At 47.1% G+C, this 576,716-nt stretch overlaps 1 protein-coding gene across 2 annotated transcripts; it reads left to right on the top strand.

Moving 5' to 3' along the window:
- Positions 1 to 135,825: 135,825 nt before the first annotated feature.
- Positions 135,826 to 427,135, top strand: EFNB3 (ephrin B3). 2 transcript variants are annotated; one of them, XM_086946067.1, is made up of 5 exons: positions 136,703 to 137,421; positions 297,294 to 297,589; positions 394,490 to 394,582; positions 407,230 to 407,343; positions 423,384 to 427,135. In XM_086946067.1, the coding sequence occupies exons 1-5, from the start codon at positions 137,255 to 137,257 to the stop codon at positions 423,776 to 423,778; spliced, it is 1,065 nt and encodes a 354-aa protein (XP_086802193.1). In that variant the 5' UTR covers positions 136,703 to 137,254; the 3' UTR covers positions 423,779 to 427,135. The 2 variants fall into 2 exon arrangements, with proteins under 2 accessions (XP_086802194.1, XP_086802193.1); XM_086946068.1 differs by lacking the exon at positions 407,230 to 407,343 and having other exon boundaries at positions 135,826 to 137,421.
- Positions 427,136 to 576,716: the final 149,581 nt, after the last annotated feature.

The raw sequence follows: 576,716 nt of genomic DNA, 5'->3' as shown, positions 1-576,716 counted from the left end.
AAGATGGGATGTGAGTTGCTATTGATGGCATTCTCTATCACTCTGGCTGGGTAGGGAGGGCAGTGAGATCTGATGGAAGTTGCTGAGTTTGTTGGAGGTCAGCCGGCGGTTTCTTGAAGCATTGACCATCACATGCTTCCCGTCTTTGTGGAAAGTGGCTGATGTGATGGAGGTGTTGATGATGTGTGTGAGGGTGGTGCTGATTGGTGCTACTCCCAGGTTGCAGGTAAGCTCCTGCTCCCACTTTTGTATCTCTAGGGCTCGTACTAGGCAGAGACCTATTTTAGCAATACATTTCTCCCCTAGGACTGCTCTGAAGGTATCCCAGACACACCCAGATGAGATACTTCCATTCTCTTATTTTATTTGAAAGTATTTCGGCATATGTGTGTCTATCTCCTTCTTAAATACCAGACCTCTAAATATTATTATTATGATGTAGTAAAAGTCTCAAACTTATACTTGAATAGTTGTATTTATTTGTGGTGATGTAGCTGGTGTATCAGCTTATTTTGCTTTTCCTTTTCCTACATTGGTTAAATATTTTATTAATATAATATTTTCAATAAACATTTATTAAAAAATATATTTACCGAATGGTAACAGTTAGCATTCCTCTATATTTCTTGTAATTTAATGGCACATCTAGAACAAGAGCACCCCGCCCTTTTCCAGCCTCTCTGTAATTTAAGGGTGCCCTTACAGCTGGATGGAGTGTAATCACAACCTATTGTACACATTATCTGCCCTTTCCTTTTATTCTCTTTGTTAGATCAAGTCTCTCAGAACATGCTTCTTCCAATGGAGGAGCTTTGGGTGCGGACTAGTTGTTTAGGAGCTCCCGCCTCATTGAGTATAAATGATGATTGCCCTTGGGCCGTGCAGCGGACGAGCGCTGCGGGCGCGCGGGCGGCGCGCCAAAGGCAAGCCCGTTTGCGCCCGTCCGCGCCCATACGGGCCCAGGGGCCATACCCCCTGCGCAAACTTGCAATACTCGGATCACATACTCAGATGACCAATTGCTCTCCTTCAGACCTCCTATAAAGTCTGACTGTATTGTTTTTGATCAATCAATCAATCAAAGACATTTATAGAGCGCGCTACATACCCGTAGGGTCTCAAGGCGCTTGGGGGAGGGGGGGTGCCGCTACTGCTCGAACAGCCAGGTCTTCAGCTTCTTCCTGAAGGAGAGGTGGTCTTGGGTCAGGCGCAGGTCGGTCGGGAGGGAGTTCCAGGTCTTGGCGGCCAGGTAGGAGAAGGACCTTCCTCCTGTAGTCGCTCTTCGGATGCGGGAGACTGCGGCGAGGGCGTGGTTGGCTGATCGGAGGTGGCGTTTGGGAGCGTAGAAGTTGATCCGGCTGTTGAGGTAGCTCGGGCCTTGGTCGTGTAGGGCTTTGTGTGCGTGGGTGAGGAGGCGGAAGGTGATTCTTTTGTTGACGGGGAGCCAGTGAAGGTCTCTTAGATGTCCGGAGATGTGGCTGGTTCGTGGGATGTCGAGGATGAGTCTGGCTGAGGCGTTCTGGATCCGCTGGAGTCTCTTCTGGAGCTTGGCGGTGGTACCGGCGTAGAGGACGTTGCCGTAGTCCAGTCGGCTAGTGACGAGGGCCTGGGTGACGGTCTTCCTGGTCTCGGTGGGGATCCACCAGAAGATCTTCCGTAGCATGCGTAGGATGTTGAAGCACGCCGAGGAGACGTTGTTGACTTGCCTGGTCATGGAGAGGGAGGAGTCCAGGATGAAGCCCAGGTTGCGTGCATGGTCTGTCGGTTTGGGTGCGGTGCCCAGGGCGGGAGGCCACCAGGAGTCGTCCCAGGCGGAGGGTGAAGAGCCCAGGATGAGGACCTCCGTCTTGTCAGAGTTCAGTTTCAGGCGGCTGGTCGTCATCCACTCGGCTACCTCTTTCATCCCTTCGTGCAGGTTGGCTCTGGCGGTGGCGGGGTCGTTGGTCAGGGAGAGGATCAGCTGGGTGTCGTCGGCGTAGGAGATTATGCTGAGGTTGTGTTGGCGTGCGATGGCCGCGAGGGGGCTCATGTAGACGTTGAAGAGGGTGGGGCTCAGAGAGGATCCTTGAGGGACGCCGCAGATGACTTCGGAGGCCTCTGACTTGTACGGTGGTAGGCGGACTCTCTGTGTTCTTCCGTCGAGGAAGGAGATGATCCATTCCAGCGCCTTGTCCTGGATTCCGACGTTGCTGAGGCGCTGTACTAGGGTGCGGTGGCAGACAGTGTCGAATGCTGCGGAGAGGTCTAGGAGGATGAGGGCCGCTGTTTCTCCGTTGTCCATCAGGGCTCGGATGTCATCGGTGGCGGCGATGAGGGCGGTCTCGGTGCTGTGATTGGCTCGGAAGCCGGACTGTGAGGGGTCGAGGGATCCATTCGTCTCGAGGAAGGCGGCCATCTGCTTGTTGACGGTTTTCTCGATGACTTTGGCTGGAAACGGGAGGAGCGATATGGGGCGGTAGTTCTTGAGTTCGGTGGGGTCCGCTGTTGGTTTCTTGAGTAGAGCGCTGAGTTCGGCGTGCTTCCAGCTCTCAGGGAAGGTGGAGGTGTCGAAGGATGTGTTGATGATGTCTCGCAGGTGGGGTGCGATGACAGCGTCGGCCTTGTTGAAGACGTGGTGAGGGCAGGGGTCGGTCGGTGATCCGGAGTGGATGGAGTTCATCGTGCGGATGGTGTCTTCGGTGCTGATTGGGGTCCAGGCGTGGAGGGTGGTGGTGGGGGGTGGTTGTTCGGTCATGGTGTGCGTTGGTTGGTTGTTGAAGCTGTTGTGTATGTCCGCGATCTTGTTGTGGAAGTAAGAAGCGAGGGAGTCGCAGAGGTCTTGCGATGGGGTGATGTCGTTGTTTCCTGCGCTGGGGTTGGATAGCTCTTTCACGATGTTGAAGAGTTCCTTGCTGTTGTGTGCGTTGTTGTCCAGCCGGTCCTTGAATGCAGTTTTCTTGGCGGCGCGGATCAGCTGGTGGTGCTTCCGAGTGGCCAGCTTGAGGGTGGTCCTGTTGTCCGGTGTAGGTTCCCTTCTCCAGACTTTCTCGAGGGCTCTGCAGTTCTTCTTGGAGCTCTTGAGTTCGTCGGTGAACCACGGGGCTTTCTTGCTGCCGGGTCTGCTGGGCGGGGTCCTCAGCTGATCCACTTCGTGAGGTTGTCGGCGGCCTGGCTGGGGTTCGCTGAGCTGGCAGGAGGGTGCTGGCTCAGGAAGGTGGCGAGCTGGTCTGCTGTGATCTTGTTCCAGCTTCTGCGGGCGGCCTGTTGCTGGTGGTGGTGGGTCGTCGTTCTCTTGAAGGTGAAGTGGACGCAGCTGTGGTCCGTCCATTGAAGCTCTGTGGCGTGGCTGAAGTCGATGTCTGTGCTGGAGGAGAAGACTGCGTCGAGTGTGTGTCCGGCGAGGTGGGTGGGGGTGGACACCAGCTGCTTGAGTCCAAGATTGGCGAGGTTGTCGAGCAGGGTGCTGGTGTTGCGGTCGCTGTTGTTTTCCAGATGGAAGTTGAGGTCCCCCAGGAGGATGTAGTCAGCGGAGGGGAGGGCATGCGGGCTGACGAAGTCGGCGATGTCCTCGCTGAATTGTGTGCGTGGTCCCGGGGGTCGGTAGATCAGGGTGCCTCTGAGGGTGGTGTTCGGGTTGGTGTGGATCTGGAAATGCAGGTGTTCGGCGCTGGTCAGGGTGTTGTCGGTGCTGGTCGTGAGACGGATGGTGTTCCTGTGGATGATGGCGATACCTCCTCCCATCTGGTTGGCGTTGCGGTCCCTCCGGACGATCTTGTAGCCCTCTGGGATGGCGATGGCGATGTCGGGGGTGGAAGAGGCGTTCATCCAGGTCTCCGTGAGGAAGGCAACGCCAGGGGCTGTGGCGTCCAGGAGATTCCAGAGTTCGATGGCGTGTCTGTGGACGGAGCGGGTGTTGAGCAGGATGCACTTGAGGTGGGTGCTGCTGGTGTCCGACTTGGCGGGTGCTGGTGCGAGGCAGGTCCGGATGCAGGTGAACTTGCAGGCGTGGCAGCTGAAAGGTCCGTGGGTGCGTCGTGGTGTGGCTTGGTGGCATTCTGGGGGTCGGCCGGTGTTGAGTGCGATGAGGGTGGCGGCGGAGTACGTCAGGCGGGTAGGTCGGGGTCTTCGTGGGCCAGGGGTCCTGGCGCTGGTCGCGATCCGGTCGCGGACGGACGCAGACGGGCTTACCTTTGGCGCGCCTTCGGCGCACAATCGGCGCACCCGCTGCGCGTGACCGCTGCGCGTTCGCACGGTCGCCATATAAGGCCAAGTGCGCGGGTGGGCGGGGCAGCTGGGAGGCGGGAGCGGGGAGGGATACAGAAGGCAAAAAGGGGCGGGGCTTAGCTGCGGTGGCGGGAAGCGGGGAGGGAGAGCGGAGTTCGGCGAGGTAGGCGGGCAGACAGGAAGGAGAGAGCAAAAACACGGGCACAATTTACAAACAGAGACACACAAAAGGAGAAGCACAAGTCAAGGGAAACAATTTAAATAAACAATCAGAGCAACCGGCAGGCAGGCACGGACCGCGCCTCTCGAGGAGGGGGCGTGGTCAGCGGCAGCGCGACAGGCAGCGAGGCAGCTAGGCAGGGCAGAGGGGCACACGCAGCAGCTGGTGGCCGTGCGGCGCGGGGGTGTCCCACAAGTGGGTCACACTCACCTGCGTCGCACGGTCGTCATATAAGGCCAAGTGCGCGGGTGGGCGGGGCAGCTGGGAGGCGGGAGCGGGGAGGGATACAGAAGGCAAAAAGGGGCGGGGCTTAGCGGCGGGAAGCGGGGAGGGAGAGCGGAGTTCGGCGAGGTAGGCGGGCAGACAGGAAGGAGAGAGCAAAAACACGGGCACAATTTACAAACAGAGACAGACAAAAGGAGAAGCACAAGTCAAGGGAAACAATTTAAATAAACAATCAGAGCAACCGGCAGGCAGGCACGGACCGCGCCTCTCGGAGGAGGGGGCGTGGTCAGCGGCAGCGCGACAGGCAGCGAGGCAGCTAGGCAGGGCAGAGGGGCACACGCAGCAGCTGGTGGCCGTGCGGCGCGGGGGTGTCCCACAAGTCCCCTAGGGCTTGCTGGAACTGCTCTTTTGATGTGAAGGCCGCACAGCCGAGTCGATGTTGCGTGCCTCGCATCAGGCCTCCCTGTAAAACCGTCTTCACGTTTATTAGCCTAAACTGTAGATCTCTAGCCAAGCATAAACAAGAGATCTTTGATCTTCTCGTGGACGAGCAACCTGATGCGTTGTTCCTCACTGAAACATGACTGCACGACAGCTCTGGGCCAGACTTCGCCGAAGCATTGCCAGTTAATTACACTATCTTAAGGTGTGATAGACCTGATAGAATGGGAGGAGGCCTTGCCATCATAGTTAAGAGTAATGTTCAATGCCTGCTGGAACCGACAAATCTTAAAGTCTGTCAGGCAGTTCATTTCAAACAGGCACTCCATCCTAATTATATCCTCACTGGACTTTTAGTCTATCGCCCCCCTGGCCTTGCAAACACATGGGCCCCGCAGCTCTCAGACTACGTAGCCATCTTATTGCTACATTCAAGCAAATTCCAGAATTTTGGGGGATCTCAACATCCATTTGGATGACCCTAAAATTAGCGTGAGCATGAACTTAATCTCCGACCTTGCGTCCATGAACATGGTACGACACAATTGTGGGCCGACACATAAAGGGGGCCACCTATTTTCTCCAACATTGCGCACATACGATGTCGCCCAGCACTACCCATTCATTGGTCAGATCACTCGCTAGTTTGCTTTAACCTCTCCTTCATGGACAACTTGGCTCAGCCCAAACTTCCATTGACCATCCTCAGGAGGGACTGGAAAAAGCTTGACATGGTTTATTTTAAACAGATATTAAATTCTCATCTCTCAACTGATCTCAAAAAATCGGACGGTGTAGATGAAGCAGCAGCGAGAATCAATTTTTGGCTTTCGGAAGCCATCAATAGCTGTCTGCCTTCGTCCCACAAGAAACCGGTCATACATAAACCACCGGAACCGTGGTTTAACGAACAATTAGAAACAGATAAATCCTATTGCAAAAAATTGGAAAGGACCTGGAGAAAGGATTACTCTTCTGCGGCAGGTCAGGCCTATAAAAAAGAGCTGAAGCGCTACCACAGAGCGTGTGGCCTGGCCAGAGCCACCTATGTCGCTAAAACCATCAATGATGCAGTAAACAAATCCAAAGTGCTCTTCGGGCTAGTCAAGGAACTAGCAGGATCCGGCACAGTGGCCAGACCTCCGCCCCTTGATAGTACCCAGTGCGAGGAACTTGCCCAGTTCTTTACTACAAAAATAGAGAAGATTTATAAAGACATATCCGAGCTAATCGTGGCAATATGTCCACTTTGACGGCGGCGGTCAGCTCCAGCTATACCAGCAATTTGCCAACCTTCACGTATGCTCCCCTTCTTGAATGGCCTGACCTTCATCCAACTGCCTTATTAGAGCATTTGTTCAAAATAAAATCTGGTTCGCCCATCGATCCTCTTCCCATCCCTATTCTAAGACTTTTGGATGAGTCACAGCTCTCCACGATCTGCTCCACACTTAATCTCTCATTGCAACTCGCTAGTGTCCCAGCTTGCTGGAAGCATGCCATGGTGTCTCCCTTGTTGAAGAAACCTATGGCGGATCCTAGAGTTCTTTCTAACTTTAGGCCGATCTCATTACTGCCGTTTTTTTCTAAGGTGATGGAAAGACATATTCACCAACACTTAGCCCAGTTCGTGGCCACAAATAACCTATTGCACCATTCTCAGTCAGGGTTTCGCCCAGGCTTCTCGACCGAGACTGAAAACCTCCGCCTTATGCTTGACAGAGGTGGCACAGCTGCACTGATCCTTCTTGATCTCAGTGCGGCTTTCGACACCATTTCCCACGACATCCTTTTGGGAGCACTCACCGCCCTGGGCATTGGCGACAATGCTCTAAAATGGCTGGAATCATTTCTAACTGATCGGACTTTTCAAATCTTCTCTCAGTCCTCGACATCCATGCTTCACTCCTCAACTTACGGAGTACCCCAGGGCTCAATTCTAAGTCCTCTCCTCTTCAATCTATATGTCACTCCCTTGGCCCTCATCGTCGAGCGTGCAGGGCTCACGCCGTTTACCTATGCGGATGACTCGCAGATCGTTTTCTCCCTATCTCAATCGGATCGGTCCTCCACCTCCCTCCTTCAGACGGGCCTCAGAGATATAGCCATCGGGATGAGTCATAACTTGCTCAAGCTGAATGGAGGGAAGACGGAGGTTCTGATCCTTGGGGGAAAACAAGAGCTGTGGAGTTCTAAGCACTGCCCAGCCGAAATGAGCCCTATTCCATCTGCATCTGAGCACGTTCGCAACCTGTGAGTGACTATAGATAATGGGCTATCAATGCAAGCCCAAGTAAAGAAAGTGGCGGCCACCTGTTTTACAATCTTGCGTTGGCTGAGGAAGATCCTCTGGATGCTGCCTGTGGACACCCAGAGGTCTGTGAATAATGCCTTGGTGACCTCCTGGTAGGATTATGGTAACGTGCTCTACCTGGGGGAGACCAAGGCAGTTACTAGGCGCCTCCAATTGGTCCAGAACGCTGCGGCGCGTTTACTCTGCGGCTGCAAGAGAAACGACCATACCTCAGGGCGCCTAAGGGAGCTTCACTGGCTTAGAGTGGTGAGCCGTGTGAAGTTTAAAGCCCTACGTCATATGTACAAAACCAAATCTGGTACGGCTCCCAGATATCTGCAATCTCTGCTAAATATGTATTCTCCAGCACGCACACTCCGTTCATCCTCCCAAGTTCTTTTTTGCGTGCCTAAGGCCAGACTCTCAAGGATAGGCGGGAGGTTCTTTGCCTTTATGGGTCCCAGGCTCTGGAACTCCCTCCCCTTGGACATTCGATCTGAAAGCTGCTAAGGCTGCTTCCGGAAAGCCATCAAAACCTGGCTATTTAATCAGTAACCCGTGGTTCTGCCATGTCATGTGGCTCTCATCTCCGCTAGCGCCGGGAAACCCTTTTTGGGTAGCTGTTGCGCTCTATAAGCTGAATAAATAAATAAATAAATAAAATAAATAAATGGTGTAACATTAGCCCCGCATCTCCCATAGTGCAGAGGGTTCCCTGAGCTCCAGGGGGCCCCATCCGGCACTGTGCATTGGCGGCGGGCTCCAGGCCTCACAGCTCCTGACTGGGTCCACGGGGGACCCCTCTATTTACTTTGCAGGGGGGGGCCTCAAGTTTAGTTACTCCACTTGTTTCTTCGCCATCCTCCAGAGCAGGAACCAAAATTAGCCATTCTAAAAATGTTTGTTTTATTAAGTTGTTAAAGTGCCAATGCAAGGATCATGACTGCCTGCAAATAAACCCTTAAGCAAAAATTCAGTGGTAAACCCCATAAGTAAATCACTGCAGAGTAAAAAACAGGGAAATACGATGGGAGGAGGAGAAAAGGCCGGTAACTGGGAAAGTAGAGGTGAAGAAAAAAGTGGGGAAGGGAAAGCGCAGAAAGAATGGAATGAAACCCCATTAACCAAGCCTCTGAATACAGGGACCGTATTATTAGAAAAATATTTCCTTTCCTCCATCGCTGTAAAACAGAGTCAGTGGGGAGCATCAAATGATGTGTCAGAAGCGTCACATCTGTCACCAAAGGAGGACGCCTCTGCTTGTAATTCAAGTGACTGATTTAAGGCTGTCCAAATAAGAATACGTCAATTCCACGTGAATGAAGACATAGATTTTAACCAGTGCTTTAAATTGAAATTAAAAAGTGCTGGTACTCTCTATGGAGAGTCCCCACTTGCTCTGAGAAGTGCCAGTGCCAAAATTTAATGAAGGTTGAGGTATTTATCGCATAATTATCCTACGTACCAACTCGCAATTCCAACTTGTGCTTAAACAGGGGTTTACATACTGGTCGCAATATAATGACAGCCATTCTTTCTTTGACTACCTTGAGCTTTTCCCCAATCCCAACACACGTTTTTGACACTTTCTTTAAGGTTCCTTTGCAGTTGCTTGGTTGCCAGCAGGGCCTTCGTCTATCTGGGAGAGTTTCCTCTTGATATTCCTTTATTGAGCCATGAATAAGCTTTAGTGTGGGTTCTCTAGGTTCATCAGTGGTAACTGAGTGGCTCATTTCTTTGGATGGTGACAATTGCTTTTTTTTCACTAACTTGGTATGGTTGCCGTGTAGCCGAATAATCCCACTTCAGAGCCGCAGTCACCTGAGGCCCCTTCGCCATCATTACTGCATGAAGGAAGTGGCCCGTTGTCGGGTCACCCAGGTCACTAACGACCACCTGTCAGTCTTCCATACCAAAACAAGAGTCGGTCAGGCAGTAGAGAATACAAACCAATAACTGTTTATTAGATACACTCAGAGTGGAGCCCGGTCTGCCCAGTCTCTAGGAGTGCTGCAGAGGGACTACAATCGACAAGCATAAAGATACATTATGTACATTTCGTGACTGGGCTAAACACTCCCATAGTGGAATTTTCCAAGCAGGTGCTGCTAAGCAATGTAATATGAGAAAAAAAACAATCTCAGTGCTCACATCTTACACAAAGTCGCAAAGTCCAAGGTTGTTCCAGTCGGGCCCGTCACCAGACAAGTGGGAGAAGGCCTTTATCTAGTGAGAAAGGTATGCGCTAATAAGAACAGTCTATTCATTAGTGGAGCAAAACCCAACCTTGGAGAAAAGAAACCTGGCAGAGGCTTTTTCTCAGAAATAGTGAAGGATTCGTTTCGATCATGATTCCAAATGGAGCCTGAATAGAAAATGGTGCAGCAAATGCTAACTTACATAGGACACTGCGTAAGCAAAAACATTTCTATTCTAACATGCAGATTTGCCCGATTTTTCCTCTGATTTCCATTGGCATTTACACCACTTTACTGTAGACCCAGACATGCTGGAAAAGCTGCTTTCGCTGGCCCCGGTAAAAAAAGAGGAGCTGACAATGTAGGGGTCCTGAAGGGCCATGTGTAATCTCAGGAGGCGCAGATATCTGATATTATGTGGGAAATAGAGGATTCTGAGAACCATGAATGATGAAATAACTTGAGGTTTCTCTGGATAAAGGAAGGGGCTGAAGGCAATGACATTTGGACTAACATGCTGGATCTTCTCAAAGTTGCCTTTCCCGAGCGTTCCTTGTGGAATTGGGGGATGGAGGTGCCAAGAGTTCATATTGGCCCACTAATGCTCAAAGAACAATTGATGGACAGAATGCAGAACAATGTCATGCATTCACCCTAGTAGAGAGATCTGGGCCTAAATCCATTGTTTTTTTTCTCCACATGCCATTTCAGTTTGAACCCAGCCATATGCAAATCAGTCTTGACCCTGCACCCAATGAGAACAGTCCTGCCTGAACTGCCAAGCCAGGTTTTCCCTGGACTCGAAACAGGCATCCTGGACCGGTTTCGGGGTATCACCCCTCATCAGCCAGGATAGCTTGACTCCAGTGGCATGGAGAACACGGTACCCACGTCTGGGCATACCCTTCCCACTCGGGGTAACAAACGCAAAAAGAACAATTGATGGAGAGAATGCAGAACAATGTCATGCATTCACCCCAGTACAGAGATCTGGGCCTAAATGCATCGTTTTTTTGCTCCACATGCCATTCGAGCAGCCGCGGTCATTGCAGGTAACAGCGGTGGGGCCGTGGGGCCATGTAAGGGGGGATTTCAAGGGACGATGCCAAGGGAAAATTAATTAAATAATTATTTTTCCCTATGAATCTCCCCTTACATGGCCCGATTGCCCCACCGCTGTTCCCTGCATGGACCACCGCTGCATTTCAGATTGCACCCAGACATATGATCAGTCTTGACCCTGCGCCCAATGGGAACAGTCAAGCCGGAACTGCCAGGCCAATCCCTCACTGGACTGAAACAAGCATCCTAGGACCGGTTTCGGGGTGTCACCCCTCATCAGCCAGGATAGCTTGACTCCAGTGACATGAAGAGCACGGGACCCACGTCTGGGCATACCCGTCCCAGTACTATGTGTATTGGGCCAGGGTGGGGCGCTTGCCAGCACCACTAGACTGCTTTGAAGGGTACATTAGGTGCCCTCCTTGCATACTCTGAAACCTGTCCTAGGATGCTTGTTTCTGGTCCAGGGAGGACCTGGCTTGGCAGTTCGGGCTAGACTGTTCTCATGAGACACAGGGTCAAGACTGATTTACATATGGCCAGGTCTAAACTGGGGCGGCATGGTGAGCAAAAGAATGATGGATTTAACCTAGATTTCTTGACTGGGGGGAATGTTTTGATTTGTTCTGCATTCCGTCCATCAATCGTGTGACTAATGCTCAAGAGGAAGGGACGCCCAGCCGTAGAAAAGAAAAGTCGTCCTGGAGCATTCCTGGTCTACTTTAGGAACTTCTTATTAAGACAAGCTATATTTGAGAAAACCCGTCCGAATTCCTAGAGGTGTTACAGTGGTCAATCATTCTTTGTGCGCCCAGACTTCTGCCATGTCACAGTGTAGCACAGATAGAGATTAAGACATCTCATTAAGCCATTTTAAGATGCCGGGGCGAAAGCATTTCTACTAGCCCCTTCCCACTAGAAAAACATCTGTAAAGTAAGCATGGGCAAATTTTACGGATCTGCAGTCCGCGAATTCGACCGAAATCGCAAAAAAATCAGCGAATTCCCGGATTTTTCCGCGACATCGCAGATTTTTTGAGACTGCACTATACTCAACTGGAGTACTTTCTACTGGCTAATCAGTAAGTGCTACCACGTTGGGTGAATGTATAGTGCTTTTCCTACACTGCAGCTACGTAAAGGGTCAGATGATTTGTCCCCAGTCACCATGTGTGCCTGTAACTTTGCCACCGCGCCAAAAGGCGCTGAGGTCCCTTGAGTGAGCTGTCCATCATAGTGGGAAAAGGGTGGGAAGCCGTTTCATACCGCTAGTGTGTAGTGTGCGGGGCCAAACGGGTGGGGCATCTATGCGTGTTCACATGCCTCTTGTGAATAAAGGGTCAGAGAGCGTGCAGGGCATCATATGAGGAGAAAGCAGCCTCCTGGTCACAGGAAGTACACAGGGATCACGCTCGAGAAACTCATGGATGCAAAGACCTCCCCTAAGTATTACAGTAATTTTCGACGACAGGGACGGGGTTAAAGCACACTTGCTCAGCTTCGACCGTGCTCACTAATGTTTTGGGCTGATTAAAAATGCTACTGAATTTGAGCTTCAACCTCGGGCACCTGTTTTATATCTGTAAGTGCTTCCTGTTGAGGTTTAATTGTTGTGACAGTAGACTTGTGCCAGAATGAATCCTGCCCTGCATATTTTTTATCCACGAAGATGCCACCGTTTTGTGCAATACCTCTACTCAACTGGAGCACTTTCTACTGGCTAATCAGTAAGTGCTACCAGGTTGGGTAAATGTATAGTGCTTTTCCTACACTGCAGCTGCGTAAAGGGCCAGATGATTTGTCCCCAGTGACCATGTGTGCCTGTAACTTTGCCACCGCGCCAAAAGGCGCTGAGGTCCCTTGAGTGAGCTGTCCATCATAGTGGGGAAAGGGCGGGAAGACGTTTCATACCGCTAGTGTGTGGTGTGCGGGGCCAAACGGGCAGGGCTTCTATGCGTGTTCACATGCCTCTTGTGAATAAAGGGTCAGAGAGCGAGCAGGGCATCATATGAGGAGAAAGCAGCCTCCTGGTCACAGGAACTACACGGGGATCACGCTCGAGAAACTCATGGATGCAAAGACCTCCCCGAAGTATACAGCTAATTTTCGACGGCAGAGACGGGGTTAAAGGCAAGCACACTTGCCCAGCCTCGACCGTGCTAATGTTTTTTGGGCTGATCAAAACGTTACTGAATTTGAGCTTCAACTCGGGCACCTGCTTTATTTATATCTGTAATTGCTTCCTGTTGAGGTTTAATTTTTGTGACAGGAGCCTCGTGCCATACTTGTAACTATTCTCTGACCCTGCTTCGAGGGTCAGAGCAGGGTCAGAGATAGTTGCAAGTAGGAAACGAAGCGCCGCTCAGGAAGCACTTACAGCGTTACAGCAGGTGCCCAAGTTGAAGTTCATTTCTTTGTAACCATTTTGTAAATGGTTACAAAGACATTAGCTTCAACTTGGGCACCTGCTGTAACCCTGTAAGTGCTGCTTCATGGAAAATTTGTCCCGCTCGCGGATTCTTGGATTTTTCTGCAATTTTGCGAGATTCGCGGATCACAAAATTGCAGAAAATCCGCAAATTCCACGAGCGGAACGAATTTTCGGCCCACACTTACTGTAAAGGGAAAACCTACACTTTGACATCTGAAATCCAAGCCAAGGAGTACTTGAACGAATTTGCACAATAGCGCCAAGGAAGTCTCTCTAGAGCCGAGAACTGAATATTGTTTGGGTTGAACTGGGGTTTGGTTATGGTAGGGAAGTAAAATATTCAGACAAAAAACATTGTGTTTCCTGTCTGTATTTAGTTTTAAAAGCAGAAAAGTACAGATACTTTGGCTTCTTTTTAATGACTCTCCATCCTGAGAATAATGACTTACAGACCAATAGCTTTACATACTGGCAGCATGGGGAGTTACAAAACTGAATGAGATTTGCTTAAATTACTGCATGTCTCAACATGTATTTGTTCTATTATGCTATTTCTTTCATATGGGTTTATATTTTTGTTATTTTTGTTAGTGCAATGTGCTAAAAACTTATAGGCATCAAAGTATGTGTGCACATGTATCTGTTAACTGAATGCAGAAATATACGAGTTATCACCTCATCTGTTCACAAAACACCAAATAAATATGGATACATTCCAATAAGTTGGCCGGAACATAAATATGGATAAATACAGACGGGAATGTTAAAAAATAAATACCATAAAACCGGGAGCCCTAGTTATACCCCAGTTATGCTGGGAGGGGAAGGTAGGTAAGGGCCTGGGGGCTGAGTTTCAGGGGGAGGGGCATTTTCAGATGGCAGAGGGTGAGGGATGCAATCTATTGGTATTAGGGGAGGAGTGGACCAAACTACAAGGAGAGGTGTAATCATGCATAAAAATTATGGGACAGTGGTTTTTAATGCACTGGTCATTGATCTGGGTTTACGAGTTGTGTCTGAGGGTATAATGGGTGAGGTCTTCTGAAGGTTGGTTGATTGTGATTAATTATATGTACAAGCTACATATTGCCACAGTAAACATATGTGGTCTGAATGACGGGGCCAAAAGAAGAAGGGTAGCGGAGGATCTGAAAGTCTTGAAGGCGGACATCTACTGTTTGCAGGAAATACACATAGATTCAGCTAGCAGGAACCTGCTAGAGACTTTAGGCTTAACATTGATTATGTGTACTACCCAAGATACAAAGACTAAAGGTGTTGCTATATTTGCACGAAGTAAGACGAGTTTTTATCTGCAGCTCCGCAGACAAATACAATAGATAGGCTATTACGGAATGTTGTTATAAAACAAGCTATTGTACTTTATACTCAGTGTATGGCCTTCTCCTGGATGATCCGGATATCTTAGATTTGCTGTCGGTTGAGCTTGCTCAATATTAATGGATCAGGGGGATCTTTTGTGATATAACCAGAGTTTTTAAAGCCTTGCAGAGCCTGTAGAGAGACCAAGGCCTGGTAGAGGCCTGGATTAAGCTAAAGACACCATATCCTGGTTATACCTATTACTCGGCCCCCATGGCTCCTTTGCCCAGCTTGATTATGTTCCTTTGACACCAGACTAACTTAAAGGGTGTCAAATAGAATTATTCCCTCATGTTATTTCTGATCATAAACCTTTGGTAATTGGGCTTACCTTTGAAGGACACGCAAGGACTGCCCGGAGTTGGTCCTTTGAGAGAGGTCTCCTAGCTGACCCAGCCTACATTGCACACATTAAAACATTGGATTCCTGAGTTTTTAAACTTAAATAGAGGGAGCAGCCCAATCGGGGTTGTATGGGACGCCTTTAAATCCAGGGTAAGGGGAGAAACCCTTAGGTTTTGTTTGAACCATCAGAAGCGCACTCAATTGCTTCTTAAAGAATTTTGCCAAAATCTCTGCAAAGCAGAAGCTCAGCTTCTCTTGGCAAATTCTGTTGGGACGACCCTCAATTGACCAACAGCATAACGAAGTGACTATGGCAGAACGTAACAAAATTACTGCCAAAAAGACAGTGAAAAGTTTTCAATGAGTGGGTGGGACATCTTCTGGCAGTACATACACATCAAAATGTGCCGGTGGGTAATTAGGAATGGCCAGGGTCACCTGGTCTCGGACACTGAAGACATCGGTGTGGCTTTTTGGGAATACTATGAAAAGCTATACTGTGGTGAGTTTCCAACAGGAGAGGAGAATATAAAGCAGTTTTTGGATTTAGTCGCCTAAGTCAGAATCACCCAAGAAGATCTGGATTCTTTGGATGCTTATGTTTCCCTAGATGAAATACAGGTAGCAGTCAAAGAGCTTCCCACGGGTAAGGCTGCGGGGACTGATCAAATTCTGTTGGAGTTTTATAATGTTTATTTAATTGGGTTAATCTTAGACATAATGGAGCTTTTTCTTCAAGTGCAGAAAGGACAAAGGGCCCTGAGTCATAGTTCATCACCAACATCATTGTTTTTTTAAAGAAGGGAAAGTTCCCCAGGAGCCATGGGCCGTATTATTGATAAATTGGTCTCCACTCGACATGACTGCTATATCGAAGAAGCCCATGGCGGTTGCCCTGTTGGATGCAGAAAAAACATTTGACAGGGTTTCCTGGGATTTTTTTTACGGAAAGTTATGGGCTCTTTCAGGTTATTTATTTAATTATTTTATTTAATGAGTTTCATATAGTGCTGGCTAGACCCATAGGTATCAGAGCACTTTACATTGGGTTACAAAATGTTACAGAAAATGATAAAAATTGCATATTACATCAAAAATAAGCAACACATTGAAAGAGGAAAGAGGTGAGAGAAGTAGGGGGAGGGGAGAAAGGTGAAGGTGGAGGATGAGAGAAAAGACGACAGGAGAGACGAAGAGACGTCTGCCTAAAGACTGACTGGGTAGGTGACGTCCGAGGAGGGAATCCACAGCCCGTCTCCCCTTTAGCTAAACAAGGTTGCTCCATCGGGCATCAGTCAAATAGCTAGGGCTCAACTGACGAGGGTAAGTTTACATCAGAAAGTCCAGTGGATAAACAGGGTGGGAACTATGACGGGTGAAGGCAGGGTTCAATAGCTGGAAAGAAGAGAAGAGTAGAGCGGTAGGGAGTAGGCAGGGCTGGACTGTCCATAGCGGGCACCGGGCGTTTCCCCGGTAGGCCGCTAGGGTGGGGACCGATTTTGGGCCCCTGGGCAGCCGTTTTTGTTACCAGGGGTCGGTAATATTCGCACCAGGTAACAAAATCGGCAGACACTGGCCCTCGTAAACTGCTCGGCTGCACTCCCCCTCACCCCAGGGTGGCGGAGGGGAAAGGGGGCAGCTGAGCAGTTTGCCAGTGCCGGTTTCTGTTTCCAGTTGAGCCCTGGAGGTAGGGTAAAGGGGGAGGTAGGAGATAAGAACAGAGAACAGAGAGACTCAGGGGAGTTTGCCCAAGGACCAGCTGGGTAGGTGATGGCCAAGGAGGGAATGTGGGCATCAGATTAGGCATGCGTTATATCAAAGCTGTGCAGTCAATATATTTTAGACTAGTGGTTCGGCTGCAGATGATGGGGGTCAATTCTGACTAATTCATATAGAGAGAGGAACTAGGCAGGGGTGTCCTTGTTCGCCCTTGCTTTTTACTCTATACTTCGACCCTTTCATCCACAAGCTTGAAGTTAATCTAGCCATAGTAACAGTGCAGTGACATGGATGGGAGGCAAAAAATTGTAGCTTACGTAGATGATATCAAAGTGGTAACTGCAAATTCTGATGGGTCTTTGTAAGCAGTTGAGGAAGAGGCCGCTAAATTTGGCGAGTTTGCAGGTTTTCACTGAATAGGAATAAAACACAATTGGTAGTAAATAGGGAAATTTCAACTCAGGATGTGCGTGTGGTCGGACACGCGGTATATCTGGGGGTTAGCATTAGTGCAGAATTAGAGCAGATTGTGAAGGCCAACATTGCTCTTATTATCGGAGAAGCTAAGCGGGATTTTGAAAGCTGGAATAATTTACATCTGCCAATTGTGGGCCGCTGCAATATTATTAACATTTTATTTTTGCCAAAGATCTTGTATTTGTTTTGGGCTATCCCCCTTGAGTTTTAAATCTTTTGGTTTAAAAAAAACGAATGCAATGGTCTCTAAATGTATTTGATCATACTCCAAAGAAAGGAGGGCTATCAGGTATTTGTCTTTACCCAGGGAGCCGGGTGGATGGGCCGTCCCAAATTTTAGGCTGTATCAACTTGCCAACTCTTTTCAATATTTGCGGCCTCTTTTAGGAAGGAATGTTGGGGATCAAGGATCTGAAGACCATGTACCCTCTATTTACGAGTTGTTCGTTGGGGAGGATGCCAAGGGCTGCTTATTAAAATTGGTTGAACCTAGTTACTTAAAAAAGGTTCGCTTCAAGATGCTGAGAGCGGCCTTTAAGATTTGAGCTCCCTGGTGGAAAAAGATGGTCCTGGCCAGATTTAACTGTTATACTCCTTTACAGCGGAACTCGTTGCTCACAGACATTTTTCATGACGCCTGCATGCTAAAATGAAAAAGGCATGGGCTATCGAAATTAGAGGATTTCTTCCAAGGACCTAATCTGGTATCATTTGAGGAGTTATGTGCCGGAATCCTTTTAAATCAGAGATTTTTTTCAAATATCTGCAAATACATGATTTTCTATACAGGAAAGCTGTGGGGCCGAAGACGTTTACCAAAGTACCATTGATGGATTTTTTACTCGGGATGGAGGAATTAGCCACATTTATGGAAGTTTGGGCTCTAATATGCCGGACGACTTAAAGAAACATAATAGTAAATGGCAGCACCAACATGATTCTGCAGATCTTAGGGGCATATTATCAAGAAAGGCGTTAAAATTATCGCCAGTTTAGTGGCAGAAAAGTGCCTCTAAAGCGGCGATAATGGGCTTGATAATATGCCCTGGAGAATTCCCATAGAAGCCGATGTTGACACCAGAACATGGACTTCTATTGGGATTCTCAAGGGCATATTTTCAAGCCCATTATCGCCGTTTTAGCGGCAGTTTTCTGCCGCTAAACCAGCGATAATTTTAACTCAGTTTCTTGATAATATGCCCCTTAGTTTTTATGAGTCTTTGGAGCTTAGCCGCACCTTACTTTGCTCTGCAGGGCGGCAGGCGTAGCACTACAAAACGGTCTTTGATATATCACGCCCCTGCAAAGATCGCTAAATGGGAAGGGGGTGGACGGGTACAACGGGTATCCGATGGCCACGGTGGCAAAGTCTTGAAGAAGACTTGGCCCATATGCTTTATACATTCCCGGGTTTAGATGCACTCAGACTTGATATTTCTAAATTTCTTGGGGATGTTCTTAAAATTGATCTTGCTTTGACCCCACCTACTATGGTTCTTGGGGTACAGGACCGGGGAGTTTGTAGTGGTTATCGCCATGGCTGTGTGCCGCAGGTGGGCAACTAGAGCCAAATTTCGGGGGGGGGCTGAAAAGGATTTCGGGCGGGGGGGTCTAATTCTTCCAGCCATAGTCAGACTTGCTCTAAGAAGGGGTGAAAACACAACAAAAGCCTCATTATCAAGTAAATGGTCTTTTAAAAACCTGCGAAGTACTCGGGTGTGTCTGCAATTAGACGGTCACCAGCCCGCGAAGCTGTCTCAGCCGGGCTGACACACATGACGGGGGCTGAAGTTTGGTGGTCCAATGGGTGTTGCGCACCTGGTGTGCCGCATATGTATTGTTGTGGCGTGGCGGGACTCCCAACCCCCTTCCTTACAGCAATGGCAAAGATGCTTGCTGTCAGTATTTAATTTAGAAACAGCACTATATGAGCGTAAAGGTAGGAAGGCCAGGCGAAAGGGTAAGAAAACCTGGGTCCCCTTTTAGATTGGGTTAGCTCCCGCTAACTGACTTTATTTGGGGCAGTTGGCCGAATAAATGTTAGCGGGTTTTTAAAAGAAAACCCTTGTGGACAGTGGTTACATATATGTGCGTGTTGAGCACTTTACGAATATGAAGAATTTGAATTAAGTCCTATTTTGTAGCCAAAATCAATCTAAGTTTTCTTCTCTGCTTTACTGTCTAGTATGTAATATCGACAGGGATCTTTGCTATGCAAACATAATTCTTTCTTTATACAATACAATGCATGTATAGAACGCACAGCTACCTAAAAAGGTGTCCCAGTGCTTTATGATGAATATGATGAATTTAAAAGGGAAACAAAACTTACAACGCACTACCTTTACAACGAAACTTTTACACCGCAACATCCATTACAACGCATGCCATTACAAAGCAACCATTACAACGCATGTCACTACAACGCATACCACCACAACGCATACCTTTACAACGCAGTCATTACAACGCATACCATTACAACGCATACCTACACTATCCAACACTTACCCTACTGTTGCACCCCCTGGAGTTAGAATAGTAATTTTAACCCCTACACTATCCAACACTTACCCTACTGTTGCACCCCCTGGAGTTAGAATAGTAATTTTTACCCCTACACTATCCAATACTTACCATACATTCAATGTAATGGTATGCGTTGTAATGGTATGCGTTGTAAATGTAGTATGCATTGCAGTGGAATGCGTTGTAAAGGAAGTTTCAAAGATTTCGTTGTAATGGCATGCGTTGTAATGGAATGCGTTGTAATGGATGTTGCGGTGTAAAAAATGCGTTGTAAAGGTATGCGTTGTAAAAGTATGCGTTGTAATGACATACCTCCATTTAAAATAATCTTATTTAACATTTGAACTCAAGCACTTCTTTACCTTCACTACGATTTGTAAATCGGTTTTTATTATTTGGAAAAACTGCTTAGAATCATGCTTTGTTACAAGTTATCTATCTTGTTTGGGTGGCTAGGACCAAACAAGAACTGATCAGAGCACTTGGTCTTGATTCCAGATGTATTTGTCTGTGCGCTTGTAGTTTTACATCCATTATGCCATGGATTTTGTGGAAAAGCTGTTATGGGATCCCTTTTTTTTCTTTGTGATTTCAGTATGGATATTTACTTGATGAATTGATAAGTGCATTCTTTTTTCAAATTGTTTGTGTTCTATCCTCCTGTGCTTTGTAAATATGAAGTAAAATCTGAAAAAGACCAATAAAAGGGAATTAAAGCCTGTGATGTGCATGCGACCCAGTTCCATGGCATGTGCTCAACTCATTCAGTGAAATGTTTTCCTGCATAAATCACAAGTAAAAGCCAGCAAGTGCCAGAAAAGGGCTCAGCTCTTTCTTTGTATCTGGTTCGGGTATCTTCCAAAGATACCAGCACCAGAGATCAGTTGTGTGGAGTTCATTGCCCATTATATAGCTCAACTATTGTAGTATAGGCACTTTGATAGGACATTTCTTGGGTATAGTGGTGAGCCCTGCTTTCTATAATGCGTTGAGCACATTTCCCAGAGGTTTAAAATGGCTTTCCCAATTTGACTTAAAGATGCCTTTAGCAGCTGTATACAGAGGTATTTTCTGTTCTGAATGTTTGCCCAGTAGGCAATCTGTCAACCATGGTCAGGTGGTAGATGCTCCATGAAGACCAAAGAGGAGTTGTGTAAGGTGAACCAGCATTTCAGATGTAGAAATGTCCTCTTGTATTTATCTTCCCTTTGTGTTGTGATCTGCCAGTATCCTTTGGTGAGGTCTAAGGCACTCATATGATGGGCTCTTCTCAGTCACTTGTCAACAGGACTCATGAAAAACACTGACACAAGTGGATACTTGATTAACTTTCCTTAAATTGATGCAGAATCTCATTGCTCCATCTGGTTTTAAGACAATGACTTAGAGAACACCAATCTCTATTGAAATGTCTTTGGTATCGTTATGTATTGCATGTCAGGAAGTCAGCATGGTCTCTGTTGGACTTTAAAAGCTGGAGGGCTCAGAATAGGATGTTATACAAGGTTTGGTTGTCATAGTATGCTGGAGAACATATAAGGAAATTGTAAGGTGAGGTACATATTGTTTTCCTGCTATTCTGGTAATGTCAACCCTTTGTTTAAGTTCTTAAAACCCCCCATGCTTGGAAAAAGTCTTCAGTGTCACATTCTTAAGAGAGAGGTCCTCATTCTCAGAGGTCTCTATTGCATCAATGCTTACAAAACCTGCAGAAACCATGGTCTACACACCCTTTACCACTGAGTGAAAAGCTGGTGCTCTTATTGTGAGACTAGAAGCTACACTTGTTGGATTGTGACTTTGGAAGTCTTATTTCTTTACTGGAATTAGTTTGATGTTTTTGTTGAGATGGTGAGCAGTACTAGAGGAAGAGCTACCTACCAGGCCATCCTCCATGGCCCACATCTTTATGTGGCATTTTTAACAGTCTTATTGTATCATTCCACCAAACCATTAGTTTTTGGATGATACACAGATCCAAATGTGCTTGATGTGGAGTAGTTTATGAGGTTTTCAAGCGACTCCAGAGATGCCCGATCCAGCTCTGGTGGCTGCAGGAAGAGACGCTGTGAGCATATTGCGAAGCAGCACTCACCGGGAGCTCCTTAGTGTAATGATACACATTGCACAACAGCACTCAGCCCTTTCCACTTTTTTTTGTAATATTGAAATGTTGCAAACTTCTTCATGGGCCTCATCTGACTTCTGCCTAATGTAATGCCACAAATAGAACTCAGTTCTTCTCCTAACGCTCTGTAATGGATCACATTTTATTCCACAAGAGTGGAAAGGCCTTCTCTGGTCTCTGTATTGTAACTGCACATATTGCATAGCAGGACTCATACATGCTACATATCATCTGTCATTTAACAACACATATTGCTAGGAGTATATATATCCCTAATTTTGTGGTATTTACTACATGGGGGATCTCAGTCCTTCTCCATTTTCACTGTAATTTAAATCCCATGTGGGACAGGAGCACAGAGTCTTCTTCCCTATTCCATAAAATGTAGTGATGGATATTTGATAGGAGCACTTGGCCATCATATATGTTGCTGTACTTAATAGCTCATATCACACAAGACAACTGGGCTACTCCAATCTCTTATTAATGCTCTGCCATGTTTCAGAGGCATGCTCAGGCATTGGTCTTCTCCACCCCTTCAATAATTCAATGGCATTTATTGTATAGGAGAACTCCACCTTCCTCTGGCCTCTTTGTAAATTAATCAAACTTATTGCACAGGAGCACTTATCCCTTTGCCACCTCATTGTAATGCGTAGCAGCACTTTGCGTTCTTCCAGATTCTTTGTAAAATAATGGCAGATATTGCACAGGAGTCATGAAAACTCTTCTATCCTTACGATGATGTAAGTGCAGATTTTGTACAGGAGCACTCACACTTTTTGCAGCTGCTAACGTTGGCACTTCTAAAACAGGAGCACTGAAATATTCAATTGCCTTTGTAATTTCAAGGCACATATTGCACTAGAGCAGTTGGCTCTCCTGCCTCTGTAGTTTAAAGTCACACATTGGACAGGAGCTTAGACACCTCCCTGGCTCTGTAACTTAATATCAGGCATTACACAGGAGCACTTGATCCTACCCCTCAGCAATGTAATACAACACATTTCACATGAGCACTTACCTCTACTGCCTCTGTACTTTAATATCACAACCTGTTCAGGAGCACTCACCTCTCCTGCCTCTGTAGTTTAATATCACACACTGCATATGAGCACTCACCTCTCCTCCCTCTGTAATTTAATATCACAACCTGCTCAGGAGCACTCACCTCTCCTCCCTCTGTAATTTAATATCACAACCTGTTCAGGAGCACTCACCTCTCCTGCCTCTGTAGTTTAATATCACACACTGCATATGAGCACTCACCTCTCCTCCCTCTGTAATTTAATATCACACACTGCACAGGAGCACTCACCTCTCCTCCCTCTGTAATTTAAAATCACACACTGCACTGGAGCACTCACCTTTCCTCCCTCTGTAATTTAATATCACAACCTGCCCAGGAGCACTAACCTCTCCTGCCTCTGTAGTTTAATATCACACACTGCATATGAGCACTCACCTCTCCTCCCTCTGTAATTTAATATCACACATTGCATATGAGCACTCACCTCTCCTCCCTCTGTAATTTAATATCACAACCTGCTCAGGAGCACTCACCTCTCCTCCCTCTGTAATTTAATATCACACACTGCACAGGAGCATTCACCTCTCCTGCCTTTGTAATTTAATATCACACATTGCATATGAGCACTCACCTCTCCTCCCTCTGTAATTTAATATCGCACATTTCACATGAGCACTCACCTCTCCTCCCTCTGTAATTTAATATCACACATTGCACATGAGCACTCACCTCTCCTGCCTTTGTAATTTAATATCACACATTGCATATGAGCACTCACCTCTCCTCCCTCTGTAATTTAATATCACACATTGCATATGAGCACTCACCCCTCCTCCCTCTGTAATTTAATATCACAACCTTCCCAGGAGCACTCACCTCTCCTCCCTCTGTAATTTAACATCACACATTGCACATGAGCACTCACCTGTCCTGCCTCTGTAATTTAATATCACACATTGCATATGAGCACTCACCTCTCCTCCCTCTGTAATTTAATATCACACATTTCACATGAGCACTCACCTCTCCTCCCTCTGTAATTTAATATCACACACTGCACAGGAGCATTCACCTCTCCTGCCTTTGTAATTTAATATCACACATTGCATATGAGCACTCACCTCTCCTCCCTCTGTAATTTAATATCACACATTGCATATGAGCACTCACCTCTCCTCCCTCTGTAATTTAATATCACACATTTCACATGAGCACTCACCTCTCCTCCCTCTGTAATTTAATATCACACATTGCACATGAGCACTCACCTCTCCTGCCTTTGTAATTTAATATCACACATTGCATATGAGCACTCACCTCTCCTCCCTCTGTAATTTAATATCACACATTGCATATGAGCACTCACCCCTCCTCCCTCTGTAATTTAATATCACAACCTTCCCAGGAGCACTCACCTCTCCTCCCTCTGTAATTTAACATCACACATTGCACATGAGCACTCACTTGTCCTGCCTCTGTAATTTAATATCACACATTGCATATGAGCACTCATCTCTCCTCCCTCTGTAATTTAATATCATATATTGCATATGAGCACTCATCTCTCCTTACACTCTGTAATTTAATATCACAACCTGCTCAGGAGCCTCACCTCTCCTGCCTCTGTAGTTTAATATCACACACTGCACATGAGCACTCACCTCTCCTCCCTCTGTAATTTAATATCACAACCTGCTCAGGTGCACTCACCTCTCCTGCCTCTGTAGTTTAATATCACACACTACATATGAGCACTCACCTCTCCTCCCTCTGTAATTTAATATCACACTCACTGTACATAAGCACTCACCTCTCCTGCCTCTGTAATTTAATATCACACATTGCATATGAGCACTCACCTCTCCTCCCTCTGTAATTTAATATCACACATTTCACATGAGCACTCACCTCTCCTCCCTCTGTAATTTAATATCACACATTGCACATGAGCACTCACCTCTCCTGCCTTTGTAATTTAATATCACACATTGCATATGAGCACTCACCTCTCCTCCCTCTGTAATTTAATATCACACATTGCATATGAGCACTCACCCCTCCTCCCTCTGTAATTTAATATCACAACCTTCCCAGGAGCACTCACCTCTCCTCCCTCTGTAATTTAACATCACACATTGCACATGAGCACTCACCTGTCCTGCCTCTGTAATTTAATATCACACATTGCATATGAGCACTCACCTCTCCTCCCTCTGTAATTTAATATCATATATTGCATATGAGCACTCATCTCTCCTTACACTCTGTAATTTAATATCACAACCTGCTCAGGAGCACTCACCTCTCCTGCCTCTGTAGTTTAATATCACACACTGCACATGAGCACTCACCTCTCCTCCCTCTGTAATTTAATATCACAACCTGCTCAGGAGCACTAACCTCTCCTGCCTCTGTAGTTTAATATCACACACTGCACATGAGCACTCACCTCTCCTCCCTCTGTAATTTAATATCACAACCTGCTCAGGTGCACTCACCTCTCCTGCCTCTGTAGTTTAAAATCACACATTGCATATGAGCACTCACCTCTCCTCCCTCTGTAATTTAATATCACAACCTGCTCAGGTGCACTCACCTCTCCTGCCTCTGTAGTTTAATATCACACACTACATACGAGCACTCACCTCTCCTCCCTCTGTAATTTAATATCACACTCACTGTACATGAGCACTCACCTCTCCTGCCTCTGTAATTTAATATCACACATTGCATATGAGCACTCACCTCTCCTCCCTCTGTAATTTAATATCACACATTGCATATGAGCACTCACCTCTCCTCCCTCTGTAATTTAATATCACACACTGCACAGGAGCATTCACCTCTTCTGCCTTTGTAATTTAATATCACACATTGCATATGAGCACTCACCTCTCCTCCCTCTGTAATTTAATATCACACATTGCATATGAGCACTCACCTCTCCTCCCTCTGTAATTTAATATCACACATTGCATATGAGCACTCACCCCTCCTCCCTCTGTAATTTAATATCACAACCTTCCCAGGAGCACTCACCTCTCCTCCCTCTGTAATTTAATATCACACACTGCACAGGAGCATTCACCTCTCCTGCCTTTGTAATTTAATATCACACATTGCATATGAGCACTCACCTCTCCTCCCTCTGTAATTTAATATCACACATTGCATATGAGCACTCACCCCTCCTCCCTCTATAATTTAATATCACAACCTTCTCAGGAGCACTCACCTCTCCTCCCTCTGTAATTTAACATCACACATTGCACATGAGCACTCACCTGTCCTGCCTCTGTAACTTAATATCACACATTGCATATGAGCACTCACCTCTCCTCCCTCTGTAATTTAATATCATATATTGCATATGAGCACTCACCTCTCCTTACACTCTGTAATTTAATATCACAACCTGCTCAGGAGCACTCACCTCTCCTGCCTCTGTAGTTTAATATCACACACTGCACATGAGCACTCACCTCTCCTCCCTCTGTAATTTAATATCACAACCTGCTCAGGTGCACTCACCTCTCCTGCCTCTGTAGTTAAATATCACACACTGCACATGAGCACTCACATGTCCTGCCTCTGTAATTTAATATCACACATTGCATATGAGCACTCACCTCTCCTCCCTCTGTAATTTAATATCACACATTGCATATGAGCACTCACCCCTCCTCCCTCTGTAATTTAATATCACAACCTTCCCAGGAGCACTCACCTCTCCTCCCTCTGTAATTTAACATCACACATTGCACATGAGCACTCACCTGTCCTGCCTCTGTAATGTAATATCACACATTGCATATGAGCACTCACCCCTCCTCCCTCTGTAATTTAATATCACAACCTTCCCAGGAGCACTCACCTCTCCTCCCTCTGTAATTTAACATCACACATTGCACATGAGCACTCACCTGTCCTGCCTCTGTAATTTAATATCACACATTGCATATGAGCACTCATCTCTCCTTACACTCTGTAATTTAATATCACAACCTGCTCAGGAGCCTCACCTCTCCTGCCTCTGTAGTTTAATATCACACACTGCACATGAGCACTCACCTCTCCTCCCTCTGTAATTTAATATCACAACCTGCTCAGGTGCACTCACCTCTCCTGCCTCTGTAGTTTAATATCACACACTACATATGAGCACTCACCTCTCCTCCCTCTGTAATTTAATATCACACTCACTGTACATGAGCACTCACCTCTCCTGCCTCTGTAATTTAAAATCACACACTGCACAGGAGCACTCACCTTTCCTCCCTCTGTAATTTAATATCACAACCTGCCCAGGAGCATTCACCTCTCCTGCCTTTGTAATTTAATATCACACATTGCATATGAGCACTCACCTCTCCTCCCTCTGTAATTTAATATCACACACTGCACAGGAGCATTCACCTCTCCTGCCTTTGTAATTTAATATCACACATTGCATATGAGCACTCACCTCTCCTGCCTTTGTAATTTAATATCACACATTGCATATGAGCACTCACCCCTCCTCCCTCTGTAATTTCATATCACAACCTTCTCAGGAGCACTCACCTCTCCTCCCTCTGTAATTTAACATCACATACTGCATATGAGCACTCACCTCTCCTCCCTCTGTAATTTAATATCACAACCTGCTCAGGTGCACTCACCTCTCCTGCCTCTGTAGTTTAAAATCACACATTGCACATGAGCTCACCTGTCCTGCCTCTGTAACTTAATATCACACATTGCACATGAGCACTCACCTGTCCTGCCTCTGTAACTTAATATCACACATTGCACATGAGCACTCACCTGTCCTGCCTCTGTAACTTAATATCACACATTGCACATGAGCACTCACCTGTCCTGCCTCTGTAACTTAATATCACACATTGCACATGAGCACTCACCTGTCCTGCCTCTGTAACTTAATATCACACATTGCACATGAGCACTCACCTGTCCTGCCTCTGTAATTTAATATCACACATTGCATATGAGCACTCACCTCTCCTCCCTCTGTAATTTAATATCATATATTGCATATGAGCACTCACCTCTCCTTACACTCTGTAATTTAATATCACAACCTGCTCAGGAGCACTCACCTCTCCTGCCTCTGTAGTTTAATATCACACACTGCACATGAGCACTCACCTCTCCTCCCTCTGTAATTTAATATCACAACCTGCTCAGGTGCACTCACCTCTCCTGCCTCTGTAGTTTAATATCACAACCTGCTCAGGTGCACTCACCTCTCCTGCCTCTGTAGTTTAATATCACACACTGCACATGAGCACTCACCTCTCCTCCCTCTGTAATTTAATATCACAACCTGCTCAGGAGCACTCACCTCTCCTCCCTCTGTAATTTAATATCACAACCTGCTCAGGTGCACTCACCTCTCCTGCCTCTGTAGTTAAATATCACACACTGCACATGAGCACTCACATGTCCTGCCTCTGTAACTTAATATCACACATTGCACATGAGCACTCACCTGTCCTGCCTCTGTAACTTAATATCACACATTGCACATGAGCACTCACCTGTCCTGCCTCTGTAACTTAATATCACACATTGCACATGAGCACTCACCTGTCCTGCCTCTGTAATTTAATATCACACATTGCATATGAGCACTCACCTCTCCTCCCTCTGTAATTTAATATCATATATTGCATATGAGCACTCACCTCTCCTTACACTCTGTAATTTAATATCACAACCTGCTCAGGAGCACTCACCTCTCCTGCCTCTGTAGTTTAATATCACACACTGCACATGAGCACTCACCTCTCCTCCCTCTGTAATTTAATATCACAACCTGCTCAGGTGCACTCACCTCTCCTGCCTCTGTAGTTTAATATCACAACCTGCTCAGGTGCACTCACCTCTCCTGCCTCTGTAGTTTAATATCACACACTGCACATGAGCACTCACCTCTCCTCCCTCTGTAATTTAATATCACAACCTGCTCAGGAGCACTCACCTCTCCTCCCTCTGTAATTTAATATCACAACCTGCTCAGGTGCACTCACCTCTCCTGCCTCTGTAGTTAAATATCACACACTGCACATGAGCACTCACATGTCCTGCCTCTGTAATTTAATATCACACATTGCATATGAGCACTCACCTCTCCTCCCTCTGTAATTTAATATCGCACACTGCACAGGAGCCCTCACCTCTCCTGCCTTTGTAATGTAATGGTCACGCATAACACAGGAGCAGTGTGCTCTCCTTCTACCTCAGTTATCTAATTCCACATAACACACAGGAGCCCTCGACCCTCTTCCTGCCTCAGTAATCTAATGCCACATACCACGCTGGAGCCCTCGCCCCTCCTACTGACTCAGTAATCTAATGCAACATACTGTACGGGAGCCCTCGCCCCTCCTCCTGCCTCAGTAATCTAATGCCACATACCACGCTGGAGCCCTCGCCCCTCCTACTGCCTCAGTAATCTAATGCAACATACTGTACGGGAGCCCTCGCCCCTCCTCCTGCCTCAGTAATCTGATGCCACATACCATACAGGAGCCCTCGCCCCTCCCCCTGCTTCAGTAATCTGATGCCACATACCATACAAGGAGTCCTCGCCCCTCCCCCTGACTCAGTAATCTGATGCCACATGCCATACAGGAGCCTTCACCCCTCCTCCTGCCTCAGCAATCTGATGCCACATACCATACAGGAGCCCTCACCCCTTGTAAGGATCCGGTAGCAGTTTCCGCAGGAGTGCCAGGAGCCGATGAGAAACCCAACCCTTCCTCCCTACACCTCCTGTGTCTATCAAACACTAGAACACAAGGGTGATATGGAGGGAAAGGAGGGAACAAAACAAGGAAAGTTGGGGGAGACAAAACACTGGACTCTTCGGACAGTTCTCTCTCCACGTGGAAGATGATGCGAAAAGGAATGGTAGGTTAATACAACAACAGTCAACTCACAAGCCTATAATGTAGATACATAGACCACCTTTACCTGGTAACACAATGGTGTGACAGTGAAATCAACTAAGGATATCCTCTGGAAATATAAGTGTGATCGTGGAGTGCATTGGTATCCAGTACGGCCTAGTTAGGGGGTATGTACGGCCTATGAGAAGTTAATTCTGAGAATATCACTGATAGGCGTACAAGGTGAGGGTTTTATTGTTATCTTACCCTGCCAAAACCACAGCCACGCTAAGGTTTATTGTGTAGTACAAGGACTGGGTCACAGAAGTAGCTGGTTGGAAATAAATGATGGCAAACATAAACATAAAATAATCCCGACAAGAACACAATGTAAATGTAGTGCGCTACAAGCGCTTTACCGGTTCTTCGTGTCCCTGTACTGTGACGAATGCCAGCATCCAGGAGGTCCAGTGAACGAAACAATAAGGGAAATAAATGGAAGGAGAAGGAAATTCGCCAGGCGGACCACAAATCCCACAATGCCTCGAAAACCAACCGCACCACTGCCCCAGCAATTACCGGCCGTTCGACTGGACCATAGCCCGGCCGAATAACGGGTCAGATAGAAGCACGGCGCAGAATGCGTCTTTAAGGCACGGAGGTAAGACAGCCGGCACTGAGCGAGGGGAGGTAGGGAAGTTAGCACCCACCAAATAAGATATATGGCTATACGGGGCTAAATGAGAGCTCTTCAACAGTACTGCTGATAACCACCAGAGGAATGGTGACTCGGTACGCGGAATCATGAGAGTGAAGAGCTCCTGATGAAATCAGGGAATGAGAGCGGCTTCGGGATAGGGAGAGCCACTATGGAAATCAGGTAAGAGTAGCGGTTTCCGAAACCAGAAAGCCACGACTGGATCAAGGAAAGGAGCGGCACTTGTAAACTGAATGCCGCAACACGGATCAAGGAAAGATTCCGATAACAAACATCGCTACAAAGAAGATCGTGGAAACGGGGCAAAGGCCGAGCGGAAGTGACTTGCTGGATGAGCGAGAAACTAGAGCGCAAAGCGCTGAGAGCCGGGGAGAGCGAGCTTAAGTTCCGGCTCGAACCCCTTGCGTATGCGCATTACAGCGAGGCCATCTTGGATTGGTCTCGTCAGTTCGGCGTTCTGTTCCTCGGATGATTGGCAGGCGTGACACCCCTCCTCCTGCCTCAGTAATCTGATGCCACATACCGTACAGGATCCCTCACCCCTCCTCCTGCCTCAGTAATCCGATGCCACATACCGTACATGAGCCCTCACCCCTCCTCCTGCCTCAGTAATCTAATGCCACATACCGTAAAGGAGCCCTCGTCCCTCCTCCTGGCTCAGTAATCTAATGCACCAGACCGTACAGGAGCCCTCGCCCCTCCTCCTGCCTCAGTAATCTAATGCCACATAGCGTACAGGAGCCCTCGTCCCTCCTCCTGCCTCAGTAATCTAATGCCACATACCGTACAGGAGCCCTCACCCCTCCTCCTGCCTCACTATTCTGATGCCACATACCGTACAGGAATCCTCGCCCCTCCTCCTGCCACATATAGTACAGGAGCCCTCAGGCCTCCTCCTGCCTCAGAAATCTAATGCCACATACCGTACAGGAGCCCTCACTTCTCCTCTTGCCTCAGTAATCTAATGCCACATACTGCACAGGAGCCCTCGACGCTCCTCTTGCCTCCTAATGCCACATACTGTACAGGAACCCTCACCCCTCCTCCTGCCTCAGTAATCTAATGCCACATACTGTACAGGAGCACTCGCCCCTCCTCCTGCCTCAGTAATCTGATGCCACATACCATACAGGAGCCCTCGCCCCTCCTCCTGCCTCAGTAATCTGATGCCACATACCGTACAGGAGCCCTCACCCTCCTCTTGCTTCAGTAATCTGATGCCACATACCATACAGGAGCCCTCACCCTCCTCTTGCTTCAGTAATCTAATGCCACATACCGTACAATACTCCTCACACCACCTCCTGCCGCAGTAATCTAATGCAACATACTGTACGGGAGCCCTCGCCCCTCCTGCCTCAGTAATCTAATGCACCAGACCATACAGGAGTCCTCACACCTCCTCCTGCCTCAGTAATCTAATGCCAAATACCACGCAGGAGCCCTCAACGCTCCTCCTGCCTCAGAAATCTGATGCCACATACCGCACAGGAGCCCTCGACGCTCCTCCTACCTCAGTAATCTGATGCCACATACCGTAAAGGAGCCCTCGTCCCTCGCCCCTCCTCCTCCCTCAGTAATCTAATGTCACATAGCATACAGGAGCCTCTCGCCCCTCCTCCTGCCTCAGTGTCAAGTCAAGTCAAAATGTATGTTTATTATGACCGTAGTCTTTAAACAAAGCAGTGAGCATAACGCAATAAGGGGTATAAACAATAAATACCTATGCTTATTTTTAAAAATGTTCTTCTTTAAAAAGCAATTATACATTTCATTTTCAAAAGTACAAAGTCCACACTATAAAATACTAACTACCAGTAAAAAATTACAAATACCTTAAAACTTGTTTATAAATGTTAAAACCTATTCACTTTCTTACCACCATTACAATTTCAGTCAGTTAAAATTCATACAGTACTACATTTTTCCTTGGTTCTTTGTGCACTCAGGGCCACCTTTAGGAATTTCCCTAGGGCAATTACAATATCAATGAAGGGTATTTCTGTTAGAAGGCTGGCTGCCTGCAGCCTTGTTTTTATTCCATATTTTAGGAAAACCGGGCGCAGCCATAGTTTTCTCTGCTCTAGGAGTAACAGACAGTCCAACAGAATATGCGGCCAGTCTCCCTTGGTTCCCAACTTACACTTGCAACGGCCTTCTTGATCTAACATTTTAGATTTAAGCTCCTTGTTTATTATCCACGGGTTAATCCCAATTCGACACCTCAGGATCTCTTGCCTGAACCCGCGGTTAGGTAATCTATCAAGGTAGGGGAACCAATTTTCGTTGGACCAAGCATTTAGCATATGCGCCACTGATTTTTTCTTTGTTAGATAGCCTATATCAATCGCTTTAGAAACTTCCTTCCCCCTTTGCTTCAGCTCCCCTTTGGTACTAAGGACCTGAAGCGTTTCCTGGTTCCAATCGATCTCTAATGAGTTACAGATTCCTTTCAGTTTGTCCCTACAGACCTTTGCCCATTTTAGCTCGCTTCTCAGTATTTCATTGCGACACCAATGTGCTACTTTTTGGCTTTCGGGGTCTTCCAATCTCTTCCAGAATCTAATCACAGCCATCTGGGTTTGTATTTTCCAGGATTTTGTGCCTATTTCTATCCTGATGGCTTGTATCATTGAAGATTGAGGAAGGGATAAGAGCCTTTTTAAGCATTTCCCCTCTATCACGTCCCAAGATCCCTTACCGCTCAAATAAAGAATCTCGACGCCATATAAAACTTGGGAGGGTATCATTGCTTCGAAAGCTCTCAGCATAGGTCGGTGTGACATCTCTCCATAAACCCCATTGAACCTTTTTAGACCACATATGGAAGAGAGTGCCTTTGCTTTTTGGGTATCCAGGTGGGAGTTCCAATTTAAAGCTCTATCAAACCATAAACCCAGATATCGATATTCATTAACTGTCTCCAGTTTGAGATCACCTATATACCAAGTAAATTTGCTTATCTTTTTCCCGAAAGTGATCTCATGCCACATACCGTACAGGAGCACTCGTCCCTCCTCCTCCCTCAGTAATCTAATGCCACATTCCTTACAGAAGCCCTCACCTCTCCTCTTCCCTCAGTAATCTAATGCCCCATACCGTACAGGAGCCCTCGCCCCTCCTCCTGCCTCAGAAATCTAATGCCAAATACCTTACAGGAGCCCTCGCCCCTCCTCCTGCCTCAGTAATCTAATGCCACATACCCTACAGGAGCCCTCGCCCCCCCTCCTCCTGCCACATATAGTACAGGAGCCCTCGCCCCTCCTCCTGCCTCAGTAATCTAATGCCAAATACCTTACAGGACTCCTCACACCTCCTCCTGCCTCAGTGATCTAATGCTACATACCACGCAGGAGCCCTTGTCCCTCCTCCTGCCTCAGTAATCTGATGCCACATACTGTACAGGAGCCCTCGCCCCTCCTCCTCCTCCCTCAGTAATCTAATGCCACATACCACGCCGGAGCCCTCGCCCCTCCTCCTGCCTCAGTAATCTGATGCCATATACTGTACAGGAGCCCTCGCCTCTTCTCCTCCCTCGGTAATCTAATGCCACATACCGTACAGGAGCCCTCGCCTCTCCTCCTCCGTCAGTAATCTAATGCCACATACCACGCAGGGGCCATCGCCCCTCCTCGCGCCTCTGTAATCTGAAGCCACATACCTTACAGGATCCCTCGCCCCTCCTCCTGCCTCAGTAATCTAATGCCACATACCTTACAGGAGCCCTCGCCCCTCCTCCTGCCTCAGTAATCTAATGCCACATACCTTACAGGAGCCCTCGCCCCTCCTCCTGCCTCAGTAATCTAATGCCACATACCCTACAGGAGCCCTCGCCCCCCCTCCTCCTGCCACATATAGTACAGGAGCCCTTGTCCCTCCTCCTGCCTCAGTAATCTAATGCCACATACCCTACAGGAGCCCTTGCCCCCCCTCCTGCCTCAGTAATCTAATGCCAAATACCTTACAGGACTCCTCACACCTCCTCCTGCCTCAGTGATCTAATGCCACATACCACGCAGGAGCCCTTGTCCCTCCTCCTGCCTCAGTAATCTGATGCCACATACCGTACAGGAGCCCTCGCCCCTCCTCCTCCTCCCTCAGTAATCTAATGCCACATACCACGCCGGAGCCCTCGCCCCTCCTCCTGCCTCAGTAATCTGATGCCACATACTGTACAGGAGCCCTCGGCTCTCCTCCTCCCTCGGTAATCTAATGCCACATACCGTACAGGAGCCCTCGCCTCTCCTCCTCCGTCAGTAATCTAATGCCACATACCACGCAGGGGCCATCGCCCCTCCTCGTGCCTCTGTAATCTGAAGCCACATACCTTACAGGATCCCTCGCCCCTCCTCCTGCCTCAGTAATCTAATGCCACATACCTTACAGGAGCCCTCGCCCCTCCTCCTGCCTCAGTAATCTAATGCCACATACCTTACAGGAGCCCTCCCCCCTCCTCCTGCCTCAGTAATCTAATGCCACATACCGTACAGGAGCCCTCACCCCTCCTCCTGCCTCCTAATGCCACATACCGTACAGGAGCCCTCACCCCTCCTCCTGCTTCCTGATGCCACATACCGTACAGGAGCCCTCCCCCTCCTCATACCTCAGTAAACTAATGCCACATACCACACAGGAGCCCTCATCCCTCCTCATGACTCAGTAATCTGATGCCACATGCCGTACAGGAGCCCTCGCCCCTCCTCCTGCCTCAGTAATTTAATGGCACATACCAAGCAGGAGCCCTTGTCCCTTCTTCTTCCTCAGTAATCTAATGCCACATACCGTACAGGATCCGCCGACCCTCCTCCTGCCTCAGTAATGCAATGCCACATATGTTAATACCCTTAGGTATCTAGTCGCTTACGGACCGCATACTGTAAAGGGAAATACATTTTTGAAAAGCCATATCTTAAGATGTTTCCTGAACTCAAGCCGAGAAGATATCTTCCTAAGAGCAAGCGGAAGAGAGTTCCATAGCCTAATTGTGCTATGTCTAACACTCCCCCCCGCCCCCACAATTCATCGTCCTGACTCTGGAAGTGGCCCTTAAGAAGGCATTGGCCGGGGGGAGGAGCTACGCTTGCAAACAAGATGGCTGCTTAGGCTCCCGGCTCCGTTGACCTCCATCCCCCGCCGAATGATCCTGATGAAAATCCTGATTTTGCGCCCGACCTCAAGCTGTACGAATCTATGTATGCTCCGATGGTGCTATCCCGGAAACTTAATTCGCTGATTTGACGAAGTTATGTCGAGTTGAAGTTTGAGGCCTAGTTCAGCTGGAGAGACGGGGTCTCGAGTTTTGGTCTGGCCGGGCTGCAGTTGAACAACATCGGCTGCCAGCCGTGACCAGGGTCCGGTCTACAGCTGTGGAAGTTGTCACAATCGCGCATGGGATCGGAACTACAATTCCCAGCAAGACGCGAGTCGGAACTACATCTCCCATGATCCTTCGCGAGTATCGCAAGATTACGAACCAGGAAGCTTAAAAGGAAAACATTTCCTGAGATCGGCGTCGGGAGTTCCTCCTGTCCAGTGCTCTGGTGTCGGTTGCTGATCTTCTATGGGTGCGGTTAGGGTGCTTGCACCAGGATTCGGCCGCTTTTGTATTCACTTGCTTTTGAGGTCGTGTTGGCAAATTCCCACACGTGTTCTTGTTTGATCTTCTGTGGGTCAGTATTTTTCCAAACAGGATTTGACCCGGTCGGTATTGTCGGCCGACGGAGAAGTGGATGTTTGATAATTCACGGGTATCTCCAGTTCTTTTGGGTACTTTAACTTTGTGGTATTCTGGAATTAGAGCAAGGAGCTCTCCCTTAAAACTTCAGACTACAAGAGGTTTCTAGCCTCGGATACGTTGCCTTGAGTGCATTAACTACAGGGCTTCTCACCTATCGTTTTTCTATGATTTCTTGATGGAGAATGTGGTCAGGATGTACAGTGTATTAACCTTTGTTGTGTCTGACTTCCTCTATTAACAGGGGTTCTTCACAAGTGGTAGTGGTCTACACTCAATCCCTGTGAAGCATATCAGGAGTGAGTTAGGGGTATGTTCATGTAACGTTATCCTCTCTGTTGATGCCTTGTTGTATATGTTTCCTATAGTGGTTGTTATATGTATATGTTGGTTTTGTATTACTGCAGCAACTTCCTTAATACCATCATCTTGACTATCAACCATCACCTGCTTCTACACTGAAGTGTCTTTTACTTTTCAGGTAGTTAGAGAGCTAGAAGTAATAAGGGAAAGGTTACCGTGTGATCATGGCAATAAGGATGATAAGTTATTCATGATATACGCTTTTCTTTGTGTTTTCCAGATCTCCCTCCCTGCTGTCCCCTTCCTTTCCTTCCTGATCCCAAACCCCCCATTTCTCCCCCACTTAATCCTTCCAATGCACTGTGCTATTACAGCAACTCAGTCATTGGCTAGATTTAGAGGTGGAACATAAAACGTCAAACCGATCCTGAGGACATCCCGCATAACAGAAATATTGTAAGCCCAATTTCGACGGCAATCACTTTGGAGTGTTCAACTTTGGTGAGAGGAGGGCAGCGGCAATACTGAGGCTGTGGGCGGGGGTCCTCGTCCCGTGGACCCGGTTTGGCCCCCGCCGGGGCTCGGTGGTCGGGGTCTCCGCCTGCGGCAGCGAGGTACAGTTTGCAGCCATAGGAAGTGTGCGGCCACCCTCTAAAGCCGTCCGCACTGCCATTGTCCGCTCCCCTCGGAGAGCCCGGGGTATCTGGAGGGTACGTAAATGTTCGTTTCTGTGAGTGAAGTGATGAACCGGATGGAGCGTGAGCCATCGCTTGCAACAGTAATGGCAGCCATTGGGGCGTTTCACGCTCGTATGGACGCCCTGATGTGCGCAATGATTGCGGGCTTAACGGATAAAGGATTTGCGGGACCGGACCCTGCTTCGCTACATGACCTGCGCCCGGCTATGACACCGGAGACCGCCATGTTGTTTCCCAATGAGGACCCTGTGCAACAAGAGTGTTTGGATCCCTTGATCAGTGCATCGGAAGATTGTGACCCTAATGCTTTAAACGTTCTGCAGTGTGCATCGTCTCTCTTGCGTGTTCGAGACTTGACTGTCGTTTTTTTCCTTAAGTTTCCTGTCGCTGACAGTATTGGTGCCTTCTCTTCATCCTGTTCCCTCATGGCTGCGGCGTGGCTGTGGAGGAAGCAACATCGAGACTGCCTGTCGTTGAGGGAGAGTTTCGCTGCTGATGGGGTTGTTCAGGATCCTGGGCTTTGAATTTGTCTCGGACACACACTTCTTGAACTCTCTTGGCATGCGGCTGCTTGTGTCGACTCAGTGGTTCTACCAGGAGGGGTTCGTATGATGGTGCGGAAGGGTCAGCGCTGAGAAGTATGGCCTAGGGTTACTATTAGGGTCCTCCTGGAAATGGGATTCATACTGTTGGGCACACGGGAGGCTGGGCGGTGTTTTCAAGTGCTCCCCTGATCTGTTTTCTTTTTATTATTGGTTAGACAGTTGCTTTATCCCAGGGGTTACTGTTTCTGGCGGGGGGAAGAGGACCGGGAGCCTGTTTGGAACTATCCTCCTCCACTCTTTCTCTTTTCTTCTTTTAGAACTTAGTTAGCTGGGGCGACAGGCACACTGCTAGTTTGGGTTAGGCAAGAGCCATATGTAGGGGTGCAGGGTGGGGGGATGGGTTTATTATTTTGTCTGTGTTTCTCTTTTATGATTTCTCTGTCCTTTTATTTCTTTTGGCCTCTTCTATATGCATAACGTGGGCGAATTATCCTGAACGTATCTATTCCAGTATCTGGTAACCGTACTTCCTTTTCTATCCCTGTGTCAATGTGTGGGCGGGGTCTGTGTGCGGGCGGCTGCGTTGGGCTATAGATCGCTTTGTCGTATACCCTGTTTTGTGCTTGCTAGCGCAGGCCTCTCGGTCGTTCCCTTTAAATTGATCTGTGACTATTCTATTTTCACCCGCTCACTTTATCATAGTGTTTGAAGGTATGGCACCAGATATGTTTGTTTCTTTTTCCTTTCTTTTTTGGTTGGGGGGTGGGGGGGGGTTAAACATAAAATGAAACCTTTGTCTTATCCTGCAACGTGGTGTAAGTTCAATATAATGTTTATCCTGATTTGCTGCCGGACCTCAGGGTTGTCGGCTGAAGAGCTGTGTCGTTGGATAATACATTGGATCTTATTCTTGTGTTGCTGCCGGCCTCTGCGATTGTTGGCCCGTGCTTGTAATTTTATTGAACTGTACAATAAAGGTTTAAAAAATAAAAAAATAAAAAAAAGATGGCATTGGCCGATCGTAATAGTCTGCTGGGGAAATACCAACTAAAAGAATGCCATAGAAATCGTGGACCTTCTCTGTAAAGTTCCTTATGTGCTATACAAAGTGCCTTAAATTTCATGCGTTGGGCGACTTGCAGCCAATGCAGCTTTTGTATCCCGGCCCTAATGGATTGATGTTTAGCGACATCTAGCACCAATCTGGCAGCAGCATTTTCTACCGATTGTAATCTTCTAAGTTGATTGGACAGTAAGTTTGTATATAAGGCATTAAGTAGTCCAACTTTGATAAAACCAGGGAGGCTAAAACAATTTTTCTGGTGTTTTTCGGAATAAATGGAAGAATTTTACCCATGGTTCTAATGGTAAAGAAAGCAGAAGACACCACCTTAGAAACCTGCGATTTAAAATTCAGCTTCTCATCTATTATGACCCCCAAATGTTTAGCTTTTACTACCGGTGTAGGAAGGGGGCTCAATGTACTTGGCCACCAGAATGGTGACCAAAGGGGAGAAAGCTTTCCAAAAAGCACCACCTCGGTTTTGCTCGAGTCAAGCTTCAAGCAATGCCTGCTCATCCAATTGCTCAGGGAGACCATGCAATCATGCAGTTTGTTAGAGTGGTCGACATCCTTGTCTATAGTTGTATTAACCAATTGAGTATCATCGGCATACAAGGTCGGAATTAGATCAAAACTTCTGATCAAAGGTGCTAATTCGGATACATGAATATTAAAAAAGCGTAGGGCTCAAGGAAGAGTTCTCTGGCACCCCACAAGGCAGAATAAAAGGTGAAGATTTAAAATCACCTAATTGCACTGTCTGTGTTCTATCTGCTAAAAAGGATGTTAAAAGCGACAGGGCCTTTCCTCCTAAACCAATAGTTTTCAGACGTTCTATCAGTAAGGTGTTGTCTACAGTATCAAATGCCGCGGTCAGGTCAAGGAGGCTAAGAGCTGCTGATCCACCGCCATTTAGTGCAGTGCGAATTTCCTCCGTGGTCTTAATTAGGGCTGTCTGTCTCTGTGCTGTGGAATGTCCGGAAACCAAATTGGCTGTCGTCTAAGACGTTGTTATCTAAAATGTAAGTGGAGAGTTCCATATTTACATCCCCCTGCCTTAGTAATCTAATGCCAGATAAGGCACAGGAGCCCTCAAACCTCCTCCTGCCTCTGTAATCTATTGCCACATACTGCACAAAAGCCCTCGGCCCTATTCCTGCCTCTGAATTCTAATGCCACATAATACACAGAAGCACTCAAACCTCCTCTTCCCTCAGCAATCTAAAGACACATGCCACACAGGGGCGCTCAACCTTTCTCCTACCTCAGCAATATAATATCACATACTGCACAGGAGCCCTCGACCTACCTCCTGCCTCAGTGATCTCACATATGTAGCATCCTCCCTAGCCTGTAGCATGTAAATAAATCATGCCACACACGTAGCTCGTGTTACACGTCTTGATTTGCCTCTGACTGTAACTGGTTACTTAAACTTATTGCATCACTTTTATTATCCACACCCAATCACATATGTCACTAGATTACGTTGTCTGTTAGGGACCACAGGGGTCCAGCACTCTATAATACACAAGACAATACATCTCCCCCTTTGTTAAATAAAAAATACAAACATAACATATACATCAGAGTTCCTCAATGAGTTGATGAGGCACTCAAACCACTCTTCCAGATCTTGCAGTGTCGGGTTGAGGAGACGCATGAGAAACAACCGCAGCAGGCACTGGTGAGCTAGCCACTGAAGCAGTCCCGGGGTTCTCCTGGCCTTCTCATGACAGAATCTCACTCCGGATGTCTGGGACCGACAGACTTTGAGGCAGGTGCTTGAAATATAAGGAATCCCTCATATTGGATTTTCCAGGATGATGTCACAACTTGCAAAGGATCGGCATTGAATGGAGAATCTGATTTGCATTTTAACTTCTGCCTGACAAGGAAACGATCCCCTTTCTGAAACATAGTGTCCTGAGCACATTGACGCTTCTCTGCATAAGTCTATATTCGGGACTTGCGAGCTGAATCAGGGAGTCAACCTTTCTTGGCACCAATTATTTCTCCATGGTCCACTGGAGCAGGGTAGTACGCATGGCTCTCCAGAACATCAGGGTGGCCGGGCTTTCACCCGTTGTAGAATGGGAGGTACTCGACAGCCTTCTTAAGAGTGCTCCTAAAATGTTCAACAACGCCATTAGCTTGTGGCCATAGAGGTGTATTTTATTGATACCTGATATTTGAATGAGTAAGAAAGTCTTTGAATTCCCAACCATTGAATTGTTGGCCATTGTCAGATTTTAGAATAGACAGAACACCCCAACTTGCAAATTCGCAGTCTAGTCTTTCAATTATTACTTGATCATGAGTGATTGATAAAAGGTCTTCTACCAGAGGAAACCAAGAATACTCATCTATAATTACCATGAGGTAATGGCCATTTCCAAGGGGTCCAAAGAAGTCAAATGCAATTTTCTCCCAGACATGTTCTGGAATATCTGACATGTTCAAATGATGCTGTGTTGTTTTGGGAGGTAAACATTTACACAAATGACAAGCCAAGACCTCTCTCTCGCTCACCCAGAAACAGGAACCAAACATGGTCCCGGAAGGCTTCCTTGGGTGGCAACAATTCCACGATGTGCCACTTCAATGTCTTGCTGTCATAGACTTTCAGGAATTACAATTCTCGACCCTTGCAAGATAATACCTTCTTGTGTATCTGACAGTCCATCATGCACGTTCTTGTATTTCTGATATTCACTGTCTTGCTCGCAACACTGAGTTACCGCGGACATTCAATCCTCAACCTACCACATGAACCGATCAAATGCATTTCCCCTGAAGAAGTGCGTTGGCACGAAATGCATAGGGATTGAATTTGAATTATGAAACCTTGTGGATCTCACAACACATGACTTAGAATGACATCAATCACATCAATGAAAATCTAACTGTGATGTAACAGTGGAAATGATTGAACTTTCATTGAAGATTAAAAAATGAATAGACTGTTTGGATTTATAAAGCTTGATTTATTTGGAAACATTCTCTGTTTACTTTGAATTACAATCATTGAAGACCTCTCAGTCTCTCAAAGGAGTGCGGTTGGGCATATTGTTATGGTCAACAGTGTATTCCGTGTCATATTTGAACTCAACTCCCCTAGGTCAGAGGTAGCAACCCGCCAGCACCCGAACTTTGCATACCCAATTGCACAAATCAGAAAAAGTGATTAATTAGATTACCTACAGAGTGCAACACTTACACTGGATTTTGTTTTGGGAGGTAAACATTTACACAAATGACAAGCCTAGACCTCTCTCTCAACCCACTCATCCAGAAACAGGAATCAAACATGGTCCCGGAAGACTTCCTTGGGTGGCAACAATTCCACGATGTGCCACTTCAATGTCTTGCTGTCATAGACTTTCAGGAATTACAATTCTCGACCCTTGCAAGATAATACCTTCTTGTGTATCTGACAGTCCATCATGCACGTTCTTGTATTTCTGATATTCACTGTCGTTATCAATAGGTTGGGCATGTGTTTTCCAGGATTGATGCATAATAATGTATTTGAGGATGAGCATATTCCTATCTGCATTTATAGCAGCACTTATTTTCTCCACAGACACAGCTGCAGGAGTGCTAGATCTCACACTGAAGTTAACATAGGCCTCGGCCACTTTAGGAGGGGTACCCTGACACTGTGTGGGCACTTTAGAAAACTAGTTGGCAGGGATTTTATCTTTTCCCAGCTGGTGCACAATGGTATAGTCATACTCTTGCGCAAGATAGCACCGGCACCGACTGTGTGGGTGTCTCCTAGGGCACTGATTTCGGTGCTGGGAACATCCAGCCAACGTTTATCATTAAAGTTTTTTTTCCAAAATAAAAGTTTTCCTTGAAACAGGTTTCTTGTATGATTTCAGAGTATTTTATTCATACTTCAATCAAGATGCACTGTTTGATGAATCTCTCATAACTATTCGATACTTCAAATAGTCAGTCACAACAATCCTTCCAATGCATTTTGGAAAATTGCCTTCATCAGGGAAGTCTGTAATGTAAAATATATGTATGTAACTCCTCTATATCATACAGGTGTATTTACAATCAATAAATGGTTATTCAACACGCTGATAATAACTACGTACATATAACTACGTACATGCCTTTTAACAATCAATCTACAACCAGTGGAAAATCAATTGCTCGTTAGATAAATAAACGAATCACAGATGTCCAATAAATAATAAAAATGAAGTGGATACTCGGCATTTCATCAGTGAAACAGAAACAGTTGAAATATATATCTAACGATGATTTGCTGATAGTGTCCGCCTAGAGACAACTAATATATATTGTGAAACTTGCGTTAGTTACAAGAATACCACGTACACTAAAGTCTATCCCAGTTTTAAATGGCTCAAAGATGTAGTTGCCTTCCATTAACGCAGTTCTTACCGTGTGCGTTTCAAGTCTGCTTCCTAGAACGGAGCCGCCGCCATTGTCAAACACGCGGGGAAACCGGCGTGTGACGTATGAGGTGAACAAAAGGTGTGGTGTTAGTAAGAACGTATATACTGGGCGGGTTTGAACGTACTCGCACGTTCTTAAAGGGACCTCACTAGATGCCTATAATGTCGAGTATTGGGTGTGTTATAACATATCAGATTAAAGAAGTGAATGACATCTCCTAATGTTATTCTGAAAAAACATTAAAATAACATTCATCAAGTAAACTATAGCTCAAAAATAATACTATATATGTAGATAAATATAAATGTGAAAATCAAAAACATGAAAAATGAATATCATGGGAATCAGCGAATAGTCTGCCAAAGTCTATGTGTTAGATCATTATAAGTAGCACCCAAATTCCGTCCGTTCATTCATTCCCCTTGGTTTAAGGGTCTGTAGACAGTATATCCAATAGTTTTCTCGCATCAGTAACATTTTCTTGTTATCTCTGTCAGAGCTATTTTCCACCACTTCTAGAATGCATGCTTTCAGTTGACTTATTTGGTGATGTGCCTCGTTGAAGTGTGTAGCTACCACTGATTTGGGTGCTTTTGTCCTGATGTTACTCTTGTGCTCGTTTAATCTTACTTTCAATTTGCGTTCCGTCTGACCTATGTAAGCTTTCCCACAAGGACATTTGAGCATATATATTATATTGGTAGTGTCACAAGTGGCGTTTACATTTAGATTTATTTTATGTCCTTTCATTGGATGGTTGATGCTCTTGCCTTCCATGATGTTATTACAATTACTGCAATTTCTACAAGGAATTGTACCCTTGAATTTCACTTTTGGTTTTGTATCTGGGGCATGTTTTATGATTTCTCCTAAATTTTTTGCTCTGTTGTATGCGAAGACAGGCGTTTCCGCAAATATATTATGAAAGTCCGGTTCTGTCTGAAGTAAGACCCAATGTTTTTTGATTATCTTTTTGAATAGAGGACTCACGGTGGAAAATTTGCTAACACAAGTAGTTTTCATTTCCTTGTCAACTTTCGTAGCTTTCAAAAGTGTACTTCTTTCTTTTGATTGTACTCTTTCCATGGCTGATTTGAGAATAGACTCCGGATAACCTCTGTCTCTGAAACATTGTACCATTTTTAGCGATTGCATCTTAAATTCCTCTGTGTCTGAGACAATTCTTTTGATACGCAATAGTTGTGAGTATGGTAAGTGATGTTTCAACGGTGATGGATGGAAACTCTGGTAAGTTAACAGGTTATTACGGTCTGTCTTTTTGGTATGTAGGGTTGTCATGAACTTGTTACTCTTTTTTATTACGGTAACATCCAGATAGTTAATAGTATCATCTTGGATCTCATACGTGAATTGTAAACGTTCATCTACTTCATTCAATCGTTTGATGTTTGTGATCAGTTCATGCTTAGATCCTTTCCATAAAATGAATATGTCGTCTATGTACCTTAAGAATAGACGTAAGTTGTTTTTCCATTGGCTATTTTGCAGAATGTGTTCATTTTCGAATTGGTGCATGAAAATATTGGCATACGAAGGCGCTTCCAAATTGCCCATGGATGTTCCTCACTTCTGAAGATACCACTGGTTTTCCCACTTGAAGTAACTGTGTATGAGGGTGAACTTAAGGAGTTCCATAAGGAACACCTTCATCGGTTATTCATAGTTCATTTGTAACAGTGCTTCTTCCACTGCTTCTATACCAAGATGGTGTGGTATAGAGGTGTATAAGGCTTGCACATCAATTGTACACATGTAGATTTCCTCAGTCAAATCTAAATTAATGGTAGCCAATTTGTTTAAAAAGTCAGTCGTGTCTTTGATAAATTAACTCATGGTGATGATAAAAGGTTGTAGATATTTGTCAATGAGTTTACCCACGGGTTTGTGGATACTTCCGCAGGTTGATACTATAGGTCGACATGGAGGTCTTATAGGATCCTTATGTATTTTAGGTGTTAGGTAAAATTTAGGCGCCTTAGGATAATCAGTGATGAGGTATTTCTCCATTTTTTCGTTTACAACTCCTTTTTCTTTCGCATCCTGAATAATTTTCTGAAGGACTGTTTGTATCTCTTTGGTGGGGTTACTCTCTAGTTCCATGTATGTGTTTTCATCCCCTAAATGTAGGGAAACTTGAGAATTGTAGTAGTCAATGTTCATTATGACCAGAGCTCCACCTTTGTCCGCCTTCTGGCAGATGATGGTTTTGTTGTTTGCAATAGATTGTAATGCTGCGTATTCCTTTTGTGAAAGATTTTTAGATTTGAGTTTTTTCCGTTAATTGATTTTGGATAGGTCTTGCTTAACTAATTGTTCAAACAAATCCAATATCTTATGGCTCAAAGGTGCCATATATGTGCTGGTAGTTGTAAGGCCTTTTAAAGAATCTTCCTTGGGTTGTTGTTGTTCCACGACGATGTTTTAAAAAAAGTGACGTAACCTCAATTTCCTCATGAGTTTAAAAAAACTGATGTTCAATTCTAAATGGTTCGTGTGAGCTGTTGGGACAAATGATGTCCCTTTTTGAAGGGTTTTAATCTGGAGTTTTGAGAGGTTAACATTGGAGATGTTGATGACCAGGTTATTTACGTCCGATTCTGCTTTTTGTTGTCCTTCTTCGCTGTGACATTCCGAGTCTGTGGAGGATCTTTGTCTTTCTCCATATTGTTTCTTTCTTCTTGACCTCCTTGGTCGTCCCCTGTGTTGGGGCTTGATCCTAAAAAAGGCTGTTGTGATGCGCTTGTTGTAGGTTTTTGAGTAGGTGATACTTTTCTAGATGTTGCAGAAGTATCTGTATCTGATGATGATGTATCAGTGTGAGATGTATACTGCCGGTTCTGTCGTTTTCTTGCATACGCTTCTGCCCAATTATAAACTTCATCCAGTTTATAATCGAGGGTGTCTCGACGGTATTTGCGAAGCTTCCTTTTGTTAACTTCCTCCGTGTGTTTTGCCAATTGAATTTTAATGTCTTCCAATGTCTTGTTCAATTCTTTGCTTGTCATGGATTTCGTCAGTTCTTCCTTTACCAAATTGATGTCTTTCTCTAGTTCTTCAAGAATTGAAGATAATTCTTCAATAATCAATAAAATTAAATCAAGCGAACATTTATTGAGTATAGCGTACCACTTATCAGTGAATGTTTTAGAATTTTTACAAAGAGATGGTCTCAATAATATTCTCAGACCGCGGGGAATTCTCGATGCTTTGTGGTATCTTATCATGGTGCTGGCATGTAGACCCTGATTGATGATTTTGCGAGATAAGTAGAGGAGTTGTTTAGTTTGTTGTTCCTTAGTTCTGGATGTTGTGAAATCCGGTAATTCATCGTTAATAAGTGAATACATTCTCGAAGTTTCTTCATTCGCGTAAGCGAATGTTTCAGCTCTTGATTCCGTGGACTTTGTGATTTCTTCGTACTGCATTGTATTGTTTTAGCGTGCTACAGACGATGAGCAGGAGTTTGAGTACTCTTGCAATCACAGCCCCCAACTCTCAATGAGAGGGGGCATCTTGGCCTTTGAACTGCCAAAAATAGTTAGCAGTGCTTGGTGATCAGTAACAAGCGTAAAAGGTTTCCTATGGTTGTATGACAGAGGCATGCATGGCTAATCCACATGTGCCTCTACTATGCGGCCCGAACAACTAATGCATCTAAAAAATGCATTCCTTTACCACGCAATTTCATGGTAAAGGGATATGTGGTAAAGAGCCCTAAACATTACCCCGACCCAACCGAGCCCTTAACACTACCACAACACCCCAAGCCCTAAAAACGACCTCTACTGCCCAAGCACTAAAAGCTACCCGATCCCTTAAAAACTACCCCCACCTCCCCAAAAACCTAGCCTCAGTCCCACTTACCTCACTGTGCCCTCTCCCGATCCTTCCAGTTCCTGGGCCCGCCCATCCCAGCCTTTAGACCATGCACTGCCTTGGCCACACATATGCCTGGTTAAGGCATATGTGTGGGTAAGGCATGTGTTGTTGAGCTTTCGGGGAAGCGGCACTCGTGGCTCTGTCTGCATTGTAAAGAGAAACACATGAAAGTGTTCACACACCCACACAACAGCTAAGCTTTCTTTCTCAGGTTGAGAGTAAGCTCCTTCAGTCTGTGAGAAACTTCGTGCATTTGCATGTCCACTATGTTGGGCAAGAATCACCCCCAAACCCCTATTGTTTGTCATCCACAACAATCTCTGCATGCATTTCGGATTAAAATACACCATTTCAGTAGCATTTTCAATTGCATGCTTAATCGTCTCGAAACTTTGATCACACTCCTCTGACCAAAGAAAGGAAACATTCAGCTTTGTTAACTCTCTCAATGGGACACTCGCAGTGGCAAAGTCACAGATGTACCTGGAACAGTAGCTGGCCATACTAAGAAAAGAATGCAGCATGGGTACATCTTGTGTACAGGATTTGGATAACAAAGCCTGAACCTTGGCTGGATCTGGAGTCATTCCCCCATCCGAGAAAATATGCCCACAGAATTTTAGTTTTGTTTTGTGAAACTCACACTTTTCAGTATTTAACATAAGATCTGCACCTGCAAATAAACTGTACACTTGTGTGAGGGATTTATCATGTTCTTTATGTGTGGTCCAAATACTATTATATCATTAATGTAATTGAAAGCATGTGTGACAGGCTGTATACTGCGACAAATGACATTTTGGAAAAGCTTGTCAGCTGACGACACTCCAAAACTCAATCTTTTGTATCTGAACGAACAACATTAGTTGAAAAGGTAGCAATGTACCTGTAATTTTCTTCCAATTCTAGCTGATGATACCCTTTGTTCAGATCAGGGCACCATTCAATTGGGTATTCAAGTTCAAGTTCAAAAAAGCTTTATTCGAAATGTAAAAACAATTCATAAAAGCATACAGTACAATCACAGTCATTAAAATTCATTATGGTTACATTTATAAATAAAATACAAAAAAACAATATAAAATCCATATTCACAATATTTTAAAACAAATAACCATGAGCATTCAATAGGGGCAGGTAGATTAAACGTGACAAGTGCTGGGATTAATTCATCAAGGGTGCAATTGGGTAATTATATCGACAATGTGCTAAACTGGATGTCCTTCTTTTTCGATTGCCTTGCTTGCTTGACGTATGTCAACACAAATTCGCACATAACATCCACTTTCCTTTTTTACACCCATGGCGGTGTAACAGTAGAGGGCTCAATGATATCATGTTTTAGCATAGTCTAAATGTCTTTCTCAACAGCTTCTTGTAGATTAAATGCAATTAGACGATGTCGCTGAGCAACAGCATGATTGTCCTCATTAATGTGTAGCTGCACTTTCATTGTCTAAAGTTTTCCTAATCCCTGAAACAATGATGGAAACTGATCCACTATGTCGTGATGAGCGTTGATATTGTAAATATGTCCAATGTCCACAGCAGTGTTGAAACTGAGTAGACATGCACACGACAAAGTGCCCTGAAGGACATGATTTGGGGCTTGCACCTCCGTCTTTTTATGTTTCTTAGTCGCCATAAATGAACCTTGACTTTGCAATGGTGTTGAGGCTGCCCACGTGCATACTTTGGTTTTCAATGGTGTGAGGTGGGGCACTTGAGATAGTACATTTTACTTTTCAAATGGCATAATATTTATTGACGCACCACTGTCTATAATGAATGGTATATAGTACCATTGACCTTCAGTTTGATTTTGGGACAGTGTCCAAAGAAATGTTGTGATTTCAGTAGTAGATCCTTTTTCAACTTGTATTCTTCCTTGCAGGAAGCTAAACCTACATGCACATGTCTCTTGCTAGCCAGCATTAACATCGCACATCCATCTTCTACACTGTCACTCGGCAGTGACCTCAAAGAACCTCTTGAAGTGGAATTAGATGACAATCAGTCTTTTCCATTTTCTATTTGCCTCAACTGATGTTTCCATTAATTTCAGTGAGCATGACTGTAACGCTTCTGGAACTTTCTGGCAACCATTTTGTCTTCATGGCGTGACGCACTGGCAGCCATTTTGTCTTGACAATGTGACACACTCACCTTTTTCTCACTTTACACACTTACAAAATGGTTCTCTTGCACACAGCCTTTACATATCTGTTCAATGGCGGGACATTTACCATTATGTGGAAAGGAAAATCTACATACATAGCACAATTTCTTTTTCTTTGGAGACACCACTTTGTAACTTTCTACCAGGTGCCTTTTTTCTCTTCACATTCAATGCAGACTGACTCTGGCTGGTTTATCAGCACGTTCCTCTGCTCTGGCCACCATAAGCACTCGTTCCAGACTGAGCATTTCTTTCAGTATTCGGCGCCGAAAGGATCGGAAAGGCAACCAATCTATGACTCTGAGCCATATGGCTTCTTCATTGTTAAATTACCTAAATCTGCAATATTTGATGTGCAATTCAAGTATTTCAACAAACTTGTCGATCATTTCACCAGCTCTCTGCCTATCTTGATTGAAGATGTACCTTTCATAATAAACTTTCTGCATTGGATTGAATTTGGTATTCAGCATTTCTTTCATTCTCCCTCTGCACCCCCTTCCAGAGCAGTGCTCCAGAAGGGGGTGGTACCCCTAGAAGCTACATCGGTCAGGACACTGATTACAGTTGCCCTTCCCTTCAGGTCAGACAACATCTGAACCTGGCTTCCCAACCCAGGGACCAACCCCTGTGGTTGAACTCTTGCCCGGCGCACCTGGACTTCATTGGGAGCACATGTGCGCACCCCCCCAGGGTGACACACAACTCATGTGTGGTGTGACAGTCTGCCTGGCACGCATCTCCTGACCCCTGGTCATCTGACAGCACGTGAAGATCCCCCAGGACAGAAGTGGGGTCACCATGGTCATTCACCAGTGACTCAGCCCTTCGGGCTGACCCCTGACCCACTGGTTCTTCCACTGGGGACTCTTTCCCCCTCTCACCTCTCAATCTGGACTTCTGCATCCTTCACTTAGGAGTGGCCTGCTTACAGACATTCCCAGTTCTGCAGACACTAGAGTATTCCCCTCAACGGGCAGCCCATCAGGACAGACTAGGCTCCCACCTGGTGTTCCCTTAAAGAACCATCCAGGCCCTGAGGCTGGGTTTCGGGCACCTTGGGACACTCAGCCCCACACTCACTCTGTCTCCACTGAGACAGGACGTGAACCCCTACACCTCGTCCACTACACCGGGACCTAGTTGGGCTACTCTGAACCTCTTCCACCACACAGGTCCGGAGATACCTGAGCCACTCCTGTTAGGATCACTCCCAAATGCCTCTTCAGACCCTCTTGCATGCAGCCAGAGGCCTGTCTCCTGTGCAAGCTCCCTGGGATCAGAGAACTCACACTCCAACAGGTGTTGGCATAGCTCTGGAAAACAAGGACTTACAATATGCTCTCCCACAATTGGACCACACAGCCCCCTATAGGGGTTAACCAAACTATCCTTCTCCTCACCATCCAGTGCCTCACACACGTACTCCCCACCACTCTTCTGAGATTGGCAAGACACTATCTGACTGTGTCTGTCACTCAACCTACACTCTTCTGGGCGGTCTCTACACTCACATACCAGAACTTCAACCTTAGGGGAACCCCTCTCCCTGCACCTCTCATCTAGAGTCAGTAGAGTGTCGCTCCCACCTCTAGGACCATGAACCCTTGCATCAATTTCCCCACTTACCTCAGAGATACTACACACTACTGGAGCTACCTCATGTCCTTGAACCTCCTGGTGTATGTTAACCCCCTCCTTCAAGTCAGGCGCCAGATCTCTGGTTGTGTGTACTACTCCCTCAATTTTGCTGCCACCATCGGAGCTGGACTCCACCTCAAACTCAGCAAAGCTCACTTCCTGAGTTACCCAAAAGTCTTCTGCTTGGGCTAAGGCCCTTTTGGCCTCATCAAGCTTTCTCGGCTCCTCATCAGTCTCTCTCAGCTTCTGGTCACAAGCCAGAAACCAGTGATCTTCTGTTTCTTCCTCAATTTTAGAGAACTCGTCCTCCTTAAACTCAACTGGTAGTGTTGCCTCCCAGCGGAGTAACTCATACTGAAATGGGGATGCCTCTAAATACTCCCTGGACCTTCTCTTCACAGGCAGCCCTCTTTCCTTGCAAAACACACGTAGCTCCTTCATTGTGTAGACAAACATGTGCCAGAAGTTGAGTTTCATTTTGCAACAACTACCCAGAGTCATAGTATCAAAAATACCTCCAGGAGGACACCAGAAAACAGAAAAACAGTATATGGTTGTGTTAGGTCTGCACTCACTAGTAGTGTACACCCATCACTGTATATGAGTCACAAATGCAAGTCCAGAATCCTCACCACTGACCACTAATATTAGATTTGGGGTCCTCTAGTTGGCAGAGGTAGGTACCTTTGACCAAATAGGGACCCTTGCATCCAGTCAGGGTAAGGGGGTACACTCCTAAAATAACCCCTGCTCACCCCCTTGGTAGCTTGGCACAAGCAGACAGGCTTATCTCAGAGGCAGTGTGTAAAGCATTTGTGAACACATACAGTAACCCAGTGACAACACTACAGATGGACACCACACAAGTTGCAGTATAAAAATAAGTATCTTTATATAGACTTAACACAAGACCATAAACGATAAAAATCCACAATACTGTACTTTAAAAAGGTAGAAAATGCTTAGTTCTCTTTAGATGGCAAATGGTACACTTTGCGTTCAATGTATCTTAAGATGGGTAACGCTATACAACAAAAGAGTTGCAGGGAAGGTGATGCGTCGGTTCCTTACACGCAAGAACGGTGATGCGTCGGTTCCCTACTGCTGCGTAGGGGACGGTAATGCGTCGGTTCTTCTCCGCGTGGGGAGGTGATGCGTCGGTTTCTTACTGTGCTTCCGTGACAATGAGACCCGCAATGCCATGATGCGATGAAGAGCCGGTGCAATGAAACAAAATGGCGTCTTCTTCTTGATGCCACAATGACGAGATGATGCGTGCACACCCGACGGCTGTGCGGTAACTCAATGAATCTCCTGAGCCGTGACAGGCCCTGCGACACGCTTCTCCGGTGATGTGACGGCGTCTGCTGCGTTGGCGACACTCTTCTCCGGTGATGCGATGCAACAGTGACAGGTGTGACACCCTTTTTCAGTGATGCGGCGACAGCGGCTGTGGCGGCGACATGCTTCTCCAGTGATGCGAAGGCATCTGCTGCGATGGTGACTCTCTTCTCCGGCGATCTGAGGCGCTTCTGCGATGCGATAGCGGCAACACCCTTTTTCAGTGATGCGACGACAGCTGCTGCGGCGGCGTCATGCTTCTCTGTGAGTCACGCTTCCAGCTCCTTGCGACATGCAGTCCCTCAGAAGGCCCAGCACAACAGCAGGCACTTCAAATTCCCATCAAGGGAACTCAGGGGAGCTGGTTGGTGAAGTCTGCTATCCCTAAGACTTCAGCAGGAGGCAAGCTCTATCTTCAAGTCCTTGGAGATCCTTTACAAGTTGATGAAAGTAGCACAACGTTCCTTTCTCCATTCTTTGGCAGTCAGGCAACCACTGCAGGTCAATCCTCCAAACAACACTCAGCTTAGGGATAGTCTCCTCCTTCAGTTTGTCTCTGGTTCCTCTCCTCAGCAAAGGTTCTTCTTGTTTCCCAAAAGTGATCTAAAGTCCTGGGGTCAGGGCCCCATTATTTATACCACTATTGTCTTTGATCTCTGAAGGCAGAGAGTGTATGTAACAAGTCCAAACCAGTTCTGGTCAGTCCTGGAGCACTTTGTTGACAGGACTCCTTCTTTCCTTTGGCAGTGTGGGCCAGGGACATCAGACGCACCACAGGAGGTGGAGCCAGCATTGTGGAAGGCAGGCACAACCCTATTCAGGTCCCATGTGCAACTCCCCCCACCACTCTAAATGCAGATGGGTCTATTCAGCCCTGTGCTGACTCACTCTGTATCCTGGTTTCCTACAGCCCCTGTCACTTAAACTCCAGACAAGGAATACGCAACCTAGCTGAGGCAGGCTTGGATAGTTGGGCAAGAAAATACCTACTTTCTAAAAGTGGTATTTTCAAACACAGAATGTTAAAACCAATTTCACTAAAAGATGTATTTTATCATTCTAAGTTCAGTCATACTAAACTCGAATTTCTACCTAGTTCCCTGAGTCAGGTAGGCTTATAGGATATTATAATCAAACTGCCCATTCTGGCCTATGGGGAACAGGTAGCCTTGCAATAGTGAAAAACGAAAATGGCTGTATTTCACTATCAGGACATGCCACATACATCAGGGCATGTCCTACCTTTTACCTACAATGCACCTTGCCCTCGGGCCTACCATAGGGGTGACTAATATGCAGAAAAGGGAAGGTTTAGGGGCTGGCAAGTGGGTGCACTTGCCCAGTCAACATGACAGTACCAGACTGCACACAGGCTCTGCAATGGCAGGCCTGAGACACATTTTACAGGCTGTTTATGTGGGTGGCACAACCAGTGCTGCAAGCCCACCAGCAGCATTTGACTTACAAGCCCTGGGCACATGCAGTGCACTGTACTAGGGTCTGACAAGTAAACCAAACCTGCCAATCATGGAGTCACTAATCCATACATCAATTTACAATAGGGAGGGCATATGCACTTTAGCACTGATCAGCATTGGTAAAGTGCCCACAGTCATAAATCAGCCAACAACAGTTCAGACAAAATACAGGAGGAAGGCAAAAAGTTCAGGGATGACCCTGCAAAAAGGGCCAAGTCCAACAAGGCCTTTCTAAACTCCTGCTCAGAAGGCATCATACGTAGTTGGAAGGACAGGTCTTTTCAGCATTTAGAGGTTCTTACCTCAAAGGTTCTGCTCCCCATTCTCGCTTTAACAAAACAGGGGATGACTAGGTAGTGTTTAAAATTGGACCTCTACGATCTGCCCTGCTGGTAGGGGCAAAGTCTCATCCTCAGATATGATACTTAGGACCTCTTCCCTGGTAGGCCTGAAAGGCAAATGTGACGGCCTTAAATTCAACTCTCTTGGCCACAGGGAGCCAATGGAGTTGTCCGAGGTGGGGGAAAATATGATGGCGGAGAGGGACCTTGCGGACCAGCCTAGCTGCCGCATTTTGCACTATCTGCAGCCTATAGATCAAGCCGCAGGGCAGACCCAAATAGTGTCCATTGGCGTAGTTGAGATGGGAAGTGACTAACGAATGCACCACATTTTTGCGCGCTGTCTCTGGCAAAAAGTTGAAGAATTTCCTAATATTTTTTATCTTCCCAAGGCAGACCGCCGAGGCATGTTGGAAATGCGCAGAAAGGGATAAGTCATTGTCTCAACAGACACCAAGATTCTTAACTGAGTCCTTATTTATTTATAAAAGGACTGCTTGGTTAAAAACAGAACCTCCGTCTTGTCGGCATTGAGCTTTAAAGAATTGCTGCTCATCCAGACGGAGATATTTTAAGACACTCTGTAAAAGAGTCAAAGGCGGATGCCGACACTTCACGAAAGGAGAACATCAGTTTGGTGTCATCTGCGTAGGATATCACCTTGATCCCAGTACTAGCGAGGAGTTCAGCCTATGGTGCCAGATAAATATTAAATAGAAGTAGACTCAGGGCCGAGCCCTGAGGCACCCCCAATCTTAGTGGCTTGGACTCAGAGGAAAAAGGATGGAGAAATAACTGTTGGTCTCGGCCATGAAGGTAAGACGTGATCCATTCCAGCGCCGTCCCACGGATGCCAATTTGCTTAAGGCGATCAAGCAAGATGGAATGGGACACCGTGTCAAATGCTGCTGACAGGTCAAGTAGTAACCAACATGGACGCCGCACCACCGTCCACCGACCATCGAATGGCATCAGCCATCTCAATTAGAGCGGATTCTGTGCTGTAACCGGAGTGAAAGCAGGACTGGGAATCATGCCGAAGCCCATTAGAGTCAACAAACGCAACCAACTGCTGATGCGCAAATTTCTCTAAGATTTTTGCTGGGGCTGGGAGAAGAGAGATGGGCCTGAAGTTACTGGTGATATCCGGGTCAGCATTAGGTTTCTTCAGAATGGGGAGGAGAAACGCATGCTTCCAGGCAGAAGGAAAGACCCCTAGCCTGAATAAGGAATTCCAGATGGCATTAAGGGTGGTATTAAGCCAATCTGACAGCGCACTGTAGCATCTAGCTAGCCAAGGATCACTCTGTGACCCGGATTTGCATTTTTGCAATTCAACCAGGGAGTCCTCAACCGGAATTATGGTGAACTCGGAAAATACTGGATGGTTCTGGTTAAGATAACAGATAGCGTCCTCCCTCATAGGGTGATGATCTACTGGGAATGAGGCATAGATCTGTGCTATTTTCTCCTCATAGAAATTCGAAAGATTGTTGTACATCTCCACAGAAGGAACCACTGGATGCTGAAGTGCCGAAGGATTGGTGAAAGATTTCACCACCTTAAAGACTTCCCTAGAGGCCCTAGGGGAATTCCTAGCACTAGCAATCTGATAGGCTAAAAAAATCTCTTTTCTTAATAATGAGAAGTTTGCTGTATTCTTTTAGAGCCGCTCTATACCTAATTTTATCCTCCGTAGCGTATGATTTTCTCCATTTTTAGACATTTTTTGTAATCTTGTAGGAGGGTGCCTCTACTTTCCCCACACCCCATTTTTTGTCTGGTGTTTGATGCAATTTAGACTGAAGTGCTCTGGGTCTTGCTAACCAGGTCCCTTGTGCCAGTGTTCTTTCCCTGAAACAAGATAACTGTTTAATTGTTTCCCAATTGGCAAGGCCTTTAGCACCCCTGTAAGTCCCTAGTAAATGGTACCACTGGTACCCAGGGCATGGCTACTAAAGAGCTTTCTTAAGGGCTGCAGCGTATATTGTGCCACCCTAAGGGACCCACCACGAAACTCATTCAGACAAAAGGGAAAACACCACAAGGCACACACCATGGAACACCGCATGCAATATATGTAAGTCACCCCAACAGCTGGCCTTACAGCCCTAACGCAGGGGCATTATAAGATATATAAGGATATATCTGCATGATCCGATATGCCCCTGTGCGGTCTAGATTTGTGGCTAGATAGTACAAGTGACCAGGGAAACCATCTTAGGTACATGTAGTGGGCATTGGTCATTACTAGTTCTCCAGCTACATAATGGCTTCACTGAAACCTATTGTGTTTGGTATCAAACATCTTGTCTTAATAAATCCATACTGATGCCAGTAGTAGATTTATTAAGATAGGCACAGAGAGGGCACCTTAGAGGTGCCCCCTGAAAACCCACCAGCCTCTTAGTGTGCTTGCTGACTGATATCTTCCAGCCTGCCACCACAGATGAGTTTCTGATCCCCTGGAGGTGAGAGCCCACACTCTCAGAGGTCAGAAACAACGCCTGCTCTGGCAGGAGGTATTTACACCTCCTCCAGCAGGATGGCTACTAAATCTGCATACCAAGGCCGGAGGCTTCAAACCCTCTGCTGCTTTTGATATGTGACCCTGGCTTCCCCAGACCTGGGAGATGCCACCTCCTGCCCTGAGGACCATCTGGCACCAGGACAGGCGGGAAATTAGATATGCAAGTAGGTGTGGTGCACTACCAGGCAAGACACACCCCTAGGGTGGGCTGCCTGATGTGCTCCACTAAAGAAGGGTTCCACCATTTTGATTTTGGAATTCTGAGATAGGGATATGCCCACCCCCCACAGGAAGTGGTCATATGGGGGTGTACTGACCCCAAGGATAAGTAGCCCTTTGGCTGCTACCCTTCACTCCCCTTAAAGCTCCTAAATTGAGTTCTATGTGGCCCCCTGTCACCAGGAACTCAGATTCATCTGACTGAAGAAAGAAGAGGACAAAGAAGAGCCGAAGAAGCGAGAACTGCGGACTACTGGCAGACTTTGGCACCAAACCCTGCCTGCCTACCTGCTCCTGTCCTGATAATCGCAACAAAACAGCTCATCTTACAGCTGTGCATCCTCTAAAAGCCTAAGAGGGACCCAAGCACTTTGCTAAGCCATCTGCAAATCCCTTGAAGTGGAGGAGCCACTTCCCTGCCACCTGCAGGCAATGACCGGAACGTACGGGTCAATGTTCTGCTGTTCACCCGGCCCACCGATGCACCAGAATGAGGTCACCATGTGCCAAGAGGCCAGATCCATCATCCCACCAAGTGAGAGGACCAACCAGAGCCACCCTGCACCAATACCAGGGGTACCGGATGCCTTGCAGCAACAAAAGCTTGTTGGAGTCCAATCAGGACTCCAGCACCACAAAGACCGAGCAGTCCATGAGGGACATCAGCTTCACAGATGTCCTGCCCAGCTGTCCTGCGCTGTCCCCCTTTGCAGGTGTAACTGAGAACTGTGGGTCACTTTGACGCACCGGCTCCAGGTGACCAAAAATCGATACACCGGAGCTTCCAGCCTGGGCACAGGACAACCGACTAGGACCCTCACAAACCGAGCCCCCCCCCGCATTGAGAGCTCCCAGACTTTTCCCAAAGCTCCCCTCTGCAGCCTGTTTCAATGTGCCTCCCCCTTGCCTACGGTTTAGCATGCAAGGCTACCAACCTGTCCAGTACCTCTGCAACCGAATATTCCACGGCAGATAAACTGGAACTGCTGGTGGTGCTTTGAACCTTGGCCCCCTAGCATCTTAATTCCTAAAGGGGACCTCAGGGATTTGTTTGCAAATACCCATATGCAATATGTTTCTTTCTCCATATGAAAGCAAGCATTGCCAACACTGTATTAGGACCTCTCTTCAGCGGCCATTACAGAGCTTAATAATTGCACTATTCTGACTGCCGTTCAAGGCCTCTTTTGTCGGTTCGGCAGGATTCAACAGCCTTGCAAGTGCAGTCCCCCTTGCACCTGCTTTGCTGGGCCTGGCGCTGAGGTCGGATGACTCTCTTCAATCTAGATGTTTGGTAAGTAGACAATCATTTCTTGCTTCAGAGGAGCGCCGCACTTGGTGTTCCTTCAAGCTTTCTTACACCTGGTTGACCTCTGCCTCTTAGTATTTCTTTGTAGTAATTTACTTCAACTCTCAGTGTTCTCTTGCACCTGGCTGTCACCGTTTGTTGCGCTTTCTTTACCTGGTTGATACTGCCTTTGACGTTTCTGCACGTTATGAATGACGGCTCTGTGTTAGGTTGTGGTGTCGCACTTCTTATCTCTGTCGTATTTGCAAATTTCTGACCAACCATAAACACGGGTCCTTCACTTTCTCTGAAGGTCTTGTACTGGCAGGAGTAGCACTTTGACTTCACTTACGCCAACCGTGGATTGTTCACTTCGGCTGAGAGGCACATGGCATGCACGAGCAGCTTGCTCGACCTCGGCAAACGCTCCTGGTAAGCACTCTCGGGTCTTCGGGTTGCAGGGTTTACCAATCCCCTATCTCGTTGCCAGTTGTAGCTTCCTACCCAGCCCTTCAGCATTTAAATGGATCATGCCACACAGGGCGCTCGGTTTTGCACATCTTTATTTCTCTGAGTGTAACTGTCATAACTTTTATAAACCAAACCCAATCACATACGTCACTAGACTATGGCGCCCGTCAGGGACCATAGGGGTCGCCTGCTCTGTAATACACAAGACACTGAGGGCCAGATGTAGGTAATCCCAGTTTACCGACTCTTAAATAACGAATCATACCGATTCGGTATTTAAGAATAGGTAAATGGGATGTAGGTAATTTTTCGTTAAAAATTACCGAATCGGTAAGTGTTGTAATTACAGAATCGGTATTTACCGATTCGGTAATTGCCATTCATTCCTATGGGCCTGGAGGCCCATTGGAATGAATGCCAATTACCGAATCGGTAAATACCGATTCGGTAAAAGGGGGAAAACATTGAAGGATAGCATGGTGTCACTTTGACACCCTGTTGCACCCCTCAATTGTGTATGGGTGCACATGTGGCACACATACAGAGTATGTATATCTGCCACATCGCACTGTTGGAAAAGCAAACAAAATGCTTTTTCAAAGGTTTTCATTATTTACCACCAACTTGTAGTTGGTGGTAAATAACGAATCCTTAACTGAGGAATGCACCAACTCGAGTGCTCCCTACAGCCTGGATTCGGTAATTTACCGAATCGGTATGTTAAGAATTCGGTATTTTACCGACTCCTTAAATTACCGATTTGGTAAAATACCGAATCCTAGAAAAATGCCACCTACATCTAAATAACGGTAATTTCGGCCATAAGGCGACCTAAACATACTACAGAGGGGCTCACGAAACTCCTCCTGTAATGTAATGGCAATACAACACAGCATCAGTAATGTAATGCACAGCTTCAGTAATGCAATGGCACAGACTCCACAGCCTCGGGAGTTTAATGGATGAACACAGCTCCAGTCCGGCGTCTCTTATTCAACACCTCAGATTGCACACCAGACCTCACCCACCATCCCGGCTCAGCGCAGCTTCTCGCCAGAGGTGTGATCTGCGGCAGTGACCTTGAGCAGGGGTCACGCCTTTGCGCATCCTTCTGCGAGCCCAGGCCCCGCCCTCCTCCTCCTCACGTGCGGTCTGAGGCCCCTGGGAAGTATCACTTTGTCCACAGCTAAATTTGGAAGTGATGACTGCAGCAAACCCTGCACCGGTGCCGCGCGGGGAGCAGGTGCGGTGCAGCGTCGGGGCTCCCCGAAGCCCGGCAGAAGCGAGCAGAGCGGAAGGACAGCTCGAGGGTTCTGCGCCTGCTGCGGAGAACTCTTTATGCAGCGGGCTCCGTGGAACCTGCAGGTCACAGGTTTGAGCACCAGCAGCAGGGAGCACTTCGGCCCGTTATCCTTCTGAGGTTGATAAATTGGCTAATGTCAGGTGATACTGGCCGCTAGATTGCAACTTCCAGAGCACAATTCAGTCCGGGTTTTGCCCTAAAAATGTATTTAATACTGTTTGTGATGCCTGTGACTCAATGTCCACTCTTATTTGAGAATGCAATCGCTAATATGTTAACCCCATGATGACGTCATAGCATTGACCCCTTGCCCCAGTCAGCATCCTCCTATTTACTCATTGAGGGGGAGGGTGTTAGAGGGAACTTCATTTTGTTTCTGTGGCCCCAGAAACCAATAATAGGTGGTCCTTGCCTCTAGTGCACAGTGAGCAAAAAACAATGGACTGGAATGCGACCCACGGAAAATTACTGGTGACCAATTTCAATCCAAGCGTTCCATTCATCATTTTTGTTTATAACCTGGGCATTGCAGGGGAACCAAGGGGCACACCGGGTGTAGTAGCTGTGTAATGTATGGCTACCTCTGACTGAAGACCAGGGGCCTCTCCCAGGCAGGCTGTCACAAGTTGTTTTGAGAGGCCTGGGCAAAATCTTAATGCGGGGCCCTCTTGAATTCTTAGTTTTTTTTGTCGGGGGCAGTAAACACTGGTTTCTAAGTATTAAAATAAATGTCATTCTAGGATATAGAAAATGTGGCATCAAGCAACAACCATTGGCAAGGCTGCAAAAATTTGCCTCATTATTGAAGAAGAGGTCAGGTTTCCTTTCATTTAAATATGAATAAATACATTTTGCTGATCGGGAGCAAGGTCCTGGAAAGGACAGGTCCGGGGCCCTCCCTGCCCCTCCCCACATCCCTGGTAGAGTTGCCACCTTGGGCCATGTTATAATGACGTATGTTTCAAATTCTTGCATTTCACTTGGAACTCTAATGGTCTCCAGAAGCTGCACTCCTGGTTTACTTCCATTGCACCAACTGGAATGACACAACTGAAAACAAGCATTTCTAACAAAAGGTAGAAGTAGTTTCTATCTGTAAGACAGCACCCATCCCCGCCCGCCTCGTGGACCTCTTTGCTCAACCCTCCTGAGCAAGTTTTCCAATTGCTTGAGTTTGTCCATTCCCGGCTTTATTCCCGTTTTTTCTTTGCATTCTGGTACATGTAGTCCCTAATTTCTAACAGGATGATCAGGACTACAAGTACCACGATATAAAGGGCAAAAACGAACTAACTCACAGATGTAGACATCCCGAGTCGCAAACTCATTTTGGCTAATTTTGGGCTGGTGGTTGCCAGGCGGGATATAGCCAAATATTGGGGGGCCTCGCAAGTACCTACTCTGAACGAATGGAGAGCTAGTCTTGATTTATACATGGTGTCGGAACAAGTAACCTACAAGGCCAGGGGGTGCCCATGGAAATTTCGGAAAATATGGGCGCCACGGATAGAGTACTACAATCTGGAAGTAGAAGGGGGTGAAGAGAATGGGGAATCACAGCTGGAAAGGCGAAGGAAGAAGCACTGAATAATGTAAAGTATGCCCCATTGTCGGCACCAGCGTACGTCATATATTCCACCTTGGGTTCCTGCTGCGCCCACACAGTTCGAATGTGGTCGCTGCGTCAGTGGCCGAAGTCAATGGGTTCTGCTAAATGCCCTATCAGGCCATTGTGGATTGATATCTATCATGTACTGTGTATTCATGCCTTGTTTTGTGTTTGGTTTTATAACAAAAACAAAATAAAAAGTAATACATTTAAAAAAAGGAACTGAGCTACTCATATATGCAATTTGAACACTTAAAAGTGTGTGCACGGTGAAGGTATGGAGGTGTTCAGGTTCCCTTACCAAGATGTATTCCCGCAGTGAGCGCCTGGGAGCCATTGTTATAGTCTTTTGCATGGAAGGAGTAGAAGGGAATCAACCAGAAGGTAACACTGGGAAAATCAGTTATTGCTGCATTGACGAATTGTTAAAGGTTGTTAGTGGCGGTAGGAACTCACTAAGCAACATTGAAATAAGTAAGATAAACAAGAAGAACTCAAGGCCACACAAAGTGCCTAGACAAAATCAAAATGCAAGCAATATATATACATACACAGACAAATACATATACACATGAAAAAAACATAGAAATTGAATGAAAAAAACAAAGGTTACAGGCACGTTATAGTTAGGCTGACATTTAACTCATACAAAACCAGAGAAATTCAGCAGTTATAGTTACCTGAGCAAACTATAGCCTACGCCCCCTGCAATGCACTGCTCATGATCTCACATATATCACTCATGACATGGTCAGTGACATCACTGATGACATCTCAAGTGACATCACTGATTCATCATCCACAGAACCACTCGCACACTCATGTACACGCCCATACAACTTCACATGCACCCACACTACCATTCACACACCTATTCACAGACTCATACAAGTATCACACACTCCCTCACTGATTCATAGAGCCACTCACACATCCTCTCACTCACACAGCCACTTACATAACCACTAATTCACCCATACAGCCACTCATGCGTCCGCTTACTCACCAATACTGCCACTCACACATCCATTCATCCATACAGACATTCAGACACTAACGCACCAACTCATACACCCATACAGCCACTCACACTGTCAGCCACCCATAACGCCACTCACACACTGAGTCAATCGCCCATACAGCCACTCACACGTTGAATCAGTCACCTATGTAGCTACTCACATACCTACTCATGCATCCATACAGTCACTCATACAGCCACTCACTCACCCATACAGTTACTCAAACACCCACGCACATACTCATACAGATACTAACACATGTACTCACTCACCTATACAGTCACTGACAGGAAGTCGATAGAGCAGTCGAGAGAGCAGTGGTGTTTGTGGTTGTGGAGCACCTAACAAACTACGAACTACGAGCTACAAGCAACGAGCCAAGCAAGCGGCAGTAAACGGCAAACGGTAAACAGCAAACGCGGTGTAGCAGGGTTTCCGTTCTCCCACAGAACTGTGCATAGAGATCTAGAACCTCAGTGAGTTAGGATGATCCAAAAACTCATCTCAGTGTCAGAAATCTCGTTACCTAGCTAGCTACAGTGTCTCATGGATCATTATGGAATGATACATGTATTAGACAAACCAGAACATGATCTTTAGAATACCTCAGGAGTCGTGGAACACATGAACACTCTTTCGTTATATAATCATTTCAAACCAAAACTGAGAGTCAAAGAACACAAGTGCAAGTTTGAAATATTTATTATTCAATGCAAAGTTCTCAAACGCAGTATCTTGTATAATACCAAAATGCGGATTATAAAAATCAGAGTCAGCAGCATAGTCACTAATCCATAATAAGCAAAAGGTGCTAGCATGTTATAATGCAATTTCTATAGAAATCTGTATCACCTATATTTCGCGCACCCTATCTAGCATATTATATTATATCTAAGAAGGTCTCATCCGGGTTTTAGCAGGGCGGCCCCATACCTCTCAATGTCAGTAGGAGCAGTTCACATCAACCGCTACCAGCTCTCTTCATGCGCAGCACCAAGTGTCTGCGTTCATTCCTTGTAACTCTATCTTAAACCCGCGTAGAGCCCAAAATGTTGGCATCAACATTATTTGTGTTATGTCTAATGTGGTGCGAGGATCAAGCCTCCCAGCAACCTTGTGTTAGGTTAATTTCAGAGTGTGCAGCTCTCAGTGTGCAGACAGTTGTACCAAGTGTACCAGGCAAAGCTGATAGCATAGAAATAACATATTATTCTCAAATAAACCACCTCACCGCTTCTAGGGTGAAGGCGACAACAACAAGTATGTGTCGTGTGCAAAACTGAAGCCGAAGGAAAAAAGGCTGTTTAAACATGTAATGCACTCATGCTAACTTAACACAATATATGTAACGAAGTATCCATATGACACCCCCCCATTGGTCCGAGCACCGTCAAACATAAGGGAAAAGGCAATACTAAATCAGATACAAAGATTGAAAGCAAAGTTCAATAATCTCAAGCTAAAATAAGCTAAAAATATGTATGAATGTATATGTATGAATGCCTACAGTGGCCTCAAGTCTAAAAATAAAAACAAAACTTTCGAACTAAAAGTCATTCGCCAGGTCTCAAAAATATGAAAGTAAGACCAGGTCGCATCAATCCAAATGTCTGTAAGAGAAAAAACAAGGCACTTATCCAATATCCAAAGTCATGTGCCACAATGACGTTATCCTCAGCGACATCACGTGATTGAATTCTCCATCAGCTGAACACACTCCATCTCTCCAATTCAGCGAGGAGAAAGTCATATTTCACAACAAAGCATTCCTCCCAGGTATGTCATGAATGGAAAGTATATGCAAAGAAAGTTGCAACAGCCTCCAGTATGAAATCACTGCCATCATCCGAAAATAGTTCAGCCATCCAATTCAGCAATGGGAAAGAACATACGTGCTCCTCCAGCATCGGATCCTCCTGTAACGCCAGAGGACAACTCGGTGGGTTCACCAGATCGCTGTGTGTCAGAAAGGCATCCGCCGCTGCAGAGATCTCCCATTGGCCCAGAACTCCATTTATTGCTGCCAAGGCCATAACTCTCTCGCCAGAACAGATCAACTCATGAGCCACCACGGGACGCATTAGCTGATCAAAATCGACGTCAGGAGCATTCCTCAAGCATAGGCACAAATCAATGGCCCAATCGAACTCGCAGTTCAGGCAGTGAAACACAGGTTGGACACACGTGAAGTCGGTGAACCGAAATGACAATCTATAGGCCGTGCTTAATGCTGCAAGCGGCAATGTTCCATAGTAATTGAGCATTCGATTACGGCACAGTGTCAGGAGGCGTTGAACGGCGTCTTGTGCAGGATGGGCATCCATGTTTTATGAAGAAAAATACCAACAGAATGCCAGCGGCTACAGCCAATAGCACAGGTAGTCCACCAAACAAACTCGAAAAAATAGTATGAAAAAACGTGGGAATGATACCAAAAACCTTCTCAAACGTAGTCACGAGGCCACTGCTCACTAACTTGAAAAAATGTGCCAGCCCAGTCGTTGAAGAAGCATTAAAAATCTGGTGTACCAGCTCGCAGAAATGAAACGGCAAATCAGTATTTAAAAGCGCCTGCACCTCTGTGCGGGTGTTGGCTATGTGAAGGACATAAGTTTCCCGGGCCGAACTCAGGGTCACTTGTTTTTGAGACAAAAGGGCCCTTATTCTGCTTAAACCATTGAATTTTGCTTCCAAGGTTAGAATCCGTGGCCAGATGGAGACATCTGAAGAACCATGCGTGGGTGGGTATAGAACATTCTTGCAGCACACTACACGCTCTGATACAGTTACCACATATGCCACACCAATTAATAAACCACAACATAACTCGTTGTTTAAAAGTAAATAACTACCATTAGCTAACAATGTGAATGTGGGAACCACTGCTGGAACTGGCGTGCCTTTCAAAACACATGCTAAATTTGGGCGGTCCTGATTACAAGAACCGTGTAACTGAATGTGTCTGCATATTAATGAATGGTCAGGTGACTGTGTGCATTCCTCACCATTAAGATTCACTTCTTTCCCATCCTTCAGACATCTGTATGTGTATGGTAATGACCATGTCTCATGTAGGAATGCATTGCCTAGTGGTTCATATCGTCCTATAGCAATATATCGCATACAGTTAGTAAATTTATATAAAGGAAATGGTAATGTAATTAAACCATGAATAAGCCACGTGGCAGTAGTGGTTTCAGCAACAGAAAAAGGCAAGGATTCTAGCTTCTCAATATGTAACATAGAAAATGATGCATCACGCATTGAAAGCATGCGTTGTTTTTCAGTAAGATTAAAAGGGGCAAAAAGTGATGAAACGTTCAATGCGGTCCAGGGAACTCGACCAGCCTTAATTGTCTGTAGAGTCCAGGCAAACTGCATTACAGAACGCAATTGATTTTGACCATGGTATAACGTGGACACTTCATCATGTACAATATCAACAACAGAAGAAACAATATTATCCAATGTGTAAATTCTGGAAGAAAGCGTGTTAATACTGTTATCGACCACTGCAAGCACTTTTTCCAAATTGGCTTGATCAATAGCCCTCAGGCGTTTAGCTGCTTCGACACGTGAAAATTTCCAAATTTCATTGTAAATAGCATAAATAAAGCGTTTAGACCTACCCATAGTCGGGCCTTTTATAAAATCATTTAACTCTATGTTCTCATTCAACTGGGACAGATGCAGTTTAACTGCAGTTAAAGTGGAATGTTGTAACCAGTTCTGACACAATTTGCCTACTGAATAAGTTGTAACAGTGTGATCTGAGTCAAACCTGGGATCTGGCCTGATGCGTGTAAAACCTTCAGACAAACCCAAAAAACGACGTTGGCAAGAATCAGAGCTTCTCTGCCATAAAAGCCACCCATCTGGATCAAAACTGGAAATATTAAAGGAGGAATTCTGCAAAAGTGCTTGTATCTCACTTATGGACAATGTAGTGAAATTACTCCAACCTGAATATTCTTCCAAATCAGGGATAGTAGGGTTATTTAATTTTTTAGATGTATCCAATCCAAAACATGTTGTTTGGGAAATAGTCGAGTTTAAAAACAACATGTGATTCGGGATGAGACATGCACGATGCAAAGCCTCAGTGCCTTGTACCTGCCAATCTTTGGTACCCCAAACCGATTTAAGGTCAACAGCCTCCTTCCATAACTCATAGCCACCCACAGATAACCTTTCTAGAAAGGACTTTGAATACAACAATTTTGTGTCAGTTAGTCTAACTTTTGGCATGGATTTCTGTTTCACCTTGAAGTAAAAAGACTCAGGATTTGATTGATTAAAATCTGTAAAGTAAGAGTATTTTCCCAGAAAAGTACTTGAGCTCCCCTGTAAAGGAGCAGGGCAATGTTCCCACTGAGTGTAATTCACAGGAACCCGCCTGGAACTTGTCTTGTGCAAGAAATGATTTCCATAATGTTGGTAACAAAACAAATCACCATAATTGACAGAATCTAAATACAAATCCTCATCATCAAAGGCCGCATAATATTTCAAATCAGAGAACAATGCTTCTACGGCCTGAAGATCCCAATCATCAGAACGAATATTTTGCTTAATCACATCTCCCATGTTTACTCTAAGCACATTAGGAACATTAATAACTTCTGTGGGGCCATGTATCTGAAACCTAACCGCATCCCACACAATCCCATCAAGGACAGGCCAAGCAGTAATTTGTACTGAATGTAAGTCTCTCTTTAGTCTGTGTGCTGAATGTGAGGAGGAGTGAGGGGCCAATGTTCCATTAAGGTACCGAATTCCTGTTCTTTCTTTCACATAATGGCCATCAATCAGGCGGAAAAAATAAAACACAAAACCAACTGACATAAAAAGATAAAATGAAAATAGTATCAGCCAAATGTATGTCCAAGGTGGAACTAAAAAATGTTTTTTAAACAACGTGGCATATTTTGCAATAGTCGATGGTTTCTTTGAAAGTTCCGAATCAGAGTCAAAAGAGAATCTGGACTGGTTAGCCAAACGAGCATGTAAATCGGACATGGATAAATCAGCAGGATCTGCATAGGTCACCTCATCAATGTTAGTAACAGGAATAGTATTTAATAAAGGACTTGATATGGCAGGCATCTCGAGGGACACCTCCTGATCTGCACCAGATGTAATAGCTAGCACAGAGTGCCTCACCATGGAAGGACAGGATACAGCCGGTGTCATGCTATGAAGAATCGGCCACCCTGTGTGTCTTGACATTGTCAATAGAAATAAATCTGTTTTCTTTACGACCTGGAAGTGGTGGTAAAATGACTGTTCTTGTGCCCTTCACTCCAAGGACCCGAACTGGCGCTCGATATGAGGGACCAAACTCCTTTTTGTTTTCGATCTTCTCTCGAACCAGTTCTCCAACTTGGGGTAGCCAGCCAACTACCGGGATCTGCAACGCATCATCCGACGTGGAGGGCAAGTGTTCCTTTGCAAGACTGTCTCTGGTCTTTTGTAGATCCTGTAAAACATTGCAATGTTCATCTACGTCAAAGGCCGCGGCCTGGGCCTCGCAGTCTGCACCATCAAGGTCAGGGACGTACATCTTGATACCAAAGAGCATTTCGTATGGGGTCCGCCCACCCAGAGACCTTCTAGGGAGATTATTAAGCGAACGCTGCACGCCATAGAGGTGGGTCAGCCAGTTTCTACCAGTGCCTATAACTCGGGCTGTCAAAGATTGCTTTAAGTCGCGGTTCATTCTTTCTACCACAGAATTGCCCTCAGGCCTGTAGGGGCTTGAAAACTTCACCTGTACTCCCAACGAAACCATAGCATCCTTATACGCCTTAGAGGCGAAAGCCGGACCCTGGTCCGAATGGAAAGCACCACAAGCAAAGATTCCCACAAAGACACGCAAATCCTTAATGACAGTCCGTGAATCAGCGCTGCGATGCGGCCATAACCACACAAAGCGTGTGCATGAGTCGACTGCTACTAAGATGTATTTATACGCAGTATCAGAAGAGAAAGGACCGCAGTGATCTAAATAAACACAACCAAGTGGTTTATTAGAGATGTACAACTGTGTCTGAGGCGGACGCGCAGCAGTAGAAGGCTTAATCTGCTGACAAATGTCACACATAAGGACATAATCGCGCGTCTGTTTGTACAGTCCCCGCCACCAGAATCTCTGTTGTAGCTGAGATACAGTGGCTGAGACGCCCGCATGCGCAGACGCCACACCTTCATGAGCCGCTGTAATCAGAGAAGCTCTGCGATCCGAGTTGGGAACTAGACGCTCTCCAACTTCAGGAATTTTCACATAAGGAACCTTATCGGGACTTAAGTGGTATGTGTATTTCGAAGGGAACCCCGCAGGATATTTACCTCCCTTCGCTGTGGCAGCAACAGCCGCCAAGATGTCATCATCTATTTTGCTTTTGGACCTCGTGACTGCTGCAACTAAGTATTTAGATACAGCTGATTTCGCTGCTTCATCAGCAAACGAGTTGCCAACAGCGCGGACTCCCACGCGCTGGTGGCCGAGAGTATGAATCACAAACACGAGCGGTAGCTTTTCTTTAAGTTCCGCTACTCGGACCCAGATCATTTTATGTTTTATTGTGCTACCTTTGGAATCACGAAAATCATTCTGAATCCAAAAGAACAAGTTCTCATTGTAAGACTGGACACAGTAGTAAGAATCACTTACGATTAAAGTTGTCACACTAGGATCTGCGTACTCCAATGCAAGCATCAGAGCACGGAGCTCTGCTAATTGTGCAGTGCAGTCCCCAAGTGTCTGCGTGTGCACGACACTGGACTCGAACACATCGTTCACCATTGCACCGACCACAATGGCGCAAGCGGAAACGTAGGCATGTTTAGAGCCATGCGCAACCTGCGCCGAACCATCCGTGTAAATGATACAGTGGAAATCCTCCAACGGCCGCATTGCTAAAGGAGCAGGATGAACAAATTCATACTGTAAATACTCCTGCGACCGTAAAGCGGCGTCAAAAATAAACGTGACATCCTGAGATGTCAAGGAAGTAGCCCACTGAATCCACCGAGGGTGCAAAGCTTTAGAATTAGGTACACTGGCTTTCGTGACCGCCTCCAAGGCAGGACACGGGGTAACAACCAACATGCGCTTTCCCTGCGACAGGGCACGTTCTTTAAGAATTGCCATCTGCACAGCCGTTAACACTTTCTCCACAGTGGAAAAACGCAGTTCAGCCGAAGTGTACAAGTGCGACTTGTAAGCAATAGGTACAGTATCCCCCTCGTTAAAAGTCAGGTACGTGAAACCCACCGTCCCAGGGATAATTCTTATCACCAGGTTGGTCTGGTTATCACGGGTCTGTAAGTAGTCAGAAGTGAGCAAATCAGCCTGCAAAGACTGCAGAATGGCTGAATGCTCAGGCAGCCAGCATGATTTGGAAAAAGATGGTTGTACCAAGGCATATAAAGGCTTGATACGCTGGGCATATTCCGGAATGTATGTCCTCCCGAAATTTAAAAAACCCAGTAAAGACTGTAATTTTTTCAGAGTTGTCGGAGAGCGCAACTGCGCGCACTTCTCCAGGAAGTGAGGAGCCAATCCCTTTCCTTCATGGTTAAGTTCATAACCTAGAAACAACACTGTGTACTCCGCAATGTGTGACTTCGCAAAGTTAAACTTGTAACCCATGTCTGCAAAGTTACAAATTATGCTGTTTACTCGACACAGATGCACCCAAAGCTCGTCGTCTGTGAGATAAATGTCATCCACATACGAACATGCAACTGGATCGAAACTCTCCAAAAGAGAGACTATGCGGGCGGAAAACACTCCAGGACTATTTTATATCCCATTGGGAGACGTTTAAACATTTTTTGTACTCCGCCGCACGTAAAACTGGTCCATTGGGAACTTAGACCATCTAATCTATGTGCATAAAAACCATTGGAAATGTCAAGCGTGGTTTTGAACCGTTTACGCTCAAGACTATTCACTAGGGCAGAGCCGTGAGTATTCTGTACTGCACAGTTACGGCAATGCGAGTTCAAATGCCGGTAATCCAAAACTAGACGATACGAGCCGTCCGGCTTGTTAACAGTAAAAAGGGGATTATTCATTGGTGACACACATGTTTCAATTACACCTTGATATTCCAATTGTTCAAGGATAGCCGCGACTGAAGCATTAGCTTCACGCCGTATGGGATACTGGGGTTGTGGCTGAGGCTGTGACCGTAAAGGAATCTCATGGCTAGGGGACAATTTATCCCAGCCACACTGATTTCGGTACACAGCCGGCGCAAGCGCCAGAGCCCACTCTTCTGCAAAATGCAGCGCTTCCACTCTCGGTACAGTGTGCGCGAAACTGGGGAGGATTACCTCCTCCCCTCGCGGAGCTGCGAGAACAAAAGGTGGGGGCCAGTCAGCCTCCGAAAGCAAAATGTCATACGTATCCGAAAGATTCTCCCAAAATACCCCTTTTACAGTTCGCTGCATGTCACCTTCAATTAACAGGACAATTTCAAAAAGTCTTTCAGGGGGAGCAACATGCGTATCAGCTGTTTCAATTACAATAAAAGTCTCAGTCGCTGTCACCTTCAACAGTGGACGGAGGGCCTCTCTCACTATGGTAATCTCCGCCGCGCTGTCCAGCAAGGTCAGAGCCCACGTCAGATTCCGAAGCCGCGTTCTCACTATCTGGGGCATATCGATGCGCCGTTAAGGCAGCGACCTTCTTCTTGGCAAACTGCGGTCTCTTAGGCGTAGAGTCGTCCCGCTGATCCCCTTCACTTCGCGTGCGGGGCTGGCCACGTCCTTGCTGACCACCCCTGCCCCTGCCGCCCCCTCACCACCGGTTGACGGAGCCGATGAGTCCTGAAAGGAACGAGGAGAGCGTTGGTCAGATGCCTGATATCTATCAGGTGTTTTAATCGTAGCGCGATCGCGCAATTCATAAACACGCTCTGACTGCGCAGGTTGTGAAGGCGCCGGACTCGAGACCTGTGTCTGTTGTTGTTGTTGCTTACCCTGATTCTGCTTTTTAGGCCAATTTTGTTTCTTGGACCTGGGCTGTCCACCTGTTTCCGAAGACTGCCCCTGGGGCTGCTTCTTTTCTTTTTCAAGAAAAACCTTCGCACCCTTAGAATTGCGGCCAACCATTTTATAAGCCGCCACAATTATTCTTGCCAGCTGACGGGGTTTCTCGGCATCGGGAATTAACGCCAGACCATTGGCCACCTGAAAGTTCACTGCATCCCCTTTTACATTGGCAAGGATAATACCGCAAACTGTCTCAAATGAACCGTTCAGGCGCATACCCAACTCAACCGCCGACTCAGGTCCGTGATCATCTTGAACACGTTTGAGGATCGCAGACAGGTTCGACACTGACGGTGTGCCAAAGCACCGCGAGTAAACCGCTGCAAAAGTCTTACCCCATGTCTCACAGTCAACAAGTTCCGGGGCTAAATCTTTCGGTAAACTAAGCGTAAGAATCCGGTGTTTCTCACCCGGAGTCGTATTAGGAAACACAGCCTCCAGCTGGTCGAATTTCTCGGCAAGCCAGTAAGGAAAATCATCCTTATTTTCTGGCTTTCTGCCCATAACGGAATTCACCAAGACAGGACTGATTTTCAAACCAGCCTGTTCTGCTCGAAGCTGCGCACCTGCGGGGGCTGCGCCATGAATATTACGACCAATGTAATGAACAAGCGCTCTAATCACTCCAACCGCGACCTCATGAAGACGCCGCAGGTCAGCCACATTACAAGTGGTGCGATTAGGATGAGGAGTAAATCCACCCAAAGCGGGCCAATTTGTGCCCGGAATGGATAAGGGACCTAACCTCGGAGCCGTTAAAGAATGGGGTAGGGCGCCACCAAACCAAACTCCGTGCTGCCAAGCGTCTATAGGTACTTCCAGTGCCCTGTACGGAGCATAAGCCGCCGGTACATCCGTGGCAGTGTATGAATGATAGACACCCGAATTAGCGTCTATTTCCGGAAATGTCACCCAGGAATAAAACAATTCGTACGGGTACGCATGTTCCGCACTCACTACTAGAACCACAGCTAAGCCTTCCGCGGGTACATTATATCCCCGCAAGTGGTCGCGAACCGCGACGCGGCTATGCTGCGCTATTTCCACTGCCATGTTTAGCACAGGAAGAAGAAAAACTAGACAAAGAATACTTTGTAGCACAACTGGGTAGTGATTCAAAGAAACCTTTTTAGAAGAATTCAAGCTTGAAAAGACCTATTTCAAAAACAGGTAGGTTTTCCGACACCGCCGTTTACCGGAAACGGAAATGAAGGTGTCAAGGTATGAATGATATACTACTCGAGTGTCATGAAATACGGCCAACCAATCCGTTGGGCGCCATGTAGCAGGGTTTCCGTTCTCCCACAGAACTGTGCATAGAGATCTAGAACCTCAGTGAGTTAGGATGATCCAAAAACTCATCTCAGTGTCAGAAATCTCGTTACCTAGCTAGCTACAGTGTCTCATGGATCATTATGGAATGATACATGTATTAGACAAACCAGAACATGATCTTTAGAATACCTCAGGAGTCGTGGAACACATGAACACTCTTTCGTTATATAATCATTTCAAACCAAAACTGAGAGTCAAAGAACACAAGTGCAAGTTTGAAATATTTATTATTCAATGCAAAGTTCTCAAACGCAGTATCTTGTATAATACCAAAATGCAGATTATAAAAATCAGAGTCAGCAGCATAGTCACTAATCCATAATAAGCAAAAGGTGCTAGCATGTTATAATGCAATTTCTATAGAAATCTGTATCACCTATATTTCGCGCACCCTATCTAGCATATTATATTATATCTAAGAAGGTCTCATCCGGGTTTTAGCAGGGCGGCCCCATACCTCTCAATGTCAGTAGGAGCAGTTCACATCAACCGCTACCAGCTCTCTTCATGCGCAGCACCAAGTGTCTGCGTTCATTCCTTGTAACTCTATCTTAAACCCGCGTAGAGCCCAAAATGTTGGCATCAACATTATTTGTGTTATGTCTAATGTGGTGCGAGGATCAAGCCTCCCAGCAACCTTGTGTTAGGTTAATTTCAGAGTGTGCAGCTCTCAGTGTGCAGACAGTTGTACCAAGTGTACCAGGCAAAGCTGATAGCATAGAAATAACATATTATTCTCAAATAAACCACCTCACCGCTTCTAGGGTGAAGGCGACAACAACAAGTATGTGTCGTGTGCAAAACTGAAGCCGAAGGAAAAAAGGCTGTTTAAACATGTAATGCACTCATGCTAACTTAACACAATATATGTAACGAAGTATCCATATGACAGCGGCAGTCGCGTTACAGCCGCTGCCGCCGCCGCCGCAGCTGCCGAGCCCCTTGTTAGAGCTGCAGGCCTGTAGCGGAGCGTGGAGAAGAGAGCACGTCTCCCCCAGGCAGCTGGGCGTGTCCCGCCAAGCTTCTCCTTCAGCGGCGGTCGACCGCGGCAAGAGTTTTTTTCGGCGGAAAACATTTGAAACTGAGAGTGCTGAGAGAGCTCAGCCGCCCTCCTCCGCCCTGGTTCACTGGCCTGGCTTTACTGGAGGTGGACCGTGACAATTACAAAGAGCAAAGACATAAAGATCCAAAGCAGCGAGAGGGCAAGGGGGTCGCACCCCCACAGGGCAGAGAGTACTACTGGCGGCCAGTGTCACGAGGACCACAAGGGGCCATTCGGCATCTTTGTCACTGATGGCTGGTTGCTGAGGCAGAGGCTGGCAGGAGCCACAGAAGCCTCCTTTCAACAAGCCGGAACTAACTGGAAACTGGAACTGGAACTGGAACTGGAACCAACTGGAACTAACACCTGCCCATCACAACACAGGTGACCGGGTGACCGGGTGCGCAGGTGAGAGGGCAAGGGGGGCTGCAAAGCTCGGCGCTAGGAAAGCCACTGATCCCCTTAAGGATTTTTATAGATTTTATGAACCAGGCTGCTGCAGCGGGAGCAGACAGTTGTCTAAGAGAACAAAGGGCACAGAACATATATAGAGCACTTACGAACATAAGCATTCAAAACCCTTCTTTAAATTAGGCTGAATTCCAGTTTTGGAATATTCGCTTCAACGGCGTTGATCCTTGTATCCACATTGACACCAAGAAAAAGCACAAATCACTATAGCATTATCATCGCAGCCTTACTGCCAGATCTAACTCTCGCCCCCGTGCCCTTCCTGACAGCAGCTGCCCTTAATTTGGGGTAGACGGGCTTGGGAGGGCAGGGGTTAGTTCAAGGGGAGGACCAATGATAGAAGACTGACCTAGTTTAGGACACCCCCCGCGCCGCACGGTCACCAGCTGCTGCGTGTGCCCCCCATCTGCCTGCCTCTGTGCTCCGGCTGCCGCCGCGAGACCACGCCCCCTGCCTCGAGCAGCGTGGTCTGTGCTCTCTTTCCTGCCTTGCGCCACTGTTTCTGCCGTATTGTGTTTGTATTTGCACTTGGTGTAGATTGTATATTGTATTCCTTCCTTTTTCACCTTTTGTGCCTGCTTGCCTGTCCCTGTCCCTTGCTCGCCCCGTCTCCTCCCTCCCCGCTGCCGCTTCCCGCCACCGCCGCTAAACCCCGCCCCTTTTCTTCATTCTGTACCCTCCCCGCTCCCGCCTCCCAGCTGCTCCGCCCCCCTCGCACTTGGCCTTAAATGGCGACCGTGCGATTGCGCAGCGGTCACGCGCAGCGGGTGCGCCGTTTGTGCGCCGAAGGCGCGCCAAAGGTAAGCCCGTCTACGCCCGTCCACGCCTGGACCGCGCCCAGTGCCAGGACCCCTGGCCCACGAAGACCCCGACCGACCCGCCTGACGTACACCGCCGCCACCCTCTTCGCACTCAACACCGGCCGACTCCCAGGATGCCACCAAGCCACACCACGACGCACCCACGGACCCTTCAGCTGCCACGCCTGCAAGTTCACCTGCATCCGGACCTGCCTCGCACCAGCACCCGCCAAGTCGAAAACCAGCAGCACCCAACTCAAGTGCATCCTGCTCAACACCCGCTCCGTCCACAGACACGCCATCGAACTCTGGAACCTCCTAGACGCCACAGCCCCTGACGTTGCCTTCCTCACGGAGACCTGGATGAACGCCTCTTCAGCTCCCGACATCGCCATCGCCATCCCAGAGGGCTACAAGATCACCCGGAGGGATCGCACCGCCAACCAGATGGGAGGAGGCATCGCCATCGTCCACAGGAACACCATCCGTCTCACGACCAGCACCGACAACACCCTGACCACCGCCGAACACCTGCATTTCCAGATCCACACCGACCCGAACACCACCCTCAGAGGCACCCTGATCTACCGACCCCCGGGACCACGCACACAATTCAGCGAGGACATCGCCGACTTCGTCAGCCCGCATGCCCTCCCCTCCGCTGACTACATCCTCTTGGAGGACCTCAACTTCCACCTGGAGAACAACAATGACCGCAACACCAGCACCCTGCTCGACAACCTCGCCAATCTTGGACTCAAGCAGCTGGTGTCCACCCCCACCCACCTCGCCGGACACACACTCGACGCAGTCTTCTCATCCAGCACAGACATCGACTTCAGCCACGCCACAGAGCTTCAATGGACGGACCACAGCTGCGTCCACTTCACCTTCAAAAGAACGACGACCCACCACCACCAACAACAGGCTGCCCGCAGAAGCTGGAACAAGATCACAGCAGACCAGCTCGCTGCCTCCTTGAGCCAGCACCCTCCTGCCAGCTCAGCGAACCCCAACCAGGCCGCCGACAACCTCACGAAGTGGATCAGCAACTGCGCGGACGAGCTCGCCCCGCTGAGGACCCCGCCCAGCAGACCCGGCAGCAAGAAAGCCCCATGGTTCACCGACGAACTCAAGAGCTCCAAGAAGAACTGCCGAGCCCTCGAGAAAGTCTGGAGAAGGGAACCTACACCGGACAACAGGACCACCTTCAAGCTGGCCACCCGGAAGCACCACCAGCTGATCCGCGCCACCAAGAAAACTGCATTCAAGGACCGGCTGGACAACAACGCACACAACTGCAAGGAACTCTTCAACATCGTGAAAGAGCTATCCAACCCCAGCGCAGGAAACAACGACATCACCCCATCGCAAGACCTCTGCAACTCCCTCGCCTCATACTTCCACAACAAGATCGCGGACATACACAACAGCTTCAACAACCAACCAACGCACACCACGACCGAACAACCACCCCCCACCACCACCCTCCACGCCTGGACCCCGATCAGCACCGAAGACACCATCCGCACGATGAACTCCATCCACTCCGGATCGCCGACCGACCCCTGCCCTCACCACGTCTTCAACAAGGCCGACGCTGTCATCGCACCCCACCTACGAGACATCATCAACACATCCTTCGACACCGCCACCTTCCCTGAGAGCTGGAAGCACGCCGAACTCAGCGCTCTACTCAAGAAACCCACAGCGGACCCCACCGAACTCAAGAATTACCGCCCCATCTCGCTCCTCCCGTTTCCAGCCAAAGTCATCGAAAAGACCGTCAACAAGCAGATGGCCGCCTTCCTCGAGACGAATGGATCCCTCGACCCCTCACAGTCTGGCTTCCGAGCCAACCACAGCACCGAGACCGCCCTCATCGCCGCCACCGATGACATCCGAGCCCTGATGGACAACGGAGAAACAGCGGCCCTCATCCTCCTAGACCTCTCCGCAGCATTCGACACTGTCTGCCACCGCACCCTAGTACAGCGCCTCAGCAACATCGGAATCCAGGACAAGGCGCTGGAATGGATCATCTCCTTCCTCGACGGAAGAACACAGAGAGTCCGCCTACCACCGTACAAGTCAGAGGCCACCGAAGTCATCTGCGGCGTCCCTCAAGGATCCTCGCTGAGCCCCACCCTCTTCAACGTCTACATGAGCCCCCTCGCGGCCATCGCACGCCAACACAACCTCAGCATAATCTCCTACGCCGACGACACCCAGCTGATCCTCTCCCTGACCAACGACCCCGCCGCCGCCAGAGCCAACCTGCATGAAGGGATGAAAGAGGTAGCCGAGTGGATGACGACCAGCCGCCTGAAACTGAACTCAGACAAGACGGAGGTCCTCATCCTGGGCTCTTCACCATCCGCCTGGGACGACTCCTGGTGGCCTCCCGCCCTGGGCACCGCACCCAAACCGACAGACCATGCACGCAATCTGGGCTTCATCCTGGACTCCTCCCTCTCCATGACCAGGCAAGTCAACAACGTCTCCTCGGCGTGCTTCAACATCCTACGCATGCTACGGAAGATCTTCTGGTGGATCCCCACCGAGACCAGGAAGACCGTCACCCAGGCCCTCGTCACTAGCCGACTGGACTACGGCAACGCCCTCTACGCCGGTACCACCGCCAAGCTCCAGAAGAGACTCCAGCGGATCCAGAACGCCTCAGCCAGACTCATCCTCGACATCCCACGAACCAGCCACATCTCCGGACATCTGAGAGACCTACACTGGCTCCCCGTCAACAAAAGAATCACCTTCCGCCTCCTCACCCACGCACACAAAGCCCTACACGACCAAGGCCCGAGCTACCTCAACAGCCGAATCAACTTCTACGCTCCCAAACGCCACCTCCGATCAGCCAACCACGCCCTCGCCGCCGTCCCCCGCATCCGAAGAGCGACTACAGGAGGAAGGTCCTTCTCCTACCTGGCCGCCAAGACCTGGAACTCCCTCCCGACCGACCTGCGCCTGACCCAAGACCACCTCTCCTTCAGGAAGAAGCTGAAGACCTGGCTGTTCGAGCAGTAGCGGCACCCCCCCACCCCCAGCGCCTTGAGACCCTACGGGTATGTAGTGCGCTCTACAAATGTCTTTGATTGATTGATTGACTGACGGCTGTACAAAGGCTGAAGAGGAATTATTTGAACTCTACCACTTTTTACTTCACTTTTGGCCACTATTATTCATTTTCTTAAATTTGGGTGCGTAGCCCCAAGTGATATATTGACATCAAAGCAATCAGGAATGCGTTCTGGGAAGATAAGATCATCAGGCACCCAGACCAAAAAGGCACGCAAAACCCAAGCACTCAAGATACAAAAAAATATCAAAGCACAGACAAAGGGATTAAACCAAACCCAAACTCTAATCTCACCAATTGCATGGATGTTTGAAAAGTCAACAAAAATACCTCAGAAATGTGACTTTCTGACCGATCCTACTGGGGCTTTGATGCCAATGGAATCAGATAAATCCAAACATCAACTACAAATCCCAATTGAACCATCAAGACTCCCTGTGGAAAATGGTATTGACATCGAAGATCTAGCGAATGGAATAATTATAAACAAAGAAATGAAATTAAAGAGCGCAGCAAGTGAAATATTGAACCATGAGAGAGACCCAATAGATCATACTGCAATGCACGAATTACAGCTAAACGATGCAGAGCCAACGGGCATGGTTAAAAGAGAGATTGGTGAGCTAATACTAACTACCCCTATGCGTCAACAACCCATAGACTTGAAAAGGTCAATACCACTAGAGATTAATGTGGACATCACAACTAAGAGGAAACTCCATGAAACAAGTAATAAGGTTACTGACAGCACGACAGCACTGGCAGTAGATTCTTTTCATTCAACTAAGCTTGAATCGGAATCCAGAAATACTGTACGAGAAATGTTACTACAATCACCAGTGGAAGTCGAAGCGGGTAAAACTAAAAAACGGAAATTGCTTGAACTAAGAAATAACGACTCGGATATACCAAAAAACCATGTGGTAGATTCACCGTAAAATATTCTTGAAAGCAATAACTCAACTTACAGGGAAAGGGAGCAAATTTGCGCTACCCCGAAAAATAGGGATGTCACTTGTCCAATTAAAGATTACAACCCCACAAGTGAGGCAAAGGAAAAAGCGATTCTGGAGCTACATGGGATATATTTTATCAAACCTCTACTCTAATACTAGAAGCATTGACATATCAGTCAAACAAAATGGACACACAAATTGATATACTCGGAGTAATGGCTAATGCAGTATCCGGAATAGACAGAAAGTTGTCGGCGCTGAATTGCTTAATAACTAAAGCCCAAGAACACGCAGCTTCTAACTATTTTGAGTGTCCCTGTGAACCAATTATAAATAAACTATCAACTATACCCGATGTAGTAAACACTATATTGGAAGATGTAAAAAACTAATCCTCAATAATAACACAGGCAAGTAGTTGGAGCAGGGCAAATCACACAGCCCGCTGAAGATCATAACATTACTCAAATAACAAAAAAAGTAGTGTTGAAGAGGTAAATAAACCAAATCATCAAGGAAAAACAATAGGGCAGAATGTGGAAACTGAATCACCACCTGCAGGCACACAAAAACTTCACGGACAAACAATTGCAGAAAAGGAAAAAGTTAATTCCCAAGGACATAAACTCACAAAGAGACAAAGAAAAAAAATCCGTAAGGCTAGAAATAAGTTAAGAAATCAAAATACAGTAAATGTATACCCTCCATCAGAAGAATCTCAAGATTCTGATCCGGAAGATTTAATCGAAGAAGAACCAGTTCTGACAAAAAGTGAGATGGAGGAGATCCAACTTGATACTGTGGGTAAGAGCATAAAAGGTGAAAAATATTACGATATCTTTAATAATCAGACTGACAAACAGACTGGAAACAAGTCAAAAACCCACACCGAAACCAAACAGAATGATAATGCGGTCAAAATAATCGGTGGAAATTTACCACTTGGGAAAAAAATGCAGACACACGTTAACCAGAATGCCTCTCAGGACCCTATAGTAAGAAATACCCAAAAGGGAAAGGGATGCATAGCCTGGAATTATCAATGCAATATACAAAGTGACTCTAGTGAATCTCAAATTGCGCGATCTGAAGTGGAGCCTGACACCTTATTAAACGGAGGAAACAACTGCTCAGGTTTAAGGATACGGAGAACAGTTTGTCAAGAAAAAACCAACACACCGAATGATCCTACAAATCCCCTCCAAAGGGAAGATCACCAACCTGGTATTGGAAATCAGCCAGAAGACACCTTAACGGGTGCAGAAATAACAAGCAAAAAGAGGTATACTGGAGAATGTCATAGTAACAATGAGGAATTAACAGTTACAAGGACTGGAGAAGAAAAACAAATTATCCGTTCTATCCAAAAAAAAAGCGAAAACAAGATGGTATCAATGAATTCAAAGAAATTGGCACAAATAATATTAACACCAGTATACAACTCAAGAGGTTCTAGTGACATTCTGAATAGAGGGAATATCTTACATCTATTCAAATCGATTCCCGAGCTAGAAAAATAACAACAAAAGACATTGAGTCGGTGGGATTCGCACATAATATGGACGGCTCTCAGTCACACACAGTCCTAACAGTCAACACCCCTTGTCTAGCGGAGCATATTATAAAACACCAAGAAATTTTCGATGGTTGGGGGATCAAAATTGCTTATCCACCTCCCAAACCTTACCCGAGTCCGTTCAAAAAAGATCTTCCAAAAAACGCACTTAAGGAAGTAACGGGCATCCCAGTATATTCAATATTAAAAAACCCACAAAGGTAGAGCATATGATATTAAAAAGGAGAGCCCGGAAGAAATAAAACTGGCAGAACCTCAGCAAATAAACGAAAGTTGGATACGGAATGCTCTGCACAATCTCTGACCGGGTAATAACCATAACAAATTGAAGGAACAAAGAGATCATCGGCAGCCGGTAACCGTATGTTCTTGGAACATCAATGGACTGGGAAAAAAAATTCAAAACGCTGGAATAGAATCCCTGTCAAATATTTATCAAATCATATGTTTGCAAGAGACATGGAATACGGAAGCTTTCTTCTTACAAGGTTATAAAGGGTTCTATGTACCAGCCATTAAATATACCAAGTTTGGATGCCCATGTGGGTGTTTGGCAATATTTATTGAAATAGTCCTGATAATCAACCACGAACAGCTGGTCACCAATAATGTAAACATATAAGCTGTAAAGATAACAATGGGGTTTGATGAACAAAAAAACAGGAATAACTTACTAATACTCAATATTTATATTCCTCCAAACCAGACAGCACGCAAGAATACAAGTTTTGATCTAGTAACATTCCTGCTGGAACAACTAATGATTGATCCGACTGTCAGTATTTTAGCCACAGGGGATTTTAATATAAACTTGCTGATTAACACGACACGGAATGATCTGATTCACTCTCAAAACTATGAATGGTCCATCTCGGAACAATCAATGGATCAAAGTCCAACCCGCAAGGGAAATTTAATTGGGAAAAACCTACTGATGGACTTGGAGGCAATAGGTTTACGTGCTCTAAACGGAAGGTTTCCAACGGATCAACCACCTGGCTGGTCATTTCATAACCACGAATCCAAATCAAGAATTGACTTTACATTAATGTCATTAGACATGTTTGATAAAATTGGTTCCTATCGCCTCAATAAGCGGATCGACAGTGATCACAGCCAGCAAATAGTGGAATTGTGTTTTGATCTCTCTAGACACCAAAGTTATTTAACCACACAAGGACAGATTACGTCAATTAATCATAAGAAACTTATCTGGAAACCGGATAAAAAATATGTTGCGGAAAAAAGGGCCCAAAAATTGGCAGTTGAATGTTTTGAGAAGCATGCAAAGCAGACAGCAATACTATGTTGAGAACAATTCACTGAAAAGGCAGTAGAATTGGATAATGAAAACACGACTAATAAGAAATCGAAATTTAGGGGAAAAAAATAAGAAAAAGTGATAACAAAATAAATCTTCCATACACACTTAAAAAAGTGAGGCGGACCCGTAACAAATTGAGTAAACAACTTGCCAAGATGCTGGATAATGAAGAAGTCAGGATACAACTAAGAAATACGAATAGTAATCTGAGGAAATTAATATGGTCTGAAAAAAACAAAACCAAGCAAGAGCTATGGACAAAAATCTTTCACGCTAGTAACCAACCAAATTCAAGAGAATTTTGGAAAATTATTAACGAAATAAACAGACCAAATAAGCACGTAGTAGCCTTGCCGATAACAGAAGAGGACTGGGTAAGGTTTCTTAAAAAAACCCTATTCGTTGAAATTGAATTATGTACCAACGGTGGAGGCCACAAAGAGCCCACTGAAAGACCAATTAAAACGGAACAGGTGATAAATTTTACAATCACTGAGGTAGCAACCTTAATAAAGAGACAAAAGGATGGAGCTCCGGGCCCCAATGGTATACCTTTTGCCCTCTACAAAGAAGACCCCATATTATGGGCCACCCATCTGACAAAAGTTTTCAACGAAATCATCCATACAGGGCAAATACCACAATCCTGGAGAGGATCAATTATATCGCCCGTGTTTAAAAAGGGTAATTGGCAACTACCGGAGAATCACCGCCTGATCACTCTGCAAAATACGGATGCCAAGCTATTCGCAGGTCTCTTATTATCAATTTTGACAGATTGGGTCAAGGAAAAGTCAATACTTCCCCCAAACCAAACCGGCTTCATTAAGGGCTTAGGCACTACAACCAATGTGTTAATCTTATCTGTTTTAATGGATGAGACACTTTTTTCTAAACAGTCACTTTATTTTTGTTTTGTCGATTTTAGATCGGCCTTTGATTTAGTAAATAGGTCCCTCCTATGGAAAAAACTCGAGGGCTACGGAATCCCAGGCTCACTACTGACTCTTATTAAGCTACTATACTCTGATAATTGGGTCAAGGTGAGGATAGGGGATGGTCGAGCTTTGACCAAGAAAATACTGGTGACTCGCGGCCTTAAGCAGGGATGCGTGCTTGCACCTTTACTTTTTAATTTATTTGTGGCCGATCTTACTAACTCATTAAACGAGGTAAACTCACACCCACCTAGGTTAGCCGGAAAACAAATGTCTAACTTGCTATACGCTGATGACGTGGTGCTGCTTAGCCACACAAAAGTGGGACTGCAAAGACTGATTGACCGTACACATAAATATGCAAAGGATAACCAAATGATAATAAATGAGACTAAAACAAAAATAATGGTTGTGACAGGAAGAAAAAGACAAAAGATGAAATGGTGGTTGGGACAAACAAAACTAGAGCAAGTGGAGAGTTATCGATATCTCGGAGTCCTTTTCAATGAGACCGGAACTTTTGTACCACAAAGGGAAGATATTGTAAGGAAGGCGAACAGCTTGATTGCAGCATTTAGAACCCTACAAAAGAATCTATCTGCACTGTCATATGGGCCACTGTTAAAAATCATAGCTGCCAAACTATTACCATCTTTAACATACGTTGCTGAAGTGCTAAGTGGGAAGGATGCTGTTCTTATCAACAATGCTGTGGCAAAAACCTATAAAATATTATTCTCCCTACCATGTAAATCCTCACAAGCGCAAATAAGGATGGAATTTGGTATGAACAATCAGCTGTATGCCCGGCAAGGCCAAATATTAAAAGTTTGGAATAGAGTAAAAAATGATCAGGACAATCAATTGTCAATAGCTTTGTGGAGAGAGGTGAAAGATAACCAGAAACTGCAAGCATGGAAATACCTAAACAACGCAAAAGAAGAATTTGGAATATCAGCAATCTGGGAAAACACAATAACACAGGAAAGCTTAAAAAAAACAATCAATAAGCTGGTTACTCACCTATCGCTGCTAAAAGACAAAGATCTATTAGTAAAACGCAAGCACTCATGGCCGATCATAAACGCCTACAAAAAAAAACAAGCCCAACCTTATCTTTATACTGCATGGTCAGTCCAAAGCAAGCGAACATTTATAGGAGCACGCTTTGGTCTATGGCCAGGGTTGTGTCATCTTCCGCCCTGGAAGTCAAACGAGGGTCATATATTATGTAGACTTTGCAAGGGGGGAAAAGAAGACATTGTGCACTTGGTATGTCTGTGCCCTGCCATAGACTCAGAAAGGAGATGAATCCTTAGGAGGTTGTTTAATGCAAGAGAAATAACAACCTGTAGACAAGCAATAATGGCGTGCTTAAGTCCGAACGACCTACCAATGAATGCTGCTTTTGTAAAAATTTTAAATGTGATTGCCAAAGGTCTTCAGGAAAATTTTATCTAGTTATTATTTTTAATGACATTTACTATTTGCACGATGTTTTAAATGTGTATTGATGCTGAAATTTTTTTCTAAGGTCACATTTTTGTAAGATTTTAATTAATCAAACAAATAAACTTAAACTGAAAACTAAACTGAAACAGTCACTGACTCAAGCACACACACACATATAGTCATTCTCATATTCACTCACTCACCCATACAGCCACTCACACACCCCATCAATCACCTAAACAGCCTAGTGCTTGGCTCCTGCACTCAACAGCTGAAACAGAGGATTTATATTTTTCTGAACATGTATGTCAGTTGCTTTAGGGATGTCATACTCTATGTAGTACTTGGCATAGGGGCACAAAAGTGCACAAGTTACTTAATGAACTGAAAAGAACATCTCTGATCTTTTAAGCACAAACCAGCATGCTTTATAGCACGCCTACAACCTATCTCACATGTGGCTTGTGCACACTGAAACTTTGATTTAAGACTTGATAAACAGCTTTCACATGGCAAATCATGTTACAAGTGGAAGTGCACACACAGGACCTGTACTACCAAGCATCATCCATGTTTGAAAGAGTATTTCTCTACATGAATGAGAAGGATGTGTCGATACTTGACAAAATATCTTAGAAATAATCATAGGAGTACACCTTTAGCAGTGCCAAGAGACGTTTAAGTAAATGTGCTGGTATGTGACTGTCTATTTTAGTATCTCAATGACTCTCTACACATCTATGTAGGTGGGTATACACAAACACCTCATTGCCTGTATTACAGAAAATAGAGAAATATAGATGTGACTACAACTATGTTTGAATCTGCTGCTCGCGCAAGTAGTTTCTGGGTAAGTGACTGAATGTGTATGTGCTTCTGTAGCTGTCGGACAAAGCAGTGTAACAGAACTAAAATACCCAGAATTCAAAGAAAAACACTCTTTGAGAACAGCACTTCATATTTACAAATGTAACTATTTCCACATCTTCTAATGCCTTGCTAACTAAATGTTTAACTCTTAATCTACAGTGTTTACTACCAATTATACCACATAGTAAGCAGCAAATGCACAACATACTAATTCAAATCAACAGTTTGTGAACCAACATCTTACTCTCCAGGTCTGAAAATCCGACTATCTGTCACATTCTCATACACTCATGAAGCATCTCACTCACCTGTTATTAAACATGCAAAGCCACTCTCAAAACCACTCATACATTACCTCTTACGATACTCTCTTCTGACATTCGCACATATTCCTTTTCACTCATATTTTTCTCCAAATTAAATGTAATTCACATACCTGAAAATTTAGTTCTTTGATCAAATATTATTTTTTGGTCTAATCAGATAGATACATTACTGTCAAGAAATATAAAAACTAAGCAGAAGAATGACACGTCACTCTAACACAGAGCAACCCTTAATGGCAGCATTTTCAACTTTGCACCCTCTGACAGTGCGAAAAGCAGCAAATAGAAACATTTCTTGAATTTTTTTTATTTTGTCACTCTATTCCTGAATGGTTAGTATGTGTTAACCCTTTCATGCACTTTTATAAAGAAGTCCTATATGTGTGGGTGTTTTTCACACGTCTGACATTAGGCTATACTTGAGCTACACTTGGGTGACAACTGTGCTACATTTGGGCTCTTTTCTTTCGTGGCCATCTTCAGAGCCTTTTTATGAAGCTCCAAAATCTCCTCATTTACTGTAGTATCCTCAGTAGAAAATGCTTCAGTTTTCCACATCGATGACATCAAGATGGCGATCAGATGTGCCACACTTTTGCCATGAATTTAGAATGTTAGCATTCTAGTTGTTCATCAGAACACTTTAGTAAACTGCTGATCACAAAGGATTTAACTGGTCTTACTTTTGACAAAAGCGTGGCACACCTGATGCTATCTTGCTTTAATCAAACTGGTGAAACTTAAAAACTTCATTGCGTCACTTCTATGGGACTAGCCAGGGTTGGAACACGCACCATGCATACATTATACCTGAGGCCGGTATAATGTGACGCAGGGCTTTACAAGGTGAGGCATCTCCCTAGATGCATCACGTTGTAATTGGGTCGCAACGTGGCGTATTGTTTACGCTACCGGTGCGTCACAAAAAGTGACACAACTGCGGCGCAAAAGTGTTGCAAGGGGCTTGTAAAACTGCCCCTAAGTGTGAATTTACAGAAAATATGCTATCATTTTAGCTTCTGGAGCACCTTCAATAACCGCTATGAGACAAAAATTTGAAAATAATTTTCTCTTAAGCATGATACTTGAAATCCCAGCAGCAAGCTTTTTCACAGGGTAAAATCACCCTAGCAATAAATGATTTATATTGCAACTAAAATCTGTTATCATCCTTTACATGTTCTCCTATTTATGACCGTCAAAAACTGACCATTAACTACAATGCTTTTCAATGGGGTGTTATCATGTATATTGGCCCCAAGATGGCTGCCATTACTTTCTGGTTGAAATGCTGACAGCCAATCGACCTCTCAATGAGATCTGTGCTTAGGCTCCACCCAGATATCCTTATTTGCTTTCCCTTAAATTTCTCAATAACTACTGAACAGATTTACACTGGATAACTAAAAGCGTGATTGGCATACCAAAATCTTCCTTCTTGCCAAATTTACTGTAATTCAGTCCAGCGGTTCGGGCTGCAGTCGTGTTCAAAGCTACTATTGGAGTTAACATGAGAAATCGTATTTTTTTCCTCACCCTTTTTTCTCTGCCCCCGCTGGACGGATCACCGCAAAACTTTCCACAAACAACAAGACTCACTATGACACTTTTTGGGGAAAATTTTGTGAAATGAGAAATAAAAATATTTCTATATCTGGATGGTTGAGCATGAGGGACTCTCGCGAGATCGCGGTATATAAAAAAAATGAAAAGGCCACTTGGGGCTGCCGTGTATAGCAAAAAGGAGGTGGTGCTCTCCTGGGGGAAAGCCTCTCCGAGCCTCACTAACGGGCACCTCCCTACCCAACTCTTTAGAGCCCAGGAACACCATCCTCCAGAACCATTTAATTTAATTTAGGGGAAGTGGTGTGCAGCTCCCCTCCCTGAGCCTCTAGTGGCCCCAGGGGACCCAAACATAAGGGCCTTCTTTTTTAATAATGGGGAAGGGCCACACGGCCTCCCTCCTCAAACCACTATTTGTTCCAGGGGCCCTATCTGCCTGGGCCTTTTTCTTTTTAAAAAGGAGAGGGTGCATGCGGCCTCCCTATCCAAGCCTGTATTGGACCCGTGGACACCATCCCCCAGGGCTGAAAAATGTGTTTTTAGGGGAGGGAAGTGCACCCCCCCCCTTTGAGCCTTTTAGAAGCCCTAGGTACCCCATCTACTGTGGCTGAAAACATTTATATTAGGGGAGGGGATGTGTTCAGCCACCCTCCCTGAGCCTAAACGGGCCTCAGGGCCAAAGACTAATCATGGGGTAGGGGGACAATCGACCTACGCTCCCTGATCCTTCAAACGTCTGCATAATCAGCAGATTTTAAGGAAAAAATTGTTTCTAGCTGAAAAGAACCAAAACCTACTTAAAACATTTCAACATATGTTCACACGCTTTTGTCTGTTCACTTCTACGGGACTTTCCCGGGTGGGAACGCCCACCCTGCATACATTATATCAGATGCAGGTATAATGGGACGCAGAGCTTTACAAGGTGACGCATCTCCCTAGATGCGGCACGTTGTAAATAGGTCGCAATGTGACGTATTGTTTACGCTGTTGGTGCGTCACTAAAAGTGACACAACTGCAGTGCGAAAGTGTTGCAAGGGGCTGGTAGAACTGCCCCTAAGTGTGAGTTTACAGAAAATATGCTATCACTTTAGCGTCTGGATGCAAACATTAAATGGTCAGCTTTCAGTTGCTTATTAATGTACTTGGCATGTTAAACAGGAATTATCGAGGTGAAATCATTGCCTAGACATATAACCAAGTGTAAAAATAACAAAAATAATGAAGTAATACTATCAAAAAATGTGCCTTATTATGCCCCAAAATTTACCTTTTTAATTTAATCAACCCTTCTGCATAATTTGGTGCTCACCTGCCTGCTGAATTCTGGTGGCCCTGGTAATATGGTCCAGTATTGCCATCAATGGGGCACAGGTGACATCATAAACTACGAGGCCTCAGGCCTAGTGGTTTCTAAATGTCACTACAACCCTGAGATGGCAATATAGAATCATATTATGCATTACTCATAATTATTATTTTATGTTACATGTTTATTTTGGGGTAATTAACTTGAAAAAGCCGTTTTCATCACATTGCAGCTAACAGTAGGCAGTGTTGCAATTAGAATATTTAGATTTACCTTTCATGGATATGTTGTTAATAAAACAATAGGCAATGGTGAGGCTAAAGGAATTATGTGATTCGGTGGCGGCAGCGTTTACCACATAATTAAGGATTTTATGCAATTAAGCATTGGATGCATAATTACCAGAATAATTTGTGAGATTTGCAGAAATCTTTAAAAAAAAAATCTAGCTGAAATGGATGGTTCTAATACTGCCAGAGAATTTCTGCAAAATGTGCAATTTTTTGCTGCATTATTAAGAAAAAATTGTGGCATAATTTGCTCCTCCATGCCAGATAATCGTAGTAGCTCAGACAATGGTAACGCTCCGCAGAATGGCTTGGGTGGTTCTCATTCTGATGGTGGAATCCGGTATTTCACAGCTAACTGTGAAATATTTCCCATGTTTCATGGCTCACTGTGAAATATACATTTTTATTTCCCTTCCGTTAAATTCACTGAAAAAAATGTTTAAAATGAAGCTATGTTCTGGCTCTAATGTATAAAGCCACTAAAATTCATCAGTGATGGTTATGAACATAAACAACCCAGGCCAAAACTCACACAGCCCGCCAATTACAAAACACTGAGGGCCAGATTTATCAAGAGGTAGCATTACACAAGGAGACACAAGGGTAACGCAAGCCACGAAGTGAGATTTGCTATGCCGCACGAAGCCACCTTACGTGGCTCTCTGTGCCACAGTAAATCTGGGGTAATGCAAGCAAGGCAAGTCGCTGCCGTGCATCACTCTGTCCTATTTTTAAACAGTTTGCAGTCATTTTGATCTGTCTATTTCGCATTAGTTTATATACCTGAGTAAAGTTCTTCATCATTGTTCATGCCAAACGGGATCAGACAACCTGCTCATAATATAAACCTAGAATCAAGTCTTCGTAGGGCAGAAAGTCTGTTTCCTCCTCTTTGGTGTTTAAGGTTGTGTCCAAGATGAAAATCTGGCTTTGGTGCAGTCCCTGTAATGCACTTCTTTAAAATGTCTAGCTGTACTGTAAGTTAAGTTGTTGTTTGTGATGGCTCTCCAATGTTCGAGGATTCTGTTTTGTACTGGGAAGGTATTCTGGTGAAAAATCAAGTTAGTACTCAGAGTAAATGGCTGAGACCTAAAAAGTCTTTACAAAGTGCAGTAAATACAAAGCCTGTTCTCAAGGAGTTAACATAACAGAATTTTAAACTGAAATTGGAGAGAAAATACTGATTCAAAAAGCACTAAACTGTAAGTCAGATTATGATTTATATATATAGGTGAAACTAAACACCATGTTCACAAACTTATTTTACAGCATATACGGGCAGTGAAAAAGAAAGATGATACCTATCTCCATGAGGGGAGGGGACAAAGAAGCTAGACTTAGGCAATTGGAAAGCAGGTACATTTTGAGGATAGGAACAAAAGAACCGCTTGGATTGAATATTGATGAGGAAATGTATACGTCTTTGTAATTCTTAGCCCACATGTTTTTTTAAAAACCTTTAATTGCTGCACTATAAGAGCGTGTATATTTATTGTGACACTGATTTGTTTTTTAACAACAAGGGGTGGTGATGGACAGAGTTTCTGAATTAAGCAGAATACTCTCACCCAGTCAAGAGATGATGGCTAGATCCAACACCGTTTTTTAGCTCACTGCACCATCCCAGTTCAGAACCTGGCTATATGCAAATTAGTCTGTTCCTGTCCCAGTGCATGATGGGAACAGGGCAAACCAAACTACCAAGCCAATTCTTACACTGGGAAGGAAACAAGCTTCCGGGGACCGGTTTCTGGCATTTCAGCCGTCGTCGGCCCGGCTTGCTTGAATCCTGATGGTGCAATGAGCAAGGGACTCACATCTGAGTATACCCTTCCACGCTTAGGGTGGACAAATTATTTATCAACAAGGGGTGGTGATGGGCAGAGTTTCTGAATTAAGCAGAATACTCTCACCCAGTCAAGAGATCAGGGCTAGATCCAACACCGTTTTTAGCTCACTGCACCATCCCAGTTCAGAACCTGGCTATATGCAAATTAGTCTGTTCCTGTCCCAGTGCATGATGGGAACAGGGCAAACCAAACTACCAAGCCAATTCTTACACTGGGAAGGAAACAAGCTTCCGGGGACCGGTTTCTGGCATTTCAGCCGTCGTCGGCCCGGCTTGCTTGAATCCTGATGGTGCAATGAGCAAGGGACTCACATCTGAGTATACCCTTCCACGCTTAGGGTGGACAAATTATTTAACAACAAGGGGTGGTGATGGACAGAGTTTCTGAATTAAGCAGAATACTCTCACCCAGTCAAGAGATCAGGGCTAGATCCAACACCGTTTTTTAGCTCACTGCACCATGCCAGTTCAGAACCTGGCTATATGCAAATTAGTCTGTTCCTGTCCCAGTGCATGATGGGAACAGGGCAAACCAAACTACCAAGCCAATTCTTACACTGGGAAGGAAACAAGCTTCCGGGGACCGGTTTCTGGCATTTCAGCCGTCGTCGGCCCGGCTTGCTTGAATCCTGATGGTGCAATGAGCAAGGGACTCACATCTGAGTATACCCTTCCACGCTTAGCGTGGACAAATTATTTAACAACAAGGGGTGGTGATGGACAGAGTTTCTGAATTAAGCAGAATACTCTCACCCAGTCAAGAGATCAGGGCTAGATCCAACACCGTTTTTTAGCTCACTGCACCATGCCAGTTCAGAACCTGGCTATATGCAAATTAGTCTGTTCCTGTCCCAGTGCATGATGGGAACAGGGCAAACCAAACTACCAAGCCAATTCTTACACTGGGAAGGAAACAAGCTTCCGGGGACCGGTTTCTGGCATTTCAGCCGTCGTCGGCCCGGCTTGCTTGAATCCTGATGGTGCAATGAGCAAGGGACTCACATCTGAGTATACCCTTCCACGCTTAGGGTGGACAAATTATTTAACAACAAGGGGTGGTGATGGACAGAGTTTCTGAATTAAGCAGAATACTCTAACCCAGTCAAGAGATCAGGGCTAGATCCAACACCGTTTTTTAGCTCACTGCACCATCCCAGTTCAGAACCTGGCTATATGCAAATTAGTCTGTTCCTGTCCCGTTTTCATCACATTGCAGCTAACAGTAAGCAGTCTTGCAATAAGAATATTTAGATTTACCTTTCATGGATATGTTGTTAATAAAACAATAGGCAATGGTGTAGGCTAAAGGAATTATGAGATTCGGTGGCGGCAGTGTTTACCACATAATTAAGGATTTTATGCAATTAAGCATTGGATGCATAATTACCAGAATAATTTGTGAGATTTGCAGAATTCTTTAAAAAAAAATTCTAGCTGAAATGGATGGTTCTAATACTGCCAGAGAATTTCTGCAAAATGTGCAATTTTTTGCTGCATTATTAAGAAAAAATTCCAGCATAATTTGCTCCTCCATGCCAGATAATCGTAGTAGCTCAGACAATGGTAACGCTCCGCAGAATGGCTTGGGTGGTTCTCATTATGACAGTGGAATCCGGTATTTCACAGCTAACTGTGAAATATTTCCCATGTTTCATGGCTCACTGAGAAATAGACATTTTTATTTCATTTCAGTTAAATTCACTGAAAAAACTGTTAAAAATGAAGCTATGTTCTGGCTCTAATGTATAAAGCCACTGAAATTCATCAGTGATGGTTATGAACATAAACAACCCAGGCCAAAACTCACACAGTCCGCCAATCACAAAACACTGAGGGCCAGATTTATCAAGAGGTAGCATTACACAAGGAGACACAAGGGCAACACAAGCCACGAAGTGAGATTTGCTATGCCGCACAAAGCCACCTTACGTGGCTCTCTGTGCCACAGTAAATCTGGGGTAATGCAAGCAAGGCAAGTCGCTGCCGTGCATCACTCTATCCTATTTTTAAACAGTTTGCAGTCATTTTGATCTGTCTATTTCACATTAGTTTATAAACCTGAGTAAAGTTCTTCATCATTGTTCATGCCAAACAGGATCAGACAACCTGCTTGTAACATGAACCTAGATTCAAGTCTTCGTAGGGCAGAAAGTCTGTTTCCTCCTCTTTGGTATTTAAGGTTGTGTCCAAGATGAAAATCTGGCTTTGGTGCAGACCCTGTAATGCGCTTCTTGAAAATGTCTAGCTGTACTGTAAGTTAAGTTGTTGTTTGTGATGGCCCTCCAATGTTCGAGGATTCTGTTTTGTACTGGGAAGGTATTCTGGTGAAAAATCAAGTTAGTACTCAGAGTAAATGGCTGAGACCTAAAAAGTCTTTAAAAAGTGCAGTAAATAGGGGCGAGGCTTGGATGGCAATGCGGACGGGTGTCTAGGTCCGATGCCTCCATAGCCCGAGGCACTGAACGGCCATTTAGATACAGCCAAACAAGTTCGATCCAGGAACTGAAAAGAGCCCAGACCACCGGAATACCTGGCGCACAAGAGGAGACCGAGTAAGATCCACGTCGACAACGGACAGCGGAATACCAGCCAAATTTCCTTCCCGGTGTGTGAGAGGACGTGGCCCGGCTAAGATAGCGACCGGCGAAATGAGAGACTAGAAGATAAAGAGGTTAGCGCACAAAGAGGCAAAGCAAGCCGCACGTGACCCACCAGACCATCCTACACCCAGCTGACGCTGCAGACACTCGCTCAACTCAGCGGAGACCCCCTGAACGACCAACACCGGTCAGACCGGCCACTCGGTAGGACCAAGCAGCAGCGAGGCGAGGGAGAAAGTGAAACTGAGCGCAGGGCGCCGCCATCTTGCCGGACCGCGCGTCTGCTCGGCTCTGCTCTCCCCCCCCCCCGACCTAATATCGGCAAGCGGGTATCGCATAAAAGGCGGACAGAAGGTGGAAAGAGTTAGCGCTCCCCCCAGAGAAACGCAGACGGCGTGAACCACCCATAACCCCCCGCAAGCGCGAGGGAGCAATACGGGCCCCAAATAGGAAGAAGGAAACCGAAAGCAGCAACTTGGGGGCGGCTATTTTGCAGGGAATTACAAACAGCGGAGAAACTGAAACAAGCAACAGCCGCTAAACGATCCCCACGAGAACAAGAGGGAGGCAGAGAGCAGCAGCTGGGAGCGGCCAGTGAGCGGGCGAATTCTCACACCAGGGAAACTGAAACTAACAACTCGAGCCGCCATAAGCCCACGGAAGAGCGCAGCACAGCTGTAGCGTAACAACAGCCCAACTACCCGGCAACCACAGTCAAAGGCAAGCCGGGACACAGAAGGGCAATTTCAGGCCGCATCCAAACAAGAGCAGTGGCAACAGCAGGGAAGGCGACAAAGAAGCCACAATAAGACAACCAAGCTTGGGGAGATACCAGAAGCAACCTACACAACAGCATAGTGCCACAGTCGGAAGAGACAGGACCGATTCGGGAAACAAGACCAAACAAGACCGGACAAACCAGGCGCAAAGTGGTTGTAGAAGCGGACGAGGCAGGCAAGCAACGACGCACCGCCAAACACAGGAAGGCGTATCACACTAAGGCGCTGGCAGGGGCAAAAGCAAAGGCGAGGACGAGGAACATTAGAGAACCCAGCAGGTACAGAACCCACCACCCAACCTCAGCACCAAGGGGGGAACCAAACAAGGCCCTCACCTCGCTCCAAAAGGTGGGCCGACTAGGCAGTTTCCTGTCAATAAGAGGCCTAATCGAAATGGCGGGACAGGAGGGAAAAAACTTCAACGACCCCAAAAAGCAGAGAAAAGACCCACCAGAATCACCCCTGAAACATAGGAACGAAACAACCATATACATGATCCTAAAGAAGGTGAATGAGAGCAACGAGCTAGCCAGGTCAACAAAGGTCACCATCGACAGCATGCAGCTTGAGCTAACGGCAATAAGGGCTGACTTGCACAACACCAACACTAGAATAGAAATGGCAGAAAAACGCATCAGCGACGTAGAAGATGCAACGCTAAAAGGTAACAAAATGCTCACAGACAATGCCAAGATCTGAAAGGCCCTCCAAAAACAACTGGCTGAGCAAGATGACCGAGCAAGGAGAGGAAACATCCCCATCCTGGGCATCCCAGAAGGCACAGAGGCTGGGGCCTGCACGACCATGCTCGAAGTAATAATACCACAGCTAACCGGCCTCAAATTCGATAGGCAATTCGAAATTGACAAGGCCTACAGAGTGCCAGCCCAGAAACCACTACAAGGCAAGGGACCGCGGCCAATAATATGCAGCCCACTGAGGTCAAGCCATACAGAGGCGATATTCGCCCTCGCCAGGAAGAACCTGAACCTAAGATGGGAAGGCAACAAATAATCCTCACACAGGACTTCTCAAGACAAACAGTGGAAACTAGGAAGGTATTCCTAGCAATGAGAGACACCCTACGCAACAACAACATCACCTTCGGCTTCGTGGGTCCAGCAAGATTCAAGATCACTGACAAATGGCGAACTGTGATCTTCGAAGACCCTAATGACCTTAAGAAATACATCCAAGTCCCGCCAACAGAGGATATGGAGGCCAAGAACCTGGGAGCAGCAAAGAGAAGCTCATCACCAGACAGTGCGGAGAAGTCTGATTGAATACTAAAAAAGGAGCATCTGCCATCTCAGGACCCTAAACGAATGAAGCAACCTCACCACCGACCTACCTCAAGCTACCTACCTCAAGACGCCTACCTCAAGGCGCAAGGAAACAAGGCACAACACATATACCTCGCAGCAAACCTGCAGACTGACTCAGGAAACCAGACCACTAACCCTTTTACCATATGGAGCTAACCGAGCAAGGAGTATTGGCCTAAAACAGATCTACCTTGCAGAACTACAAGTACAGAACGCAGAGAGAACGTGAAGAGCACACCAAGGAGAACTGTCAAGTCTCACATATATCCTTTATATACCATTTATGGCTTGTCTGCCCTGTCCCACAGGGCGCACCACGTAAGAACTTGGGGAGGACTTATCTTAAGCCTCTGGAGCTTTGGAGCGGGGAACTTTGCTGTCGCACACCCACTCAGCAAATGGCAGGGGGAGGGGGGACGGGGGGGCGGGAAGGGCCACCGAGTACAGCTACACGGGCTCTCTATATCCACTTATCTTTTCCTCTTTACTTTCCTCTTCACTACCTACCTAGAACTCGAGGGAGAACACACACAATTCAAAAGTGCTTTATTCGAGTAATTACTCATAAAAGCAAGACATACAGACATATTAAAAAACGATTAAATATACAAGTAGTCAGAAATTACAAAGCACTTACAAATCCATAAAAACAATTATACAAAGATAAACCACAATATAAATAAGCAAGTAAGAAGGTGTAAAAGTTCGTTATTGAAAACTTATTTTTAGATGACCTTTAAGTTAAAAACATTAATATACGTTTCATGGAGACACTGATGCAGTACATAGGCAAAGAATAGTCAATTCACTAGCAGTCTTTGCCTAGTATCGGCAGAGAATAGTTACATAACTAGCAGTCTCTGCCTGATTATCCAAGCCCAACCAAGGTATTTTGCAGTGGCAATTATAATCCATGTAAGGGAGGTTGAACATAAAATACACAACGCAACTCTACTACATGTGGTACCAAGGTTCCTGCACATAGGTGCCAGCCAGACTCGTCTAGGGTCACTGTAAGCTTTGCAGGAGAACAAAAAGTGACCTAGAGATTCTCTTCCTAAGCCACAAGCAGGGCAGATAGTGGACCCTCCAGAGCCCATTTTGCTGTTAGTATTCTTAGGGGGAGTGAACCAGCTCTCATTTGGAATAGAAGTTTCCTGTCTAAGGGTTTAGATATAAAATCCCAATACATTTCAAATACAGGAAACAGCCATGGACCCATTATTAGAACTACGCAAACTGGCATTAGCAACATATTCCCAAAACATATTCTTTAAGATTGACTTGGACGGAAATAAAGCTCCTGATGGGTCAACCCACAACTCGCTTAGCCCGAGCTCAAACAACATCAATTTTAGCGATTTAAACCAGGTAATCTTATGGAAACAGTCTGCTTTGATAACGTCAGTAAAGCCTTCCGCATAGTGGGAAAGCTCAGGAGTAGTCCAGAGCCTACGCCAGTATAGAATTGGCCGTAATCTGGCTAAGTCCACAATTTGCTTCCAACCGAGATCGTATCTCAAGGGCAGTAATGGAGTGCTATTCGGGGTACCAATGATTGACCTCAAAAATGTATTCTCGATATTTGAAGCGCACTCAGATTTTCATACCCCCACATCTCTGCCCCATATAGCGCAGACTCGATTGCCTTGGCTTCATAAATCATCAGAGCTGGTTTAACTGGTTTATTCAAAGACTTCCTGTGTTCCAGATTGATAACACCAGCTAATTGTTTATGACGTAGAGTTGCTATATCAATGTGATGACACCACCTATTGTTGTCCGCTATATAAATCCCCAGGTAGGTGAATGACTTTACCACATCAAGAGGACGACCACTCATGACAATTTTGGACTTGAAGCTACGATGTGGATTAAAAATCATGAGCTTAGTTTTAGACACATTCACCTCCAGACCGTGATCCACACAGAAGGTATCAAAGATGGTCAGTGCATGTTGTAAACCACTTGGGGTTTTGGATAAAATTAACGTGTCATCCGCGAACATTAAAATAGGAACTTTTACACCTGCAAGAGAAGGAGCATCCACTGACTGGGATAGCATGCGTGGGACAATACAGTTGATAAATAAAGTAAACAAGGTTGGGGCCATTGAACACCCTTGCCGAACCCCGCGCTCAACTGGAAATTCAGCAGTGTCCTTACCATGACCACCCCACTGAATTTTTGCGTAGGTTAACTCATGAAGTCTCATAATCATAGTCAACAGAACCACGGGAACCCCCAGAGCCTCCAGAACCTGCCACAATTTTGCCCACGGCACCAGGTCGAAGGCAGCCCGTAGATCGACAAAAGCCGCATAAAGGCTGCCTCCTCCTAATATCACGGTCATCCACTGGATCAATTGGAAGCGAAAAACTTGATCCACTGTACTGGTTGCCCTTCGGAAGCCAGCCTGAAAGGGTGATAGAATATTATTATCATCCGCCCATTCAAGCAATCTGTTAACAATCACTCGACCGACTATTTTTTGTACAGTGTCGATCAAGCTTATTGGACGATAATTACTTGGCTGAGCACGATCTCCCTTTTTATACACAGGTATAATCACAGCCCCCCGCCATGATGCCGGAATATCAGCACCCTTAGCGATATGATTGATAAGCAGATGAATATATTTGCACCATCTCTCTTTGTCATTTAGAAAAACGTCCGCGGGGACGCCGTCTAAGCCCGGTGCACGCCCACTATGTACAGATTTGAGGGCAGACAAGATTTCATTATGTGTGAATATATTATCCTCTGCTAAAGACTGGATAGGGACAATTTGACAGGCCACGCCGCCGCAAAAGAGGGGACACAGCAAAGACAAAAGAGATACACAACCCTAGGCTAAGGCAAACCAACACAAACAGGGCTGCTAGAAACAAACGCGACACACAACGCACAGGATGATGCACACCCAACAGGGTCAACTTCTGGCCAACATTAAAATTGTCTCTTTCAATGTTAAGGGACTTAACCACCCGGTAAAAAGAAGGAAGGTCTTAGAGTATCTAGCCAAACTCAACAGCGATGTTTGCGTCCTCCAAGAGACTAAACTAGCAGCAGAAGACATAGGCCGAATCAAAGAAAACTGGATAGACCAGTCAATAGGCTCTCCGGCATGCCACAAAAAGAGAGGGTTTATCACACTGATAAACAAAAGAGCCAAACTTAAACTACGGGACTCCTATGCCGATGAAGAAGGGAGAGTCCTGATAAATAGCCTGACCAGGGGAGAGGAGACAATACATATAGAAAATATCTACGGGTCAAACACAGAAGACAGGACTTTCTGGACTAAAGTGGAAGACAAACTGAGCACACTCCCACAAGACGATCTCCTAATAGTCGCAAGAGACCTAAACCAGGTGCTAGATCAGACTACAGACAGACACCCACAAAGACCCAGTCACAACCCGCAAGGAGAAAACACTCTGAAAAACTTCTGCACCAAGCTCCAACTTAGGGACCCATGGCGTCTCCAAAACCCGGACACTAGAGACTACACCTTATACTCCCATCCCCACAACTCCTATAGTCGGATTGACTACATTCTAATTTCCGAAACGCACACGCACCTCATAGACCAAACAGAGATAGCACCAAGAACAATCTCAGATCACTCACACATCAGCCTAACACTATCAGGTAGACACAACGGGAAAATCACGCGCAGATGGAGGCTCAATGACGACCTCCTTAGAAACAAAACCACCACAGCAGAGATAGAAGACTCCATAACAGAATACCTGGAGCTGAACGACAAACCAGGCACGGAAAAAGATGTCCTTTGGGACGCCCTGAAAGCCACCATCAGAGGAACACTACTCTCCATCAAAGGGAGAATTAACAGGGAAAGGAACAAAAAGGTAGCAGATCTCGAGAAAGAGATAAAGGACCTAGAGATGGGCCACATAGCCAACTTAAGAGATTGAAACACCCTCACAACACTAACTAAAAAGAATTACGAGCTGAACAGAATCCTGAGTGAGAGAGCGGGACCTGGCTAAACAAATACAAGGCCATCAATCTCTGCACGGCCAACAAAGCGGGGAAAGCACTCGCCTCATATCTAAAAAGAAAACAAAGGCAGCATGCGGTAGCCGCAGTGACTGATGCAAAAGGTACATCACAAACTGCGAACAAAGAGATCCTCAGAGTCTTCAAAGAATTCTACGAAGAACTCTACAGGGAGGACCAGAGCCTTGACAAAGACGGTGGAGCCACGCTCCTTGATAAGATCACCCTGCCCGCACTCACAGAGACACAGAGAGCAACACTAGAACTAGACATCACGGGGGACGAAATTGAGAAGGCAGTAGCGAGCCTCAAAGAAAACAAGGCCCCAAGGCCCAGATGGCTACACTGCTACATTTTACAAACAATTCCTACCCTTAATCAAGCCAACAATGGTAGAGGTGTTCTCAAGCTGCATCCAAAAGGGGAAAATGACACCCACAATGGCAGAAGCAAACATCATAGTGATCCTCAAGGAAGATAAAGACCCACAATACCCCAAGAACTACCGGCCAATCTCATTAAACAAACACCGACTGCAAGATCTACGGGAAGATCTTAGCAACAAGAACGAACTTGCTCCTTCCTAAACTCATACACTGCTCACAGGTGGGGTATCTCAAAAATAGGATGTCCCACGACAAGACTAGACTCCTATGCCACCTAATAAACCACGCCTCCAAAAGTGCGAATGCTGCAGTGATGATCGCCCTGGACGCGGAAAAAGCTTTCGATAGAGTGTCATGGCCTTTCCTCGAGCGCTACATGCAAAAATTCGGTCTAGGACCAATCTTCAGGAAGATGGTGCTAGCACTCTACAAAGAACCCAAGGCGCGTGTTGTAGTGAACAGTGGATGTTCTGAGCCACTTACACTTGAAAGGGGCACGAGACAAGGCTGCCCACTCTCCCCTGCTCTCTTCCTTTTAGCCCTGGAACCACTCCTAACCATGATTCACAACAACAAAGACAATAAGGGAATCCCAGTCGGAGGTGAAGCAGTCAAGCTGGCGGCATATGCAGACGACAGCCTCATCACCACGGAGGATCCAGGCCCCTCAATAGCCGCGCTCATGTCCACCATAGAAGATTACGCCCATGCCTCAGGTTACAAATTGAACAATGATAAATCGGAATGTAAGCCACTAAACATGCACACAACTAGGGAGGTGCTGGGGAACTCGAGGCTGGCCTGGCAGAAGAACTTCCTGAAATATCTTGGACTACACTTCGGAAGAGACCTCAAGACGACACTGGACCACAACGAAACTACACTACTTAAAAAACTGAAAGGGAGACTAGAATCGTGGTCACCCAGATTCATTAGCTGGTGGGGCAGAGTGGAAACAATCAAAATGATGCTGATCCCCATGGTCAATTATATGCTGAACATGCTCCCACTGAACAACACAGAAGACTTCCAAAAACGCCTGGATAAACTAATAAATAAATTCCTATGGAAGGACAAGAGACTAAGAATCAGTCTACAAAAACTCAGTTTAAGCAAAGCCTTGGGTGGACTAAACGTAACAAACTTCAGGACATTTCATACGGCATGCATTGCCAAACAAGGTCTGTACTGGCTAAACCCCAAGCAAGACTACACACCTGCCTGGCTCTCTATAGAGAAAATAATCTTAAAGGGCCTCGACCCAGTGGCCCTGCTAACAGCGAGTAAACACCCAGAGATTGCCAACAATCCAGTACTAAAGTTCACCAGGAACGCCCCGCAAGCATCAAGAACACTAGGTGGGAATCGATATGGCTCAACCCCAAAATAAAATACCGCGATAAAACGCTCAACATGGCCTTGTGGTACAAACATGCCTTCTCCACCGCCAACCAGCTGGGTAACCAAGACACGTACATCACTTTTGACACCATAAGGAACACATACAAACTGACAAACAACAAACTCTACAACTTCCTCAAGATAAAGGTGGCAATTACAAGAGCAGGACTCAACAATGCGACCCCATCGATCCTACAATACGCAGCAAACCTAAATAAGGTCGGACACCAAACGTCACACCTCTACAAGCTATTATGCCCAGGAACAACTAACCTCAACAACAAAGCCCTAGAATACTGGGAGACTCTTCTCCACAGAAGTCTCACAGAGAGGGAAAAGTCCAACCTATGGACGTCAGAATCAAACAAAAAAGTCACCACCATGTTAGCACAACCAAAATTCTGGCTCCTACACAAGACATATTGGACCCCGTCCAAACTAGCTAAAATAGGGATAAGAGAAAGCGATGTGTGCTGGAAATGCAACAAACAAAAAGGGGACCTGGCACACCTAATATTCCACTGCCCTAAGGTCAAGAGATTCTGGAACAGAATAAGCGACTTCATAAACAACGCTCTAGGCCTCTCAATACAGCTAGACTTCCACGGGCTGGTCACAGCCTTCATGGCACCGTCAATTCAATCAAAAGGAGACAAAGAACTGATCGACCTCTTACTCACGGCAGCGGTCAAGACGATCCTAAACAACTGGAAAGACACAGGTAAAGCATTTTTCAAGGGTTGGTTCAACTGGATCACCTTCCTACGGGGGGCTGACACTATAACCTCAAACCAAACAGCTACATCCCACACAAGAGCAGAAGTGTGGCTCTCCCTGGACAACTACCTGTCCTCACACAAGCCCCCTTAGACTACCTCCCCAACGGCACAATACGCCCATGACCCAAAGGCGGGGAAGCCTGGCCAAAGTCAACAAAACGCCCACTAGTGTTCCTCCGTCCTCTCTCACTTTCCTTTCTTAGTCACCTAGGGGCACACCCCAGACCACTGGTAATGCCACACACGGGGCACACGAATGTAATATGCACGCTCTTATAAAAAGCCGTATGTAACCCTACCGGCATATAACTGTTTGAAGGCTATTTTATCCCCCCCCCCCCCCCCACCTAGGAGATCGAGACTTGCATCCCTGTATACTGTACCTTGTGAATACCTCAATAAAAGTATTTGAAATCAAAAAAAAAAAGGAAGACGAAAAAGTGGAGTAAATACAAAGCCTGTTCTCAAGGAGTTAACATAACAGAATTTAAAACTGAAATTGGAGAGAAAATACTGATTCAAAAAGCACTAAACTGAAAGTCAGATTATGATTTATATATAGGTAAAACTAAACACCATGTTCACAAACTTATTTTACAGCATATAGAGGCATTGAAAAAGAAAGATGGTACCTATCTCCATGAGGGGAGGGGACAAAGAAGCTAGACTTAGGCAATTGGAAAGCAGGTACATCTTGAGGATAGGAACTAAAGGACCGCTTGGATTGAATATTGATGAGGAAATGTATACGTCTTTGTAATTCTTAGCCCACATGTTTTTAAAAAAAACTTTAATTGCTGCACTATAAGAGCGTGTATATTTATCGTGACACTGATTTGTTTTTTGTTATCTTTTTGCAAGCTTGAATATGAGAATATATGTTGGACAATTTGGCATCTATGTGGAACTCAAAAAAGCTAAGATATCTTTTTCAATTTTTAAATATTGATTTCTTAAAAAATATGTACTTACAGCATTCTAGAATATGCCCAATGGGGAAAGATTTTACAATACATGCTTGATCTATGTTGCATGTTATCATGATGTATAGTGTCGCTTTTAGATTATTCAATAAGCTCACTATTTAGTTACAATTTAATTGAAACTTGTCATTTATGTGTTTGCCCACTGGGGCTGTAACTAATAATTATTTGTGGGCTCAACAAGTGATCAATTATTAGTGAAAAGTTGTAAATACTAAAAGTTAAAGGCAGGATATGTCAACAAATGTGATTATAATTGTGTAACCATTATAAAATACATTAGTTATACTTTGTTCTTTTTCATTTTTACAGCCCTGATGATGTCCCTGAAGGGACGAAACAAGTAGGCTGTATTTTCTTCATATGAAATATTAAAGTTGAATTTAAGAAGAACACAAACCTGCATTTGGATATTATTTCATCGCTTGTTTTGGATTATTCATTAATGGCAAAAAGAATTGCTTAATTTGTCTTGGCACATTAGATGCTCTTTTGTTTAAATAGTTGTTCTTTGTTTAGCAGCATTTGCGGTGGGCTGCTCAAAGTTGAGTATCTGTTTATTTTGAATAGATAAACAATAATTGTATGTAATATCCTGCTGTGCACACGATTCTAGTACCCTCACCATTCTTTACCTATGATTAAAAGTTAAAGGCATTTAAAAAAAATTGCCAGCACTAGCAATAACAAGCTCAAATGAAAAACGATGTTTATTAGTAGAGTTCACTGTATATGTTCCAATTTGGCCGCCACTATTACATCAGAGATTTGTCTGTTTTCAGTGTCGGAAGACTCTTGTTAATAGGAACCTCTTATGTGCGCAGGTGTCGTGAAAAAGGCTTTGGAAGCCGAAATGCGCCTGATGCTAATTAATAATCTGCACCAGTTGTAACCTTCTCTTTATTTTAAGCAGTGCGTTCAGATTCAGGCCCACTTGGGCAGTACTCTGTACATCACCTGCTTCCTAAATGATAAATCAGATGTGAATCAGCTGGTACCATCTCTTTATTTTATTTTAAGCGCTGCAATTAGATACATTAATGTAGTAATTGCCTGCAATCAGCAGAGTTCCATCTATGTACAAATGAGATTACAATTATGCATGTTGTCTCTAGTCCAACACAGAATATTTTTTTATTTTTTTATTTATTTCTGGTATTTGTAAAGCGCGACACTCATCCCGGGGGATATCACAGCGCTGTAAACAGAGGAGACTGCTGAAGACTGTGCTGGGAGTTAGTTTTTAGGGAAAAGGTGCGTTTTTAGTTTTTTTCGGAATTGAGGGTAGTTTGTGGTGTGTCTGAGTTCTACAGGTAACTCATTCCACCTTTTGGCGGCCAGATAGGAGAAGGCGCGTCCGCGGTCCTTGCCTTGTAAATGCGCTTGGGTTTAGCCAGAGCCAGTTGGTTCGATCTTAAATTCCTGTTGGGGGTGTAGAATTCAATTTTCCCTTGGAGGATAGTGGGGCCAGTTTTATTGAGAGCTCTGTGCGCGTGGCAGAGTATTTTGAAAGTAGCCCTCTGGCGCATTGGTAGCCAGTGGAGTTTCCTGAGGCATGCGGATGCCGAGTCTCGCTTGCCTTTATTGCAGACCAGTTTGGCTGCCTGGTTTTGTAGGGCCTGTAGTCGGGAGAACAGTTGTTCGTTCATCCCAATATTTTGTCACTATTACTTTTATAGTCTGTTTCCTGGGTTGTTTGTTCGTTGTGTGCAATATTGCATGGTCCACAGCAAAACATAGCCCACACCATGTTTACATCACTTTTTCACAATGCAGAATAGTAGACTGAAGTAATTTAAAGTCACGTTAATTTACACAATATGATTTTCATATTGTATATATTTGTTTCACTATGTTTTGAAAAATGCACCTTTTGCCTTTTTTAACCTTTAAGTCTATGATGACTTTTGTTTGCTGTGACAACCATGTTGAGTTAAAATGTACCTAAAGATTCACCTTAATGGCGCCCCATGTTGTGAGCAAGGCGCTTTAACCGTTGAAACGCGTCAGGGCCTTTGAGTGGAATAAATTCCAGTGTCATATTTCTATTGTGTCAGGGCCTGTTTTTTGAACTGCATGAAACAGGATTGGCTATATATATATATATATATATATATATATATATATATATATATATATATATATATATATATATATATATATATATATATATATATATATATATATATATATATATATATATATATATATATATATATATATCCCTACATATATATACACACACACACATACACATATATGTGTTTTTATACGTATATATTTATATACACAAAAGTGCATATACATACATATAGGTATTTATGTGTATGTAATATTTCACTTGCCGCCAACACTCCGGATTACTCCAAGGAAAGCACGGACATGGACCACAAAATCAAGTTGCTTCGGTTGTTTATTTGGATGCTGCCATAACACGTTTCAACTCACAAGGAGCCTTGATCACATGACAGCATTACGGTAAGTTTTTTTCTTTTGAAAGTGACAGTGTGCTTAATTGTGAACTACGTAAATGAGTCAGTCCAGGAAATAAAAAAAAACTCAATTTTGTAGTTCAAAGTTTTTCAGAGAGCGTACAGAATAGAATTTATAAATATGAATATTTGTGCAATACAGTGCATTGAAGTCAAACACATATATATATATATATATATATATATATATATATATATATATATATATATATATATATATATATATATATATATATATATATATATGTATATATATATATCTACACACACCCCAAATTCATAGAAAAAAGTTTAAATGCCATCTTTCTAATGATTAAAATAACATTGAAATTAAAACCATTGATTTCAGATGAGGAGCAACATTTGATGAAATAGGTAATATATATATATATATATATATATATATATACATATCTAAGGGTTTATAAATACATGTATGAGGGCCCATCCAGCCCTGCTTAGATCCAGGCTGGATGGGCTCAAAATTCTGTAGGCTGCACTCCAAAAGCTGAGGTCAGCCATCACAGCTTTATCAGCAGAACAACAGAGGCTACAGGTTGCGGCGGACTACCCTCTCAGAATACTCAAAAGCAGCCTCTAAGTCTTTCACCCATTTGATATTGCTTAGCCCTAGATACTTATGAGGTTTATCAGCATATCTTCAGTTGTTCTTGTTCCCTGCACTTGTAAAACAAATAAAAGTAAATACAAATAATAATATCACGAATCCTATTAGAAAGAAAAAATGTACGTCAATCATTAACCCATATATTACATGTTAGAATATCTCAGTTCTTATATATATATCCTATGTCCTAATACTATCCTGTGCAATCTGCTGCTTATGTATATCTGTTTTACTTGCTTCTATTTGTCTCTTTAACTAGATGTATCCAATGTAAAGCGCTCTGATATCCGCAAGGATCTTGTTCGCGCTCTATAAAACCATCAAAATAAATAAAAAAAAAAAAAAATATATATATATATATATATATATATATATATATATATATATATATATATATATATACACACACACACAAGGATATATATGCATGTATGTAAGTAAGAACACATTTGCTAGGCTGCGCATAACCCGGGACAGGCCAGACATAAAAGTAAGACTTAAAAGGCTTTAGTTCTACTTTTATTTCCAGCCTGTCCAGGTTTTTGATTCTCAAAATCTGGCCACACTAATCTTAATCGTAGCTAGCTAATGCACAGTGGTTCTATGCATCTGAATGAAATTAGTGTGCAGTTTGGATGTAGTTCTCAATACTAGCCACTAGATGACATTATGGGACCGTAAATAATTGCTCAGTTTTAAGTCTCCATACAAACTTGTGCCGTCATTCCAATGTTCTGTCCCTTTCCCTTTATTACCAAAAGCCAGTTTTACAACGTACTTCAAACATCACCTGCTTTTAAAGGCCTTCGGCTGTTAGCTTTCCTCACACGCCGCAGGGTCACTGAGGGAGGGATTTAGAAATACACTCCGGGTAGAGCCAACATCCGAAGCAGAGTAAATGTTTATGCCAGACGAGGTTAATGTAAATGTGGCAGAAACTTCCGTCGGATGCAGGCAATAGACACCATTAATGTATGCAATGCATAGAGAAGATGTGCAGGCATGCATGCTGATAGTGGAGCTAAGCATACAATTTAAGAAGAAATGTATGGAAGGTGGGAAGTGGTTTATGTGAGTCAGGAAAAGATGCGTGTGTCAGGGAAGAGGTTTATGGACAATGAGAAGTCATTTAGGCTCATAAGACATTCATGCAAGCTCAGAAGATGTTTATGTAAACCTTGATCTACGTAGGAGGAATGCAGCAAGAGATAATCTATGCACAGCAAAGAAAGAATGGGAAAATATACATTCAGAAGATAAACGACCAAGCTGAGAGCAGAGTTATGCAAGTCAAGAAGAGATTTAAAGAAACCAAAAAGAGATTTATGAGAGAGACATGAGATCTCTGGAACTCTTACATAAGCCAAACAAAAATGTATAAGAGCGGTGATATTTGTATACAAATTCAAGTCTATGCACTTCAAGGACAACTTTATGCAGGCTAAGAAGAGAATTACACAAGCTAAGGAGAGATTTATGAGAGTGAAGAAAGCGTGTTGTACCGTGATGTATTATGCAAACTGAATAATGGGTCCAGGAGAGCTCTATGCAAAACCTGCAAAGATGAGATTGTGCTACTTGATGTATAAGAGGTGTGTTCATTCTGCAAAGAGTGATACTAGCTTAGAAGAGATCGATAAAGGCAGAGATGAGGCTGGTGCAAGCCCAAAACAACCCGATTCCTGCTTGATTGCGCGCCATTCGCAGCAGCTATTTCAGTAATCGATTGGGTTATAGTTTGAAGAAGGGGGAATCGACTCCCAACAGCAAATATGAATGCATTCTATAGTGGGAGCAGTGCTTAATTTGTATAAGAATGAGTGCCGGTGCCCAAGACACTGCTCGGAAGCCCACAGTCTACGCTATTAAATGTCAGTGCACCGAATACCAAGACTGTATAGCTTTGGATCCACCCAGGCCTCTGTAATCCTCTGCCAACCACTCCCTGCTCCTATTACTCAATCTTGTGGCGTTTTTTCCGTCTTTCTCTTCCTCCGTTTTCCGCTTAGTGCGTTTTCCCCTCTCTTGCTCTCTTGAAATGTCTGAAGAGGAAAAATAAGTGCTGGTCCCCAAAAATAAGTGCCAATGGCTCTCACCGGCAACCACCGGCTGAAATTAAGCACTGGGTGGGAGATGACTAAGTCTTAGCTGACCATTAACCGGGCAAAACAATGACTCAGCACTGGCATTAATGAAGTGAACACGCTTGCTAATGGGATGGCAGGATCAAGGACATAGTGGGCTGGTGACTTTCTGCTTTTGTAGATTCAAAAAAATGCCATCTTCAATCATCAATGACAGCTGTCAATGAACTCAAAGTTTATTTATTTCTTATCATGTTTGCACCTCAGCCCCTATTGTGGGCGTTCTCCGTACGGTTATAGTTTCTCTATTGATAAACTTTTTTACTTTCAAGCGCAAAACTTTTTGCACTGCAAAGTAGCATTGAGAGTAACGCAAACAGCGCTTTGCGCTGCTTTGCATCAAAGGGGTGGTGCATGGCAGTGCCCACGCTACCACCCATGGTTTTTTACATAAAGCCCTTCCTACTAAAGAGGTTAGGCAGGTATTTGTGGCAAAAAAATGCCTTGTTGAGACAGGCGCTAAGTAGGAAAAAGCTTTTAACTTCTCCTAACTTTTCACATATTGCATGTGTGCTGCACCGCAGAACACATATCCAAAGCGTGAAAAGTGTCAACGTTTTTTTCTAGACATAGTATTTTTTACTGAAAGGGCAACTGTCCAGTACCAAACATATGCTAGACATCAAACACACGGATGTATGACGTTACCACGCATACTTTTACATTGCATACCATTACAATGCGATTTTTACAACGCAGGATCCTTTACAACGCATGCCTTTACAACGCATGTCATTACATAGCAGATGCTATTACAACGCATGCCATTACAACGTAAGTATAGGTAAGTATATCTTTTTTTTATAAATTGTAATTAATTTAATTTAATTAATATAATTTTAACATTTTAATTTAATTAATTTAATTTATTTAAAGTCGTTTTTTAAAAAACTGAACACTTAAAATACCCCTGTACCCCATAACCCAAAACTAGCCCTGAACCCTAAAAATACCCCTGTACCCCATAACCCAAACCTAGCCCTGAACTCCAAAAATACCCCTGTACCCCATAACCCAAACCTAGCCCTGAACCCTAAAAATACCCCTGTACCACATAACCCAACCTAGCCCTGAACCCTAAAAATACCCCTGTACCCCATAACCCAAACCTAGCCCTGAACCCTAAAAATACCCTATACTCATACTTATTTTTTTTTAATTACTTAAATTAATATATTTAATTTATTTTATAAAAATACATAAATCAATATATTTATTTATTTTTAATATTAATTAAATTAATTAAATAATGTTAAATAAAATAAAATTATATACTTACCTATACTTACGTTGTAATGGCTTGCGTTGTAATAGCATCTGCTATGTAATGTCATGCGTTGTAAAGGCATGCGTTGTAATGGATCCTGCGTTGTAAAAGTAGCGTTGTAATGGTAGTGCATTGTAAAAGTTGCGTGGTAACGGTTGTATACCAAACACACACCTTTGCACTATGGTGTTAGCAGATACGGGTCTCTGCTGTTCTCTCCTCCTCGTGCAGCACAGCACAGGAACTTAAACTTCTGGTCTGTGTAGCGCTTTTTCTTTAATAAATCTGCCCTAAAGTGCGTTGTGGATTAACATTGACGCACTGTGTATGGCTTGATGAAATTACAACAGCCGGGTTAAAAGGGGGTTGCCAACCAGTTTCCTGGCTATAAACTTTTGTTTTATCATTTTGTTTTAACCGCTTATAAACACTATTGGATTTATTGAATGCTTTATATATACTTTGTTCATGGAAATCTTTTCCTGCAGTCTCTACTGTTCGAAGTGTTTATGTTTGAGTGTGTGTGCGGGGACAAAGTTATGTTCTGAGCAATGAGGAAAGGCTGATGGTATATGTCAAAAAGACAATGTTTTTCTGATTCGTTCCCATTCATTTGTGTGTGTGTGTGTGTGTGCTTTTATCTGTGTGTGTACATGTATATATATATATATATATATATATATGTATATATATATATATATATATATATATATATATATATATATATATATATATATATATATATATATATATATATCTACTCACTAATAAAAGGTTAAAGTAACATTATAGGAGGTTGGTGAATTAAAAAACACATAAATTCACCAGTTAAAGTTAGAAGAACTAGCTTTAACTTGCACTACAGCTGTGCACTGCTTATGACCTCACATATTCACAAAAATCCTCATCTGCGGACCAAGATCTACCTTCCAGACGAATTTGATGTAATTCCATTCAGCGGTTTTTGCTGTAGCCCCTCTTAAAGAAGTCTATGGAAAATGCATTGCGATGTTGCGTTTTGCCCCCCCCCCCTGCTTTTTCTTTGGCCTCCGCTTGAAGGATCACTCCGAAAATTCTAGGAGGGAACTGAGGCAGATAAACTTTTTAGGGAAAGTTTGGTGAAGATTTGTCAAATAGGGTTAAAGTTATTAGCAAACTAAAAAATGCACTTTCTATGGATAAACAGACGTATCTATAACTACCTAGTTGCAACTGCAACTGCCATTAGGTAATATATATATGCATATATAAGTGAAGGTACTTTGCAGAAAAGTCAATGGTTTAAAATCTCTCATTTTATAGTGATGAAACAAATATATTGAATGGGTACCAGTGAAAAATTGGTTTATTGTTATAATGACAGCCTCCAGACAACTCTTCAGAGGTTTACCATTGTCATGGGGCCCTAGGATTATGAGGGAACGAGTGAACAATTTAAGTGATAGGTTTACCTGTACTTATAAAAGGCAAATGATGCAACATTATGCAGCACATATTTTGGAAGTATTATTTTGATCCATGTGAGCTAAAAATACCACAATTTTGCTGAAATCGCCACATTATGTGGCTAGAGAGGTAAATCCGAAACTATGCAATTAACGAGGTAACCACAGTATTGCTTAATTTCACTGACTGACCATCGTTCTTTGTTTATCAACAATCTACTGATGGAATGTAGACAAAAGCTAAATATTTGTATTACAACCAGTGTCCATTGTCAGCTGCACCTAGATGAGAACAGCTTCGACAATGTCTGCATTCTACATTTTAAATTACTCTTTTCAATAAATAATCCCCTGTTCGAAAAAAATAAATACCTTCAAGATAACTGCCCCAAGATAAGCATGCAATACAAACAATATCAAATGGGTAACTTTTGTTATACAGTTGTAATTGGCATTTGAAGCAATATGTCCAGCCGTGCTTAGATCCAGGGCTGGACGGACTGAAAATACTGTAGACTGCACTTCAAAATCTGAGGTCAGCAATCAAAGCTTTATCGGCAGAACAACAAAGTATACGCATTAGTTGCGGAATAGGCTTTCAGCATATTCTAAAGCAGCCCCTAAGTCTTTCACCAATTTGATATTGTTTAGCACTAGATACATATGAGGTATATCGGCATATCATTATCTTTTCTTGTTCGATGCACCTGTAAGACAAATAAAATTAAATAAAAATTAAATGTCACACATCCTGTTCCAGTGAGAAAAAATGTAAGCCAATTATTATCTCATATATTACATGTTATAAAATCTCTGTTCTTTTTATTTTGGGAGTAAAAGTTATTTGAATGCATATTAACGTTAATCTTTGAATGTCTAATCAGCTACAATTATAGATAGTTCTTCACTTAAATTCAGTCCTAAGGCTTCTACAGCATCCAGTTCTAAGATATATTGGGATTCCATTCGTCGCATTAGAAGTTTTCCATTTCATCCTCACCCACCTTAGTAAACCCAATCAATCATTTAATATCACAGTTGTTGTGTATCTCCTTCATGAAAATATAAAAAAGTGTCTTGCCACAGAATAAGACGTCCTTATTTTGTATGGCTCTCAAATGTTTTTAAATGTGTTTCTGTGCTAGACAGATAGTAGTGCTTACATATCTTTTAGGACAAGTACAATTCAAAACATATACTGTACACTTAGTTTTGCAAGTTAGAGTTTTAGCGGTCTTTTGTTCCTACTCACCAATGGATATAATACGTTTCCGCTGAAACGCCTAACTTGCGAGCTTTACATTTTTGAGCATTCTGAAAATATATTACAAGCTTGCCTTCTTGTTCTTGTTCTTTCTATCAAAATGCCTAGAGGTAAGCTTATCTCTCTGGGAAGGCAATCTGTAGTGCAGCGTTTCTCACTCAAATTGGACTTGATTGTCGGGTCCAATTATAAGAGATTGCAATGCCTGGAGAGATTTCAAGTTGTTTCTTGATTTTTTTTGTAAACATATTTTATTAGTTGCATAGTAACAAAGTACATATAACAGTGCAAGTCATTGATATAATACTTCGAGTCAATATCTGGAACTTTACGCTACAACACCTTCAATGTACTCAACTGTAGCATCAGATCTCCAAACAATAGCGGCACTGTAACCTACCCACGGGCACCCTCCCCTCCTAAATATGTGAACAATCGACTACCAAAGCTACGTCTAACCTCATCGAGACCCTCCCCCCCCCCCCCCCCCCCACCACGCCACTGGTGTGTATCACCTAAAGTGTCAAAATTTATTTATTTATAGTTTTGTAGAGCGCGTAGTCACCCGATGGGTATCCCAGCGCTGAACCTTATTACTCACTAAGGGGTGTAGTCAGGGGAGTGCCAGATTAGGGGAAGAGTAGAGTTTTGAGTGCTTTTCTGAACTGGAGGAGGTTGGGTTCTGTTCTGAGGCTCAAAGGGAGTGCATTCCACTTCTTACCAGTGTTAACTAGGCATGGGCGGAAAATCCGTTCCGCTCGCGGATTTTGCGGATTTTCGGGAAATCCGCAATCCGCGAGATTCGCGAATCTCCCGCAAAATCCGCAAATCCGCGAGCAGCGGATTTTGCTCGCACTGCTCGCACTGTTCGCGTGAGTTCGCGCCCCGCGAATAAGTGCAAAATTGCAGAAATACGATCTTAGCAAAACTGAAAGTAACTACTTACCAGGTTCAAAAGTTCAGGCTCATCATTAGTAGCCATTTCCTGTAGTGCTTCCTGAGGGGCCCCTCCAGAGTTCAGTTGCCAGTTGAAACTATTATGTGACCCTGCTCTGAACCTCAGAATAGTTACACATATGCCACAAAGGTCCTGAATTACAGCTAAGGGAGACAAGCAGGAGCCAGGCTGGAAGTTAAAATCCATTAATCAGCCCCTAATTCATTATTGTCAGTTGGGGCAGGGCAGGTGTTGTAACTAATTTTGCAACAATGAAAGCACTTAGCAAGTGCAAAAGATCACTAATCAGGGCGCACTAAGGAAGCAGGTGCCAGCTAAAAAAATATTCTGTGACACATTAATCAGCCCCAAATTAATTCAGGTCACTTGAGGCAGGGAAGGTGTGCTTTGCTTTGCCGAAAATAATGTACACTGGACAACCAGAGGGTGTGGTGATGAAACAGAGGGTGGCATGGGTGGGCCAGAGGGTGGCATGAGTAGTCAGAGAGTGGCAGTGGTGACAGAGAGTGGCAGTGATGAAGAAGAGTGTCCCAAACAGGCTGGACACGTAGAAACAACAAGTTCGCGAAACTTGCGACCCGACAGGTAAGTTCGCAATTTGCGAAAGTGTACAAAACCCTCGCGAACTGGCAGAAACACGGGCGAACACAAAAAAAAAAAATCCGCAAATTTGCGGGAATTCGCGGATTTTGCGGATTGCGAATCCGCAAATCCGCAAAATTCACGAACGCGAGATCCGCAAAATTCGCTCATGCTTAGTGTTAACCGAGAAGCGGCGGCCACCTATGCGGGCCTTTTTCACCTTGGGGATCGTGATGAGGTTTCCATGCTCCGAGCGAAGCGCTCTCGTGGGTCTATAGGGGCTGATCCAGTTGTTAAGTATGGGAGGGCCGGTATTGTGGAGAACCTTGTGGGCAAGACAGAGGGCCTTGAAAGCGACCCTTTCCCTAATAGGGAGCCAGTGCAGCTTCCTAAGTGCGGGCTTGGCAGATGATCTGGCCGGGGTGTTTGTTAGGAGTCGGGCTGCGGCGTTTTGGGCTTTTTGCAGAGTTTGAAGGGTGGATTCTGGGGCGCCCAGGTAGATGGCATTGCTGTAATCTAGCCTGGATAAAATTAGGCCCTGGATCAGCATGAGACGCGACTGGAAAGGTAGTAGTGGGATTACCTTCCTGCAAGACTTAAGTAGACCGTAGCATATGCCAGCTGTCTTTCTTGCCTGGGTCCCAAAGATAAGGTCAGTCTCAAGCCACACTCCAAGACTTTTTACCTCCTTCTTGGGAGTGGGGGGTTCCCCCATGCAGGCGGGCCAGATGTTAGAGGGGAGGCTCATAGTTTTTTGTCCTAGGAGCAGGATCTCTGTCTTGGAGCCGTTTAGCTTCAAAGCGGAGTCGCTCATCCACTTATGTACGCTGGAGAGGCAGTCGTGGAGGTTGGAGGGCTCAAGCTTGGGGTGGGAGAGTGTCACCACCAGTTGTGTATCGTCAGCATAGCTGACGATAGTGACTCCAAAGGGTGAGACGAGTTCCTCCAGTGGGGCCATGTAAACGTTAAACAACGTAGGGCTCAGGGAAGAGCCCTGAGGCACGCCGCACTGGAGGGGGATGGAGGGGGAGCGGCTTTCGCCTTCCCATACTTGGTAGGAGCGTCGGGAGAGAAAAGACGATAGCCACTTCAGTGCTCTGCCCTTGACCCCAATATTCTTGAGACGGTGGGTTAGGACCTGGTGACTGACCGTGTCAAAGGCCGCACTTAGGTCTAGGAGGACCACTGCCACTGATCCTCCTGTGTCGATGATTTCCCTAGTTCTTTCTACTGCTACGAGGAGAGCAGTGTCCGTGCCCTGACCTGGTCTAAAGCCTGTCTGTGAGTCGTTGAGGAGATGGTTTGACTCGAGGTAGTGGGACAGCTTTTTGTTCGCGAGTTTTTCGGCGACTTTACCTATCCAAGGGAGGAGTGAGATAGGTCTGTAGTTGGACAGGTCTGTGTGGTCGAGCGACGGTTTCTTGAGGAGCGCTTTGACGACAGCTTCCTTCCAGTTGGAAGGGACCTCTCCCTGTTCCAACGAGATATTAATCAGGGCTGTCAGTTGGGGAGCTATGGTCTGCGGGATGTTTTTAGCGAAGCGTATGGGGACAGGGTCGCTAGGGGCTCCGCTCTTGGTTGAGGTAAGTATGACCCTTACTTCCTGTTCTGTAACTGGGCCAAGTGACTCCAGAAAGGGTTTGTCTGCGGGGGGCATCGGCTCCTTGACTCTCTCTAAGGAGTCAGAGTTGGCGGGCGGGAGGGAGGTGAGAATTTTTTTAATTTTATCGTTGAAGAAGGTGGCCAGCTTAACGCATTTTTCCTCAGCTGCTTTGGGGTCCATAGTTTTCTGAGGGGGGTCCGGGACATGAAGGAGTTCTTTGAGAATGGAGAAGGTCTCCTTGGATGAACAGGAGGAGCCTTTTATTTTTTCCTCATAGTAAGTCCTTTTGGCGTCTTGTAGGGCTCGTTTGTATGCTTTCATGGAGTAGTGATATGCACTTTTCTCTTCTGTTGATTTGTTTTTTCTCCACGTGCGTTCTGACTTTTTGCATTGTTTTTTCAGGGCGGTGAGGGCGGGTGTGTACCATTGGGCGGGGCTAAATCTTGTCCCTTGGACCAGCCACTATCCGATCATTCCCACAATTACAATGTGCAGAGCCTCCCCAAGAACTACGCTGCCCGTTTACTCTTCCTCTATTTGTTGATCCAGCAGCTGGAGGTCAGACTCGTGTCTGTGGCAGGAGCATCCATTTTGTGATGCTGAGGCTCTGTTTAACTTTAACAGGGTAAAGCAGTAACTACATGTCTTCTCCCTCTAGAAGGGTGGAATGCTATTACCGCCGCCAGGACTGGCGGGGGTAGTATTCCAAAGTGTTTGACACCTTACACAACATGTTTTGATAAAGTCAAACCAAAGTTAGCATTAACCGTGAGGATTATAATGCACTTAAGAGTATATAGTATGGCTATATCATAGAACAGCTATAAGTACATGGTTCCGAAAGCTGCAGACAGGCTCATGCTAGAGCACCATCTCACATAAAACCAAGCACTCTGCCCTCAGGATTGTCAAGGCCTGCCATAGGAGTGACTTACAGGTATATCTGTGTCTATATATAAGGGTAGATATAGGAATACTATATCTAAGCAAGGAGTGATTACACCACCTTGCCCAAGCTGAGTGTTCAGCCTGTGGTGTCAGTTTGGATGGCCAGCCAGGGGTGGCATAATACATGCTGCAGCCCCTGGTAGGCCTTTGTTTGCACCTATGCCCTGGGTACCAATGGTTCACTATACAGGGGCTCACAGAGGTGACCCAATACCCTATTGGATATGTACCTAAAGTACATGGAGTCCATTTTACCGAGAGAGCAGATAGCCTGGGGCCCTGAATAGCAGGATCCCAGGCCAACTAAGTCAAAAACCAGCTAAACACTAGGCAAAAAGTTGGGGTAACCATATAGTCAGATATCCACCTTCCTACAACCTTTGTTTTAGGAGTGTGGGGAAACCAATGCAACAAGCACGTGGCTATATCAAGGTTCAGTAGTCTGTCGGTAATTGTATTTAACAGGTCTCCCACTTCTTCCCAGTACCCCCCTAACTTTGGGCATTCCCATTGCATGTGCTCCTGCTCTACTCCTTCTCTTGCACATCTACACACGCTGCATACTCCACCTGGAAGTATTTCCTGATCTTACCCGGAGTCAGATACGCCCTGTGTAGTATGAAAAAATCCACCAGTTGGAACCGTGCATTCCTAGTCTCCTTCCAGGCCCTGCGAATCACCTGTCCCCACGCAGTCTCTGGTATGGGCTTCCTAATGCCCGTCTCCCATTTCTGTCGTTTCAAGTGATTTCTTGATATTCCTTATTATAAGTAGTTATAAATGTGTAGCATTTTTATTATTCCTCTTCTCCCCTGCAACAAATACTAGCTGTTCTGTACTTTTAGTCAATACTTTCTAATTCGGCAATTTTAAAGATTTTTCCTTGTGTTGTTTTTTTTCTTAAATCTAATACAAAGCTCTGCTTGTTTCCGTTCAAATTTTTAATTGGTCTTATAGTTACATTTAGCTCATAGTAGCTCCCTGTAAGGAATACTCCTCTCTAGTGTTACAGGATGTGAACTATTGTAATGAAGATGGCATTCCCTGCTGTTTCCTTTGTGTAAAGTGAGAAAATAATGTAATTTTTGGGTAGTTAACCTTGCATCCAGGTGCTACATCATTGTGTTGCTGCTGCTATCCTCCAGGATTATATTGAGATCCTTTTGATTACGGGTTTTAATAAATTCTCTAGATTGACACGCAGTTCCTCTCTAAATAAGAAAGAGATCATCAATATATCTCGGCCATAGTACCACATGTTGACTGTATTCTTCTATTTCCATGCCACCTGTTCCTCCCATCAACCCATTATTAAATTTGCATAACTGGGCGTAAAGTAGGTGCCCATAGCAATTCCCTGTACCTGTCTGTACTGATGTTTATCAAATAGAAAAACATTTTCTTCCAGGCAAATTCTTAATAGTCAAAAACATATTATAATGACAGAAGTCCAGAAATTGCTTGCAAACCCTTAAGCCATCCTGATGTCTTATAGTGAGGAACAAGTACTGTACTTTCAGTGTAATGAAATATTATATTACAGCAAAGGTCTTACAGAGAAAATCCTTAGTGTCTCTAATGATTGATGACAAAGTGTGTACATACGGTCTAAGAAAATAATCACTTTAGGCAGAAGTGTGGGCGGTCATACTGGTTTGTGATGAGTTTATAGGTCTGCCCGGAGGATAATATGCACTTTAGGTAGAAGATACAGGGCTGGGACTTTTGGATAGTCGTTAAATAGAAAAACATAATCACACCATTCCAGTAATCCTCTATCTAACCAGTCATTCAATTTCCGGCATATATTTTTCTCACTGTGATATAATATGTCATACTCATTTTCTCATCTCAAGCAACATCATTTAGTTGTCTTTCTGCCTCAGTCACATAAATCTCTCTGGACTATAATACCACATTACCCTCTTGTCAGATGCTTTAATGACAATGAAATTGTCTTTCCGTAAAGACTTTCTCAGCTATTCAGACATACATTTATTGTGATTGGGTTTCTGTCTATGGATCTTTAAAATTCTATAGCATATTTTTAAAGACCTTTAGTAATTACCTGGTGAAAAGTAATGTAGTTATCGTGTGGTTCATAGGGAACTAAATTTGAGGAAGCTTTAAAGGGGCTGCTACTAATGTCCTCCAAAGCCAAATTTGCTATTTCATCTACAGTTCCATCCTAATTTCAACACTTCATATCTGTAAGGCTGAAAAAAAAGAGTTTCTCATTTCACTTTTGTTGTAGTGTATTACTATAGTAGGGCACACACACACACACAAACACACCCACACATATATATATATATATATATATATATATATATATATATATATATATATACATGTGTGCTCTACTATAGTATCACATTACAGCAAAAGTGAAATGAGAAAGACTCATATAGATAGATAGATAGATAGATAGATAGATAGATAGATAGATAGATAGGTAGATAGGTAGATAGATAGATAGATAGATAGATAGATAGATAGATAGATAGATAGATAGATAGATAGATAGATAGATAGGTAGATAGATAGATAGATAGATAGATAGATAGATAGATAGATAGATAGATAGATAGATAGATAGATAGATAGATAGATAGATAGATAGATAGATAGATAGATAGATAGATAGATAGATAGATAGATAGATAGATAGAATAGCATAGAAATAGTGATTGTGAGTGTGTGAGGAGGGAGAAAAAACATAATGGGGACCATGTACTATGGGCCAATACTGATTCTGGTGGCATTATAAACTGTGACGCTGCCAATTACCAAATAGTTTTAAATGTCACCCAGAAACCAAGTGGCAATATAGGAAGATATTACGCATGTCACATGTTCTGTTTTTATTACATGATTATTTTGGGGTAGCTAGCTTGAAAGTTTTCTTTGAAGTACGGCTAATAGTAGGCACTGGCCGAAATTAGAATGTTTAATTTTTCTTGATTTTTCAAGAATAATATGTTGATGAAATAACGGATAATGTTTAATGGCCACTGGATTTATGTGATTCTGTGGTGGCATCACTTAAATATGGATTTACTGCAGTTGCCTCTTCCTTCTCAAAGGTCCTTTCTGGTTAACCCTCTTGTTCAGTTCCCAACATTTTAGACCTATCAGCTCTGATGTTCTGACCCATCACAAAGATGTGCTCAGACCACCCTTGACCTGTTTGCTAGAGAAGAGCACTATTATTTGTGTTAATTATTTCATCAAGCCAAATTATCGAGGCATGTTTGCCAGCTTTTTGCTGATCAAATTTTTAATTCTAATCTGGTGGCCACGACTGGAGCGAAACCACTCAAATTCTGGGTTCAAGCTCAGGCCTGGCATAATACACTATTATTAAAGGAACCACGGGCAGACATGGCTTAATCCTCTGCTACTAAGGGACCCAAGCTCCAACTCGCTGTAATACTCTCTTATTAATTGAACCAAGCTCATGCTTGGTGTAACACACTCTTACTAAGTGAACCACGATTAGATCTGGTGTAATATGCTTTTACTTAGCGAACCAAGCTTAGACCTGGTTTAAAACACTCTTCCTAAGAGAACCACCCCTAGACAGGATTTGACATGGTATTACAAAGAGAACCAAGGTGAGACCTAACCTGATATGCCCTTATTTGGGGAACCAAACTTAGAAATGTTTTAATAGGCTTTTACTAAGAGAACCATGCTTCGAACTGGTGTAATATGCTTTTATTTAGGGACCAAAACTCAGACCAGTTGTAATGCTCTTTTATTAGGGGGAGCAAGCATAGACATGGCGTTATAGGCTTGTACTAAAGGAATCAAGGTCAGTCCTGTTGTAATGCTCTTGTGTTAAGGGATTCAAGCTTAGATGAATGTAATATGCACTTGCTAAGGCAACCAAGATTAGACCTGGTGTAATATGTTCTTACTAAAAAGTCCAAGCTATGAGCTGGTATAATACGCTCTTATTAAATTAGCCAAGGTTAGACCTGGTGTAATACACTCTTACTAAATGAACCAACTTTAGACCTATTGTAATACATTCTTACTAAGTGAACCAAGCTTAAACCTGATGTAATACACTCTTACTAAGTTAACCAAGATTAGACCTGGTGTAATACACTCTTAGAGTGAACCAAGATTAGAACTGGCTAAATACGCTCTTACTAAGTGAACCAAGCTAAGACCTGGTTTAATACGCTCGTACTAAGTGAACCAAGCTTAGAACTGGTGTATGACGCTTTTACTAAGTGAACCAAGATTAGACCTCGTGTAATACGCTCTTACTGAGTGAACCAAGCTTAGACTTGGTGTAATATGCTCCTAATAAGTGAACCAAACTTAGACATGGTGTTATACAATCCTACTAAGTGAACCAAGTTTAGACCTGGTGTAATATGCTTTTTCTAAGTGCACCAAGCTTAGACCTGGTGTAATACACTGTTACTAAGTGAACCAAGAATAGGCCTGGTTTAATACGCTCCTACTAAGTGAACCAAGCTTAGACCTGGTGCAATAATCTCTTACTAATTAAACCGAGTTTAGACCTGGTGTAATACACTTTTACTAAGTGAACCAAGATTAGACATGGTGCCGTATGCTCTTACTAAGTGAACCGAGCTTAGACCTGGTGTAATTCAGATTCACTAAGTGAACCAAGATTAGACCTGGTGTAATATGCTTTTTCTAAGTGAACCAAGCTTAGACCTGGTGTAATATGCTTTTTCTAAGTGAACCAAGATTAGACATGGTTTAATGCGCTCTTACTAAGTGAACCAAGCTTAGAGGTGGTGTAATTCAGATTCACTAAGTGAACCAAGATTAGACCTGGTGTGTAGGAGAGTAGGGTCTGCTATCCTATGGTCACCCCAATTTTTGCTTTTTGCTTCACTGGTTTTCGACTTACTGAGGCTGTGGGCCTGCTAATCAGACCCCCAGCCTGCTGTTCTCTCTCTAAATTTATAATACATGTGCTATAGGTACATACCACAATTGGAAATGGACTCCTTGTCAGCCCCTGTACCATGCACTATAGGTGCTCAGGGCATAGGTGCCACCAAGGCCTACCAGGGGCTGAAGCATAGCTTTTGCCACCCCTGGCTGGTTCTTAAATTGACACAACTGGCTGATCACTCAGCTGGGGCAAGTGGGTGTAATCACCCCTTGCTTAGATATAGTATACCTATATCTAAACCTATATCTGGACACATATATAGCCTATAAGCCACTCCTATGGAAGGCCTCATCAATCCTGGAGGCAGAGTGCGTGGTCTTATGTGAGATGGTGCTCTGGCATGAGCTGAGCCTGTCTGCAGCTGTCGGGAACAACTCCCTCGGCTGATCCGGGATAATGCCATACCATATACTCTTAAGCGCCTTATAATCCTCGCGGTTATATAGCAACTTTGGTTTGGCTTTATCAAAACATGTCGTGTAAGGTGTCATACGAATTGGAATACTACCCCCTCGCCAGTTCTGGCGACGGGGGTAGCATTCCACCCTTCTAGAGGGAGAAGACATGTTACTTTACTGAAACGCGGTTGATTTAAAATGAGCCTCAGATCCACAAAATGGATGCCCCTGCCACAGACACGGGTCTGACCTCCTGCTGCTGACCGAAACCCGGCAGAGGAGGCCTGGACAAAGAGTTTCCTGTCACAGGGCGGTGTCAAACCACCCCAGACAGGAGATAGTGGATTGGAGTAGGGAGGTTTCAATGAAACCAGACACTGCCTGGGGAGCACAAGGCTGCCCCTTGCAGGATCCGGCCAAACCGGTTCTGGGGCCTCCCAGCCCCTGTCCCAGCGCGGCCAGGATCAAAGGAGAGGGGTGTAACCACCCCCTTCCTGGGTCCCACCCATAGGAGGGGACCTAGCAGGATGTCCAACCCCCGAGATTCGAATAAGAGGGGGAGCAGTCCCAACGGACCTCAGATCATCCTGAAGAAACATAAGAAACGAAATCTGGACCCTTCGACTTTCTACACGACGTGAGAAGACTGAAGAATCTCCCTTGTGGTCAAGGAGTGACCACCCTGTGCAAACAGGCACCATCCAGCCCTCGACCCTTGCTTTGTTGCAGTTCCCGCCGGAACTCGAGCGACAGAGATCGACGAGATCAAGCTTGCCTGCCTTCTACCTGCCCGATCCACAGTCCCTGCAGAGCTGAGACCCGTGGAGGCGACCGGAAGCGTGGGGCACGCCATCTTGAAAAGGCCACGAGACGCTGACCGTGCGGCCCACGAGTGACCCTCGAAGCTGTACACCGGGGTTTGAGAAGCCCCAGCCCCGAGCTCCACTTGCACCAAAGCTCACCCCTCCACACTCGCTGAGTGCTGCGTGGGGCCCTTCTGCTTGTGTGCGCTCGACGCGTTGGCCCGGTCACTTGCCAGCTGGCTTGTGGCCCCTGTGCCGACGACCTTTGAAATCCGACTTGCTTTTCTGGTTGCTCCAGATCTGCACCAGCTCCTGTGAAAAGGAGCACCCACTCTGACCCTCCTGGTTCGAGTGATAAGCAATCTCCCGGTTCCGCGTGGATTGCTTTTGCCAAGTGCTGTTTGCTACAATCTTCAAGCCGACGGTGCTGACGGCGAGAGCCTACGTGGGACAGATCGTGACCTGCTCCTGGACGTCGCAGATGCCCCAGAGCCCACGTGACAGCGGAGAGAAGCCTATCGACAACCGCCTGATTGCGCCCGACATTGCCTGGTTCCGTCCTGGTTCCACCCTGGTCACTGCTGAGTGACCCAGACTCTGTCCCCTCTGCTTTCAGGTACTTTTCTACATCGATCCACCCTTGGATCGCACCGGACACTTCTGCTTCACAGCGCCTGCAGCTGCAACAGCTCCAAGCACCAAGAACCTGCGTGACAGAACCCGACGCCACTTCGACCCTGTGCACCCACGGCCTGTGGGTGAGGTAACTTTGCAACGCCGGTGTCTTTACACTGGTACACACCTCTAGGGTCTGTGTCTAAAGTTTTGTGTTCCTAGGTTCAGCGGAAGTATCTTTTTATTCACTTTAATTGACTTTTACGCACCATTGACAGTGCATTGGTGCGCGCTGCACTTTCCGTGCTGCACCCGTCTCCTGTGGGCTACTCCCAACTTCTTCATTGCTTGTCCTGACTGCTCCCAGCGAATCTCTAGGCCCTAGGCCTAACCATTGTTCGTAAAGTGTTACTTATACCACTTTTTTGATATATGGTCTGAGTGGCCACCCGCCCTCATCCATAAACGTGCAACTTTATATGTGTAACAGTGCTTTTGATTTAACGCTTGTGCCCCTTTCCTCATAAAGAGTACTGGGGAGTAATTTAGTAATAAATACATATATTTTTATAATATATACTTGTGTGGTGTCCTTTCATTTGATTACAGGATTGTATGTGGTAAAACAAGCTCGCTTAACACGACCTCTTAAGTTAAGCCTTTAAGGCTGCTTAGTCCATGCTACCACTAGGATAGCTTGTCTACAAGGTTGACTTACAACCTGACATCTTTGGGGTTTGTTTGGACTGATACCCAGTGGTTCCAGAATTGGAAACACTACATATCAGGCCAACTTCTCACATTGGTGTGCAGCGGTGCGGATTTGAGCTTGCTGTTTGTTTTACCATTGCAATCTTTATCAAATTGAAAGATCACATCAAGTACCTCTAGGTACATATAAATCAAAAGCTTAGCATATTAAGTTCTACTGAACTTAGTAGTTGTAGATTAAAGGGATTAGCACACCCTGACTACAACTCACTAGCAAGGTACAGTAGGAAACCACTTAGTGTAGGTAAGTGCACCACTTACACCTCACTAGCAGTCATGTCTGATACAGAAAGAGCCTCAGGCTCTGCTCCTGTAATAGTTGATCCTATAGGGACAACATCCAGATATGACAACCTTAGCCACAAAGACCTGAGTGCCTTGTGCACAGCCAGGGGGCTAAAAAAGGGCAGAGGCCCTACCATTCCTTCCCTAGTAGCTCTCCTACAAAAGGATGACCTAGACAAGGTGAGTCAGACTCCCTTAGAAACAGAGGAAGGGATAAACTCCCCTGAGAATGAGGATCTTCAAGATGATGTAGTGGAGGAGGAAGAAGAAGAGGAAGGCTCTGATGTAGAAGAGCCTGAAGATCAGGATCAGGTGGGAAACCAGGTACAGGTTGCCAGGCTTAACCAGGCCAACTTGGACCTACATGGGAATGGAGGGGGCCAGCACCACTCCAGATCTCATAACCAAATTCTCCCAGGTAATAGAAGGGAGAGATCTCTGTCAAGGGACTCTCACCTTTCTAGTGCCTCAAGAGAATCTCAAAGAGGAATGACTTCCTCCCAGAGAAAAGAGCATAGGGCCAGGATGAGGGCTGTCCAACTCCAGATAGAGAGGGAGGAGGTAGCTCTGGCTCAAGCTAAACTGACCTTAGCTCAAGCTAAACTTACCTTGGCTAGGGAACAGAAAATAAGTGGCTTAGATGCCACTGGTGGCAGCAAAGTTCCTAAAGAAAAAGACAGGGCCTATGACAATAGAAACCTGACAAAAATTGTGCCCCCCTACAAGGAAGGGGATGATATCCACAAATGGATGACTGCTCTTGAGAGGGCCTGCATGGTACAGCAGGTCCCTGAGGATCAGTGGGCAGCAATTTTATGGTACTCCTTTTCTGAGAAAGGGAGGGACAGGCTCCTCACTGTTAGACCTGAGGATGCCAAAAACTACTCTGTTCTGAAGAGTGCTCTTATTGAAGGGTTTGGCCTAACCACTGAGCAATACAGGTTGTTGTTCAGAGACACCCAAAAAGCACAGACTCAGGACTGGACTGATTTTGTAGATTGTGCCACTAAGGCTCTGGAGGGTTGGCTGCAGGGAAGTAAAGTTTCAGACTATACAGGATTGTACAATCTTATGATGAGAGAACAGATCCTTAATAACTGTCAGAACCAGCTGTTGCATCAATACCTTGTTGACTCTGATTTGACCTCTCCCCAAGAATTGGGAAAGAAGGCAGACAAATGGGTCAGAACAAGGATTAAGCAGAAAAACCAGAACCAAGGTGACCAGAAGAAAACAGACCAGAAGGGTGGGAATCAGAAAGATAAAGAAAAGGACCAGAAGTCTTCAGGCCCCCAAACTAGCAATAAGGAGGGGGGTTCCCAAAATGGAAACAAGAAAAAGAAGAATGATGGCCCAAAGAAACCTTGGTGTAATACCTGCAAATCAGTTTCACACTGGGGCAGTGAATGCACTAAGAAAAATCCAGTCCCCACCACTGCAGCTCCTAAAGCAACTGCACCCCCTAGTACAGTCAGCAGTGGTGGTACACAGCCAAAGGGTTTAGTAGGGTTGACCCTGGGTACTGAGGTGGAATCTGGCCTAGTCAGAATCCCCACACAGGCAGTTCTCCTATATGATGTGGACATATCTTTGCCCACTGCAGTAAGCCCCAGTAACCTGGGCAAATATAGGCAGACTCCCTTAATTAATGAGAAACTGGCTCAGGCCTACAGGGACACTTGTGCCAGTGTCACAATGGTGGCACCTGGCTTTGTGGACCCTGGACAAATTGTACTAGGTGAAAGTTACCTAGTGACCAATGCAAGCAACTCCACTACTTCCCATAGTGTGGCTGTTGTGAACTTCTCCTGGGGAGGGGTAGATGGCCTAAAGAAAGTTGTTGTGAGTGCAGACCTCCCAGTAGACTGTCTGTTAGGCAATGATCTTGAAAGCTCAGTTTGGTCAGAAGTGGAGTACAGGACTCATGCAGAAATGCGAGGGATTTCAGCTCATGTCCTTGCAGTGACAAGGTCTCAGGCTAAGAAGTGCCTTCCTGAACCAGTGGTGGATCTTGAAACAATAGACCAACCACAACCCAAGAGAAGGAGCAAGAGGGTTAAGGCTGTGCCTTCCCACTTGCCCCAGGTTGAGGATCAGGTTTCACAGGAAACTGATTCTGCAGTCCAAGAGGAGACTGTCTCTGAGGAGCTTGAACCTGATCAGGTTGAGTTTCTGGGGACAGGGGGACCCTCAAGGGCAGACCTGGGGCAGGCCCAATTAGATTGCCCTTCACTTGAACCCCTCAGACAGCAAGCTGCTGCTGAGGCTGCAGGGAATGCTCAAGGTACCCATAAAGTGTATTGGGATGAAGGACTCCTTTATTCAGAGGCTAGAGACCCCAAGCCTGGCACAACCAGGAGGTTGGTTATACCTTTGAAGTTTAGGGGCTTCCTTCTTACCTTGGCCCATGATATTCCCCTTGCAGGACACTTAGGCCAGAATAAGACTTGGGACAGGCTTGTTCCACACTTTCACTGGCCTCACATGTCAGAAAATGTCAAGGAGTTTTGTCGCTCCTGTGTCACTTGCCAAGCCAGTGGTAAGTCAGGTGGCACAACAAAGGCCCCCCTGATACCACTACCTGTGGTGGGGGTACCCTTTGAAAGAGTTGGAATAGACATTGTGGGTCCCATGGATCCTCAAACAGCATCTGGGCACAGATTTATACTGGTGGTAGTGGATCATGCCACCAGGTACCCAGAAGCAATTCCCCTGAGGACCACCACAGCTCCTGTGGTGGCAAAAGCCCTCATTGCAGTTTTCTCAAGAGTGGGCTTTCCAAAGGAGGTTCTTTCAGACAGAGGTACCAACTTCATGTCTGGATACTTAAAAGCAATGTGGAAAGAGTGTGGAGTAAACTATAAGTTTACCACACCCTACCATCCACAGTGCAATGGGCTTGTGGAAAGGTTCAACAAGACCCTAAAGGGAATGATAAAAGGGTTACCAGAGAAGCTTAGGCGGAAATGGGACATCCTTTTACCCTGCTTGCTCTTTGCTTACAGAGAGGTCCCACAGAAGGGGGTTGGCTACAGCCCTTTTGAACTTTTGTTTGGCCACCCTGTAAGAGGTCCATTGAGTTTGGTGAAGGAAGGATGGGAGTTACCTCTCAAAAAGCCTAAACTAGACATTGTGGACTATGTACTTGGTCTCCGCTCCAGGATGGCTGAATACATGGAGAGAGCATCCAAAAACCTTGAGGCAAGTCAGGAATTACAGAAAGCCTGGCATGACCAAAAGGCTGTTCTGGTTGAGTACCAGCCAGGGCAGAAGGTGTGGGTGTTGGACCCAGTGGGGCCAGCAGCTCTCCAGGACCAATGGACTGGACCCTACCCTATCATTGAAAAGAAGGGAGAAGTCACCTACTTGGTTGACTTTGGCACCCCTAGGAGCCCCCACAGGGTGCTCCATGTCAATCGTTTGAAAGCATTTGTTGACAGGGAGGACATGAGTCTCCTCATGGCCACAGATGGGGAACAGGAGGAAGAGAGTGACCCTCTCCCAGACCTGCTTTCCCAGAACCCTGATGATGGTTCAGTTGATGGAGTAGCCTTGGCAGGCAGCCTCACTGAGCAGCAACAGGTGGACTGCAGACAGGTGTTGCAGGCCCACAGACATTTGTTTTCACTCACACCCAGTCAGACTAACTGGTGCACCCATGAGGTGGATACTGGTGACAATCTGCCTGTGAAGAATAAGATCTACAGGCAACCTGACCATGTCAGGGATTGTATAAAGGCTGAGGTGCAAAAGATGTTGGAGCTTGGAGTGATTGAGCCATCAGAGAGCCCATGGGCTAGCCCAGTGGTCCTTGTGCCAAAACCTCATACCAAAGATGGGAAGAGAGAAATGAGGTTTTGTGTGGACTACAGAGGTCTCAATGCTGTCACTAGGACAGATGCTCATCCCATTCCGAGAGCAGATGAGCTCATTGATAAATTGGCTTCTGCCAAGTTTCTGAGCACATTTGATTTGACAGCTGGCTACTGGCAAATCAGACTAGCTGAAGAGTCAAAAGCCAAAACAGCATTCTCAACCCCTAGTGGGCATTATCAGTTTGTGGTGATGCCCTTTGGCTTGAAGAATGCACCTGCCACTTTCCAAAGGTTGGTGAACCAAGTCCTTGCTGGGCTGGATGACTTTTGTGCAGCATATCTAGATGATATTGCTGTCTTTAGCTCCACCTGGGAGGATCACCTGATCCACCTGAAGAAGGTTCTGGAGGCCCTGCAAAAGGCAGGCCTGACTATCAAGGCTACTAAGTGCCAGATAGGGCAGAGCAAGGTTGTGTACTTGGGCCACCTAGTAGGTGGGGGTCAAGTTCAACCACTGGAGAGCAAGATCCAGACCATACAGGACTGGACTCCTCCAACTACCCAGACACAAGTCAGAGCCTTCTTGGGCCTGACTGGGTATTACAGAAAATTTGTAAAGAACTATGGGTCCATTGTGACACCATTGAATGACTTGACATCCAAGAAGATGCCCAAAAAGGTTCAGTGGACAGTTAGCTGTCAAAAGGCATTTGATGACCTGAAGAAGGCCATGTGCTCTGCACCTATCCTGAAGAGTCCTGACTACTCCAAACAGTTCATTGTACAGACAGATGCTTCTGAGTTGGGGGTGGGAGCTGTGCTTTCACAACTTAATCAAGATGGTCAAGACCAGCCCATTGCTTTTATTAGCAGAAGGCTGACCCCCAGGGAGAAACGTTGGTCAGCTATTGAGAGGGAGGCCTTTGCTGTGGTTTGGGCCCTGAAGAAGTTGAGGCCATACTTGTTTGGTACTCACTTCCTAATTCAGACAGACCATAAGCCCCTCTTGTGGCTAAATCAGATGAAGGGTGAAAATCCCAAACTGCTCAGGTGGTCCATTTCCCTACAGGGGATGGACTTTACAGTGGAGCACCGCCCAGGGACTGACCATGGTAATGCAGATGGTCTCTCCCGGTACTTCCACTTAGAACATGAAGACTTATCTGGTCAAGGTTAAGTTTAATGTCCCTGCGTTTGGGGGGGGGTTATGTAGGAGAGTAGGGTCTGCTATCCTATGGTCACCCCAATTTTTGCTTTTTGCTTCACTGGTTTTCGACTTACTGAGGCTGTGGGCCTGCTAATCAGACCCCCAGCCTGCTGTTCTCTCTCTAAATTTATAATACATGTGCTATAGGTACATACCACAATTGGAAATGGACTCCTTGTCAGCCCCTGTACCATGCACTATAGGTGCTCAGGGCATAGGTGCCACCAAGGCCTACCAGGGGCTGAAGCATAGCTTTTGCCACCCCTGGCTGGTTCTTAAATTGACACAACTGGCTGATCACTCAGCTGGGGCAAGTGGGTGTAATCACCCCTTGCTTAGATATAGTATACCTATATCTAAACCTATATCTGGACACATATATAGCCTATAAGCCACTCCTATGGAAGGCCTCATCAATCCTGGAGGCAGAGTGCGTGGTCTTATGTGAGATGGTGCTCTGGCATGAGCTGAGCCTGTCTGCAGCTGTCGGGAACAACTCCCTCGGCTGATCCGGGATAATGCCATACCATATACTCTTAAGCGCCTTATAATCCTCGCGGTTATATAGCAACTTTGGTTTGGCTTTATCAAAACATGTCGTGTAAGGTGTCATACGAATTGGAATACTACCCCCTCGCCAGTTCTGGCGACGGGGGTAGCATTCCACCCTTCTAGAGGGAGAAGACATGTTACTTTACTGAAACGCGGTTGATTTAAAATGAGCCTCAGATCCACAAAATGGATGCCCCTGCCACAGACACGGGTCTGACCTCCTGCTGCTGACCGAAACCCGGCAGAGGAGGCCTGGACAAAGAGTTTCCTGTCACAGGGCGGTGTCAAACCACCCCAGACAGGAGATAGTGGATTGGAGTAGGGAGGTTTCAATGAAACCAGACACTGCCTGGGGAGCACAAGGCTGCCCCTTGCAGGATCCGGCCAAACCGGTTCTGGGGCCTCCCAGCCCCTGTCCCAGCGCGGCCAGGATCAAAGGAGAGGGGTGTAACCACCCCCTTCCTGGGTCCCACCCATAGGAGGGGACCTAGCAGGATGTCCAACCCCCGAGATTCGAATAAGAGGGGGAGCAGTCCCAACGGACCTCAGATCATCCTGAAGAAACATAAGAAACGAAATCTGGACCCTTCGACTTTCTACACGACGTGAGAAGACTGAAGAATCTCCCTTGTGGTCAAGGAGTGACCACCCTGTGCAAACAGGCACCATCCAGCCCTCGACCCTTGCTTTGTTGCAGTTCCCGCCGGAACTCGAGCGACAGAGATCGACGAGATCAAGCTTGCCTGCCTTCTACCTGCCCGATCCACAGTCCCTGCAGAGCTGAGACCCGTGGAGGCGACCGGAAGCGTGGGGCACGCCATCTTGAAAAGGCCACGAGACGCTGACCGTGCGGCCCACGAGTGACCCTCGAAGCTGTACACCGGGGTTTGAGAAGCCCCAGCCCCGAGCTCCACTTGCACCAAAGCTCACCCCTCCACACTCGCTGAGTGCTGCGTGGGGCCCTTCTGCTTGTGTGCGCTCGACGCGTTGGCCCGGTCACTTGCCAGCTGGCTTGTGGCCCCTGTGCCGACGACCTTTGAAATCCGACTTGCTTTTCTGGTTGCTCCAGATCTGCACCAGCTCCTGTGAAAAGGAGCACCCACTCTGACCCTCCTGGTTCGAGTGATAAGCAATCTCCCGGTTCCGCGTGGATTGCTTTTGCCAAGTGCTGTTTGCTACAATCTTCAAGCCGACGGTGCTGACGGCGAGAGCCTACGTGGGACAGATGGTGACCTGCTCCTGGACGTCGCAGATGCCCCAGAGCCCACGTGACAGCGGAGAGAAGCCTATCGACAACCGCCTGATTGCGCCCGACATTGCCTGGTTCCGTCCTGGTTCCACCCTGGTCACTGCTGAGTGACCCAGACTCTGTCCCCTCTGCTTTCAGGTACTTTTCTACATCGATCCACCCTTGGATCGCTCCGGACACTTCTGCTTCACAGCGCCTGCAGCTGCAACAGCTCCAAGCACCAAGAACCTGCGTGACAGAACCCGACGCCACTTCGACCCTGTGCACCCACGGCCTGTGGGTGAGGTAACTTTGCAACGCCGGTGTCTTTACACTGGTACACACCTCTAGGGTCTGTGTCTAAAGTTTTGTGTTCCTAGGTTCAGCGGAAGTATCTTTTTATTCACTTTAATTGACTTTTACGCACCATTGACAGTGCATTGGTGCGCGCTGCACTTTCCGTGCTGCACCCGTCTCCTGTGGGCTACTCCCGACTTCTTCATTGCTTGTCCTGACTGCTCCCAGCGAATCTCTAGGCCCTAGGCCTAACCATTGTTCGTAAAGTGTTACTTATACCACTTTTTTGATATATGGTCTGAGTGGCCACCCGCCCTCATCCATAAACGTGCAACTTTATATGTGTAACAGTGCTTTTGATTTAACGCTTGTGCCCCTTTCCTCATAAAGAGTACTGGGGAGTAATTTAGTAATAAATACATATATTTTTATAATATATACTTGTGTGGTGTCCTTTCATTTGATTACAGGATTGTATGTGGTAAAACAAGCTCGCTTAACACGACCTCTTAAGTTAAGCCTTTAAGGCTGCTTAGTCCATGCTACCACTAGGATAGCTTGTCTACAAGGTTGACTTACAACCTGACATCTTTGGGGTTTGTTTGGACTGATACCCAGTGGTTCCAGAATTGGAAACACTACATATCAGGCCAACTTCTCACATGGTGTAATATGCTTTTTCTGAGTGAACCAAGCTTAGAGGTGGTGTAATTCAGATTCACTAACTGAACCAAGATTAGACCTGGTGTAATACACTCTTTCCAAGTGAACCAAGATTAGACATGGTTTAATGCGCTCTTACTAAGTGAACCAAGCTTAGATCTGGTGTAATAAGCTTGTATTAAGTGAACCAAGATTAGACCTGGTGTAATACACTCTTTCCAAGTGAACCAAGATTAGACATGGTTTAATGGGCTCTTACTAAGTGAACCAAGCTTAGATCTGGTGTAATAAGCTTGTATTAAGTGAACCAAGATTAGACCTGGTGTAGTTATACTAAGTGAACCAAGCTTAGACCTGGTGTAGTACGCTCCTACTTAGTGAACCAAGCTTAGACCTGGTGCAGTAAGCTCTTACTAATTAAACTGAACTTAGACCTGGTGTAATACACTTTTACTAAGTGAACCAAGATTAGACATGGTGCAATTCACTCCTATTAAGTGAACCAAGCTTAGACCTGGTGCAATACGCTTTCACTAAGTGAATCAAGCTTAGACCTAGTGCAATACGCTTTCACTAAGTGAATCAAGCTTAGACCTAGTGCAATACGCTTTCACTAAGTGAATCAAGCTTAGACCTAGTGCAATACGCTTTCACTAAGTGAACCAAGCTTAGACCTGGTATAATACGCTCTTACTAAGAGAACCAAGTTTAAAGGTGATGGTGACATGTTGCCAAAACATATGTAACAACAAAGTCTATTAACTACTATGAAATATGGATAAAAATGTAACCAGTAGACACATACATCTGAGCTGAAAGAATCACCACCATAAGACAGTAGAAGAAAATCAATAAGGAAGAGGAAAAGAGACATTCAAAGTGTGAAAGATGAAATTGTAAACTTTAAAATTGTGTATAATTTAATATTACCAGATGCCCACGAACCCAACACAGTCAAAAACACTTAACATTATACATATTAAAGAAAGACCTAATCCCCTGAGGGCCTGAAATAGGTACAAATCAACTTTATCCAGAGATAATTAAAATTATATTGATGTGAGTTTGTGTTCTTTCGTGGGCCTAAATTGGTTTATTTGTGGGATTTACTCTTAAGGATTTAGAACAAATATATCATGGTATGTTTTATGTGTGCTCTGTTCCTTTCCTATCACCTCTTCTTGTGTGTGCAGGGTGTGTACATGGACACTGTATCTAATGTTTAATATAATTAGGCGGCTTTTGGATTCCAGCTTCTACCCTACAATAGTGTAAATTCTCACAAATCAGAGTGCTAGAAGGGGCACTTCATGCACTTTAACCTCCAAATTATATCACAGGAAGTGATGTCACACAATCTTTGACCATGGCTTGGCTGCCCAAATAGTACAGATGGACAAACTCCTATTCGCTCAGGGTCAGAGTATTGCTTCCATGTTTGGAGAGGATAAGAGACGTTCAGTCCTTTCAGCCCAGAAAGCTGCCCTAAAGTTGGGTGAGTATGTGCAAACTTTTCCCATGGATATACATAAATGTTTTGCTGTTGCAGTAAAATAATGCTCCTGTGTTTTATTTATTTAAAAGGTTTTATATAGCGCGAACATGACCCTTGAGGGTATCAGAGCTCTTTACAGGTGAGCGAGAAAGAGAGAAGAGACCTAAAAATCAAAGAACAGGGTGGTCAGGAGTGCCAGCGCTGGGAAACTATATGTTGGCATGGCATACATAATCATAAACAGACTAAGGCATGGAGAATAAAGGAACAAGAAAAAACGAAGAATGTTACAAGGTCCTAAAGGAGTGGCTGGGGGGAAACTGAGCATGAAATGAGTACAAAAGGGCATCCAATCAATACAAAAAAGACAGGAAAAAACAGATAAAAACAGAGAGGAGGCAAAGTCTTTGAGTGCGTATCAGGCAAGGGGATTCTAGGGAAAAAATTTGTTCATCAGAAGCGCTTCAACTTCCTTTTTGAAAATAATAGCAGAAGGGATCGTCCTGTTTCCGGAGGCGGGGCGTTCCAAATTCTCGGGGCGATACCTGAGAAGGCTCGATCATATGTTTTTGATTTACGGAATTTCTGCGGCTTCAGCAGAAGGGTGCTGGTACTTCCGAAGGACCTGGAGCCACCCGATAGTACAAGTTTTTGTGTGAGATATAGTGGGGTGTTGTAGTGTAAGGCTTTATGAGAGTAAGACCTCGAAAACGCAAATATGTCACTAGTTTTTCCTAAGAAGCGCCTATACACCGTGTGGGTTTTTATTGATTATGTTTGGGAAACTGTGTTGTAAAATGGAATGCTCAGACCATTTTCTTTAAAAAATAAATTCTCTTGGTGGTGGGACCCTGAAAGCCTTGCTAGAGAGGTAGGGCTTGTACGCTGTGCCTTACTACATGCAATATGAGGTGGATATTAACCCCTTGCGTGCTCGTGACGGAACCGTTCCGTCACGAGCCTCGGGTGGGCTGTGCTGGTGACGGAAGGGTTCCGTCACGGCCCGCTCGCCGCGCCTGCGCGGTGCGAATTCCACGCCTGCGCTGAAGGTTCTATTAGGCGGGCGGGGCCGTGACGGAAACGTTCCGTCACAAGCACAGCCCACCTGAGGCTCGTGACGGAGCGGTTCCGTCACGGGAGCGCCGCGCGGCCCCACCTTCCGTTAGCACTGCGGCGGAATAGCCGCCGCAGCTAAGGGGTTAAAACACTGTACAGGGTTGCTCATAGCTCCCAGTCCACATTTACCTTTGACCCAGTGACTTCACAAGACATGACGTTGACTGAATCCCCAGGGCTGCCAAGCCCACCAGTAGCAGCTGCCACCCTTAGGTGAGAGCTTTGGAAACCTTTGGGACGCCTGGACCGGTAGAGGCATTTTAATTTGAAGACTTCCATGGTTAAATGAATGATTTCATTTATTCTGGGTAATTTAGTTCTACACAGAATATATTTGCTATTTTGAATTTCTCTCCTGTTTTTTTTTCTACCAGTTTACAGTGGAAGCCCGACAGTGTTTAATTTGTGCAAAAAACCTGAGTGCCAGGGCCCTCCTCCGGGGCCACTGCAGCTTGCGCCACCTACTGTCCCTGTTAGCGCTGCCAATGGCGGTACCAATACAGCTACTAACTATCACACTCCTACAAGTGTGACAATCAGACTATTCCAGGCCCCTAAAGCCAGTAGAATGGCTTGGGGGTCAGGAATTAGTCATTCTAAATGTATATTGAATTAATAAACAACTGCGGAGCTCATCTCTAAAGTAGAAGAAGTCAAACAGTGCCACCATGTGGCAGACTGCCATAAGTGCCGATGTTGACAGTTAAGTGCAGGAGCCGAGCACTAGAAGCCACCAGTTCAAATTAAGCACTGGTGAAGGATACCCCCACCTCAGCTTTTGGGTCATGTCATTGAATGGATGAATGAATTGATTAATGAATCAATGAATTTATAAATGAATGGGTTAATTAAGGAATGTCTGAAAGAATGGATTAATCCATTCCTTCTGTCATTCCTTCAATCGTGCACAATGAACTTTAACTCACTGGGCTATCTGACGGAAAGGGGTAGGGGCGGATTGCACAAAGGCTTCTGCGTCTGGAACATGAACCCTCCGGGTTATCTTACCGACATCTCTTGCCATTCTGGAGAGTCAGGGAAACTCCCTTCTTTGCTTGTGCAAGGTGCAGGTGTGGGGCTGGCCCCCTGCCAAGCCGCCCACTTTCAGAGGGACACACCCTCTGTGAAAGCAGGCACTGGCTTCAGATGTTGTTTTTTTAGTAATAAGGGGTGCTCTTTTTCCAGGGAGACTCGCACCAGCCTCAATGAAGACAGATTGTGGAGGCCAATGAAGGACCAGGCGTTCATTGTCCCCTAAAAGCGCCTGTGTGTCCAGATGTTCCACAGCGCACTCTCTGCTCTCTGGAGCAGCTGTCCCTCAGCCCTCCGTGGCAGTCTCCCGCACCTTCGTCTCTCTTCTGTACTCTCTCCCGTTCTCACTGCTTTATGCTGCGCCTCTTTCTCTCCACTCGTTTGTCTCTTTCGCTGCTTATCTTCCCCCTTCTTTCTCTCTCTCTCTTATAGCCCCTTCCTTTTATGTTTCTGCCCATACTGGGGTCTTTACCCTTTCCGCGCTCCTCTTTCGTTTCCTCCCTCCTTCTTTCGCTCCCCCTTACATACTAGTTTCTTCTCCTTGCTGCTCTCTGTGTCTGTCCTCTAATATCCCTCTCCTCGCGTCTTTGTTTTCTCTTCCCTCCTACTTTTCTCTGCCTCTCTTTTCTATCGCGGCTGTGTTTTCTCGCTGTCCCTCTCGCCTCCCGCTTTGTCACCTGCGCGCGCTCTCTCCTGTCACCATCAGCTACTTACCCGTGTCTCGCCGCCCGCACTTCTCACTTCCTCGCCTCTTTTCTTTGCTCATCCTCTCTGCCCTTTCCTCCCCCTCTCGTCTTTACTGCCCATTTACTCTCGAATCTCACTCTTTTTCTGCCCCTTCTCTTTCACTACTAATTCTTTCTGTCCTTTGTCCCCCCTCATCCACTCCGTTCCCACCCACCCTCTCTCTCAAGCCTCACTGTTCATTCCTCCGCCGTGGCTCTCTCTCCCTTCCCTCTGCCCCTCACTCGTACCCCTCACCTCCACTCACTTCCCTCGTCCTCTCTCTCACTCGCCTGCTCCGGGATCCTTCCCTCCGCATCTTCCAAGCTCCCTTTCCTTCCTTCTCCCCCTCTCCCCCCTCCCCGCTCCTGGTCCCTCCTCTCCGGCAGAGTGCAGCCTCTCCCTCCCTCTCTCGGCTCCCTCTCTATTCAACACTCCCCCGCCCCCTCCCGCTCCACACCTCCCCCCAAACACACACACTCACTCCTCTCTCCCAAAGCAACTCCGAGGACCGGAGAAAGGCACGCTCTGTCAGGGCTCCCCGGCACCCACCCTGCAGCGCACCGTGACACCTGGGGGGGACCCCAACAGGAGACACAGAGAGAGGGGGTGCAGCCGTAGCACCCTGGGGTCCCCCCGCAGCCTCAGAACCCAACCGGGTCCCACCGGACTCCTTGAACCCCCAAAACTTTCAGCGTCTCCGAACCCCAACAGAAACCCCCCATTGCGCGGGGGGCTGAACGCGCGTCAAGGTTAGTTTCTCAAAAAGGAGTCCCCCCAACCCAGTGACATGTAGAAGAGTGGGGGTACACCTCCCTCCCTTCTCCGGCCCCTGCTCTACTTAATCACCCCACAAAAGGCGCCCGAAAAGGCAGGGTGCAAACTTTTCCTGCCGTTCATGGGGGGCGCGGCGAAGATGGTCCAAGCCCCCGGTTTTTGGCATTTTTTCGGAAGGGGCTCGAAGGAGAGCGTCGCCCCGAAGCGCCACTGAAGGATAACAAGAAGCCAGCTCCCGTTCTCTGAAGAAAAAAGGCATGCGGATTTTGGAAGTGATTTCTCCGGTCGGCGGTGGCCCAGCGATGGCTCTGTGGCGCTCCTGGAGGGGGGTGTACCTGGTCGCCCTGGTGTGCGCCTGGCTGGAGGTGTGCCTGGTCTCGGCGCTCAGCCTGGAGCCCATCTACTGGAACACGCAGAACAAAAAGTAAGTGTCCCCTTTATTCACTTCTTCAGCTGGAAGTTTGGTTAAAGCGCTGCAAAGCTCCTTGTGGCTACTTCAGTGCGCTTTCAGGTGGACCACACACTCTTATGGGTGATAATATGCGCTGAAGCGCTATAGAATCTGAAGTGCATTTTAGAAATTGTCTGATGGAAATGCTGTACAAATAAATCAAAGTTCCTAAAAAAAAAAAGGTTGAACTGATCCACTAAAGAAATAGATCAACCATGGATATTGCGGAGAAGGACTTCTCTTCCATAGAAGTTGGCCAAAATAGAATTTAAATCTTGCAAAGTCCTCTTGAGTCCAACTAAACTGCTCTAATAGCCGATCCTTTTTCTATTTCACTTCTATCGATTTCTGTAGCAAACTGGTCTTTCTCCACAGCACTTTGTATTGACCCAGTGGCTTGATGGACCATGTCTCAAGCACCTTCCTCTTCTTCTGTAATAAATGGCCATTTTCGATAGCGCATCGCTTGATTTCTGAAACACGTTGCTTTATTATAGATTGCTCGACTCCAGGAGTACATTGCGTGTTCATAACTAGCAGGTGGACCAGTTTCTATAACATGTTGGCTGATTTCTATTGCACTGGGTCCGTAGCAGGTTGCCTGACTTCTACAGCAAGTTAGTCAATTTCTGGTTCACATGGGTAGGCAGTAGATTGTTCAATTGCTATTGTACGTTGGCCAACTTCTAGTTTACGCTGGTACGTAGAAGATTGTTCGACTGCTTTAGTACATCGGTCAATTTCTAGTTCACGCTGGTAGGTAGAAGTTTGTTCGATTACTATAGTATGTTGATCAATTTCTAGTTCACACAGCTAGGTAGTGAATTTTCGATTGATACTGCATGTTGGTCAATTTCTAGTTCGCACAGTTAGTTAGAAGATTGTTCGATTGCTATAGCACGTCGGTCAATTTCTACTTCTCGCTGATAGGTAGAAGACTGTTCGATCGCTATTTTCTAGTTCACACTGTGCGGAATGTTCAATTGCTACAGTACTTTGGTCCCTTTCTAGTTCATGCTGGTAGGTAGAAGATTGTTTGATTGCTGTAGCACGTTGGTCAATTTCTAGTTCACGCTGTTAGGTAGAAGATTGTTCGATTGCTATAGCACGTCGGCCAATTTCTAATTCACGCTGTTAGATAGAAGATTGTTCGATTGCTATAGCATGTCGGTCAGTTTCTAGTTCACCTGGTGGGTAGAATATTGTTTAATTGCTATAGCATGTCGGCCAATTTCTAAATGTACTCTTTCTGACGAAAGGTTGGTTGGTCAATTTCCAAAGTTACTAAAGCCCTTGTATCAGTATAGCTGCTTCATGATGTCTATGGCACTTAAGCCCTCAGGTATCCGAGCACTCAACGCTTTCAAAATAAGCTGTAGTCGTTCTGTTGAACAAAGGCAATAGATTCTGCTGCCGTTACGCCTTACTGCATGTGAGAAGATGCACTCTGATCAGATCTGATGGTGAGGGGCCTGCCTACGGCTGCTGTTGTCAAGAGTGCATCCGAAATATAGCAATGTGAAAAAGATATTGCCTGACCAGCAACAGAAATTTACCAAAGTGACCTCCAAACACACTAAAGAAGTTGAGGAGCCTGCTAGAGGAGCTCTGGAGAGTGCTACAGGAATAGTCACAAATCAATCAAACTACTGTAAGAATCGGCAAGTGCAAAGAAATTGACCAATATAGAATAGCGCTCAAGAAATTGACCCGACTGCTAGATAAGTTGATCAGTAAGGTACAGAAAGTGATCAAAGCACCTTAGAAATCAGCAAACATGCTGTAAGAATCAATATCCAATGGTTTTCTTGCGACAGGAATCGACCAACGTGCCATTGACGTTGACCCCAGTATTATCCCTGCCGTTGGAAACTATCAGATCTGCCAAAGTAGCCCAAGCATCGGCGAAAGCGCTATAGAAAGCGTTTAAGGAGCGGCTGAAGTGTATTGAAGCGAGATAGGCTTCGAATCAACGAACTTGTGTATTCAGATTAAAAACTATTCCTTAAATTCTCGAGTGTCAAAGATATGACTTGCTGAACAGCTACAAAAGTTTATGGGTTGAATGTAACTTAAATTTTGGTACAGGGTGCAAAGAGCAGGTGTTTTCTCCATCACAGGTTATTGCGAGAATTGCTTTTTCGGTGGACACTGGACGCGCGCAAGATGAGAGGTGAAGCCATGAAGGTTGAGTGGCAGGTTTGAGATTGTAGACACTGAAAAATAGAGCTTAGAATTAATGAAGCAAGTGACCCAAGACAGCAGTAGAGCACCTTTCTCGGTACTCACACGCAGACCATGCTGGGATGACACACTCTACCAACAAGCTCTCCACCATCCTATGCGCCTTGGTGCCGCTCCAGGGGTACGAGACGCTTTATCAATGGAAGTACAGCTCAAAAAAGCATTAGATCTGCACCCAAACGGGTGCTGAGGTAGAGAAGGCGGTGGGAGGTGGGTTCCCAGCTTTGCAGGTGTACAGTATTGCTCTGGGGGTCATAGGCACACTTTAAGCTGGACATGTGCACACTGAAAAGGCAGTGGAGAGAACACTGCTTGCGTCTGGTGCGTTTTCTGAAGGCCAGCTGCTGCCTCCAGAGAGGATGAAAAGACCCTTCCACGCTGTTGAAATCCTGTTTTACGCTTTGCATTGTGTGTTTGTCTGTTCCGATGGCTTGCCGCTTGAAGGGTTGCACTGTTTTTAGGGGATGTTGCAAAGGGTCAAACATTTAGTTGGAAACATTCTGGGACTTGTAGATTTGCTTTTTCTTACTATACATTCAGGGTTAAAATCCCCAGAATTCAGTGTGAAGAGAGGCCTGGGTGACCTCCTTGCCTCATGACAGAGGTCCCCTAAGATCTTCAGACTGGGAGGGCTGCTCCCAGCTCACCTGGGACAGTGAGGTCTCTGGGTGAGGTGGGTCACTCACCTCACAAGCGTCTGCTGGTATCCCATCTCTCTGTGACCTACTCACGCCTCATTGTGGGGAGCTGTACATCTCACGGCTGTCTAGACCACTTGCATGGGACAGTTGGAGGTCTCTGGACTGTATGAACTACTCATTTGGGACAGACGGAGGTCCCTGGATTGTATAAATTACTCTCTTTGGACAGCTGAAGGCCTCTGCACTCTATGAACTACTCAGGTTGGACAGCTGGAGGTCTCTACTGTAGGAACTGTTCATGTGGGACAGCTGGATGTCTCTGGGCAGTATGAAGTACTCTTGTGGACCTCTGGATGTCTCTGGGCTGTATACACTACTCTCTTTGGCAGCTGGAGGTCTCTGAAGTATATGAACTACTCATGCAGGATAGCTGGATGTCTCTGGGCTGTATAAACTACTCCAGGAAGATGTCTCTGGACTGTAGTACTCATGTGGGACAGCTGGGGAGGGTCTCTGAACTGTATTAACTAATGCGGGGGGGGGGGTCCCTGCACTGTATACATTTCTAAGAGAATTGGTGGCATAGCTAGGGATCTATTGACCGAATGACCTACTCAACGAGACCACTCGAGAGAGCTTTGGAGAGGGTGGCCTACTCAAAGCCAAACATTGGGATCTGCTAGGTTCCCACCTCCTCCCAGGTCTTTCCAGTCCTGGTATTTCATGTGATAGCCTGGTGCATTCTGGGGGTGGTAGTCTTACTTCGCTTCCGTTGAACTGGTTGAATTGACACACCTGAGCTCCGTGATATGAAGGTAAACACTTCTGGACTGGAGACAGGGTCTGTGTGTTGACCTGGAGACAGGTGGTCACTCTAGGACCTGTGGGTTGAGTGAGCAGTTGACTCTGTACACGCGGCACCAGAACTTCTCTGGACTTTGTGAACTGTTCACTCTGACACTGACGACACCCAGATTGTGGTGTCCTTATTACCAGGGAAGGAAGAAGGAGCATCAAGGAACTTTCAGGACTGCATGTTGGCGGTCGGAAACTGGATGGCGGTTAACTGCCTTAAATTGAATTCAGCTAAAACTGAAGTCATAGTGTTTGGCTAAAATATTAACTTTTGGAGCCCAAACTGGTGGCCAGAGCGGATGGGCAATGCGCCCACCCGTGTCAAAAGTCAAAAACTTGGGGGTACTGATTGATGATCAACTTACCTTTCGACCCCAAGTCAATGCGTTGTCCTCCTCTATTGCTTCTTTGCTTAAATTCATCCGCAAGATCCTGCCATTTATTCCAGATAGTGGCAGAAAAACAGTGGTCACTACGCTGGTGTTGGCACGGCTGGATTATTGTAATACTCTGTTTCTTAATGTCCAACAGGGGATACTGAACAAACTGCAGGTGCTGCAAAATGCTGCAGCCCGGCTTATTCTGGGCATCCCAAAATATGCCCCTGTGTCCCAGGAGCTAGCCAAACTTCACTGGCTCCAGGTGCGAAAGAGGATCTTGTTTAAAGCAATGTGCCTGGTATTTAAGGCCTTACGCGGCTTGGGGCCATCATTCTTTCGGCAGAACTTTTATTGGTATTGCCCGACCAGACATCTTAGATCAGCCGATTTAGGGTTGATTGCAGTGCCTCGCGTTAGGAGAGCACGTTGGGGAGGCCGAAGCTCTGTGCTTGGCGCAACAAAGGCCTGGAACGCCCTGCCCCTTGCTCTCAGAAAGATGACTGGCGTCATGGCCTTCAGAAGAGCACTGAAAACCTGGCTGTTCACTCAGCCCTGAGGTGGGAGAGCCGGAGATCCCTGCTCTGGGTGAGATACTCAGACCTGAGGGGGGAGAGCCTGAGATCCCGGGTCTGAGTGAGATACTCAGACCTGGAGTGAGATACTCAGACCTGAGGTGGGAGAGCCGGAGATCCCTGCTCTGGGTGAGATACTCAGACCTGAGGTGGGAGAGCCTGAGATCCCGGGTATAGAGGAGATACTCAGACCTGAGGTGGGAGAGCCTGAGATCCCTGGTCTGGGTGAGATACTCAGACCTGCGGTGAGAGTGTCTGAGTTCCCTGGTTTGCGTGAGATACTCAGACCTGAGGTGGGAGAGCCTGAGATCCCGGGTCTGAGTGAGATACTCAGACCTGGAGTGAGATACTCAGACCTGAGGTGGGAGAGCCTGAGATCCCGGATATAGAGGAGATACTCAGACCTGAGGTGGGAGAGCCTGAGATCCCGGGTATAGAGGAGATACTCAGACCTGAGGTGGGAGAGCCTGAGATCCCTGGTCTGGGTGAGATACTCAGACCTGCGGTGAGAGTGTCTGAGTTCCCTGGTTTGCGTGAGATACTCAGACCTGGAGTGAGATACTCAGACCTGAGGTGGGAGAGCCGGAGATCCCTGCTCTGGGTGAGATACTCAGACCCGAGGTGGGAGAGCCTGAGATCCCGGGTCTGAGTGAGATACTCAGACCTGGAGTGAGATACTCAGACCTGAGGTGGGAGAGCCTGAGATCCCGGATATAGAGGAGATACTCAGACCTGAGGTGGGAGAGCCTGAGATCCCTGGTCTCGGTGATATACTCGGACCTGAGGTGGGAGAGCCTGAGATCCCTGGTCTGAGTGAGATACTCAGACCTGAGGTGAGAGAGCCTGAGATCCCTGCTCTGGGTGAGATACTCAAACCTGAGGTGGGAGAGCCTGAGATCCCGGGTCTGAGTGAGATACTCAGACCTCAAGTGGGAGAGCCTGAGATCCCTGTTCTGGGTGAGATACTCAGACCTGAGGTGGGAGAGCCTGAGATCCCGGGTCTGAGTGAGATACTCAGACCTGAGGTGAGAGAGCCTGAGATCCCTGCTCTGGGTGAGATACTCAAACCTGAGGTGGGAGAGCCTGAGATCCCGGGTCTGAGTGAGATACTCAGACCTCAAGTGGGAGAGCCTGAGATCCCTGTTCTGGGTGAGATACTCAGACCTGAGGTGGGAGAGCCTGAGATCCCGGGTCTGGGTGAGATACTCAGACCTGAGGTGGGAGAGCCTGAGATCCTTGGTCTGGGTGAGATACTCAGACCTGAGTTAGGAGAGCCTGAGACCCTGCTCTGGGTGATATACTCAGACCTGAGGAGGGAGACCCTGAGATCCCGGGTCTGAGTGAGATACTCAGACCTGAGGTGGGAGAGCCTGAGATCCCTGTTCTGGGTGAGATACTCAGACCTGAGGTGAGAGAGCCTGAGATCCTTACTCTGGGTGAGATACTCAGACCTGAGGTGAGAGAGCCTGAGATCCCTGGTCTGGGTGAGATACTCAGACCTGAGGTGGGAGAGCCTGAGATCCCTGCTCTGGGTGAGATACTCAGACCTGAGGTGGGAGAGCCTGAGATCCCTGTTCTGGGTGAGATACTCAGACCTGAGGTGGGAGAGCCTGAGATCCCTGCTCTGGGTGAGATACTCAGACCTGAGGTGAGAGAGCCTGAGATCCCTGCTCTGGGTGAGATACTCAGCCCTGAGGTGAGAGAGCCTGAGATCCCTGCTCTGGGTGAGATACTCAGACCTGAGGTGGGAGAGCCTGAGATCCCTGCTCTGGGTGAGATACTCAGACCTGAGGTGAGAGAGCCTGAGATCCCTGCTCTGGGTGAGATACTCAGCCCTGAGGTGGGAGAGCCTGAGATCCCTGCTCTGGGTGAGATACTCAGACCTGAGGTGGGAGAGCCTGAGATCCCTGTTCTGGGTGAGATACTCAGACCTGAGGTGGGAGAGCCTGAGATCCCTGCTCTGGGTGAGATACTCAGACCTGAGGTGAGAGAGCCTGAGATCCCTGCTCTGGGTGAGATACTCAGACCTGAGGTGAGAGAGCCTGAGATCCCTGCTCTGGGTGAGATACTCAGACCTGAGGTGGGAGAGCCTTAGATCTGTGGCCTGGTGAGATACTCAGACCTGAGGTGAGAGAGCCTGAGATCCCTTGTCTGGTGAGATACTCAGACCTGAGGTGGGAGAGCCTGATATCTGTGGCCTGGTGAGATACTCAGACCTGAGGTGGGAGAATCTGAGACCCTGGTCTGGGTGAGATACTCAGCCCTGAGGTGGGAGAGCCGGAGATCCCTGCTCTGGGTGAGTTACTCAGACCTGGAGTGAGATACTCAGCCTGAGGTAGGAGAGCCTGAGATCCCTGGTCTGGTTGAGATACTCAGACCTGAGGTGGGAGAGCCTGAGAGCCCTGCTCTGGGTGAGATACTCAAACCTGAGGTGAGAGAGCCTTAGATCCCGGGTCTGGGTGAGATACTCAGACCTGAGGTGGAAGAGCCTGAGATCCCTGCTCTGTGTGAGATACTCACAGCCGAGGTGAGAGAGCCTGAGATCCCTGCTCTGGGTGAGATACTCAGTCCTGAGGTGGGAGAGCCTGAGATCCCTGCTCTGTGTGAGATACTCAGACCTGAGGTGAGAGAGCCTAAGATCCCTGCTCTGTGTGAGACACTCAGAGCCGAGGTGAGAGAGCCTGAGATCCCTGCTCTGGGTGAGATACTCAGTCCTGAGGTGGGAGAGCCTGAGATCCCTGCTCTGGGTGAGATACTCAGACCTGAGGTGAGAGAGCCTGAGATCCCTGCTCTGTGTGAGATACTCAGACCTGAGGTGGCAGAGCCTGAGATCTGTGGCCCGGTGAGATACTCAGACCTGAGGTTGAGAGCCTGAGATCCTTGCTCTGGTTGAGATACTCAGACCTGAGGTGGCAGAGCCTGAGATTCCTGCTCTGTGTGAGATACTCAGACCTGAGGTAGGAGAGCCTGAGATCCCTGGTCTGGGTGAGATACTCAGACCTGAGGTGGGAGAGCCTGAGAGCCCTGCTCTGGGTGAGATACTCAAACCTGAGGTGAGAGAGCCTTAGATCCCGGGTCTGGGTGAGATACTCAGACCTGAGGTGGGAGAGCCTGAGATCCCTGCTCTGTGTGAGATACTCAGAGCCGAGGAGAGAGAGCCTGAGATCCCTGCTCTGGGTGAGATACTCAGTCCTGAGGTGGGAGAGCCTGAGATCCCTGCTCTGTGTGAGATACTCAGACCTGAGGTGAGAGAGCCTAACATCCCTGCTCTGTGTGAGACACTCAGAGCTGAGGTGAGAGAGCCTGAGATCCCTGCTCTGGGTGAGATACTCAGTCCTGAGGTGGGAGAGCCTGAGAGCCCTGCTCTGGGTGAGATACTCAGAGCCGAGGTGAGAGAGCCTGAGATCCCTGCTCTGTGTGAGATACTCAGTCCTGAGGTGGGAGAGCCTGAGATCCCTGGTCTGGGTGAGATACTCACAGCCGAGGTGAGAGAGCCTGAGATCCCTGCTCTGTGTGAGATACTCAGTCCTGAGGTGGGAGAGCCTGAGATCCCTGCTCTGGGTGAGATACTCAAACCTGAGGAGAGAGAGTCTGAGATCCCTGCTCTGGTTGAGATACTCAGACCTGAGGTTGAGAGCCTGAGATCCTTGCTCTGGTTGAGATACTCAGACCTGAGGTGGCAGAGCCTGAGATCTCTGCTCTGTGTGAGATACTCAGACCTGAGGTGGGAGAGCCTGAGATCCCTGCTCTGGGTGAGATACTCAGACCTGAAGTGAGAGAGCCTGAGATCCCGGATATAGAGGAGATACTCAGACCTGAGGTGAGAGAGCCTGAGATCACGGTCTGGGTGAGATACTCAGCTCTGAGGAGGGAGAGCCGGAGATCCCTGCTCTGTGTGAGATACTCAGACCTGAGGTGGGAGAGCCTGAGATCCCGGATATAGAGGAGATACTCAGACCTGAGAGAGCCTGAGATCCCCGGTCTGGGTGAGATACTCAGCTCTGAGGTGGGAGAGCCTGAGATCCCGGGTCTGAGTGAGATACTCAGACCTCAGGTGAGAGGGCCTGAGATCCCTGTTCTGGGTGAGATACTCAGACCTGAGGTGGGAGAGCCTGACATCCCTGCTCTGGGTGAGATACTCAGACCTGAGGTGGGAGAGCCTGAGATCCCGGGTCTGGGTGAGATACTCAGACTTGAGGTTGAGAGCCTTAGATCCCTGCTCTGGGTGAGATGTTCAGTCCTGAGGTGAGAGAGCCTGAGATCCCTGCTCTGGGTGAGATACTCAGACCTGAGGTGAGAGAGCCTGAGATCCAGGGTCTGGGTGAGATACTCAAGCCTGAGGTGGGAGAGCCTGAGATCCCTGCTCTGGGTGAAGTGCTCAGACCTGAGGTGGGAGAGCCTGAGATCCCTTCTCTGGGTGAGATACTCAGACCTGAGGTGAGAGAGCCTGAGATCCAGGGTCTGGGTGAGATACTCAAGCCTGAGGTGGGATAGCCTGAGATCCCTGCTCTGGGTGAGATGCTCAAGCCTGAGGTGGGAGAGCCTGAGATCCCTGGTCTGGGTGAGATACTCAGGCCTGAGGTGAGAGAGCCTGAGATCCCTGATCTGGGTGAGATACTCAGACCTGAGGTGAGAGAGCCTGAGATCCCTGGTCTGAGTGAGATACTCAAGCCTGAGGTGGGAGAGCCTGAGAACCCGGGTCTGAGTGAGATACTCAGACCTCAGGTGAGAGGGCCTGAGATCCCTGTTCTGGGTGAGATACTCAGACCTGAGGTGGGAGAGCCTGACATCCCTGCTCTGGGTGAGATACTCAGACCTGAGGTGGGAGAGCCTGAGATCCCGGGTCTGGGTGAGATACTCAGACTTGAGGTTGAGAGCCTGATATCCCTGCTCTGGGTGAGATGCTCAGTCCTGAGGTGAGAGAGCCTGAGATCCCTGCTCTGGGTGAGATACTCAGACCTGAGGTGAGAGAGCCTGAGATCCAGGGTCTGGGTGAGATACTCAAGCCTGAGGTGGGAGAGCCTGAGATCCCTGCTCTGGGTGAGATGCTCAGACCTGAGGTGGGAGAGCCTGAGATCCCTTCTCTGGGTGAGATACTCAGACCTGAGGTGAGAGAGCCTGAGATCCAGGGTCTGGGTGAGATACTCAAGCCTGAGGTGGGAGAGCCTGAGATCCCTGCTCTGGGTGAGATGCTCAAGCCTGAGGTGGGAGAGCCTGAGATCCCTGGTCTGGGTGAGATACTCAGGCCTGAGGTGAGAGAGCCTGAGATCCCTGATCTGGGTGAGATACTCAGACCTGAGGTGGGAGAGCCTGAGATCCCTGCTCTGGGTGAGATACTCAGCCCTGAGGTGGGAGAGCCTGAGATCCCTGCTCTGGGTGAGATACTCAGACCTGAGGTGGGAGAGCCTGAGATCCCTGCTCTGGGTGAGATACTCAGCCCTGAGGTGAGAGAGCCTGAGATCCCTGCTCTGGGTGAGATACTCAGACCTGAGGTGGGAGAGCCTGAGATCCCTGCTCTGGGTGAGATACTCAGGCCTGAGGTGGGAGAGCCTGAGATCCCGGGTCTGGGTGAGATACTCAGACCTGAGGTTGAGAGCCTGAGATCCCTTCTCTGGGTGAGATACTCAAACCTGAGGTGAGAGAGCCTGAGATCCCTGGTCTGGGTGAGATACTCAGACCTGAGGTGAGAGAGCCTGAGATCCAGGGTCTGGGTGAGATACTCAAGCCTGAGGTGGGAGAGCCTGAGATCCCTGATCTGGGTGAGATACTCAGACCTGAGGTTGAGAGCCTGAGATCCCTGCTCTGGGTGAGATACTCAGACCTGAGGTGGGAGAGCCTGAGATCCCTGCTCTGGGTGAGATACTCAGACCTGAGGTGAGAGAGCCTGAGATCCCTGCTCTGGGTGAGATACTCAGCCCTGAGGTGAGAGAGCCTGAGATCCCTGCTCTGGGTGAGATACTCAGACCTGAGGTGGGAGAGCCTGAGATCCCTGCTCTGGGTGAGATACTCAGCCCTGAGGTGAGAGAGCCTGAGATCCCTGCTCTGGGTGAGATACTCAGACCTGAGGTGAGAGAGCCTGAGATCCCTGCTCTGGGTGAGATACTCAGCCCTGAGGTGAGAGAGCCTGAGATCCCTGCTCTGGGTGAGATACTCAGCCCTGAGGTGGGAGAGCCTGAGATCCCTGATCTGGGTGAGATACTCAGACCTGAGGTGGGAGAGCCTGAGATCCCTGCTCTGGGTGAGATACTCAGCCCTGAGGTGAGAGAGCCTGAGATCCCTGCTCTGGGTGAGATACTCAGCCCTGAGGTGAGAGAGCCTGAGATCCCTGCTCTGGGTGAGATACTCAGACCTGAGGTTGAGAGCCTGAGATCCCTGCTCTGGGTGAGATACTCAGCCCTGAGGTGGGAGAGCCTGAGATCTGTGGCCTGGTGAGATACTCAGACCTGAGGTTGAGAGCCTGAGATCCCTTCTCTGGGTGAGATACTCAAACCTGAGGTGAGAGAGCCTGAGATCCCTGGTCTGGGTGAGATACTCAGACCTGAGGTGAGAGAGCCTGAGATCCAGGGTCTGGGTGAGATACTCAAGCCTGAGGTGGGAGAGCCTGAGATCCCTGCTCTGGGTGAGATACTCAGACCTGAGGTGAGAGAGCCTGAGATCCCTGTTCTGGGTGAGATACTCAGCCCTGAGGTGAGAGAGCCTGAGATCCCTGCTCTGGGTGAGATGCTCAGACCTGAGGTGGGAGAGCCTGAGATCCCTGCTCTGGGTGAGATGCTCAAGCCAGGCCTGGGACATCTCTGGTCTGAGAGAGATACTCCAGCCTGACATTGTCAGTTTGTGTGAGACAATCCGGACAGGGGAGAGTCTGGGGTCGCTGGTCTGAGTGAGGGACAGAGTGGGTGAAATACTCACTCCTCCTTCGCGACCGCTGAAGAGGCCCCGCGCTTGGCTCACACCAGGTAGGCGAGCGCCTCGGTTGTCAGAGCAGGGGTTCAAACGCTCTAAAAATAAAATACAAAAGCCACGATGTAGAAAAACCCCCTTGAGCCTCGCACTCGAGAGTGGCGTCTAGCTCCTTGTTTTTTGGTCTGTACAAATAGACACTATCTCGAAAAGTGCTGCTTTCAGTGTCCATTGACAAAACGGACGCACCAGAAAACTGCAATATTTGTATCAAAACGAACACGCACGACCTCTACGGGGGTGTATTTGTGTGGGCAAAAATGCGACTTCCCCCGTCTAGACAAAAAACCTTAGCGAGAGAGGTAAAGAGGGGTTCTTTTTCAGAGAAGGGACTAGCCTAGGAAATGTGATAAAAAAAATCAGACAAAAGCCCCCTCCCCCCCCCCCCCCCCCCCCCCCCCCCCCCAATATAAAGCTCTCAAAAAAAGGGAACGCGCTGAACATGGCACATCCTGTCCCTCACAAGAAGCGCCCTCCTTTGTCCCTTGTTTATGTTTACCGCAGCTCGTGAAACAAAACACAGACAACATGCATATGAATGTGAATACCCCCAGTCACCCCTCGCTCCCCAAGATTTTAACTTTTAGTATTTTGGGATTTGCAGGGATTTTTTTTGCGTTTCCTCTCCCCGAGGAAGGGAATTGTTACCAGAAGTGGAATATCCTTTATTTATTTAAATGTCTGTCAGTGGGGGAGGGGCGGCGTTTTACTTTAAATGACTTGCAGGTAGGGAGGCAGCCGTCGGTCGGGCCACTCTGGAATGCGCCCTAACAAGGGCTCGCTTTTTTTTCTTCTTTATTTTAGGGCGGGCTGGGGGAGCATCTGTTAATAATCCAGAGAAAGCAAGTGTGTTCAGGCCCCGGTGCAATTTACTTTAAATGAGAAAATGTCCCGGCTCCGCCCACCACTTTCCCCGGCACAATCGTTCTCAAACATTCATTTCCCCTGTCTGCTCCCCCCTTAGGGGTTTGCCGAAACAGAATATGACCCCACAAAAAAAGTGTCTTCTACTTTATATTTTCCAACCCTGGAGATTTTCATTTTCTTTTGTTATTACATCTCTATTATCGCCCTTACGGGGAAAGAAAGTGTGAAAAAAGTATATTAGTTGATATAGGTTTTTTTATGTACTATTAGAGTGCGCGCCTTCAACTGGTTTCATGATTGGTTCATTATTTCTAAACTAAATTGTCTTAAGTGCATGGACCAATGGAAATGGAAAGAAGAGGATGGAACCTGCAGGGTGCCAAACAGATGACGTCAATCCTTTACCTTGTTATGATTCGAGGGGGTTATTGGAGTGCGTTCTTATTTGTTCACCACCTGTGTATGGGAATAGCTTGACAGTCCTTTCGCTCAGCCGTCTATATCCGCCTTCACTAAGCGAAAAAAACTTTTTTTTCACATTCTACCCTGGATGGTTCTGTGACGTGAAGGCTGGTGACGTCATTACGTGGCCATGCAACCTGTACTGGATGCGTGAGGTCACAGCCTGACGCACGCCCTTCGACTTTGAGAGGGGGGGCAGGCCAAACGCCCCCCCCCCGCTGACCCAGCATAGATACAGGGGGTGCCCCCCCAGGCCTGCAAACAATGGGGGGGGTTCCATCCCATCACCCTATTGTGTGTGTCGGGCTGCGCAATGTTTGGTGTAGGGTGGCGGGCCATCCAATCACTGCTCGTCTTCTGTCCCTTTAATGAGTAACTGAGGGAATACCAGATTTCGTTGCTGAAAACTATACGTCTCCTTTGACTCCAAACACCGTGCGTGTTCCTTCCCATGGGGTTGTAAGGATGGCGTAAAATAAAGGGGAGTGAATCAGTAACTTCGCCTGCTAAGAAAATCCACAAATCGACACCAGGGGAACAGGCCGCTACAATGCAGAGGTCACCCCTCCCCCCATCTCCACTCCCCCAGCATAAGGCTGTTTTATCACTGTGTGTGGGGTGCAAGGTAATGATTGACTTTGCTGCAAAGCGAGGCGACCGAGTACGCAAAAGTTTTTTTACCCGTTTTGTGAATGAATTAACAATATGTCGTTTCACTTTGTGTGCACAGAAGCAGTCGTCACACACGTTTGCCCCCAGTCCTGCCTATTTCTTTCACGATTTTTTCTCACTTAAAAACATTCCAGGAAATTCAGACGAGAGCGCGCCGCCGGGTTCGTGGTTTCTGGTCAGGTCTGTGGGGTGTGAATGTTTTTTAGGCCTGGCTGGCTCTCGGGTAGGAGGGAGGCTTTATGTCATCACTCTGTCTGAAGGACCTCTAATTTAAACTCCAAAGATTTAACCATCCTTTTGAGAGGTGCTCCCAGCGTTTCACTCTCAAGGGGCAGAACAGCTCTTGGCTGCTCCCCCAGGGCCTCCAATACTCTTTTAGGTCTTGCCTAAGGTTTTGTTGCGAGGCATATTGTTATTTCACAATGGATTTAAAGTCCGCCTGTTGCCTCCTATTGGTTGATTTCAATGTCACCCATTTGCTTGCTTCTTATTGGATGGCTTGTGTGGGCTTTACTTCCGCCTCATGAGTTTGGCCGTCCCCTGCAGTATAGATGCATTAACCCTCCACTGATGGTGAATTAACTTTACGGTGCATCCCTGTGTTGCTTCGGCTTCCTTCCACCCCATGTTACTTTCGCCCCTGAAGGAGCTGACACATCAGCCCCGCCCTCAATGCCCCCCCCCCCACTTCCTTCCCTGCGTTGCTTCCACACTCCACCCACTTTAAAAAAAACACTTGTTTTTTTCCTTTTTAGTTATCGATCCAACTTAAAAAGAAAAAAACATCTGCATCATTTTCTAGGTGTGCACCTATGCACCTACAACGTTTTTTTTTTGCATCCTTTTGCTATGTGGCACATTATCAGGGATTCTGTGCAGCATAGTTAAACACCATTGACAACGCCAGTAGTTCTCAAAGTTGAGACCTATTGGCTTTGCCAATGGTTGTTGAGTCTTATCACAAAACCATGGGGTCAGTGCACTGAAAGGGTGATGTATTTTGGGGCTCCCAGGGAAAGACACTAAAAACAAACGGGGCCACCTTACAAAGAAACACATTTTTATGGGCGCCGTGATGTAAAATTGCTGCCTCTGAAAGCCAAATAGCCGCACTTGCTGGGGAAACATCTAGTTGTTGAAATCATGAGATTAGTGGGTTAAAACCACAAAACCCAGAGGCTTACTAACTACTGTAAAGATTTTTGGGGGGGGTTTGTGAAAAGTTAGTGAATTGGGCCATGCTATGCTAAACATGTAGTTTGGGGGGGGGGGGGGGGGGCGAGTTAAAGGGGAACTAGGTTTTGTTAGTTGAAATGGATGATTTTTTCTGCACAAACAGATTATTTTTTTGCAAATGTTATTGACAACTGGGAAGCTTGAAATGAAGTCTGGAGTCTAAAAGATACTTTGACTATGTATGCAAAAGGCCCCCACCCGCAAGTGCTTCGAGCTTCACCTGGTATTGCTGACTGAGTGTGTGTTTTTATTCTTACATATTGACTGATTGAACGGACTTTGGTCGGCTGCAATGTTTGTGATAGGGCCTTTATCGAAACATTTCAGCGAAACATCAGAATTAATAGCAAAACATTTCAGATCAGTTACAGAGCGCTCGGCCTTCGTCATGATGCGCTGTAACCTGGCAGTGCGTTTCCAGACTGAAGTTGGATCTCAGCCCGTAGGGGGCTGCAAAGCAAGCCTTGAAATCACTGTAACTGCTGCTATTGTTGACAACCGTCACAAATTCCCAACAATAACTGTTTTCCATTTTACGAGGATGAGTCACACTCACATTTTTCTTGCCGCCCACCAAGAGCCGGAGGACAGGGCACTGATAAAATGTTTTGATAGCTGAACTTTTATCCTCCCCTCTTCTCCCTCTCTTTTTTTTTGCGATATCCTCATCCTGAAGACGTTTAACTTTATGTGATATTTTGCCACCCCTTGCAGAAACAGTATTCTGTTGCATGATTATCAGCTTTTCATTGAAAGGTTACACTGCTCGATGGGTGTCTTGCTTCAAAGATGGTGTATTGGCTTCACACGGCCTGAAGCAGGTCAGCTACGCTGCACTGAAAAGTTTGAAAAAGACCGAAACATGTCGGTCATGGCTGCTAAGTAAGTCGAAATGAAATTGAAAATCAGCCTATCATAGCCAGCTGCCTTCATTTTAAATTTTCGTTCACTTTGTTTTTGTCGGTCACCCCTTTTTACCTTCGATATCAGGTGCACATTTGAAGGTGTTCGGGGTAGGAGGGCGAAGTGATCCTCCTGGATATGGTCATTAGGATGGCTTCGACAAGCCCATCCGTGAAACAAAGGTGCCTGTCCCTCATTGGTGTGTTTTAGGATGGAGATGCCTCCCTTGCCAGAGTTTCAGGCAGCTCATGAGCCACTTCCTAAGCATGCCTGGGACAGGCGGTGTGAGGGGCTTGTGGTACGAGACTATGAACTGCTTTTTGTGTGTTGAAAGACAGTGTGAGGTGTTTTGGGACCACTAGACAGACAATGTGAGGAGATTGGGGCCCTTGAATGGAGAGTGTGAGGCGCTGGGGAGACTGCATCGCGAGGACCCCGGACCCACAAAGGGCAGGCGAAACTGGCACGGGGGCCTTAAATGGACCACCCAGTGAATGACGTGAATGACGTCACAACATGCCTCCAAGCCCAGGGTGACGTCATTAAATAAGGCAATGTCCTAGAGCGCCTATGGTGGGTGATTGATAGCGAAGAAGGACTCTCTGGTAAAGAGCGCTACTTTCTTTGTTCTCTACTATGGACGCCCCTTTAAGCAGGCCCTGAGAGGAGCGTGAGCCCCCCAGGACACACTGAGGTCCCCCCGCCCCCCTGCCCCGAGGACTTTATCCTACAGCGCCTTAACTCCAGCTCCCTTCACAAGCGCTACAGGTCAGCACCTGGCGGACAGTGGCATTTGATGCAGCAGAGCTCACTTTAGGGCATGGACAGTGCTTTAAATGGGCTGGTACTGTCCGGTACGGAGTACCGGCACTTTTTCATTTTGAGAGGGAGAGTACCGGCACTTTTTCAAGAGTGACGACATACTTTTAATTGGAGAGTACCGCCACATCTCAGAAACAAGCAGGTACTCTGGTACAGAGTACCTGCGCTTCTATTGTTCCATTTCAACCACTGGGCATGGCCGACTGTTTCTTCTGCCCACCGCTCTCTAGCGCCGTGACTCGCCAAGCACATATCGGCACTATTTATATAAAAAAATAATAGCACCAGTAGCAGCCCCCAGTCTGCTCACATATGCAAATCTCACAAAAGAGTGCGTGTGCGGGCGTGAGTGTCGTATGTGCTAGGGCTGTCACGAATGACGCTCGTGCCAGGAAGTAACCGCGTCAGAAAAAGCATATTCCACCCACAGCTCAGCTCAGAGGGAGCAGGTTTTGCAACGCCCCAAAAAAGAACAGAACCTTGGCCAGGCCGCAGCAGGCACACAGTACAGGGTACACCCGGCTCATCTGCAGCGGCCAGCTGAAAAAACATGCATGTACAAGTATTTCTGAGGCTGAAACCACGGCGGGGCTCTGCCGAGGAACTCCGGCCAAGGATTCCTCCTCCAGAGGTGCTCTGAGAGCCAGGTTTTACGCATAACTACTCACTGTGTGGCTGGCTTCCGGTTACACTTGGTGTAGGCCCGGAAACCACTGTGGGGGTGACAGCACGGAATAGATTATAGAGACATAAACTTTTCTTTTATGTGTCTTTCCCCCAAAGAGGGCTCAGATCTGCCCCTTCTGGGCTGACGTGGGACACGTCGGTGTGTGTACGTCACCTGGTACGCATTTTCATATTTTAGGTTCTATTTTAGGATTATGTTGTCTGAGATCCATAAATCACATGCGTAGCTCCGTGAATCGCAGGCAATAATTGATAGGCATCGAGTTAGGCCAGTGTATTATGGGGAAGCCAAACAAAAAATGTGACTACTTTTGACAAAAAAAACTAAAACCTCACTATAGTCTCTGGTTAAGGGCTGTGCACACGCGTGAAGGCTCAGCCAGATGTCTGCCCATGGTCTCACACGTGAAATTACAGATGACGCGGCCAACGGTGAATGATGTCAAAATAGATCTCAAAACACCAGATGACATCATCAGATCCAGGAACACTCAAGGAAGCCTGTAATTGGTGGTTATTAGGGGCCTGGATACTGGATGGCCCCTTTAAGTCAACAATGACATCAGTGATTCGTACACCCGCCCTCTTTCTTTGCAGCTAAGCCACTTACACACTCTCAGTCAATCACCTAGAAAGGCTCCAATCACCAGCCAGCCTCATATGACCAAGGTATTCGCTCACTTAATCTGTATCCAGACTATTACCGCACACATTCACCCACTCATTCACCTGCACAGCCACTAAATCACCCATTCAACTATCAACTGATTACATTTCTCACTCACCCTTTCTTTAGCTAAGCCACTTAGGAATTCAGCCACTTACCAACACAGTTAATAAACCACCCAACCACCTACTGACTGACTGACTGACTGACTGACTCACTCACTCACTCACTCACTCACTCACTCACTCACACTTACTCACTCACTCACTCACTCACTCACACTCACTCACTCACTCACACTCACTCACTCACTCACTCACCCACTCACACTCACTCACTCACTCACTCACTCACTCACACTCACTCACACTCACTCACCCACTCACACTCACTCACACTCACTCACACTCACTCGCTCACTCACTCACTCACTCACTCACACTCACTCACTCACTCACACTCACTCACTCACTCACTCACTCACACTCACTCACTCACTCACACTCACTCACCCACTCACACTCACTCACACTCACTCACTCACTCACTCACACTCACTCACTCACTCACTCACACTCACTCACTCACTCACACTCACACTCACTCACACTCACTCACTCACTCACTCACTCACTGCCAAACAGACAACAGCAAGCTTAATTCTTTGGTGGAATGTGCACATTTTTATGATTTGCATTTGCCATGTTGTGCTGTAGATGCTAGCATGCTGTGATATTGCTGTGTACAGGACAGAGCCCCCAACCACACCCGGTGTGCAGTGTACTCAGTGGCTGAGGGTGCACAGGACATAGTGGGCGACTCCCCCCTGTGTCACATGCAAGGGACAAAGCCCCCCTCCCTCCCCTCTGCAGGGAAGTTCAGGTGCCAGGGTACACAGTGCAAGGGCAGATACTATGCCTTGTATGCAAGCCCTCCAGGGGATGACCTTTGGCCTTGCCCTGCACATGCTACATACAGTGAACCAGAGTGCCCACATGGCATGGCTTTTGGATGCCTCTTCTGTGCGTCACACACAGGGGGCGTCAGGCACAGGGGGCGTGGCCACTGGCCTTTGTCTGCTTGAAGCTCCTTAGTGCACAGCCTTCAGCCCCGCCTTCTGCATGCTTCCCGCAGGGTCAGAAGACCTGTCCGGCATATACCACCGTCACGTCCTGTATGCAATGTGCACAGGCTTCTGGCCATGCCATATGCACACTGCATAGAGAAGCATATGGATGCCTGGAGTCACACCTGCACACACTGGTAAGTGCATACTATGTGTCAATTTAAAATGGCGCTCGGTTGCGGCCATGTCCAATACGAAGTACAGCATGGCCCTGAAGTGCCCAGGTGTGTGAACCTGAGCATTCATCCTCAGACTCCTATTGGGGTTCATAGATCTCAAAAGTCTGGTTTAAAGCTCGCCTTGAGTGTCTGAAACAATTCAAATATTTGTGTAACTTCACCCTAAGTAATTGTCAGAACTTGGGGCCATGGATCCAAAGACCTGGTTCCCTGTTGTGAAGTGCCAAGCAGAGGCCCATGTTACTGTCCTGAGGCATGAGGGTCTTTCCCAGGGGCAGGAAATGCTAACCTGAAGTCCAATGTGCAACCAGACCATTGCCAGATCTGAAAATAACATCCCTGAAACTAAGATGACGGAGGACTGAAACATTGTACCTGGTTTCGGCCAATTAGATTACGAGATTTTAAAAAGTAGGTCCATAGACAACATATGTTATATAATTTTATCCTTTTATTTTAAGGACATCCAAACCTGCAGGGGAAATGTACACCTAACCAAACGAAAGACACGCACCAAACTTCTGATTTCATGTGACATTTGACAGCAGCTGTGCTGCAGACTTTGCTCTCGTTCTACCTGAAAATTCCCTGTAGACTTTGAAAATCATACCCCTAACCCTCCCTTACACCAATCCTCTTAACCAATCGGCTTTGCTGGAACAGATTTAGGGGGAGAAGCAGTGTTTTGGGAGATATGTCTAGTTTAAAGCGATCAAAAATGTAGCTCTTTAAATGCTCTTTCTTTTGGAAATGAGATTCAACCCAGTCTACATCATTTTATTGCTCCAGAATCTGGGACTGAAACCACGTAGATCATATTGCACTGCGACATCATTTCAGCAAAACTTTTGGGAGCGGGGACTATGACTGTGCACATCGGGGCATGTAGTGTACATTTTTCTGTGGGGGAGGGGTGGACGTACAGTGATTGGATCAAATGCACACATTGTGCATTCTCCATATATTGTATGGGACAGATGAGTTCCAAAAGGATAGTTTAGTCTGCTTATTTCCTTCCTGGAGAGTTTTCATCCCACCCGCTTGTGGTGTAATAAAGTACTTTATTTTGTATTTCTTTGTTTTACAGTGAACTCTGCTTCTTAGAAACTTTGCCAATTAGTTTTTAGTTTTGCATGTATCTCTTTTGCTACTACAAAGTAACTGTCTGGGATAATATTATTTTAAGCCAATTGTTTGTTCTGCTGAAACAAAAGCTCCCACAAGAAGTAGTTTATAAAACAATAAATAAATTAAAAATGTCTTGAGAAGAAAGAGACACAACATGAATACTCTTGAGAAACAAGGGGCAAAGCAGCTAAGGGTAAAGTTGGAGTCTCTGTAGGGCCTCTGTGTTAAGATCAGACTGAGGACTGTGCACACTTGATGGATATGGAAGACCCTCCGACTTCCAATAAAATGTTTCTATTCTGGAGAACAAGGTGGCTTCGCGGGAAGCTATACGGGAGGAGTCTCCGGGCGAATATATGCCTGAGATCTTTTCATTCGAAGCATTTTTCCTTACATGTAAGAACACTGATCAATGGAGACCACCGCTTCTTAGAATTGAAACTAGTAATCCCAGAGAGCGACAGTCCGGTGCAACCTCCATGCTTTTGGTCCATAAAATAGACGAGTGCTTACGGTACGCGTAGATTCTAGGGTTGCACGGCATTAAGCCAGAACTTGGGATTTTCAGATCCAGACAATTCCCCGGCATTGAATTCAACCCAACCACTGTCAATTCTCCTGGGCCCTGATTCAGGCTAATAACATTTCAAAGTGACTGCTTCATTTTTTGTGGAACATGGGGAAAAAATGTTCTGCTGCAGGAAATCAGCCAGAGGCGGTTATTGCGCCGAGAATTGGTGGAGAAAATTGAGGCTAATTAAAGAGTGACGAAATTTATTGCTAATGCTGGCAAAAAGGGATTTCTTTCTCCTCTTTGTGGCTGCGCTGGGACCTAGTGTTGTGCAAAAGAAATTGTCAGAAATAGTAAGTGTTTCTGCCGGGGCGCCACAAGGGAGCATTTTGTGAAATGCGGCAAGCACGCCATCTCTCAATAAGACCTTCCCCGGGGAAATAATGTGCAGATAAAAAGCGACGGCGCTCGGGGACGGTATACAAGGTTAAGTCAATGTAGCCGGATCATCAGTGGAGCAGGGAGGGGGAGATGAAACCTGGAGTCTCCGTGGACTTGGGGGTGCGTGGAGAGATATGTCCGCCTGCGAGGCGGTCTGATGTCCTCTGAATAGAGTTATGTCTTTGAGGATGCTCTGAGAAAAACTCTTTAGTGCTCTAAGGCCCCACCGATCATTCAGAGGGGATGCTTCGCGTCCTAGTACCTATGACCTCTGTGGTAGCTCTGTAAGCCGAGGGATAGTTCAGCTGTTTTGGGTCAATTCCTGTAAAGTGTATTTCAATATGGCAATAGCTTTGCTGTACCCCATAAGATTTGCATAACCAGAATAGTAGATTTATTACGTATTTGTTTGTTTATTTTTTGCAGTTTTATGTGTCTCTAACCAGGCCCAAGGGCACTGGAGTGCTGTACATGAGCACCAGTTACATTCCACAAGGTCAGATTCATATTTTGGTTTTTTTAGGCACAGGGAGATTAAGTGCTTTGCCAGAATCACAGTGTGTTGAGCGGACGCCGGGACTCAAACCTGGTTCCCTAGTTCCAAAGTCGGCAGCTCTGGCCATAATGCCACATCCTCCTCCATCTAGTTTAGGCCTAAAAGCCGCACTATATCTCTAACCGTTCGGGGTAATACCCCTCTAACCATTAGCGGCAGCTTATCTGTCTAAGCCAATGAGAACTGAGTAATCGGAGTTATAGCTCTGCTATGAAGTGTCTAAATGACTTGTGTAACTTGAGCGATAGCTCTGCTCTCTAAAGTCTCAGGCTGCAATTTCAGTGCAAGGTAATAAGGGATAGTCCTTTCATTTAGGAACCAAGACTAGCAGTCTCTGTAAGTCACTCTCCTGTTTGATGAGTCAGCCTGCAATGTCTGTGTATCCCGAGAGATAGCTCTGCTTCAGAGATCTGAGCATTAAAGATCTGTGTAAACTCAGCAACAGTTATACTGTTTGCGGTCTGAGCTTGATAGAGCCTTGAAGCCTATGGTAGGGGTGGAAAGGGGGGGCTGCTGCTGAGGCCTCAGCTTACTAAAGCTGTATATTCGAGGGATAGCACCGCTGCCTCGCCACCCCAACTTGGTTACTGAGGCCCCAAGCACATGTGTAAAACAAAAATACGTTTGTTCCCTGGGTGGACTGGCAATACAGAATGCTTCTGTACATGAGCGCCCACAGCGAGGCGCTATATGAAAAGTATACTTTTTATTTAGGCTCATGCTTTGTTACGTTAATAAATGTGTAAAGTGCACTGTTATCCTCAGGTTTACTGGTGTTCGGTAGGTACAGGTATTCTGCACTGCCTCCTGACAACAATAAGGCCCTCATTATGAGAGGTTACCGTTCACCGGAAGCAATAACTGGGCGGAAGTACGTCATCCACAATGACAAGTGTCTTGTTCTGCAGCTTCAGCACCAATAATGCTGGGCCCAGAAATTCTAGACCTCTTTTCACTGGGGCTGTGTGTGTGCAGCTGAACAGTGCCACCCTTGCACGACCCCCACAGCCACCCTGAATATGCGTCAACCTTACATGATGAAACCTGCCCTGACCCCCTTTCCTGGCCTTCCACAGGGTGGGTACGGCTCCAACCCCCACCAGCCATTTTCCAAATACTTTCCACCTGCACAGAACAACAGGTGAAAAAAACCAGGCTTCAGCTCTCTCCCCGGAATCAGGAAAAATGACATGGTAACCAACATGGTACTTCCGGGTTCTGGTGGTATTCGCTTGTCATGAGAGCAAACCCATAATCGGTGGATTTTGGAGTGGGAATACTGGCCAGAATAGTGAATTCTGGTATGCAGTATCCCACACAAATCTGCTGACTTGGCCGGTTTTCTACCGGTACCACTAGTATTTTACAGTCAGATTCATCATTGAAAAATCGGCTCGCAAAGGGCCAGATTCTGAGAATCTGGCCCTTTGCGAGCGCAATTTTTGCATTTGGGATTCATCATCCCAAATGCAAAAATCCCAAAATGCGAAATCGCTAAATTGCGACGAATTGCATTTAAGGAATCTCTATTTGACATTCTTTAAATGCAATTCATGAACCATTTTTGAATTGCGAAATCGCTATTTTTGGCCGCTATTTACCGCAAAGTTTGACTTCGTGGTAAATAGCGAAAACTTTAAAAAATGTACTTTAGTGCATTTTTCTAAGTTGTATGTTACACACACACATGTCTTTTGGACATGTGTGTGTGCAACATCAGTCTACATTTACATTTCATGGGTGCTACAGGGTGTCCTTTGGACACCCCTGGCACCCTTGAAATCGCATCCTTATTTGCGATTAGCAAATTCATGGGGAGTCATTCCTTATTTGCGATTAGCAATTTGCTAATCGCAAATAAGGAAGCTATAGAAATCGCAAATAATATTGCGATTTCTACATGAATCCTGTTTTGCGAGTCATTAATAGCGATTCCTTAATAATCGCTATTAAGGACTCGCAATTCAGGACATTGATAAATCTGGCTGATAATGTCTCAGCTGATACAAAAAAAGCAAAATCACCTAGAGCCGAGATTTTGAGACTTCTTCTGTACATACTTCAAACAGCAAATCTAAATAGAAACCACTTTTACAGATGTTCTAGAGATGCGTTAACGACCCCTGACTAATAATTAAAGTAAACAAAGGCAAAAAAGTCATATTACAAGTGAATTCACACAGATTTGTTAAGAGTCCTGTTTAGCCAACTCTTAAAATAACAACCGTGCAGTATTTTTCTCTTGGATAGATGGCAACCCTAGCCCGTAATGAAGGCCTAACACTATGCAACCCATACTTCCTTTAGCGAGGAGGGGTCCCCGCTATGAAATGGAGGGCGCTGTAAACCCTGCTACTTCCTTTTCCATACATGCCAGGATTCGGGGAGAAGACACCCAATTTTTTGAGCCAAAAATAGCTTTGAGCCAAAAATAGTTTGGCTGTCTAGAACTTGAAAAATTGCCTCCGCTTTAATAGAAGTCAATGAGGGAAATACATTCTCCCGATAATTGTTTTTAAATCTCCCACTTTCCTCTTCTGAAATGTTGGCATGCATGCTTTTCCTCAAAACGAGAAGAACCTGAAAATACGGTGGCCTGTAGGACAGCAGGCCGCCATGTTGTCTCGGGGCAGACCTGTCTTCCGTCTCCTGTGCCACAGACAGGGCTGCGGATGAGCAGGCGGGCGCTCTCCACGCCCCTGCCTGTCAGGCACGCACCTCCACGCCCCTGCCTGTCAGGTACGCACCCTACGTAAACAGGACCCGCCAGAGGCCCGGGGATCATGTGCCTGGACCGGACCCCGAGGCCCACGGAGGCGGGCTAGGGATGACTGAGCTGAGCAAATACACCTGAGCCCTGGAGAGACGGCGCAGAACCCAGCCAAGCCACAAACCTCTCCCACGGAGGCCGGCATGCTGAACCGACCGACCTACGGCGAGCCCTCGGGTCCAATCTTACACCACCCTAGGTTAGAGCTCAGGAAGAACCAGTGCGTCGGCACCTAACACTCCAGGCGGGAAACCGTGAAAAAAAAAGAAAGCAAAAAAATAATAATTATTATCATGACACCTCCAGTGAGAGAGTCCAAAGCGAGAGAAAGAGAGTCAGAAGTGGGGAGGGGTGTAAAGAGAGAGTCTCACCAGTAGGGAGAGAGTGCAGGGGTGGGGTGCAAAGAGAGAGCGAAAGAAAGAGAGTCAGAAGGGAAGGGGGAAGGGTGCAGAGAGAGAGCAAGGCGGACCAACAGGAAGAGACTACAAGGACCGGGGAGTACTGAGAGAGACCTACTACTAGAGAGAGAGAGTGTACCATAACTGGGAAGGAGTGCCTAGAGAGGGAGACTCAACAGTAGGAAGAGAGTACCCGAAGTAGGAAGGAGTGCCAGGTGAGCGAGTCTCACCACTAGGGAGAAAGTTCCAGAAGTGAGGCGGAGTCCACACGGAGAGACTTCCCACCAGGGAGAGAGTGGCATGAGTGGAGAAGAATGACCATATAGAGGCCTCTCACGATGAGGGAGAGAGAGTGCCAGAGAGAAAGAGATTAGCACTCGGAAAAGAGTACCAGGATAGAGGAATACTGCGAGACACCGACTACTAGAGAGAGAAAGTACCAGAAGTGGGGAGGAGTGACAAGAAAGAGCGAGAGACTCACAACTAGAGAGAGAGTGACCAAAGTTGTGAGGAGTGAGCGGGAGTCACCACAAGGGAGAGAGTGCCAGGAATGGGGAGGAGAGGCCATGTAGAGACTCCCCAGTTGAGAGATAGTGCCAGAAGTAGGGAGCAGTGCCCAGAGAGAGACCCACCACTAGGGGGAGAGTGCTAGAAGGAGGGAGGAGTGCCCAGAGAGAGACCCACCAGTAAGTGCCAGAAGGAAGGAGGAGTGCCCAGAGAGAGAGCCACCACTAGGGGAAGAGTGCCAGAATTGGCAGTCGAAGAAATGCACAAAACAGAGTGGTAGGAACGGGATGGAGAGACTGCTGGCCACTGGGGTTAGTGTGGAAATGCAGGGAGGGGCCCAGGGACACACTCACCAGTAGGGAGAGAACATTAGCTATGGGAAAGTGCGCCAAAGTAGACCCTCTGGACAAGTGTGCCAGAGTAGACTCTCTGGATAGGCGTGTCAGTGTAGACCCAGTGGACAGAGGTGCCAGAGTAGACCCCCTGAACAGGTGTCTGAGTAGACCCTCTGGACAGAGGTGCCAGAGTAGACCCCCTGAACAGGTGTCTGAGTAGACCCTCTGGACAGGGGTGACAGAGTAGACCTTCCGGACAAGCGCGCCAGAGTAGACCCTCTGGAGAGGCGTGCCAGAGTAGACCCTCTGGACAGGCATGCCAGAGTAGACCCTCTGGACAAGTGTGCCAGAGTAGACCCTCTGGACAGGCATGCCAGAGTAGACCCTCTGGACAAGTGTGCCAGAGTAGACCCTCTGGACAGGCATGCCAGAGTAGACCCTCTGGACAAGTGTGCCAGTGTAGACCCCCTGGACAGGCGCACCAGAGTGGACTCCCTGATAGTCTTATCAGTGTAGACCCTGTGGAAAGAGGGGCCAGAGTAGAGCCCCTGGACAGGGGTGCCAGACTAGACCCTCTAGACAGGGTTGCCAGAGTAGACCCTCTGTACAGGGGTGCCAGAGTAGACCCTCTGGACAGGGGTGCCAGAGTAGACCCTCTGTACAGGGGTGCCAGAGTAGACCCTCTGGACAGGGGTGCCAGAGTAGAGTAGACCCTCTGGACAGGGGTGCCAGAGTAGAGTAGACCCTCTGGACAGGGGTGCCAGAGTAGACCCTCTGGACAGGGGTGCCAGAGTAGAGTAGACCCTCTGGACAGGGGTGCCAGAGTAGAGTAGACCCTCTGTACAGGGGTGCCAGAGTAGACCCTCTGGACAGGGGTGCCAGAGTAGAGTAGACCCTCTGGACAGGGGTGCCAGAGTAGAGTAGACCCTCTGGACAGGGGTGCCAGAGTAGAGTAGACACTCTGGACAGGGGTGCCAGAGTAGAGTAGACCCTCTGGACAGGGGTGCCAGAGTAGAGTAGACCCTCTGGACAGGGGTGCCAGAGTAGAGTAGACACTCTGGACAGGGGTGCCAGAGTAGAGTAGACCCTCTGGACAGGGGTGCCAGAGTAGACCCTCTGGACAGGGGTGCCAGAGTAGAGTAGACCCTCTGGACAGGGGTGCCAGAGTAGAGTAGACCCTCTGGACAGGGGTGCCAGAGTAGAGTAGACACTCTGGACAGGGGTGCCAGAGTAGAGTAGACCCTCTGGACAGGGGTGCCAGAGTAGAGTAGACCCTCTGGACAGGGGTGCCAGAGTAGAGTAGACACTCTGGACAGGGGTGCCAGAGTAGAGTAGACCCTCTGGACAGGGGTGCCAGAGTAGACCCTCTGGACAGGGGTGCCAGAGTAGAGTAGACACTCTGGACAGGGGTGCCAGAGTAGACCCTCTGTACAGGGGTGCCAGAGTAGAGTAGACACTCTGGACAGGGGTGCCAGAGTAGACCCTCTGGACAGAGGGTGCCAGAGTAGACCCTCTGGACAGGGGTGCCAGAGTAGACCCTCTGTACAGGGGTGCCAGAGTAGAGTAGACCCTCTGGACAGGGGTGCCAGAGTAGAGTAGACCCTCTGGACAGGGGTGCCAGAGTAGAGTAGACACTCTGGACAGGGGTGCCAGAGTAGAGTAGACCCTCTGGACAGGGGTGCCAGAGTAGACCCTCTGGACATGGGTGCCAGAGTAGAGTAGACACTCTGGACAGGGGTGCCAGAGTAGACCCTCTGTACAGGGGTGCCAGAGTAGAGTAGACACTCTGGACAGGGGTGCCAGAGTAGACCCTCTGTACAGGGGTGCCAGAGTAGACCCTCTGGACAGGGGTGCCAGAGTAGACCCTCTGTACAGGGGTGCCAGAGTAGACCCTCTGGACAGGGGTGCCAGAGTAGACCCTCTGGACAGAGGGTGCCAGAGTAGACCCTCTGGACAGGGGTGCCAGAGTAGACCCTCTGGACAGGGGTGCCAGAGTAGACCCTCTGTACAGGGGTGCCAGAGTAGACCCTCTGGACAGGGGTGCCAGAGTAGACCCTCTGGACAGAGGGTGCCAGAGTAGACCCTCTGGACAGGGGTGCCAGAGTAGACCCTCTGGACAGGGGTGCCAGAGTAGACCCTCTGCACAGAGGGTGTCAGAGTAGACCCTCTGGACAGAGGGTGCCAGAGTAGACCCTCTGTACAGGGGTGCCAGAGTAGACCCTCTGGACAGGGGTGCCAGAGTAGACCCTCTGGACAGAGGGTGCCAGAGTAGACCCTCTGGACAGGGGTGCCAGAGTAGAGTAGACACTCTGGACAGGGGTGCCAGAGTAGACCCTCTGTACAGGGGTGCCAGAGTAGAGTAGACACTCTGGACAGGGGTGCCAGAGTAGACCCTCTGTACAGGGGTGCCAGAGTAGACCCTCTGGACAGGGGTGCCAGAGTAGACCCTCTGTACAGGGGTGCCAGAGTAGACCCTCTGGACAGGGGTGCCAGAGTAGACCCTCTGGACAGAGGGTGCCAGAGTAGACCCTCTGGACAGGGGTGCCAGAGTAGAGTAGACACTCTGGACAGGGGTGCCAGAGTAGACCCTCTGTACAGGGGTGCCAGAGTAGAGTAGACACTCTGGACAGGGGTGCCAGAGTAGACCCTCTGTACAGGGGTGCCAGAGTAGACCCTCTGGACAGGGGTGCCAGAGTAGACCCTCTGTACAGGGGTGCCAGAGTAGACCCTCTGGACAGGGGTGCCAGAGTAGACCCTCTGGACAGAGGGTGCCAGAGTAGACCCTCTGGACAGGGGTGCCAGAGTAGACCCTGTGGACAGAGGGTGCCAGAGTAGACCCTCTGGACAGAGGGTGCCAGAGTAGACCCTCTGGACAGGGGTGCCAGAGTAGACCCTCTGGACAGGGGTGCCAGAGTAGACCCTCTGTACAGGGGTGCCAGAGTAGACCCTCTGGACAGGGGTGCCAGAGTAGACCCTCTGGACAGAGGGTGCCAGAGTAGACCCTCTGGAAAGGGGTGCCAGAGTAGACCCTCTGGACAGGGGTGCCAGAGTAGACCCTCTGGACAGAGGGTGCCAGAGTAGACCCTCTGGACAGAGGGTGCCAGAGTAGACCCTCTGTACAGGGGTGCCAGAGTAGACCCTCTGGACAGGGGTGCCAGAGTAGACCCTCTGGACCAATGGGCGGTTCCTTGTTGTTTTTAATGAGCGCTTGTGTAGGTGATGCCCCAATGACGAGCTAACAGGGCTCTGCTTATCACATGGTAAAACTAGGTATGTCCCACCCACTAATTAGGTAAGTAGTAAAACGCCATGGGTGTGTCTGGGAAGATTGACACCCCCACCTTTACAATTTTTGAAATACAGAGACATAAACAGGAATTGTATGTCCACTGTGGAGTGTTGATATTGGGGTGGGGGGTAGGGGGGGAGCTATACAGAACTCGACCAGAAGCTGCATACATCACCTTGGTGTGTAAAGTAGAACAATGCACCTACTTATGCCAAGGTGCTCCCAGAAGGTCGCAAGCCATCATGTTTAGTGCTGTAGAAAAAAACTCACAATAAGCAAACTAAATACCCACATAATATAAAAACAGTGTCTCTAAAGTGACAAATATTCACCCTTCACTGAGGGGAGCCTTCCGCGAGGTCACCCCTGCTCTGTCCCCATCACAGGCAGGGTAAATACAAGCGGAGATTGGATTTAAGAATTAATAGGACTGTGAAATGGCAGAGGTGTCGGCAGCCTTTAAAGGTTAAGCTTTTTTTCTTAATATAAAAAGATCTCCTCCTTGAGATAGCATGGTGGCGGGCGGGCTGAGACTGTACAGGGCCTCCCGTAGGGTGCAGCACGGTGTGCGGAGTGAGCGGGCCTATTGTGGTGATGGCGCTTGGCGCTGCCGCATTGATTCTAGTGATCCATGTTATCATTTTGACTGGCAGGAGACTTCTCACCCTACCTTGAGCTGTGTGTGGTTGCCTCCAAGGCAGTGCTTGACTTGAGCCGGTGGTTTCCGGTGCTCGGTACAGGCTCCTAATTGTCAACACCAGTGATTGTGACAGTTTGCCACCTGGTGGCGCTGTCTGGCTAATTTAGTGATGACCACAACAACACTTAATTATTAATTCAATATACATTGAAAATGACTAGTACCTGCTGCCCAAACCATTCTTATAGCTCTGGGGGTCTGAAATAGTTTGAATTGTCACACTTGTAGAAGTATGATGGTTAGTAGTTGTGTTGTTACTGTAATTGGCAGCTTGGCAGGGGCAATATTTGGTTCAAGCTGCAGTGGCCTCCTGTGGAGAGCCCTGGAACTTATTCTTTTGCAAATGAAGCACTGCTCCAAGGTGTTTGTTCATGCTATTCATTCTCAGCCCCATTGTTGCTTCAGTGAGAGAAGGAATGCTTTGTTTCCACGCTGGAGAATGGCTGGGATGGGTGACCTCCGTTGACGGGTGGTGGCATCAGGTGGTGGTACCTGCACAGGGTGCTGCGGACTGTGACTGTGTCCATACACACATCTCCAGTGTAGAAATCCCAGCTTTGATCTACCATCCTCACAAGAGACGCCCGGATCATATGATCATCTCTTCCCACCACCTGAAGGGGGAGTGCGTTGTAGTAGACATAAACAGTAGCCTTGCTTGCTTAAGGTAGGGGATAGGCCTTACTACACATGGAGCTATGATACATTTGAGATAAGTTTTAAAACCCAGGGCTCTGCTTTTCTAGGCTTCATTTTTGGGAGGTGACTGGGGCTGGGATGTTGGACACTAAGCCACTTGTAGAGAGCTGCATGGCCATAATCTTTTTAATGAGGCCTATAAAACCCCAAATGAGTTTCTTCAAATCGTCTTCGATAGATCTGGTTTTCATTGCAGGGTGTGGCCTTGGTCTCCAGAGATGGTCTTCACTGATGGAGACGGTCATCGTTGCTCTACTGGGTCCTGTTCGTTGGATACTGTCGTCTTTTCTGGATATGGTTTTCTCTGGTGATGGTCTTTGTTTTCGCGTCTCGTCTAGATTGATGGTGAAGGACGGGGAATGAGTGGGACCCCACTGAAGTGGATGTGGCCAATGACAGAAAAGGAAGGAGTTCCCTTTGAAGTGCATGAAGCCAGAGATGGTGAATGAGTGGGACTTTCTTAAAGAGTGTAAGGCCAGTGACTGGGGTGAGTGAGATTGTATCGAGGAGTATGAGGCCACAGATAGAGGTAGAATGAGACTCCGCCCAAGGGCACGCGGCCGGTAATGAAGCATTGGAGAGACGCCATTGAAGTGCGGGAGGCCAGTGACCAGAATGCATGAGACAACATTGAAGTGTCTCGGGTTAGTAGGGCTGGAACCGTGTCAGTCCCATGGCCGGTGTCTGGCGTGGGAATAGCATACCCACCTGAGTGCAGCTGCACCAGTGAGTGAAAATAATGAATGTTGATAAATAGATTTGCTGGATGAATAAGAGGGAATAAATGGTTAAAATGTCAAAGAAAGAGGCCCATCAGAACTGGGCTCTCAAGGATGGATGATTGGAGCACTTATAGGCTTATAATGTGGTATTATGTTTAAATGGAATGTCACTTTTACTGCAGTGAATAATGTCTTAATATATTTTGTTCATGCTAATTAATTTTTAAAGCTGATGTGTGTATATATATATATATCTCTTTTTGTGTTTGGATATAGGTAGAGCTTTCACTCAATAGTAGGTCCGTTGTTTAAGGAGAAAATAAGCTCAGTCCTGAAGAAAGTGGTCCTACTGTTCATATACCACCGAAACGCGTTGACGCCTAGTGTTTTTGGTGTTAAATTTGGCTAAGACAGCTACTATCTCGAGACAGGGAATGTATACCGATGCTAGGTGCTGTTTATAATGTGTCCAGATTAACATACGTATGACAAATTTAATTATCGATGATTTCTCCTTTTTTATGTTTAGTCACAGAGAAAATATTTTGTATATAGGATTTGATATTTTTAATGTTTTTATGAAAGGATAAAAACTGATTATGGTTCTTACTAATTCAAAAGATTTTATATATATATATATATATATATATATATATATTGACTTTTGTGAATATTAGTGCTTTGAACACCCTGAATGCAAGGCAGAGTGTGTCTAGTGTGATTGTGGTCATACATTTAGTTCATTTCTTACCAAAGGGTATACTTATTGTTGAAATCCCCAATGTACTCACTCCGAGTCACACCGACCGTCGATGACAATCTTACCAGAGAGGCCAATGACTGAATGGTGCCGGTGGACCGTGTGTGACGTACCTGGACCAGGAGACGGGCTGCAGCGGTGGCGTCCAGACTGGAGCCGGGAGAGCGGCGTGAAAGTTAATAATTCTTTTTAAAATGCCTGATTGTTTTAGCATTAAATGATAGGCATCGGCTCTAGATACGCCCCAGTGACCACAAACAGGACCCCTTCTTACACAAGTGCCCCCGGGAAATTCCTGGGCCCGATGTTCCGGTGGGGCGCCGGGGGGTGAGCGCCGAAAGCTTCACAAACAAGTGGCGTTGATAACGTGGAGGGGGTGGGGGTGTTGTCTGTAGTGAGGTGGGTCCTGGTGGTTATTCCAACTCAGATGGTTCTAGTCCCCTCCCCCCCCACCCTCCCACCTCCAGCGCGAGGACTCCTGGTTCTTTTCAACTCAGAAGAACCGATTCTTTCTCTTTAGGGGGGGTGGGGGGGCCTGCTTCTCCGCACTCCTGGGGTTCTTTTTCCCCACGATAGTGGGCCCTGGTTCTCCCAGGTCTGGGCTCCTCTTGTCAGCTCAGTGGGTTCTGCTGCTTCCCAGCTCAGCGGTTCCTTGTTAACCGATCAGAGGGGCCTGTCCCCCCCCCCAGCTCAGGAATCTCGGGGTAACCTCAGCTCTTGGGGTCTTGGTCCTTCCCAGCACAGTCATCCCCTGCTCTTCACACCCAGGCAGTCCAGATTCACAGCCAGTTTCGGGGGCCACGGCTGGCCCTGCTCAGAAGCCCCACGCCTCCACATGCAGGGGTCCGAGGCCAGTTCTTCCCAAGGGGGTTGGCCCTGGTTCTTCAGTGTCGGGGGTGAGGGCTGCTTTTCCCAAGTTCAGGGGCTCCGGTGCTTCCTTCCTCAAAACGCCCTGGCTCCTACCGAGCTTAAGGGGTTCTGGTTGTTAGAGCTGAGATGCAACAAGACACCTGCGACGGGGCTTCATTGCGGCATAAACACTGTCCCTTTCTCGAGGCTTTGAGAGTACCACAGTTTATGCCATGGTTCCTGTGCTCACAGTACCGCAGGTCAGGGTATGCGGTGCCCTCAGAGTACTACAGTTTATGCTCTGCTGCCTGCGGTATCCTCAGAGTACTACAGTTTATGCTCTGCTGCCTGCGGTATCCTCAGAGTACTACAGTTTATGCTCTGCTGTCTGCGGTATCCTCAGAGTACCACAGTTTATACTCTGCAGCTGCGGTATCCTCAGAGTACTACAGTTTAAGCTCTGCTGTTTGCGGTATCCTCAGAGTACTACAGTTTATGCTCTGCTGCCTGCGGTATCCTCAGAGTACTACAGTTTAAGCTCTGCTGCCTGCGGTATCCTCAGAGTACTACAGTTTATGCTCTGCTGTTTGCGGTATCCTCAGAGTACTACCGTTTATGCTCTGCTGCCTGCGGTATCCTCAGAGTACTACAGTTTATGCTCTGCTGTTTGCGGTATCCTCAGAGTACTACAGTTTATGCTCTGCTGCCTGCGGTATCCTCAGAGTACTACCGTTTATGCTCTGCTGCCTGCGGTATCCTCAGAGTATTACAGTTTAAGCTCTGCTGCCTGCGGTACCCTCAGAGTACTACAGTTTATGCTCTGCTGCCTGCGGTATCCTCAGAGTACTACAGTTTATGCTCTGCTGCCTGCGGTACCCTCAGAGTACTACAGTTTATGCTCTGCTGCCTGCGGTATCCTCAGAGTACTACAGTTTATGCTCTGCTGCCTGCGGTATCCTCAGAGTGCTACAGTTTATGCTCTGCTGCCTGCGGTACTCTCAGAGTACTACAGTTTATGCTCTGCTGCCTGCGGTATCCTCAGAGTACTACAGTTTATGCTCTGCTGCCTGCGGTATCCTCAGAGTACTACAGTTTATGCTCTGCTGCCTGCGGTATCCTCAGAGTACTACAGTTTATGCTCTGCTGCCTGCGGTATCCTCAGAGTACTACAGTTTATGCTCTGCTGCCTGCGGTACCCTCAGAGTACTACAGTTTATGCTCTGCTGCCTGCGGTATCCTCAGAGTACTACAGTTTATGCTCTGCTGCCTGCGGTACTCTCAGAGTACTACAGTTTATGCTCCGCTGCCTGCGGTATCCTCAGAGTACTACAGTTTATGCTCCGCTGCCTGCGGTATCCTCAGAGTACTACAGTTTATGCTCCGCTGCCTGCGGTATCCTCAGAGTACTAAAGTTTATGCTCTGCTGCCTGCGGTATCCTCAGAGTACTACAGTTTATGCTCTGCTGCCTGCGGTATCCTCAGAGTACTACAGTTTATGCTCTGCTGCCTGCGGTACCCTCAGAGTACTACAGTTTATGCTCTGCTGCCTGCGGTACCCTCAGAGTACTACAGTTTATGCTCCGCTGCCTGCGGTATCCTCAGAGTAATACAGTTTATGCTCTGCTGCCTGCGGTACCCTCAGAGTACTACAGTTTATGCTCCGCTGCCTGCGGTATCCTCAGAGTAATACAGTTTATACTCTGCAGCTGCGGTATCCTCAGAGTACTACTGTTTATGCGCCGCTGCCTGCGGTATCCTCAGAGTACTACAGTTTATGCTCCGCTGCCTGCGGTATCCTCAGAGTACCACAGTTTATACTCTGCAGCTGCGGTATCCTCAGAGTACTACAGTTTATGCTCTGCTGCCTGCGGTATCCTCAGAGTACTACAGTTTATGCTCCGCTGCCTGCGGTATCCTCAGAGTACTACAGTTTATGCTCTGCTGCCTGCGATATCCTCAGAGTACCACAGTTTATACTCTGCAGCTGCGGTATCCTCAGAGTACTACAGTTTATGCTCTGCTGCCTGCGGTATCCTCAGAGTACTACAGTTTAAGCTCTGCTGCCTGCGGTATCCTCAGAGTACTACAGTTTATGCTCTGCTGTTTGCGGTATCCTCAGAGTACTACCGTTTATGCTCTGCTGCCTGCGGTATCCTCAGAGTACTACAGTTTATGCTCTGCTGTTTGCGGTATCCTCAGAGTACTACAGTTTATGCTCTGCTGCCTGCGGTATCCTCAGAGTACTACCGTTTATGCTCTGCTGCCTGCGGTATCCTCAGAGTACTACAGTTTAAGCTCTGCTGCCTGCAGTAACCTCAGAGTACTACAGTTTATGCTCTGCTGCCTGCGGTACCCTCAGAGTACTACAGTTTATGCTCTGCTGCCTGCGGTATCCTCAGAGTACTACAGTTTATGCTCTGCTGCCTGCGGTATCCTCAGAGTGCTACAGTTTATGCTCTGCTGCCTGCGGTACTCTCAGAGTACTACAGTTTATGCTCTGCTGCCTGCGGTATCCTCAGAGTACTACAGTTTATGCTCTGCTGCCTGCGGTATCCTCAGAGTACTACAGTTTATGCTCTGCTGCCTGCGGTATCCTCAGAGTACTACAGTTTATGCTCTGCTGCCTGCGGTATCCTCAGAGTACTACAGTTTATGCTCTGCTGCCTGCGGTACCCTCAGAGTACTACAGTTTATGCTCTGCTGCCTGCGGTATCCTCAGAGTACTACAGTTTATGCTCTGCTGCCTGCGGTACTCTCAGAGTACTACAGTTTATGCTCCGCTGCCTGCGGTATCCTCAGAGTACTACAGTTTATGCTCCGCTGCCTGCGGTATCCTCAGAGTACTACAGTTTATGCTCCGCTGCCTGCGGTATCCTCAGAGTACTACAGTTTAAGCTCTGCTGTTTGCGGTATCCTCAGAGTACTACAGTTTATGCTCTGCTGCCTGCGGTATCCTCAGAGTACTACAGTTTATGCTCTGCTGCCTGCGGTATCCTCAGAGTACTACAGTTTATGCTCTGCTGCCTGCGGTACCCTCAGAGTACTACAGTTTATGCTCTGCTGCCTGCGGTACCCTCAGAGTACTACAGTTTATGCTCCGCTGCCTGCGGTATCCTCAGAGTAATACAGTTTATGCTCTGCTGCCTGCGGTATCCTCAGAGTACTACAGTTTATGCTCCGCTGCCTGCGGTATCCTCAGAGTACCACAGTTTATACTCTGCAGCTGCGGTATCCTCAGAGTACTACAGTTTATGCTCCGCTGCCTGCGGTATCCTCAGAGTACTACAGTTTATGCTCCGCTGCCTGCGGTATCCTCAGAGTACCACAGTTTATACTCTGCAGCTGCGGTATCCTCAGAGTACTACTGTTTATGCGCCGCTGCCTGCGGTATCCTCAGAGTACTACAGTTTATGCTCCGCTGCCTGCGGTATCCTCAGAGTACCACAGTTTATACTCTGCAGCTGCGGTATCCTCAGAGTACTACAGTTTATGCTCTGCTGCCTGCGGTATCCTCAGAGTACTACAGTTTATGCTCCGCTGCCTGCGGTATCCTCAGAGTACTACAGTTTATGCTCTGCTGCCTGCGATATCCTCAGAGTACCACAGTTTATACTCTGCAGCTGCGGTATCCTCAGAGTACTACAGTTTATGCTCTGCTGCCTGCGGTATCCTCAGAGTACTACAGTTTAAGCTCTGCTGTTTGCGGTATCCTCAGAGTACTACAGTTTATGCTCTGCTGCCTGCGGTATCCTCAGAGTACTACAGTTTATGCTCTGCTGCCTGCGGTATCCTCAGAGTACTACAGTTTATGCTCTGCTGTTTGCGGTATCCTCAGAGTACTACAGTTTATGTTCTGCTGCCTGCGGTATCCTCAGAGTACTACAGTTTATGCTCTGCTGTCTGCGGTATCCTCAGAGTACTACAGTTTATGCTCTGCTGTCTGCGGTATCCTCAGAGTACTACAGTTTATGCTCTGCTGTCTGCGGTACCCTCAGATTACTACAGTTTATGGTCTGCTGTCTACAGTATCCTCAGAGTACTACAGCTTATGCTCTGCTGCTTCAGTACCCTCAGAGTACTACAGTTTATGCTCTGCTGCCTGCGGTATCCTCAGAGTACTACAGTTTATGCTCTGCTACCTGTGGTATCCTCAGAGTACTACAGTTTATGCTCTGCTGCCTGCGGTATCCTCAGAGTACTACAGTTTATGCTCTGCTGCCTGTGGTATCCTCAGAGTACTACAGTTTATGCTCTGCTGCCTGCGGTATCCTCAGAGTACTACAGTTTATGCTCTGCTGTCTGCGGTATCCTCAGAGTACTACAGTTTATGCTCTGCTGCCTGCGGTATCCTCAGAGTACTACAGTTTAAGCTCTGCTGTTTGCGGTATCCTCAGAGTACTACAGTTTATGCTCTGCTGCCTGCGGTATCCTCAGAGTACTACAGTTTAAGCTCTGCTGTTTGCGGTATCCTCAGAGTACTACAGTTTATGCTCTGCTGCCTGCGGTATCCTCAGAGTACTACAGTTTAAGCTCTGCTGCCTGCGGTATCCTCAGAGTACTACAGTTTATGCTCTGCTGCCTGCGGTATCCTCAGAGTACTACAGTTCAAGCTCTGCTGCCTGCGGTATCCTCAGAGTACTACAGTTTATGCTCTGCTGTTTGCGGTATCCTCAGAGTACTACCGTTTATGCTCTGCTGCCTGCGGTATCCTCAGAGTACTACAGTTTAAGCTCTGCTGTTTGCGGTATCCTCAGAGTACTACAGTTTATGCTCTGCTGCCTGCGGTATCCTCAGAGTACTACAGTTTATGCTCTGCTGCCTGCGGTATCCTCAGAGTACTACAGTTTATGCTCTGCTGCCTGCGGTATCCTCAGAGTACTACAGTTTATGCTCTGCTGTTTGCGGTATCCTCAGAGTACTACAGTTTATGCTCTGCTGCTGGCGGTATCCTCAGAGTACTACAGTTTAAGCTCTGCTGTTTGCGGTATCCTCAGAGTACTACAGTTTATGCTCTGCTGCCTGCGGTATCCTCAGAGTACTACAGTTTATGCTCTGCTGCCTGCGGTATCCTCAGAGTACTACAGTTTATGCTCTGCTGTTTGCAGTATCCTCAGAGTACTACAGTTTATGCTCTGCTGTTTGCGGTATCCTCAGAGTACTACAGTTTATGCTCTGCTGCCTGCGGTATCCTCAGAGTACTACAGTTTATGCTCTGCTGCCTGCGGTTTCCTCCGAGTACTACAGTTTATGCTCTGCTGCCTGCGGTATCCTCAGAGTACTACAGTTTATGCTCTGCTGCCTGCGGTATCCTCAGAGTACTACAGTTTATGCTCTGCTGTCTGCGGTATCCTCAGAGTACTACAGTTTATGCTCTGCTGCCTGTGGTATCCTCAGAGTACTACAGTTTATGCTCTGCTGCCTGCGGTATCCTCTGAGTACTACAGGTTATGCTCTGCTGCCTGCGGTATCCTCAGAGTACTACAGTTTATGCTCTGCTGCCTGCGGTATCCTCAGAGTACTACAGTTTATGCTCTGCTGCCTGCGGTATCCTCAGAGTACTACAGTTTATGCTCTGCTGTCTGCGGTATCCTCAGAGTACTACAGTTTATGCTCTGCTGTCTGCGGTATCCTCAGAGTACTACAGTTTATGCTCTGCTGCCTGCGGTATCCTCAGAGAACTACAGTTTATGCTCTGCTGCCTGCGGTATCCTCAGAGTACTACAGTTTATGCTCTGCTGCCTGCGGTATCCTCAGAGTACTACAGTTTAAGCTCTGCTGTTTGCGGTATCCTCAGAGTACTACAGTTTATGCTCTGCTGCCTGCGGTGTCCTCAGAGTACTACAGTTTATGCTCTGCTGCCTGCGGTATCCTCAGAGTACTACAGTTTATGCTCCGCTGCCTGCGGTATCCTCAGAGTACTACAGTTTATGCTATGCTGCATCGTCAGAGTACTACAGTTTATGCTCTGCTGCCTGCGGTATCCTCAGAGTACTACAGTTTATGCTCTGCTGCCTGCGGTATCCTCAGAGTACTACAGTTTATGCTCTGCTGCCTGCGGTATCCTCAGAGTACTACAGTTTATGCTCTGCTGCCTGCGGTATCCTCAGAGTACTACAGTTTATGCTCTGCTGCCTGCGGTACCTCAAGAGTACTACAGTTTATGCTCTGCTGCCTGCGGTATCCTCAGAGTACTACAGTTTATGCTCTGCTGCCTGCTGCATCCTCAGAGTACTACAGTTTATGCTCTGCTGCCTGCGGTACCTCAAGAGTACTACAGTTTATGCTCTGCTGTCTGCGGTATCCTCAGAGTACTACAGTTTATGCTCTGCTGCCTGCTGCATCCTCAGAGTACTACAGTTTATGCTCTGCTGCCTGCGGTACCCTCAGAGTACAACAGTTTATGGTCTGCTGCTGCGGTATCCTCAGAGTACTACAGTTTATCGTTTGCTGCCTGCAGTATCCGCGGAGTACTACAGTTAATGGTTTGCTGTCTGGGGTACCCTCCGAGTACTACAGTTTATGCTCTGCTGCCTGTGATATCATCAGAGTACTACAGTTTATGGTTTACTGTCTGGTGTGCTCTCAGAGTACTACAGTTTATGGTCTGCTGCCTGTGGTAGCCTCATACTAAAGTGTAGGGTCTACTGCCTGCGGTATCCTCAGAGTACTACAGTTTATCGTTTGCTGCCTGCAGTATCCGCAGAGTACTACAGTTTATGGTTTGCTGTCTGTGGTACCCTCCGAGTACTACAGTTTATGGTCTGCTTCTCTGGTACCCTCAGAGTACTGCAGTTCATGGTCTACTGCCAGCAGTAAACACAGATTACCATTGTTTTATGCTGTTCTGCTTGCAGTACCCTCAGAATACTACAGTACTCAGCTGCCTCCTTTACCCCCAAAGTACTACAGTTTGTGGTCTGCTGCCGGCAGTAAACTCTGATTACCTTCATTTATGCTCCGCTGTCTGAGTATCCGCCATGTGTGGTCTGTACCCAGAGTACCATAAGAGCATCACTGTGTAGGGTCTGTTGCCTATCGCTGAGCATGTTCAGTTGCTTGGAATACCCTCAGAGTATTGGTGAGTATGTTCAGTTGCTTGGAATACCCTCAGAGTATCGCTGAGTATGTTCAGTTGCTTGGAATACCCTCAGAGTATCGCTGAGCATGTTCAGTTGCTTGGAATACCCTCAGAGTATTGCTGAGTATGTTCAGTTGCTTGGAATACCCTCAGAGTATCGCTGAGTATGTTCAGTTGCTTGGAATACCCTCAGAGTATTGCTGAGTATGTTCAGTTGCTTGGAATACCCTCAGAGTATCACTGAGTATGTTCAGTTGCTTGGAATACCCTCAGAGTATCGCTGAGTATGTTCAGGCGCTTGGAGTACCCTGAGAGTATCAATGCGTATGTTCAGTTGCTTGGAATACCCTCAGAGTATCGCTGAGTATGTTCAGGTGCTTGGAATACCCTGAGAGTATCAATGCGTATGTTTAGTTGCTTGGAGTACCCTGAGAGTATTGCTGAGTATGTTCAGTTGCTTGGAATACACTCAGAGTATCGCTGAGTATGTTCAGTTGCTTGGAATACCCTCAGAGTATCGCTGAGTATGTTCAGGCGCTTGGAGTACCCTGAGAGTATCAATGCGTATGTTCAGTTGCTTGGAGTACCCTGAGAGTATCGCTGAGCATGTTCAGTTGCTTGGAATACCCTCAGAGTATTGCTGAGTATGTTCAGTTGCTTGGAATACACTCAGAGTATCGCTGAGTATGTTCAGGTGCTTGGAATACCCTGAGAGTATCAATGCGTATGTTCAGTTGCTTGGAGTACCCTCAGAGTATCGCTGAGTATGTTCAGGCTCTTTGAGTACCCTGAGAGTATCAATGCGTATGTTCAGTTGCTTGGAGTACCCTCAGAGTATCGCTGAGCATGTTCAGTTGCTTGGAATACCCTCAGAGTATCGCTGAGTATGTTCAGTTGCTTGGAGTACCCTCAGAGTATCGCTGAGCATGTTCAGTTGCTTGGAATACCCTCAGAATATCGCTGAGTATGTTCAGTTGCTTGGAGTACCCTCAGAGTATCGCTGAGTATGTTCAGTTGCTTGGAATACCCTGAGGGTATCAATGCGTATGTTCAGTTGCTTGGAGTACCCTCAGAGTATCGCTGAGTATGTTCAGTTGCTTGGCGTACCCTAAGAGTATCGCTGAGTATGTTCAGTTGCTTGGAGTACCCTGAGGGTATCGCTGAGTATGTTCAGTTGCTTGGCGTACCCTCAGAGTATCGCTGAGTATGTTCAGTTGCTTGAAGTACCCTCAGAGTATCGCTGAGTATGTTCAGTTGCTTGAAGTACCCTCAGAGTATCGCTGAGTATGTTCAGTTGCTTGGAGTACCCTAAGAGTATCGCTGAGTATGTTCAGTTGTTGGAGTACCCTAAGAGTATCGCTGAGTATGTTCAGTTGCTTGAAGTACCCTGAGAGTATCGCTGAGTATGTTCAGTTGCTTGGAGTACCCTCAGAGTATCTCTGAGTATGTTCAGTTGCTTGGAATACCCGCAGAGTATCGCTGAGTATGTTCAGTTGCTTGGAATACCCTCAGAGTATCAATGCGTATGTTCAGTTGCTTGGAGTACCCTGAGAGTATCGCTGAGTATGTTCAGTTGCTTGGAGTACCCTCAGAGTATCTCTGAGTATGTTCAGTTGCTTGGAATACCCGCAGAGTATCGCTGAGTATGTTCAGGCGCTTGGAGTACCCTGAGGGTATCAATGCGTATGTTCAGTTGCTTGGAGTACCCTCAGAGTATCGCTGAGTATGTTCAGTTGCTTGGAGTACCCTCAGAGTATCGCTGAGTATGTTCAGGTGCTTGGCGTACCCTAAGAGTATCGCTGAGTATGTTCAGTTGCTTGGAGTACCCTCAGAGTATCGCTGAGTATGTTCAGGTGCTTGGAGTACCCTGAGAGTATCGCTGAGTATGTTCAGGTGCTTGGAGTACCCTGAGAGTATCGCTGAGTATGTTCAGGTGCTTGGCGTACCCTAAGAGTATCGCTGAGTATGTTCAGTTGCTTGGAGTACCCTCAGAGTATCGCTGAGTATGTTCAGTTGCTTGAAGTACCCTCAGAGTATCGCTGAGTATGTTCAGTTGCTTGGAGTACCCTCAGAGTATCGCTGAGTATGTTCAGGTGCTTGGAGTACCCTCAGAGTATCGCTGAGTATGTTCAGTTGCTTGAAGTACCCTCAGAGTATCGCTGAGCATGTTCAGTTGCTTGGAGTACCCTCAGAGTATCGCTGAGTATGTTCAGTTGTTGGAGTACCCTCAGAGTATCGCTGAGTATGTTCAGTTGCTTGGAGTACCCTAAGAGTATCGCTGAGTATGTTCAGTTACTTGGTGTACCCTGAGAGTATCGCTGAGTATGTTCAGCTGCTTGGCGTACCCTGAGAGTTTACTATCACCAGCTCCGGGTACAGACAGTATCACAGACTGTGATCTGTTGCTCAGGTACCCTGAGACCATCACCCTCCATGGAGTGCGGTCGGGGGTGACCCGGGAGCGGTGGCTGCCGGTTCCTCGCTCTCCTGGAGTGGGCATGCTTCTGGTGCCCTGCGGTGCCCTCACACGAGGAAGGGAAGGATCAGATGTGATCCGTCTATGCTGGCACCGTGCCCAGGGCTGTCTTCGGCGGCGCCAGATGGGTTGGGCAGACCCCCAGAGTTGTGCGCCACTCTGCCTTGGGGCAAGGCCTTTCAAGGGAGCGTTTTGGCTGGCATTTCACTCTGGCATCCAAACAGAGAGGAGGGAGTGAATACAAAAAGGACTGACTGCGCTCGAGGACTTCTGTGGAAGCTCACTCACTCCACCTCACTGGTCTCATGCACTTCGGTGCAGTCTCCCCCACTCCACCTCACTGATCTCATGCACTTCCGTGCAGTCTCACTCACTCCACCTCACTGGGCTCTTGCACTTCAGTGCAGTCTCACTCACTCCACCTCACTGGTCTCATGCACTTCGGTGCAGTCTCCCCCACTCCACCTCACTGATCTCATGCACTTCCGTGCAGTCTCACTCACTCCACCTCACTGGGCTCATGCACTTCAGTGCAGTCTCACTCACTCCACCTCACTGGTCTCATGCACTTCGGTGCAGTCTCACTCGCTCCACCTCACTGGTCTCATGCACTTCAGTACAGTCTCACCCGCTCCACTTCACTGGTCTCATGCACGTCGGTGCAGTCTCACCCACTCCACCTCACTGGTCTCATGCACTTCGGTGCAGTCTCACCCACTCCACCTCACTGATCTCATGCGCTTCGGTGCAGTCTCACCCGCTCCCCTTCACTGGTCTCATGCGCTTCGGTGCAGTCTCACCCACTCCACCTCACTGGTCTCATGCACTTCGGTGCAGTCTCACCCGCTCCACCTCACTGGTGTGAATGCGTGGGTGGAATCTCTCCCATCCCTCCCTCACTGATGTTGCCATTGGTAGTAGGGCAGTGTGAATGTGTGGGTGGGATCTCTCCCATCCCTCCCTCACTGATGTTGCCACTCTTCCAAATGTTACGGGAGTTGCAGGATGCCGGGATCGAAGTAGCCTGACCCGCTCCTTTAGCGACCGAGTCTGGAATGGACTAGGACCCGTGTCTTGATCGGTACGCTAGTATACAGATATTCTACCCATGAGGAGCCTCCGCCATAGGATAATTCCCAGAGTGCTTAAACCAATCCGCACCAAAAAAGAATCTATCAACTGTAGACACTCTGCCTCTCTATCAGGAATGACTTTGTCAATCAAGCATTTCGTCTAACGACAGACCATAAAATGATCTGAACACAAGGAACCGCCCACCCCAACCGCCTCCCCTCTCACTGTCCTGAAGAAGACCTGCCATTTAAGGGGTAGTATCCCTACAATGAGGGTCGAAACGTCGACTACCAGCCGCAGCACTTGATCGGAGTGTGACTTTGTACACCTGTCATTTATGATGCCATACTAATGTTATATATGATTTTTGATTAATTCTGGCTAGGCTCCCCTGGGAAGCCATTTTCAATTGTTCGAAGCAATTTACAATTGGATTGTCAGTTGAACCTACCCACACTTTCCCAACACTGCACCACCCCCTTCCCCTTTCCCTGTACAGTGGGCACTGCTAAGATGTGTATTAATTATTTATATGTATATACACCCTAAAAATGAAAAAATACAGTGAAAAACGTATTTACACTATCTGAATAAACAATAGTGTTTCATAAGTAATTTGGCTGAAGAATTTTACTGAATCTAAATTAATCCCATTAGGTCTGGGACCACTCTTTCTATAACACGCCATTTGTAGTAGGGCAGTGTGTTTTTTTGGGTGGGATCTCCTTCTGTTCAGATGTCAGCGTTGAATCAAACCACCCACAAAATATGGAGTGCCTTGAGGACATGCTACCGACCACAGCGAAATACACAGGAGCTGCGGAAAGGCTCTCACTGGTCAGAGAGACGGACAGACTGACAGCACGAGAGATGCCTCCTACAGAGCATAGAGATGTAAACACTGGTTGCATGAGCGGCGCTTCTTATCGACCATAGAGATATTGTCATAGACAGCAAGAGAGATGCCTCTCACAGGCCATAGAGACATATACTTATAGCAAGAGAGGTGTCTCTCCATAACCATTGAGACATACACACTACTATCAAGAGAGCTGCTTCTCACTGACCATAGAGACATACACACTACTATCAAGAGAGCTGCTTCTCACAGACCATAGAGACATACACACTACTATCAAGAGAGCTGCTTCTCACTGACCATAGAGACATACACACTACTATCAAGAGAGCTGCTTCTCACTGACCATAGAGACATACACTCTACTATCAAGAGAGCTGCTTCTCACAGACCATAGAGACATACACACTACTATCAAGAGAGCTGCTTCTCACTGACCATAGAGACATACACACTACTATCAAGAGAGCTGCTTCTCACTGACCATAGAGACATACACACTACTATCAAGAGAGCTGCTTCTCACTGACCATAGAGACATACACTCTACTATCAAGAGAGCTGCTTCTCACAGACCATAGAGACATACACACTATTATCAAGAGAGCTGCTTCTCACTGACCATAGAGACATACACACTACTATCAAGAGAGCTGCTTCTCACAGACCATAGAGACATACACACTACTATCAAGAGAGCTGCTTCTGACAGACCATAGAGACATACACACTACTATCAAGAGAGCTGCTTCTCACAGACCATAGAGACATACACACTACTATCAAGAGAGCTGCTTCTCACAGACCATAGAGACATACACACTACTATCAAGAGAGCTGCTTCTCACTGACCATAGAGACATACACACTACGATCAAGAGAGCTGCTTCTCACAGACCATAGAGACATACACACTACTATCAAGAGAGCTGCTTCTCACAGACCATAGAGACATACACACTACTATCAAGAGAGCTGCTTCTCACAGACCATAGAGACACACACACTACTATCAAGAGAGCTGCTTCTCACAGACCATAGAGACATACACACTACTATCAAGAGAGCTGCTTCTCACAGACCATAGAGACATACACACTACTATCAAGAGAGCTGTTTCTCACTGACCATAGAGACATACACACTACTATCAAGAGACCTGCTTCTCACAGACCATAGAGACATACACACTACTATCAAGAGAGCTGCTTCTCACTGACCATAGAGACATACACACTACTATCAAGAGACCTGCTTCTCACAGACCATAGAGACATACACACTACTATCAAGAGAGCTGCTTCTCACAGACCATAGAGACATACACACTACTATCAAGTGAGCTGCTTCTCACTGACCATAGAGACATACACACTACTATCAAGAGAGCTGCTTCTCACAGACCATAGAGACATACACACTACCATCAAGAGAGCTGCTTCTCACAGACCATAGAGACATACACACTACTATCAAGTGAGCTGCTTCTCACTGACCATAGAGACATACTCACTACTATCAAGAGAGCTGCTTCTCACAGACCATAGAGACGTACACACTACCATCAAGAGAGCTGCTTCTCACAGACCATAGAGACATACACACTACTATCAAGAGAGCTGCTTCTCACTGACCATAGAGACATACTTACTGATAGCAAAAAGGTGCCTCTCACAGGCCATACAAACATATACCTATAGCAAGAGAGGTGTCTCTTAACCATAGAGACATACACACTACTATCAAGAGAGCTGTTTCTCACTGACCATAGAGACATACACACTACTATCAAGAGAGCTGTTTCTCACAGACCATAGAGACATACACACTACTATCAAGAGAGCTGTTTCTCATTGACTATAGAGACATACACACTACTATCAAGAGAGCTGTTTCTCACTGACCATAGAGACATACACACTACTATCAAGAGAGCTGTTTCTCACAGACCATAGAGACATACACACTACTATCAAGAGAGCTGCTTCTCACAGACCATAGAGACATACACACTACTATCAAGAGACCTGCTTCTCACAGACCATAGAGACATACACACTACTATCAAGAGACCTGCTTCTCACAGACCATAGAGACATACACACTACTATCAAGAGAGCTGCTTCTCACTGACCATAGAGACATACACACTACTATCAAGAGAGCTGCTTCTCACAGACCATAGAGACATACACACTACTATCAAGAGAGCTGCTTCTCACAGACCATAGAGACATACACACTACTATCAAGAGACCTGCTTCTCACAGACCATAGAGACATACACACTACTATCAAGAGAGCTGCTTCTCACTGACCATAGAGACATACACACTACTATCAAGAGAGCTGCTTCTCACAGACCATAGAGACATACACACTACTATCAAGAGAGCTGCTTCTCACTGACCATAGAGACATACACACTACTATCAAGAGACCGGCTTCTCACAGACCATAGAGACATGCACACTACTATCAAGAGAGCTGCTTCTCACAGACCATAGAGACATACACACTACTATCAAGAGAGCTGCTTCTCACAGACCATAGAGACATACACACTACTATCAAGAGAGCTGCTTCTCACAGACCATAGAGACATACACACTACTATCAAGTGAGCTGCTTTTCACTGACCATAGAGACATACACACTACTATCAAGAGAGCTGCTTCTCACAGACCATAGAGACATACACACTACCATCAAGAGAGCTGCTTCTCACAGACCATAGAGACATACACACTACTATCAAGTGAGCTGCTTCTCACTGACCATAGAGACATACACACTACTATCAAGAGAGCTGCTTCTCACAGACCATAGAGACACACACACTACTATCAAGAGAGCTGCTTCTCACAGACCATAGAGACATACACACTACTATCAAGAGAGCTGCTTCTCACAGACCATAGAGACACGCACACTACTATCAAGAGAGCTGCTTCTCACAGACCATAGAGACGTACACACTACCATCAAGAGAGCTGCTTCTCACAGACCATAGAGACATACACACTACTATCAAGAGAGCTGCTTCTTACTGACCATAGAGACATACTTACTGATAGCAAAAAGGTGCCTCTCACAGGCCATACAAACATATACCTATAGCAAGAGAGGTGTCTCTTAACCATAGAGACATACACACTACCATCAAGAGAGCTGCTTCTCACTGACCATGCAGATATGTACATTAAAAGCATGAGAGGTGCCTCTCACAGACCATAGAGACATCTATACTGACCGCAAGAGAGTGGTGGCTTTCACAGACCATAGAGACATCTATACTGACCACAAGAGTGGTGGCTCTCACAGACCATAGAGACATCTATGCTGTCAGGAAGAGCGGTGGCTCTCACAGACCATAGAGACATGCTACTATGAGCAAGATCGGTGGCTCTCATAGGCCATAGAGACATGCATACTGACAGCAAGAGCGGTGCTTCACACCGACTATAGAGATCATTGATAGTCCGCCAGGGAAGGGGCTCTCTCAAAGACCATAAAGACATATATACTGACACTAAGAGCAGTGGCTCTCACAAACCATAGAGACATCTACGCTGTCAGGAAGAGCGGTGGCTCTCACAGACCATAGAGAAATGCTACTACTAGCAAGAGAGGCTGCTCTCATAGGCCATAGAGACATGCATACTGACAGCAAGAGCGGTGGCTCCTACAGACCATAGAGACATGCTATTACTAGCAAGAGCGGTGGCTCTCATAGGCCATAGAGACATGCATACTGACAGCAAGAGCGGTGGCTCTCATAGACCATAGAGACATGCTACTACTACTAGCAAGAGCGGTGGCTCTCATAGGCAATAGAGACATGCATACTGACAGCAAGAGCGGTGCTTCACACCGACCATAGAGATCATTGATAGTCCGCCAGGGAAGGGGCTCTCTCAAAGACCATAAAGACATATATACTGACACCAAGAGCGGTGGCTCTCACAAACCATAGAGACATCTACGCTGACAGGAAGAGCGGTGGCTCTCACAGACCATAGAGACATGCTACTACTAGAAAGAGAGGCTGCTCTCATAGGCCATAGAGACATGCATATTGACAGCAAGAGCGGTGCTTCACACCGACAATAGAGATCATTGATAGTCCGCCAGGGAATGGGCTCTCTCAAAGACCATAAAGACATATATACTGACACCAAGAGCGGTGGCTCTCACAGAACATAGAGACATCTATGCTGTCAGGAAGAGCGGTGGCTCTCACATACCATAGAAACATATACACTGACAGGAAGAGCGATGACTCTGAGACCATAGAGACATGCATACTGACAACAGGAGTGGAGGCTCTCACAGACCCTAGAGACATCTATGCTGTCAGAAAGAGTGGTGGCTTTCACAGACCATAGAGAGATCTATGCTGTCAGAAAGAGTGGTGGCTCTCACAGACCATAGAGACATCTATGCTGTCAGGAAGAGCGGTAGCTCTCACAGGCAATAGATACATGCATACTGACAACAAGAGTGGAGGCTCTCACAGACCATAGAGACATCTATGCTGTCAGGAAGAGCTGTAGCTCTCACAGACCATAGAGACATGCATACTGACAGCAAGAGCGGTGCTTCACACCGACCATAGAGATCATTGATAGTCCCCAGTGCAGGGGCCTTCTCAAAGACCATAAAGACCTATACACTGACAGCAAGAGCAGGGCCTTCTCGTGGAGGTGAGGTGGACAAGCCTCAAGCCTGGCTGGGTTCAAAGCTGGATCTGGCTCGGCGTTAGCCCGTGGGGACTAGCTAGCCCAAAGAGATCAGCATCATCGGCAGTATCCACTTTTCCCTATTGCAGTTCTAAAAGAGGAAAAACACTAGATGCTTGACAGCTGATTGCACGAAGAATGGTTAATTGGATTTTATCTTAGATTGACGTCTCAACCTCCATAAACACATGAATGTTACTGTCAGTGTTGTCAATCATCAGTTTCGATTGATTTGTGGAATCAAACCTTTCCTTCTTAGAAACATCTTAAAGAAGGGGCCCATGTGTTGGTCCTTTCCAGACTTGATTAGGGGAATGCTGTATCCAGGGGCAGAGCAAAGATTCATTCTATCCATCCTAAAGCATCCTTGCATGTGGTGCACTTTTGGCTTCAGGGAGTGCCCGCTCTCTACTGCTCTCTTCATACTGTCTCTCTGCTAGGGGGTCGATATCTACACTATCGTGCTGAGTTCACGGACCCACATACACCATCACTCACATTATCTGGCGAGGAAATTGATGTGGGAAGTTGTCGCCGACTTCGCAGCTCAGATTCTCTCCAGAACCCAACATTTTCTGGTTGTACTCCCAGAGTTTGAAATGCCATTCTGCGATTCATACACACACCATCCCCTCTCTTCCAAGGGTTAAATGAGAAACCATCCCCTCTCTTCCAAGGGTTAAATGAGAAACCATTGCCTCTCTTCCAAGGGTTAAATGAGAAACCATCACCTCTCTTCCAAGGTTTACATGAGAAACCATCACCACTCTTTCAAGGTTTAAATGAAAAACCATCCCCTCTCTTCCAAGGGTTAAATTAGAAACCATCCCCTCTCTTTCAAGGTTTAAATGAAAAACCATCCCCTCTCTTCCAAGGGTTAAATGAGAAACCATCACCCCTCTTCCAAGGGTTAAATGAGAAACCATCACCCCTCTTCCAAGAGTTACATGAGAAACCATCACCTCTCTTCCAAGGGTTAAATGAGAAACCATCCCCTCTCTTCCAAGGGTTAAATGAGAAACCATTGCCTCTCTTCCAAGGGTTAAATGAGAAACCATCCCCTCTCTTCCAAGGGTTAAATGAGAAACCACCCCCTCTCTCCCAATGGTTAAATGAGAAACCATCACATCTCTTCCAAGGGTTAAATGAGAAACCATCCCCTCTCTTCCAAGGGTTAAATGAGAAACCACCCCCTCTCTCCCAATGGTTAAATGAGAAACCATCACATCTCTTCCAAGGGTTAAATGAGAAACCATCACCTCTCTTCCAAAGTTTAAATGAGAAACCATCCCCTCTCTTCCAAGGGTTAAATGAGAAACCATCACCTCTCTTCCAAGGGTTAAATGAGAAACCATTGCCTCTCTTCCAAGGGTTAAATGAGAAACCATTGCCTCTCTTCCAAGGTTTAAATGAGAACCCTCCCCTCTCTTCCAAGGGTTAAATGAGAAACCATCACCCCTCTTCCAAGGGTTAAATGAGAAACCATCCCCTCTCTTCCAAGGGTTAAATGAGAAACCACCCCCTCTCTCCCAATGGTTAAATGAGAAACCATCACATCTCTTCCAAGGGTTAAATGAGAAACCACCCCCTCTCTCCCAAGGGTTAAATGAGAAACCATCACCTCTCTTCCAAGGTTTAGATGAGAAACCATCACCTCTCTTCCAAGGGTTAAATGAGAAACCATTGCCTCTCTTCCAAGGGTTAAATGAGAAACCATCACCTCTCTTCCAAGGGTTAAATGAGAAACCATTGCCTCTCTTCCAAGGTTTAAATGAGAACCCTCCCCTCTCTTCCAAGGGTTAAATGAGAAACCATCCCCTCTCTTCCAAGGTTTACATGAGAAACCACCCCCTCTCTTCCAAGGGTTAAATGAGAAACCATCACCACTCTTCCAAGGTTTAAATGAGAAACCATCACCTCTCTTCCAAGGGTTAAATGAGAAACCATCACCACTCTTCCAATGTTTAAATGAGAAACCATCCCCTCTCTTCCAAGGTTTACATGAGAAACCATCCCCTCTCTTCCAAGGGTTAAATGAGAAACCATCACCACTCTTCCAAGGTTTAAATGAGAAACCATCACCTCTCTTCCAAGGTTTAAATGAGAAACCATCACCTCTCTTCCAAAGTTTAAGTGAGAAACCATCCCCTCTCTTCCAAGGTTTAAATGAGAAACCACCCCCTCTCTTCCAAGGTTTAAATGAGAAACCATCCCCTCTCTTCCAAGGTTTAAATGAGAAAACACCCCCTCTCTTCCAAGGTTTAAATGAGAAACCATCCCCTCTCTTCCAAGGTTTAAATGAGAAACCATCACCTCTCTCTTCCAAGGTTTAAAAGAGAAACCATTGCCTCTCTTCAAGGTTTAAATGAGAAACCATCCCCTCTCTTCCAAGGTTTAAATGAGAAACCATCACCTCCCTCTTCCAAGGCTTAAAAGAGAAACCATTGCCTCTCTTCCAAGGTTTAAATGAGAAACCATCACCTCTCTTCCAAGGTTTAAATGAGAAACCATCCCCTCTCTTCCAAGATTTAAATGAGAAACCATTGCCTCTCTTCCAAGGTTTACAGAGAAACCATCAAGTCTTTTCCAAAGTTAAAAGGAGAACTTAAACAATTTCTTCTTGAACAATAGCCTCCAGTCGCTTTATAAACTTGGGTCTAGGCCTGGCTGAGTCTTTCTTGGTCCCATATTTAACTAGGTCTCGTGGTCCTGACTGCTGTGCTTGATGTTCTAACTGCACATATCTTCCTTACTCTGAGCTGTTGGGATTAGAATGTAAATGGTTCTATTTGTCTTCTTTTGACTTGTGTCCTTGTTGTTTGCTACTATTGAGTATGCAGCATATATACCATTGAACCAGTACAGTACTGTGCATCCGGCCCCCCCCCTAAAGGTCTCTCATGCTTTACCCCGGCACTTCTTAACCTGGGGTCTGTGGATCTCTGGGGGCCCACAAATGTAGAAAATTAAATATTCCCAAAGTATAAAGTATTAATACCTAAAAAAGGCAAATTGAAAATTTGAAATCGCTTCGTAAGTGTGAAGGGCTTCTGAATTGGTGGCTAACATTTAAGTTGCTATCTGTAGCTTGATTTGTGGGATCGGTGCTATAACAGGAGACAGAACCTAGTAGAATCTAGCATGGATTACGGAGATAGGCTGAGCAAAAGAGTGCAAAAAACTAGAGGGATACCTAGAATTTAGCACATTGCTTCATCTGTTAGAAATTAACCCACATTTTGAAAAGCTTCTCTCTTCCCATAAAAAATAAGTTTTTTTTTGTATATTTTTTAGTTTGTGAATGAAATGAAATATATATTCCTCTGAATATTTGTTTGGTGGCTTCCTGTTTCTGCATTTGTGTGTTCTGTTTTGGTGTTCAAATAGCGGAAATTGCTTAGGGGAGGTTCTCCCACTTCCAAGTTTATTCTGAGGTGGGTCCACAAACGTTGAAAGGTTAAGAACAGCTGATCTGGGGCCTTGTATGCGCTGTATGAAAAGGCTAATAAATATAATAAAATTGATTTAATATATATTTATTAAACTTAGTGTACTAATTAAGGTCAAGAAATAATTTAACAGAATTAATTATCCTTTGGTGGTAAAGAAACAGATGGTGATATGGTTGCCCACCTTAACTCAGTATGCATTAAGGCGGGTTCATTGGCAGTAAAAGAGGTGAGTCTTGGTGACCACAGAGCCATTATTGGCTGACACAGAGAGGTGCCCCCCTCCCCCAATCATAGAGACCCATTGATTGACTGCAAGAAAGGCGCTCTTGGTGGCCATAGAGACGTTTGCAGCCAGAGCGCCGCCTCGTGCAGATGGGACGAGTATGAAAGGCACGTGGGGTCACCAGGAAGAGATGCGAAGTTGGGGCGCAAGAGATGTGGGGCAGAAACCGGCCCCACAGCTCGTGCGGAGACTTAACTCCGCCGTGGGGCGCAAACGGAGCCGTAATTAATCCCGACAGTGTTTAATTCTCATTAAGACGTCGCCTTTAGTAACGGAGGGAGGGCCGGGCCGTAATCCCCTCTAATGGGCTCATTTGCATGGCTGAAAAGGAGGCAAGCGAGAGACAAAAACGTGGACAATTACCGGAACGCATCCCCCTTGGGCGGAAATCGAGACTGATGACAAGGGTGAAAGGAGGAGTCACGGGGGTGGCAGGTAAACGCGGGGGAAGAGCCTATATGGCCTTGCCTGGGTACCGCAAGCCTGCAGCATCACTGGGTAGTGGGGTAGGAGGCTTGTGAGAAGGGACTGGGTGGTACAACCCCTTCTCAGTGCAAGGCCTCAAAACATAACAAGTCGGGTACAACTCTACACCCTGGGCTGCTCTCACCGTCACCTGGGGGTATGGTATAGTTATTTGATTTTTATAGCGCTTTCTACGCTCGACTAGGCGCTGAAACAGCTTGGCTCGTCGTGCTCAGTTCTGTAGTTCCCTTATGCAGCGACTCAGAGCCTCAGAGCGGGGTAGTGTTCATGGGACTCTGAGGGTGGCATCGCAGTACAGGCCTCAGCTGTGCCATGCAGGGCACACTACAGCTCTCCGCAGTGTGCCCAGGCCCTGCCTGCAGACCCTATCACTCCCCAAGCCATGTCTCCATCTAACACCACATACAGAACTTACTAGTGCCTGGAGCCTAACTGCAAATGTCAGCAGGGCCTCACCCACTGGTCTCAGCAGCACACCATCACCTTGTAGCTGTCAGCACTGACCCAGAAATCTCAGCAGTTAGCGCCACAGGTTTCCATCTAGCTCAACCTACAGATCTCAGCAGGGCCTTCTAGCTCCAGGCACAGATCTCAGCAGTGCCCTAAGCCCTACCTGCACATACCAGCAGAGCATTCTAGCTTCAGGTACAGATCTTAGCAGTACCCAAGCCCTTCCTGCAGATCTCAGCAGGGCCTTCTAGCTCCAGGCACAGATCTTAGCAGTACCCAAGCCCTTCCTGCAGATCTCAGCAGGGCCTTCTAGCTCCATTCAGAGATATCAGCAGCACCCTAGCCCTTCCTGCAGATCTCAGCAGGGCCTTCTAGCCTCATGCACAGATCTCAGCAGCACCCTGGCCCTTCTTGCAGATCTCAGAAGGGCCTTCTAGCTCCAGGAACAGATCTCAGCAGCACCCTAGCCCTCCCTACAGATCTCAGCAGGGCCTTCTAGCTCCATTCAGAGATATCAGCAGTGCCCTGTCCCTAGCCCTTCCTGCAGATCTCAGCAGGGCCTTCTAGCCTCATGCACAGATCTCAGCAGAACACAAGCCCTTCCTGCAGATCTTAGCAGGGCCTTCTAGCTCCAGGAACAGATCCCAGCAGCACCCTAGCCCTTCCTGCAGATCTCAGCAGGGCCTTCAAGCTCCATTCAGAGATATCAGCAGCACCCTAGCCCTTCCTGCAGATCTCAGCAGGGCCTTCTAGCTCCATTCAAATATCTCAGCAGTGCCCTAGCCCTTCCTGCAGATCTCAGCAGGGCCTTCTAGCCTCATGCACAGATCTCAGCAGAACCCAAGCCCTTCCTGCAGATCTCAGCAGGGCCTTCTAGCTCCAGGAACAGATCTCAGCAGCACCCTAGCCCTCCCTACAGATCTCAGCAGGGCCTTCAAGCTCATTGCACTGACCTCAGCAGTGCCCCAGCCCTACCTGCAGATCTCAGCAGGGCTTTCTAGCTCATTGCACAGACCTCCGCAGCGCCCTAGCCCTACCTGTACATACCAGCAGGGCCTTTTAGCTCCATGCACAGATCTCAGCAGCGCCCTAGCCGCAGATCTCAGCAGTTCCTTCTAGCTCCATGCGCAGATCTCAGCAGCACCCTAGCCCAATCTGCACATTCCAGCCGGGCCTTCTAGCTCCATTCAAAGATCTCAGCAGCACCCTGCCCCTTCCTGCAGATCTCAGCAGGGCCTTCTAGCTTCATGCACAGATCTCAGCAGCACCCTAGACCTTCCTGCAGATCTCAGCAGTGCTTCCTAGCTCCATGCACAGATCTCAGCAGTGCTCTAATTCTTTTGCACAGATCTCAGCAGAGCTTCACCCACACATCTGAGAAGATGTCTTCCCCTGCAGTCAGCAGCAGTGCTTCCCAGCAGGCCTGCCAAGCAGCCATCGTGTTGACAGGATAGGAAGGCAGTTGCCCATCAGTGACCGGAAAAATACCAACTCTCACCTCCTGTGTCCTCCATCCCTGGCAGGACCCCTGGGCTGGTAACAGGCTCACCTTAAAAGGCTGCTGAAAACTGCATCTCTAGCTCGCTCGTGGGAGTGGGGAAGCATGGAAGGCGCTGAAAGCCAGGAGGCTGGACCAGTAAAACACACAAGATGATGGACGGAATATTGCACATTGGCAAAACATTCACCCCCAGTCACTGATTTGGGTATAATCCATCGTTATTTTGCTCACAAAGCCACCCCAGTTCAGACATGGCCATATGCAAATCAGTCTTGACCCTGTGCCTCATGGGAACAGTCCAACCCGAATTGCCAAGCCATGTCTTTCCTGGACTGGAATCAAGCATCCTAGGACCGGTTTCTGGCTTTCAGCCGTCTTCAGCCAGGATAGCTTGACTCCAGTGGCCTAGTGAGCAGGGGACCCACGTCTGGGCATACCCATCCCACAAGAGGATGGACCAGGCACCAGCAGGGACTAAGCCAGGAGCCTGGACCGGGCACAGTCATGGAAGGGAGAGCCTGGACCAGGCACAGTCATGGGCTTCAGTGGAGCAGGACAGGAGGCTTGGGGGGCCAAGGGGGGCACATGCTCTCATCCGGGGAGTTTTTCCCATAGCAGTGTTGACTCCCATCGGGTGTGACGTGTCTCGGCCACAGAGAGGTGCTCCAGTCAGGGAATGCTCTTAGAACACGACATGCTCCCCGGGGAGGGAGGCTGGCAAGAAAACCAGACAGATCCAAAGAATGCAGGCAGAGGGTGAGTTAATGCATTCATCCTCCTCCTCGGCAGTAACTCATCTGTCCGCCCTAAAGTAGCTGTCAATCACCCCGAAGCTGATAATTAGCGTTGTTTCTAATAGGAGATAATCTGTTGCCTGCCGTGCGTGGGCTCTGAACAGATTACAGATTACAGCACTCGGGAGTCGTGGCGCTATTAGCTCATCATGTAATAAATGCCGAATTACCCGCTGCGTTTGCGCACCCAGGGAGGCGGTCGCGCCCCGTGCGAGGCCGACTGGATTTCAGGAGGAAAATCCAGCGCGGATTACTTTTCAGTGGAGGAGCTGAGTACTGGGATTGTAACGAGAAGCAGTAATGAGACTACTTAACCATCGGGGCCTGAAGAGACTGGCTTCCAGTCTCTGCCTGTCTCTGAATGCAGTGCACAGATCTCTCTCTCCAGGAGTTTCCAAAGGAGGCGCCACATCTGCAAAGGGAGCCATTGTATTCAGAAATTAGGTGGAAGTTTTGTATGGGGTGATGTCCGTCCACAAATAATTTTAGCAAAGGTAACTTGCTTTTAACTTTTCACGGATTTGCAGTTTTGTAGCACGTGTACACGGCAGGTGTGATCTTATCCATTTGATCACACTGTAGTTATCGACCCCAGGAGAGCGAAGGCCGACTCGGCCCTACCAAGATTCCCGCTTCTCATCTCAGCAGCGAGTTTTTTTTGCTGTTTGAATAAGCTTAAAGGGGAGGGGGGGGGGGCATGAGCGTTTAAGCCATGGAGCGAGTGAGACACCAAGGGGAAAAAAAGCATACAAGTCAAAAACTAACCAGGTGGAAAAACGCTGTGTGTTCTCGCCCTACCCGAGGGTGCGGAGGGCTGCGCGTGAAATCTGGTTTGAAAGTCTCTGATCTGGTTCTGGGGCAGCTTCTGTAGGGGCATTCAGGGGGCCCCTCCCCGCGCGCCCCCTTGCCCCGTGCACAGCCGGACACAAGGCATTGTCCCCCCTGCTTCCCTTTCATATGCGAGCTGTCACTCGGCCTGTCCCCTGCTGTCATCCCTGACTGGGACAGGCCTCGCGCCCCCCAGTCCAGACCCCCCCCCCTCCCCCGACCTTTCAGTACTGCCCGATTCATCACTACCCCCCTCTTTACCGTGACCGGGGCCTTCTCCCCTGAACCCGGCCAACCCCTGGAAATGCTTTCAAGCCGCCCGGCTCCATAATGCGCCTTTTGTGGGGGTTCAGGCCGGCTGCTGCCGACCGTCCAGCCCGGCCTAGCGGTGTGTGTCTGCCGCAGCCATGTGCGGAGACCTCCCCTCCGGGACAAAGAGCGGCTTCCCAACTTCCCATTGAAGCGCCTAGCGGGGGATTCTTTGTGTGGGGCACGCAGCGCTTCAAAGGCGGCCCCACCCCCCGTAATATTTCACATGCGCCCCTCCATTTCCATTTTTGTATTGTAGCATTTATAAAGCGCTTACCACACGTTGTGGGGGCAGTGAGGCGCCTGCCTGCCCGGTCACCGGGCTACGCCTGTAGGGCGTGTGGTGGGCAGTGTGTCCGCCTTGTTTTGTGATCCTATGTGTGGGAAGTGTGTCCATGTTGTAGGTTATGCCCACCAGGGCTGGTTCAGGTGTTACGGTTTAAGTTGTGGGATGTCCAGGCTGGAGTTGAGTAGTGTTGGCCCCGAGCAGGCAGGGTTGGCGGAGCTCTGCTGGGACGGGCTGTGTTACTACCAGCCCATATCTGAGGGTCGGCGCGGGCACACACTGGCCTCAGTGTAACCAGGCGCTTTACAAATGTAACTATTATTATTGGCAATGTAAAGAAACAATCATACCTTTCAGATGGTTGATTGTGGTGGATTACCTTCAAAGTTGTAACCAATGCTTTTAATTAAGCCCCTCTGAATGCTTTTAAGTGAGGTAAAAACCATAAACGGTAAACCACGATGTAAAAGGTTTCTATAGGTTGCAGTGTTTTTAAAGCGTTACTTCTATATTCGAAGGACTATGTAGCAGGTGCCACAAATTACATTTAAATGGCTGACTGCGCCCATTCTAGTCCTTCTCCACAGAGTGTAAGGCTAACACTCCTGATTGGCTGCCCCCCTTCCCTGGCGTTCACAAACGTGTAACTAAGGCAGGTTATGGTTGGGCCTGGTGCCTCAGTGACGGTTGTATGACGTTACAACGCATGCTTTTACCCCGCATGCCGCTACAACACCATTTTTTACCCCAACTTGCTGTCGGGGGTGCGCTGGAGTTTGGAATAGTATAATTTACTATTCCAAGTACAGTCTGTGCAACAATAGGGAAGGTGTTGGAGTTAAATTCAACACCTTATACCCCCTACAGCAAACCGTTTTAATTGTAATTGCATGCGGGGTAAAAGCATGCGTTGTAATGCATGCGTTGTAATGCATGCGTTGTAACAGTTGTTTCCCTTTTTAAGCCATGCAATTTTAGGATTTCCTTCTCCCAGATATAACTGAAGCCTGAGATATAACTGTCTGAGCAGAGGCCTAGAGTAAAAGAGGCGTCTGTTTAGTAAAGCAGTCTACGTCTTACGGCTGTCCACTTTTCCCAGTGTCCATAGCGCGCGGGTGCTTCCGGTTTGGCCCCTGCGTTCTTGTTATGGCTGCTGATCAGAACCATAGAGATGAGAAACCGAGATAGGCCAGGCGCTGAGTGTATGCAGGGAAGGGAGGCCATAGAGATGAGAAACCGAGATAGACCAGGCACTGAGTGTATGCACGGAAGGGAGACCAGAGGTTTTTCGACATTTTAAAGTTCACTTCAATACAAGTGATAGTTACACTGGGTTTATGGGGAGAAAGTAGGCTTACTTCGGATCTTTAAGGATAGTACAAGTTTGCAGCCGTAAACAGGGCCGCCTAGTGTATTTTTATCTGGACACCTCAATATCCTCCAGAAGTTTAACGCAAGGTCACCTCTCGGAACATGTATTGCAACACTTATATAGCGCTTACTAGCCCTATTTAGATGTTCTTATTCTTGGCTTGTCTCAAAACCCCTCTGGCTTTATTTAATCGAGTCCACAAATAGGAAAAATCCCTTTTTAATCTTTACAAATCCTACATATGCTGATCCCTTAAAGGTCGCGCCTCTGCCACCTGAGCCTTGGGAGGATATCTTGTGTTTGCGCTCTAGGTCAGAGGTTTAAAGGATTGGTCCACGAGGGAGGGGATATGCAGATTTTCAGGAGATCCACCGGAAGGTAATGCACATACATTGCATTTAAAAGGCAGTCATGTATGTAGTCACTGGTTATTCTGAAGGATTAGCATGGATTTAGGCTCCCGGGCCAAACCCAATTCTCTTGGTGGTACATGTTGCACTTCAGGGGAAACTATATTCGGAGCCCATTGTATCAAAGATAGAAACTGACCAAGCAGAGCCATACCAAGCACTTCGGAACACGAGCCTAGGTCTGGGGTCACTCAAAAGCCCCCCAAATCTTAGCACATCAACAGCCACAGCCCACTCCCCCACCCAGGCTACCACCTCCTTCCTTAGAAATGATGAAGATAACTTCACATCTTGATTCACAGTATTATCTTTTTCCAGAAATGCCAAAAGAAGTCTCAATAACATACTACATTCAAGGTAAAAAAGTTTTCTCAGGAAGCATAGCTTTTCAGGAGCATGTTGAACCCCTTTAAAGCCAAATTAGAAAGTCTGAAATAAAAATAAGACATTGCAAATGTGTTGGTTTTTTTTTGACGTGGGCTCTTATAAGGGGGTTTTGAGTGCAAAATCAGGTTGTGTTCTGAGACGTACGCCACAACTTGTTTTTTCTACAGGCACAACAGCGTTCAACTTCATTGAGAACCTGTACACGTGGAACCCTGAAGGGGACAATATTTTACATTTCTTTCTGTATCAGATCATGATCACTTGATTTCTAGAACGCACGCCCACACTTGTCTAATCGGCCAGACCATCCTCGCGTTGTTTGTCGAGAGGAACATTAGTACAGTCTTCGTGAACGGAGAATGATTTCCTGAGACGATCTATGGTCAGTGCTCGTTTCATGGCATGTCATCACATACTTTCTTGGATAACCACAATACTTGTCTTATAACATGGAATGTCACCACTTGACCTTCTCGGTGGAATGTAATCACTTACTGCTAGATTCATCAAAGACCCGTTTTGCGAGTCTTTAATAGCGATTCATAAGGAATCGCTATTACAGACTCGCAAAACGGGATTCATGTAGGAATCGCAAAATAAATTGCGATTCCTACACATTCCTTATTTGCGATTAGCAAATTGCTAATCGCAAATAAGGAATAACTCGCCATTCATTCCTATGGGCCAAAAGGCCCATAGGAATGAATGGGGAGTATTCCTTATTTGCGATTAGCAATTAGCTAATCGCAAATAAGATAGCGATTTCAAGGGTGCCAGGGTGTCCAAAGGACACCCTGTAGCACCCCTGAAATGGAAATGTAGCCTGGTGTTGCGCACACACATGTCCAAAGGACGTGTGTGTGTAACATGCAACAGAAAGAAATGAACTAAAGTGCTTTTTACAATTTTTTCACTATTTTCCACAAAGTCAGACTTCGTGGTAAATAGCGACCAAATATTGCGAATCCGCAATTTCCAATTGGTTAATGAATTGCATTTAAGGAATCTCTACTAGAGATTCCTTAAATCCAATTCCTCGCAAATATGCGATTTCGCAAATAGCGATTTTTGCATTTGGTTGATGAATCCCAAATGCAAAAATTGCACTCGCAAAGGGCCAGATTCTCAGAATCTGGCTCTTTGCGAGCGCAATTTAGCTTGATGAATCGGGCTGTAATGTTCCTGGAGAGTAATATCCACACTTGTACTGGAATATCATCCCTTGCGATATTCACAGAAATATCCGCACTTCATTTCAAGAATAGGAAATATCATGTCTTTTGAGGATCTTGGACACTCACACTTGGTTTTATGAGAGAAACATTGTGACATGAATTCGTAAGAGGAAGTTTCGCACATCACTTCCTGTTAGGGATAATAATGCTAGAGATGCTTCGACTCTTGGGTTCTTGAAGAGGAACGCTGTAGGTTGATTTCAGGTAGAGAATGGTGACGCGCTTTCATGAAAGGAGCATTCACACTTGGTTGCTTGAGGTTGGTCATGGCTCTGTCTTTTCAATCAATAAATCAATCAGGGGAATTGTAAGCGCTACTCACCCGTGAGGGTCTCAAGGCGCTAGGGGGATAGCAGTTCTGTACAGTCGAAGAGCCAGATCTTGAGCGTCTTCCTGAAGGTGTTCAGGGAGGGGGCACGTCTGATGTTGATCGGGAGCTCGTTCCAGGTCTTGGCCACAATGTAGGAGAATGCTCTTCCACCTGTTCTGGCTCTGCTCATGTGCGGGGTTTCGGTGAGGGCGAGGTCGGCAGATCAGAGGTTTCTCTTGGGTACATGGTAGAGGATTCTCTCGTTGAGGTGTTGGGGTCCGGTGTTGTGGAGGCATTTATAGGCTTCTTTTGAGAAGAAATATACTACATTCCTATGGGCCTTTAGGCCCATAGGAATGAATGGGGAGTTATTCCTTATTTGCCATTAGCAATTTGCTAATCGCAAATAAGGAGGCTGTAGGAATCGCAATTTATTTTGCGATTTCTACATGAATCCCGATTTGCAAGTCCTTAATAGCGATTCCTTAATAATCGCTATTAAGGACTCGCAAATCAGGACATTGATGAATCTGGCCGTTTGTTTCTTAGATATGAGAGTTGTTTCTTGTTTTCTTCAGTGGATGGTTATCCATTCACTTCTTGAGAGGAACGCTCACACTTGGTTTCTTCACACCTGCTTCGTTCTCCAGGAACTTTGACACCTTGTTTCTTCTTTAGGAGCTACAACATTTGGTTCCTCCTCAGTGGATTATGACACTTTTTTTTCTCCTCAAACTAGAGCGGCTCTTGGCTTCTCAGTGGATTTGTTATACTTGTTTTCTCCTGCACCCGCACCCACGGTCGGAGCCTTATCAAGGTTCCCTGACACGTGTCATCTCCTGCCACATTTTTGCCATTGAGGAACATCTCGACACTTGGTTTCTCCTCAATGGATTTCAACACATTTTGTTTCACTGGGTTTTGTGAAAGCAACACTGGCCTTTGATGTTGTTGGGGTGGAAGGCGTTTGGCGGGCTTGTTGCCTGTTTGTGGAGATGGGATTGTTTGACCCAGTAGGTTGGTGAGGGCTCTAATCTTCTACTACGTTGTCACCGACTGGCATCAGACTGGGTCTGCAGAGGCAGGTTCAACATAGCTTGGAATCTGGGGTTTGTAAGGCCTGAGTTGGTGATGACCCTGGAACGCCAAGTATGCAGCGGCCTAGAAAAACAAGACCTATTGTTTTGACTTGTGCTAGCTAGCAGCAGAGAGGCTGGGGATTAAATGGACACAGAAGTCAACTAGAACTGTTAATGACCATTCAAGGTCCTCTGGAAGGCATCTCCGGGGAATGGGAGGGATGGTGAATGGGCTCTCTGGTGAAGGGGCACTTGGGTTTGGAAGTGGTTCCATGTGCCAGAGAATGCCTTGGGGGGGGGGGGGGGAGGGGGATACAGGAGGGAAGGGTGCCTAGGGGTAAAGCGCCCAGAGAAGGAGACACGTGGAGTAAATAACTGCATGGGCTAAACAATTGAATAGGGCAGTTGTGAACAGCAATTGGGGAGGTGGGGAAGAGCATGACTGTGGGTGAGGTAATGGTAAGGGGGTGCCAGCGGAAAGTACATTTTGAAGAAGAACATGCATGGAAAGGAGGGATACGTGAAGAATGGGGTGCCCAATAAAGGGGTGACCGGGGAAGAGCAGGGGATGAGTGGTCTATGCAAAGGTATCCCTGGAGAAGAGAGGGGTCCTCCCTACAAAGGTGTTTTGTGTGGATGTATGACGTTACAACGCATACTTTTACCACGCATACCATTACAACGCGGTATTTACAACGAATACCGTTACAACGCATAGCGCTTAGAGGTGCTGGATAGTGGTAAGTATAATTTTATATTCCAACTTCAGTCCCCGTGGACACTAGGGAAGGTGTTGGATATAAAATTATACTTATTCCCTATCCTAGAGCGCCCCCCAGCGCAATGCTTTGTAATGGTATGCGTGGTAATGCCTGCGTTGTAGTGGTAGTGCGTGGTAAAAACTTCGTTGTAACAGTTGTATACCGTTTTGTGTTGGCTTGCACCCCAGTGCTCGATAAGTGAGGTGACTCGTAGTGCACAGGATTATGAGCTGAAAGGTAACTTCCTGGTTCTGTTCTTCGAGCGCCTTTAACAGGTTGAAGGCCTCAGAAGTGGGAGATGCAGCCACCAGCAGAGATCTCAGATCTCAATAGAGACCATGTCCGGGAGGACCTCTTCCTTAGATAGTCAGTCGGCATCTCTTTCTGTCTCTCCCTCTCTTTCTCTACATCTCTCTTTCTCATCCATGCACACGTACACACATGCTTTCTCGATGTTTCTCTTGTGTGTCTCCTCTCACATTCATGTCTCTCTCGCTTTCTCCTTTTTTTTTCGCACAAATCTATATAGATCTGTCTATTATTACATCCCAACTTTGCTCTGTTTTGGCCAGCTTTCTTCCTGGCCTCTTTCCCTTCTCTATTTTTCTTACCGCTCCCCCCTTTCCCTTTCCTTTTATATATTTTGTAATTCCTGCAAGTAAGTGGCTTGGAGGGGAGTAGAGTGGGATATTACACATGGTTCAGTCTAAGTCATGTGCAAGGGTCCATAGTACTCTGAGCTCGAGTGCAATGCCGAGAGTTCTGGTGCGGTCCATGGGGTTCGGAGGGCTGCCGAGGGAGGTTGGCCACCCGGTGTTGTTCCATGCCGATGGGGCAGTTTCGAGGACTTCTGTCTTATCCGAGTTGAGCTTCGGGCGGCTGTTGCACATCCAGGATGCGACTTCCTGGAAGTTGAGTCTGGTGGTGGCGGGGTCCTTGGTGAGGGAGAGGATGAGCTGGGTGTCGTCTGCGTAGGATACTATGCTGAGGCCGTGCTGCCAGACTGTTCTCCCTGAGATCTCCACTGATTATCCATTACAGGCTGTTTTCCTTGGGATCTTCACTGATGGTCCAGTACGAGCTCCCCTCCTCTGACTCTTCACTCATTGTCCAGTACAGTCTGTCCTCTCCCATTCCCCATTGAAGGGGCTCTATAGACATCCAGTCGCTCCACACTTGCATCTCACGTTTAGCTCAAGGTTTCATTTAAGGCCAAGAGATGCACTGAGCCCTCTACGCAGTGTCTGAACCGTGCAGTCCACCGAAGGGCAGATTCCGGAGTTCTCCTTCAAGGGGCTGCACCAAGAATACAACTCCATGTCGTGAGCGACCAATGGTCCAGTCCATGGCGGCCAAGATTTTTTTCGGGGGTCCTTCTTTAGGGCTTGTACAAAGGACTCATGCAAGGTGCAGTCCAGACCTTGGATCCAGACACGCCACTCTTTGGTGCTGTCGCAATTTGCCAGACTTCTTGGAACTGCTGTTGATTGGGATTGTTGATCGATGGACTGCAGGCTGTCCATCGAAGAAAGCTTGCACACATTCCGGGGGTCACTATCATAGGACGCGTTTTTTGGTTCCTCTACCCATGCATGGAAAGGATCCAAACACCTCATCCACAACAAATGGTGCAAACACCAGCGGATGCTCCTTGCACTAAAAGACCTTCTCCAGACCCCTGCACCTCAGAAAGAGGCACCCACGCTCCTGCTACCGGAACACACTCACCAAAGCTATCCACAATGAAACCACCCGAGGAAACCTCAATCCTCGCTCTTTTTGATGCATGCCTCACCCCCTCTTTTCTCAGAAACGCCTAGAGGTGATTCTGTTTGCAAGACAGCACTGCACACATTGGCGTGGGTGCCAAAGATCCTTGGCGCTGGGCCTTGGGTCTCCTCAAAGAGCACATGCAGCGATCCACCCCACACGCTTCTCCTTGTGCCGATCCGTGCAGTGTGGGTACGGGGGTACCGGGGACCCGTTGGGTGAGATTCCTGGGGTCGGCGTGGTTGTGGCGACGAGGAATCTGGCTTGCTTTGGCGAAGCATCAGTCGGGCGGGCCTCGCCGCCGCTCCCTTGGCACGGAATGAAAGAGCAGGCATACAACAGCTTGTAATAAGTGGCTGAGGTACACAGGGGTGTAGGTGCGGGAAGGGAAGGAGGTGTTTACTGGGGCATTCAAGTCAGATTTTATATCTCTTGCTCGTAAAATATGCATTAGAACTATATGAATGACAGTCATGATTCTAGGGCTGTCTGCTGCCATGGTGAGCAGCAGCTCCGCCCATAAAACATGGAGGGCGCCGTGAACCGCGTGCGCGCCATCGACCCGAGGCTGCGAGTCCACCATTTCGCGCAATAACCACTCCAATGCTGAATGTTAGCATAAACGGCCATTTATCCTCTTAAGTGCTGCGCCTATACCAACGCCCACTACCTCGGGAGGTATACACCTGTTACAACGCAACTTTTACAACTACCTACTGTTACAACGCAACTTTTACAACGCATACCATTACAACGCATTGCGCTGGGGGGCGCTCTAGGATAGGGAATAAGTATAATTTACTATCCAACACCTTCCCTAGTGTCCACGGGGACTGGAGTTAGAATAGTAAATTATACTTACCACTATCCAGCACCTCAAAGCGCTATGCGTTGTAATGGTATGCGTTGTAATGGTAGCGTTGTAACAGTAGGTAGTCGTAATGGTATGCGTTGTAACATGGTACATCCCCTCGGAAGTGCTTCCGTCGGCCCTTGGACGTTCCAGCTGCACCTGCGCAATGGAACGTTCAGCACTGGAGCTGGACGTTCCAAAGCAGCTAAGGTGTTATTAGCACAGGGTTGACAACAATACTTAACCAAAAACATCAAAAACTTATCAACAATCCCAAATGTCATGTCTTTCATCCATCATTCATTCCCACACTCCAGTTACTCACTCCCGCTTCACTCAGCAACCACCTCCCTTATTCCATTCGCTTCCACACTTACCTTTCGACCTCCTCCAGCATCTCCAGCCATCACACTCTTGTATCCCCGCACCCTCATCATGCACCTGTATCCCCCTCCCGGGGGGGGGTGGGGGGGGGGTGAGTATGCCCATCATAGACTCCCCACCCCTCCACAGTACTGCTAGCACCAACCTTCAACCTGTCCTAAACTGGCACGCTATTCCGGGTAATTACCTGTTTCCCACTCCTGTAACATGTAGGGTGGGAGGGCGGATCAATATGAAACTAGACCCTTCCCTAATGGCGCTGAGGGCAGGAAAACTCCTCCCATGTCCTCCTTATACCCTAATCCTAATCCCAACCCTAACCCAACCCACTAACCTAACCTCAGTCCGGTCCTTCCGGTCTTGCACGAACACTCCGGGGGATGATTGGTCTGCGGACCCTACTTGTACGGGCACCATGTCGACAAGGCTGTAGGGAGAAGGGGGGCCAGCCTCGAGCCAGCGGAGGGTCGGAGTCCAGAACTGGGGCACTTCCAGCTCCCAGGCCAACCCATGTTATTACTTTATCATTTAGTCAATCCTGCCGCGTAATTTGTTCCTCCATCCACATAGTTCCAGTGGCCACGGGATAGAAATTGAGTTGGCCTCCGATGAAGTGTGTCAATCCAGAGATAGACGAGTGAGACTCCAGGGGATGGGTGAGACTCTTGAAGTGCACAAGGCCGGTGATAAGGGATGGGTGAGACTCTTGAAGTGCATGAGGCCAGTGATCGGGGATGGGTGAGACTCTTGAAGTGCATGAGGCCAGGGATAGGGGGTGGGTGAGACTCTTGAAGTGCATGAGGCCAGTGATCGGGGATGGGTGAGACTTTTGAAGTGCACGAGGGCGGTGATAGGGGATGTGTGAGACTCTTGAAGTGCATGAGGCCAGTGATAGGGGATGGGTGAGACTCTTGAAGTGCACGAGGGCGGTGACAGGGGATGGGTGAGACTCTTGAAGTGCATGAGGCCAGTGATCTCTTGAAGTGCATAAGGCCAGGGATAGGGGGTGGGTGAGATTCTTGAAGTGCATGAGGCCAGTGATCGGTGATGGGTGAGACTCTTGAAGTGCATTAGGCCGGTGATAGGGGATGGGTGAGACTCGAAGTGCATGAGGCCAGTGATCGGTGATGGGTGAGACTCTTGAAGTGCATTAGGCCGGTGATAAGGGATGGGTGAGACTTTTAAAGGGCATGAGGCCAGTGATCGGTGATGGGTGAGACTCTTGAAGTGCACAAGGCCGGTGAAAAGGGATGGGTGAGACTCTTGAAGTGCACAAGGGCGGTGACAGGGGATGGGTGAGACTCTTGAAGTGCATGAGGCCAGTGATCTCTTGAAGTGCATAAGGCCAGGGATAGGGGGTGGGTGAGATTCTTGAAGTGCATGAGGCCAATGATCGGTGATGGGTGAGACTCTTGAAGTGCATTAGGCCGGTGATAGGGGATGGGTGAGACTCGAAGTGCATGAGGCCAGTGATCGGTGATGGGTGAGGCTCTTGAAGTGCATTAGGCCGGTGAAAGGGGATGGGTGAGACTCTTGAAGTGCATGAGATCAGTGATGGGTGAGACTCTTGAAGTGCACGAGGGCGGTGATAGGGGATGTGTGAGACTCTTGAAGTGCATGAGGCCAGTGATCGGTGATGGGTGAGACTCTTGAAGTGCATTAGGCCGGTGATAGGGGATGGGTGAGACTCGAAGTGCATGAGGCCAGTGATCGGTGATGGGTGAGACTCTTGAAGTGCATTAGGCCGGTGATAAGGGATGGGTGAGACTTTTAAAGGGCATGAGGCCAGTGATCGGTGATGGGTGAGACTCTTGAAGTGCACAAGGCCGGTGAAAAGGGATGGGTGAGACTCTTGAAGTGCACAAGGGCGGTGACAGGGGATGGGTGAGACTCTTGAAGTGCATGAGGCCAGTGATCTCTTGAAGTGCATAAGGCCAGGGATAGGGGGTGGGTGAGATTCTTGAAGTGCATGAGGCCAATGATCGGTGATGGGTGAGACTCTTGAAGTGCATTAGGCCGGTGATAGGGGATGGGTGAGACTCTTGAAGTGCATTAGGCCGGTGATAGGGGATGGGTGAGACTCTTGAAGTGCATTATGCCGGTGATAAGGGATGGGTGAGACTCTTGAAGTGCATAAAGCCAGTGATCGGGGATGGGTGAGACTCTTGAAGTGCAGGAGGCCAGTGATCAGGGATGGGTGAGACTCTTGAAGTGCATGAGGCCGGTGATAGGGGATGGGTGAGACTCTTGAAGTGCAGGAGGCCAGTGATCAGGGATGGGTGAGACTCTTGAAGTGCATGAGGCCAGTGATCGGGGATGGGGGAGACTCTTGAAGTGCACACGGCCGGTGATAAGGGATGGGGGACTCTTGAAGTGCACAAGGCCGGTGATAAGGGATGGGTGAGACTCTTGAAGTGCATGAGGCCAGCGATCGGGGATGGGTGAAACTCTTGAAGTGCATGAGGCCAGTGATCGTGATCGTGAGACTCTTGAAGTGCATTAGGCCATGGATAGGGGATGGGTGAGACTCTTGAAGTGCACAAGGCCGGTGATAAGGGATGGGTGAGACTCTTGAAGTGTTTGAGGCCAGTGATCGGGGGTGGGTAAGACTCTTGAAGTGCACGAGGGCGGTGACAGGGGACGGGTGAGACTCTTGAAGTGCATGAGGGCATTGATAGGGGATGGGTGAGACTCTTGAAGTGTATGAGGCCAGTGATAGGGAATGGGTGAGACTCTTGAAGTGTATGAGGCCAGTGATAGGGGATGGGTGAGACTCTTGAAGTGCACAAGGCCGGTGATAAGGGATGGGTGAGACTCTTGAAGTGCATTAGGCCGGTGATAGGGGATGGGTGAGACTCTTGAAGTGTATGAGGCCAGTGATCGGGGGTGGGTAAGACTCTTGAAGTGCACGAGGGCGGTGACAGGGGACGGGTGAGACTCTTGAAGTGCATGAGGGCATTGATAGGGGATGGGTGAGACTCTTGAAGTGCACGAGGGCGGTGACAGGGGACGGGTGAGACTCTTGAAGTGCATGAGGGCCGTGACAGGGGACGGGGAGACTCTTGAAGTGCATGAGGCCAGTGATAGGGGGTGGGTAAGACTCTTGAAGTGCACGAGGGCGGTGACAGGGGACGGGTGAGACTCTTGAAGTGCATGAGGGCATTGATAGGGGATGGGTGAGACTCTTGATGTGCACGAGGGCGGTGACAGGGGACGGGTGAGACTCTTGAAGTGCATGAGGGCCGTGACAGGGGACGGGGAGACTCTTGAAGTGCATGAGGCCAGTGATAGGGGATGGGTGAGAGTCTAGAAGTGCACGAGGGCGGTGACAGGGGATGGGTGAGATTCTTGAAGTGCACGAGGCCAGTGATTGGGGATGGGTGAGACTCTTAAAGTGCATGAGGTCAGTGATAGGGGATGAGTGAGACTCTAGAAGTGCACGAGGCAAATGATAGGGGATGGGTGAGACTCTTGAAGTGCATGAGGCCAGTGATCTCTTGAAGTGCATAAGGCCAGGGATAGGGGGTGGGTGAGATTCTTGAAGTGCACGAGGCCAGTGATCGGGGATGGGTGAGACTCTTAAAGTGTACAAGGCCGGTGATAAGGGATGGGTGAGACTCTTGAAGTGTACAAGGCCGGTGATAAGGGATGGGTGAGACTCTTGAAGTGTATGAGGCCAGTGATCGGGGATGGGTGAGACTCTTGAAGTGCACGAGGGCGGTGACAGGAGATGGGTGAGACTCTTGAAGGGGGATGAGTGTGGCTCCATTGATGTCCCCGAGGCCAAAGACACCCACTCCAGATCGTCTCTTGCTTCGGCCTCGGGCCCCCCAGGGAGATGTTCTCCGGTGCTTTTACCTTCCTGCTTGGGCACCAGACCTGCCTGATTACTGACATTAAAAATCACGGCGCGCGCTCCCATAATTATATACCCCGCCACTTGAGAACAGAGGCAGCGCGCGACTCGCGCATCCTTTGGCGGTGGTCTCCATGGCAACAGTCCTTCATCAGTTGTTTGGATCCTAATCATCCACTCACGTCGTGGTCCCGCCTCCCCCCTCCCCCGACACCCCCGTGCCAATTTGCGCGCCTCACAATAGGAGCCCCATGCCACTCTCTCCCAAGGGTTAACGGGATTCAACTTTAGTCTCAATTTTTGCTTTTTTTCCTCCCAAAGCCGCAGAACATAATTGCCCCGTCGCCATAACAACTTGTGCATTATTTGCGGGGAGGGGGCCAGGCCGGCCCACTTGCTATTTCTGCTTCCCTGGCGTCTTGTGGCCTGCAAGGGGGGCCCTGATCCGAGGTTCGCTGGCCGCGGTGGAACGGGACGAGGCCTTGCGGCCCGAGCCTCGCCTCCCTCCAGCGCGCCTTGTGATCCTCGACAAGTCTCCGGTCACTTGGGCCTGTTGAAAGTCGGTGGTCAGTGATTGGAGGATGGAAGGCACTCGGCAATCCAGGTGGGACTCGACATAGAGGGAAAAATGCTTCAAACAAAAGATGCAAACCTTGGAAGCAAGCAGGCACCCTGTACCCCTTGGGGATCATCGCTTCACTAACAAATACAGCAATTATCAGATCCTAGCACCACTGCTTAATTTGTACAACAAAAGGTGAAGGGGCCGTACTTTTGGTTAGGATCCTGACACCAGTGCTTATGAGTGACCGGGTTGTCGAGCACCAAGGCGGCCTTCTCTTGATTCCTTCCCGTGCCTCTTTCTTCCACCACCCTCTCGTCCTGTCTTTTTACCCCACTCTTGCAGGTGCTTTCTCACTCCTGTTCCTTCCATTTCTAGTTGTGTTTCATTTCTTTCTTTGCCTCTTTATGTTCTGCATTTCTCTCTCGTCCTCTGGGCAGGGTTTTAAGTGGGATGAAAAAAGGTGGAGGGGGGGGGGGTCTCTTAAAGGGGCGTGGCCTAAGTAATTAGGGCGCGGCTTCAAACACATTAACTATATTTCTGTGATTGCCATGGTGAGCCCTCAGACGTGTAGTTTGGTTGCTCTGCGTTTTATTATATCCAGAAATATAACACAACTGACACACACCTAAAGCCGCAGAGAACTGTTGGCTTTGTCAATGGGTGTTAGCTGTTTAAGATAAGTGAGTAACAACCATAATTCTGTTCTAATTAATATTGAAGGTGATTCAATTCTAAAACTGTAAGGCGGTGTATTAAACATAACTGCGGCCTGTGTAGAGTGTGGGGGGGGGGGGGGGTTGTCTTCAGAGGGTCTCAATCAGTCATGTTATGTTCACTCCATTAGACATGTATGTCCTTTTGTTCTCCACATCTCCTCCATCTGCACAGCCTACATCTCATCTCTTTCCTCCTCACCACCCTCTTTTCACTCTCCCCTGAATGCACTTCCTCCCATCTCCTTCATGCCACCCCCCCCAACACAATCCCACCTCGCACCCACTCACCTGTAAGCACTGCATTTTCTTTTCTTTTACTATCGCCTTGTCAATATTTTCAGAGCTGTGCACCTCTTTCACAAACGTTTGCACGGAATCACCATTGCAACCGGAATACATGACCATTGCTCTGTGCGCTCCACAGAGAGGCCAAGGATTGGATGGGGAAACATCCTTTACATCGCAACTTTTACCAGGCAGTGCTTTTACATCGCAACTATTACAACGCAAACCATTACAACGCATTGCGCTGGGGGGCGCTCTAGGATAGGGAATAGATTTAATTTACTATCCAACACCTTCCCTATTATCCACGGGGACTGGAGTTGGAATAGTAAATTAAACTATTCACTATCCAGCACCCCTCAACACTAAGCGTTGCAAAGGCATGCGTTGTAAAAGTTGCGATGTAAAAGCATGCGTGGTAAAAGCATGCATTGTAATGTCATACATCCATTGGATGAGCATGTACTCTGGGCACGTTTTTGACCCACTGACAGTCACTCGCACTGCCTTCAGCCTCTACTCCACAGCTCTCAATCGTGGCCGTTCTAAAACCTGAAGGTGACTCGGTTCAAAGTACTCACTACCCGAGAGTAGTATGCAGCACGAAAAAAACGTATAGAAACCCAACATCCTGGAAATAGTAACACTCTTCAAGAATGCAAAATTAAGTAAACATGTAGAATATAAAACAAATCTAAATCGCTGGTGTGGATTACCTAAATGCTTCTTACATTCTATGTTCAGAAATTAATTTGTGTTTTTGAGGGCAAAACAGTTAAGGGCATATATTTAGAGCCTGACATGAGCCGTTTCAATGTCTGTTTTTAATAACTACCGGGTGTCAGGCCCTGAGGGCCCTGGCCCTCTCAAAGCCCTGACTCTAGGCCAATTCTGATGTTGAAAAGTACGTCCTGATCCCCAGAACTGAGCTTTGGTGCCCAATACCTACAAGCACTGGCACAAATTAAGCCCTGCTTAGAAGTTGTCATGCCATCGAATCGTTTCTGACAAAGACTGTCATGAAACTGATCAGAAACAAAACGTGATGGACTTGTCCTCCTCACCAAATGCACCTTTTACTTCTCACCTGCCCCAGCCCGACTCTCATCCTGGTCAGTCCGTCACCACCTGCACCAGGTCCAGCCGGGTCCATCTCACCTCCGAAGGGTCAGTAGAGACACAGGCACAAGAGAATCAAAATGCCAAACGCCTACTCTCGTTACCATTGTTATTTATATTTTAAATTTCAGTGAATGTTGTGAAAAGTTATCAATTATTTGAAATAATTTCAATTTTTTAATTATGTTTAAAAGATTAATTAATAGATCAATTAAGTGTAATATTAAATGTTGAAAATGAAAAAAACAATTATAAATATTGTCTTTCACTAAATGTATATATATTTACATTTTAAATGTGAAACTAATATAATTAATTTAGTATTACTTCATATTGGTTGTTATTTCCATTCCCTGACTGTATTTTCTTTTTTTATGGGATTGCGTTGCAATATGATTTGTTGGCCATGTATGATGCTTGACATACTCCCGGGGTGGGCAGGAGTACGTTTCACCATGGTTTGACTCTGTTATTGCTGCTGTAACTTTCAAAGTGTTCTTGTGAATTGGAATGGCCTTGGTCATTGGTGGGTGTGTTTTTGTTTGTATTAGCATGCCCCTACAGAGCGCCCTCCTTAATTTATCCTTAGCCCCGCCCAATTTTGAATGAACATTTCCCTTTCCCAACCACTCTCCGGGTCCCTCGTGTATTTACTACAAAGTAGTTTACTTTTGTGTGTGGAACTCTTTGCACAGAAAGAAATGAATGGTGTTGGAGTGGTGTGGCTCACTGGTTAGAGGTGGCAGACCCGGAAGCAGAAGTCGGCCCGGGACCAGGGTTCGATTCCCTACGCGTCTGGGTCTTGGGCCATGGTCAGCGGACTCGAGAATTATCGCCTCTGTGTCTACTCCAACCATGGGACCCACTCAGCAACTCTGGGCAATAGCTTGCTTAATCTCTACTAACGGCCCCATCAGCGCCGTCTTCACCTTGGAGATGCCCAGGAGGGACCATCTCACAGAGAAAGCCAGGATGGGTTCCCCAGCGGTATACAGCGCCGGGACGCCCCTTTGCTGGGGCAGCTGTGCGCTTTACAAGTATACGACATTTATGTTATGTCTATTTGTATAGCACACTAATCACCCGTGAGAGTATCCAGGCACTGCTCGGGTGAGATTATTGGAAAAGCCAGGTGTTTAGCTTCTTGTGGAACTCAACAAGCGACGGGGAAGTTGTACGAGGAGGCGCAAGCTCCGGCTTTGTTTTTTGTTTACGCAGTGTTCATGTGCTAGTGAGCGAGTGGCGGTGCCTGGGAGGTAGATGGAAGTGTAAGCAGCTGTTGAAGTAGGCGGGCCTATGTTATATTATGCTTTGTATGTGTGTGGGGAGTGTGAATGGAGTGCATCTGTGCATGGGGAACCAGGGAAGTTCCTTGAGGGGTGGGGTGATGTGGGTGCAGTGAGGTCGGTTGAGGGTGAGTGTTGCTGATGCATTTTGGATGCTTTGTACCCCATCCGGTGGAGATGGCGGGCTAAGTCCTTAGGTCGGTGAGTTGCCTCATGGTTCTTCGAGAGTAGCTCTGCTCTAGTTCGACCTTATGTACTACAGAATACAGTTTGTGAATCAGGCCCGGTGTGTTTTCTGGAGCGGAACACCTGATGCTGGCTACAACCCCTGGCTGTGTCTCTTGAGATGTATCCAACATTAGACCCGGAAGGAGTTCAGCAGCGTTGATCACTGTTGTCCGTACCCCACAAGAGCAGATCAAACCAATTCAGTTTGGTCTATGTGCCCAGAAACACGGCGTGACCGTGCCGCAGGGCGCCAGCTCTACTGATTCGCGAAGCACGTCTGCCATGAATCGAATGGCGCCAAGTTACGTCTTCCAGCTCTTCATAAAGCCAACAGAGTCAATGCACCTTGGCGAACGCACCAGGAAAGGAGCAATGCTGATTACTACTGGGCACAGATTTATCTTGGCCAGCACACCAGTAACTGAATAAAGGAATTGTGCACGACTGGAGCCCCCCACACACCCCAGGAAAACAAATGATGCCAGTTTACCCAGCCAGCACCAGTGAGTCGTATACCTTCGATTCACCCTGGTCCGCTCACGAGGAAACGAACAATGCTGGTTTGTCGATGCTGGGGTGTACATAATTGATTGATGCCCATTCATGGTGAGAGTACACCACACACCGAAGAATGCCCCCGTATGTATCAACACACAGAATGGGTACAACCCTTTGAGACATCTGGCCCAATGTTATAACACAGTAATCCACACCCAGAACCAGCAACCAGGAGGAGAGGATGTGGCCTTAAAGTCAGAGTTGCCGACTTTGAAACTGGAGAGCCAGGTTTGAGTCCTGCATCAGCTCAACATGATGTGATTCGGGGCACTTCACTTATTTATTTATTATTTGTTTATTTAGACAAATTATAAAGCGCACAAATACCCTTGGGTGTCTCGGCGCTGCGGACTGGGCAGACTGGCATGGATGGTTATTGGTTGAGAAGCCAGGTCTTTAGTTGTTTTCGAAAAGTGAGCAGAGTGGGACTGGTCTTGATGTGGAGGGGGAGCATGTTCCATAGTTTGGTGGTGGCGACCGAAAATGTTCTGTTGCCCCAGGAGGCTTTTTTGGTTCGGGGGACAATCAGAAGGTTTGCTGCTGATGAACGTAAGGGTCTGGCGGGCTTGTAGGGGCAGAGAGTTTTCCTGAGAAGCTCCAGTCCGATGTCGTGGATTGCCTTGTAGGCAATGCATAGCGCCTTGAACTTGGTTCTGCTCCTGATGGGTAGCCAGTGGAGCTGTTGTACCACCTTGGATATTGGTTTGAATTTGGGGGTGGCTGTCAGAAGTCTGGCGGCTGCGTTCTGCACTAGTTACAACTTCTACTCCCTGTGCCAAAAAATATGAATGTGACCATGTGCAATGTAACTGGTGCTTATGTAAAGCGCTTCAATGCCCTTGGGTCGAGTGTGTGCTATATAAAAATGGCAACAACAAAAAATTGTGCTAATGTGACCATGGTGAAAGTAAGAGGAATGGAAATGTCAGTGTGTCCTGGTGTGTGCCCCTGGCACCGCACCATGCTGAGTGGCACGGTCCAGCTTCCAGCCATGCCCTCATCCGGTGGGCTGTGGTACCCACGCTTTGCACGTGCACCGCAGCAGGACACACTCGAAGCTGTCCATGTCCCTCCTGCCTTACGGAGAAGACGAATCTGGCGCTGACCCCGGGTGACGGACTTCTGGGCGCTCCAACCCCAGGTCAGCTGTGCCCGGCCCAGGGCCCCCGGCACCGCTCTCCGCCGTCCTCCAGGGGGCGTCCTCCTAGAGAGCCATGCATGGCGGCGAGGCCGACGCACAAAGAAAGGAGGCTTTTGCCCGCATTGGATTGGCACGGCCCAGTGGTCGCATTACCAGGAGCGCACAATGCGCCTGGCCAGGCGGCACTAACGGATTTTTTGCGCTTCGACAGGGCCGGTAACAAGCTTTTTATGTGCGGCTCGAGCCGGACCAGGAGTGGAATCTATGATTTCTGCCCACCCCGACAAACCGCGTGCGTGCAAACTGAGCACACGCACCCTCGCGCGCGCTCAACACACACAACCAGCAGGAAGTGCAGGCACAGCGCACAGACACGAGCGTGCGCACTCCAGACACAAGTGCAAACAACCACACGCACACATTAACACACACAACTTTGCACAGATCAAACATGCAATAGTACACAGCCACGCACACAGAGACACAACTTTGCACACAGCAAACATACAGTGGTACAGAACTACACGCAGATACATACACAATCACACACATAGCCACGCGTACTCCAGACACACGTGCAAACAGCCACAAGCACAGATGCACAGAAATACACAGACTCACTCACATTAACAAACATAACTTTGCATACACCAAACATGCAATCGTACACAGCCACGCAGATACACTCACAGAGAGAGACATGGACACATAACTTTGCACACATCAAAGATATAATGGTACACAACTGCACACCGAAACACACAGTCACACCCAAACCTCCCAACCAATAACTAATACGATTCCGTTTCAATAGAAAGAAACACGAGGCAAACTCTTCGCGGTGAGATGTGCAGACATGAAGTGCTCTATGACATTTACTGTCTGTACAGAACAGGAGTGCCCCGGGGTCTGACATCCTCAAACCTTCCCAAGGCGAGTGTGATCAGATCTCTCGGTGCTTTGAATCCGAGTGAACCAGGAGAAGGAGGGGCATCCGCATCTCACAGGGGCAGTGCAGGCCCCGCCCTTGCCTGGCATCAGACGCGCTCTGGGTACAGCTGGCGCCCCCTGGCGAAGGGCATTTACTGGGCGAGGTGATGGCATTAAAAGGCAGGCTCCTCATCAGCCTCGTGCCTGGTATGTTTTATAAAGCCTGTGGCCAGGGACTCGGGAATTGTGCGGCAGTGGAGAACCAAATTATGTGGCAGGGCTGACTAAGTTATGCAGCAAGAAAAGGCAAATTATGTGGCGAAAGGCTGCACATGCTGGGATAGTACCACTTAATTGTTTTGCCATTTTTACAAATCTCAACAACACTGTCTGTGCAAAGATTTCCTCTCATTAGCTGAAGCTTAACAACCAAAAACAGCACCATGCTACTGAAAGATGACCAGTGTTCGGGGGGCTTCCATTGCACGCAAACACACGTTGCCACGTTTTTAGTAACTGTTGATCCGTTTTTGCTGGAAACTTTTTTTGTTCAAATCTGTAGATTATTCAGCAGATGATGGAGTATGTGGTAAACATGGTGAATCCATAATCAGGCAGAACTTGCCGCAGAACTCCAGAGCCCGGCCTACGGCGCCCACCTTCCTTTCTCCGTTGCTTCAAGGCCGCATTCTCACACTTGCTTGGAGTGGAGACCCTAACTCCTGGACATGAGCTGTGGTGGTTCCTCAACTACACACCCTCGGTGGTCCACCATTACCCCCACAAAACCACATGGCCATAGCTGACACAGGTGAGCTGGAGAGCCTCATAACCGACCCTCTACTGCACAGAGACAGCATGCAACGCGCTCAACATTCACACAGGTGGGCTACAATTCCCGGCCACCCTTAGGGTACAATCTCTGATGAGGTCCAAGTCCTTCCTAAGTGACCACTGCTGTTTGGGATTGCGTTGTCCAGCTGAGAGTGTCTAGTGAATGAACCACACATGGAAGCTGATGTCTGCACAGAGAGCCAAGAGGCCAAATAACTGTTGATGGTTGAGCTGTACAAAAACTCTATCACATAACACGGTCCCCGTCTCTCTGCTTCGAGCAGCAACAAAAGGTCTGGTATGCATCGAGGATCACCAGTTGATCAACTCTCTGGAAGCCAGTAGTCCTCTTCTCTGGAAGGTCCAGCTGAGGTTCCACCGCTTCGAGATACTTAGTCCATTCTTTTCGTGGTTCTGTCAGTGGCCGTGGATAGCGACAGATTCATCGCCGTGGCTGTTTTTAGGTTGTCGGCTGCTTTTGACATGTCGACAATGACCTATGAATTTAGGGCCTGACAGACGCTGGACTCCCACTGTCCACCTCCCTCAACACATCACAGCCTCCTCCTCCTCACGTCTTGATCTCTGCAAGAAGCCGAAGACCTGGCTCTTCGTATAAGCACCTTGGGGACCTCATACCTACACACCTGCCCAAGCGCCTGAATACCCTCTCAGGTGATTAGTGCGCTATACGAATCAACATAACGTAACTGTTGTGGTTTAGTCATCGCTGCCCAGTTGCCTTCAGTGTCTTATTCCATACACCACCAGGGCCATCCGAGCACCACCAGAGCCATCCATACACCACTAGGGCCATCTGTACACCACTGGAGCTTTCCGTGCACCACCGGAGCCATCCATACACCACTAGAGCCGTCCACACACCTCTGGTGCCATCCACACACCACTGGAGCCATCCATACACCACTGGGGCCATCCATACACCACCAGAGCCACCCATACACCACCAGAGCCATCCACACCACCGGAGCCATCCATACACCACCAGAGCCATCCACACCACCGGAGCCATCCATACCCCACGGGAGCCATCCATTCACCACCAGAGCCACCCATATACCACCAGAGCCATCCACACCACCGGAGCCACCCATACCACCAGGGCCATCCACGCCACTGGAGCCATCCATACACCACGGGAGCCATCCATTAACCACCAGAGCCACCCATATACCACCAGAGCCATCCACACCACCGGAGCCACCCATACACCACCAGAGCCATCCACACCACCGAGCCATCCATACAGCCATTCACACCACCGGAGCCATCCATACACCACCAGAGCCATCAACACCACCGGAGCCATCCATACACCACCAGGGCCATCCACTCCACCGGAGCCATCCATACACCACGTGAGCCATCCATTCACCACCAGAGCCATCCATACACCACCAGAGCCATCCACACCACCGGAGCCATCCACACCACCGGAGCCATCCAAACACCACCAGAGCCATCCACACCACCAGAGCCTTTCATACACCACGGGAGCCATCCATTCACCACCGAAGCCATCCATACACCACCAGAGCCATCCATACACCACGGGAGCCATCCATTCACCACCGAAGCCATCCATACACCACCAGAGCCATCCATACACCACCAGAGCCATCCATACACCACCAGGGCCATCCATACACCACCAGGGCCATCCATACACCACCAGGGCCATCCATACACCACCAGGGCCATCCATACACCACCAGGGCGATCTGTACACCACCCGAGCTTTCCGCGCACCACCGGAGCCATCCATACACCACCGGAGCCATCCATACACCACTGGAGCCGTCCATGCACCACTGGAGCCGTCCATTCACCACTGGAGTCATCTATACACCACTGGAGCCATCCATACACCACTGGAGCCGTCCATACACCACTGGAGTCATCTATACACCACTGGAGCCATCCATACACCACCAGAGCCACCAGTACACCACCGGGACCATCCATACACCACCAGGGCCATCCATACACCACCAGGGCCATCCATACACCACCAGAGCCATCCATACACCACTTGAGTAAGGGCGCTTTGCTGCTGGCTTCAGCCAGGCTTATTGTGGTCACCCTGGCTTTTCAAGGAAGAGGTGGAACCTCAGGCTCGGTTTACACGCTGCCTTGGAGTGCTCAGGGAAGACCCCAGACACCTGCAGGTCTCCACTCTCATTGGTCCATTTCATGCCAGAGGTCACAATACAATGGAAGGTCATTGGCTGGAGCTCATTGCCAAGGAGACTGAGGTGACATAGATCGATGGCTCTGGGGAAGCCGGACTTCAGCTTATGGCCAAGAGTTCCATCTGTTTGTTATTCCCCATTCTTTGCACTACACGTTTGAGCCGGGCGTTTTCTTCCCGGCATCTCTGGGGCCCGGAGTGGCTTCTTCCAGCCTTATCAGCGTGAGGGCCGCCTGCCTCTTCCAGAAGCTTCGAGCCAATGTCCTGTCGCATCTGCCTTGCGGACCCAAGGCTTGAGTTTGGCAACAGCCTTCGTCTTGGCATCTCCTAGCGCCTAAACCCCAGACCCTCCTTAAGGAGCGCCCACTTGCTGCTTCCTGCCGTATTTGCGACCAGGAGACTCCATGTAAAGAGCGGCAGGAGACAGAAATAGATGTTCCTATTTCATCTAGAAGAAATGTCAAATTGCCTAAGAAATATTCTGATTATGTTTTAGATTAATTTTGTTTTTTTTGTTTTGTTTGTTTCATTTTGTTCAGAAAGGAACATGTGGTATATGTCTTCTATTTCTATTGTAGTTTAGTTTTGTAGTTCTGTTATCTCTTTAGATTCTTTGCTATGTAATTCGGAATCCTTTTGTTGTAACCTAGTGATTTAGGTTCTACTTCAGTGAAGCGGTTGGAGCTGAACTGGAGAGATGCCTGGAGTCTAGCACCAGTGGGTCTTAATACTACTTTAAAAATAAATAACTTAAAATCTTATTTCTGCCTTTGTTCATCCCTCCTGCTGGTCTTAGGGATATAATTATTCAGTTAGCGCATTCTGGGCATCCTGGTGTGTCTGCTACCAAGAAGCTGTTGAAGTGCCATTACTGGTGGCCTGGTTTAGATGCCTCTGTGGAAAGATTCATTGATAACTGTTCTATTTGCATCAATTCTGATAAGCACTGGAAGGTTGCTTCTGAACCGTTGTCTTTAGATAGTGGTCCTACAGGTCCTTGGCAAAGACTTTCTATTGATTTTTCTGGACCTTTTGAGTGTCTGGGTAGAGAGATGAGGTTTCTCATTGTGTTAATTGATGATTTTTCCAAATGGATTTATTTTTCTTTTGTAGAACATCCTACCACTGATGAAGTTGTGTGTTTTTTGGACAACATTTTTAGGGTTGAGGGAGCACCTGTTTCTTTGATGTCGGACAATGGGGTCCAATTTGTTTCCAGTAAAATGCAAGTCTTTTTGAATAAGTTTGGTGTTACTGCTGTCAGAGCTCCTCTTTATAGTCCTCGCTCCAATGGTCAGGTGGAGAGGGCTAACAGATTTTTTAAGGAAGGCGTTCAGGCCGCTTTAGAGAGCAAACTTGATGTGTTGGAGTTTTTAAGGGAAAAGATTTGGAGTTACCACTTGAATCCCAATTCTTGCACTGGTATCTCTCCTTATTTTTTAATGAGAGGTAGGGAACCTAGATGCTTGTTCATGCCTTTAATTGGCAATACTAAATCTAATAAGATCAGTTTGGAGGATTCCATCATTAAGGCCAGGGACAATATTCATTCTGCTCGTTTGTCTGGTAAGGCTTATCATGATTTATTCCATCCTCGTCGCCATTGTAAAGAGCGGCAGGAGGCAGAAATAAGATTTTAAGTTATTTATTTTTAAAGTAGTATTAAGACCCACTGGTGCTAGACTCCAGGCATCTCTCCAGTTCAGCTCCAACCGCTTCACTGAAGTAGAACCTAAATCACTAGGTTACAACAAAGGATTCCGAATTACATAGCAAAGAATCTAAAAAGATAACAGAACTACAAAACTAAACTACAATAGAAATAGAAGACATATACCACAATCCACCTCTGAAAAAGCCCAGTTGGCGACCGATTCACTTTCCTGTCGGTTTCCAGGAGCCCTGGGCGACCCATCGAGTCTTACACGAGCCCTCTTTTTAAGATCCAAACTCACTTCATACTTTCCCACTCCTGCCTTCCCCTCATCTCCCGAGGGCAGGAAAGGCCTTGTGACTCTCAAACTCGTTTTGTTGAATTCCAAGGCGGTAGCGCTGCGAAGCCCTCCCCCTGCACTGTTTGTCGTGAAGATTTAGCCGCATCGTTGCCTCTCTGTTTGTGCTGCTAGGTAGACTTCCTTTTCTATCTTTTAAACGCACAAGGAGCAGTCGCTTGTTTCACCGGTTTAGCGCCAAGAGCCCCACGCCCTGCATAAAAGCACTTTATGAATGGCTAGTGTTTGTCTTAGATAGTTACACAACAGTGCATAACCGCATACTAGCACACAGTCAGACAAACACAGAAACACAAATAACCACGTGCACACACACACACACCCACACATTCACACACACACAGAGACACCAAACTACAGACAGGTATAAGCTGCCACACACATACACAACCACGGACACACAAGAGTGCACAAACATACCATGCATATAGGCAAGCATGATGTAAAGTACACGCAACCATGAACACGTACTACACGCACATGCAAATACAAACCTAAAACACACACACACACACACACATTAAAACACGTACACTTCACCATAAACACACACAAATATCAGATGCATATCCATTACTACACACAGAGACCACACACAGAATAGCAAACACAGACCTAAAACACACATATAAAGGGAAACCCCAGCAGGCATGCTCCCAGCACAGCTGTTTGCTTTTCCTTTCGTTTGTCTCTTCGTCTCGTCTTTCTGCTGCTTGTTTTTCTTCGAACTCTTCTCCCCTTCGTCTCCATTCTCTTCCTTTCTTTTCTTCCCTCCTTCTCTAACCTTTCATTCCTCCTCACCCTTGTCCTCGCTTTTACTTCATCCCCGTTCTCTTCTTCGTGCCCTTCCACTTGCTCGTGGTTTTTTGTTCTTTTCCTTTCCACCTTCTCTCTCTTTCCCCCCCTCTACCTTTCCACATCCTGGCACTTCTTTCAATGCCCTCCCACCCTCCACGCCCTCACCTCTGTCTCGTGCCCTTTGCCACCCTCGGGTATCACTAGCATCAAAGCCAGGGCCTTTGAGGCAGCTTGCAATTTGCATCACATGATCCACAAAGCACACAGGAGTGTGTACATCCCAATATCAACACACAATAATTCCATATCCACGGCTTCGCCTCACAGGAGGCGGATTTACTACGTGTAACTCCATGTGTACAGGGCAACAGGTAATTCTTGTTGAATTCTCTTAGGGATATGAAATCAGTGCAGGCAAATATTTAGATGGTCAACGTTTCGACCCAAGGTATCGCTGTTATTCAGAACCATTTCTGCAGGTCTTCATCAGGACGTGCATGGTGCAGCCGGTGTGATTAAAATGTATTTTAATAACTATATCTGGGGTGTTTTGCATTTGTTTGTCACTGAAGATCATGCGTGACGCACCTGGAGTCCTATCAGGCTCAAAATCCCCTCGGGGGTGAGGGGGTCCGGGAAACGCCTCCTCTGAGTGGAACGGCTAGGATGCTCAGCTTATAATTAAGGCTCCCTGTTTTCCGTTTTTACTGATTTTTACAGATAAATACAGACAGAAAACCATCTATTTTTCTATCTGTATTTATTTAAAATGTGGATAAAAATGGAAATTGGGTTGTTTTTGAGTGATTCTGAAGGCTGTCAATCATGACTGCCAGGCCAAAAGCTGTGCAGATTGACAAGCAAGAAGATTACAAAAATAAAGGAATGTTAGTAAAGAGCTTTAAACAGCAGTAGATTTGCACAACTGCGATACTAAAATGTGCATGTTTTCTTATAAGTGCATATTGTATCACCCGAGTGTGTGTATGTATATATATATATATATCGGTGAAACCTGTCAGACATTCAGGCAATAGTGTACATTAACCAGTTAAATAAATGCGGAAATATACACATTTCAGTTAAATTTTTTCACATAACCTAAAATAAATATGGATAAATACAGGTAAAATTAGCAAAAAATAAATATGGATAAATACAGACGGAAATGACAAGAATATAAATACCATAAAAACCGGGAGACCTACTTATAATATGTCTGAATAGTTGAAAGTCAAAATATTTTAGTAAAACTAAGATGCACTGAGTGCACATGGTGAGGTAATCAAAGGAGAGAGATGGCACTCACTTGCCGCTTAAAGTAATATTAATTTGCGGTCATCCTACCCTTCCAGACACATCAGGAGTGGGATGAAAACATTATGTTAAAAAGGGGGGGGGGTGAATAAGCCAAGTATTCTCAACAATAAGTGTAGTCCGCTTAAAAGATTACAATGTGACTAAAAATGTTCTTACCACTATCGGGCTGGTATAATCGCTGCTCACTGTAATGGCATTGGGCGCGTGCCATCAAAAGGCCGACCTATAAGAGAGATGCTTCTACGTAACGTGGGCACGCTTACGCATCTCCCACTCCCAACATGGCGGAGCAATGTCAGCGGTCTATGCAAGAAGGGGCCGCGGATACTTTGTACGTATCCGGCAAAGGTTTTTGGTAATGTAAGTCAGTCTTCAAAGAAAAGGGCCTGATTGGACCGGACACACTATGTATAGGTCACCCTATAGGATGTATCCACCCTCATGCTTGCGAATGGATTCGATAAATGTATGTGAATTATTTCTATGACCATAAATATACAAGTAAGAGTAGACACAACGTGAGATATTGAAAAGCGCTTAAAACCCACATATACAGTACCCGTAATATTGGAACATAAAAAAAAGATTATAAAGTGCTGTCCTTCAAAGAATTGATGCACATCACAGTGTGACGCATGGATAACATACAGGGAGCGCATGTCCGGCTAAGCACTAGCCAGTTCCAAATTTAATGATGATTGGAACTACAACCACACGTGGGACCCAAGGGAGAATAACATAGAACATATCCCTCCCTATCTAATCATGAAACTCACTAAATATATGTTCTACCCATGTATAAAAACTTCCATGGTGTGCAATTAGGGACTAGTGTCAATGGTGGAGGAAAATCCTTTTCGGGCAAGAACCCTCACTCAGTATAGCCAATTTTGATTAACATACTGTGATATGCACATTGACACATTACAGAGTGACTTAAATGCGTTGGTCCTGATGAATGCCTAAGGACTCTGCAAGGAGCCGGAAGAGAGGCAGAAACATGTTGACCCTAGATGAGGATTATTATTTTTTTTAAACGTCAGCTCCTCTGCTTTTTTAACTCTTTCCGAAGACTCTACCAAATAAAGTTTTTTCAGCCCTTGAGGAAGTTTTATATTCCTTACACATTTCACCGCACTCTGTCCCTCCTTCACCATCATCATTTCTTGGCATCCCTTTGCCTTAAAAACACCTCAGCTCCTCCCCACACCCTGACACTAGGTGGGGCGTTGTAGCCCACATTGGAGACCGGCTGGCCCCACTGTTCGGAGGGAGCCCGATGATGAAGCAATGCACCCTTGGGTGAGTGAGGGTTCTTGTCCGAAAAGGATTCTCCTTCCACCATTGACTCTAGTCCCTAATTGCACACCATATACGTTTTTATACATTGGCAGAATATACCTTTACTGAGTTTCTTAATGATGATCGGTGCCAACCAGAAAAGACACATGGTTTACATTTAAACCTTAATCCTTTACAGTAACGGTGGTCATGGGACAATCCATTCTGGTCAAGGGGTAACGGGATGAAGAGTGTGTAGGTATATTGAACACATCAATTCAGAGCACAGTATCCTCTTGTCCGGGTCATACAGTTATGACAGACATGTTAGTCATTATTCGAAAAAGAAACCTGTTTTTAAATTTCATCAAATTCATCTAGTCCTTTATTTACTGTGTCCAGTGTTGTCACACTGTTTCTTTCCTCACACTTAACACAAGTAGCACTGCTGCTGTCACTCTTTGTACACACCTGACACAGGTAGCACTGCTGCTGTCACTCTTTGTACACACCTGACACAGGTAGCGCTGCTGCTGTCACTCTTTGTACACACTTGACACAGGTAGCACTGCTGCTGTCACTCTTTGTACACACCTGACACAGGTAGAACTGCTGCTGTCACTCTTTGTACACACCTGACAAAGGTAGCGCTGCTGCTGTCAATCTTTGTACACACCTGACACAGGTAGCACGGTTGCTGTCACTTTTTACACACACCTGACACAGGTAGCACTGCTGCTGTCACTCTTTGTACACACCTGACACAGGTAGCACTGCTGCTGTCACTCTTTGTACACACCTGACACAGGTAGCACTGCTGCTGTCACTCTTTGTACACACCTGACACAGGTAGCGCTGCTGCTATCACTTTTTACACACCTGACACAGGTAGCACTGCTGCTGTCACTCTTTGTACACACCTGACACAGGTAGCACGGCTGCTGTCACTCTTTGTGCACACCTGACACAGGTAGCACGGCTGCTGTCACTTTTTACACACACCTGACACAGGTAGCACTGCTGCTGTCACTCTTTGTACACACCTGACACAGGTAGCACGGCTGCTGTCACTTTTTACACACACCTGACACAGGTAGCACTGCTGCTGTCACTGTTTGTACACACCTGACACAGGTAGCACTGCTGCTGTCCCTCTTTGTACACACCTGACACAGGTAGCACTGCTGCTGTCACTCTTTGTACACACCTGACACAGGTAGCACTGCTGCTGTCACTCTTTGTACACACCTGACACAGGTAGCACTGCTGCTGTCAATCTTTGTACACACCTGACACAGGTAGCACTGCTGCTGTCACTCTTTGTACACACCTGACACAGGTAGCGCTGCTGCTGTCAATCTTTGTACACACCTGACACAGGTAGCACTGCTGCTGTCACTCTTTGTACACACCTGACACAGGTAGCACTGCTGCTGTCACTCTTTGTACACACCTGACACAGGTAGCACGGCTGCTGTCACTTTTTACACACACCTGACACAGGTAGCACTGCTGCTGTCACTCTTTGTACACACCTGACACAGGTAGCACTGCTGCTGTCACTCTTTGTACACACCTGACACAGGTAGCTCTGCTGCTGTCACTCTTTGAACACACTTGACACAGGTAGCTCTGCTGCTTTCACTCTTTGTACACACCTGACACAGGTAGCACTGCTGCTGTCACTCTTTGTACACACCTGACACAGGTAGCACTGCTGCTGTCACTCTTTGTACACACCTGACACAGGTAGCACTGCTGCTGTCACTCTTTGTACACACCTGACACAGGTAGCACGGCTGCTGTCACTTTTTACACACACCTGACACAGGTAGCACTGCTGCTGTCACTCTTTGTACACACCTGACACAGGTAGAACTGCTGCTGTCACTCTTTGTACACACCTGACACAGGTAGAACTGCTGCTGTCACTCTTTGTACACACCTGACACAGGTAGCACGGCTGCTGTCACTCTTTGTACACACCTGACACAGGTAGCACTGCTGCTGTCACTCTTTGTACACACCTGACACAGGTAGCACTACTGCTGTCCCTCTTTGTACACACCTGACAAAGGTAGCACTACTGCTGTCACTTTTTACACACACCTGACACAGATAGCACTGCTGCTGTCACTCTCTTTTTTCACATCTGACACAGCTAGCACTGGTGCTGTCACTCTCTTTCTTCACACCTGACACAGGTAGCACTACTGATGCCTTTCTATTCTTTTATACATGCACTAGCTTACCCGTAGCGCATTGCTGCGATCTCAGAAGAAAGGAAATTCAAGGAAACTCGTTATGATAACATTAAATTTACATTGTGTCATTGTTATTGAAACAAATTCATTTTATTTTTGAAAACATTTCTAAGTGTGGCTTGAGCAGTGCGTCCCCGATAGGCTTCCAATCTTGATTCTGGTTGCTTGTTCGTTTGAGAAGAACGGGCTTGAGTAGTGCGAAGTGTGGCTCAATGGTTAGAGCGGCAGACCCTGATGTAGAGGTCTGGCCCGGACCAGGGTTCAATTCCCACCTCGGCGGGTCTTGGGCTCAATTTCCCCAGACCTGATAATTCTCGCCTCGGTGCCTATTCTAATCATGGGTCCCACTCTGCAACTCTGGGCAATACCTTGCTTAATCTCCACAGCGGCCCCAACAGCGCTAGGATGCCTGGCTTCACCTTGGGGGTTCCCAGGAGTGTGCACTTCACAGGGAAAAGCCAGGAAGGGTTCCACAGCGGTATGTGTACAGCGCCTTGAGACCCCTTCGGGGGGGATTCGTGCACTATGTAAGCACTACATTTTACTCGATCGGCTTCCACTCTTGATTCTCGTTGCTCGTACATTTGAGAATTACGGGCATGAGCATTTTGTATTCGAACAGCTTCTAATCTTGCTTCCAGTTGCTTGTCTGTTTCTGAGGCTTCTAATGCCTTTTTCTTTCGTGCTTCTGATGTAGATTGACCAAACGATTTCCATTTGGGGGTCATAACTGGCGACAATGCTCGCCAATTCGCTGTCTATTTCAGTATTCAATAGATTATGAGGGCCCTGGACATAAACCTTCGCGGGAGTGTACTCCACAACTTCTCAAAGTTTCATGGCGATCGGATGAATGGTGTAGTAATGCATAAGGACAAACAGACAGACAGACACCATACTTTCATTTTTATATATATAGACTAGCTTACCCGTCGCGTGTTGCTGCGATTTCAGAAGAAAGGAAATTTAAGGAAACTTGTTATGATAACATTTAATTTACATTGTGTCATTTTTATTGAAATGTATTCATTTTAATATGGAAAACATTTTAAAGTGTTATTTTAATTCTGTTTATTTATTCGAGTGCTTATGGATACACGGTATTTTTTGTTTTTATGTCTGGTGCGTACACGAATAAATCAGAAGGTTTTCCGACGCGTGAGCTGGCCACATACAGTTGTCCATGTGAGAAGCACAGATTCTCCAAATCTAGTCCACACACTTGCAGCGATTCTCCTTGTGCTTTGTTGATGGTCATTGCAAAAGCGAGTCGCACAGGAAGCTGTAAACGTTCAGTTTTGGAAAGATTATGAGGGCCCTGGGGGGCTGGGGGCCGATATTTAACAATTTTTTTTTTGCCAGAAACCTTCGCAGGAGTGTACTAAACAACTTTTAACAATTTATTTATTTATTTATTTATTTATTTATTTTGCCAGAAACCCTTGCGGGAGTGTACTCAACAACTTCCCAAAGTTTCATGCAGATCGGATGAATGGTGTAGTAATGCATAAAGGACAAACAGACATACTTTCGTTTTTATAAATATAGATTATACCGCACCACTTCTACTGCATGACTCGGGGTGCAACTAGCACTGCTGTTATCGCAGTGTCTGTAAACTTGCCCCAGAGGGTCCTTCTGATCTCACACTGTGTATATTTGGTGCACGAAGTACTAGTGCTGGTACATTTACTACTAGTGCTATTACTCTTTTTACTTGCAGTAGGTTATACTACTGCTCTGACACTGTGTGTATCTGGGGCATTTAGTACTAGTGATGTCACATTGTTTACTTGGAGCAGATTATACTGCTGTTCTCCCGCTGTGTGTATCTGGTGCACGTAGTACTAATGCTGTCACTCTGTGTACTTGAAGCAGGTTGTACCCCTGCTCTCCCGTTGTGTGTATCTGGTGCATTTAGTACTAGTGATGTCCCGCTGTTTACTTGCAGCAGGTTGTATTACTGCTCTCACGCTGTGTGTATCTGGTGCACGTAGTACTAGTGATGTCACATTGTTTACTTGCAGCAGATTGTGCTGCTGCTCTCACGCTGTGTGTATCTGGTGCACATAGCACTAGTGATGTCACGCTGTTTACTTGCAGCAGGTTGTACTGCTGCTCTCACACTGTGTGTATCTGGTGCACGTAGTACTAGTGATGTCACATTGTTTACTTGCAGCAGATTGTGCTGCTGCTCTCACGCTGTGTGTATCTGGTGCATATAGCACTAGTGCTGTCACGCTGTTTACATGCAGCAGACTGTACTACAGCTCTAACGCTGTGTGTGTCTGGTGCATTTAGTACTAGTGATGTCACGCTGTTTACTTGCAGCAGATTGTACTGCTGCTCTCACAATGTGTGTATCTGGTGCACATAGTACTAGTGATGTCACATTGTTTACTTACAGCAGATTGTATTGCTGCTCTCACAATGTGTGTATCTGGTGCATATAGCACTAGTGCTGTCACGCTGTTTACATGCAGCAGACTGTACTACAGCTCTAACGCTGTGTGTGTCTGGTGCATTTAGTACTAGTGATGTCACGCTGTTTACTTGCAGCAGATTGTACTGCTGCTCTCACAATGTGTGTATCTGGTGCACATAGTACTAGTGATGTCACGCTGTTTACTTGCAGCAGATTGTATTGCTGCTCTCACAATGTGTGTATCTGGTGCATATAGCACTAGTGCTGTCATGCTGTTTACTTGCAGCAGATTGTACTGCTGCTCTCACGCTGTGTGTATCTGGTGCATATAGTACTAGTGATGTCACATTGTTTACTTGAAGCAGATTGTATTGCTGCTCTCACACTGTGTGTATCTGGTGCATTTAGTACTAGTGATGTCACATTGTTTACTTGCAGCAGGTTGTATTGCTCCTCTCACACTGTATGTATCTGGTGCATTTAGTACTAGTGATGTCACGCTGTTTACTTGCAGCAGATTGTACTGCTGCTCTCACACTATGTGTATCAGGTGCATTTAGTACTAGTGATGTCACACTGTTTACTTGCAGCAGATTGTACTGCTTCTCTCACACTGTGTGTATCAGATGGTGCATTTAGTACTAGTGATGTCACTCTGTTTACTTGAAGCAGGTTGTACCGCTGCTCTCACACTGTGTGTATCTGGTGCATATAGTACTAGTGATGTCACTCTGTTTACTTGAAGCAGGTTGTACCGCTGCTCTCACACTGTGTGTATCTGGTGCATATAGCACTAGTGATGTCACACTGTTTACTTGCAGCAGGTTGTACTGCTGCTCCCACACTTTGTGTATCAGGTGCATTTACTACTAGTGATGTCACGCTGTTTACTTGCAGCAGGTTGTACTGATTCTCCTACACTTTGTGTATCTGGTGCACATAGCACTAGTGATGTCACGCTGTTTACTTGCAGCAGATTGTACTGCTGCTCTCACACTGTGTGTATCTGGTGCACGTAGTACTAATGCTGTCACGCTGTTTACTTGCAGCAGATTGTACTGCTGCTCTCACACTGTATGTATCTGGTTTACATAGCACTAGTGATGTCACTCTGTTTACTTGCAGCAGATTGTACTGCTGCTCTCACACTGTATGTATCTGGTTTACATAGCACTAGTGATGTCACTCTGTTTACTTGCAGCAGATTGTACTGCTCTCGCCCTGTGTGTATCTGGTGCACGTAGTACTAGTGATGTCACGCTGTTTACTTGCAGCAGGATGTAGGGCTTCTCTCATGCTGTGTGGATCTCGTGCACGTAGTACAGAAGTGCTGGATCCGCACCAGATTTTCCGGATCACCGCCGCGTATGTCATTGACTTCCATTTATATGCATTCTATGCAAATGCATCTTATATGGGTTTTCTGAAAATCATGGATATGTCTTTCCGGGCCTCAGTATGGACATCCCTGATCAACGGCGTTACTGAATTTATGTAACCTGAGAGGCAACTCTGCTACTTTCATCATTATCTTCATTATTAGTGGGAGCTAAAGTCGAAAAGTTTAAGGTAGACGAGCACTGGCAAAGCCAATAGGTTTCGATTCCAGCTTTGTAATGTTTTATTCCTTGCCAGCCACATGCGAATGCTGCATCATGGCGAATCCACATGCATGGCTAGAATCTTGCAATGGATGTTCAACTAAGTAACATGCATGCTTAGACAGCTGCTGATTCACACGCATGTGTCGTGACCAATGTGCAGTCATACTCCTGTGATGCATGTGTGAGAACGCAGTGGTGTGGAATGGCCATTTTGAAATGTACCATTTTCTAAAATGGCAGACAGCAATTTTAGAAGAAGAGATTAAAGTACAGTGAAAAAACAGTATGTCCCAGATCAAAAAAGGGAAAAGAACGGCCCGGTAGCACTTTGCAGTGGCCGGGCCCTAGTGAAAAAAGTAAAAGTGAAGAAAGAAAAATAAATTAAAAATTCAAAGTGGGGTGGGGAAAAGGGCAGTAAAAACAAAACATGTGGGTCTGGTAGCACTTTGCGCCGCTAGGCCCTTGTTAAAATAAATACATTTAAAAAAATTAAAATGGGGAGCAGAGGAATAACAGGAAGGCACACGGGGGGCATTGGGAACACATGCACTCCTGTGGAGTGCTGATAAAGAAAAGAAGTGGATGAGAGCAAAGAAACACATGTACTCCCATGAGGTGCTGCTAAATAAAGAAAACAGAGTCCCCTCAGGGCAGAAGTGGAAGGATAAAACTCGTCCAATAAGAACACTGAGAGCACCAAGGACGTCTGAACGGGACAAACACAAAAACAGAGAGGGCCGCCATCCAATAAAGAGAAGACACCAGAGATAGACAACAAAGCCATCCAATCAAGAACAAGGCGGCGACACAAAGCCCACCCACTCGAAGTTTATGATATGTGTTCGGAACAATGAGTCTGCCAACAAACAGCTAGAACTAATAAGAGATGGGCCAGAGGTGAGCTACGAAGATGGGCGCAGTTCTTCACCAGAAACACAATCAAGAGAGAGAGAGATGCTGACATTTAACTCTGACGCCTGGAGAAGAGGACGTTGCAAGAGACCTGGCTAAGACAATGGGATAGTAAAGGAACTGAGCATGTTTGAGCCTGGGTGTGTGTGGAAAACTTCAGCCTTTGCTAGGATAGCCCCCAAGGCTTAAAGAAATGTGGCCCCTCGCTGCGGATGGTGAATTAAATGACACAGCAGGGGGGGGGCTTTGGTGCTGGCTTGCTAGCCCCTGGCGCAGTCCATCACAGCAGCGATGGGTCTCTGATCGCTTGAACCACTTGCAGCTTAGGAAGGCCACGCTTGAACCAAGTTGTTTGGAGGGGGTGATAGGGTGTGGCAGAAGAGGGGAGAGCAAGGAAGGGGCAGATGGGATTTAAAAAACAGCGCCTGCAGCACGTAAAAAAAATATTTAAAAAGCACTACATTGAATCACTGCAGCCAAGTGGAAGGGACTCTGCTGCTTGCATGGACTTAATGCAAACAGCTCTGTATGCCCCACTGAAGATTGGTACCCTGGACCCAGCTCGCCCATGCCAATATCTGGCCCTGCGAGGGCCAATCGCATTGGCTCTTTTTGTAGGATCCTAGTGTACAGATATCAGGTGGAAAGTCCTGCTTGTCTGACATAGGAGGCGTGATGTAATAGTTCTACACTCATTAACTGATCTAACACCCTCACTGTAGATCTACCTACTACTAGAAGTTGAACCTGCAGAAGGCCTGTAGTCCTAGAACCGAAACGCTAATGTCTGGAATGGCCTCCTAACCCTTGTTATTTTGAACCACAACGTGCACTAACGCTTTTAACCGTGTAAGTACATTTCTGGCAGAAAAAATCAAAAGTTTGTTCTATGTACCAGTACATAGTATGTAATAAAAAAAACAAAAAAAAAACGGTGGCTTATTTACAAATTGCATAGAAGAGATAATTCCCTATTGGATAGCAATCGCCTTAATCTGTGAGAGGGATAAACGAACGCAAACCTCGTTAGAAGTTGGTCTGTCATCTTAAGGAAAAGTGCTACGCCAACAAATGATGGACGGAATGCTGAATAAATCATACATTCACCCCCAGTCAAGAGATCTGGGTTAAATCCATTGTTCTTTTTCTCACCATGCCACCCAGTTTAGACCCAGCCATATGCAAATTAGTCTTGACCCTGTACCTCATGGGAACAGTCCAGACCAAACTACCAAGCCAGGTCATCCCTGGACCAGAAACAAGCCTTCTGGGACCGGTTTATGGGTATTACTCTTCTTCAGCCAGGCTAGCTTGAATCCAGTGGCGCAGTGAGCAAGGGACCCACGTCTGGGCATACCCATCCCACTTAGGGCGAATAGTGTTAAGCAAACAAATGATGGACGGAATGCTAAATAAATCATACATTCACCCCCAGTTAAGAGATCTGGGTTAAACCCTTGTTACTGTGAACCACAACGTGCACTAACGCTTTTAACCGTGTAGGAATATTTCTGGCAGAAAAAATCAAAAGTTTGTTCTATGTACTAGTAGACAAAATGAATAAATACATAGCGTGGCAGTAAAGACTTAATAAAAAAATCAATAATGAAACCGGTGGCTTATTTACAAATTGCATAGAAGAGATAATTCCCTGTTGGAAAGCAAGCACCTCAATCTGTGAGAGGGATAAACTAACGCAAACGTGGTTAGAAGTTGGTCTGTCACCTTACGAAGAAGTTGCAAGGATTTGTGCTAAGAGCTGGAAACCACATCCCGGCATTATGAATGGCACAGAGAATGTGCCGAGGATCAGCCTTCTAATCTGCCGACTGCTCTTTCTTTGTAATTCGAAGGCTGTATAATTTGTCTGGTATCCATTTGGCTTTTTTAAACGCAATTATTTGCCCTACCTTTACTTCCGAAGGTAATCGGAGCATGAATTTAATAAGAATGGGTGTGCTGCGCTTTGATTGGCTGCTGCAGGAAGGCAAATGTTGGCGCAGTGTATCACCCCACTTACTGGTGATTGATGTAGTAGAAACGGACCAATCATTTATAGGTGTCTCTGTTCTGGAGCACGCAGAATTGCCAAAAATTCCGCGATCCGCGGCGTAGCAGATTGTTTTCCTTGTTCGCGCTTTCAAAATGCGTGTTCACGCGGGAGCTACTTACCGGGATCACTGCGTTCGCTGAAAAGTTTTCCTATCCGTGTGTGTACGCCACAAAATTTCCGTAGCCAGCTGCGCAATCCCGCGAGAGTGTGCGATCGCGAACACGTCATTCGGACGCGTCATCAGAAACCTGCACTCGCGAACAGGAAACACGAGGGCGGGACAAATGAAACAAGATGGCCCGCCCGCATGGGCAACTTTGAGAGATATTTCTCCCTGAGCACGCAAATAGCATTCCCGAACAGGAAAAATGCATCGCGAACGGGCGGAACACGCAATTCCGCGTGCTCCTGGAATTCTGCATAGCTTGCAGAATTTTTTTTACAGTTTCGCTGAACTTTGCGTTTTGCAACTACGCAAATTCCACCCACCCCTACTTTAGACCCCTGCCCTCCTCTGGGGCGCGCGCTACCCTCTGGTGCACACATGTTAGAGAGGCCTCACCCTTTAAGAGCCGCACGCGTTTCTTACCCTATGCGCGTGCCGGTGCCACGCCCTCCCCGGTGGCGGAGCACAAATGAAATGGGCCCTGGCGCAAGCAGAATAATGGCCCCTCTGACTGCTGTTGGGGTAACAAAATACAGGAACCATTGGGGTTGAAGGGACCTGTCAGGGCTTCAGGCTCCGGTGACACTGCACCTGCTGCACCATTGGTAACTGCGCCCCGCCCCTCCTTTCCTCAGCTATGTTCTCATTTGTTTTCCTCTCTCCTTCCACTCCCACCTTTACCCGCATGTCACTCACTTTCTCCTGCCCTTCTCCTCTCCAGATCTTTCTCTCCCTCCTTGCTTCCGGTCTTCTTTCTCTCTCCTCTCTTCTGTCTCCCTCCATCCCTTTCCCGGCCTCCCCTCCTCTCCCCGTCTTTCATTTCCATGATGCTCCCCCCCCTCCCCCGCACCTCCCCGGGGCCCCCTCGAGTGTGCTGGTCGTTTGTCTTTCTGCGCCTCTGCCTGGGGAGCCCCTCGCCGAATCCCGGGTATTTTTTCTGCTGACACGTCCAGGGCCACCGGGCTCTTAATTAACTCAGCCCAGAGAGAACCCTTAAATGTTTTTTGTTCTTCGTTAAACAAATATGTTAGACTCCGATGTCTGCCCTCCAGTGCTGCGGGTGGAGTCTGTACGTCACCCCTCTCTGTGGGCCCTGGTGTCTGCCCTCCAGTGCTGCGGGTGGAGTCTGTACATCACCCCTCTCTGTGGGCCCTGGTGTCTGCCCTCCAGTGCTGAGGGTGGAGTCCCTCACATTTACACTCCTTGTGGGTCCTGGTGTCTGCCCTCCAGTGCTGAGGGTGGAGTCTCACCCAATCCCTCTCTGTGGGTCCTGGTTTCTGCCCTCCAGTGCTCAGGGTGGAGTCTCCCCCACCCCTCTCTGTGGGCCCGGTGTCTCTCTGTGGATTCTCTCACACCGCCGCTTCTCTGCAGGTCTCTGACCGTTACGCTATAGTACCAAGGGTGGATTCTCTCCCAACCCACTTCCCTGTAGGGCTCTGACGTCTACGCTTCAGTACCAAGGATACATTCTCTCCCACCGCCACTCCTCTGCAGGGCTCTGATGTCTTGGCTCCAGTACTGTGGGTGGATTCTCTCTCGCCACCACTCCTCTGCAGGGCTCTGATGTCTACGCTCCAGTACTGTTGGTGGATTCTCTCCCGCCGTCACTCCTCTGCAGGGCTCTGATGAGTACGCTCCAGTACTGTGGGTGGATTCTCTCTCACCACCACTCCTCTGCAAGGCTCTGATGAGTACGCTCCAGTACTGTGGGTGGGTTCTCTCTCATCACCACTCCTCTGCAGGGCTCTTATGTGTACGCTCCAGTACTGTTGGTGGATTCTCTCCTGCCGCCACTCCTCTGCAGGGCTCTTAGGTGTACGCTCCAGTACTGTTGGTGGATTCTCTCCTGCCGCCACTCCTCTGCAGGGCTCTTATGTGTACGCTTCAGTACTGTGGGTGGATTCTCTCTCATCACCACTCCTCTGCAGGGCTCTTATGTGTATGCTCCAGTACTGTTGGTGGATTCTCTCTCTCCACCACTCCTCTGCAGGGCTCTGATGTCTATGCTCCAGTACTGTGGGTGGATTCTCTCTCTCCACCACTCCTCTGCAGGGCTCTGATGTTTACGCTCCAGTACTATGGGTGGATTCTCTGTCACCACCACTCCTCTGCAGGGCTCTGATGAGTACGCTCCAGTACTGTGGGTGGGTTCTCTCTCATCACCACTCCTCTGCAGGGCTCTTATGTGTATGCTCCAGTACTGTTGGTGGATTCTCTCTCTCCACCACTCCTCTGCAGGGCTCTGATGTCTATGCTCCAGTACTGTGGGAGGATTCTCTCTCTCCACCACTCCTCTGCAGGGCTCTGATGTCTATGCTCCAGTACTGTGGGTGGATTCTCTCTCACCACCACTCCTCTGCAGGGCTCTGATGAGTACGCTCCAGTACTGTGGGAGGGTTCTCTCTCATCACCACTCCTCTGCAGGGCTCTTATGTGCACGCTCCAGTACTGTGGGTGGATTCTCTCCTGCCGCCACTCCTCTGCAGGGCTCTTATGTGTACGCTCCAGTACTGTTGGTGGATTCTCTCCCGCCGTCACTCCTCTGCAGGGCTCTGACGTCTACGCTTCAGTACCAAGGATACGTTCTCTCCAGCCGCCACTCCTCTGCAGGGCTCTGATGAGTACGCTCCAGTACTTTGGGTGGATTCTCTCCCGCCGCCACTCCTCTGTAGGCTCTGTTGTCTACGCTCCACTACTGTTGGTGGATTCTCCCTCACCACCACTCCACTGCAGGACTCTGATATTTACCCTTCCGTACAGTGGGTGGGTGCTCTCCCACCACTCATCCTCTGCAGGCTCTGTTGTCTACGCTCCAGTACTGTTGGTGGATTCTCTCTCTCCACCACTCCTCGGTAGGGCTCTGATGTCTACTCGCCAGTATTGTGGGTGGATTCTTTCTCTCCACTCCTCCTCTGCAGGTCTCTGATGTTCACACTCCAGTATTGTTGGTGGATTCTCTCACGCCACCACTCCTCTGGCGGGCTCTAATGTCTATGCTCCAGTACTGTGGGTGGATTATTTCTCTCCACTCCTCCTCTGCAGGGCTCTGATGTCTACGCTCCAGTACTGTTGGTGGATTCTCTCTCTCTTCACCACTCCTCTGCAGGGCTCTGATGTCTATGCTCCAGTACTGTTGGTGGATTCTCTCTCTCTTCACCACTCCTCTGCAGGGCTCTGATGTCTATGCTCCAGTACAGTGGGTGGATTCTCTCTCTCTTCACCACTCCTCTGCAGGGCTCTGATGTCTACGCTCCAGTACTGTGGTTGGATTCTTTCTCTCCACTCCTCCTCTGCAGGGCTCTGTTGTCTATGCTCCAGTACTGTCGGTGGATTCTCTCCCGCCGCCACTCCTCTGCTGGGCTCTGTTGTCTATGCTCCAGTACTGTGGGTGGATTCTCGCCACTCCTCTGCAGGGCTCTGATGTCTACGCTCCAGTACTATGGGTGAATTCTTTCTATGCACTCCTCCTATGCAGGGCTCTGATGTCTACGCTCCAGTACTGTGGTTGGATTCTTTCTCTCCACTCCTCCTTTGCAGGGCTATGTTGTCTACGCTCCAGTACTGTTGGTGGATTCTCTCCCACCTCCACTCCCCAGTAGGGCTTTGACGTCTACACTCCAGTACTTTAGGTGGATTCTTCCACACGTTACTCCTCTGTACTGTATTGAAGGCCCCGTTACTTCCATGAAGGGCGGTGTTGTCTACATTCCAGTAGCCAGGGTGGAGTCTCCCCACCCCTTATTCTCAGCTCTGGTGTCTGCTTTGGCTCCTTCCAGAGGGATTCCATTCCCGTCAGTCAGCCGTGGCCCCATTCATTTCTTGGCCTCTCTTTTTTGTCAGATCGGCTTCTTGGCAATGGAACAACATTGCTTAACTGAAAGATGCTCCTTGTGTTGCGGGAGGAAGATGGAAAGATGCGGGCTCCGTCGGTGCTGTGTTCGCTGACGAGGATGAAGTTGCTCACCACATCTGTTCCAGCCGCCTAATTAGCAACTAGATATTTACATAATTTGCATTTGCCTTATAACCGCATGTGAGCAAGCCGCCTTGTTATGATCCTTATTAAGTGCAGCTGGCTGTGTTTTTCCTTTCCTTTCCACACAGCTTGGGGTGCTGTTGTGGGGGCGTGTGAGGGTGTGTTAATACAAAAAAAAAACAAGGAGGTGACACACCGCAGTTAATCTGGCGCTTTTTCTGTTTCCTATTTTTTTTAATTATTATATTAAGAGATGTGTACTTATTCTTAAATCCAGCTCTGCGGCATACACATGAAGCAGGGCCTTTGCAATGTAGAGCTGTCCTGTCCAATGAGATTGAGAAATGGCGTCCCGTCCCAACCAATAGCAGCCTTTTACATACAAAAAAAAAAAGATTTTCCCAATTTTTGGGAATGTTGAAAGGGGATAAATGTACACAAACTCAGTGAAAAAGTAAAAGACTTGGTCCATTCTGGCTTCAGAGCCCCCCACGCTATTGAGGGTCTCAGAATCGATTAAGACCAGTTTCGATGCTGGCCTTATTTTTTCAGGGGGGGGGGGGGAGTTTTATATAGCACGAACGTTCCTTTTTGTTAGGCATGGAAGATTATATAATTTGACCAGAATCACAGGATGCTAAGCATCCCTGCCAGGACTCGAACCTGGTTCCCGAGCTTCAAGGCCGACCGCTCTAGCCATTAGGCCACATTGCTCAGGAGCTGTTGACCTGCCAGCCACATTAGATGCTGTGAACCACAACATCTGGCTGCACAGGTTAGAACATCTGGGGGTGACGGGTTCTGCCTTAGGCTGGCTGGGTTGGAGCAGAAATGTTGAAGCGCGGGATGCCACAGGGCTTCTCCCCGAGTCCTCCTCTCTTCAACATTTATATGAACCCCTGGCCATATATGATTGATGTACTTTGACATCAAGGTCATATGATACATGGATGATACACATCTGCTCACGTATGACCGGGATCCTGCAAGTGCAAACGATGCATTTGCACGAAGCCCTTGCTTGAACGGCTTAGATTCTTTAAATTGCAGTGCAACCCAGACAAAACTTGGGGGCATATGAACAAGGGCGCGTTAAAATGATCGCCGGTTTAGCGGCAGAAAATTGCCGCTAAAGCGTGAAATAATGGGCTTGATAATATGCCCTGGAGAATTCCAATAGAAGCCAATGTTCACACCAGAATATGGACTTCTGTTGGGATTCTCAAGGACATACTATCAAGCCCATTATCGCCGCTTTATCAGCAGTTTTCTGCCGCTAAACCGGCGATCTTTTTTAACGCTGTTCTTGATAATATGCCCCGCGATCTTACTGTTTGGGTTGGATCCCCATCTCGGATGGGCAGGAGTGGGGCCTAGCAGCATCCCCCCACCTCCTCCCAAGGGCGGTGGCCAGAAATCTGGGCGTTTTGTTTGACTTTGAACTATCTTTCAGTGCTCAGCTGTCAGCAGTTGTGAAATGTTGCCTTTGGATGTGTTGCATGCAGGGGAAGTTTCTTAACTCTCTTCCACGTGATGCCAAGTCACTGTGCTCAGGGCATTGCTTCTCTCTAGGCTGGGCAGTGCCAAAGTTCTGCACTTGGGTCTTCCTGAATATTTGGTCCAACGTTTACAAGGAGTCCCGAGCATGGTGTTTCGCCTGCTTTATTAAATTCCTATGCAAAAAGAACACTTGATGGACAGAATGCGGAACAATGTCATACATTTACCCCAAAACAGAGATCTGGGCCTAAATCCATCGTTTTTTTGCTCACCATGCCATTCTAGTTTAGACCCAGCCATATGCAAATCAGTCTTGACCCTGCGCCCAATGGGAACGGTCCAGCCTGAACTGCCAGGCCAGGTCCTCCCTGGACTGGAATCAAGCATCCTAGGACCAGTTTCGGGCTTTCAGCCCTCATCAGCCAGGATAGCTTGACTCCAGTGGTGTGGAGAGCATGGGACTCACGTCTGAGCATACCCGTCCCACTCGGGGTGACAAATGCAAAAAGAACAATTCATGGACAGAATGCAGAACAATGTCATACATTCACCCCAGTGTCTTATAAAATTCCTAAGCACACATCGGTATCTCAGGTGCCGGTCCGGCAACGTATCGTGTACAAGGCTCTGACACATCAAGCCCTCCACAAGGAAAGGGCGTATGTACCCAAATGAGAGGATCAAGAGATACAGACCAGGGAGGTCCCTGCGTACCAGTAGTGCTGTCTCCTCTCGGTCCCCGATTAAAAAAACAGCGCGAAGGAAGCTCCTATTTACAGCCAAGTTGACCAATTCGTGGAATAAAATGACTGTGCATCTGAGATCCATCATGGAGGAAAGAAAATTCAAGAAAGAGTTGAAAACATTTTTATTTAAACGTTAGGGTTTGTAGGACTCCTGCTGTTCTCTGCTTCTTTTCCGTCTCCAGTTGCCTAAGCGGTGGGACACTCACTGATTAGCCGTGCGCTATATAAGAACTTCCCATTCATTCATGCTGGTGGAAAACCTCTGCAAACACTTCACTCTTGGGCACTTGAAGTGGAGTAGGTCACGAAAGCCAGGCGACTGTGACATCGGTAAAACCATTTCTACAACTTGTCCACAGTCATTTTATGGGCTTTGCTATTTTCAAATAAGGGCCCGTGGATTCACCTATTGGCTTCCATCCTTCCAGGGTCCATCAAATGAGCTGTGTCGGGTACTTGTAGAATCTAGGATTTACTGGTGTTCGAGATCATAAGACTAAGCAAAGAGGATGTGGTCTAATGACTAGAGCGGTTAACCTCGAAGCTGGGAACCAGGTTTGAGTTTCGGCAGGGACGCTCGACATCCTGTGATCCTGGGCAAATCGCTCAATCTCCCCGTGCCTAACAAAATGAATGTGTCCATCTGAAATTCAACTGGTGCTCATGCAAAGCGCTCTGATACTTTTGGGTCGAGTTTGTGATATGTAAAAATCCCCCCCAAAAAAATTGAAAATGCATCTGAAAAATTCTCCGGTTTAATGCTGAATCGCGTGCACTTTAGCAAGGAAGCGGGTTTCAGTCTCTATGCTGAATGTGTTCCAGACATTATAAGCATTCATGTCTTTATTAATTGGCCCAGGCTGTGTCTTTTGATCTGTGCCTGCCTTTTGCAAGATTCCAGTTGACATGCAATCATTTTTTGGCGCCTTTCACTGCTGTTAATAAGAGGTGTAATTATATAAATGGAAGCATATTAAGCATCTTAGCTATGATCACGCATGGATGTTCCTTTTATCAAAATTGATTTAAGCCGGAATAGTAATTATCATGGGTAAATATTTTGGCCACTTTATAAAATTCGCATTTTGAAGCAGATCAATTGATCTCTGCTTGTATTTGTCGGAGAAATCCAGTAGGTGTGAGACTAGGTAATATATATATTTTTTGTTGCAATTTCTGTTTCCTAATACATGCATTAAAAATCCATGTTAGGCCAGCAGAGCTACCCCTCGGGCAACCTGCATTAGTGGCCTCAGAGCAACATTTAAGTATCGGATCCTGAGGATATTTGTCACCCCGAGTGGGACGGGGTATGACCAGACGTGGGTCCCTTGCTCGCTGTGCCACTGGATTCAAGCTAGCCTGGCTGATGAGGGGTGATATCCTGAACCTGGTACCAGGGTGCTTGTATCCAGTCCAGGGAGTAGGGTCAAGACTGATTTGCATACAGCTGGGTCCAAACTGGAATGGCCTGGTGACAAAAAGACAATGGATTTAGGCTCATATCTCTGTACTGGGGTGAATGTATGACATTGTTCAGCATTCTGTCCATCATTTGTTCTTTTTGCATTTGTCACCCCGAGTGGGACAGGTATGCCCAGAAATGGGTCATGTGCTCTCCACACCACTGGAGTCAAACTATCCAAAAATTCTCCGGTTTAATGCTGAATCGCGTGCACTTTAGCAAGGAAGCGGGTTTCAGTCTCTATGCTGAATGTGTTCCAGACATTATAAGCATTCATGTCTTTATTAAATGGCCCAGGCTGTGTCTTTTGATCTGTGCCTGCCTTTTGCAAGATTCCAGGTGACATGCAATCATTTTTTGGCGCCTTTCACTGCTGTTAATAAGAGGTGTAATTATATAAATGGAAGCATATTAAGCATCTTAGCTATGATCATGCATGGATGTTCCTTTTATCAAAATTGATTTAAGCCGGAATAGTAATTATCATGGGTAAATATTTTGGCCACTTTATAAAATTCGCATTTTGAAGCAGATCAATTGATCTCTGCTTGTATTTGTCGGAGAAATCCAGTAGGTGTGAGACTAGGTAATATATATATTTTTTGTTGCAACTTCTGTTTCCTAATACATGCATTAAAAATCCATGTTAGGCCAGCAGAGCTACCCCTCGGGCAACCTGCATTAGTGGCCTCAGAGCAACATTTAAGTATCGGATCCTGAGGATATTTGTCACCCCGAGTGGGACGGGGTATGACCAGACGTGGGTCCCTTGCTCGCTGTGCCACTGGATTCAAGCTAGCCTGGCTGATGAGGGGTGATATCCTGAACCTGGTACCAGGGTGCTTGTATCCAGTCCAGGGAGTAGGGTCAAGACTGATTTGCATACAGCTGGGTCCAAACTGGAATGGCCTGGTGACAAAAAGACGATGGATTTAGGCTCATATCTCTGTACTGGGGTGAATGTATGACATTGTTCAGCATTCTGTCCATCATTTGTTCTTTTTGCATTTGTCACCCCGAGTGGGACAGGTATGCCCAGAAATGGGTCATGTGCTCTCCACACCACTGGAGTCAAACTATCCTGGCTAATGAGGGGTGAAACCCCAAAACCAGTCCCAGGATGCTTGTTTCTCGTCCAGGCGGAACCTGGCCTGGCAGTTCGGGCTGGACTGCTCCCATGAGGGACAGGGTCAAGACTGATTTGCATATAGCTGGGTCCAAACTGGAATTGCATGGTGAGTAAAAAGACAATGGATTTGGGCCCAGATCTCTGTACTGGGGTGAATGTTCGACATTGTTCAGCATTCTGTCCATCCTTTTATGTTAGGAAATCACAGCTAGTTCTCTGAGATTTGTTTCAACATCATTGGAGGCTGCTAACATCCCCTAGTGGCTTTGGTGCTTTTCATCACTTGGTAGATCCGTGACCAATCCAAGATGGCCGCCTTTCGTAGGGCATTGTGACTAAGGGCTTGGACCAGGGGGCGTACTTGATGGAACTTTCTGTTTCTATCAGGGTTAATGGTGCTTCACCTTAGCATATGTGCCAACATTTTGGGAGAGGAAAGTGGGAGATTTAAAAGCAAAATAATCCGAAGAATTTTTTTTCCCTTTGACTTCTATGGAAAGAATATTTACAACAAGGGGTGGTGAGGGACAGAGTCTCTGAATTAAACAGAATACTCTCACCCAGTCAAGAGATCAGGGCTAGATCCAACACCGTTTTTTAGCTCACTGCACCATCCCAGTTTCAGAACCTGGCTGTATGCAAATTAGTCTGTTCCTGTCCCAGTGCATGATGGGAACAGGGCAAACCAAACTGCAAAAGCCAATTCTTACACTGGGAAGGAAACAAGCTACCGGGGACCGGTTTCTGGCATTTCAGCCTCTTCTCACTGCTCCATCAGGATTCAAGCAAGCCGGGCCGAAGAGGCTGAAATGCCAGAAACCGGTCCCCGGTAGCTTGTCTCCTTACTGGTAAAGAATTGGCTTGGTAGTTTAGTCTGCCCTGTTCCCATGATGCACTGGGCCAGGGACAGACTGATTTGCATATAGCCAGATTCTGAGCTGGGATGGGGCAGTGAGATAAATAACGGTGATGGATCAAGCCCTGATCTTTGGACTGGGTAAGAGTGGTCTGCTCAATTCAGACACTCTGTTCATCACCACCCCCTTTTGTAAATCGATTTTGGCCACTATAGGTGTGGCAGGGTATACTCAGACATGAGTCCCTTTCTCACTGCTCCATCAGGATTCAAGCAAGCCGGGCCGAAGAGGCTGAAATGCCAGAAACCGGTCCCCGGTAGCTTGTCTCCTTACTGGTAAAGAATTGGCTTGGTAGTTTAGTCTGCCCTGTTCCCATGATGCACTGGGCCAGGGACAGACTGATTTGCATATAGCCAGATTCTGAGCTGGGATGGGGCAGTGAGATAAATAACGGTGATGGATCAAGCCCTGATCTTTGGACTGGGTAAGAGTGGTCTGCTCAATTCAGACACTCTGTTCATCACCACCCCCTTTTGTAAATCGATTTTGGCCACTATAGGTGTGGCAGGGTATACTCAGACATGAGTCCCTTTCTCACTGCTCCATCAGGATTCAAGCAAGCCGGGCCGAAGAGGCTGAAATGCCAGAAACCGGTCCCCGGTAGCTTGTCTCCTTACTGGTAAAGAATTGGCTTGGTAGTTTAGTCTGCCCTGTTCCCATGATGCACTGGGCCAGGGACAGACTGATTTGCATATAGCCAGATTCTGAGCTGGGATGGGGCAGTGAGATAAATAACGGTGATGGATCAAGCCCTGATCTTTGGACTGGGTAAGAGTGGTCTGCTCAATTCAGACACTCTGTTCATCACCACCCCCTTTTGTAAATCGATTTTGGCCACTATAGGTGTGGCAGGGTATACTCAGACATGAGTCCCTTTCTCACTGCTCCATCAGGATTCAAGCAAGCCGGGCCGAAGAGGCTGAAATGCCAGAAACCGGTCCCCGGTAGCTTGTCTCCTTACTGGTAAAGAATTGGCTTGGTAGTTTAGTCTGCCCTGTTCCCATGATGCACTGGGCCAGGGACAGACTGATTTGCATATAGCCAGATTCTGAGCTGGGATGGGGCAGTGAGATAAATAACGGTGATGGATCAAGCCCTGATCTTTGGACTGGGTAAGAGTGGTCTGCTCAATTCAGACACTCTGTTCATCACCACCCCCCTTTTGTAAATCGTCTTCTATGGAAAGAGGCAGTTTCAGGTGGGAGACAGCCAAAATAAAGCCACTTTTGGCATCAAAAACTATGAGTCTCTCTCCGAATCAGGTGTATTGGCATGTATACCCTAGTCTAACGTTTGCTGGCTGATTACGGAGCGTGCGCAGATTAGGTAACATCTAAAAAGGCAGTGAGATGCCTAGTGAAGGCCAATAGTAACCACCACCACCCCCCTCATCGTCAAATATTCCCAAACATGATATTCTCAAAGTGGGAAGCATGGGTACAATTTCTTACAATTTGCGGTATTTTATTTTGCAAATTGTGTTTTAATAGCCAGCTGTAATTATACCTGAATGGGTCCATGTCTGCTAATTTGCAAGGGCTGTTCTATTTTGAGAGGCTGGTAATTGGCTGTTCCATTGAGCCTATTGTTTCGCGTTTGTTTCCCCCCCACAGCAGCCCCCCTCCCAGCTTCAATTATTCTGCAAACGACAATGGCTCGGTTGCTAATTTACCAGCCTTCCCCTTTGAATGTTATCTTGTTTGTTGTTTTGTTGAGATAATGGGCTTGGATCCATCTTGAGAGAGATGAAACAAATCTTCTGAGGAAAGGTCTCGGTTTTGCGGTTGGTGGGCATTTATTTGAAAATATCCCCCCCACCCCCCGAATTATAATAATAGCCCAGCAGGGGTGTTTTTTTGTAGCTCTGCCAGACGATTTATTTTGCGCCTGCAATTTCTTGTTGTTATTTATTTATTTATTTTGCCAGTTTGTAACTTTCTAGTTGTTTCCTTTAATGAGTTGCGAGGATGAGCTTTAGAAAAGTTCGCTTACCGAAAACACTCTTTTGAAAGCACAAAATTGGCGCCTGTGCAGCAGCAGCGGCAAAAACACATTAACCCCTTCGCTGCGGCGGCAATTCCGCCGCAGCGCTAGGGGGGGTTGCCCGAGCGGCGCTCGCATGCTCGTGACGGAGCCGCGGTTGCGCTGTGCTCATGACGGAGTGGTTCCGTCATGGCCCCACCCGCTTAATAGAACGCGCCGCACTTGCGCGGCGGCAGGGCCATGACGGAACCGCTCCGTCATGAGCACACCTCAGCCGATGCTCATGACGGAGCGGCTCCGTCATGAGCATACAAGGGGTTAAAGAAATTCAAAGTGAATGGTACAAATGGAAAGGTGACAGGGCGCAGAGTAAGCAAGGAAAACCTGAAGAATGTGTTCAGTCTGGCTAGAAAGTAGGCCAGAAAATTGGCAAACTATATGTACTTTGTTTTCCATATCTTGCATCAAATTCTAGAACCTAAGGCGCAAGTACATAGCATTCTAAAAACTGTTTGGCTGCCGCCATGTTGGATTACAGCCACTGAAGACATTTGCCTACTGGAAACCAAAATCAGTCCTGGAAAATCTTCAAACCAGCTCCAAACTCAATCGATCAAGGAATCAGGGAATTGTGAATTGTGCTACTACAAGGTGGGGGGGGGGCGGGGGTGCAGCTCCGGTCAGTCGAAGAGCCAGGTCTTGAGGGTCTTCCTTAAGATGTGGATAGCGGGGGCATGTCTAATGTTGATCGGGAGCTCGTTCAAGGCCTTTGCCGCGATGTAGGAGAAGGCTCTTCCACCCGTTCTGGCTCTGCGGATGCAAGGGGTTTCGGTGAGGTCGGCGGAACGGAGGTTTCTCTTGGGTACGTGGAAGGAGATTCTTTGGTTGAGACGCAACAAGAATGGGATCATGGAAGCATGGTGGGGTCATGCAGTTTATCCAGCTCTAAGAGCAGCCCCTGGGCTTGAAGCTACCGGTAAAATGCTAGAGTGCCAGTATGGCAAGTCCGGCCATGAACATGCCTGCTCTATAGAGCGTTCTAATTAGCCTGTCATCAAACCATTGACACGACAAAGCAAAATGTCTCCTGATTTTCTAAACTGTTGTGGTATTTCGGAAAATCAAAAACTGTATATCGGCAGCGCTAAGCATTCCGAGGAGGTTCTTTATAAAAAGTGGGTCGCCAGTAAAAAGATGATTATAGTCAATTAAATGCAATGCTTTTATTTTTAATTTTGGATGATTCATTGCAGATGTTTTGTCTAGTCTCGTGTGGACAAGGGATTCCAGAGGCGGGGCCGAGCCTTGTGTTTACGTCTGCCATATGTGTCTTCCCCGGGCCAGCTTTGCGGGTGGTCTTTCTTTCCGTGGACGACTACTTCTTCTGGCCATTTGGCTACTGCACATCAGGATTTCAGTAAGTCAGACGACTGAGAAAGCAACTCTTGTCCTCTCCAAAGAATTGAGGGATGCGTCTGATAATTCAAAGATGGCTGCCGGAGGGAAGTGAAACTTGGAACCCGTTCTAGGGTCAATAGTTCACAAGCATTTTTCCGTGAGTTTTTTGGCCCAGTAGAAAGGAGAAAAGAGCTACTTTTTGGCCCTGTTGGAGTTTTCCAGTAGGGAAAGCAATTTATAGCTACTTTCTTCTTTCAGGACAGGCCTGGCAAGCTTCCGTGGTGCTGTATATCGGTGCTCATCATTGAGTGACAAGCTATGGAAGGCCATTCGGAAGTGACCTCACACATCCTTGGTTCCCCAGTGACACCGCAGGGTTGACTGCTAGCCCCACTTTTTGCCCCTGTAGGTATGGTAAGCCCAGGAGAGGAAACAACAGAGGTTGAACAAGGCTGTGAGGCCCGTTCTGTTCATGCATCTGTCTTTATGATCCTTAAGACCAGGAGCATGAAAGATATTCCCAGTGGGGCCAATGGGCGAGCCCGGGCAACCACTAACGGGCGTCAGTGGCCATATGAGGATGATATCGGGCTTGGGTGTCTGGGTGGCCCTCTCTGCTCCATCACCTTAGACTCACAGCTCTGCCAAAGCACTGCAGTCCTACTCTGCAACACCCTCTACTACGCCGTGCCCACATTTCCAGCATTATCGCTGTCTTGCAGCACCCCCTGCCGTTTCAGTACTGTAGTCAACATGGCCATACACCAATGCACCTCAATCCTGGCCTGCATCTCTGGCTGCTTTCCCAGTACGGAGCCTAAAAACTGCTCTGTTTATGTACCTCAATCTTTGGAAGATCCCGCTTTGCTCCTCGATGTTGACCGTCTTGGCCATCTGAGGTTCTAGGACCTAGAATCGTCCTTCCCCACCAGCACACCCATACAACTCTGTGAGTGAACCTCACTGCGGGCCTGTGGGCAGTCTCTGGTCCGCCATCGATGGGATTCTCCCACAGCTCCTCAGCAAATGCACATCAACCTCTATTCGCATCTTGAATGAGAGACGAGAATAGATCTGTCGATGTACCTCAGCCGAGGCTACGGGCGGCACTTGCTGTCTCAGCACCTTTTACGCTGGCTGTGGGATATATGTAGAGACAAAATCCCTAATGGAAATGTTTACATTTTTACTTGCTGTTTTCTGTGACAATGCGTCATACACAGAGATGCCTAAAGTATAATGAGGAAGGCAATTTACTCTCAAATGCTACCCCTTATTTATGAGCAAGTCGTATTCTTTTCTGATGTTTGTGCTGAGTAGGGGGACAATCAGTAAACATAAATCGTGAATAGTGAGGCAGAAGGGTGGAGAAATCTGAACAACCATTATAGGTAACAACTCAATCAATTGATATAGTAAAGACAACACTTACACATAAAAAGCATAGTCTATGTACGCAACCACTCAAGAGATACTAGTCTACGTTTCGACCCAAACGTTAAACTTGTAACATGGTCATCATCAGGACGAACAGACGAGGCTACTTGAGACATTCACCCTTTCAAACACTCTCAGAGGAAAATTACAAATGCTACTAAATATTATTCTTAGGCTGAAGAATCTCATGGCATCCAGAGTCCCCTACAAAGACTCACGAGTAAGGGATTAGGGGCCAGATGTAGGTAGAATAGATTTACCAATTCTTAATTACCGAAAATTACCGAATTTTACCGATTCGGTAATTAAGAATCAGTAAATCTGAGGGGTGGATATGTAGGTATTCCAGATGTGCTGGAATAACGAATCAGAAACATTTGGTATTTAGATATTTACTGAATCGGTAAATACCGATTTTCACAAGGGTGCAGGGGGTGTCACTTTGACACCCTCTGGCACCCCCAAAACAGACTTGGGTGCCATGTGGCAGGCATACATGCCCTAAGGGCAGGTCTGCCTGTCACATGGCATAGGTGTGCATGCACACATGTGTATGCACACCGGAATCAGTATTTTACCATCAAATTGGATTTGATGGTAAAATACCGATTCGGTAAGGCCTCTGGGACTCAGAAGAGTCCCACCTACATCTGGGTGCCTCAGATTCGGTAAATTTACCGAATTTTTATTTTAGCGATTCGGTAAAATTACCGAATCGGTAATGTTACCGATTCGGTAAAAAAATGCCCCCTACATACCTGTCACCCATTTACCGATCGGTAACGGCCAAAATCGGCTGTTACCGGTCGGTAAATGGCCTGAAACGGCCACCTACATCTGGTCCTAGGATCTGAAATTGAGTACATTGATATGTTGAGTGTCGGGTTGCATTCCCAGAGCTTTGCTAATACACCTCAGCCATGAATTGAAGAACTTCAGTAGGAGACCACCACATAGCTTTGTAGCTGCAGGTTCCTCCTATTCTGAAGTGGGACCAATACCTTCCTCTGCAAATTCACCAGAGTTGTGCCCAGCCCTGGCACCCGACCACAGCTGTGTCCATTCACCTCTGTCCTGCTGCACCCCCTGCTATTCCAGTACTTGGATTCACACACAGCTCTGCCAACAAGCCCCAACTTCACTACTGACACAAACCCACGCACAACAATTTTCAGCGCTGGTCTGCATCATACCTGGTTATTTAAGTATTGGTTGGGGAGAGGATGTGGCCTAATGGCTAGAGTGATCAATCTCAAATCTGGGGAACCAGGTTCAAGTCTCTGCAACGACGCTCAACATCCTGTGATTTTGAGCAAATCACTTCATCTCCCCATGCCTGACAAAAAATGAATGTGTCCTTATGTAACGCAGCTGGTGCTCATGTAAAGCGCTCTGATACCTGATATATTCGGGTCAAGTTTACACTATATAAAAAAAAAGTGCATAGACCTGCACACAGCTCTATCAATGTACGTCACTTTTGAGAAGATGGGCGTTCTGTTATTGAAGTGCAGACATGCCCTTCGCAGCTGTGACAGTGCACGTCCGTCACGCCTTGCTTATGGCCCCATCAGGGTCCAGGTACTGCTCGATCGATGCACCTCAACCCTACAGTACACCATCCACATTCTGGCCCAGCTCCAGAGCAAGTCCTTTCTTTCTTGTGCCTTAATCGTCACCAACAATGCTTGGGATCCAGGGGTGCTGTCATCAGTAGTGCAGCAGGTGCAGTGGCACTGTCGCCCAAGAGTCTAAGGCTCCTACTAGACCACAGTTATAGCTGTTGTTTGTCTACTACCAAACCAGATGATGGGGGGCCGTTCTCTTGGCTTGCCACAGGATTCAAAGTTCCTTTAGGTAGCCACAGGATGCAAAGTTCCCTTAGGTAGCCACAGGATCTGCTGTTCCCCAAGCTAGGCCACAGGATCCGTGATTCCCTGAGCTAGGTAGCTACAGGATCCGTGGTTCCCTGAGCTAGGTAGCTACAGGATCCGTGGTTCCCTGAGCTAGGTCACAGGATCCACGTTTCCCCAAGCTAGGCCACAGGATCTGTGGTTCCCTGAGCTAGGTAGCTACAGGATCCGTGGTTCCCTGAGCTAGCCGACAGGATCCGTGGTTCCCTGCGCTAGCCCACAGAATCTGCGAATCCCTGAGCTAGGCCACGGGATCTGTGGTTCCCTGAGCTAGGCCACAGGATCTGCAGTTCCTTGAGCTAGACTACAGGATCCACTGTTCCCCGAGCTAGCCCACAGCGTGGGTCCATGAGCCGGGCCACCAGATCTGCGGTTCCCTGAGCTAGGCCACAGGATCTGCGTTTCGCTGAGCTTGGTAGCCAGAGGATCTGCGGTTCCCTGAGGTAGCCACAGGATCCACTGTTCTCTGAGCTAAGCCACAGGATCCCCAGTTCCCCGAGCTAAGCCACAGGATTCACATTTGCAATGCCACAGTATACGCGGCTCCTAGGCCTCAGGATCCGTGGTTCCCTGAGCTAAGCCACAGGATTTGCGGTTCCCTGAGGTAGGTCACAGGATCCACGGTTCCTAGGCCACAGGATCCGGGGATTCCCTTAGGTAGCCACGGGATCCACGGTTTCTTTAGATAGCCACATGATCCACGGTTCCCTTAGGTAGCCACAGGATCAGCTTTCCCTGAGCTAGGCAACAGGATCCTCGGTTCCCTGATGTAGCCACGGTTCCTAAGCCATAGGACCCGAAGTCCCCCGAGCTAGGTCACCTGGCCACTGGTGGGCCCTCTCGGTCGCTCCTCCTCGGCCGTGCTGTGATCTGTGAGTGTTGAGAGACAGGGGAGGGCGGGCGCGAGGCCCGCCCGGCGCGCGCCTCTGAGGTAGGTGTGATGACACTCTCAGCCGCGGCGGTGATGTCTCCTCGCGCCGCGCTCACGCGAGTCGTGCCTGGGCCGAGGAGGCGTCGCGCCCACGGTCTCGCGCTGAGCTCAGCGCGCGGCTTCCGTCAGATCACGAGCCGCTCTCGGTGACGTATCCGAGGACTAGCTCCCTGCAGACTAAGGTGTCCTGGCAGGCGCTACATCGAGAGCATCTGTGGCGCTGTGGGGGGTACAGCCAGCGCCCGCTGCGTGTCACAAAGGCTGTGCAATGCTTTGGTGATGGATGCCCTGGGCACCCCGTTGTTATCCGAGAGTAAAGTACACAACATCGAGTCACACCTGAGGCAATTTAATACCCACCGTATGGGGCATAATCTGCACTATGGGCCTGGGAGACTGGCGCTTACAGTACCCTAACAATGACCCCAAAAAAGACCTGTACATGGGCAGGTCAGGGGCCCCTGAAAATATTATGTATGGAAATGCTCCTAACTTGTGGTTTTTGTGCTGTGAGAGACTCCCAAGCCGTATGTCCTGCTGCAAATCTTCCACCGGGCTCTGTAGCCCATGTTTTCCTGACACTTCCTACCTCCACCTGGGGTCAGTTTTCAAACTCTTTAAAAAGTTCTAAAAATGCACCTGCTGTTTCATAAACAACACATTCAACCCAGACCTACTGGCTTTGACATGCTTAACACATGCATGCAGCTTTGGCTTACAAGAGCGAGACACATGGGAAGGAGCCAGCAGACGCAGACTGAAAGCAGCAGTTGTAATGTAGACCCTCAAGCAGTTGAATTCAAGCACTCAAGTGAAGGCGGAAGGATACATCCAATCAGCGAAAAGCATTAGCTGAGCAATACATACTCCTCAGTGTTGAACCGATTGACAAAGTTTCAAACCAATGAAAAAGGGCGGCCGGAGAAAATGTGTCATTGTAGAGGGCGGGTCTAAAGCCCATTGGACGTACATTGTAAGCGATAGGTCTGCTGCCTACAGCTGCTATGTCAACCCAGAACTAACAGGGACACTACATTGTGTGATTTATAAATGTAAATGTAAATGTATAGGCATTTATATAGCGCACTACTTACCCGTAGGGTCCCAAGGCGCTTCGACCGCTGCGAAACCCTTCCTGGCTTCCCTGAGAGATGGTCCCTTATTGGGTATCTCCAGGGTGAGACCAGGCATCCCCGGCGGTCTGGTGGGGCCGTTAGTGAAGATGAGGCAAGCTAATGCCCAGAGTTGCCGAGTGTGATCGCTGATCAGAGTGGGCACCGAGGCGAGAGAATTATCGAGTCCGCTGACCCTGGTCCAGAAACCTGCCGCGCCGGGAATCGAACCCTGGTCCCGGGCCGTCAAAATGGCTTTTAAAATCCCTTTCTCTAGCTTCATCTAAAACTGAAGTCACCACGTGGCAGGAGTGGCAGATAGTCACGGTTCTCCCAAAACTCAAGTTGGTCAGCTCAGGCCATTTGTAATATTTGGAAACCTTCAGCTGATTCAAAACCGGAATAATCGGGCAAGATGTGATGATTCATGTTTTCAAAACAACCTTTGCCACTTATACGCATACACTGAATTACTAAATGCGGGAGAGATCAAACATTGAGCGAAAACGTTTGTGATTGTTAATTCATTTTAAGTATTACAATGTTTGTAATACTTCAGCACTCGTCTACTCTCCCTGGAGGTGCAGCCGAGATCTGGCTGGCTGCCTTTTCTAGCCTGGCTCAGGTGGTTACAGGAAAAGCAGGGTTTTCAGGGCCCGGAACTATGCTCCTTGCGCAGGTGTGCAGGGCGGGAGGTTTATTTCACCCCCAAGAAGAAAAGTAGTCACTTGCATAACTTTCTGATGAGGTGTCTGGTGGGAAATTATGACTCAGGAATGGGGGGGGGTGGGAGGGGGCAGGCGCACCTGAGGAATGTGACTCGGAGGTTGTGGTAGGCTGGTCCACAGAAAAACAACATCATATATCTAGTTATCTAAAAACAGCATTTCAATGTCATGTGTGTGCCCCTGAAAGTTCAATCTCAGGTTGCTGATAAATAAACAAAGTGATCACAGTTGAGTGAAGGGCAAGCAATTTTTTGTGGAAGCACACAACTTCTGCCCAATCTCGGTTTCCATTTTGACCATTACTGATTGGCAAATTCATCTTATGGATTTTTTTTTTGCACAAGGTCCCTGTATTATTTACATTTTTACCTCAAAGTTCTGCAGATCTCACTGAATTTCTTCTGTGAGAACTTTACTGCCAGAGACAAGATTTTTGTTTCTATGTTTGGTGTCCTGTGCTATACATATTGATGAGAAACTCAAGTAAGAACCACGTTTCTATATCTTTTTTAAGGGTTTTCCTTCCGAGTTGTTCTCTTTTAACCCCTTCCATGCTGATGACGGCCCCCAGCCGTCATGCATCACGTTGCTCGTGTGCTGATGACGGCTGGGGGCCGTCATGAACCCGCCCACTTTTAAAAACGGCCGCACAGGCGCAGAATCGCGGCCGCGCCCAAGGGATTAACCTTCCCACCTCCTTTTGCCACAATGGTGATGTATAACGTGACATCTATAATGATTGCTGCAAAAGAGTTTATAAGATATGAACAGTGTAAAGATACTTATAGTGTCGCAAAAACATAACTTTCCCTAATTGTCTTGTTGTGTGGAAATCCCATTGCTGAGACACCTCATTTTGCCATCTCTTGCATCTGATCCCTAAATCCTAACGCCCAAATGTAATATCCAGCCGCTGTCGCCATTGCAATCCCTTGACCCGAGCTCTCCTAGTCCTAGTATCGGCCATAATCACCTAATGTGACCAGGTCTGATTCATACAACGGGTTAAAACAATATTTGTGATTTTGCTTTCTCTAAATAGAACCACCTTCCGCCCATCTTCCGCACTGTCTCCAAAAACAGGTCTGACATTTCTTCCTCCTACCTCCAGGAGCTTCATAAGGCCCACATGGTGTCTGTCTGCCTGATTACTCACCTGCCTTGCTCTGAGAACTGCAAGTTGTTTTTCTAACTTCCAAAAGTCCTTAATGTAACATATCATCTTCCCAGGCAAGACCGGGTGACTTAAGGCCACCAGATATGAATTGATAGCCCCATACATTCTACATTTTTTATTGGTGGGGCCACCAAAGATTTTTGACTTTTGAAATGTAACACTTGTAAACTTGCTCGCTGTTGTAACAACATTGAAAAATATTAGGCCAGCCTCCTAGACAATTTCAAGTTTGTGTGGTTAGGAAATACCACTGTGGATTCTTTAGATATATATTTTTGTCCCTAATTAACCAGTTCTATAAAATTGTTCTGTTGACATCTTAGATTGGATCAAGAAAAGCAAATTTGAAAATGTGGGCACTATCAGTTTCCCCTTGCTAGTGTCCCCGAAACAGCTGCGAAGCAACGTTCATACTGTAAATTAAGAAGTAATATCAATAAATTAAAAGTTCAAGAAATTCAGCAGCCTTCTCCTCTTTTTGCATAGAATTCAGACAGCCATAATCTAGGTAAACATGTTAAAATCAATCCTCGAGATGCAGTGTGGTGTTATCCCCAGTTATTCCTTCCTTGGCTAGCTAAACTTCCGCAGACCTCTGGAGAAGGCGCATTACCCCTGTGAGCTATCTCGGGGTCGCCGTGGTGATACTACTGCCACGCTGCGGCAGGAGGACAGTCTGGCGCACTTCCGGTTCCGGGAGGTGGATAACATCTTCACCCCCGAATGGCTTCATTTACAACAACAAGGAAAGGACAAACCCGAAACACACCTGCGGCGCGCCTTACCTGTGACGTCAGTCTGTGCTTGTTTTGCGTTCTGGTCACAGGTAGGCTTCCTAACAGGGCAAACTCAACTTTCATCCTTCTGAGGTCTATAGTCAAGGGTATCAGTCTCTGCTTTTAAGACTGTCTGCGACTTCTAAACACCCCTTATTGCACTGTGGGTGCCAACACCTCTCAAGGTATTTATGCAAATGTCTACAAAAGAACACCGTACAATACCGTGCACCTTGGTACTGTTAAAAAGGGTTCCAAAGACAACCGGTAACCAAAGACCCTTTTATGTTGCCCGGCGGTATCGCCTCTATGACCCACCAATATTAATCAATGAAGAAGCAGGCGCTGGAGACTGGAAGGCGGGAAACGAGGATTTTATTCTCTCCGGAGGAGAACACATCAATTCAGACAGCAAGTATCGTCACGAGGTGCTCTAACCACATCTCTGAGGCCGGGCCTCTTATACTAGATTTTACGACCTTTATTGCACATAACACATTCTCGTAATATTTTAATACTTGAAAGAACATCCTCGGAATCTCCCCTTCAGACCCGTTCCCACATATATTTACAGTTGGATTCCCCACCCCGGTCACAACAGGTGATGGTTGTCGCACAGCAGGGCATTCCGCCGATTCACGGAATGCATGGGGTTTGGTCGGATCTCATGGGGTGGGGGCTTTGATCGGTTCGGGGGTCTTTTGATGGGGAGGGGAAACTTCCTACTGTACGAGGTAATAAACAGTATCCGCAGAGCCAGGTGGCGGCCTGGGAACAGGGAAGACAAACGGGGACACAGGAAAAAGGGTTTTGCATCAAAAGGGATTGAGGCCATGAAAGGAATGAGGGGAGGTGTCGCGCTGGGAACAGGATGGGATTCAGTGGTGGAGCTGCGCTGAAGAGGGGTTTATGACCCAAGGCATGAGAGAGCGGGGGGTTTGTCAGTGTGCGGGGGATGCTTGCGAGGTTAAAGGGAGAGAGAGACGCGCTGGCTATCAGCAAGGGGCAGGGAGGCCATGGCATTCAAAATGGCTGCCGCTTACGCGCATGAATGGGTTTGAAAAGGGGCAAGATGGCGCAGATAATGTTCACCAAGTTTGTATTTATTTTCTACAGTCCTCCCTTTAACATTTCCAAGACATCTTGCTGGCCTATTTCCTATCTACCCCTATATGCAGTGATCATAAGTAAGGGAGAGGGGACTTGGGTGAAAGAACTGTACGTAAACATCACATTATAAACATCATATAAAAAATCTCATCAGTCAGTAGGCGGGTTCATTGTTAAGTTGGTTGCAGGAAAAAGTCATCGTAATGCAATATCAGACTAGAATCACGTAGCGAGGGCGTTGGGTACAGATCATAGAATAAGAACTGGTAAATTATCATATAAATAAGTCCTTTTTTTGTATACGGTGGGTGCATAGTCAGTCCAATGGTGATTGGGAGAGAAAGGAGAGATAGAAAAAATATCAGAGTTCTCGTTGTCTTTTGTCGTCTTCTGTTGGCACTGTTAAGCACCTGGATTACAATTCGGTCTGTCAACAGGAATGTTCATGTGGATTGAGTCGTTGGAGGTCTGCGGGCAGGGGCTTGTTTCGCCAGGCCTCATAGGAGCAATGCGTTACTGTTTTGGAGCAGATGCATCTTCTTCCGTAATGCAGAGCATAGATTTGCAATAAAAAAATGCGATTGTTCCTGAATTGTGAGATCTGTTTGTTTCTTGAGTCTCTGTGGTGGGCATTTCCTGTCGCTTCCATCATCTTCGAGGCGTTCAGCAGCGGGTAGAACCACATACTTCGTTCATCTTTTCTTTGGAGGCGACCCTTGGTGGGGTTCTAGGTCACCGTTCTAAGATTAACATAGTTCGTGGTCTACTTAGTCGGAGCTCCCTCCCTTCTGACGTAGGGAGTACTCTTCTCTGGGTAGCTCAGTAGGATTTGGAGGAACTTGGGAGTTCGGGTGGAAAGGTGCGGGTGTGAACAGTCCTTATGGTAGGTCGGAGGAAGAGGGGATGGAGCAAGGCCAAGTCGGGAACAGATCAGGGGGGGGGGTCGGAGAGTTTTGCGTCAGGCGAGTCCGAGACCATGTTCAGAGAGCGGGGGCTTTTTGGCACACGTTGATCATAGAGCAGGGGCTTCAGGTCAGCCCTTTCCTTAGCTTTGTTTGAAACAGTGCCCCGTCCTGCGACTCCTTACTGCCGTGGTCTCGCCTTGGCCTCCGTTGCTGACGTTCCACAATCCGCAGTCAGGCCGCGTGCTCCCACATCCGGTCTCTTTCTCCTCCGACAGTGATATCCTTAAATGAGTGTTGAAAAGACAGTCTTTAGAGATTTTGCAGAAAAAGGTAATTACATGAATCTATTTTCTCTCCCAACACCAAGCGACTAGCGTAAGCACTCGCTACATTTGAGATTTTTGCGGCTTTACGTATAAACAATTGATGATGGGTTTGCTGGATTCCTTGCAACTTCCTTTTGTTGGCTAATTCTTTGACGCTTTGATGATTATTACGTTCATTTGTCATATGTCTATTATAGTAGATGTCAGTTCTTCTGGCAGAGACCCATTTCTCTAGTACGAGTCTTGCATGGCTAGGCTAGTCTTCAGGGCCTTGTATTTTACAAAAAGTGCAACGTGCTATTCACCATAGTCTGATAAGCATCCTTCTGAGGGATGAACATAGGCTAAACGAGTCTGCATTACATAAAAACATCTTATTTTCAACCATGCCTACTGCAACAAGTTCTTTCGTTTTTCAATCTAATTTTCAACTTTGCACACATCCTTCTAACTTTCTATATAAATCCTCGCAACCTGGTTACTACAAAAACTCGGGAGGGGTGGTTTGCAATAATTATTAAACTTATCCTCGGGGAAGGAGGGATCTGATGGATACCAAACTGGGGGCATTTTGGGTAGATGGGGGTGTCTCGATCATTTCTTACAGCTTGGGGTACGGAGACAATTTTCAATGGGGATGGTCGCATCACCACAGACACATTTTTATCATAGGAGCCACTGACAAAGAGTTCCCTGAGAGTGGGTCAAATTTAGGGAACCTTAGTCGTCTTACCTGTCCCTTTCCTATCGGCCAATTTAAATTTCATCCATATTTTAGTAGAAAAGGAGAGGTAGTAACGTGGTACCAATACAATTTTATTTAGGACAGATTTGCACAAATACTTGTGGTATTTGGGGCCAATCAGGAGGTGCACCAGGTTCGCCAATTAGGTGCCAGTTGCTAGGAAGAGGGAAAGTGTGGAGGGGTGGAAGAGTGAGTGAGAGAAAGAGAGAGAGAGAGAGAGAGAGAGAGAGAGAGAGAGACAATAGGCCGAACAGTACACGTGTGACATAGAGAATGACCGTGTATTGTTTGGGCTATTCAGTGCGTTACCCAACGTTAGACGTTTCGGGTCTGTGTTAGGAGGTGGGAAGCATGCAGTTTTGGGACAGAAAAGCGTTAGATTTGGTAAAAAGGTCGTGAGAGCGTCCTTGTTGTGCCATTTTGTAGCGCTAGTCCGTCTTCATGCATCGGGCGTGACGTGGTTCCAGATCCCTTATGATACTCTAATCGGGTTTCTAATGTAACCTGCAGAGGGAAAAAGGGGGAGAAAAAGGGGGGGGGTAGGGGGACAACATTCGAACACATCAAATGTAAGGGCACGAAAATCCTTTACTTACCACATAATCGTACTTGTCTCTTTGGGATATAATCCCTTAGGGTTCTGGTTTCTTAAAGTCATGGGGGCAGGCAATGTGATAGGTGGTTCATGGGGAGGTTCGAGGATGGCGTTAAGGATCGTGTGTAGTGAAAAACGCTAAAAAGAGGAATCAGAGGTGCCTAGCGCGAGGTACCCGGTTTCGTAGATGTATCCGGTCATCGGGGTCCCAAAATCATTCCCAAAGCTGTGATGTTCTTAAGGCATACCAGTTCTTTGTTCAACCCTGTACCTTAGTACCTTCGACCACCATATCCTTATAGCAATTTGTCAATCACACCATTTTACTTTACCCATTCTCTGAAGTCGAGGTCCTTCTTCATAAGCAGCGTATCATACCTTCGTTTTGACCATCAACCCAGGGCCGAACAACCATTTCTCGGATAACCTTAAAAAGAGAGCAGAACAGTTGCGCACAGAAAAACCCTCCCACCGATACCCGTATTTACAAAAGTACGCGGAGCCTATCCATAGCTTCTAAGACTTTTATTTGTAGAGTTATTCAGTACGTAAAAGGTGAGAGCGCAATTCATATTTTGGCCTGACATGTCGTCGATGGAAGCACATACAGTAGGGGTTATTTTGTAGTACAAGAACATGTAAAAAGGTCTAATTAATTATTTGTAAGTAACCAAAAACATTTCATTGCGAGACGAAGGAATCAGGGGCATTTCAGTTCATAGATGGAAACACAGTCAAGCTCATCGTAATCACATTTCCTAAATGCAAACCGCGGGCGTGCATCATGAGCGACGTTATGTATCAGTTACAACAAATATCAAAAATAAATTGTTCATTGAAATCAACATTTTTACAGAACCTCTTCTTAAATGTTTGCCAAGTGCACCCTCCTCCCTTTAACATTGAGTGCGCAATGGTTCATATATATATACATGTATATCTTAGTACATCAAGTTTCATTAGCTAAGGAACACCATGAGGCACCCGTAAGTTCCATTGATACCAGCGCCATTTTGGGCGAGGCCGGTTTAGTCCGGAAGTAGCATCAGGGGCAAAATATCCCCGACAATTGGCGGTTGGACCAGAGTCCCTTTCGGTAGTCCAAAAGAAAACTGTGCTAACAAAGGGGCTGGTGGTGTGGACCGTCAATCAAGAGAGGGAGGGGGTAAAGTCTCTCTTACCGGGTCATGTTGATGTTCAGCCGGAACTTGCTCGAGTTCGTTAGCCCATAATGTTCCTGGGTGGTTCAGACGGAAGCTGATGCAGACACGAGAGCACCGCCATCTTGTTGCTGTGCCGTGGTTATTTCATTTGAGATCAATGCAGCTGTTCCTCACCGGAAGCCTGAAGGGGCCGAGGGCTCTTGGGACTTTGGTAGAATCTTCAAAGTCGAGGGGATGTTTTGTCGATGGTGGGGGCTTGCGCCCAGGTGGGCAAGCGCCCGAGTTGCAATTTCGGACAAAGTTACTCCAGCGGCCTAGACCCGCCTTTCGAGGGCCCAGACGCCATTTTGAGGCCCTGCAGCAACCTTTGCTGTACCCATCAGGAGTGGAGGAAAACTTCTTGTGATGGCGAAAAACAGAGCATCATGCGGTTGGAGCAGGACATTTTGGTTCGGGGCGCCAGGGTGCAGCAGTGGAGCCTTCATCTGGGGAGGTGAGGGAGGCTCACCGTGCCGTCTTCCTCTCCCGGTGCATCCTACGCCGTCTCTTGGAATCAGGGGCGCACATGATGACCACCCTACACCCCTGATTCCGACTCTTGGGGGACCACTGTACATCCGGTACTCCGGAAGTATGCCCATCGGACATTGTGTGTCCTGTACCACGCAAGTATACCAGCCGGGTCTTGTATATCCTGTACTGAGAAAATATACGAGTCGGGCATTATATGTCCTGTGTTACGGAAATATACCAGCCGGACATTATATTTCCTGTGCAGCGTAGGTATATGGCCGTCGCCCGGCTGGAGGACATCGGCGTCGGGCCAGGGCAGGGAAGCCTCCTACCTGTGGAGGTGGAAGAGGCTCGTCCGCGTCGCCTCTTCCTCCCTGCCCACCCTGCATCCGTTCGATGGAGGAATTCGTGATGGCCGGACCAGGAGATACAAGGGAGGGGGTCACCTTCATCCGCCCCCTCCCTACTCGCGGTCCGGGGGACGCCATCCCTGGAAGGGCAATATGGGAAGACCATTTCATTGCCCGCTGTGTGGGGTCTCCAGTACCTTCTCGCCAGCAATCTCTTTTTGGGCTCATGGTTGCTGGCAGGCCCCGCCCCACACGTGCTATGTGTTTCGGATGGGCGGGACCATCGAACTGTTACATTTCGAGGACTTCCGGAGTGAGCATAACATGTTTTGTATTTTTCCTATTAGTCAAGTTTGCTTTTTAGAGAGTTCTACTAGTTATTCTATTTACTGTTGGTTGTGTGTTTTACCGTAATTAAATCCTAAGTTATATAATAGACGTTTGGCTTTCTTGAATCTTTTCTCTAACGGGGGGTTGTTTACACTGACCTGCAGTTATGTTTGTTTTTCAGAGTGGGGGAGCAACAGAGAGCAATCAGTCCCAGAACTCTAACATGTCGTTAAAATTGGTCTGACGAAATCTGTGCCACCGAGCATAATCGAACGGGGTGGTCCTGTCTGTTCTGTCTGCACTAGTCTGATTGGTTTTTATCTCACGTCTTTTTCCTTTCTGTCGGTCCGTCCTTTCTGTCACCCCTTCATTCTTACCTATGCTTTGCAGAGTCGGGCATTGGGCTTTCCAGTGTCCAAGATTTTTACAGAAAGCACATTGGTTTTGTTTTAAATCTGTCCGTCCTGTGCGTAATGTCGGGGGATTACCTTCAGGTCGTTGTGTTCCGGGGTTGGCTTGTCGGCACATCCCCTTACACCATTCGCTTTTCATGTCTACTCCTCGGGGCTGTGCCATCGCTGGCCCTTCCCTTTGCCTACTAGACGTTTGGAGGTTTGTCCGTCGTGTCCCTTCACCTTTTCTAAATTCGTCGCTTTCCCTTCGTTGCGTGGCTTCTTTGCGCCACATACCGAGACTATCGAGCATAATAGGTGTTGTTTCATTCCTACGAAGGGCTATTTCTACTGTTTCTATTTTGTCGAGATCAAAGGATCCTCTCAGTGGCCACTGTCTTTCTCGATCCCTTTTCGTATATTTATGCCACAGCTCACTATAGGCTATAGCAATTAATCCATGCTTCATGAACATGTCCTTATTAGGGGTGCCTTCCAGCGGAGCCGGATGGTTCATCTCTAATAAGCGGTCCGGGTAAAACAGGCTATTGACCAGTGGGGAGAAGACAGGCATGACGGATCACAATGGGATAATAGTCAGCACTACCTATCTTATCACTGCGCGCAAAGACTAGACAGAATATTTCTATTCTACGTTGTTTGCACGTAGTGAATACCTCATGAACCAATTCTGAGCAATCGATCAACGTTAGGTCAAAAATAAAAAATCAATATGGTCAATGGGGAGAATAAGTAGGCTCGCAAAGGTTCGCGTCACCTACCCTTTCACTATCTGCAAAGAGGGGACCTAATCTTCCCTGTTTTCAGACAGAGAATCTCCAGAAAACAATCTATAACAGTTAATCAATGTTAGGTCAAAAATAAAAAATCAATATGGTCAATGGGGAGAATAAGTAGGCTCGCAAAGGTTCGCGTCACCTACCCTTTCACTATCTGCAAAGAGGGGACCTAATCTTCCCTGTTTGTAGACAGAGAATCTCCAGAAAACGATCTATAACAATTAATCAATGGGGGGGGGGGGCAATTGTTCAATGGGGAGGGGGAAAATAGGTCCGACGGGTGCGTACCTATCCTTCGCTGTTTATAAAGGGAGAGCCTGTTGTTTCTCCGTTTGCAGACAGCGAATCTCCAATAAATTAACAAAGAGTAATACTAGTATTTTCACAACAATTATCAATTTCTTCCAATTATCTATCACTATCGCAATTTCGTCGTGTTTACACGACCTTACCCGGACCGCATGGACAGTTTCTCGTCTTCCGAATCCAGCGCCCGATCGTCCTCTTCTCTTCGTACTTCTCGTGGCACTCCTGATGGTTCCCAGTCAGGACCGCAGATCACTCGAGAGAGGTCTGTTCGGAACTAGTGAAGTTCGGATGATCGGCTGTCAGACGAGGGTCTATCGGACAGGGTACCTTCCGATCGTTGCAGTCGTTCACTCTGTCGTCAGGACCTCTCCCACTGGATCCACGAGTCGCTGATGGGCCCCACGTTTGGGACGCCAATTGTTAAAAAGGGTTCCAAAGACAACCGGTAACCAAAGACCCTTTTATGTTGCCCGGCGGTATCGCCTCTATGACCCACCAATATTAATCAATGAAGAAGCAGGCGCTGGAGACTGGAAGGCGGGAAACGAGGATTTTATTCTCTCCGGAGGAGAACACATCAATTCAGACAGCAAGTATCGTCACGAGGTGCTCTAACCACATCTCTGAGGCCGGGCCTCTTATACTAGATTTTACGACCTTTATTGCACATAACACATTCTCGTAATATTTTAATACTTGAAAGAACATCCTCGGAATCTCCCCTTCAGACCCGTTCCCACATATATTTACAGTTGGATTCCCCACCCCGGTCACAACAGGTGATGGTTGTCGCACAGCAGGGCATTCCGCCGATTCACGGAATGCATGGGGTTTGGTCGGATCTCATGGGGTGGGGGCTTTGATCGGTTCGGGGGTCTTTTGATGGGGAGGGGAAACTTCCTACTGTACGAGGTAATAAACAGTATCCGCAGAGCCAGGTGGCGGCCTGGGAACAGGGAAGACAAACGGGGACACAGGAAAAAGGGTTTTGCATCAAAAGGGATTGAGGCCATGAAAGGAATGAGGGGAGGTGTCGCGCTGGGAACAGGATGGGATTCAGTGGTGGAGCTGCGCTGAAGAGGGGTTTATGACCCAAGGCATGAGAGAGCGGGGGGTTTGTCAGTGTGCGGGGGATGCTTGCGAGGTTAAAGGGAGAGAGAGACGCGCTGGCTATCAGCAAGGGGCAGGGAGGCCATGGCATTCAAAATGGCTGCCGCTTACGCGCATGAATGGGTTTGAAAAGGGGCAAGATGGCGCAGATAATGTTCACCAAGTTTGTATTTATTTTCTACAGTACAATAGCAGACCACACAATAAAATACAAATGAGTACTGTGCAACACAACACACTCACCAAAAACTCCGAGTAGAACGAAACAAATCTGTCTGGGACAGCACAACACCATACAATGACATGCTCGAGTACAGTACACTGTCAGTACAATGCAGTGCAGGGCAGTACAACACCACACAATATCATGCCTTGAGCACAGTACAACACCACACAATATCATACCTTGAGCACAGCACAACACCACACAATATCATACCTTGAGCACAGCACACCACCACACAATAACATACCTTGAGCACAGCACAACACCACACAATATCATACCTTGAGCACAGCACACCACCACACAATAACATACCTTGAGCACAGCACAGCACCACACAATAACATACCTTGAGCACAGCACACCACCACACAATATCATACCTTGAGCACAGCACAACACCACACAATATCATACCTTGAGCACAGCACAACACCATACAATAACATACCTTGAGCACAGCACAACACCACACAATATCATACCTTGAGCACAGCACAACACCATACAATAACATGCTCTGAGTACAGGACCTTGACAGTACAATGCAGTGCAGGGCAGCACAACACCATACTATACAATAAAATGCCTTTGAGTTCAGTACCACGCAACACAACACAGCGTTACAGCACAGAGGGCATAACGTCCCTCGTAGGAATGCAGAGTAGTCGAGAAGCTCCGGTTGGCAGTGTCTGGACTGTGCGGGTGGCAGCCGGACCCTGCCCCTGTCCGGAAGCATCTCTCTCGGGGTCTGAAGAAGGCCCCTCCCCCACCTGACGCCACAGCCCTTGGAGAGACGTTTCCGTGGGGGTGTTGTGAATGGGGAACTTCTACCTCGTGACTACGACGACACATTGTTTTATCCTTGATTTACTCCTGCCCGTGTCAGCGGGACGTTTCCAGGCTGGGGATGGGTTGGGAAAAGTTGTGAGGTGTTCACAAAATGTCTATAGTAGCCTTCTCCTGAAACCCCCGCTCTACCCGCTGCTGTACAGGAGTAAATCATTTCACGAGGGCAAAGGTGACTGGTCGCCTGGTAAGTAAGTGGAATCTGTGTGTTGAAATAGCCACACATTGTGTCCTGTGCTTACTCTAGAAGCAGGCAGACTGTGCACCCTGCACTGTTTATAAGGAACTGTACCCAGTGTAAACTTTACACACATTGTGTCCTGTGCTTACTCTAGAAGCAGGCAGACTGTGCACCCTGCACTGTTTATAAGGAACTGTACCCGGCGTAAACTTTACACAACTTGTGTCCTGTGCTTACTCTAGAAGCAGGCAGACTGTGCACCCTGCACTGTTTATAAGGAACTGTACCCAGTGTAAACTTTACACACATTGTGTCCTGTGCTTACTCTAGAAGCAGACAGACTGTGCACCCTGCACTGTTTATAAGGAACTGTACCCAGTGTAAACTTTACACAACTTGTGTCCTGTGCTTACTCTAGAAGCAGGCAGACTGTGCACCCTGCACTATCGAATATCTGCTTGGTGTATGCACTCTGTAAACACTGCACTGTTTGAATCATGTGCACACTGGAGTCCCAGAAAGTAAATACTGCACTATTCCAAACACCTGCTAAGTCTATTCACTCTGTAAACACTGCGCTGTTTGAATCGTGTGCACACTGGAGTCCCAGAAAGTAAATACTGCACTATTCCAAACACCTACTAAGTCTATTCACTCTGTAAACACTGTGCTGTTTGAATCGTGTGCACACTGGAGTCCCAAAAAGTAAATACTGCACTATTCCAAACACCTGCTAAGTCTATTCACTCTGTAAACACTGCACTGTTTGAATCATGTGCACACTGGAGTCCCAGAAAGTAAATACTGCACTATTCCAAACACCTGCTAAGTCTATTCACTCTGTAAACACTGCACTGTTTGAATCGTGTGCACACTGGAGTCCCAGAAAGTAAACACTGCACTATTCCAAACACCTGCTAAGTCTATTCACTCTGTAAACACTGCACTGTTTGAATCGTGTGCACACTGGAGTCCCAGAAAGTAAATACTGCACTATCCTAAACACCTGCTAAGTTTACTCACTCTGTAAACACTGCACTGTTTGAATCATGTGCACACTGGAGTCCCAGAAAGTAAATAATGCACTATTCCAAACACCTGCTAAGTCTATTCACTCTGTAAACACTGCACTGTTTGAATCATGTGCACACTGGAGTCCCAGAAAGTAAATACTGCACTATTCCAAACACCTGCTAAGTTTACTCACTCTGTAAACACTGCACTGTTTGAATCATGTGCACACTGGAGTCCCAGAAAGTAAATACTGCACTATTCCAAACACCTGCTAAGTCTATTCACTCTGTAAACATTGCACTGTTTGAATCGTGTGCACACTGGAATCCCAGAAAGTAAATACTGTACTATTCCAAACACCTGCTAAGTCTATGCACTCTGTAAACACTGCACTATTTGAATCGTGTGCACTCTCTGTTTGAATCATGTGCACACTGGAGTCCCAGAAATTAAATACTGCACTATTCCAAACACCTGCTAAGTCTATTCACTCTGTAAACACTGCACTGTTTGAATCATGTGCACACTGGAGTCCCAGAAAGTAAATGCTGCACTATTCCAAACACCTGCTAAGTCTATGCACTCTGTAAACACTGCACTTTTTGAATCGTGTGCATACTGCAGTCACAAAAAGTAAATACTGCACTATTCCAAACACCTGCTAAGTCTATTCACTCTGTAAACACTGCACTGTTTGAATCGTGTGCATACTGCAGTCACAGAAAGTAAATACTGCACTATTCCAAACACCTGCTAAGTCTATTCACTCTGTAAACACTGCACTGTTTGAATCGTGTGCACACTGGAGTCCCAGAAAGTAAATACTGCACTATTCCAAACACCTGCTAAGTCTATTCACTCTGTAAACACTGCACTGTTTGAATCGTGTGCACACTGGAGTCCCAGAAAGTAAATACTGCACTATTCCAAACACCTGCTAAGTCTATTCACTCTGTAAACACTGCACTGTTTGAATCGTGTGCACACTGGAGTCCCAGAAAGTTAATACTGCACTATCCTAAACACCTGCTAAGTCTATTCACTCTGTAAACACTGCACTGTTTGAATCGTGTGCACACCGGAGTCCCAGAAAGTAAATACTGCACTATTCCAAACACCTGCTAAGTCTACTCACTCTGTAAACACTGCACTGTTTGAATCATGTGCACACTGGAGTCCCAGAAAGTAAATACTGCACTATTCCAAACACCTGCTAAGTTTACTCACTCTGTAAACACTGCACTGTTTGAATCATGTGCACACTGGAGTCCCAGAAAGTAAATACTGCACTATTCCAAACACCTGCTAAGTCTATTCACTCTGTAAGCACTGCACTGTTTGAATCGTGTGCACACTGGAATCCCAGAAAGTAAATACTGCACTATTCCAAACACCTGCTAAGTCTATGCACTCTGTAAACACTGCACTATTTGAATCGTGTGCACTCTCTGTTTGAATCATGTGCACACTGGAGTCCCAGAAAGTAAATACTGCACTATTCCAAACACCTGCTAAGTCTATTCACTCTGTAAACACTGCACTGTTTGAATCATGTGCACACTGGAGTCCCAGAAAGTAAATGCTGCACTATTCCAAACACCTGCTAAGTCTATTCACTCTGTAAACACTGCACTGTTTGAATCGTGTGCACACTGCAGTCACAGAAAGTAAATACTGCACTATTCCAAACACCTGCTAAGTCTATTCACTCTGTAAACACTGCACTGTTTGAATCGTGTGCACACTGCAGTCACACAAAGTAAATACTGCACTATTCCAAACACCTGCTAAGTCTATTCACTCTGTAAACACTGCACTGTTTGAATCGTGTGCACACTGGAGTCCCAGAAAGTAAATACTGCACTATTGCAAACACCTGCTAAGTCTATTCACTCTGTAAACACTGCACTGTTTGAATCGTGTCCACACTGCAGTCACAGAAAGTAAATACTGCACTATTAGTATCATGTGTTTAGTTGTAGGGGACACACCTATTCCCACGTATTGTACAGACTTACACTGACAATGTGTGTAGGCACACTGTAAAAACGGCACTGTATACACACCGTGTGCAGTGAAACAGAGTGTGAACACTGCAGAGTTTGCTTCGTGTGCTCAGTGCAGACACACTGGCGCAGTACAACCCGCTTCTTCGATTGCTGTAGGCAGCAGGGCACACTGCACTGTGTATAGCCCACCCTGTTGCTCTAGTGCGTAGTTGTACCATGTGTTTAGTGTAGACTGTCTGGACACACTGCATCTTTGTGCCATTTTCCTGAATAGAAACACCACACTGTGTGTACTTTGGCAAGCACGTGCAGCCTCACAGGTTGTAAACACTGCACCATTTGTACTGCATGGCTCGAATTTATAGACAGATTATAATAAAACGCAAAGGTGTGTTACCACCAAGGACTTCCTGGAATGGGACCGGAAGTTAATCCTTTTACGACTTCCGGAGGTGGGACAAAGCTAGGGCCCCTCAGCACCATACAGTGCGAGTGCCTGAGGGTACAGATGCCCCCTGTGTTCAGACTAAAGATGGCAGCGCAGATGGGATTTAAAACTGTGTCACGCTAAGGATAATGTATTGGACGCTTGGCATGGGGTGGCAGCTGGTGGTTAGCACAAGATGTTCAGTTAGGGATTTTTTCCCCACACGTTTTATTGGTAATAATTGTACCCGGGTCTCTGGCATCCCCATGTTTGAGGCTGGCATCCCTCTGAAACGCGCTGTAACGAATCTTTGGCAAATCACTTTACAGTGGGATTAAATTGTCGGTTATCTGTTCGCGGACTGTCCATATTAGATTTACCACAGGAGTATCAGAGTAGTAAATATTTTGGAGAAGTTGGCAATTTTTGAGTCTGGCGAGGCCTAAGACCAAAGCAATATCTGTCAATGCCCAGTACTGAATGCAGTGTGCCAACGTCTTCACTGGCAGACATCTGAAAAGTTCTTGTATGACTTAGTTATAGAAAGTTAGCCATACCTGGGGTGCTGGGGACCCCTCACACAGTCCATATGTCACTACTCATGATGCACTAATAGCTGCATACCTGGAGAGAAGGGTACATGTCACTACTACAGCCTGATGAAGAGGCGCAACACCTGCCCCTGCAGCCTCTATGGCGCAGAGAGGGGGCGGAGCAAACCTTCGGGGCGGGGGTCCCCAAACCTTCAAGGGACCTCGGTTCCGCTCAAGGAATATCTGTGAAATATGGGAGACCCAGAGGCCACTCCTCACATTGTGCAGGGATGCCACGTCATTTAGCATTAGGGCACGGGCCCTGTCCTTGGCTAAGTGCGTGCACACGTGTGCACGTGTTTACTCGAGGGAGCGTGGGCTTGGCGTGCATGCATGCATGTGCTTGTCTGACCACCACCCCCTCCCACGTCCAGGACTCCCCGAAGAAAGCCACGAGCACCCCTCCTTCCAGTGTCAGATGTGTTCCGACGTGCGAGACACGTGCCCCGCGCAGAGCAAGCCAGCTGGATGAACCATGCCAGCCAGGGAGCAGCCGGGCACCTCCCGTGCCCTGCTGGCATGGCTTCAGACCAGTGGGGAAGCTCTTGGGAGGGACGCGCACACCGCTGCCATCAGCCACCTCCAGAAGCTCCCCGCGCACGACGACAACAAAGCGCGGGCCGGACGCCATCTTGGCGCGGAGCCCCACCGCGCCTGCGGAGCCGGGGCGTGGGCTGCAGGGCTCCCGGCCTCATGAGTCAACGCCGCCCCCGTCACCCCGAAAAAATTGTAAACAAGATGAGCTGATAGTTCTGGAAAAAAACAACAGTCTATGAAATACTCATGCGGGGAAGCGGGCGCCGGAGGTAAACACAATGGACTTGAAAGCTGGTGGTGTCAGGCAGGCTTTATCATCCTAATTACTTGTCTGTTTACTTTCCTTGTCCGTGGGATGGGTGATTTCACCAAAAAATAACAGTAGAGCTGCAGCGCCAGCCTTACCCGCCTCCATCAAACAGATGGCAGCGGCGCGTGACGCGGTGATGTCACAATGCGAATGTATGGGTGTTGGGTATTATGTGAGGGCAGAACGGGAGCTGTACTACAGGTGGTCGGGGGATATTCACCGTTAGGCCAGTCTTTATGAATAGCTTCTAGGACTGGGGGTCCCTTGAACCCCCACCCCCCAAACATTCAACTTTCACCTACGTGGAACCGCACGTCACAGCTCGGGAGAAAATTCTAGTTGGCCAATAACAAATGGTATCCTATGCATCTAGTTATGGTACATAGAAAATTGACGATAACAGCAAAAAAAATCTTTTCTGTAGTGAGAGCCTCTTATGTTCAGTGAAACGCATTGAGAGCTACTAATATTATTAGTGTTGTATAATTTCAATTTTGTTATATGTATATTAATTCAACTAAGCAAAAGCTTTCTAATTTAATAAGCTTGGCTGCACACAGGTGAGCTGCTCCGAGGTAGGAGGGAGGAGAGTTACAGTAGCTCACGAGCTACTGGTTGGAGACAGAGACGCCTGTGTTAAATAGAACAAAATATCAACAGGAACCAGGAGATACCGTGAGAGATCGGAAACCAGTTGCCCAATGGAAGTGAAGTTAAAGGGAAGTTCCTCCTTAGCAGTTAAATATGTTTCCAAACCTACTCGTGTGCCTGCATTGTGCCCCAGAAGAGAATACATGTAATCCGGGAAAGGGACATACCTCTGTATTATTTAGTTTGGAGTAGGGAAGTGGTATTTCTATGGATTTACGAAAACGAGAAGGACATCAGTGAAGCAGAAGGCGGCGACGAGACACTGGTGGTTATTTTTTTTTTTACCATATTGTCATTATATCGCTGATTGAAATATCAACATGCCTCATTGGTTCGTTTACTTAAAACCATATATCAAACAGACGCACAATACAATAAAAATAACATTTTCCTATTAGCGGGAATAATGCGATTATTCTGAATTACCATTCATTATGAAAATCTTGCCGCCAAGTGCATGGGAGCGAAGAGAGATAAAATGGAACAAAAGCAGGACATGACATTCATACATTGAAGCCTATATCACAATAATGATCTCGGAGCTGACATTTTTAAGTCATCCATTTAAAATTGTTAGGATTAAGGGCACAAATGAATTCCACTATCTTTCAGTGTCTTCAATTTCTTTGTGTCCAGGCAACCATAATTAGCCTGTTTCAGGCATAAGCACTTGCCAGCTTCTACTAGTTGAAAAAATGGTTGGTCTTAGAAGCAAAATGTGACTTAATGTGAAATGACACACCATTATCTTCTGTTAGTGACTGCGTACCCAGGACAATGGAACAGAATGTTAGAACAACCATTGGTAAAGCCAACAGGTCTGGGTTTAATGATCGAGCAAGGGATGCACGGAAAGGTACCGGCGGGAGCAGACAGAGAGGGCTACAAATGTAAAGTAGTCCTTAATATAGGGTAACTAGGCATCCCAGAATTGCTGGGAAATCCCCGTTTTTTCACTATCTGTCCCGGCAGATTTAGGCAAATTTGACTTAGGTCCCAGTTTTCAGAGTGTCAACTGAAAACAGTGCGAGGCACATTTTTACGAGCTCCAAAGAAGGACGAGATTGTAGCTCCTATTAGATAGCTATTTAATTACCAGTTAGGATACTGGGTTTACAAATTAAATTGTATTTATTTATTTTAGTGCTTCGTCTGTGTTTCCGTGTTGATGAGCGCTGTTATTCTGTACACCTCGGTTAATGTATCATTGTACTCCTTCGTCTATCTTTGCAAATAGTCCTGGTTTTTTGTTTTCGAAATCTGGTCACTCTACCTTGATAAAGTTCAGTGCAAGCACTCGCATGCATGTGAAGGATACAGCAAACAGCCAATAGCAGTAGGTGAGAGATTAGTACTCCACTGGGCTTAGCCAAAATGAGATTGACAGGTGCCAAACAAATGTCTGATATAGGCTGATGAAGAGAGCCAGTGGTTGGATGAGGTGGTCCCAGAGCCATTCTTTGTATACTGTTACCTATACGTCTGTTTGACAGCTGAACTTACAAAACACAATCCCAAAAAGACTATCGCTTTGCTCCTACAAGTCTGTTGCAAGTTGTATTTTCTGTTACTATGTGAACGTTGTAGTAAACACTCCCCCTTTGTGTGATGGTTTATTATGTCCTAGTACATTATCCGATAATCATAAGGTATGAACTCGACTTAAAACATACCATCAGCTAAAGCCTTTCTCTGCAATGAAATGTCTTCATTTTGAGCTGTCAAAGCACCCGCACACATACTTGCCTGATTGCTGAATTGTGAAATGCTGTTATTAAGTTGGGTTGGTTTCTGCAGTATAGTTTTCCTCTTATTAATTTAGGTTATGCTTGTTATGAGAGGCAGTGTACTGTTGAGGTGTTGGGCTGTGTAACTGTTCACTCATATGACTTTTTTGGGATGGGTGTTTGTTGATTTTCATGATCATTTTCACTTAAATGAATTTTGTTAAGGTGAGAAACACTTTTCTTCAGACGGTAATTCACTTGTTTAGTTGAGTAATACTCTTTTTGAGATGTGCACACAGCCTGCTGTGTTGGATGTTCTCTTGCTGAGTTGGGCTATTCACTTCTTGAGTAGAGTTCTGGTCTTGTTGAGTTGGGTTATCCACTTCTTGAGTACAGTTCTGCGCTTGTTGAGTTTGGTTATCCACTTCTTGAGTACAGTTCTGGTCTTGTTGAGTTTGGTTATCCACTTCTTGAGTACAGTTCTGGTCTTGTTGAGTTTGGTTATCCACTTCTCGAGTACAGTTCTGCTCTTGTTGAGTTGGGTTATCTACTTCTTGAGTACAGTGCTGCTCTTGTTGAGTTTGGTTATTCACTTCTTGACTACAGTTCTGCGCTTGTTGAGTTCGGTTATCTATGTATTGAATTCAGTTCGGCTCTTGTTGAGTTGGGTTTCACACTTCTTGAGTATAGTTCTGCTCTTGTTGAGTTGGGTTTTGCACTTCTTGAGTAGAGTTCTGCTCTTGTTGAATTGGGTTATTAACTTCTTGAGTAGGATTCTGCTCTTGTTGAGTTGGAGTTTACACTTCTTGAGTAGAGTTCTGCTCTTGATGAGTTGGGTTTCACACTTCTTGAGTAGAGTTCTGCTCTTGTTGAATTGGGTTATTAACTTCTTGAGTAGAATTCTGCTCTTGTTGAATTGGGTTATTAACTTCTTGAGTAGAATTCTCCTCTTGTTGAGTTGGGTTTTATACTTCTTGAGTAGAGTTCTGCTCTTGTTGAGTTTGGTTACCCACTTCTTGAGTAGAGTTCTGCTCTTGTTGAGTTGGGTTTCACACTTCTTGAGTAGAGTTCTGCTCTTGTTGAGTTGGGTTACCCACTTCTTGAGTACAGTTCTGCTCTTCTTGAGTTGGGTTTTGCACTTCTTGAGTAGAGTTCTGCCCTTGTTGAGTTGGGTTTTACACTTCTTGAGTACAGTTCTGCTCTTGTTGAGTTGGGTTATTCACTTCTTGACTACAGTTCTGCGCTTGTTGAGTTCGGTTATCTATGTATTGAATTCAGTTCTGCTCTTGTTGAGTTGGGTTTACACTTCTTGAGTATAGTTCTGCTCTTGTTGAGTTGGGTTTTGCACTTCTTGAGTAGAGTTCTGCTCTTGTTGAATTGGGTTATTCACTTCTTGAGTAGAGTTCTGCTCTTCTTGAGTTGGGTTTCACACTTCTTGAGTAGAATTCTGCTCTTGTTGAGTTGGGTTTTATACTTCTTGAGTAGAGTTCTGCTCTTGTTGAGTTCGGTTACCCACTTCTTGAGTAGAGTTCTGCTCTTGTTGAGTTGGGTTTCACACTTCTTGAGTAGAGTTCTGCTCTTGTTGAGTTGGGTTTTGCACTTCTTGAGTAGAGTTCTGCTCTTCTTGAGTTGGGTTTCACACTTCTTGAGTAGAATTCTGCTCTTGTTGAGTTGGGTTTTATACTTCTTGAGTAGAGTTCTGCTCTTGTTGAGTTCGGTTACCCACTTCTTGAGTAGAGTTCTGCTCTTGTTGAGTTGGGTTTCACACTTCTTGAGTAGAGTTCTGCTCTTGTTGAGTTGGGTTACCCACTTCTTGAGTAGAGTTCTGCTCTTCTAGAGTTGGGTTTTGCACTTCTTGAGTAGAGTTCTGCCCTTGTTGAGTTGGGTTTTACACTTCTTGAGTAGAGTTCAGCTCTTGTTGAGTTGGGTTTTACACTTCTTGAGTAGATTTCTGCTCTTCTTGAGTTGGGTTTTGCACTTCTTGAGTAGAGTTCTGCTCTTGTTGAGTTGGGTTTTACACTTCTTGAGTAGATTTCTGCTCTTATTTAGTGGAGTTATTTACATCTGTGGTAGAGTTCTGCTCTTGTTGAGTTGGGTTTTACACTTCTTGAGTAGAGTTCTGCTCTTGTTGAGTTGGGTTATCCACTTCTTGAGTAGAGTTCTGCTCTTGTAGAGTGGGTTTCACACTTCTTGAGTATAGTTCTGCTCTTGTTGAGTTGGGTTACCAACTTCTTAAATAGAGTTCTGATCTTGTTGAGTTGTAATACTCAGTTCTGGGTTGTTTTTGTTTTTAGTTTCTCAACTTGTTTATCTAGGATGCGCTTTTGTTAAGCATAGAGAATAAGGCATCCCACCAGTAAGCTTTAAGCGAACAAAAAGTACATTTAACAGAGTTTGCTGTTTCTAATTGTTATATGTCAGCTGTTTAGACAAGGCATAAGACTGTATCTATCATAATATTTGTGGAAGCAAAATATTACATAGAATCTTGTTAGTGTCTGCCTTCTTTGAAACATTGTTTCTAACTGCAAATCCGATTACAATGTGTGGAACCTTCCAGTTGATTTGCAAAAAAAGTTTGAGTACCGAAAGCCATTAAAAAACATCTTTTTTTGCTGTTTGTTGTGCCGTTTGTGGCAGGGTAGTGGATTGTATGTGATGTTTTTATTGCGCTTAGTTGTGCTCTTGTTGAGTTGTTCAGTGCTCTTCTTAAGTTGTGTTTTGTGGTGTTCTCTATGAGGTTAGTTGCTCTATTTTCAAGTTGCTTCTACTATTGATAAATTAAGGGATGGTGATATTTGGTGATTCTGCTCCTTTTATGAATTTCTCTTGTTAAATCATTTTAATATTGCTGATTTTCAAGTATATTTTTCCCGACGTGATAATCTTGTTGTACTCTCTGACCATTAAATATAATGGGGTGGCCCATTGACCCTCAGAACCTGGGTTCTAAGTATTATACAAAAACAATGGTTCTGTTGGGAGATCCGTCAATTTCTTAGTCAAACTCAATTGTAGACAACACTATCAGTGTATTTCACAATATTATTTTAGAAATACTTTTTACAAATGGTAAGAAATTTGTTCTTTGGAAGGAAAAGGAAAGAAGAACACACACACCAAATTTTGACTTTGACAAGAATGTTCTTATTTTGAAAATCAAACATTGATTAATCATTATTAAAATCAGAAATGGGTTGTCCAAAACATAATTCGCATAAGTATATCAATAACTGATAGGTGCTCAGGTGAATAGTAGTGACAAGTGATGATCTGACTGTGTGGTGACACAATAACACATAAAGACAATAGTAGATCAGTCAAAAATTCAAATTAACCCCCACCATCCCTATTTCTCCACCGGCCGGCACAGCATTTATGTGCATAAGATACAAGTATTGAATCATCGTTCATTGAGGGTGTCGGCTGACACCCCCCCCCTGCTCAGACAGAGATAGAAGCAGGCTGCCTTCAAAACCATCAGGTTGTCCCTCTCCCTTGTTAGTCCTGATGAAGACCCGAAACGGTTGCGAAAAAACAAGCACCGTCCAATAGGGTCGGAACATCGACGTTGTGTTACAAATCAGTCCATACCAAGTTTCAACCATAAAAGGAAGAAAAAATGTTGTATTTGTTGAAACGATTGACTTTGAATTTTGGACTGATCTACTATTGTCTTTATGTGTTATTGTGTCACCACACAGTCAGATCATCACTGGTCACTACTATACACCTGAGCACCTATCAGTTATTGATATACTTATGCGAATTATGTTTTGGACAGCCCATCTCTCTGACTTCGGCATTGAGCTGAGATTTGATCATGTTTTGGTTTGCGTTGCTTTTGTTTACTTTGCAACTCCCTTTCTAGTTTATACATTCCTAGAGTTTTTATTTTCTATGCCATTCTTGTTAAGTTCTGTGATTCTCTGTTTCTTTTGGGTGTGTGGATTTTTGGGGATTAACAAAAGGCTTCTTTTGCTGCTCATGGTGTGCTGTGTTGTGCTCTTCACTTACATTTCTCTTCTTGAGTTGGATTGTGCTCTTGTTGTGTTTGGCTGTGTTTAATTATCTGATATGTATAAAGTTATGCGAGCTTTCAAAGTCTGTTGATGTTGCTTGCGGGGATTGATCGTGGGCAGGTTTTCACCAGTGTGCACAAGTGGGGAGCTCCTGACACATCTGAAGATGGCACTACGTTAACTTCCTACAAACCCGACTGTCCTTCGCTTTCAATAAAAGCGGGAAATCCAGCTCCTTTTAGCCCTTAGTTCCTGGGATTCAGGGAGGTTGACGAATGGAGGACAAATCTCTTCCTGAGGTGGGATTGATTTTGAAATCCGATGCAATAATACAGAAAACAACAGGTTCAATAAAGTGTAAAGTCCTTTTGAAGTTTGGCTTTATCCAAGAGAATAGCTCTTTAACTACACTAAATAAGACACTTATGGCATAAGCACATGGAAGGAAAAATAAGTCGCTGGTATCGACTGTTCCAGAGATAAATGGGCAACAGGGTAAAATTGGAGAGCGCATGGACCTGGCTGGATTACATATTGGGAGGAATTTCTGTAGTTACCCCACTCTCTGTGGAGTACCAATACCATGGGCAAAAGTAACTCCGGGAGGTGGAGGAGGGGGCGTGCAAAATACCGCCTATGCTATGTTTTGGGCCACCTTACCGTTCCTTAATCAATGTTTCTGTGGCAATTCCTGTATTTTCCCTCAGTTGCTTTCGGCAGCCGGTGGCCAAGGATGAAAGTCGGAAACTTGTGATCTCGATTGCGCCATTCCGGGCCACTTCGGGGTTACTGTGCTACTCCGAACCATGCCCGAAGTGGGGTATCGCTGTTAAAAACATGGCATCAGAAAACAGTTTATTGTGATAGGTAAGGCGGTAAGGGTACTTCGCCCTCCAGCTCCATATAGCCCCCTCGCTGGCAGACTTCAGAAAGAAACTCAAGACCTGGCTCCTCGATGGAGACACAGCGCCCAGATACCCCCAGGTGTGGCAGTGCAGCGCTTTACAAATGCTGATTGATGAATTGGTTGATTGAAGGGTTGCACACTAGACACTTACATGTCTCCCCCTAGCACAATAAAGGTTCTTTACATGGGCGTTTTTGGTGAATTAGTACTTCTTGGTCAGAAAAAGAGAGGTACTTTCCTGGTCTGTGCCATGCTCTTCCTACACCTGACATAGCTGCCTACTCAGGATTCCTGGGTGCAGTTTGTAGGAGGAAGTCTACCGCTAAGTGAACCGCAGAAAGTGGTAGGAGGGCCGGAGTACGTGGAGCAGCCTGGAGGAAAACTACTGGCTGGGCTTGTAGGGGAGAATGGAAGCAGCTTAAACTTGTCACCACTCAGGAATGCCCAAGATGGCGGACTCCCCGCTGAAGGTCAACCTCCTTGCTCAGAAGATCAGCATGTAAGTCAAATGGGCCTTTGTTTTAGAGCAAAGCTCCTGCTCCAATACTTTGCATTCTTTGATTCATATCTCTGCAGTGCATTTTGGCATTCAAATAGAGCATCATGTGTCAGTCACACGGCCCTGCTATGCAGCCACAGGCAAGGGGTTCTCTCAAGCGCAAGCACTTTGAAAAGATGTCCCTGGGTTGACAGAAAGGTTTGCTAATAGTCGCAACCGCCCTGGGATATTTCCAGGCAGTCCTAGGTCATTGACGTCTTCATGCAGTCTGCCACTTGTCTTGGCAAGTTTCACTGGTTCCTGTGCAGGGCGAAGAGAGGGTAAGCTATTCCCTATATGAAAGGTTTGATGCTCTGTGTAGGCAGCTGGGCTATTTGTAGGGTCAAGGTACTTGACGTAAGTTATCGTGTAAACGCTACCCTGGACGGCTGGAATATGTTGGAGACGTTGGTGCATGAAAGCTATAGCAAGCTTGACCAGGTTGTTTACACACATACACCGATGGACACCCCTCCGGGCTTCTTTAATGAAGGAATAAGGTCTTGTTACTGGTGGGTTCCTCAGTTTTTTCGAGGGAATGATTTTTCGCAACCCCCTAGCGTGGAGATGTCTAACAAAGGACCAGAAGTGTCAGACGGTCTACGCCTGGTATTCAAAACATCCTCTTAATTTATATATACACAGAGGAAGGGAAAAAATAGAACTAATCTACATTGGCAAATTGGTAATCTGTAAATCTGGCATACATCCAGCCCTCCTAGAACAAGTTTGGACACCTCTGCCCTATGAATTACATAAACTGATACATAACTCCAAAAGTGTCTAGCCATACTCGGTCATTAGTTCGGGAGATACAGCATAACCGCATAACCTGGACTGACGAGAAGTAAATAGTCGGGTGTATCTCTGCCACCTGAAGCCTATACCTGTTTGGTTACACATTAGAATTGCCTTTGCGCCTATTCTCAGGAATCAAAGTCTACATGAAAAACTTAGATTGCAATTAAAGGATGAAAAAGCTAAATATTCTAGCAAACACGGCATTTCCCAGATTACTATTTCCTTTTGCTCACAGATTATTCTCGAGTCAGGTTATTATTTGTGTTGGGTTGGGTGGGTTGAGCTCTTGTTGACTTGGAGCATGCGCTTGTTTGGTGGATGTGCTTCATTGAGCTGTGTGACGTGTTATGTTGAGTTGAGTCAAGCTCTTGTTGAGTTGTGTTAGTTTCTCGTTGAGCCATTAATGCTCTTACCGAGGTAGGTTGTTCCTTCGTTAGTGGTACCTTTGCTAAATTGTAGTGTGCTTTTAAGTGGTTTGTTCTGTGGTCGAGTGAGGACATGACCCTCTTTGCTTTGGTCTTACTCCTACTCATTCGTGCTGTCCTCTTTTCAAGTTGTGTGACCCTCTTCGCCAGCTGTGTGATCCTCCCGAACAGCATGACAACCCTGTTGTCTTCACTTGTCCTGCTGTTGTGTAAATTTTACAACGTGAGCTTCTGTGTCATGTTAGGAGAGCTGTCATTTCCCTGAGAACCTCTTGCTTAGTTTTGCTGTTTATGAAACTATTCATCGTCATTATAGTGTAACTAATATCTTCGGTGGAGTTAATACTGTCAGTATCGGTGTAGACAAAAAGTAGGTTTTGACAGTATACAATTAAGAGGGTGTTTGACTCACTGAACTTCTCCATTGTTCTTGTTTCTTCAGTCGTGTCGTGTAACCTAGTTTCCTTATTACCTGTGTTATATATGTTTTTGAAGTTCTTGCGTGTGGGTTTCCTGTGTACTTGTGGTCCTGGCATGTCCACCGCCCAGTGTGCTGTCTGCACTTGTGTTCAGTCTGCTGGTGTGCAGTTCCCTCCAGATAGTGCATGTTTTCCACTGATCTTGATGCAGTTGCCTCGCACGGCTCTAGGGTTTGACTGTCCTCTACGTGTGCCATTTTGTTTAGTTCCAGGGGGTCTTCTTCTGATTACAGAAAGTTGGATGCCTCAGTTCCAGTGGAATTAGCCTGTCGGTTGCTTTTTTATGCTCCTGCAAAGCTGAGCTAAGCCTCAAGTGTTCTCTTTTGTGCTAATTGGAGATTATTCCTTTCTACTAACAACCCTGGCCTGATGATGCCGAGCTCAATGGGATGAAGTAGATCATTACACCCCCCACCCTGGCGCGGCGCCAGGCTGTTCTGTAACCTACAGCCACCATTCCTACTCCAGCTATTGTGCTGCCACCCGTCTCTTCATCACTTCTTCATTCTTGCTTTCCTTCACCTTGCTCTTTCTTTGTATATTTCTTTACTTCACCTTGTTTTTCTTTATCTCTCCTTTGAATTATCTATGTTAATTTCCTTTGCGTTTTAGTTTATTCTTTTTCTTGTCATTTTATTTTGTCACTTTATTTATTCACGCCTCATTTCTTCCTCTCCTTTCCTATCCACCTGCTCTTATTTCTTTTGTTTTTAGATTCATTGTTTTTTTCTATTGCTCCTTCATTGTGTTGTTTTTTTCTCCATCCTGCCATTCATGCATTTATATTTGTTCCCTTGCTCTTTCTTTTTCCTGGTTCCCTTTTTTTGTTATTGCTCATTAATTTCCCATTTTGTATCTTTCTTTTTACGTGATTCGCCTGATTCACATCTTCTGCTTTGTTTGTTTTTCTTTTTTTATTCATTTGTACGTTAGGTCCCTTCTGTTTTCCTTCCTCTCTCTCTTCATCAGTCTGTAATTCTTAGTGCAAAGGTAGAGTGAGGCTGTGTGTCCACTGTGGGACAGAGAGAGGCATCTTAAAACACCTACTATGCATGGTATTGGCACCCTTTAGGCCCGGTGCACTGGCAAGGCTCCTGGATCCAATGTGGGCACTGCCAGAAGTCCTAATTGGTCTAACATCCACAAGAGATTGAGGACACGATTCATCAAGCATAAATGCATTTGCGTGGTGAACTTACTGTGGCAAATGGGTGAACAACCTTTACAACAAAACTTTTACAGCCCACTACCATTACAACGCGACCATTACAACGCAAGCCATTACAACGCATTGCGCTGGGGGGCGCTCTAGGATAGGGTGTAAGTTTAATTTACTATCCAACACCTTCCCTAGTGTCCACGGGGACTGGAGTTGGAATAGTAAATTAAACTTTTCACTATCCAGCGCCCCAAAGCGCTATGCGTTGTAAAGGTTAGCGATGTGAAAACCCCGTTGTAAAGGCATGCGTGGTAAAAGTATGCGTTGTAACGTCATACATCCTGGCAAATGGCTCTAATAACCAGTAAAAATTCACTTTCAAAGTTCCTAAACATAAATGTCCATCCATAAGAGATTTATTCACTTACATTTTTCTTGTATGGTGTAAAATTAGGCATAAGTAAACCTTGTCTGAGGGGGGCACGGGTGTTTCAAGGAGGGGATGTCCTGAAAATATTGACCCACCCACACACTCAATGGCTTTTGGATAACCACCAACTTGACCGCAGCCTTTTCCGCCCCTGGAAACGGTCAGGGGTGTATCTATCAGGTGCAGGAGTACACAGTTGAAAGAGGAAAGGCCCACCCAAAAATATTGTTAGGAATGTAGAGGAAGAAAATATATATTATTAGTTGAGAAAAAAAACTAAGAAAAGTGCATGAGAAGGATTCGACTGAGTAAATGTAAATTGATACTTGTATAGCGCACTACTCACCCGCAAGGGTCTCAAGGCGCGTGTACGAATACCGCTGTGGAACCCGTCCTGGCTTTCCCTGTGAGGCGTCCACTCCTGGGCACTGCCAAGGTGGAGGCCAGGCATCCTTAGCGTTGTAGTTGTGCACAATTTACAATAACACAAGCAGTGTGGCCTCCTGCTTGAACATAAGTGTGTATTCACAAAACTTTTCTGGAGAACTTTATGAATTCCAAAGATTTTTAAATCTGTTTTTTAATAGGGAAGTAAACTTCTGGAGGCAGATATAACATTCTTTAAAACTGTGGTTCTTAAACTGGGGTCCACAGCCCCACTGGGGGTCCACAGTGCCTTCTCAGGGGGTTCGCAACTGTTTAGAAATGTTAGTTATATTAGCAGATTAATAAAGTATGTATACATAAAAAAGCAAAATGTAACAACTGAAATTTTGTTCTGTAAATGCAAAGGAATTTAAATGTGTTTAAGGCTAAAAATTAAGTCTGTATCAGTTTGATTCTTGGCAGCAGCACAGGTGTAGCAAACAGAATCTATGTGGCCTCTTTGTTGCCTTAAGGATCACTTTACGTGTTGCTTTTCTTTACCACTGACTCCCTTTTCTGTGGGTATTTTGAAGTGATTGTATGGCCAGTTTCTGTTGTGACATACAGTGTGTTGTAATTTGAGGTAGTTTAGCAAAGATAACCAGTAGATTCTAGTGATATATATTTTTTTTTTTTTTTTTTTTTTTACGGTTAGCGTAAATGTGTTTCTGCCTTTCTGGAGAAGATAAAAAGGGCCCAACGAACCCTACTTTTCAAACAATTACACTATTTGATACCATTGATGAAGATGAGTCTGATAGGCTGCTCAAAGCTCCGCCTTTTGCTATTCATGGCTCCTCAACCACACTTATTATACAAGTATTTCACCTGGTCAGGGCCACTGGAATTAAGTGATTTCGCGGCCAAATAATTTTTTGCATAATTATACATTTTGCCACATAATCCACCATCTGCTGCATAATCTGTAGCTTTAAACAAAAAAATGTTGTTTCTTGCTCAAACTGTTCAAAAGTTACTATAAGCGGAGCAATACATGTTGCCGCGCAGTGGAAGGCCCTTTCCAAACGTGACTGGTCACCTATTGCTATATTTGGGTGTTAAACAGGAGCAAATGTGGTGCAACCAATGCCCAGCCTATGTTAACAAGTGTAAACATGACAAAATAATGATGCAATGCTATCATAAAATGTGCTGCATTACACCACATAATTTGTTTTTTCCTGCCGCATAATTTACTCTACCCTGCCGCATAATATGGCCCTCCCTGCCGCATAATTCCAGTGGCCCCTAGCACCTGGCGCATCTACATATGTACTTTTATGGAAAATAAAGCACCCAGGCAACACATAAACACTGGCAAAGCTCAAATAACAAATTACTGATAATAAATACTAAAGCACTAAGGTAGCACAGAAATTTATATTTAATTACGAAATAATTCAGACATACTACTTAAAAAACAATAAAGGAATTTCTTTAATTGAATATATAGCAAATGCATAGTTGTTTGTTGATACAATAAAATAGAGAGATGGTTTCCGTCTACGCGTTTCGACACGTTGAAAGTGTCTTCCTCAGGACACTACCATCTTGTTACTGAAAATAAATAAACAATATATTTTAAAATAGTGTCTCTGTGCTAGGTAGTGCATAATTGTCAAAAGAGTTTTACTTGAACACATTGAGCCAGTGATTTGATAAGATAACATGATATACCGCATAGCATCAGTTCATTATATGTTGTTTATCATACATATGTACTACATCAAGTTATCATTGCCATTGTATAATATGACTCTAATCCCATAGAATTCTTCTGTACGCATGGGGTGGAAGGGGGCGTGGGAGGAGCTTGGGGACGAGGTACTTATCAGCTCTGCCTTTGTGTCAAGGACTATCGTAGCCATCAAGGTCAGGGCTGGAATGTCTCAAGCCCTCGTCCATATAAGCCAGTAGGGTTTGGAGCTCTTGGGCACAATCGCGTGCTCTGGTTTCAGGAGTTCAGTGTGGCTTTTTCAGTGATTTCTGAAGTTCCTCCTTCATCTGCACATATTGGGCTAATATATGATAAATTACGACCTTATTTTCTCCTCTAGGCGCTATGGTTGATTGTATTCTGGGAAAGGGGTGCACGGGTCGCCACTTGCTGTATCCATGGCCTGGGACTGCGCGCACACTTCTGTTTTAGAATGTATTTATTTCTCTCGCTGCCCCCTCTATGCGTTTTTTACCTCTATTTTTTCTGCCCTCTCTTTTCCCCAGACCTCTGCCCCCAGTTCCTTGGCCCCTCTTATGTCTGTCCTCACTCAAAGCTCCCCTCCTCTTACGGGCCCCGCCTCCATCTCTCCAGACACCCCCCAGACTCCTCCGTGTGGTGTAGCCCTCTATCCATCATGCTGGAGCCCAGGGCTCCCCACAGGATTCTGGGGTCCGAGTGATGGATGGCAGGAATCAGGCAGCTAGGGCTGGAGCTGCAGAGAGGTGACTATGGAGCCGGGGCCAGGCTGGAGCCAGGGGCCACCTCGAGTCACAGAGCAGTGAATGGGGAGCCAGCCAGGGGCCAGTCTGGAGTCACAGAGCAGTGACCAGGGAGCCTGGGGCCAGCCTGGAGTCACAGAGCAGTGACCGGGGAGCCAGGGGCCACCTCGAGTCACAGAGCAGTGACCAGGGAGCCTGGGGCAAGCCTGGAGCCACCGACACAGTGACCGAGGAAGTAGGGGCCAGTCTGGAGTCACCGAGCAGTGACCAACGAGCTAGGGGCCAGCCTGGGCTCACCGACCAGTGAGCCAGGGGCCACCTCAAGTCACGGAGCAGTGAACGGGGAGCCAGGGGCCACCTCGAGTCACAGAGCAGTGACTGGGGAGCCAGAGGCCAGGTGGAGTCACAGAGCAGTGACCGGGGAGCCATGGGCCACCTCGAGTCTCAGAGCAGTGACCAGGGAGCCAGGGGCCACCTCGAGTCACAGAGCAGTGACCGGGGATCCAGGGGCCACCTCGAGTCACAGAGCAGTGACCGGGGATCCAGGGGCCAGTCTGGAGTCACCGAGCAGTGACCGGGGAGCCAGGGACCACCTCGAGTCACAGAGCAGTGACCGGGGAGCCAGGGGCCACCTCGAGTCACAGAGCAGTGACCGGGGAGCCATGGGCCACCTCGAGTCTGAGAGCAGTGACCAGGGAGCCAGGGGCCACCTTGAGTCTCAGAGCAGCGACCAGGGAGCCAGGGGCCCATCTGGAGTCACAGAGCAGTGACCAGGGAGCCTGGGGCAAGCCTGGAGCCACTGACACAGTGACCGGGGAGCCAGGGGCCAGTCTGGAGTCACCAAGCAGTGACCGAGGAGCCAGGGGCCACTTCGAGTCTCAGAGCAGTGACCGGGGAGCCAGGGGCCCAGCTGGAGTCACAGAGCAGTGACCAGGGAGCCTGGGGCAAGCCTGGAGCCACTGACACAGTGACCGAGGAAGTAGGGGCCAGTCTGGAGTCACCGAGCAGTGACCGACGAGCCAGGGGCCAGCCTGGACTCACCGACCAGTGAGCCAGGGACCACCTCAAGTCACAGAGCAGTGAACGGGGAGCCAGGGGCCACCTCGAGTCACAGATCAGTGAACGGGGAGCCAGAGGCCAGGTGGAGTCACAGAGCAGTGACCGGGGAGCCAGGGGCCACCTCGAGTCTCAGAGCAGTGACCAGGGAGCCAGGGGCCACCTCGAGTCTCAGAGCAGTGACCAGGGAGCCAGGGGCCAGCCTGGAGCCACCGAGCAGTGGCCGAGGAGCCAGGGGCCAGCTGGAGTCACAGAGCAGTGACCAGGGAGCCAGGGGCCACCTCGAGTCACAGAGCAGAGACCAGGGAGCCAGGGGCCAGCCTGGAGCCACAGAGCAGTGAGTAGAAAGCCAGAGGCTCGGATGGAGCCACAGAGGGTGGCTAGCGAGCTTGGGGGACACTGGGTGCTGCATAGTGTTAACAGGGGAGGCAGAGGGCCGCCTGGATCTGCTAACAAGGAACTGTGGAGTCCAGGGTCTACCAGGAGCTGGAGTGAGTGAGGTCATCAGAGTCAGGGGCCCGTCTGGTGCTGTTGAAATGCCATGTCCCCTACTCTTGCCTTTTCACTGGAGGTAGGACATACCGAGCAGGGAATTCTGAAGTACCAGAATAACGACAAATATCAACAAGTGGGTGTGTATAGGTAAGTATATGTTTACTACACTTAACTTTACATATATGAATCTTGAAAAAAAAATATATATATATATGTGTATAAAAGGTACGTAGATGTAGAGTTGAGCCTAGCAAATCTATACGAACCTGCTATATGCACCTGCTAGGTATTTTGGGCCTGGTATTTTGTCTACAATACTCTGGTAAATCGATATTCTCGGCTCGATGTACCACACTACAATCTGTATATTTTTACTATTTTATAATTCTTCTTCCATTTCACCTTTTCCCTAAACTTTCAGCTTGTCCTCTCCCTTTCACCTTTCCTCTTACCCTGCACCGTCTTTCCCCCCATCTCTCCAGTTTCACCTTAACTCTACTTTTCAAACATCGGCTTTCTTCGAGCAGCCGCTTTCAGTCTTTGGCTTCGAATGAAGTCCGTCACATCCGGGTTATCCCAGTGGAGTGTTCACCCCTCACCTATTGTCCGTCACATCCGGGTTATCCCAGTGGAGTGATCACCCCCTCACCTATTGTCCGTCACATCCGGGTTATCCCAGTGGAGTGATCACCCCCTCACCTATTGTCCGTCACATCCGGGTTATCCCAGTGGAGTGTTCAACCCTCACCTAACGCTATTAGCATGTTCTATGTGTTTGCTCTAATTTAAACTCCCCTAAATGCTGTTCCCTAAAACCTCTCTTTGGAAAATATGGTATTAAAACAGTTCGAGCAGCTTCCCAGATGTTATAGACCCCAGTTAACAAAATGATGCGCTACACATTTTTTTGTTTTAAACGTTTTTTTTAAATGTAAAATGTATTCATTCCTGAATTATGTAGGTTAAATTATTAAAAACTCACTCTTATTAATGTATTATGTTTCGAATTGTGTATGCTATTTCACTGTGTATCTCTTTGTAGATCTAAATCTTTAATTAATCTTGAGTGTATTCTTCCGCCTCTACTCGAGTGCTGGTTTCGGGACTACTTTAACACTCTAGCCCTCGCTGCCCGCTCTTTCTGTGTGTCTCGCTCTAATATGCCACTGCCATAAACCCAGACCTATTGGCTTTGCTAATGCTGCTTATATTTGGGCCAACTGTTTGATCTTTCTGAAGGACTCTTTCATTGTACTTCCCCTTCTTTCAGCGATCCCACCGTACGTACCCATCTATGCTCTGAACGTGTCCCCTCTCTTCTTAGTGTTTCCCCTGTCTTCTTGCTCTGTACCCTGCTTTCTCTCTCCCTGCCATATATTCCTCCTCTCTCCCCTGCTATTATGCTCTTACCTCCTATCCTTTTAACTTTCCTGTCTATGGTTTATTTAATCTTTCCCCCCCCCCCTACTATTTCGCATTTTCACCTACTTTTCCATTTCTTATCTCCATTTCACCTTTCATGTCCACCCTTTAGTCTTTTCCCCTGCACTTTCATCTTTTCACCTTCCCCACTCCGCACTCCCCTTTCGCCCCTGTCCTTTCGGACTGTCCCTGTGGCCCTTACCTTTGCTTTTTCACCCCTCCAGCCCCCCTTTCACAGTTTTCTTTCCTTTCACTTCTTCTCTTCTGCCCTTTTATGCCAGTGAAAGCCCAGTGCACGGATCAGTCTGTCTTTAACCCGCTTTCTCTGTGTTCTACCCTGTGCCCCTGCACTACAGGGGGAAGGCCTGTGGGGCTGGTGCAGGCCAGCCGCGCCCTTTCTTGTCGTGCAGGGGCTGGGTGTGTGTTGCAGTGCGCTCCTGAGCTCCCGGTGCGTGTAGGCGTGCTGGAGACGGGATACTCCCGCCTGCAATCAGATGTCTGACACCTCGGCTGGCAGACACACTTTACACCCGTGAGACTGTGTTTGATTTCTTCCAGCTTCCCTGCAGGCCTTTGCACACCCGTGGACGCACGGGCCCTGATTAACTGGTGTGTGCGCACAGGGGGGCTCATAACTACCCGCTCTGCAGGGCCACTGTTTCTGGAAGTTGTCTTGGCGGCCATGTTGGGGTGGTCATTGCGCAGAGCGCGCAGTGCCTGCCATCCCTGGGTGGGCTGCAGGGAGCTCCGGCCCCGTGGGTGTGCTGGACGAAGGCTGTCAGTCAAGGTAGAGTGAGGGGCGCCAGGGAGTGTCGGAGCCCGCCCTGCTAATCTCCGCTCAGGGGCACTTCTGGGAGTCAGTTTTGGAAGGACGGCCAGGGGCGGCTTCGGCCCAGGGCGCGCCGAGTGTCTGGACGGGCAGGGGTACATTACCGGGAATATGGTACAGCTCACGTTACCTGTACATCTCAGGTGTACTGTGCTGGTAATGGTTTCAAATAATTAAAATAAAGGTAACAACTTGCTTTATATAGCGCTTCGTGTGCCCCTTCTGCTTCTAAGAGCTGTGAATAATAAATGTTACTATTGCGCAATGTATGGACACTTAGTGTGCGTGTTTACAAATATGAAAATATGCAGTCGATAGCACAGCAAGCACTTTTAATATTAAAATTAGACTTATGACATTTAGGTACATGTACAGTAAAAACATAGTTTGTATTCTGTGCACGGCCTCAGTGTTTAGCTCTAGCACTCACTCAGTAAGAAAGGAAAGTGTATGAGGGAAAGGGTGCCTGGAAATGAGATGTCAGTGGCCTGCGCTCCTTGTCTGAAATCAAATCCTATGCTTTGAAATAACCTTATATTCGGCGAGCGCCACACATCGAATTGGCGCTCAGTGCTTAGATAACAGGCGTTTTTATTAAATAATAATCACAACGCGAGTTTATGCGAGGTGGGAATCTGAAAGAGCCCCAATACCCTCCCAGCCCCTCCCCAAGTCCTCCATGGTAGACACAGATCTGTGCAGCAGGCGCTGCACCTCCTGAGCTACCTGGGCGGGATGAGGCCCGCCCCTGCAGCCTGGAGCAGGTGCTGTCGCTGGGGGCGCTCGGCTCGCTGCAGACACGGGGTACAATGGAGCTGTCCAGGCCGGGGCTCTTTGAAAAGAAGCCTCCAGGCGCTCTGGAAGTCGGCCGGAGCCGGGGCAGGGTAGGGGGGCAGTCGTGGAGGGGTAAGAAGCCCTCATGGCGACGGCCTCCTTTTTATCTCCCTTGCCTCTTTGTCCGAGTGTGACACATGAATGCGCGGCCCGCGGCCTGGCGGCGCCGCCACCGCACCAGCGCTTGGCGGGGATAATCCGGCGGTAATCTAAACCGCCTCTCTCGGGGGGCGGTGTTTGGGCCGCCCCCCATGCTGCTACCGCCGGCCGGAGGCTAGAGCCTCGTCTCCGGCAGTTTAGCGCCCACCTATGGTTACTCACCGGCCGCTGGGGTCGCAGGTGTGCACCATAGATACGAAGCAAAGGCAGAGGATGTGGCGTAACGGCCAGAGCTGGCTCTGGGAACCATTTGAGTCTCGGCGCCGGCTCAACATCCTGTGATTCTGGACACATGTCTTCATCTGTTATGTTTTCTTTTTATGAGCTGCCAATATAAAGCGCCGGGACACTCCGTTGGAGTAGCCGTGCGCTATAGAGAAAATTAACATAACATAACATAACACATCACTTCATCTCCCTGTGCCTAGCATACTGTCCTTGTGTAACTGGTGCTCATGTAAAGCGCTCCACTGCTGTGGGGTCGAGTTTGCACCGTATGAAACTGCAAAAAGAAAATATTACCCAGGGCCGTAGGTGCCAGCCCCTCCACCCCAGAGTGATCATTGGGGTGCAAAGGGCCCCTCCTACATCAGAGCCCTGGTGCCACTGTACTTGCTGCATTAATGTGAGCAAGAGCTGTGATCATGAGTTGGCCAACCAAAAATCTTTTGTTTATTGACGTTGCAAAACAATATTTTAATTGAGATTGTGAAACAGTATTTTTCCCCTTAGACGGGCGCGCGGGCAGAGATGGGTGGTGCTGGATGGGTGGGGTGACAGTGACTGATACAACGGTGGGGGGGGGGGGGGCGGGAGGGGGGGTGTATCAGTGTTCAGTCTCTATGCCACTCATTCACCATCCCTCCCAACACTGGTCTCAGACGACCCTGGCAGGAAGCCACACTCTCACGCCCAGGGCTTTAAGTGGGATGAAAAAACTGGGGGGTCTCTCAAAGGGGTGTGGTCAATGTAATTAGGGGCGTGGCTTTAACACACTTACGCTAAAAATCTGTGTTTAGCATAGTGTGCCGCCCGACTTGTATTTTGCTGTTCCTGTCATTGCATCCAAATATGTGAGACAACAAGTCACATTACACCAACAACAAGTAAGGACTATTGGCTTTGTCAATGGTTATTAGTTGCATAAGATAAATAGGCTGCAACTATGGCTGGTTACATATAACATTGAAAAAGCTTCCAATTGAAGCCCTGGTGACCCTACCGCAATGCTGCTGCTCTTGCGTTTCAGAAATAGAAGGGAAATCCAGAAAGAAAATGACTCTTTAAAGGATTTCCCTTCCACTACACCGCTCACCTGGCATGACGTCATGCCGTAACTTCTCCCCTAGTGAGAAGTGAGCAATGTGAGCACGTACACACCGATGTGCCTGCTGTCTTGAAACGGGTCTCTATCAGGCTCTATGCGCCCTGGCACTTTTTTCTGGACTGCACTGACAGCAAACAGCTGCCACTGCAGTCCGGAAAAAAACGGAGCGCCTGTGCCAGGGCTCAAAACAGAGCCCGATAGAGACCCGTTTCGAGGCCCCCTTTAAAAAACTGCCAGTGCTCAGACCCCTTGAGACCCGGCCCACTTAAAGCCCTGCTCACGCCCATCCTGCCATGTGGCGTAACGGAACTTGAGCCCCCCCCCCCCTGCAAAGTAGATGGGGGACCCCCTCCGGACTCACTCGGGAGCTCTCAGGCCAGGGTACTGTGCTGAACCCCCCCCCTCCCCGTAGCTCGGGCACCCCTTGCACTGCGGGGCCTTTCTTACGCCACTGGTCTTGGTGGCAGAGGGTGGTATCTGGAACAATACAGCCCGGCCTGCCAGGCTGCTGGATCAGGGGGCCTCGGGGCGAGGGCGTGCGTGGCAATAGTACGAGGCCTAGAGAGTGTCCAGTGGACCTAGAGAAGTGCGAACTTTGTCGGTCACGCATCCTTGTGGCCTACAGGACCCACAGCTCTGTTGCCGTTTCAGGCGCCAAGAAACCCCAGTGGGGTCTGGTGTGCTATACTCACTCCATCGCCAAAGCAACCCGTGACTATGTGAGAATGAGTGGGTATGAGGTGAGTATAGAACGGGGAGTCGAGGTAGAGGCCACCTCCCAAGAGGTGGGCGGAAAGGGGGCTAAGGGCTGGGCATGCATAGGACCCGGACCTCCCAGCATGCTCCCTGCCCGCCAAGACAGTTGGTACAACCCACCATCAAATTCATACCTCAGAGAAAAGGGGTGGGTTTAAAACAGCCATGTTTAATTATCAACATTCATAAACATGACTAAACAATACATATTACAAATTGATAAGATCAATAACATTTTTAATATTGACATCCAAAGTTCTTAGCTATACTAGTTACTTTTCCCCCAGCACTAAGGGGCCCTCCACATCTGAGCACTCCACGCAAGGCGCAACCCACCTGCGTCCTTGAGTGATGGGCCCCTGCCCTCTGGTCTTTGTCCGCCATATCCGGGGCCCACCCCTCGCCCACCAGGCTGCCCAGGATCCCAGGAGGCTCTTACCTGGCGCCCTTGCCTCCCCTGCCGGTGGGCCCATTCTCAGTGCGGAGAGCTTACCGTCTCCCCCCTCAGTGCTGGCCTAGGGAGTACGCAAAGGAGGACTCCCGTTCACTCTGTAAGTCCATGTCAATGTTCTACGGTCTCTTTACCGCCTAACGCCCCCCTCAAACTACTGATCAAAGGGACGGGTGGGTGGGAGTTAAAATAAATAGGTGCGGAACAGCGTTTGCCCGTCCGGCGCAGGAGAGGAAAGAGACCGGCACCACGACTCCCAGTGCCTAAATAGGCCTGAGTCTCCACCCTCTCCCGCACCGGACGCGCGTCACCCCCGACCCAGAACTGGATCCCGGCCGGTCGCCCATTGGGCGAGCCGGCCGCCTACTCTCCCAAGGCGTGGCGAGGAGCCGGCAGGCCGGGCCCTAAATGCGCGCTCATCGAGCCTCGCGCTTGGCATAGGACCCGGACCTCCCAGCATGCTCCCCGCCCGCCAAGACAGTTGGTACAACCCACCATCAAATTCATACCTCAGAGAAAAGGGGTGGGTGTAAAACGGCCATGTTTAATTATCAACATTCATAAACATGACTAAACAATACATATTACAAATTGATAAGATCAATAACATTTTTAATATTGACATCCAAAGTTCTTAGCTATACTAGTTACTTTTCCCCCAGCACTAAGGGGCCCTCTGACCCTGCACCTCCACATCTGAGCACCCCACGCAAGGCGCAACCCACCTGCGTCCTTGAGTAATGGGCCCCTGCCCTCTGGTCTTTGTCCGCCATATCCAGGGCCCACCCCTCGCCCACCAGGCTGCCCAGGATCCCAGGAGGCTCGTAACCTGGTGCCCTTGCCTCCCCTGCCGGTGGGCCCATTCTCAGTGCGGAGAGCTTACCGTCTCCCCCCTCAGTGCTGGCCAAGGGAGTACGCAAAGGAGGACTCCCGTTCACTCTGTAAGTCCATGTCAATGTTCTACGGTCTCTTTACCGCCACAAGGGTGACCCGGGCCCCCAGGTCCGTCACCCTCCCCACCACCAAATAAGTTCTGCACAAAAGGACCATATGCCTCTGATCCATATGTCTGTGCCAAAGTCCGATAGATGCCCATCACCTCGGTAAACATCCGATCTCTCCTGATCATCCGGTGTGAGACATGACACAAGTGGCCCTTCACTGAGCACAACTTGGCCAATCCCCCATTGCGCCGCCAAACTGCAACATCAGGTCCCTGGTGATCCTTTCGGTGTGGGGAATGACACAAGCGGCCCTTCACTGAGCACGACTTGGATTGCTGATGCCCTCAAGGCTCTATACCGTACTCCGGAACCCTCTTACCGGCGTGGCATCATGCAGGACCAAGCTGCCGCATTCGCATGCCCCTGGCGCCCCACCAAAAGAACTCTGTCCCGTTCAAGCCTAGTGGCTTCTTCACTCGCCGCTGCTGCATTCGCCCCGTGGTGTGCCGCCCGAACGAGTGCCCCAGTACCCCTGCCACCTTAGCAGAGCACACTAATGAACAGGAGAGAAATGGAAAAGTCAGGCATAGTCATGACCAAATTGCAAGCATTATTTCATAGCCACTCTGGCGGGATATAAAGGCGAGAACAAGTCGAGTACCAGCGTCCCACTTTCCTCACCGTGTCCGGCGATGATCACGCCCCTGCCCCTTAATGTTGCCGCCCCAATTCTAAATGAGTCAACTGAGGCAGTTGGCTCTTTAGTTCAAAGATTGGCCCCATCAAATGGAGCTCCTGCTGCAATATAGTGATACTAGTAGGGCACCTCGGACCCTCGAACGGCCAGGACTAGCTTGTGTAACCGTCCCCTTAAATGACAATCTCACTGCACACTCATGGACACACCCCTTATGTCTATGTCCCTTAGAGTGTATTACTGCCCGTAATCGAACCCATTTAAAGGTTTCATATCACATCTCGCAGTCCCCACAGCCCTGTCCATACAACAGCCTTGCAAATAATTTGTTCTTTACCCTAGGACTATATACAGGGCTACAGCACCTCAGTTTTTAACTCCTAACCGCAGGCTCCATATCCTCGCCAGGCCTTACCTGGCCCCTTCTATCCAGCAGCTGGAGGTGACACCCCTTTCTAGGCAATTCGAGGATAGTAATCCCCAAACTATTACTCCAAGTTGCCAGGGCCAACTTCCTTCCCGGGACAGGCCTTCCGCCCTCCAGAAACCACTCTAACGCGCCCGACTCCCAGTGCCAAAATAGGCCTGAGTCTCCCCCCTCTCCCGCACCAAACGCGCGTCACCCCCAACTCAGAACTGGATCCCGGCCGGTCGCCCAGTGGGCGAGCCGGCCGCCTACTCTCCCAGGGCGTGGTGAGGAGCCGGGAGGCCGGGCCCTAAGTGCGCACTCATCGAGCCTCGCGCTTGGCAGACTCGCGATGGTGAGGGGTGGACATGGTGAAGCCTTTCTTAAATCCTGTAATATCTCGCTCAAGAATGCCCTCTACTGGGGCCTCCCTTTGTACCTACTCAAGAGACTCCAGTTGGTGTGGAATGCTGCAGCCAGGCCCCTGCTTAACATCCAGAGGCCCCTGCTTAACATCCCGAGTCCCGGCTTAACATCCCAAGACCCCTGCTTAACATCCAGAGGCCCCTGCTTAACATCCCGAGGTTCCTGCTTAACATCCAGAGGCCCCTGCTTAACATCCAGAGGCCCCTGCTTAACATCCAGAGGCCCCTGCTTAACATCCCAAGGTCCATACTTAACATCCCGAGGCCCCTTCTTAACATCCCGAGGCCCCTTCTTAACATCCCAAGGCCCCTTCTTAATATCCAGAGGCCCATACTTAACATACCGAGGCCCCTTCTTAACATCCTAAGGCCCCTTCTTAACATCCCAAGGCCCCTTCTTAACATCCCGAGGCACCGGCTTAACATCCCGAGGCCCCGGCTTAACATCCTGAGGCCCCGGCTTAACATCCCGAGGCCCGGGCTTAACATCCCGAGGCCCCTGCTAAACATTCCGAGGCCCCTGCTTAACATTCTGAGGCCCCTGCTTAACATTCCAAAGCTCCTGCTCAACATTCCGAGGCTCCTGTTCAACATTCCGAGGCTCCTGCTCAACATCCCAAGGCCCCTCCTTAACATCCAGAGTCCTCAGCTTAACACACAGAGGCCCCTGCTTAACATCCTGATGCCCCTGCTTAACATCCTGATGCCCATGCTTAACATCCAGAGGCCCCTGCTTAACATCCCGAGGCCCCTGCTTAACATCCCGAGGCCCCTGCTTAACATCCCGAGGCCCCTGCTTAACATCCCGAGGCCCCTGCTTAACATCCCAAGGCCCCTACTTAACATCCCGAGGCCCCTACTTAACATCCCGAGGCCCCTGCCTAACATCCATAGGCCCCTGCTGAACATCCAGAGGCCCCTGCTGAACATCCTAAGGCCCCTGCTGAACATCCTAAGGCCCCTGCTGAACATCCTGATGCCCCTGCTTAACATTCCGAGGCTCCTGCTCAACATTCCGAGGCTCCTGCACAACATTCCGAGGCTCCTGCTTAACATCCCGAGGCCCCTGCTTTACATCCCGAGGCCCCTGCTTAACATCCAGAGGCCCCTGCTTAACATCCCGAGGCCCCTGCTTAACATCCCAAAGCCCCTGCTGAACATCCCAAGGCCCCTGCTTAACATCCCAAGGCGCCTGCTTAACATCCAGAGGCCCCTGCTTAACATCCTGAGGCCCCTGCTTAACATCCTGAGGCCCCTGCTTAACATCCCGAGGCCCCTGCTTAACATCCCGAGGCCCCTGCTTAACATCCATAGGCCCCTGCTGAACATCCCGAGGCCCCTGCTTAACATCCCGAGGCCCCTGCTGAACATCCAGAGCCCCCAGCTTAACACGCCGAGGCCCCTGCTTAACATCAACGGGAAACTCCTTGGAGTATCTGTGCGCTTTATAAACTCTATTTGATTTGAATTGATATTTCGAAAATATCCCAGGTCTTCAGTGGCAGCGTGCTAGTGCTCAGTTAATTCCTGTAGTATAGTTTACCATCTGGTGCTTCAGCACATGGACCCCTTCTTCTACTCTCCTCCTCTTCTTTAAACACTCACCCCACCCTGGCAGCTGCACCTTTTGTCCCCATCGCGCTACCTGCCAACAAAACCCAAGTCGTGTACAACATTGCCTGTTTGGTAACTGGGCTTACGCTGTAGTAGTCTCATACATATACCAGTGTGCGTATTCCACTTTTCAAAATGGAACTTGACGTTAGTTTTCTTTGGTAGCATGACTGGTGCGGGACTTCTTCGTGAGCGGAGCAGGCAGTCGGAGTTCTATGGAGGCCATCTTTGTTGAGTTTTATATCATTCGAGTTTGTACCCCTGTTTGCATCAGAAGAGATGTTCAGGGATCAGAACTTTTTCTCCTAGGAATACACCCTTATCTTTAACAGAAATGGAATAAATAACGTCACTTTGGACATAGACGGGGAGGAAGTAGTAATCATTTTTATTACTGTTTAGACAAAAGTCTATAAAACAATACATAAAACCAAACACAGTTAAAAAAGAAAGTTAAAATAATCCATACCCCACCCTCCCCCAATCCTACCACAATCTTTAACACATCCTACCCTCTAACCCCCACAATAGCACCCAATTTGGCATCCAGACACAAGCATAAAATCATATATGGTACTTCTGAGACTCTTTCCTCAAAGTTCGGCATGGTAAGGAAATCAACAATTATCCTGTTTTAAAGCTCTCAAGCATTTCTTTTTTTTTTATTTCAAAAGTTTTTTATTTAGAAGATTTTCCAATACAGTACAGTAGTAATGCGGGGGGGGGGGGGGGGTTACAGCGGGGAATTCTTGGCATCTTTATGGTTACATGGTTACATAGAGCATTCATAGTATAAGCTGATTTGGCTGTAGGTTCTCTGTAAGCCCCCCGGAGAGGGTGAAAGAAGGAGAGAGAGAAAGGAAGAGAGTGGGGGGGGGAGTTCATCGATACATTAGAGTCGCCCTCTTAGCCTTGGCTGCGTGCTGGCGGTGTGCGTTGGTCGGTTGTGCGTTTACGGGTTAAGGGGGTTTGTGTGACCCCAGGTGTGCATCTAGGGCCGCCCACATCTCATTCTTAGCGTTGTGGCTGGGCAAGAAATTCCCAGTGATGTTATCTGCTCCTCTGAGGAAGGTGACCCAGTTGATCCAACTCTTGAATGTTGCCTTGGCTGTGTCTTTCCAATTTGCTAATATCGTTTTGACTGCTGCGGTTAGTAGGAGGTCTACTAGGTCTCTCTCCTCCTTGCTTTCTAAGTCTGGTGCCATGAATGCTGTGGCTAGCCCTATAAAGCCTGGTTGTATACTTCTCCCTACGACAGTGTTGATGAGATCGATCACTTTCACCCAGAAGGTTCGGACCTTAGGACATTCGAAGATAAGGTGTTCTAGGTTTCCTGTCCCCCTGTGGCAGTTCCAGCATGTGTCGCTGTCTCTTATGCCTGCTTTTTCAAGTTTGGCAGGGGTCCAGAAGGCTCTATGTAAGTGGTTTTAAAATCTTAGAGCAAATTCTATAAAAGTGCAAATAGTTTAGTAAGAGTTGAACATTTAAATTTACCGCCTGTAAACCACAGGTACAATTATTACCAAGATCATAAAAATGCACCGAATTCCTCATACTTTTAGAATCTAAGATTCAAGGCAACCCGAAATTTTAGCAATAGCATCCACAATTTGGGATTCGGAAATGAGGGTAAATAGCGGTACATCCTTTAGTTATCCCAGGACTCCAGCATATAGTTAGCTGAAGTTTTCGGTGATAGATAGCCTAAGTCCGACAACCTAGATTAACACATCTTTCAACCCCCCCTTCGATAGGTGGGAAGCCCCCGTGACCTAAATGTGTTACAGCGATTTTCACTAGTCCATTCCTGAACTGCACCACCATTCTGAAAAGCGCTGGGTCTTGAAAAGCGCGGGGTCTTGACAAGAGCGCCCTTAGGGCCCAGCCTCCCAGATCCCCGCCACACCCCTTTAGTCAGTCCAGTAGCCCGATTGGCTACTGGACGGAGATTAAGTCCTTCTGGGTCGTCTGTGACGTACTTCCGGCGGGATCCCAGTAGTGAGGGGGCGGAGCCATGGGGGCTATTTAGCCCCAGGTGCACTACTGCTCGCCCTCTCTTTTCCCCATCCGGATACCCACCTGACCAGGGATATCATTGGAATCTCCCACCCACCCGTCTCTGTAATGAGTGGTTCTAGGGGGAGCTAGAGGGCGTGTGGCGGAAAAGACGCCACGAAACAGTGATTTGCAGGGGGTGGGTAATGGGAGGACCGCTTACATACTCCCGAGGCTAGCACTGAGGGGAGAGACGGTAAGCTCTCCGCAGGGAGAATGGGGACACCGGCTGGGGAGGCAAGGGCGCCAGGTCACACAAGCCTCCTTGGTGGCCTGGTGGTAGAGGGGTGGGCCCCTGGATATGACTGACAAGGATCGTGGGCGGGGGGCTCATCGCTCAAGGACGCAGGTGGGTTGCGCCTTGCGTGGTTCTCAGTTTGGAGATGCGAGCCAGAGGGCCCCTTGGTGCTGGAGGAAGTAGTTATTGCATAACCAGTGGTTATAAACAGTTATCATATTTTGTACATATTAAAATGACAAGTTTTGAATTCTGAAATGTGACTATTAATAATGATCTTGTCATGTTTATGAATGTTTTGGAAGATTAAACCTGGCCGTTTTTACCCACACTCTCAGACTGGTTAGTTGTGGGTTGCATGAGGTTGGGGCGGGGGTCATGCTGGGGGTCCGGGCCCTATTAGTTCACTCATTGCAATCTCACTGGCACAGGGGGCTGTAACCCTTTGCATCTCCGAGGACCAAAGTTTATCCCAGAAACGCTCGGCTGCTTTATAGGCTACGAAGTTCTGAGCCTGCAAGCCCCCTTCCAGTCTTATCATCCGGGCACATTGTGCTTTTAGGCAACTCTAGCCGTTTTTTGAGGCATGTATCCTCACACTTCTCCCAGCTTGCCTCTGTGCCTAAGGTCTACAGTTCAGCCCTGTATAAGTATTGTGCTGGCACCAATCTATTATAATTATATTATAAGCTGTTAATACTGGGGTGAAAGATGGTCCACCGAACATGTTTTTAAATCTTACTAATACGTCTATAGTGGGTGTGGCGCAGGCCTCCAGGTCTCTTAATGTGAGGCCCACTTCAATTTTTTTTGTAAACCACATTCCTATATATTTATATGAGGTTACCACCTCCACCATCTTACTGCCCAACAACCACTTATACGTTTTTGTGTTTTCCCCAAAGTCAATTATTTTTATTTTTCTAAATTCACCTTTAGCTCATTAGCCACACAATACCGCTTAAATCTTTCCAATTTTCTCTGAAGTCCTACCTGAGTCAAATCGACTAAGGTGGCCAGGCAGTCCGCGTAGAGGAGGCGTGATACAGACGAGGAGGGACGCGGGCTCTCTTCCATATAGAACGAGGTGGAAAATTATATACACTTAAAATTGTGCATTCTGAAGGTGAACTGTATGCTATGATGGGATATAAGTTTCCTGACTTTTCCTCTTGTGTATTTGTGGAATTATGACTTAGCATGCAAATAATATTACTACAGTATTGACCCTTCAACTCCCTCAAGAAAATTCACTATACCTGTTGATAAATGTTTGCTTGTGACATTAACAATGACGTCACTGGCATATGATTGGCCTCAGTACCATTACTTCCTTATGGTCTGAGCATGATGCGGAAGAGTAGGGGTACCTCCTTTTTTGTCCGTGACCCGTACAACTGCAACAATGATCTTCGCCAGCGACTCCATGTTGACTAACCGCCCCCGTTGTGTCCTCTCTCCATCCTCAGGTTCCAGGACGAGGCCGGTTACATCATCTACCCCCAGATTGGAGACCGGCTGGACCTGATCTGCCCGCGCTCCGTGCCGCTCGGCCCCTACTCCACGGAGGAGTACGAGTACTACAAACTGTACCTGGTGCAAACGCTGGAGCAGGTGGAGCAGTGCGAGATCCTGCGCACACCCAACCTGCTGCTCACCTGCGACCGGCCCCAGCACGACATGCGCTTCACCATCAAGTTTCAGGAGTACAGCCCCAACCTCTGGGGCCACGAGTTCAAGACCAACCACGACTACTACATCATCAGTAAGTCAAGGGGGTTGTTGGGGCTATTATCGTGATGTAGGGGTGGGGGAAGCTTTTTCCGACATGCTAGAGGCGAGATGTGGGGTCTTGTCTATTTCTCCAACAGGGATAGCAACGCAGGGCGGAGGTCGCCCTAAAGTTCCTTCCCGGAATTAAGATAGATAACCGTGTTGACCAATGGTGCATTGTGCTGATGATCCGCTTTTGATGTACCTTCAACGTGCACATGGCACTTTAATGGACCTGATTGTCTAAATAAAGTATTTTCTCTCTCTCTGGTGTTGACCAATGGCATTGGCCAAAAGCATTAACCAATTGCATTGGCCAATGGCATAGACCAATAGTATTGACCAATAGTGTTGACCAATAGTGTTGACCAATGATGTTTACGAAAGGCGGGAAGTGGTTGAATATATCCTACTGGAACTGTGGCAGGCCTGCGATGAGGGTCCTAATGCCACAGTGGCACCGCATACCTTAAGTAAGGAACACACACATGTCCCAGAGACTCCTGACTGACCTCAGCAGAGTGATGGTGGCTCTAGATGCAACAGTGGCCTTGCATACCTTTAGTAAGGAACACACACATGTCCCAGTGACTCCTGACTGACCTCAGCAGAGTGATGGTGGCCCCGGATGCTTGGCTGGTGTTGTAAATGTAATTTGTACTTGTAAAGCGCACTAATACCCCAACTGGGGTGTCCTGGCGCTGTAACGCATACCGCTGTGGAACCCTTCCTTCCTTTTCCCTGTGAAATGTCCACTCCTGGGCACCCCCAAGGTGAAGCCAGGCATCCCAGCACTGTTGTGGCCATTGGAGATTAAGCAAGCTATTGCCCAGAGTTGCAGAGTGGGACCCATGATTAGAATAGGCACCGAGGCGAGAATTATCAGGTCCGAGGAAATTGAGCCCAAGACCCGCCGAGGCGGGAATTGAACCCTGATCCTGGGCCAGACCTCTGCATCAGGGCCTGCCGCTCTAACCATTGAGCCACACTTCTCCACCAGTTGGACCAGCCATGCTAATGAGTTTCTTGTGGCCAATGTCACTTCCTGTTTGAGTCCTCCCAAGTCTCTGCTCTTCTGTTGCCCACTTGGCACACTCTAGAGTAGGAAGAAGGGTGACTAGTGGTGGAACAGGTGGCAGCGAGGGTGGCTCTGTCAGTTGCTTTTCTCTTGCACCAAGATGGCCCAGGGTGTGTTTGCGCCACTCTTAAACACTGGGGTTCACCTCGATGGCGTTGACATCTTTCTTGAAGCAGTGAGTGAGGCAGACTCTGGGCATCAGTGGAATATTCATCCCTAAAACCACAACACACCAGAATCATCCATGACACACAAAAGAAGAAACACGAACAAATACCATACTTTTAATTCACAAACATACACTAGAGAAATTCACACAAAAGCACTTCACCATGCATGCATACAACCAGCACAGAATTGTAACTCAAAAATCCAACCAGTCCAGTATACTTTTCCAAAGGCACACACTGTACAGACACCTATACACCGTCACAACATCATGCAACAGCACGCCAACGCAGTCAAACTACACAGATTCACCACACAGCATGACCACAAACCTTCACTATTCCCTCTCTCATTTCCCACAACACAACAGCAACACAGAGCAGCACATGGATGCACTCAAATACACAAATATCAAAGGCTGCACACATACCAAAATACTGCCAACTATTCTCTTAAACCCCACCAACTTGTTTCACACAAATGTGCCAAACAAACACACATTATGTTGCAGCCATACAAGCAGCAAACATGTATCACACCACACAAACACAAAAATGACAAACAAAGAAGCAAACATGTCTTTCTCTTCGTCTGTCCGCTACACACTCTTTCTGAAATAGACACATGCATGTGCACACAAACACACACATACACACACACACACACATCAAATTACATTTTCATTTCAGGGTTTGGGGTGACTTTATCCCCACCCCAGGCTCAACTCATTCCCACCTTGCCAAACTCCTAAGACCTTGCTTTAATCCCCTGCTCCACAGTCCTCTGCCTGCCTTTGCTGTTGTGGTTTTTAATATCATCAGACGCGGGCCGCGCCAGCATTACCTTGTACTGCCCTGCAGCTCATCCGTTATGGGATATGTTATTGTGCTGGCTTATTCTCCTCTTCTGAGCCTGGGGCTCCAGACCTACATGAAGCAACACAAAGTAGACACTTCTCCTCCCATAATGTGCGCAAAAAGTTGAAAGGAAATCAGGAGGTGATTTTGGCTGCAAAAAGTTCACTTTTGTTACATCAGCATGTCTCACCAGTCATGTGCCGAAACTTGTCGACTTCCCAGCCCTAACCAGCGGTTCATGTTTTGGTGCTAGCATGAATTTCACAAGGAGACGTTTTGTGCTAGGACATGTTGACCAGTCATCATGCAGCATTGCATAATTTCACATTTTGCCTCTGGATCCACTCTCACATGAACAATTCTGTGCCGAAACATGTTGACCACTCCACCTATCTCAAAACTGATGTTAAGAGCCTCATGAAGGAGCGTACACAATATGGCAGCCGGAGATCTAAAGTCACATTGTTCCACACTTACTTACCCACGGCTCAGACACCTAGTTCTTGACGCAGTTTGTGGTGGTGTCCCCTTTTGGCACTGAAACTAGGTTTATTGCTTTCTTCGGTCACATATATTATCCATATTATGGTGCTTCATCAGGTTCATATGTTTACTGCATAAGCTAAAAGCGCTCAGAACCCATAGCTGCAGCTGGTTCATGTAGACATTAAAGACCATTGGCCGTTTTACACCCACTCTATCTCTGTGGATGATTTGATTGTGGGTAGTTGTACCAGCTGTAATGGCGGGCGGGGAGCATGCTGGCGTGTCCGGGCCTTATATTTTTCGTTGTCAAAACATGCCTTGCTCTCTACTTTCAACAGATGTGCATACTGTGCCTCCCAGTTTACTTTCAAACATAGTTCTATGCCCATCAATAACTTTACCTGCTAAACAACTCCGTCTTGCCACACAGGTTGGGCTTCACCTGCAGAAGCCGCATGCAGAAACTTGCTATGCCACCCACCTACAGCAGGGCATACTGCATAACAACACATTGGCCTCCATCAGCACTATGCTGACCACCCCCACCTGCAACATAGGGATGTGCTTCACCACTCAGTGGGGTTTCGATTCTCCCAGGGGACTTTCAGTTTACCTGTGCGCAGCTGGTTGCCGAAACATGTTGACAGCCGCCATGAGAGAAGCTTCAGCAGGTCAGACACTTCACGTACTGTTTGCCAGAGTTGCTTGCAGACTGAGGGCCACCCGGTCCTCCACGCAGTGCCCGTAGCCCCTCACACTCCACTTCCTGCATGTCTGCTCTGAAACTGCTAATGACCAAACAATGTGGGCCACTAAATATTCACAAGTGCCTAAAAGCTGTGCGTTGTGCACGGTTTCTAACACCGAGTTTCTCACGTAAGAAAAGAAGGAAACAAGGGATGTGAGTCACACTTGAACTACCTGCACTATGGAAAACTTCCAAAGACTCTTAGTTCTTAGACGGGGGGGGGGGGGCATGTCAAAGCATACATTCTACTAAAAACAGGGTTTTGATAACATAGAGGAGCACAGCCCTGAGAGGGACTGCGGCTGTGGAAAGTAGGACCTTCTTCCACGGGGGTAGACTGGCTGGCTCCGAGAAAGGGTGGTCCTTCTTAGGGAGGGACAGGCTGGCACTGAGGACCAGTCTTTATTTTTTAACGGGTATAACTTCTTAAGGAGGGACAGTCTGGGGCTCTGGCGAGAGATCCCTGCCAGAGTGCTCTTACACGGGTCTCCTCCACAGGGACAGGCTGGGGCTCTGGAGAGATGTTACATAGGGAGGGACAGCTGGGGCTCTGGAGAGATGTTGCATGGGGAGGGACAGCTGGGGCTCTGGAGAGATGTTGCATAGGGAGGGACAGGCTGGGGCTCTGGAGAGATGTTGCATAGGGAGGGTAGGGTGGGGCTCTGGAGAGATGTTGCATAGGGAGGGTAGGGTGGGCTCTGGAGAGATGTTACATAGGGAGGGTAGGGTGGGGCTCTGGAGAGATGTTACATAGGGAGGGACAGGCTGGGGCTCTGGAGAGATGTTGCATAGGGAGGGTAGGGTGGGGCTCTGGAGAGATGTTGCATAGGGAGGGTAGGGTGGGGCTCTGGAGAGATGCTACATAGGGAGGGACAGGCTGGGGCTCTGGAGAGATGTTGCATAGGGAGGGACAGGCTGGGGCTCTGGAGAGATGTTGCATAGGGAGGGTAGGGTGGGGCTGCACAGGGACAGGCGGGGGCTGCACAGGGACAGGCTGGGGCTGCACAGGGACAGGCTGGGGCTGCACAGGGACAGGCGGGGGCTGCACAGGGACGGGCTGGGGCTGCACAGGGACGGGCTGGGGCTGCACAGGGACAGGCTGGGGCTGCACAGGGACAGGCTGGGGCTGCACAGGGACAGGCTGGAGCTGCACAGGGACAGGCTGGAGCTGCACAGGGACAGGCTGAGGCTGCACATGGAGGGTAGGCTGGGGCTGCACAGGGACAGGCTGGGGCTGCACAGGGACGGGCTGGGGTTGCACAGGGACAGGCTGGGGCTGCACAGGGACAGGCTGGGGCTGCACATGGACGGGCTGGGGCCGCACAGGGACAGGCTGAGGCTGCACATGGACGGGCTGCGGCTGCACATGGATGGGCTGGGGCTGCACAGGGACGGGCTGGGGCTGCACAGAGACAGGCTGGGGCTGCACAGGGACAGGCTGGGGCTGCACAGAGACAGGCTGGGGCTGCACAGAGACAGGCTGGGGCTGCACAGGGACAGGCTGGGGCTGCACAGGGACAGGCTGGGGCTGCACAGGGACAGGCTGGAGCTGCACAGGGACAGGCTGAGGCTGCACATGGAGGGTAGGTTGGGGCTGCACAGGGACGGGCTGGGGCTGCACAGGGACGGGCTGGGGCTGCACAAGGACGGGCTGGGGCTGCACAGGGACAGGCTGGGGCTGCACAGAGACAGGCTGGGGCTGCACAGGGACAGGCTGGGGCTGCACAGGGACAGGCTGGGGCTGCACAGGGACAGGCTGGGGCTGCATAGGGACAGGCTGGGGCTGCACAGGGACAGGCTGGGGCTGCACAGGGACAGGCTGGGGCTGCACAGAGACAGGCTGGGGCTGCACGGGGACAGGCTGGGGCTGCACAGAGACAGGCTGGGGCTGCACAGGGACAGGCTGGGGCTGCACAGGGACAGGCTGGAGCTGCACAGGGACAGGCTGGGGCTGCACAGGGACAGGCTGGGGCTGCACATGGACAGGCTGGGGCTGCACAGAGACAGGCTGGGGCTGCACAGGGACAGGCTGGGGCTGCACAGGGACAGGCTGGGGCTGCACAGGGACAGGCTGGGGCTGCACAGGGACAGGCTGGGGCTGCACAGGGACAGGCTGGGGCTGCACAGAGACAGGCTGGGGCTGCACAGGGACAGGCTGGGGCTGCACAGGGACAGGCTGGGGCTGCACAGGGACAGGCTGGGGCTGCACAGGGACAGGCTGGGGCTGCACAGGGACTGGCTCGTGGAGAGCCTCGCTCAGAGTCTGAAGCCTGCTTTCCTAGGCCAGGGAGCTAATAATGCATCTAATATTAATGCACCGCTCTCTGGGAGAGCGGCCCGGGTCGCCTGGGAGGATCCGGGGTGGGGGCCAATGTTTCCTTGTCACATTCTCCTAGTTATAGCCCCCCAAGCACTGGAAGCCATGTCGGGCCGAGTGTTAGTACAAGATTTCATTATAACATGGAGAGTGTCCCGGCTCCGCGGCTGGGAAAGGACGCCCTGCCCCGCTCCCCGTCTCCTTTTCTCTCTCTCTCTTTCTCACGCTCTCTCTCTCCCCCCTCTCTCTCCCCTTTCTCTTTCTCTCTCTGTCTCTCTCTCCCTCTGCCTCTCCTCCTCTCTTTCTTTTTATCTCTCCACCCCCCCTGCTCGCTCTCTCGCACCCTCTCTATTTATCTCTCTCACTAAGTATATAATCACCCTTTCTCTTTTCTCCATTACTATCGCTCTGCGTCTAACATCCCTTTCTCTATATGTCTCTTTCCCTCTCTATTTGTTTCACCCGGTCTCCATTTCTCTAGTTTGTCCCTTTCTCTCTCTCTCTCTCTCTGTTCTGTGTCTTTCTGTCTCTGTCTCTCTGACTCTCCCCTCCTCTCTCCCCCCCCCCCCACTCTGTCTGTTTCCCTCTCACTCTCTCTTTCTCTCTCCCTCCTCCCCCTCTCTTTCTCTCTCTCGCTCTGTCTTTTCCATCTCTTCCACTCTCTTTCTCTCTCTCTTTCTCTCACTCTCTCTCTCTCTACCTCTCCCCACCTCTCCCCATCTCTATTTATCTCTCTCTCTCTCTCTCTCTCTCTCTATGTATATATTCACTCTTTCTCCCTCACTATCGCTTTGCATCTAACATCCTTTTCGGTATAGGCCTCCCGTTCTCTCTCTTTCTTTCTCTCTCTCTCCCTTGGTTTCACCCGGCCTCCCTTTCTCTAGTTTGTCCCTTTCTCTCTCTCCCGCTACCTTAACCCTTGCTTCCTTAAATTTCCCCTTTCTCATTTCTATCTTTCTCTCTCTCTCGTCTCTCGCTTGCCTTTATTTCTGTCTCTTTTCCCTCTCTCTCCATTTAGCTCCCTTCCTCTGTCTTTTCTCTCTCATCTTTTTTGTTCTCCTGTTCTCTAAACATTTCTTTATTGCTTATCTTCCCCCTTTCTTCCTCGACCCCCCCCCCCCTATCTCTTCTCTGGCCCTTTCAGTCTCTCCTCCGCTTTTCTCTTTCTTTCAATCTCCTCCTTTGGCGCTCACACGTTTCTAGGCACTGCACAGTATAACAATTAAGTAGTCTCTCCCAGACTTAGGTTTCTCCATCTCTCCTTTCGTCCCTTTCTGATTCTTCCTTCTACTTCTCCCTCACTCGTTTCTTTGTCTGTCCACCCAGCCCCTTCCCGCCTACAGTTTTCTTCTCCTCGGTCCCTTGTCTTTCATTCTTTCACTCTCTCTCTTGTGCTCCTTTCCCCCTCCCTCTTTCTCCCTCTTCTTCGACCTCTCGTCCCTCTTCTCTCGGTCTACTCTTTCCTCCTTTCCCTCCCCGGCCCCTCACACATTTCTACGGCTCTGCACTGAAGAATGGTGGAGTGACCTCCCCTCTCTTCTCCTTCTTCCTTCCTTCGCCCTCCACACCTCTCCTCCCCCTCTTTGGCGCCCCTTCCTTCTCCTCTCCTTCTCAATCCCTTCCCCATGTATCTCTCTAGCTCGTCTCTTCTATATTCCCTACCTTTGTTTTCATCTCTCTCTCTTAGTTCTCTCTCTGACACTCTCTCACTCTGTTTCCCTGCTCCCCACTTTCTCCGTCTCTCGCACATTTTCATGCACTCCACTAACAGTGGGGTGCAGCCCCCCTTCTTCTCACTTTAGTTCTTTCTCCCTCTCCCTGACTTTTACCTATTTTTCTCTCCTGTCCTTTATCTCCCACCTTTATGTTTCATCCTTTCTGCCTCTTTCTCTGTCATATAGATGTACATGCACTTCCCACAGCAATGGGGAAAGCCGAAGCACCCCCTCCTCGCGCTCTAGTCCCCGCCACCCCCTCCCCCTTTATGTTTCTCTCACTCCACCTATCTCTCCTTCCTCTGGTTCGCTTTTTCTTCCCCTCCCTCCCCTTTTCCTTCCTTCCTTCCTTCCTTCCTTCCTTCCTTCCTTCCTTCCTTCCTTCCTTCCTTCCTTCCTTCCTTCCTTCCTTCCTTCCTTCCTTCCTTCCTTCCTTCCTTCCTTCCTTTCTTCCTTTCTTCCTTTCTTCCTTTCTTCCTTTCTTCCTTTCTTCCTTTCTTCCTTCCTTCCTTCCTTCCTTCCTTCCTTCCTTCCTTTCTTCCTTTCTTCCTTCCTTCCTTCCTTCCTTCCTTTCTTTCCTCTTACCTCCCCTATCTCCCCCTCTGTTTCTTTCTCTCCACCTTTCCCTTCCTGTGTCTCTCTTTCACCCCCTCTCTCTGCCCCCCACCACCCGCACACACACACATTTCCATCCACTCCACAGTACAATGAAGAACAGTCAATTCCCCATTTCTCACAGATTGAGGCTGCAATCATTTCATTATAAAGTGCAAAATGTCTAATTATCTTGGTGATTGCGAGGGGGAAAAACCGAGAAAGCACATAATATTGAAATGAATAGTTCAGATTCTTGAATACGGAAATAACTTGATTAGGGCTGGATCCGGTGTGCGTTGCCTGGCAGAGCACGAGAGACGCAGTTGTGTTTGTGTGCTGTACCCATGTACCCTTGGATGGAAAGGAAGGGGAGGGCACGCTGGCCCCTGTGCCGGACAGAGAGATGCCCACATCAACCACTTTGGCAGAGAGCATGGTGCCCCCACCAGCCCTTGTCACAGGGAGAATGTGCCCGCACTAGTTCGTATGGCATAGTGTAAAATGCCCATACTAGCCCCTGTGTCGCGGTAAGGTGCCCTCACCAGCCTCTACGGCGGCTGATAAGGTTCCCATAGCAGTCACGTGGCAGAGAGTATGACGCCCACACCAGCCCCTGTGGCAGACCCTATGGTGCACGTGCCAGCTCTGGGGCAGTGTATGATGCTCAGAATAGGGGAAGAGGGCAACTCGATATTCCATGTGGAAAGTGGGCATGCACCACAAAAACGACCGTGTTCCACTTGGAAAAAATTGACAAATTATTTTGAAAAAAAAACAATTGTGATTCACTGTGAGAGAGTAGCAGTGCCATCTTATGCAATAACTGTTGAGAGGGTCAGTGTTTAAAGAGAAGTAATGTTTTATTTATCCATTAATGGAGGTTCATCTGGATTCTATCAGTCACAATAAAACATCAGTCATATTGTTAGCAAAAATCAACAGTGGGGTACAGGTGAAAGTGCAGATGGTGCTGTGAGCTATGATGCTTAGTGAAAGAGTCCATGCATTCATTTCAGTTCAAGGCGCAAGCAGTATATCCAGTTCCAAATTGTTTCTCAACAAATCTGTGTGCTTTAAAAAATGTCAACGTTTCAACCACTATTGTCAAAAGTGGACTTCTTCAGGACACAGAAGTGGGGATAAATCCATTTGGAAAAGGCCACCTTTAACATAGGGTAGGGGTTGCTTGAGAGTACAATTATGAACTACTTAGCCACAATTAGCCAATGAGTTACATATACAATAATTGCATTGTTTCTCTCAGAGTTAATGATTATTTCAAGGAGATGTTCACATACGCAGACTGCTCTGCCGAAAAACCCGGTGCCAGCACTTATCCCTGACAAAATATGATTCCTGCATCAGTCCATGACAGTGGGCAGAGACCATGGCGCATACACCAGATACTGTCACAGATAATGAGTGAGCATGGTGTCTGTGCCAGCTTCTCTTAGAGAGCATGGTGCCAAAGTCAGCCCCTGTAAGAGAGGTTGGCGCCATTACACCGCACTCGTATCATTCCTGGCAGAGTATAATGCCACCAGCAGCCATGCAGAAACATTCTGTGAAGTATTTTGCCTCTGGCAGAGATGCTCTGCATTTTCTGGTGCCACATAATTCTTTCACAGAGGTGTTCTTCAGCTCCAGGTCCCACAGGCTGAGATACTCTGCTGATTGTGGTGCCACATAATTCTCTCCCAGAGGTGTTCTTCTGCTCTAGATCCCACAGGCTGAGATGCTCTGCTGATTGTGGTGCCACATAATTCTCTCCCAGAGGTGTTCTTCGGCTCTAGGTCCCACAGGCTGAGATGCTCTGCTGATTGTGGTGTCGCATAATTCTCTCACAGAGGTGTTCTTCGGCTCTAGGTCCCACAGGCTGAGATGCTCTGCTGATTGTGGTGCCACATAATTCTCTCACAGAGGTGTTCTTCGGCTCTACGTCCCACAGGCTGAGATGCTCTGCTGATTGTGGTGCCACATAATTCTCTCAAAGAGGTGCTCTTCGGCTCTATGTCCCACAGACGGAGATACTCTGCTGATTGTGGTGCCACATAATTCTCTCAAAGAGGTGTTCTTCGGCTCTATGTCCCACAGACTGAGATACTCTGCTGATTGTGGTGCCACATAATTCTCTCAAAGAGGTGTCCTTTAGAAGAAGGTGCCCCAGGCAGAGATGTTCTGCATATTGTGGTGCCACATAATTCTTTCAAAGACGTGTTCTTCAGAACAAGGTCCCCAAGGCAGAGATGTTCTGCATATTGTGGTGCCACATAATTCTTTCAAAGACGTGTTCTTCAGAACAAGGTCCCCAAGGCAGAGATGTTCTGCATATTGTGGTGCAACATAATTCTCTCAAACATGTGTTCTTCAGAACAAGGTCCCCAAGGCAGAAATGTTCTGCATATTGTGGTGCCACATAATTCTCTCAAAGACGTAATTTCTCAAAGAGGTTTTCTTCAGGACAAGGTGCCCGCCCTGGCAGGGATGCTATGCAGATTGTGGTGCCACATAATTTGTCAAAGAGGTTTTCTTCAGGACAAGGTGCCCGCCCTGGCAGGGATGCTATGCAGATTGTGGTGCCACACAGTTATCTCACAGAGCTGTTCTTCAGCACAAGGTGCCCCAGACTGATTGATATCCTCTGCAGATTGTGGTGCCCACACTGCCCTCGCAGAGATGTTCTTTATACTCTGGTAACCACAGTGGTGCCTGGCAGGATAAGGTGCCCTCCCCTGCAGAGAGATTCTGCAGGATAAGGTATGGGCTGCTGCTATCAGTGATGCCGTCCGTGCCCAGAGGCCGAGGGTGCCCGCCTGCACCAGCTGTAAAGTCATTCCCAGGTGCCCCTGCGTGGCCTGGCTCTTCTGGGGAGCGAAGCAGTGCCCATGCGTGCCCTGGCACATGCCAGCCCAGCGAGGCTACGCGAGAGGCTGGAGAACGGGACTCCATCCCAGACAGCGCCTAGGTGGACTGCTCGAGGAGCTACAACATCAGCCTGAGTCACACATGCAACCTCTGGAAGTATTAGCGGGAGGGAGAAAAGAGAAGAAGGGAATATGAAGGAGAGAGCACGAATGAAGAACAGAGCCAGGGAGAGAAAGGGGACAACGGGGGTGGAAAGAGAAGAAGTGGGAGACAAGGGCAACACTATAGGAAACAAAGAGAGGAGAGGGAGGAAGAAGGGGAGAGAGAAACGAGGAGGAAAGTAGAAAGGGTAAAGGGGAGCACGGAGAAGAGTTTTAAAATGGAGAAAATGTGTAAGGACGAGTGAGGAGTCAGTGGAAATGTACAGGGAGGCAGGAGAGAGAGGAAATGAACAGGGGGCGTTAGAGTAAAAGGGACAGGGGTGAGAGTAGGGGTGGAGAGAGGAAAGCGGGGAGAGAAGTAGAACGAGAACCGGGAAGACGTGGAAGCAGAGGGGCGGGGGGCGGCTCTGGTTGGTGCCGCAGGTGCAGTGGCACCGGCGCCACAGTCCATGCGCGCGAGGGGGCAACTGCGCCGCAGGTAAGAGAGACTTTTAGTGCCGAGGCAGACAATGGGGGGGGGGGGGGGGGGGCAGTACACGGAACCGTCTCCTTTGCTTGCTTCGGGGCCCTTGTCCCCTTATAACAGCGCAGGATACGGTGCCCGCACCCACCCCTGGGCATACAGGTTGTGTAGAGTGCGGTGCCCGCAGCAGCCCCTGGCAGGGAGGCTGTGCAGCCCGCGGTGCCCGCATCAGCCCCTGGCAGAGGTATTAAGCAGTATATTGTACTGTCAGCAAAGCGAATCCTTTATTTATTGTTCTAATAATGCGCAGCCCAGCTGCGTCTGCGGTCCCTCCGGCCCTGGGAGAACATTGGAGTTTGTCTTGTGTGCGGCTGTGCGAGCACACCAGTCCCCTCTCTCCGTGACCCTGTGCGCGCGCACGCACTCACGTGCACACACATAGAAACACAGGGACACGCCTTCACGCACACACCCACAGATGTCACGCACATTCTCATTACTCCTCCAGGCACATCACAACTCCACATTCAAACTGCCTCACTCATGCACACCACACACAACCCCACACACAACATATACAAATTATGAACACACAGACACACAACGCGCATAGACACACGAACCCAGAGCAAAGACACAGTCGCACACAGGAGGCACCCACACGAACACAACATGCACACACCGCGGGGACACTTAACTAACACAACAGAAAAACACATGCAGGACGGTTACTTGTAACTCTCGTGACCTGACACTCAATTCCAGGACCTCAGTCCTGACCTGACACTCACCTCCAGGGCCTCAGTCCTGACCTGACACTCACCTTCAGGGTCTCAGTCCTGACACTCACCTTCAGGGTCTCAGTCCTGACACTCACCTTCAGGGTCTCAGTCCTGACACTCACTTCCAAGGCCTCAGCCTCGACCTGACACTCACCTCCAGGCGCCTCAGTCCTGACCTGACACTCCCTTCCAGGGCCTCAGTCCTGACCTGACACTCACTTCCAGGGCCTCAGCCTCGACCTGACACTCCCTTCCAGGGCCTCAGTCCTGACCTGACACTCACCTCCAGGGCCTCAGTCCTGACCTGACACTCACCTTCAGGGTCTCAGTCCTGACACTCACCTTCAGGGTCTCAGTCCTGACACTCACTTCCAAGGCCTCAGCCTCGACCTGACACTCACCTCCAGGCGCCTCAGTCCTGACCTGACACTCACTTCTGGGGCCTCAGGCCTGACACTCCCTTCCAGGGCCTCAGTCCTGACCTGACACTCACCTCCAGGACCTCAGTCCTGACCTAACACTCACCTCCAGGGCCTCAGTCCTGACCTGACACTCACCTTCAGGGTCTCAGTCCTGACACTCACCTTCAGGGTCTCAGTCCTGACACTCACTTCCAAGGCCTCAGCCTCGACCTGACACTCACTTCCAGGGCCTCAGTCCTAACCTGACACACCCCCGGGGCCTCAGTCCTGACCTGACACTCACCTCCAGGGCCTCAGTCCTGACACTCACTTCCAGGGCCTCAGTCCTAACCTGACACTCACTTCCAGGGCCTCAGTCCTGACCTGACACTCACTTCCAGTGCCTCAGTCCTGACCTGACACTCACTTCCAGGGCCTCAGTCCTGACCTGACACTCACTTCCAGGGCCTCAGTCCTGACCTGACACTCATCTCCAGGGCCTCTGACCTGACACTCACCTTCAGGGCCTTAGTCCTGACTTGACACTCATCTCCAAGGTCTTAGTCCTGACCTGACACTCACCTCCAGGGCCTCAGTCTTGACACACTTCCAGGGCCTCAGTCCTGACCTGACACTCACCTCCAGGGCCTCAGTCCTGACACTCACTTCCAGGGCCTCAGTCCTAACCTGACACTCACCTCCGGGCCTTCAGTCCTGACCTGACACTCACTTCCAGGGCCTCAGTCCTGACCCGACACTCACCTCCAGGGCCTCAGTCCTGACACTCACCTCCGGGGCCTAAGTCCTGACCTGACACTCACTTCCAGGGCCTCAGTCCTGAAACTCACTTCCAGGGCCTCAGTCCTGACCTGACACTCACCTCCAGGGCCTCAGTCCTGACACTCACTTCCGGGGCCTCAGTCCTGACCTGACACTCACCTTCAGGGTCTCAGTCCTGACACTCACTTCCAAGGCCTCAGCCTCGACCTGACACTCACTTCCAGGGCCTCAGTCCTAAACTGACACACCTCCGGGGCTTAAGTCCTGACCTGACACTCACTTCCAGGGCCTCAGTCCTGACACTCACTTCCAGGGCCTCAGTCCTGACCCGACACTCACCTCCAGGGCCTCAGTCCTGACACTCACCTCCAGGGCCTCAACCCTGACACTCACCTGCAGGGCCTCAGTCCTGACACTCACTTCCAGGGCCTCAGTCCTGACCTGACACTCACCTCCAGGGCCTCAGTCCTGACCTGACACTCACCTCCGGGGCCTAAGTCCTGACCTGACACTCACTTCCAGGGCCTCAGTCCTGACCTGCCACTCACCTCCAGGGCCTCAGCCCTTACCTGACACTCACTTCCAGGGCCTCAGTTCTGACCTGACACTCACCTCCAGGGCCTCAGCCCTTACCTGACACTCACTTCCAGGGCCTCAGTCCTGACCCGACACTCACCTCCAGGGCCTCAGTCCTGACACTCACCTCCAGGGCCTCAGTCCTAACCTGACACTCACCTCCGGGGCCTAAGTCCTGACCTGACACTCACTTCCAGGGCCTCAGTCCTGAAACTCACTTCCAGGGCCTCAGTCCTGACCTGACACTCACCTCCAGGGCCTCAGTCCTGACACTCACTTCCGGGGCCTCAGTCCTGACCTGACACTCACCTTCAGGGTCTCAGTCCTGACACTCACTTCCAAGGCCTCAGCCTCGACCTGACACTCACTTCCAGGGCCTCAGTCCTAACCTGACACACCTCCGGGGCTTAAGTCCTGACCTGACACTCACTTCCAGGGCCTCAGTCCTGACACTCACTTCCAGGGCCTCAGTCCTGACCCGACACTCACCTCCAGGGCCTCAGTCCTGACACTCACCTCCAGGGCCTCAACCCTGACACTCACCTGCAGGGCCTCAGTCCTGACACTCACTTCCAGGGCCTCAGTCCTGACCTGACACTCACCTCCAGGGCCTCAGTCCTGACCTGACACTCACCTCCGGGGCCTAAGTCCTGACCTGACACTCACTTCCAGGGCCTCAGTCCTGACCTGCCACTCACCTCCAGGGCCTCAGCCCTTACCTGACACTCACTTCCAGGGCCTCAGTTCTGACCTGACACTCACCTCCAGGGCCTTAGTCCTGACACCCTCTTCCCGGGCCTCAGTCCTGACCTGACACTCACCTCCAGGGCCTCAGTCCTGACCTGACACTCCCTTCCAGGGCCTCAGTCCTGACCTGACACTCCCTTCCAGGGCCTCAGTCCTGACCTGACACTCACTTCCAGTGCCTCAGTCCTGACCTGACACTCACTTCCGGGGCCTCAGTCCTGGCCTGACACTCACTTCCAGGGCCTCAGTCCTGACCTGACACTCATCTCCAGGGCCTCTGACTTGACAATCACCTCCAGGGCCTTAGTCCTGACTTGACACTCATCTCCAAGGTCTTAGTCCTGACCTGACACTCACCTCCAGGGCCTCAGTCTTGACACACTTCCAGGGCCTCAGTCCTGACCTGACACTCACCTCCAGGGCCTCAGTCCTGACACTCACTTCCAGGGCCTCAGCCCTGACCTGACACTCACCTCCAGGGCCTCAGTCCTAACACTCACTTCCAGGGCCTCAGTCCTAACCTGACACTCACCTCCGGGGCTTAAGTCCTGACCTGACACTCACTTCCAGGGCCTCAGTCCTGACCCGACACTCACCTCCAGGGCCTCAGTCCTGACACTCACCTCCAGGGCCTCAGTCCTAACCTGACACTCACCTCCGGGGCCTCAGTCCTGACCTGACACTCACTTCCAGGGCCTCAGTCCTGCCCTGACACTCACTTCCAGGGCCTCAGTCCTGCCCTGACACTCACTTCCAGGGCCTCAGTCCTGACCTGACACTCACCTCCAGGGCCTCAGTCCTGACACTCACTTCCGGGGCCTCTGTCCTGACCTGACACTCACCTTCAGGGTCTCAGTCCTGACACTCACTTCCAAGGCCTCAGCCTCGACCTGACACTCACTTCCAGGGCCTCAGTCCTAACCTGACACTCACCTCCGGGGCTTAAGTCCTGACCTGACACTCACTTCCAGGGCCTCAGTCCTGACACTCACTTCCAGGGCCTCAGTCCTGACCCGACACTCACCTCCAGGGCCTCAGTCCTGACACTCACCTCCAGGGCCTCAACCCTGACACTCACCTGCAGGGCCTCAGTCCTGACACTCACTTCCAGGGCCTCAGTCCTGACCTGACACTCACCTCCAGGGCCTCAGTCCTGACCTGACACTCACCTCCGGGGCCTAAGTCCTGACCTGACACTCACTTCCAGGGCCTCAGTCCTGACCTGACACTCACCTCCAGGGCCTCAGCCCTTACCTGACACTCACTTCCAGGGCCTCAGTTCTGACCTAACACTCACCTCCAGGGCCTTAGTCCTGACACCCTCTTCCCGGGCCTCAGTCCTGACCTGACACTCACCTCCAGGGCCTCAGTCCTGACACTCACTTCCGGGGCCTCAGTCCTGACCTGACACTCACTTCCGGGGCCTCAATCCTGACCTGACACTCACTTCCGGGGCCTCAGTCCTGACCTGACACTCACTTCCAGGGCCTCAGTCCTGACACTCACCTCCAGGGCCTCAGTCCTGACACTCACTTGCAGGGCCTCAGTCCTGGCAATCACTTCCAAGGTCTCAGGCATCCTTTTTGGGGAGGAAGTGTGTGCCCAGCTGCCAGGGTGCACTGACCATGAGATCTGGATGTGATAGGAGATGGGGTAACTTCCACACTTCCTCAAAGCCAACTCCACACTACTATTGTAGAGTTACTTAGCAGGTCCTGGAAATGGCGAATGGACCCTCGAGAGCAGCAGGGTCCTAGCTCCCAGGGTGGGGTCATCTGAATGGGCCCTCGAGGGCAGCAGAGCCCTGGCTCCCAGGGTGGGGTCATCTGAATGGGCCCTCGAGGGCAGCAGAGCCCTGGCTCCCAGGGTGGGGTCATCTGAATGGGCCCTCGAGGGCAGCAGAGCCCTGGCTCCCAGGGTGGGGTCATCTGAATGGGCCCTCGAGGGCAGCAGAGGCCTGGCTCCCAGGGTGGGGTCATCCGCATGGGCCCTCGAGGGCAGCAGAGGCCTGGCTCCCAGGGTGGGGTCATCCGCATCGACTGGCTCCCAGGGTGGGGTCATCTGCATGGACCCTCGAGGGCAGCAGAGGCCTGGCTCCCAGGGTTGGGTCATCCGCATCGACTGGCTCCTAGGGCGGGGTCATCCGCGTGGACCCTCGAGGGCAGCAGAGGCCTGGCTCCCAGGGCGGGGTCATCCGCGTGGACCCTCGAGGGCAGCAGAGGCCTGGCTCCCAGGGCGGGGTCATCCGCATCGACTGGCTCCCAGGGTGGGGTCATCTGCATGGACCCTCGAGGGCAGCAGAGGCCTGGCTCCCAGGGTGGGGTCATCCGCATCGACTGGCTCCTAGGGCGGGGTCATCCGCGTGGACCCTCGAGGGCAGCAGAGGCCTGGCTCCCAGGGTTGGGTCATCCGCATCGACTGGCTCCTAGGGCAGGGTCATCCGCGTGGACCCTCGAGGGCAGCAGAGGCCTGGCTCCCAGGGCGGGGTCATCCGCGTGGACCCTCGAGGGCAGCAGAGGCCTGGCTCCCAGGGCGGGGTCATCCGCGTGGACCCTCGAGGGCAGCAGAGGCCTGGCTCCCAGGGCGGGGTCATCCGCATGGGCCCTCGAGGGCAGCAGAGGCCTGGCTCCCAGGGCGGGGTCATCCGCGTGGACCCTCGAGGGCAGCAGAGGCCTGGCTCCCATGGCGGGGTCATCCGCATCGACTGGCTCCCAGGGTGGCATCATCCGCACTACCCGAGCGTTGATCTTTGCAAAGGTAAAGGTGAGATTCCCCATCACTCATTCCAACTTTGAGATTTTAACTTGGAATATTGTCTGTGATGTGCCTCCGAATTGCCCGCTCCTTTATAATGAGAGACTTGGTCTTACCTCTTAGCTGAAATTCAATTAAGTTTAGATATAATAATTCAATAACAATCAGAATTACAATAAGCTTGTTTTCTAATGAGACCCACCTTCTAAAAAAATAAATAGTTAATCCTTGGCTTGCACAAGTTGGCAAGCGGGTGAGTGTAACATGAAAGCGTTCATGAGCACTGCGTGTGCAGTTTCTACTCCTGTTCATACATGTCTTCAAAGTCTGTGCCCGTACTACATACGTCTGTGCAAATACACGTCTGGTAAAGTTGGCCATGCTTCACAGCCCCATGCATCCGAATGGATGACTCTGATGAAGCAAACCCGTGCTACAGAGATCACCTGCCCTATGGACAACTTCTTGGGAAGCAAACAAGGGCTGTAGAGTTCTTAATACCTATGGACTACTGCTTGTGTAAACAACCACTGCCAGCCTCGAAAGATACTTCTCTGGTTCCAAGATGTCTTCCGTGGACTTCAAAGAAGAACAGACACAGGTTTGCAAAAAGAAGTCCCGGCTACAGCAGCTATGCATCGCAGTTGCCTAACAAGGATGCTGGGGTCCATGACAAACTTCTATTCTGTGGTTTCAAGATGGCCGCCAGGCTTGCAAGAGTCCCAAGGGCTCATGGGATATGTAGTCCTTCTTGACTTTACTCAGGTGCTTCACAAAATGAGTCCTTCTGAGACACCAGGCTCTGTCCGGGCACCGCACACGCCCTGCGCACTCTTCCCTCTTCCTTTGGTCCTGCAGGCACACACACTCACGAGCCTCGGTGCAGCACACCGTGCGGGACCAGTGCACAATGGCCAGCGTGCCTTAGACTGCATCCTGGCACCAATGTTATGGATGTCCACATGCTTCGGTTCCCACAATTTCTGGAGTGAATGACTTCGACAGAAAAAAATAAAAGGATGTTAGTAGTTGGTTAAAAGGTCGGGGAACATCTCCCTGATTTAAATTGTTCAATGCCACTCAAGTCATCAATTTAGCACCGATAGTCTTAGGCTTCCCGGATCATATTTTTAATTATTTGAAGACCAACTCATGTCACCCACCTCAGGTCTTCTCCAAACATTCAATTTATTTATTTATTTATTTATAGGGGATATCCAAAGTGGTAAATGGTGCATGCTGATGTAAAGAGTTTTTTAATTAGGCTTTTATACAGGGCTGAAATTAACAGTCTTAATTGATGCTTAAAGGTGTGTGTGTGTGTGTGTTTATATTATATATATATTTGGGTTTTTATGTAGTGCTACAATGCAAACGTGCTTCTGTTTCAGAGTGCTACACAGCAGGGTCCAAGATGGTGGACGGGGGTGGCTGAAGTGTAATCAGATACGAGGAGGATTCCCCCGTCCAGTATTCTTAGATCGTGACTCTCTTTATGGCAGAACCTCAGCCAAATACCACCACATTACATTCACTTCCAGAAGTTTTCTAACTAAGAGGTGTTTGGGTTCTGCCCTCAGTCTAGGGTTCAGATCATTCCAGAGTCTGGGTCCCTGCAGACCTAAGACCTGCGTTCATGTCTAGCCTTCGAAAGCTCAGTGTCGGATGGGACCAGAGGGTTCTGATCGAAGGGCTCTGAGCCGGGTTCAATGAGGGCCCGTTTCTGTAACAAGGACAGGAATTTCCATCCAAGGAACCTTGGGGGACCTTGCATTTAACCCTGGACTCCACAGAAGCCCATGAGATGATCCCAATGAATGTTTCATAGGGTGCACACAACAGGATGATGGGCGGAGCGCTGACACGTTTCAACCACTCACCCCCAACCAGCGATCTAGATTTTATTCCTCGTTCTTTTGCTCACTATGCCACACCAGCCGTATGCAAATCAGTCTTGACCCTGCTCCTCATAGGAACAGTCCAGCCCGAACTGCAAAGCCAGGTCTTCCCTGGACCGGAAACAAGCATCCTGGGACATGTTTCAGGGTATCACCCCTCATCAACCAGGCTAGCTTGAATCCTGTGGTGCAGTGACCAAGGGACCCACGTCTGGGCATACCCTGCCAATTTAGGGAGAACAAAGCAAACGCAAGGAGATGATGGACGGAGCGCTGAAACTTTTCAACTACTCACCCCCAATAACGGTGGATTAAACCCTCATCGGTGACTGGAAGGGTGAATGTTTGACAATGTTCAGCATTCTGTCCATTATCGTTTTGGGTTGTATGTTTCATGGGTCTCAATATCAGGCAGTGAGGCTTACGTTGTCTGCCTAATTCTGCACTCTGCAATCTGTCCATAAGTGTTTCTGTCATCCAGCATAGACGATGATGCAGCAATCAAAGTCTGTTGGGTTTTGTGAACTTTTTGTTTTGTTTTCTTTCTTTTGGGGTCTCTACTGTTCTTGTGCCATGCATTTGATTTCTTTCTTTTATTTTCTGTTGTTACTCACTCTTTCCTTCTCTTGCAGCCTGTCCTTAATTTTTTCCATAACTTTTTGTTTCCTTGTCTTTCTTTTGAAGTCTGTCCTTTTTCTTTTCTTGTTTTTGTTTCCCAGCTATATTTCAACTTTGTTCTTGATTTGGTATTCCATCATTTCACTCAAGTCTTTTTCTCTGGATTAAATCTCCTAGAATCTGTGCGTTTTCTATTATTGTACTAGTGCCTATTGTTCAATCCTGAGTATCAGAAATGTCTCCTTTCTTTTTCGTGTGGTCTGTTCTTACCCTCCGTTATTTCTTTCACAGTTTTTTCTTTTACTCTTTTCTTTCTTTTGCAGCTTCTGCTTTCTCTTTTGTTTCTCTTGCCATCTGCCTTTCCCCCAATTCTTTCTGTTGCGTTTGGCTGTTTCTCTGGGTAAGATGTTTTCTCTTTCTTCCCTCCTATGCCCTTCCTCACTCACTCATGGTTCTTGTATGATTCTGTTGCCCTTTTTTGCTATGGCATAACATTTTAGCTATCTCCTCAGCCTCGTTTAATTGAAAAAGTCCTAAATAAGAAATATATATATATATATATATATATATATATATATATATATATATATATATATATCTATATATATATATATATATATATATATATATATATATATATGCATAATACATGCATAAAGTGGTTTTGATTCAACACTCTTCATCTGTTATTCAAATGTTGCTTCTGTCCACCACAGAGGACAGCAGCCAGCCCACTTCAGCCTTCGTCTCTCTTGCACTCCGAGTGACTCCAGTGTTCTGTTTGTGAACATCTGCCTAAAAAGAAGTGCATGTGAGTGCCAGGACCTGTTGGACATTACTTTAATTAGTTATTATTTTCCCATTCTTTATTCTTAATTATTGTTTTACTCATCCCTGCGTGTTTGAACTGAAGGCTAAAGTAATTCAAAGATAATAGCACATTTTATATTTTTCTGCGGTGTGAATTGAAACTTGAAAGAGTTTGTATTTATACTGGTTCTAGGCACACCTCTCTTCTTTGATGGTTATTTTTTGCATTATTATTTAAAATCTTTATTGCAAGGATGTGGCAACCGCCTGTGTTCCTTGTTTGTCTTTTTCCTTTGTATTCTTGTGGTTAACGCTTGCAATAATACATTCATCGTCGCTCCAGCGTGCCAAGGCCAGCCCTATTGTCTTTGCCAATGCTTGTTCCTGCCGTGTTCCGTCCCAACTGGCACACCTGAGGTCAGACGGGCGTGTGTGAGTCAGGCGTGGCTGCGTGGGAGGCGCCAGGACTCGGTTACACACAGCGCGCATTGTGCACTCGAGTCTGTAAAACTCAATCGTTGTGTTTACGCGGTTCTTCTCACGCCACGACAACACGCCTGCTGCTGTTCAGCGTTTAGGGTTACTTTTACACAATCCCCCGCGTGCCTGCCTTCTGTGTCCTTGTCTTACCTCTGTGTTTCATTTCTGTGCCTCTGTGACGACCATTGCCTCCTGAAGATGAGGTCTGCTGAAAGAACTGCTGAGTTTCTATCAAGGAGTTCTGGTTCGAATCCCGGCTCCCCCACCAGGGGGAAGGATGCTTCTGAGCTTGAAAGATGCACTTCTGCCCAATCAACATCACCGGTGCAACATCAGTGTTCAGCATCACATCACACAGAACACCCCTCACGTGGCAGCTTGACATCACTGTTCAACGTCAAATCACAGTTCAACATCACATCACGGTGCACCTTCACATCCCTGCGCAACATTACTGTTCAACATCGCATCATACATAACACCCATCATTGTGCAAAACCATTGTTGTCCTTTCTCTCTCTTTACTCTGTTTCTCTAGCTCCATCTTCTTCGGTTCTCTCTGTATCTCAGATGCTGTTTTCTGCCTCCATCCCTTTCAGTCTCACCCACTGTCTGTTTCCCCACCCCCTTCTGCTGCTCCATGTCCTCCTCTCTCTCTGAACCCCCTTTAGCTCTATCCTCGTCTACTTTGCTCCCTTGTTATCCTTCATTGTCTCTCCTCTTTTGTTCTCTACAGTCTGCCCTTTCTCTCTCTTTAAATCATCTTTCACTCTCTTTCTCTCCGCCTTGTCACTCTCCACCTCTTTTGCTTTGTCCTTTTGCCCCTTCATCTCTACTCACCCTCTTTTGTTCCCTATCCACATTCCTTCTTTCTCTCCTGTTTTTTTATCTCCCTCCATTGTCCAGTTTTGCTCTCTCTCTCACTCTCTTTGTCCAGTTTTGCTCTGTCGCCTTCCCAGTTTTTGCTCTCTCTCTCCATCCTCTTTTACTTTCCATCCTTTCTTTCTTTCTCTGCACCAGCTGGAAATTCCACATGCATGCCTTGTGCACACCCAGCTCTCCTGGACATCCCTGTGAATCTGATGTAGACATAAATCATCTTCAAACACAGGAGTAAACCTACAGGAGTAGATTCCTGACGTGGGTGCCCAGACTCTCCCGAGAACAACAGCTCCGCCTTGGCCGGGAGTCCTGCCAGGATCCCGGTTCCCAGTCCCCAGGAGGCGAAGGCCACGCCCTCCGGTTTCAGGCTCCCCAAGTGGTTCCCACAGCACCAGTGACTCTCAGGGCCACAGGAAAGTCCTTGACAATGAGGTCAGGTGGATGCATAACAAGCCACATTGCAATGTTTACTCCTGATGATCACATTTTGTCTCTTTGTCTCTGTCTCTTTGCAACTGGTTTTCCTCGGGCAAAACGAAGCAGGATTTTTTACCTGGTCAATTGTGTAGAAGAAAAATTGAGGAGGTGTGGTATTGTGCACAAGTCTCAGGCGTGACCTGTCAATTCATCCATCATCCAATATCAGAATCCACGTTATCCACATTATCTCTTACGCCGAGGACAGCCAGCTCATCCTCTCGCTCACCGATGACCCCTCCAACGCCGGAACACATTTCCGCAACGCCATGACCGATGTAGCCGACTGGATGAGAGACAGCTGCCTCACACTAAACTCCAATAACACAGAAGTACTGATCTTTCGGATAAACACCTCCGCATGGGACCACAACTGGTGGCAGAAGAACTAGGACCTACACCGACCAACCATGAATGCAACTTCGGCTTCATCCTCAACAGCCAACTGACCATGAAACGGCAAGCCAACTCTCTTCCACACCCTCACATACTCCGTAGAATCTTCAAATGGATCCCAATAAGCGTCAGAAAGACCATCACACAGGCCCTCATAACCAGCCGCATCGACTACGGCAAAAGTGTCTACGCTGGTCTACCCGTTCAGCTCCTCAGAAGTCTCCAGACCGTACAGAACGCGGCCGCTAGACTCATCCTGGACCTTTCCAAACAAACCCTTATCTCCCTTCTCCTAAGAAACCTCCACTGGCTCCCCATCCAGAAAGATGCCAAGTCAAGATTCTCACGCACGCCTACAAAGCCCTTCACGACCAAGGACCTTTCTACACCAACCATCGACTGAATGTCCACCTGCCCTCGAGGCACCTGCGCTCTGCCTCACTCGCCCTTGTGCACATCTCCTGCTTTCAACGCAGGCACAGTGGAAGCCGCTCCTACCTCCTAAATCACTGCCAAGACCTGGAACGACCCCCCTCCACCTCCAACCGGCATCCTCCCTGGCATGGGCAGCCCATGCCTGCTATTTGTTCCAACTTATCTTGGCACCTTCTTAATGTGCATGTAAGGATGGGCTGCCCATGCCTGTTATATGCCCCTTTACTTGGCACCTTCTAAGTTTGCATATACATATCGGCTGCCCATGCCTGTTATATGCCCACTACACTTGGCACCGTCTTAGTTTGCATGTACGGATGGGCCGCCCATGCCCCTTATGTGCCCTCTTCACTTGGCACCTTCTAAGTTTGCATATACATAGGCTGCCCGTGCCTGTTATATGCCCACTTCATTTGGCACCTTCTAAGTTTGCATATACATATGGGCTGCCCGTGCCTGTTATATGCCCACTTCATTTGGCACCTTCTAAGTTTGCATATACATATGGGCTGCCCGTGCCTGTTATATGCCCACTTCACTTGGCACCTGCTAAGTTTGCATATACATATGGGCTGCCCGTGCCTGTTATATGCTCACTTCACTTGGCACCTTCTTAGTTTGCATATACATATGGGCTGCCCGTGCCTGTTATATGCCCACTTCACTTGGCACCTTCTAAGTTTGCATATACATACGGGCTGCCTGTGACTGTTATATGCCCACTTCACTTGGCAACTTCTTTGTTTGCATGTGCGGATGGGCTGCCCGTGCCTGTTATATGCCCACTTCACTTGGCACCTTCTAAGTTTGCATATACATACGGGATGCCCTTGCCTATTATATGCCCACTTCACTTGGCACCTTCTAAGTTTGCATATACATATGGGCTGCCCGTGCCTGTTATATGCCCACTTCACTTGGCACCTTCTTAGTTTGCATGTACGGATGGGCTGCCCGTGCCGGTTATATACCCACTTCACTTGCCGCCATCTAAGTTTGCCGAAACAATTGGCTGCCCGTGCTGGTTATATAGTCCCAAACCCACCTTGTTGAGCACAGTTTCTTCTCAGTCTAAATAAATTATATATTGTAGTTCATTCAGTCTGACAGGGGCACCCAAGTAGCGGTGAGTGTCCAGGTGGAAAAAGTAGGCGGGGATTTGACATGTATCCGGCCCGTTACAAGATGAGGAATTCTGGTTTTTGTTTTTCTTTCATTTCCTCTTCACTGTCCTCTAATCTATTTTGTATTTGTGTTTTTAGTTCTGGTGGAGAGTGAGAGATTCTAGCTTGATGTAATTAAAACGTTTTACAAGTAGGAAATACATACATATGTACACATGTAGAGCAGCTTTGGTTTAGACCCTCTGATTCCTTTGTGTGTCCAACAGTCAGTTACTTTTTACTTCAGCACCACCCACTATATCATCCAGCTCCTCCGCCACCTTCAGCCATTGGCTCTCCCATCTTTCTTCATCACATGTGTAGATTCCCTTAAAAAGATATGCAATGCAAAGCCAGGGCTGGTGAACCGATATTTCACTTGCCAATGCTTTTTTGTTCAACCTTTCGTGTGTTTTATTTGTTTCCCATTTTTGTACTCATCTTTGTCAGTTTAAGCTGTCTCCAGGTTACAGTAATTCAAACCCAATTGTACCCTTTCTTTATGCCAATAATAACAGAGATCATATTTTCTTTGGATGTGCCTTAAAACAATAAAGGGTTTCTATACCTGTTCTAGTATACCTGTCTGCTGGGAAGCACCCATAATCGTTGAATGAAAAAAATATGCTCTTGCTATTTCTTTGAATTTATATTTTTATTGCAAGCAAATGGCTATGTTTAGGCACCATCATTTTTTTCATTCTTTCTATTTTTGTGGCATATGCTTGCAACAACAACAAAAAATAACCATCAAACTGGTTTGCCAAGGCCAGACCTTTTGGCTTTGCCATTGCTTGTTATTTGTTCTGTTTATTCTCTTTTTGTGATATTGTGTTTATCGATCGTTTACAAAAACAAATGTGACAATCTAGTAGACAAAATCATTAGCTCACAACATATTTTTTGCAATTCAATCCACGTTTGCCCGCCCTGACTTTTTGCTACCTATCTGTATTTATCCATTTGTGGTTTTTATTCTTTGAATATATTCGTCTATTTCCACGCAGATATCACTGGTGGAATCTATGACAAAATATCGACTACAAAAATATCGAAAAAAAATATTGATAGAGAGTGCAACAGTAGGGAAAGTGTTGGATAGTGTAGGGGTAACAATTACTATTCCAACTCCAGAGAGTGCAACAGTAGGGAAAGTGTTGGATTGCATAGGGGTAACAATTACTATTCCAACTCCAGAGACTGCAACAGTAGGGAAAGTTTTGTATAGCGTAGGGATAAAAATAACATACTTATAAATAAATGTATTTTTTAAAATAATAAATACTTAACTATTAAATAAATCTAAACCATTTACAAATACCAATACATAATTATTAAAAACATGATTAACTAAAAAAATAATAAAAAATACCATTTAATAATATTTAATTACCAATAAATAATTAATTAACAATTATATAATTAACAAAACAATTAATTAAAAAACTTTACCTAATTACATTTAAATTACTTCCCACCCTATTCCCCTATAAACCCACAACCCGCTACAGAACATAATTATCAATTAATCAAAATAAATTACCAATTAATTAAAAATAATGATCAATTAATTAAAATTAATTTCTAATTCCTACTAATTAATATTTAATTTAACATAATTAAATTGCTTCCCACCCTATTCCCCTATAAACCCACAACCCGCTACAGAAATTAATTATCAATGAATCAATTAATTAAAATTAATTACCAATTAATTAAAAATTATTACCAATTAATAAAAATTAATTCATAATTCCTACTAATTAATAATTAATTTAACATAATTAAATTACTTCCCACCCTATTCTCCTACAAACCTACAACCTGCTACAGAACATAATTATCAATGAATCAATTAATTAGAATTATTTACCAATTAATTAAAAATAATTACCAATTAATTAAAAATAATTATAATTAATCAATTAATTAAAATAATTACCAATAATTAAAATTAATTACCAACTAATTAAAATTAATTTATTATTCCTACTAATTAATACATATTTTAACATAATTAAATTACTTCCCACCCTATTCAACCCGCTACAGTACTAAAATACAAAATTACATAAAAATAAATTAAAAACATAATAAATGCATAATAATATACACAAAAATAATTTAAAAATCGATATTAGTAACATCAAAATTATTACCATCGATATTTGCATACCCACTGGTGAATATAGACACACGCTTGGATTGCAGTAGGGTTGTAATGCTGTAATTAACCACAACAATGCAAAATTGCCTTCCTCTGCAAACAACAGCTCTCCAGTCAATGCACAAGTGCACACGTGCAGCTATATAAATTAAACTTAATTAGGGAATCTCTTTCTCTGTTTTTAACTCCCCCACTGCCAGTCTCCACAGCAGTCTGCAGGGTGGCCGTCCTGATTCACAGCACGGATGCTCAGTTCAAAGACATAATTTCTGCTTATAACTTAAAGCCTGTCAGGGAAACACATTGTTTTAATTTCTATTTATGTGCAAAAAAGCTGTAAAAATAGAAAACAGGCTGCCTTTTAAAGAAACAAAGAATAACAAAAATGGGAATTCCCTGGGATCAGTGACTACTCCCCAGATTTGCAGTTTAATCCAGTCAAAGCCCTAATCATAGCTCTTACAGAGCGTTTGCGCCTTAAAGAAATAGGTTAAATATGATTTTTTATCAATAAGCAACCCTGGGTGGCATTATTAAGTTATTGTCTCCAGTTGTTCGTCCCTAGTTTACCAAGTCCACTATATGGGTGGATGGGCAGACTCCTGCCTTGGATCCACTCTAGATTCTGCTCAAGATTCCCTTTGAAAGAACTATTTCAGCTTATTTTGTTTGCTGAAGGTCAACTGGGGTCTGATGTCATCAGATCTCGTCAGGTGGCGTCATCAGTAACTATATATGTGCATTGCCCGCCTTAAGAGGAGAGGACTCTTCTACCTCAGTTCTACTCCAGTCTTCCAGCAAATCATAAATATACAAGATATAAACAGTTGATGTGGAATACATCAGCCCCCCCCCCCACCCAAGGAGCACTTCTCATGATCAGACGTCATTGCTGTGAACAAGTCCTAGTTTACGAACTGGTGTGTAGCTGAATTAATCGGGCAAGTGGTCTGTGCGGGTTGGCCAGCCGTTCCATTTTCCATGAGTTTATCACTTTGTTTCGGGGTTTTGTCCCTTATTCTGCACTCACCTGATGCAGGACACCAACTTTCTTGCTCCTCATAGAGGACGATGGAGAGTGGCCGTTTACTGCGTAGAGCATGGAGTATGCTGCAGACCGGAAGGACCATCTTTCAAAGTCGAAACCCTTCTGAATCTGCCAAGGAAAAGGAGGATGAGAGACAAAGAAGGGCAGAATAGGGAGCGTTGAATGGCCTTCTGGGATGCCCCTTCTCACAGCCCTGCATAGCAGTGCTTAATTTGAGCCTGTGGTTTCCGGTGCTCGGCACCAGCACTTAATTGTCAACACCGGCACTTATGACAGCTGCCACATGGTGGTGCTGTTTGTATAATTTAGAAATTAGCAGAACAACAGTTTTTTTTATTAATTCAATATACAATAAAAAATAATACCTGTCGCCCAAGCCATTCTTACAGCTTTGGAGGACATGAAAAGTCTGAATTGTCACACTTGTAGCAGTGTGATGGTTAGTAGTTGTGTAGGTACTGTCATTTGCAGCTGTCACAATTAATGGTGTCAGCTGCGGTGGACGCATGACGAGGGCCCCGGCACTTATTTGTAATTTTTTTACAAATTAATCACTGCTGCATGGTCAGCAAAAGCTGTGCAGAAGAGCCTGTGAGTATTCGCCGCCTGTTTATAAAGTGACTGGGAGGGTATAGATGCCACAAAAAAAGGTACCCTGCACAATGCAGCTTCAGGAACCCAATTACCCTGAGAGATCCTGCTAAGGAGGGATGTGATCATCACCTGCACTGAAGGGGCCCTGAACCACTAGGGCTCTCGCCTTGTGATGGAGCTCTATTCTTGCACAAGCCAGAGTGAGCTAATGGCCAATAAGGCCCTCCGTGCAACAATCGCCCGAGACCCCTTATCAAGCTGAGTAATAAGTTTAAGGAATTTTACTGTTAGCGAATGGGTAAATACAGCTTTGTCACTTCAGGACCCTGCAAGTCTATTTTCCACCTCTCTGGGATGTGATGGGGTGTATATTTTGACATATCTTTGCTGTATTCATAAAGTAAGAGCAAAGACAGAAACAGACTCAATTGTGTGTTTTAGTGTGTCGTCAATCAGGGACAGCGGCAGAGTAAGTGCTCGAGTGTCCACTCTTCTTATTTAGCCATGGAAATGTAATCCGATTATAATCCCCTGGCTTCCCATTCACAAACAAGCACAATTGAAGCTCCTCACCCAAACTTTCGAGGAGCTACAGAACACTGGCCAGCATACCTCAAGATTCGCATCTGCTTTCACAAACCTTCCAGACACCTCCGCTCGTCTGGACTCCTACTTCCACAAATCCCACGCATACAGAAAACCAGAACTGGCGGTCGAGCCTTCTTCTACATCGCTCCTAAAGCGTGAAATGACCTGTCGTTGAACATAAGACCCTCCTCCTCACTTCCTGAATCCGCAAGAAGCTGAAGACCTGGCTTTTCGAATAGCCCCACTAGGCCCTAGTGTGTCGAGCCTCCCACCTGCTTAGCACAAGGATACCCTCTCGGTGGTAGTGCGCTCTACAAATCTGCATAACTTAACAATCATGTATGAATGAAAACCGGCTGAAGACCTGTCTTGGGAAAATGTCCTGTCTGCTCCTTTCCAGTACTGAGCAAACACAAGGAGATAATGGATGGAGCGCTGAAACTTTTCAGACACTCCCCAGTCACAGATCTCGGATGAATCCATCATCATTCTTTAGCACACTTCACCTCCCCAGTTCAGACCCAGCCATAAGCAAATCAGTCTTGACCCTGTTCCTCGTGGGAACAGTCCAGCCTGAAATGCCAAACCAGGTCTTCCTTCGACCGGAAACAAGCATCCTGGGACCGGTTTCGGGGTACCACCCCTCTTCAACTAAGCTAGCTTAAATCCAGTGGCAAAGTGAGCAAGGGACCCACTTCTGGGCATACCCTGCCAACTAAGAGCGAGCAAAGCAAACTCTAGAAGATGACGGACAGAGCGCTGAAACTTTTCAGACACTCACCCCCAGTCACAGATCAGGGTTGAATCCATCATTCTTCTTAAGCTCACTTCACCACCTCAGCTCAGACCCAGCCATATTCAAATCAGTCTGGACTCTGTGCCTCATGGGAATAGTCCAGCCTGAACTGTCAAGCCAGGTCTTCCCTGGGCCGGAACCAAGCATCCTGGGACAGGTTTCGGTGTAACACCCCTCATCAGCCAGGCTAGCTTGAATGCATTGGTAAAGTGAGCAAGGGACCCACGTCTGGACATACACTGCCAACTTAATGCGAACAAAGCAAACACAAGGAGATGATGGACGGAGCGCTGAAACTTTTCAGGCACGTACTGGGCATCTCTCGAAGTTCTCACGCAAATGAAGACAAGGAGACAGGGGGTATAGTGAGGGCACAATTTACTCAAGATATAAACCATTTACTAGTATGTGAAGTGAAATTCTCCTTACTCCAAGTCTCTGAATTTTCCGACTCCCCCACATTGTGGTGAGGAGACCGTGAGACTCCGTGCTGTTCCCACTGGGTAATATGTTGTGTATTTGTAAAGCGCACACCATCACCGCGAGGGTATCCTGGCACTGACACAATATCCGTTGTGGGTTGGGTTCCAATCCAGTTTTCTTGTCGCACACATAAAGTAAGCATCTAACCTGCTTTTAAGAGTGTAACTCTTGGCAAAATGAGAGCAGAGGATTAACATTAAAAAAGATTCCCCAAGGCAAGACAAGTTGGTCACGTGAGAAGACCTTGATTAAAAACCACATCCCCTGTCCCAGAGCTTCTTACCTGCTCATCCGACAACAAATGTGAGGTCGGGAGTCGGAGCAAATGAACTGCCTTCCCTTGAGAAATACGGCTGCGTTTGGGGTTGTGCCCAGATCCTTAACGCAGTGTTTACCCTCCTATTTTTGGGAAACTAGTCAAACTGAGGTTGGAAGTCAGGCCTCCCAGCTTCAATGCCAGAATGCACCCACTGCAGTGCATCTGTGGGGTGGGTGATGAGGTCGGCTGACCCCTGGGAATATGCTCTCCTTTTAGGGGTCCTGTTAATGTGTTTTTTGCATCACACTCACTACCAGATTTGATCCTGATAGTAAGCACTCAGAGGCATATTTACAAGATCCTATCACCGCCACAACCTCACTTTTAGTGACGGCGATAGGGGCCTCGCCTTATTTACAAGGCAGCGTGGCTTAACGCTGCCTTGTTAATAAGGCACCCTTTCTCGCAGTATTTAGTGTGAAAATGAAGGACAATAGGTGTTGCGGTGGAACACCCATTGATTTTGACACTGCCCCACATTCACAAAGGCAGCCTGCATAGGAGGCAGCACTAAAATTAAGACCAGGTGAAGCGAGGAGAAATGCTTTATCTCTCCTCATTTTTGCTGTTTCCATGTGTGCTGTGTTGTACAGCACATAGATAAACAAAAAAATGCCAATGATTGTTTATGTGCAAGAAGGGTTGCCCTTCCTGCACATAAACAATCTTCAACTCAACACAGACACCCTTGCACCATGGTGCAAGGGTGCCTGAGTTGGGGCTAGGCAGCTAAATTCCACGCCAGCGCAGAAGGAAACGCAGTGCTGCACAATATTCTAGTAAATATGGTGCTGCCCTGCGTTTCCAAAGTGACGAAACGTGTTGTTAGCCTTCTTGGCTTAACGACACCCTTCGCCACTTTATAGTAAATATGCCCCTCAGTGTTTGCAGTTACAGGGGGATGTAGATTGTGAGGCATTCTCTCTGGGTTCTGGGGCCCTGTGTGGTTCATAGGAAGCCCTCTTGGTGGAGACTGTTGGCCACCATTGACTTTCCAACACCCAAGACACCATTCCATTGCAGGTGGAAACCCAAGTTATTCCATCTGTGCACTGCAATGACAACAAACATGTAAAGCTATGCCCAGCAGGCAGCAAAGTGTCTGAAACACACAATGTATGGCACATTAATCACACTCGATAACCCACACTACATCTTTGAAAGACACTAGGGGCTGCTTTAGAGGAGGGAGACTTGTAGCCCCCCCCCCCCCCTGATAAATGTCTTCCAATGGCTGGTTGTTCTCAGCTCATAAAATGGAACTACTTCTCCTACCTCACAGTTTTGTGCATTTTGAGAGAACTACCAATCTGAATATCTTGGTAAAATTGACAAAATGCTCCACTGTGACCAACGCTGCTGAGAAGTGGACAAACTCCAACACAGCAGCATCCTACCCCTAGGAAGAGCTAATGAGCCTAGTCGCGCCAGCCACCTCTGTGCATCCTGAAATCCCCTTTCCAAAGGCCACCGGATTCTAAGGAAAAGTACGTCATTCACAATCTATCCAGTGACCAATAAGTACATGCGTAAAGTTTTGGGCAGGATCAAGCATAGCCCCAAGTCTCTACTCAATAGGGTTTTTTTGTAGTTTTTTTAAAATTCTTTTTCTGTTTCTGCTAGGGATGTGCAAGTTTTAAACAATTTTCTTGTATAAACTCAAGTTTGCAATCTTTTTAACCTTGATAAATTTGCTATGTTGAAAAAAGCAAATAGTTGGAGTAAATGAGCGTTAAAGTTAAGTTTGCGGGGAATACACTTTTCGAAAAACACTTTCAGGGCCCTGTTGGGAGGCAGGCGGTTTTCTGCCCGTTATTCCTCCTTGGCGGGTGCAGAAATGCTCTTGATTATGGGATTTGGGGGAATTACATGTGAGAAAAGGTATTTCCGCCCTGATTCCTGCATGGTTTTGCCTGTTTTTTTCACTCAGAGTTGTCCCTTGCTTCAACTGGCAAAGTTTCCTGATGAAATACTGCCAACTTGCATGTTCTGCGAACAAAGTTAGAAGACTTGGTAAACTTTGCAAACAGTAGAAAGTGTGGACGTTGATTCTCGGGATCTCTTTCCTTATCGACCACCAGAAGTTTAATGAGTTAAGTGCAAAATATGAGTCCCTTGCCAGAAAATTGATAAATTGAGCGGTGGAGCATATGGACGTATGTTCTAATTCAGATTGTACCATGTCAAACCCCTTTGGGACGGAAGTGTCCCCTACATGGCAAATTAGCATGTACCTCTGCGCTGAGTGACCAGACTGCATGTGAAACTGATATTCCGATTTTTGTTGGCCCAACTGGCACGCTACTCTGGCATATATCCTGTGGTGATGGTGATTCCAAAGTCCAGAACCTGTTCCGTGAACCAAAGAGGCGCACCACACGTGTGCTCTGTACTGAAATGGGACTTCCATCACTGTCCTGTGTTACCAGCATGCTGATGTTTTTATTGGCCAATAGTACTTTGCAGAACTTTTTCGTGTTTCATTGGGAGTGCGGCCTACTGGCCTGCTCTTCTGAAGCTCTGCTTAGATGTAGCTCCCAGACCCTTGCACGGACATCTCTTGTAGGTGGCGAGGGCATGTGTTTATGGTGCCACATGTTGCGGTTAGATTCTGATTGCTGGCAGCAGTGGGCTCCTTTTGGGTGAGAACCTGGTTTGACATGGGACACGATGGAGGACGGGCTACAACTTCCCCAGACAGTGCACATGTATTTCCTGAATTCCTGGATCTAAAGGGGGTAAACCCAGACACTGAAGTGAGGGAGGACAAAGACAAACCTACCCTTAGAAATTCTATGAGGAGCCTTCAGCAGGGGGTTGCTAATTACTGCTTCCTGAGCACAGCCGGTTGGTGGATGGAAGAGGATACGGCGTGAGCAGGGCCGAACTGGGATCGCTAACCAGCCCTAGCAATTACGTCCGTCCGGCTGGGGGGTAGAGGGTGGCAGGAACACGAACACTGCTGCTGTGCTTTTGTTACACAAGGGGCCAATTTTGCAGCGCTGCAGCAAAACCGGTCCCCAGTGACAAAAAATGGTCCCTACCGATCTTAAACCTGGTCCCACCCTTCCGGCCCACCAGGGAAACGCCTGGTGCCCGCTATGGCCAGTCCGGCCCTGGGGGTGAGTCAGATGATTCTGTTATGGTTGAGGGCTTTCTAGACAGCTACAGCCCTTCTGTCTGTCCCATGGTGCCTACATTTTGGGGCACTTCTGCTTGGAGCTAGTATCATCCCTACTTGCTTAGAGACCCGTAACCTTGTTCACAACTGGGTCTGATGTGTGGAAGGGAACCCTGGACCAGTTCCTACACTTCAGACAGTGGCTCAACATCCCCTGACTGGAAAATGAGTATGAAGTTGGAACCGAAAGAGCCCACCTCTTCCAGTTTTAATTTCTTCTTGACCAAGGAAGTTAGTGCTCTATGGAGTAGTGGAAGGGCTGTTGTGAGCTAGGGCTGGTGCCTCCATGGCAGCCAGCCTCCAAGTGGTGAGGTTGTATCACCTGAAGTCTGCACAACTTGCTGAAGAATATGTGGGTCTGCCTTGCGCCTAGAAGCTTCCCGCCTGCTCAGAGAGGAAAGGAGAATGCCTGACCCTGCAAGAGGAGAAACTGTCCAAGTGAAGCCCGGCCATGTTCCCCTTTGGATGTATGAAGTTACAACGCATGCTTTTACCACGCATGCTGTTACAACGCAGGTTTTACTACGCATACCATTACAACGCATAGCGCTTTGGGGTGCTAGATAGTGAATAGTTCAATTTACTATTCCAACTCCAGTCCCCGTGGACACTAGGGAAGGTGTTGGATAGTAAATTAAATCTATTCCCTATCCTAGAGCGCCCCCCAGCGCAATGCGTTGTAATGGTTTTCGTTGTAAAACTTGCGTTGTAATAGCACTGCGTGGTAAAAGTTGCGTTGTGAAGGATGTTTCCCTCCTCTTTCGTGGAACACTCACAAGAAGCAGACTTGTGTTTGAGAGAGTGACCAGCGCCGGTCCGAACCAAGAGGCAGGATGACCCAAAGGCACCAGAGGTAACTGACCCCAACCGCCACGGTTGATGCCCAGGTGCCTCTGCCTGCCCGGTGCCCCTCAGCCCCAAAACAGGGTCTGGCACACCCCACTGGCTTTTGGGGATTCCTGGTCTAGTAAGTGAAGTGAGTGGCTGTCACCTATTGTCCTTACCTAGATACCCTCACGAGTGATACGCAGCGCTCTAAAAATCAATTTTATATTACATTACGAAGGGATTTTTATTGCACTTTAGGAACAAATGTAAATATTTGTAGGGACCAATGTAAAGTGCCATTGGATTGCATAAGGTGAGAGGTGCAATAGGATACAGCAAACAAACGTGGAGCATTTTAACGAAATGTGAGCGTTTGACCCTCAAAAGCAAGAAAAGGCCTCCCAAGATAGGAAGAGAAGCCGAATAAGGCAAAAAGTCCCCGGCTCCCGTCTGGCCTTGTTCAGCAGAAGACTATTTTTAAGCACCATTTTTTACAGGCTGGGATTAACAGGCTGTGACATTTAGGTCATGCCACAGTGGGAAGCATAGGGAGCTAGTGCCGGAAGGGGCGGGGAGGGGGGTGGTGCTGGGGGCAGGTCTCTTGTAGAGCGGGGGGGGTGCACACCTGCATCAAACTTCTGCCCAGGCCTTCAGCCCTGGCATCAAGACAAAAGGTGAGACCTGCAAACCTTTCCAGGGGGTGACAATGAAAATAATGTCATTTACAGCAGCATTAGAGCTGCCTTTTCCTGCTGTTCTCCAACTAAGGGGTCTCCCTATCTCCAATTCAGTGGTACTCATTTCATCAAGCTTTGGCAAACCAAAGCCTTGAGCTAACTAACCGTGTGTTATGTTTTGTTAACATGTTCTTGTGTAGCACGTGGCTCCTAATGGTGGGACCACATAGCGCTGTGGTTTTTTGTGTGTATTTTTGTGGTATTATTTAGCGCTAACTTGACCTGAAGGTATCAGATTGCTTTATATGAGCCCCGCTTGCATTACAGACGGGCACATTCATTTTTAGGCGCGGGGAGATTAAGGGATTTGCCCAGAATCACAGGATGCTTGAGCCTCCTGCCAGATGCGAACCTTGTTCCCCAGCTTCAAAATCAGCCGCTCTAGTCATTAACCCACATCCTCTCTTGGTGTGTCTGTGGGCTCGGGATATCCTAGGCCAGGATCTTGTTATGTATTGTTAGTCGTGTCAGACTCCAAAGCAAATCAGCACTAAAATGGTCCCACCAGCCAAAGCCTGCCGCAGGGGGTGACCAGAATGGTTCCCAGAGGGGTGGGGGATTTCATGGTTGGATCAAGGCAGGCCATCGAGCGCCAAACGCAACCCCCGGTCTCGACTCAACTGACCTGAACAATTTCAGACCAATATCTAACCTCCCTTTACTCTCGAAAACACTTGAACGCTGTGTACTCCTGCAACTGACGCAACACCTGGACAACATCAATCTCCTGGACCCCCTCCAATCTGGCTTCAGACAAGGCCGCAGCACTGAAACCGCGATGTTGAACATCATAGATGACATCCATGGATCTCTTGACGCTGACAAGTGCTGCCTCCTCATACTCCTTGATCTCTCAGCAGCGTTCGACACGGTGGACCACAAGCTCCTCATCATGACTCTCCAAGAAAGAGCCGGCCTTGGCGAGGTAGTTCTCAAGTGGTTTTCCTCCTTTTTACACAACCGTTCGCAACTAATAAAAATCAAGAACTTCACCTCCGATACCCAGCAAGTCAACAAGGGTGTCCCTCAAGGATCGGTGCTCTCCCCCCAGCTCTTTAACATCTACATGGAGCCACTCGCTAAGTTACTCAGGAACGCCAACATCAACTTCCACCTCTACGCGGACGACACGCAGATTTACCTGGAAATCTCCTCTCTTAAAGACATCCAGAGACTCAACGATATCCTAAATGAAGTTCAAGACTGGCTGACAAAGAATCACTTGAAACTCAACCCCGATAAGACAGAAACACTCCTCATCTCAAACAAAGAAGATAACCCTCAAATCACCGAGTGGCTAAAGTCGATCGATGCTCTCAAAGGTAACCTCACGCTAGCCGACTCCGTTAAATCCCTGGGCTTCACCTTAGACCCTAAACTAACCCTGACAAATCACATTAAGAACTCGGCGAAAAGCGCATTCTTCAACCTCAGACTTTTGAACAAAATTAAACCTTACATTCCCAACAAGGACCTCAAACTAGCCACGCAATCCCTAGTTCTATCAAGACTGGACTATGGGAACTCAATCCTAACAGGCATCCCCAAATCCCACCTGGCTCCACTAAAAACAACACTTCACGCGGCAGCAAGAATGATCACAGGCTGCAAAAAATATGATCGCATCTCCCCGGCTCTTAAAGAACTCGAATGGCTCCCTGTGGAAATGCGAAGTACCTTCAGAACGGCCTGCCTAACCCACAAGGCCCTCCACACCGGCAAACCGGAATACCTGGCTAACAAGCTCAAAAAAGCAGGCCAAGCCAGAAATTTGAGAAGCTCTAATTCCCTACTGCTCATCCTACCAAAAACCAGAAGGAAGAGAACTGCGGACTGCTCTTTCTCAGGAAATGCCCCCAAAATATGGAACGCCATCCCCCCGCACATCAGAACTCTACCGTCCTATGCAGAATTCAAGAGCCAACTTAAATCCTTGTGCCTGATCCGCTCCCTTGGTTATGGATAACTTGGAGCTGCAAACGTCTCAGAATCCATGCGGTATTGTTGAATCCAGTACTGAGAAGCCCTGCTGTCCGAACTTTTCTTCTCTCCAAATTGTCTGTCGCCGATTGCTTTTATTGGGTTTGTTTCATGTTGTTCTCTTTTTCATGCCCACTACTGTGAAGCGCTCTGATACCTTCGGGTCTTGTTAGCGCTATAGAAAACTTCTAAATAAATAAATAAATAAATAGAATGACCTGTCCGGCCCTGTAAATGCTTTAATCATTAAATCCTATTCACATACTCTCTTTTATGTCACAATATTGACAACTAAAATATTGACTGACAAAAACATTGCTTATAAAAAATATGAATGTACTGAATGTACATCTACTACTATTTACTCCAGGGGGCGGACATTTTTCCACATAACTATGAATTTGCTGCAATTGCCACATAATCAATCACCTGCTGAATAATTTGCAGATATCAAAAAATGTGTTTCTACCTCAAACGGATCAAAAGTGACTTAAAACGGAGCAACACGTGTCCGTGCATAGTCGAAGACCCTTTTGCAAAGGTTGCCTTGTCAAACTTCAGTTGTTTATTAATCTCTTTGGGTGTTAAAGTGCTACTAATGAGGTAAAATCTATACCCATGTGGTTTTAACAACGACAAAAAAAATACTATCAAAACATGTGCTGCATAATTTGCCTTTTCTTTCCACCTAATTTAATCAACCCTGCCACGTGAGGCATAATCCCAGTGCCCCAAAATTCAGGAAAAACAATCCAGATTGTTGACGTCTCCCAGAAACGGTTGAAGGACACGAAATACCCCTTGAAAGGACGGAGGCACAGAGACGAGGTGCATTGTGGGATACATTCAAGATGTCACCTGAGGCGGGGCCCTTTGTCCACCGCGAACTCTTCTTGGAATCGGCCGGCTCGGCCCGGCCGCTCAGGGATGGTGGGGATGTTTTGTTGGCGGGAAAGTCACCGTCGTGCGTGGCGGCGTTGCCGTGACGACCGCCTGCCGCAAAGCTCGCATTATCTATCGGGCCCGGGCCTTTAGAAAGCAGGAAAAAAATGGAAAAAAAGAGCCCCATCTGGAGCGGCGCGACCTTTCCTCGCAATGTTACTTATTCCCCGCGAAGGACGGAGGGAGCCGGGCCTGGACGTAATTACACCGTGGCATTCAGAGCTTTGTTTTGCTGAGTGCCGGGGGCCGGGTGGGACTCGGTGCGCCCCCAGGCCTGCCGCCTCGGGGCCCGGCTCCATCAAGCGCTCCCCCACCCGCTCTCTTCAGGGAGCTATGCGGGCTCGTCGCCGTGGCCTCTCTGCCGCTCTGCTCTGCAATTACACCCTCTCTTCACTCTGCTGTACATGTCCCTCCCCGGCTCTCCTCTTCACCTCTTCTGTCTCCTCTCTCTGTCTTGTCACTCTAACTTCATTCATTATATTATATTTGTACCTGTCTCTTCACACTTTCTTTTACGCCTGTCTCTTCTTGTTACCATTTCTCTCTCTCTCTATACTGTCTCTTATCCCTGTTTCACCCCAAATCTTCCCTTTACCGTTTCTGTCTCTTTACAGTATCTCCTATACCTGTCTCTTCTGTTTCCCTATTCTTTCCGCTGTCTTTCCTCTCTCTGTCTTTTATTCCAGTGGATTGTACCTGTCTCTAAACGCTTTCTTTTACGACCGTCTTTCCTTCTGTCTCTTTTTTTTTTACCATTTCTCCCTCTACACTGTCTCTTATCTCTGTTTTACCCCACATCTTCCCTTTATAGTTTCTGTGTCTTTACAGTATCTCCTATACCTGTCTCTTGTGTGTCCCTATTCTTTCCCCTGTCTTTCTTCTCTTTCTTTTATTCCAATGGATTGTTCCTTTCTCTTCACACTTTCTTTTATGCTTGTCTTTCCTTCTGTCTCCTCTTTTTACCATTTCTCTCTCTTTACACTGTCTCTTATCCCTGTTTCACTTTCATCCCAAAACTTCTCTTTACAGTTTCTCTCCATCTTTTACTCCAGTGGATTGTACCAGTCTCTACTCTCTGCCGCTTTTCCCCCTTCTTCCTGCCTGTTCTGTTTTTCTCTTTCTCTTCTTCCTGCCTTCTCTCTCTTTCTGTTCATGAACCCTGTATTTCCTGTCACTTCACACTGTCGACTCTGCCTACATTCAGGGTCACTAGAATTGTGCTAAGCTGCTGCGTTTTCCGCATAGTTTTTGATTTGCCGCATTTCCACATAATCCATCATCTGCTGAATGATCTACAAATTATCCTGAAACAGAGAACAGTCACTAAAATGCTGAAACGTGTTGGCGCGCAGTGGAAGGCCAGAGGCAAAGGTTGACTGGCTGCGTTGCTGTAGCTTATTTCTGTATTTGGGTGTCAAAGTGGTACTGATGATATGAAACATTTGCCCAGAAAGCGTTAACGTGTGTTAAGGAAAATGGCAAAATAATGAGGTAAAACTAACACTAAATGTGCAATATTATGCCGGATAATTTGCCTTTTCTTTCAGCTCTCTCCTCTTTGCCTGCTCTGTTTCCTATTCTGTCGCTTCACCCTGACTTCAGTTTATCTTCTCTTTCTTATTCCTTTCTCATATAAATATATTTTCTCACACTCTTATGTCTTCTTTCGCTCTCCCTCTCTCCAGTCTCTTTTCTCCTAGTTGATTACACAGGTCTCCCTTCCCCATCTGTTCTCATTCTTCCCTTTGCTCGTCACTTCCTCTCTGTCCACCTGACACCTTTCTCTCACTTCCCACCATGTCTCTTATGTCAGCCTCTTTGCACAGTTTGTTTTTCTTCCCATTTTCTAATACTTGTGTATTACATCTCCTCCCAGTCTCTTTACTTTTTTCTCTTGTCACTTCTCCCTGAGTCTTCATAAGAAGTAGCCATGCTGTCTACAAGTTGCACTATTATTATGATGTCTCTTTGCCCTTTTGCACCCAGTCCTCTGTCTGCTCTCCCTCACTCGTATACTTTTCTTATATCTGTCTACTTCCATCTTCACTTATTTCTCCTGTCACTTCTTCCTCTCTCTTATTCCAATCTCTAATCTACGTCTCTTCCTTCCTTTTTATTTGTCTCTGCTCCATATATTTAACACCTGTCTCTTCTTTCTGTACCTTACACCTCTTTCTTCTCTAATTCTCTTATTCCCAGGGTCACTGGAATGGGAAACATCACTTACAACGCAACTTTTACCACGCAGTGCCTTTACCACGCAACTTTTACAACGCAAACCATTACAAGGCATTGCGCTAGGGAGCGCTCTAGGATAGGGAATAGGTTTAATTTACTATCCAACACCTTCCCTACTATCCACGGGGACTGGAGTTGGAATAGTAACTTAAACTATTCACTATCCAGCGCCCCAAAGCACTATGCGTTGTAATGGTATGCGTTGTAAAACCTGCGATGTAAAAGCATGCGTTGTAATGTCGTACATCCCACTGGAATCGGTGATACTGTGGCCACTGCCTTTCCTCCTCGTTATGTATTTCTTTCACTCGCCTCAACATGCACCGTCGGGTTCATAACGTGCACGTTTCAGACAAAATATAGTTCTTATATCAAATGTTTCCAAAGATGCAGAAATTGTGCCGCCGGGCCGGAAGAGCAGGCTGGCACATTGTGAAGTTTGAGACGTGTGATCCTGGTGCTGGGCATTAAAGAGGTGAAAACGGTGCCCAGATGGTGTTAATATCACCAGGGCGTGGGCTGGGGAGGGCTTTCATCTTCGCAGGAAACAAAAACATCATTAAAAATGTAATTCAAACCAAGGGGAAAGAATGTACCCTTCCCTAAGCTTTGATTCGAAAATCTGTAATTTCATTATTTATGACTCCTGCACATTCATGCTGACATCACAGACACTTTTAACAAAGTCACATTTTCACATTTTAAAAGGCACTCTGAAGTTAGAAGAAGTCCAAGTATTTTGTGTCTATTTTTAATGTGTGACGTCTTGAGTCTTAAAGCGCCTACTACTGACCTAAGGCACATGTAAAGCACTAAGCTGTTATCCTGGGCCGGCTTGTTGGAAAGAGTTGATTCAGAACAGGACGAACTACTTAATCGCTGAAAGGGAAGACAGGTTTTAAAATGTCGGATGATGTATGGAATAAAGTAGACACACCCTTTATTGCAAAAAGATATAAAAGTTGGCGTGTGCTTCGTGCAATTTTTTGTGTGTTTTGCACCAGCCTTTTTCCTCTGGTTGAAGCGGGTGCCCCCTTTTGTACCGCTTTGTTCGCCATAAGTTGGCAGGGTATGCTCAGACGTGAGTCCCTTGCTCACTTTGCCACTGGATTCAAGCAAGCCGGGCTGAAGACGGCTGAAATGCCAGAAACCGGTCCTCGGAAGCTTGTTTCCGGTCCAGGGAAGGCATGGCTTGGCAGTTCGGGCTGGACTGTTCCCTTGAGGCACAGGGTCAGATTGATTTGCACATGGCCATGTCTGAACTGGGGTGGGAGAGTGGGCTAAAGAACGGTGATGGATTAAACCCAGATCTGTTGACTGGGTGTGAGTGTTTGATTGGTTCAGATGCTCCGTCCATCACCACCCCCTTTTGTACTGCTTTGTTCGCCATGAGTTGGCAGGGTATGCTTAGACGTGAGTTCCTTGCTCACTTTGCCACTGGATTCAAGCAAGCCGGGCTGAAGACGGCTGCAATGCCAGAAACCGGTCCTCGGAAGCTTGTTTCCGGTCCAGGGAATGCATGGCTTGGCAGTTCGGGCTGGACTGTTCCCATGAGGCACAGGGTCAGACTGATTTGCATATGGCCATGTCTGAACTGGGGTGGCAGAGTGGGCTAAAGAACGGTGATGGATTAAACCCAGATCTGTTGACTGGGTTTGCGTGTTTGATTGGCTCAGATGCTCCGTCCATCACCGCCCCCTTTTGTATCGCCATGGTAATAAGGCAGCGTCCGTGTCCTTAACTGCAATGCTCAGCCAATATCGTCGAGTTTATCTACATTTTCTACAGAATCTACTAAATGCCTGCATTCTTAGGAGCCCTATATTTTATGAATTGGTCCTGTTTGCATCACTGTGTTTTAAAATATCAAAAAAGAGAGATAATTAGCATTTAATCACATGACGTGGCATAATGAATTATGCGAGTGAAAATTAACCATATCAATGTGTGCCTTTCCTATCCGCATAATTTCACCTTCCTTTGCCACATAATGTAGTCCACTATTGCATAATATGGCCCTCTACTTCTACTTAATTCCATTGGGCCTGCCAGACGTGCCTTGTCGTTTTGCCTTCGCTTTCATTCCTGTGTTCTGTCTTTCCTGTCTGTCTCCTGTCCTTTCATTCACTTTCTCGTCTCTGTTGTCTCGTGCTTCAGTCTCTCCTGTCTGTTTCCTTGTCTTCTTTTCCCACATTTGTCCGTCCTCGCTGTCTCCGCCGTCTTCTCTGTTGCTACTTCCTGTCTTCTCCATCTTTCTCTTGTCTCCGCGCTTTCTCTTCTCCCTCCCATGCCGTCCCCTCTGTCTCGCCTTCTCTGCGCGCCCTGTCTCTATTACCTGACTGTCCTTCTGTCTGTCTCTGACCTTGGCGGGCCGCCCTTGTCCCTCCACGCCCCTCAGAAGTGTGGAAGGCACCTGAGGGGGGTGTGCTGGGGAGGGGGGCTCCATCTGTCCTCCACCAGAGGCAGCCGGCTCCTTCCATGGCGGGGGTAGCCGGCTTCCCCCCTCCCGCCCTGCCTGAGATGCAGCTTTTAACACATCTCCTGCCCACAGGCAAAACGAGCACTCAGAAAGCGGCACACCTGAAAATAATAGAGAGACGGGGAGACGGGGGGAGAGGGCGCGCGGGGAGGGGAGAGGAAAGGGGGAAACTTCTGATGAAGAGAGCCGGCTCGGAATAAAGAGAGGTGCTGAGTGCTTAGAAGAGGGGCTGGAGGGAGGGGATGGAGGGGAGAGTGCTGCTATGGAGAGAGGTGGTGGGGGGGGAGCATGAGTAGAGGTGATGGAGAGGAGAGTGGAGCTGTGGAGAGAGGTGCTGGAGAGTGGAGCTGTGGAGAGAGGTGCTAGAGAGCAGAGGGGAGCTGTGGAGAGGAACGGGGAGCTGTGGAGAGAGGTGCTGGAGAGGGGCGCTGTGGAGAGAGGTGCTGGAGAGCAGAGGGGAACTGTGGAGAGAGGTGCTGGAGAGCAGAGGGGAACTGTGGAGAGAGGTGCTGGAGAGGAGAGGGGAGCTGTGGAGAGAGGTGCTGGAGAGGGGAGCTGTGGAGAGGTGCTGGAGAGGGGAGCTGTGGAGAGGTGCTGGAGAGGGGAGCTGTGGAGAGAGGTGCTAGAGAGCAGAGGGGAGCTGTGGAGAGGAACGGGGAGCTGTGGAGAGAGGTGCTGGAGAGGGGCGCTGTGGAGAGAGGTGCTGGAGAGCAGAGGGGAACTGTGGAGAGAGGTGCTGGAGAGCAGATGGGAACTGTGGAGAGAGGTGCTGGAGAGGAGAGGGGAGCTGTGGAGAGAGGTGCTGGAGAGGGGAGCTGTGGAGAGGTGCTGGAGAGGGGAGCTGTGGAGAGGTGCTGGAGAGGGGAGCTGTGGAGAGAGGTGCTAGAGAGCAGAGGGGAGCTGTGGAGAGGAACGGGGAGCTGTGGAGAGAGGTGCTGGAGAGGGGCGCTGTGGAGAGAGGTGCTGGAGAGCAGAGGGGAACTGTGGAGAGAGGTGCTGGAGAGCAGAGGGGAACTGTGGAGAGAGGTGCTGGAGAGCAGAGGGGAACTGTGGAGAGAGGTGCTGGAGAGGAGAGGGGAGCTGTGGAGAGAGGTGCTGGAGATAGGAGCTGTGGAGAGGTGCTGGAGAGGGGAGCTGTGGAGAGGTGCTGGAGAGGGGAGCTGTGGAGAGGTGCTGGAGAGGGGAGCTGTGGAGAGGTGCTGGAGAGGGGAGCTGTGGAGAGGTGCTGAAGAGGGGGAGAGGTGCTGAAGAGGGGAGCTGTGGAGAGAGGTGCTGGAGATGAGACGGGAGCTGTGGAGAGAGGTGCTGGAGAACAGAGGGGAGCTGTGGAGAGAGGTGCTGGAGAGGAGAGGGGAGCTTTGGAGAGAGGTGCTGGAGATAGGAGCTGTGGAGAGGTGCTGAAGAGGGGAGCTGTGGAGAGGTGCTGAAGAGGGGAGCTGTTGGAGAGATGTGCTGGAGAGGGGAGCTGTGGAGAGAGGTGCTGAAGAGGGGAGCTGTGGAGAGGTGCTGAAGAGGGGAGCTGTGGAGAGGTGCTGAAGAGGGGAGCTGTTGGAGAGAGGTGCTGGAGATGGGAGCTGTGGAGAGAGGTGCTGGAGAGGGGAGCTGTTGGAGAGAGGTGCTGGAGAGGGGAGCTGTGGAGAGAGGTGCTGGAGAGGGGAGCTGTGGAGAGGTGCTGGAGAGGGGAGCTGTGGAGAGGTGCTGAAGAGGGGAGCTGTGGAGAGAGGTGCTGGAGAGGAGACGGGAGCTGTCGAGAGAGGTGCTGGAGAGCAGAGGGGAGCTGTGGAGAGAGGTGCTGGAAAATGAGAGGGGAGCTGTGGAGAGAGGTGCTGAAGAGGGGAGCTGTGGAGAGAGGTGCTGGAGATGAGACGGGAGCTGTGGAGAGAGGTGCTGGAGAACAGAGGGGAGCTGTGGAGAGAGGTGCTGAAGAGGGGAGCTGTGGAGAGGTGCTGAAGAGGGGAGCTGTGGAGAGGTGCTGGAGAGGGGAGCTGTGGAGAGAGGTGCTGGAGAGGGGAGCTGTTGGAGAGAGGTGCTGGAGAGGGGAGCTGTGGAGAGGTGCTGGAGAGGGGAGCTGTGGAGAGGTGCTGAAGAGGGGAGCTGTGGAGAGAGGTGCTGGAGAGGAGACGGGAGCTGTCGAGAGAGGTGCTGGAGAGCAGAGGGGAGCTGTGGAGAGAGGTGCTGGAAAATGAGAGGGGAGCTGTGGAGAGAGGTGCTGGAGATAGGAGCTGTGGAGAGAGGTGCTGGAGAGGAGACGGGAGCTGTAGAGAGGAGACAGGAGCTGTGGAGAGAGGTGCTGGAGATAGGAGCTGTGGAGAGAGGTGCTGGAGAGGAGACGGGAGCTGTGGAGAGAGGTGCTGGAGATAGGAGCTGTGGAGAGAGGTGCTGGAGAGGGGAGCTGTGGAGAGGAGACAGGAGCTGTGGAGAGAGGTGCTGGAGATAGGAGCTGTGGAGAGAGGTGCTGGAGAGGAGACGGGAGCTGTGGAGAGGAGACAGGAGCTGTGGAGAGAGGTGCTGGAGAGCAGAGGGGAGCTGTGGAGAGAGGTGCTGGAGAGGAGAGGGGAGCTGTGGAGAGAGGTGCTGGAGATAGGAGCTGTGGAGAGAGGTGCTGGAGAGGGGAGCTGTGGAGAGAGGTGCTGGAGAGGGGAGCTGTGGAGAGAGGTGCTGGAGAGGGGAGCTGTGGAGAGAGGTGCTGGAGAGGGGAGCTGTGGAGAGGTGCTGGAGAGGGGAGCTGTGGAGAGGTGCTGAAGAGGGGAGCTGTGGAGAGAGGTGCTGGAGAGGAGACGGGAGCTGTCGAGAGAGGTGCTGGAGAGCAGAGGGGAGCTGTGGAGAGAGGTGCTGGAAAATGAGAGGGGAGCTGTGGAGAGAGGTGCTGGAGATAGGAGCTGTGGAGAGAAGTGCTGGAGAGGAGACGGTAGCTGTGGAGAGGAGACAGGAGCTGTGGAGAGAGGTGCTGGAGAGCAGAGGGGAGCTGTGGAGAGAGGTGCTGGAGAGCAGAGGGGAGCTGTGGAGAGAGGTGCTGGAGAGGAGAGGGGAGCTGTGGAGAGAGGTGCTGGAGATAGGAGCTGTGGAGAGAGGTGCTGGAGAGGAGACAGGAGCTGTGGAGAGAGGTGCTGGAGAGCAGAGGGGAGCTGTGGAGAGAGGTGGTGCTGGAGAGCAGAGGGGAGCTGTGGAGAGAGGTGCTGGAGAGGAGACAGGAGCTGTGGAGAGAGGTGCTGGAGAGCAGAGGGGAGCTGTGGAGAGAGGTGGTGCTGGAGAGCAGAGGGGAGCTGTGGAGAGAGGTGCTGGAGAGGAGACAGGAGCTGTGGAGAGAGGTGCTGGAGAGGAGAGGGGAGCTGTGGAGAGAGGTGCTGGAGATAGGAGTGGAGAGATGTGCTGGAGAGGGGAGCTGTGGAGAGAGGTGCTGGAGATAGGAGCTGTGGAGAGAGGTGCTGGAGAGGAGACGGGAGCTGTGGAGAGGTGCTGGAGAGGAGACGGGAGCTGTGGAGAGAGGTGCTGGAGAGCAGAGGGGAGCTGTGGAGAGAGGTGCTGGAGAGGAGAGGGGAGCTGTGGAGAGAGGTGCTGGAGAGGGGAGCTGTGGAGAGAGGTGCTGGAGATAGGAGCTGTGGAGAGAGGTGCTGGAGAGGGGAGCTGTGGAGAGGTGATGAAGAGGGGAGCTGTGGAGAGAGGTGCTGGAGAGGAGACGGGAGCTGTGGAGAGGTGCTGGAGAGAAAAGTGGGGAGCTGTTGATAGAGGTCCTGAGAGGCTGTGGAGCGAGGTGCTGGTGAGGGGAGCTGTGGAGAGAGGCGCTGCAGAGGAGGGGGGGACATAGATAAGGGTCCCAGACTTTGTAGAATTTATGCGCACAAAAAATTCACAAACTTTAGATACATATTACTCGTACCTTGATTTTAAGAGGGATGTTGTTTATTCACATCCTCTTAATCATGCATCTTATGTACAATGCATAATCAACATTTACATTTGTGCCCATAGAGTAGGAAAAAGGGGGTGGGGGTGGGGATGGAAGGTTTCGTGAAGGTGAAGGTAGTGAGTGAACAGTTATAGAAGTTGCATGTGATAGAACAACATTCAATTGGTTTAAATCACATGGGTGCTACAGTCAGTCACCCCATACATTGATGAACATCCGTTCAATCCTATCCCATGTATTTTGTAGCACAGTATTAATACATTGTTGAAAAATGGGTAGGTCACATGTAAGACAGTCGACGTTTCGACCCCTGTTGTGTGTAGGTTGGTTGCATCTTACAGTGGGGTCTTCATCAGGACGTGGTGTGAGAAGTGGCACCTATACACGGCCCGTCAGTGGCAGTGTCCACAGGATAAAGCGTGGTGATCCCCAAGAAATCAGCAATTCATGTATCAATCACAGAGACTGTTAACTCATCCCAGCGGCTCGATCACGGCCTACCCATTTTTCAACAATGTACTAATATTGTGTTACAAAATACATGGGATAGGATTGAACGGGAGTATCGTTCGTTCATTTGCTAAATGCACAGACGTGTGTATATTTGCTTCTTTATATATATATATATATATATATATATATATATATATATATATATATAATTTTTTTTTTTTTTGGGGGGGGGGCATTCCGTGGAGTTAAGTGCATTGTTATCAGGCATGAGGTAATCTCAGTAGTTTAACACTGGTAATAATCTATATGTAATGACGAGTCTGTGTGGAGATCTCACTCTCACAACTATTGTTGTGGGAAAGTGTGTCAGTTTGTTTAAAGTAGCCCGAGCAAGAACAGTGAGTGTGTAGTGTTTTTTTGGGGGGCGGGGGCGTTTATATGGCGCAAATTCGACCCGAGGGTATTGGAGCGCTTTACATGCGCACCGGTTACGTTGCAATTCATTTTTGGGAGGCACGGGAAATTTAAGTGATTTGCCCAGAATCACAGGATGCTGAGCCGACGCCGGGACTCGAACCTGGTTCCCAAGCTCTGAAGTCGGCTGCTCTGGTGTTAAGCCACATGTTATGTTGGGGGTTGGTGTATTTTCTGCACACACACCCCTGAATGGAGGCATCTTGGGTCATCTTGTCCGCAATTCTTTTTGAATTATAAAACATTTCACACCAATACTGTGCTGGCGCGAGCGGAGGTGGCGCCTGGCCCAGAACTCTTCCGCGTGCCCGCTAATGAGCGCGGACAGAGCTGCTTGTTAGTGGTGGGGTGGGGGCCCCTGGGGGCCGCTCTCCCGTCCTCTGAGCCTGAAGGTGTAACATAGATAATGAAGCGGCGTCGCGTTTGGACGCCGCATGTCAAGAGAGATGTGATGGGTGTGGGGAGGGGCGGGCGGGGCCCCCGGGGGTCAGGCTCCACAGCTCTGACCCAGTGGTAAGGCACATGCGCCTGGTGTGAAGCGTCCTGCAACTGCGAACCCCGGGACTGAGTCTGGTGTGAGGGGGGAGGGGAGGGGTGGGGCTTGTTATGACAGCCCCCGGGGAGAGGGGTGTTGAGCTGAATCTGGTGTGAGAGGGTTTGTGACTACAGGGCCCGAGGATGCACCTGGTGGGAGGTATCTCGTTTCTACAGCTCTGGTTGAGGCTCTTGTGTAAGAGGCCTTGTAAGTCCAGCCCTAGGGGTGTCTGTTGTAGAGCGTCTTGGACCTACAACCCCTGTGGTGAGCCTGGCGTAAGTTATTTTGCACCGACACACTATGGAGGGAGTCTGGAGTGAGCTGTCTTGTACCTAGAGCCCTGGGGTGAGTCTGGTGTGACAAGTCTTGTACCTAGAGCCCTGGGTGAGTCTGGTGTGACGCATCTTGTACCTAGAGCCCTGGGGTGAGTCTGGTGTGGCACGTCTTGTACCTAGGGCCCTGGGGTGAGTCTGGTGTGACGCGTCTTGTACTTACAGCCCTGGGGTGAGTCTGGTGTGACAAGTCTTGTACCTAGAGCCCTGGGTGAGTCTGGTGTGACGCATCTTGTACCTAGAGCCCTGGGGTGAGTCTGGTGTGGCACGTCTTGTACCTAGGGCCCTGGGGTGAGTCTGGTGTGACAAGTCTTGTACCTAGAGCCCTGGGTGAGTCTGGTGTGACGCATCTTGTACCTAGAGCCCTGGGGTGAGTCTGGTGTGACGCGTCTTGTACCTAGAGCCCTGGGGTGAGTCTGGTGTGACGCGTCTTGTACCTACAGCCCTGGGGTGAGTCTGGTATGACACGCCTTGTACCTAGAGCCCTGGGGTGAGTCTGGTGTGACACGTCTTGTACCTGGAGCCCTGGGGTGAGTCTGGTGTGACACGCCTTGTACCAGGAGCCCTGGGGTGAGTCTGGTGTGACACGCCTTGTACCTAGAGCCCTGGGGTGAGTCTGGTGTGACAAGTCTTGTACCTAGAGCCCTGGGGTGAGTCTGGTGTGACGCATCTTGTACCTAGAGCCCTGGGGTGAGTCTGGTGTGACACGTCTTGTACCTAGAGCCCTGGGGTGAGTCTGGTGTGACACGTCTTGTACCTGGAGCCCTGGGGTGAGTCTGGTGTGACACGCCTTGTACCCAGAGCCCTGGGGTGAGTCTGGTGTGACACGTCTTGTACCTACAGCCCTGGGGTGAGTCTGGTGTGACACGTCTTGTACCTACAGCCCTGGGGTGAGTCTGGTGTGACACGTCTTGTACCTAGAGCCATGGGGTGAGTCTGGTGTGACGCGTCTTGTACCGAGAGCCCTGGGGTGAGTCTGGTGTGACGCATCTTGTACCTAGAGCCCTGGGGTGAGACTGGTGTGACACGACTTGTACCTACAGCCCTGGGGTGAGTCTGGTGTGACACGTCTTGTACCTACAGCCCTGGGATGAGTCTGGTGTGACACGTCTTGTACCTAGAGCCATGGGGTGAGTCTGGTGTGACACGTCTTGTACCGAGAGCCCTGGGGTGAGTCTGAAGTGAGCTGTCATGTACCTACAGCCCTGGGGTGAGTCTGGTGTGACAAGTCTTGTACCTAGAGCCCTGGGGTGAGTCTGGTGTGACTCATCTTGTACCTAGAGCCCTGGGGTGAGTCTGGTGTGACGCGTCTTGTACCTAGAGCCCTGGGATGAGTCTGGTGTGACACGTCTTGTACCTAGAGCCCTGGGGTGAGTCTGATGTGACGCGTCTTGTACCTAGAGCCCTGGGGTGAGTCTGGTGTGACGCGTTTTGTACCGAGAGCCCTGGTGTGACGCATCTTGTACCGAGAGCCCTGGGGTGAGTCTGGTGCGACGCATCTTGTACCTAGAGCCCTGGGGTGAGACTGGTGTGACACGTCTTGTACCCACAGCCCTGGGGTGAGTCTGGTGTGACACGTCTTGTACCTAGAGCCCTGGGGTGAGTCTGGTGTGACACGTCTTGTACCTAGAGCCCTGGGGTGTGTCTGGTGTGACACGTCTTGTACCTAGAGCTCTGGGGTGAGTCTGGTGTGACGCGTCTTGTACCGAGAGCCCTGGGGTGAGTCTGGTGTGACGCATCTTGTACCTAGAGCCCTGGGGTGAGACTGGTGTGACGCGTCTTGTACCTACAGCCCTGGGGTGAGTCTGGTGTGACACGTCTTGTACCTAGAGCCCTCGCGTGAGTCTGGAGTGAGCTGTCTTGTACTTACACCTTCTGAGTTGAGTCTTGTGTCACAAGCCTGGTTCTACAGCTCCTGAGGTGAGACTGGTGTGACACGTCTTGTACCTAGAGCCATGGGCGAGTCTGGTGTGACACGTCCTGTACCTAGAGCCATGGGGTGAGTCTGGTGTAACCCATCTTGTACTTACACCTTCTGAGTTGAGTCTGGTGTGACACGTCTTGTACCTAGAGCCATGGGGTGAGTCTGGTGTGACACGTCTTGTACCTAGAGCCATGGGGTGAGTCGGGTGTGACACGTCTTGTACCTAGAGCCCTGGGGTGAGTCTGGTGTGACGCGTCTTGTACCTAGAGCCATGTCTGGTGTGACACGTCTTGTACTTACACCTTCTGAGTTGAGTCTTGTGTCACAAGCCTGGTTCTACAGCTCCTGAGGTGAGTCCGGTGTGACGCGTCTTGCACAGACCCTGTTTTTGAGACCCGTGTGGCACGTCTTCTACTCCCAGCTCATGAGGTGAGTCCGGTGTGACGTGTCTTGTACAGCCTCTGTTTTTGAAACCTGTGTGATGTGTCCTGTACTTATATCTCCTGAGGTGAGTCCGGTGTGTCGTGTCTTGTACAACCCCTGTTTTTGAGACCTGTGTGACGTGTCTTGTACTCATATCTCCTGGGGTGAGTCCGGTGTGACTTGTCTTGTACAACCCCTGCTTTTGAGACCCATGTGGCGCGTCTTGTACTCATATCTCCTGAGGTGAGTCCGGCGTGAGTGTGTTGTACAGCCCCCGTTTTTGAGACCTGAGTGAGCTGTCTTGTACTGTAATCTCACAACTAGGTCATACAAGGAGGAATCAACATCATCAACGGTACCACTCCTAAACTATACTACTCACAAAAAATACCCGGATGGTTTAGCAACTATACCCAAAGTGTAAGTTGAAAGTAATGGGAAGGGTTGCAAGGACAATTATTGTCATAAAGACGAGAACCCTCATTCACCCGAGTGTGACATGCTTCATCATTTGGTTCCCTCTTGCACACTGTGGCCGCAAGGTACACAGTGTGGGCTATAACTCTGCCTCCGGAGAGGAGCGTGAGGTATTTTATTTCATCTAATGTCTTTTCGACTTTTTGGATGTGGAAGAGATAATTTCCTTTTCCTGTAGCTAGTAGAGAGTCCATTTATTTGAAAAGCATTGTGGGACATTTAGGTGTAGTGCTGTGAAGTCAAAGATGTTTTATAGAGGCATTTTAAATAAGGTCGTATAGGTGTAAATTCAGTTATACTTAGTAAGTAAGTATGTGCATAGTGTGCTGCTCACTGAAAACTTGACCCCCGTTGCCCTGGAAGTGAACCATGGGGTTCATGACAGGACAGCCAAGATGGTGGCACAATCTGCACTTGCAGGGGCACAGGGGTCTCCAACCTTTTCTGTATTGAGAGCTACGTATGTTCAATAAAACACATTAACAGCTACTAATATTATTAGTGCAGTATAATTTCAATTTCTTTATATGTATATTAACCGCTAGGGGATTAAAGAGGACCTGAGGTTTCACAGGTTTGGTAAACACCCCAACCCTGTCAAGTTCCACAGGTCCATGCGTGATGTGCTGCTCCAGTCCAGGTGTTATCTTTGAATTCTGGGACTTGTAGTCTTGCTATATCTAATATAAAACAAGACTACGAGTCCCAGAATTCAAAGAAAAACCCTGGCCTGAAGTGCATATTGCATGGAACTGGGAAACTTGAATGCTATAACACCCCTGCATCCACAACCCCTGTCTGTCTCGCTCTCTCGTGAACAGACTATAAATCCAGGGAGGGTGTCTCTAAGACACCCTCCATGGATTCAGACACAGCCAGCTGCATAGGAAGGGAGGTGCAGTGGATGCGCGCCGCCCCGGGTGTCATCACTGAGGGGAGTGACAAAATGGCAAAATATGTGTTTTTAAAATTAAAGAAAAAATTTGGGGCTCACTACACTTTAAAAAAATAATAATAATATTTAAAACGAGTGGTGCGCAGCTGAGAAAAAAAGAGAAAGGCAAAGCTTTATGTATTCCATTTTCCTTCTTTGAAAAATGTCAATGCTGGGTGGGGGTTGTGACAAAAAAATGTCTGCACTGGGTACCACCTGACCTTGCTACGCCACAGCAGCCCGGCCTGTGCTCTGTGAGCAGAGGGGAGGCCAGGAATGACATCCACGAAGGGGATGTATGACGTTAGCACGCATACTATTACCACGCATACCTTTACAACGCGGTATTTACAACGAATACTGTTACAACGCATAGCGCTTTGAGGTGCTGGATAGTGGTAAGTATAATTTTATATTCCAACTCCAGTCCCCGTGGACACTAGGGAAGCTGTTGGATATAAAATTAAACTTATTGCCTATCCTAGAGCGCCCCCCAGCGCAATGCGTTGTAATGGTATGCGTGGTAATGCCTGCGTTGTAATGGTAGTGCGTTGTAAAAAATGCGTGCTAAACGTTGTATACCCCACGAAGGTGACCCCTTTCACAGAAATACTGCAGTGCACTGAATATTACATTTTACGTGAGGGACAGGGGTCCACAAAATACCCCGCCCCTTGGGAAACGCACTTTCTGCAATCCAGGGCTATTATCCTAGAGAGGAACAAAAGAGCGCACACTTTGCACAGATGTCCCCATTCTGAATAGTGAATTGGTGAAAAAAAATCAGTTTAATGCCAGTTAAAGTGACTGCTAAAAGAGCTCTTTCCTTTTATTGCTCAAATAACACATTTATTTGGGTGGAGAGAGGAGTGCGATTTGTCTCCCTTTTATTTTGTTGAAAATGGTTCTGCATTTACTGGCTGAGTTTCCCTTTTTTGCTGCATTGTTTAGATTTCTCACAATAAAGGTCGATTGACTCGAGATTGACACTTTCTGGCTCTAAAGGCTTCTCGAGCTACTTAATGCTGCAGAACTGCGAGCTTCAAAGTGCACTTAAAAAAATTACACATTTCAGGCTTTTTTTTTTTCTTCAACCAGAAAATCTCTTCATTGAGAAAACCCAGACTGCAGTGTGAGCACGAGCACCCTCGAACTCTCTTTCACTTTTATGACTTCAGTAAGAGAAAGTGTCAGAGGTTGTAGCTAAGGTGGGATTCCCTTTATTTTTTATTTTAAAACATTTGGGGAAAAAATGAATTTCAGATAACAGCTTTCTAAATGTCACGTGGTTGAGATGCAGGGGGTCTTGTGTGGCATGGGTGGGGTGTAGAGGTTGCTGGTCCCCCAATGCTGAAATGCCGAGGCTTTTGTTCCTCAAAGTTTGAACTATGGAGGTTCTCGTTTCACTAAGCTTGATTTGCAAAGTCTCTTATTTAGGGCAAGTTTGAGCCGAATGGGCTTTATTTGGGCTGAAGTTGAACCGGGAAGTTGCTGAACTGCAGGCAGTGAGTGAACTGCAGAGGTTTCTGTTCGGCATAGCTGGTCCAAGGAGGTTGTTGCTTGCTGTGGCTGATTGTCAGCGTCTATTACCTCCTCTCGTCCGTCTTCCTCTCACAGTTTATCTCCATTCATGAAATAACAAAGCCCAGAAAGAAATCAGTTGAACAACAGGGCGAGGCGGGAAGGAAACCAGGACAGTGACGCGGAAGACATGTACTAGGAGTAATGAATATTACCGGTAAGTAACGAGGCATTCGACCACAGTCGACTTGCAAAAGTTCTCGTTTGGCCAACATTGATCCACAGAAGATCTTACGGAGAGCCAAGGTTGAACAACGGCCCTTCTCGTTTGGCTGGTGGTTAAGCTGCCGAGACTCTTGTTCGGCCTCAATTGAAAAGTAGAGATTTGCTTTGGGTTCTAGTGGATCTACTAAGATTTTTCTTCGACGTAAGTTGATCTGCCAAGTTTCATCCATGCCCAAAGTTTGTCTACAGAGGGGCTTTGATCACAAACATTGAAATGTCTGCTTTCTGGTTTGGTCATAGTTAGGACTGCAGCGGTTGAGCGGGTTGGACTAGGGTATTTTTTTGGCCAACCTTGAATAGTGGTATGTCTCTTTTTTGCCGCTGATGGGAGGGTGTCCGCGTGGAGGCAGCTGGGCGGAAAGAGGTATTTAACTCATTAACAACGCCCCACTTATTTGTATTAAGGGCTCAAGCCAAAGCTGACGCGGCCCCTTTAATTTTGGCCCGCTCTGGAGGAATGCCGGCGCCCATTCAGGAAACCCGTCCGAGCAAACGTAATGCGTCTTGACGTCCCCGCTTCCAAACGCCCCTGGCATCTGGCTGCAAACTGAGAGAACAGAGATAAAATGCATATATTTTTAAACCGGATTGTCCATTCCCCACCCCTCAATATGCACACAAAACATATAAAATTACCGCCACACACATCGCACATTCCCCGATGAAGGGGCCTCAACGTACAGACACAGAATGGCGGCACTGACTGTTTTTTCTGTTTGGGGCAAGCGCTGATGCACTGAAAATTAATGATAACAATAGTAATATTAGTAATAATAACACCAATAACATGATTATTACTATTAATAAGAACACTAATAATCATAATAGCAACCACAACTATAACAACAAATATTACCGATAATAATACTACAACTACTACTACTAATAATAATAATAATAAAACAAAGAATAGCAACAGCAACACAAATAACGTGATAATTGTTAATAATGATAGCACTAATTGTCATACTAACAACAGCAACTATAACAATATATACTACCCCTACTATTAATAATAACAATAGCAGCTTAAACAATAATGTGTTTATTAATGATAACAACACTAATAATCATAATAGCAATGACCACTATAAGAATAAATACTACCAATAATACTACTCCTCCTCCTAATTATTATAATAATAGCAACAACACTAATAAGATAAATACCAATATTATTCCTAAGAATAATGATCATAATAGCAACAACTATAACAATGAATACTACTAATACTACACCTACTGCTACTACTACTACCACCACTACTTCTGCTTTTACCGCTACCACAACTGCGCCTACTGCTGCTACTATAATTACTACCACTACTAGTACTAATAATAAAGTCTTGTCTGCGTGACTGTGTAGCGTTCCTAGTTTTGTCGGGTACGCATTGTCTTCTTTCCTTCGTGATTCGCCTCACATCACTCTCCACTCTCTGTGACACCTTTATTCGGAGCTAGTTGTGTCCTCATGGCACCCATGCTCTGCCTGACGCCACCTACTGGTAGGTGATGTCATACTTAACATTGTGACATATATTCCCCTGGAAAAAATTGGATAGATTGACTTGAAAAAAGTGAATTCAGTGGAAACCTGATTGGTGGGTACAAAAATGTATATTTTGTAATGACAAGCAGAGAGAATATCTCCTAGAGGACTTACAAAGAAGCACGTGGGAAAAGCAGATAAGAAACCCATCAATGCTCATGAAGTTTATAATTTTGTTTTATCCCTGCTCCTCATCATAAAGGTGTGCTTTATTTTAATTCCCAGCTCTGAGGCATCTGAAATACAACAATGCAGGGAAATAATATCTGAGATTATAAAATATCCCCCAAAGTGCTGACTGTCGAGCAACAACAGAAAGGAATCGAGGGGCAACAGACACACATGAGATTGGAAAACAATGTACGATAAACAGTGTCTGAGGCCTCACCATGGCACATTTAAACGATAAACTGTGATAAGCAAAGAAGTCACATGAGGGATGTGCAAGAAATGGCTGCTATCAAGAAGGGGCACAAATGAGCCTGTTCTCAAGAAAAAGATGGCATTTTAGGTGTAGGAGCGAGGGGTATAAGGAACGGTAAGGGTGAGAATTAGCACTGTATGGAGACATTTCAGAAATGGTCAATCATTGCTAGGATTTTTAAACTACGTTATACGATCAGAGGCTCAAGATTGTCACCACGCGTCCTTTGGAGGAACAGATGTGCGGTATCATAAGGTTGAGACTTAAACTCCCAACGGCATAAACGAAGTCCAAGAGCTGACCTGTTCCCCTGTATCTAATGTCACACCATGAGATTGGAAGGGGTCTCAGGTGTAAATGTAGAGCATTTTTTCACAGAAAGGGAAGTGAACACATGGAAAAAAAAAGCTCTCAGCAGACGTGATCGAAGTAGAACCAACCAGCTATTAAAAAGTGTCCCATGCAGACATGAGTATGTTTCGTGCAAGCAAGGACAAAGCTGGAGATTGTGTAGACCATACCTCGCACCAAATAAAATTTTTGATGTACGATGAAACATCGGCAAGTTCTGTTTTGACCAATGTGTGTATATATGTGTGTGTGTATATATATGTGTATATGTATATATATATGTATATATGAACCAAACAATCCACCTCCCACAGTGACACCATGGAAGGAAGCACAGACACAAAGTGGTTAAGGATTGGCATCTATTTATTCGTTGATGTCGCCCTCAATCCCGAGCACAAGGAGAGACGCGTTTCAGCCACTAAATGGCCTTTGTCAATCTAGTTTGGCAGGGATTTTCACAGGTATTATATAGCCCCACCCACTGGATTTATAAATAAACATGGAAAACATACTATCATGTATGCACTCCTATTACACCAAAGTTACATTGTGTGCAAACTCTTTACAGCCAAGTATATATATATACATATATTCTCAGCCCGCCATTCTGTCACCTATTAAAAAACATACCCTAAAATCACCATAACTTTCACTGCTCCCCTTTTTAGTGAGCAATCCATTAAAAAAAATACAATTCCAGGAAGGATTAGTTAGATAAATGCAAATATAATTTGAAGAATAAAAAAAGTAAAATATTGAGTTTGAAATAATAGAAAAGTGAACACCAATGCTAATAGTATTTCTCGTATGCCTTTGAGAAGGTCAGAGAGAGATGTAATTAAAAGCACTGAAAATCGATTCAAATTTATAAATAAAAAAAGTTGGGCCATTTAGGGTCGTTAAAGGCTCTCAGAGGATGCTGAATGGTCCCCTTGGCGGGGCTGTTGGATAACATTTAAATAAAGGTTTCTGGTGGTTTCCTCTAAATACAAAATAAATAATGGGGGAAGTAGAATTAGGGTTTGAAGTGCCCTCCCCACCTTTGACCTACCACGTCCAACAATCCTCTAGCCTCATCCTAACTCTCACTCCTCCAATAACAGGCATTCCATTTTTTTTCTTTAAAAAAGCAAAAAGAACCAACAATGGCAAATCTGTAGGTCTGGCATTGGCTGCTGGCCTCTTGGCTTTCTCTTAGTTTGTGGAAGGTTTTAGCATGAAGACATGTGACGCAGAAGTGACCTAGTAGTAGTGTTGGGGGATCAGCCGGGTCCTCACCTCAGTAAAACCAGCAGTGCCTAAAAGACCAGTGCTTTAATGTAAAAGCACATATTGCATTAGTCATTCCTGGCACTGAAACAGACTCCCTATTGTACAGGTGTGTAGAATGCGTCACTCACAGACAGGCGAGCCAATGGTTGAAGTAGGCTGACCATGTAGTGGGTGGATGCAAAATTTGAATGAAACTACAGCCGACCAATGGATGAAGGGGGCGGACTGAAAGCCCCCCTTACGTAAGAATCCATAGAAAGTGCTTAATTTGAGTTGGTGGTTCAGGCGGGGCTCACCGCCGCTCATTTTTTGGGAAATGACATTTATTTTCCTTCATCGGATTTTGCCTCAGAGCAAAATAGAGACAAAAACGCAAAAGGGGAAAAGAAGGAGAAAGGGGAAGATGGAAGAACAGTGACAAAGAAAGAAAGCCTGAGTGAAAGAACCTCAACCAATGAGGATAAGGGGCAGGGTGTGTCTGGTGGTGGATGAAAAAGGCATGAGGTGGACTCAGCTTTGTTATTCACCACAGTCGCCGTTCAGGCGTGCCGACCGCCCGCTTCTGAGCAAAACTTTGGGGCCTGGCATTTATTTATTTACAAATTAAGCAATGTTGCAGTGAATATATATTTTTTTTAATTAAAAACAAAAGCTCTTGGCTAACGCCAGACCTAAAAATTACATTTAGAGCATGTCATCCGTTGAGTCTGTGGCGTCGGGGATCCGGTCACTTTAGTGTAGAGCATGAAGGGTTAAGGTGTTAGGTGAAATTATGGCTTCAAGGCACTAGACAGAGTCTAGGAGATTCAAGCAAGTGGGATTCATCCAATTCTGCCTCTGCAAATAATCAAATAAATGAACTTGCTTTGCAGGGCCAGCGGTGTGGACCAAGCACACAAGAGCAAAAGAACCATCCAGCATTGGTCGAGTCCACAACACAGTAGCATGTGACGGCTGACTTGGGGAATACAATATTTTCGTATCTGAGAAAGATGTTGTTTATTTTAAAAACATTTTTTTAATTCGCATTCAAGTATGTTGCTGTGCAAGGAAGACTAGCTCCACGAGTTACTGCACATGCCACAAAGATCTGTGTAGAACCTGCAGGTCGTGGGTTTAAATCCCAGCGGGAGGAGTCTGGCTTTCATCCTTTTAGGGTTGATAAAATGCATATCATTGCACTGGATGAGGGTAACACATGGGAGCTAATTATAAATTGTCAATCCTATAACTGGGTTTTATTTTACGTCTGCAGCCACCTTTTCTCACAAAGAATTGGATGATAGTGACTAACATTTTAATATCGGGGTAATAGACGTTTTTTCTTCCAGTGTGACGTGCACGTGAGATTTCCTTAGCAGGAGCAGGTGAAAATAATTGAATTGATGAAAATGTTCAGTCGATTAATATTCATAAGTAAACGCTGCGCGTGTAAATCATGCCATTTCCGTGGGGAAATGTGTAATTGCTAATAAATGTGCTATGTCTAATGAAGCTGTTTGGGAAGGACAGCGGGGTTTGTATTGCAGATTTTCTTTCTGCCCTGAAGAAGGTTGGCCGAAACCAGTGCCTCCTCCCTTGTTCTGCTTGCATTTTGAATAAGAGATTGATTTTACTTTTTGTACAGCGAATTGGCTCGGAAGGTTTCCTAGCACTAGTCAGACACGGCGATGGCTAGCAAATAAATAGGTTTTGAGAGCAATGCATTTGTGCGGTTGTTTCTTTAAGCAGGGGAGCTGCAAACATGTCATAGCCATGGATTAAGGGGTCTGTGACACCTTTAAATACAGCATAAGGGAAATTCAGCCACGCCCAGCACAATCACCCAGCACAGACAGGATATTATACTTATACAAATATATCCATACTCCCAATGTAGGGGCTGATTTTTTCTCCATATACCCCTTACCTCTTTCTCCATTTAGAGCGAACGAGCAGTGATTGCAAAAAAGACAAAGTGGGCATTATTCTCACCAGAAGGCCTGGAATTTCACAAATTTGTCAATCCTATACATCTCAATCTCCACCCTGCGCCACTTAATCGCAGTGGCGGCTGGCATGAACGGAAAGGGGGGGCGCGCGTAGTCAAAATAAAAAAATAAAATAAATGGGCGCGTGTACGCAAATATAGACTTAAAATATATATTTTTTAAAACGTTCCCGACAACAGGACCCCCTGCTCCGTACCTCGTCGCGCTGCAGTCTGGCCCCCAGGAAACTCACTTGACCAATCAGGATGCTGCTCTCACCAGCATGAGAGCAGTGCCCTGATTGGAGGAAACGGCCTCTCTCGGCACTCCACAGCGCTAAGGAGGCCGGCAGCTGCTCTAACCTAGCTTTCCTAAGACTCCTGGGTTAAAGGTTTCAAAGTGCGCACGTCTGGCTGGACGTTGCGAAACAGTTGGCCAAAAAGACATGCGCACTTTGAAGAGTGCACACGCAACGCACCCTCCTCCCAGTCCCTGCTGCTGTCATTCAACAGTGGCCCCGCCCCGTCCTGACGCTGGTTCAGGACAAGAGGATGTCAGGATGAAAAATAAAATGGTATTGATTAATTACCATTTCATTTTTCATCTCGGGGCTCAGGGCCATCTAAAAGTGAAACCCTTCATATGTTGGTATAATTCTACCATTTAGGTCGTTTTAATATTCTTTTTGCAATTAGTGGCAGAATGTGCAACTTTTTAACTTTTTGAAGTTTGCTTTTTTTTACACCTGTCAGCCCTGCCTCTAAGACTGCAGAGTGTCTGCAGCCCACAATCAATTTGTAGGATTTACACACTTTTTCTTCTTTTTTTCAGTTTGCAAATAAATAATTTCCCCACATAAACCAATCCATTCCCCTACATCTCATGTCTGAACGGCAGTGGTAGGGGTCCTTCTCACACTCGTTGCAGCAATTACACCTGTATGGAGTAGGCGTGACTTCCAAAGTACAGTTAGCGTAGGGAAAAAGCGTTGCCGACGTTTGTGAGTGCCTGCAAATGGAGGATGCTGTGGGTATTTGCCACAAGGGAAGAGCCAGCTCTGGCGACCCGGCACTGAGAAACCCTTAAAGTTCCTCTGTACCCCATCAACACTCAGAGGGGAAACATAATTTATACCGCAGTCTTTACAATGACCAGCCTTTACAACGACCATCCTTTACAACGAGGTTGGTACCCCGCATGCGACGTTACCACGCGTTACTTTAGCACGCAAGTCATTGCAATAACTTGCTGTAGGGGGCGCGTTGTTGGACTGATGTTGGATTTTTCAGTACAACAACTTCCCTACTGTTGCATAGACTGGAGTTGGAATAGTAATTTATACTATTTTAAAGTCCAGCACCCCCTAAAGCAAGTTGCTGTAATAACTGGTGTACTAAAGTAACCTGTGGTAGCGTCGCGCACAGGGTACTGCGCAGTAGACTTAACGTACATTCACATTTACCCTCACCAACCATTGCAGGAATTTAACAAATCAGTGCGCAAGCGAACCAAAAACATACACAACCGATCAATGGATGTCGCAGAGCTGTAAAAAAAAGGTTGGTCTGAATAAAAAGCGCCTCAGTGCCATACTAATGGTAGAAAGCGCTTTTCAAATGTTCTTGACGAGGCACTCGCATTGCGACACACATTTTCCCACACCCAACCCAAATATACACCTCAAGTGTCCCGTGTGCCCGCACATGTGTGCTCATCCTGAGTCTGTGAACCACAACTGGGGTATGTGTGGGGTTCCATCTGGGCTGTTATTTTTAATTCGCTTTTGTGCAGCGCACAATCTGCAGCTTCTCAGCGCTTTTTGGCGGTCCGTGCCACGACTTAGAAATGTTTAAGATTGTGCGTCCCTTGTGGTTTTGTTGAAGTGCATCAAATATATATGTGGTATTTCCATAGCGCCAACCTAGCCAAAAGGCGGTCAGTGGAGTGAGTAGGGCAGTCATAAAGGACTGTGGTTTTGCTAATAAATAGTTCTGCAAATTGACTCTTTGCTGGATGGACTCCAAGTTAGAATTCTCGGTACGTGATTGGAGGACAACATTTTATTTGATCGATTCCAGGGGCAGTCTGGGCTTTTTGTGCAAGGGACAGTCTTGCAAACAAGGCCGTCGATTGTAAGCCTGGTCGCGAAAGCGCAGCGCGACCATGCTAATAAGTAGTGTTGGGAATACGGGGCAGGGAGTTAACGCTCGCCACTGGCATCTGCAGTGATCAGCAGAGCACACATCTGAATCCTTGCAGTGGAAACTCACAGTCCTGGCCTCCCTAGGTGGGTAAAGGGACGATTCTTAAAGCTGGCACCAGTACAGCCTGTTTACAGCGCCTAGATATGGCAGAAGCCTGGTATAAAGCACTATATAAAAAAACAAGACCTGCTGTTACAGACTGACATTTTTAATTACGGTGCTTCTAGTCCCAAGGGCACGAGCACCTCTTTTAATTAGCTCTAATAATGTGCAGCTTGAAGAGAGAGGGCACGCTGCCCTTGCATCCTGCTGGCATTTCAACAACACTTTATTGCTTTGTGGTTTGGAAAAAACAGCATTTGGTTTGTGTGATGGGCACGAGTTATTATTTTTAATGTTTGGCAACTGGTTAGGCCAAATAATTTATGTTCTGTTAATTGGAATGAAAAAAAATCATTGCACACTTTTCCGAGGTCCGGTTTGTTCGGAGCCTTGTCTTTGTTTGGAAAGAGTCTCATTATGCCTCATAGTTCTCAATATGTTTCATGCATAAATTAATTAACCCTGCGGAATATTCAGGTTCCCCACTAATGCATAATTCTAGTTGCCCTGGTATAGTGCGATTTTTCTGTTCTGTAGTTTATTGAGTTTCAAATATAGCTGATAACCAATGTTTTATTAAATGTTATTAGTTGTACTGTGCTTGTATTTGTTGAATTATTTATTTCATTTTTGTTTGTTCGTTAGAGTCGTACAATACTGGGGGCGCGGCGTAAGGTACACCCGTTTAGTGAAAGATGCTGGCCAGCGGATGTCGGAGTGGGGTGAGACTTTGAAAGGAGGGAAGTCTAGCTGGAGCATGGGTAATGTTGAGATAAGAGGGTGGGTTAAAGCATTCAGAGAAGATATTGTATTTTTAATGACAAGGATTAGTAAGGAGAAAGGCACCAGAGGGACAGAGATGAAGACGAGACCCAGGGTAAAGCTTGGCTGATGAAACTTCGATATTTGATGACATACACAGTGGGAGCGGGTCTCGATGAAACATGTATGGACAATAGACGATGACGGAAAAGCTCCGCTGACGGAACCTGAAGAGACCAAGGGGAAAAGATCAATTGATGAACCATTTAAAGACAGTAGAGACCGAGGGATGGCCGGCTGATGAAATATATAAAGACCATAAAGAGAGAAAAGATCTGTTGATGAAACATAGTGAGAGCAAGTGAAAAAGATTTATCAATGAACCTTTTAAAGGCAATAGCAACTGAGGGAAAAGTTCTGCTGATGAAATATATAAAGACCATAAAGCAAGAACAGATCTGTTAATGAAACCTATGAAGACGGTGAAGATCTGCTGATGAAACATGCAAAGACAATAGAGATGGAGTGAAAAGCTCTGTTGATGAAACCTGTCAAGAAAATACAGACCTAGGGAAGATCTGTTGATCAATCACTAAACATAATTGAGACCAAGGAAAAAGGTCTGCTGGTGAAATATATAGAGACATAAGGAGAAAGATCCATTGACAACTCCTTTAAAGACACTAGAGACCGAGGGAAAAGGTCAGCTGATGAAATATATAGAGACATAAGGAGAAAGATCCACTGATGACTCGTTCAAAGACAATAGAGACCGAGGGAAAAGGTCAGCTGATGAAATATATAGAGACATAAGGAGAAAGATCCACTGATGACTCGTTCAAAGACAATAGAGACCGAGGGAAAAGGTCAGCTGATGAAATATATAGAGACATAAGGAGAAAGATCCACTGATGACTCGTTCAAAGACAATAGAGACCGAGGGAAAAGGTCAGCTGATGAAATATATAGAGACATAAGGAGAAAGATCCACTGATGACTCGTTCAAAGACAATAGAGACTGAGGGATGGTCGGCTGATGAAATATATAAAGATATTAAAGAGGGAATAGGTCTGTTGATGAGACAGATAAAGGCTGGAGAAGTGGTCTGTTCATCTCAGCGAGAGAGTAAGCGCAGACGGTTACCTTTCAATTACTTCAGAGATCTAGAGGAGTTAACATTGTATATACATGTGACAAGAAAGGGAATTGAAGTCCAGTCGTTAGGGCAGAGCTAATATCCAATGTTCTGTCATGACAGTCCATAGTTTGAGGAAAAAACTGTTAAAAAGCAAAGGCAGACTATGTTTGGGCCCCCCTGGTCGAATATCTACCTGAGGGCTGCCTCTGTTTGCTTGTGGCCCGGCGCCGCGAGTTCTCCATCTCTTTCATATCTAGAGCTTCCATTGGCTACCCTGGTTGCACCAAGGGGGCTCCCGGAATGGAGGGACTCCCCTCTCCGTGGGATCCCCCCTTACCTACAACTACATCTGATTTTTCTTTGACCTTGACACCTTAGTTTGAATCTTTGTGTTTATTGTTATGAGTTGGGGGGATTGGAAGGATGACTGCCAAGGTCTTTTCTGACCTCCCACGAGTTCACGGTAATGTCTGCATTGCGCGGGATCTGGTTGAGACCTGGGTGGTGTATGCTGAGCATATTTAGAGTTTCCCAAATCCTAGTCCACAAACTGTATGTGATAATTTAGCACCCTGTAACATTCGGCATATACAATGCATTGGGGTCTCCTTCCACAGTATGGTGTTTTTCTGTGTACTGTTTTATCTTTGAAATCGATAAAAAGATATTTGACAAAAAAAAAACCAAAGAGTGCAGTTTTTAGGAGATTGCTGGATGGAAGGTGGTTGGGATTGGATCTCAAGGCTGGAGTAAGGGAATTTACGGCCCAGGACCCTGTACTCCCACGAATTTGCTTCTACATTTTACACTCTTGAGTGATCGAAGGTGGCTCATATGGGTGGCAGATCATCAGAGGTTCCTGGCTGGAGCATCGGGACAAGACAGTTTTTGTGAGTTTTTTGTTGACAAAACATATATAAACTTTTAAAGTGTATTTAGTGATGGAAAAGATCCATTGTTAAAACATTTGTAGATGATTAAGACTGAGGAAAAAGATGATGAAGTATACTCAGATAAGAGGGACTAAGGGAAAAGATGTGTTGATGTAACGTTTGTAGACGATGAATACTGAGGCAACAGGTATGTGGATGAAACACATATAGATGACACAGATTTAGATAGAAGTTGTACCATTGAAAAGAAGACATAAATGATGGGGCAAAGGGATTCTGCAGACAAATTTGTGGATCATGAGGACCGAATCAGAAGTTCTGTTGTTGAAACCTATGCACAGTCCGAAGAATGAGGTAAGAGGCATGCGGGTAAAGATGTATGTTATTGACAAAACCAGATTAAAGAAATAAATATATTGAACTTAGAGACTGAGATAAAAGGGCACTTCTGAGAAATTAAATATATAAGCATATGTTTCTATGTAGTACTCACGCTGATGTACATGGTGTAATATGCCATTTATTACCATTACAAAGTGTGGGATGGTGCCATGGCTCACAAGCGGTAACACTTTGAGTGAGTCGTGATGCCTGTTCCCTCCCTCAAAAATGGAAACAAGTATATATCTTCATGTAGCTGCATATATGGTTTATGCTATGATTTTTTCATGTGCATTTGTCTTTTTGTGTTTTTTTAAATGGGTATTTAATGAAAACCCGCAGTAAATGTGTTAAATTTGTGTGGTGTAATACAATATCATTGTAAAAGACTCGTGACTATTAGGAGAGCTGTGTCTCTGTGAAAAGTTATTATAATGTACACTCTGTAAGGAAATAAACAGTGTTTCTGTCATGCTGTTTCCCTTTAATGTGCTAATAACAGAGTTTGATATTCGCACTATTGTCATGAATCTGTGTGTGTGTGTTTATTAGTTCCATTGCTGTAAGTAACGTGTTAGGGGGCCACATTAATTTTCTCGGCCATGCATAAATCATATATGTGAACATGGGCAGAGTGTCATATGCTATTTATTGCCATTGCTGATTGTAAGGGGGTCACACTCTCAAGAGGCGAAGCTTCGAGTCGACCATTAAGCCCCTCCCCGCTCAAACAATGGTAATAAATGCAGGAGCTCCCCCACCTAGGGGTAGCCCTGCCTATGGCGGTGACACTGGGGCCGAACTGGGTCGCTGCGCAGGTCGCTGCGACCTTTGGGCAGGGTCAGGTGCCGGGTTGGTTGGCCGGGGCACGGCACCCGGAAGCAGTAGAATGCTTCCAGGGTCGTTCACAGCAACATGATTGCCCCCTTCCCTTAACAGGTGCCGCGTGGCGGCAGGCAGGTCTCTTTCCCGACTGCTGCCTCAGACCCCGCCCCCTACGGATAACTTCGAGACGGCACACTCCGCTGCCACAACTCTTTTATTTGTGTTTTGGTTTTTAAAACCTAAATAAAAGGCCTTGTCATTTACAATGCCAATAGCTTAAACATTCGCAATTGAAAGACTTTTTGCATTCCAAATGCTTGAAGGCCTCGCTGAGTTGCACCCTTCTGTCTCCCATGCCCCTTGAAGAGCTCCCCGTTTGATACAAGTTAAATAAACAAGCCGGAGGTCACAACTGTGCATGTGAGACCCTCCTGCCCTCCTACAGTAAGAGAAAATCATTGAAGAAAATAGTGCTTAAAGACTAAATAAGACATACTGTGTAACAACCAAAGTAAAAGGGCAAGTCCTCAGGGAAGGTTACAAATGAAGACAAGGCGGCACTAAGGAGGGACTAACAAGCCTAATAACGAATCAGAAGCCAGCATTTACGAAGGACAATTACACAAGCCAAAGACAAGTATGGGCGGAGAGTGGGCAGGGCTTCAAGTACATACTCCAATCACAGCTGGACTGGAAATGCAAACCAGGCCTGGCAATCAACTTTGACCGGCGGGGAGGGTGGGGGAGGGGGGGCTCCTGCTACACTGCTGCTGTGTAAAGGCATTGTAAAATTCTACCTGTGAGGCATTAAACAGGGTTTTTCGCATGTCAATTTTGCTTTATTGTGGTAATAATATGGATTTTGACCTTTGACTATACCGAAAAAATGTGTGATTGTGTGTTTATTAGCACACTTTTTCTAAATAACTTGATTTAGTCCACATGAATTTTCACTGCCACAGTATAAATATTTATACAATTGGGCAATGAAAAGAAATGTGTTCCAATGACACATGTTATTTGGAACACAAGTCTGGTAATAAACACATATGTGCACATATATTATCTCAGAGCAAAGCTGCTATTATAGTAGAGAATAAATGACTTGAAAAGCCACTTCCTGGTGCCTCACAGATTTCCTTCTAGTATCATTATGCAGAAGACAAGAGCTGGAGTCACACTTATTAGGATGTTATCTTCCTGCTGAAATGTAACTCCTGGTGTACTCCTTAAACACGTTTGTGTATAACTCCTGCAACAATGCAGCAATGTATAAAGCATATACAGTTGCTCTCTCGCTGCTGAGGCAAAGCTCTGAGTTTCTTTATGGCATTGCACAGTGTGGGAAGGGGTCGTGATTCACGAGAGGTGAGGCCCCTCGTGTACATATGCATTGTTCAGTGTGGGAAGGTGTCGTGATTCACGAGAGGTGATGTCCCATGTGTATATATGCATAGTTCAGTGTGGGAAGGGGTCGTGATTCACGAGTATATATGCATTGTTCAGTGTGGGAAGGGGTTGTGATTCACGAGTATATATGCATTGTTCAGTGTGGGAAGGGGTTGTGATTCACGAGTATATGTGCATTGTTCAGTGTGGGAAGGGGTTGTGATTCACGAGTATATGTGCATTGTGGGAAGGGGTTGTGATTCACAGAAGGTGATGCCCCACGTGTATATATGCATTGTTCAGTGTGGGAAGGGGGCGTGATTCACAAGAGGTGATGTCCCACGTGCACATATGCATTGTTCAGTGTGGCAAGGGGTCGTGTTTCACAAGAGGTGATGTTGCACGTGTATATATGCATTGTTCAGTGTGGGAAGGGGTCGTGATTCACGAGAGTTGATGTCCCATGTGTATATATGCATTGTTCAGTGTGGAAGGGATCGTGATTCACGAGAGGTGATGTCCCACGTGCACATATGCATTGTTCAGTGTGGTAAAGGGTCATGATTCACAGGTATATATGCATTGGAAGGGGTCGTAATTCACAAGAGGTGATGCCCCATGTGTATATATGCATTGTTCAGTGTGGGAAGGGTCATGATTCACGTGTATATATGCATTGTTCAGTGTGGGAAGGGGTTGTGATTCACGAGTATATATGCATTTTCATTGCAAATGAGGAATTAGGGTAAAAGTGTATTGCTGAAACAAACATGTATACAGCTGAGGAAATAGTCCTCTGTTGAAAAGTGTATAGGTCAGGTAGAACTGAAAGAAAATGTTTATGGATTAAACTTATACATATAGAGGCCAGAGGTTGGAGTTTTATGGATGAAACTTATCTAGGCAATGAGGAGTGATGGAAAAGGTTTGTTGATCAAATATATTTACAGATGATGACTTGAGAAGTGCTGGTACTCTCCAATTAAATGTATTGCATCTCTCTTGAGAAGTGCTGGTACTCTCCAATTAAATGTATTGCATCTCTCTTGAGAAGTGCTGGTACTCTCCAATTAAATGTATTGCATCTCTCTTGAGAAGTGCTGGTACTCTCCAATTAAAAGTATTACGTCTCTCTTGAGAAGTGCAGGTACTCTTCCTCTCAAATAGAAAAGTGCCGGTACTGAGTATCGGAAAGTACCGGCCCATGTAAAGCACTGGAAGAGGGTCAGGTGGACCCTGGTCGCCGGAAGTATACAAACGGGCATAAGTTGGGTTGAGAAAAGGGGACTGGAGATGGTATGAATTGGTGATCATTTCTGCACTCTTGGGAGCTGGGAAAGATGGAAGGCACTTGAACTGGGGTGTGAGAATGGCCTTTTTTGGTTTGGAGGTGAACACTACACGGGGTGGTAGAGGGGATATGGCCTGCTCTAGTCTGGCCCTGTGGCAGGGGGCGTATGGGTACCAGGCCTGAGCATCTCTCATATGGCGTGCATTCAAGGCCGGACTGGGAGCCAAACCTGGGCCTGGCATAGAGCTCGGCCGGCTTCCCTGGGAACGGCCGAGCTGTTTGTCAAGGCCGCTTTCGGGCGATTTTGTTACAGGAGCTGATTTTGCAGCTATGCTGCAAAAACGCCCCCCAGGGGCTCACAATCAGCCCCTACCATAACGGCCCACCGGGGAAACGCCTGATGCCCCTTACGGCTAGTCCGGCCCTGCTTGCATTTGATGAACAGATGCGTATGGGTCACGTGTCATGTTTGTTTCTACGGCCCATGCTCACTTTGCTGGAAAAATGGCGTGAGTTCAGGCACGTGCCAGGGCTGGTGGTGGTCGGACGGGGACCATTAGACGCACACAGGTGAGTCAGTGGGAAATTAGCACACATATCGACGATATCCGGTGCCGGGGGGAGCGGGCCGATCGATGCGGCGTCGCCCGGCCTACAGCACGGAGTTCACTTGTCGCAGAAACCAATTATGTCCAAACCTCACACCTTCCGCCAGTCTGAGACTGGGGGTCCCTCGGGGTCCGGCCTTCATAATGTCACGGAAAGAGACTGCGCATTGAACGTGTGTGTGCATGTCTTGTCGAGTGAGTGCCCGTGTCTGGGCTCGTCTTCCTGTGTCTGTTCCTTCCAGTTATAGACCTGGGTGTTTGCGGTGTGCGTGTGGCTCCATCATTGTGTCTGTGGGTGAATTTTGTACCTGGGACTTTGTGTGCGTCACATTGTGTCTGTGGGCGTGGCATTGAGCCCAAATGGGGCTTATTGTGCCTTTATACTACAGCTCATTTTGTGTGCGTGTTCCAATCATTGTGGTTTGTGTAGCATACTTGTCTGTTTTTTCATCATTATGCCTGACTTTTTTTCTGTGTGGCTTGTGCCGAGAGTGTTTCTTATATCTATGAGAAAATAATTTTGTCTGTGCACGTACCCTTGTGTCTGTGTGCCACACACAGTGCTCTCTTTGTAGTTGCATGTGTGTGCCAAAGCATACTCATTGTGACTTTGTGTGTCTGCATGTGTTTTGTGTTCTTTCTGTGGTTGATTGTGTAGTATGCACCTGATTGTGTCTGTGTATTTGTCTGTGTTAGTGCTGTGTAATCCACTGGAACTATATGTGGCTCTTGGGGCCCGATAATGGTTGGCATGCGAGGTTCACAATTTCACAACTCCACCTAACACGAAGGCTCCTGGACGCCCCCTCCAGTCGTACTTTGGGGCCATCTCTCTGGTCCTGAGGTGAGCGGGGTCCTTGCCTAGTCCCTTTTGGAACTTTTCGTCGTGTTGGCCCATCGTGAGGGGTCTCCAGCTCCTCAGGGACTCCACAGAGCTTGGGGGATCAGCTCCTGACCTGACCCACCCCTCTCAGACTGCTTCCACCTGGATGTCCTTGGAAGAGGATGCTTGGAAGACACCCCCCCCCCCAACCTGTGGTGTGTGTGGTGTCCACCAAGACTCAGATCAAGAGTCTTCCAAACGTGGGTCCTTTCTGGGTATCTGGTCTCTCCACCACCTGTTGTGCCAATTACGCCCCATAATCAAAAGCAGCGGGCACCAGCCTGGCAGCCCCTCACATTCCTGCTTTGGGGGACAGACCTCAGGCTCCCCCACAACCCAACATTCAAAAGCCTGGACAAACCCAAGGCGACCCCGTGTGTTTCGTCACCCTTCTTGCATCCCACCTCATGAGAATATGAGGAGCAGGCTTGGACCACCGAAGTCACCTCACCGCCACCCCTCACCAGTGCAAACCACACAGCATCATTACCCAGAGAGTTCTTAGTTCTGGGAATTAAAGATGCCAGCAAACAATGACCAATAATGTAGTGGTGATGCAGCCAAGGGGGTGAATTCACCTGCTGCTGAGTTGAATATCTTCTCCACAGGTGGTCTGTGACTGGAACCCACCCACCACCTTCCTGTTTTAACTGATAACTCTGCTCTCAGCCCAACCCCAACCCCACCCTGTGCACCCTACAGCAAATTTGGAAGAAAGAAGCTATTACACCGTATTGTTGTGTGTGCTGCTGTATTTATATATTCCTTGGCTTCCTCTGCAATAGTTTCTTAAAGAACCCTTCCTACAAGTAGGGATTATTTATACATTCAATACATTTTATTATTCTTTCAGCAAGTTATCATCTCAAAATCAAGTAATGTCAAATATTGTATACAGGCGCTCCTTTCCGGTGATGGTGCAGTGAAAAGTGAAATGGTAAACAATGAGTGCACCGGTGCTATATACAATACTATAGGCATGTGAATGAAAGGGATAGTCAGATTTTAATAAAGACACTCTGCGGACAAATGTTTTTATATTGCTACTTTTATATGTAAATCTATCCAGTCTAGAAAAAGTATGATATTTTAAAACATTCGTCTTTTTTAATCTGTATTTGTTATATTGTAATACATTTTGCCTGTGTTGTTTTTTATGGTCATTGTTTTTATGCACCGAATAAAGCTTCATGAAAGGAAAATGACACTCATTTTGCGGTCGTCCCGATCCATTTTCAAATTAAAAACAGTCCACATTTGAAAGTTGGCAACGTTTCGACCTGCAATGCCAAATGAATTAGAATAGGGTCATCATCAGGACAGAAAATTGAAGGAGACACCAGAAGAATTATGGCAGTAGTCCTATAATCCTAATGAGTATTTAACTCAATGAATATGTCAATCCTTCAGCTAGTACTGAAAATAACCAGCCACAGGATAAGTGTTTGAATGAGCTGGATCGGGAATTGTGGATGAATCAAAGTCCCCACATGTTCTATTATAGAAGTGGCGTCTGTAAACATTCAAGACAATCTTCACAGGAATCGGAAAAATGCCGTCGGAGTTATTGGGATTATTCTTCAGAGTAACACGCCTTGCAGGAGTGAAACTGGAGCTCTCAGGCTTTAGGATTGTAGGACTCCTGCCACAGTTCTTCTGGTGTCTCCTTCAATCTTCTGTCCTGATGATGACCCTGTCCTAATTTATTTTCCATTGCGGATCGAAACGTCTCCAACTTTCAAACGTGGATTGTTTTTCATTTGAATGTGGCTCGTGACACCACATGAATTAGTTATTTGCTTAAACACGTGTTACTATTTCCCCTCCTGCACTCAAGGTAGAATCTATAAACTCTGTTGCACATTGCACTGGACCCAACCATAGTTCGATGAGTTGTCTTGAGGGAGTGTAATCAAAAATAAACTAGAATAATTTGCACACCTAAGAAATGCACTATTTTTTAATATAGAACTATTGCACATAGTTTTTATGATGACATATTTTAATGTTTTTTCCTTATACAAATTGTATTGTCTTTTATGTGCTTTTATGGCCTGTACGGTAGAAATAAAGCTTCTTTTACTGACTGACAATCTCACCATCCCTTTAATTCATCATAATAAAACGCATTAAATGTATAAATAATCCCTACTTGTAAGAAGGATTCTTTAAGACACTATTGCTGTGGAAGTCCAGGGCTACACTTCCCCCGTGGGAACCATGTGTGGCTTTAATTTATACTCTCCCCACGTCCCTCGGTTATTGGGCGCCGCCCCTTTTTCTAAAAGTGTTTACATATCCTGCATGCGTGATGCGTGTTGACAGCTTGGTGGCTTTACTGTTCCCTGGCATGAATATGTCCCTGTGCTCGACCGTCTGTGAATGTCTCGTGCAGTCTAGGGTCTGTGCGCGTCACATCAGATGGGCTGTGTTTGTGGGAGTCTGCTGCGTGGAGGTCCTTGTTATTGTCTCTTTTTGTATTTGTATGTCTTCTGCGGTTTGCTGTGTCTGTGTGTACTTACCCTCGTGTTTGAGGACAGTGGCTGGACCAGCCGGGCTGCCTTTTCCACCCACTGTCATCCTGTGGCTCCCAGGGCAGGGTGTTGGTGTCTGACCTGATGTGGATGGCTGAGGGGGAAGGGGGGCTGGGCCTGTCCGCCTCGTCTGTTAATGAGGTCTTATCTGGCTGGCGATGAGGAGGGCGGGAGGGGGCAGCGCCGAGAGGTGAGAATGGAGCGCGCGCTCAGAGGTGTTAATAGCGCCTCCTTGCAGCTCCCGCAGGGCAGCGCCTTCTCGGGCCCGCCTCCCTCGTGGGATGTCCCTGACACGAGATCAGGAGACAGGTGGATTGTCGCAGCTGTGGGGAGGGAATGGGGTCCCGCCCTGTAGTTTATTAATGTTGCCAATCTCTCGAAATTCTCCTCTTGTTTGTTTTCACCTGCCTGAGGAGTGGGGGGGGGGTGCGGACAGTGTTGCTTGTCTGTGTGTTTGTTTTGGGTCACGACGTACACATGCTTGTTGCAATACTCTATTGCCTAGAGGACCGGATTTTACACGACCACCTTATACCCTGGAAAGCCAGAATCTGGCGTGCCCATATAAGGAGTTGCTGGTGTGTCTGGCTCGAGGCTGGAATACACATCTGGTCTGTTTAATTCAGTTTGCCCCAAACTTCCCAGAGCACGAGCTGGTTAAAGGCCCACTTCTCTGAGTGGTTGGTGGCTTAAAAATTCAAGTAAGCCTCCTTGCTGATTGGAAGCTGTATTCTTGTCCATTTTCCACGAACTGAAAACATACTCGGAAATATGTAGCTAGTAGTTTGAGCCGCAACATCTTGCAGAAGTGCAGCTAACAGCCTGTCTGCCTATCTAGTATTTGTGCTCTTGGAATGGTATCCATTTGAGTATAAACTCTCTTCATTTATACACTGCATACTGAAGCCAGGGTTGGCCCCAAGACAGTAGGAATCCCCCTTGAAAGAAAAGCGGTCAAAGGTTATACATTTGTCAATACTAACTTGCCAAGGTTCACTGATGCCCCTAACCACGAGGTATAAATAAAGTGATGGAAGAAATGCTTGGATTAGCTTGTCACTGGCAATCGCTGAGGGCCACATTCCAGTCCATCGTTTTTCACCTATTGTGACATTCCAGACAGAGGCCAACCTTATGCCAATCAGTCTTGGCTCTGCTCCATATAGGAGCATTCCAGCCCGACCTACCGGGCCAGGCCCCCTCCAGATGAGAGCACAAGCAACGCCACACTGGTTTCGGCCTACTTAGATTTCGTCAGTGAGATGTAGCTTGATTCCTATGGCATACTGGGCACAGGACCAACGTCTGGGCATACCCGTCGCACAAAGGGCATCTACTGCAAAGACAATAAGGTGAAGGAGGAGATGCTTGAATGTATCTCAGGCACTGGCACTCACTCGCACAGCACTCGGACCATCATTTTTCGCCCACTCTGCCATTCGAGACAGAGGCCTGCCTAATGCAAGTGAGCCTTGGTCCTGATCCAATGGGAACAGGCCATCCTGAACTGCCAGGACAGATCCTCTCCAGATGAAAACATGAGCAGTCCCAGATCGGTTTCGGCCTACTTAATTGTCGTCTGCGAGGTATAGCTTGAGTCCTGTGTCGCAGTGAGTATGTCTGGGCATACCTGACGCACTTACGGCACCAACTGTAAAAAGCAACAAAATGATGGAAGGAATGCTGAATTAATCATAGCCACTGGTGATTGTTTGGGCTGCATTCCAGACCATCGTTTTTCACACATTATGTCTTTCTGGACAGAGATTGCCATACGCAAATCAGTCTTCGTCCTCCTCCAATAGGAACAGTCCAGTCCGAACTGCCAGGTCGTGTCCCCTCCAGATGGAAATACAAGCAACCCAAGACCGGTCTTGTCAGTGAGGATGGAAGGCCTGCATTTCCATCCCTTGTTGTTTTTGTAATTGATGTTATAAGTGCAGTTATTTGAGATTTTAAGGGGGTGATGGGAGCACTCCGTTTTTTCTGTGTTGATCAATTTGGTACACTGGTGCTGCGATTGTTGAGGTTTGTCAGACCTGGTTCAAAAATCGGTTATGGTGAAATGGTGTTTCCACCCAATCGCGCACTGTTCACTTGGCGCCCTGGCGCTTTCTATATTCTTAATGCTTTAATCTAATTTAAACCACACTTTAGTTAGATTACATTGGTTTATTTTCTTATTTCATGCTTATATTTTCTTCATATAGGCTATGATTGCATTGTTCTACATCCGCATAATTTCATAACAACAAACGTATTATCACAAGATGTTGAGCAATATTGTGATAATACGTTTGTTGTTATGAAATTATGCGGATGTAGAACAATGCAATCATAGCCTATATGAAGAAAATATAAGCATGAAATAAGAAAATAAACCAATGTAATCTAACTAAAGTGTGGTTTAAATTAGATTAAAGCATTAAGAATATAGAAAGCGCCAGGGCGCCAAGTGAACAGTGCGCGATTGGGTGGAAACACCATTTCACCATAACCGATAAGTGCAGTTATGCCCAGATGTGGGTCCCATGATCACAATGCCAAGTATTCTCATCTGTGGGGGGCTTAATCCACCAGTTTGGGCTGGGATGTTCCTGTGGGAGCCGGACCAACCATGACTGATATGTACAAGGAGGGTCTCTGCCTAGAATGTCACAGTGGCTAAAAAACAATGTTCTAGAATGCGACCCCAATTGCCTGTGGCTGATATTAATACACCCTTTCTTCCATCATCATGTTGTTGTTGAACCCAAATACAAGGCACCACTGGGGCACCAGCATATTGTAAATATAAAAAATGTGGGTGTACTTGTAAAGCGCACTGTGACTCCATCGGAGTGTCCTGGCGCTGAAGTCCGCTGGGAAACCCGTCCTGGTTTTCCCTGTGAGATGGTCCCTTTCTGGGTATCTCCAAGGTGAAACCAGGCATCCCCGGTGTCTGTGGGGGGCCGTTGTAGAGATGAGGCAAGCTTAATGCCCAGAATTGCAGAGTGTGTTCCCTGGTTAGAGTAGGCACTGAGGCGAGAATTATCGAGTCCGTTGACCCTGGTCCACGACCCTGCCGCGTCGGGAATTGAACCCTGGTCCCGGGCCGTTCTCTGCTTACGGGTCTGCCGCCTCTAACCCTATTCTATATGAATGCATTAGGATCACAGAATGCACCAACGCCATCGGCCCGCCAAGGCCAAAGATCCAAGCAAGAGCCAGCTGGTTCACAGAGAAACTGCACTCCACCTAATGTAACTGCCAACGACTTGAAAGGAAGTGGCGCATCAGCAAAAAAACAGAACAACGCACCACCTTCAGGACCCCTCTCAACCAGTACCACCACCTCCTGAAAAAAACCAAGAAGAAGGTCCTAGCAGACCGCGTCGAAGCCAGTGCAAATCACTGCAAGGCACTCTTTGCCATTGTGAAGGAATTCACCAATCCCGCAACCACCGAGAACAACATCACTCCCTCTGAGGAACTGTGCGACAACCTTGCTGACTTCTTCCACAACAAAATCTTGGCTATTTACGAAAACCTCAAACACCAACTTTCCATAGCCAACAGCATCAACCAGCTTATGAACACAAACCCGAACACCTTCGCACCCACTGGGGCCCCCTCACCATGCAGGACACCATCACCATCATGAATTTGGTGCAATCGGGAGCACCCACAGACCAATGCTTCGACCACGTCTTCAACCTCAAAAGAAAGACAATCGATAATGAACTCATGAAGGTCCTGAACACCTCCATCAACGTGGCCTCCTTCCCTCAGGACTAGAAACACACTGAAGTGTGGCCACTGATGGAGATAAACATCCGCCGATCCAGCCGCACTTAACAACTACCGACCCATCTCTCGGCTCCCCTATCTAACAAAGGTCCTCGAGAAAGCAATCAACCAGCAACTCACCCAACACCTAGAAGACAACAACCTCCTGGACCCATCCCAATCTGGATTTCTAGCTAACCACAGCACAGAGACAGCCCTGATCGCGGCCACCGGCGCCATCAGAGTCCTCCTGGACAGCGGGGAAACAGCAGCCCTCATCCTCCAGCACCTTTCTGCCACGTTTGACACTGTATCCCACCACATCCTCATAAACAGACTCCACAATATCTGTATCCAAGGAAACACCCTCAAATGGATCACCTTATACCTCACAAGCAGAACCCAAAGGATCCATCACCACCTTTCATCCCAGAACCCAAGATGATCATCTGCGGAGTCCCCCAAGGATCACCCCTCAGCCCAACCCTCTTCAACACTGACATTACCCCATTAGCCAACACCATCAGCTCACGCAGGCTCAACATCATCTCCTACACCAATGACACAAAGCTCATCCTCGCACCATCTGAATATCCCTCCACCACAAAAACTAATGCGTGATGTACGTTGTGGAATGGAGTAAGGAGAACTGTCTCAAGCTCAACACAGACAAGACGGAAGTCCTCATCTTTGGGAACAACTCCTCGCCATGGAAGGACACATGGTGGCCCGGGGAGCTCGGTACCCCAACAGACCATGCCTGCAACATCAGCATCATCCTGGACAGCAATGTGTCTATGAAAAAACAAGTCAACGTAGTCTCATCCGCCTGCTTCCACACCCTTCGCATGCTCCGCAAGATCTTCAGGTGGCTCCTGCTAAGCACCAGACGGACCATCACGCGCAGGCCCTCATCACCAGCAGACTGGACTACAGAAACACACTCTACATAGGAATCATTGCACACCTCCTGAAGAGACTCCAGACAATACAGAACTCTGCATAAGAGTCATATTCAACCTCCCCAGAAGGACCCATGTCATACCCCATCTCAAGAAACTACACTGGCTCCCGATTCAGAAGAGATGCCTGTTCAAGATCCCGACCCACGTCTACAAGGCCTTGCACAACAAAGGACCAGCATAGATCAACAAATGCCAGACCTTCCACCAACCGACCAAACACTGTTGATCAGCTTCCCTCTTCCTCGCAGACACCCCGCGGATTTGCCGAGCCAGCAGCGAAGGACGCTTCTTTTCGCACCTGTCTGCCGAGGAACAACCTCCCCCTCAGGATCGCACCGTCCGATCAGAAGAGAACTAAAGGCCTGGATGTTTGAACGATCACACCTCTACGCATCAACAAAGAAGCTCCAGTATCTCGAGACCCCCAGGGGTGATTTGTCGAGCTCTATAAATGATTGATTTCATTGATCGATGCGCCATTGTCTTTGATCATGTGTGAATGTGTGCTGGAGCGCATATGCCTGCCTCGTTGTGTGCCTCGGTGTGTGTCTAATGGTTGACAGACCTTCTCTCTGTGCGCTGATGCCAATTTTGGATGGATAAATAAAAATAAAAATAATACAATAAGTAAAATGAGTGCGAAAGTGCACTTTCCAAAAGGAGCCTCCTGACAACAAATTAAAGCTGCCAGGCTCTCTAAAAAAAAAAAAGAAATATTTTTAAAAATATCACTAGGCCTCTCCTAAGAGCCATAATCCAAGCTGTCAGACTCGATGGCTGGACCCTAATGTTGTCGCGGCTTTTAGCCGCAAACCGTTCACTTTCGTTATTTGAGGTCCATCATGCAATCTGGTCAACGCAAAATATCTGTATTATGTGGGCATGAATTAAACCGCAATGAACGCAATTGGCCAACGCTACCAAACTGCAAATCGCACGAATAAGAGATTAATTTCATTATGATAATGGTGTCCCATAAGGGTCCTTATGTGGATTTAAAAGGGGAATGAAATTGACTGTTCAGGATGCGGGCAGTCTGTTTCCTTAACCTTTGTGCACATTGTGGCGAGAGATCTCGTTTTCATAAATTTCACATCTTTCTAACATGAGCATGCGACTAGCGATTCTTAAATTCAATATTAATATTAACCCCTTATTATCAGGGCCACTGGAATTATGCGGCAGGGGAGGATCAAATTATGCAGCAAAGCGCCAGAAAAGGCAAATTATGCGGGCAAATATGGCAGATTTTGTGATAGCATTACCTCAATATGTTGTCATTTTTTTACACATGATTCCACATACGTAAGCTTATTAGTACAAATTTAGCACCCACATATAGCAATAAGCTACTAAAAGATCACCAGTCAACCTTCGCGAAGGACCTTCTGGTACACAGGACACGTGTTGCAGTATCCACTTGAGCAACGAGCATGTTTTTTTAGTTAAAATCTGCATATTATTCAGCAGTTCATGGCTTGTGTGGCAAATGCGGAAAAAATCCCAATTATGCGAAAAAAAACTCCTAAGCATTGCACAATTCCAGAGGCCCTACTTATAATCGCTCCCTTTGGCTGCTGCTAAGTTAAACCAGTTATAAGGAAAATGCTAGAGTTCTCATAAATAAAAATGCACTTGTAAATATATTTTATTATATTATTTTTATTTATTGCATATCATTATCGTTTTCTTAAGCCTCTGTTTTATCAAGCGTGGTATTTTCACTCAAGAACTAGCCAAGTCCTTGATGGTTGCAATAAGGTTTATGGATATTTTTAATAGCTTTAAAAGAATAATGCACTACAGTTATGATTTTATTTTGATAAAAATCTAATTCCTTTTTTAATTTTCTTTTGTCAATAGTACTATTTGTTGAAAATGTTATCTTAATTTGATAGACGTGTCTAACTGAATAATACTCCCTAGTACTACTGTGTTTTTTTAATGTGATGGGGAGGGGCAGGTGAGCAACCGTGGAGCGGGTGGGGGTAAGTAAATGGTGGTGAGAGCAATGGAGTACAGAGAAGGGGGAGCAAGGGGAGAAAGCGAAGATGAATAAAGGACAAAGATTAAAAGACCGGCTTGGTGGGGATGGAAACAAAGAGAGCACAGGAGGCGGGTATAAGATGTAGAAAGAACCACAAGGCAGAGAGAGGAGTAAAGCATGTGCACTCCCATGGAGTGCTAAAGGAAAAAGGAGAAAGTAGTTCCATAAAAGTGTACAGTGGAAGAATGAAAGTCATCCAATCAAATGATAGTAAAGAAGCTATGCTTCAGGGGAGGGACACATTCAAGAAGAGGATGGAAGGCCATCAAATAAAAGCAAGCCACTGAGAGTAACAAGAAATCTTACCAATGGCAAGCAATGGGCTACCCCAAAGCCTGTTATCAACTACTGTTATTGTATGAACTAGGCCTTCAACAACAGACAGTGAAAAGTTGTGTGTAGTGATAGTAGGCCGTGTCAAATTTTATATCCAGAGTTCGTGAAATGCCTTTAAGACAGGTCTTTTTTTGATTGAAATACGGGGAATTAAATTGAAAACCTTACAGTTTGCTGATTATTTCAAAATGTTCTTAGGAGTGAACACCCTTAAACAATACTAAGAAGTGTTGGTGTCACTTACCACACTCTAAAACTTGTCTACTATTTCCTAAGCATGCTTTCTAAACTAACCATTCTATTGGTGGGCTTATGGGGCAAGCTGTTGCGAAGTGTCCGTAAAAGACATAATTTGGCCCCAAGTTCTCAAAGGAGAACTCCTTGAACCCCCTACAGGGTATTTGTATGCAGATAAACATTGGCAAAGTCACTTCCCCATATGCCACGAATACAACAGCAAATTGTGTTGCTCAGAATATTTAATGCAAAGAAAAAATATCCTGGAGTAGATTCACTCCCTACTCTCACGACAACAAAAACATATTTTGATGGAAGAGCGTATGTTTGGCAATGGGTGAAAGTTTGTCCCGTTTGTGAGCAATGGATGGGTTCACCTGTGGAGGGCGGGTATGCCTAAGCTTACTTGTGCTGCCGTCAACTCCCGCTGCTGGCTCGACTTTGTGCTGATATGGTGGCTTCCCCACAGCGAATCACTGACAGAATATCGGAAACAGAAATATCGTGCGGACAGAATATCTTATCAAAAATATCGAGGAGCAAAATATTGATAAGGTAATTGCACATAGGTGAGGATAGATTTACATATACATACCTTAAAGATATACAGCGCCAAGGTACATACACGTGGAGTTCTATATAGTAAAACTTTGCTCTCCTATAGAAACTTTCCTTCATGATATTTTTGTCTTCAATATTCTTAACACAATATTTTGTCCCGCGATATTTTTGTTTCTGATATGCTGCCTAAACACCCCCACCATACCCTGGGTGACACTGGTTAACGCCCCCGCACCACCCCCCTATTCCTTTTCTTTTGTCAGTGACGCATCCCAGCGCACCGCCTCTTTCATCTTTTCAACGCAGGGCTGTGCTCCTTGTTAAAGACCCCTTAATCCTTCATTTATTGGTGGCATTCCATCAGTCTCAACCAGTCCACTTGCCTTAGGGCTGTGGTCCTGATCTGGTCCCTCTCTTGGCCCTGCCTGTAGTTTGGGCAGTAGACCATTTACCCTTATACTAGAATGTTGCTCTGTTCCTCCCAAGGACGTCATCGACTATATTCTAGTTTATCCTGCACACGTCAACACCGGAGGTTTGATTCCCTGTAGACGAGGCTCTCTAAGGGCTTCGCTTTGGTTTTTCAACAATTTTAGATATGCCTTGACCGCCCTTTGGTTGCTATCTTCAACTATCACATGACTCTGTCCTGAAGATGGCTCTGGCCGAATCAACGCGTTTTGGCCCGAAACGTCAACACTCTTTTGCAATAAGGACTACTTAAATGATTGATATTCATCACTATCCTAATTACTACATGTTTTAATTTACAACTCATGTGTTGTGATACAGCCTATTGTCCCTGTTGTATGTACTTCAATTGTGGATATAAGTTACTACGCACCACGCTCGTCACCGTCAGCACTGCGTTGCTACAGTATTTTCCCATTCTGACAATCAATCTATATTTATATACTCTAATTCTATGCAATGAATGACTCATGCCCTCTGCCTTCGAAAAGTCTGCTTGATCATAAATTAAGTCCCCCGCACCACCTGAGAGAACCAATTTGATTACTATTGTGTTATTACCTTGTTCTTCAGATTAATGGGCTTGCCCAACCTTTGATGAATCAACTTACTTTTGCTGCAGCTTACTTACTCTGCACTTTAGTACTGATGTGACTTGGTTGAACTGCAGCCTCGTTCCACTACAGCTTGAGTCTGCTGCAGTTTACTTCCACTGCAGCTTAGTTCTGCTTTGACTTGGTTGAGCCACTGCTTAGTTCTGCTGCGGGTTTATTCTGCTGCTGCTTACATCTGCTGCCGCTTAGTTCTGCTGCTGTGGGATTCTGTGTCAATATACTTCTGCTGTAGCTTAATACCACTACTCTTACTACTTTTGCAGATTAACTCTTCCGCAGCCTAATATAAGCTGATTTGGAAAAGAGGCTAGGTGTATGGGTACATTGTTTTTCTACTATCTTTGGTAATAACACCTCTTGCCCCACAAATGGAGAGTAAATATATCCCCAAGTGGAAAAGATGGAACTGTGATGATGTAGCTCTTCGTTCACAAAGTGCGCCAACACCCTCTGCAACCTCCGAATTACCCCCTCTACCTTTCCCAATAACCTTCTTTTAATCAGATGCCCTCAATAGACCTAAATCCATGTTTTAGTCCACACCCCCTCAAACATGCTTCCTCACTCGACCAGGCCCAAAATATCCACACCCCACAAAGTTGACACATCATTTCACCACACTCCTCAAGGGGTCATGCCTCCTCGGATCTCCTCTTTCAAGAGGCCAGCTTGGCTGCCCTCATAGTGAGCGGAGGACCTTGCTTTGGGTCGAATTGTCACCCAGAGTTTTAAGGACCCCCTTTTAATAGTTTTACAACCACAGTCAGCACTTCCGTAAAGCGAGGTAAAACAGCAGTCTGAGGGTGCCACCTAGTGGCACTACCAAATTACCACACAAGGCCAAAAAATGAGCTGCACTGCTGGAGGCATATGTTCTATGCTGCAGCAGTGAAAATATTTGCACCACCTTTGGTAGCAACTGGGTGAACGGCCATTCTCCAACCTTCATTCACCTGCCTACCACGTCCGTGATGACAAGCCTTCCAGTTCTAGATGATCCGATCTGCAGTCCGCTCCTTCTGCATACGTAGGAAGGAACACAACTCCCCTCCCTTCTCCTGTCTTTACCTCCTCCCTATGTGGCTCGTTAGCCGAAACATAAGACATCTTTAAGCAGCTCACCGTCTTTTTGGCTGCCCCTCACAGGCCTACTTGAGTTTGCAAGCGGAAAGTATGCGCCATGTGGTTTGAGTTACAAATCCGCAGGAACGTGCTCCAGGGTAAGTGACAGCAGCTCTGGTAGGGCTCCTTGGCAGCGATGGGAGCGGCAAGCAGTCCCAGCCCTGTTCAGCCGACTAGACGTACTGTGTGAATGTATGTATGAATGGGTGTTTGCATAGGGCAAACCTAGCTCGAGAGCTGCCTAGCTCTGAATGTGGACGGGAGCCCTGAGCTGAGACTCAGTGTTATTTACAGTGCTTAGGTTGTGCCAGTGGTTGCGGACCGTGGACACCAGCCCTCATTTTTGGGAACTGGGACTTACTTTTCATCATCTGGCTTTGAGCCAGAGCAGAAGAGAGAAAGGCAGAAAAGGAAGAAAAATGAGAAATGTAGGGAAACAGTCTAGACTGGAGTGAAAAGAGCCTGCAAGAGTGAGATAAAGGAATGCCAAGTGTATGGTGGTGTAAGAAAGAGGCATGCGGTGGAATCAAGAGTAGGCAGCCTTGGTATCTGGCAACTCTGGCATTTGACAGCTCCACGGCGGGCCCCTTAGAAATACTTGGGGCTCCTTCAAGTACTTATTTTTACAGGTTAAGCAGTGATTGTTCACAATGAGGCAGAGTGTACATGGGCTGTGATTCCTATTGTGTAGAGACGTAGAAGTCCACGTAGAAGAACAATTGACGGTCAACGCTTCTTGCTGGCTCAAGTTGGTCTACAAGTGGCATCTAACCTATGCTGGGTAAAGTCAGACACATGTTGTTTACATTTTGCCTCCTAAGTAGGGAAGTAGGACAGATCTTTGTGAAGATAAAGTAACCCATAATCAAGAAACTATTACTACATTTTTATTAATTCTGTTTTTAACCACTGTTCGTTTAATTTAGCGGATTAATCTATTTCACGCATTCCAATGTAAGTCTGTTCTGACCCTGCACCTCAACATTTGTGGTTATGTTTTTCTCTGTTGTTTTTTTTCGAGATTATGGTTTTCATGGGTAACATCCTTTACAACACAACTTTTACCACGCAGTGCCTTTACGACGCAACTTTTACAACGCAAACCATTACAACGCATTGCGCTGGGGGGCGCTCTAGGATAGGGAATAGGTTTAATTTACTATCCAACACCTTCCCTACTATACAAGGGGACTGGAGATGGAACAGTAAATTAAACTATTCAGTATCCAGTGCCCCAAAGCACTATGCGTTGTAAAGGCATGCGTTGTAAAAACCGCGTTGTAAAGGCATGCGTGGTAAAAGCATGCGTTGTAACGTCATACATCCAGTTTTCATTCATCTGGGGTAAAGAATTTCTCTTAATATCATTAGGAGGCCATGGATAATGTAGGCCACCAAAGATCTCAGACATTATGGGCCTTCTCAATGTCGTGCGAAGCGGCTTTGGAAATCTAATATTGCAAGGGCAGGCTGAGGGAACTGTACATTTAAAAACAATTGGCATTGCCGGCAAGGACTTTTCCTGGAGGGCTTGTGATCAAACAGGGCGTGGATTTGAAAATGCTACGCTTGCTTAACATTTCCAACCAACAAACCTGAGCCATAGGAGAGTTACACAGACTTGCAATCAACCACAAACAAGAAAGACTAGTCTGGTCTAGGAAACAATAACAATTAATGGCAATAAACAAGGTTTTTACGGGAAAAAAGTTGGAGATCAGAGACCACATGTCTATGAGTTAAGGTCTTAGAGTATCCACCCTCTTGATTTACGGTTGTAGCTAAAGTAGTTCCTGCTGAACACGTAAAGCACGTTGTCGCCTAAACCCACGTTGGATGATCAGCTGTGAGTCCATGTTGGTTTCTTTGTGTTTTCTCTACATTTTTCCACTTTTATAGAATGTTTTACTACTCTCTGTAGTGATGTCATGCTTCGGGCTGCTTGGAGCTTGGACGGGGGCCTGACAACGTGATCATTGGTGCAATGCACTGTATAAGTTCAAGGGGCTTCAGCTATTACTGGTCCTCGGCATCACTCTACAAATGGTTGTCATGGTCACCCCAATCATTGCATGGATGCTGGAGCCCTCTTCCATCCACCTTGGCACACTGGAACCTCCAGAGGGTGTTACCCCCAGACTCTCTAAAGCAGGGCTTCTCTCATCCTGCGTCCAGTCCTTCATGACATCAGTATTATTTAGACACAATGGATGCTATAGTGACTCCCCTTGGACTAGATGTATTATAACACACCATCATGCATTAATTACACATTTGCTTTTCTTGCATGCGCCTTTAATGACTTTCTTTTATGATTTATTCAGTGGACTTTTTGCAAAAATGTAAAGAGAAAAACTTAAACGACAAACAGCTTAAAAAACAATTCATTGTGGTGCCTTGTGGGTCCTTGTGTTGCCCTTGTGGGGCCTTGTGGGCTCTTGGGGGTCCTTATGGTGCCCTTGCGGGCTCTTGTGGTGCCCTTGTGGTGCCTTGTGTGCCCTTGTGGGCCCTTGTGGTGCCCTTGTGGGCTCTTATGGAACCCTTGTGGTGCCTTGTGTGCCCTTGTGGGTCCTTGTTGTGCCCTTGTGGGTCTTTGTGGTGCCCTTGTGGGTCCTTGTAGTGCCTTGTGTGCCCTTGTGGGCTCGTGTGTGGCCCTGTGGACCCTTGTGGGTCTTTGTGGTGCCCTTGTGGGCCTTGTGAGCTCTTGTGGTACCAGGAGCCCCATCCCTGACTGGACCGAGCAGACACTAAAGTGTTGTATCTGTGAGATTCCCAGTTGTAGGGACATATTGGGAGGCGACTTCCCCGCAACATTTACCCAATGGGGGGTGAATTTCACCATTACATCACTGCTTTCCACCATTACAAGAACTTAAGCATCCCAACGATGACAGTGCATATTAAAATAAATGAATACAAATTGAACCACTTGATCATATAAGGAATACAAACCTTTGAAACATGGTAGAAATAGTATCTCCTTCGTCCTTTTTCTGTCTTTTCCTTAGTCTTTGATTTTATTTCTTTGCTTATTTCTTTTGTTTGTTCTTTAACTTCCCCTGTTTTCTTCTCTCGTTCATTGTGCTTTCTTTCTTATTGGCTTTGTTTTGTTCTCTCATTTGTTCTCTTTCTTAAGTGACTAGCATTTCTTTTCCTTCTCTTTTCTTCTTTCCTTTTCAGCTTTCTTTCTTCCTGCCTTCCTTTTATCTATTTATGTCTTGTCATACTGATCTTAGCTGTGTGTTGTCGAATACCTATGGTGTATGACACTAATACTTAAAATGAGCTTTGCGTTGGCCTGTTGCCACTGGGTAGCTTTCTTGTGGATATCATTTGCTCGCGTCTTATTCAATGGCTTTACTTCCTCTGCCCCACCCCTGTTTACCAAACTTTTGATTGGATGACCTGTATCCTCCTGCGGCTTCACATCAGGCAACTACATTTTAGGTCTGGCTTAACAGCGCAGCTGTGTCTACAGCACCTTTTGTTACCAAATATAGGGAACGGGCTTTGGATCTATCCTGTGAAGTATTTCTCTCTCACCTAAATGCTATTGGTTGTTTGTTATATCATTCCCACTCCTATGGAATGCTTGCATTTCGATGCATAAGGACCCTCTGCACATCTCAAGGGGACACTGAATCATCACACATTTATTCCATTATCTCGTAGCTGCACTATTCTTTTTTCACTTCAGCAGTCTTTTTACCAAATATTTTAATCTAGGATTCACAATGCAAGCCAGACCTAATGGCTTTGCCAATGGTTGATTTATTGTTCATGGGAGTGCATGGGTCTTCTTGCTCTCTCTCTCTGCACTGCTTACCCCCTTACTCTCCTTGTTGCCCCCATCAACATGCTTGCCAGTTGCTTCCTGCACCCACCCCACTCGGATTTTTTTTGTTGCTTCTCTATTATATATATTTTTTTTAAGTTTCCACTGCCTCTTCCTGTCTACGTTGCTCCTCAGTTTGGTGGTATTTACTTGCACGAGGCCTCACACCCTCACCACCCCACCACTGCTCCCCCGTCCCGTTGCATTGTTTTATACATATTTTTCTCTTTTGTGGAGGATAGGTGCAATTTTTCGCTAGGCCACGCCTTGGTATAAGTTTTTAATTTACTGCTGCAAGATGGGCTACGGCCATCTTGGATTGGTATATTTAAAAAAAAAAAGAAATGGCCCCCACGGTGTCATGATATGTATGTGTGCCTACGTGTTGAAGCATACTCACTTTGTACATCATCACACCAAGATCGCTGAAGCGCGCTGTTATATACATGCTCATGCATAATGACGCAAGCGCATATATATCAATGTGTTTTTGTATGCTGTTCAGCGCATCAGCCAATAACATGGGAAAACGCAAAAGTAAAGACCTATTGTCTATGCCAAAGGTTTTTTTTCATTTGCACATTTATTCCTTCTCTCTTCCTTTTTCAATTTTTTTGACAGTATTTCTGTATGTTTCTCTGTTCATTACTATTTCCTCAGTCATTTCTTTTTGCCTTTTTTTCCTATTAAGATTTTTTTCATCCTCTTATTTTTTCTGGAAACTTTCATTCCACCTTCTCTTCTCGAATGCTCTCGTTCGCTGTTGTCCTCCCATCGCATTATTTGTCGTTTCTTTTCGGGGGAGGGGTAATTCTCCTTTTCCACACACTACCCACAGCTTCTAACGAGTCATGCAGGGGTCTCACTAATCCGCCAGTATCTCCCCTCTCATTGCCCTAGTGAAGCGCTCTGGGATTGGTCAGTCTGATAGCATCTCTGCTGGCGGAACTCCCGGTACCTGCTCCCCCCGGGGGCTCCCTCACTCCCGAGATCCGCTTTTAATCAGCATTTAGGCTTCTACAGACTAAACTACTGGGAGCGCGAGCGCGGTGGGCCCGCCTGACCCCCTGCTCTGGCAGCGCAGCGCATTATAATGTACATTGTAAAGTCCTTTATTGGCTGGACTAATCAGGAACGGGTGGTCCGGCTGTGATGGCGGCTGGAGGCCGCCCCCTTCCACGTCACCAGGATGTGGCATGCAGAACTGGCTACAGCACACCAGACGTGAACCCCCACGCTGGCCACTGCTCTGCATATGTGGCTTGCAGAACTGGCTACTTATTGCATATGTGGCCTGCAGAACTGGCTACTACCCTGTAGATGTGACCTGCAGAACTAGCTACTACACTGTAAATGTGGCATGCAGAACTGGCTACAGCACAGCAGACGTGAACCCCCACGCTGGCCACTGCTCTGCATATGTGGCCTGCAGAACTGGCTACTACTTACATATGTGGCCTGCTGAACTGGATACTACGCTGTAGATGTGGCCTGCTGAACTGGCTACTTATTGCATATGTGGCCAGTACAATTGGCTACTACAATGTAAATGTGGCCTGCAGAACTGGCTACTGCTTGCATATGTGGCTTGCAGAACTGGCTACTACGCTGTAGATGTGGCCTGCAGAACTAGCTACTACCAGGGCTCGAGTCTGGTTACCACGCGAGTGGACGGCGAACCCCACTTATTTTACCGGGAGCTCGATAACTGGAGCCACACATTCTCTCTTTGGCCTCTCTGGGGCGAGATCAGAGCCCATTCAGACCGCTGCTCACACGCTGGCTTCTCTGATGCAATCGCATTTAAGGGGTAGGCGAGGGGAGGAAATGAGTCTGATGGTGCAAGCCACCTTTCGTGACGTCACTTCCTGTTGTGACGTCTGAGTCCCCCTACTTCTTTTTTTAGGACTTGTGCCCTGGCTACTACACTGTAAATGTAGCCTGTGGAACTGTCTACAGCGAACCAGATGTGGCTCCCGAAATGGCCACTACTCTGCAGATGTGGTCTCAAAACTGGCTCCTACACTTGAGATGTGGCCTGCAGAACTGAGTACTACGCTGTAGATGTAGCCCATAAACTGGCCACTACCCTGCCGATGTGGCCCCACAACTGGCTGCTTCACTGTAGATGTGGCTTGCAGAACTGGCTACAACAAACCAGATGTGGTCCCCAAACTGGACTCTACTCTGCAAATGTGGTCCCAGAACTGGCCACTACACTGGAGATGTGGCCTATAGAACTGGCTACTACACTGAAAATGTGGCCCGAAACAGGGTACTGCACTCGAGATGTGGCCTGCGGAACTGGCTACCACACTTCTGTTGTGGCCCCCATTACAGAGTACTACACTCAAGATGTGGATTGCTAGGCTGGCTACTAGATTTCAGGGTTTGGCCCCTGAACACTGGGTATGTGGTCTTAGAACTGGTTACTACATTTGAATTGCGGCCTTGAGGTCTAGTTACTACACTCCAGGTGTGGCCCCACAACTGCCAGCTTCGACCATCCAGGCCGCCCTTATTTGCTTGTTTTGTTGATTATTATGTGGCCTTCGATGGTGTTGATCCAAATAAACTATGGACCAAATTAGCTAATTGGGATATTTCTTCCATTCTGCTGATACAATTATTTTGCTGTACACAAATACATGGGTCCGAATCAAAACTGGAAGATAGAACTCTGCCACAAACCAAATGACAACTAATCGGGCCTTAAACAAGGTTGCGTCCTTGCGCCCACGTTCTTCAACCTCTGTACCGCTGATTTAGGACGCTCACTTGACAAAGCTAAGACTTTTCCACCTAGGATGTGCTCAAGTAGACTCCCAATGATTCAATATGCAGATGACTTGCTGATTCTCTACCAGACTAAAGTAGACATATAACTTGCTATTGACGCATTAAACAAACATAATGAAGACAGCACGCTGCTAGTAAATGTCAATAAACTTTGGGAGGTATTAGATTAAAACAAAGCTCCGATGAAAGATTACAAGTTTAACCATCTCGCAGACAACAAGCTATTCCTACCTAGGTATATGGTTTTTAGACACTGGCAAGCCCAGCTTCCAGATAAATCATACAGTAAGGAAGTCCGCTGGGGTAATGTTTGCCCTTATCTAAATTAGACAGTCATCTCTTTGCCCCTCCAGCTGAAGGAAGCTAGTACTAGAGTTACACAGGCCTAGCTAATACCAACACTCTCATATGGCCAAAGAGTCTATCCAAGGAAGCTCGCTTCCCTGGATAGACATATTACAATGCTCTGCTTACCGGAGACTATTCCAACTCCCAAAATACACCCGCTGTTCATTGCTCCCCATTGAATTTGGTCTAACTAAGCAAGATCTCAAATCCAAGGCGTCCTTTCTTTAATATTATTATTCTGTACAGCAAGCCACATCAGGCACTCGGAAGACTGCCCGGCAAGACGTTTACTCCAAGACAGACAATCCTTGGTCACAGTATCTCAAGCAGGTGACAATAGACTTAAAAAGTGGAGGCAGATACCCTAGCCGCCACCTTGATACGGTCCTCAGGGTTAAAAGCTATCCTGACGACACAGAGCCGTTGTCCCGCGAGGCAAGCAGACCTCAAATGGGTCAAGGCCTGCAGTTACACCACCCCAATTGCAAAATCTTATGAAGGACCGTGAATGGAACCCTACTTGAAAGACTCAAAATGTTCTATGGTAAGAGCGATGGACTTACGGACCACCGAATTCCGCACTAGCTGGGGATCGGCTTGGTCCTTGTAGATTTTGTAACTACAAGACAAAGACTATGCTACATTTACTTTACTGCTCCACGGAATTTCTTCCGGCACAACACACTTTACTGAAGCCAATGTTTTTAAAATCTTGGATTTTCACCTCCAAAGACGCTTAGAACTTTTGTGTGACAACTGATATTGCGATGATCTTGGCCTGTTTCGCAAGTTTATGGATTTAATTTTCACTTCCATTATGCGGCGAGCGCGAGCCGCTGGCTCATCTTGATCAATGTCACAGCCACTCTCAGTATAATATGTTTCTTTCTTTCATGGCTTTCCTTGCTTTTAAACAAAACTTGATCTCACCATGTGACACTCTGGGATTTCCATCACAGGTTTTATTAAGTAATTGACATCCTGTGCGATGAGATTGTTTGTTTGTGATTTTATTATTTTTTATGCATATATCCCAATTTTAACTAATTGACACATTACAGATTGTCATTGGCTACTGCACTCAGCTGCGTGACCTGAAAAAGTGGCTACCACAGTAGGGATGTGGCCTGCAGAACTGGGGTTTACACGCCACCTATGACCCCAGAACTGGCTACTACACTCGAAGAGTGGCCTTCAGAGCAAGATGCATGCCCCCAACGTGACCCCCACCAACTGGCACATCCACCATATTTTACTCCCAGAATGGGAACAAAGTCAGTGGTCTAGCTAAGAGGGGGGGGGGGGGCGGCTCTGTTTTTGGGAGCGGCGGAGTAGGTGAGCAAGTTGTGTCTGTCGACTACCACCAACCCCCCCTGTCCCCGATTAAAAGTAGTCTGTCGGCCCCTCCCCCTTCGAACAAGTCGTCCGCCGGCTGCCACCACCCACCCTCCCCTGCACCGGGCAGCAAGATTAGGGTCGGCCCTGGGTTGCAGTAGGTCTAGCTACACCACTGAACAAAGTACACAATTAGAGGTCTACAAAGAAGAAAAAGCTATGCAAGTAATTTTCTACAACGTCATCAGGGCTGAGGCAGAGACACAGATATGTGTCACACACTTGCCTAAATTTTACTGCATCCTCAAAATGCAGGGTCTACCAACCACGGTAGCTGCTTGCACTTACCGCCTCCATAACCTCAACAAAATCCCAATCCCAGCAAATAAAATGTTCTTAATGTGCTAAAGATGTTCTCTTTAGCAGTCTAAGCGCATATGGCTCATGGAGCTCAGCCAGAGCCGGCCGGGTCTATAGATTGAGGTGGGAATATAAGCACGCACTTGCGTGTATTTAAATATAATGCTTTGAAGACCTCCAAACTTTGTCCTTGCCGCCTCCTGGTTATTATTCTTTTTTTGTAGGTGTCCTTTTAATTTCCTGTTGGCTTTTCTCTTCTCCCGCTCTGTTTTTCCAGCTTGTGACAGCCAGTCAGTGCTGTCGGGCATCTCTCTAGACACCTTTCCCAGACGTCGCAAGGCCCCCTCCACTTCCCTCGCTTTTTAAATGTCTCGACCGCCTAGCAATAATTCCAGCCTCCCTGACGAGATAGAAGAGTGTGACCCAAATCTGTTTGGTCAGCGTTGAACTAAAGGTAGCGAGGGGGAAAAGAGTTATTATATTTTTTTTTAATCTATATACCTCAATTAGGAAGCAGTTGTGTAGACCCTGCTGGGAGCCGTGTCCACTGATGCACTAACCTAGATTTCTCCTTGTCTCTCTCTGTGTTTTTCAGTCTGTGACAGCTAGCCAATGCCATCGGGCATCTCGCTAGACACCTTTGACAGCCATAGCAAGCCCCCATCCATTTACTCTCTTTTCAAATGCTCCAGGCTGCCCCAAAACAATTCAATACACGCCAACAGACCCGATTAAGGAGGGAGAATCACGATTTTAAAGTCAAAAATTGCTTTCTTTTGACTGTTTTCAACCCAAAATTGCCTCTGATTCAATGTTAGTCAATGGGGAAAATAAATTCCCCTGTTTTTTCTATCACTACCACCCTCTTTCCTGTTTCCGAATGTTGGCATGTAAACAAATCCAGTCTCCCCAACAAGATGGAGAAGGGTGGTTTGTAGCCCATATGGGTTCGGTCAGCTTGAAATCAAAATAGCAGGGGACATGGGCGGAGGGATTTCAACTTTTCCATGTGTCTGCACATCTGCATATCTACTTGTTTGTCTGTCTGTCTATCTATTTACCTATTAATAAATTACGAAGTAGTGGTGTAGCACATGGTGGCGCAAAGTCCATAAAAGTAACTGACACTAGATCTTTCATTCTAACTTGCCATGTTCTTCCACCAGTGACAGATTATCATTAACATCAGGCATCTATTCGGACCCCTTTGCCAGCCTGTGCAAGGCCCCCTCCTGTCTTCCCTCCATTTTCAAATATGTTATGTTATATTGATTTTTTTAAGGCGCACAGCTACCCAAAAAGGGTTTCCAGTGCCAGCCTGAAGGTACAAGAGAACCGGAATTACTGATTGAACAGCCACGTCTTTAAACATTTACGGACGTTCACATATATTGTTTCATTCCTGACCGATATGGGGAGAGAATTCCATAAGGTTGGCCCGAGACAGACAAATGAGCGACCACCCATCCGTGAGAGTTTAACCCTGGGAACCAAGAATTTCCCCTGAGTAGTAGAGCGCAACAAACGTGGAGGTTGGTAAGGGTGCGCCAGATCTTGCAAATATTGTGGGGCAGCGCCTGGCTTGATGATGAACATGTAGCTCAAGGCGTTAAATTTAACGCTATCGGCAACCTTGAGCCAATGAAGATCTTGCAAGGAGCCAGAAATGGAAGCAGTTTTCAGGATCTGACAAAGTAATCTGGCAGCAGAATTCTGCACCACCTGTAGTTTCCGTATCGCTTCCTTGTTAGCCCCCAGATAGAGGATGTTACCGTAGTCCAGCCTTGAAGTCACAAGCGCTTGGACTAGAGTCCTTTGAGTGGGACAGGGAAGCATCCAGATGATTTTTCTCAGCCATTTCAGAATGGTAAAGCAGGAGGCTGCCACCTTCACTGCTTGCTGTCTCATTGATAATTGGTCGCCATTGATGAATCCTAAATTGCGGACTTGGTGGGTAGGCTGGGGTAGGGCTTCCATTTCGTCAAACTACATAACAACAAAACCAAATACCTCTCAAGCCAACAGGGTAGGCAGGAGAGAACTGACGAATCCTGCGACCTTGAACTGAATTGTCAGCCTCAAGTTGAAGATGGGGCGGGAGTGGTGGAGGGCGAAGGCTAATGTATTCTTTGTTTTTATATAGGGCTGTTGGATACCGGAGGTGTCCCCATGTGTTTGACTGGGCGCCCTGGAATGCAGCAGCCATGTTCTCTTTTGGGTAGGATGTGGAGTAGTGATCTTGTGGTGCAAAGCAGGAAGCTGGCGAGAGTTGGGGGTGGGGATGCCGCAAGGAAAGAGAAGTATGCAAGCGCTTGACCCACTTTGAGGCTGGGCCTGGCGAGTGCGCCTGATCTAATGAGGCACAGGCCCGTGATGGCCGTCGGAGGCAATCAGTAGTGAGGGCTGTTGCCCGCCTGGCGAGCTGCACGCGATCTCCTCTCTCTCCATGGCGCGGGCACAGTTGTACCCCCGGGGTACGAGCGCATGCGCATCACAGTCCTCTTTTCTACTAAGCAATTTTTAAGGGTCACGTCCCCTTTTTAGGGTCATTCTAGTCCAATTCTCACTTTCAAGTCTGCCATTTAATTCATGTGTTTCTTTTTTTCCTTAACTGTTCTTATTGAATTTTCTTAGATGGCATTCACTGGCTGTGCGGCACTACAAAAAAGCCAACGGTATGAAACAGCTGTTTCAAAGCTCTTTACATCTCGAAGGGAAAGGATGTAGGCTGGAAGATTAAAGCACATGCAACTGGGGTGGTCTGCAAACATGAAGGCCACAGGCTCAGATTTTGGGTAGTGTTGACTGAGCCCGAGTTCTGCGGGTGAGAATTATTAACACCGTTTACTCTAAAGATCTTAACACCTTCAGCGTGACGCAAATTTTCACGCTGTGCTGATGGTTCTAAGAAACGGGTGTGGCCATGACGGAATGGTTCCGTCATCAGCACAGCCCAACCGGCGCTCGTGACAGAACCGTTCCGTCACAAGCATCGAAGGGGTTAAACACCTTTTTTAACAATTGGTATGTTATTAGGGAAACAGGGTTTTCAAAAACAGAAACCTCAACAGTTATAGAAGTAGGACTAAGTGGTGGCACTGACCAGGGGTGTTGAAGGACTACAATCCAACCCCTACCAACGAAGAAGCAACACATTTCCATATTCCACAATCCTATTAAAAAGAACTATTTCTAAGAAAAACTAAACATACAAGGGTTACTTAGTTCCATTAAAAAAAAAAAAACATTGAGAATAGAAACCTCAAGCGGTACTCCTGGCATACGTGCATCTCATTCATCCCGGTTTTCTCATCATTCCAGGATGTATAGCCCTGAATTTATGACGATATATCGAGGCTACACGTACCAGAGGCAAATGAAAGAAGAAAAGACTTGATAAGCTTCAGTGTGTTTCTATGAAGTGGAGGGAATGTGGCACTATGGCCAAAGCTGCTGACTTTGGAACTGGAGAACCAGGTTTGAGTATCAGTGTCGGCTCAACATCCTATGATTCTGGGAAAATCACCTAATTTCTTCATGCTCAACAGCCTGTGATTCAATGCAAATCACATAATCCCCCCCCCCCCCCGTGCTTAAAAAAAAAAAGTGCCCTTGTGTAACACAACTCGCCCTTATATAAAGCGCTCCAATACCTTTGGGTTGAGTTGGTGCCTTATAAAATTGAAAAAAAGGAGGTAGAATAAGGTTGCACCACAATGCCCATCCATGGAGCCCTGAAGGGCAATATTTAAAAACCTCAGTGTGAATCAAAAAGAACATATTTGAGTATTTGGGGCTTCTTTTCCCAATTTGCATATGAAGAATTGTGAACACCTCTGTTCGGTGACACCTGTCAGAAGAAAGCCCTCCCTCCCGCGTGCTGCGAGGAGTCCCCGGGGCGGGCTGGGATCCCAGACACCGAATGATGGACTCGTCTGACACTCCTCTGACACTGATCTCTCCATGTGAAAACATACTGTACTGCGTGAATGAGGCGGGCGGCAATGCAGGCCACTCTAAAGAATGGAACGTCTGTCCGCGGTGTGATGGGAGGGCTGGTGGCAAAGCCAGCCTGCAGAACACTTCACTGTCTCTGCATGTTCCTCTGGCCCTCTCCCAAAAACCGAGACATGTTTTTAAATAAGTGGGAAGTGCTGGGACAGTCCTTGAAAAAGTGGGATTGTCTGGCATAGGCACTGAAAGTAGGGATGCAGGGGGTGCTGCAGCTCCCCAAAAGTAACCATGATGGAGTTCAGAAAGTGAATGAGGAATCAAGAGGTCTTTACATGTTGTTTTTATCATGTCACATTTGGTATGTGCTTTCACTTTTCTTTCAATGACTTTCAAAGTTAGAGAATTTTGTAAAGCGATCTGTGCGACAGGAAGTGTGAAGGGAAAGGCTGTAGGGTGTTGAATAATTTTTTTCTAACACAATAACATTTAAATACCTGTAAATAACTGTACAACTTATTGAAGCTATATCAGCAGTTAGGAGAGCACAAATGAAGCACATTTTTTGTAATTCTGAAGTATAATGGAAACCACGATTTTAACAGGATCAAAAGAAATCAATGCACTTCATTTGGTAATTCTTAAATGATAGCTATTTGTTTTTTGTGCTACATAGTTTGAACAGTAAAACAATATGTTTGCAAATGAGTGGCCACTTCAATGGAAAATGTGTTGTCTGCAAATGAGTGTGCTACCTCACCAAGCTTCAGTGATATATCTGACAGTCTAGATCCTTTGCTACACTTGTTCTTAGTTTGACACTTGGCTTTTTCACAATCCCTATGACTTCAGTGATGTAACATTGATGGCAGCATTCACACTCTGAAAATTGTTTCCACACCACTGTTGTCCTGGTGAAACCAAGACGTCTGGTCACCCTATATGCTGTGTAGGAGACAGACGGACACATGCTCACACTCACTCACTCACTCTCTCGCTCACTCACTCACTCACTCAGACACACACTCGGTCTCTTACATACATTCACTCACACACTTTTTTTAGGAGAGATTTAGTGATAACTGCTACCATTGTCATTGTACTCTGTAATGTTTTTGAGGCCACCCTCGCTTTGTGAATAGGGACGTTTGCATGGGGAAGGGGTTAATGTTTCGCCATCAGAATCTCCCTTGCACCTTGCGGTCTGTGTGGTAGGCACGAGTCCTCCGATTAATGGCTGGCCTCTGTTCTTGTCTCTCTGCAGCAACCTCGGATGGTACGAAGGAAGGGCTGGAGAACATCAAGGGCGGAGCCTGCCTCTCCAAGGGGATGAAAGTGACGCTGAAAGTGGGACAACGTAAGTTACCTTTCACACCATAGTGTGAAAAAAAGTCCAAGGGATCTGTTTAGAAACCTAGAGGAACTCTGCCTTATTTTTAACTCAAGGAGCCCCTAATAACACTTGTGACCTTTGGCAACTTCCTTTATCTGAATTAGTTTCTCTCAGATGTCTGAATATCTCCTGAAGCCAAAAAATGCCATGCACCTGTTTACCGTTAACCCAACAGGAAGTAAGGAGAGTCCTTGTTTGTGCCATTTTGAGAAGCACTTGCAGTGCATTATGGGTATTCTGTGATTGCACGCCACTTTTCCAATTTGCAATACTGATCTCTCATTGTAAAAATGCTGGTCCAGCCTGAACTTTCTATAGAAATGCACCTTTGCTAGATCAAGGCCAGGGCTGGACTAGGAACAGCAACCAGCCCCGGAAGAGTGCTGCTCGACCAGGGGAGGGGAATGGGAGAGGAAATAGAGTGGTCTTTCCTAGTAAACTGTCCATATACAGAAACCAGCCTACACGTCAAGTCAGTGCATTTGGATGTGAGTGCTGCACACACATTCCCTTTTGTCCAGTCTATAGGGCCCATAAACTGTAGTCGGATCTCAGCGTGGGAATGGGGTTACCACCTGGCCAGTATCCTACTGGTACCACCAGCATTTTAAATTCTCATTCGGTACAAAAAATATATGCGAAATCACCAAAAGCTGGTACTTTTAGCCTTTATCCATACATACTCCAAATATAAATAGATAACACTTTTCAGGGTGTCCTAGAGCTGCTTTAATGTTGCCCGACTAATAAAGTAAACAAAGCCAGAAAAGTTATGATGCAAATGAATACAGACGACGTTGTTTAAAGTCCTAGTTAGTATCATGTTCAGGCGCAAACTCTTAAAACAACAATAAATGCCTGGTGTGTTTCTGTTGGAAACGTGGCAACCCTACCTGGGAGCCATAACCATTTTTTTTCAAAGCACTCACTTTGGTCCTGACCCCTCGGGGTCTCCTACTGGAGATGCTCAGTCCTTGGCTGGGCCAAGATGGCCGCCGCCCTCAGAGACCAGAGGGATTTGGCGGGAAGGGAGGCGTGCGCGCGCCGAGCGCGCTAGACGTGAGCGACGCGACCAATAATGCGATGAAATTGTCTTAATAAACATTTCCTGAACTGGTTCGACACACGCCACGGCTTCTATTAGACATCCTAATTGGTTCGAGGCGGGGGGCGGCGGGGGAGCGCGGCTGCCATGTCTCGGCTGAGCCCAGAGCTTCGAAGACTGCACACTTCTATTTCCTTTGTTCTTTCTAGTCATATTTCTGGATTTCAGTCGTTTTCGTCCCCTTCAATGATGTCATTTTGTGTTCTTGGAGAGCAGTGAGTGTGGCAGTGTGTCGTGGCGTATACAGTGCGCACAGCTCGGCCAGTGCCTCTCTGTCGTGACACACAGCCCCCAGTATTACAATGCTGCTATGCACACACAGCTCAGCCGGTGCACCTCAGTCGTGACACACAGCCCCCCTCTGTTCCAATACATGCACACACAGCTCAGCCGGTGCACCTCAGTCGTGACACACAGCTCCCCTCTATTCCAATACATGCACACACAGCTCAGCCGGTGCACCTCAGTCGTGACAAAGAGCCCCCCCTCTATTCCAATACTGCTATGCACACACAGCTCAGCCGATGCACCTCAATCGTGACACACAGCCCCACCTCTATTCCAATACATGCACACACAGCTCAGCCGGTGCACCTCAGACGTGACAAAGAGCCCCCCTCTATTCCAATACCGCTATGCACACACAGTTCAGCCCGTGCACCTCAATCCTGACACAGAGCCCCCCCCTCTATTCCAATACCGCTATGCACACACAGCTCAGCCGGTGCACCTCAGTCCTGACACACAGACCATCTTTCTATTCCAATACATGCACACACAGCTCAGCCGGTGCACCTCGGTCCTGACACAGAGCCCCACCTCTATTCCAATACTGCTATGCACACACAGCTCAGTCGGTGCACCTCAGTCGTGACACTCAGCCCCACCTCTATTCCAATACTGCTATGCACACATGGCTCAGGCTGTGCACCTCAGTCCTGACACAGAGCCCCCCCTCTATTCCAATACCGCTATGCACACACAGCTCAGCCGGTGCACCTTAGTCCTGACACACAGCCCCCCCTTCTATTCCAGTACCGCTATGCACACACAGCTCAGCCAGTGCACCTCAGTTCTGACACACAGCCCCCCTCTATTCCAATACCGCTATGCACACACAGCTCAGCCCGTGCACCTCAATCCTGACACAGAACCCCCCCCCCTCTATTCCAATACCGCTATGCACACACAGCTCAGCCTGTGCACCTTAGTCGTGACACACAGCCCCCCCCTTATATTCCAGTACCGCTATGCACACACAGCTCAGCCGATGCACCTCAGTCCTGACACACAGCCCCCCCCCCCCCCTCTATTCCAGTACCGCTATGCACACACAGCTCAGCCGGTACACCTCAGTCGTGACACACAGCCCCCCTTATATTCCAGTAGCGCTATGCACACACAGCTCAGCCGATGCACCTCAGTCCTGACACAGAGCCCCCCCCCCTCTATTCAAATACCGCTATGCACACACAGCTCAGCCTGTGCACCTCAGTCGTGACACACAGCCCCCCCCTTATATTCCAGGACCGCTATGCACACACAGCTCAGACGATGCACCTCAGTCCTGACACACAGCCCCCCCCCTCTATTCCAGTACCGCTATGCAAATACAGCTCAGCCGGTGCACCTCAGTCCTGACACACAGCCCCCCTCTATTATAATACCGCTATGCACACACAGCTCAGCCCGTGCACCTCAATCCTGACACAGAGCCCCCCCCCCCTCTATTCCAGTACCGCTATGCACACACAGCTCAGCCGGTGCACCTCAGTGGTGACACACAGCCCCCCCCCTTATATTCCAGTACCGCTATGCACACACAGCTCAGCCCGTGCACCTCAATCCTGACACAGAGCCCCCCCCTCTATTCCAGTACCGCTATGCACACACAGCTCAGCCGGTGCACCTCAGTCCTGACACACAGCCCCCCCCTCTATTCCAGTACCGCTATGCAAATACAGCTCAGCCGGTGCACCTCAGTCCTGACACACAGCCCCCCTCTATTATAATACCGCTATGCACACACAGCTCAGCCCGTGCACCTCAATCCTGACACAGAGCCCCCCCCCTCTATTCCAGTACCGCTATGCAAATACAGCTCAGCCGGTGCACCTCAGTCCTGACACACAGCCCCCCTCTATTCTAATACCGCTATGCACACACAGCTCAGCCCGTGCACCTCAATCCTGACACAGAGCCCCCCACCCCTCTATTCCAATACCGCTATGCACACACAGCTCAGCCGGTGCACCTCAGTCCTGACACACAGCCCCCCCCCTCCTCTAATCCAATACCGCTATGCATACTTAGCTCAGCCGGTGCACCTCAGTCCTGACACACAGCCCCCCCCCCCCTCCTCTAATCCAATACCGCTATGCACACACAGCTCAGCCGGTGCACCTCAGTCCTGACACACAGCCCCCCCCCCTCTATTCCAATACCGCTATGCACACACAGCTCAGCTGGTGCACCTCATTCCTGATGCACAGCCCCCCTCTATTTCAATACCGCTATGCACACACAGCTCAGCCGGTGCACCTCAGTCCTGACACGGAGCCCCCTCCCCCTCTATTCCAATACCGCTATGCACACACAGCTCAGCCGGTGCACCTCAGTCCTGACACACAGCCCCTCCCCCCTCTATTCCAGTACCGCTATGCACACACAGCTCAGCCGGTGCACCTTTCTCCACTCATGTCCCGGCACTGCTATCCGCCACAGCTCTGCCAGTGCACCTCAGTTGTAAGTGACCCACAGCCCCCATGCTATCCTGGTGCTGCTATCCTCAGACAGCTGTGTTAATGCTCCTCACAGCTGCCCCCCAGGTACTGGATCCTACATGCAGTTCTCCAAATGCACCTCAATCTGGACTTTTCCAGAGTGTGGTCTCAATGGTTGCAAATCTGCAGTCCCAGAACGTACAGCTTTCTGCAACATGTGCTTTCTTGGCACCGTGAGAGACCTCAAGGCGCTAGGAGAGATCTCCACTTGACTGTTAACCCAGCACTGTGGAAGAGGTCTCCAACTGGCAGCTGATCCAACAGTCTAGGTCAGTGGTTTTTAACCTGCGGTAGGCCGACCCCAGGGGGTCCATGGCACAAATTTACATAATGGTATCAGATTAATAAAGTGCACATACATTTAAAAAAGCAAACTTGACATCCGAACACTTTAAAATGCTCTGGAAACAGCTGAATCATTGTTATGGTCCAACAAAGAGTGAGCTCGCGTTAGGATCAAAGAAGTCCACATTATATGCTAGAACCTAACATATTGCTTCACCTTTTAGAAATAAAACTTACATCTTGAAAGGCTTCAAACTTCCCATTAAATTTGAAATATTGATTTTTGAATATTTTGTTTGTGAATTAAATGTTTAATCGTTTGTGAATTTGTTTGATTTCCTTGTTTCTATATTTGCTGTGTTTTGTTTTAAATTTTAAATCCTATAAATTGTTCATGTGGGTCCCCGGTTTCCACTGGTGATACAGTAAGGGTCCACAGAAGTCGAAAAGTTAGGATCTGCTGGTCTAGGAGGTATCTAGAGAACTCATTCCGCCAGCCAATCAGGAAATCCAGGTGAAATCTCCGTCACTGCTAATACAGCTCGTGCTGAATGTTACCCCTACGCTTTATGATCGATCTCAGCCTGGCAGCTAATCCAGCAATCCAAGGTGGCCGCACTTTGGGAGAGATGTCCGCCCGACTTCTTATCCGGAACCCTAGGAGATATCTCAGTTGACTTCTAACCCACTGCTTTAGGAGAGTTCTGGAACTGGCTGGAGGCTCATCTAAAAATCTAGGACAACTCTCCGAGTCCTTGCTACCCCGGCACTCGAGGCGAGATCTCCAGAAGACTGCTATGGTGGTGCTTTAGGTGAGATCTCAGATTGACAGCTAGTCCAGCAATCTAGCAGAGAGCTTCCTCTGGCTTCTTAGCCAGCAGTCTAAACGAGACTTATCCAGCCCTCTCTGAGATTTTAGGATGACTCCTAAAAAACGCCACAGGAGAAATCTCCGGCTGTTCGATAACCTGGAGCTCAAGAAGAGATATTCTTCTGGCGGATAACTCTACACTCTCTGAGAAATCTTCCACAGGCCTGAAACGCAGCGCTCTAATAAGAGGTGACGTAAAGCTAGCCTTTTCCTCGAGATGTCGAGCTGCCTGCTAAAAAAGCACTCTAGAAGACATCACCAGGGGGCCACTAAGCAGCATCTAAGGAAGATCTTTAGATGATGGCAAAAGTAAATTTCCAACAAAGTGACAAAACAGCCCTCTAGGGAGATATCCTGATGTTTGTGTGAGCTTGATCAAAGGTCACGGGCCCTTTGCGGAATCTCATTGGTCAATCTTTTGGGCCCTTTGTCTCATGTTCTGCCAATCTCATGTGTGAGGGCTTATGTCACCCATTGCCCCACAGGCAGGCTGCATAGACCTTTGTGCAGAACACCGCCCTGTTTGCTCAGATAATAAGCCAATGGAAGGGGGTGCGGCGAGTAAATGTTTACACATGGCTGGTCCTGCCTTGTGCTGCTTTCTGTGTTTGGTCACCTTGCCCTCCTGCACTCTTCTCTGGAAACGACATTTCATTTTAGGTGCGGGCGGAGCAAGAGGAGGGTTGCAGGGTCTCACCTTCCCGTATGAGCCCACCTGTAGGGCCAGATGTGTAGACTTGAGGTTGACAACCGTTCTTCTCCCCAGCACGCCTGAGTTTAGCAAACACACATTGTAGATGGACCCCAAAGTTACTGGGACAATTCTCTCATTTTGTTAAATGGCTCTTGACCTCATCATGGCCCACTCAATGTTAGTGTCACCTAGAGAATGACTAGTCAATGCTGGCAGTCAGCTAGGGAATGGCTGGTCAATGTAGGGTCACATTAGGAATTACTAGTCGATGCTGAGAGTCAGCTAGGGAATGGATGGTCAATGTAGGGTCACATTAGGAATTACTAGTCGATGCTGAGAGTCAGCTAGGGAATGGCTGGTCAATGTAGGGTCACATTAGGAATTACTAGTCGATGCTGAGAGTCAGCTAGGGAATGGATGGTCAATGTAGGGTCACATTAGGAATTACTAGTCGATGCTGAGAGTCAGCTAGGGAATGGATGGTCAATGTAGGGTCACATTAGGAATTAGTAGTCAATGCTGGGAGTCAGCTAGGGAATGGATGGTCAATGTAGGGTCACATTAGGAATTACTAGTCAGTGCTGGGAGTCAGCTAGGGAATGGCTGGTCAATGTAGGGTCACATTAGGAATTACTAGTCGATGCTGAGAGTCAGCTAGGGAATGGCTGGTGAATGTAGAGTCACATTAGGAATGGCTAGTCAATGCGGGGAGCCAGCTAGGGAATGGCTGGTCAATTCAGGGTCACATTAGGAATTACTAGTCAATGCTGGGAGTCAGCTAAGGAATGGCTGGTCAATGTAGGGTCACATTACGAATTACTAGTCAATGCTGGGAGTCAGCTAGGGAATGGCTGGAGTCACATTAGGAATTACTAGTCAATGCTGGGAGTCAGCTAGGGAATGGCTAGTCAATGTAGGGTCACATTAGGAATTACTAGTTAGTGCTGGGAGTCAGCTAGGGAATTGGCTGGTCAATGCAGGGTCACATTAGGAATTACTAGTCCATGCTGGCAGTCGGCTAGGGAATGGCTGGTCAATGTAGGGTCACATTAGGAATTACTAGTCGATGCTGAGAGTCAGCTAGGGAATGGCTGGTGAATGTAGAGAGTCACATTAGGAATGGCTAGTCAATGCAGGGAGTCAGCTAGGGAATGGCTGGTCAATGTAGGGTCACATTAGGAATTACTAGTCGATGCTGAGAGTCAGCTAGGGAATGGCTGGTGAATGTAGAGTCACATTAGGAATGGCTAGTCAATGCAGGGAGTCAGCTAGGGAATGGCTGGTCAATTCAGGGTCACATTAGGAATTACTACTCAATGCTGGGAGTCAGCTAAGGAATGGCTGGTCAATGTAGGGTCACATTACGAATTACTAGTCAATGCTGGGAGTCAGCTAGGTAATGGCTGGAGTCACATTAGGAATTACTAGTCAATGCTGGGAGTCAGCTAGGGAATGGCTGGTGAATGTAGAGTCACATTAGGAATGGCTAGTCAATGCAGGGAGTCAGCTAGGGAATGGCTGGTCAATTCAGGGTCACATTAGGAATTACTACTCAATGCTGGGAGTCAGCTAAGGAATGGCTGGTCAATGTAGGGTCACATTACGAATTACTAGTCAATGCTGGGAGTCAGCTAGGTAATGGCTGGAGTAACATTAGGAATTACTAGTCAATGCTGGGAGTCAGCTAGGGAATGGCTAGTCAATGTAGGGTCACATTAGGAATTACTAGTTAGTGCTGGGAGTCAGCTAGGGAATTGGCTGGTCAATGCAGGGTCACATTAGGAATTACTAGTCCATGCTGGCAGTCGGCTAGGGAATGGCTGGTCAATGTAGGGTCACATTAGGAATTAATAGTCCATGCTGGCAGTTGGCTAGGGAATGGCTGGTTAAGGTAGAGTCATGTTAGGAATTACTAGTCAATGCTGGTAGTCAGCTAGGGAATGGCTGGTCAATGTAGGGTCACATTAGGAATTACTAGTCAATGTTGGAAGTTAGCTAGGAACTGGCTGGTGAATGTAGAGAGTCACATTAGGAATTACTAGTTAATGCGGAGTGAGCTTGGGAATGGCTGGTGAATGTAGAGGGTCATATTAGGAATTATTAGTCAATGCTGGGAGTCAGCTAGGGAATGGCTGGTCAATGTAGAGGGTCACATTAGGAATTACTACTCAATGCTGGGAGTCAGCTGGGGAACGGCTGGTCAATGTAGAGGGTCACCATAGGAATTACTAGTCAATGCGGGGAGTCAGCTAGGGAATGGCTGGTCAATGTAGAGGGTCACCATAGGAATTACAAGTCAATGCTGGGAGTCAGCTAGGGAATGGCAGGTCAATGTAGAGGGTCACCATAGGAATTACTAATCAATGCTGGGAGTCAGCTAGGGAATGGCTGGTCAATGTAGAGGGTCACCATAGGAATTACTAATCAATGCTGGGAGTCAGCTAGGGAACGGCTGGTCAATGTAGAGGGTCACCATAGGAATTACTAATCAATGCTGGGAGTCAGCTAGGGAACGGCTGGTCAATGTAGAGGGTCACCATAGGAATTACTAGTCCATGCTGGGAGTCAGCTAGGGAATGGCTGGTCAATGTAGAGGGTCACCATAGGAATTACTAGTCCATGCTGGGAGTCAGCTAGGGAACGGCTGGTCAATGTAGAGGGTCACCATAGGAATTACTAGTCCATGCTGGGAGTCAGCTAGGGAACGGCTGGTCAATGTAGAGGGTCACCATAGGAATTACTAGAGATGTGACATTGGGAATGGCTAGTCAATGCTGGGAGTCAGTTAGGACTGGATGATCAAAGTAGAGAGTCACATTATGAATGACTAGTCAATGTTGGGAGCTAAGTAAGGAATGGATAGTTAATGTAAATGCTACAGACAAATGCACAATTGAATGTTAAAGTTACCTATAGAGGTAGCTATTCAACACTGTCTACTGTTAATGTTGCTTACCCATTGGTTATTCAGTGTCTAGAGCAGCCAGGTATGGGTTCTCAATAATGTTCTATTTAGATACTAATCAATGGTGGGGTTGGATGGCTGTTCAACGTATGTTGCTCAGGGATCTACTCCATGTTAGCATGTTTCAGGATGTCTATTCCCTGCTAACAGAACCTAGGGATGCATTGGTCAATGTCCATGTCAACTCAGCAATTTAATTTCGATTTCACACAAGGATGCTCTGTTGAGTGAAACATCACCTAGAGATGTCTGTTAAATGTTAATGTTGCTTGGACATAGCCACTCAATGTTAATTTCACCTGTGAGCAAAGTGTTTACGTCTACTTAAAATGACTGCGTAGAGTTTTCCTGTCAATGCGGTAGGGAATGTTAACGCTCTTTACAAGTAAACCTCTATCTGCAGCCTCTCTGGTGCCCATTTCTGGAGCTGGAACTCATAATTCTGTTATGATTTATCAAACAATCCCATCACCTGGTTGTCAGGGATGCATATAAATACATCTCTGTTACATGGTGCATGTTATTTGTGATGATTTTATGTTTTTACTGGCATTCAGGAGCAGCCTCCTGACTGCTTGAGCTTCATATGAACAAATATAATACATAATGTCCCAGAAATTGATGCTGACAGAACATTTCTATGTAATTTTCGTTTTTTTTGTCAAGCACACACATCTCTTACACGCAAAGGAAGAAATAAGCTTATAATACAGTCAAAGAGAGAAACATTTAAAAGAAACAACAAGTTGCCATAGCATATATAAAACGTATTTTCAACTGGAATTGAGTAAATAAGACGTGCTTCTTCTGTTTTCTTAAAAATGCAATAGTCATGTGTGCTAACCTAGAGGACAACTATGGAACCAAGGGCCAGATGTAGGAGCCCTAATACCGGTCGGAAACGGCCGATTTCGGCCGTTTCCGACCGGTATTAGGTTTTCAGATGTAGGGGCATGTTATTTTAAGAATCGGTAATTTTACTGATTCGGTAAATATACTGATTCTGTTAAATACCGAATCGGTATATTTACCGAATCGGTAAATCCATATGTAGGTGACACTCCTGAGAGTGCCACAAGCCCTTAAGAGTCGGTATTTTGCCACACAATCCTATTGTGTGCTAAAATACCGAATTCAGGTGTGCATGCACATCTGTGCATGCACACCTGTGCAATGTGACACACAGACATGCCCTTAGGGCATGTATGTGTGCCACATGTCACACTAGCCTGTACTTGGGGTGCTAGAAGGTGTCAAAGTGACACCCCCTGCACCCTTGCAGGATTCGTTATTTATCGATTCGGTAAATACCGAATCGGTATTGCCCATTGATTCCTATGGGCTTCAAGGCCCATAGGAATCAATGGGCAATACCGAATGTTACAGATTCGGTAAATTAGATTTTTAAATTACCCACATCTGCCTCCTTCTAATTTACCGATTCATAAATACCGAATCGGTAAAATTCGGTATTTATGAGTCGGTAAATTAGATTTACCTACATCTAGCCCATAGTATTGTTCAATAGAAACCTTTTCACATGTTCTGGTATCAGGCAGCCTGCCAACAAATCTACCAGGGATGAGATGGTTTTATCTTGTGGAAAAAGTTTGCCGCCTCTTGCTGCCCAGGGCAAATGTCTTGGTATGCCAAGTTCTAGGTCCGGTACAATATGTGAACCATTTTATGGAGGCCAAATCCCCGTTTCCCCGCCCCCTTAGTCTCCTTACTAAAAGAGCACAATCCATTGCGTTGAAGATAGGTGCAACACAACTAGTAGCCAACCTGCACCCTCCTATGGAAAACCTGGTGCACCACCCCAGAAGCCAAGAAGTGCGCTTTCTGTCCCAGGTCTGGGTCTAAAACACAACGGAAGGGCCGAGAAGCAGTTATCGCCTATACGTTTGTATTTTGATCATAATGATTTTTGTCCAAAACCTCGGAAAGAACTAGCAGGTTAGTGATTAATATATAAGTAGTCAGTGCTGTAGGGATCAGAAAGGCTAATTTTCAAAAAGGGGTGCAGTAGAACTTCTTAATAGGTATGGGATGACTCCCCCCTCACTGTGTAAAGCAGAAGGCAGATAGCAGGACCTACAACGGGAGGAAACTGCCTAAGCATCCATGCGGGGGCTAAATCAGAAGGGCCGTCTGTGAGTTTTAGTGATCCAGGATCCCTTCTTTTGATTCAACAGGGATTGGTTGTAGTGAAAATCAAAAAAAGGTTGTGACAAATGACTTTGTAAAGAGGAAGCTCATGTGTCTTTTAAAAGATTTCACAAAGGAATATATTTAGATCCTTACAAAGTTGGAGGCATAGGTTGGATTTCCTCATAGCAGTGGGATATGTTTTTTGTATTCAATGCTGATGTCACCTGAGGACGCGTTAATCAATTATATGACTTATAAATGTATAATTCAATGTTTATGCTGTCTAAGGATGCCGTCTAGGGATGCCTTATCAGTGTTTATTTTGTGTAGAGATAATTTGTCCATTCTGATGTTGTCTAGGAAAGTCTATTCAATGTTGACTAGGCGTGTGCCACAGGACATCATTTTTTTGTGAACTTTTGCGAAATTTCATGTAAATTATGCAAAGTGTCCACAAAATGTGGTTTGCCGTTATCTTGTGTGAATTGTTCATCCCTTCATTTCTTCATCCCTTTTACACACCAAAGCTCATTTCATCCCACAAATGATCTTTCTAGCCATCTTTCCATATTTCCAATCACCCAGTCATTCTCAAAGCCAACCATACTTTAAATCCTCCAACAATCCAGCCAACTTTGCAACATGTCAACAACTTCGAAGACATGTTTCCAACTATTCAGCCATCTTTCCAGCTAACCACATTTGCATTCATCTAACCTTCCTTACAGTAAGTCATCTTTCTAACCCGCCATGTTTCGAAGCCGAAATCAAGCCATTTTCTAGTCCATCATCTTTCTACGAAACCAACAAATTTCCAACTACTCTTTTTCCAGCCAACATTTATATAACTAACATATTGTATAACACATCAACCAACCATTTATCAACCAAAAACCTTTCCATCCAATCACCTATTTTATCTAATTATCTTTCCAAACAAACAACAAACCATCGCTCTACCCATCAAATCAAATGTTTTTCATGCAAAAAATATATCTTAAAGAGATGTCTCTTGAGTCAATCAACTATATTTTCAACCAGCCAATTGGTACCACCAATAGGATAGCTCAGTGCACAAACTCATCCATTCAGAGTCATGCAGATTCACTTGTACTAAGTTAATTTATTATTATTTAACCACACTTGCACCTTTCCCGTCAATCAGCCAACCAGCTTGCTACCCAAATTAACCATTCACGTGCCTATTTCCTTTTGCATTTTTTCCTATAGCTATCCATTTTTCGTAGCCAGCAAATCTTTCCAACCAACTAACCATTTCAAACAACTGGCCACCGTACTACTCCATGTAACCATCTGTACGTCTCTCCATTGCTCATTGTGAAGTTATCCGGCTACCCAAAAATGCAATCATAGATTCATACATTGATCAGGTGTAAGCTGTTTACAGCTACAGCTATATAGGTGTGCACATTTGCTATAGAAAACATTTTATAAATATGGAGCGGCGGATGCCGCTGAATCATCTTAAAGAAATTGTAAAGTAAGTGTGCACAACTACTGCTCAATCCAGTGGAAATGCTTGTTCATAAACACTGATTTTCCCTAACCTGCCAGCTCAGCTTTTGCTTTTCCTCCTAATTGCTGTAAAAATGTCCAAATCTAATACCCGTAGTCCTTCTGTAGGCTAACGTAGCACCCTCATCCTGTGCTCCTTCACTAACAAAACCTTCCCCCAAAAAGCGACCTACTGAAGACAGTGGCATTCACATGGCAAACCCCCTCTCTTTGCTTCCCAGATCCTAAAGGGGGGTCCAATCCCCAGAAGTCTGCCCCCGAGTCGCCGTGGGAAAAGGATCGGGGCGATTCCACCTTCGACCCCATCTTGGACCCCAATCAGGAAAACACTGCAGGTATGGAGCGCCAATTCCTCTCACCCAAGAAAGTGCTTGCTCGTAACCTCTCTTTAGTTTGCCTACCTTCTTGCCCCGTCCTAAAGACTAATGCCCCTGTCTGTTGTTCTGAGTCTTGACATTCTCCCTATCCCCCTCCACAGGGTGTGTGCACGGTCGCTAGTGCTGTCTGTGTCTCCTGTTTTTTGTGTCGCTCTTGAACTAGCCTTAGCTTGTTTCTCCCTTACCCCGTCTCCATTTTGGCCTGTCGCCGTTGTTACCCCATTGTTGCCCCCTGTGTGGTGGGTGGTCTGCACCAATTGTACAAACCTCACTTTCCGTCAGAGTCTTCCATGTTGGTGGTACAACAGCCTGAAACCTTCTGAAGAGACAACTCTACACCCTTGTGCCACATTCTCCTCCCAACTAACGAAGAAGAGACAGGGGCGTGTCCCTTTGGGTGGGCGTGGAGACTGGTCTTCTCGCCGCTTTTCAATTAAGTTCACATGGTGAAAATACCTTTGTCTTAATTTAATAAAGCAACCAAGCACACAGCAAGGCATAGGAAGGTAGTCCTTTCCCAAAAATAACTGCATTTGTCCAGGGGCTGACCAGGTAACTCCCCGCTCCCGACGTGGTGGCTCGGTGCCACATGACTTCGAAGTTGCACCTCCCCCGGAAATCATGTACGTTCTAAAGTGTCACTGCCAAAAATACACGGTTATGCGCGTCATCCTGAAGTCATATTCCCGCCATCTTCCACAACACCTGGAGATTTAGTTGATAGGTTGGGTTGTGCCTTACAAATTCTCATAATAAAATAAATATAGGACATGGTGCGACACCACAAGAGACACTGTACTTAGTACTGCTGCTGACATCACAATGACGCTATTGGTGGTATCCCATGGGACATCTCTGATGACTTTGTGATGACCTCACTAACAAGATGATCAGGGAGACAACCACATTTTTGAGCACCCCAGTTAACTTGGACTGTGAAACTCTCACCTGGTTTGTGAGATTGGTTGGGAACAGCGCCTGCGTGGAAAGGGAATCGCCTTCCAAGATGTCTGTGGTGAGGCAACACATCTGTGATGTCATTAATGACATCTTTAAGACTGACATGATTGATGTGATTGGTCGCTTGGGACTCTTGCCCATAGAGGTGGATTCACCAAAATGGCAGATGTAACAGAAGCGTCATCAGACCCCCTGATGACATCACAAGAGAACTTAGCCCCTCAAGAGCTTCCTATCTTCTGCTTAGGGGCGAGGGGAGACCAAGGAGTGGAAATTGCCGGAAGTAAACAAAGGTCTTGTGAGTCCTTATAGCCCCTGAGGTCAAGGGAGGCCAGGTCAGTGCCAAGTGCAGCTGCTTCGCTGGTGACCCCAGATTGACCCCTGGTTTTGGTGATCTCCATACAGCCCAAGCAGCCATACACCCCCTCAGAAAAACGCTAATGGTCCATCTCAGTGGAAGTGACGTCGTGATGGAAATATCAGTATCTCAAGGGGGCGGGAACTTGGATTCCCGTGATCTCCCCAAAACCGCCGGCGGAGAAGTCATCTTGAAGGGTGACTTCACACGGCAGGCGGGGGCTGTGCGAGGGAGGGGGGATGCTCTGCCAGGCGGAGCTCAGGGGAGAGCGGGAGGAGGCATGAAAGACAGCCAGGCATGAAAGAGCCGTGAGAACTCACTACAGGGGGACCCCCGGCGCCGTTTAACCTGCCCCCCGGCTACTGCGAGGCACTCCTTACCGACAACATGATTAGCGTCGCGAGAGCTCCGCCGCCGGAAGGCAGCACGACCAGCTCCGTCATCAACACCAAGCTACACCCTCAGCAACATTGCAGGCTCGCAAAACCACCACCACCAACCTCCAGAAGTCACTGGCACCCCACGAGTATCCCACATCATAACCAGCATCACAAAAGGCAACACTACCAGCTCCGTCATCAATACCAAGCTACACCCTCGGCAACATTGCAGGCTCGCAAAACCACCACCAACCTCCAAAAGTCACTAAAACCCCATAACTATCCCCTATCATCACCAGCATCACAAAAGGAAACACCGCCATATTCTCATTGCTGCCCCACATCCTCAACCAACACCACACACCCGCATCACTCCAGACAACCCCACAAGAAAACTGCATTATCAACACCTTCCCACACCCTCACAGCACCACAAACCCAAAGACCACCACCACCAACCCCCAAAAAACACCACTACCCCCACAATCATTACAATCCCACAACCTTAACAACACAACTCTGCAACGCCCGATCAACACCCAAAAGAAAATACTGACCACACCATCCCACACCTTCATAACAGATCTGCAAGGCCATAACCAAGCTTCAAAAAAACACCACCCCACACTTGATCACAAACCAACACCCTCACCAACACCACTAACCTGCAACACCAGCCACCCCCAAAAGACTACCTCACTAACTCCACCCTCATCATCAGTCCACACCCTCACCACACCACAAAGCCTGAAGACCACCAACATCCCCCAAAGGACAAAACTATCACCTCATCACCATCCTACACCCTCATGAACACTACAAGCACACCATTATCATCATCTGCCTCAAGTCACTACCACCATCGTTCGATCTATGTACTAGCAACACCATCATCACGCACATCATCGCAACACACAGTACCACCAGCACCCACCATCATCACTAACCACCACAACTTTTATGACTGCCAACAAGCAACACAATCACTATCCACTGTCATCAGCACCACTGATCAAACTTTCACCAACTCCACCTACCCTAATCCAGCACTAGTATTCCGCCATCTTCATCATTGTACTCCATTACCAAAACCATAAGAACACCCACATCATCGACATCAACACCACCACCAACCAAAAACACTATCACTACACCCCAACATCTCCACAGCCCTGCAAAACCCCAGCCAACCCACAAAAGAAAGTTTTATCATCACAATCCCACACCCTCACAGCAGATCAAGACCATCACCAACCCCTAAATAAAATACCACTAATCGATATTCTCAACAGTACCACAAACCTTCTACACAAGCAACCCCCAAAAGACTACTGCTCTAACTCTACCACGATCACCAATTTACACCCTCGCCACACCACAGCATCACAAGACCACCAACAACCCCAACAGACCGCATCATCGCCATCCCACACCCTTGTGAACACTACAAGCACACAATTATCATAATCTGACTCATGTCATTGCCACCATCACCCCCACTATGAACTAGCAACACCATCAACACACCATCAACAACCGCCGTCACCACTACCCACCACAGCTTTCATGACTTCACCACTGCCAACAAGCAACACAATCATCATCGACCTTCATCACCACCAACCATTAAACTTTCATCAACTCCACTAACCCAGCACCAATATCCCATCATCACCATCCTTCTCCTTTACGAAAACCCCAATCCTACAACAAGAACCCCCGAATCACTGTCATCATCAACACCACATCATCAGCCCTACCAAACAGCAATTCTACCACCACCCACAAACATCAACCTGCACTCAATCATAATCACCCACCATCATCATCACCAACCTAGCAACACAGCACCATTCAATATCATCACCCACAACACCATCGCCACCAGCCATGATCGTCAGCACCCACAACACTCTCAGCAACACCACCAACCATCAAAACCCAACATCATCACCACTATCATGACAACCCACACCCTGACCGGCACCAAAACTCACAATACCACTACGAACCTTCAACATCCAACAGCCTACCCCTCAAGATCACACACCCTCACCAACTTAACAATTCACACCATCATCACCGTTCCAAACCTTCACTATTACTACCAACCAGCAACAACCATTCTCATCACATGCCCCACAGTTACAACAACCCACCATTATCATTACCTTGTGCACCTCCACTAACACTGCCAACTAGCAACACCACCAGCCACCTTTATTACGATCTACTACACCCTCACCAACACCACAAACCTGCAATAATAGGAACTCACCGCCATCACCAGTAGCATCCGGCAATTCTGTCACCAGCCATATTCGTCATCACTTGTTACTCCCTTCACCACCATCACCAACCATTGGCATCTACACTGCATACCTTCAACAAGACTACTAACATGCAACACAACAAATGTCCACCATCTTCACTACTTGCAACCCTCTCACGAACACTACCAAACCCCCAACATTAAAGCAATTTTCACCGTCCACACAACTATCATAAACACCATCACCACCACAAGCAGTAACCAGAACCCCCCTATTACCATGACCACCTGTAACGCCCACTTTCACTCACCATGTCCACGGCAACCCCCATCCCACCACCAACCATAACCACACCATGAGCACCACCCCTTATAATCACTACCATCACCCCTACAATGACCACCCAACACACACACAGCTCACTACCACACCAACCGCAATAACTACTAGTAGCATAAACACCTTGACATCAACTCCTCTACCTCCATCGACAAACACAGCCACCATCATCTCCAACAGTACAACCAACACCACCTCACCCTCAGACAACATCAGCACCCCCAACCACCACCACTTCCCCCCTCACCACCATTCCTGCAGTCATATTAACCACTGCTACTTCCATCCTCACCATGGTTACTACCATCCAGAGTCACCTCCAGCAGCACCCTTACCACACATACCTCTACCAACACTAGTATCTTCACAATGTGTCAACACCGCATCCTCCACCTGCCACTCCCAACTCCATCCGATTCCTACCCCAATACTATAGCCACCAAAACCCTCATCATCTGTACTAGCCACCTCCCACCCCATTACCCTGCTACCAGTTTTTCGTAATTTCTCAGCTGACCTTCTAACAATGTCTCAGTTGGAGATAACACAGCCCTCCCTGCCACCGTTGTAGGCCAAGATGGGTACAATTGGGTAGCGTAATATGACTGCCATCAAGGCTGCTCCAAAGTGGTCCTCTGGTGCACTGAATAAGGGTAGTGGAAAGAGAGGAGGTGCCCAAGGAGGCGCCAGAGAGAGCGGTGACAATAGGAGAAAAGGTCGCACTATAGTGAGCATGATGGGCAGAGGGCAGCCTTCGCATAGCAGTGGTGGAAGGTGGCAGAGGTTTGCTGTACTTGTCACATAGGCATCTTTGAAAACGAATACACATTGGGTAACTGGCACAGTGCCCAGAAGTTTCCTCTGTTTCCACTGTACCTTTGCAAGTGTCAAGCCACCTGTAGAGGTTTCGTAAGTGCTGCATCCATAGTGCGAGATTACCTCGAGAATCATAAGTCTGTTGTGTGGACAAGTGCAGCCTGTAGTCCCATCCTACCCAAGATACAACCAACAAACACAAGCACAGAACATCTGGACTATGGGAAGAGGCAGTCCCAACCCGCTGTGCATATTTTTATTAAATGTAGACTTCGTAAATCCAGGGCTCGAGTCGGGGTACCACGCGGGTGGACGGCGTCCCCCCACTTATTTTACCGGGGGGACGCTGTCCCCCCTGCCAAACAGCTGGACTTCACTCTTTGGCCTCCCTAGGACGAGGAGCTCTGCACCTTTCGTGACGTCACTTCTGTCCTGACGTCACTTCCGGTGACAGCGTGCCCCCACTTCTTTTTTTTACGACTTGTGCCCTGCGTAAATCCGTGGAGATTTTGGCCATTTTCTCCAGGTTTTAAACATTTTGTAAAGTGCCTGCATATTTTGGGTAATTTTGATAAACGTCCTATGGTTTTGTTTCCCTTCGTCGGTTTCACTGTGAATCGACAGCCTGTAAAAGCATCAGAGAGGGGGAAGGAATGGCTGGGTCCAGGGAGGCTCGGGCGACGCTGCAGCCGGGCGGGCTAGCGGCAGAGGCTGGCACTGACATTGGCACATCCTGAATATGAAAGCAGTTCAGCCGAGTGCCCTCTGTGCCAGGGGTTGGGCGCCTGCCGTGTGAGCCATGGTTCTGGAACCCTTCTCAGAGCTGCGATCAATGTAACGCCACCCAATCACAGAGATGGTGCAAACTCCATGCGTCACACCCACTTGTAGCAAATGCGTCAGATCCGGTCAGCGGGAGAGCGGGCGTACGTAGCACGTCCCCAGCGGTGCCTTTTGGAGCACACCACTCAAATATGACTAACTCCCAGTGTGCTCGGGCACTGCCATTTACAAAGACTACATGTGTCATTGAAATGACGGCTACATCAGAGTCGTTTTACTACACAGCAAACGATCGATAATGTGTGACAATCGGGGGTTTGTGTGCATTTTAATATTTGCGCCTCACGCAAGTGTTTTGGTTTGTTTTAATCCTATTAAAATCTTTCTTTCTATTACACTTTAGAATTGCAAAAAAGGCCCTATTTGTCCTATAAAATATTTGTGTATTTTACTTGCAAGTAAATGTATGCGTCCGTTGAAAAAATATTTGCTATTCCCCAGTCAGCCCCTTCTTGTGCCCCAGGGTTGTCGCTTGTTTTACTTCACAAAATTCCCGCCTATTCCGGTCAGAATAAGGAGAAATAAACACCAGTCTGAAATCTCAGTGTGGATGTATGACGTTACAACGCATACTTTTACCACGCATGCCTTTACAACGCGGCTTTTACAACGCATGCCTTTACAACGCATAGTGCTTTGGGGCGCTGGATAGTGAATAGTTTAATTTACTATTCCAACGCCAGTCTCCGTGGATAGTAGGGAAGGTGTTGGATAGTAAATGAAACCAATTCCCTATCCTAGAGCGCCCCCCAGCGCAATGCGTTGTGATGGTTTGCGTTGTAAAAGTTGCGTCGTAAAGGCACTGCGTGGTAAAAGTTGCATTGTAAAGGATGTTTCCCCTCAATGAGCAGCAATTTGTCAGAAGACCTTCCATGACCTTTGACCTCTGCCTGTGATCATGGTACAAATGCAACAAGATACAATAACTAAAGTACTCCTTCTGGCTCATCCTTCTTCTGAACACACATTCGTCTATTTTGAGGGTGCTGCAGTGAGGGTTAAGGTGTTTTTTCGCCTCCGTTCACTCTCCCTTCTCTCAGCTATCGTCTTATTCCAGTCTCTCTTTTCTTAAGGTGTTTTTTCGCCTCCGTTCACTCTCCCTTCTCTCAGCTATCGTCTTATTCCAGTCTCTCTTTTCTTAAGGTGTTTTTTCGCCTCCGTTCACTCTCCCTTCTCTCAGCTATCGTCTTATTCCAGTCTCTCTTTTCTTAAGGTGTTTTTTCGCCTCCGTTCACTCTCCCTTCTCTCAGCTATCGTCTTATTCCAGTCTCTCTTTTCTTAAGGTGTTTTTTCGCCTCCGTTTACTCTCCCTTCTCTCAGCTATCGTCTTATTCCAGTCTCTCTTTTCTTAAGGTGTTTTTTCGCCTCCGTTCACTCTCCCTTCTCTCAGCTATCGTCTTATTCCAGTCTCTCTTTTCTTAAGGTGTTTTTTCGCCTCCGTTCACTCTCCCTTCTCTCAGCTATCGTCTTATTCCAGTCTCTCTTTTCGGTTATCCTATTTCTCATTCTGTTCTTGTTCTCTCATAGTCCTCTCTCTTTTGCCTTATGTTTTCTCTCTGCTCTACTTTCTTGGATGTCCTTATCTCACATTCTCTCCCATTGTCAAACCCATCTATTTCTCCCTCTCTGTCTCCCTTTAACCTTCTCTGCCTCTTTGTCACTCTCGTCCTTAACTTTCCACTTCTCTTTCTCTCGCCTATCGTTTAATCTCTCCCCTTCCAATGTTTGCCCCCCACAGCGACACCTTTCTCTTCATCTTTGTCTTTTTGCAATGGCCTCATCCTTCCAAATCCCTGCACCACTTCTATTACACTTTGCCCCTCTCTGCCTCTTCCATTCTCTCTCTCTCTCACTTTGTGTCTTTACCCTCACCTCACTCTCTGCTCAGATCTCCTCCTTTCTGACTCACCCTCACTTCTCTACTCCCCCTCTCTATTCTTGTTCCTCTCCACCTTTTCCCAACTCCATTGTCTCTCTCTTCATTGTCACTCCCTTTCTCTCACACTGCCGTTTCTGTTTTTTCTCCCCCACTTTTCTCTCTACATTATTTTTCTCCTGGATCTCTCAAACCTCTTTCCACTTATTTAATGTTTAGCCATTTCTGTTCCCTTCTCTTCTCTCCTTTTCTGACTTCTCTCCCTTTCTCTTGTACCACTTATCTCTCCTTCTTTAAGCCCTTCTTGAATCAGCACTCTTTCTTCTACCCATTTGCTATTCCTCTCTTTTTCCTTTCTCATCTTCTCTCACTCCTCTATCTGATCCCTCTTTGCTTTTCTACTCTCTCCTCTCGTAGTCCCTCACCCTTCTTACACAATGTTCCTTTCCTCTCTTTTCGTCTTTCCTCCTTTTCCCTCTCACCCTCATTTTATCTTTATTTACACTTTGCTTCCCTCAAATTTCGCGTTAGAATCACTGACTTGTACTCAAAAGGTGTCATCTCTGTGGAGAGATCACAGGCACTCTGGTTGCCAAAGTTGTTAATATAAAAAAAATCCTGCTTGAGGGAGTTATCACAACACCCGAGCCCTGCCAGCACAATGGAAGTCCACGGAGCAACACTTCCACCCCCCAGGGCTCTGGCGAGCATTGCCTCTACAATGTGAGATCTCAGCTCACAGAAATTTGGGTCAGAAATCACTGCAGAACGTGTCCTTCCCAACCGCACCCTCCCTCGTCCTCCCTTCTGTCAGCTGCCAGAAGGAACCAAGCAGTCCTCAAAAGTTGACAACAATACTTTGAAAACTTACACGAAAGGATAAAACCTTTCATGCATCGAATTTGCAAATTCCTGGTTGTCCACTGAGAAATTTGGGCCATATGTATCATCAAGCTGATTTGCGATTCTGAAATAGCGATTTTGTAATAAATCGCTATTTCAGAATGGCAAATTGGTATGTATGTACAAATTCGCATTTTTTTTGCGAATTCTAAGTATTCCTTAATTGCGATTAGGAAATTGCGAATCGCAATTAAGGAATACTTTCCCATTCATTTCTATGGGCCAGGAGGCTCGTAGGAATGAATGGGAAGTTATTCTCAATTTGCTATTCGCAATTTGAGAATCGCAAATTGCGAATAATTTTTAAGGGTGCAGGGGGGTCAAAAGGACACCCTGTTGCACCCCTGAAATAAGCATGGGTGCACATGTGGCGCACATACACATGACACTTTGAAAAATGCAAAAATTTGAATTTTTCAAGGAATTCGCAACTTACCACCAACTTGAAGTTGGTGGCAATTTGCGATTCCTTAAGGACAATTTGCATTTTTTTTTTTGCTTCATACATTTAAGGTATCGCAAAATTTGCGATTCCTTAAATGCAATTGCAAAATAAGGAATCGCAAATTTAGCGATTCCTTGTTTTGCACCAGATTTTTCTTCATACATACCATTTAGCAAATTTGCATTCGCAAAGGGCGAAATTCTGCGAATTTCGGCCTTTGCGAATGCGAATTTGCTTGATACATATGGCCCTTTGCTGCTTCGGTCTAAATCGCATGCTCGCAATTCGTTTCCAGGGGGAAGCAAAGTTGCAGAGGTTTTTCTCAGGATCTTGGAGAGTTTTTTTTACAAAAAGGGTGAAAAAACAAAAATGTCATGGGGGTGAAATTTCACATGAACATAAAGACTTCTGTATTTTAGATGCAAGTGGAAATTGTGTTGACTTGCTCACGAGATAAAGTTGGCCAAGGTATACGCACATATACACAATGCCTGCAAGATACCTCTGTAAGACTGCACTTGTGTATTAAAAACTTTACACACCACTACTCCTGAGAGAAGACATTCCTGACTTGTCGTCCATCTCACTCTCCCCCCCTACAGAAAGGTATAGATTGCCGAATCCCGCCTCCCATTGGACCGCAATGACATATCCCACTTCTGACACTCAATTTTGCCTAGTGGCTTTTCCCAAATGCAGACAATGTTTATTTAAAAAAAATATGCGCTCTCGTTTACAAAGGTAATTTGAATTGCGGTGGAAAAGTTTGGTGACCCACCTCATTAAAACCTAGCGGGGCAAACACATCACGTGAAAAAACAGAGATTTTTCCAGCTTGTACAAACAGGCCTGGCTTTCCCATCCTTGCAAAGCAGAAGGTAAATAATTAGAAAACAGAAATATGAACCATTTTTGGTCTGCCCTTGCAAGCCGACAAATAAAAATTTCAAAGTTTGGACCCTTTCCCAGATGGCTGTCTAAATGAGAGAAAAAAACGTAATCCGGAGGAACAATTATCTTGCCAGAAAATTAACCCGGGCCCTTACCACCACACAGGAAAAAAGCTTATTTTTGTCATTTATGTAGAGAGAAAAACTGAAACCAGATAAACAATAGTTTGGGGTCAGAGAGGCTCTCTGAAACGTTGTTTTTCTGGTTTTCATTAGAGCAAGGAATACGTAAGGATTGTTTTCCCCATAAAGTATCATGTAAAGCCGCAAGTGCATTTTTTGGCATGTTCCTTGTTTTTAGTTTTTTCTTCGTGTTCCTTTCCTAAATTTCTTCCCTCTGTTGGAAGAGCAAGTGGGTGACGAGGAACGAGAAAGTACACATATCAGCTGCAGGGAGAAGTTCTTATTTGAACAAACATTTCTTATAGCCCTAACAAGCAACCTCAGAGCCCTTGGCCAATGGAGAGTTTCGAATAATTATAATTTTAAGGGACAGGCGAGGGCAGTGGGGAGATTCAGGGAACATTCTTTTGTAAAATAAGGGCAGGCTAGGACACAAGAAAGATGTTACAATTATGGCGGTGTCCTTAAAACAAGTAAACTTCTACAGAGAATTCGAGACAGGATGGGGAGAGATGTTAATAGATGAAGAACATTCATCATCCGTGGAGAAATGTCTTTATAATATAGATTATGATTGAGGCTTCCGTTTTTACAGATTTTTACAGATACATACAGATAGAAAACAATGTGTTTCCCATCTGTATTTATTTTTAAAAGCAGAAAAATACTGAAAATGTTGCTTCACGTGAGACTTTGTGCTGTCTTTTATGAATTCCAGGCAATAGCTGAGCAGAATAGATAGCATGGAGAGTTAAAAAACAGGATTAGATTTCCTCAAATAAAGGCATATGTTAACATATGCTTGTAGTATAGCACTAATATTTACCCGAGTATGTAGTGTTTTGTTATACATAGATGCTTAATTTGGTGAAACGGGACGGGCATCCATGTATGAGTGCAGTCCACGAGTTAAATAAATGTGGAAATATATCATTTTACTGCTCCATTTATTCTCAAAACACAAAATAAATATGGATAAATACCAAAAAGACAGCCACAAAATAAATATGTATAAATACCAATGAGATGGACAAAAAATGGATAAATACAGATGTAAATGTTAAAATAATAAATATCATAAAAACGGGAGCCCTAATTATGATGAGTAAGGCTCCCTGTTTTCTGCTTTTTACTGATTTTTACAGATAAATACAGGCAGAAAACCATTTATTTGTTGGTGGGCAATTATTTTTAACTTTGGATAAAACCAGAAATTAGGTTGTTTTTGACTTATTCTAAATGCTGTCAATCATGACAGCCAGGCCAATAGCTGAACGGATGGACAGGTAGTAGGGTTAAAAAAGAAAATAATTTTAATAATGTGGCTTATGCAGCAGGAGATGTGCACAACCTCGATACTAAAAATGTGCATGTTTTCATGTAAGTGCATGGATTTATCATCTGTGTTTATTCATATCATTGAAACCTGTCAGCAATTCAAGCATGAGTACACGTGTAGTGGGTAAATAAATGTTGAAATAAACTAATTTCAGTTTAATATTTTCACAAAACTCAAAATAAATATGGATACTTACAGATGCAATGAGCAACAAAATAAATATGGATATATACGGGCGGAAACATCAAAAAAATAAATGCCAGAAAACCTAGAGCCCTATTTATGATATAGGTTCAATAGAGATGAGCAGGCAGAGACATGCAAGTTTCTGACCCTCTGCTTGCATTTCGCACAGAGAGCACACATGGTCTTTAGTTTTATCCTGGCTTCGCCAGTGCAGGTTCCCTTTAGTCTCTTTTTACACGTTTTTTTAGGTCCGGCTGTGGAGAGCTTTAGCTGGTTGAGAAGAGCTCATGGTTTATAATGATGTCACTATGTTGGTCTAACCTGTGCCGGTCACAGGATGCTTGTTTCCGGTCCAGGGAGAACCTGGCTTGGCAGTTCGGTCTGGACTGTTCCCATGATGCACAGGGTCAAGTCTGATTTGCATATGGCTGGGTCTAAACTGGGGTGGCAAGGTGAGCAAAAAGAACAATGGATTTAACCCAGATATCTTGACCGGGGGTGAATGTATGATTTATTCAGCATTCCATCCATCATTGTTTGTTGGCATAACCTGTGCTGGGAGGGAGTCTGCATGCTCACCTACTGTGCTATCAGGCCCGTTTCTAGAGTGTGGGCCGGGTGGCCAATCCCACCCAATGAATACCCTGGCCCACCCAAGGCCATTCAGAACTGAAAAAGAAGCATTTTTCAACGTAATCTTTCACAGGGGCGTGCGCCCCCGCAGGCCCTCCCTTATCGTTTATTGTAATGATGGACACCAGTAATATAGGATACATTCGGACCCGGGGAGAGGTGTGAAGTCAGCAGAGTTTATTAGCTGCTATGATGCACAAATGAACTGCTTGGAAAATCTGAAAACTGAATTATGATTCTGGGCTTATTGCATCGTATTTTTAAACTTCAATGCTTTGCAAAGTAAAAAGCTGCCAAAGTTTTTAAAAAGCACGAAAAGCTGTAAAGTTGCACTTTAGGGCAGCGGCTGCACATGACCAGGAGCATGCTGCAGTCTTAAAGTTCTGCATCTTAAAGATTTGACAAGCAGGGTCCATCCCTATCCCCACCGGAAGCACATCAAAGAAAGCAAAGTATGTAGCTCTGCGGGTGCTGATTATTGTGTTAAAAACGTCAAACGAGGACAGATGCCAATACCTAAAATATCAGATCAATTAAATACTTTGATGTTTTTTGGCCAGGACCCACTCACCTTCATGGCCCACCTATGCTTTTCTATGGCTCACCCAAAGAACAAAATTCTAGAGCCAGGGCTGCTTGCTGTGAACACTTGTCTTTCAGGTGCCACTCTCGAGACTCTGCGTCAGGCCCTGACGTAATCCCCAACCGCCTCTTTTCATCGTTTACAGCCGTGGTTCCCAACCTGTGGTCGGGGACCCGTGGGGGTCCGCAAAGCCTCCTCAGGGGATCCGCGACTACGTAGACAATTAATTATAATTAGCTGATTAATAAAGTGTATATAAATAAAGAAGCTAAATGTACAATTGAAGATGTTAAAATGTACTGTAAATATGAAGGAATTTGAAATTGGAGACTAAAAATTAAATTGATTTGTGGGAGCAGTGCAAGTGTATCAAACAAATTGATATGGATGATGAGTGGCCTCATTTAAATTTAGAAAAGCTCTAACCTCCATGTTACATTTTTTTTGTATTTATATTTGTTTGCGAATTAACAAAATGTGTCATCGTTTGTGCGTTTGTTTTAATGTTTTTTCTGCATTTTTTTTGTGTATTGTTTTCCGGTTCAAATCATTGACAATGCTTTGGCGGGGGCCCTCAGCTAGCAGTCATGAATCACTGGGGGAGCCCCAGATTCCAATAAAGAATCAGGGGGGGTCTCTGGGTTACATTAATGATTTATTGGGGATGACCAGAAGTCAAAAGGTCGAGACCCACTGGTTTACAGACTTGCTACTGACAAATGCACTTAGGAGGACAACTTGCATACTCATTTCTAAGTTTAATACTTTAGAATTTTGATAAATGGAGAAATAGGCAAAATAAAATGATCAAAAATACACAAAAAACAGAAAAATCTAAACAATCTAATTGTTAAATGAAGACAAAACATGTAATAGCATATTTAAAAAATGCAATGTATGCCTATCATTTACTAAAACAACTCTTTAACATGTCATTGAAGGGCACATCAAAATAGAATAAAAAGGAAAAAAACGGATGAAAGTGTGTTAAAAATATAAAAGATAGGATTTTGAAAGAACGGGATGTTAACATGCATTACTAGTAGGGTCTGACTTTACCCTTTGGGTATCAGTGACGTAACAATATTGGTTTTATTGCAGATGTGCCTCTCCCACTGGCACGTGCCACAAACCACGCCCATCAGGCATTACCTCACAGGAGACGCCTACCAGTCCTATTTCGTTGTTGGTCTCCACAACTCTTTTAAACAAAGCATTGTAACTGGTTGGCCAACATTCTGCAAGAACAGGTTTCCAAATGTAAAAGCCACTAACATTTTTGCTGTCTGTAATCACTCTTTCTCCATTGGAATATTAAAATTCAGCATTTTCCATTTAGACTTCGGTGGGTTTTCGCATTGTGAGATTCTATCATCTCAGTTTTTAAATCAGCCATTTTTGCGTTGTAAATACAGCCACTTTGCACATTGCTTTCCTAAAATCATCCTTCTTGCTTTGTGAACCCTGCCTTCTTAGGTCTTACCTACAGAAAGCTTTTAGCTAACTGTTGTCAAAGGCCTATTGTGAACAATACCACTGCTTGCAATGGGCTTTGCGCCAGTCCGCTGCTTACCATTGGTTGCCTTTCCTGTTAATTACATATTATTGGCTCTTATTTTTTGCACATTTTACTTCCTCTTCCTGTATTTGTCCTTCCCCTGGAGCTTAGCTTCTTTGCCATCCTTTTGTCTGGATGAATTGTATCCTTCCATTGTTCACCTTCATGGAACTACTTGGCCTAAAGGAAAACAAACAAGCGTTCTGACGCTGTCACCGCTAGCCACGTCATTGTGTGTTGTGCGCTGCTGTGCAACATATACAAAAAAATTGACAAAGCCAATAAATCTCACATAGGCGAAAATATTGGTTTTGCCAATGCTTGTTGCTTTGTGAACTCCCATATTGCTGTATTGTGAGATTTCCATTTTTCCTTCGTGAAATTAAACTGTCTTGCTATTTCATGTTGTGAAAATGTTGCTTTTTAAATTAATTCCTTTGCACTTTTTTTTAACAAATTAACCCGTTTTCACTGTAAAACCCCTCAGTTTTGGAATATAAAGTCATGCACTTTTCCCTTGTTAGTTAGCCGCTTTGTGTATCGCCTTAAAATATGTTAAGGACTTTCCAAATGTCATTCTTAAATAGTGGCCCTGAAATTTTGTGCAGTGAAGGACTCAAAATCACCTCTTAAGTGGATCTTTGTTCTGCTGCATATTTGTCTAGAAGTTGTATACTTGAGTGACGTTTCACGATTTTTTAAATGTCCTTAACACCTCTCAAAGAGCTCAAATTTTACCCAAAAAAACAACTACGAAAGGAAGAAGCACCGACGGTAAAATGAAGATATATGTCAGAAGACTTGAAATCTAGTTACATTTTTGAGTGAAATTTACAGAAATCCACATTTATCAGATTCAAAACTCGTCCAACTCTCTCACCACTTACTCTCTCTCTCTCGTTCATATTTCTATTATGTTTGTAGAATTTGGATTAAGTTTCACCTCGTCAACCTATTTTTGCCATCTTTGCTAGGGGACTTAGAGAGTTGGTTTTGACCATGTTAGGGAGACATTGGGCCAGATTTAGGTCTTGGCGGACAGGTTACTGCATCATGATGGTGACGGATATCCCCGAAATATTTATCCCATTGGATATAATGGGATTTATATGTCGGCAGACAGGATATCTGTCACCATCGAGATTGAGTAACCCGCCCGCCAAGAACTAAATCAGGAAAATAGTTGTAAATGACGGTGAAATTGCTCCACAATGTAGGAAAACATTCAATGCTCACACACAACTGCTCAAAATTTAACAAGGCAGGCTTTTTGACCTACAAAATCTTCTAGTAGTCTCAAGGTAGGATGGGAGCTGTCGAGAATCTTAGCGGATAAATCAGCTTTAGAAATGTAAGGTTTTGTGAAAATTGATGCATATTGACCTCTTGATTACTCATCTGATCACATCTCTCTTTTTTCTGTTTCTCTGCAGGAGATATCTCTGCCAACGCCACAAAAGGTGGTGGAGAGAATGGTCCCCTATCACCGTCTAATATCCCAATCATCGCCGGGGCAGCGGGCGGTGCAGCCTTTCTACTCATCATTATCATAGTGGTGGGAGCCGTTTGCTACAGACGGCGACGATCCAAGCACAGCGACACGCACCACCCGCCGCTCTCCCTCAGCACCCTCACCAGCCCCAAGAGGAGCAGCGGGGGCAACAACAACGGCTCTGAGCCCAGTGACATCATCATCCCGCTCAGGACTTCAGACGGCGGAGCCTTCTGCCCCCACTACGAAAAGGTTAGCGGGGACTACGGCCATCCCGTCTACATCGTGCAGGAGATGCCGCCACAGAGTCCCGCAAACATATACTATAAAGTATGAGTGGGTGCCCTGCAGCAGCAAGGACCAGTCTGTTGTGCACCTGGGACCACCAACTGAGCCTTTTCCCCCACACCCCAATTTTTTTAATTATTATTATTATTATTATTGCTATTTCTAGTGACTCTAGGGGGTGAAAATAGGGGGGAAAGGAGAAAATGTCCTGCTCCCTGAAAAAGGATTTTGCACACTTACTCTCAAAGGAGAAGAAAAAAGTTGTTGATTTTCAGAAAAAAAAGTACTTTCTTTTTTTTAAAAAAAATATACGTTTTAGTTCAGCTCAGAACCTCGAAAATAATGTGAACTTTATTACTTTGTTCTGTAATGACGAACAATGTTTATTTTCCTGTTTTTTTCCATTATGAATTCTCCTTTGCTCTGAGTTGCCAAAAGACTTCATTCTTTTTGTAAATTGCAATTTTTATTTTCTACTGTGGGGGTGTCTAAATCTTCATCCCGATTCCCTCCCTACCTCCTCTGCTCTGGGGGTTCAGCCTTGTGGAATATGGTGTGAATTTATCATGCTCTGTGTGTGTACCTGTGGGCACTCAGAAAGAGACATGGTTAACCGCAGAGGACGGCCCTTTGAAAGACACGCCTCTTTAGGCACGCCCACAACGCTCTGGCGTATCGCTGGGTCTTGCCGCATACGCACAGCACGGAGAAGTGTCTGGGACAGATGCTCACGTTCTGTTGGTAAATGAACCCTGGAAGTCTCCGCCCTGGGGCGGGCCTCTAACCCCGCTGTGGTCCACCTCTACAAACTTGCTTCATTGGGTCAACTGTGAAGGGTCAATCCACCAGCCTTTCCTCTTACTCTCCCAGGTCTTCATGCCGACAAGACTTTTCTGGCACTCCTTTGTCAGCATTGGTGATATGATGGATCCATGTGGGTTTCTGGCCTAGCTTGCAGTTGCTCCTACACCATCAACTTGAAGATCCCTGCAAAGATTGAACATGGCAGAGTAACTCTGGTATCTCGGACATCTTAGCTAAAGCAGCGAAGTCACTGGTTTCCAGCATTGCGACAGGTCCAGAGGCCTTTTGACATTTCTCCATCCACATGTCCACATCTCTAGGTTCCCTATCTCCCACTTCAGAGCCTACCCTAGGTACTTCAAAGCATTCGGCCAGCTTGTCATGTGCGGTAACCACAAACATCCTGTCTACCTACAACACAAGGTCAAGAGCGGGGACCACTTTTGCCGTCTTGCTGATCATCCTCGTAGACTCTGACCCATCATCTTTGAAAGCGTTCAAGAACATTGTCATTAGTAGTGAGGTCCCTACAAAGCAGAAGGGGAAGCAAAGCACAGCACTGGGCCCCAGCAACATCCACCAATGAGATTGTAGGAGGGATCAAGGTCAAGTAAGATGCTTCTCTTGGATTCGCTCTCTGCTGACGCATTGCCCTATTTTGTTCCTATGGTCTTTCACAGCTCTTGGCCTCATGGAACGTTTTGGTCAACCCAATAGCAAGTGAGTTTCCAGAATCTGGTGGCTAAGTGCGAAAGGAGGCAGGAAGTGACTTTCTTGGAAGTGGAAGTGGTTCCCATGAACAAAGGAAGAGGTTCTCCTGAGCGAGGAAGTGACGCAGAAGTGACCTTGAGCCCTGTGCAAAACTATGGCGTTCAGTCCCGATTGTCAGTAGGAAGAGCAGTGAAGATTTTTCAGCCAGTGTCGATTTGGAAGTGTCTCGAGTGGATGTAAAAGTGTGTACTCATGTTTTTTGTGCGCTGAAGGACTACACTTACTGACTTCTTAGTGATCGCCCACTTAAAGCTGCTTTGCCTTTTAAAATCTGGCCAGACCTTTTATTATTTTTCAACAACCTTTGAGTTTTGACATCCAAACATGAACAAATGACTACAAGACTCTCCTGAAACCTATAAAGCCAGATGTCAAGCTCTCAAACAATATCAAGAGCTAATTTCCAGACTAGTGTGATTGCCTCACATCCTCCTAGTCAGGGAGCAGAGAGAGATGGCACCGCTGAGATTGTTTGTGTTTGTTTTCATGTTTATTTTATGGAAATTAAAGGAGAGTGGAAGGGCCTGGTTAATAGTAAGTTATGGGCTTGATCCCTTTCAGCAATGGTTGGTCCACTTCAAGCTTCGCTTTATATTTCCCCTGTGACGTTCCTGTACGAGGACACTTTCCACTCTGCGCAGTTTTGTGATCTGTTTCTTAGCCTGCATCACAACCAAGCCGTCACCCTCATATGGAGCTATCACGCCCCATACATCCCACTACATATGCCCAAGTAGACCATCAAACCTACACTTCTACTCAGATGTGCTTCATTCCCAAAATAGGAAATGCAGCGGGCCCACTCATTATAGTGCTGGAGACTCAAATGCTGCTTCAGTCCCCTTCCAGACTTCCGGTGAGCCTAACAACCCAACATTATTATCACCCTTACAGCCACCAGCTCCCTTTTGCTGGAAATCAGAGGTCTCGATTTTACTTGTGCATACCCAACCATTGACTCTTTAGTTCTGTAGGCCCATGTGTCACTGCTATTACATTCTACACTGCCTCTGAGATCCAGATGTTTGGAGCTCTCTGCCTTCCAGCAGCACTGTAATCCCTGCAATAAGAGGTGTTGGTTTCTGTTTTGTGTGTCCGGGCCTGTTCGCACAGAGCTTCAGATGATGTGCAGCTGCCGGGTTTTTCCACACCTCCTGTGATGCTTCTGCCAGACACTAGCTCCACCTCCACTTTGAAGAAATATTCATATTTCCCCTCTGTCTGGGCTCACTCACACAGTGGCAGCGTCCAATATCCTAGTACACGCCGTACAGATCTCTTCTGAGACCAAAACACCTTAAATTGTTATCCCTCTGCCTGACACTTACCCTATTCCCCTTGCGATCACTTGTTCCAATATTTTCTTGTATATCCGGGTTCACTTGTACAGTGCCAGGGTCCCAAATGCAGGTGCCACCCTCTTCTACACCTTCTGGGAGTCCCACGAACCTGCAGTTCTGAAGTCTGTGCCAGATAGAAGCCATTTCTCCTTCTCTTACTTTTCCAGAATCTACCAACAGTGCCAAAATGGATGGTGACTTTGACAGACGTGGCCAATGTCCATCTGGGACTAGACCAAAAAAAAGAAATCAAACAACATCAAATCATTACGCTTCTTGGAAGCGAGCTCCAACTTGAACTCCTGCCTTAACCAACTCTTTTTGTTTTTAGTTCTGTTGAGGTGTTTGTTTTATATTATTTTTTGCACAGTGGCCAATGCGTTATGATTCCTGTAGTCATGTAGCCCTTGTTGTTCTCTGAAAAAAGAACAAAAGTAAAAAAAGACATTCTGCCAATAAAGACAAAATAAAAACTAGTATTTGTAAATCACCTTTGCTTGCAGTCATTGTCTTTTGAGTGTTGCTTTTGGGCATGAAAAAAGTTGAAATGTTAAATAGTTTTTTTACCACTCTGACTCCATAAACCACTTCACTGGATATTGTAAAAGTAGCCCAGATCTCCCTGTGATCCCTGTCTGAAATCATCTATGGACAATGGTAGGTGAGAACATGCAAACCATATCGAGGGCCGCACTTCCTCCTTTAACCATCAGTGGCTTAAATTATGCTGAAGCCTGACTAATGCAGAATAGTGTGATAGGCTTGCTTTTTCCAGGAAAAGAAAGAATCCAATTTAAGGTGCAGGTAATATTATTACCCTATTGCGGGAGCAAAGGTAATGAGTCCAAGACAAAACCCCTCATGGGGAAAATATTTAATTTGTCGCGGGTCAAACTCAACTGGCTTGAGCCCAACAATCCCACTGCCGATGCATGCTAGCGGAGTCTATATAAACATTTACCCTATAGTCTGTTTTCGGGATATGATCTCAACGCAGACTAAATTATATTCTTCCCATTCCTGGAAAAGCAGGCCTATCACAATATTCAACCTTAATCTGGTTGGAGACTAATACAGGCCATAAATAATTAAATGGGGCATTGTGGCTCCAACAAGAGACACGTACAACTATTTTGTCTATTGTGACCCTATGCTTTAAACTACTACTAATCCACATTTTGATAACTAGCTATATGATCAGTGGCATAGCAAGGGGAGGAGAGGGCAAGGAGGTGATCTGCCCCGGCGGAACACCCCCCACCCGCTGTTACCTGCAGCATCGTCAGCACCCCCGCTCTTACACACGGGCGGCAACTAGTCTAGCTATACCACTGTATATGAGGTACCTTGAATCAAATTGGGAAAATACCTAACCAAGTGAGTTGTTGTCCTTCTACAGTGTGCGACTACAGGGAAAGGCTCACCCAGACCCTGTGTTAAGAAAGCAGCCCTTATAAGATAAGCTTGCAGGAAGGGGTGAGCTGAACCACCCTTACTATGTATTCAATTTTATGTGCAGTGTCTCACTGTTTTCCATGTATCACTTATTGCATGATTGATTTCCCTTCTGTGAACCAGTCTTGATTATAATTATGTCTAATAATTGTTTATTGTAAATTCCCCAGGCAAAGTAAAAACACAAAGGGCCCAATTCACAATGGTCCTCCACACTCGTGTCAGAGGCCTAGTCGTAGCGAGGGGTGCGCATTCGCGGTGGGATCTCCGAACTGCATTTCTCATTGCGGTGGTCCTTGAACGATTGAAGGGCGCCCGCCCCAACTGTGGAGGCCCTTGGTGAATCGGGCCCTAAGCTAGGAACATACTCCTTGTTCTAACTGGTGCACGTGCGTGTGTGTGGTTTTTTTTCTGGTGTCCGTCCTCACAACATACTTTTGGACAAACAGGACCAGACGGGTACCTAGGCAATCCGTATCTCATGATGAAGGCCACTGGCCCTTCTAGGCACACAAATTTGGCTGAAACAGGTTGACGAAACGGTTGGTGGAAGGGCAATAATCTTCTACTAACCATCACAACTCTATTTTTAAACCTGTTAGGGTAGCCCTGAATAAACCTACAGTGGGGTTCTAATCATAGACTTTTTTAACCTCTCAAGCCTTTGAAATCCCAAATTTAGGTATCCTACACTCCCACTCAGTGGAAGAGCCCGTCTATAAACTCTTATGTGTTTTGTATGTGAGGAAAAGCCCACTGATGAAGTATGCCACAAATTGTGGGGGGCAGCAATTTTTGTTTGGACTAGGTTGTTATCCTCTACTAATTTTTATCCTGTACTAATTTTCGATGCCCACTTCTCATATTTATGTGTAAAATATTTTGATGACTTTTTTAAGTAATGAAATTGATTTAATTTATTCTATACATTTATTTTTGTATTTCTTTCTACATAATATGTAAATATAAATGTTACTCCTGGAGGTATGTTTTAGGAATCTTTAATTAAATTATTTTAATTAATTTTAAAATGTTTAAATGAATACAATATTTAAGTAAAAACTAAGTTAGGTCTGACTGAAGTTTTTTTATTTTGTTCTAAATTTAAAATACATTTTAAATATAAAATTAATTTACAGTAACATTTAACAGAAAATAGTTAAAATATTTTTTTAAGTTTAAAAACTTTTTACATTTTCCTTATACTTTACGATAATTTGAACTCTGCCATGGTGGTGGAGAACTCATATGTGATACGTTACTAGAAGTAGCTTTACAATATTAACTTGATTTTAGATTAACTATTTAATACATTTAGATATTGGGCTTTAAATAAAATGAATGTGAAAACATTTTTTTTAATCAGACCTAAAAGAAACTGTTTGAATTTACTTGTATTAAAAATTATGAAATATGGGGGCACTGGCACGACAGCAGTTGAGTCTCGCTCAGCAACAATATTACTGGGTGCTCTTGGAGGAGGCAAGGTGCTCTTGCCCACTTCCCAGAGCAGGATTTACCAATTGGGAGATAAGTCTGGAAGACTGCTGCATCGGCTGTTTCAAAACGCTTTTACGCCAGTTTGTCGGCTTCCACAGGGCGTTGTACACCAACATGGACGTCTTGACCATTGCACATGTTGTGCAATTCCTGGGTGATCTACCCCTAAAGGCCTTATCAGCAGAGGTAAGTGAGTCGCTAGAGGCTCCCCTCAGTATTGAGGAATTGGCTGCGGCATTATCAGATCTAGGCCCGGGAAAGGTCCCAGGACCAAACGGATTTCCCAGTGAATTCTTCGAGGTGTATGGGCCGCAGTTGGGCATTCATTAACTAGACGCAATCCAGGTCACGCTGAAAGAAACTCGTATGCCTCCAGACTGGCGACACGCCGAGATTGTGTATTCCCCTGGCCCAGTTGCCCCCTGGAGCTCCACTTTTCATATCACCCAATCTCACTTTTGAATATTGAGGCTAAGTTGTTGGCTAGTTAATAGATTGATGCCCCACATGGCAGACATAGTCGGGCTCATAACTCTATCGCAGCAGTGGGTCATCTGGGGTGCACTGCGGTCCTGCTTCATGCGGACATAGATAAGTCATTCGACTCCGTTAGCTGGACCTACTTATTTTCTCTCCTTCAATTCCTTTATATGGGCCCCCGTTTTTTATCATGTGCACTTGCTTTACACGGAGTTGATGGCTGCCGTGTACTTAGAGGGTTTGGTCTCATCCCCTTTTCCTACAGGGCGCAGCACCAGACAGGGATGCCCCCTGTCCCCTTTTTTATTCGCCCTGGCCATGGAGCCATTGGCCACATGGGTCAGAATGGATGCTTTGGTCCGGGGCTTTGAATGGCTTTGGGAGGTATCGGATCCCATTGCGCTGTATGCCGATGATGTGCTATCTTCCTTACAGACCCCCATAGATCAGTCTCCAGGATCTTACGTATAATGCAACTGTTCAGGGAGAAGTTGGGTCTATATATGAACACCGGAAAGTCGACACCGTGGTCGCTGCACAGGTCATTAGGACATGGTACTTGGGCCACACACTTATCCGTAGCAGCGGACGGCATGCAACATCTCAGCGTCTTCCGGTCTTCTAGCCAGCAGATCTCGTGGGAGTGCAATCTGAGTCCCTTGATGGAACGGGTGAAGACTGAGGTTGGGTTATGCTCTCCCTTGCCCCCTTCCATATATGGCCGCTCTACCATCTTCAAAATGGTCTCCCTGCCCCACCTACTTTATCAACTTCAAAACTACCCTTACCCGATTATCCCCCACCTGGTTTTGGCAGATCAACACGCTCTTGGTTCGGTGTCTGTGGGGAGGTGCCTCTTGAGTGGCCCTGCATACATGCTTCCAGTCCACATAATGCTGAGGTCTCGCCGCAGCTGAGGTACAGTCCTATCATGCAGCCTCGCACCTACAGGTGCTCAATGAATTGTGGTACAGTCCTAGAGATGACCCTGCATATGCAGTCGAGTGATGGGAGATCTCTCTCTTCACGGGCATTTGCAGAGCAGATGGGACGTGAGACCTCTTCCCCCAGCGACTCGAGTCATGATACTCGTGTGGAGGCAACCTCTTCGCAGGATGGGGTGGTGGGGCTGCCTCACATAGGCGAACCCGCTGTAGCGGAATAGACATCTCCCCCAGGTGGAGGATTAGTCTGGCTTTCGGAAGTGGGACCATATCGGCATCTTAGCCTTCAGGGACGTGATGCGGACCCCATACTTAAATCGTTCCAGGAACTCCAATCTGAATTCTCGATGCCCTATAGCCAATTTTTTAAGTATATATATTCTGTCATGCCCTAACACCATATAAGCGCTATATAAATGCAATTACAATGCAATACAATATATCAACAATCTCTCTGACCTCCCAGACTTTAACCCGCTGGAGGGTACACTCCTAATGGGAGACCTCAGGGATCATAAGATAACCAAGATCTATCAATCTTTAATCACAAATAGTACCAACAGCTTGGACGCCCTCAGGGCGGCGTGGCAGAAGGATGCAGAAACTATTGACAATGATGACTGGAGAGAGGTCCTGAAGTCTCCGCGTGGGGCAGCGATATCCTCTCGTCTACATCAGATTCAGTTTAAATATCTCCATCACACGTACTTTTCCCAACATAAGCTGTGGCGAATGGGTCTCATGGACGCTCCCACTTGCTTGCACTGTGGCGCTGATGATTGCACCTTTCTACACACGGTGTGGGCCTGTGCCGCTCTTGTCTACTTCTGGAGAGGAGTAGTGGCATGCCTGGCTGAGGTCCTGGGATGGGATATTTCTATGTCTCCGAAGCTGGTCTAACTACACAGTAAATTGGGGATAGGGGAAAACAGCTACAAACAACACCTGCTGTTTCTGAGCCTCCCCCTCGCCAAGACGGACATTGCACGACTGTGGAAGTCCGAATCTACACCCCTTATAGGTGTTTGGAAGAAGGGAATGGATTTTTGCATGGGTTTGGAGGCACCCATATTTCAGGCGAGAGGATGCCAACGGAAACACCCAAAACTCTGGCAGCGGTAGGCAGACTACCGGGGCTGACTCTTGAGCTAATTACCCCAGTGCACACACTCCTGAAGATGGAAATCCGACAATTTGGGCTGGACACACATGCTGATTCATAATTTAAGCATGTGGCGAGCTATGAGCGGTGGGCAGGGTAGATGGGAGGGACACTGGGAGGTTGTTGCGCACTTGTTTGAAATGTTGATCTGTATTTTTCTTTTTGCATTAGCGTTATTCCTTTGTATGAGCAAAAAGAAAACCGCCATGATTTATATGTGATTCCGGCCCCCACTGGGTTATAAAATCTGTTGTGAAATTTCTTTTTAGGAAACATTGTGCTTAGAATTATTATTGTTACATTTATTTTTTTAAATAACAAAAAAGCTATTAGAATAGATCATCATAAAATAATTTCTTTCTATATTTACATTAAATTTTTATATATATATATATATATATATATATATATATATATATATATATATATATATATATATATATATATATATATAAAGTTAAACTACATGAATGTATTTTAACGTGATTGGAAATGGGTCTCTAGTTTAAATCCTGGCCTCTATTATTTTCTGGGGGGGAGGGGTTGCAGTACCGTGATTGGCCATATGTGGTGCTGGACTTCCTCAGGATCTGGACTGCTATTGTTTTGGGTCTTTTTAGGTCTCGCCTGAGCCAATGCACTTGCGCATTGCTCCGGCGAGATTATAGTAAGCGGTCCGAAAAGTCGGATTAGACACAGTTCATGTGAGACAGGCGGGTGCACAACACCAGCCACGTCACACCACCATTTTTCTGTGCCTCGGCATCAGACTTAAAAGCGTGCCACTCCCCCGCATCAGACTTCAAAGGAATGCGCTCCCGCTCCGCCGCCCCCCCGCAATGCAGAGAGCTTGTTTTTTAAAGCGCTTCAAGATCCATTTTACAACAGTGCCTTCATGCTACTTTTTAACTTAACGAATCCATCTATAAATAGAAAGACAAAACAGTGCCTTTTAAAAGTGCGTGCATGGTTGTTGAACACATGCGAGTGCTTATAAAATTACACAACAGTTGTATCAATAGGAAATTTTTTTGCCCGAGTGCACAGCATACACAAGGTTGTTTAACATGGCTAAAAACATTACCAAAGCCAATAAATCTGATAGACGCGATCTGATGCTTTGCCAAGGCTTGTTTAACTAGTGCTGCTTATGCTGCCTGAGAACGGTACTGTACTCTGATATCTTAGAGTGGGTGACTTGCAGAGTTCGAGGCCCATGACTTCGACACCTCTGCATACTATACCTAGCAACAGCAAGATATTTTTCTCACTGAAATGCAGATGTCGTAGTGTTCGTATGCTATTAGGGTTGTTAATTCTGTTTTAGATATGCTGGGACATAACCTTGCAATTTATTACACAGGTTAGCCAATGCTTTTAGGTACACCAGGTTCTTAATATAAAGTTTCCTTTACATTTGGTGGGGGCGGGGATTCCCCACACTGCAGTCTTCTCTAAATCTCTTCTCCGCCTCCAGTCCACTACAGACCTTTAACTTTGTCGAAATCTTAAAAGCGCTCTAGTCCCTGGTCTCTCCTCTGCTAATGATTTAAAAAGAAAAGCCAAATAACATGCCTTTTTATTGTGCTCTAACAATGGGAAGAGCAAGCTCCAATACTCCATTATCAAGAGATCTAAAGAAGTATCTAAAGAAGGATAGACTCAATATTGGAAATGCAGAAGCTCCCTCCACCCCCTCCACTAACTGGAAAAACAATCATCAGTGGATTTCCCAATGGCTCAATTCGCACAGTTCAACATTAGAACATATTCAAGGCTTTTAACCATATCGCTGCTGCCGTCGGCCGTTGGACGTCGCGCGAGCTACCTCCCTGGTGCTGTGCACGTCCAACGGCCGACGCGGGTGCACCCGTTTCTTCGAACCTTCAGCACTGGCGCTGAACGTTCAAAGCAGTAAACGGGTTAAGCATGGCATGCATAGAGGAATCGTGGTAGCCTCTCCATGCACATAAAATTCCAAAGTCTGAGATGCCACTGTGCAACAGAGGGTGAGGTTTCTCCGCCCACCAATAGCCTAAAAGTCAGTTTTGTCACCCCTGAACATTCCATATCAGAATCATGTCAGACGGAGCTTGGCATGCTAGCAGAGGTGAGAGCAAACCCAAGATAACAAAGAAAATCCCATCTGGGATAGGGTAGCCCAATACCTCCATGACAGCAGCCAAAGTTTCCGGCCTGAAGGGTCTAACTAAGAGACGTGTGCACCTGATGGGCTACAGTTCACCTAGCAGTCCACATCCACACCAAAAGAGGGGGCTTAAGTTGTGGAAACCTTGCTCAGCCTTGCTGTATGAGGATACCAGTCAAACATAACGTTCATCCCTTCTTAATGTTTCATCAAAGTAGTTCCTACTGTCAGTCCAATATATTTCTGTTAAGTGTGTCATCTCACAATGTATGCCAGGCCCGGCAACAGGGGAAACCTCCATCATGCTGTTGTAATATTGTAGACTGTACCCCTCGACCCAGCAGCTATCAAGAGGAAATTTTAGAAAGGGGTAAGTTATCTTCTTGCTGCTCTTTTCGTTTTTGAATGATGCACCCAGAACCCTATTTAGGCATAGTGGAATAATTCCACCTTCTACGGAAGCCTGTGTACTCTTCCGCCCTCACTCTACCGCTCTACAGCCCTCACTCTACCACCCTCACTCTACCGCTCTACCGCCCTCACTCTACCGCCCTCACTCTACCGCCCTCACTCTACCGCCCTCACTCTACCGCCCTCACTCTACCACTCTACCGCCCTCACTCTACCACTCTACCGCCCTCACTCTACCGCTCTACCGCCCTCACTCTACCGCCCTCACTCTACGGCTCAACAGCCCTCACTCTACCGCCCTCACTCTACCGCCCTCACTCTACCGCCCTCACTCTACCGCCCTCACCCTACTGCCCTCACTCTACTTCTCTACCGCCCTCACTCTACCACTCTACCGCCCTCACTCTACCGCTCTACTGCCCTAACTCTACCGCCCTCAATCTACTGCCCTCACCCTACCGCCCTCACTCTACTTCTCTACCACCCTCACTCTACCACTCTACCTCCCTCACTCTACCACTCTACCGCCCTCACTCTACCACTCTACCGCCCTCACTCTACCGCCCTCACTCTACCACCCTCACTCTACCACCATCACTCTACCACTCTACCGCCCTCACCCTCACTCTATTGCCCTCACTCTACCACTCTACCGCCCTCACTCTACCACTCTAACGCCCTCACTCAACCACTCTACCGCCCTCACTCTACCACTCTACCACCCTCACTCTACCGCCCTCACTCTACCACTCTACCGCCCTCACTCTACTGCCCTCACTTGACCGCCCTCACTCTACCGCCCTCACGCCCTCTCTACCGCCCTCACTCTACCACTCTACTGCCCTCACTCTACCGCTCTACCACCCTCACTCTACTGCCCTCACTCTACCTCCCTCACTCTATCACTCTACCGCCCTCACTCGACCGCTCTACCGCCATCACGCCTTCACTCTACCGCCCTCACTCTACCACTCTACCGCCCTCACGCCTTCACTCTACCGCCCTCACTCTAGCACTCTACCACCCTCACTCTACCGCTCTACCGCCCTCACTCTACCACTCTACCGCCCTCACTCTACCATCATGTCTAATTTATGCTCTTTTTTCGGCACACTCGTGTCCTCTTGTTTGTTCTCTCTAGCATCACCTTTATCACACTTTCCTAACGAGTCTTCCTTCTCCCGCATGTGACCCTACTTGCACCCTCTTGGATCCATCCTCATTCTTTTCGGCTTTTCCCTGTTTCCGCCCCACACTCCACTCCTTTGTGTGTCTTTTCTGGCCACTTTCCTACTTAACTTTTCATCCAACTTTTCGTCCTTGCTCCTTTAATCCCATTTCCACCTTCTCACAATTCCTTCGAGCACTGTTATCTTAACATTTGTGTTTCTCTCTGTCGTATGATGTCTGTGCTGCAACCATTTACTTCGGACATTCACCCTCGCACCCTCACACCTCCTCACACTCACACACCCTCACACCCTCACACACCCTCGCACACCCTCCCCCTCGCACACCCTCACTCACCCTCTCACCCTCACCCACGCCCACCCTCACACACCCTCACTCACCCTCACACCCTCCCTCACCCTCAGACCCTCACCCCCTCACCCTCACACACCCTCACTCACCCTCACACCCCCCTCGCCCTCACAACCCTCTCATGCTCTCACCCTCACACACCCTCACCCTCACACACCCTCACCCTCACATCCCTTCACCCTCACATCCCCTCACCCTCACATACCCTCACCCTCACATACCCTCACCCACCCTCACTCTCACACCCCTTCACCCTCACACCCCCTCACACACCCCCTCACCCTCACCCACCCTCTCACCCTCACACATCCTTTCACCCTCACACACCCTCTCACCCACCCTCACACCCTCTCACCCTCACACCCCCCTCACCCTCACACCCCCTCACCCCCAACCCCTCACCCACACCCTCACCCTCACACACACCCTCACCCTCACACACCCTCACTCTCACACCCTCTCACCCTTACACACCCTCACCCACCCTCACCCTCACAACACCCTCACACACCCTCACCCTCAAAACCCTCTCACTCACACCCCCTCACCTTCACACACCCTCACCCTCAAACACCCTTACCCTCACTCACACACCCTTACCCTCACTCACACAAAGCATAGGATAGCAAAAACATAGAATAGCATAACAAAACAAAGCATGGGATAGCAAAACAAAACATAGCATAACAAAACAAAACATAGCCTATCAAAACACAACAAAGCATAGCATAGCATAACAAAACACAACAAAACATAGCATAGCATAACAAAACGAAACATAGCATAACATAACAAAGCATAGCAAAACAAAACATAGCATAGTATAACAAAACATAGCATAGATTAACAAACATAACAAAACATAGCAGAACATAACAAAACGTAGCAGAACATAACAAAACAAAGCATAGCATAACAAAACATAGCATAGCATAACAAAACACAACAAAACATAGAATAGCATTACAAAACATAGCATACATAACAAAACATAGCATAGCAAAGCATAGCAAAACATAGCATAGCATAACAAAACACACCAAAACATAGCATAGCATAACAAAACACAACATAGCATAGCATAACAAAATAAAGCATAGCATAGCATAAAAAAACAAAGCATAGCATAACAAAACATAGCATATTAAAACATAGCATAACAACACAAAGCATAGCATAATAAAACACAACAAAACATAGCATAGCATAACAAAACATAGCATAGCATAACAAACATAGCATAGCAAAACACAACAAAACATAGCATAGCATAACAAAACAAAGCATAGGATAGCAAAATTAAACAGCATAACATAACAAAGCATAGGATAGCAAAACAAAACATAGCATAACAAAACAGAAAAACACAACAAAACCTAGCAAAACACAACCAAACATAGCATAGCTTAACAAAACACAACAAAACATAGCATAGCAAAACAAACCATAGAATAGCATAGCAAAACATAGCATACCAAACACAACAAAAACATAGCATAGCATAACAAAACATAGCATAGCAAAACAAAGCATAACATAATAAAACACAACAAAACATAGCATAGAATAACAAACACAACAAAACATAGCAGAACATAACAAAACATAGCAGAACATAACAAAACAAAGCATAGCATAACAAAACATAGCATAGCATAACAAAACACAACAAAACATAGAATAACATTACAAAACACAACAAAACATAGCATAGCAAAACATAGCATAGCATAACAAAACACACCAAAACACAGCATAGCATAACAAAACACAGCATAGCATAACAAAACAAAGCATAGCATAGCATAACAAAACATAGCATAACAAAGCATAGCATGGCATAGCATAACAAAACAGCATAACAAAACATAGCATAACGACACAAAGCATAGCATAATAAAACACAACAAAACATAGCATAGCATAACAAAACATAGCATAGCATAACAAACATAGCATAGCAAAACACAACAAAACATAGCATAACAACACAACAAAATATAGCATAACAAAACATAGCATAGCATAACAAAACAGCATAGGATAGCAAAAATAAACAACATAGCATAACAAAAGAAAGCATAGGATAGCAAAACAAAACATAGCATAACAAAACAGAAAAACACAACAAAACCTAGCAAAACACAACAAAACATAGCATAGCTTAACAAAACACAACAAAACATAGCATAGCAAAACAAAGCATAACATAATAAAACACAACAAAACATAGCATAACAAAACAAAACATAGCATAGCATTACAAAACAAAACATAGGATAGCGAAACAAAACATAGCATAGCATACAGCATCACTCAGCACCACCACAGCATCACTCAGGGGCACCACAACATCACTATGCGCTACCTCAGCATCACTGAACGCCACAGCATCACTTGTTCGCCATCACATCACTCAGTGCCACCACAGCATCAATCTGTGCAACCATTCAACAACACCTGGTTCAAATATGTTCTCTCAATGTTTCAAGCTTTATTACAAATGTAACAAAAATATGTTAATATTACACTTCTGCTCTTGGATCTTCGTCACAATAAAGTACACTGAACATAATCTTCACAAAATTTATTTACAAAAGTTTAAGATATTGCCATTATAAATTACAATAACTTTTTTTAAGTATTAATTATTTAAAAAATTAAAAGCCATTGTTATTTGTAATATCAATACATGTAAGTCACGTAAATATACAACATATTGCATTACAAATGCTATAGGTGTCACATTTGCGAAAGTTATAACTATTGGCATTGTAAATGACAAAGCTGTTAATTTTGCTATTTTCAAAAGCAAAACATAAATAAAAATGTGTCATTTACAATACCAATAGCTCAAACTTTCTTAATGCGAGACCTATTGCATTGCAAATGCTTGTTTGGCTGTAGTAACTTTGCACTCATAAAGTCAGCTCCACCCCTTTTTCAAAGGGTGGAGAAATGTAAGACTACACTTTGTAGTAAATTTACTATCAGAAAAAGTAAATAGCCAAAAGTTCTAAATATACTACAAAATGTAAGAGTAAATTTGCATGCGTAGATTTACTCGTGTGTAAATGTACCTGTGTAAAAAGGCCCCAGTAGGAGGAACTTGGAGTAAATGAAAATGTTGTGTGAGGTGTTTGGGGTACATGAAATAAAGTGTGCGGAGATTGGGATGCAGGAAAAAACAGTGTGAGGAACTTCAGATCCACAAACAGTGAGGAACCCGAAGACCTATTACAACGATTGGTAATAGTGAAATAAAAAGTGCTGTCGTGATTATAAAAACGATGATGTATGCTTTGCCCTGCTGGTTTTGTTGATTCATTGTGACATCCGGTGGGCCCTTTTGGAATATTTTTAGCCCAACATAAAATAATCGTTTTTAAGAAGGTTGCTGCTAGTATGCATCCTCTCGCCCGTGGCGCTAAACAGCGCTGTCTGATGAAATAGCGGGGTTACGTTGAATGAATGCAGCCTTCTTCTAGGCGCTGCGCTGCTTCATCCTTACGTCCACTTTGCTCTATTTCACCGGAGCCGAAGCGGGCGGGGGGGACCAGGCAGGACGCGCCTCCCTCGCGCAGACCTCGTGCTCTATACACCAGAGCAGGCAGAGGGACCAGGCAGGATGCGCCTCCCTGACGCAGGCCTCGGCCTCCATACGCCAGAGCAGGCGGGGGGACCAGGCAGGACGCGCCTCCCTCACGCAGGCCTCGTGCTCTATACACCGGAGCAGGCAGAGGGACCAGGCAGGACGCGCCTCCCTCAAGCAGGCCTCATGCTCCATACACCGGAGCAGGCAGAGGGACCAGGCAGGGCGCGCCTCCCTCGTGCAGGCCTCATGCTCCATACACTGGAGCAGGCGGAGGGACCAGGCAGGACGCGTCTCCCTCGCGCAGGCCTCGGGCTCTATACACCGGAGCAGGCAGAGGGACCAGGCAGGGCGCGCCTTCCTCACGCAGGCCTTGTGCTCCATACACCGGAGCAGGCAGAGGGACCAGGCAGGACGCTCCTTCCTCGCGCAGGCCTCATGCTCCATACACCGGAGCAGGCAGGGGGACCAGGAGGACGCGCCTCCCTCACGCAGGCCTCGTGCTCTATACACCGGAGCAGGCAGAGGGACCAGGCAGGACGCGCCTCCCTCAAGCAGGCCTTGTGCTTCATACACCTGAGCAGGCAGAGGGACCAGGCAGGACCCACCTCTCTCGCACAGGCCCTGTGCTCAATACACCGGAGCAGGCAGAGGGAGCAGGCAGGACGCGCCTCCCTCACACAGGCCTTGTGGTTGTTACACCGAAGCAGGCAGAGGGGCGCCTCTCTGACGCAGGCCTTGTGCTCTTTCCACCGGAGCAGGCGGAGGGACCAGGCAGGACGCGCCTCCCTCTCGAAGACCTCGTGCTCTATACACGAGAGCAGGCAGATGGACCAGGCAGGACGCGCCTCCATCATGCAGGCCTCATGCTCCAACACCGGAGAAGGCAGAGGGACCAGGCAGGGCGCGCCTCCCTCAAGCAGGCCTCATGCTTCATACACCGGAGCAGGCAGAGGGACCAGGCAGGGCGCGCCTCCCTCTAGCAGGCCTTGTGCTCTATAAACCGGACCAGGCAGGGGGACCAGGCAGGGCGCGCCTCCCTCAAGCAGGCCTTGTGCTCCATACACCAGAGCAGGCAGAGGGACCAGGCAGGACGCGCCTTCCTCGCGCAGGCCTCATGTTCCATACACCGGAGCAGGCAGGGGGACCAGGAGGACTCGCCTCCCTCACGCAGGCCTCGTGCTCTATACACCGGAGCAGGCAGAGGGACAAGGCAGGACGCGCCTTCCTCGCGCAGGCCTCATGCTCCATACACCGGAGCAGGCAGGGGGACCAGGAGGACGCGCCTCCCTCACGCAGGCCTCGTGCTCTATACACCGGAGCAGGCAGAGGGACCAGGCAGGACGCGCCTTCCTCGCGCAGGCCTCATGCTCCATACACCGGAGCAGGCAGGGGGACCAGGAGGACGCGCCTCCCTCTATCAGGCCTCGTGCTTCATACACCAGAGCAGGCAGAGGGACCAGGCAGAGCACGCCTCCCTCGCACAGGCCTCATGCTCCATACACCGGAGCAGGCAGGGGGACCAGGAGGACGCGCCTCCCTTAGGCCATGTGCTCCATACACCTGAGCAGGCGGAGGGACCAGGCAGGACGCGTCTCCCTCGCGCAGGCCTTGTGCTCTACACCGGAGCAGCGAAGGGACCAGCAGGACGCGCCTCCCTCACGCAGGCCTCGTGCTCCATACACCAGAGCAGGCAGAGGGACCAGGCAGAGCACGCCTTCCTCACGCAGGCCTCATGCTCCATACATCGGAGCAGGCAGGGGGACCAGGAGGACACGCCTCCCTCGCGCAGGCCATGTGCTCCATACACCGGAGCAGGCAGGGGGACCAGGAGGACGCGCCTCCCTCACGCAGGCCTTGTGCTCTGTACACCGGAGCAGGCGGGGGGACCAGGCAGGACGCGCCTCCCTCGCGCAGGCCTCATGCTCCATACACGGAAGCAGGCAGGGGGACCAGGAGGACGCGCCTCCCTTGCGCAGGCCTCATGCTCTATACACTGGAGCAGGCGGCGGGACCAGGCAGACCACACCTCCCTCGCGCAGGCCTCATGCTCCATACACCGGAGCAGGCAGGGGGACCAGGAAGACGCGCCTCCCTGACGCAGACCTCGTGCTCTGTACACCGGAGCAGGCAGAGGAACCAGGCAGGGCGTGCCTCCCTCACGCAGGCCTCGTGCTCTGTACACCGGAGCAGGCAGGGGGACCAGGAGGACGCGCCTCCCTCATGCAGGCCTTGTGCTCTATACACTGGAGCAGGCAGGACGCGCCTCCCTCACGAAGGCCTCTTGCTCCATGCACCGGAGCAGGTGGAGGGACCAGGCAGGACGCGCCTTCCTGACGCAGGCCTTGTGCTCTGTACACCGGAGCAGGCAGGACGCGCCTCCCTCATGCAGGCCTTGTGCTCTATAGGTAAACAACAACCTAGGCAGACAAACTACTTGTCAAAATAGATATTATATGCACAGGGGACCAAATTTAAAATGAGGTTAAAAATGCAAAATGTATTTGCAAATACATCAGGAATTCATAAAATAGCACAATAATTAAAACAAAACAGACATATAATAGTTCAAAGAACTATAAGAAAGTACATAGCATGTAAGGCAATCACAATATAAAGAGCACAATTAAAAAACACAATTCCAAATATATGAAAAAATGTTTCTGGCAGAAAAGTAATAACTCTCGACGTGCGTTTCGGCGGCCAGCGCCTTCTTCAGGACAAGCCGCACAATAACTTATGTCTGTAAACGTTAAAGGTTGCCAGATCGTATAATTCTCAAGTAGAAAGAAAAGGATATGGATAAATTCAGATTAATGATGAGGATAATCCTGAATTCTTTATTACGCAGTGTTATAGGTAAGGATGGAGACGTCTACAACAGAAAGCTGGTAAAGTTCATATCCGGAAGTACAATCTAAGGAGAATGATGCTCCTTTGGTTTTTGTACAACTATAGATGATGACTTTATTGGATAGGTTAACAGCAAAATGTACTCAGATTAAGGCGTAAATATATTGATAATCTGATTCGGGTGATAGGTAGATAGTTCCAACGCGCTGTTTCTTTGAGTGCAGCCTCACTGTGCTGAAAGAACAATGTATCGCACAGCAGCGCGGCAGCCTCACGTCTGATAAAACAAAGCGGTGGATTCGCTGCCTCGTGCTCTGTACACCGGAGCAGGCAGGACGCGCCTCCCTCGCGCAGGCCTTGTGCTCTGTACACCGGAGCAGGCAGAGGGACCAGGCAGGACGCGCCTCCCTCGCGCAGGCCTCTTGCTCCATGCACCGGAGCAGGCAGAGGGACCAGGCAGGAGGCGCCTCCCTCACGCAGGCCTTGTGCTCCACGCACCGTAGCAGGCAGAGGGACCAGGCAGGACGCGGTTCCCTCATGCAGGCCTCGTGCTCTATACACCGGAGCAGGCAGAGGGACCAGGCAGGACGCGGTTCCCTCATGCAGGCCTCGTGCTTTGTACACCGGCGCAGGCAGGACGCGCCTCCCTCACGCAGGCCTTGTGCTCTACACACCGGAGCAGGCGGAGGGACCAGGCAGGACGCGGTTCCCTCATGCAGGCCTTGTGCTCCACGCACCGTAGCAGGCAGAGGGACCAGGCAGGACGCGGTTCCCTCATGCAGGCCTCGTGCTCTATACACCGGAGCAGGCGGAGGGACCAGGCAGGACGCGGTTCCCTCATGCAGGCCTCGTGCTCTATACACCGGAGCAGGCAGAGGGACCAGGCAGGACGCGGTTCCCTCATGCAGGCCTCGTGCTTTGTACACCGGCGCAGGCAGGACGCGCCTCCCTCACGCAGGCCTTGTGCTCTACACACCGGAGCAGGCGGAGGGACCAGGCAGGACGCGGTTCCCTCATGCAGGCCTCGTGCTCTATACACCGGAGCAGGCAGAGGGACCAGGCAGGACGCGGTTCCCTCATGCAGGCCTCGTGCTTTGTAAACCGGCGCAGGCAGGACGCGCCTCCCTCCCTCACGCATGCCTCGCAGGCATTGAGGGAAGATTCAGATACATAAATCCACATCAGGGCTCTCGGCGGGGGCCTGCTCCCCCCTCCCCGGCTCGGACATGTTTCGTGCCCCTCACACCTTGTTTGCGGCGCATTATCCGGGAGTCTGGGGAGAAGGTGGGCCCGGCGGAGGCTGATGGATTTGGCGCAATTAGTATAGCCCGGTCGCCATGGCGACGCCGGCCACACGGAATACAATGTGGGATGCTTTTTGCCCCCACTGCCGCCCGCTGCGCCCCCACCCCCTCTTCCGCCATGCCGCAGCTGCTCCATCCTCCGGCCCCTCATGGCGGTGGCGCTGAGGTCACCCCGTCTGTTTCCAGGGGAACCGCCGCGGAAGGTGAGAGCAGAGGGATGGAGAGTGGGCAATGGTGGGCGACCAGGAGGACAACTTGGCGACCGCCCTGCCATCGTCGTTGAACCCGCAGCAGAGGCCACTGGCTCCTCTGTGGGCCCAAGGCTGTGTGTCGATCCCAGAATCAAACAAGCACAGATTCACCCCAGATGTCTTGGCACAATCTGGTCGGAAATGGATGGCGGCGTTCATTAATATTATCTGCGCATCTGAGGCCTCCATTCCTGGCAGACTTGGCAGCCACTGGATTGACCTCGGAGAACCCTGGCGTCTCATATCACTGGGAAATGTATACATTACAGCGACCAACGGAACTACGTATCCGTTACTCAGTTCTCAGATTATTTGATTTAAATAATGTACAATAACTATTACACTCCGTCGTCCGTCTGATCTTTACGCACTGATAAAGTTATCTATTACTACTCAATGGTAAAGATATGCTCGACCACGAAAGGATGAAAGGCTGAATGGGCCCTGCAATGAACGCATTACACCACTGAGCTATCTTACTGGCTTCTCACATGACGAATTACCATCCTAAATTCGGAAGATCTTGACACGCAGGAAGCACCGACACCAACAAACCGAGAAGACAGGCGATAGACAGGGGCATAGCAACCTTGGGTGCAGGTGGTGCAGTCGCACCTGGGCACAGAGGCCCGACAAGCCCACTGAATGCTGATTATTGCTGTATTTCACAGTTCAAGCAGTGGCCAGGGAGGGGGGGGGGGATTTGCTTCCTTGCACTAGTGCCCTGGAGAGACCTGTGCTAGCTGTGCCCTCTTCCCCCAGGTGCCCGAGAGTGGCCCTGCCCATGTATCGTTTGATTCTTTATTGTTCAATTACATTATTAAGATCATTACAATATACTACATTTTCCATGTATGGAGAAGGAAGAAAAGGAAAAAGTTACTGGGGTTAGTACGTTTGCTAAAAATGATAAAATCCTAGCGGCAATGGTCCGAACTAGAACTAAAGTGCTGGGGCGTAAGGCTGGCTCCTGCGTCCGGGAGCCCAGTTTGCACGTCCTTTGCCCGTGCACGGGCCAGGCATTCCGCGGATGTGTACAGGTCCCCAGTGCAGAGTTTATGGAAGACTGCACGCTTTTCAGGGGCTGCACCTCCTTTATGGCAGAGGAGCGTCGCCCACTATAAAATAATATTCTAATTGTATTTTTCTTTCCTAAACCTACCATAGGGAGGAGTCTTAGGCCAGCCAAACAGACATGCGCACTTTGGTTTCTCCAACCCAGCCAGATTGGAGAAAAGCTGCAGGCTCCCTGTGCCTGAGCGAGCATCAAGTCAGCCCGCTCTGTCCAATCGCAGCGCTGCTTTCATGCTGGTGAATAATATTACCAGCATGAGAGCAGTGCTGTGGTTGCCCGCTGAGAGCCTGTGCAGCGTGACCAGCATTGGGAGAGGGGCACCGAGGCGGCGGCCGCAGGTGAAGGTACCTTGTTAGATTTATTTTTTCCCCTCAACCCCTGTTCGCTTTGCCTCACCACCTCCAGTTTAGAGCAGCCGCCACTGGTTCTTCTCACCCTGGGATTTCGGAGGGACGGGGCCATAACTCGCCCCCTACTGATGCATCTCTAGCCTCTGGTTGTCGGTGTGTCGCGCTCTCCCGTGACACACACCTGAAATGAGACATTAGCCACCTGCACAAGCGTGGATTCTACAATTAAGTGAGAATAATGCGGACCACCAGGGCACACCGTGAACACAGCTGACGGCAGAGGAGGCCTGCTACCACCGGGCAGGCAACCCCTGGTCCACGGCTTCCACACGCGCCTAATAATGCATTACTTTCTGTATAGTGCTTTATTTTGCACTTTTGCCGCTTCTAAGCACTCTACAGAACGTGCGATACTATTAACTAAATTAATGGTATGTGTACCGTGGCCTGTATGTCACTGGCCCTGCCTTGTACAAGGAAGGAAATGGGCCCCCGAGTTGGTGTTTCAATGATAAAATGCTACAATAATCAGGTATAATGATAAATTCTCCTCAGGCCTCCGGGCCCTGGTGCAGCTGCACCTGCTCCACTGATGGAAGCTAACTGCTAGATTCATCAAAGACCCATTTTGCAAGTCTTTAATAGCGATTCATAAGGAATCGCTATTACAGACTCGCAAAACGGGATTCATGTAGGAATCGCAAAATAAATTGCGATTCCTACACATTCCTTATTTGCGATTAGCAAATTGCTAATCGTAAATAAGGAATAACTCCCCATTCATTCCTATGGGCCTAAAGGCCCATTATTAGCAATTAGCTCATCGCAAATAAGATAGCGATTTCAAGGGTGCCAGGGGTGTCCAAAGGACACCCTGTAGCACCCCTGAAATGCAAATTTACACAGGTGTTGCACACACACATGTCCACATGCTACAGAGAAAAATGAACTAAAGTGCTTTTTACTATTTTTTCGCTATTTACCACGAAGTCAGACTTCGTGGTAAATAACAACCAAATATTGCGAATTCGCAATTTCAAATTGGTTAATGAATTGCATTTAAGGAATCTCTAATAGAGATTCCTTAAATACAATTCCTCGCAAATATGCGATTTCGCAAATAGCGATTTTTGCATTTGGGATGATGAATCCCAAATGCGAAAATTGCACTCGCAAAGGGCCAGATTCTCAGAATCTGGCCCTTTGCGAGCGCAATTTAGCTTCATGAATCGGGCTGTTCCCTGTGTGTATGAGGAATTTGCATAGCGTGAGTCAATCCGAAAGCCAGCGGTGCACTGTTCAGAAGAAACAGATGGGGTCTATTTACTAAGATTTAATGCAGTGTTTGTGTCACAAAAGGGATGCAATGCGACGCAAAATCTTTTTTCAAATGTTTATTTTCCAGAGTAAAACCTGTTTTATTCTGGAAAATTACTTGAAAGTATCGCAAAGCACCATATAGCCCTGCTTTGCATTACTTAGCGCCAAGGGGGCATCCCATGGGCGTCCCTATGCAATCACCTAAGGTTTCGGAGGCTAAACCCTATTTACTTATAAAAACAGACAGGGGTTAGTGTGAGAAAATAGAGCCCATTTCAAATAGGTGCTATGAAGGAGAAATGCTTTCATTTCTCATTTCTTGTCCGACTTTGCATGCGTGCTGCACTGCACAGAACACATACGAAGCGGGAAAAGGTTTAAAGTTGGCTAAGCATGCTCAGCTGTGGAACAATCTCCCCGACCCCCTCAGACACACGACAAACCTCACATATTTCAAATAACACCTAAAAACTTACCTATTTAGGCAAACCTTGTAGACCTTCTGCTTTTATTCTAGCTGACTTTTGAATCCTCTCTCGCGCCAGGACAGTCTTGACTAACAGTGCGCGTTACAAGCAACCATATAACATAACATAACATATAAAATTTTGTACTGGAAAGGTTTCCTTCCAGTGCAAAACCTATGCTGGACTCACAGACACACCCTTGGACTATGGTGCAAAGATGTGTCCGTGGTGCACAACTGCACAACTTTCTGCCGGCACCAGGGAGAGGGGAGGACAGTGCATTATTTCTGTAAATATGGCGCTCTCCTGCTCTCTCCTTCTCACGCAGCACGGCATTTGCGGCTGCTGCACTGCGCTCCGTGAGAATCTAGTAAATCTGCCCCTTAGAGCGTCAACGCATGCTCCTAGGAGTAGCTGGGGTCCTGAAGTAGTGTGTGAAGGGCGTACTGTTGGGTGACTTGCAGGGCAGCACCGACAGCGCCTCCCGCACCTGTTCCAGGCAGGGCGCATCGCAGCGCTGCTCGAGGCGCTCCACTTAAAGCACTCCACGCTGAAGAGGGCCGCCGGCGCATTGTTCGCCTTTCCCGGTGTCTCTTCAGGCGCATTCATCCGCTGCGGCTCGTATTGTTCAGGTAAACGTGTGCTGGTTTGGTTATGTTTCGAAGGAGCGTTAATCTTACCCATTAGCAGTGAGATGCTCACATCTGCATTTGAAAGGCTATCCCTGTATCCCACCCACTGGGCTCTTGAGCCTTCACTGCCTACAAGAACAAAAGGCAAAATGTCAGGAGATACCTTTGATTTTGCTTGACACATTATGGGCTTAAAACCACAGCATGCAAAGTGCTCCTGGCAAAGATGGCAGAAATGGCCGAAGCTATGACATGTATAATTCTCGCTTCGGTGCCCACTCTAAGCACGAGTTCACACTATGCAGCTCTGGGCAATAAGCTTGCTTAATCTCCACAACGGCCCCCCGCGGCGGGATGCCTGGCTATCACCTTGGGGATACCCAGTACGGGTTATCTCACAGGGAAAAAGCCAGGACGGGTTCCCAATGCAAGCGCCGAGATGCCCTAGGGTAAGTCGAGCGCTATATAAGAACACACATACATACATGTAGCTAATTGTCAGCTAGGTTTAACATTTTACGAAGTGGTATAGTCCATTTTGCAAAACTGCTAATTTCACAAGTAAAACCAGAAATAAACTCTGCAGGATTCATTCTTTTATCGTCGCCAAGTATGGTCACTTCTGTCTATTCACAATTTAGACAAAGGTGGGTAGGTTCATTAAAAGTTATTTAAGAGGTCGTCTCACCCACAACGTATGGATGCATGCGTCATCATCGGCGGCCTCTCGCACTGAGGTAGGAACAGTGCCACCCCGGACCCCAGCAGACTCGACCCAGGTCCAGAGGTGAGAGTTCTTACATAGCTTGTTTCCGGACAAATACAATGGTCCTCTTCAGATCAATAGGTGTGCAGTTCCTGAAAGGCAAGGGGAATGAGGTTAGCTAAGTGTGGACATGTCCACACTTAACCCCTTCGCCGCGGCACGAATTCCGGCCCGGTGCAGGGAGGCTAGGGGGTGGGCGTGGTGCTGCGGTGCTCATGACGGCTCCCGGCCGCCATAAATGACGGTGGGCGTGTGGTCTTGATGGCCGGTAGCCGTCCGAGCTCCGCCCACTGATTAATTCTCCCGCACAGGTGGGGAATTAACACCGTGTGGGAGGAGCCTGCAACGTTCGGACAGCTCCTGGCTGTCATGAGCACACGTCTACTGTGACTCATGACGGCTGGGAGCCGTCATGAGCATCGAAGAGGTTAATAGCACAGGAAAGGGGGATTCCTCCTTTCGGAATAAGGCCTCCCAGCCCGGCAGCATTCGGGTAGGTCCACTGATGACCTCGCTGTTGGCGACACAACACTGGAATTACCAGGTGTCTCTACCTGCCGGGAGTCGATGCTTTGAGGCAACAATCTAACTTGGGTTGCCCATCATACTCACAGCTACCACATTTAGGGTGCTGCTTGTGGTCTATCACGGTTATTTAACTAGAAAACCGCAACTAGTGTAGATAGACAGTTTTTTAGGTCCTGATGAATTGTCGTCAGATCTTATGACACTGAGACAAAAAACATGACGACCACAAGGTAGAGCGCGGTATCCGGACACATCATATCGGAAGTGCGCCACATCTGTATTTTTTTAACCAGGTTGGAAGATATATTCATTAATATTGTTCTGATCGGACTTCCATTTCCGGTTTTAACCCTTGCACGGTCCATTGACCCACACTTCACACATCTACACCTTTAGGTCCCTCACACCCACGACATCAAACGGCATGGAATAAAAGATCTCCGCCAAAGAGCCTCTCATAGGGTGCCCGTCGGGTATTGCAGCGCCGACGCGACAAGGAGCAAGCCCTATGATGAAACATAACACCCAGCTGGCTGGGTGAGTGAGGGCCCTAATTCCGAAAGAAGGAACCCCCTTTCCTACTGTGATTAAGTGAGGACATTTCCACACTTGGCTAACCTCATTCCCCTTGCCTTTCAGGAACTGCGTACCTATTTTGTTGGGCTTCATTTGGGCATGAATGCTGGACCTCAATAAAGCCCTTAGACCCCCCTTCTTGTTGTTGTATGAATAAAAGAAGGACACGCTTGAGCATGTACCTCTTGCTCGCCCGCCTGAAGGACTGGGTTATTTAGGACCCAGCGGTGCCAGGGGACAACACCTGAAACCTTCGTGGGTAACCTGCTCCGGCGTACGAATCACAGAGACACGGGACACTTCCTTCGGCGTCAAAGATTCAAGGTTTATTTGCTGCAGGGAAACACAGAAATCACGGAAGTACAACAAGTGTAGTTCGGGGAGACTGCTTCAAATTGGTTCTGCGGATCGCTCCTTTTATACACGATTTTCCCATAGGGTTGCATAGCACACAAAAGTTTATGACCCGGTTCCCACAATTATCCCCCTGAGGGGTCGCTTTGGTCACTTTGATACACACAAGGTCCGGAACATAAGTGCGGAAACATTTGGCGGTTCCCAACTGTAAAAACCCATCTTCCCACCATTAGTGCATTCCAATCAACAGTAAAACAGATCGAAAATAGGAACAAGGACAGGTGCAGAGGAAGATGGAGACAGTGGGGAGATTGGAAAGGGTGTAAAAGGGGAGGTATCGGGAAACACGAGCTACAGGCATCAAAGGGACGTGCCTAATGAGATGCACGGCTGAGACAATAAACCGGCACGGCGAGATGGGCCTCGAGCGGGGCCATCTGCCTTACAGTATCATCCCCCTCGTCATAAAGACACTTACAAAGGACATGTGTCTTCCGCAAATATCTTGGGAGTCCCAGGGTCACGAAGCGGACAACGTCCGTTCGCTGGCTACTTGAGGGCAAGAGACAAAATGGATGCCGTATCTAAGATGGAACCCGTGGGTACAGATGAAAAACCCACGTAACAAACAAACGGTTTAAGTTAGCACAGCGAAACTGCGCACGCTTACTAAACTCGTCATTTGCGGTTCGTAGATACTAGACTCGACCATATTCGTGCGAGTCGAAAACACCACTTACAATTGTCACGGAACCTCAGACGCTCCTTTTGCCCTCATGTAGGCAAGCACTAATCGGAATCATACTCGATATTCATCAGACCATCTAGATGTTGCTGTAGCATAGCTCTGTCCAACCGAGTTCCATTGGTAACAGGCGGCTGTCTCATACACGTTGTAGCGCAGAGGCCACATAAGGCAGGACCGCACTGCACACAAAGGCAACACGTGAACAGGAACACCACAACGACTCCGATAATCATCAGAATCTTCCAACCCCAAGTCGACATCAGGCCCCAAAACCACCCAAGTAGCGTCCAATCCCCTACATCCACGTGTATGGATTCGGAGATCTTATGCAACTTTGAGATGGCTTGATAGACGGTCGGAGCATTATCAGGAATGAAAATACAGCAGCTCGAATGGATCACCTTACATACCCCACCTCGATCTGCTAAGATCACGTCTAAAACCATACGGTTTTGTAACGTCATAAGTCTATCCGCCTGCAGTTCTGTGGTGATATTACCAAGGGCACTGGCAGTAATATTAGCTGTCGATTCTACCACTCGAGTCAACTGTCTCAGGTTCCAACTATTAACCATAGGTCCCCAAAACGGAAGGAAACCCTTGAAAAAGTCTCCTGCCTCTTGACCGGCAGTATCCTCTTCGCTAATTACGCCTCTCACAACTCTAGTCTTGTGATAATCTGCATCTACAGTGAACGTCGGAGGCAACAAATTTGCAATAAAACATGAGCCCATGAAGTCCGAGGGCAACCATGCATACGCACGATCATGACAGACAAAGTAGGTACCCTTGGCAGCCAGAAACACAGGGGACGAGATCATCGGCAGCATGTAATTTTCAGTGCAAGCACTCTCTCCAAGTCGGGCTTTCGATCTTCGGCCACGACCCATTAGACAAAAATTACCAATGTGGGGTACGACCCATATCGGAGGCGAGCTCTTAAGCTGTTTATCACTCGTGAGCGCACTATACTCAACCTTACTCAGGACCCTATAGGCTTGTACCTCTTCCACTGGAATGAGCGATGGCTCGTAGATATCTCTATCTAAGTCTTCTATCGCTATAGACAAAGGCTTGTAGTACGAGCCAGGACCAAGGTAGGGAGAACGTGGCTCTCGATTCGGGGAGGAATCTAGTGCGCTTCGAAACATTGTTTGAAATGCTCGAGCGGACCCTTGGGAACTATACGGTAACACCAGATATGGAATTCCCTTATCCGTAGTATGTGGCATCAACCCACACACCCAACAATTAGTAGTATTAACCACTAACTGATGCTGGTGAAGGAGCTGAATAAAGGAATTGTTGCGGAATTCTGAACGTCTAGCCTGCTCGTGTTCGGGTAAGATGTGAAAGGAATGGGGAGATGCAACAGTGGTAAGTTTAGGATCAGGTGTAGGAGTAGGTATGACAGGAGATAAGAAACAAGACATCATGTAGTACACCCCACCCGCCAATAATGCAGAAACAGTCAAAAGCAATACAAATATTTGGAACATAAAACATTTGGTACGACTGAGTTGTTGTAACTTAAATCTTTGCGCCTGAGCTTCTTCCAAGTCCATCAGCTTTGAAAACGCCATCCCCTACGACCGTCCGCAACGTTTCTTGACGCACTTCGTTCTGTGTAGTAGTAGTCAATCCCTAGGAGTTCCTAGGAACCGACGGTCTTTAACCTAGTGTCAAGACCTACTAACCAGAAGGAAGTACACGCACGGCCCTACGGCCTTTATTTCACAAGTATGTATATGCGAAAATGTCTCTTCAGCTGTGGAAGCAAAAGGTAAAAGGAACGAAACTCAATGTATATATACAAAAATAATCACAATAATACGAATGTTCAAACTGATCACGGAAAACGGGATAATGCAGTTGCCAAGGAACAGAACAGGATTTTTTATTAGTCTCTAGTGCTGGATCGCAAAAAGTATCGAGTTCTCCCAGGACGTGTCTGTTCGTCGAACAAAGGATCCGTTGAAGAGACAGCGTCCTGCTGATCAGTTGAGTGTTCTGGTCTTGAGTCTTTTGATGATAAATGTTCAACAGTGTCTTTCTGCTGTACTGAGGATTCTCCGATAGGTTGTGCGTCGCTGAAAGGTACAAACGCCGGCAATCCTTCGGTTTCAGTTGATGCAATGCCTCTCCTCACCCACGAGTCTGCCGGCAGCGGAATAGGGACTTTTTTGGTATGGGTGGCATGCACCCAGTTTTTCCGACCCTCTAGACGAACAGCAGTTCTCGTGGCAAGGAGAACCTGGTAGGGTCCAGTGAATCTTGGCTCCAGATTCTTCTTGCGCGAAAAGTTCTGCGTCACCACCCAGTCTCCGGGCTGGAGCTGGTGGCCTGGACCCTCCGTCTGCGTCGGCAATGCTTCGTAAACCTGTTGGTGAATTAACCTCAGTTTAGCAGTCAAGTCATGAAGATAATCAATCAACATTGGGTACTCAAGATCACAGAATACACCTGGCCTAGGGACCCCCCAAACATTTGCAGGACGACCGAACACTATTTCATAGGGACTAAGCCCTACTCGGGAGTGTACAGTTGCCCTTGTTGACAGTAATGCTAAGGGTAAAGCGTCAGGCCACGAGAGACCAGTCGTAGCCTGAATCTTTGCTAGCTTCAGTTTAAGGGTGCCGTTATACCCTTCAACCAGACCAGCTGACTGGGGATGATTGGCGCTATGGAATTTCTGATTAATTCCAAGGCCCTTACACACACTCTTCATTACACTCCCCACAAACTCACTTCCATTATCTGACCACACGACTCTAGGCATTCCGTACCGAGGGAAGTATTCCTTCAGTAGGATTTTCGCAGTGGACAAAGCAGTATTGTCCTTGAGAGGATAGGCCTCGATCCATCGGGAGAATGCGCAAACCACAACTAAAACGTATTTCAAGTTGTTGCATCTCTCCATATGGATGAAGTCCAATTGGATCACCTCAAAGGGACATGAAGGGGGAGCAAAACTGCCAGGAGGAGTTGGGGTTCCTTTACCAGGATTGTATAACATACACACCATACAGTTCTTAACCAAGCGTTCAGCACATTTCGTGATACCATCATTCTTCCACACAGGAGATAGCAACTTACAGATACCTTTCACACTAATATGTGCTAACCCATGTGCCATTGTCACAACAGCCAGCACATACGCATCAGGCAACATCCATCTTTTCTGATCCGATAAATCAATCCAACAACCATTCACATCCAACTTTCCCGTACTTTCTTTCCACTTCGTCTTTTCAGTCTCGGTGGCCTCATTCTGAATTTCTTTCACACTCTCGATAGTGTCCTCACACATACTCGACTCTGTAGGCCACCTTACCGAACTCGTCACATACATTCGAGTGCTAAGGTTCCGGGCAGTCTCCTTAGCAGTCTCGTCCGCAAACGCATTACCACGACCAAAATCATCCGTCACCTTACGATGTGCACTACATTTAACAATCGCTACCTGCTTAGGCAACGTAAGTGCATCCAAAAGATCATTCACAAGCTGGCCATGCTGAATCTTCGTGCCATGCGATGTCAGAAAACCTCTCTCTCTCCACAACCGTCCGAAGCTATGGGCGACGCCAAAAGCATATTGGCTGTCGGTAAACACATTCACACGTTTCCCTTTCGCTAACACACACGCTCTAGTGAGAGCGATCAGCTCTGCAGCTTGGGCAGAATTCTGATTTAACCTTGCAGTCTCAACGACAGTATTCAACGTTACAACAGCATATGCAGTAGTCACATCGCCATTCGGCAACTTAAAACATGAACCATCCACATACAGCGTTCCATCTGGGTCTTCCAAAGGAGTGTTTTTAAGGTCCACTCGACCTTTAGTTTCCTCCTCTGTCCTCAAATAGCAGTCGTGTTCTGTTATTTCATCTGACTCTGAGCTAATTGGTAACAAAGTCGCCGGATTCAGAACATTGCAACGTTTTATCTGAATGTGGCTTGCCAGCAACGTCAGCTCGTACCCAGACAATCTCGCACTCGTCAAGTGCTGAGTTTTCGTACGATTCAAAAGAGTATCGACTACATGCGGAGCCATCACCGTAAGCATATTATCCATGACCAATCCTGCTGATTGTCGGATGGACACCGCAGCTGCCGCTGTTGCTCTCAAACAACTCGGCAATGCTCTAGCTACCGGGTCCAAGGTCGAGGAAAAATATGCACATGGACGTTGCTTATCACCAAAAGGTTGCGTTAAAACGCTCAACGCACAACCTTCCCTCTCGTGAACATATAGTGTAAACGGCTTACTGTAATCAGGAGTACCTAACACAGGAGCCGAACACAATGAATCACGCAATTCAGAAAAACTTTTCTGACATTCTTCCGTCCATGGTAAAGGAGTCGAAACATCCTTGCACGTAAGTGCCACCAATGGTTTCGCTAGCAATGAAAAATTGGGAATCCATTGCCTGCAGTACGACGTGATACCTAGAAAGGCACGCACATCTCTTTCGGTTGTTGGCACAGCCATTCGCGCAATCGCTGCAATTCTCTCTGGGGTCAACCGCCTTCCCTCCTTTGACAATAAGTGACCTAGATAGGTTACTTCTTGACAAAAATATTGGAGTTTAGAAGGTGACACCTTGTGATTTAACTCGCAGAGATGTTGCAGCAGGGACACCGTGGCAATTTTGCAAATGTCCTGAGTATCTGCAGCCACCAATAGGTCATCGACGTATTGGATTAAGGCCGCACCAGCCGGCAACCTAAACGCATCCAGTTGACCCTTCAAGGCTTGACTGTAAATGGATGGACTTTCACAGTAGCCCTGAGGAGCGCGTTTAAACCGGAAGCTGCGTCCACCAAGAGAGAAACCGAAAAGGTCCCTGCTCTCCTCTGCAATCGGGATGCTGAAGAACGCATTCTTCAAGTCAATAACCGAAAACCATGATGCAGAAGCTGGAATCAGAGTCAGTAGCGCCGTGATGTCAGGCACAACGGGGAACTGAGGAATCACAATTTTATTTACCTCCCGTAAATCGATAACAAAACGATAAACAGGTGGCTTCGAAGGATCAGTACGTTTAAGGATTGGCAGCACAGGGCTGTTGCACACGTTCCCCCGCGTCTCCTCAATAACATCTTTCTCGATCAGATCATAGATGATCGCTAACAGTGCTCGCTCACCATCAAGAGAGATACGATACTGGGGAATACGTGGCAATCGCACATTAGATCTCAACTGAACAACATAAGGGGAGATGTCAAGCAGGCCCACATCATTGGGACCTGTTGCCCACAAAGACGCAGGAAGAGAACTCAATTCCGGTGGAAGCTTATCGAGAGACAAATACATAGGAGAGACAACCCTCTCTCCCAACGTAAGCTTTACACCCGCAGGAGAACAATACAGAGTTGCATACAAACGTTTAAGCAAATCCAGGCCCAAAAGATTTTCACCACAACCAGTAGTCAAAATCAACGGAGCTTGAAGCTCACAAGGCCCAATTGTAAGGGGCAAAGGGCGCGAAACTGGATTGCTAACGGGGGCGCCAGAGAATCCAACAGAAACATTTGTTAAGCCAGACAAAGGTGCGCCAGGGAGTTTCGAATGCATGATAGAACTTTTCGCTGCACCAGTGTCCAACAGAAAAGGCTCAACGACGCCCGATGTAGCAACTGCGACGTAAGGCCCTCTCTGATCAACCGGAACTGATACCACTCCCTCTCCTTGTCTCTGGCTGTCCTAGTAATTACTGTCGTCAGTTCCCTGATCGACGTAATAATCGTCTACATTGTACTGCGCAGATCGTCCTTGCGATGATCCACGTTGATCAAAACAATTATTAGAATTTGATGAGTTATCTGAACGATCATTCTGAGCACCACGACCCCTACCGCGTGATGTCTGCTGTGAACCACCACGACCTCCTCTAGATGAATTACCACTATTACGATCGTTTAAAACAGGACAATTGAATTTTATATGTCCCTCCTGTCTACAATAAGCACATTGATTGTACCCTAACGATGATCTTTGGGAAGAGGAGTCATTTCGGGATTGTGATCGGTTCGATTGCGACTGCGATCTATTCTGTTGGGAAGCATTCTGATTGGAACGTGGAGGATACGCTTGCTGAAGCAACACTTTAGTTTTAAGCTCTTTCGTTTTTTTATCAGCACGGTCGTTCTCTTCTTTCTCTCTATTTTCATAGTATTGTGCTGTGGCCAATATCTGAGCTGAGGTAGAAACGGCCCACGCACTTTCTGAATTCTTTAATTTATTGCTCAAATCGGGCAATAAGTTCGAAACAAATTTGTCCACGAATAACCGTTGACCACCTTCAGTGCTCATATCCTGACCACTATGGTCGATGAATGCCTCCTCGAACCTTGTAAAGAAGTCGGAGACACTCTCGTCCTTCTTTTGTCTACAAGCTGACAATTTATCCCAATTCACCCTCATAGCTGGCATAAGAGTTTTCATTAACGTGATTATTCTCTGAGGAAGAGCAGCAATCAACTGCTCGGGTTTAGCACCACCAGTTTGTCGACCATCCGCTGCTGTAATGGCAGCCCAATCACCACCTAATTCGTTGGCGTGATTCTCCTGACGAATCTTAGCCCACACCGGTTGCGGTACAACATTACCAAAAAGCATGTCAATATCGGCAAGATTCATTACCGTAGCGTCTACAAGCTGCGATAATTCTTTATAATACCCTGCAGGATTTTTGCGAGGGTCAGGCAAGGATTGTTTCACCTGCAACACTTCTGATCGTTTCCATGGGAGATGTATCCATACTCTCTGAAAGAACGGCAAGATCGGGGGTTGGGCTGCAGGATTACCTGGCATCCATACTGGTGGAACTTCTCGCATAGGAAACTGTCCAGACTCATCTGGCTGCCGTTCAACATCTTCAACAAACAAGGCTTGAGGTATAGGAGTGGGACGGAAAGATAGCAACCGCTCAACAGCACGTCGAACGTTGGTATCCACTATCAGTCCAGTCGAGAACTGAAGCTGTAGATCAGACAAAGCGGTCAGCACCTCGTCAGGTGCATCGGCCGATATCTGATCGCGAAGGACCTTACACATTTCTTCGAATACGAATCTTTGGGTTGGTATATTGAATTGACAAAACGTATCGAGTACGACACGTGGTGGATTTCTAAGAGGATGTGTCATCCAACCCATCGCCATATTATATAGCGAAGCGCGTTCTCTGTTACCAGGAAGCTGACTACGTCTCTGAGGACCATCGGAACCAGCGGACCCAAGAACAGGTCCAAGCGAATGAAAGAAGCTAGCCGCAAGAGGAGTTGTACGACTACGAGTAGAGGGAGAAGTATAGGACACAGGACTAACAAGGGAAGGAGTAGAAACAGAAGCAACAACAGGAGTTAACAGAGCAGGAGCAGTAGTGAGAGCAGGAGTGTGTGGAAGCGGAGGAGCAGTAGGGATAGCAACAGGCAAAGGAGCAGGAACAGTCGGAAGAACGGGTGCAGGTTGAGGAACAGGCAAAGGAAGAATAGGTGGAAGAATAGGTACAGGAGGAACCACAGGAGTTGCGGCACCCTGTACGTACGGAGGTGGCGACTTCATAAGATAGGACATTAAAGGATCCTCAACTGCTTCTTCCTTCCTTTCCGACTCCGTAGGCAGAGCAGGATAGCATTTATCTATAGTCATACGCTGTAGTCTATCGAACACTTCCTTTTCCTTAACCTCCTTATCACGCTGAAATTGCTCTGCTTTCTTTACAATGGTAGCAACACCATCTCTCTGATTTCGTTTAGTCTGTCTGATTTCTTTCTGTCGGGCTTCTTTACGCCACAACCGAAAGGCATCAAACATGGCCGGCCTTGACTTTTTCTCGAACAATTTAGCCTCTAGATTATCTAAGATCGGGGTCTCAAAGCTACCGTGAGGTGGCCAACTAAGGACACCATCCTTCTTAGTATAACGAATCCAATAATCATTAAAAGTAATCGGGCCTAGCCCATGTTTGCTGTACAGTTCATAAGTCGGAGTTCCAACCGGAGGTATCGGACACGAGTCCTCCAGTCGGGAATCCGCACCACAAGGTCTGAAACAACTAAACAAAGTACTGCGACCAGGCATCTTGCACACTAGCCGAGTTTCACAAACTTCAAGGGTTACGGGATTTACCAAGTCCCAGCAAAGAGCAAAAACCCTCGGTTTTTGGCGGCTGCAGTCGTCAAACAACACAACAAAGTACCAAGAACCACAAATGCAATGGAACCATGCAAACACTAAGCAACCACAACCAAGAACTCTGGGAGCGACCCACAAATACTTAACTCAAAGATCGATGGCGTCACCCGGAAGGCCCGTCAATCGTCTCGCTTTACCAAGGTCTACGCCAGGCGCCAAAACAGGTCTACAGTCAGGGCAGCAGTCCGTCGCAGCCGTCAGGAGGCGGGAATCTTCGCGGGAAAAGTCTTCGGGCCACTTGTTTCGACAACAGGATCGATGAAGCGGAGTGCACCTTCCCTCGGAGATTTCACACGAAGTTCCTCACGATCGTCGGGCTTGGACCGGTACCACTGATGCAGCCCCACGTTGGGCGCCAACTGAAGGACTGGGTTATTTAGGACCCAGCGGTGCCAGGGGACAACACCTGAAACCTTCGTGGGTAACCTGCTCCGGCGTACGAATCACAGAGACACGGGACACTTCCTTCGGCGTCAAAGATTCAAGGTTTATTTGCTGCAGGGAAACACAGAAATCACGGAAGTACAACAAGTGTAGTTCGGGGAGACTGCTTCAAATTGGTTCTGCGGATCACTCCTTTTATACACGATTTTCCCATAGGGTTGCATAGCACACAAAAGTTTATGACCCGGTTCCCACAATTATCCCCCTGAGGGGTCGCTTTGGTCACTTTGATACACACAAGGTCCGGAACATAAGTGCGGAAACATTTGGCTGTTCCCAACTGTAAAAACCCATCTTCCCACCATTAGTGCATTCCAATCAACAGTAAAACAGATCGAAAATAGGAACAAGGACAGGTGCAGAGGAAGATGGAGACAGTGGGGAGATTGGAAAGGGTGTAAAAGGGGAGGTATCGGGAAACACGAGCTACAGGCATCAAAGGGACGTGCCTAATGAGATGCACGGCTGAGACAATAAACCAGCACGGCGAGATGGGCCTCGAGCGGGGCCATCTGCCTTACAGTATCATCCCCCTCGTCATAAAGACACTTACAAAGGACATGTGTCTTCCGCAAATATCTTGGGAGTCCCAGGGTCGCGAAGCGGACAACGTCCGTTCGCTGGCTACTTGAGGGCAAGAGACAAAATGGATGCCATATCTAAGATGGAACCCGTGGGTACAGATGAAAAACCCACGTAACAAACGAACAGTTTAAGTTAGCACAGCGAAACTGCGTACGCTTACTAAACTCGTCATTTGCGGTTCGTAGATACTAGACTCGACCATATTCGTGCGAGTCGAAAACACCACTTACAATTGTCACGGAACCTCACGCCGGGTATGAGATGATTCATTCTTTCATTCACATCATAGATCAAAACAAGCTTTGACAATGCAAATAATTTTGTCTTTGGAGTGGTCAGTTTTATACAGAACTTCAAAACATAGCAAAGGTACACAATGGGCAGCAGCAGCACAATGTTCCCTAACACAAATAATAAGGTACGGACAGGTATTTGCAATACTTATGGTGTTATACCCAGAGGTGGCGAGGGGGGTGGGACTCTCCCTCGCCGCCTCTTTCTTTTTGTAGACTAGTTTAAGTTAGGGTGACAGGCACACTGCAAGTTGGGGTGGCTTTTGAGTCTAACGCAGGGGTGTAGGGTGGAGGGGTGTGTTTCGGGTATTTGTTGGGGGGTGGGGGTGTTTGGGTGTGTTTCATTTTGTTTCAAGGCAACGCATTATCTCGCATCTTGATCTGGGTGTTGTGTTCGCTATGGGGTGGATTCTTCACTTACTTCCGGGATCGGGGGTAGGGGGTTGAAGTTATTGTGTTGGAATGTTAACAGGTTGGGGGATAGGATAAAACGTGGGTAGTGTTGCAGCTATTGAGACAGCTCTCCCCTGACATAGTTTTATTGCAAGAGACACATCTGATCGGAAACACATGCCATGCTATGAATCGGCGAGGATATCGTCTAATTGCACACTCTGGATTTACTACTGGATCTAGAGGGGTGGGTATCCTAGTTAGGAGTTCCCTCCCCCTGGAGTTGGACGACATAATTCTTGACGATAGGGGACGCTATGCAGCCCTCATTGGTAGGTGGGAGGGGAAGACTATCTCACTGCTTTCTGTGTATGTTCCACCTGGTCTGCAGACTACGACCTTTGCTGATTTGGGGAGAGTAGTGTTGGGGCTCCCTGAGGGCATTCTAGTGGTGGGTGGAGATTTCAATTCTGTCGTTTCTGGTAGGGAGGACCGCAGCCCCCCTAGGGACCTCACGAGATCACAGTCTTAGTTGAGTGGCTTTTTGGAGATGCTGGGACTGGTAGATTGTTGGAGGCTACTGCATCCGGGGCAGGCGCGATACACCTTTCACTCTGGCGCTCACAGTAGTCTCTCTAGGCTTGACTATGTCTTGATGCCAAGAAAAAAAAATAATTAAAAAAAAATAAGGTACGGACAGGTGACAGCAGCAGAAGGAGCATCACACAGTTCTCTCACACCTACCAGCCATGTACGTCACAGGTAGCAAACACGCTAACGAGAAAATGAGAGGAGTTCAAGGATGCTGTATGTACTCCATAAGCAGACATAAACACGGAAGAAGTATCAAACTTTTAGAAGAAACAGCCAGACCTCTTATGGAATTAACATACACTCATACACCCATATTGGATGTTGAACCCTGACCTACCTAGCATAGTATGCTTCATCAGAGGGTTCACACCTAGCACTGTGAAGCTTCAGGGAGCACTATTGCTCACTGATTGTACAATCTCCTAGTTATGGGTTCCCTAATTTGGGTCAGGTTATGTCCCTTAAATCAACATTTATGTTTTCCCTTTGTTAAACTCTCGGACCCCTATTCACACTGCATGCAGATGAGCTAAAATGTACTTACTAGTGTCTGACGACCAAAAGATGAAATACAAGAGGGTCAAGCATCGGTCCCTGCTTCTCTTTACCATTGACATGTTTCGTCACTTCAATAATGTCCCTACAGGAACAGACTCCATCCTGGGAACTATAGGGCCCAGTATCGGCCATTAAATATTAAGAATCAGTCCTGGTTCATAGGGCGTGATACGTAAATGTATTCACTGTATACTTTGTTATTCATGAAATGGGTAACAGGAGTGGAAACATCCCTTCTTTATAGAAAAGGTGCACCGTGGGCAGAAACCGTGCTAGCTACCTTCCTTCAGAGAATAGTTACAGCCAGGGCAAAAGCAGTGCACGATTTCCGCATCGCAAGACGCATGCAGTGCCGGGTTTGCTTCCTCGCTGAATGGGTAGAGCACAGCAGTAGCAAAGCAAGCTTCCCTCACTCACTGAAAGCAGCAAGTTCAAGGGATGTATGACGTTACAACGCATGCTTTTACCACACATGCCTTTACAACGCGGTTTTTACAACGCATAGTGCTTTGGGGCGCTGGATAGTGAATAGTTTAATTTACTATTCCAACTCCAGTCCCCGTGGATAGTAGGGAAGGTGTTGGATAGTACATTAAACCTATTCCCTATCCTAGAGCGCCCCCAGAGCAATGCGTTGTAATGGTTTGCGTTGTAAAAGTTGCGTCGTAATGGTAGTGCGTTGTAAAAGTTTTGTTGTAAAGGTTGTTTACCAGTTCAAGATTTCCTCATCACACGACAAATGCAGTGCCCGCTGTGATTCTTCAGAGAACGAGTAGAGCACAACAGTAGCAAAGCAAGCTTCCCTCACTCACTGAAAGCAGCAAGTATAATATTTCCGTCCTCACACAGGCCTACAAAGAACTCCAGGACGCCGGACCAACATACCTGAACCACTCTCTCTATTATTCCATGTATCCACCAGACACCTCTGCTCTGTCAAACTGGCCCTGGCCACCGTCCCTCGGTTCCGCAAGGCCAGGACCGTAGGCAGATCCTTTTCCTACCTCGCCGCCAAAATCTGGAACCCCATGCCGCTCCACCTCAGGCAATCCCTGTCGCTGACCCAATTCAGGAAGCATCTCAAGACCTGGCTCTTCGACGGAACCGCAGGGCCCAGCAGAACCTGCTTCCCCCCTCCTCCAACCCTACCCCACTGCCGCAGCACCTTGAGACCCTTGCGGGTGAGTAGAGGCGCTTAACAAAAACTGATTGATTGATTGACAGGACACATGCAGTGCCAGCTTTGATTCCTTCCAAAATGGGTGGAGCTCGGCAGCAGCACAGCCAGCTTCCCTCTCTCCCTGAAAGCAGCAAGTGCAAGCTTCACTCCCCAAAAGAATAGATCCAGCAGGACAGACTTGTGCAAGCTTTTATCGCTCTCAGAGCATCTACAGCTAAGAACGAGTGGCACGCAGGGTCCAGAGGGACCACTGGACCGGGAGCCTAATTCACTGAGATGAATGAATTGGTGGATGAGTGAACGAATATGCAAGTTCTGACACCATACTCACATAGGTTGCACATCTGCATCCTGAAAGTCCTGGTGCTTTTCACATACACATTTGTCAATGAACCTTAGATCTCTAAGGGTGGGCCCTTACTGTACCAATACAGAGACCGTATCTATTTGTGGCATGAAAGAAGATGGAGGGAGGAGCCTGTGGCAAGGATGGCCACACATCTATGATGTTCTTCCTGTTCTCCCCTTCTTTGCTCCTCTGTGAGTAAGTTCTACCTCTCTCTGAGATATTCCCCCTTTGCCTCTCATTCTCTCTGTAATCCGTTTTTACCTCTATTTATTCTGTCCCGTCCTCTCTTTTCTCTCCTTTTCTCTTTCCTTCGCTCTCCTTCATATTGATTTCTAAAGTTTACATTTTCCTTTCTTCTCATTTTCTTATTTTCTCTAGTTGCACATTCACTTATCTTTTCACCTTTTTCTCTTATCCTCAACTCCCTCGCACTCTTCATTCACACCTGCCTACCTCTTGTCCTTTTCTATCCTAACTTAATCTATAACATATAGTTTCTGCCACATTTTTTTCATTTTTATACCTCTCTTCCCCTCTTTCACCCCACTCTTGTCTTGCTTTCACTTCTTTACTATTTCTATCTCCCTCTGCTAACTTTAGGGCCAGCACAAATATGTTTGCCATCCTAGTTCAAGGACAATAAATCACCCACTCTAGCAATCTGGCAATATTTGCTACTTGTCAATAAAGTTTCCCCTTTGAGTGAACTTATAGGCTAACCACAATTCGGAACTAAACGTGCATGCATACAAATAGTTTCAATACCACAAACTAGAAGCAGAAAATGATAAACATGATACAGTCATACAAAAAATGTACATTTTATTTTGGTAGATTAAAAACAATGTAAAAATCATTATGTGACATCATAAATAAATATACAAACAAAATGGGACAATACACAAGGAAAATAATTCCAATTAAAAAGAGGAAAATACACAGGTTTTCAAGATAGTTGAATCCTACTCCAGGTTGTATGTTTAAGGTTTACAATCAAAGGAGTTTCTTTGTTCAATTACTCAGTGTATCTCCACTTAATAATGCATCGACGCGTTTCGGTTATGGCATTAAATTATTCCAAGCCAAAAACCTTCCTCAGGATTAAAACTAATAATATCCCATTATAAACAAAGTATCTTTTAAAATCAAAGAATTGACTGAATCCACGGTGCTGCTATAGGTCAGCTATTTTCAGCTAGTACCTCCAAGTTTGCTAAGTTTGCGTGTAAATATACACTGCACCTCGCGTTCACTGCATTATACATACACTGCACCTCATGTTCACTTTTATTTTTCTGCGCCGTTATTATAGAGACAGAGATATTCCTTCTGTTCTCAAGGCAGCCAGACCACCCGCAGTCTGCTGATAAAATCTCCGAACAGAAACGTGGGGTCCTGCGTCCTCAACACCGCGCTGTCTACGAGCTAATGGGGAATCGTATTTATATCCAAAATACGCGCGCGTTAATCTTACGCGATGTTTTCCAATTGGACATAATACTTGTACTGGTAAACCAACCCAATGTGCTGGTGGCAGGCTAAGTACCCACCCAGCATTCTCTTCCTCAAAAATCACCCCTGCTCTCTCCCGAGCTCCCTTTGTCTTCCCTTCTCACAGCCACTCTTTGGGCCTCTGTATCATGTATTCTCCATCTTGGTCTTTAATGTGTGATCCACACTCTGTTCGCTCTCATCCCTCAACCTTGGAAAACAGCTATTACAAAGACGGTCAAACCATGTGTTGCCTTTGCAATGAGGTCAGAAAAACAAATGCGGGGGCGTGGCCAAGATGGCGGAGTAAGCGGACGTGTATCGCCTCAGCTCCTGCCAACGGCCCAGTTTTAGCACCGGCTCCGACGCCTTCGCTCCCGCAGTCGAGGGCTTTGGGCAGTCGGAACCGTCCATAGAGCAGAACGGACCCGGTGAGTGCGGCGGAGGCGCAGTACGAGGCGGTGCGGGACAACTGCGGAGCCGAAGGTGCGAGGCGCCCCTCCCCCATCTGACCTGGGAGCGAGGCCGACTCTGCGTGGGGAACGTGGCCGAGCGGCGCGCCCCCTTCAGCGGCGAACCAGCACGGCCTGGGGCAGGTGTCTCCTGCAAGCATCGGGAGGCGACACAGGGGACCGCGGCGGCAGCAGAGGCTCCCAGGTGGCGGCGGAGCTGGGCGGTCGGCCCAACGGACAGCGGAGCAGTGATCGGACGCCACAGGGCCCAGAAGGCGAAGGAGGCATAACGTAGGGCCGGAGGTGGGGGCCGGCCCCGGGAACCGCAAGCGGCAGAGTGGTGAGTCCCGAGTGGGAGCAGAGTGTGGAGCCCGGGGTGGAGGAACCCCTCGGCGGGCATATCGGCCCTGTGGCAAAGTAGTCCCCTCAGAGTGTTCCACCCAAGACAAAGGCCTGGCAGACTGTGTCCCCCTTTGCGGAGGCCGGACAGGCAGCAGAGGGTAGGGCCACGGAATTGGGCCCCGCAGGCGCAATTTGACTTTCTTTGCTGCTCCTGACTTTAGAGGCGGCAGCGAAAGAAGAGACTTTCACGGGCGCTGGAGGTGGCGGCTGAGTTTTCGGAGGGAGAGAGGTCTGCCCGGGCGGAGGCAGGGGCCCGGCCCGGCCCGCAAAGGAGCCAATTGAGCACAAACCTGTGACAGACCACACACGGGCCCACACGTGCCGAGGGAGCCCTTGCAGGGGACACAGGCGAGATCACGCCGGCCTGTGACGAGCCGGCGCCAATTCGTTGCCACGGGGAAGATTTGAATACGAGGGGGACACGCGCGGAGACCATCACACCGGCGGCAAAGACACAGGAACGACGGGATGTCGTCAGCCAGGCTTCCCAGAGGCAAAACGGTGAAGGATCTATTCGCGAAAACGCAGACCCACCCACAGAAGGACGCGGGGGCCCCGGCACTGAAGAAGATGGACCAGGCCTCCGACAGTGGATCAGAACCCATCACAAAGGTCTTTCTGGAGTCCCTCTTTGTGTCCCTGCGGGACGACATACAGACTTTTAAAACAGAATTCACCAGTGAAATCCGAGAGGTGAGGCGCGAGATGGACGGTATAGGGGAGCGGGTGGCAGACCTGGAAACCAAGAGCGACGACAGGGACACAGAACTGGCGGCCCAACAGCAGGAAATTATCCAGCTGCACGATCAGCAGGTAGACTTACAACTCCACCTGGAAGACTTGGAAAATCGCTCTAGGCGCCACAACATTCACATTCGCAATGTAGCCACGTCCGATGCCACCCGAGATGTGTTCCGCTATGCGAGGGAACTTTTCAACCACGTGCTAGGGCGACCGTTGGACTCCCCTCTACAGCTGGACAGAGCTCACAGGACCGGACCGCCACGTGCAGGGACCGCACCCCCCCCGGACATTTTGGTGTGCTTTCAAGACTACCGTACCAAAGAAGACATACTACAGAAAGCACGCCAGAATCAACCGATAACATTCCAGGGCACATCCCCGCAGTTATTTCAGGACTTGGCTGCGCTCACACTCCACAAGCGTCGACTATTCAAACCCGTCACAACCTATTTACAGCAGAACAGCATCCAATACAGCTGGGGCCATCCCTTCCGCCTAGTTTTCTAACTGGAGAACAAACAATACCAGCTTCGTTCGTTATTGGAGGCCTGCACGCTGTTGGGAATTGAGAAGCCCGAAGACGAGGCCGAGGCCCAGGGATCCGCACCAAGCACAGACGGAAGAAAGTCGCAGTGGAGCCATCAGAGAAGGCGGAAGCGAGTCAAGAAGCCACCGGCGACGGAAATTGAATCAGGTCAACGCGCCGCAGTAGAAGCGGTGGCCACGGACGGCGGGGCCGGCTCCATGGGATGAGAGACACACTGCCGCCTAATGTCATGGAGGTTCGTTCTGGCCGCATGGCTGTTGGCGGGAAGGCGCTCCCGAACAGACTAGTAAGACTACCTTACACTTACCCTTGTTTTTTCTCCTTTCCATCCTTGGATGAGAGACAATGACATTCTGCATTTGTTGGGTGGGGGGGGGGAGTTGGGGTTGGGGAGGGAAAATGGTCCATGGTTCGAGTACTGGCAGGGGCAGCAATGGGACAAGATGTTGGAACCAAGAGGCAGAGGCGACTTGGAGGTCTGCAGGCCCGGCCGCTTCAGGGCTACACCAGAGGAAGGGACTGGAAGGACTCTTATAGATGAAGGGCGATGAGCTGATTGTCCTCACATTGAATGTCCACGGGCTTAACAACCCTACTAAGCGCAAGGCGATCCTGCTCCATTTAGAACAGTCCGGTGCGGACATATGCCTATTACAAGAAACACACCTTCTATCCAGGGATTGTCATAGGTTGATGTCCTGTAAATTTCCACACCAATTTTTCTCCTCCTGCCCGGATAAGAAAGCGGGGGTTGCAATTTTGGTGGCACAAAAGTTCAGGAGAAGGGTGTTGGGGAGGCTTGCTGAGATCAGGGGCCGCCTGCTAGTCTACAGATTCTCGTTAGGCGACAGGACACTCACGATAGGATCTATATACGGGCCCAATGACGGTCAGGAACACTTTCTTCATAGGGCGCTCACTAAAGTCACTGACACTACTGATCACCACATAGTTCTGGGAGGGGATCTAAACTTAGTCTTCGACAACACATTAGATAGATCCTGCCAACGCACTACACAGGTGGGGGCACTCACTGCGGCGGGCAAAGACAGACTGCGGGACTTAGGACTAACAGACCTGTGGCGCGAGCTGAACCCTGGTGAATCAGACTACACTTATTTTTCAGCGGCGCACCAGACATATGCACGACTCGACTATCTGCTGGTGTCTACAGCCATAAAATCACTAGCCATTAGTGCCAACATAGGCACTGCTTCACTCTCCGATCATTCTCCGGTCAGAGCCGTCCCCTCCATGTCCGACACACAATGCCCACGCAGGGTTTGGCGCCTTCGAGACTCACTCCTACAAAGGAAAGCAGTGGTCACTAAAATCCACAGTGCAATCGCTGACTTCCTGGCGCACAATAGCAACACTGATACCACACTTTCCACGCAATGGTCCGCGCTTAAGGGGGGAATTCATTTCACTATCGACGGCAGAAAACGCGGAACGTCAAGCTAAGAGGGAGGAGCTTACGCTGCAGACTAGAGAGTTAGAACAAATGCACCGTAGAACAGGGGCCCCGAGAATTTGGCAACAATTAAAAGCGGTTAGACAACAGCTCGCTGCGCTCGACCTCGATAGAGCAGAGTACGCAGCGCTACGGTTGCACCACGCATTTTATACAGGCGGGGACAGGTGTGGGCGCTTGCTAGCACACAAACTTTGCGAGGTCACACAGCGTAGAGAGGTACGTGAGATACGGAGGGGTGATGTTACAGCGGTAGATGGAAATCAAGCCATAGCAGAGGCATTTAGCACATTCTACGCGGACTTGTACAAAGCTGACCCTGCTTGCCCAGAGGCGGAGTCCGAGTTCCTGGCGAGTGTTACCCTGCCCAGGTTGACGCAGGAACAAATTGACTGCCTGGAAAAAGACATCCGTCCAGAGGAGGTCATCTCGACTATCTCCCGGCTCAAATTAGGAAAAGCCCCGGGCCCAGACGGCTTCCCAGGGAGCTTTTATAAAACATTCTGCTGCCAAATAGCCCTGATACTCGCTCGGCTCTTCACGTCCTTCGCTGAGGAGGGGGCGATCCATCGGGATCTGTTGTAGGCATCTATCGCAGTGATACCCAAGCCAGGTAAGGACCCGGCTGAGTGCGGAGCTTATAGGCCTATCTCCCTCTTGACTGTGGACCTTAAGCTGTATACAGGGATCCTCGCCGCCAGGTTAGGGCCGTATATGGGGGGGGGTTGATTGATCCGGACCAACCTGGATTTATTCCGGAACCCAGACCTCGGATAAATACCAAACGGGCCTTTCACCTCCTTGAAAAAGCCGCACGGACGGAGGGTGAGTACATGATGCTGACCATTGACGCAGAAAAAGCGTTTGACAGGGTACACTGACCCTACTTAGAGAAGGGTCTACTTAAGGCGGGAATAGGGCCTAAATTCCGAAATAGAGTGTTCAATTGCTACAAATTCCCGACAGCGGCGGTTCGTGTCAATGGGTGCACATCTCTACGATTTGACATTGAACGCGGCACCAGGCAGGGTTGCCCATTATCCCCTCTTTTGTTTGCCCTATATATGGAGCCTCTTGCACACCTCCTGCGCTCCGACCCGGAGGTGCAGGGTATCAAGTTTGGTGGCAGCATCCACACCCTCAGCCTATATGCCGACGACGTGCTGATTTCCCTCGCTAAACCGCGGAGCTCTCTGCCGGCATGCATAGCGGTCCTAGAGAGGTTCGGCAGTGTCTCTGGCTTTAAGGTCAACATGACCAAATTGGTGGCCCTTGACCTGTCTCTTGACCCCACTACACGCTCCCACCTACAGACACTGTTCCCCATACCGTGGACGTCGGACACAGTCCCTTACTTGGGGATTCAGTTAGCGCCCTCTCTTCAGAAGTCGGTAGACGTCAACTACACCAAACTGCGGCAGAAGATCAGAAACGAGCTGAGCCGTTGGAAATATTATCCGCTGTCCTGGCTGGGTAGAGTGGCAGCGGTGAAGATGGCGGTCCTGCCCCAGATCCTGTACCTTTTCCGAACGATCCCTCTTGCACCACCTCAGGGCTGGATAAAACAAACGCAGTCTGACTTGTCACAATTCATTTGGAACGGGCGGAAACCCCGCATGAAACGCCAGATCGCCATGCTGGCGCCAGAACAGGGAGGAATCGGCATACCAGACCTAGCGACATACTTTCAGGCATCCCAGCTCCGATTTCTAGTTGAATGGGTCAGGTGGGAGTCCGGGAAACATTGGTTGTTTCAGGATCAGGCTGTAGCGGGACGGACACTGCAGGAAATTCCCTTCATGAGACGTGAACATAGGCCGCCCAATCTCTACGCATCCTTCATCACACGGGTCCCCCTAGAAATCTGGGACCGAGTGGGGATTAGGCAGGAATTCACTACCCACCCTTCTCCCCTTACACCCATCATAGGAAACCCGGAGTTCCTCCCATGGTTGGATGAGAGGGCGTTTGCGCGCTGGAAACCTGCCGGCTGTCGGGCTCTCCATCATGTCTATGACTCGGAAGGGATGATCCCCTTTCAGCAATTCCGACAAGAATTTGATCTACCGGAGACCGAAAGGCTCCGCTACCTACAGGTGAGGCATTGGGCGCTCGGCGCTACAGTAAGGCCGACGGCGGATAGACACTTGACTAAATTTGAACGCTGGCTAATTTCCCGCACCAACGACAAACAACTAATCACAGACCTACATAAGATGCTGATGCAGAAACACAAATACACGTATAATGCGGGCAGGGTGCGTTGGGAGAGGGAGTTGGGGAGAGCCCTGACACACAAAGAGTGGGAGGGGGTCTACTACAGGGCACGACACTCGGCCTACCACATGGGCCTCACAGACACACTCACAAAACTTACGTCCTACTGGTATTACACCCCCGAGCGCCTGTACGAAATGGATAGCAAGCAAGACCCACGGTGCTGGCGCGGTTGTGGACAGATTGGCACACTGGTACATATACTCTGGGACTGCCCACTCCTACAGGAATACTGGAACCAGGTATTGAGGGAGGTAGACACACACTTTGAAATGGACATCCCACGCTTCCCCGCATACGTGCTTTTGGGATTACCTAACGCGCTGACCTACCCATTGAAATCAAGGAGGGGACGTTTGAAAGCGATCGCACTTGGGTCAGCGGTACAGAATATAGTGGCACACTGGCGATCTAAACACATCCCCACACATCTGGGTTGGCTGCACCGCCTGTGGATGGTCCTGGGTATGGAGAGATTGTCTTTATCAAGACCGGGGGAGGGAGCGAGTTACGCGGATCTGTGGAAACCATTCTTGTCCCTATTGGCATCTGAGTTCACGGAGGTGACCTGTCCTAAGTACCTCCGGCTGCTGAGGCTGACGGACGTCGGAACGGAGCCACACGCTCGGTGATTTGTCACCGACGACTTTGTAGGCCCCGTGCCGGGGCGCAAGATAGACCATGGACCATGGGGTGGGGGGGGGGTGTTTGGGGGGAGAGGGGTCAAGTTAAGGGGGGGGTTTGAGGTTCAAGAGACATTGAGACTGACAATGATAAGCCCTCCCTTTTTTTTCTTTCCTGTTTTGTTCTGAGTTGGTTTTTGAATTTTTTTCGGGCGAGGGACATCGGGTGGCAGATATGCAATAATGACAATTACCACTGATTGCAGATGGAGTGCCAGACTCTTGGCAGCGGTAACGCAAACCATCAAGTTCTCTGGCCTTTCAGCAGGATGGGATGTAGTAATGCCTCAGGGTAGCGCACTCTCCACCTTTTGTTTATGATGCGGCCGTACCTGGTTGGGTTGTAGGCGGCTTGCTGTGTATAAATTTGTTTTCTCACAAGGTGGTCGGGCTGTGGGTGCTCCTCAACACTGCATGGAGGGTTTGCCACCGGATGGTTTTTGTCATGCGGAAAATGCCAGTAGTTGAATCACCACCTGTTGTACTCTCAATAAACATATGTAATACTAAAAGCAAAGGAGAAATGAAAGGATGCTGCAAACCTGGCACTTGAATCCCCCTTCCTACACCAGTAAGATTAGACAGCCTTTCAGACTGGCTCCCAACAAAAAGGCTGCTCAGATTCTGTATTTAGGTTTCCCCAAGGTTTCAAGATACCCAGATCTGCTGTTTCCCCCAATTTTCGCTGCAGTAATCAGTTATCAGACACACAAGTGCTATTAGATTGGGAATCCTCTACTCTGTACAGACATTTCTGAGTGCACAGACTGTGCGTAGAGCCCACTCCCTCCAGAATACCAAGCCCCATTAACAGGGCAAGTGCCTACTACACACAGTCCACAGACTGTGCGTAGAGCGGATGTATGACGTTACAACACATACTTTTACAACGCCTACCTGTACAACACAATTTTTACACCGCAACATCCATTACAACGCATACCATTACAACGCATGCCATTACAACAAATTCTTTGAAACTACCTTTACAACGCATTCCACTACAACGCATACTACATCGGGAGCTGTCGGGCAAGATGGCCGCTGACAGGCTGTAGGGGGAGGACGTGTTTTCCCTCTCTCCCTGAATCTGTTTTGTGAGAGAGATGATGCATGTACGCTAGTCGGTGGACAATTTTCTCTGAAATACACGAGAGAAATGAGGATATGGTGTATTTATTTGGACAGGACTCTATTTTAGCATCCACAGCTTCAGCTGAATACAAGCTATACGGAAAAGAACTAACTTCCCAGACGGTGAGATCGGCGCTGGTGAGGACACTGACTCGCTCTAACCAGCTGATATCCAAGATTGCTGGATGGTCTCGACTGCATTATCAAAGAGCAGTTAACATATTGTTCAGTTTTTGGGGTATGATGGCTCCGAAGACTGCAAGGAATCTGAGAGAGGAGAAAGAGAGAGCTGCCTGGAGCGATTCGGATGCTCCGGCAGCTAATCTCAGAGCGAAGAAAATGCTCCGTGGTGAACAAGAAAGGAGTGGCGGCAGAAACGATGCAACTGACAACATGACGGAAAAGAAGAAGAAAAAGGAAAAAAGTAAGGCGGCATCCAGCAAGAAATGCTATGCAGGCAGCAAAGCGCCAGAGCAGGCAGCCATGAGGCAGCCCACGGTCTACGAGGCGTTCCTACCTGTTGTCAGCACACGCGGGATGTTAGCAGCCACGGCGACTTCCGCGGACCTTGCAGTGTGCGAGTTAATCGCCGAGTCAACCGCCGCCCCTGCAGCACAACATTCGGTTCAGGATGAGGACACAGACCAGGTATCGGTAAGCATCACGGCAAGCTGCGAGGCAACCGGAGCAGTGAACGATCAAGGGGCGGGCCAAAGGGATTCAGAGCCGCCAGGAGGAGTAACGCTACAGGCGGATGGGGTAGTGCAAGGAAAGACCGGCAAAGAGATTGGGAAAGAGAGTGACCCACGAGAAGGGGAGAAACAGGCTATGAACCAAGCGCTTATGGACAGCACAGCTCGAACTGAAGCAGCACTGACTCGGCAGGAACAAAGGGCAGTAGATAATGGTGGTAATGGCGGTAATGGCAATAGTTGGGTCGAGGAGGGTGCAGCGTCTGCGTGCATGAACAAGGATATCGCATTAACAGAGACATTGACAGAGGTAGCAGAGGTATTAATAGAGAAAGATAGAGTTGATATCCGGACTGAAGCTGCAGTCCAAACGACAGAAGTTACTACGAGGGAAGAGGTCAATCAAGAACTTAATAAACTTGGTTCTAAGATAGTAGTAGTGAACGATATGGCTATTGTAGATACTGATGGTTCTTATCTAACAAAAGGAGATCACTCTAACGGTCACCCTTTGATAATTCCAGGCTCTCCCTCTGATGAATGTTTTTTCTCTGTAAATGAGGGTGAGGAGGATGAGAATGAGGAGGAGGAGGTGGACGGAGAAGAGGAGTTGGGGGGGAGGATTCTGAAACCTCCTCTAGTGCTGTGGGGACAGAGAGTGATCAAACAATGTCGGGATTAGAGACAGCAGCCACATCTGAATCTGGAGAGGGTTGGGTTCAAGGGAGATCTGTGAAGCATAAGTCCAAAATTTTGACAAAAAAACGAAGGAAATCAAAAAACATTGTAAGTCCTATAAATGCTGATATCGCAAAGAGACTTGATTGGGATTACTCTGCTACGTCACAGATGTACCAAGAGACCGCTGGGGAGACAGGAGACAAAAGTATGGGTACTATAGAAATATCAGAGCATAGTATGGAACAAAGACACAGGCAGAGTCAAAGTCAAAGCCAGAGTCAGAGTCAGAACCAGAATCAGAACCAGAGCCAGAGGCAATCACAAGGGCAATCATCACCAAAGGGGTTCGAAATGATGTTTTCAATGTTGAAGCAGATACAAAATGAGGCGAGAGTGGAAAGCCGCAGAGCTAGGCAGGAAAGCAAAAAGATACAAGGATCTCTTCGTAAAGTAAATAAACTATACACAGATTTGTCAGGGAGAGTTACTTACTGTATTAGCGTATTCAAGACAGGGGTCTAGGAATAGGGGGGTGGCAGTAATGGCAAGACAGAGAGACATTACTACCAGGAAAAAATGGGAGGATGCTTGGGGGAGATGGGCTTTGATAGAATGCCTGGTAGGAGAACAATGGGTAACTCTTGGTTCTATATATGGTTCTACAGGAGACGATGCAGAAATCTTTGAGCAGGTCGATATCGAGTTGGCAACTTTGGCCCCATATGTAGTAATAGGAGGGGATTTAATATCAATGGCGTAGGTGGTCTGGGATTGGGGTTAGGAGCCCCAGTTAAATACAAAGGAAGGAAAAGAAGAGTGTTTCAAGCAGTTTGTTCCCTAGCCAGGAATAATGGGTTATTGGACGTTTGGGATACTCTTAAGTCAGGAGAGGATGGATATACGTACTATTCAGCACCGCATAAAGTAAGTGCAAGATTAGACTATTTTTTGGTCAGTAGTCAGGGTCTTGATGGTGCATGTATTGAGAGATTGCCAAGATTATTGGTGGATCATAACCCTCTGATTGTTACCTTAAAAGGATTGGTAGTGGCAAGGGGGGGTTCGGTGTGGACCTTTGAAAGAGCACTGCTGGAAGATGAGGCATATATCCAGCATATGAAAAGTTGGATAACAGAATTCCTGACAATAAATAGAGACACAGCAACTGTAGGGATGGTATGGGATAGCTTTAAGGCTGGGGTGAGGGGAGAGACTATAAGTTTTGGAGTTAGGAGAAGGAAGCAGGAGCAAGAGAGAAGTGATGCCTTAAAAAGGGAGATACTTTCAGCAGAGGAAGAAGTTAGTAAGAGTGTAGACTCACTTAATAGTAATGGATGTGTACCAAACCCTGCCATAATAAAACTGGCAAAATTGCGAATGGAAGCAGAAGAATATATAACAGCAAAGGCAGCAAAACAATATGCGGTTAATAGGGAAAAATGCTATGAGTTGAGTGACCGAGTAGGTAAAATGTTAGCAATTAGAGCAAGACAAAAAGTATCGCTTGGGGAGATAAAGGCAATAAAAGACAGTTCAGGAAAGGTGGTAACAAGTGTTCAACAAATCAGAGAAGTCTTTAGGGAATTCTATATGAACCTATACCAAGAAAATGATGTAAAAGATCCTGAAGAGATAGCGGCCTATTTGAATGATTACGAAGGGTCTGAGTTGGATGAACCAGAGAGAAAGAGGCTAGATAATCCATTAGATCAACAGGAGATAGGAAGCGCTCTGAAGAATCTTCCATCTGGCAAAGCAGCTGGGCCGGACAAGATTCCACTAGAATTTTATAAGGTGTTCTGGGAAGAGTTAGGGAAGGATATGGTATGCACTATGCAACAGGCACAGAGGGGAGTATCAGTACCAGACTCTTGGTCCGGGGCAGAAATAGTTGTCATCTTAAAGAAAGGAAAGCCACCCACAGATCCGGGATCGTACAGACCAATCACGTTAATGAATATTGATACAAAGATCTACTCAAAAGCATTGGCAATAAGATTCGCTAGCGTAATAACACCACTAGTTACTATTAGTCAGCATGGATTCATACCTGGACGAGGAACTACGCACCATACACGGAAATTAATAACCCTTATTGATAAAATGGAAGTTATTGGGGAACCATTTTCGGTCTTATTGTTAGATGCCGAGAAAGCATTTGACCGTGTATCTTGGGTGTATTTGTGGAGTGTTTTAGAAAGGGTGGGTTTTGGAAATGGCTTCCTTACGGCAATAAAGACCTTGTATAGAGATCCAGTGGCTACGATAAGAATAAATTCGGGAACAACTGAGCAAGTGAAAATCAATAGGGGTACTAGACAGGGGTGTCCGTGTTCCCCATTACTTTTTGCTATATATCTGGATCCACTAATACGCAGAATGGAAGTGAATGCGAATATACCTCCTGTTGCCACACCTAGGGGGGACTGTAAGATACTTGCTTATGCCGATGACTTGGCTGTTGTAACACCAGTACCCACAGAGGCTATCAGATATTTGGAACTGGAGGCTAAAAAAATTGGAAAAGTGTCAGGATACTCTTTAAATACTGGGAAAACACAGATTATAAAGAATAGTAAGGCAATGTGTCAAGATTCACGAGTGGTGCAGACAGGAACATATTTGGGCATAACGATCACTGCAGAGTTAGGAAAATTAGTAGAATTAAACATAGATCCTATTATAAGAAAGGTGGGGAAAGATTTAGATAGACTCAACAATTTACACCTCACAATAGTTGGTAGAGTAAACATCATAAAGATGTTAATTTTACCAAAAGTTTTATATATTTTCAGGACAATCCCGTTATGGTTTGATAACCTCTGGTTTAAAAAGATCGAAGGAATGATCAATAGATTTATCTGGTCTAAAGGTAAAACTAGGAGAGCAGCAAGATTTATGGTACTCCCAAGAGAGAGAGGAGGATGGGCTCTACCGGATCTGAAAGCTTACTACTGGGCTGCAGCTTTACAATATATGGTCGGATAATTAGGTGGAGCAGAAGTGGAAGGAGAAGATGATCTAGGATCATTAGCAATATATGGTTTATTGATGGGGGAAGAGGTTAAAAATATATTTTTGAAACACTTTGACACAGCTTATTTTAAAAGGACACGATTTAAGACCATTTTGGGAGCTTATAATATTTGGAAGGCCTTTACCAAGAAATATGGTCTGGGGAAAATTAATAGATACACAAGAGTAAAAAATAATACAGTATTCCCTGAGGATATATTTTCTGATTTAGTGTATATAGAATGGTACCGGAAGGGGATAATAAAAGTGGGGGACTTGATGGGTGCACAGGGGATGAAACAATTTGTGCAATTACAGGAGAAATATGATTTGGCAACAAGGCATTTCTTTAAATATCTTCAAGTAAGAAGTTTCTTGAAAAACAAAAGGGGGGGCCCGAGAGGATTTGAGAAAAATCCTATACTTGAGGTGATACATAATGGAGTAGACTGCACTATTAAAAGGTTTTATGCAGAGTTAATCGAATCGAAACCGGATGACATGGTTAAGTGGGGGGAAAGCTGGTCGGCTAAGTTGGATATAGAATTGGAATGTTTTAATATGTCAGTAGAACTAGGACACAATATTCTATGCTCTGCATCATTGCAGGCTCAGCACTACAAAACTATATACCGGTTGTATTATACTCCAGCAAAACTCGCACAATGGGGGGCGATTACTGGGATAAATTGTCCTAGATGTGGAAGTCTACAGGCAGATATAATTCATATTTTTGCATCATGTCCATGTCTATCAATAATACTGAATGAAATACAAAAGTTTTTTCAAAGGGCATTGAAATTAACTGTCAACTTAACTCCTACGATTGTGTTATTGGGAGTAGATTCGGGCAATGCGCATGGAGAGGGTAGCTACTTTATTTTCGTCGCTATGGCTGTTTTTAGATTATGTATTGCCTCAGCTTGGCTCGAGCAGTCAGCACCAGTATTTCAGCAATGGTTAGCTAAGGTTCAAAGTATATACAGTTTGGAAAAGGCAATATACTCTAGAAAAGGAAAGAATGGGAGGAAGCTAGGATTGAAAATATGGGAGCCGATAATAAAATGAAAGGAAGAAATATAATGTATATAATGTATATAAGGGTGTAATGATTATTGGGTTAGGAGGGAGGGCCCACAAGTGTTTAGCAAGAAACAATGTGATGTATGATTTATGTTTATCTGGATAGAAGAAGTATAATGTATATATTGTATATGATGTATAGGCTTGTAAAAGTGTGTTAGGGCAGGAGGGAGGAGACACAGGTGTTTTACAAGAAATAATGTGTTATATGATTTTCTGATAATTCCTAGTGCCCCACACGGTTGGATTGAACAATGTCTAAATCTAAGCCCCTCATGATGTATATGTTCTTCTATGTGCACTATAGTATAAGATGTTCTTTTTTTTTATTTTTTATTTCTCTTTGTGAAAATATGATTGAATTGATATAGTAAACTGTTCCTCACCCCCGGTGCAGGGGGGGAAAAATAATGTGTAAAAAGCTGTTAATAAAAAGAATTTAAAAAAAAAAAAAAAAAAACACATACTTTTACAACGCCTACCTTTACAACACAATTTTTACACCGCAACATCCATTACAACGCATACCATTACAACGCATGCCATTACAACAAATTCTTTGAAACTACCTTTACAACGCATTCCACTACAACGCATACTACCTTTACAATGCATACCATTACAACGCACAACATTACATTGCATGTAAGGTAAGTGTTGGATAGTGTAGGGATAAAAATTACTATTCTAACTCCAGGGGGTGCAACAGTAGGGTAAGTGTTGGATAGTGTAGGGGTACAAATTTCTATTCTAACTCCAGGGGGTGCAACAGTAGGGTAAGTGTTGGATAGTGTAGGGGTACAAATTACTATTCTAACTCCAGGCGGTGCAACAGTAGGGTAAGTGTTGGATAGTGTAAGGGTACTATGTGTTGTAATGCTATGCATTGTAATGGTATGCGTTGTAATGACTGCGTTGTAATGGCATGCGTTGTAGTGGTGTGCATTGTAGTCACATGCGTTGTAATGGTTGCGTTGCAAATGCATGCGTTGTCATGGATGTTGCGTTGTAAACGTTTCGTTGTAATGCTAGTGCGGTGTAAAAGTTGCGTTGTAAAGGTTGTTTCCTGCGTAGAGCACACTCCCTCAGGCACTCAAGTCCCATTAGGTGGGCGAGCCCCTACTACTTAGAGGCTGTGCACTCCGTGTCGCTCTTCATGGAGAGCACCCTCCCTCAGACACTCAAGCCCCATTAGGTGGGCGAGCCCCTACTAGTCATAGCCTGTGCCCTCTGTGCCACTCTTCATGGAGAGCACACTCCCCCAGACACCCAAGCCCCATTAGGTGGGCGAGCCCCTACTACTCAGAGGCTGTGCTCTCTGCGCAGAGCTCACTCCCTCCCGATACTCAAGCCTCCTTAGTAGCCAAGGGCCTACTATGTGCAATTAGGTATGTTAGTAATTTTTTACTTTATGTTCAAATACCCTAGAAATTAACTGAAAAAAAACAAACGTTAAAGTGATGTTAAGCACGGCAATAATGTGTTACTTTATGTTAAAAAGCCCTAGTCACTCAAAAATCAAAGTGTTGTTAAAGTGACTTTATAGTTCGATCTGGTAATAATATCTCACTTTATGGATTCTTTTTTACATTTTACAGGGGATTTGTGGATACACTGCAAATTTGTGGTAAAGAATATATACATATGTTTTTGGCCCCACGGGGGGGGGCGCTGCAAACCCCCCCACAAGGCCTAGGGAACAGGGTTTCTATACCCTGCCGCCTTATATCTTTTTTACATGTTTGTTGTTGATGTTGTGGAAGCAAATCAGATCTTATCTCACAATATGGCGGCCCGCGGATCCTGCCTGGTGTAAAATATACAACGTTTTTGAGCCTTTCTATCTCAAAGAATACTACAACGATTTACAACAAATGACAAGAAGCATGCTTTCTGGACCAAGGTCTAGCTTTCTACCACAGACAGACAGACAGACTGACAGACAGACAGACAGACAGACAGACAGACAGACAGACAGACAGACAGACAGAGAGAGATAGATAGATAGATAGATAGATAGATAGATAGATAGATAGATAGATAGATAGATAGATAGATAGATAGATAGATAGATAGATAGATAGATTGAGGGCGATAGATAGATAGATAGATAGATAGATAGATAGATAGATAGATAGATAGATAGATAGATAGATAGATAGATAGATAGATTGAGGGCGATAGATAGATAGATAGATAGATAGATAGATAGATAGATAGATAGATAGATAGATAGATAGATAGATTGAGGGCGATAGATAGATAGATAGATAGATAGATAGATAGATAGATAGATAGATAGATAGATAGATAGATAGATAGATAGATAGATAGATAGATAGATAGATAGATAGATAGATAGATGGATAGATGGATAGATACCGTGCAGACTTGTGAGCAGCCAGCTTGCTACTCTAACTTCGGAATCTTAAGATGACCATTTGGAACCTTCACATTTTGTTTTGCGGCATGGGGGGCGCGGTTGGCCAAGGATCCGCTGGTTCCTCAGCCGCCGCCCCCGTTGTTCCCCTGTGTGAATTATTTATCGCTGACGTACCCGGGCGATATAAGAAGCAATAACCGTTGGGCCGGGATGAAATGTTGGCATCACTGGCCGCAGTGCATGTCCCATTAGAATATTTAATTAGGGTTGATGGCGAGCAAAGCAGGCGATAACGAGGCTGTTCATCCAGTTTCTGAAGTTTAAATGGCTCCAGGTTCATAGGGCGGAGGTGACCCATTGCATTTGAGAAGATTTGCGCCTCCCATTCTGGGCCATTGCCCTAAATCAATGTGTTCTCCATGTGCAGTCCGCTGCTCCAGCCTGTCCCTACCGATGGTGCTGTTATTAGCAGACGGGAGGATTTACTTCAATTTTTACTTTCTGATATTTTTGACCAACACATCTCTCATAATTGCAAAAAATGGCTTCTTTGGTAATCTGGGGGCATATTTACAAGGGCATTGCGCCATCAGACCATCACTTTTTGCAACGCTCCTGTGGTGCTTTGCCCTGCTCCATATTTTTAATGCGCCACTAAGCCACTTTGCGTGGCTTAACACCGCCTTGTAAACATGGCCCTCCTCAATGCAGTTTTCTGCGGCAAAGGGGTGCGCAATGAGTGTTGCTGTGGGTGTTCACATGCAACATGAATTGCTTTTTGACACTGCTCCAGGTTTACAAGGACCAAAAAACGTACGCCTCCCAGGGGAGGTGTAAGAGTGGCGCAACAATGAGAAACACTTTTATTTCTTCTCGTGTTTTGCTCTGTGTGCTGCATTTTGCAACACACATAGAAGGAACAAAACGACATTGCTGATTGTTTTCGTGCAGGAAGGGGTCCTTTCCTACACAACAACAATCATTCCTGCAATGCAAGCACCCCCGCACCATGCTGAAAGGGTGCCTGCTCTGGCGACAGGCTGCTTTTTCTGCGCCAGCGCAAGGGTGAGTACAGGTATGCGCCATATTGTTGTAAATACAGCGCATTCCTGCACTTAGAAAATGGTGCCGCTCGGCGCAGACAAATTGCTTGCCGCACAGCGCTTCTCAATTTTCTTGTGAATATGCCCCCTGGTGACGAGGTGGCCTTGTTATTTTTTTTGTTGGTGAAGTTGTTTTTTGAGTCTATTTATCTGAAAGTTCACAGTTTTTCTCTGCATAGTGAGGTAATTTTCCCTTCATTTTGAGATAATTAGCATTTTAATCCAACGCAGCCAAATTAAGAAATGTATGCAGCATTTTCCTCGCAAATTGACCTTTTTCAACTTTCTGTATGCACAATGACAATACACACGAGAAGTCACTTTCTTTACAGACGTATTTCTCATGCAGAGCAATTCTGCTAGCATCTAACCAAGATATATGCAACAGAAATTGCTGCAAAGGGCCTACCTTAAACGTACAGCAAAAAGCTGCGAAGCTTGCCATAGCCTTTCGTTACGGATGCATAAATACTCTAAAGGGCACAGAATTAGAGGTCTGTGAGGTTAGAGTAGTCTCCGATGATTTTTTCTTCTTATCCACTAAAGTCTGACCTGACACGAAAGGTGCCCTCCTGGCCTCAGCAGTGAGGCAGCCCCATCTCACACATGCTACATCAATCCAGTTTTCAATAGCACGTGTGTGATGCGTTTTTTTAGAGAAAGGTAAGGCGATAAAATTGAAACTACAAGTCCCAAAATGCCACCTGCTTTTGGCTTAAAGGCCAAGGCTGGTTGAAGATGCCATGCATGAAATTGGGTCTTTTGACAACTTTGCACACTCCTTGGGGCCAGATGTAGGAGCCCTAATACCGGTCGGTAACGGCCGAATTCGGCCGTTACCGACCGGTATTAGGGTTTTCTAATGTAGGGGGCCTATATTTTACCGATTCGGTAAATTTACCGAATCACTAAATTTACTGAATCGGTAAAATGCCAAATCGGTATATTTACAGATTCGGTAAATCCAGATGTAGCTGGCACTACAAAGAGGGCCACAGGCCCTTTAGGAGTCGGTATTTACCACCCTATCCTATTGGGTGGTAAAATACCGAATTCAGGTGTACATGCACATCTGTGCATGTACACCTGTGCCATGTGACACACAGACATGCCCTTAGGGCATGTATGTGTGCCACATGGCACACAAGCTTGGAATTGGGGGCTACAGGGTGTCAAAGGGACACCCCGTTCCCCCTTGCAGGATTTGGTATTTAACGATTCGGTAAATACCGAATCGGTATTTCCCATTGATTCCTATGGGCTTCAAGGCCCATAGGAATCAATGGGAAATACCGATTCGGTTGTAAAAATTACCTACATCTGCCTCCTTCCTAATTACCTACTCTTAAATACTGAATCGGTAAAATTCGGTATTTAAGAGTAAGTACATCGGAATTACCTACATCCAGCCCCTTGTGATCTTGGTTCCATGCCAAGGGAAGTCGACCTTACCAGTCACGAACTTTACTTTTAGAAGTCGTGGTTTTCAGGTCTGTTAGACTACAACTCCCAGAATTCATCTCTCTCTGGTAAATGAATACCCAGCACTGAAAACTTTGTGCCACCGTGCTTTGGAGTCATCCAGTTGCCACACCTGGGAGGAAATGTCTGTTTTCCAGTCGAAAATAATTTCTTCAGTCGCCACCAGAGCCATATGGGGCTTTCATAAGCCAATAATTAAAGAGCAAGTTAAATTATTCTGGTGAAATTAAATGAAAAGAAAATGGTAGACAATTCGATTGCATTTTTAGAAACTTAAAGCAGGTGCCAACAATAGTACTGTTCCTTGTGTTTTTTTTACTCATCTTGGTAAGAAATCTATCATCTGCATAGGCAGTCCTTTAGGCACCTTAATATTGCAAATAGATGAGATTATGCAGAACGGTTGGCACGGCTCTGGCACTTGTGGGGCAAAGCCGGACACCCTTGTCTGGCATAACACTGTTCACCTGGTCCCAGTGGTTCAAATAAAAAACGTGCTGGGGTTCTTGTCAGGAGGCACCTTGCACCAGCCCATTTCTCCTGTTAGAGCCGCCTAAAACAGAACCAACCACTGTCCATGAAAGTGGGGAAAGGATGTGGAATAATGGCCAGAGCTGCTGGCTTCAGAGTTGGGGAACCAGGTTCGAGTCTCGGCGTCAGCTCAACATCATGTGATTCTGGGCAAATGACTTAGGGCGATATGTATCAAAATAGCATTTTGCGATTCTCAAATAGCGATTTTTTGCAAATCGCTATTTGAGAATCGCAAAATGGTATGTATGTAGAAATCAGCTTCTTTTTAGCGATTTCCTAAGATTCCTTAATTGCGATTAGCAAATTGCTAATCGCAATTAAGGAATAATTTCCCATTCATTCCTATGGGCAAGGAGGTCCGTAGGAATGAAGGGGAAATTTGCGATTAGCAATTAGCTAATCGCAAATTGAGAATATTCGCAAGGGTGCAGGGGTGTCCAAAGGACACGCTGCTGCACCCCTGAAAATGACATGTGTACGCATATGGCGCACATACATGCCCTGAGCGTCACATGGCACCTTTTGTTTTTACAAAAATTGCTTTTTGTAAGGAATTCGCAACTTACCACCAACTTGAAGTTGGTGGTAATTTGCGATTCCTTAGGGACAATTGGCAATATTTTTTTGCATGATACATTGCATTTAAGGAATCGCACATTGTGCGATTCCTTAAATGCAATCGCAAAATAAGGAATCGCAAAATTTGCGATTCCTTATTTTGAACCACATTTGCTTCATACATACCATATTGAGAATTCGCATTCGCAAAGGCCGAAATTCGCCGAATTTCGGCCTTTGCGAATGCGAATTTCAATTATACATATGGCCCTTAATCTCTCCCTGCCTACCATAAAAGAATGTGTCCTTAACTGGGGCTCGTGAAAAGTACCGGTTTTGATGATTAAGTGCCGGTGCTGAGGACCGAAAACCACTGGTTCAAATTGAGCACTGCTCAGACCTTTGTCACAGCTGGAGCTAGGGTTACGTCCACCCCATCACTACTACTGACCTTGCCTCCACACAGGTGAAAATGGTTGCTTTGAGAATCCTTCCTTCCTCCTGAAGGTGGCACTTCAGCTGACCACGCTGGAGACCTTCACACCAAAATAATTATGGGGCAGGTCTCATAAGGCGGCTAATCTTGTGTCTCCCGGGCCTGTTTCTCGGTGATACCCTGTTCTTCTTCTCATATTCTGGGGAGGCTTGAAGCTCGGTGCAGTGGACACAGAGCCTGATTTAGGTCCTGATTACAAGTTCCTCGTAATATTCTGACCCATGCGTAAATTCTGATTTACGCATGAGTTGGAATTATGAGTTTGAAGGTATTTAATGCATCCGATAATTATCAGATGCGTGAAATAACTCAATCTTCGTTACATTTCTGGAGGTCAAACCTGGCTATATTTAATAGGGGAAAAAATACAGTAATAACTGTATCATGCAGATTGTGGTGCAAATTAAACATCAAAATCCGCATCTTATTCCCCATGAACTTGTAATAAGTGTTATTTATTGCACCCGACAAATAACGGATCTCTTGGCGATAAATATTGCCTTCACTCGTAATCAAGCCCTTAGACTTTTCTCCATCACAACAGGATGCATATCCCATCTACCTTATTACAGGTGCATTACAGCCTATGGCACTTGAAATACAGCGAGCGGGCTACCAGTCACGCAACAGAGTAACCCATTTGCCCAACTCTAAGTCATTTGCATGGAGTGATTGACAGGCCACACTGATGAGAGGCGATTGTCTCTCACATTTCCTTAAATGCTTTCGACTTGAGGCAATAAAGATCCTCGGAAGAACATATGCAAATCTCAGTGGCGGCTCCTCAGCTACGGCGGAGGAGTGTCGCCCCATTGCCTTGAAGCAGTAAAAAAAGGAAGAAAAAAAGAATAACGTATTTTATTCTGTCCTTTTGCTGCTGCAGCTTTGCATGATGGGGCGGGGCTGCAGAGCAGGGAAGGAGACGTAGATCCCTCCGACGTGCGCACTCTTGTACCGCCCAAAACAGTCATGCGCACTTCCTTTCTCCTCCATGCATTACAGTCTGCGTGGAGAACATCCATTGCAGCATTGTGATTGGTCAGGAGAGCCTGACTTTTCTTCCTGGAGTCCAAGACGGAGGAAAGCAGGAACGGAGACGTTGGAGCCAGCGGCAATATGTTGCAACAACTGGAAAAATGTATATCACATTAATTTTTGATTTCATGCCAAAGCCAAGGAAAAAAGCACACTAAAGTCCACTCATTGTATATGTTTAATTTTCACATTGCTTAGTGTTTAAAAAGCGAGTTAATTGAAATATCTATTGTCTGTCTCCCTTACCTACCTCACATACCTCCCCTGTGCTTTTTTTTGTTCGTCCACATATCAATGACTCTGTTTCCATAACACGTGTCTCTTACTACCGTCGTTTCATACTCTCAAAGTTTGTATTGAATTGCAACAGTTATATAGCGCTTAATACCTCTGTGTAGTGCGCTGAAGCAAATCCTACATGAGTAGGATGCTACCAGGGCTCGAGTCGGGGTACCACGCGGGTGGACGGCGTCCCCCCACTTATTTTACTGGGGGGGACGCCATCCCCCCTGCCAATCAGCTGTACTTCACTCTTTGGCCTCTCTGGGACGAGGAGGTCGGCACCTTTCATGACGTCACTTCCTGATGTGACGTCACTTCCGGTAACAGCGTCCCCCCCACTTCTTTATTTACGACTTGTGCCCTGGATGCTACACTGTGTAGGGTATGTGGTTGAAAGTGTTTTTCTCTGTGCTATGATCCGATATGGAAAGTGATTGAATGTGTGTGATGGATGAAGAGGTGTGAGAGAGACACACAGTTTATGGTTTCAGTAAGCTGACAGCTTTGAACAGCACTGCAGGTCTCTTATTGCCTTTCTTATGGTTATAGTCAGAGCTACTGGAATTATGCGGCAGGGTGGGACCAAATTTTGCAGAAGGGCTGGCTCAAATATGCAGTGAAAAGGAAAATTACCCTGGTCATGTAGCCCAGTTTGTGATACTTTTACTTCATTTTTTTTACTTTTTTTTTACACGTCTGGGCTAAGATTTCACCTCAGTATTACTAGTTTAATGGACAAATACAGCAATAACCAACTAAAGGTGACTAGACAATCTTTATTCCATTGTTCAATAACATGTGTCACTGCTTTTTTAGTAACTTTGATCCATTTGAGCTAGGAACAATTTATTTTGTTAAAATCTGCAAAGCATGACCATCTTTTTGTTCTCAGTTCCCCTCCCTTTCTGCTTTCCACTCTGGATAGGTGAAGGTCTTCAGCGCCGGGACACTCCTCGGAGTAGCTGTGCGCTATAGAAGCACCCCAATAACATAACATAACATAACAGACGATGGATTGTGGGGCAAATGCAGAAAATCTGTAACTCTGCGGAAAACGCCACAGCCGCAGAGTCGCATAATTCAAGCTGCCCCGGTCATTGTCCACTTAGCTGGCTACTGCACCTGGTTCTCCGTTCTGAGATATTGTCTTTGTATATTTTGATTACACTTAATGGTGCTGAGCAGGCATAGGTTAGAGGGAGAAATGGCGTCGAGACCTGTAGGGATGGACTTTAATATCACCCCAGATCTGATTGTCGCTGTGAGATGTCAAGAAGCGGTCGTAGTCATTTAGCTTGTTGGAACCTGCAGTGGTGGACTTAATGAAAGTCCTCCACTGACAGGTTATTCCACGCCTGTTCAGTCGGTAATGGCTGGTTTATTGCTGTGGACTGGTACGGTACTGTGCGGTGGGCAAGACCCACAGCAATTTTGTCTGCTATGAGTGTGAGTGTCAAGCAGGAAAAGGGTATTATTTTGCAAGCTGTGTGATCTACAATTGGCTGCCCTGCCGCTGAGTGCTATGGTATTAATGTGAGACAGGGTTATACATTCTATTGTGCTGTAATCTCGTTTAAGTAGCAGTTACTACCCCTAAAGAGGTGTTGTAATTGTATCCTAAATCATTGGCATTTTTTTAAAATTTCCAAAATCTGGTCAAAACTAAAATAGCTGGTATTTGCCACAGACAGCTCTGTACAAAAAATGTGGCCTTTTCTAATGACACCCTTTGCCCTTCTCCCATTTAACACCAACGCTCATCCAATGAGACTCTGCAATTTTTCAATGCAAAAGTGTCTCATAAGAATGGCCCTTTACTTTCACAGTCTGTTCCTCACTGGAGTAGGAATGTTTCCTGGAACTTGCTGTCTCTAACAGCTTTGCCCAAGTTGATGGTTACAACGAAGCATAAAAACACCAGGACAGGGGTTCTCAAAATTAGGTGAAGTACTATTTCCCAATAAAAGCGAGAGACACACGCAAGAAATACTGTAAAGAATGAAGAGTTGGGTTTACGTTTGCCACATATAGGCAATGCTGTAGGGCATGGGTACTCACAAACTTTCTCTCAGGGGCAAAATTAACAGTGTGGTTTGTGGCCGAGGGCCGGAGCGCTGTGGGTGGGGTCAGTGGGGGAGGGGGTGGGGCTAGAGCAAAAAAAAATTGACTATGAGGATGAACACAGGCCCCTGCAGCAGACGCCTTAGTCCACTAAGCCACCAGACCCGGCATACACACATCTCTCTCTCTCTATCTCTTTCACTCTCTCTCTCTGTCTCCCTCCCTCTCTCTATCTCTCCCTCCATTTGTTTCCCTCCCTCTCCCTCTCTCTTTATTTCTCTCTCCCTCCATTCCTCTCTCTCTCTGTCTCCCTCTGTCTCACTCACTCTGTCTTCTGCTCTCTCCCTCTCTCTGTCTGCCTCCCTCCGTCTCCCTCCCTCCTTCTCCCTCCCTCTGTCTGCTTCCCTCCGTCTCCCTCCCTCCTTCTCCCTCCCTCCTTCTCCCTCCCTCTGTCTCCGTCCCTCTGTTTCCCTCCCTCTGTCTGTCTTCCTCTGTCTATCTCTTCCTCTGTCTGTCTCTTCCTCTATCTCTCCCTCCCTCTCTCTCTCTGTCTCCCACCCTCTCTCTCTCTCTCTCTCTGTCTCCCTCCCTCTCCCTCTGTCTCCCCCCCTCTGTCTCCCTTCCTCCCTCGCCCTTCTTCTCTCTCCCTCTGTCTCCCTCTCCCTGTCTAGGCGAGGTGTAATCATTGTATTAGAAATGTCTCAAAAAGCTAGAGCTCTTTGCTGCACACATCGAACCACCTCCCTAAGAGTAGGTTGTGAAGGACAGTCCTGCCGTCAGCCAGGGGCAAGCAAGTTTATGTATGTGAGTACCATAAACCTGCGTGCCAGGCCAAAGCCCTGCAGGAAATATATGTGCCACATACAGGCACGCAAAGCCCATTGAGTTCAAAGGGCTCGCCCCCCCACTCCCCCCCTCGTTGTTTGTGTCAGCCCGGCCTGAGACAGCTTCCCAGGCATGCACACAGCCGCACCCGAGTACTTCACAGGTCTTTAAAAGACCATTTATATGCTAACGAGGCTTTGTTGTATTTCACCTGTTCTTAGCGCCCGTTTCTCCACTCTGAATATCACTGCCCATAGAGCAGAGTCTCTTGGAGTGCACACTGCCGTAACATGCGGTGTTTTACGGACACTCTTTAAAAATGTTTTTTTTAAACAGGTACATGTCTGCAAAGTCGGCCCGCGGGCTGTACTATGAGTGCCCGTGCTGTAGGGCAAAGTAAGAAATATCACATGGGTGCTACACAGAACCAGTAGAGCACAGGTCATAGATTCAGGGTTCAACTCATGACGCACATAACTTCGACCTGAGTTTGCAAATTGATTCTTCTATAAATCGCACAGCTTTCATTCAGAAAACTTGGATTTACACTTGCAAACACAATTACTCATATGCCCTTATAGCTTATAACAAGGGAGAGGGCCTTTAACAACCGGTATAGCCTGAGGCAGAAGGGCTATAAGGCTATTTGAACATTCCATCACTGAGGGTAGAATGTTCTAAATTAAAAAGTGAGAAACCGAAAGATAAACATTGGAATGTTGGAACGGAAGGTTTATACTGGACATTGGTAGCCCAGACCCACTCCATTGTCTTCAACGGAGCTATCAACATTCCAATGTCCTATAATGTATTAGAACATCGGAATGTTCAGAGCTCCATTGAAGACAATGTAGTGCTCCGGGCTTCTAATGGCTGGTAGAAGCCCAGAGCATCAACATTCCAATGTTTGTTCACAGCTGTTGCTGTGAACAAAGGCCTCACTGAGTCCAAGGGGATTTATTTTTCAACCCCCTTGTGCACTGTTAGGCCTTTGTTTTACAAATTAGAACATTCTTCCCTCTAGGGGTAGAATGTTCTAATAGCCTTAGAACCCACCGTAGCAGGCTCTGCCATCCATTAAAGGCCTGCTCCCTTGTTAACGTTGGACCGAGCCTTCAATGGCCGGTGGAGACCACTACGTCGGGCTCTAAGGCTATAATATTACAGTAGGCGAATCTCCTCCCATGAGTTGGGAGTGTGTGTTCGATGGCAGTGGCATCCTGGAAAGAGGTGAACACCTACAAACCTTTTGAGATTGCGGATATGACCAAACATGCACAAGGTACATTGGCTCACCTGATACAGTAAGAGGTATGTTTCTTTTGAGTGCAGGAGTAAATCTCTATTAAAGGTGGGAAAGGGTAAGAAACAGCCCACAAATTGGTGAGGGTGTAGGGGAAGGGATTTCTCAACAAAGAAAAGCATTTTACCACTGTAGAAAAAAAAAGTTTTCAAATGAAATTGCACTTTTGCATTACATTTACATGTGTAAAATATACTACACATCCATTAATGTGTAATTAGCAATACGTCTGAGTAACATCAAATTCCCAGAAAAATGCCATCACGCCCCCTGGGAATCTGTGCTGCAACTGTCGCAGATTTCTCAAACTAATCGTGAAATTATTAGTTAATTCTATGTTAATTTGAAATGTAGTCCTTTCATAGGTGAACATCTATGGACGAACATTTCTGACTTTTTATTTTTGTGTGAATCTGGCCCGCAGTGACTTTAAACCGTTTAGTGCTTCTGTCGGCCATTGGACGTCGCGCGAGCTACCTCCCTGGTGCTGCGCACGTCCAACAGCCGACGCGGCCCCACCCATTTCTTCGAACGTTCAGCACTGGCGCTGAACGTTCGAAGCAGTTAAGGAGTTAAAAGGCCAACTGTCACCTCCGCCTTTGAAGGGAGGTGTTTTCCCAGAGAGCTGACCAGTGGCCTGAAACATCTGCTTCAACAATGACAGAGCACTGGCCTCGGGCACCACAAGTGGGCAGCCACCACCCACAAACCTGCCCTTTGTCAACCACTGTGGCCTAGTACACACTAGACCACTAAACCTGCTCCTAGATGGCGATACACCCCAAATTGCCCCTGAAATTGGTCCAATGAGCCCCAAACTTCTCTAAGTACAAAGGAGTCTCTGTCATTCACCTGTGCAGTCTCTGAAGTTTACTCCAAGGCTCCCTAAATGTAGTGCTTGGACCCCACTGCTCTTCAAGTTGCACCCCGCAATTAATGGGTGATGGAAAGGCCGAATCCCTCTCTTTTGGGGTGCCCATGCACCGATGCATTCTGGGAGGATTTAATTACAGGAAGAGGTATAGTGGATGTTCCTCCATTTTGGATGATTTCTCCTTCCAGGTCGGCAGGGTATAGTCAGATGTGTTTGAAATTCCGGCGAGGGACTTACATTCAGCACGTCAACACTGACTGGGACTATTGGCCACAGCATTGGCCTCTGGAAACACAAGACGCTGAGAAATATCCTCCTGTACGTTACTGCGTTTGTGTGGATGTGGAGGATTTGGCCAACACATTGGGCCATCCAATTTGGACGATTGTGGGACATTAAATAATTGAGACTTGGGCCAACATTTTGGGCCACCTAGCTTGGACAATTGTGGGATAGTAAATAATTGGCACGCTCAACACTCCTATGACTAGCGGACTCTGTCTACCCTGTTCTGATTTAGGGAATTACTGACCCATGTACATAGAACGATCGGATCAATATTACTATACTTAAGCCCTGAAGAAGTTCCATTTGGAGCGAAACGCGTTGGCTGATGTCCAATTTTAACTACAACTGCAATAAAGGATATTTTTAACATACGCTTGGAGATCACTGACTCTGTTCTGGTGCACCTTCCTTCTCTTTACGTATAGTCGGATCTCCACCATGACTAGTCAGGTCTCCACCATGACGTACCGTATGGCGATGGAACGCAGCTGGGTAATGACCTATAGTAGCAGGGCTGGCACTCACGTAGTCACCAGCCACTCTGCTCGGGCGCCGCCCCCTGGCGCAGAGTGGATTTTCCCAGCCAGTCACCTGATGTGCCAGACTCCTGCTCCCGCGCCTCACGTGGCGGCTTCCATGAGCGTCACTGTCAGGCTCACCACTGCCTGCTCACAGCGCGCGCGCCCCCGGCCACGAGCCGGCACTTTAACTCGCTGTGTCTGCTCCGGAGCTGGCAGCCAGGGGACGCGGCAGTGACCTAATTGGGGACTGAACTCCGGACCCTCTGGCTGCCGTCCAAGCGCGGGGCCTGCTGAGCTAATCACCCCCTTGGCACAGGCCCGCCACTCTCTTCTCGTCTCGTCTCTGTCGTTCCTCGCAAGCTGTATGACACAACTTCATCTTTCACCCACTCTGCCTGCATCCCTGCTCCCGCTTCAAGCTTCTTATCTTTGTAGTTCCTTTTACTTCCTTATTCTATTTGTTTCGGTCCCACCAAATGAGACTTTGTTCTGTTAATTCTCTTTGCTGCTTCTTTTCTTTAAAAATGTTTTTATCTCTTCCTTAGGCAGTTTCTTATTTTCTTCTTTCTTATGCTTTACTGTCTCGATTTCTTCTTTCATTTTTTTTTTTATTCTCACTGTATTGCCAATTTATAAAGTACTTAGGCCCTCATTTATGAAAAGTGACGCATCGCTGCGTGAAAACAGCGATGCGTCACTTTTCCTTGCGCCCTCCTTGCGACACCAATGATGCGTCATATTTACAGTATGACGCATCATTGCGCAAGGAGTTACAGATACGTCAGTATTTCTGACGTATCTGTATGGCGCAAAAGTGACGCATTGCTGGGTGTGTGTCACAAAAGTGACGCAACTCCAGCAATGTGTCCTTCCACATGGGGCAAGCCCCATGTGAAGGGCCTGCGTCAGTCTTACGCCTGCTGTGAGGCAGGTGTAAGAAATAGACGCATTTGCGTCCTAAAGTGGCGCAGTAAAATCTTATAGATTTCACTGCGTCACTTCTATGACCCTTTCTTGCGTCAGAACGCCCCCCTGCATACATTATACCTGGCGCAGGTATAATGTAGCGCAGGGGTTTACAAAGTGACGCATCTACCTAGATGCGTCACTGTGTAAATATGGTGCAACAAGGCACATTTTTTATGCTGCTGGTGCGTCACAAAAAGTGACGCACCAGCGGCGTAAAAGTGACGCATGGCCTCATAAATGAGGCCCTTAATCTTTAGGCTTTTTTATTTTGCGATCATTTTTTTTTATTTCCCTCTGTTAATCTCCCTCACTTGTATTCTGTTTCCCTTTTCTTGTCCCCTCTGCTTTTTTTTTTCTTGCTTTCCCGGTTTTAGTTTGTCATTTTTTCGGTTCTATTTTTCGCTTCCCATCTTTTTCTTGTTTTCTCCCTCCCTTTCTCATCACGTTGCTCGTCATTTGCTTGTCCTTTTTTGCTCTCACTATTTAATTTATTTTTTGTTCCTTAATTTTCTTTTATTTCTCTTCTCATATATTTTTCTCTTTTGTCTTTTTATGCTTTTATGCATTTCTCTTCTTTTTCTTTCTTTCTTATTTTACCATTTTCTATTTGGCTTCTCTTTCACTCTTGTGTTTATTATTATTTTTACGTTTCTGTTTTTTTTTTTTTGCTTTCTGCTTTTTCTGTGTTTCACCTACCTTTCTTTTTTTTCTTTCAAGCCATTTCTTTCGGTTGCTCTGGCCCGAGCCATCCATCTCCCACGAAGCCCCTATCCCACTGGTGTTATTTACCCTACTCTGTGATTTCTCTCCATGGAGAGAGGCTCCAACCCCCTCTTTACAGGCCTGCTGACAGCTTCTTTCCACGGTCTGAGCTCAAAGGCTTGATGAACCGATTGAACGGCGGGGCCGAGAAGTCGACAAGCGGTTCGGCTTTCCCACCTGTCAGTGATGGTTTCCTGCTGCCCACACCAATTTGCTGAACCGAAGTATAAGTTTGTGGGTTAAATAGAAGCTCAGATTCGACACATACGTCCACCATGAGCTCAAAAGAAACACATTCCCCAGGGACTCAGCTACTAAAACTCAACTCCCTCACTTCTTGGCACTAGGCCGAACTTCCTATCTTCAGCCAGTTCAGACCCCCTTAAATAAAGAGGTGGGGAGTTCACACTCTGGCTAGACACGCACAGAGGCTTATGGGATGGGGGTAACTCGGCGGGGGTCGGACGGTGGGGGGGGGGGGGGTACTGAGGCCATACATTCTCTTTTTCCCAACCCAGCGTATCATTCTGCAATTTTACTTTCACAGAAATGTGGGGGTCGTTTTTTAGGTGGAGCCTGGACAGTGCACTGTATTGAGGTATGGCATACAAGCTCCGCCCATTTCCCCGCCCATCTTTTTAATTGGCTCCTGTTACTGTCCTTACTAAATGGTTGCTTTTCATTTGTGAATAGGCGTGTAAGTCCCTTCTTATTTACATTTGGAAGCAGCGCTAATTGGTGCTAAACAACAAAAAAGCCTTGTGTTGCATTTCTTACCTTTAAGGGGGCCTCCAGGCGCTATGAAAAACTGCAGAGCTCCATCAGAGCACCTCTCAGTAAATCCAGGCCACACCATTTCAGGCCCTGTCCCCTTTCTGCCTCTCAGACTCCTTATCTTTGTTATTACCCATGTAGCAATTCGTCCACTATCTCCAGGAAATGTGAAAAATGGGTCCATGTTTTTGGCAACAAAACCCCAAAAAGTAATCAATACAAAAAAGAAGATACAACTTCACACTTCACCTTAACACACAGAAAAAAAGCCACCAACTGGAATAAATTCAGGCCTGTGTTAGCCAATATTCTGGATAAACATTGAAGAGGGTAAGGGCCTTCTCTCTTGTGGGTGCCTTAGCTACCCCTTGACAAGGTCTACACCCCAAGACATTGGCTACACATTGTAAACAGCTCTGTAGCATGTTGGATTTTCCCAGACTCTCTCAACGGAGTTTAAATCTGAACAAAAACTCTTTTCTGGCATCAGAGACCTTAACACATTTAGACCCATCACTGTCCCACCCTTCTAGGCATGCACTGTGCATGTGAGATTGAAATATCACATCTCTGGTTCCCCTGGGAGAAAAGTTTTCCATATAGACTTCTGTGGCAAAAACAACAGATTCACTTCAGTCTAGCAGTTTAGGTGTTCAATCACTACATTATTCAATCAATCGATCAATCGAGAATTTGTAGAGCGCACTACTTACCCATGAGCGTCTCAAGGCGCTGGGGGAAAAAGGGGGGGCGCTACTGGTTGAACAGCCAAGTCTTGAGTAGCCTCCTGAAGTCAGCAGTTCTTGGGTCTGTCGTAGGCTCAATGGGAGGGTGTCCCAGGTCTTGGCGGCGAGGTGGGAGAAGGATCTGCCGTCGGTGGTTGTTCTTCGGATGCGAGGGATGGTGGCGAGGGCGAGGTCGGTGGAGTTTAGCTGGCGGTTGGGGGTGCAGAAGAAAAGTTGTCTGTTGAGGTAGGCTGGGCCGGTCTTGTGGAGTGCCTTGTGTGCGTGGATGAGGAGCTTGAAGGAAATCCTCTTGTTTACGGGGAGGCAGTGCAGGTTTCTCAGGTGGGGTATTGTGGCCGTGGCTTGGTACGTCGAGGATCAGGCGTGCAGAAGCGTTTTGAATGCATTGCAGTCATTTGATGTGCTTGGCCAGGGCTCCCGCGTGGAGGCCGTTTCCATAGTTGAGTCTGCTACTGACGAGGGCCTGGGTGACTGTTCTATTTGTATCCGTCGGGATCCACCTGTAGATCTTGCGAAGCATGCGGAGGGTGTTGAAGCAGGAGGAGGAGACTGCGTTGACTTGCTTGGTCATGGAGAGTGTTGAGTCGAGGATGACTCCCAGGTTGCGTGCGTGGTCAGTGGGTGTCAGGGTTGCCCCCAGTGCCGTGGGCCACCAGGAGTCGTCCCAGGCAGAAGGGTTTGGAGCCGAGGATGAGGACCTCCATCTTGTCCGTGTTCAGCTTTAGTCGGCTATTCTTCATCCAGTCGGCGACAGCCTTCATTATTATAACATATTAAAAAAATCTATATATATGGGTGTTTATCAGGACAGTGAGGAACATCCTTCCTTTCACAGAACCGCTCCACTGGTTCAAGGCATTTTAAAGCCCTGGCTTTAGTTTGTACTTGAAGAACATAATGAGTGACTTGAACATTTGCTGTTCTGTGCAACAGATTTATACAGACAATTTCGCTGTTTACCTGCATAGGGCTTCCACTGTATAATCATCCGTGGAAGGGCAGTAGCTCATCCTTTTGTCCGGATGAAGATCCTTATATAATTAATTGGAGGGGTCGAAACGTCGACAAATAAACTTGTAGACTGAAATTCTCGTAGTGTCAAAAAAATTGCGATTGGTTTCAGCCTATTAAAATGACTTATTATACTACCCGATCCACAGTGTTATTGGATTGTTGTTTTCAAGGAACACCAGTGCATTTTATGTACTCTTCTCACTTATCATTTTCAATGCACCGTCCTTTGGAACACATACTGTAATGATTTTTGCATCTATGATATAACCATGCAGTGATTAAACACATAACCTACTAGACTGAAGTGAATCAGTTAGGTTTTATCATAGAAGCCTTGAAGGAAAATGCTTCCCCCTAGAGAACCATTGTTGTTTTCCAAATATGTACCCATGTTTCCAGGGATACTGGGTTGTCCGATAATCAGCAGTAAACTACTACTGATGATATGTCTGCCCTCAACACCACGCAGAAACAAATGTGGCTGAGATGCAATAGGAGAAAACTCCTCTCTGGAAACTCCAGCCACACATGGTGTCTGGAATGGATCCATTCCACCCACACCAATGTCTTCAATATTTAGGTGGAACCTCTGAACATAGGAATCAGGTGCCAAGGCCTTATCGTGCACCAATAGATTGAAACAACCAGCTTTCCTATAAACTTTTACCAGAACAGGATACCAAAATCCAGACAACTGGTCTAGAATTAACTCAGAACTAGGTATCCAACTACTTACTAACTCAGATAACTCACAATCTCAAAATTGGGAGCAAGCTTCAAACTACTAGGCGTCGCTATCAAATCAAATGACTCATCCAAATCACTAGGGGCCAGATGTAGGTGGCCAAATAGCGAGCGCTAACGCTGAGATTCGCAGAATTTCAGCCTTTGTGATCGCTATTTGGCAGCGAGCAATGTAGGTAAGTTGAAACCTACTAGCAAAATAAGGCATCCCAAACCTGCAATTCCTTATTTTGCTCTTGCATTTAAGGAATCGGAAACTGCGATTCCTTAAATACAATGTAAGTAGCATAAAAGAAAGTGCACTTTAGCCTTAAGGAATCGCTAATTACCACCAACTTGAAGTTGGTGGTAGTCAGCGATTTCCTTTAAAAAAGCACTTTTTTGCTTTTGTTAAGTGCCTTGTGACACGCAGACATTCATGCCATTAGGGCATGTATGTGCGCCACATGTGCACACATGCACATTTCAGGGGTGCAACAGGGTGCCCATTTGGAACCCTGGCACCCTTGAAAATGAGCCCTGCAATTTGCGAGTGCCTCTCGGTGACTCACAAATTGCAGGAGCAATTCCTATTCATTCCTACGGGCCTCTTGGCACATAGGAATGAATGGGAAGGTATTCCTTAATTGTGAATCGCAATTTGCGATTCACAATTAAGGAATATAAAGGAATCGCAAAAATTATTGCGATTCCTACTTACATGGCATTTTGCGATTCCTTAATAGCGATTCCCAAAAAATCGCTATTAAGGAATCGCAAACATGCATGTACCTACATCTGACCCTCGGTTTCCTTTTGTAAGACAAACTCTCTCTACAGAGTTGTATAAAGATCTCAGCCAAAAAGCAGGCCGGCAACTCTGCAACCTCCAAACATCATGAAGTTGCTGCCCCCCAAAAAAACTTTGAAACACAAGTTGGATCCTACCAAGGATCAACTCCAGGATCCATATCCTTACCAAACTCTGTAAAGCTAGCGCAACGTCTCTGACTGGCACCCTCAATTCCGCAGCACCCCTAATCATCAACACCCAAACATCCAACCACATTACCCCTGTCAATCATTCTTAAACCGATTCTCAACAGAATGCCGCTGCATACTGAAAGCAACATGCGTCACGTGTAAAGTGATCTACCACTACACTCCTGGAAGGCTAGCACAGTAATTCAAAATTATTTTGAAGCAACAGAGACCCAAGAAGTAATGGAAAACTACGCCTGAAATAACAACATTTCTGAACACTAAACAGTCAAATCTTATACGTAGGGTCAGATGTATGCCAGTGGGGTTGCAAACCACTTGATGTGTTTGCCGAAAGGCCCATAGGTGCAAATGGTTTTGCTTTAGCTAATTTGCGATTACCTAATTGGTATTCACAAATTAGCTAATGCAAAGCCAAGGGTGCCCCCCCCAAGTACCCCCCCATAAAAATATGCACAGGTAAAGCACACACATGTGCAAGGGGCATGTGTGCACTACATGGCACTTTGAAAAATGCTGTTTTGTGCATGTTTCAAAGTTTGCACATGGTTACCATCAACTTGAAGTTGATGGTAATACCCTTTTCTTAAATGCGCAGTTCGCATTTAGAAAATGCTTGATACATGTGCAAAAGGATTCGCAAATTGCGATTCCATATTTTCATTCGCAATTTTAGGTAATCACACTTTTTGTGATTACCTAAATTTGCAAATAGAAAGCCTTTCATAAATTATGAAAGGCTATTTTGCATTCTCAAACGGCCGAATTTAGCAATTTGCAGCATTAGCGAATGCAAAATAGTTTCATACATGTGGCCCATAGATTGCAACCACACCTTCATTTTGTGATGTAACTGACATGCCAATCAGTTGCACTGAAAAACGCCCATTTTCATTGAGTCGCAAATCTCCTGCCTCCTTATATTTGTCAGACAGGAGCCCTTTTGCAAATGCATGGATGAGGCCTGCGAGGGACAGTAGACCTCAATCCCGGCATTTGCGTTCAGTGCAAGACGACTTTTTATTTTTAAAACAGCCCTTCTTCCCTCAGGGGCTGCTTTAACATTAAATGTCAGCATGCTGTGATTGACATTGGGGGGAACAGGCAGTCATTTTCCCCTGAGCCAGCCGCCACCATCCACAAGCGAGGACCCTTTTTCGTGTCTCAGTAACTCATCTATGGTTTGCACCTGCGATTGCGGTCACGAATCACTGACGCATTGCACAGTGACTCGCAAAGTGGAGCGGAAAGCCTATTACACATTCCATTCCTTTCTGGGTCAGTGTGGACCTTTGCAAGTTGGAAAGACCTTTCTGACTCTCTTTATTCACTTTGTGCAAGGCAAACGGAATCTTTGCGCTCATGAAGACTGTGATTTTGCAAAAAAACGCTATGCTACCCCAGACATGCTTAAAAAGTCATGCTTGTAGAGCCTAAGATATGGAATGACATACTCACAGAGCTAGGAAAAGTCCACACGTACCCCATCTTCAACATCTCCTACTTACTTCCTTGCTTCAGCCAAGTAGAGAGCCTTCAGACCTGGCCAAATTTGGCAAATATATGAACATGACACGAAGAGCCCTAAATCGAAAACAACACAGGGGAAAGGTGTGCGGTTGCATCTGTTGAGTTCCTGGTAGTAACAAAAGGAGCAGAACGGTGAATAGTCCCTTCCAGGAAAGAACTGTTTGGCTCCCACAAGCCCCAAAACAAACTAAGGGGGTCATTAGTGTGGAAAATAAATACAAACTTGGTGAACATTATCGGCGCCATCTTGCCCCTTTCCAAGCCCATTCGTGCGCGTAAGCGGCAGCCATTTTGAGCACCATGGCCTCCCTGCCCCTCGCTGATAGCCAGCGCGTCTCTCTCTCTCTCTTAACCTCGCAAGCATTCCCCCGCACGCCGACAACCCCCGCTCTCTCATGCCTTGGGTCATAAACCCCTCTTCAGCGCAGCTTCACCACGGAATCCCATCCTGTTCCCAGCGCGACACCTCCCCTCATTCCTTTCATGGCCTCAGATCCTTTTGATGCAAACCCCCTTTGCCTGTGTCCCCGTTTGTCTTCCTTGTTCCCAGGCCGCCCCTGACTCTGCGGATACTGTTTATTACCCCGTACAGTAGGAAGCTTCCCCTCCCCATCAAAAGACCCCCGAACCGATCAAAGCCCCCACCCCATGAGATCCGATCAAACCCCATGCATTCCGTGAATCGGCGGAATGCCCTGCTGTGCGACAACCATCACCTGTTGTGACCGGGGTGGGGAATCTAACTGTAAATGTATGTGGGAACGGGCCTAAAGGGGAGATTCCGAGGATGTTCTTTCAACTATTAACGTATTGCGAGAATGTGTTATGTGCAATAAAGGTCATAAACCCTAGTATAAGAGGCCAGGCCTCAGAGATGTGGTTAGAGCACCTCGTGACGATACTTGCTGTCTGAATTGATGTGTTCTCCTCCGGAGAGAATAAAATCCTCGTTTCCTGCCTTCCAGTCTCCAGCGCCTGCTTCTTCATTGATTAACATTGGTGGGTCATAGAGGCGATACCGCCGGGCAACATAAAAAGGGTCTTTGGTTACTGGTTGTCTTTGGAACCCCTTTTTAACAATTGGCGTCCCAAACGTGGGGCCCATCAGCGACTCGTGGATCCAGTGGGAGAGGTCCTGACGACAGAGTGAACGACTGCAACGATCGGAAGGTACCCTGTCCGATAGACCCTCGTCTGACAGCCGATCATCCGAACTTCACTGGTTCCGAACAGACCTCTCTCGAGTGATCTGCGGTCCTGACTGGGAACCATCAGGAGTGCCACGAGAAGTACGAAGAGAAGAGGACGATCGGGCGCTGGATTCGGAAGACAAGAAACTGTCCATGCGGTCCGGGTAAGGTCGTGTAAACACGACGAATTGCGAAAGTGATAGATAATTGAAAGTGATTGATAATTGTTGAGAAAATACTAGTATTACTTTTTGTTAATTTATTGGAGATTCACTGTCTACAAACGGAGAAACAACAGGCTCTCCCTTTATAAACAGCGAAGGATAGGTACGCACCCGTCGGACCTATCTTTCTCCCCCACTGAACAATTGCCCCTTCCCCCCATTGATTAACTGTTATAGATTGTTTTCTGGAGATTCTCTGTCTGCAAACAGGGAAGAATAGGTCCCCTCTTTGCAGATAGTGAAAGGGTAGGTGACGCGAACCTTTGCGAGCCTACTTATTCTTCCCATTGACCATATTGATTTTTTATTTTTGACCTAACATTGATTGCTCAAAATTGGTTCATGAGGTATTCACTACGTGCAAACAACGTAGAATAGAAATATTCTATCTAGTCTTTGCACGCAGCGATAAGATAGGTAGTGCTGACTATTATCCCATTGTGATCCGTCATGCCTGTCTTCTCCCCACTGGTTAGTAGCCTGTTTAGCCCGGACCGCTTATTAGAGATGAACCATCCGGCTCCGCTGGAAGGCACCCCTAATAAGGACATGTTCATGAAGCATGGATTGATCGCTATAGCCTATAGTGAGCTGTGGCATAAATATACGAAAAAGGATCAAGAAAGACAGTGGCCACTGAGAGGATCCTTTGATCTCGACAAAATAGAAACGGTAGAAATAGCCCTTCGTAGGAATGAAACAACACCTATTATGCTCGATAGTCTCGGTATGTGGCGCAAAGAAGCCACACGACGAAGGGAAGGCGACGAATTTAGAACAGGTGAAGGGACACGACGGACAAACCTCCAAACGTCTAGTAGGCAAAGGGAAGGGCCAGCGATGGCACAATCCCGAGGAGTAGACATGAAAAGAGAACGGTGTAAAGGGATGTGCCGACAAGCCAACCCCGGAACACAACGACCCGAAGGTAATCCCCCGACACTGCGCACAGGACGAATAGATTTAAAACCGAACCAATGTGCTTTCTGTAAATGCCTCGGGCACTGGAAAGCCCAATGCCCGACTCTGCAAAGCATAGGTAAGAATGGAGGGTTGACAGAAAGGACAGACCGACAGAAAGGAAAAAGGCGCGAGATAAAAACCAATCAGACTAGTGCAGACAGAACAGACAGGACCACCCCGTTTGATTATGCTCGATGGCACAGATTTCGTCAGACCAATTTTAACGACATGTTAGAGTTCTGGGACTGATTGCTCTCTGTTGCTCCCCCACTCTGAAAAACAAACACAACTGCAGGCCAGTGTAAACAACCCCCCGTTAGAGAAAAGACTCAAGGAAACCAAGCGCCTATTATATAACTTAGGATTTAATTACGGTAAGGAAAACACACAACCAACGGTAAATAGAATAACTAGTAGAACTCTCTCTAAAACAAACTTTACTACTAGGAAAAATACAAAACATATTATGCTCACTCCGGAAGTCCTCCAAATGTAACAGTTCGATGGTCCCGCCCATCCGAAACACATAGCACGTGTGGGGCGGGGCCTGCCAGCAACCATGGGCCAAAAAGAGATCGCTGGCGAGAAGGTCCTGGAGGCTCCACCAAGCAGGCAATGAAATGGTCTTTCCATACTACCCTTCCAGGGATGGCGTCCCCCGGGCCGCGAGTAGGGAGGGGGCGGATGCAAATGACCCCCTCCCTCGTATCTCCTGGTCCGGCCATCACGAATTCCTCCATCGAACGGATGCAGGGTGGGCAGGGAGGAAGAGGCGACGCGGACGAGCCTCTTCCACCTCCACAGGTAGGAGGCTTCCCTGCCCTGGTCCGGCGCCGATGTCCTCCAGCCGGGCGACGGCCATATACCTACGCTGCACAGGACACATAATGCCCGACTGGTATATTTCCTTAGCACAGGACATACAATGCCCGGCTGGTATACTTGCGTAGTACAGGACATACAATGTCCGACGGGCATATATACGGAGCACCGGATGTACAGTGGTCCCCCAAGAGTCGGAATCAGGGGCGTAGGGTGGTCATCATGTGCGCCCCTGATTCAAAGGGACGGCGAAGGATGCGCCGGGAGAGGGAAGCGACACGGACAAGCCTCTCTCACCTCCCCAGACGAAGGCTCCACTGCTGCACCCTGGCGCCCCGAACCAAAATGTCCTGCTCCAGCAGCATGATGTTCTGTCTTTCGCCATCACAAGAAGTTTCTTCCTCTCCTGATAGATACGACGAAGGGCGGTTGCCGCAGGGTCTCAAAATGGCGTCTGGGCCCTCGAAAGGCGGGTCTAGGCCGCTGGAGTAACTTTGTCCGAAATTGCAACTCGGGCACTTGCCCACCTGGGCGCAAGCCCCCACCATCGACAAACATCCCCTCGACTTTGAAGATTCTACCAAAGTCCCAAGAGCCCTCGGCCCCTTTAGGCTTCCGGTGAGGAACAGCTGCATTGATCTCAACTGAAATAACCACGGCACAGCAACAAGATGGCGGTGCTCTCGTGTCTGCATCAGCTTCCGTCTGAACCACCCAGGAACATTATGGGCTAACGAACTTGAGTAAGTTCCGGCTGAGCATCAACATGACCCGGTAAGAAAGACTCTATCCCCCTCCCTCTCTCGATTGACGGTCCACACCACCATCCCCTCTGTTAGCACAGTTTTCTTTTGAACTGCCGAAAGGGACTCTGGTCCAACCGCCAATCGTCGGGGACATTTTTCCCTCTGATGCTACTTCCGGACTAAACCGGCCTCGCCCAAAAATGGCGCCGGTATCAATAGGAACTAACGGATGCCTCGTGGTGTTCCTTAGCTAATGAAACTTGATGTACTAAGATATATATATATACGAACCATTGCGCACTCGATGTTAAAGGGAGGAGGGTTCACTTGGCGAACATTTGAGAAGGGTTCCGTAAAATGTTGATTTCAATGAACAATTTATTTTTGATATTTGTTGTAACTGATACATAACGTCGCTTATGATGCACACCCACGGTTTACATCTAGGAAATGTGATTACGATGAGCTTGACTGTGTTTCCATTTATGAACTGAAATGCCCCTGATTCCTTCGTCACGCAATGAAATGTTTTTAGTTACTTGCAAATAATTAGTTAGGCCTTTTTTTTACATGTTCTTGTGCTACAAAATAACCCCCTACTGTATGTGCTTCCATCGACGACATGTCAGGCCAAAATATGATTGCGCTCTCACATTTTACGTACTGAATAATTCTACAAATAAAGGTCTTAAAAAGCTATGGATAGGCATCGCATACTTTTGTAAATACGGGTATCGGTGGGAGGGTTTTTCTGTGCGCAACTGTTCTGCTCTTTCTTTAAGGTTATCTGAAAAAGAATGGTTGTTCGGCCTTGGGTTGATGGTCGAATCAAAGGTATGATACGCTGCCTCCAAGATATGCGACTAAGCTCAGGAACTAACGTATGAAGAAGGACCTCGACTTCTGAGAATGGGTAAAGTAAAACGGTGTGATTGATAAAATGTTATAAAGATATGGTGGTCGAAGGTACTAAGGTACAGGGTTGAACGAAGAACTGATATGCCTTAGAACATCACAGCTTTGGGAATGATTTAGGGATCCCGATGGCCGGATACATCTACAAAAACGGGTACCTCACGCTAGGCACCTCTGATTCCTCTTTTTAGCGTTTTCCCTACACACGATCCTTAATGCCATCCTCGAACGTCCCCATGAACACCCTATCACATTGCCCGCCCCCATGACTTTAGGAAACCAAAAACCTAAGGGATTATATCCCGAAGAGATAAGTACGAGTATGTGGTAAGTAAAGGACTTTCGTGCCCATACATTTGATGTGTTCGAATGTTGTCCCCCCACCTCCCCTTTTTCCTCCTTTTTCCCTCTGCAGGTTACATTAGAATGCCGATTAGAGTATCGTAAGGGATCTGGAACCACGTCACGCCCGATGCATGAAAACGGACTAGCGCTGCAAAACGGCACAACAAGGACGCTCTACCCAATGCACGACCTCTTTACCTGATCTAATGCTCTTCTGTCCCAAAACTGCATGCTTTCTACATCCTAACACAAACCCGAAACGTCTAACGTTGGGTAACGCACTGAATAGCCCGAACAATACACGGTCATTCTCCATGTCCCACGTGTACTGTTTGGCCTATTCTCTCTCTCTCTCTCTCTCTCTCTCTCTCTCTCTCTCTCTCTCTCTCTCTCCCTCTCTCTCACTCTTTCACCCCTCCACGCTTTCCCTTTTCCTAACGACTGGCACCTAATTGACGAACCTGGTGCACCTCCTGATTGGCCCCAAATACCACAAGTATTTGCACTAAAATTTGTCCTACATAAAATTGTATCGGTACCACGTTACTACCTCTCCTTTTCTGCTAAATATGGATGAAATTTAAATTGGCCAAAAGGAAAGGGACAGGTAAGACGACTAAGGTTCCCTAAATCTGACCCTCACTCAGGGAACCATTTGTCAGTGGCTTCTATGGGAAAATATGTCTGTGGTAATGCGACCATCCCCATTCCAAATTGTCTCCATACCCCAAGCTGTAAGAAATGATCGAGACACCCCCATCTTCCCAAAATGCCCCCAGTTTGGTATCAGCTGCCCTGAACGAGAACTTGAAAAACGCCCCTTGCTCCGATTCGCTGTGTTCCTAATCGTTTTCCATAAGATTCCACCTTCCCCGAGGATAAGTTTAATAATTATCGCAAACCTCCCCCCCCTCCCGAGTTTTTATAGCAACCAGGTTGCGAGGATTTATATAGAAAGTTAGAAAGATGTGTGCAAAGTTAAAAAATTAGATCGAAAATCGAAAGAACCTGTTACAGTAAGCCTTGCTGAAAATAAGATGTTTTGATGTAATGAAGACTTGTTTAGCCTATGTTCATCCCTCAGAAGGATGCCTATCAGACTATGGTGAATAGCACGTTGCACTTTTTGTAAAATACAAGGCCCTGAAGACCAGCCTAGCCTTGCAAGACTCGTACTAGGGAAATGGGTCTCAGCCAGAAGAACTGACATCTACTATAATAGACATATGCAATGAATGAGTATCAGACCTCGTACCTATTACAAATGAACGTAATAATCATCAAAGCGCCAAAGAATTAGCCAACAAAAGGAGGTTGTAAGGATTCCAGCAAACCCATCATCAATTGTTTATACGTTAGCCGCAAAAATCTCAAATGTAGCGAGTGCTTACCCCAGTTGCTTGGTGTTGGGAGAGAAATAGATTTATGTAATTACCTTCTTCTGCAAAATCTCTAAAGACTGTCTTTTCAAAACTCATTTAAGGGTATCACTGTCGGAGGAGAAAGAGACCGGATGTGGGAGCACGCGGCCTGACTGCGGATTGTGGAACATCAGCGACGGAGGCCGAGGCGAGACCACAGCAGTAAGGAGTCGCAGGACGGGCCACTGTTTCAAACAAAGCTAAGGAAAGGGCTGACCTGAAGCCCCTGCTCTATGATCAACGTGTGCCAAAAAGTCCCCGCTCTCTGAACATGGTTACAGACCCGCCTGTCGCAACCTCTCCGTCCCCCTGATCTGTTCCCGACTTGGCCTTGCTCCATCCCCTCCTCCTCCGACCTACCATAAGGACTGTTCACACCCGCACCTTTCCACCCGAACTCCCAAGTTCCACCAAATCCTACTGAGCTACCCAGAGAAGAGTACTCCCTGCGTCAGAAGGGAGGGAGCTCCGACTAAGTAGACCACGAACTATGTTAATCTTAGAACGGTGACCTAGAACTCCACCAAGGGTCGCCTCTAAAGAGAAGATGAACGAAGTATGTGGTTCTACCCGCTGCTGAACGCCTCGAAGATGATGGAAGCGACTGGAAATGCTCACCACACAGACTCAAAAAACAAACAGATCTCACAATTCTGGAACAATTGCATTTTCCATTGCAAATCTATGCTCTGCATTACGGAAGAAGATGCACCTGCTCCAAAACCGTAACGCATTGCTCCTATGAGGTCTGGCGAAACAAGACAGAATGTACCCCTGCCTGCAGACCTCCAACAACTCAATCCACATGAACATTCCTGTTGACAGACCGAATTATAATCCAGGTGCTTAACAGTGCCAATAGAAGACGACAAAAGACAACGAGAACTCTGATATTTTTACTATATCTCCTTTCTCTCCCAATCACCATTGGACTAACTATGCACCCGCCGTATGCAAAAAGGACTTACTTATATGATAACTTACCAGCTCCTATTTCGAATGACTATAAGTACCTATGATCTGTACCCAACGCCCTCGCTACGTAAATCTAGTCTGATATTGCATTACGATGACTTTTTTCTGCAACCAGCTTAACGATGAACCTGCCTACTAGATAACGAGATTTTTCAATATGATGTTTATAATGTGATGTTTATGTACAGTTCTTTTGCCTAAGTCCCCTCTCCCTTACTTATGATCGCTGCATATAGGTGTAGATAGGAAATGGGCCAGCAAGATGTCTTGGAAATGTTAAAGGGAGGACTGTGGAAAATAAATACAAACTTGGTGAACATTATCGGCGCCATCTTGCCCCTTTCCAAGCCCATTCGTGCGCGTAAGCGGCAGCCATTTTGAGCACCATGGCCTCCCTGCCCCTCGCTGATAGCCAGCGCGTCTCTCTCTCTCTCTTAACCTCGCAAGCATTCCCCCGCACGCCGACAACCCCCGCTCTCTCATGCCTTGGGTCATAAACCCCTCTTCAGCGCAGCTTCACCACGGAATCCCATCCTGTTCCCAGCGCGACACCTCCCCTCATTCCTTTCATGGCCTCAGATCCTTTTGATGCAAACCCCCTTTGCCTGTGTCCCCGTTTGTCTTCCTTGTTCCCAGGCCGCCACCTGACTCTGCGGATACTGTTTATTACCCCGTACAGTAGGAAGCTTCCCCTCCCCATCAAAAGACCCCCGAACCGATCAAAGCCCCCACCCCATGAGATCCGATCAAACCCCATGCATTCCGTGAATCGGCGGAATGCCCTGCTGTGCGACAACCATCACCTGTTGTGACCGGGGTGGGGAATCCAACTGTAAATGTATGTGGGAACGGGCCTAAAGGGGAGATTCCGAGGATGTTCTTTCAACTATTAACGTATTGCGAGAATGTGTTATGTGCAATAAAGGTCATAAACCCTAGTATAAGAGGCCAGGCCTCAGAGATGTGGTTAGAGCACCTCGTGACGATACTTGCTGTCTGAATTGATGTGTTCTCCTCCGGAGAGAATAAAATCCTCGTTTCCTGCCTTCCAGTCTCCAGCGCCTGCTTCTTCATTGATTAACATTGGTGGGTCATAGAGGCGATACCGCCGGGCAGCATAAAAAGGGTCTTTGGTTACTGGTTGTCTTTGGAACCCCTTTTTAACATTAGGATGGCAGACAGACAAAGTCCATCTGCCATCCTGTCGTGGGAAGGGACCGTCCGCTATAAGGGCGGAGGTCCCATGCCTCGAATTAGGATGCACCCGCCACAGTGGCGGGTGCATCCCGCATTTTTAACATTGCGGCGGGCGGTGCTGAAAGCACCGTCCGCCGCAATGCCAAAAATGCATGTTGTGCATTTCAAAGCACAACATGACAGGCACCGCGCAGTGCCTGCCATGTTGTACTTTGAAACGCAGGGGGGTACCATAGATACCCCCCATGTGCAACCCCCACCCCACCTTCACCATGGGGGCCCGCAACGGGCCCCCAAAGCAAAGACCGTATTCCCCAAAGCACATCCTAATATGGCTGGCGGTGTCTGATAGACACCGCCACCATATTAGCCCTGTTCCACCACGGTCGCAAGGCGAACACGTCAGAACAGCGGCGGACGGTCTTCCCGTCCGCCGCGGACCCCCCAGCCATCCTAATGTGGCGGGGGGTCATTCCTGTGAGGATGGCGGACGTATTGCCCCCGCCAGGCCGGCGGTGGCTACCGCCAGCCTGGCGGGGGCAAACCATCCGCCACCCTAATCGACCCCTAAGTATTAACTTCCCACGAAAATATAGGGAACACGGACCTTGCGAATATTTAATTTTAAAATCAGTGAACTCAAGAACAAGACCACATTTTAGAAACGGTCTGGCATCACTGACCGAATGACATTCCTAACCTTTTACACACACTCAGATATATGTTTTATAATGGCGTAAGATACGTATTTTAGTGCAACTTTGGGTAATGTACTGCAATTTTACAATGATTTTAAGTAATTATGCAAAAATAAAAGTTCATTCATTCATTCATCTCCTACTTAGAAATCCCCTTGGAAGCAGTAGACAAGGCCAGGCTTCACCCCCTCCCCCCTTCAGCCCAGGACATTCCTTTCCCTCAGTAATCTCGGTTTCATGTTTGGTCTTGGTACACAGATCAATCTGCCATGCGCGCCCTGATATTTGTGACTGATCCATGCATAACTTGCAGTCAACCAATAGAAACTATGTAAACAGAGAACTTCCAGCCTTCAGAGATATGGGCTGCTCCACCTAGGGCTCATGTCATGGAGACGTACACCTTGTAAATATATCTGATGCTAACCATGTACATTTCTTCTTCACTGCCCCCTTACTTTCAACTTTTGTCAATATCTGTATCCTGATCAAACATTCTCAGAGGCATGAGGGTCCATTGCAGCTTTCTCATAACATGACTATGCAATCTCTTTAAATATGAAAGGCTTATCTCAATGATAGCCATGTTTATTATCACTTCCCTACCCAAAAGATGTGACTAAATCCTTTTAAGAATGTCCCAGTATGCAAAAAAAATTTGGATTTTTTATTCTTGTTTTCAGAAATGTTCTTTACCCTATATACAGTGATATCAACTCGCCTGATCCAGCAAGCCTGAAGCTTCTGACCTAGTGATTAGAGTTGGGTGTAACTCCATGTAGCATAATCACACAGAATTACCTAAGAATTCCACAAGATTATACTTGTATTACGCAATAAGAGTCGTTCTACGTTTAGCGCTGTTTCTTAGAACAAAATGCCCCCTCGTGTCCAAAATGGGTGCAAGGATGCATATTGGGATAAGAAATAGTGCTAAGTTCAACAGAACTCGAATAGCGAACGCAAGCAGCTGCTCGCTCTGCTAGAGGTGCTCTTGGATTAGGATTTTTTCCCAACTTACTACTCGCATTTGGCGCTATTTTCTTAGCGCAAAATGCACCCACACATCCAATGGACTCAAGAAGGCATTTTGTGCAAAGAGACCGCGCTAAATGCAGCAGAACACGAATAGCAAACAGAAAAAATGTGCTCTCCCGGTAAGACACTTACTCCTATAACTGCACTTAATTAAGCAAGGAGTAAACGCATAATTACCAGGAATTCCAAATCAAAGAGTAATATGGAATTCCAGAAATGACTCCGAATACTCTGGCGTAATTCAAATTCTGCCCAGGCCTACTATTGACCTGGTCGCCACTGGGATGCCAGGACCTAGCATGGGTCACCCTGCATTACCATCCCTATGCACAGGGAGAAAACTTGAAAACTAAAATCCTTTGTCAAGTGGCTCCTTAACCCCTTCGATGCTGGTGACAAAGCCAGCTCGTCATGGGCGTTACCTGCGCTGCGCGCATGACGAGCTGGCTTTGTCACTTAACCCGCGATTTTCAAATTTCAGCACACAGTGGGAAAACCCGCTAGCGCGCATGCGGTTAAACGGCACAGAGATCGCTCCTAACATATAGACCAGTGATACTCAAAGTACGTCCCGGGGGCCGCTTGCGGCCCTCTTTACCTTTACATGTGGCCCCCCTGGTGAACAGCAGCATCCTCTGCTGAGCACTAATATTTAAAAATAATGTTAAATAAACAGACAAGTATTTATTAACTTGCAAATAAATGCTTGCCAGTTTGTTTGACATACTTTTAGGCCTCCCTACACAATCCCTGACCCACCAAATCCCCCTAGCGCACCCTGCTGGCATCAGTGCGGTCCTCGGTCACACCACAGACCGTACTCTGTGGCCTCTGGGCAAATGTTTGTGAGTACCCATGATATAGACTCTCCAAATTTGACAGGTGGTCCTCTACCAGGAGAGTGGAAGTTATAGCCCCCAGGACCTATTGGACAGCAAGCTTCATCTTGGTTCTGGATGGCCCTGCTAAGACCTGCTACCTAACATTGTGCAAGGTGTAAGGTGATTACCCCCCTCATCCGCGACCATAAATACGAGCCCCGCATAATACCCTTAGGAATGGTGAAATATGGCTACAGTCAGGAATATCGCAACAGATTCCCAGAGTAATTCCCCCTTTTTGTCCGGTTTTCCACCAGGAGATGTCACATACAGGGGGAAAATACAGTGAATGTGGTATTACAGCATTTCCTGTAATTCTTAAATCTGTCAGAAACTCAATTTGGGAGTGAAACAGGATTTGGACACAACTTGGAATGGAACCCAAAACTACCACCTGGAACCTTTTATTTGAAAACAAACTCAGCAACTATCTAGCAGGCACACAAGCAATCAGTCAACAAAAGCCAGGGCCACTCACACAAAACTCAGACCAGGCACACTAGGAACCCTACTTCTGCCTCTCATCATGGGGAAGCAATCCTCGTGCCTCTGGCAGGGCACACCAAGAGCACCGCCACCCAAACGCAGTCAGGAAAACTGCAAAGCGACAACTAGACAACATATTAAAAAAAACATACTCACTTGCACCAACAATGAAAAGATACCCACAGCATTCAGAAATACAGGGGCATATATACAAGCTCCCATCACCACAGGAAAATCTTTTTTTCTGATGTTTCCATGTTAACCCACTTAATGTGGCTTTACACTGCCTTGTAAATAAGGCCCCTTTTTAAGCTATGCTTAACGTAAAAAAGGTGGGCAGTGAGTGTTGCGGTGGGTGTTCCATCGCAACAGCCATTGATTTTGACGCTGCCCCCTATATACAAGGGCAGCATAAATAGGAGGCAACGCCAAAATTAAGACCAGGGAAAACCTGGTCTTAAACAGGCAAAACAATGTGAAATGCTTTCTTTCTCCTCGTTCTTGCTTTTTCCGTGTGTGCTGCTTTGTGAAGGTTGGACACAGTAGTAGAGACTGAAGAGTTGGCGCTACCTTTCTAGAATCGAAACGTGGGTTGTGAAGGTCCTACACAGTGCAGTAAAGACTGAAGAGTTGGAGCTGTTTTTCTAGAATCAGAACGCCGGGTCGTGAAGATTCTACACAGTAGTAAAGACTGAAGAGTTGGAGCTGCCTTTCTAGAATCGAAACGTGGGTTGTGAAGGTCCTACACAGTGCAGTAAAGACTGAAGAGTTGGAGCTGTTTTTCTAGAATCAGAACGCCGGGTCGTGAAGATTCTACACAGTAGTAAAGACTGAAGAGTTGGAGCTGCCTTTCTAGAATCAGAACGCCGGGTCGTGAAGATTCTACACAGTAGTAAAGACTGAAGAGTTGGCGCTACCTTTCTAGAATCGAAACGTGGGTTGTGAAGGTCCTACACAGTGCAGTAAAGACTGAAGAGTTGGAGCTGTTTTTCTAGAATCAGAACGCCGGGTCGTGAAGATTCTACACAGTAGTAAAGACTGAAGAGTTGGAGCTGCCTTTCTAGAATCAGAACGCCGGGTCGTGAAGATTCTACACAGTAGTAAAGACTGAAGAGTTGGAGCTGCCTTTCTTGAATCAGAACGCTGGGTTGTGAAGTTTCTACACAGTAGTAAAGACTGGAGCTGTCTTTCTAGAATCAGAACGCTGGGTTGTGAAGGTTCCATACAGGGTAGTAGAGACTGAAGAGTTGGAGCTGCTTTTCTAGAATAGGAACAGTGGATTGTGAAGGATCTACACAGGGTAGTAGCGACTGAAGAGTTGGAGCTGCTTTTCTAGAATATGAACAGTGGATTGTGAAGGATCTACACAGGGTAGTAGCGACTGAAGAGTTGGAGCTGCCGTTCTAGAATTAGAACGCTGCGTTGTGAAGGTTCTACACAGTAGGGGGGGGGCGCTAGAAAGTGCACAGCAAGATGGCCGCACTTTAGTGCTAATCCGCCCGGCCGAGCCATCATCCGTTCAATATCTGCCGAAAATTGCTACATCCCTGCTCCTGACTAGACTGGATAGTGCTGTGAAACTTATCTGCATGCACTTAGAGGTTCAGATTGCGTTTTGGTCCACCGCAGAGCGCTGAGGTCTACCTGCCTGCCCCACTACCTGGCGCTCACAAAATGGCGGCCACTGGGCGTTCCTAAGACCCGGATCCCCTGTGCTGGCCTGTCCACGAGGACTAGCTCTCCTACTGTGCCCGAGCTGGTTGGGCCATCTATAAGGCGCCCGAGATATCGGCGGATGTGGACGCAACGGGCTGCCTGATTAACTGCGGCATGTGGAGCAGCGAACGGAAAGAAATCATCTGCCTTTCTAGAATTAGAACAGTGGATTGTGAAGGTTCTACACATTAGTAGAGACTGAAGAGCTGGAGCTGCCTTTTTAGGATTAGAACAGTGGATTGTGAAGGTTTTACACAGGGCAGTGGAGACTGGAAAGTAGGAACTGACAGAAACCATTGGGCAGGAAAAAAGTAGATATCTGTGACTGGCCTGCTTTTATTTTCAAAGAATCCTGTCAATCTACACAGCCTCCGCTAGATATTTCCATTTGGTAATTATTAGTGGTACCCAGATTGACAGCGGCTCCTGTGAGGAAACTGTAAGTGCCGGTAGGAGCAGCAAGTGTGCAGTAAACTCTCCTCTAGAAACATGAGCATCAAAGGAGGACAGGTAAGTGAAGTCACACATAATGAACCCCCGCCCCCTCATTACAAAGCAATTTCTGTCAAGAATTGGCGGCCATTTTGTATTGACAGCCTGTGGTCTGCGGTGCGTGCGCTAAGGATTATTAAATTGCAGCAGACGCAAATGCCTCTATACTCTGGTGTGCATGCATTATGTTTGCTTGCATTGCCTCCACTCTTTGTATTGCTTTCAGGAAGTCCCTTGCTTTTATTTAATTTTCTTTTCCATCTTTTTGCAAATCCTCATAATATCACCACGTGTCATCATGCTTTGATGTAACACAAAATGTGTACAGTGCAAAGGTGACCTCCCTGTCCCAAGGAAAAGGTGAAAGGAGGACTTTTTGGGCATAGCTGGTGGAAACACCAGCAGGCAGAATTGTAGTGTAGAGGAACATGGATTTTAATGACATTGTTTCAGCTCTGAAGATCAAGAGCTAATCAGAGCCCCACCTTGATTTATTCTGGTTGCTGGCACAGGCGATTGAATGATTTTGATGAAGCCATGAAGAGACTTCAGAAGAGATTTAAGCCAGTGTGAGTTTTGAGAGATATCATTTTATACCTTTGCTGAAAAATGACATAATTCCTTTAATTAAATGTTAACAGCATTAAGAAGTTAAGATAATTCACCTTTGGCCCTGATAGTCAAAATGATGTATTGTAACAGGAGTGTATTGTATACCGTTGTACTTATTTTGCCTTTTTTTTAATATGAAAATAAAAATTAATTGAACAAAACTGATCAGGAATCAACTGGTGCTAAATACTGATTCAAGGAAAATTCAAGAGCAGCTATGGAGGATGGGAGTCCCACTTTGAAAGAGATTATTAAAACTGCCAGAGCCATTGGGCCATTAGAATATTTTAGGGTAAGAACGCTAGCGGCGGTAAATCAGAAAAGTGGGCAAATGAAATCTGTGGCATTACCACAAAATTGTGAAATACGAAGGCAGGAAGAATGAATAGAAGAATAACAGTACAAACAAGTCCATTTGGAAAATTCAGATTTTGAGTTGGTTGAAATCCAACCTACCTCATTAATTTTCATGAGGTAGGTCACAAATTTGCATTTTACTCTGACTGGAGGCCATCACAGGTATGGTGGCTAGCTAGGGTCATTGCTTTTCAAGAGAGTAAGCTTTTTTTGCAAAGCAGACTGTTTTCCTAAAAGGACACAGTTTGCTATTTTAAGAGTCGAAAGAAGAATGTAGCAGGCTGAAGAACAGGTTGTTGGAAATCGAAAGTGTTAATAGTGTTATGCGAGATGATGGCCCCAGTCTTTGCATGTGTACTCTAACACTTTTTTGAAAGGTTGTAGAAGTCACTGAGGACTCTGTTCTCTGGACGCCATCATTACTAAAGAATCATTAGAAAATATATTTGATGGGATAGTGTTGGACCTGCAGGGTCTGTAAGTAATAACCATGTGCCACATGGCCGATTGTTTGCGACCGCTAAATAGCCTTTAGATATGTACTAACCCTATTTTGCGAGTCAGTAACCTATTACCGAACCACAAGATAGGGTTTGCGAGTTGGTATTAGGAAGGAGCGTGCTAAGAGCATCCCTTCCTAACAGCGAGTCGCAGGGGGTGTGGGAATGTTTTGCAGTCAGGATGCAGGCTCAAAACATTCGCATTTTATCACCTACTTCATGGCAGTAGTAACCCAGTCAAAAATGGGATGGTGTCCCCAGGGAATATGAATGGTAGCGAAAACAGACCACTGCCTGCTCTTAAAAAATGAAACTGAAACATTTTGTTTTTCGTTTTGAAACTTTGAGAAAAATGGGCTGCAGTATTTTAAAAAAAAAGACATGGTGGTCTGCTGTTCTCAGCAGGCCACCATCCCTGATTTTAGCAATTCCCAATGGGTCGCAAATTGTGACTTTGCTCATGAATATTGTTGAGGCAGGTCCATTTGCGACCCCTTGAGAGTCGCAACCACTCTCAAACATGCTGTTGTATATTGGATTTTGCCGCTTCCTAATTGCAAGTTGCAAAAAGTCGCAAGTAGGAACTCTCAAAATTTGGAGGTCGTACATGTGGCCCCATATCCTTTGACTTCATGGGTAATTTCCCCATTGAGATGACAATTAAAAGTACAGTTGCGTGAATAAAGATTTATGTCATGCGCAAAGGAGTGGGTGTCCTGGGTTGACATGATCAACATAGGGTTTGGATCATTTAAACCCTTGTTCTTTCGAGCGAGTGTTAGGGGTAGAAGAGGAGAATTTTGATGTGAAACCAGTCAAATAATATCCCAAAGTTTTTAGTCATACTAGAAAAGCTGCAAGGATTCCAGCATAGGATCAGGCTGAAGGAAACTTTGGTGCCCATTAAACAAAAATTGTTAGGGTTTTCAGTTTGTGCATTGAAAGATTTACAAAGACTGTTCGATTAGACGTTAACATAAGGAGCCATTGAAGAGGGGGATTGTGCCAAATGGGCATCACCCATAGTATTGGCAAAAAAGTAATTGCAATTTATGTTAATGTATAGATTTGAAAGCATTAGCTCCATTCCCGTTGATAATCATCCCCACAAAATATAAATGAAATTATTTCAGTGTTTAAAGGGGCAAGCAGAGTGTTTTCCAAACTTGACTTGAGACCTGCTTAACAGCAAGTGGAATTGAAAGAAAAATCCAAATATTTGACAACTTTTATAACCTAATTTGGATTATTTTGTTGCAGTTGAATGATGTTTAGCCTAGCATCAGAATGCTCTGTGTTTTATAGAACAGTGTTTCACTATTTTCTTCTGTCAAATGTTTTCAAGATGATATTTTGGGCACACAAAAGGCATTGAGTTCTACATATGGTTTTACAAGAAGTAGGTTCACTTTTGCTAAAAAAATAGGGTCTTGTTTTGTGTCCTGAAAAATATTCCTTATTTCAATCAAAAGTGGATTATTTAGGCCACACAATGTTTGAGGAAGGAATTGTCCAAAGGAGGTCTCGGATGATGATCTATTGGAAGATCCATTGCAGGATTTAATGGACAATTACTCGACTATGTGAGTACTACAGCAAATTTGTGCAAGACTTCACAGAGAAGCTGAAATCGACAAGAAAACATTTCTGGAATAGTCAGGACTTTGGCTAGGAAGAGCATCTGCAACTTGCTTTTCAAGCAATGAAAAAATCCATTGCCTCTGCGCCCACACAGCAACCTTTAAATGTAGGCAAAACATTATATCAAGAGCTTTAACATTGACTGGGCGCCGTTATGCATTTATTGAAAGGTAACCACTGGGATACCCGTGAGTAATCAACACTTTAACAATTACATACAGGGAAATAAATTTGCCTTGAAAACTGTCCATTCACCTTTACTAAATATTTTAACACCAGTTGGAAGCATGTTTGCTACTGCTTGCATTACACACTTATGATCCAAGCTACAGGAATACTATTTTGACATCCAGTCTATTCCAGAAAGGAATAATAATACCGCAGACTGGTTGTCCTGATTGCCAGGACCACCAACTGAAGAGGAAGAGCATGTTGGAGCAGAAATCAATGTGGTTGCTTTAGTACACAATGCAGTGGAACAGTCCTTCTAGGGTACAACATAAAAATAGGGATCAGATCCTGACAAAATTGGGCCACTCACTCAATGTGGTCAGGAGATTTATAAATGAAGACTGGTCTTCTGCCAATACTTTGACTGGACTGCTGTAGTCTTACTGCCACATTGCAAATGAACTGACAGTGACGGGGAAATTGGTTATGGGGTGACAACTGTGAGCCACCTGAGTAGGTAAGACCTAGGCTACTTTGAAGCGGGCCCATGGTCCTATGGCGGTGATGGGCCTGGAAATTCTTTTACGATTTATTTCTGACAGCTTGCCATGGATATTGAGGTAGACAAGTTGGTGAGGTTGTCTGAGGTTTGTGGCTTAAGTGATAAGAATACCCCAATGGCATGTTTGCTTATGGAGCCTGTCGAATGACCTGAATGTAAATGACAGAAACTGCCACTTGACATTGTGGCTCCATTTAAAGTATTGCCCACACACAAGATTTTCTTCGGTTCTCATAGACTCCCATTTAGAATGGCCGGAAGCACAATTTCTAAATGGAAAAACACAAAGTCGATGTGGGATTTCCTGTTGGATGTTGGATTTAGCAAAAGGGTTTTTCTGAAGTGTTAGTCACAGACAATGGGATGCAGCTGTCAAATGTCAACATTCAGTAATTCCTTATGAGATATCATATAAAACAGTATAACAGCTGTATACAATCCACAGTGCAGTGGCTAAATTGAACGTTTCAACTGTCACCTCAATGAAAGGATAAAACTGGCCACGGGCACTCCCTGGACCAGCACTGCGAGAGAAAGAATGTGGGTGTATGGAGTCAGTCATCATGCTGATACTGTTTTACAGTCCATTTTTGCTTCGGAGAGGAAGACATCCATTGTCTGAAGTAAGCCACTGGTGACTGAACAGGCAACTGCAGAACACAATGAAGAAATTAATGTGAATCATGCTCCTTTGGAGCAAAAGATTATACAAAAGAAAATGCATTTAAAAAACACACATGATACGTGACATAACGTCACAATCCCCGGAATCAAGCTTTGAGATTCTGTCAAAATCAGAGTTCCAAGGAACTCCAAGAAAGATCATTCTTACATCCATTCATAGGGGTAGTATGGTGACTCTGGATGGTAAATGTTGGAACTTGAGGAGAGTGTCCACTTACAGTGGGACAACATGCCTGTCCTAAAGTGAAGCAAGTAAGAAGGATGGGTCGGACTCGAGCATCTCAGATGTGAGCAGTTAGGTGCGGAAATGGACAATAACCATGATTTCCCACACGCGGGAAACCATCATGGAGGTATTGGAAGAGTGTCTCTGTTTACTTAACCATCTGCACTTGGTGTTATGTACAAATATTAGGGCTCCACGATGTATTTTAATATTTGTTATTGTTATGTGGGGGTGTTCTATTCTCTTTAGTCTCATGTCCACTTTAACTGTAGCTGTGAGATTTTCTCTACCTTTTTAGAGTTAGACACTGAGGTGTGAGGGTTGGATGTACGTTGTTACAACGCATGCTTTTTCCACGCATGCTTTTACAACGCAGGTTTTTCAGCGCAAGTTGTTACAACGACTTGCGTTGGGGGGCGCTGGATAGTGAATAGTTTAATTTACTATTCCAACTCCAGTCCCCGTGGATAGTAGGGAAGGTGTTGGATAGTAAATTAAACTATTACCTATCCTAGAGCGCCCCCCAGCGCAATTCGTTGTAATGACTTGCGTTGAAAAACCTGCGTTGTAAAGGCACTGCGTGGTAAAAGTTGCGTTGTAAAGGATTTTTCCCGTGAAGGTCCTATGCAAGGTGTCTAGGAGGCAGGAGAGCGGGAACTGACAGAAAAGACTGCATGGATTGGTCTTAAAATGACATTTATGGGTGAGTTTCCGTTTGTGAATCGGGCCCTTGATCCCTGTGAGCCCGTGGCGACCCAACGCCTCTGTTCCTCTAGCTGCCCTGCCTCAGGGCCTTCAGGGGAACCAGAGTTTTGCACCTCAGCTGGCACAGGATCTTTTGAGGTTTGATACCAGAATATTGATGTCGGAATTCTGTCTGACCTAAATAGCCTGTCTTAAAAAGCATCTACAAAAACATCAAACCATTGGAGTTATTCATTTTAAATCTACACCCTATGGGGCAATATTTTGTAAACAAAATTTAGGGCACAATATTTATGTCAGATAACAATTGTATTGTATGTTATTTTGCTATGCAATAGTTCCTCAACTTCACTTCCATGTAACAAGGTCTCCTTGGAGTGGAGACCACAGGGGTGAGTACGCTAGTACTCGGCACCTCTTAACACATCCAACAAAAGGGCGGCAAATATGCCCAAAGTTGGAATACTAATAGACCTGTCACCTTCAGTCTACTTTCTGGGGCTCCTGTTTCTTTCCTCCTATTCCTTTCCTGGCCTCACCCCTTCAGGTGCCCTCCAAGCAAAAGCAGAGGAAGAAATGCCAGTCAGCCCAGACTAATTCCGGTCAGAAAACACCACCAATCAGGTGCTAGAAGAGGACAATGGCCAGTCTGGTGGCCGCATTTGATTGGTTTGATTCCCTAAGAGGTCAGCCAATAGCACTCCTCTATGCATACCCAGTATATCAGCAGAAATGAGAACATATTGCTATGTGGGAAACAAGTGATCACAGGCTCAATGGCACCAATTTTTTGGGACGGCCACCATTTTACAATAGTCCCTCACATACAGCGATAATGTCATATTCTGGGCCACTGGAATTATGCGATTCTGCAGCTTTTTTGGCCTATATATGGATTTGCTTTGTTTTGGCACGAAATCCACCATTTGCTGCATAACATGTGGATTTCACACCCAAACAATTGTGTCCAGCTCAAACGAATTAAAAGTTATAAAAAAATGTAGCAGCATGTTTTTAAGCACATTAGAAGGTCCTTCGCAAAAGGTTAACTAGTCATCTTTCAGTTGCTTATTTCTGTATTTCACTGCTAAACTAGTACTAATGAGGTAAAAAGCTATGCCCAAACAGCATAACCATGTGTAAAAATGACAAAATAATGAAGTACTACTATAAAAAATAAGCACTGGTAAATGCATGAGGTTTTGCCTATGTGATTAATCATAAGCTGTTTTTTTGTTGTACGTTGTAGCTTGTTGAGTAGTTGTACAATATAAATGACGGAAAGTCTGTTAAAGGGTTATGACTTGTTTATGTAAAAAAAAGGCAGTATATTGTGCTGTTACTAGTGGTATAGTGCGGGTAAGAGCAACATTTACAAAAATAAAATAAACAAGGGAAATAATAGAATTAATTGGTGTCATAACAATATTATGTGTTTGGAGGGACTTCTGACAACTTTTGGGCTTGGTGCCACTGCACCTGCTCCACCACTCAAACCATGCCCCAAGTGCTTGCAAGATATCTGCACTTGTGATTGACTGATCAGCAGTAAAATATAGCAATGTTTGGTGTTTAGAGGAGGAGGTATGACAACTATTGACCCCAGTGCCAGTCCACCTGCTGCACCATTCAAATCATGACCTTAAGGTAACTGCACTTGTGACTGCCTAGTTAGTAGTAAAATATTGCAATAGTTTGTGTTTAGAGCGGTTCTTAGAGCTTTGGGCCCGGTGTTACTGCACCTGCTCACAATTAAAATCATGACTCTAGTGCCTGCACAGTGGTGTTTAGAGGAGAACTTTTGGCACCGGTGCCACTGCACCTGCAGAACCATTAAAATCATGGCCCTAGTGCCTGCTAGCTAACTGCACTTGCGACTGCCTGTTTAGTAGTAATGTTTAGCAATATTCTGCATTTCGGGGGGTCCCTAGGGCTTTTAGTCCGGTGCCACTGCACCTCTTACACCATTCAAACCAAGCCCCTCTTGACTGCAAGATAACTGCAATTGTATCTGCCTATATTGTAGTAAAATATAGCATTATTAGGTGTTTCGAGGAGGTTATGACCAATTTTGGGCCGGGTGCCACTGCAACTGCTGCACCATTCTAATCAGGACCCTGTTGTCTACAAGGTAACTGCACTTATGACTGCCTGTTTAGTACAACATAAAGCAATATTAGTTGTTTAGCAGGGTGCCTAGAGCTTTTGGTCCTGGTGCTACTGCACCTGCTGCACCATTCAAATCATTACCCAATTGCCTGCTAGATAAATGCACTCATGACTGTCTTGTTTAGTAGTAAAATATAATAATAATGTGGGTTTAGCGGGGGTCCCTAGAAATATTGACCCCAGTGTCACTGCACCTGCTGCACTATTCAAATCAAGTCCCTTTTCAAGGCAAAGTAAATGCAATTTTGGCTGCCTGCTTAGCAGTTAAATATAGCAATATTATATGTTTGGATGAGTTCTGACAACTTTTGGGGCCTGGTGCCGCTGCACCTGCTGCACCATTCAAATCATGACCCTGTTGTCTGTTAAGGTAATTGCATTTGTGGTTGCCTGTTTAGGAGTAAAATATAACAATATCAGGTGTTAAGCAGCAGTGGCCGGTCCATTGGCGCTGAGGGGCCATGTCCCCCACCTTTTGCCCCTCATGAACAGTGTCTGTCAGTCTGAACAAAGATCAGCCTGACAGACACTGTTCATTTTCAGGTCAGGCCGCCAAGGGCCAGACATGCGCTAAATGTTCATGCTCCTGGCTACCTGAGCTGAACTATCTGGACTGAGGACGTCACAGCTCGTGTGGGTGTGACTTCCTCAGCCCAGCAAAGCTCCCTGAAGCCCGCCCCTCAATGACGAGGGGTAGAGTCACTGTTTGCCTCACACCTGGGCGGGTCAGTTTTAAGCCCCGAAGCGCCCAGGGCTGAGTGTCAATCAGTGATACTTCATCACAGAGAGGGGTGGGGTCAGCAGTCTCACTGACCCCATCCCACTCTGTGATGACTTTGGGGCTGCTTCCTTCCCTCATTGGCTGAAGGTCAGACAATGAGGGAAGGCAGAACTCCCAACCCTCCTGGGACCTCCGAGACAGAGCTGCAGCTAAGGGTGTGTGTGTTTTTTTTTTATTAATTATTGTTTGGTGCGTGCATGTATGTATGAATGTTTGGTAATGAGTGTTGGGAATAGATGTGTTTGTGTGGGTGCGCATGTATGAATGCATGGCTGTGCATGTGTTTGTGTGCATATGTGTCCCGTCTGCCCCCTCCCTCCTAATTCTACTGGCCGCCAGTGGTGTTTAGTGGGATGCCTGGAGCTTTTGGTTCTGGTGCGACTGCACCTGCTGCACTATTGAAATCATGACCCTAGTGTTTGCTAGATAACTGCACTTATGAATGCCTGTTTAGCTGTAAAATATAGCAATATTAGGTGTTTAGAGGAGTTCTGACAACTTTTTGGCCCAGTGCCCTCAGTGCTGCCTTCCCTCAGCCCCCCCCCCCTGAGGCCAGTGGGCAGAGGGTGGCCGGTGCCCTCAGTGCTGCCTTCCCTCAGTCCTCCACCTGAGGCCAGAGGGCAGAGGGTGGCCGGTGCCCAGAGTGCTGCCTTCCCTCAGTCCTCCCACCTGAGGCCAGTGGGCAGAGGGTGGCCGGTGCCCTCAGTGCTGCCTTCCCTCAGGCCTCCCACCTGAGGCCAGAGGGCAGAGGGTGCCCGGTGCCCTCAGTGCTGCCTTCCCTCAGTCCTCCCCCCTGAGGCCAGAGGGCAGAGGGTGGTCGTGCCCTCAGTGCTGCCTTCCCTGAGTCCTCCCCCCTGAGGCCAGTGGGCAGAGGGTGGTTGGTGCCCTCAGTGCTGCCTTCAGTTCCCTCAGTCCTCCCTTCTGAGGCCAGTGGGCAGAGGGTGGCCGGTGCCCTCAGTGCTGCCTTCAGTTCTCTCAGTCCTCCCACCCAAGGCCAGAGGGCAGAGGGTGGCCGGTGCCCTCAGTGCTGCCTTCAGTTCCCTCAGTCCTCCCACCTGAGGCCAGTGGGCAGAGGGTGGCCGGTGCCCTCAGTGCTGCCTTCAGTTCCCTCAGTCCTCCCACCTGAGGCCAGTGGGCAGAGGGTGGCCGGTGCCCTCAGTGCTGCCTTCAGTTCCCTGAGTCCTCCCACCTGAGGCCAGAGGGCAGAGGGTGGCCGGTGCCCTCAGTGCTGTCTTCCCTCAGTCCTCCCACCTGAGGCCAGTGGGCAGAGGGTGGCCGGTGCCCTCAGTGCTGCCTTCAGTTCCCTCAGTCCTCCCACCTGAGGGCAGAGGGCAGAGGGTGGTCGTGCCCTCAGTGCTGCCTTCAGTTCCCTGAGTCCTCCCACCTGAGGCCAGAGGGCAGAGGGTGGCTGGTGCCCTCAGTGCTGTCTTCCCTCAGTCCTCCCACCTGAGGCCAGTGGGCAGAGGGTGGCCGGTGCCCTCAGTGCTGCCTTCAGTTCCCTCAGTCCTCCCACCTGAGGGCAGAGGGCAGAGGGTGGTCGTGCCCTCAGTGCTGCCTTCAGTTCCCTCAGACCTCCCACCTGAGGCCAGAGGGCAGAGGGTGGTCGTGCCCTCAGTGCTGCCTTCAGTTCCCTCAGTCCTCCCACCTGAGGCCAGTGGGCAGAGGGTGGTCGGTGCCCTCAGTGCCGCCTTCCCTGAGTCCTCCCCCCTGAGGCCAGAGGGCAGAGGGTGGTCGTGCCCTCAGTGCTGCCTTCCCTGAGTCCTCCCACCTAAGGCCAGTGGGCAGAGGGTGGCTGGTGCCCTCAGTGCTGCCTTCAGTTCCCTCAGTCCTCCCACCTGAGGGCAGAGGGCAGAGGGTGGTCGTGCCCTCAGTGCTGCCTTCAGTTCCCTCAGTCCTCCCACCTGAGGGCAGAGGGCACAGGGTGGATGGTGCCCTCAGTGCTGCCTTCAGTTCCCTCAGTCCTCCCACCTGAGGCCAGAGGGCAGAGGGTGGCCGGTGCCCTCAGTGCTGCCTTCCCTCAGTCCTCCACCTGAGGCCAGAGGGCAGAGGGTGGCTGGTGCCCTCAGTGCTGCCTTCCCTCAGTCCTCCACCTGAGGCCAGAGGGCAGAGGGTGGCTGGTGCCCTCAGTGCTGCATTCCCTCAGTCCTCCACCTGAGGCCAGTGGGCAGAGGGTGGTCGTGCCCTCAGTGCTGCCTTTCCTCAGTCCTCCACCTGAGGCCAGTGGGCAGAGGGTGGCCGGTGCCCTCAGTGCTGCCTTCCCTCAGTCCTCCACCTGAGGCCAGTGGGCAGAGGGTGGTCGTGCCCTCAGTGCTGCCTTCAGTTCCCTCAGTCCTCCCACCCGAGGCCAGAGGGCAGAGGGTGGTCGTACCCTCAGTGCTGCCTTCAATACCCTCAGTCCTCCCACCTGAGACCAGTGGGCAGAGGGTGGCCGGTGCCCTCAGTGCTGCCTTCCCTCAGTCCTACCACCTGAGGGTCAGTGGGCAGAGGGTGGTCGGTGCCCTCAGTGCTGCTTTCCCTCAGTCCTACCACCTGAGGGTCAGAGGGCAGAGGGTGGTCGGTGCCCTCAGTGCTGGCTTCAGTTCCCTCAGTCCTCCCTCCTGAGGCCAGTGGGCAGAGGGTGGCCGGTGTCCTCAGTGCTGCTATCCCTCAGTCCTCCCACCTGAGGCCAGTGGGCAGAGGGTGGCCGGTGCCCTCAGTGCTGCCTTCAGTTCCCTCAGTCCTCCCACCTGAGGCCAGTGGGCAGAGGGTGGCCGGTGCCCTCAGCGCTGCCTTCAGTTCCCTCAGTCCTCCCACCTGAGGCCAGTGGGCAGAGGGTGGCCGGTGCCCTCAGTGCTGCCTTCAGTTCCCTCAGTCCTCCCACCTGAGGCCAGTGGGCAGAGGGTGGCCGGTGCCCTCAGTGCTGCCTTCAGTTCCCTGAGTCCTCCCACCTGAGGCCAGAGGGCAGAGGGTGGCCGGTGCCCTCAGTGCTGTCTTCCCTCAGTCCTCCCACCTGAGGCCAGTGGGCAGAGGGTGGCCGGTGCCCTCAGTGCTGCCTTCAGTTCCCTCAGTCCTCCCACCTGAGGGCAGAGGGCAGAGGGTGGTCGTGCCCTCAGTGCTGCCTTCAGTTCCCTGAGTCCTCCCACCTGAGGCCAGAGGGCAGAGGGTGGCCGGTGCCCTCAGTGCTGTCTTCCCTCAGTCCTCCCACCTGAGGCCAGTGGGCAGAGGGTGGCCAGTGCCCTCAGTGCTGCCTTCAGTTCCCTCAGTCCTCCCACCTGAGGGCAGAGGGCAGAGGGTGGTCGTGCCCTCAGTGCTGCCTTCAGTTCCCTCAGACCTCCCACCTGAGGCCAGAGGGCAGAGGGTGGTCGTGCCCTCAGTGCTGCCTTCAGTTCCCTCAGTCCTCCCACCTGAGGCCAGTGGGCAGAGGGTGGTCGGTGCCCTCAGTGCCGCCTTCCCTGAGTCCTCCCCCCTGAGGCCAGAGGGCAGAGGGTGGTCGTGCCCTCAGTGCTGCCTTCCCTGAGTCCTCCCACCTAAGGCCAGTGGGCAGAGGGTGGCTGGTGCCCTCAGTGCTGCCTTCAGTTCCCTCAGTCCTCCCACCTGAGGGCAGAGGGCAGAGGGCAGAGGGTGGTCGTGCCCTCAGTGCTGCCTTCAGTTCCCTCAGTCCTCCCACCTGAGGGCAGAGGGCACAGGGTGGATGGTGCCCTCAGTGCTGCCTTCAGTTCCCTCAGTCCTCCCACCTGAGGCCAGAGGGCAGAGGGTGGCCGGTGCCCTCAGTGCTGCCTTCCCTCAGTCCTCCACCTGAGGCCAGAGGGCAGAGGGTGGCTGGTGCCCTCAGTGCTGCCTTCCCTCAGTCCTCCACCTGAGGCCAGAGGGCAGAGGGTGGCTGGTGCCCTCAGTGCTGCATTCCCTCAGTCCTCCACCTGAGGCCAGTGGGCAGAGGGTGGTCGTGCCCTCAGTGCTGCCTTCCCTCAGTCCTCCACCTGAGGCCAGTGGGCAGAGGGTGGCCGGTGCCCTCAGTGCTGCCTTCCCTCAGTCCTCCACCTGAGGCCAGTGGGCAGAGGGTGGTCGTGCCCTCAGTGCTGCCTTCAGTTCCCTCAGTCCTCCCACCCGAGGCCAGAGGGCAGAGGGTGGTCGTACCCTCAGTGCTGCCTTCAATACCCTCAGTCCTCCCACCTGAGACCAGTGGGCAGAGGGTGGCCGGTGCCCTCAGTGCTGCCTTCCCTCAGTCCTACCACCTGAGGGTCAGTGGGCAGAGGGTGGTCGGTGCCCTCAGTGCTGCTTTCCCTCAGTCCTACCACCTGAGGGTCAGAGGGCAGAGGGTGGTCGGTGCCCTCAGTGCTGGCTTCAGTTCCCTCAGTCCTCCCTCCTGAGGCCAGTGGGCAGAGGGTGGCCGGTGTCCTCAGTGCTGCTATCCCTCAGTCCTCCCACCTGAGGCCAGTGGGCAGAGTGTGGCCGGTGCCCTCAGTGCTTCCTTCCCTCAGTCCTCCCACTTGAGGCCAGTGGGCAGTGGGTGGCTGGTGCCCTCAGTGCTGCCTTCCCTCAATCCTCCCCCCTGAGGCCAGTGGGCAGAGGGTGGCCGGTGCCCTCAGTGCTGCCTTCAGTTCCCTCAGTCCTCCCCCCTGAGGCCAGTGGGCAGAGGGTGGCTGGTTCCCTCAATACTGCTCTCCCTCAGCCATGGGTGTGTTTTCTGCTTCAGTCGTTGCTTTATTTCTCAGCCCGGAGGTGTGAAGTTGTCACTTCGCTGTGGATGAGTCTCGCGGCTCCCTGAGAGCGGCTGTTCCTCCTCTCCCCTGGCTGTGTCCGTGGGTAAACTCTTCCAGAAGGTTCCCAGCACAATTGTACAGAGTGTGTTCAATAAAACGAGACTTATGTAAATGACGTCGGCACAAAAAGAAACCCGCAGAGAAGCTCCGTGTGCTACAGCTTCCGAGCGCTAGACGCTGCCGGGCGGACTCCAACTCTCGGGACAGGTGAACCTTTTCATCTGCCCTTCATGGCCTCGCTGTGTGTGTGTGTGTGTGTGGGTGTGTGTGTGTGTGTGCATGTGTGTGTGTGTGTGCGTGCGTGTGTGTGCGTGCTTGCGTGTGTGTGTGTGTGTGCATGTGTGTGTGTTTCTATGTGTCTGTGTAAATGTACCTGTATGTCTGTATGTGTGTGTATTTGTGGGTATGTGTGAGTGCTTGTGTGTGTGTGTTTTGGCTGTTGTCTATATTTGTGTCTGCAATTGTGTATTTGGGTGTTTGTGTGTGTATGTGTTTGTATGTGTGTCTGTATGTCTCTATGTGTGTGATGTGGGTGTGTGTTCTTGCGTGTGTGTGTATATGGCTGTGTGTTGGTTTGTGTGCATATATGCATGTTAGTGTTTCTATGTGTGGGTGTTTTTGTATGTGTTTCCTATACATGTGTGTGTTTTGTATGTATGTCTGTGTGTGTGGTAGGGGGGAGTGTGCTTTGTTGTTGTTGAGTGTCTATCTTCCCCCCTGTCCTTCTTAAGTCCCTTTCTCCTGATCATGTCTACCTCGTCTACAGCTCTTCGCCGGAACGCAATGTTCTGCCGTGAATAGATCTGACTCAGTCTCCGCCACAGAGCACAGCTTTACTCTCCAGTTATCGAGTGTTTCTGATTTTACTTACCCACGCCTACCATTTCAGGTCAGACCTCATTCCTTCTACTCAACCAAGTTTTTTTCTTGTTCGTGTTTTTCTTACCATCTGCTAGCATTGCTAATTAACTGAGCAGCTATTTCTTCTAAGGTGATTAAGTAGTTAAACGGGGTTTGTTTTATATCACACCGAATCAGCGTTGGATTTACCAAGCAGCATGCCTTGAAAGTTTACAGTGACGCACCAGGACCAAAGACCGGTACTTGAAAGTTTACACTGGCGCACTGATGTCAAAGATTGTGCCTTGAAAGTTTACTCTGACACACCAGAGCCAACGACCGGGGCTTGAATGTTCACACTGGCGCATGGGTGTCATGGATCAGGCACACACGTTTTTATTGACACAATTGCCAAGGATCAGACCTTGAAAGTTTACACTGAGAATACTGGTGCCAATGATCGGGCTGCGAAGGTTTACTCTGGCACACGGGTACCAACAGTCAGGCCTTGAAAGTTGACACTGACACACTGGTACAGAGGCTCAGTCCTTGAAAGTTTACACTGACACCACAGTGCCAAAGATTGTGAGATCTGGCCTCAAAGTTTACACTGATACACCAGTACCAAGGATCAGGCCTAGAAAGTTTACACTGACACACAGATGCCAAGGATCGGGCCTTGAAACTTTACACTGACACACTGGTTCCAAGGATCAGGCCTTGAAACTTTACACTGACACACTGGTTCCAAGGATCAGGCCTTGAAACTTTACACTGGCACACTGGTTCCAAGGATCAGGCCTTGAAACTTTACATTGACACACTGGAAGTTTACAATGACGCACTGGTACAGAGGATCAGTCCTTAAAGGTTTGCACTGACACACTGGTTCCAAAGATTAGGCCTTGAAAGTTTACACTGATATACTGGTTCCAAGAATCCAGCCTTGAAAGTTTACACTGACACACGGTTATCAAGGATCGGGCCTTGTTCGTTTTCCTTGACACACCGGTTCCAACGATTAGGCCCTGAAAGTCGTCACTGACACATTGGTTCCAAGGATCCAGCCTTGAAAGTTAAGACTGACACATTAGTACTGCGGGTCAGACCTTGAATGTTTACACTGACACCCCACTGCCAAGGATCAGTAGATCTGGCCTGGAAGTTTGCACTGGCACACCAGTACCAAGGATTGGGCCTTGAAATTTTACACTGACATGCCGTTACCAAGGATTGGGCCTGGTACTTTTTCATTGACACACCGGTTCCAAGGATTAGGCCCTGAAAATCTACACTGACTACTGGTTCCAAGGATCAGACCTGGAAAGTTTATACTGACACACTGACATACTGGTACTGAGGATTGGTCCTGGAAAGTTTATATTGACACACTGGTTCCAAGGATGGATCAGCCCTTGAAAGTTTACACTGACATACTGGTACTGAGGATTGGACCTGGAAATTGTATATTGACACACTGGTTCCAAGGATCAGCCCTTGAAAGTTCACACTGACATACTGGTATTGAAAGTTCACACTGACAAGGTGGTTTCAAAGATCAGGCCTTGAAAGTTTACACTGACACACTGTTTCTGAAGCTCAGTCCTTGAAAGTGTACACTGACATTCCTGTGCCAAAGATTGGGAGATGAAATGAAATCAAATGAAATAAGGATTTATAGAGCGCAGGGCTGCCCTTGAGCGTCCCAGCGCTGGTGAAAGGTAGTAGAAAGAGAGTGCGACGGCAGAAGGGATCAGGGGAAAAGCCAGGTTTTCAAACTCTTGCGGAACGTGAGATGGTTTGGTTCCGCTCGCAGAGTGAGGGGAAGAGAGTTCCACAGTTTGGGAGCGAGGAAGGAGAAAAGGCGACCTCCTGAGCAGGCTTTTTTGATCCTGGGTACAAATGCCAGATGAAGGTGAGCGGAGCGCAGATTTCTGTTGGTTTCATAGGGTCTGATCCAGTGTTTAAGGATAGGAGGGCAGTTGTTGTGGAGGATTTTATGGGTCAGACAGAGTGTCTTAAAATTGACCCGTTCTTGCACTGGGAGCTAGTGAAGTAGCTTAAGGGCTGATTTTGCGGAGCTCCTACGTGTAGTGCCTGTTAACAGCCTACCTGAAAGTTTACACTGACACACTGGTTCTAAAGATCAGGCTTTGAACTTCAGACTGACTCTCTGGTATCAAGGATCAGCCCTTGGAAGTTTAGACTGATATACTGGTACTGAGTATTGGTCCTTGAAAGTTTACACTGACACACTGGTTCTAAGGATCAGGCCTTGACAGTTTACACTGACACACTGGTTCTAAGGATCAGGCCTTGGAAGTTTAGACTGACACTCTGGTATCAAGGATTAGGCCCGACACACCGGTACCAAGAAGAAAGTCTTTACATTTTAAACTGACAAACTGGTACCAAGGACAACAGTGCGAAAGATCAGGCCTTGAAAGTCAACGCAATACACAATATGGCGACCCAGATTTCCCTCAGGAGATTGGGTATAAATATATGGAATTTGTAATGGATCTATGGAAGCAGTAATGTACATAAATATTTATAAACGTTTGTAGTTTGCTGTAGATTAATTCAGCTTAAACACATTTGTATATTTTCAATAACAATATGAACAATCAGTGCTTAAATAAGAAAGGAGTATTCTGTGTCAATTGTATAAAAACATAAAATCATTTAATTTACATGCATAGTTTTTTTTCAATCTCACAGTTTCTCAATAACAAAACCTCAATTTATGAATAATGACTCATGGAATGGAGGGTCAGTATAATAGCACACGCCAACTCGAGTTATTCAAAGGAATATGCCCATCTATATGCCACGGCACTTGTTGGTCTATCATGCACTCAACCATAGATAGAGATCTACTAGGGCCAGATGTAGGAAGCCTAATACCGGTTGGTAACGGCCGAAATTACCGAATTTCTACCGTTACCGACCAGAATTAGGCTTTTCAGATGTAGGGGCCTAATTTAAGGATTCGGTAATTTACCCCATCGGTATTTTGAGGAATCAGTAAATTACCACATTCTTAAATACCGATTCGGTAAATTACCGAATCCTTAATGTAGGAAGCAGTCAAGTGAGTGCTTTTCACTTGTAAGGATTCGTTATTTACCACCAACTACAAGTTGGTGGTAAATATCGAAAACCCTAAAAATAGCAATTTTGTGCTTTTTTCAACTGTGCCATGTGGCAGACATACATGCCCTTAGGGCATGTATGTGTGCCACATATGCACCCATGCACTATACAGGGGTGCAACAGGGTGTCAATGTGACACCCTGCCTCCCTTGTAAGTCTACATACCGAATCAGTAATTCTCATTCATTCCTATGGGCCTCCAGGCCTATAGGAATGAATGGGGAATACCGAATCAGTAAATACCGAATCGGTATTTACCGAATTTTACTGATTCTGGAAAATTTACCGAATCATTAGCTACATATCATTTACCGATTCTAAAATACCGAATCTGTAAAATTCTGTATTTTAGAATCGGTAAATGATATTTGCCTACATCTGGCCCCTAGTCCTTTTAAATAAGGTTGATTTAAGAGAAAGTAATCCAAGTTTAGATTTATACGTTGATGTCAGATATCTGTCGACGTTTCGGTCTCATTAAGCTCAAATCTATGAGACCATATTATGGACCAAGTGCCCATTTACATTCTAAGTCGAACCTTAAAACAGTAAGGGCCAGATGTAGGTAAAATAGATTTACCGATTTTTAATTACCGAATTTTACTGATTCGGTAATGAAAAATCGGTAAATCTAAGGGGTGGATATGTAGGTATTCCAGATGTGCTGGAATACAGATTCGGAAGAATTCGGTATTTACCGATTTGGTAAATACCGAATCGGTAATGCCCATTCATTCCTATGGGCTTGAAGCCCATAGGAGCGAATGGGCATTACCGATTCGGTATTTACCGAATTGGTAAATACTGATTTTCACAAGGGTGCAGGGGGTGTCACTTTGACACCCTCTGGCACCTCCAAAACAGGCTCGAGTGCCATGTGGCAGGCATACATGCCCTAAGGGCAGGTCTGCCTGTCACATGGCATAGGTGTGCATGCACACATGTGCATGCACATCGGAATCGGTATTTTACGATCAAATTGGATTTGATGGTAAAATACCGATTGGGTAAGGCCTCTGGGACTCTGAAGAGTCCCACCTACATCTGGGTGCCTCAGAATCGGTAAAATTACCGAATTTTTATTTTACCGAATCAGTAAAATTACTGAATCGGTAATTTTACCGATTCGGTAAAATAATGCCCCCTACATACCTGTCACCCATTTACCGATCGGTAACGGCCAAAATCGGCCGTTACCGCTCGGTAAATGGCCTCAAACAGCCACCTACATCTGGCCCTAAGTGATTTATATTAAAGCAGTAGATAATATTCACAAAGAAACGTAAAAAAGACAAATATATAGCCATATTTGGTGGGCCTACGCCCCTGGGGTACAAAAAGTACTTCAAACAGAATGAATACATCCACGTAGACTGGTGGATCAAGCAAAAGAAGGCACCTGTGTGTTAACATACCAAGGTCTTAATAATTTAACTTACCAGGAGACACATTAAAAGAGGCATCTTTAAGTGGAAACACTCTTGCAATAAGCTATCAATGTAGAGCTTCCTAAAACTATTATAGAGACATATACTCTACGCTCTCCTGCGGACTCAAGACCACAAACCACATGGGAGCGGTAAGGTATGTAGATGATGGACCAGCCGCCTATAAAAAATGATATGCAATACTAGAATATCAAAGTTAAGGTACAAATATTAGTATGAACAGATGCAAAGAATCTGAAAACTTGACTGAAGAGAAGCAACGGCAGGGAAGAAAGACCTGACATGGACGCCAAGCAGGACGACGCTAAGAAGGCCCGCGCATGCGTATTATATAAAGAGCACGAGGGTGGGCGCCATATTGGAATGGTGAAGAACACAAACCAGCGAGTATCGAGCCTAGTCATGAGAGGCAGATAACTAAACAAACACGGTCTAATATGAAATCTAAAGGGCTCGAGGGGTCTTAGCAACATGAATGCCGGAAAGGTACCCGAGCACCAGCAAGTCTCAGCAGCAATCACTGCCGTTCACTCAATCAATCAATCAAGCATAGCATTTGTAAAGCGCACTACATACCCGTGAGTGTCTCAAGGCACTGGGGGAGGGAGGAGGGGGGTTGCTGCTACTGTTCGAAGAGCCAGGTCTTGAGGAGTCTTCATCTCATCTTTTGAGCCATTGTTACTTTCAAAGCAACAATGTTACAATGAGTGCTAAATTTCAAGGTACTTTGTTTCCCTTGACTTTGCATTCCCACATTGAAGCATTTGAAGAAGGCTCATGGAAGGGGGTGTGGCTACGCGCAGATGGAGTAGGATGTGAGCAGCGATCCTCCTGGCCAAACTCCACCATCCAAAGGCATCCAACATTATGCTGCCCACATTGCCCAGTTTGAACAAGAGCTTGCAGCTCCCTTCCTGGTTTCGACACAGCGCAGTGCTTATTGCGGCTCTGTGAAGCCCTGATCGGCTATTTGAAGAAGGATGCCGTGCAGCTGAATCTCAAGATGGCGGCGTGGCTCGGGGATGGGAAACAGCATATAGATCACATACTTTACATCGCATGCCATTACAACGCGGTTGTTGCAACAACCACGTTGTTACAATGCGAACCATTACATCGCAAGTCATTACAATGACTTGCTGTAGGGGGCAGAAGGTGTTGGATTTACAATCCAACACCTTCCCTGCTTTTGCACAAAGTGGAGTAGGAATAGTTAATTATACTATTCCTAAGTCCAGCGCGCCCCCTACAGCAAGACGTTGAAATTACTTGCTTTGTAATGGTTTGCATTGTAACAACGCAGTGATTGTAATGACCGAGTTGTAATGGCATGCGATGTAAAGCATGCGTAGTAAACTTATATATTCCTCAGGGATGCTAGCCACAATTGGCAAACTGTCCTGCTGGCTCCCCTGACGGGCTGATGGTTTGGGCCGCCGTCTATGACAGAACTTCACAGCCTGGGATTAGACACTTCCAGGTGCCTGCATTGGTTCTGGGTGCCCGGGTGTGCCGGTAGGGGACCCCGTGTGCGCCTCCCTACCCCACTGCGAACACGAACACTATGGTGCTGGCGATGACGGGCAGCTTATTGTGGATTGGGGCATGGCGTTGCACTGCGAGGGGGACCCTCCTGAACTTGGACTGTGGCTGAAGTGCTCGCTGTAGGCGCTGGGCTTTAAATGGCACTTCTACCACGCACACAGCATCCGACCGATGGGGAATGTCTCAGGAGCAAGTCCTGGGCTTACACCTCTAAAATGCTGTTGGGACACTGGAGTGGTTCTCTGACAAGCCCTCCTTGGCCTTTGCGCTGGTCAGAAATGATGGGCAAATACTTAAAGATGTGGCTCCAGGCATTGGGCCAGCTGCGGGTGTCGGTCTGAGGTAACATGGGACACTACCCTACAGGCCGTCTGTGCCTCGCGTAGGGCACCAGAGCTGAAAATCGACATGATGGTGACGGACATGGGGCTACTGAGAGATGACCAACGGAGGCTGGCAGAAAGGGTCCCCACCCGAGAGCGTTCCTTGGAGGACATTACCCCTGAGATGGCGTCCATACGCCCTAGGACCTTGGGAATTTCTTACGTGAGGCTATTCCCTGCTAAGCTCCGAGTGACTCAGGGTTATGATGTACAACTCTTTACCTAACCTATACTACTGGGGGACTGAAAAATGCGGATATTTCAGCTGCAGGCAAGCAGAGACCGGGCCGTAGATCCCCTAGAAAGAAAGCGAGGGATGGGGCTGGCGCGGCCCCTTCTCGCTCCCAAGTACTGAATGAATGAATGATTAGTAATATTTATAAAGCGCAACGTTCACTCCGGGGAGCATCTTGGCATGAACAACAGAGAGTGATGGAGGTGGTGGCAGCTCTGAGCGATGCAATCTCTTGCCCTCATTCCATGCAAGAGGGCACAAGGGACTCTGACTCGCATTGCGCCTCACTCTCCACCTATAACTCGAAAGACCCCCTGCATCCTGTTACCTCCAGCACCTCCAACGACATCATTTGATTGAGTCGTTGATGATTGTGTTGGAGCGATCCTTATCGAAGCATGTCTGTACCTGTAAACCGCATTCATTATATTATGATTATGCTCCGGAACAATTTGTGGGCTTCTCTATCCTGCCTGCCATGGGGATGGTGTGATATGATGCTGGGAGGCGTTCCCGCTGGCGCACCCCCCATACTATTGCTGTGCGTGTGACGATTGCACATGTCTTGAATGTTATTTTCTTGCTTTGGATGGGGAGTGGTTTTCTCCTTATCCTGGGGATGAGGAGTTGGGTTATTGATTGTTGTTTTGTGGGGTTTGATTGTTGGGTTGCCTCTGTTGGTGATTCCGGGATCCTGCATCAGTGGTCCTGGGTCCCTGCCCTGACTGAGCAATTGGGTTCCCACTCGAGGGACTGTTGCGCCGCTTTGATCCCTCTCTAAGGCGTCCACCCTGATCTATCATTTCATTAGCTGGAACATTAGAGGCCTCAAGAACATGGCCAAATGATATAAGAGACGCACATACCCGAAGAGATGGGGTGCGCATATCATTCTCCTGCAGGACACCCACCTCACAGCCACTGAGAGGAAAGCAATACATAAGAGGTGGCAGGGCCAGATCTATGCCACATCAATTCAGCCTTCGCCAGGGGAGTATTGTGGATCAGACCGGGTGTGCCCTTTCAAAAGAAGAGAAAAACTCATGCCTCCAAATGGGCGATATGTGGTAGTGTTGGGTCGCCTAGGGGGCCGAGACCTGACAATCATTGGGATTTATGCCCCTAACACAGATCAGGGTGGGTTCTTTACAGATTTGTCCCGGTTCCTTGCCCCGTATCTGACTCAGACCATTCTGTTGGGTAAAGACTATAATAGTATTGCTGATCCAATCCTTGACCGGTCCCACCCACCACTGGATTGGTAGCATAGGTAGGGCTTAGTAGATGCTTGGTGGTGCCTATGCCCCGGGGTCAGGGATTATTAATTCTTCTCAGGGATGCATGAACTACATGTACGGCTCAATGCTTTTCTCTGAATGCTTGAGTTTCATGGGGCGGTCCGCAACGTTGAATATCTCTGTAGGACGGTCTCTGACCACAACCTGGTGTTACTTTCCCTGGATTGGCATAGAGAGCACTCTTCCACCTGTTGAAATAAAAATGTTTTAGCTCTCCACGCATTGTATGTCTTAAATTAGCATTTGCGGCTCCATTTTATATTCAGCCGCCATTTTGATCCATGATCGAAACTAACTTCTGTCTCACTCTCTCTCTGCCCCAGCTGGAAGAAGCTGCAATAGTTTTTGTTTCTCCAAGGTTGAGCTTTGCTGTGCTAATAAATACACTATTCTTGTCAGTACATACCTTTCCCATTAGAAAGGCCTGCTCCCACCCTTAGAGCGGCGGCTGCAGGCCGGGTGCCCTTGACTTTGAGATAGCATGTGCCCGGTCTCAGGATCGAAACCCATCCTTCTGTATCTCCTTTGTTCACCAGCTACCAACTGGAAATTTCCAGTCAAGGCGTCTCTTCATTGGTTTTGAATTGTACATAATGTATCACCAGGCTTGCTAAGGTCAGTCCCTCTGCAGCAATCCAAGGAGGCTGGTCAGACCGGACTCCACTCCAGTGTACCTGAATGAAATATATTTGGTTTGTATTCTCTACTGTCTGACCGACTCTTCATTTGTCTGGAAGGCTGAGAGGTGGTCGCGCGTGACCAGGGTGACCCTAATCAGGTCACTTCCTTCACACCCCAGACTGTCGCCTGCGTGTAGATCCTGTATTTCGCCACTCCGTGGGAGAAGCCATTCAGAACTACTTTGCAGAAAATGTTGTTACCACCACTTCACCCATAATTGGGTGGAATGCCTTTGAGGCTATCATTAGAAGGCGGTGCATCAATGAGATAGTGGGCATTCAGCACTCCCTCGTGGGGGAGGTTGAGACCCAGGAGAAAGCAGTAAGAGACTTAGAACTCGCCGGGCCTGGGAACAGGAGCTCTTAGAAGCTAGAGAAATACTGGCAGTTCACACTGAGAAACTCAGCTGCTTCGATTACTGTGACTACACAGGCCATGCACATGCTGAGCGTGAAAAAACAGGGGCACTGCTGCAGTGGCTCACCAACCCCACATCCAAGCATTCCTTAACCCCTCCCATGTTATTGACGAGCTGAGCTCGTCATCAGCCACGGTGCTCGTGTGCTGATGACGAACTGAGCTCGTCATGCCCCTTAGAATGCTCGCACGCTGGGATAATTCCCCTGCTGTGCTGAGCGTTCTGAGGAAACAGGTGTGGCCATGACGAGCTCAGCTCATCATGAGCACAGGAGCACTGTGCTCATGACGAGCTGAGCTCCTAAGGAGCACCGGGGCGCTGTGCCCCGCCCCCAGCACAGCAGGAAAATTACCCCAGCAGCCAAGGGGTTAATCTTGGCATTGGGTTTGGGGAAGTGTGAGCGCCTACATCACCAGGCCAGTATAAATAATAGGATTGAGAAGTAGTATATGACTTTATATGCCTCTCCTCCCGTCGTACCATCCCGGGAACTTAACGACTTCCTGGGCCCTATAGAACTCCTGATGCTTGGGCGTGATTAAATAGGTTAACTAAGCAGCGCTATCACTATCCAGGAAGTGAGAGCTGCGATCAAGGCTTTGGGGAGGGTCAAGGTCCCAGGAACAGATGGCCGGCCAGTAGAGTTTTAAGCCACATATGCTGATGACTTAGAACCGAGTGAAACGTTGGTAATCCCGCTTTTAAAACCTGATCGCCCCCACCTCAGGATGTTAGGGCATATCGCCCATTATCCATGTTAAATATAGATTATAAGGTACTTAGCAGTATATTGGGCACTGGTCTCTTGCCTCATATGCCCATGCTGACCCACGCTGATCAAGTTGTTCATTCCAGGATGAACTACAGCACTTAATATAGGTAGGCTCTTCTTGTTCCTAAATGCTGAATTCTTGAATAAGCATAGAGCAGCAATAGCGGCTATTGACATTCAAAAAGCATTTGTCAGCTTACGCTGGGACTTCCTCTATCTTCTTGGAGATGTCGAAAATGGGGTTGGGACCTGGTTTCGTTCAATGGACGAAGCTCCTTTACTCAGCACATACGGCTCGCATTCGGACTGGCAAGTTTATCTCTGGCTCCTATACTACAGGGTGCCTTATAAAACAGGGGTGTCCGTTCTCCCCAATACTGTTTGCCATAGCAGTGGAACCCTCGGCTAGCAGCACATGCCCTGGCACATTCTATCAGAGGTTAGACCTGGCGGGCAATTTGCACTACACTGCTCTATATGCTGGCGACATGCTCTTGTTTCTGCGACACATAGATGCGGTACCTACTGGAAGCGATTTTGCTTCTAGAGCTATTTGGTGGTGACTGTGGCCTTCACATCAACTGGCAGAAGTCCCACCTATTCCCGCTCTGTAGCAACATGCCCCAACCTAAGAATCTGAGCCGACTTATCTGGGAAGGCACCTGCCTGAAATACTTATGTGTTAAGATTTACCATGATTCTTATGATCTTCTTGACGGTAACATTGGCGCAGCCATCAGAAAACTTCGGTCCTGAGTTTTTTTTTTTAAACTCTTTTTATTAATGACAGGTCAAAACTTCAAGCGGTTACAAATTGCAGCATGTTAAACATTTCACGTCTATTCTCACATTGACATACGCATGTTCACATTACGCTCAACACAATAAATTTGGCAGACAGTTAAGAGCAACCATTTCCCACCCACCTCCCTCAGTCAGATGCTGTATCAGACCCGGTCCGGGCAGAGTACAGATATTCCCCCTATATGTGTTCCAGGCACCCCATATTCTCTCCCACTTTTTGGGGCAGCCGCGGCGTACATATGTCGCCTTCTCTACCACCATTGTCCCATCCATATCTTTGCACCAGTCGTGGAGTGTCGGAGAGGATTGTGACCCCCAGAGTCTAGCTATATTTCGTTTGGTGAACATCATCCCAACTGTTGCCCAGTCCTGTGATGCATGATTAAGTTCTTGGAGCTCCCAAATATTTAGGAGACATCTTTTGGGCTCAGGGAGAATGGAGAATGGTCCAGTATAGATTTTTGGAAGTCATTATAGCTCTCCATGGCGGGGAGGATCGCAGTGACGAAGATTGCGGCACTCCCCCGACTACTGTATTTCTTTTCCATGCTGCCAATCTTTATTCCCCCTGAATATTGAGGGACCTGAATTCACTTATGATTGAACTTATCTGGGGGATGGGCAGATGCAGGGTAGTGGTGTCCAAATTACAATGCCCTACGGTGGAAGGGGGACTGGTGGCACCGGATCCTGAGGCATATTACTTAGTTGCAAAACTCCAGTGGTTTAACCAGTGGATTTTCTTTCGGGTGGGCCCTGGCAGCCACACTTATGGCTTGGTTCCAAGCCGCTGAAGGCTATTCCAGGTACTACTGAACCCCAGACTTCCACTTCATGAGAGTTCCATGGACTTGCAGGATATTCATCACTGCTGGCAGCGTTGCCTCCAGCGTACCGCATCTGTCTGCCCAACTCAAAGAATCTCCCAATACTGGGGTTGGAGCCCATAGCCCGAAGTGGAGTACTGAGGGGCCAGGCGGAGTGGTCTGCACATGGGGTGACCCGTGTTGGTGACCTCCACAGGTATGGGGAGCTACTGGCATTTGATGACTTTTTGGCGACCTTTGAGATGCCATGGGGTCAGTTCCTGCCCTGCTGCACCGAGCAGTGGTGGCCACAAAGCGTAAGAAATGGGAGGAAGACCTTACGATTCAAATCACAGAGGCGGGATGGGAAACAGTACTAGCCAACGTGTATACAGTATCCCGAAACGCTAGATCCAAATGAATTAACTTTTATTTTTTACAAAGGTCATACTTCACCCCTGGTAAGATCACTAAGATCTTTCAGGCAGCCGAGGCATCCTGCCCCAGATGTGCCAAGCATGGTGCTGAGATGGTCCATGTGGTACGGTTCTGGCCCATTCTGGCCGACGTTTAGACAGAGGTGTGTTAATGAAACAACTCAACGAACAATCCCATGTACTCCTCTGGGCTGCTTGTTGGGGGTGGTTCCCGGGCCCAAACAAAATTAAGGTTACTACCAGCTTTGTGGTTCTTCGCAGTGTGAGAAATGGCCCTGCATTGGAAGGCTACTAGAGGCCTTAGGCCGCCCAAGTGAAGGGACGCCTTTGTTCAATCGAAGGAATACGAAAGTTAGTATTATTCCAAGAAGTGAGGAGGGGGCACGGTTCGATTGGTAACTTCCGGGCATGGGACCACCTAGTGGATTGTCTTAAAGAACCAGAAATGGAAACCCCCTGTTAGATCCACACTGTCGGCAGGAGATTTGGAGTTTGTAATGGCTGGATTTTCTGAGTAGGTGGGATCAGCCCCCAGGGGCCCCTCCAACCCAGCCAGAACGTACTCACCTTCCCTCCTCAGGACTCCTCTATCCAGGCACCTGGTACCTACCTGAGGATGGGGAACTCGCAATATACAAGCTCATATTATTAAGAACACCACTAAATCTATAGGGATACTAAGAATACTCACTGATTACTAGGGATATCCATACCCTACACCACACTTATTTACATCAGTTGGTCTCGCGGCCACCCTGGCCCAGACCGTTCTACCCTAGGGCAGATATGACACACAATCCGGTGCGTCTACACACGGGCCTGCAGAACCCAATGCTCCCTTTTCCAAAGTGTTCGCAATCCTGCGAAACTACACACTAGTTCGACCACCTAGTGCTCTCATTTACTCAAGCCACAATCCAGTGGGTATCCACACTGGTAATCCTCCCCAGTGCTCTCACTAACGCCGCATATCAACGACGACCACATTCCTATGAACACCTATACATATACATATATATATATATTGGGAAGTCTCTTCACTAAGGGTCTGCTACTACAATAATATTATGGGATGGTGTACTAACTTAGTCCCTTGGTTGCAAGTCTCCTCTCTCCCTCACTATTACTTACCTGATCAGGGGTAGCATCTGTTCAAACAGTAATACTTACCAGGAAAGATTATCCTTACTGTATGAGGACAAAGATATACACACTATGTGATTGAGTTATTTCTTGATTTAAGCGCTCCTACCCCCCTTTTTGATCCATCAGTGGCTCAACAGCAACTGGCTTGAAGCCAGGATAACTTTATCATAAAAGAACTCATGCACACTAATTCACTAATTAATGGGGTCATTTATTATTAGTACAATATAAACCTTTACACAGATCTGACAAAGACTATAGGTAGAACACACCGCTTGAAAGAGAAAAGAATAAACATAACAGGAACACTCCGCTGAAAGGGAAAAGATTAGACATAAAGTGTAAGTGTAACTAATGTGATGAAAACAATATCACCTGATTAGTGTGAAGTCTTGTTCTAGCTGTCATCTGGGTTCCTCTCTCGTCTGTGCCTTGGCTCATCTCAGACTCTCTCTCTCTCCTGCACTCTTGGGTACACCTCTGCGCTGATCGCTCTGTCTCTGGACTCCTCTCCCCCACACGGACTGTCTCCACCTTCTATCTTCAATCTTAATGGTTCCTGCTGCTCTGATCACCGTTCATTCCACTAGCTTATTCACTCTGTCTCTGCGCCAATGTCCAATTAACTCCATCTGCTCCCATAGGTTAGTCCACGATCTCACCTCCGTCTCTTCTAAAAGGCATTACTTCAGACTCCAGCTATTCACACCTCCTCCTGATAAGCAACTGCTTCTGACTGCTTCCTTCAGTTCCAGCTCACTATTCAACTCAGCTCTTCTCCAGCTTGAACCCTCTCTCTCTCTCTGCCAACTCCACTCCACTGCTCGACTCTCTGCTGGACTGACCCTCTGCTTGACTGAATGACTCCGCCTCTGCACTTCACAAATATAGAATGCTGTTTCCTCATGGAAAGTTCCAGCCAGCAGCTTCCTCCCACCAATCCCATGCACCAGGCTCCTTGCGCTAGACGCTCCCACAGTGACCAGTCTGCTTGTTTCGTCTAGAGACCTGAGCCCGGGAACAATTCCTGATTAGATTCAGCTCTGGCCGGTTCTCTCCGGTCCGCTTAGGGCGAACAACAGTTATAACTATAAACTTTGCCTTTGCCCTGAAAAGCCTCTCAGCTTCATCAAGATGGAGTCCCTCTAGCTCTAGGCCTGTAGGCCTGAAAGGGGTGAAATGCTCCTTAGCTCTGTCAGAATACCTACATAAACCATACCAAGTGTCTAATATGTCAAAGCCAATAGGCAATAGACAGGTTAAAGTAAAGAATAAAGGCATATTAAGCAGCTATCCTCTTCTAGGTCTGGAAAAAAGGGCTTAAAAGGGCCAACACAGGCTAAGAATACCTATACTAGATGCGAGCAAGATTAATGATCTATATCACTGCTAAATAAAGCCAAAAACTCTGCCATAACAGAGTTGCAGTAGGACTTGCCGTGTTTCCTTACTGTATGGTATGGGGTGAGTGGATCATTGAAGTGGTAGGTAACCTAGTTGACCACTGAACACATGTAAAACATTATGGATTAAAGGAATACCTGGGCAGAGGCAAGAGTTGGGATGGGGTGGGAGTGGAGGGGATGGTGCTCTGGTGGAAGTGGGCCAACTTTGAAACTGTTTGCATACATTTAACTGCTATCTCCAGAAGTGTTACTTGATCCGGTATGGAGATTACTGTCTTGTATAGGGTGATCAGACATTGTGCCCCACACCACATTTTTGTAATGATGAAAACGACAATAAAATTTTGTGTACAATAAAAAAATGTTTTAAAAGAAGGCCCGTGGTAAATTAAAATTACACTCGGGAAATTCACAAAAGATTGCATTTCACAATTTATTTTAATTTGTTGCTCACTGGAAACCAAATTGAGAAGTATATATCTGACCCAGAGATATTTTCTGCTAACTTGAGGAATGCCCTCGCCAGGATATCTCATGTGAGATAACAACAACCCCCTTTTTACACCATTTGTGTAATTTTCACAAAAATGTTGTGAGAAAACATTGCAAGATTTCCCTCACCCTAAAAGTTACACTGATTCTGCTAATGCCCAGGGCTACAAGCTTAACAGACTGCAAGCTAATGGAAAGAACAGCGAAAAGTCATGCTGTTCAGAGATTCAGAATGCTGCAGATAACTTAGCACAGCCGCCATATATTTAAAATGCGTTAACCGCCATCTTTGTTACATTCTGCTGTAGATTTGAGGTTATAACTGCATGGACCAGAAATCTGAGGATTTTAATGGGAAATTATTATTGTTACAATTGGGGTGGGGTCGCACACTGCTCACACACCAGCGGGATCGCCCCTAAGGACTGTGGTAAGTGTAGTTCGCGTTCCGCGATGCATCTTCTTTCGATTCTCTGCTATCTTCGCTTTCTTTGCCATCCCTGGACACGTGTTTCGGGGTATTTACCCCTCATCAGCAGGGATTAGGCCATGTTCTGGGGTTGCCGGTGGCTGCCAAATATTGCCAGGTTTAATACCACTCCAGGCGTGCAGGTGCGGGGTCCCAGGCTCGTCAGCCCACTGCTCAAGGGAGCATTTAACATTACAATTGGGGTGGGGTTGCACACTGCTCACACACCAGCGGGATCGCCCCTAAGGACTGTGGTAAGTGTAGTTCATGTTCCGCGATGCATCTTCTTTCGATTCTCTGCTATCTTCGCTTTCTTCGCCATCCCTGGACACGTGTTTCGGGGTATTTACCCCTCATCAGCAGGGATTAGGCCATGTTCTGGGGTTGCCGGTGGCTGCCAAATATTGCCAGGTTTAGTACCACTCCAGGCGCGCAGGTGCGGGGTCCCAGGCGATGGCGAAGATTTGAAGATACACGAGAATTCGAAAGAACAGTACTACAGTTACCATGGTCCTTAGGGGCGATCCCGCTGGTGTATTAGCAGTGTTCGACCCCATTTTGGTGAATGTTTATGCTCCTTGGAGCTTTGAGCTGACGAGCTCGGGACCCCGCACCTGCGCGCCTTTGTGTGGTACTATACCTGGTAATATTTGGCAGCACGCAGCAACCCCAGAAGATAAGAAGATGGCCTAATCCCTGCTGATGAGGGGTAAATACCCCGAAATACGTGTACAGGGATGGCGAAGATTTGAAGATACACGAGAATTCGAAAGAAGATGCATCGCAGAGAACAGTACTACAGTTACCATGGTCCTTAGGGGCGATCCCGCTGGTGTATTAGCAGTGTGCGACCCCATTTTGGTGAATGTTTATGCTCCTTGGAGCTTTGAGCTGACGAGCTCGGGACCCCGCACCTGCGCGCCTTTGAGTGGTACTATACCTGGTAATATTTGGCAGCACGCAGCAACCCCAGAAGATAAGAAGATGGCCTAATCCCTGCTGATGAGGGGTAAATACCCCGAAACACGTGTACAGGTATGGCGAAGATTTGAAGATACGCGAGAATTCGAAAGAAGATGCATCGCAGAGAACAGTACTACAGTTACCATGGTCCTTAGGGGCGATCCCGCTGGTGTATTAGCAGTGTGCGATCCCATTTTGGTGGAAATTATTATTGTAATTGTTTAATTAATTTGAGCGTAAAATAAAGATTTATTATTTTTCAAATAACTATAGTGTATTCTTTTTTAAATAATAAGAGGCCATATTATCAAGAACAGGCGATAAAATTATCGCCGCTTTATCAGCAGGAAACTGCCGCTAAAGCGGCGATAATGGCCTTGATAATGTGTCCTTGTGAATTCCCCTAGCAGCCCAGGTTCTGGTGTTAACCTGGGCTGCTATGGGAATTCACAAGGGCATATTATCAAGCCCATTATCCCCGCTTTAGCGGCAGTTTCCTGCAGATAAAGCAGCAATCATTTTATCGCCTGTTCTTGATAATATGGCCCCAAGTTTTATTCTTTTTCAAATAATAAAGATGTATGATTTTTAAGAGCAATGCCTCTCACTCAACATTTACCTTTATAGACTGGGATAACTTTGCGTTTCTTACACTGTACCAAGTTCCTACTGCCAACGACCTCCCTTAACAGAGCATTGTCTTCTCCCCTGCAGCAATAACTCGAGAGTCAAGGAAACTATGACGCCACCATATTGCCCTGGAATTAAAGTCCTGAGCCCCGGGAGCCATGATTCAACAGCTCTATTCAGTCACTGTACAGCGGAGACATTTGAAGTTCAGGGCCGAAGACTCGAAAGCGTTGACAGCTCATCTGTGGTTCAAACACTAACCAGGCCCAAGGAGTTATCATGTCCTGACTGGCGGTGTAGGGACGAGAATGTCCCCAGCATGGTCAAAAGATGTGCACCCTGCCCTTAGTGCCTGGCTGCTTGCGAAACTGGAGCACTGACTACCCTCTGTCCTAAAACTATGTAAGTGAGCATACATTGAGCCAATAATAGATTTGGACTTACCCCCCATAACTGCAATCCCAGATATGTGATTGTTTAATTTCATTTGCTCCCACATTAGACGTAAAATAGTCTTTAATCTGCATGAATTCAGATATCTGGGATTTCATTTATGGGGGGGAAGTCCAAATCTATTATTGGCTCAATGTAGGCTCACTTATAGTTTTAGGACAGAGAGTTGCGGAAAAACTGGCGGAACATTGGACACAAACATTGGGAACAATTGTTACACCGAGAATGGTCGAACAAGTTTTATGTAATGTTAAGTATTCGGTTCACTCTGTTAGTTTGCAGCTCCAGCAATTACGCACTACTTGTATGTTATATTATACCCCTGCTAGAATAGCTAAATGGGCCCAGGGAAACAATACGGGGATAAGGTAAAATGCCCAAAATGCAGGTTATATGCGGCCAACTTGAAACATATGTTTATGGAATGCCCAAAACTAAGGGGATATTGGAACAAAATTGAAGAAATACTTAATTTTAAACTAGGACTGGGTCAACTGTTCACAGATCTTGAAACTATGTTGGAATATAAGGATAATGTTCTAGGAATAGCAACCCTTTTACAATTGTGATGGCTGCTGCCAGGCTGACTATTGCCAGGGTTTGGATCTCTGATACACCCCCTGTGGCAGAAGATTGGTGGGCGCTTATTAGGGATATTTATGGTTTAGAAGCAGCTCTAGCAAAGGCAAGAGGAATCAGATCAATGGTTAAGCTAGAGAGGCTTTGGGGACCATTGGCTTTGGATGGAATGTAGTAATCTGATTTGTTTAAAAATTTAGCCATATGCCCTCCTAAATAAAAAAAATAATAACATTATTTGTACACATCATGTTACTTTAAGGTTTTCTACTTTGTTTAGTGCTCTTGATCTGTGGAACTGCAAAACCACTAATGTGGTTTACTTTATCAGTTGCCCTTGTAATATGGGCTATGTCGGTGAGACGTGTAGAGCCATCCAAACACGTCTAACCGAACATAGATCGGCCATCAAGACCAAGAAATTGAATGCACCTCTAGTTAAACATTTTGTGGATTTGAACCACAAACCAGAGGACATACACTGGCGCATTCTAGAGAAAATCAAAGTGCCAGACAGCAAGGGTGGGTGTGCCATCCGTAAAAAACGAGAAGTGTATTGGATTTTCATTTTGGACACACATAGAAAGGGATTAAATAATGAAATCCCTTGGGAGAATGCTATCTGTCCCTAAACATTATATGGGTTCATTCCCTTTACCGGCTCCCATATGATAACCACACCAGAATCAGTAAAATGATCACTTTCTCATAACTTGGGTCGTTAGGTTACATCTGCTTCCCAGAAAACATGTCCGTCCCTGTATTCTTCTGGGTTTTCATCCATGCCCATTTGCTCTACATTTCATATATAGCATGAATTGGCTCGATTTAAAAAGTCCCATTCACGTGTAAAACTTCCCGCTTTGTAACAATGTTGCACGCTGACACAGTTGACCTCTTATTTAAAGAAGTGAAAGCGGCGGGTTACAAGAAATGCAAATTAGTGGAAGCGACGGTCTTCCAAAAAAAATGCTAGATACACTCTTTATATCCACGGAATATAGCTGCCCGCAATGTGTTATCTTTCATGGACCTATTTCACAAAAACATACTTGTTTCCTCCCACGTAACATGGCGGCGAGTAAAGCATAGTTTAATTGCTATGCTGTTTACTAGGGACCGAGCCGACCATTAGTCCGTTGTCGATCACCCTTAAGCGCCAATTAACACATATGCACCGCCCTTTAAAAGAAGGGAGGTATCCCTTGTATTCTGACTATCATTCCCAACGGCTGCGGGACGCCATTTGACACATCGGTCGTGACGCCCGCAGGTTGCTGTTACCGCGGATGCTCTAATCGCTATAGGTAAGCGAGGCGTTATAGGCTAATTACTTATCTTTTTTCTATCCTTCGCGCCCCTTTCCTCCCCCCCGGCCCCCGCTCTCCTCTATCCGCCGTTCTTGCTTCGCTATTTCGTGACAATTCTTTGTTGTGATCACGGCTTGATTATAGAATGGCATACTTATTATTTGTACGTTACAGAGATACATCCGTGATCCCTGCGCCGCTCAAAACTGATTAATTCCAACGAAGCCGGCCTAGGAGGATTCTACCTTTTTAACATGTAAGCATATGCCTTCTCTCTCGATATGTGTTCACAGTTAGTTTAACCAGCCTTGGCTTACTCTGTTATCTCTTCTGTTTATTTTCGATCGCTAGAGTAGTGTGTAAAATCCATTATTTGCACGTTACAGAGTTACATCCGTGACCCCTGCGCCGCTCGAGTTTGATTAATTCTAACGAAGTCGGCCTAGGAGGATTTTACCTTTTTAATATGTAAGCATACGCCTTCTCCTTCGATATGTGTTCACCGTTAGTTAAACCAACCTTGGCTTACTCTGTTATTTTCTCTGTTTATTTTCGATCGCTAGAGATGTGTGTAATACAAAACACTAAAACGTCAGCTACATCCAGCTACATAATAATCAAGTAAGTCTGCTTTTGAATCCTGATATGTTTTAATTTTCTTTAAAAACTATCTAAGAAAACGGACATGTTGAGATACGTTTCGGTCCTGATCTAGAAATGTAAGGCTATTCTTTTTTGATAGCTTTTGCGCGAATTTGCATTCTGAGCTGAATAATTAGGAAAATTTGAAAAACAGCAACATTCACCAACACTTCCAAACTGTGTCACAGTAATTATTACTGAAACTTACTTCTCCCTTTTTAATACCCACAGAGTGCAGCGTATTATCAGAAATAACGAGCGCTACTTTCTCAAAGCAGTAATAAAATACATGGACTTTTAACTACCGGGCCCAAAACACATCAGCACTCGGACAATATATGACGGTGCCCACAAGAGAATAAATCGCACCCGTCGTTAAATAGATTATTAGGTCAAAGTTAAACTGATGTATCCACAGTCTGAAATTTTTCTTTATTATAAATCAAAGTAGAGCAACCAATTTAAGGCTAATCCATTCAATTTATGTTTGCTAATCCATTCAATTTATGTTTAGTAATCTGAGTCGTCGATTGACCTCTATCAGAAGAATTCAAGCAATCGCAGTTATCTCCACAGAGGATAATCCTTCCCCTGCACGTTTCAGGTATCACTAAAAATGATCCTATTTACTTAAATAACTGGTAAGGAGTATAGCACTGCATCCTATAAAACAGTGTAATAATTATTAGAATATTTAATAGGAAGGTTGTCCCCCCTTTTTCTCAGTCAGTTAAGGGTGGTGGGTCCATTAATCCCTTTGGGGCCCTTAAGTTCTAATAACCAAAACACTGCTCAATGGTAAATAAATTATAGTTTGTACCTTGTGTAGTCTTATATTTTAAGCTACCCAAGCAGGGAGTCAAGCTGGTATGTGAAGCCTTTATTTGCAGATATGTGATAGGTGACATGTACCGAAAATAGTGTTCAGAATGAATGGTTGTATATTGGGTCACTTAGGACGATTTAATTTAACATATATGTCTTCCAGATTGTACATGTGGCTCCTGAAGAAGGCGTTCTTGTGAAAACGCCGAAACGCGCGTCGAGAAGAGGACGATTATTGTCCGCCACTGTTCTTATGCATTTATGATGTCGTTGTGTATATTTGATTAGATGTTGTATTTCCTTTCATTTTATGTGATGAATTTTTAATGTTTTTTAACTTGAGTATATATACATAATAAATATAACATTTTGTTATTTTTTTTAAAAAAATATTTTGTGTGCTTCATATTTACCATTGTCTCCCTAGCGATATTATATTTGATTGAAAAGTATATTTTTTTCACATTGTTGCTTTTCCCTGTCAAACATATTCTGTTATCTTAACAGGGGGTCCTTGTTAATTACGCCAATTTATATCTTATCACTCCATACATTTATGTATATTATCTAGTTTTAATGTCTATTAATGTGACTTTCTGTTTGATGTCTAAAAATTATACTAATGTTTAATTTATGTATACTGTATAAAATATGCCCTCTATCATGATGAATAAAAAAAAAATTTGAGGACACAATAAAAAAAAGAAATTGGTGCACTGACTTTTATTTTGGCTCTGCTGTTACACTACTCTAGCATGTATGCAGGGGCCTGGGCCAGTGACTGATAATACAAGGGCCAGAACCTTTTCTGTGACCTAGGTGGCACCCCAAGCATGCCCTGATAGTGGGTATTGAACACCTGTCTAGGCCCTGGGTGCATGACATAAAGCAGTGGTGACAGCGTGCCGTGTTTTGTGAATCTTTAATGCGACCTGACCCGATCCTATGTGTCAAGGAAATCAAGCTTCCTGGCTCCTGTCGTATAAAGTTACACTGTTACGTGACACCACAACCTTGCATTGACATTCCGTGCGTAGGTTGTGTGTGCATGTACATGAGTGTGTAGCACATGTATGGTATTAGGATTCTGTGTGTTGTAGGACACTGAGTTCCAGGACCGTGGGAAAAATTCTGAAAACCTCAGGTTTACCATGACACATGATGAAGGTTAACACCTTCGCTGCGGCGGCTATTCCGCCGCAGCGCTAACGGTTGCGGGGGGCGTGCGGCTCACCTGCGCGGGTGACAGAACCGTTCCGTCACGGCTCGCGGGTGAGCTGTGCTTGTGACGGAACGGTTCCGTCACGGCCCCGCCCGCTTAATGAAACGCGCCACGCAGGCGGGAAATCAGCGCCGCGCAGGCGCGTTGAGCGGGCCGTGACGGAACCGTTCCGTCATGAGCACAGCCCACCCGAGGGGCTTCACGGAACGGTTCCGTCAATAGCGTCGAAGGTGTTAAAGAATGCTTCTTGAAGCTGTTGAAGTTTATTGCCTCTATTCCTGAGACTGGAAGTTGCAGACCCAGGCGCAGTGGTGAGCGAGAAAGGACACAGATCATCCCTAAGAAATTCAATGAGGACCTTGTATTAAAAGGGCTGCTGACTAGTTCTCGTTGTATTTGGTAGATGGTAGGGATGTGAGTGCAGTTTCCGGTATTCAAGGTGAGGACATTTCTAGGCAGGGTCTGTACATTTGACCTTCCCTGTTCACTGCTTTAGGAAGGCCTAAGACAGTGTGGTGCAGAGATCTGACACTTTATTATGTCCATGTCTTGCATACTCCTGTTTGGAGCCAGCCTCGTGTTTACCTGCCGCGAGAGCCATCACCTTGCACAAAGAGCGTCTCTGAGGAGCAGCCACAAAAGGATATTTGAAAGAGATCTACCCCACACAGGTTCAGAAACCTTAGACTGGATCCACATACCCGGTCTGGAAAATGAGTATTAAAGTGGGTCAAAACAGCCGGCTTTGTTTCAGTTCCAAGTTCTTCCTGATCAAGGAAGAAAGGGTGACTGCATGCCTGACAGCCAGTCTCACAAAGCTGAGGGGCATCAGCTCAGGTGGGAAACAGCCTTTGCCATGAAGTTTTTACCTTGTTGTGCCTTTACCACGCAGTTTTTAGCAGGCATATTTTTACAGTGAATATGCATTTACAACACATGCCAATAACATGCATTTAAGGTAAGTTGGTGGGGGTGGGGGGGGGTCTCCCCCCACAAGGACATTGTTTTTAAATCTAAAAACAATGTGTGGTATTTGCATTTGTTGTAAATGCATATTCGTGGTAAAAGCATGTGTGCTAACAAATGCGTGGCAAAGGCAAACAATGCATTTACCTGTGTTGTACAATCGTACAACCCCTGCCGTCTGCACAACTTGCTGGAGACGCTGACGGTCTTCCGAGCACCTAGACTTCCATGCCTGCTGAAGGGGAGAGCCTGTCCCTTCAGGAGGAGAGGTGAACAGGAGGAGATGCCAGTTGTGTTCCCAGAGTGAGAAGCATCCACCAGTTGCTGACTGCCCTGGGGAGCCAGGCCAGAGCTGACCTGTTTTGAGAGGCATCCCTGGGGTCCGATGGGGCCTCTACAGTGGACCGCAGACAGAAACCGAGCCAAGAATAGGGTGACCAGGCGTCCTGGATTTGCCCGGATGGTCCCGGTTTTTCACCTGCTGTCCGGGCAGATTTCGAGAAATTTAGCTCATGTCCCGGTTTTTGGAGAGGGACGACTAAAAACGGGTGGAGGTGTTTTTTTATGTTTTACAGAGCGGGGATAATTAGCAGTTGTTCTGAGAAAGCAATTTAAATCGCAAGCAAGCTACTGGGTTTAAAAATTGCATCTCATGTATGTTCTTACTGCCTGTTTTGCAATTCTCTGCTGAGGAGCGCTGTCATTCTGTGCGCTCGCGTGACGTAAAACGATAGTCCTTCTTCTATTTTTGTGAAATGTCCCGTTTTTTTTTGCTTTAAAAGTCTGGTCACCCCAGCCAAGAAGCCATCCTGCGCTGTCCAGCAGCCTAACCAGCTAACGAATCCTGGAGAGGAGATGACTTCACTGCAAAGGCAGGGGTCAACCCAGGTCTAGAGGTCACATCTGCCTAAAGGGCACAGACCCCATGCGCACCGAGGCCCAACGAGCACCCCTCGGATCTGGGTCTGGAGGCCGCATCTGCCTGGAGGGGCGCCCGTCCAGCCGCCCCGCTGTGCTGCTTTTGTTTTGTGATTGTTTTTTTGCACTTACATGTCCCCACCCCCATCAAAGAGCCGCTTTTTCTCTCTCGCGCGCTCATTCGCCGTTTCTCTCGTGTTCCTCTTTTCTCTCGCCCCCTCGAGTTCAGCCTCTCTCTGGAGGGGCTGTCTCTGTTTCTCGGTTATGCTTTGGCAAGGAGGGCGTCTCTCTCGCCTGCTCTCGTCCCTGCTGGAGATTAATGTCTCGGCGCCCGCTCTCTCCTGGGGGATAAGTGCGCTTCCGCGGCCTCCTCTCCGGGGATAAGTGCTTCTTTCTGCCCCTCTCTGGCGATAAGTGCTTGTCCCTGCCTCTCTCTCGCGGGAGATAAGTGTTTCTCCCCCCGGGCTCCCCCTCCCTCTGTATCTCAGGAATGCTTTCTATTTTCTGCTCTTTCAAAGGCCCTCCCCCCTGCTGCTGACCGATAAGCCTTGAGTGCTGCTCTGGCTGCTGTTGCAGTGACACACGGGCGGCCTGGCACTTCACGGGGCTCGCCTGGTGGGCCCGGGGGTCCCCTCGAAGTGCGGCTGTGGGGGTACACACGCAGAGACCGTGCCCAGGGCCCTGGAACTCCTGAGGGCAGGTAGCAGTGGAGGCGGGCTGTTACAGATACCCCGCAGGGACGAGAGGTGGAGTGCAGGGGTGCAGTTGGACAGACCGACTGTGTCTCCCCGAACTTCGAGAAGTCTCCCAGCTCTGCTTGCTGTCACTAAATCGGGGGAAAAATATGTCGACCCCAACCCCTGTTTAGGCAGCAGAATAATCCCCAATGGGTACAATTGCCACACATTCTGAGTAGAAGCCCTTACCCCAAAACCTCCTGAATTGATAGAATGTGAGGGTCCTTTAGTTCACAGCCACTGAGACAGAACACACACACCAACAGCCCTGCAAGTCCTATGCTTACCACAACCATCAGCGATACAACATGCAGCGGCTCTGAATATACTACGCCACCCACTACCACTTGAGGCAGAAAGCACACCAACAGCCCTGCAAGTCCTTTGCTTACCACAACCATCAGCGATACAACACCCAGCAGCGGCTCTGAATATACTATGCCACCCACTACCACTTGAGACAGAACATACACCAACAGCCCTGCAAATCCTATGCCAACCACAACCATCAGCGATACAACACCCACCAGCGGCTCTGAGAATACTACGCCACCCACAACCACTTGAGATAGTAAACATACCAACAGCCCTGCAAATCCTATGCTACCACAACCACCCACAATACAAAACCCAGCATTGGCTCTGAGAATACTACGTCACCCACTACCACTTGAGACAGAACACACACCAACAGCCCTGCAAGTCCTATGGTTACCACAACCATCAGCGATACAACAGCCAGCAGCAGCTCTGAATATACTACGCCACCCACTACCACTTGAGACAGAAAACAAACCAACAGCCCTGCAAATCCTATGCCAACCACAACCATCAGCGATACAACACCCAGCAGTGGCTCTGAATATACTACGCCACCCACAACCACTTGAGGCAGAAAGAACACCAACAACCCTGCAAATCCTATGCGAACCACAACCACCCACAATACAACACCCAGCAGCGGCTCTAGATATACTACGCCACCCACAACCACTTGAGACAGAAAACAAACCAACAGCGTTGCAAATTTTATGCTACCCACAACCACCCGCAATACAACACCCAGCAGCTGCACTGAGAATACTATGCCACCCACAACCACTTGAGTCAGAACACACACCAACAGCCCTGCAAATCCTATGCTACCACAACCACCCACAATACAGCACCCAGCAGCGGCTCTGAATATACTACGCCACCCACTACCACTTGAGACAGAAAACAAACCAACAGCTTTGCAAATTTTATGCTACCACAACCACCCGCAATACAACACCCAGCAGCTGCTCTGAGAATACTATGCCACCCACAAACACTTGAGACAGAAAACAAACCAACAGCTTTGCAAATTTTATGCTACCACAACCACCCGCAATACAACACCCAGCAGCTGCTCTGAGAATACTATGCCACCCACAAACACTTGAGACAGAAAACAAACCAACAGCTTTGCAAATTTTATGCTACCACAACCACCCGCAATACAACACCCAGCAGCTGCTCTGAGAATACTATGCCACCCACAACCACTTGAGACAGAACACACACCAACAGCCCTGCAAATCCTATGCCAACCACAACCATCAGCGGTACAACACCCAGCAGCGGCTCTGAATATACTACGCCACCCACAACCACTTGAGACAGAAAACAAACCAACAGCTTTGCAAATGTTATGCTACCCACAACCACCCGTAATACAACAACCAGCAGCTGCTCTGAGAATTCTATGCCACCCACAACCACTTGAGACAGAACACACACCAACAGTCCTGCAAATCCTATGCTACCACAACCACCCGCAATACAACACCCAGCAGCTGCTCTGAGAATACTATGCCACCCACAACCACTTGAGACAGAACACACACCAACAGCCCTGCAAATCCTATGCCAACCACAACCATCAGCGGTACAACACCCAGCAGCGGCTCTGAATATACTACGCCACCCACAACCACTTGAGACAGAAAACAAACCAACAGCCCTGCAAATCCTATGCCAACCACAACCATCAGCGATACAACACCCAGCAGCGGCTCTGAATATACTACGCCACCCACAACCACTTGAGGCAGAAAGAACACCAACAACCCTGCAAATCCTATGCGAACCACAACCACCCACAATACAACACCCAGCAGCGGCTCTAGATATACTACGCCACCCACAACCACTTGAGACAGAAAACAAACCAACAGCGTTGCAAATTTTATGCTACCCACAACCACCCGCAATACAACACCCAGCAGCTGCACTGAGAATACTATGCCACCCACAACCACTTGAGTCAGAACACACACCAACAGCCCTGCAAATCCTATGCTACCACAACCACCCACAATACAGCACCCAGCAGCGGCTCTGAATATACTACGCCACCCACTACCACTTGAGACAGAAAACAAACCAACAGCTTTGCAAATTTTATGCTACCACAACCACCCGCAATACAACACCCAGCAGCTGCTCTGAGAATACTATGCCACCCACAAACACTTGAGACAGAAAACAAACCAACAGCTTTGCAAATTTTATGCTACCACAACCACCCGCAATACAACACCCAGCAGCTGCTCTGAGAATACTATGCCACCCACAAACACTTGAGACAGAAAACAAACCAACAGCTTTGCAAATTTTATGCTACCACAACCACCCGCAATACAACACCCAGCAGCTGCTCTGAGAATACTATGCCACCCACAACCACTTGAGACAGAACACACACCAACAGCCCTGCAAATCCTATGCCAACCACAACCATCAGCGGTACAACACCCAGCAGCGGCTCTGAATATACTACGCCACCCACAACCACTTGAGACAGAAAACAAACCAACAGCTTTGCAAATGTTATGCTACCCACAACCACCCGTAATACAACAACCAGCAGCTGCTCTGAGAATTCTATGCCACCCACAACCACTTGAGACAGAACACACACCAACAGTCCTGCAAATCCTATGCTACCACAACCACCCGCAATACAACACCCAGCAGCTGCTCTGAGAATACTATGCCACCCACAACCACTTGAGACAGAACACACACCAACAGCCCTGCAAATCCTATGCCAACCACAACCATCAGCGGTACAACACCCAGCAGCGGCTCTGAATATACTACGCCACCCACAACCACTTGAGACAGAAAACAAACCAACAGCTTTGCAAATGTTATGCTACCCACAACCACCCGCAATACAACAACCAGCAGCTGCTCTGAGAATCCTATGCCAACCACAACCATCAGCAATACAACACCCAGCAGCGGCTCTGAGAATACTACTCCACCCACAACCACTTGAGACAGAAAACACACCAACAGCCCTGCAAATCCTATGCCAACCACAACCATCAGCGATACAACACCCAGCAGCGGCTCTGAGAATACTACGCCACCCACAACCACTTGAGATAGAAAACATACCAACAGCCCTGCAAATCCTATGCTACCACAACCACTCACAATACAAAACCCAGCATTGGCTCTGAGAATACTACGTCACCTAGAACCAATTGAGACAGAACACACACCAACAGCCCTGCAAATCCTATGCTACCACAACCACCCACAATAAAACATCCAGCAGCCACTCTGAAAATACTACGCCACCCACAACCACTTGAGACAGAACACACACCAGCAGCCCTGCAAATCCTATGCTACTACAACCACCCACAATATAACACCCAACAGCGGCTCTGAGAATACTACGTCACTCAGAACTACTTGAGACACAATGCACACCAAGAACACTGCAAATCCTCGCTACCACAACCTCCCACAATATAACATCCAGCCGGCACTCTAAGAATACTACGCCACCCACAACCACTTGAGACACAACGCACACCAAGAGCCCTGCAAATCCTATGCTACCACAACCACCCACAATACAACATCCAGCAACGGCTCTGAGAATACTACGCCACCCACAACCACTTGAGACAGAAAGCACACCAACAGCCCTGCAAATCCTATTCTACCACAACCACCCACAATACAACACCCAGCAGCAGCTCTGAATGGATCACTGACATAATATCGAGGGACATAATATCGAGTACCTAAAATATCGGCGCCAAAATATCGACAGACAGAATGTCGACCTTGTATCTACAAACAGGTAAGTACAAAAATATCGAGTAAAAAATATCGTTTACAAAAATATAGTTTGTAAAAATATCGACTTTATTGAAAACAATGTTAAATTAAATTAATATTAAAAATTATTTACTAAAATATACTTAAAAATACTTAAATGACCTTATAATAATTAAATAATTAATTAAAGTTATAAAAACATTTTTTTACAATCATATTTGTTAAAACATATATATATAGTAACATAATATAATTAAAATATATCCAATATTATTACCGTAGGATAACAGAAGTATAAAATTACTATTCCCACTCCAGAGAGTGCAACAGTAAATAAGGCGTTGGATAGCGTAGAGGTAAAAATTACTATTCCCACTCCAGAGAGTGCAACAGTAGGGAAAGCGTTGGATAGCGTAGGGGTAAAAATTACTATTCCCACTCCAGAGAGTTCAACAGTAGGGAAAGGGTTGGATAGCGTAGGGGTAAAACTGACTATTCCCACTACAGAGAGTTCAACAATAGGGAAAGCGTTGGATAGCGTAGGGGTAAAAATTACTATTCCCACTCCAGAGAGTGCAACAGTAGGGGAAAGCGTTGGATAGCGCAGGGGTAAAAATTACTATTCCCACTCCAGAGAGTGCAACAGTAGGGAAAGGGTTGGATAGCGTAGGGGTAAAAATTACTATTCCCACTCCAGAGAGTGCAACAGTAGGGAAAGGGTTGGATAGCGTAGGGGTAAAAATTACTATTCCCACTCCAGAGAGTGCAACAGTAGGGAAAGGGTTGGATAGCATAGGGGTAAACATTACTATTCCCACTCCAGAGAGTGCAACAGTAGGGAAAGTGTTGGATAGCAAAGGGGGAAAAATTACTATTCCCACTCCAGAGAGTGCAACAGTAGGGAAAGCGTTGGATAGCGTAGGGGTAAAAATTACTATTCCCACTCCAGAGAGTGCAACAGTAGGGAAAGCGTTGGATAGAGTAGGGGTAAAACTTACTATTCCCACTCCAGAGAGTTCAACAGTAGGGAAAGCGTTGGATAGAGTAGGGGTAAAAATTACTATTCCCACTCCAGAGAGTGCAACAGTAGGGAAAGCGTTGGATAGCGTAGGGGTAAAAATTACTATTCCCACGCCAGAGAGTGCTACAGTAAGGAAAGCGTTGGATAGCGTAGGGGTAAAACTTACTATTCCCACTCCAGAGAGTGCAACAGTAGGGAAAACATTGGATAGCGTAGGGGTACAAATTACTATTCCCACTCCAAAGAGTGCAACAGTAGGGAAAGCGTTGGATAGCGTAGGGGTTAAAATTACTATTCCCACTCCAGAAAGTGCAACAGTAGGGAAAGCGTTGGATAGCTTAGGGGTAAAAATTACTATTCCCACTCCAGTGAGTGCAACAGTAGAGAAAGTAGATACTTCATATATTATATAAAAAGATATATATTAATATCTATACATTTTTTAATTAAAAGTAATTACCACTTTAATATAATATAATCATTAATGAATTACAAATACTAGTTTTAATTTAATCATTACAATTAATTATCTATTAACACTAATTAATTACAAATTAACAAATAATTAATTAGTAATTAAGCAGTTACTTAACAATTAAAATCTAATAAATACACAAAAAATTAACATATGTAATTAGTTATAAATAAATTACTTCCCACCCTATTCCCTTATGAACCCACAACCCGCTATAGAAATTAAATTACTTAAATTAACATAATTATCAATTAATCAATAAAAAAAATTATTTGGCATTTAAAAGCACTCCAACAGCCTTGCAAATCCTATGCCAACCCCAACCACCAGCGATACAACACCCAGCAGTGGCTCTGAGAATACTACACTACCCATAACCACTTAACACAGAACATACCAACAGCCATGCAAATTCTTTTCTACCCACAACCACCAGCCATACAACACCTGACCCAGCAGCAGCTCTGAGAATACTATGCTACCCACAACCACTTGAGATAGAACACACACCAACAGCCTTGCAGATCCTATGCTACTCACAACCACCTGCAAAACAACACCCAGTAGTGGCTCTAAGAATACTACGCCACCCACAACCACTTGAAACAGAACATACACCAACAGCTATGCAAATCCTATGCTACCCACAACCACCCACGATGAATCACCCAGCAGCGGCTCTGAAAATTACTATTCCACCCACAACCACTTGAAGCAGAACATACATCAACAACCCATATAATCATATAATGCCAGCAGTCACCTGAGTTAGAACACTGACACCAACAGCCCGTAGAAGTCTACATTACCCTAGCCACCGGAGATAGCACACACTCCAAAGCCCCTGAAAATCCTAAGCTACCCACAACCAATTGAGGCAGAACACACATCAACGACCTTTAGAATCATTTGATGCCAACAGCCACCGGAGATAAAACACCTATCAAAGGCACTGCAAATCCTCAGTTACATGAGGTTAAACACAAAACAAATGGCCCAGCAAATCCTATGCAACAACTCTAATAATACTACGCTACCCACAACCGTCTGAGAAAGGATACACACCGGCACCAACAACCTATAGAAGCCTATGCTACCCACAGCCACATGAGATAGCGCACACTGAATCCTATGCTACCACAACCAATTCGAGATAAAACACATCAACGAACCTTAGAATTGTATGATGCCAACAATCACCTAAGATAGAACACCTATCAAAGGCAATGTAAATCCTCAATCACCTGAGATAAAGCACAAACAAACTGCCCAGCAAATCCTATGAACAACTCTGAGAATGCTGCGCTACCCACAACCATCTGAGATGGGATACACACCAACACCAACAGCCCTCAGAAGTCTATGCTACTTGCAGCCACCTGAGATAGAGCACAATCCGAAGATCCCGAGAATCATAATCTATCTACATCCAGCTGAGACAGAACACACATCAACGACCCTTAGAACCGCATGATGCCAACAGCCCCTGAAATAAAACACCTATCAACGGCACTGCAAATGCTCAATCACCTGAGGTAAAACACAAATGGCTTGGCAAATCCTGTGCAACACATGTTAGAATACTACGCTACCCACAACCATCTGAGATAGGATATACACCAACACCAACAGCTCTTAGAAGCTCTACGCTACCTGCTAACACTCTGTGAACCCTCCACTACCTTCAACCACCTGAGACAGAACACACACCAGTGGCCCTACAAATATAATGCTACAAACTACACACATATATATCACTGATTGAATCACATTTCGTCCCACCACAGAACACAATGCACCACCTTCAGAGAACATATCTCTCTATTCTATGCCATAATACAACTTACAATATATCAAATCAAAACTAAGTATTCACATCACAACCCAACGGCCCCATGTCATCACATAGACCATTCAACAACACCTCTAACACTTGAACACAGAATTTAAAACCATATCGGTCTCCCAGGACAGACGTGAGCTGGTCTCCAGCAGTCTGCACCAACTAACAACCCTGACACCAGAAGCTCTCATTTCTATTCAGAGCTAAGGGTGAGCAAAGTTACACGTTGGCAGAGGTCAGCCATGCTCTTACCCTTAAAACGCTAAGAAAAGCGGGTTCCGGGTTGATATATCTGCAATGTTAAGGATCAGCTTGATGTGACGAGTTCTGAATCAGGAAAGCGAGTGCAAGACACTGTGAACAGCCTTGAAGTAATAATCGTAATAGTAAAAAGTAAAACTTAAATTTTTCCCTAAAAAGATCCAACTGAACCCCAATGTCAGAGTTCTTGGCTGAACAAGGCAGGCAGAGGTTCCTGACTCCCAAGACAGAGATGAACCTCAAACAACACACCCTACGGGCTGGGTCCTGCATTGAGAGAGGTTGGACCAGGAGTTGTTTAGAACAGGAAATTACACTTGTTTGGCTGGAATTGCTAGGATCAAAAGCCTCTTGCTAAAGTTGAAAACAGAGCTAATGGTGGAGTGGAGATGGAGGGAAGGAACCAGTCATTGGAAATGAGGAGCAAACTTGTGTAAGATCTCTGCTGCCTCCACTCGGAGAAGACCACCACTTCAGCGGGGTGTTCTTCATTGAACTGAACATGCACAGATCTGAAGTGTTGCGCCTCGATGCACCGGGTGAAGAAAACCCATGGCCTGTCCATCATTACCCGTTCAGGAGAGACTCCCCCACAGTCAGAGCCTTAGATGCCCCACTGACAGCGTCCTTGCCAAATCTCGAAGCCATGAACATTCCCCCATTAATAGAAGAAGTCAAGATCACTCTGCAGCATGGAAAATTTTTCTTGGTTGAGGCTACAGCCATCGTCAAGATGATGGTACAACCCAAACTCCTATTCCTAACACGGGCACCTCCGCTGCTGTGTCTACGCACGCACTAAACTCTGCTACAGAAGATCAGCTTCAATTTTATAGAAGGGCGAAGAAATACAGAATCCTACCTGGAATAAGGTTTGAAGCAGTCTAAAGTGGGGGCCTGGGTATGCCAAATATTCTGCACTGTTAGCATGTCACTTTGCTATTTCATGGAATGGTGTAAGGTGGAAACCGAAAAGCACTGGTGCTTCCTTGATCATGCTCTGCCAGGCGGATCATTGCAGAACTTCTATGGATGGCTCCGAAGAGCAGACCAATTAATATTACACAAGTGATGCTGGCCTTGTGAAATCCAGCGTGGGCGGGTATAGGCTCACAGACTTCCCTTTGCCCCTTTACCGTATGTTTGGGAAACCAGAAGTCTCCCCAGAACTCGATAGGGGAGTATTCTAACTCTGGCAGGACACTTGATGCATTAAAATCGGAGATCTATTCGAGGATGGGATGATGAAACCTTGGATCAACTTAAAAGCGCCTTGGGCATCCAACAGTTCAAAGACACAGTTTCAGACACTCTTCTAGAATATCCATTATGAAACACACCTAGTCTCCAGACTTCACAATATCCTCCCGGAGGGCGAAACTCAACACAAAGACACTTTTCAAAGCCAATGGGAGGAGGAAATCTGACAAGTTTTCACAGAGTCTCAAAGGAAATTGATCCTGCACAACACAGGCATGGGCACCTCACTCGCTCATGGCTGTGAGTCGGTAGAGAAATTATTGCTCCGGTGGCCTTGTATTCCAAAACAGCTCCACTCACTCCACAGGAGGAGATCCAACCAGAGCTGAAGGGGCAGTTTGGTATGTCCTAGGCATGGAAAAGATTTTGCTTGCTTTTCATGGATTGAAGTCTTTTTCAAGCATCTGCAGGCCCCTTCCTGACTGCTTCGATTGTAGAGATTTTACATGGTAAAGATACCTAAGGGCAGTGATTCTTAATCTGTGATTCGAGGAGCCGTGGCGTCCACGAAGCCTTCTGACGGTGGTCAGCGACTGCTTAGAAAATTAAATAATAACAGATTGTTAAAGTGTATATAAATAAAAAAGCAAAATGTGCAATTGAATATTTAAAAATATTCTAATATGGTGAAGGAATTTTGAAATTGGAGGCCAGAAATTATTTTAGTATCCTCCGATTGATTCGAGGAAGCAGTGGAAGTGCATCAAACAGTATGGACGATGAGTGCCCCAGTTGTATTTTGAAAAGCTCCAACCTTCTATAAAAATTAAAATTGTATTTCCTTTTAAATATTTGTTTAGAAATAAAGATATTATCATCATTTGTGTATTTGTTTGATGAATGCTTGTTTCTTAATTTTTTGTGTTTTCATTTGCGGTACAATTCTCTAAAAATGCTTAGGCCGGGGTTCCCCGCTTGCAGTAAGGACACTGTGGGTATCCCCCAATTCCAATAATGATTCCGTGGGGGTCCCCGGGTTTCAGTAAAGATTAAGTGGGGGTCTACAGAAGTCAAAAGGTTAAGAGGCACTGCCTTAGGATATTAAAACTAATAGATCTTGAATTACCAATATAGTTTAGTTTCACTTACTGCTGTAGTTTGGAACCCATCCTATGATGGAGACTCCCCCTTGTAAGTGAGAAAGAAGGGGCGGCTGGGAGGGTGGGACAAAGGGGAAGGGTGTTAAGTTATCTTTTTGTATTACGTCTATGAAATCAATAAAAACTGTTGAAACATAAAAGTTAACTTGTAGAAACATATATAAGAGCTGTTTTGCAGAACTTCCACGTGAGTGCAATGCTGCTGCCCCAGCTGGGACAACGAAAGCAGGGCAAGTTTCCTTTTACCACGTTGTCTCTTTTTGCCCTAAAGTGTCATTCCCTACTTATAAATTGGGCTCCCGGGTTTATTGTATTTATTTTTTGAACATTTCCGTCTGTATTTGTCCATATTTATTTTCTGGCCAGCTTATTGGAATTTTAGCCATATATTTTTTTTTTTTGCACTGATGAGGTGATAACTTGTATATTTCCACATTTAATTAACAGATAAACGTGCACACATAATTTGCTGGCTGTCAGTTTTTAGCACATTACACAGCCCAAAATTATAAACCCACATGAAAAAAATAGCACAGTAGCACAAATACATGTTGAAACATGCAGTAATTTAAGAAAATGTCATTCAGTTTTGTAACTCCCCATGCTGCCAGTATGTAAAGCTATTGGCCTGAAAAGTCATTAATCTCAGGATGGAGAGTCTTTAAGAAGAAGCTAAATTAGCTGTACTTTTCTACTTTTAAAAATAAATACAGACAGGAAACACAATGTTTTTTGTCTGTATTCATCTGTAAAAATCAGTAAAGCAGAAAACAGGGAGTCCTTAAAATGTAAGTTAAAATTATATGTGGATTCACATGGAGGGGGTACCACTACATTTGTGTAGTCTGCTAAATATTAGTCTCGTGACAGGATTTCAGACACAAGACATTAAAACATTCTATTCTGAATCAGAATTTGGAAGAGACGCACTAAACTCACCCCTTCCAAATGCCATTTCGATATTCTGTTACAAACCCAAATTGTGATTCAGTAAGGTATTACAAAATCGCAATTCGGGCTTTATACATACTAAAAAGCCTTTTTGCAAATGCAAACAGACAGATTCTTGGAATAAGACCTTTTGAGAACTCGAAAAAGCTTTATACATCTGGTCCTATATATTTTAGTCCTTTACTCCAACCCCCCAACTGCTTCTTTTCCTTTCCTTCTCCCTCCACCTGTCCTCTTTCCAGACTCAACACACTTTGCAGAGTAGTTCATCCAATGACTCGCAGGCATCATGGGATGTGAGAAGGATGCAAAATCAAAAAAATTAATTATATCATGGGACCAATAGGGAGAATTATAACTAAGGTTCCCTGTTTTCCGTTTTTACTGATTTTGACAGATAAATACACACATAAAGTTATGTATTTTCTTGTCTGTATTTATTTTACAATGTGGATAAAAACGTAACTTCCGTTGCCTTATGAGTGATTATAATTACTGTCTGACCATGACTGCCAGGCCAATAGCTGTGTGGACTGATGGTAAAGGAGCTAAAAAAAGGAATTTTAGTAAAGAGGCTTAAACAGCAGTAGATGTGCACAATTTGATAACAAAATGTGCATATTTTCAAAATAAGAGAACTGGTTTATCTTCTGCAAGTGTTCCTATCCTTGAAACCTTTCAAGAATTCAAACAAGAGTGCGGTTAAATTAATGTGGAAATATATTACTTTCAGCTTTAATTTTTCACAAAACCCAAAATAAATATGGGTACATGCAGATAAAATTAGCAAAAAATAAATCTGGATAAATACAGACGGAAATGGCAAAAAAATAAATACCATAAAACTGGGATCCCTAATTATAGCTGCTAGGCAATAATGTGCTTTGGTGCTCTCAGAATAGGGTAAGAAGCGCTATATAAATTCTACAATGCAAAAGAATGCAATACCTCACCATACCACTCATCACCATGCCACACTGCAACCACTTACAACACACACAGTCAACACGCCACACATAAATACAAGAATGAATCAACACACCATGCACAGTACCTTAGCACATAAGACCTAACCCCACCATACACAACAAATCGTAATATATCAAAATCTGTTTGTTGTTAAGCCGGGCATGGTTAATGCAGGGGGTCTTAGCCCCAGCAGCCGCGGCCCATACAGGTAAGAGCAGTTAGGCGGTGTGGCCGGGTGGGGGGGATTTTGACTAACGAGTGACGACGACGAGGTAAAATGTAAAATATTATTCATTTTCCCTTGACATTGTCCGCCAAACCCCCCACCCCCTATCCCCCCCCACCGCTTTTACCTGCACAGGCCACGGCTGAGCCCCAGTGAGGGGTGAGACCCTTGTGTTAGCTCAACCCTGCCCTTCAGAAGAGCAGGAACATCAATTAAACACATCCAGGTTGCAGGGTTGGCCACACTGTGGAGTTGAGATTCATGCCTAGCAAACTTTCCAGGTGGGGTTCAAAGCGAGGAAGCCGCATGCAGTGCAAGGGTGGATGCACAACCCTGTGCGTTGATCAATGCAAGATCCAGACTATCAGGGGGAATAAGGACCTTTCTGGAATGTGAAAATTTAGATATACTCTATTTCTAACACCAGGCTGACAGAAGATGATGACTCAGGAGTGGGAGCCCTCCTACACAGGCAGCACAGCATGTTAAGCAAAGACAGATCAGAGAGGAGGGAGGTGGATTGGATGTGAGACATCAAAACAAGTTGGTTTTACTCATCTTTCTCTATTCCACTTTCGGTACCTTTTGGCCCGCTTCCACGTAAGACTCTCTGCACAAACTCACTTTCCGTAATATGTGGCGGGTGTGTCTCGTTGCGGTTCTACGTCGGCGACTGGAAAGATTCCATCTTAGAGACTACCCAGCCAGCCTTGCACGTCCATTCACCAAAATGCCAGGGGTAGCGGAAGTGACATCACTCGCCCTTTGACCTTCACTTTCACTTACACACACATTCACATTAGGCAACCCCAAAAGAAGTCCATGCTGCCAGCATTACCACTGATTCATCTGTAAAACAAGTCCTGGAGCCCACCATTTTTCTCAGGGTCCCACCCCCGGCACTGCTAAATGCCTGTATTGTGGAATATCAAGGCACCTAGGGCCAGATGTAGGTAATTCATATTTACCGACTCTTAAATACAGAATTTTACCGATTCGGTATTTAAGAGTCGGTAAATATGAAGGAGGGAGATGTAGGTATTACAGATTCTGTAAATACCAAATCGTTAAGATTCGGCATTTATCGAATCTGTAAATACCGATTCGGTAATGCCCATTGATTCCTATGGGCATTGAAGCCCATAGGAATCAATGGGCATTACTGAATCGGTATTTACCGATTCGGTAAATACCGAATCCTGCAAGGGTGCAGGGGGTGTCACTTTGACACCCTCTAGCACCCCAATTCCGGACTTGTGTGCCATGTGGCACACAGACATGCCCTAAGGGCATGTCTGTGTGTCACATTGCACAGATGTGCATGCACACCTGGATTCGGTATTTTACCACCCAATTGGATTGGGTGGTAAAATACCGAATCTGTAAGGCCTTTGGGACTCAGAAGAGTCCCACTTACATATAGAAGTTACCAAATCGGTAAAAATACAGATTCGGTAAATTTACTGATTCGTTACCGGCTGGTAAATGGCCACCTACATCTGGCCCTAGTCTTGATTCTATCTCGTGCACCTTCTTCCCGCTACCCTATGCCTCCTAACTTTTTATCTCAGGCCTGCAGATTCCTTTTCATTCCTACTGTCTCCCTTTGTCAATGTTTTCCTAGCGTTCTCTTCTTGCTGACTTCTCTCTTGTCTACTTTCCTCTATTTTGCTCCAAGTCAAAGTCTGTTGATAAGAATAAATCCTGCTCCCCAGAAATGAGTGCCGGTGGGGCTAACCGGCAACCCCTGCACAAATTAATCATTGTACATACCATAAGTACTGAGAGCCAGATTTATCATTATATCACGCAGTGCATCAAGTCTCCTTGCTGTGCCGAGTGATAGCGATAGGGGAGGAATGCTTTGTGCTTAACATTATAGGGCGCTTTCCTGCCTTTTCTCAGCGCTGGCGTACAATATGCTGCCAAGCACAATGGAGGCACCCTGATGCAAGGACGCCTGCGTTGTTAGCAGGATTGTTTTGTGCAGTAAGGTCCCCCTTCCCGCACAACAACAATCCTCTGAGACATTTTCCCCTTTCGATGTGTGCTGCAGAATGCAGGACACATAGAAAGAGGAAAAGAAGAGGAGAAACAAACATATTTATCCTCGTTACGCCTCACCTGGGGATGCATAGCAGTTTGGGTGCATTTCCAGGTCTACCACTTATTGGAAAACTGGGAATGCGTCAAAGTCCATGGGTTTTGCGTGCGAACACACGTGCACCACCCATGAAATGCCTCCCTGGGGCAGAGTAACAAACTGCTTTGCGTTACTCTGGATTTATCACGCCACTCAGGCCCATGCAAGGTGCCCCTGCGTGGCTCGATGAATTGCATCACAAGGGTTGCGTCGCTTTTGCATCCCGTTATGTAGTGCAAAAGCGACGCAACCCTATGATAAAAATGGCGCTGAGTGCTATTTGATAGCGAGAGGTTGGAAGGTATTTGCGGACCCAGCACATGACAAGCTGGCCTGCATCGTACTTGAGGGATTTGAAGCGCGTGCTCACCCACATGTGTTCACAACCATACCTTTTAACACTATCACTGCTGCAGCAATTCCCCCTCTGTGCTGAAAGTGCTTGAAATCCATTGTTCATGACGAGCTCAGCTCATCATAAGCACACGACCAGTGTACTGCATGACGAGCTGAGCTCGTCATGAGCATCGAAGGGGTTAAAAACGAAGGATCAAGTGGAGTTTGCTGTAGTGCTGCTAGAACCCAAAGGCTGAGTGAGTACCACAAAGGTTCATTGACTGAGCAGGAAGTTTGCTAAACATCTACATAGGGTATAGATATACCCTGTCCAGTATACCCCAACTACATCACGTGCCAATAAGATCCCATCTAGTACACCGTACCTACAAGTACATCGCGTGCTATGTATAGGTGAAAGTAAGAATGATAATTATATACTTACCTTGAGACGTAAAGTATGATATGTTATTGTAGTGACTTCTATATAATTCCATGCACACATATGCACAATACCAAGGCAAGTGAAAACTATACACATATGTTATCATCAGTAATATAATAAGACACATAAAACACGTGTATATATTCGTTGTTAGCAGCAACATGTTCTCCAGAGTCTCCTTCACAGCACAGAGGAGAAGCTGGACATGTTCTCCAGAGTCTCCTCCGTAGCACAGAGGAGAAGCTGGACATGTTCTCCAGAGTCTTGTTCACAGCACAGCGAGAAGCTGGACATGTTCTCCAGAGTCTCCTTCACAGCACAGAGGAGAAGCTGGACATTTTCTCCAGAGTCTCGTCCGTGGCACAGAGTAGAAGCTGGACATGTTCTCCAGAGTCTCCTCCACGGCACAGAGGAGAAGCTGGACATGTTCTCCAGAGTTTTGTCAGTGGCACAGAGGAGAAGCTGCACATGATCTCCAGAGCCTCGTTCATGGTACAGAAGAGAAGCTGGACATGTTTTCCAGAGTCTCGTTCACAGCACAGAGGAGAAGCTGAACATTTCTCCAGAGTCTCGTCTGTGGCACAGAGGAGAAGCTGGACATGTTCTCCAGAGTCTTGTTCACAGCACAGAGAAGCTGAACATTTCTCCAGAGTCTCGTCTGTGGCACAGAGGAGAAGCTGGGCATGTTCTCCAGAGTCTCGTCCATGGCACAGAGGAGAAGCTGGGCATGTTCTCCAGAGTCTCGTTCACAGCACAGAGAAGCTGAACATTTCTCCAGAGTCTCGTCTGTGGCACAGAGGAGAAGCTGGGCATGTTCTCCAGAGTCTCGTCCATGGCACAGAGGAGAAGCTGGGCATGTTCTCCAGAGTCTCCTCCATGGCACAGAGGAGAAGCTGGGCATGTTCTCCAGAGTCTCGTTCACAGCACAGAGAAGCTGAACATTTCTCCAGAGTCTCGTCTGTGGCACAGAGGAGAAGCTGGGCATGTTCTCCAGAGTCTCGTCCATGGCACAGAGGAGAAGCTGGGCATGTTCTCCAGAGTCTCCTCCATGGCACAGAGGAGAAGCTGGGCATGTTCTCCAGAGTCTCGTCCGTGGCACCAAGGAGAAGCTGGACATGTTCTCCAGAGTCTCGTCCCTGGCACAGAGTAGAAGCTGGACATTTCTCCAGAGTCTCGTCTGTGGCACAGAGGAGAAGCTGGACATGTTCTCCAGAGTCTCCTTCACAGCACAGAGGAGAAGCTGGACATGTTCTCCAGAGTCTCCTTCACAGCACAGAGGAGAAGCTGGACATTTTCTCCAGAGTCTCGTCCGTGGCACAGAGTAGAAGCTGGACATGTTCTCCAGAGTCTCCTCCACGGCACAGAGGAGAAGCTGGGCATGTTCTCCATCATCTCGTCCATGGCACAGAGGAGAAGCTGCACATGATCTCCAGAGTCTCCTCCGTAGCACAGAGGAGAAGCTGGACATGTTCTCCAGAGTCTCGTCTGTGGCACATAGGAGAAGCTGGACATGTTCTCCAGAGTCTCGTCTGTGGCACAGAGGAGAAGCTGCACATGATCTTCAGAGCCTCGTTCATGGTACAGAGGAGAAGCTGGACATGTTTTCCAGAGTCTCGTTCACAGCACAGAGGAGAAGCTGGACATGTTCTCCAGAGTCTCGTTCACAGCACAGAGAACCTGAACATTTCTCCAGTGTCTCGTCTGTTGCACAGAGGAGAAGCTGGACATGTTCTCCAGAGTAAGCATGGGCGAATTTTGCGAATCTCGCGTTCGCGAATTTTGCGGATTTGTGAACTCGCAATCCGCAAAATCCGCGAATTCTCGCGAATTTGCGGATTTTTTTTTTTTGGGTGTTTGCGCGGGTTTCTGCCAGTTCGCGAGGGTTTTGTACAATTTCGCAAATTGCGAACTTACCTGTCGGGTCGCAAGTTTCGCGAACTTGTTGTTTCTATGTGTCCAGCCTGTTTGGGACACTCTTCTTCATCACTGCCACTCTCTGTCACCACTGCCACTCTCTGACTACTCATGCCACCCTCTGGCCCACCCATGCCACCCTCTGTTTCATCACAGCACCCTCTGGTTGTCCAGGCAGTGTACATTATTGTGGCAACGCAAGCACACCTTCCCTGCCTCAAGTGACCTGAATTCATTTGGGGCTGATTAATGTGTCACAGAATATTTTTTTAGCTGGCACCTGCTTCCTTAGTGCTTCCTGATTAGTGATCTTTTGCACTTGCTAAGTGCTTTCATTGTTGCAAAATTAGTTACAACACCTGCCCTGCCCCAACTGACAATAATGAATTAGGGGCTGATTAATGGATTTGAACTTCCAGCCTGGCTCCTGCTTGTCTCCCTTAGCTGTAATTCAGGACCTTTGTGGCATATGTGTAACTATTCTGAGGTTCAGAGCAGGGTCACATAATAGTTGCAACTGGCAACTGAACTCTGGAGGGGCCCCTCAGGAAGCACTACACGAAATGGCTACTAATGATGAGCCTGAACTTTTGAACCTGGTAAGTAGTTACAGTTTTGCTAAGATCGTATTTCTGCAATTTTGCACTTATTCGCGGGGCGCGAAGTTGTACTGGGAAGCCGCAAACTCACACGAACAGTGCGAGCAGTGCGAGCAAAATCCGCTGCTCGCGGATTTGCGGATTTTGCGGGAGATTCGCGAATCTCGCGGATTGCGAATTTACCGAAAATCCGCAAAATCCGCGAGCGAAACGGATTTTCCGCCCATGCTTACTCCAGAGTCTCGTTCACAGCACAGAGAAACTGAACATTTCTCCAGAGTCTCGTCTGTGGCACAGAGGAGAAGCTGGGCATGTTCTCCAGAGTCTCGTCCATGGCACAGATGAGAAGCTGGGCAGGTTCTCTAGAGTCCCGTCCATGGCACAGAGGAGAAGCTGGACATGTTCTCCAGAGTCTCCTCCATGGCACAGAGGAGAAGCTGGACATGTTCTCCAGAGTCTCGTCTGTGGCACAGAGGAGAAGCTGGGCATGTTCTCCAGAGTCTCGTCCACGGCACACAGGAGAAGCTGGACATTTCTCCAGAGTCTCGTCTGTGGCACAGAGGAGAAGCTGGGCATGTTCTCCAGAGTCTCGTTTGTGGCACAGAGGAGAAGCTGGGCAGGTTCTCCAGAGTCTCGTCCACGGCACAGAGGAGAAGCTGGACATCTCTCCAGAGTCTCGTCCGTGGCACCGAGGAGAAGCTGGACATGTTCTCCAGAGTCTCGTTCATGGCACAGAGGAGAAGCTGAACATGTTCTCCAGAGTCTCATCCGTGGCACAGAGGAGAAGCTGGACAGGTTCTCCAGAGTCTCGTCCATGGCACAGAGGAGAAGCTGGACATTTCTCCAGAGTCTCGTCCGTGGCACAGAGGAGAAGCTGGACATTTCTCCAGAGTCTCGTCCGTGGCACAGAGGAGAAGCTGGGCAGGTTCTCCAGAGTCTCGTCCATGGCACAGAGGAGAAGCTGGACATGTTCTCCAGATTCTCGTCCATGGCACAGAGGAGAAGCTGGACATTTCTCCAGAGTCTCATCCGTGGCACAAAGGAGAAGCTGGACATGTTCTCCAGAGTCTCATCCACGGCACAGAGGAGAAGCTGGGCATGTTCTCCAGAGTCTCGTCCGTGGCACAGAGGAGAAGCTGGACATTTCTCCAGAGTCTCATCCACGGCACAGAGGAGAAGCTGGATATTTCTCCAGAGTCTCATCCACGGCACAGAGGAGAAGCTTGGCATGTTCTCCAGTAGAATAATGGAAGTGTGTAGCGGCCTCGTTGGAAGGACGGTGGAACCAGACACATCTTTTCCCTCCGTTCATTTGCAAACTGAAAACCTTAAAAGGGGAGGTGGGTCGTCTTGAAGCAAGATGGAGGGAAGGAAGGAAAAGAAGGAAGGAAAGGCAGCTACAGCAATGCAATTATCACCTTTTACAAAGCTATCATCACAGTCTAAAACACTTCCGTGGAAATAAGATTGCTAGAGCGTCTAACTCAAGCTAATAATTTTACTGTTCTATGAATAATTTACCATGTCCTAAGCAAGTGAAAAAAATAAATGTAGCCCTTTGAATGGTCTTTGTAATACAAAGATAGTCCTTGTAATGGAGGTGAGGGGAGCGTCACTATATCATGGCCAAAGTACTGGCCTACAAGAATTCTGAATCTGTAATATCAAGTAGTACATTATCATCAAGGTAAGAAGATAGAGAATTAGGACCAGAAAATATTTATTTCCCTATGTGTACGTATCTTGACAAAACAGCCGATGTAATGTTGTTGTTGGTAGATGTTTACTATATTCAAGGCCACTGGAATTATGTGGCAATGTTGTCTAAATTATGCATCAAGAAAAGACATATTACGCAGCGTAATGCACCACAATTTCTGACAGTGATACTGCATAAGCTTGCCTTTTTTTACACGTTACCAGCTGGATTTTTTTTTTAAATCTGCAGATTTTGAAGCAGATGTTGGATTATGTGGCATATGTAGTGAATCCATAATTATAGAGAAAACAACACAGAGTTGCATAATTCCAGTGGTTCTGACTCCATTAGACCATATTAACTACAATAGACATTCTGCAAGCCACATCAAGGAGGCCACTTGTGGCACCTGGTAAACGTGATTGCTTCCTACATGTGCCAATCTCTGGTTTCAGACGACCAGCCCGAGGGAGGGCCCTGCCTGAGGGATGAAATGAATGAATGAGTTAGTACTCTTACTGTACCACGAGAGGTGTGGTCCATGTCCTGAAAAGTGCATGCCTATTGTCAGGTTAGCAGTGCTTAATCTGTAAAAGAATATGTACCGGGCCCAAAAGTTTGCTCAGAGGCCTGGGTTTGTGCTGACAGTTATCGGTCTGGTGCCGCACAGCAAGGCTGCATAGTCTTGAATCCACCTCATGCCTCTTTAATCCTCCACCAGACACTCCCTGCCCCTTTATCTCACTCTTGCAGGGTCTTTTCATCCTTTCTTTCTCCCCTTGCCACTGTCTTTCCATCTTTCTCTTCCTCCTTCTTTTCCCCTTTATGTTTTTTTTTCTCTCTTGCTCTGGGACAGAGCAAGTTGCGGAAATATAAGTGCTGGTCCCAAGAAATGAGTGCCGGTGGGAGCCACTTGCACCCACCGGCTGAAATTAAGCACTGCACATCAGCCATCCCATCACAGGGTAGCTTCTGATAGGCATGCTGAAGCCAAGCTGGACCTTCCCATGAAATCATTGAAACCGCCCCAGAAGAGGGATTTGTCCTCTAGGAGTATACAAATATATAAATGCACTAAGGTATATGCAGGGGGCGAGGTATTAGGGTACATGCATGGATACCTCTAGTACGGGTAGGGGTAGAGGTTCAATAATACATACATAGAAGGGGTACTAAGGTATATGCAAGGGAAACTCTGGTGTAGGTATTTGCATATGCACAATAGCATACACATGGTAGAGTTACTAGATTATATGTCTATATAAATGCACTAAGGTATATACAGGGGGTGATGTATTAGGGTATTTGCATGGATAGCTCTAGTATGGGTATGGATAGATGTACAATAATACATATGAGAGAGGTACAAAAGTATATGCAAGGCAAGCTCCAGTGTCGTTATGAGCAGATGCGCAATAGTAAAATCATGCGGCAGTTACTAGGTCATATGTAAGTATAAAGGCACTAAGGTATTGCAAGAGGTTAATGTATTGGGATATACACATGGATACCTCTGGCCTAGTTATGGGTAGATGCACAATTGTGCACACATAGGAGAGTTTCTAGGACGTACATGTAAGTATATGGGGTCTAGGGTATATTAACCCTGGGCGAAGCACTACGCTACGCTCGCGTAGTTTGCGAAGTTTGCGCTACTTCGCACTACGCGAATTGCACGTAGCACAGTTCAAACACGCGTAGCGTAGCGTAGTGCAGGCGTCATTTTTTGCTTGCTCGCGGTCCTCAACGGCAAGTTGGCGACCGCAAGCGAGCAAAATTACATCTCGGCGAAACTTTTTCCTCGTTCACGATCAGCAACATCAAGTTGCTGATCGCGAGCGTGGAAAAAAAACCTCCCGGCAAGATTCTCAACGCGGGGAGTTCAGGTTTCTCATTGCGAGTGGTCGCATATGCTCGTGACCGCTCGCAATGAGAAACCACAAGTCCGCATTGAGAAAGCTGCAGCTCGAGTAGAAATCTACTCGAGCGGCAGAAAACGACTGTTTGGACTGTGCAAGATGCGGTTTGCACTGATTGCACAGTGCGGACAAGCATACGGCACTGTGCAATCAGTGCGAACAGCATTTTGCACATTGCATTACGCAGTTCACCTAGCTAAGCGTAGCTCGCGTAGTACGAAGTGCACTTCGCGTAGCTACGCGTAGTGCTACTATGCGAACTACGCCCAGGGTTAGGGTGTATGCATGAGGAGGGATGTTAGGGTAAATATATGTATTTGGTTACTAGAAGATATGCAAGGATAGGTGTGGTATAGGTATGGCTTGATTCAAAATAGTTACTCGGTCACAAACGGGACGGATATCCCGTCCACTGTATTACAATTCCATTATATCCTATGGAACTTGTAATACGGCGGACGGGATATCCATCACGTTTGTGACCAAGTTTCCCATCCGCCAAATGTGTAATCAGGCCTTTAGAGTCTATGATGTGTGCATGCAGAGTGGTATTAGAGTATATATATATATATATATATATATATATATATATATATATATATATATATATATATATATATATCCAGTCCAATTCTACAACGCCAAGGCGTTTCTGGGTTGCAGCAAACGCCGTGCCTCGAAAGATGGGCGGGTCCACGAAACCGGAAGCAAACCAATCCCGGTAAATGAATGAGCAAGGAAGATCCCAACCGCTTCTGGCAGCAGTTCAAGTGGGCGCAGACCTCCACTCCCCAAGCTGGATAACTGATGTTAAATCACCAAGCCATTACGCCAAGTAAGGTGTCAGCAGTGCATATTTATTCAGCAACAAGTGAAAGAGCAAGTGCCCTCCCTGACGGGTTTCGCTCCGCGGACGGAGCTTGGTCACATGACGCGTCAGGAGTAGGCAGTGAAGTAAATAGTAGTTAAAAGCCCAAGCGCCTAAAGAAACAGGACGCAAGGGTTTACAACAAAGCAGACAAGCATTAATTGAACATCGTATCGACCAAAAATGCTCAAATGCATTAAGTAGATCAACACAAAGACAAAAAATCAAAGCATAGTGCTTGAATATAGTAGAAAAGGCCAGGTGTTAAAAAGTGCAAACAATCAAATACAAAACGAATCCATTATAATAGATAGTTTGCCATAACCACCTCGTCAATCACGATAAGAAAACCACAGCAAATATATTTTCATTGTACAATCTCCCATAAATTCAACAGAGAGAATAACATAAGAAAATGCATGTCTTTTGCTAGTGCAAAAATGTGGTTTCTAAAAATTCAAATTCACAGAGGGCAAATAGGAAACGGGCTGAACGCAGGAAATGCAACAAAAACAGGAGGAGAAAGGAAAGCAAACAGGGGGAGATGGAACAAGAAAAGAGGGCAGACCTCTGCGCCCCCTCAGTGATCAATCTTACTGATACAGCCCTAACTGTAAAAGAAACTTCCATCCTGTCTCTGGGACTTTCATACTGTCCCCCGAGGGACTTCAATTACGCTGATACTCGGATGGATGTTTTTAGATATGTTAGGAAGCTGAAGCTTAACAAATTTCATCGCCTACACCCATATAAAAAATCTAAGGTCACAGCGCCAAATAGTCCCTCACTACTGACTGCTGGTGAGGGAATGGAAATGCAGGAAATATGGGAATTGCAATGCGAAAGTACAGACACGCCAGTGGTCACTGACGAAGCCATTGGCAGGGGAGTCAGTACTACTCCATTCAAACCGAAGCCCACCTTCCTTCCAGTATCGACCCATGACAATTTGGATGTGTACCACGAACTCATTATTGGTGACTTGAAAAAACTGTATACTGCCTCAAACAAGAAGGAGAAAGTCATCAACAGATAAAATCAATGCTATTACAATCTGGTCAAAAAATTGAAAAACAATGATAAAATCATAGTTAAGCCGGCCGACAAAGGAGGCAACATTGTCCTTTGGAAACGCGAGGAATACATCAAAGAGGCTGAGCTTCAATTGGGCGACACGGACTGCTACAAAAAGAGCAATTTGCCCACTATTAGAGCAGCCTGGACTGACCAGAATTCAAAACTAATGGCATGACGGAGTAGTGGTTTAATCTCATTTGACGAATACAAATACTTGAAGAAAGACTACCCAGTCATCCCTAGCTTCTATCTCCTACCCAAGGTGCACAAGGATGCCCTTGTGCCCCCTGGGAGGCCAATAATATCGGCCATAGATAGCTCCACGGAATGCATTTCTCGCTATATTGACTACTTCCTGCAAGAATGGGTAAAGAGCTTGGGCTCTTATGTCAGAGACACCACTGACTTTTTGTGCAAACTGGCCTCAATTACCTGGGATGATGAACTATTGCTTATCACCATGGATGTTACTTCATTGTATACATCCATTCGACACTGTGATGGTATAAAAGCGGTTGAGTATTACCTTGATAAACGCCCCATTGAATGTTTACAGCACAATAAGATGATTGTTGGTATGTTGAAGATATGTTTGGAACAAAACTTTTTCACCTTTAATAATCAAATATACCAGCAACTAAGAGGGGTGGCTATGGGGGCCTGCTTCTCCCCCAGCTCCGCTTGTCTACATATGGGGCTGTGGGAGGAGCGGGTCCTTATGGGTGAGCTTAGGGAAACAATGCAGAACAAGGTTATGCTTTACCTAAGGTATATTGATGATCTATTTGTGATCTGGAGGGGGTCGCATGAAGAGGCTACGGAATTTGTGAAACAACTTAATATGAACAACTTAAACCTTCAATTTACATCACACATTGATAAAGAAAAGGTTACTTTCTTAGATGTGGAGGTTTATATCAGGGATAACACTCTGCAGACTAAATTGCACAGAAAACTAACTGCTGGCAACACAGTCCTACACGCTAGCAGCCAGCATCCTCAACACCTTATCCGCAGCAT

The sequence above is a fragment of the Lissotriton vulgaris genome, chromosome 12, assembly GCF_964263255.1.
Source record: "Lissotriton vulgaris chromosome 12, aLisVul1.2, whole genome shotgun sequence".
Lineage (NCBI taxonomy): Eukaryota > Metazoa > Chordata > Amphibia > Caudata > Salamandridae > Lissotriton > Lissotriton vulgaris.
Note: the sequence above shows the minus strand (reverse complement) of the source record. Positions and strands in the feature narration are given on the sequence as shown.

Coding starts and splice junctions, on each gene's coding strand:
- EFNB3 (XM_086946067.1), top strand. CDS start 137,255: ATGCGGATTTTGGAAGTGATTTCTCCGGTCGGCGGTGGCCCAGCGATG. Junction 137,422..297,293: donor TGGAACACGCAGAACAAAAA/GTAAGTGTCCCC, acceptor CTCCATCCTCAG/GTTCCAGGACGAGGCCGGTT. Junction 407,344..423,383: donor CAATCAGGAAAACACTGCAG/GTATGGAGCGCC, acceptor GTTTCTCTGCAG/GAGATATCTCTGCCAACGCC.